The 576716-nt window shown below is 44.2% G+C and overlaps 1 protein-coding gene and 1 non-coding gene across 17 annotated transcripts; one reads left to right on the top strand and one right to left on the bottom strand.

Annotated features, from left to right (window-relative positions):
- The first annotated feature begins 158774 nt into the window (after positions 1–158774).
- On the top strand, positions 158775–534464 carry EPHA5 (EPH receptor A5). Of its 16 annotated transcripts, none has more exons than XM_074950316.1 (18): positions 158777–159501; positions 182986–183050; positions 222326–222989; positions 329947–330102; positions 339298–339633; positions 388666–388790; positions 397260–397419; positions 404324–404429; positions 416970–417035; positions 431509–431576; positions 433936–434061; positions 435649–435834; positions 441585–441646; positions 443889–444098; positions 446581–446730; positions 456948–457141; positions 461066–461221; positions 467042–467261. In XM_074950316.1, the coding sequence occupies exons 1-18, from the start codon at positions 159369–159371 to the stop codon at positions 467109–467111; spliced, it is 3033 nt and encodes a 1010-aa protein (XP_074806417.1). In that variant the 5' UTR covers positions 158777–159368; the 3' UTR covers positions 467112–467261. The 16 variants fall into 16 exon arrangements, with proteins under 16 accessions (XP_074806427.1, XP_074806417.1, XP_074806423.1 ...); XM_074950322.1 differs by lacking the exon at positions 467042–467261 and adding an exon at positions 533950–534464 and having other exon boundaries at positions 158778–159501; XM_074950317.1 differs by having other exon boundaries at positions 158778–159501; positions 404327–404429.
- Positions 281050–281122, bottom strand: TRNAK-UUU (transfer RNA lysine (anticodon UUU)). The gene has a single exon. It is a non-coding gene; the product is annotated as a tRNA-Lys (tRNA).
- Positions 534465–576716: the final 42252 nt, after the last annotated feature.

Here is a 576716-nt window from a genome sequence, read left to right as displayed (position 1 = left end):
TTTTGGGATATTTCCTCAGCTCCACAAGCAGGATGTAGCACCTCCCAGTCACACTTTATAGCACTGGTACATTTATAAGTAGTTTATAAAAAGGTTAATAAATGATTAATAAATGTTTTAATAAATGGTTAGTCACTTATTATAGACAGTTCAAGAGTCCAACAGGCCAAAAGGTTACTTACAACCAGAACTGGTGGGAAAAAACACAATTTTTTTCTTGTTCAAAAATTTTCAGCTGAGATATTTTCACCCAAATTTTCCTATTTCCATGGAAATTTTCATTTAGAAACTAAATGAATGTTTTCATTTCATCTTCAAATGTCAAAATAAAATGTTATTCCTTGGATTTGAAATGTTATTGCAGTTTTCAGTTTACAATTATTGGAACTTCAGGGTTCTTTTTAGGTTTTTGCTCCCCCCTCTCTACAATCTGGAGAAAAGGAGGGAGGTAAAAAAGGGTGTAACAGTTAGGAAAATCCCACTTTCAGACCTTTCCTTACTTTTTTCCAACTTTGTCAATGAGGAAAAGAAAGGGGGAAGTAAAAATGGGGAGAAAGGGGAACTCCCCTTTTAAAAATCACAAATATAAAAAATGGAGACTTTTTCAGCTTCCAAAAAGTCAATTATTGTAAGCCAACATTTTAAAAAATTGCTCGATTTTAGAAATGTCTCATTTCAAATCTTCTGGCTGGTAAATGGAAACATTTAATTGAAATCAACATTTTTCTGAAGGAAAATTTTGATTTAAGTGAAAAAATATTTTATGACAGGGTAAATTTTTGGCTGGAAAATGTAAACACCTCATCGTTAACACTTCCAGGACATATGACTCAGGGGCATAATGTGCATAACAACACCTATCAATCATTGATTTACCCCTTACTAACTGTTTATAAAAACAAATGTACCTTTAATATAAACTGTGACCTTGGAGTTAATACCTCAATATCTTTGGATTTGCCCTCACCTTGATTTTAACATCCCATCCCTAGTATCAATATTTAGAATCAGAATTCAGCCCTGCCCTACCTGTTAGATCTATTATTTTATCAAGAGTTTGACTGTGGCTTTCACTCCACCTACGAAGCCAGCCTCAATTGCCCTCTTTACCGCTTCCTCCCTGAGCCCCTTTGCCCTTTCTGCAGCCCTCAGGGTTCTGTCCTAGTTCTCAGGTGGTTTAACGTGGAGATGAGCCTTTTGGCCTGTGATCTGTCTCTCTCCCTCTCCACCCTGAAGGGATGCTGTTACTGACATATGCATCACAGCTGCCTCATTCTCACACTGGGTAGAGCTAATCCGTATGGGGGTGGGGGGAAAACTTCATTTCTTTGTGTCACCATCAAAGAGCTTCCCACCCACACACCCAGTAGACGAGGCTCAGAGGCAGTTTCGCCCTTTGGGAAAGCCCAGGGCCTGCTCCCTCCATGCAAACCCAGGGGCGCAGTCGCCACTCGCTTACCCCATACCCCCTGCTCTGGCTGGGAGTGAAGAGGGGGCAGCAGCTCTCAGGGTGAAGTAGCCTGCACCCCACCATACACAGAGCGGGAATATGGCCTCAGAAGCCACAATCCCTGTTAGAGCTCCCCCTGGGACAGGGGTCCTCCACACCATCCTTAAGGTGGGATAGTGACTGAATGCCACAATCTGGCCCTTCCTAAGGGAGCATGTTTGGAAGTAGCGCATTGTCTGTAGAAGCTTTTAAGGGACTTGCTTGCATCCTTCTTGCCTTGACTGAGACCCAGATGCACAAAAGGAGTTAGGCGCCTAAATCCCCAGCTTCAGGACCACTGTGATGCACAACCCTCCGCAGTAGGTGCCAAAGCTTGGCTTCACAGTGAAATCCTTGCTGAGCTTAAACACAAAAAAGAAGCTTACAAGAAGTGCAAGATTGGACAAATGACCAGGGAAGAGTATAAAAATATTGCTCGGGCATGCAGGAGTGAAATCAGGAAGGCCAAATCACACCTGGAGTTGCAGCTAGCAAGAGATGTTAAGAGTAACAAGAAGGGTTTCTTCAGGTGTGTTAGCAACAAGAAGAAAGTCAAGGAAAGTGTGGGCCCCTTACTGAATGAGGGAGGCAACCTAGTGACAGAGGATGTGGAAAAAGCTAATGTACTCAACGATTTTTTTTGCCTCTGTCTTCACGAACAAGGTCAGCTCCCAGACTACTGCACTGGGCAGCACAGCATGGGGAGGAGGTGACCAGCCCTCTGTGGAGAAAGAAGTGCTTCTGGACTATTTAGAAAAGTTGGATGAGCACAAGTCCATGGGGCCGGATGCGCTGCATCTGAGAGTGCTAAAGGAGTTGGCGGATGTGATTGCAGAGCCATTGGCCATTATCTTTGAAAACTCATGGCAATCAGCGGAGGTTCTGGACGACTGGAAAAAGGCTAATGTAGTGCCCATCTTTAAAAAAGGGAAGAAGGAGGATCCTGGGAACTACAGGCCAGTCAGCCTCATCTCAGTCCCTGGAAAAATCATGGAGCAGGTCCTCGAGGAATCCATTCTGATGCACTTAGAGGAGAGGAAAGTGATCAGGAACAGTCAGCATCGGTTCACCAAGGGCAAGTCATGCCTGACTAATCTAATTGCCTTCTATGACGAGATAACTGGCTCTGTGGATGAAGGGAAAGCAGTGGATGTGTTGTTCCTTGACTTTAGCAAAGCTTTTGACACGGTCTCCCACAGTATTCTTGCCAGCAAGTTAAAGAAGTATGGGCTGGATGAATGGACTATAAGGTGGATAGAAAGTTGGCTAGATTGTCGGGCTCAATGGGTAGTGATCAATGGCTCCGTGTCTAGTTGGCAGCCGGTATCAAGTGGAGTGCCCCAATGGTTGGTCCTGGGGCCGGTTTTGTTCAATATCTTCATAAATGATCTGGAGGATGGTGTGGATTGCACCCTCAGCAAGTTTGCAGATGACACTAAACTGGGAGGAGAGGTAGATACGCTGGAGGGTAGCGATAGGATACAGAGGGACCTAGACAAATTAGAGGATTGGGCCAAAAGAAATCTGATGAGGTTCAACAAGGAACAGTCAGCATGGGTTCACCAAGGGCAAGTCATGCCTGACTTATCTAATTGCCTTCTATGATGAGATAACTGGCACCTGACCAAAGGAACCAATGGGGACAAAAGATACTTTCAAATTTGGGGTCGGGGGGAGGCTTTGTTTTGGGTTCTTTGTTTCTGTGTTCATTTGCTCTTTGGACTAAGAGGGACCGGACATCAATCCATGTCCTCCAAACCCTTCTGAACCAGTCTCTCGTATTACAGAAATTGTAAGTACAGCCAGGCAAGGCGTATTAGTTTATCTTTGTTTTCTCAACTTGTAAATTTTCCCTTTGCTGGAGGGAGGTTTATCCCTGTTTTGTTGTAACTTTGAAACTAAGGCTACAGGGGGTTCCTCTATGTTTTGGGCATCTTTTGTTACCCTGTAAAGTTATCTTCCAACCTGATTTTACAGAGGGGATTTTTACTTTTTCTTTTTTTTTTAATTAAAATTCTTCTTTTAAGAACTGATTGATTTTTTTTTTAGTGTCCAAAGATCCAGGGGTTTGGGTCTGTGTTCACTTTCTAACCAATTGGTTAGGATATTATTCTCAAGCCTCCCCAAGAAAGGGGGTGTAAGGGCTTGGGGATATTTTGGGGGAACAGGAACTCCAAGCGGTCCTTTCCCTGATTCTTTGTCTAAATCACTTGGTGGTGGCAGCGTACTGTTCAAGGACAAGGTGGAATTTGTGCCTTGGGAAAGTTTTTAACTTAAGCTGGTAAAAATAAGCTTAGGGGGTCTTGCAAGCAGGTCCCCACATCTGTACCCCAGAGTTCAGAGTGGGGAAGGAACCCTGACAGGCCCCTCAGGCAGGTTCACACAAAGCAGTGTGAGTGTGAGGGGTAAGGAACAGGCTGGCCTCCCACATGACATTCAGCCCAGTAATTAGGGTGCTCTCCTGGGATATGGGAGACCCTGGGTTCAAGTCTCCCCTCTGCCTGAGGAGTGGGCTATAAGTCAGGAGGCAGAGCCGCCTCCCCCAGCTTCTTACTCACACAGCATCGGCACCTAACGCCAAAGAGGGCTCACAACCGAGAATTTCTAGCTGCGCGAGGTGCCTCCCCCAGCCTGGACTTACGCACCTAGCTGTGTCAGAGGAGTGGGGCTTAGTACACCCATCTCTGGTCAGCTAGCTTAGGCAGGAAGCTGCCTAGTGCACTGGTGTTTGGGAATCACAGTCTAAGGCAGCATTTCTGCATGTGGCCGCCATGGGCTTTTCTTGAGGCCACAGCTCCTGGGCAGCGATGGGAGTGGGGCAAAGAAATGGTCCCTCCCTGAGAGCCACCAGCAATGGTTGGACCCTGCCCCCCTCTGGAGAGATAAATGCTGGAGGAGCAGGCAGCTAGTGAGTTCCCCACCTTCCTGGGGATGTAGAGGGTCAGGCTCCAGTCCTTGGGTGGAGGGCAGTAGGCTCTGGCCACAGCACTCCAACCCCCTGCTGCGGGGTTCACCCCCCATCACCCCTGGCTCCCACTGCCTCCGCCAGCCCATCATGCATCCCTCCCCACATCCCCCACTTTCCCCTACCGACCTCCCCCTCCAAGGCTTAATTTGTCCCCAGGCTTGCCAGGACTGATTAAGTCTGCTGCTGTGAAAAGTGATAGTTGTGTGTTTGTTAATATCACTTTTCACAGCAGCAGACTTACTAGCTCACAAGTCTTTTTTACAAAAGCAACCAAAAAAAGCAAAAGAAGCAACCACAACAAAAGACAAGACCTTGCAGAGCACCTTATTTGTGTTTCTGTTCTGTTTAGCTTCAGTAAAGAATGGGGACAACTGTACCTTATTTTTATTATTGAGTCTGCAAAAAGATTCAATAAATTACAATGATTTGCACGTGTATGGGCATATTTATTGTTTTTTTCCTAAAGTTAATTAAGTACTAATTAAGTAAGAGTTGGTGTCCGCACTTCGAGGCCACCAAAAAATGTGTTGTGAGAACCCCTGCCTGGTCTAAGGCGCCTGCTTCTCCCCAGTCATTGTCCAGGAATCATAGAATACCAGGGTTGGAAGGGACCTCATCTAGTCCAACCCCCTTCTCAAAGCAGAACCAATCCCCAATTTTTGGCCCAGATCCCTAAATGGCCCCCTCAAAGATTGAACTCACAACCCTGGGTTTAGCGGGCCAATGCTCAAACCACTGAGCTATCCCTCCCTGCTAAGCCTAAGAGCTGAACTCTGACTTTGTGAATCGCAGTGAGGTGCCTACAAGTTGGGTGCTGTGATGCCCAGTATTGCTGTGCCTGACTCTTTGTGTGCACCCAGGCCTGAGTGCCCAGTTTTAGGCACTCTGTCAAGGCCAGCCTAAGCCCCTCCTGCCCCATTGACACCTCCTACTTGGCTTTGTCCGGCTGTTTGTATAATACTTTTAACTGAATTGGATTTAGAACTGTTATTCAGAGCCCCAACCACCTCACTGAGGTGGGGATGAAGGCAGGATAGGGCGTACCTTATAGATATTAGCGATACAGATTCTTGACTATCAGACCCAATCAAAATCAAGGCACCAATGTTCTGGGCACTGTCCAGCCACATAAGAGAGAGGCCCTGCCCTGTAGCGTTTGCTATGGAAATAGACCAGACTGCTAAAGGAAGTAGTATTATGTCCACTTTACCAATAGGGAACTGAGGCACAGAGCTTTGCCTGCGGTCACACAAGGAGTCTGTAACAGAGCTAAGAATAGAACCCACCACTCTCAGTTTTAATGCCCTGCTCACATGGTCCTATCAGAGTTGGCTGCTTTTAATTCTTCACTGTGCAAATTAGTCACCAATCAGCCAGCACAGAGGAAGAGGGATTGCAATTTCCTTGTAGGTTCCAAGCTATTCTCCTTAAAGATTTGCAAGCAACAGACACCTGTGATTTATCTATTCAGAAACTGCTTATCCAAGTGCTTGGTTAGAAGAAGTGTGTGCTCTCGTGAATTCCAGGACTCTCTTATTCAAGTTTCCACTAGGGAGGGAAAGCAATGAAAAATCCTGGAAAACAGTCAATACATCACTCGAGACAACAATAAACCTGCACTGTAATCTATCTCTTGATCTCTCTGCTTTACACACAGGCAGGGAGTAGGATGTCCAGACGTCCCAGATTGACTGTGACAGTAATGGACTTGTAAAGTCTGCAAGGAAACATAAAAACCCCATTACTATTGTAACCCGGCCCAGTGCCCACCAGGTTGTTCAGCTCTAAGTGCGTATTGACCTCAGCATCCTTTGGTTGGAGAATCACTATGTATTTGCCCGAGGCCAAAATTCCCAAGCTGTTACCTCAATCCTACGTCCATCACCTTTAAGATTAAAGGTCCCTTTACCCTTTCTCTCAAGAGTGCCTTCACTCCACCAGTGTTCCCAGCCTTTAAAATCTGCCAATTAACTACTTCTTCAAACAATTCTTCTTCTTCTGCCCTATATACATAAGAAAAACTCTCGCAACATGGATAAAGCCACCACCTTATCCTCTTTCATATCCTTCAGGGAGACTCACCTCTGCTGTGAAGTTTACCAAATCCTGCAATCTGACCAGAATTAGGCAGGCATTGATCTGTGACTACTACCTACTACGCAAAACTTGCAGTGTTCACCATTGCGTCATGCCCCTTACTTTTCCATTACATGCCTTTGTTTCATCCACTTGTTATGTCTAGTCATGAACCAAGATTGTAAGTTCTTTGCAGGGAGAAGGGGAGGGAAAGAACAGTCTTTGGGCCAGTTTGTCCAAAAGTGCTCAGCACCCTTAACAAGGGGCCAGTTTTCCAAAGAGTTCAGTTCTTATTTAGACACTTGCATGAAGTGGCTTGATTTTCAAAGTCCCTAGCAGATGCTACAGTTTTCAGTGGGAGCTGGAATTTTTTTTCGTTATCTGTGCCTAAACAGGAGCTGTTGGGTGCTGACCCCTTTTTTAAACCTGGATCTTAAAGTGTTTCCTCCAGTTTTCCCAATGAACAATCTAAAAATGTCTGTAAAATTGTTTTCCCATAGAAAACTTTGATTTTGCAGAAACTGCTTTTTCCAATCGAAAGTTCCCAACCAGCTCCGCTGGTTTGTGTTAAATAGTATGACCTCATTGGCTATATCTGGCCATCAGAAACTCACTTGTAAGATCATCCATGTATTGTGTCCCTTTATTCCTCTTAGGAGATAATGATTTGTTAAGAAAGGAATAAAAATATCCCCTTATTTCCAGGCTGTCATACAGAACACAGGGTTGAACTCCTCCAAGATTTATATAGCCAAAAGAGTTCATATAGGGCCTGATCCAAAGCCCAGTGAAGGACATTTTTGTCCGTCCTCCCATACCAAGCAATTCATTAGCATGTTCAAAACCCACCTCATCATTTGGCTGCTTCCAAAGCACAGGGGCAAGGCAGCTAATGCAGCCAGCAATGGGCGGGGTGGGGAGGTGTCGCACAGTCACAGAGTTTAAGGCTAGAAGCGACTGCCAGATCACCCAGTCTGACCCCCTGCATAGCACAGGCTACCCACACACTAACAACCAACAACTGCAATGAGACCAAAGTGAAAGAGACCCGCAGGAGACTCGGTTATTATGTGCCACAGGCAGTGAATAAAAGGGACCAAGGTGCACCGGTCCTTGAGGCCCTCATGATGACCGGGAAATGATTAAATGAGATAATCCTGGGGAGTGATCTGCACCCACCCACCGCAGAGAAGGTGAACTCTTCCCCCCAGTCACTGCCAATCTGACCTCCCTCTCTCCATGCTCTGAAAGGGCTGTGCTGGGATAGTAAGTGTGGGAAGTCCTGCAGGTGAGCACAGTCCATCCGTGCCCCCCATGCCCTCACTAGCACTGTCCTTGCCCCATGCAGCTGTAACAGGTGGGAAGTCCTCAGCCCTCAGCGTAAGCCTAACCCTGTTCCCACGGAAATTGGTGGGAGTTTTACCGCTGACTCCAACAGCAGCAGAGTTAGGCCCACCCTGAGCACTTTGGAAAATCCTACCCAGTACTTCCAGGCATGTAAACCATGCACCTCCGACCCCCACCCCAGTGCTGATCAGGCTGTAAAAGCCTGGAATTGGCCACAGAGCAATCACTGCAGCAAGCGTGGCCACAGTCGAATTAGTCTCTCTAATCCACATGAATGTCCTTTTATTAAAACAAAATCAAATCTTGTAATTTTGTTTTGCTCAGCCCCCCCGACTGGCTTCTTTTAAAGGGGCATGAGTATTCGATCTTAGAATGTTTAGTGTTACAAAACAGCCTGGATGAAGGCAACATTCTGGTAGCGGGAGTGGGTCCCAAACCTACATAACGCTCTCCCAATATAGATAGGACAGATTCCCCAGCTGGTGTAAATCAGCACTGTGTCCTTTAAGTCAATGGGCCAGATCCCTCGCTGCAGTAAATTGCCGCAGTTATTCCATTTTACATCAGCTGTGGCCTGGAAGTTGGAACTAAAGAAACAGATTCCCTTTGATTTTTCCAAACAGGCAAATCGCCGAAGGGGATAAAGACCCATATTCCTACTTCGGCCATTAAAATAACATCTAGAGGGTGAGGAGCTGATCCTTCCATCAAATGCTTATTGCTCCTCTGCTACAAATGGGGTTTACCCTGCCCAAATAACTGATTCTAAGGCAGATGTTGCAAGAAACTTAGCTAGCTAGCCAGCTATGTATATACTTACATGGTTCCCATCCGTGGGGAATCTGAGCACCTCATTATCCCCTAAATAGCTGTGTTAAGTGATGAAGCTGTGTTGCTCTTGGGAACTACCATTCCATGGCATATCTGCTGTCCGCCCCCTTTTATTATAACGTATAAAGATGAAGGATCAGGTTTGCAGAAGAGCTCAGCACCCAGAAGTTCCCCAGTGTTCCTAGCTTGACCTGCCCTCCCCACAGGGGAATGAAAGGGCATGAGATTCTCTGCTGTCATGCTAGGGCTGGTCAAAACACATCCACCAACCTTCGTTTTTGACAGGTATTTGGGGTTTCCACTAAACAGAACTGTTCACAGAAAATGTCTGATTTCCTTGGGGGAGTGGAGGGGAAATCAATTTTTTGTTTGAAAACTGAAAATTGAAAATCTTCAGCCAAAACTGGAAGCTCATCAGTTTTGGACCAAACAAGCTCATCAGTAGGGCCAGGGGAATATGGGGGGAACGGAGAGGGGGGGACGGACGGCAGTTTTTGGCTGAAAATTTACTGGTTTTGGTTGCTGGAAAAAAAATTGTTTTTTGGTGTGGGGGATTTTAAAAAAAGGGTCAAAGTTTCCCGCTTGGGGGGGTGGGGAAGAACTGACCAGTGCTAGGTAACACTGGGGGGAGGGATAGCTCAGTGGTTTGAGCATTGGCCTGCTAAACCCAGGACTGTGAGTTCAATCCTTGAGGAGGCCATTTAGGGATCTGGGGCAAAAGTTGGGGATTGGTCCTGCTTTGAGCAGGGGGTTGGTCTAGATGACCTCCTGAGGTCCCTTCCAACCCCGATATTCTAGGATTCTGTGAACACCCTTGCACAGGCTCTTCTAAATTTCTGGCAGCTACTCCCAGAGAGAGAGGTAGGTGGGCAGGGAATGGATGGAGCTTTGATTCCCACCCCCGCCGATGCTGCGGCTAGCGTGGCTCAGAGGGGGAAGCTGCTGCTGCTCGGTGAGGGGATGGTTGGACTCAGCCTCCTGCTCTGTTCCTGGGGCAGTAAAGCTACACAGCACCCTTTGTGCAGCACTAGAAGAAAAGTGACATGCAAGCTTGTGGGGATGGGCACGGGGAACTGGAGCACCCCCCCGTCTGACTCTCCTCAGCACATGTGCCTATGCATCCCTCTGGCCTTCCCCCAGCCCTCCAAGTGTTTCTTGCAACTCAGCTCCAGGCTGACTCTGCAATTATCAGTGTTAGTGCAATAATGTGTCACCAAAACACATCATGCAGTGAGCACAGTAATCATAAAGATATTATATTTCGCCTTGCCTTACAAGTGCTATTAAATCTTCACAAGATACATTTCTCTGACTCAGGGTAACCACAAAATACTCTATTTAAATTGCAAATTGCACCCTTTTACAGCATTTGAAAGCCTGAACCTTGCACACACTACATTATTTCCATCTAATTGCCAAAGAGATTAAAGTATTTAAAAATAAATTTTCTCGAGAACCTTTCCCATTAGGATTAGCTGGAAATGAACTATCACCAAACGAATAGATTTCCTCTATCATTAAAATGTGAGATCAATACAATGAAGATTAATATCTTACCAGTGTTGAATTATCTTTTTCATGTCTCCCCATTAGAAGCTATTCCAAACAGAGAATATGGATGTTTCCTTCTCACTATACAGAGGACTCCAGAATCGCTAAATGCATTAGGTGAAATCAGAAGGTGATTGTATTTTCCCCTGTCTCTGAATGAAAGGGCTAGTGCAATAAACAGAGGTGAATCATGAGAACGGCTTGATATGCAGTCAAATAAGGTTGTAGGATTAAAAAAAGGGAGGGAAAATTTCAGTTTTCCCTTGTTTTTTGGCATTCACATTTTTCATCATTTCGAAGAAATGTTGACCAGTTCTGTAATGTCTTGAAAAAACAGAGGAAAAAAATCATGCCAGTTTTGTAAAAACAAATTCACGTTTTCACCCCCAAATTTTGACATTTCTAAAAATATCAAGATATAAAAAAATCCCAAACGGTTCGAGCTGGGAGTTGTCAACTTGTGTACATCCCCTGCCATGAATGAGGCACGAGAGAGAGAGGAGATTGTTGGGCTGCTAAGTGGTGGCCAAAAAGACTGCAGCAGATGGAACCAGTTGTCAGAGTTCTCTGGCTGGAGCCACCTGTCTGTTTCAAACCGGTTTCATGCTATTGACTTCTACAGAGCTACTCACTCTTGATTCAGAGAGACTGGGTGAGCATCCAGCTCATCACTCCAGGTGGGTCTCAGACTCAGGACTTGTGGTACGTAAAACATACCTAAAGGTCAGTCCCCTCTGGCCCGTCCAAAGGAACCATACTAAGTCTGATCCATTGCAGGTCTTACAGGTGAAGAAAGGGTGTTGATCCCATGAATTGCTGGGTATCAAAGAAACTAAGCAGGGAGGTTAACATGAAATTTTCTAAGGCCAAGCTTGCCGAAGAAAAACTTGACCATAGTTAGGCTGCTGGTGTGGAGATACCTCTGGCTATCATGCTGACCAATATTGTCTCATTGTTTGATTGTATTCCCTCATTCCTTTCGTTGTCTCTTGCTTTATACCTAGATTGTGAGCCCCTTGGGGCTGGGACCATCTTTTTGTTCTGTGTTTGTACAGCACCTAGCAAAATGGTGTCCTGGCCCATAGCTAGGGCTCCTAGCTACAATAATACAAATAACAAATACAAATAATAAATCATGGGCATCTAGTCCAAGAAAACACTCAGTAGGGTCCAAGGCAAGTTCATAAAGTGTGCTCTGAAGAGGAGAGATGTCTCAGGACTTTGGATGCCTTGTCCTTCAAACGGGAGGCAGGAACCCAGGACGAATGCTGCTTTGCCACATGCAACTAGAACATTTATAAGGTCCTTTCTGCTTATTTAGGGAGGCCCTGTGACCCTGGCTGAGTATCTGCACAGCAGACTAGAGGGGTGCAAAGCACCCTATTGCTCCCTGGAATGGGTGACTGCCCAGAAGGTGGGTGGGGAGTGGCCAGAGATTTGACTCTGCCCCCCACCCCCACCCCACAACATGCTGGCTACTGAGGCTGGGAAGAAAGGAAGGCAATCTGTGCCTATTATAGTCCTGTGCCTTGCATAATGACAGGTTTCAGAGTAGCAGCCGTGTTAGTCTGTATTCGCAAAAAGAAAAGGAGTACTTGTGGCACCTTAGAGACTAACCAATTTATTTGAGCATAAGCTTTCGTGAGCTACAGCTCACTTCATCGGATGCATACACTGCAACTGAATGCATCTGATGAAGTGAGCTGTAGCTCACGAAAGCTTATGCTCAAATAAATTGGTTAGTCTCTAAGGTGCCACAAGTCCTCCTTTTCTTATTATAGTCCTGGTGCACTACGCTTACTCCGGGAGCAAGAGTGGAACAGGGTGTGGTTCCCTGAGTCACAATCTGGTCCCTGCTCTGCTCCTGGGGCAGCTCTGCTATGGACTGCCCCTTAACTCAGGGCTTTTGGCAAAACCACAGTTGAGCCCTTCATGGGCATCCAGTAATATATGCACAGAAAGGAAACTGGCTCAGACCTTCTCCCTTGATCCCCCTCTACCTGCCCTCCAGCAAACAAAAAACCTTGATCATTTTCTTATTCTGCAGTCATTCATTACTGGACAGCAGCATAGAAAAAGTCAGGGCATCACCGAATAAAACAGCTCGTTGCTTTTCTATTGAGCAACTGGGGGTTGATTCCAAAAGTTGGGCCCTGGGTGGCTGCCTGTTCTTTAGAGAAGGCTTATTATAAAAGCGAGTCACCTGTAAAGAAAATCCACTGTCCAAACACCAGCTGCGCACTTCCTAACCAAAACTGAATCCATGAATTGAACACCTCTCACCTACCTTTTTCCCTTCTCTGACGAAGTCACAACTAATAAGCTTCTTGCTGCGATCCCAACGCCTGGTGAAAGATCAAAGGCAAATCCCTTCAAGAGGATGCAGCTTGGTATAAAGGACCTTCTAATAATGAATTGACACTGAAAATGTAAAGCTTTCATTCCCTGCAGGGTGACCACTGGAAGGAAGCAGTCATGTGTTCTCTAAATGTTAAAGTCATTCCCTTTTGTTCAGAGACATGGTCTCAGCAGAGCGGCGAGGCAACTGGAAAATGAGGTTTCCTCACAGTCCAAATATAACAAACAATGAGGGTGTCCCATTAGCTCAAAAACTCAGCCAGCAGCACAAGATAAGTGATGTTGGAGCACTGGGAAAGTCAATGGTGTTCAAACAGTCCCCAGAATGCTTAGTGGTCATTATTCCCGAAGTAGGTAGCTGCAACAGCTCCTTTCTATCGCTAATATAATCATGATGCCTCGCATTTATAGAGCTCCTTTCATGTAGAAGGACTGCAGAGCCAGGTGCTTTTCCAGAATGCAACAGAGCCGGCTAAGCCAGGAGATAGCTGGAGAGGTGAGAGAAAGAAATCAAGGGGAAATATAGACAGGTGAATGATTATTGTTATAACAATAAGGAGAAAATCTGGGGAGGCCACATTCTCCTTTTCTTCATGTGCCTGTCTCTCCCCTTCAATGCGGAGATGAATGTGCGTGGCCGGTCAGAATATCTCCCAACTCGACCGAAATGTGACTCTACCCTAGTCAGGCTGGAGGGAAAAAAATCATTCTGAGCACTTGTTCACAGGCATGTTTGCACCAATGTTTGCTGCACTGAGGTAGCCAGGCCGAGGCGAGCCCCGGGGTAGATTCACTGCACTGGTGTAAGATCAGGTTGGTACTGGTGCTGGTTACCGTGGCAAGTCAAGTCACATTTTGCAGCAGTGCAATGTGCCCACATCGGGGCATAGCTCAGATCAGCATAGTTACACCAGTGCACATTTCCCTAGTTTAGAGAGTTCCAGTTGGGTTATCTGGCAATCAGACCCGGTTGCCTCAATTGTCTGCTATCTCATCCTACCACGTCATTGAAAATGAACCGTTACGGCCGCTGTGATTGTGCGACTGGCATCCGGGACAAAGAGCAGCTGTAACTTGTGCCATCGGTGTAAGATCCCTCAGTGACTTTATGCCATTGGAGGATAAGGGTACCACAACCTGCTGAATCACTTGAACCACCTTGCTTTCCCCATGGAGGTCAGCTAAGCGCTAACGAGCCCTGCCGCTGCTTAATTGTGATCACAGCCCAAGACAGCATAGCTACCAAAATTAGAGTGGCTTAGAATGAATGAGACTTACAAGTCAGGGACTTCCCACTGCAAATGTGTGTTTTTCAACCCGCTCTGCCCTTCTAGCAAGTGACTAGAATCCCTTTTATTTTTAGTATAGGCAATCACAGCACCATGTTGCTCACACGGTTTAAAAAATCCCTCCCCTTAGGTGAGCAAGGCTCTTGTTTCTTTGCATCCCAGCTCCGTATTGCCTGACTGACATGCTTTGTATTGCAGCACAGGGCTGTGAAATTCAGCATGTTTTCTTTGCTTCAGGTTTGCCTTGGGGGGTTGTTTTATTTGTATGATGGAAGGGTTGACCTACCCCTCCACTCGTCCATGAGGTCTGTCCAAATATTGCTTCTCTTTGTGGCTTTCTGAAACCTTGTGGTTTCCTCTTTCAGCACCTTGCCCATAGCAGGGATTGTTCTGTGGTTGTAAAGCACCTAATTTGCAGAAGGAGGCTGTTGTGATTAGTGGTGTGAACTTCGAGCTGGGGCTCAGCAGACTTTGGTGGTAAGCCCAGCTGTGCCACTCGTTTGCTGGGTGACCTGGCATCAGTAACTGCTGCAAGCTGGATTCATCCATGTGCCAGGAGAGGGACCGAGGAAAGGTGGCATGTTCCTCTCCTATTTTGGGGGTTGGTTTGATCCACTGCAGCCCTGAGGGCTCCCTTGTTCCTTAGGGGCCTTGAGGAAACCAAGGTGCAGCAATGCCCTGGCTGTGTCTCCTCCTGGCTCAACACAGTCTGTCAGTGGCATGAGTCCTGTCCTGGAGGGTGCAAAGTGGCTGCGGCACAGATGAATTCGCTGAATGCGCCGCAGTTATCTATAAAAGTAGGATAACGGCGCTTTCTTGGGTTTGTAAGGTACATTGAGGTCTATGGATGAAATTGCTACATGCACGTAAAGTCTCACTGATAATACTCTGCTTCAGCAAGACATCTCAGCTGTTGCTCTGCACCATTCTAAGCGCCACTTTTAGGCTTTGAAGTCCGAAGTAAGAAAGCAGATTGAGGCTATGTCTACACTGCAGTTTATGTGGCATAATTTACGTTGCTCAGGGGTGGGATTAAACCACACCCCAAAGCGACACAAAATGACGCCAGCACAAGTGCTCGTGTCCACGTTGTGGTGGCGGGAGAGCTGCTCCTGCCGATATAGCTTCTGCCACTCACAGAGGTGGTTTTTTATGCCAACGGGAGAGCGCTCTCTCCAGTCGGCACAGAGCATCTTCACCACACACGCTGCCCCGGCACAGCTGTGCTGCTGCACGTACAGACATGACCTTAGCTGATTTCCTTTGGTGAGCAGGCTGAGCCCATGTGACTCTCACCCTCTCTGAACGAAGCCCTGTCAAATTACTCTCACCCACTACAGGTCATCATCACTAATGAAGCCTCTTATTCCATTAACTGCTCTGTCCACAGGTCACATTTAGCATACATGACATCATCCCTTGAGTAATGTTACCTACCTATGCCAAATGGGTTATAGAGAAGGGCAGGGGGGAGGGGATAGCTCAGTGGTGTGAGCATTGGCCTGCTAAACCCAGGATTGTGAGTTCAATCCTTGAGGGGGCCATTTAGGGATCTGGGAAAAAAAAATTGGGGATTGTGCCTGCTTTGAGCAGGGGGTTGGACCAGATGACCTCCTGAGGTCCCTTCCAACCCTGGTCTTCTATGATTCTAAAGGGCTCAAAAATGGCTTATTTTCCCCATGAAAAAAATATTGGATGAAAAACATTTTCTTTTGAACTTTTTATCTTTCATGGCAAAATTTCAAAACAAAATGAATTTTTTCATTATAATTTGTTGGAATTGAAGGGTTTGTTCGGATTTTTTTAAACCCTAACATTTGCGGGGGGGGGGGTTCAAAACCAAACAAGTGGAAAATTGAGTTTGAAACCCAACAAATTTTATTTTGCTTCAAAAATTTCCCATTGAACAACAACAAAAATCAAAACAATTAATTGAAACTGCCTTTTTTTTCTTGGACAAAAATTTCATTTTTGCCAAAACCATTTTTCAGTGGGAAAATGTTTCACTTGAAAATTTGTGACCAATTCTAATGCCATGTAAAATACATAGCCCAGAAGGTTTCAGAGTAACAGCCGTGTTAGTCTGTATTCGTAAAAAGAAAAAAGAAAAGGAGTACTTGTGGCACCTTAGAGACTAACCAGTTTATTTGAGCATGAGTTTATTTGAGCATGAGCTTGTTTGTAGGAAACAACCCCCCCCCCCCCCAAGACGTTCTGGTTAAACTTGGATTATTGCTGTGCACATTGTAAGATGAGCTATTGCCAGCAGGAGAGTGAGTTTGTGTGTGTGGTTTTTGGAGGGGTGTGGGGGGTGTGTGTGTGGGGGGTGAGAAAACCTGGATTAGTGCTGGAAATGACCCACCTTGATTATCATGCGCATTATAAAGAGAGGTTTCAAAGAGGGATGGGCTATTACCAGCAGGAGAGTGAGTTTGTATGTGTGTCTGTGGGGGGGGGGGGGGAAGGGTGAGAAAACCTGGATTTGTGCTGGAAATGGCCCTCCTTGATGATCACTTTAGATAAGCTGTTACGAGCAGGACAGTGGGGTGGGAGGAAGTTTTGTTTCATGGTCTCTGTGTGTATATAATGTCTTCTGCAGTTTCCACAATATGCTATGCATCCGATGAAGTGAGCTGTAGCTCACGAAAGCTCATGCTCAAATAAACTGGTTAGTCTCTAAGGTGCCACAAGTACTCCTATAGCCCAGAAGGGACCATTGTAATAATCTAGTCTGGTGTCCTGCTTAACACAGGCCGGAGAACTTCCCTGAATTAATTCCTGTGTATGAGCTAGCGAGGTCTCCCTTCCGCGTTCCCACGGCAGGTATTTGGGAATGCTAGGGTTCTGTGACACTGCTTCACTCGTGCAGTGTGTGGATAGTTGGAGAGGAAGAGAGAGTGAGATAGTGGTTATTTAATCATGCTGAGTAGTTGATGTTAAACTGACACATTTCTATGATATAAATATTTTAAATTAAAGTACCATTACTTAATAGTAATGCACATGCCTGAGCACATTCAATTATGTGCTAAACAGCCTTTCCCTCTTCTTCCATACTGGTGCTTAGAGGATTACTGGAGCTATGTATCAAACAGTCATTCATATTTTTGTGCCGGGCTCCAATAACAGGTTATGCTTACAGAACACAAGAGGTGGTAATAGTTTTATTCAGCCAGGTCTGAATACTCTCTTAATAGCTGTGCAATAGGCTTAGCTAGGCTGACAAAGTGGTCCCTTTTCATGTCTGTTCAATTAGAGATAATAGTTGAAGGCATTAATCACACACATTTTCAACAAAACTTTCCTCGGCTAAAGACACCCTGCAAATGATGTGGTCCAATGCACATCCGCCTATTGACGTTGCTCTGCCTCGGGGGTGCCTGATCTGAAAGACAGGATACAATCAGACCTGAGACAATGAGTGGATTTTCATATTTAATGGGGTGGGTTTTCAGGTTGGCACAGCAAACTCAATGGCACTGACCTTTGTCTGACCTTGCATTTTCCCCTCACCGCTGCAACTGGTGGTGGGGTGGGGGTGGGGGGTTGGTTGAGGGCTTCCTCCCAGGAATCTTGGAAGCACGCCTGACAGTAAAAATAAGAACACAATGGGGCTTTTCTCAGCTGCCCTATTCATTACAAAGTAGATTAGATGGTTATAACTGATGTGGAATCGTCCCTCGCTATTGATTCATCCCTGGCTCTTGGGACTGTATTTTTTTGTACTGTTGAATGAATTTGAACCTGGAGTTTATTTAAGCCAGTCAGCAAAGTTTGGGTGATTAGCACTTGTAAACACATGGGCAACCAAAAGCCAAGGAACAGTTCCACCTTCAAGCTCCAAAAGGGAGGCAATGAGACCTAGACTGTCATTTTCAAATGAGCCTAAGGGAGTTAGGATCCTCAATTTCATTGAATTCCAATGGGATTTGATTTCCTATTTCCCTTAGACTTCTTTGAGAATCCTACCCTAGTGGTTAGATGAGGGGACTGAGAGCCAGGGCAGAAGCCAGAGTTTGTGTTCGATGCTCACCTTGGGCAGTACACTCAAGCCAAAATTTTCAGAAAAAATTCCCCTCATTGTGACTGCCTCTCCTTTTGGGTGCTCAGCTTTGGGACAGCTTTCAGAAGCACGGAGCAAAGTCAGCCAGAGGTGTCTCATGTTGGGCATCCAAGAATACAGGGACCCCATGTGAGCGGACAGATTAAAAATTCAAGCCATAGCCTTTCAACCACTCCGTTTACCCCACTGATAAAGCGAAGAGTATTATAATACAGGGGAGAAATTATAATGTACTTTGATGTGCTGAATAAGACCCTGATCCAAAGCCAGTGTAAGCAATCCTATTGACGTCAACCTGTTTTGGATCAGGCCCTAACTGCAAGGCATTACAAGTCTTCAGCAGATGACCATCGCTATCCTGAAAGCCATGATTGTTACAGTGTCACACTAGCTATTGGTACTTCTGTGAGTGGTCAAACAATACAAGGGTAACCCTTCCACAACCCACATTTCCATTGTATTCACAGGGAGAACGGGGTGAGATACAGCTGGTTGACAGCGGATGAACAAATCAGATGTTTAGGACCTGATCCAAAGCCCTATGCAGTCAAGGGAAAGACTCCCATTGGCTTCAGTGGGCTTTTGCTCAGGTCCTCAAGTGACAATTTCCACTGGAGGCTCAAACCACTTGATAACTAATTCCCCTTGCTGGTTGCTATAGAAAGGATCCTTGGAAGGGTATTCGCGTAACTGCAGAGGAGATAATCATTGTCTCTAGGTTAATGGTGGATGCCACCACTCAGTTTGCTGTGGATCTTCAGAAATCTTCTAAGCGTCCAAGCATCCTTTTAAAGGATAGGAAAAGCCACTGGAATTTATATATTGCACTTATCATTTACTCAGGACAAAGCTGTTTTGTCTAGTATTGTACAACAGTTGACACTAGGCAACAACCAGAAAACATCCTGAAGATAAGACGGGAGTAGGAGAAAGAAATGGGCAACTTCCACTGAAATCCTTGGGGACTTCCTGAAAGTTTCTCTGTAGTCAGATGAAATCTGACAGAATAACGCCGAACGTGACCTTAAATTGGGAAAGCCTTTGTTACAGGCTGTCACCCATCGCATAAGAAATTATAAACACTGTGTGCCAAACAGGAACAGTCGCAGCACTTATGACTGCATAGCAAGGTTGCAGTTGTATCCCATATTACCTCCTGTCATTAGGACAGACCCTCATGAATTACAGAGTCTTTTTTCCTTCCTTACCCCTACAGTAGTAACATGGTTTGCTAAGTACATTGTCATAGCAAAAAATGTTTGCTCTTCTCTTGGTTTTTAAACAGTTATTACAGCAGGCAACAGTTAAGGCTACAAAACCTCAGTGTTGTCAGCTCTCATGAATTTACAGCTGCTAGTCATGATATTTGGAGTTTTCTTAAAGTCCCAGCTCCTGGATTCCAGTGATTAGGGGAGAATCTCAGCTTCCTTACAAAATAAAATAACCTTAGGTTTGCAGGCCTTTTGACTGCAAAGAAAAGATTGAAAACATGACCCAAGTGTAACCTAGATGCTAAAAAAAAAAAAAATCCAGAAGGTAAATTAAAAGCGGATAATATATTATTTTTCAAAAATTTCATGATATCAGGGTTTTCGATTCATGATATTTCAAACAGCTATAATCTTACAGGTGTTACTATTGTTTTCAGGTGTTCACAGAATTGGGAAACATTCCCCCATTTTACTTCAGTTTTACATGGTGAAAAGTTTTTGGACAGTAAGCTCTTTGGGCTAGAGACTATCTTTTTGTGCTGTGTTATCACAGCACCGTGGGGTCCAGGTCCATGAATGGAGCTTGTAGACTTTATGGTAGTAATTTTTTTTTATCAAGGGGTGATGAAAACACTTCTCCGATTAGTAAAGAGCTTCTTGCAACTTTTGCTGAATAGTGATACACAGAAAATGGCTGAGGTCTGAAGATTGCCAGGTGGCTGGAAGACAGCCCTTACTCACGACTGATGCGTGGACAGGTTCTGGCTGAAAATGGTTTTGTTTAGATAAAGTTACAAACAGAGGCGAGTCTCTTTGCTCTCTAACCTGGGGAAGGGGCTGTGTGTTGCTGCATTGTAGCAACCTGCATGGAACTAGCATGGAGAGAGAAGCACAGGTTGCAAGAGGGAAACCTTTGGGGGAGTCAACGATCATCAGCCTGTGCGCACGTGGTTGGAATGCCAGCCGCAGTTGCAGTGTCTCTGTAAAGAGTTCTCGTAGGCTACATCTACACTGCACATCACTTGCAGTGATGTGTCGGGCATGTGTAGCTGCACACCCCAGTGAAAAGCGGGCTGCATCCACACAGTGGTGTGTAGCTGCGTGTCAGTGAATGCCTCCCCCTGCCAGAGCCTTTCACTGTGGCTAGGAAAGACTCTGGCGGGGGCAGAGGGGAGGGGAGCTTCCGGAGCCTTACCCTGCTGCCTCAACCTTTCCCTGCGGTGGGGAAACACTCCAGCGCAGGTGTAAATAGCAGTGTAGCTGGGGAAAGCACGACTTGGGCAAGCAAAGCACCATGTAAAGGATACACCCAGATACATACCCCAGGGTTCAGGCCTGTCTTTACTCTACTCTACACTGCTATTTATATGCGTGCTGGGAAGGGAGGCGGGTATGTACTCTGTGCTGCTGAAAGACACGTGCCATGTGGACTCACCTTTCCTAAAGAGCCAGTTTCATTTTTGAAACCTGGAGACCTCATGCTATTACCCAGCCTGTGGCATAGGAAGCATGCATTGCCTATGGAGCAGGGACTCCCACACCAGCCCCCGTTTCCCCCCTTTACTCCAGGAGGGGAAGGAGAAGAGATCTGCACCAGCAAAATGGCTGGAGCATTCTACCTTCCTTTGCTGTACCAGCTCAGCTGTGCCGGCAAGTGCGTTGCAGGAGGTGGAGGGGCACCCACTCTCCACCTGCATGGGAGGGGAAGGGGCAAGCTAGGGGTGTCTACACTCCCACCCCAGGCAGGTTCTTGTGACAGCAGCAGTCCATGCAGAGGACTGAGTCCTGCAGCTCATCCTAAAGGAGTGACAATAGAACCTTTATCCAGCCCCACACCATCATGTATTTGGCACATTACATATTAACTATTTGAAAAGTTTTATGGACAGGCCCAAGGCCCAGATTTAAAACTTTTTTAAAGCCAGGGACCACATGCAAGAGTATCTGTCTAGGAGATTTTGACACATCTCTTCCATTAAACTCATAGAGACACTAAGGCCAGAAGGGAGCAGCATGATCATCTAGTCTGACCTCCTGCACATCGCAGGCCACAGAAGAATCTCACCCACCCACTCCTGTAATAGACTCCTAACCTCTGGCTGAGTTATTGAGGTCCTCAAATCATGATATAAAGACTTCAAGTTACAGAGAATCCACTAAAAGAAAAGGAGTACTTGTGGCACCTTAGAGACTAACAAATTTGAGCATAAGCTTTCGTGAGCTACAGCTCACTACAGACTAACACGGCTTCTACTCTGAAACCAGAGAATCCACTGTTTACTCTAGTTTAAGCTAGCAAGTGGCCTTTTTCACCAAACAAACTTGATCCAAGAAAACATATTACCTTAACCATCTTTTCTCTCTAAACTAAAACACTGACTTGTTCAGAATTTTGTCTTTCGACATGAACAATTTGGTGAAACTAACACAAATTCATTAAACGTTTTGGTGTCACTGAATCTGCATTTTTTGTTGAAAAATTCTACCCAGCTCTATTGTGAAGTAGTTCGTAACGGCCACTGTTGGAGATGGGATATTGGGTTAGGTGGACCACACGTTCTTTTGACAGAGTGGGTTTATAGGGTACTTTAAAAGCTTTTGGGATTTGTAAAAGCAGATCAACTTTTGATTCAAGTATTCCTGACAATGAAGATAATTTGTTAGGGAGATTAATCCTTTCTCAGCTTTCTAACAACTTCAAATCAGATGGCTGGATGGGTTTTCAGTTGTCTGCTTGCTTCTTCCTAAAAGGGTTATCCTTTATCAAGACTCCAGTAAGACTTGTTGAGCTTTCGTGCTGCAAAGAAAAATCAGATATTTTTTCTTCTATGTTTTAATAGGCTCTTCTACAGAAGCCTTCTTAGTACTAAATGTCTGTCTCACTTTCAGTGATTCAAAACACAACACGAAACTCTATAGTGAAAGGCTATTAGAGGGACTTAGATATAACAGAACAGAGAATTTATCTACGGACTCTTCTACATTCATTGCTGTTATGGCCAAAGGAGAATTCAAGAGGCTGGATGAACTGAATAGCAAAGGGGGGTGGGAAGAGGAGAAACAGAATTTTTGTCCAGTGCGTCAAATGAAAGATTTCATTTCAATGTGGAGCACTTTTTAAAATATTTTGCATTATTTTAAAATAAAATTGAAGGACATTTCCAGATAAAAATGTTGTTTTCAACAAACATTGAAATGTTTAATTTTGAAACTGTCAAAATGAAGTGCTTTGACTTTTCCAGATGTCCCCCCTTCCCCCACAACATGAACAAATTTGGCAAAAGACAGAAATTCACAAAATGTTTCAGGATTGCCAAATCTGTGTTTTTCCCCCAAAAAGATTTGGACCAAAATTGTCTACACATCTCTACTCAGCACCCAGGTAGTTGAGAACAGTGCAGAAATCTCCTGCCATCCTCCCCATTGAGTACAATGATTAAGGACTTTTGAAAAAAAATCTAGCCTTTTATATGAAAATAGTTAATCATGTTGGCTATAAATAAGCTTAAAACTTACAGGATAAAAATAGAATAAAATGTACACACTGTTCTCCCCAGCTACCAATTGCCCAATGTACCCTGTGCTCTGTGCACCTACATGTTAGTGCAATTGCTATTCTGGGGAGGATGACTCTTCGGTGGTTTGTATTTTACATTGACAAGCACATCAACAATCAAAATAAATTGATCAGAGTACGTAATGCAAAAAATGATCTGGCCAAGGTTTTCCAGAAGTGACTAGTGATTTGGGGTGTCCAACTTGACAACTTGGATGGGTCCGATTTGCAGAGGCTGGATGCTCAGTCTTTTCTGAAAATCAAGCCCTTTTTAAAAGTGTCGCAAGTTGCACACCCCGAAATTAAGGTTTCTAAATTCATGCCACTTTTGAAAATCTTGGCAATTTATGCGGAATGAAATTCAGCTGGCAGCTGGAAAAGTAGCCCCTAACCTTGTGTCAGTCAATGCTGTTGCCATGAGTTGTGAGTACACCTGTGACTGACTTTTGGAATAAACTCGGAAGCTAGTTCTATCCCTTTCTCCCCTCCAAAAGGAACTTTCCTTTATCATCATGTAGAAGCAGTGATTTCCCTCTGCAGTACATTTGCAGAAAATACACTTGTTTAATTAAGCTTTCTGGCTGTGAGCCCTCTGTTCATTCATTTTAATAGACAGATATACAAGTACAGTGTCTGCCGGTATTACATTACATGTCAGCAGGTTGTTGACTTCTTAACCAGACTACCAGTTGCAGTGGGTTTAGCAAGGGGCTAGTCAGGCCAAATCCAGTCTGTCTTTAGATCATGTGACGACAGCCTCATGTTTTTATTGAACTGGGGAATCAAGCCACAGTAGTTTTCCCCTGAAGGGATGCCCTCATGCATAGGACTGGAGGAGACTTCAGATTACATCTGTAGAAAGAAAATCCTAGCTCTCCACTCCAGTAACCCTTAACACCAACAAGCCATCTCACTTATCCCGGCCTTAATATTCACTGCATCCAGCTGTGAGAAATAGATAAACAGCAGTAGCTGAACGCTCCTCCCAAAGAATGCAAGTGAAAAAATCAATATTGCCACCTACACCATCATTAGGTTTCAGAGTTAACAGTTTCATTGGAACTGTTCTTTTCAAGTTGTCTATAGGCTCAGTTATTATATTACTGTATCACCTACTGTACTAGGAGTCCTACAAACACAGCAAGAAATCATCCCTACCACAAAGAGTTCACAATAGCACACAAGACAAAAGCATGAAGTGACTTGCCCAAAGTCACACACAGCAGATCAATAGCAGAGCAAGGAGTAGAAGCCAGTGTTACATTCACTGGACCACACGGCCTCTCAGGAAGACACTCCTGCTTTGGTACCATACCAAGACCAGACTGCCTCTACAACTTATTTTAATTCCATTTTATTCTTAAATATTAATGAAGTTCTCTCTTCCCCTTTTCACTAAAGTACAAAAAGAAGATTTGTTTTTCTCTCTTTTTAACTTCAAGAACTGTTTGGGGGGAAAAAGTTGCCTAGTTGTGATCCCATTATTTAGGTCTCTGAATCAGGCTATAACCCAGCTCTCACTTAGACTGTAAGGTCTATGGGGCAGAGACCATCTTTGTTTTGCATTTGTACAGCACCTAGTACAATGGGATCCTGGTCCATGACTGGGGAGTCTAGATGCTATAGCAACATAAATAACAACCATGGGCTTCTAAGGCAAGAAACACTCAGCAGGGTCAAAGACGAGTGAATAAAGCGTATGCTGAAGAGTAGTTTTGAATCAGGCTGAGTCCTTCATGCAGTGACTGTACGTTTCTGTTGTCAATCATTTAAGCATGTCCCACTCAGCCATCATCCCCCCCAGTCGTGACTCAATAGTCCAAGAATATAAACAAAAAGCTTCAATTACCCTAGTCAGTGCTAATGTCATAGAGGAATTAACACCAATGGCCAAGTTTTTCTGTTTGTTTGTTTTAAGTCTAGGCCTCTTATCTCACTGGTCTTTGATCTGATCTAAGCCAGGCGGGCACTCATCACATTTACTATTCAATACTGGAAAATTGCCACTCTCTCATTCATTTAATGGTGACAATTAGCAATCACACAGTAGCCATACAGGAGGAAAAAGAAACATAATTGCTCCATAATGCCGCAGAGAGAGACAAAGAGGATAATTAGCATGATAACATGGCTTCTGAGTATCTGAGAGAACCTGATTGGTCACTAAGCATCCCAAGCCATGCCATTGTCAGACAGCAATCCACACGATAGTCCTTTGTGTATGAAATGCCAAAGAAACGTATTATTATTTGTATCACACAGAGACCTCAACCAGGATATTGCATTCACTGTGCTAGAATCATGCAGAACAGGAGCCAGCCCCTGTCCGCCAAGAGGTCACACTCTAAAGAAACATAGGAAGCATTATCCCTTCTGTTTTGCAGATGGGAAACTGAGGCACAGAATGAGTAAGCAACTTGCCTAAGTCATAGAGAAAGCCTCTAGCAGGGATGAGGATTGAATCCAGATCTCTGGGTACTTTAAATCTGCTCTAGGAGAAAGAGAGAAAAGGTGGGGGAAGTCATATCTTTTACTGAACCAGCTCCTGCTGGTGAGAGAGGCAAGCTCTTCTTCAGGTCTGGGAAAGTTACTCTCAGCCTCACAGCAAATGCAAGGATGAACAGATAGTTTAGCATAAGTAGTTAGCACATGTTGTAAGGGACCATTAAAGGCAGAGTGGCCCGTTAACATCTCTGCAGTCACAGGACAAAAGGAGGTGGTTAGTGGGTTACAGTTTGTTGTAATAAGCCAAAAATCCAGTGTTTCTGTTCAGTCCATGATTGCTGGTGTCTACTAGAGTTATTACCTCACCCACCTAGTCTCTCTAATATCCTGGGGCCATGACTAAACTACAGAGTTAAGTGGACGATCATAAAACGCTGTAATTACATTGCTTGTAAATGTTTGCACAGCACTCCTTATGTCGGTGGAGCACGTCCGCAGTTGGCGCTCTTGCACCGACAGAGAGCAGTGCACCGTGGGTAGTTATCCCATTGTGCATATCGCCATCTTCTCCCGCTAGGAGCTTTGGGAATGGATCGCAGTGCATCATGGGGGCGGAATCAGCTCCACCATTGCGTCGACTAAGTATCCTTCACCCACTGTAGGTGTAATTCTAGCAAGGAAAAAGAGCAACCAGGTGTTTCTGGCAAGATCAGGCAGCCTGTCCTGTTTATTGCTCATAGTTCCATTAGGCTGTAGGGGTGGTGGGTTTTTATTTGTTTGTTTTTTACTGTTACTATTTCTTCTGTAATTTTTATTAGGGAAAGCTTGAAAACATGACCTAACCGTAGCCTAAAAGCTCAAAACAGATGGTGAATTTCTCTCTCCCCCCACCCCCGCAAAAAATCTCAATTTATAAGCCACTCTCAATTTTGGGGGTCCTGAGTAATGATTTTTCAAACAGTTTGCATTATAACAATCTTCCGATTCTAATTACTGCTTTCAGATGTTCACAACTTTGGAAAACATTCCTGTTTACTCAAAAAGAACAGGAGAACTTGTGGCACCTTAGAGACTAACAAATTTATTTGAGCATAAGCTTTCGCGAGCTACATGAATCCAATGAAGTGAGCTGTAGCTCGCGAAAGCTTATGCTCAAATAAATTTGTTAGTCTCTAAGGTGCCACAAGTACTCCTTTTCTTTTTGCGGATACAGACTAACACGGCTGCTACTCTGATTCCTGTTTACTGAATTTTTCCATGCTTCGCCTTTCTTCCAAGGTTAAGTGTTTTTGGACAGTTTGAGCAAGATCCCCTTAGAGTGCAAGTTCTTTGCCTCTGCTTTGTGTTTGTACAACACCTAGCACTCTGGGCTCCTGGCTGCTACCACAGTACACACTCTAAAACCTTCAAAAACAAACAAACAACAAAACCTTGTGTAACTTTTAATCAACCACCTCCACCAAAATAACCTTGCAGGGATTGCTATACTGGATCAGGTCCGTCTAGCCCAGATCCTATCTCTGACAGTATCCAATACCACATGCTTTATAGGAAGGTGCAAAATATTGGCTGGGATGATTTAGTCGGGGATCGGTCCTGCTTTGAGCAGGGGGTTGGACTAGATGACCTCCTGAGGTCCCTTCCAACCCTGATATTCTATGATTCTATGATTTAATGAGAGGTAAATGGGATGTCCTGGGGCAAGGGTCTATACTCTGGATATGATGGAAGCCACTTCAAGACTGAATGTGCAGCAGAACCCCTAGTTTCAGCACGTATGACTTGGGGAAACTATAGGTCAATTAGCGTGATATCGATCATGGGCAAAAAAAGAGAAAAAGTCACAGAAAGCGGATATGGGATGCAATTGGTAAAGAATTAATAGATGGTTGTGTAATTAATGGCAAAAACAGTTTTATAAAAAGTAGATCTTGCCAAACAAACTTATGGCGATTGATGAAATCACAAGTTTGGTTAATAAAGGTTACTATGTTGACATAATATATTTAGACTTCTGAAGGACATTTGACTTAGTCCTCCATAATGTTCTGCTAAAAAACCTGAGCACTATACAAAAATCAATGTAGCCCATATTAAATGGATTAGAAACTGATTAGCTAATAGATAGCAAAAAGGAATGAAGAAGGAGGAATCATCATCCAGTGGGGTTGCTTATAGTGGGATCTGTTCTTGACCCAGTGGAATTTAGTCTTTCTAGCATTAGGAAAATTTACACCAGTACAAAAATTGGTGAACTGATAAATAATGATGGGTACAGCCAACTATACAGACCAACCTGGATCACTTGGTAAGGTGGGCTTGTTCTAACATGTGTTTCAATACAACCAAATGCAAAGTCATATATCCAGGAACCAAGACCAATAAAGCATGAACCTCTAAAATGGGGGCTGTATCCTGGAATGCAGTGATCCTGCAAAGGACTTAAGTGGTTGTGGCGGATAGCCAAGTAAACATGGACTTCCAATGCAAAGTTAAGAGGATGAACACTACTACCCTTGGATTTATCAGATGGGAAAAACAAGTAGGAGTAAGGAGAGTATATTAATGAGACTTAATTATTCTGGAATACTGTGTCCAGTTCAGGTGTCCACACTTCTAGAAGGATGCTGAAAAATTGGAAAGGATTTGGAAGAGAGCTACAAAAACAAGCCACAGTCTGGAAAACCTGCTTTATAGTGAGAGACTAAAGAAGCTCAATCAATTTAGATGATCAAAGGGACTAGATGACCTCCTGAGGTCCCTTCCAACCCTGATATTCTATGATAAGATGAAGAGGTGACTGGACCATAGTTTACAAGTAACTACATGGGGAAAAGACTTCTGATAGTAGATGGCTCTTTAATCCAGCAGAAATAGACACAACAAGATCCAATGGTTTGAAGTGGAAGCTAGACAAATTCAGTACAGAAATAAAGGTATAATTTTTTTTAACAGTATGGGTAATTAACCATAGAAACAGCTTACCTTGGGATGTGGTAATTCACGGTCATTCAAAATGTTTAAATTAAGATTTGATGTCTTTCTAAAAGATGTATTATAACTCAAACAGAAGTTATAATTAATGTAGAAAGTATTGGCTGAGGTTCTTTGCCCTATTTTATGGAAGAGATCAGACTAGAGGATCATAATAGTCTCTTCTGACCTTAAAAACCCGTGAATCTTTGGAATCCTGCAGTCAACAGTTATGGAATAAAATATCCCAAAGGAAAGTTTCTGTCTAGCCCCCATTAGTTAGATCTTCAGGGCATGACCCAACTTCTAGTTCCCTTCCAAAACTCCTGACTTTTTAATGACAGGTTTCAGAGTAGCAGCCGTGTTAGTCTGTATTCACAAAAAGAAAAGGAGTACTTGTGGCACCTTAGAGACTAACAAATTTATCTGAGCATAAGCTTTCGTGAACTACAGCTCACTTCATCGGATGCATTCAGTGTGAATGCATCCGATGAAGTGAGCTGTAGCTCACGAAAGCTTATGCTCAGATAAATTTGTTAGTTTCTAGGGTGCCACAAGTACTCCTTTTCTTTTTGAGTTTTTAATCTTTACTGTTATAAAAGAGTAGTTGTAAATGGGGAAATCACCCCCCCCCAATGGGGGGCTCTCTAATGGGTGCCTACAGGGATCTGTTGTAGGCTAAAGCAATGCAATATCTTTATCAATCATCTGGAAGAAAATATAAAATCATTGCTGGTAAAATTGGCACAAACAAAAAATTAGTGGAGTGGTAAATAACAATGGCGTCAGGTCAGCTATACAGACTAACCTGATTACTCGGTAAGGTGGGCTCATTTGAATAACACGTTTTAATGCACCAACAAGCAAGGTCATATTTCTAGGAACAACGACTTGATAAAGAAAGTACTTATAAGATGAGGACTGTATCCTGGAATGCAGTGACCACGCAGAGGCCTGATAGAGGTAATGATAGATAATTAACTGAACATGAGCTCCCAATGCAATGCTGTAGATCCAAGCACCATGTTCGTCCTCTTAAAACTACAAGCAGGGAAATATCAAGTCAGAGTAGGGAGGTAGTATTACTTCTGCATACATCAACAGAGAAACTATTGCTGGAATACCGTGTTCAGTTCTGGTGTCCACGCTTCAAAAGGGATGTTTAAAAATTGGAAGGGGATTAAAAAAGACCCACAAGAATGAGATAAGATCTGGAGAATATGACTTTCTAGTGAAAGATTAAAGCAGCTTAATCTTTTTAGTTCATACAAGACAAGGTTTAAAGGTGACTTGATCTCTTTCCCATGTAGTTACTTGTAGACTGAGATTTCTGATAGTAGATTGCTCTTTAATCTAGGCAAAAAAGGTCATAATGTGATCCAATGGTTGGAAATTGAAGCTAGACAAATTCAGACTAGAAATAAGATGCACATTTTTAACAATGCGGGCAATTAACCACTACAACAACTTACCTCAGGGTGTATTGTCCATCAGGCTTGATGCCTTTCTAAAAAGATATGTTACAGCTCAAAAGGAAGTTATTGGTTCAAATGACACCTCACCAGTGGTCCCCAGTGGTCCCCAGTGTTACAAAAGCGATCACTAGGTTATTGCAGGTTTGTTTCATGGTCAGTAATCTGGTTCTGTCATTACAGGCCTTTCATGTTTGCATTTTACGACCTGAATTCTTTCCTTGTAAAATATTAAGTAGTAATGTCAACACTATTATAAAAAAATCAGTTACTTCAGGCTTATTCTTACAGTAAATTGTTATACAGGATATTCCACAATTTTGTAGGCCTGACATACCTTTATGCATTAGTAGGACCTGATCCTCAGCTGGTGGAAATCACTGTACCTCCATCAAAAATCAATAAATAGTGCCATTTAAGTCATTAGAGCTATACCGATTTATACCAGCTCAGGAATAGTCTTAGGAGTCAAATCCTCCTCACTTGACTCATCCAGAACCTTATCAAAAGCCCACTGAAGTCATCGGACAGTGCCATGAGATACAGAATTACCACCATTTCTGAACAAAAGAACTTTGTTAAAGAAAATTGCAGAGAAAACAAGCAGGTTTCCACAGAGTTTGAGTTCCAGCTGTCCCCCTCCCCCCACTAACTGGCAGGCACAGATTGTCTCTGACCCAAAGAATCGTTTTATTTATACAAAGTGGAACAGCTTCCACCGAAGAGATTGAGAGAGACCCAGCCTATGTAACGAATGACCTGATAGGTCAGGTATTCCCCTAGGAGGTAGGGGATAGCTTAAAGTCTCCTGCTCCAGAAGAGAGCAGGGATTAGTAAACAGGTCTCCCTATCTATCGGGTTATACTGGGGTGAGAGGGGCTCTCTTTTCTGGGAGAAGGTGCCTAAATCAGGTCAGCCTTTAACTGCAAGAGAGGGTTCATGGGTCATAATCCCCTAGCAGAAGCGGTTGGCTTCCACTCAGCCTGGAGTTAGGTGCCTAACTAACTACGGAGGGTGGGTTTTGGCATAGGCACCGACTTCCCCTCTTTCCTGTGGGTGCTCGACTCCCACTCTGCCACCAGCCCCGCCCCCACTCCACCCCTTCCATGAGGCCCAACCCCTGCCCTGCCTCCATTCCCACCCCTTCCCCAAAGACCCCACCTCCAACTCTGCCCCCTCCCTGCCCTTATTCCAACTCCTTCCCCAAATCCTCGCCCTGGCCCTGCCTCTTCCCTGCCTCCTCCCCTGAGCGTGCCATGTTCCCGCTCCTCCCCGCCCCCCGGAGCATGCTAACACCAAACAGCTTGGCTGCCGGGGGTGCAGAGCTAATGCAGAGCTAGTGCACCCACTAATTTTTCCCCATGGGTGCTCCAGCCCCGGAGCACCCACAGAGTCAGCACCTATGGGCTTAGGCTCTTCTCCTTTACATTTCTAACTGCCTAGTTCAGGAGGCTCCCAATTCAGCTTGCTGGCTTCAGTGAATACCCTTTCTGAAGTGTCCAATTCTCCCCATACAATGCACAGCAAGCTGGACTCTCATCTGGGGGCTCTGAATTCCCCTGCATGGTAGGGCACCAAAGAATTAAGTGTGAATTTAACCCTTAAGAGCTCTATTCTTCAGTTTCACTGTCTATAAAATGGGTATGAGAATATTGTTATGCTAAATAATGCTAATGGCTGCCATAAGGCAAGTCTGGGATCCCAAGCCAATCACAGACCTTGTGAAAGCTCATGGGTGCCGGGCACTCCCTTTCAGACTCAACAGAAGGAACAATGCCTTTATGTAATCAAGACAGCTGTAGAGGAGGACTCCGCAAGGTGCTAAGCTGCATGGCATCTAAACTGTGTGGATTCCAGAGTTTCCCTTCTTGCAAACACAGGACTGCAACTTGTGTGTGTTGGAGGAGAAATGCAAAAGGAGTTGTGTGCGTATCACCCTGAGGGTAAGCAGAGAGCCAGCTTTTGGGCACTGAGCTCACTGTAGCAACAGACTTGGGGATTTCAGAGCAAGGAACCAGACTGCTGTCTGTTTTTACTAGAACTGGTTGAAACTTTTACAACTGAACAGTATTACACCAGAAAGTGCAGTTTCATTGAAATTAAAATATTTCCTGGGAACATGTCAATTACAACTACATTTTCAATGAAAAAATTTCTAAATAATTCATTGACTTTTTTTTTTTTACATTGAAGCATTTCATTTTGACTTTCATTTGTTTAATTTCATTTGAATTTAGATTAGAATCTTCATTTATATACAGATACACTGAATATTAAATTACAGTGTTTTGATGTTAACTAAATGAAATAGTTTTACCATCAAAGCAAAAATGTTTTGAAGTTTCCAAATGAAATTTTTACAGAATTTCCATTATACTTTTCATTATTTTAACTTTGTAATCACTACTCCAGATGGACATTTATTACCAAATGTCAATTTTCCATGGAACTGAAATTCCATTTTCCAACCAGCTCTGGTTTTTACTGTATTTTGGCAACAGGGCCTTTTTTTATTTACAAAATGTGCACAAAGATTACCCCAAGAATCTTCTTGAATCATATAATTGATTTCCTATCTTAGTGGAAACAGCCATGCAATGTCTCAAATACTGTCAAACTGCTCATTTCAAAATGGGCAAAAATGCTTACTCGCTTTACAATGCAGACTCAAACTCAATTCATTACTCCTTTTAAAGTGCTTTGAAAGCCTTGTCTGGATGATGGTACATAAGCGGATGTACAAAACCCCAGAGCAATAGATTTGGCTGTATTTCCTGTGAGAGGTGGTAGGGAATGGATTTTTTTCCCTGAAAAAAAAAAAATCTAGTTTTTGCAAAAAGTGTTCAGGTTTCATCAAATACCAACACATTTTGGTCATTTCATCAAAAATATGGTAGTTTTTTTTTTTTTTTAAATTGGACTCTTGTGAAACTATTTATTTAATCAAAAACTATTTTCCATTGAACAACTGTTTTGACATAAAATTTCCAGTCACCCTTATGTGTTATGCATTTGTGTCACTGCGTCTGTTACCAACTCTGGTCCAGTACTTTCATTCATGCTTCACCCTGACCATAGGCAGTGCTACACCACAATGTGTGTGCACTGGCTTTTTCTGAGGCTGACTACATCTGACCCTGTCTGTCTTTCCAACAAGCTTGAATGGATTCCAGAGTCCAGCCCCTTTTCTTCTTTTCAGAAAGTCTTGCAATATTTACCCTAGTAACAGTCCTTAAACCTAGGTCATCTTAGACAAAGCAATGCTTATGAGAAACTCAGCTGAGTATCATAGGCCTAGATTGGGCTTACAAGTATTAGACTGTCTACCCTCTATCAAGGAAAGACCTTTATGTGATCTCTCCTTGGATGTTCATAGATCCACTTGGCCAGGGTCCTGTACTGGAGTCGGTCCCTGTCTTACGTTGCTCTGTGACAGTCTCTTTCAAGCCACCTTGCTCGCTCTCATTGGCTAGTTTTCAGAAATAAAACCTTTTGGCAGAGTGGTGTTACCCATCAAATCCATTTGGTTAGTGACTTCTATTTAGCCCGTGAATCGCCTCCTGTTTGTACCTCCTTTCTTAGTGGAAGCTCAGATTTATGTAAACTAGAGGCCCAAAGTTAGGATCCTAGGGTGGAATTTTCAAAAGTGCCTAATTTAGGAACACAAGTCCCACCGACTTTCATTTAGACTCTTCAAGACCTGATTTTCAAAACTGCCGAGCGCCCAATCTTACACTGTAGCAAGTGGGAACTGTTGGGTGCTCAGCATATTTGAGAATCAGGTGAGTTACATCTCAAGTTGCAGTAGGGGGAGGTCTAGGTTGGATATTAGGAAACACGATTTCACTGGAAGGGTGATGAAGCACTGGAATGCGTTACCTAGGGAGGTGGTGGAATCTCCATCCTTAGAGGTTTTTAAGGCCCGGCTTGACAAAGCCCTGGCTGGGATGATTTAGTTGGGAATTGGTCCTGTTTGAGCAGGGGGTTGGACTAGATGACCTCCTGAGGTCCCTTCCAACCCTGATATTCTATGATTCTGTGACTCTGAAACATGGACTTGGATGCCAAATTTGTAGGCCTTTATTTCAACGCCTCAGCTGGAATCTTTAGCTAGAAGTTTAACAACTTTCCTTTAGCACTATTGGGACTGTCTGCTTAACATCTCAGATGGGATTTTCACCCGTGCACATAGTGTTAGCTGCATACTCCAATCTTCTCCAGTCCAAGTTTATATCAACGCTATGGAAATAGCGAAGCACCACACAAAATTGCTCATCACGCATCTTAATAGGATTTGCTAAAATGGACAGTAACTCAGACTATTACTACATATAGACACAGTACTATGCAAATTAGTAGGACATAGCAACATTTTAATTACATTTTAAAAAATGCCAAGAACTGCAACAGTTAAGTGGTTAGATCCTCAGCAAGGACATGGAGGGGGACTGCAGTTGGGGTCACACTCATATTAACTTTGTAGTGAAGACGAGCCCTTAGCAGGTGTTAGATCAAACTAGCTAACGTCATCCAGCATCACGCCTAGCCTACACAAACCCTAAATGGAATGTCAGGTTTTAGACTAGGCTAACGCCTCTCTCATTTAGATGAAAGGTCCCATTCATTCCACAGAGAGTTTCAGCAGCATTTGATACCCATCCTACTGGCAGTCTGGCACCACCACATATCCACCAGAAAGCAGCTTGACCTCCTTCCACTCCTCTCCCTCCACTGACCCAATCAAACTGGTTTGGCCAGATCTTGTAATCAGAATAAATAATTATCAGCTTTACAGCTTTTCTTACTTGGAACATGAATTTTTAATCACTTAAGTGGAACTCGCCATAATGAGTGAACATATGCCTGCCTTTGGGGCGGGGGGGGGGGGATAATTATCGGAATCATTTCTCCCAACAAGATTGTCTTTAGTAAAATAAAATTAAATAAAATTAAATAAATAAATAAAAAAATAATACACCAGCTCTGGTCTTGTAAGGATTCATAGATATTAAGGTCAGAAGGGACCATTATGATCATCTAGTCTGACCTTCTGCACAATGCAGGCCACTCACCCACCCACTCCTACGATAAACCTCTCACCTATGTCTGAGCTATTGAAGTCCTCAATTCGTGGTTTAAAGACTTCAAGGTGCAGAGAATCCTCCAGCAAGCGACCTGTGCCCCATTCCACAGAGGAAGGGAGCCATCTTAGCCAGCCACACAGGGTCAGGTGTTGCATGTCCTTTTGCCTACAGAGTTGAGTGCAAGGAGTTACTGAGTTTACTACAGGTAACACACTTTCCCGTTTGCCTGATTCATTGATTGATTAAATGAATCAATCTGTAGAAAGGCATAGGATGTATTGGTGCTGTGTGTTCTGCAATGGTTTTTGGTGGAATCCATTGTACTAAACCTTATGCCCCTAAGAGACTTTTATAGTGGTCATGAAAGGAAGATTCAGCTGTCAAGTTCCAGCTTCCTTCCCTCACTATCTGTGGTAAGGTCAGGGGCTTGATTCTGAAGTTTTGCCTTACGTGGATTCTTTGCTGCTTTAAACCCATGACAACAATCCCTTTCTCTACCCTCTGAGCAATTAGAACGGCTTCTACTGCTCTGGCATTGTTGCATATGGTTCCAAGCAGCCACTTAGCTTCCACTGTACAACCGATTTATACAAACACGTCATTGTCTGTCCTTTGTCAGCTACCCCAAATTGGGTGTCAGGCCGTTGTTTAAACGTTGCCGCCCTTTTGTCTGTGCTAGCAAACGCCACGCTGATGAATTTGCTTCTGCTCAGCCCTTTATTAATTCTTGCATGCTAGAAAAGTTCTCACAGTTTCACACCTTCCTGTTCATTCATTATTGCTTGAAGTGACACATCCCAAGTGTTCTTTTACACAGGAGAAGCAGTTTTAGTCTGACAAGGTCTTCTTTTTATCAAGCACCAATGGTTTTCTCTCTCTCTTTTTTTTTTCTAAAAAAGCATTCTAATTTCAACCATTATCATGGCCTGTGGTTAGACGACATTATATTGCTAATGGATCCACAGTGGAATATGACACAAGGTTGTGTCATCTACTGGGACTTAGAGACATATAATACACATGTTTATTTCAACTCTAAAAGGCTATACTAATGGTTTCAGCACTTTTGTGTTAAGTAATTGACTTTGCCCCCCTTAGGTAGGGAATAGGTGTGTAACGCAATCCATGTTTTCCTGGGATAATGGGTTCTCTTTTCCTCCATCAGAGCTAGGATGAAATTCCAGATTAGATGCCTGTGTTAGAAAAAAAAGAGGTTAGATTTGCCTTTAGGTTTGTGTTTGTTTTATTCTTCCAGGAATTTCCAAAAAGAGTTTTTCCTATTTTCCTCCACACAATACTGTTCTCCCTTTGTAGGATTGTGTCGGAGGATAAAGCCACAATGGGAGTGCTTGGATTCCTGCAGAGATTGAATCGCCTCTTTATCAAAGCTACTGTAATGTATGAAAGCTCATTGCATTGGTGTGATAGCTATTTCAGATAGTAATGCTGCCCATGGTTCATTCTACAATAGCTCAGTGGGAAACACTTCCCATGAATAATTAGGTTACATGCTACTTCTTGCAATGTACTGGGTTAAACCAGCACAGTATAAAAATACAATGCCGTTTCAGACCCAGGGTCTTCCTCGAGGACGGGGTGGCATACCAACGTCAGCATGCCCACAGGTTTCCGCGTTCAGCAGACACCTGAGGATACCATCACAGAGATCTTACAAGATGTGACCAAAATCGACTCCTCCCTACTGGTACCATGGCAGAAGATCAACACCTTGAACACCTTCCTGATTTCCCCCATATCTCATTTGTCCTGCGGTGGCAAAGGTACCTCTTTACAAGGCAGACAGCACCATCAGGCAGCTAGGGAAGAAGTGGATGTTTCTTCCCAAGAGAGCCAGCAATGAACTGGTGTACATCTCGCACAGGCAGGGCAGCACCAATGTCCCTCAAATAGGTGATCTGTGCGACATTGCTATGATCACTCACACCTTCCGACGTGCCCGGACACCACGGTGAGGGACATCCCAGAAAGTGCTACGTCATCAAGAAGCAAATCGCCAGGACCCCCTCCAAACCAAGATGTCACCACCTACCTGAGCGGCTTGCTGGAAAGTGAATTTGGAAGAGATGGGGGAGACTTCACTTCGCTCTGGGCTCTTGCCCGCAATGCTATGCGACGACTGGAGAAGTGTATCGGCTGTCGCTAGATGTGGTGCAAGGAACGCCAGGAGCTGGGAGTCCCGGTGCCATAGGTGAAGAATGCAGAGTCCTCACAATCCTCACTCCAAGAGCTAGAACCATGCTGGAGAGGACCCTGAAAGAAGCCATCCGCTGCCAATACAGGGAAAACCTGAGACAGAAGCAAGGTATTCGAGGTGATGTGCAAGTGGCAAGCCAGCAACCACTTTCTCCCTAGGGGCAGCTTCACCCGATTTCCGACTGGAGGTTCATCCACGGGGCCCGGCTCAACTGCGTTCTGCTGAACAGAGTCATCTGCCATGGAAATTGGGACAAGCGATGCAGGAAGTGCGGCTATGCCAACAAGACCCTACCCCATGTCCTATGTAGCTGTAAGTCCCATTCCAGAGCCTGGCAGCTGCGACACAATGCCATCCAAGATCGACTGGTCAGAGCCATCCCACCACCCGTTGGGAATGTTGCCATGAACTCCGCCATCACCGGAACAGATACCCAGCTGCAATCAGACATCAATCATCATAGTCAATGAGGAACCGAAGAAGATCATGGTGGACATCACAGTTCCCTTTGAAAAGAGGACCCCGGCCTTTCACGATGCCCGATCTCAAAAGCTGGAGAAATAGGCCCCTCTGGCCAACACCTGGAGAGCTAGGGGCTATGAGGTTCAAACTCACGTGCTGATCGTCGGAGCCCTGGGTGCATGGGACCCCAGTAACGAGTGAGTGTTTCAGGAATGCGGAATCAGTCAACCCTATGCTCAGTTGATGAGACAACTCATGGTGCCGGACGCCATCAGGTAGTCGAGGGACATCGACCTAGAACACATCACCGGACATTGGCAATACCAGGAGGGATGAGCTGGAGTGCCGCTGAGAAATGCAGTGGGGAAAATAAGTGAAATTCTTCCCTGATGGATTGTATTTTCTAAAAATGGACAGCCTACTCTAAATTCTCAATTACTGAGGGACAATCTTCACTCGTTGATATATGCGCTTTCCACAACCAACTCTCTGTATAACTTTTCATGAGTGATGTACTCCAATACTTGGATGCTAATATCTAAAACTGTATTGTTAAATTTATTCACCTAAATTTGGGTTATTGCTGATTATGCACTATCTGTATCTTATGGCTTTTAAAACAAACTCTGTATTTGTGGATAATCTAAGCACTATACCCAGATGTACAGACACTATATCCTTAACCTGTACATTATATACTTAAACATTAGCTTTAATTAATTTTTTTTATTTGTTCTTATATAAAAAAATAATGAACAATCCCAAACAAGAAGTGGGTAGCTGATGACACCTATCCATTGTTCCAGGGTAGGGAGTGTGAAAATCCTGAGACTAGATGCATTTTAACCCAGGTTAATAAGGAATCTAAAAATCAAATGCCTTTTTTAATTAGCCTTATGCCATAAGTGTAACCTTTGACTTGTGACACTTACTCAACATCCCAGCAGGCTCTGTTGATTGAAATGCAGAGCTGGCCAGAAAACATTTGCAAGAAAATCCAACCCCACCCCCTGGAACTAGACCTGACTGGAAAGCAAAGCTTTCCCCTTGCAAACAATATTCTACTTTCGGGGGGGGGGGGGGGGGGAGGCGGGGGGGGGGAGAAGATGAACAGCAAAGAGATGAGTGGGATGGAAGAATTCCCTTGTGGGAGACCCAAAACAGATTTTTCTGACTTGCTCTTGACTGCCCGACTCCCCAGGCAGCTCCTTGTCTAAGCTGCCTCCCTCTGTGTAGAGCTGGAGGCCTGGGGTGTCAGGCAGTCTCAGGAGGCATCTGCTTGAGATTCAGGGAACTGGTTCCCTGAGCAGCTGCCTTCCTGTGCTGCCCAAATCCCTGGTGATCTGGCTGCCCAGGGAGCTGGGGGAGCCCAGGCTGACAGGCACAGGGCTTTGGGAAAGCATGGGACTTGGTGTGTTGGGGGTCACCCTGCATGTAGTAACCAAGGCTGCTGGAGGCGTGACTGGGGTCAGAGTTGCTGGACCAGGGCTGCAGTTATACCCAGATGTGACCTGCATGCTTGTGGCGGACTGTGAATGTTCCTGGCAGGGAGTTACAGTGGCAAAGCATTTGAGATTACGGTCAGACAGTGACAACCCTTTATTGGTCTGAATTGCACCCTAGAATTAATACCCAGCGTGACCTGCAGAAGAACTTTGTGTAGCTAGAAAGCTTGTCTCCTTCACCAACAGAAGTTGCTCCAAAAATATTGCCTCGCCCACCTTGTCTCTCTAATATCCTAGGATCACCCCGGCTACAACATTGGCTGGTGAATTTTTGGCACACTGAAGTCATGAGGAGTTTTGCTATTGATCCCAAGGGGGCCTGGGGTTTCACCGGATGTGTTATTGGGCAACGTGTATGTGATGCTTGCCCGGCACACTGGGGATGGAACCGAGAACCTTCAGAGCTACAATCACGAGCTGCTACGACTGGAGCTAGAGAACCAGGCCGACATAGATGGGGGCTGTAACAGCTCATATCTTTGTGGCATGGCTCCGAGGGGGACCTGTAACACATACTCACCGGGGGGTGGGGGGTGGGGGGGTGCGCACTGGGGAAAAAAATAAAAAGTTGTTGAGCTACACAATGTTGCTGCGTTCCACAGAGCTCCTCATGAGCCTGACACAACATAGCAAGTTGTAACCCTATACTGAGCACCATCTAGCAGATTTTGACCAAAGCTGCAGTATACACAGGCACTTATGTGCACTAACTGTTCGTGACGGATACAACCACTAAAGTTGGAGGGGAAAATAAACCTACCTCCAGATCTGACGCATGCTACATAAAAATCCTGAATAATACCGAGATCAAACTGTTGACCAGTCTAAGATAAAGGAGCACTTGCTGGATGAACAGAGCGTGGCATTGAAAGAAGCTGGAAGGAATGTACTCTCGCTCGCTCTCTGTGTCCCATAGAACAGTCTATTGCCAAGTACTCGAATTTGCAGTTTTTCCTAGCTGCACCTTGGTAGCATGTATGCCGAGTAGGCAGCTGGCATATGAAAGTCACCAAGTGACTATTACATACCACAGGAGGAGTGGGAGCGTAATCCTATACTACTATTAATTAGATTTCAACCAAGGTAATACTTACCAGGGATTTGTAAGATTTGTCAGCTTGTAACTGGTAACATTTCAGCGCTGTCTAGGGATCAGAGGTATAGTCAGCTCAGTTTTCACCCCTAAGGTCACCTTTAGCTAAACATAAATTAACGTGGGGGGAGAGCCCAAGTACAAAATGTAATATTTAAATCAAAACATCTGATCAAGTACGTGTCTATTCTGTTTTCGCTGGCTCAGATGTAGTGAGAGGGTTCTAATTTACATAGCTTTTTATTTTTAATGGGTATGAGGTGTCCAATTTAAACATCTCACATTTGATGTTTCCTATTTAGTACCACGATGCTGCCACCTGGATTGGAAGCTTCCAGCTGGCCAATCTTTATGAAGAATGTCAGTATTAAATCTTACCACTGTCTGCTATTGGCGATGGGCATGATCCAGCAGAGGGCTGAGGGCCTGCTGAAAGGTGCTGAGCGCCCGTAATACGCTTTGGAGACAATGGACCACATCAGCAGCATGGCACCATTAGCTCCAATTTATACCAGCTGAGGATCTGCCCCATGGCATTGAGCACCTGCACAGGATCAGACCCGGATAATTTATCATAAAACATAACAATCCACAGCCTCAGAACAAATGCTGCCTCAAATCCACATAAGCCATCTGCAATCGACACCAGCAGTGAAAGCAGAATGTAAATGATTCTATGCTTTTAACAGAATAAGAAGCTTCTACAAAAGCAGGTCTATTTATTAGCTACAGATGTAGCTAAGCTTTTTCAAGCTTTAAAGGCCTTGAAATAGTGATATAAAATAAAAATAGCACCAGTCGGGATTAAAGATGGTGTTGGCAAAAGGAAAGCAACAACCTGGCTAAATAAGGGACCTGAGAGTTCCATACATTATGTTTTATTCCTTACATGAAAATTATTATATATCCTTTGAAAGCATGGCAGTTACACTACAAAGCTATTAGCTATTCATAAATACTGCCTACTCTAAAAGTGGTCTTACAAGCCAGACATATCAAACTTCCAGGCGAAAATTTCATTCAATAGCTAAAAAATATCCTGTCAAAGCAGTGAGGTGCCTTCTGTGAACCATGTTCTCATCCCCTTTTCGTAAAAGCAACAAGTGTTAGAAAGCCGTTTAAACTTAGATGAAAACTGATGAGAGAGGAGAGAGTAATGCCAAGTAGCATGGAACTATTGTGCCGGCAGTTGGAATGGCATATGGAAAAATGCAGCCCACATTCATAACCAGGATGGAGAAAAATCTGTCCAAAGTTATTTTTGTTGCATATTCATGCCTTAATAAATTGCCTTAATTGGGTAAAAGAATGAGGAGTCAACCAAGAATGAATGTATTGGGTGGCGAATAGGGCATGGAAAGAATAGAAAATCATGTTTCTAAACCATCTCCTGGTGGAAATACATTACCTCCCCCCCAGCTCCTATTCATGCCTGGCAGGACAGAGGAACAAAATAAGATGGAGCAGAAGTGGAAGTGTGATTGTCTATTAAAATGTCTTCGGATATACGTTTTCCACGAAATGAGTGTCAGCATCAGAAAGCCACATCTTTCGTAGTTACCGTATGCTGCATTCTGTGTACCCTAGGCTGCGTTTTAGCAATGGAAACAGGCGGGAACTAGTATTTAAAAATACAAATGTCAGGCAGATTCCAGATTACCTGTTCACTCCAATTTTCATCAAATATTCTAGCCATTTGCTCGAGGAGTGGATACTCTCAGACCTCACCCCACTGTCCCAAAGTTTCAGATGCACTGTCCTATATACTGTGTTCTGGCAGACAATTCATTGGCGGCCCTGGGGGTCCCTTCCAGTTTATGTCTTATGTCCTTAAAGATCATGCTTCAAGGCATCAGTCACCTGCAGAGGTCCGGAAGGGATTTTCCCCATCCCCCAGTGTGCTTTTTTTTTGTGATCTCTCTTCTCTGAAGCATCAAGGATGGTCACAGTTGGAGACGGGGTACCGAATAGGGAGGGCCAGTGCTCTGAGGTGGCATGGATCATTCTCTCTCTCTATGTCTCAGGTGTTTGCCTGGCTGGTTCTTACTCACCTGTTCAGGGTCTAACTGATCACCACGTGGTGTCAAAGAAAATTTCCCCCCAGTCAGATTGGCAATGACCTTGGGGGTTTTTTTTTTGCCTTCCTTTGCAGCATGGAGTGTGGGTGATTTGGCAGGATTATCTGGTTATATCTTCAATAACTCCCTGCCATTGCAGGGGGGCTTGGGCACCGGGGCACCTCAGTCCCTCCTATTCTCTGTCTGTGGGACAAAACAGTTTAGTCTCCTGAGGGTTGCATCATTTTGGTCTGATTTCAGTTGTTGGGTTTAGCGTGTGGGTGCTGGGTGGGGTTGGTGGCCTGGAATATACAGGAGATCAGGCTAGATGATTTGGTGGTCCTTTCTAGCCTTAAACTCCAACTCTAACACATGAAAATGTGCAACAAATTGTAGAGGGCTTTTAACACCCATGCCAGCTGTCTGGAGCGGTTCATGACCACGTCCATGGCAGACATCCCAAACAGATTGTATGTTCCATCATTAGAGTTCACCAACCCAGTAACAAGTGTGAACTCCTAAAGTTCTTTAACAGTCTTACCATGGAATCGCAGACAGTCCCCCTTGGGCAGTCCGGTCTATCTTGCCACCCAGGCAAGATGGACTATGTGAGAAATCACTTCATCGGATGAAGCTGTAGCTCACGAAAGCTTATGCTCAAATAAATTGGTTAGTCTCTAAGGTGCCACAAGTACTCCGTTTCTTTTTGCGAATACAGACTAACACGGCTGTTACTCTGAAACCTGTCATGTGAGAAATGGTAACTATATACCCAAAAATCACAATAATATTCCCCCCACCGTTCCTCAGATGTTCTTGTCAACTGCTGGAAATGGCCCACCTTGATTATCACTACAAAAGGTTTTTTCCCCCCCGCTCTCCTGCTGGTAATAGCTCACCTTAAGTGATCACTCTCCTTACAGTGTGTATGGTAATACCCATTGTTTCATGTTCTCTACGTATATAAATCTCCCCACTGTATTTTTCACTGAATGCATCCGATGAAGTGAGCTGTAGCTCACGAAAGTTTATGCTCAAATAAACTGGTTAGTCTCTAAGGTGCCACTAGTACTCCTTTTCTTTTCGCGAATATAGACTAACACGGCTGCTACTCTGAAATAATATTCAAGTTATTCCCTGTCCCAAAGGACCAGTCACTAGCCCCAGATAAATTGTACTCAGATCTCAAACCAAAAAGACAATGCCTGTAGCCAATCCTTTAACAAACTAAGGATTTATTAACTAAGAGATGAAATGAGAGTTATTTCCAAGGTTAAAAGGGGAAAACACAAACCCAAATGAGTTACAGTCTTAGATTTAATATGGCAATATGAGCTTCTATAATAAGCTGCTCTATACGTCCTCTAGGGCTGACCCATGCCAACCAGCATGGGGATCTCTGGCTTATGTTTAGGAATCTTTGCCCCTCAGAGTCCAGACTTAAGTAACCTAGTTTCTCTCTCCCTCTCAGGGATTTTTTTTATTCCCATCACCCCAGAATCCAAGCTGATGGCATGGGTTCATGAGCTGGTTTCCCCTTCTTCAAGGGAGGTTTCAGAGTAACAGCCGTGTTAGTCTGTATTCGCAAAGAGAAAAAGGAGTACTAGTGGCACCTTAGAGACTAACCAATTTATTTGAGCATAAGCTTTCGTGAGCTACAGCTCACTTCATTGGATGCATTCTTTTCTTTTTTCTTCAAGGGAGTTAGGAATGCAATCAACACCGTCTCTGTCCTTTGATGCTACACAATGGGCTCATTTGCCTTTAATTGACCATCCTGGGTGCAGGACGAGCACTTCACCTTAATTAACGCTTCTTTTCCTGTTTGGCGAGTTACACAATTACAGGGGTTTGCAATGCAAACACTCAATGTAACTTTATACCAAGGGATACAGATATTACAAAGTAGGATTAAAGCATGCAGCTTCCTACAAACATTCCATGAAGTCTAAATACTAAACACATGCTTACAACACTAATATCCACTTTACCTATACTAACCCTTAGGTAAGCCAGACTAGTTTCCAACCGTGCATTTGTCAGCGTTCAATGAGGCCCGGGACGTTGTCATGAGCTGGCACCTGGTCTGGCCGTATCAGAGCCCATTTGGACTTTTCTTATGGAGAGAGAAGAGATGCCAGCTGGAAAAAAGTCAAATCAAAATGCTTTGCATATATAGAATAAAAATCAAGACCTAGAGTTTTTGAAAGTGGCGATTTTGGATGCCTGCATCTTTAGGTATCAAATTTGAGATGCTTAGAGACTGGATTTTCAGAAGGCAGGTGCTGAGCGCTTTCTGAAAATCAGACCCTTTTAAGGTACCTCAGGTTGGACACCCCCCCCACACACAAAAAAAATCATTCATCAGTTTTGAAAATGCAGGCTCCTATGCAAGGCTGTTTGCCCATCTTTAACTTATATCTTCCAGAATTACCCAATCATTAATCTGGAAGAAAAGTATTGCCCTTGTTCTGTTCCTATTAGAGGTCATTCTTGGGAATTTTTCTCTCATTATTATTAGTAGTAGAGAGAGACGCCCTCCAAGAACACGCTGTGTGTGTCTTTCAGCACTTGTTGATGAGTTAGGACCAGGTCAGGATGCGGCTATTTCCATTTAGAAATGTACAAACACTGAACTAACATGCTGGCTCCATGGCGCCATTTTCACCTAAACTTCACTCTCTAATTATCATTCTCATTTAAAAAACAATAAAAAGTGCTTTCCCCTGACAAATGAAAAATGGTTTGTTGATGCCCTTTTGAAGATCAGTTCAAATTAAATTCACTGTATAATTCAAAATAATAACCCAGCTAAATGTACACATGTAATTTACTTAACCCTCAACAGAGGCTCAGGGAGCTTGCACTGGCCTGTGATAACAAGAGGACGCAAAGTAGATTACAGATTAAATGGGGCTTTTATTCACCATAATGATACAGGGCTGCTCAGGGCCATCCTTAGGCATATGCAACATATGCAGCTGCGTAGGGCACCTGAAAATTTGGGGCACCACTAGGTCTTAGTGTCCACCCTTCTGGCTTTCCTGTCCCTGTTCTGACCCTTCCTACATGCTCCCACAGCTGGCTGCTGCAGCCTGGTGAGTCTTCCTCGGGAGGGGATCTAGTAGTTAGAAATGAAAAAGCCTTCTAGCCTGCCAGACCTATTAGCAGAACACTGACACTGTTAAAGAGCCATTCAAGGGGTAATGAAGCCATTTAACAGGCATTTGCCAAACCCCAGGTATATACTGTCAGTTTCTGAATTTACTGACAAAAACAGTTGTGCATTACTTTTCTTATAATACTACAATATTTACTCAGAACATGTCAGTCTACAGGACCTTAGTTTAAAATTTGCTTTAAAAATATTTCATTAGTGTGTTGGTAAAGATTATAAAAATCACATCTCTAAAAAATCCTTGCATAGATTTTTAGATGCACAATCATCTTTAGCCTTAAATGCTTGGATCTTCAGACATAGTTTTTTAAATAAATCCTTCAAAAGACCACCCTTATCTAAAATACGCATTTTAATTGCTATAGTAAAAAAACCTTGCTTCCAAAGTCTTCCTGTCCTTTCTGTCCATCCCTTTCTCCCTTCACCCCCTCTCCTCCCACCCCCATTGAAGAGAGCCTTAAAGGGACAACACCCCTTTCCTTCCAGATAGCTGGACAAAGAGTTTCCCTTTCTTTACTTCTGACTATCTGATGAACTAGTTTTAAGAGAACCCTCCAGCAAAATCAGTACCTTAGTAAAATATAAAATCCTTTGGAAACATTTTTTAAAGTTGGTGAAATTTCATGAACATGTCTATTATTATGGCGATCACACAAAGTAAATTAGTGTTCCCTTTTTCCAAAAGCAATGAACATTGTTATGCACACACGAAACCTCTGTGACTGATTAATTTAAAATAAATGTCTTTGTTTCAGTGAGTTAAATATGTAGTAATCCGGAATGATTACATTATGAAGGCTTAAGAGTACATTTAAAATATAAAATCAGCTTGGAAATACTGATTAAGAAAATGTAAAACAGAGAAGAGCTGCATCATTCCATAATATTTAATGTTGTATTCAGCAAGACAACTGACTCACCCTTACTACAAAGTTTTTGCAAATAAGTGTCTGACAAACTTCAGGGCATATTAAAAAACCTGTGACTGACATTTTTTATTCCTAAATTTAGTGCTTTTAATTAGGTACCCTCTGCATGTCCGTTCTGTGTGAGGGAGAGGGTACAGGGGTCTCTGCGGGGAACTGTGACTCTCCACCACAGTGAGGCGGGCCGGGCATCTTGTTATCCTTTGCTGCCTTGTCCCTCCCCCCCGACCCCGCCGGGCTGCGAGCTCAGGGCACCAGCTTAATAATACTGCGTAGGACCCCATAAATCCTAAGGGATGGCCCTGGGGCTGCTCAGTAGCCAGCAGTTCTCTCCTCACAATCAGCACTCCAAACTCTTCCCCACCTCTTGCTGCTCCTCTTAAGAACTCTGTGTGTGTGTGTGTGTGTGTGTGTGTGTGTGTGTGTGTGTGTGAGAGAGAGAGAGAAATCCTGGCCACACTGAAGTCAATGGCAGTTTGGTGTTCCCCACTCTGGGATCCCTTCTACGTATATTACTGGAGTATGAAGGAGAGCAGGGTTAAGAGATTCGACCGCTCACTGGGGCCTGAGGTTGCCGGCATAGTGTCAGTGTTGCAAATGCCAATCACTGGCACATTAATGACTAAAGCCAGGTGTCATTCACCAAGTGAGTTGGCTAAGATCAGACTTCCAGTTCTTGTTACTGCTCCTGCTGTTGATGGCAGATCTGGTCTAGTCTCTGACTTTTCTCCATACCAGGACCCAGATTGTTTAATGGTCTGGAAAAGAGGGTGAGCCATGAAATGGCAAATTTGCAGAAGATGTAAAGTTATCAGGGTGGTCAAGACCAGAGAAGACCCTGAGAAACTACAGAGGTAGGTGAATGGGCAACATGCTGGCAGATGAAATTACAAATAAAAAGTAATGTACGTTGGAGGATAATTTGAAATAATTGTATGACTTACTGGGTTCTAATTTACTGTATTAATTCAGAGAGAAGATAGGGCATTACTATGGACAGCTCCATGACTCTGTCCTGTGTGTAGCAGCCATCAATAAAACACAATATTTAAAGGTATAAACAATGGAAGTGAGAATAATGGAGACGATAGCAAGGTGTCATACAAGTCTAAGGTACTCTCTCAACTGCAATACTGGTGTTCAGTTCTAGTCAGACCTGTCCAAAAAGATATAGCAGAAATAAGAGGGGTTCAGAGATGGGGAATGAAAGTGATTAAGGGGCATGGAAAAAAACCTCATATGATGAGAAATTAAAAAAAAAGACCAGGACTGTTTACCTTAGAGAGGAGACAAATTGAAGAGGACATCTCAAAAATTGATACAGAAAGAGTAGATCAGGAATTTCTATGTACCCACTCTCCCACTACAAGGCCATGGGGCATTCCATGAAATCGAAAGATGGCAAATTCATAAAAGCTGATGAAATTACACACTTTCACGCAATGGCCCGTGGAACTCATGGTCACAAGCTGATTGAGTCCAAGATATTAGGAAGGTTCTAGAAAGGATTAAATGTTTATACGGTTCACAAAGATATCCAGAGTTTAGTAATTAGTAGTAAGAGACTAACGTTTGGGAAAGGTTAGCCACCTGCTTATGCCAATCTCTAACAGAGATCGGGAGGAAACTGTGGCAGTAGGTTATCCCATAAATGTCTAAATCAGTTTTTCTTACACCTTCCTCGGATATTTGACAACAGGTACTACAAGCATCATCAAGATACCACAGATTTCCCCTACCCTAAGAACTACAAATAGTTCCCCTTTGGGTAAAGGATTCAGAAGCAATTCAGTGATTTGGGAGCTGAAATCCCGTTGACTTTCAATTGGATTTAGGGCCAGTTTTTCAAAGGTATTTAGGCACCAAAAGAGGCAGATAAACAGCTAAGCTGGTTAGGTTTCAGAGTAGCAGCCGTGTTAGTCTGTATTCGCAAAAAGAAAAGGAGGACTTGTGGCACCTTAGAGACTAACCAATTTATTTGAGCATAAGCTTGCATCCGATGAAGTGAGCTGTAGCTCACGAAAGCTTATGCTCAAATAAACTGGTTAGTCTCTAACGTGCCACTAGTACTCCTTTTCCAGTTGCTAATAGCATCTCAGATACTAATATGTAGTAATTGTAGATAAAATGTTGACTTTTTAACAGTGACCTCTATGTTCACCCTTCTTAACAGGAACTCGTAAATGAGATGCAGCAGGATATTGGTCAGTCTCATTTGCTAACTAAATATTTGCAATATCTAAAACTAATGGGGTGGTCATAGCAGACTAATACTGGAAGGTCAGCATACCCCCTGCCGGCAGCAAGGTTTTAGCAATAATAAGCTAACAACTTTTCAGATGACCTGCAGTGAGTCACTTATGGCCAGGTTTCAAAAGAACCCAACACTCATTGTGGCATTTATAGGAAGTAGCTAGATTTTCCGACTTGTTCAGCTGCCAGGTCGTCCCCTGGTTCTCAAAGGAGCTGCTGAGTGCTGAGCTCTTCTGAAAAAGCCAACCCTAATTGTGGGTGCTAAGCACTTTTGCAAGTCTGGCCTGGAGCCTTGGTGCCTCAGTTTCCCTGTCTCCAAAATGGCAATACCTACTGTACCAGAGAGTATTAGACCGAGTTGTTTTGGGGCTTTGACATCTTTAAAATAAAATGGTAGCCATCGTACGTAGTTCATAACACCCAAGTCCATAAAATGGGTACAATTCATCCTGAACGTAAACCTGTTGACATCTGGAGATACATTAGCAATGAATCTGACCCAACTGTGCTGTGTTTATTAAAGACCACAGCAATCGCCTCTTTAATTACTTAACTGAATACACGAGAAACTGAGAAAAATCCTTTCTGAAGCTTGACTGCTCAGAAGCATGCTGAAATGTCAATGTTCAATTAAAAAAATTGAAAAAAAAAGTGAGTTCACACTGCCTGTAGTCTCACTATTTGACACTGAAATCATTTCAGCAGTTTGCAGTAGAATTTAAATTCATTGCTTGCCTAGGTTTTGAACATGGTGCTGGGAAAAAAAAAAATTCCAAATGGTTATAGTTGTATATAATGTGTATAGTTATTACTCAACTGGGAGGGTTTCTGACGCTAGCTAAATTTGCAAAACCAACCCTCTGCTAAAAAAGAATGAAAACAGGGAGTCTTTGAGAATTTTCATTAAGGACTATATAAAATGACCTTGAAAGGAACAGAATAATAGTAATACACAGCTCTTATGTAGCACTTTTCATCAGTAGATCTCAAAGGACTTTACTAAGGAGAATCATTGTCCCATTTTATAGATGGGGAAACTGAGGCATAGATAGATGAAGCGACTTGCCCAAGGTCACCCAGCAGGTCAGTGGCAGAGTCAAATAGACCCCAAATCAGCCTGATTCCCAGTCCAGAGCTTTATCAATTAGGCCATACCACCTTTCACTCTACATCCCCACTGCCCAGTAGAGGCGGACACATTTATCCTGACTCCTACTGTGTCTCCAGAAGCAATCGCAGCACGAGAATTAGCACCACTATTCTATAGCCTAATGCTAGGTTTCCTGTTTGCAAATCCCAGATAAATATTCCCATGAATGTGAGGACAGAGAGAATTCCCTGGCTTGTTTTCTAGCCATCAACCTGTCGAACAAGAGCTTGATAGAAATGTGTTCAGTTTCAGCCAACAAGATAATAAGGTATTATCCAGTGGGAGGGAAAAACAAAAACAAAACAAAACACAATGCATCTATCATGACTCATTGAACTAAGAACTTCAAAAATTATTTCTTAATAATACAGGAAGGTTTTCAGTTAAAGAGACCAGTGAGATGAATTTCTAGGGCATCAAATTACAGTGCAAAAGTGTTCAGACCAGAGCGGTCACTTGGATTCTCTCTTCTAACCCTGCCAACCAGCAGAAATTGCAAAATCCCTTTTGGGGTGTGGTCTTGAGGGACAGAAGGCCCTAGAGTATTTTACTTGCGGCGTTGAGAATGCTCCTCCCGGGGAGGGTGAACGTCAGAAGAATTGTGGCACCGAATGATGGGAAAGGACTAAACCTCCCCTCCCAGAGTGATCTTTTCAATCAGTGATTTTTTTGTTTCTCCTCAGCCAGAAAGACAGGGAAATGGGGGCACTGGAACCGATTTTTAAAGGCGCTCAGCTCCCATGAAGCAGCTGCATTTTCCAAAGTGCTCAGCACCCACCGTCTCCCACTGAGAACAATGGGACCTGCTGGATGCCAAGTACTTTTGGGGGAGGGCGGGGGAAATCAGATTAGTTATTTAGGTTTCGACTCCTATTTCTGAACATCTTGGCACCCCTAGGTAGTCAGTCAGTAGAGCATCAGGCTTTTAGTCCGAAGGAGCAGGATTGAAGTTCCCGTTTGGACAGCAGTGGCTTTTGGGACTTAGAAGCAAACTTTCCCTGGAGTCCAGTTAGCCTGTGACCGTCCACATTTCCAGGGTGCCTGCCTGGCTCTGCCACCTGCTGGAGACAAACTGGCTGGGCCAGGCACTGGTTTGATCCAGAACACTCTGAAGAGGGTGCAGGATGACCCGCCTTGGATGTGATTACGCATTGTTCATAACTCTAAAAGATCCCCCCCACAGTCCAGATTTTCACACAAGCTGTTACTGTGCCCAAAATGTGACAAACAATCCGTCTCGGCGCTCACTGGAAAAAAAAAAACACAATAAAAAGAAAAACCTGAGAATTCATTCTATTCCCATTAGGGAGAGTGGAAGCTGCCAATAACTCGAGGTTTTATTTTGAAGTGGGTTTGGATTTCTATTTCTGAGTGAGACCAGTAGAAAACGGAGTTTGGGAGCCCAGGAAATTAAAGAAAATATAGGCTCTTCTCCCTTGGAAATGTCTCCAAGGACATTAATTACACTCTCCAAAGGTTTACAAGTTTGGAGAGTTTGCTGGGGAGGCATATTTTGCCAGTCTCTCACAGTTATAGGTTAAAGTAAAACAAAAAGAGAAACGCAGATGCAGAATCTCTGATGTTTTGGTTCCATGCGACATGGAAGAGAAAACCCTTGCAAACAGTGCTACGCAGCTGTCACCGTTACGAAGTCAATATTTTCCATAAGATTACATACAGTTGCCATAGTTAGGTCTTGACTTCAAGTACAGTGAAAGCCACAGAATCTCAGATACCAACCACCTTGAGGTAAGAGTCAGCATCTGCCCACAGTTAAGTGGGGACCTGGGTACTAACACATACAGTAGAGCTCATTTTTATTCTGTTCAAAATTATTTCTGTTACAGGAGAGCCCCAACCAAGGTCCCGGTTGTGTTGTGCAAGGTGCTGTACAAATGCATAGTGAGAGACAGTCTATGCCCCCAAAAGAATACAATCTAAAGAGACAAGGCAGACACACAGTGGGAGAGGGGAAATATCTTAGCTCCAGGTGCTGGGGCCTCCCCTATGTAGGAAGTGGGTGGGGAGGGTGGGACATTTCTCAGGGCACCCTGGGCTGAGAGTCACCCTTTTGCTACCTGCCTCCAGCACGAGGGAGTCTTGCCTATGCCAGCTGGGTGCTGGCTCCCTAACACAACCAGCCTGTCAGCCACTCAAGCCCTGTCCTCTGGGCTACACACACCCTGCCAGTAGACCACGGAAACACCCTAGTCTCATAGTCCTTTGAAAGCGTCTCCCTGCAGTAACCAGCCCCTGGTTATTGGATGCCCATAGAAACCCCAGATCCTCCATTCCCAGGGTAACAGCGTATAGCACTTGAGTTCAGGTACAGTGAAACAAAAGGAAATCTATTGTAAGACATGACGATTCAAACAGAAACAGGTGAGGGATGGAAACAAGTGGTTACATCCAAAACAAGTCATAAAACATGAGCTAGGTCCTACCCTTATTGATAGTTACCCTATATTAGCTAGGGTAATAAGGCTGACTCAGGCTTGCAGGGCCCAGGCTAAGGGGCTGTTTAATTGCAGTGTAGACATTTGGGCTTGGGCTGTAGCCTGGTCTGAGGACCTTGAGAGGTGGGAGAGTCCCAGAACTCGGGTTGCAGCCTGAGCCTGGATGTCTGCACTGCGATTAAGCAGTACCTTAGCCCGAGCCCCCATCAGCCCAAGTCAGCTGGCACAGGCCAGCCCCGGGTGTCTAACTGCAGAGTAGACATACCCAAAGTCAGTGGTAGATTTTATGCCCGGACAATTTGGGGGCCCGTGCAGGACTGCCGAAACCTGCTTAGAAGTGGGGGGAGCTATTGGTGCTGGAACTGTGGCCCCTCCCCTTGCTCCGCCTGTCCCCCCTGGGGCCCACGCCCCCTGGCCAGGCCAGAAGCTTGAGCTGAGCCAAGGTAAGAGCTATCTAGGGGGACTGGGATGCTGTGGGGAGCTCTGGATCCTCCACCTGCCCTGGATGGGGGCCGGAGAGCAGCCCCCGGCTAGTGTCCCTGGCCCCTGGGGTGCACAACCCAGGGCAGGTGGAGGATCCAGGGCTCCCGAAATGGTCCAGGCTCCCTAGGTGGGCCTCCTGGGTGACTGCACCATGGTCTGTGTGTGTGTGTGTGGGGGGGTGTGTGTGTGCACTGCCGACTAGCAGGGGAGCACCGCAAACTCACAGAGGTGATGCATGGGGGGCGCGTGCCCAGACTTCTCCCTGCTTCCTCCCAGTGGAGGAATGGGGGGGGGGGGAGGGGTGTCAAGCGGTGACACACAGATACTGCTAACCCCCTCCCCGCCTCAGCATTCCTCTGCACCCCCTAGAGGGCTCTGCGGAGGGGAGCGAGGAGCAACACCAGGGCTCCCTGAACCCAGGAGCACTATTGCTGCAGGAGATCCTGGGAAGAAGTGTCCCTCTGGGGCAGAGCACCACCACCTAGCTCTCATATCGTGCTTTTCACCAGCAGAACTCAGCACTTCAGACAAAAGAGGAGGGTCTGGTTTTACCATGGATGGGGAGCACAGAGAACTGTTGCAAGTTGAACCCAGGTTTCCTGAGTTGTAGCATAGTGCTCTATGCACTGGACCACACTGCCTGGCAAGGACACTACCTTGGGTCAATGCACCCATGTGCTGCCCTTTAACCAAGGCTGTGTCAGGCTAGTCCTCAGTGAGTCTGATACATTGAGCGTGGCATGATTTATACAATACTTAGCTTTGGGGGATGAGGGATTTTTCATTTTTGAGCAAAAATATTCTGATCTATTTTTCACATTCAGACATTTTTCACTTAATTGAAAAGTGACAACTCATTTTGCTCAAACTTTAATAAAAATCCACCCTTGGTGCTGAGACAAGCATGAAAAATGTCAACCCAAAAATAATTTGTTTGGAAAAAAAAAAAAACCCAGGGGGAAGAGAATTGGGGGCTGGAAGGGAACTTGGAGCTCGACCTCAATTATCTTGAACACTATTGAGCCCACTGCTATATAGGATATTTCACCTTGGTTTTCATGTATTATTGGTGACTGTTGTAATGACAAATGATACATAATCCAGCAACACTGTATCTTGCTCCTCCATTCCTTGCACAGCCAGCTTTGCAAACCAAGCTGTCAAAAATCATGAATCAGGGCTCCCCCAAACATCATGAGACGGACTTAAAAACCATGAGATTTTTAAAATATACCCAGTGGTGGATTCTCTTTACTTCCCTGCAGGCTCAAGAATCAGAGGGCAATCATCCCTCTAAGCCTTTTTTCCAGCAATTATGAGGGCTAGAAATATTTTTTTAACGAAAGTGGAGATTCTTTTGTAATAACATAACATGACTCCAGCAGTTGCGGCTTCAAGGAAAAAAAAACCCAACAAATGTCAAAGATCAAAGATAAAAATCATGAGAGTTGGGAGCAGTGCGTGTTCCTATGCTGTAGTCCTAAACATGCAACAAAAAAACAAAACAACCCACTCCCATTGCATTTTTGCTTTAAATTTGTTAGTGCTCACACCAGTGTTGGGTGTGGTATAAATATACTTTGATAGGCAGACTTCAGGGGGAGTTATATGTATGTAATGAAGTAAGAATTGGAAACCTATATTAGATATATTGCAATACAGTGTCATTAAGTATATAGGTTTCAGAGTAACAGCCATGTTAGTCTGTATTTGCGAAAAGAAAAGGAGGACTTGTGGCACCTTAGAGACTAACCAATTTATCTGAGCATAAGCTTTCGTGAGCTACAGCTCACTTCATCGGATGCATACTGTGGAAAGTACAGAAGATCTTTTTATATATACAAACCATGAAAAAATGGGTGTTTACCACTACAAAAGGTTTTCTTTCCCCCCACACCCCACTCTCCTGCTGGTAATAGCTTATCTAAAGTGATCACTCTCCTTATAATGTGTATGATAATCAAGTTGGGCCATTTCCAGCACAAATCCAGGGTTTAACAAGAACGTCTGAGGGGCGGGGGGGCAGGGGGGTGGTAGAAAAAACAAGGGGAAATAGGCTTGAATAGAGACTGGGAGTGGCTAAGTCATTATGCAAGGTAACCTATTTCCCCTTGTTTTTTCCTTTTGTAGTGGTAAACACCCATTTTTCATGGTTTGTGTGTATAAAAAGATCTTATCTACTTTCCACAGTATGCATCCGATGAAGTGAGCTGTAGCTCACGAAAGCTTATGCTCAAATAAATTGGTTAGTCTCTAAGGTGCCACAAGTCCTCCTGTTCTTATTAAGTATATAGCACATGGGACGCATCTCAGTGAAATGTAAGGCAAAGTGGCTTTTTAGATGAGCCTGGGGCACTTTTGCATAATCTGAAAACCTAATAAAAAATATTCCCATTGCTGAGAATTGGGGTGAGCCCAAAGATTTAATAGCAAAATGTTCTAGTGATGCCTCCGGGTACTAGTGTTTTTTTTTTTAAACTTAAGATATATTACGTTACATTTACTAGTAGCGCGCCATGAAGTATTGTCATAAATAACATAAACGACAATTGTCAGAACAAATGGGTGCAGTACATTTTGTGATGTACTGTCCTTGTTTGCGTGTGCATGCCAGTTTGCTTGCTTGCTAATTTGCAGTAGCTAGTCACTGGCAGAAGGTTTCCTGGCCATTAATGTGAATTAGTGAGGTCCTACAGTATGCTTTTCTTTTGCAGTTTGCCATATCCTTGACAAATAGAATAAAACTGGATTTTTTATTTCACACTTCTATGCAAATCCTGGGCAGATGTCCAAGCAAGTAAGAAATGGCTAACAGAGTCATTCCAGGCCATACAAACTAAATTAAAAAACTGTTTTGGTCAGCAGCTGCAGGCATCACTGGGGCAAATCAATTTACTGCAGCTGTGATCTGCTATTTAAGGCTGGGGCCTTAAGCAGATTAATCGAGGAAGCGTGTTAAAGGTTATAAAAGTCAGCATCACTAAGTTCATGAAAGTTTTTTTCTAGTGCAAATCCATAACGTTACATTCTGCATCTCAAAAGCTATCACATAAGCCTCTTCATTAAGCCAGGGTATGCCTATACCTTGGTATTTAAACCAGCATGAAGGTCCTAGCTCATTACTTGAAGCCTCTCTTATGCTCTAATAAAACTTTGAAAGGGTGAAATGTCACAAAGGAGAAAAGAACAGTGTTATACTGATGAAGAAAATTTAGGAATTCCATCATGAGGGCTTTAACTGATATGGTGACTTAAATCAAGAAGCTAATGCCAAACCAATATTCTCCCACACAGCCAATCTGTAACTGTGAATCCGTTTGCTGTTAAAAAAAAAAAAAAAAAAAAAAAAAAGAGAGAGAGACTGTCTTCATTCCTGGAGTGCAGTAGAGCTCATCTCTATAGACCAGTCATGGCTGAATTGGTCCTAAGACTGGCTTTAGATACAAGTAACCAACTGTGGATGCTGAGTTATTGGGCCAATAACAAATAGGTTCTAATCCAGAGCTCATTGAAATCCCATTGACTTGGCTCGGATAGCCTAGCAGTATATTAAGCTGAAGTGGAAGGGAGGTGAAGACATTCTAGGAAGTATTGGGTGTATCCTCCATTGGGGAAAAAATTAAATAACCCTTGGAAAAATGAACCAAAGTTTTGCAAAGGGCAAGAAATGTGCTCTCCAAAATATTTTAGTGAACTCCACAGCCGTCGTCTTTTGCAGACTGGGAAATACACAGAGGTAGGTTGAGTCAATCCAAAGACAGGGACAATCACACTGAATTCCCTCGGACTGGTGGCAGAATTTTAATGAAGGGCTTAACAATGAATTTTTAACTCATGATCCCCCTGCAATCCCATCACCAGAGTCATTATCTAATTTAAACCAAACCACTTGGGTGGGTTTATAAAAAACACTTCAGTGAGAAATCTCACAAGAAGAGGACCTTTCACCAAGACTGCCATTTCTTCCTTCTTTCCTTACCCAGGTCAGAGATTCCTCAGGGCCGAAAGGTCTCTTCCCCATTTGCATGCCTCTGATGCTCAAGAGCCAGGTGTTCTATTTCTCAATATACTTTAATCAAACAAGCATAAGGAGAAGGAAAATGGCCTTGTGATTCATCTTGGGATCCAGGAGACAAACCCACAGCTCCACTGTCCAAGGGTGACCGTGGCCAAGCCAGTTTAGGCCAGATTTTTAAAAAGTATTTAGGTGCCTACTGGGATTTTTAAACGCATCTAAACAAGTTAACTTTAATTTAAAAAGTTTTACCCTTCGTCTCTCCATGCCTCAGTTCCCCATCTCTAAAGTAACACGTCCTTTCTCTTACCTTTATTTAAATTCTTCAGCTCACATTTCTTACTGTGCTTGTAATGCACCTAGCATAGTGGGGTCCTGATTTTGGTCAGAGCCTGGGAGCTACGGTGATCCAGATGATTATTAACATATTTTGAGGGGGAATGAATCTGAGTTCTCTATGGTTTGTACGGTATAGATCAGATATGAATAAGCAGCCATATATATGTTTGGTAGTCAATACACAACTGAGCAAAAGGAACCCTCTCCTGAAATATGCTTACCTAAGGAAAAGGGATCAGTTTGACAGGTAATTTCTAATCAAGAAGAGAAACTGGGCATGGCATTGCTTCTACGGCCAGTAGACAGAATTTTATTTAATTCCTATCCCAGTGAATGGTCAGCACTTATTTTAGCCTCTGTGTAGTGCAGCTTTCAGCACTATTGATCATGAAATGTTAATATAATGCTTGGAACCGTATACTGGTATTTCAAGAACAGCAGCAGATTGATTTAGATCTTAGCTGCCCCACAGGGACTAGTCCTTATTGTCTAGTGCGTCCCCCCCCTCCCACTTCAGCCCAGCAGGCTACTGCACAGGGAAATGTCCCACGCTTGAGTTTACTCAGAATCTATAGGCCACGCTGCCCTTTATGCTATTCTCCATTACAGAAGGTCAGCGTCTCTCAGGAGCTCTCTGGTGCTCTATGGATTTATTTTGCTTTTACCTCTTTTGATGCTGCCTACCCTGCGCGGCTTCTTCCTCCAGCTCTGCCTGACATCGAAAACTAGATGTAATCAAGTCTCCCACAATTAAATGCACCGAAACTTGAAATTATGAGGCTTAACCACCTAACCAGGCTCATAATTAACAGCCATTTCCATTTGCTTTTGACAGACAACTTTTTGATCAAATCTCAGCCTCCAGATTAATTTGGACCGCGGCTGGCCTTTTGAATCATATCGCATTGCCATCCCCTTCCCCATCCCTCCTGGCTCCATCCCAGGAGCGCCGCCTGTCTTTGCTTGTGTTTGTCTCGTAATAAGATTGAAATCCTGGTTTGCACATCGATTTCTCTTCCCCCTCAAACAACTTGATTACTGCAATTCCCTTTTAGCTGGCCTCTCTTCAACTACTATATCAAATTGCAATATGTGCAAAGCTAGGGCTGCTAGATGCCTGACCTACATCAAGTCACAGGGACAGACCAGCCTTGCTCTGGTTTCATTCAGTTGGCTCCATGTCACATTTCGCAGTTAGTTCGAGATGACTAGAGCCTGCTCCAAAAGCCACTGAAATCAGTGGAAAGGCTTTGGATCAGGCCTTTAAAGCTTCACTTAGTTTTGAGCCTTCACATTTGAGAAATATGTTCACTCCTTAACCCTGCACTCCCAGTCCTCCTGATCAGACGGGGGCAAACAGGCCCAGCTTAAAATTAGACTGAACTAGCCTGTGAAATTGGTACCAAAGTTCCCTCTTTTGGTCTCAAGACAGAGGGAGCTCCCCAAGAAATTGATCCTGCTCTCAGCATGGGACCAAATGGAGTTTTTGAAACCACAACATTCAAACAGACATCACTGTGTTATCAGGAGATTTATGTGCTACATTTATAGGGTGGACGATTTTTCAAAAGCACCGGAGGGTTTAAGGAGCAGGAGGCCCCTGAAAAATCAGTGGTTCTCCAGACAAGAGGAAGGAGCTCCTAATGAACACGAAGAGTAAGGAAGAAAGCAGATTAATAAATCCAAAAGAGAAAAAGCAGAGGTCCTCAAACACAGTAAAGGATTAGACTGCAGAAGTGACGGAGCACCGAATGCAGCCAGGGGACCATCTGGAGACTCTGAAGTAACATGCACCTCGCAGCGCTAGGATTTCACTACATTTGCTTTGAGGCAAGTTTAAAACCCCCCCACACCTGAGTGACTCAGGCCTGGACAACACTGCAAAGTTTTACCAGCATAACTGTGTTCATCTGAGGGGTGACTTTCTGCCAGTGGAGTTTTACCAATAGGAGTCCTCGTGTAGATGAGCTACACTAGCATAAAAGGGCTTACCCTGGGGTAACTGCTTCCAGACGAGAGGGGTTTTGCCACTTCAACTCCACTAGTATAAAGTGACAAAACGTTTAAACGCAGAAAAGCCCTCGGGGAGCCTATGTCTGATTTCCAAAAGGCTTCGGCACTAGGCAGCCTAAGTTTCGCTAACATTCAGTGGGCCGCCAGTGCTCCTAAGCCAATGGAAGGCCAGATGCATAAAGGTATTTTGATGCTTAAAGATGCAGATAGGTGTCTCGATGCTTTTGCATCTAACTCCCATTGAAACCGGGAGCTAGGGATGTAGGCTCAAAAAAACTCCAGTGCCTAAAGCACAGGTCCATGACCGCCCCCCCACTGGGCTGTGGCCCAACACTGCAGGTGCAGAGACCTGTTCGGCACTGAGTTGTTTGCTGCACAAGTCCCCTAGGCACCTAAGGCTCTGCCTCTCTGAGGCCTAAGCCCCAGCGTGCTCTCAAGCCATGTGAAGAAAGGCATTCTCCCAGCTCTCTCACCTGCAGGCTCCCATCCAGTTAGGCAAGCTGCAAGCATGCCTAACTCCACATGAAATGGCAGTGATGGAGGAATTTACCCAGCACATGGGAGACCCCAGTTCAATCCCTGCCCCCACAGGGAGAAAGGGCGTGAATAGGGGTCTCCTACATCTCAGGAGAGCACACTAACCGCTGGGCTGTAGGATACTCTGAGTGGGTCTCTCTCAGTTTCGCCCATTGCAGCTTTGTAAAAATAGGGCATGGTTATGCCGTTTGTGAAAGAAGAGTGCTATAGCGTTCCATTACATTGCAAGTTAAAGACAAGGGTCTAACATGAGGCTCCTAGGGCAAATTTTCAAATGTGTTCAACACCTGGTAACTCCCATTGAGAACAATGAGCGTTGAGCACACTTGAAAGTCTGGTCGCTTCCTTTGGGTGCCAAAATGGATGCTGAACACTTATGAAAATCTGGCTACTTACTTCAGTGCCTAGAGCGGGTCAGATTAAGGCTCCAGCTCCTGGAGTCACTTAATCAGACTCAGCTTGTCTTTTGACAAATGTGTTCCTAGCTACATGGATGCACAGAAGAGCTTGAGAACATGTTCCAAGTAAATTGGTGCCTGCCTGAGTTTGCAGACAGCCTGAAACAATAGCTCAAAGACTGATCAGCACCCTCTATCTTAATTCTGAAACTTGCTGCCACCCAAAGGAGGGGAGCAGCCTGGGCTAGGTGCAGTGAGCCAGGTGTCTATATTTGCGGGGGTGACAAATCCCCATTTTTGTTGTTACTTTTTTTGGCACAGGAGTTTTGGCGTCATTTTGGGGCCAGGCCTGTGCCTTTTTGGGGGCAGCGGGGAGTGGAGGGGGGGTCTTAAACTTGGCCCTGTGCCTAATTGGGTGCAGATCCCTTTGGAAAACCTGGCCCACAGGGCTCAAGTGCAGCTGAGCTGGAGGGTGTCAGAATGTCATATCTGCAGCATGGGGGTGGCAGTATGTCTGGGTGAACCAACAGTGGGTCTAACTCCTCCAGGCTCAGGGATTCTCCCTTCTGGAGACGGGGCAGCGTCTAGCTGATATGCGTTGGGGAGCAGAGCAGTGCCCTCAGGAGGGCACAGAGGGGAAGCGCAGCATTCGTGAGGCAAGATTGCCCATGCCGTTCCTCCACCTAAGCAAACGTGCAGAGAGCCAGCCCGATCTGCACAGTGTGGATTCTTCACCTTCATTGCCCCCGGGGTCCCCTTCCCAGATGTGCACTCTACTGCTCAGTGAGGTCTGCTCGACAGACCCGGGCCGTTGAAGGCTTGGCTCAAACCAGGCGAAGCGATACAAACAAGACAGAGTCGACTACATAGGGCAATTATCCCCATGGTGCCATCGCTGCCTTTGTCACCTCCCCACTGGGCCCTGATATAGGTACTGCAGTACCAGGCACATGGCTTGCAAAGCGTCTGCTAGTCCCCATGCACCAGCTAGGCTCAATGGCGTGACAGACGTGAACGGTTGGATTGTGCTTGAACCGGCACAGGCATAGAGAAGGAGGGAGAGGATTCCCGTCAAACCAGAGCAGCAGTTGGGCACAGACTTGTCATTGCACTGCCCGTAGCATAAGGATTTCCGAGGCTGGTGCCCACAGGAGTGCTAGCTCCCCGTCAGAAGGTTTGATGGATTTCTTTGGGGCAGGGTGGTGAAGACTGTGGGGTTGAGAACAAGGGAGTCCCTTGTTAAAATGTTGGCAATACATCCCTGGCACAGAAGTACAAAATACCCTCAGCAGCTTCCCCCTACTGCCCAAGCAGGCTGCCATGAGCAGCAGCAACCAAGTAGGAGACAGAGTCCATGGCACAGCATAGGGGCACACTGCATTTTAAATATTTAAAGAGGTAATCACTCTATTTGCAAAGAGAAAAGGGTAGTTCCAGGAAAACTCCTGTCACTCTCAACAAACCACTGGCCAGCACTCCAGGGAGGACGAAGAACTCTCTCCTGAATCAGCTCTACGATTACTCTCAAAGCCTTTAGTAAGTGACGTAAAGCCCAAACAAAGCTAGTCCCTGCTGTATCATCCTTCAGAGAAGATCACCAGAAGTTCTCACTCTGTTTTTCTTTAGAGCTCAGTTTTATAAAATAACTGTTAATAATGGTAGAAGAGGGACTCACCGGCCAGCATGCACCTAGGTGAGGCATAGCAGAGTCTGATCCACGTGGAGCTTTAATGGTCCTGGGGTGATGTCTCTCTCTCAGCCCCCCAGCTACATCACTGTAAAGTCTCATCACTTCTAGGGGGGGTATCAATGTTCCATACAAACAACATCCCCCACAACTCTAATCGACAGGACATCTTCCAACCAGGCTGTGCACCTCTGCAGTCCCACTGTTTTCTCAGAGCAGCAGGTTCCCTCCCCCAGCAACCCCCACAGAATGCAGAAAACCCCAAACAAAACAAACTCAGCATCTGCCTGTCTGAGCTTAAGCTTTCAGTCCCACTCGGATCTCCCCAGCAACTTGTTCATGCTGCAGAGCACCAACCTCCAGAGATACTCCCCTGGATCCTAGCCCCTTTCCCAGAGCCAGCCACCAGGGTTGGTTCCTAATCTACAACGTCTCCCTAGCTCCTTTCCCAGAGCAAGGGAATTCTAACCCTCTCTCTGTCCTGTGTCCTTAGCCTAGGCTTTGCCCTGTAGTTTTCACTTCTTCCCCAGCTGGCTCTGATCACCAATCATGCCTGATGCCACCCTCTAGGTACAGCAAGGTAGGCTAACTGAGCTCTCAGGCTCCTGTTAATCCTTGATTCACCAGCGACGGGTTTACACGCCATCACAATGTTGTTAAACAGGTTAGGTACAAATAGCGAGTATTACAGCTGGTGAGCAAAACTCAAACGAGGCATTTTTTTCATTGGACTTTAGCCAATTCATTGAAATCAAAACATTTCACTGAGACTGTTCAATTTCAGCTGAGCTTCCCTGGAACCCACGCAGCATCCCACTGGAAATCTGTCCTATTGCCTGGCCCTGCTCCTGCAGCCGGATGGCCTTGGAGTTAGCGACCCTTGGGTCTCCAGGCTCCGGAGCACAGGGGCATCCTGCCAGGCTCTCCTAGAGCCAGAGCTCCTTTTCCTTTTGCAGAAAATTTTGGAACATTTCATTTTCATTCCAAACCGGGATGAACCCACATTTTGAAATGCTTTGCAAAACAGCCCCAAACACCTTGCTCTCCTCAGTACCTTGCAGCTACCAAAAGGCATTCATGTGTAGTGTTCAGGGACCATTCTCATTATTTAGTCTGACTTCCTGCCAGAAAATGCCACTCAGCAAGTCCTGCCTCACGCCCAAGAATATCTTGTGGTTGAGCTACAGCCTCAAAGCTTTCCCATCAACACCACCAAAAAAATCCAACTAGGTCAAAGGTCCACAAAGGGACTGGGTTTAGTGCCTAAGTCCCTTTGTGGATCTGGACCTAGACACTCAGCTGCATCTGTAGGTGACTAAATACTTCCAAAAGTCTGGCCCCAATGCCTGTTGTCTCTGTTGAAAATCCCTGCCTTAATGAATAGGACTGACCCTGTGCATTATTTGAGGGAAATGATGTAAGAATGTGTTTGGAGGCAGAAATTGATCTTTAAGTTGTTGGGAAAACTTAAGCATCTTTCCTGTAAAGAAGCTCCACCAGAATGTCTTTCCACGTGCAGAAATGCACATAATCATTAAAGCAAAAAATGTGGAATTAAGCATCATCCTAAAGATTCTCAGGTGAGTAAACCAGCAGGGCTAATGACTTTTTAATATCCTTTTATGCCTTTGGGAAGTCTGCTAGCATATAAGGAGCATTATTTCGTTTTCAGGTTCTATTAATACATTTGTTTTTCTCTTTCATTTCACAGAGTCCCTCCAGAGCAGCTACCCAGTTGGGCTTGTTTTGTATTTGCTGAAACATATTCAAGTAAATCACAGATATTGGCTTAGTAACAGAGTTGAAAGTCGGTGAGTATAATACCTTCCTATTCGCGCAAAGCAGTTTTATCCTGCCTGACCTGCTCTTTTTATGACTCAGAAGAAGTTGTGTGATCATTGAGTTAATTTTCCTCAAATAAAACCCCTCAAAATTAAATTAAGCTACGGGGAATTGTGTGAAATAAAAATAAAAGCAGAGTAATATGCACATTTTAAGTAGCTATTTCTGCCTGTATTTGAGCAGAGTAAATTACTTCATTCTTTTCATTCTTGCGGTTGAACATTAGAGGGATATTACAGCACTAGTTGGAAGAGTTCAGCATTGTTTTTTAAAAAGTGGGAATATGCCTATGCTTTGACACACCGTTCCCAGCAAATATAAGAGGTCCCATTTGCATCTGTAGATTCACCTTTATTTTATTCTAACAATTAAAAAAAAAATCGCATCAGACAAAACTTGTGCCATTGTAAAAGAGGCGGACTTGTGTTGATACAGAACAGGGAATGAATGGATGGGATTAGATGAAGATTACCCATTGGATTCAAAACCGTAAACCCTACCAGACATTCCAGCAGGAAACTGCTCAGTATTATCTTGTATGAAAATATCCTTATTTCATATGACAATCCGTGCATCATTAGACATGACAGGTATTCCAAAATGCCACACATTCAAGGGTGGATAACAGGTATCTTGCAACGTAGTGTCACCAAAGAACTGGGTTCAAAAATGAGCAACATCCCGGAAACATATACACTTTGGAATCACTGGTTGAATTCAGTGTTTTAAGGTGTTTATATTTCACTCCCTAAGTACAAATGGTGCAGCTGCTAGTGTGGAATGGAAAATGGTTTTCCCAGCCCAGGAACATTTTCAAAATTTTTCCTCTGCCCCATCTCAAAAGCTTTCACGAACCAGAAGTTTCAGATTGGGCCAACTGAAATGTGGCGTCTGACGGGCTCTGCTCTTGCAAGTCCCCTTCCAGTCCTGCTCTATTCCACTCTCTGGCTGCAGGGCCATTGATCCTCTTTGTGCTGGCCTGTATCCAACTGAGGAGCAGTCCGCCCTCATGCCATGTCCTATTCTCCTTCCTAGGCTCTCTCCTGCTTCAGGATCCCCACACAACCACCAACTCCTTTCCTAGGACAGTCCTTTTTCAAGGGTCTCCTCCCCTCCTCCTCCCCCAACTGGCCAAGAGAGGAACCTGAATCTGATTTCCCCACTCCTGCTGACCTGTCCCCCTCTGGAAGCGGAAGGCAAATCATGAATCTGCTGCACAATAGATTTATCCCACCCGCCACCCATTGAGCAGCTCGGCACCAAGGGCCAAACCTTGCTTGCTTTGCTCCTGCGACGGCTCAGCTCAGCCCCGGTGATTGTCAGCTGCTCTGTTTGGCATGGGACACTTCTGGCTTTGTGTCTGGGTCCTAGCATCCCAGCACGGTTGGGCACAGCGTCCAGAGGCACCCCTGTTCTGTAAGCTTACGACGACAGCAGCGAACGTTTCTGTCAGAGGATTTAAAATGCAGGGTGGCCCTACTTCTCTATTGCCCTGCACCTTGTTTAGCCATGTCTGCAGTGCAAAGTGGGTGTAAAAGGAGGTTACATCAGAAGGGCACTGTTTTACACTCCCTCGGCACTCAGTTTGCCCCGTTGTAAATAATTCCACAAGGTGCAAATCAAGAGAGAATAAGACTCGTATTCCAGTAGTCCCAGGAAACTGCCCCTTCCCCCCCACCCCCGATCATTATGGAAAATTATGTCAAAAGTAAGTACAACATTCAATTATTTTGTATTTAAAATGTTTCACTTCAAGTGCACTACAGATTTTATGGTTAGCGTTTGGTTCGATGAATTTTCTGAGGAACAGCCTGGGCCACCATTCCCTTCCATCTGAGTCTAGACCTTATTTTTATGATGTGGTCAGCTCCTAAGTGTATTTACATTCCAACATGTTCTAGAAGAACGATCAATTCCAATTAGATTACCCTGTATTAGGATGTAAAAGTCCCCAATCTCGTCATTTTGTGATTCGGTGCAGTGATGGGAACGCTGAGGGGGTGACATTAAAGAAAAATGACTTTGAGCTCTCCTAATCTATAGCGTAATGATTACATTACCACTAATAAGATTAATGCTCACTTTTAGATCTGTATCCCTATAAACAGGTCCTTAAATTGTCCCAGCCACACACAAAGAATCCTCCAAGGCGAGGAGAAAGGTGGAATGCATCCTACAAAAATTCTATTATGATCTCCTGTACCTTTTAGGGTTTCTTTTTAAAAATGCTTTCATCTCCCCCCTGCAGAGTTTGCCAAAATAGCTGTGTAAATAGCATGCACCTCTAAAATTAGCTTCCGCCTCCGTGATTTATTCAGGGATAATGTAAGCCAGACACTGCCACAACTTGATCGCCTCAGAGGTACTAAATCGTGGCACGAGTGAAAAGTCTGGTCTGGGGCTGAAGGAAGGGACTAATTATAGGGAAAGCTGCTTGGTGAGGAAGGATGGTGCAGTGGTTAAGCCACTAACCTAGGACTGGGAGATTCAGCTTCAGCCTGTGTAACGTTGGCCAAGTCACTTAGGACCAGATTTTTTAAGCTAAATAGGTGCCTAAAGAAGCAGTCAGCCCCCTCCTTCCCCCCCGGGGAAATCAGAAAGTCAGCACCTTTGAGAGGAAGGACTAAAAGGCTGTGACACTCCACCTGTAAAGAGACTGGGGAGAAACCCTGCAGGAACAGGGATAGGATGGAGAAGGTCTAGAGGCCTGCGAGGGAGAGCCCGGACTAAAAGGGGGCCGAGATGGTTACAAGCTCTCCAGGCAACGAGGCCTGAGAGAAGACCTGAAGAAATCAGGCACGAGACTGAGAAACTCCCCAGGCCTGGGAGAGACCCTGCTCAAGCAGGGGACAGAGAAACCAGGAAGGTGATGGGACAGAGTGGGAAGCAGTCCAGGGAATTCGGCAGCAGCAGCTATTAAAGAAAGCCGCACGTGGCGGCTACCTGCTGTTGGGCCCTGGGTGGGGACCCGGAGTAGTGGGCGGGCCGCTGGGGAAGAGGCCTAAGCCCCAAGAAGAGGATAAGAGTCCGCACTGAAAGCCTGAGAAAGGGGCTAGAATTGAAATAGGCCCAGAGACGGGGCTGAAGACCCGGGCGAGGGCTGACCATTTGTTGGACTTTTTGTTCCCCCGAAAGGGGTTCATCCATTTTAGATTTTGTGAGACTCAGCAGGTGGGCTGAGCCACTGAAGTCCTGCCTAATGAGGGCAACAGCCGACAGGGGGCACCGCGGAGAGAGAGAGTGTGCAGGTTTGCACCCACCCAACAGGAGGCGCTCATGAGAGGTGAGTGCACACCGTCACCCTGCATCTTTAGGTGCCTCAATATCTTTTAAAATCTGGCTCTTAGCCTCTCTGGGCCTCAGTTTTCCATCTGTACAATGGGGAAAATAGCACTGCCCTACCTCAGAGGAGTGTTGTGAGGATAAATACAATAAAGCCTGTGAGGTGTGCAGATCCTACAGCACTGGGGGCCATCCAAGTATGTTAGATCACTGTTCTGCAGAGAACATTCATGAGAAGAGCAAACTGGGCACACTGCGTTGTGAAAAGCTGGGGTGTTCTCCAGAGAGAGGTACGAAGGTCCCCGGAGGCCTTGTCTGGCGCAACCAAGCTTTTCATTAACGGTGGCTTTTTGGAGGAGGGAGCAGGCCCATTGCTGCAGGGAGGCATGTGGTGATGCCATCGGCTTCCTGCCTCCCCTGTCAGGCGGCTGCTCTGCCCTTTAGCAGCACCACTCTGAGACTGAAAGACTGCAGTAAAGTGGCCATTTTTCTGGATTTCTCCGGAAATCTGTGTGTACAGACCTTGGCTTTATTCCCATCTCTACCACTGCAGAGTGACCATAGATAACGCACTTCCCCTCTGTGTCTCTCTCTCCCCTAGCTGTTGGGCTACAGGGGTGAAGATTTATGGCTTGTGCTCTATAGGAGGCTAGGGCAGATGATTCAAATGGCCTCTTCTGCCCTGCAATGGGGTGTACAAACCCTTCACTGGAAAAGAAGGGGTTAAAGAGCGAGTTTGGGCTCACCTGCAAAGCATGTAGGGCTGGAGGAGGAGCATAAAAGAACAGAACAGCTCAGCCAGAGGTGGAGATAAATAGACCTTATGCTCTTAGCTCCTTAGAAGGAAGAACTGCTAGGGGTCCAGTTGCCCGGGACCTTTGGCTATTGGGACTCTACCAGACCTGTTGAAGGAAAAATGGACACTTAACACTCCGAAAGTCTGAGATTAACCTTGGCCTCATTTTGTTTAATGTCTTCACTTTGCCCTTTGGGAGCAGGGGGCTGGTGGGAAGTAACTCAGGGAAGCAACACTTCTGGGGAGCAGACCTTTGTTGCCTCTCCCATGGCCCTTGATTGGAACCTGGTGGAGAGGACAAGCTGGGTTCCCTTACCCACAACGAAAGCTGTGAGCCTACCCTGGTACAAGAGAATCTGAATGGGGGAAAAGGCCCCCAAACCAAGGAAGTAGGAACCTTGAGACATAGACTCAGAGGGGGCTCGAAGACCCCTTGACTGATTCAAGCTATCCACTGCAGCAAACTTTGCATATCCCAAGAGAGGTAAGGCGCTACGTGACTCGCTTGTCAAGCCTCTAAAGCTAGCATTCTCTGCATGAGGCCCGAACCCGACAGCAGACGACCAACTCGGGGCAGACTCATCACAATCCTGCTTCCAGACTTCAGGGGGTGTGGCACACTGGTTGTGATTGGCCTACTACATGCCCTTAAAATCTAAGATTAAATATTCACAGTGCACCCCCGCAAACTCAACATCGCAGCTGGTGTTCTTGGCGGGATTCTCTGCTGGGAGCTCAGGAGATGAGTGGATATGTGGAATGAAATGCCTTCTTCTTTCCAGGTTAGAACTGAGAGATACTTCACTCCTTCTTCCCATATTGCACTGATTCTGTGGATTATCTGAAGACTTCTTTCTCCAGGGCTCTTAATTCAGCACCTACAAACTTTACATTCAAATACTACCCATGCTGGAGGTATGTTGCTAATTATTTAATTGTGAATCATTTAAAATATACATTGCTTACGGGTTCTGTTCAGTCCTCAGTCTGTGGCTGGTGTCTCTTCACCACTTTATCTAAGAGACGTTTTTAAATGTTCTAGCATGGGTTTGGGGGGGGGGGGCTTGCTGTAATATTTACATTTTTTCTGCCCTTGAGCCACAGACAGAAAGAGATCCCTGCAGCTAAAAGTTTTTTCTTTTTTTTTTTTTTTTTGTGGTGTCAGTTTTCTATAGACAGTACTCGAGTAACTTTTGGAGACTGCAATTTATATCTGTGTGTGTGCGCGCGCATCACACACAATCTGCTAATGAGGTCTCAATATGGATTGTGAACTTAAATAGCTGGAAGGTGTACACATTTTCAAATGTGGTTGATCTAAAAATTGTGCATGCAATATGGAGCCATTTGCTCTGACGTAAATTGGGTGTTAGTGTTTCCACACACGTATTCAACTATTCCTTTTCCATGTGTGCATTTGCACCGCAGCAAATATAAGTTACCTTGCATACCTCAGAATTGCTTTTTTGCATTAGCAGCAGAGCACACTCTGTTGAGACTGTTCCATGGTAGCGTTTACTCCACCAGAGTGTGTATTGTACTGGATTTAAGGGCACGATATGAGGGATGTTTATTTGTTGCTACAGAAGGAAAAGATGCGGAGTGTCTCTTTCATGGACTTTTTTGAGTCTACGCAGCAGTAAGCCTCTACCCAATGGGTAGCTCTACTGTGTGGAGACTGGCTTAGTTTTTTTAAACCATTTTGAAGTGCAAAGACAGTTCTGCAAGAAGCAGAGAAGTGGACAAGAGGGATGGGCCAACATAAGAGACATGAGCAGATCTGCAGGGAGAGGCAGAACTGTGAAGGGCCTTGAAGGTGAGCTCTGGAAGCTTGAACTTCACACAGTGGAGAAGGGGGAGCCAGTGGAAAGGTTCAATGAAACGATGAGCAAGGAAGACTCCTTTAATTTTTGGAGCCCACACTCCCTTTACACCCTGACACAGACAACTGTCAAAATTGATTCCAAAGGCTAGGCTGGCTAGGGATTGCCTGGGAGTGCTACCAACGGTGTCATGCTAAATTTTATAGTGCCAGAGTCCTGTAGACATGCATCCAGCATGCACGCGCTCTTCCTCCCTCTCCATTCTCTTCACCTACACGAACTGCACATACGCCCTCCCTTCCGTCCTGCAGGGCAGAGTCGAGGCTGTTCTTTCTGTTGCTGCCCATTGGGATGTGATGCATCACAGTGCTCTATCCTACCAATCAGAAGCACTGCTCCAGGGCTGGAAAGTGGAAGTGGATGTTGCAAATTGCTCCTTGAGCTGTGAGGAGTGGCGTGGCCGCACCCACGTCACCTAACCCTGACTCTACTCCACTGCTGGCCTGGCCCGGTGCCTGGTTACTGCTCCCCGCCACAGGCCAGGGCTACTGCAGCGAGATGGGAGGCAGTGGGGAAAGCAGGAGTGGAGGCACGACTGGGGAGGGGAGCAACAAGCGATGGACTGGGGGAGCAGGGGAAGGATGATGGTGTGGGGGTGGGGCTCATGCTGGCACACTAAAAATAGCAGCGTGGATGTCATAGCACATGCTAGCCAGCCGCGTCCAAGCCTGTCAATCCCCTGGGCCGGCTTGAGCCACTGCCCATGTTGCAACGTCCACAGTACTAGTTTTAGCACGCTCCCTGGAGCTGAACTAGGGCGAGCCTGTCAATCAGCGCTGGGGATCACACCTTCCCGCTGCAGGGCGTAGACGTACCCTGAGCCTCAGCAAACAACAAGGCAGAGCTGCCCGAGCATAGCTCTCTGAAGGGCTAGAGCGTAGCTCCATCCCGGAATTTAGGCGCTCGAGTGGTGGTCCGGACGGCTCTGGCAACACTGGATGTGATTCCAATGAAGCCATGCTGTAAGGGACCCAGAGCGGTCCCAGAACCAAGGCAGAGGGCAAAGGCCTTTGCTATTCTGAGAGAAGCAAGGTGTCATTAATAAAGCTCCTTGGAATCCAATGGCAGCTGGGTGCCCAACTCCCTTCCGTGCCTTGAAAAAGCCGATAGGTCTTTATCCGTACATAAGGCTGAAAGCAGTGCTCCACAGGCCGCTTGCTGAGTGGCTAGGTGTGTCAGGAACAAACCTTGCAATGTAAAGTGTCTCATTTTGTGTAAGAGTTGGATTCATTCTGCAGTTCTGGTTTTGGAAGCAGCAGCATGGGGTTTGTGCAGGTCATTGGAGTTAAGCTTGGTCAATAACTTGGTAAATTATGTCTGTATACAGGGACACCTGCAACGAATAATGGATCAGGAACTTTAGGGGCATTTACAGCATGACTGAAGAGCCATAAAGATTGTCAGGAGAAGTGACAACAAATCCACAGCCTATATGTATGTTTGCACATATGGGGGACACTTCTCCCATTGCACCCCATCTCTGCAGTCCTGCTACAGAGCATAGGCACAGCTCCCATCTCGTGCTCCGGTGGCCACTAGTCCCATGAGGGGGGGCCAGCTACACCACAGCACCTTCTGCATCCAGGCAAAGGATGGCAGAGCTGTGACAAGAGCATGCCCACCCTGCTGCCCCCCGCGCAGATCTTAAAACATGCAGAGGGAGATTTTCTCAAAAACACCTATGAGATTTAGGTACATAAGTCCCATTCAAAGTCCGTGGGATTTGTGCTCCTAAATCCTTCTGGGTGCTTTTAAAAATCTGAAACACCAGCAATGCACAAAGGATTCAGACTGTCATGAGGGCAGAGGGGTGCATGGAGACTGATCAAGAAAGGCAGTTGACTGTTGCCATTGTTCCATACACGCGCAGAGCACTGATGGGCCCAGTGCAACATCCAGTGAAGTCAAGGAAAGATTCCCTTTGACTTGAATGGACGTGGATCAGGCCCTAAAAGTGTAATAAAATGCTGAAGATGGATGTCATTGTGGGACCGGCGGGGGGTAGAATTTCTAAGGCAGCTAATAAAAAGCTCAGTTACGTGCTCGGTAGGGCACCAGAAGAAGGCCATCCTTGTGTCTGTGTCTTTAATTTCCCTCTGAGGACTCTCTGCTCAGCAGATCACCCATAAGCCTAAACTCTCATGTACTACTCCCTCTCTTCCAGCACAGGACTAAACAGGACTTCCCAGAATCAGACCGCTGCTTTCGTTCCTTTCTCTCACATACAAAATTTAGGCTTAGCAAAGTCAATTTTTTTCTTCCTGGACTATATCTCTTTTGAAAACATTCTGGGCTTTCTATGGAAAGTACGTTTCATCCTTCTGCTAACCAATCAAAACCCTAGTATTCCACTGAGAAGCCTCCTCCCAGGTCAATACTGCTCCAAACAATGATTTGTATTGGTTAGTAAGAGTATTATAGAAGCGCCTAAAGGCCAGGGCCAAGTTCAGGGCCCCAGTTTTGGTGGCCACTGTCCATACACACAGTATGAGAAAATTCTTGTCGTGAAGAGCTTACAATCTAAATAGAAAATGGGTATGAAAAAAGGGGAGTATTGTTGTCCCCTTTTTTCAAATGGGAAACTGAGGCACAAAGAAACTAAGGCCCAGGTCCTCCAGTGGGCGTTAGGCGTCCATTGGGATTCTGGGTCTAAGTGACTTGCCTCAGGTCAGACAGGAAGGCTGTGGCTAGAGCCAGGAAATGAATCAGATCTCAGAGTATCTTTCCCGTGCCTTGATCCATCCTTTTTCTCTGCATAGTACTGAGTGCGTGCCAGGCATTTGTCAAAAATGAAGACAGAGCCTTCACCAAAGAGTTTGGGATGAGGTTTTAAAAGAGACGATTGCAATGGGCTCTACGTGGGGCTCCACCAAAAAACCATTGACAGGCTGAAGCTGGTGCGGAGTGCTGCAGCTCGCTAATGGAGCCTGGAGGACACCGAATACTGCATCTAGTTCTGCGGTTCCCATTTTTAAAGGATGTTGAAGAACTAGAGGAAAGAGTCACAAATGATTTGATGGCTGGAGAAAATGCCTTACAGGGAGAGCCTTGAAGAGCTCAATCTGTTTAGCTTATCAAAAAGAGATTGAGAGGTGACTTGATTACAGTGTATAAGAACTGTCCTGGGGAGAAAGTAGCAGGGGACTAAAGGTCTCTTTAATCTAGCGGGGAAAGGCATAACAAGCCCCTGTGGCTGGATGCTGAAGCCAGACAAATTCAAATGAGAAATAAGGCAAACATTTTTAACAGCAAAGGTGATTAACCATTGGTACTAACTAACAAGGAAAATGGTAGATTCTCCATCTCTTCAGATCTTCAAATCAAGGCTGCTGATGAAAGAATATCTTCAAGAAAAGCCCCCAAACACAAGTTATTGGGCTGTAGCCATGTTGGTCCTAGTGTACGTCATGAATATAGTGGGAAGGGTAGCAACCTTTGTGTATGCTTGGCAGCTGTACTGGATTGCCTTACCTGTAAAGGGTTTTAAGCAGATCAAATAACCTAGTTGGCACCTGACCAGAAGGACCAATGAGAAAAGAAGATACTTTCAAATCTGGGGTGGGGGGAGGATTTGTTTGTTGTTCTGTGTGTTGTTCCCTCTCCGGACGGAGTGAGAAGCCAAGCAGGTACAATATTTCCTGAAAAATATACCTGGAACAATCCATATAAAACCACAGAAACTGTGCGTAGGGCAAGGAAATGCATTAGGTTATCTCTTGTTTTGGCTTGTGAATTTTCCTATGCTACAGAGGTAGTTTCATTCCTGTTTTTGTAAACTGTAAATCTGAGCGCAGAGGAGAAACCTCTGTGTTTTAAAATCTTTTTATTATCCTGTAAAGTTACCTTCCATCCTGATTTTGCAGGGGTGATTCTTTTACTTTTTTCTTTATAAAGTTCTTCTTTTAAGAACCTGATTGATTTCAGTGTCCTGAAGACAAAGGGTCTGGTCTGTGCTCACATTGCTAAGGCAATTGGTTGGTACTTTATTCTCAAGCCTCACCAGGAAAGGGGGTGAAGGGGCTTGGGGGGATATTTTGGGGGATAGGGATTCCAAGTGACCCTTCCCTGAATATTTTGGGTAAATCACTTCATGGTGGCAGCAATATCAGTGCCTTAGAGAAGTTTTAACCTAAGTGGGTAAAATATATGCTTAGGGGGTCTTTCATGTGGGTCCCCACATCTGTACCCCAGAGTTCAAAGTGTGTGGGGGATCGCTGACAGCATATTAGAGAGATAAGGTGGGTGAGGTAAATCTTTTATTGGAGCAACTTCTGCTGGTGAGAGAAACAAGCTTTTGGGCTTACACATAGCTCTCCTTCAGGTCTGGGAAGGGCACTCAGTGTGCCACAAGGTGGAACAGATTATTTAGCATAAGTAGTTAACATGTATTGTAAGAGACCATTCAAGTTGAAGTGGACTGTGATATACAAGAGGCCAAAACTAGATAATGTAACGATACCTTCTGGCCTTAAAATCTAGGGATCAGTGGGCATCCTAGGTCTCCTTGAGGTGTTGATTATGATCTATGATCTTCTCCTTGGGCTGCCACCTTGATATGGTGGAAAAGCTTGTGTATACTTAAGATCCTAAGAATGATGCCATCAGGAATCCGGTACTCCCTGTAGGGTCGCCCATGGTGGTAAGGTCGAAGGTGAAGTACCAGACAAAGCACGGCCCAACGCAACCCAGTATCAGACCTCAACAGCAGATGAAGCAGGATCACCTCTCAACGAATGAAGGTGGACGAAGGCTGCAACGGAGGAGAAACCCTCGGTCGTCTCGGACCTCCTTGCCACTGGACACCGAGATTTTTATGACTGCTGGTGCGCAACGGCTCACCAGCATTAAACTACTCACATGTGGGCTTCTCTCACAGGAAGAACTTTTTACTCACCCCTACCCATAAAACTCTTGCGGCGATGGGTGAGTGGCGACGGGGATAGGTGAAGTGATCACCAGGAGTCTCTAGTCCCAGACCCACATGCAGGCGGTGACAGGAAGATGGTCATCATGTGCCCCTAAACTGGGATGGGGGGCATTTTTGGCAGCAGCGGTCATGACTGAGCAGGCCTTTTTAGGAACCACTCTGCTCACCCCAGATGAGGAAGGGGCTAGAAAAGGTGTCTCAAATACAGATTATCCCACCATACTTGACTGGATAACCGCATCCAGAGGGATCACTCCTAATGCAGCCGAAAACCAAAAATGTCTCTTGCAACTTGGTATGTCCATACCCTATTAGACGACTCAAAAAGTGAAAGACCCAAAGGCAGAAGAGCAATTGTCGCCCGAGAACTCTCAAGGTACAACACTGACATCGCTAGTCTCAGCGAGACAAGACATGCCAATGAAGGCCACTTGAGGGAAGAGGGCAGTGATTACACTTTCTTCTATCGTGGCCTAACCCTGACTTCTAACACCACCTGCAACATCTGCCATCGAGCCTGCGGCTCAAGGTTCGGACTCTTCAGTCACCAAAGGACCCATAAAAAATAAAACCCATGAAAGAGATCATCCTCGGTCTGGAAGGATTGCCGATGGGGATCTATGAATTCCTGGGGTTGGCCTATCCAAGGGATCACCTTGCTCCCTGTGCCGTACTGACCCAGCTGTGATCAGCAGGGGAGATCATGCTGGATCCAACTCATTATTATACAAGAGGGTGTGGAGGCCAGCTGGTAGGGTGTTCTCTGTTAGGCTCAGACTCTGGCACTTGCTCCACCACCCCTTGGGCCAAAATAGCCTGAATACAGTGATCTTCCGAGCACACTGCCATAACATCTGTTCTGTAGAGAGGATCGAGGGTACGCAAACCACAACGACGACAGGGTTGAAAGGAGTCTCTGGAGGTGGCTGGCTGGCTGCGTTCCTACTGAAATGACTACTTCAGTGCTGCTGGGATTATACTGCATTAATAATGTAGGGGCACCTAGCGCGTTGGATAGGTGTGTCTTTAAATCATTCCAAATCTAAATGTATAAGTAAACTTGGCTGGCCAAATTTTGGTGCCTAGCTTAATGTAGGCCCTTTTGCAAATCCCAAGTCCTGTTGACTTCCATGAAAGCCGCCGCTGGGCACGCAATGGCTAAATTTAGCTTACCACTAGGATTCCAGCATTGGATGGCCACTCTTCCCACACCAGCTGAATAATAGCTATATTGAATAATAGTTATATGTGATTCAGTAATGCTGATTTTTTCCCTTTAAACTGATATGAATAGAAAGAGATTAACCACCCTGGAGCACAATTAATCTTGGCAGCCAAACATCTTGTCTTTCTTTTTTAAACTTCAGTTTATAAAGGCTTAAAATTGTGATGAACGGCTTCCAAACAATAACGCTAATTTATAGCTTGTCTGCATCTCTGCTTCTATTATACCACATAATGAGGACATCTTATTAAAGTGATTTAAGTAACATACCCAAATGCAATGTGGTGGTATGTAAGTGCCTTACGCGTTACCATATATTTCTCTCGCACACCACTCAACCTGATAGGGTGTCAGTTTAAAAAAAAACAACAGGGTTTGCAGTGGTTTTTCATCTCTAATGTTTATACACTGCACATAGACAAATGGTACAATTCCACTAAAGATGGTTTTTAAATGATTCTAGTGGATGGAAAACATTGAGTGAAAGCCTTGTAAACAATTTAACTTCATCACGTTAACCTTTTGGAGTAGCAGGAAATCATCTGCATGTGCTCACAGTTAAGCATGTATTTAAGTACTTTGCTGGATAAGGACAGACTGCTGAATCAAGGCTATAATGAATCTGTCTCTTTAAGGCGGCTACATTCCAGCTGTTCCAGCATTCCATTACCATATGGGTACTAGCTGCTGAGTTTCAATACTAGATCTCTCTCCAGTAATGTGTCACTGTTTCCTCAGTGGAATATGGGAATGTTCACCACTATCAGACAGACCTTCAGAGATACTTAGGTGCCTAGAGATGCAGATCAGTGCCTAGGCCCAGATCCTCAAAGGGAGTTAGGAACCTAAATAACTTTGAGGATCTTGGCCCCCATGGAATTTTAACCTGATTAAGTGCCTACCTCCCATTGAAACTCATGGGAACCAGTGCCTAACTCTTTGTAACTCCCACCAGGCACTTATCTGCATCTTTAAGTGCCTAAATACTTTTGAAAATCTGGCCCTAGATCTCTATCTTACTGGGTATCCATGAAGCTTTCGAATAGCAAACAGTAAGGGATAAATACTCAGCACATGCTACTCCCATTAATGATGATGATCTATCCAGACAAAATGCCTGACTGTGAATTAAGTACATCAGCTGAGGTTGTGAAACAGGCATTCAGGGGTGAAAGTAAGTTAGAGGACTTACCGGTATGCCGGAGTCCTGAGCAGGGTGCGTGGCCTCAACCGGAAGAGGCGTGGCCTTAACCGGAAGAGGCAGGGCCTTAAATCCCCGGGCCCTTTAAATCTTGATTTAAAGGGCCAGGGCTCCAGCTGTGGTAGTGGTGGCTGGGAGCCTGGGGCCCTTTAAATCACCCCCAAGCTACCAGCTGCAGAGGCAGCTGGGAACCCCGGGGCTCAGGGGCGATTTAAAGGGCCCAGGGCTCCAGCTGCCGCTACCGCAGCAGAGCCCCGGGCCCTTTAAATCACCGAGGAGCCCTGGAGGCTCCCGGCTGCCACCGCTACCCCGGGGCTCTGGGCTCTGGCAGAGCTTTAAAGGGCTTGGGGCTCCACTGTGGTAGCGGCTGCCGGAGCCCCAGGCCCTCTAAATCCCCGCCTGATCCCTGCTGCCCGAGCCCTGGGGTAGCGGCGGCCGGGCTCCATCTGGGATTTAAAGTGCTCCGGCCGCCGCTACCGCCCCGGCCCTTTAAATCCACTCCGGAGCCCCGCTGCCGCTCGGGCAGCAGGGCTCAGGTGGGATTTAATGGGCTCCGGGGCGGTAGCGGCAGCTGGAGCTCGGGGCCCTTTAAATCCCCACCTGAGCCCTGCTGCCCGAGCCCTGGGGTAGCAGCGGCGGGGATTTAAAGGGCTGGGGCGGTAGAGGGGGCTGGAGCTCGGGGGCCCTTTAAATCCCCGCCCGGGCTTCAGCAGCAGGGCTCAGGTAGAGATTTAAAGGGCCAGGGCAGTAGCAGCAGCTGGAGCTCCAGGGCCCTTTAGATCCCGCTGCAGCCCCACCGCTGCTACCCCAGGGCTTTAAATTGCCCTCTGGGAAAGCCGGTCCCGGTACGGCGCACCGGCTCTTACCAGTACGCCGTACCGGGGCGCACCGGCTTACTTTCACCTCTGCAGGGATTCCACAGTGTAAACCCATTTTAATAAAGCTAAACTTTCCTCTTTGATGCCTGCCAAAGTAAGAACAGCAATTGCGTGGTGCAATTTTTCCCAGCATAAAAGGCCTAACTACAAATAGAGAATCCCCAAGCAATCAGCACAATTGCATGGGACCTCATAAACTCACTAACACTGCCATTGGGAGACAATGTGGTCTACTGATTTAAGCACAGCCTTATGAGCCAACTGACGTGAGTTCAAATCCTGACTCAGCCATGCACAGTCTAGTAGAAAGGGTGCTGAAGCTGGAACTGTAAGACATGGGCTCTAGCTCTACTATTATCGTGCTGCAAGACCTTGGACAACTATCTTCACCTCCCACCCTTTGTCTGTCCAGTCTATTGAGACTGTAAGCTCTTTGGGGACTGTCTTACCATGTGGATGTACGGCACCATGGGGTGTTGATCTTGGCTGGGGTTTACAGGTGCTTCTGTAATAGCCTAGGATATGAGTGATCCAAGCCCCCTCTGGACTTCGATAGGTGTCTTTCCATTTCTTACCACGGCTATGGATGAGGCCTTTCAGTGCTATGAAATAGGTGAGGGACATTCCGGGATCACTTCACCTAGCACTAGCTTGAAACATGACTGGTAGTAATTAGAGCTGTGCAAATAATTCACAACTGAGAATTTATTTGAACAATTTAGTCATTTCCCCACCTATCTATGAATTGTCCAGAGTAAGAGTGATTTTTCTCATTTATACATTCAACATGACTCACTGATTAACCTCTGCAAATAATTCTTGGGCTGTAGTTTGGTTTTGATCAAAATCTGCTGCCAGTGCTGTATTTGATATTAAAAATGCAAGCAGTGTGATTGATTGCCAGAGTCATGGGGTACATCTTTGTTCCCTGTTCGGATTAGTGTCACTTTTGTAATCAGATTGATAGTGGGAATGCTCAGAGTAAGCAAATTTAACATGAAATTTCCCCATATATTCTCCAGTGCAACCCCCTATTTCTGTGGCTGTTCCTCAGTTAATTTATCCTCTAAAGTTTTGTGGAATGTGAATATGAAGGGGGTGTGACACAATCCAAGCTCCTGTGTTCACAAACTGGAACAGATATTTGAAAAACACTTTTTGTACTACATATTACAGAAGTCATAGCCAAGATCAGGGCCCTAAAGTATTAACCATTGCACAGCACATAGTAAGAGACAGTGCTGGGCCCAGATAGCTAACAATCTAAAAGGATGAAAGGTGGAGAAAATAAATATTATGAAACCCATTTTACAGAAGGAAAACTGAGGCACACAGATTAAGAGGTTTCAGAGTAGCAGCCGTGTTCATCTGTATCCGCAAAAAGAAAAGGAGGACTTGTGGCACCTTAGAGACTTCATGCATCCGATGAAGTGGGCTGTAGCTCACGAAAGCTTACGCTCAAATAACTTTATTAGTCTCTAAGGTGCCACAAGTCCTCCTGTTATTTTTACAGATTAAGAGGTTTGCCCAACGAACTGAATCCAGATTTTCCGAGTTTAAGCCCAAGACCAGTGTCTTAACTTTAATGATTAATTAACTGGTAGCTGAAAGCCCATGCTGTCAGGGAGATGTGGCAGTTGGACCAAGGAATCCACCAGCTGGGCAGTCTTCGTACAACCAATTAAAATGGTGCATGTAAATCAGCTGTCAAGCAAGGGTTGTGACTGGTTACCTGACGTCACAATAGCCTCGGACTCTAGGCATGCAACAGATACATGCCTTACATATCTGTTCACCACACAGGTGTAATTCATGAAGTCAAAATGGCTGAAAACTTAAAAATTGGATGGCCACAGACCACAAAACCCAGAAATGATTCAACCTGGTGATATTCTAAACAAAGAGATCTGTCAACCATTCTTGTAGCTGTTTCCATCACTTCACACGGACTCAGACATTTTAGGCTACAGTGTGACAATCCTGGAATCTTATTCTGTAGATTTGTTTGCAGTATTTGTCAAGTAAAATACCAGTAAAATAGTAGGTTTCAGAGTAGCAGCCGTGTTCATCTGTATCCGCAAAAAGAACAGGAGGACTTGTGGCACCTTAGAGACGAACAAATAAATTTGTTCGTCTCTAAGGTGCCACAAGTCCTCCTTTTCTTTTAGTAAACTAATAGTCCACATTCTCCGCCTCGAGAACTTTCTATCGCCTAAAGAATTGTGCTGCATTCTCAGTCGGTTGTTATCAGTGGCATTTGAGCTATTTAAACGTGATGATTTTGCTTTCTCCATTCCTCATCTCTTTCAGCTTCAAACACAGAGGTGAAAGGCAGCGCTTCCTGTTTCTAAACTGGTGCCCAGAAACCACTGCAAAGTATTTCTTTCCATTTGGTGAGCCATCTCGTGGGACTAATCTAAATGTTATGCCATTTAGTTATCCTAGAGATCAATGTTGTATTGAGAAACCAGTGAGGGATAGGAATAACCCTTCGGATGCAGTGAAGTGGGGACCTTCCTGGTTAAGAAGGCCTCCCGTTACCTAAGCTTCCAAGTGTATCTTTGGACCTTCGTTGAAGTCATGAGCCAGTTGTTGTAAAAGGCATGACTCCAGATCAAGCCCATGCACTGGACTAACTCTAGGCATAAGAGCTTTTCATATTCTTTTGGAAGAGACATAATTGCCAGCAGAGAGAGAGAAAGACGTTGTACTGTGTTAATGGTCAGCTTGGCTCTTTTTGGTGAGAACATAAACCATTCATTGTAGAAAGGAAGAAATGAAGGTCAGACTAGATGATTATAATGGCCCTCTTCTGGCCTTAAAATCTATTTTAAAAAAATTCAAAACATATGATTCCACTTATTTAAAGTTTTGCAAAAATATAGAGGCTGGCTAGTTTTTGTTGAGGGCGTGTGCCAGGTTTCCTTTTCAGAAGGAAAAGGTTATTCAGGATATTATATTTTGGTGTAATTTGCTAACAAAAAAATGGATACATATTTTTTCATTTATTCCATTAATACCAGAATCATAGAATGATAGAATATCAGGGTTGGAAGGGACCTCAGGAGGTCATCTAGTCCAACCCCCTGCTCAAAGCAGGACCAATCACTGAGAAGGGGTCTGAAGAACCCTGCGAAAACAGCAATAATCGAGCTATTATTTTGAAAATAGCTCCACATTCCAATTCCACTTGGACTTTTGACTTTAAAAGAAAAAAAAAAAGAAGGAAGTCAGTTGCCAATAAGCCCAAGGAAACCATGAGACCCAGTTGTCGTGCTCTGTTAATATCAGGGTGCTGCTAACCAGCTGGCAGCTTTCAGCACTTTGGCTGTTTTATGAGAGTCATTCACAATGTAGTCCGACAAATGCCGTGCATGCTAGGTTGGGGGAAGTAAATGATATAATGGAATATAAAGCCGCATAGTCTCGACTTTAAACTTTTCCTCTTAGTATCTGGTATGCACTATGGCCCAGTGGTTAGGACAATAGCCTGGAATTCAGACCCAACGTCAAGTCCCTGCTTTGTCAGACTCCTGGTGTCGACTTGGGTGTCAGGCTCAGATCCACAAAGGGATGTAGCGTTGTGCCTGCAAAAATCACAGGAACAACAGCGAGATCCAAGAAGCCTGAGTTAGGTGCCTTGGCTCTTGTACAATGGATGCAGAAAGATGAGCACCTTGCAATGGGATCCACAAAAGCCAGCATGCTTTTCAAGTCATGAGAGAGGGAGAGGGAATAACCCTGTGGCCTGGTGGTTAGAGCACCCACTGGGGAGATGCAGAGTCCAGTGCCTCTGCGCCAGTGACTTTATTTCTGAAAAGCAGAAGAGCTTCAATAGGAGATAACGAGGGAGCTGTGCATCATGGTGTCCCATAGCCCAGGGGCTCTCTTCTGAGAGGATTTGAATGGGCGTCTCCCCTCTTTCTCCCCCTCAGGCTGAGGGGGGAATTGAACCCTATGTCTCCCACTCCAAGATAAGCGAGGCACTCCAATACTGTGCTGATGGGGGTTGGAAAAAATTTGTATCTAGCGAGATATGAATGGGAAGGTGACCGTGCTCTCATGTTTCATGGAGTTCTGCTACTTGAGATGTGGAGGAAGGGTAGAGATGAAATTAACACTTAATTTCAAGTAACCAGGAAGCACCAAGCCCCCTTCTTTGTGCAAGAGCTATTGGGTGGGGATGAATGGAGGGGAAGGGCGAATGAGAAAAAGTCTCAGAAGCGAATGAGAATAATGCAGAAGTTACGGGGTGAGGTTCTGTCGCTTGTGTTTTGCAGGAGTCAGATCAGATTCGATCCCACCTCTTGGGATCTCAGAACCCAGGCTCCAGCCTGAGCCCAAACGTCTACACTGCAATGTTATAGGCCCACAATCCAAGCCCCATGAGCCCAAATCAGCACACCCGGGCCAGCCGCGGCCATGCTGCGGGTCTTTTAACGCAGTCTAGAGGTGCCCTTAGGGGTCTCTTCTGGCCTTAAATCTATGAATAATGGATACATGCATATAAGGAAAAGCTGTGCTGACAGTATTCAGTTTGGGGTCACAGGCTATCACCTTGATTTGCACCACGCTGCACGAGAAGTCAGAGCAAGACACTACTCAAGCTGAGCGAGTGTACGAGTGTCTGGCCATAACAGTATGGAATAAAGAATTTGTTCACCCTTACGGGGGGAGGGGAGTGGTCTATCATACTTATTGCCCGTACCAGAAGTCTGTAAAAACTGTTCATAGTATCAAACAAAAAGGAAAGCAGTGGGAGAAAAACTCATGAAACAGATGAAGACTCTTCATTTGTTTAGAAAAAACGATCTGTCTGCTGTTCAGATGATATACTATGGACCAACTTCTGGCCTTATGCAACCAAGGCAACCATTGAAGTCTAAATTCAATGGACTTGCATGTCTTAAAATGAAGAGAACATTTAGATTAACCCTGTGTGTGTAGATAAAATGAACTGGATTCTACATTCATTGAAAACACAGTCCAAGATTTTTTTTTAAAGATGGGGGTCTAAAGTCAGCCTGTTAAGACTATGCTGAGACACCTGAATAAGTGGCCTGACTTTCAAAAGTGTTAACTCTCACCGACTTGGGTAGGAGCTGCTGGGTTCTCAGCACTTTTGAAAATCACCCACTTAGTTTAGGTTTCAGAGTAGCAGCTGTGTTAGTCTGTATCCGCAAAAAGAACAGGAGGACTTGTGGCACCTTAGAGACTAACAAATTTATTTGAGCATAAGCTTTCGTGAGCTACAGCTCACTTCATTGGATGCATGCAGTGGAAAATACAGTGGGGAGATTTTATATACACAGAGAACATGAAACAATGGGTGTTACCATACACACTGTAACCAGAGTGATCACTTAAGGTGAGCTATTACCAGCAGGAGAGCGGGGGTTTGGGGGGGGACCTTTTGTAGTGATAATCAAGGTGGGCCATTTTCAGCAGTTGACAAGAATGTCTGAGGAACAGCTGGGGAGGGGAGGGGGGCGAATAAAATAGAGGAAATAGTTTTACTTTGTGTAATGACCCATCCACTCCTAGTCTCTCTTCAAGCCAAAGTTAATTTTATCCAGTTTGCAAATTGGAATTGGAATTAATTTGCAAACTGGACACCATTAACTTAGGCTTGAATAGAGACTGGGAGTGCAGTTTATTCTGTGAAAAAAAGTTTAAATGGGAAAATTTTAACCAGTTCTATAGTGAGCTTAGAAATCTATTTTTAGACACCTATTATTACAATACTGGCCATAGAAAACGGCCAGTCGCATCCAGGTGGGATTTTAAAAAGCACACAGCATTGGCCAAATTCTGCTCCCATTGAAATCAACAAGAGCCTTACCACTGATTTCACTGGGAGCTGATTTAGGCCAGTGTTGGACGCTTTTAAAATTCCCACCCCTATTAGGTACATAATTAGTAGCAGACTAGCCAAGGATGCAGTCTACATTTTTTTAAAAAGCAAGACAAAGGATAAAGAGCAATATTTCTTCACTACCACATTAACGCCAAGGATTCATTCCCGCCTCGGATTTCATAACAGGCCTATTAAATAGGAATGTGAACTGCTGTGTGAGCCGTTGCAGGATCTCATGAAATGTGTGAAGTGATCCCTTGCCTCCAGTGAACCACCGACCAACAGCAATGAAAACCAGGGAGAAGGAATACACAATAGCTGGGTTGAGGCCCTTGGCAAAAGATCTTTGATTGCCCATTCTTTAGGCTTATTACGAAAGTATGTTCCTTGGTGAACATGCACTATTATCGCTGGGGCTATGCCAGCAATATACGGTCACTCTGACATTAGCTATGATGTGCTCTCCAGTCCTCCTGTAGAGCTACAGCACTTTGCATTGAAAAAAATGCTTGTTTGAGCAACTGAAAAAGCATTATCTGAGACATGAAAATCGCTGGCCCAGTCAAAAGTCCTGGTGCGGTAAAACTAACATAACCTGATCTTCCTTGGCATTAAAAAAAAAATTATACTAATTTGTACCAACCAGTGGCTTGGTTTCCCTTCGCTACTCGCGAGCAATGCATCTGGGAAGTTATAAATGTCATATTGTCCATGGATTTTATTTTTCATGCAAGATCATGTTCTGTTCTCTGTTTATAGAGCACTAGCCATTCCAGAGTAAAGTGCTCCCGCCAAAAGCAGCATTTTTATCCCTATTTAATGATACAGGAGGGATTTACACTACCTCTGTGGGTGGACTGCACTTCACAGTTTAGAAGAAGTTGTGTGGGGGATTAAGCCATTACAGACCAAGAATGTTAATTAGTTACAAAGAAATAAAAGGAGAGGCTGAGATAGCGGTATGGTATAATTCTGCTATACATGCCCTGTCTCTGGGAGGGCTGGCCGGAAGACAAGAAATTGTCATGAAATGGAACGGAGGTTTCAGAATTTGTTTTTGTTCTGATGCAGAATGAAACTGATTTGCTGTACAAACGGCTGAGGGGCAGCCTGACCACCTCAGAATAGCACTGGCCTTAGAGAAATCCACCTTCAAGGCCCTGCTCTAAATCAGACCCTGAGTCTCCAGTGTTCTAGGCCAGCTCCCTAACCATTGGGGTACAGAGTCAGTCTTTATTTCATGATTTAGACAAAGTGGAACAGTGCTAGCAGGAGAAGGTGACTGTGTCATGTGATGACTAGGGCTCTGGCTTGGCATGTGGGAGACATCTGGTCAAGTCCCTAATCTGGAGCAGGGACTCGAACCTGCATTGCTATTGTCCTAACCACTGTCTTATTGGCTAGTCTGGGTTGAGTGTCTGAAATTGAAACTTCATCGAAACTAGTACACTTCCACGAAATGGCATTGTCCCAAGGAAAACAGCTTTGTCTACAAGTTTTTGATGCACTCTACTCTCTGGGACTGATCGTGGCAGTTAGGCAGAGCCATGCCTGACGGGAGCTGTGCAGCAGAAATAGAGCTGGTTGACATATTTTCATCACTTATATTTTAATAGAGATTTTTCACCAAAACAACTTTTGCTCCCCAAAAGGTTAATTTTAGTCAACATTTTCCAGTTTATGTTTCCCCCCCCAGTTTTTCCAATGGAAAACCATTTTTTTTCCAGCAAATATTTTCAGTTAAAATTCAAGTGTTTGTTTTCTAAAGCAAGTTGTTAGTAAAAGGTCTTGAATTTTTACTGAAACATATCCCAGAATGGAACTTCTTAGCAAAAGCCAGCTTCTTAAAAGTGAAAGCAGGTTTTGGAAACCAAACACTTTGGGGTTTTTGTCCAAAAAACCCTGCATTTTTCATCTGAATTCTTTTTAAAAATGACAGGTTTCAGAGTAGCAGCCGTGTTAGTCTGTATCCGCAAAAAGAACAGGAGTACTTGTGGCACCTTAGAGACTAACAAATTTATTTGAGCATAAGCTTTCGTGAGCTACAGCTCACTTCATCGGATGCATGCAGTGGAAAATACAGTGGGGAGATTTTATATACACAGAGAACATGAAACAATGGGTGTTACCATACAGACTGTAACAAGAGTGATCAGGTAAGGTGAGCTATTACAAGCAGGAGAGAAAAAAAACCTTCTTCTCATAACTAACATATTATAACATTCAAAAACAAGTCGGAGAACACTTCAATCTCTCTGGTCACTCGATTACAGACCTAAAAGTGGCAATTCTTCAACAAAAAAAACTTCAAAAACAGACTCCAACGAGAGACTGCTGAATTGGAATTAATTTGCAAACTGGACACCATTAACTTAGGCTTGAATAAAGACTGGGAGTGGATGGGTCATTACACAAAGTAAAACTATTTCCCCATGTTTATCCCCCCCACCACTGTTCCTCACATGTTCTTGTCAACTGCTGGAAATGACCCACCTTGATTATCACTACAAAAGGTTTTTTCTCTCTCCTGCTGGTAATAGCTCACCTTACCTGATCACTCTCGTTACAGTGTGTATGGTAACACCCATTGTTTCATGTTCTCTGTGTATATAACATCTCCCCACTGTATTTTCTACTGCATGCATCCGATGAAGTGAGCTGTAGCTCACAAAAGATTATGCTCAAATAAATTTGTTAGTCTCTAAGGTGCCACAAGTACTCCTGTTCTTTGTAAAAACCGAAGTTTTCAAAATTCCCCATGTAAAATACATGCCACTTTTTGACCATCTCTTAGCAGGAGGCATTCTGCCTCGGACACAGAAAGTCTCCCATAGCTCGCCAATCTGCAGGAGTCCTCTCAGCAATATACCCCTTTAAGCGATGCAGCACTCCACCCTGTTAGGTCTGCCAATCCAATTGGTTTCACCTATTCTCTTTCCTTCTCAGCCCCACCCTGGCCACTTTGGAGTGTCAATGGGGAAACCTTTTTGTGTTCCTTTAGTTTGTTTTGCCATAAAGATTTTCTACATAAAAACTTCCAGTGAGTTTCCACCTAGCTTTTACAGGTTTTGATTGCGTCAAAACCATCCTGAAAATGCAGCGTGGTCAATTCTTGCCATTTTATTGCAAGTCTTGAAATATTTCTTGGATTTTTTTTTTTGGTTAGTCTCAGATTCTGGCATCTAGTTATTAGCTGACACTCTCAGCTTTCGGTTAAAGCAAAGTTTCTACCCTCATTGTTGCAGAGAAAGTTTCAAAGCTGACCCTTAAACTCTGCAACACTAGGAGGCAACGGCAAAGAACCATATGTGTATTACTTTTATAAATCTCACAGATTTTAACCCGGTATCCTGCTTTTCATGGCGTCTCAAATCTCTATTCTGCAATTTTATAGCCCCAGAGGCCAAACCCTGTGAGCACAGGTGCTGGAACTAGGGGTGCAGAGGGTGCTACCACACCCCCTGCCTTGAAGTGGTTTCTATTATACACAGGGTTTACAGTTTGGTTCCATGACTCTCAGCACCCCTATTACACAAATTGTTCCAGCATCCCTGCCTGTGAGCCCAAATCAGCTGACCTGGGCCAGCTGTGGGTCTTTTATCACAGTCTAGACTCACCTGTGTGGCTGAAATCAGTCACCCAGTTGCCTGATCTGATTCCAGTCCAGCATAGCACTTAAGACCTTTACTTAAGAGAAAGCACATGGGTAGCCTCCTTTCAGCCAATGGGAACACTCACATGCTTACGCGATGGTCGCCATCTTGGCCGACACCCAGGAATGAATTGTGGTTCTCCAGAGCTAAAAGCATGAGCTGTTCTAGCCTGAGCTAAAGAGCAAGGCTTGCTAGCTGAGAGATGTCGCCCATTCGTGTCCTCTGTGGAGTGGGCACAGAGGGTGGCACGTTGTACACACTGACCAGTGGATTACACTTACAGTTAAGAAAGTGCTTTGCAGGATATGGTGGGGGCTCTGGTCCACAAACACAATGCGAACATTTTTACTGACAAGGGAAAGGAAATAGTCAAACTTGGTCCAGGGCTTAACCATATTTTGAACCTGTGTGTGAGGTGACTCGCGGCGGGCTTTGCAAAAGAGCATCTAGCCCCACTCCAATACAAAAGGTCATGAAACATGGGCTTAGTTCTGTTCTGAGAGGTACTGGCAATGAGGTGGTAGTGGTGGGGATTTTCCAAAGCACTCAGAGTTGGTCCAACGTGGCTCCCACTGAAATCAATGGTAAGGCTCCCACTGACTTCAATGGGAGCAGAGTTAGACCAATGCTGAGTGGTGCTGCAAATTCCCATTACATGTTCAAACCTCCCTGTGGCACTTCAGAAGACTCACTGCTTCTGGCCCCGTTTCCAGCTCCTGGATGCCCAACGCATGCTATTGCAGCTCTAGTAGAAAGGAATTCCACTCATAAAAGTAGCACAAAAGCAGAAGGTTTGGTTTCCGAGGGATCACAAGGTACCCCCAGGGCAGCCCCTGTCCTTCTCCACCCAAGGGTGATCTTCCAGTAATCTGGCCACCCCTAGAGAACAGAGTAAAGATCCACCCTTGAAATGCTAAAGGTGATTTGATGAAGCAAAGCCATGCTTGCTGTCTGTCCCACTGATTTGTATTCTGTAGGCAGCAGGAGGTTTTTTCCTTCAACCTTTCTAAAACAGCGAGTTATCTGACAAGATCGTTTATATCAGCTGTTGAATAGAGTTCTAAATACCAGCCTGAATTACAAACACAAACATTGCCCCTTCAGGAGCAGTTGGTGTAGCTGTAGTTCTTCATGATATACCTTCTGCACACATCTCTACCCTGTCTTATCTCTGGCCCTCATCTGTTTCTCATTTCATTCTCCCGCCCTCTGCTTCTCTAAGTGTTTCCTGGGGCGGGGGGGGAGGGGGTGGAAATGAACAGAGAGGTCATAACTGGAACAAAGTTTCACACACCAATGCATGCAGACTGGGGCACTTAGGCACCAATTCAGTGTCTGAGACTTCCAAGCTTCCTTTTGAATACACTTGATTGTCACCTGTCACTGTCTCCACAGAGACTTCATTTCTGGGTGTAGGTGTGACAGCTGTATTGAGAAATAGCTTGCTGAGAGTTAGTTTTCTTGATAATACTGTAATGCTGCCAACCTTGGGCAATTGCTTTAAATGATTCCTTTAGGGTTCCCAGTGCAATTTCATTCATGCTGTCTTTAAAGACTGACCACTCACAATCTTTGCTGGTGCTTGGTCACTGAGGACAAGGTTCACTGTCTTGTCAAGGATGGATAAGAATAATCAGTCCTCATGTAAAGCGACCCACTGCTTGTTGGGATGATGGCTATATTTCAGCCCAGCAGTGTTATACGGCACACTTCATTTCCCATGCCCTTAACTGCTAAATACTAAATGCTATTCACACTCAAATGTGTGTATATTGACCAATGTGAATCAAGGTGAGGAGAACCCCATTGAGACTCCTGCTTCATAGATTTAAGGCCTGAAGACCCATTAGGATCATCTAGTAGTCTGACCTCCTGTATAAAGGAGGCCATGGCCATGAAAAACGCATCACAGACCGTGAAATCTGGTGTTTTGTGTGCTTTTACCCTATACTATACAGATTTCATGGAGGAGGTCGCCATTTCTCAAATTGGGGGTCCTGACCCCAAAGGGAGTTGCAGGGAGGTAACAAGGTTATTGGGGGGGAGGGGGTTGTGGTATTGCCACCCTTACTTCTGTGCCCCACCAGCAGCCGCGCCGAAGGAAGGGTGGCGATACCATACCAGGCCATCCTTGCTTCTGCGCCGCTGCTGGGGGCGGCTCTGCCTTCAGAGCTGGGCTCCCGGCCAGCGGCTGCCGCTCTCCAGTTGCCCAGCTCTGAAGGCCGCGCCGCCGCCAGCAGCCGCCCCCCCCCACAATAACCATGCGACCCTCCTCCCCCCCGACACAGCTCCTTTTTGGGTTAGGACCCCTCCAAGTACAACACCAGGAAATTTCAGATTTAAATAGCTGAAATCGTGAAATTTTAAAAAATCCTATGACTGTGAAATTGACCAAAATGGACCGTGAATTTGGTAGGGCCCTATGTATAACACAGGTCAGAGAACCTTGCCCACTGATTCCAGCAACAAGCCCACAACTTTGCAGGGAGCTAGAGCATCTCTGTTAGAAAAATATCGGGTCCAGTTCCACAGACTACCAGTGACAGAGACACCATCACATTCTGAGTTAAGTTGCCCCAAGGGTGAAGGGCTCTCACAGTTAGTGACTTTTTTTGTCCATCTTCAGCTTCCAACCCCAAGATCTCATTACAGAATCATAGAAATGTATGGCTGGAAGGGACCCCAGGAGCTCTTTGATGGGACCAAGTCCACCTAGACCATCCCTGACAGGTGTTTGTCTAACCTGTTCTTAAAAACCTCTAATGATGGGGATTCCACAATCTCCCTTGGAAGTCTATTACAGTATTTAACTATCCTTATAGTTAGTTTGTCCTAATATCTAACTTACGTTCCCCTTACTGCTGATTGAGCCCATACTGCTTGTCCTACCCTCAGTAGACATAGACAACAATCGATCGCTGTCCTCTTTATAACAGCCCTTAACATATTTGTAGATTGAAATCAGCTTGCCACTTGGTCTTCTTTTCTCAAGACTAACTATGCTTCTTTCTGCTAATTAAAAAGCCTTCTACTACCAGAAATCTCTTTCCCATGTAGATAATTGTAGATCATGATCATGTCAGCCTTCAACCTTTTCTTGAATAAACTGAATAGACTGAGCTTCCTAAATGTCTCATTATAAGGCACATTTTCCAGGCCTGGATTGATTGGTGTAGTTCTTTTCTGCACTATTTTCAATTTTTCAACATCCTTGCTTATGAAGAAAGTTAATATTTCAGTTATGGGGGCCAGGGAGGGGGCAGAAGTGAGGAGAAAACAGGACATATCTGGCCTTCAATGCAGCTTCAAAGCAGCAGGAAGAGAGGGCTGGTGGATCTTCTTTTGATCTCTGCACTCTAGGGTTGCTGTCCCGGGATGGGAGCTCTTCAGAGCAGCCAGCACTATTGGCCTTAAGCTTGTGCTTTGGGAATGACTTCTAAGGTCCCATTCCAAAGTTCACTGAAAGAGTCTCATTGACTTCAATGGTATCTGGGGATCAGGCCCTCCGCCTGTGGGACCCTTAAAACATGGAGCCCTGTGGGGTAGAAAATGCCACACATGCCTGGGTCCAGCCCTGCTTCTCAGATATTATAGCATTCTTGCCTCAGCACTAGCATTCATGTCTGAGCAGTTCCCATTCTTACTTAGCCCTTTCATTGCTTGTCCGTGGTGTGCTCAGTAATGACATGACTGATTTCCTACCCTCTGCAAAGTTACAATCAAAAAGCAGGTAGGCAAGGGCCATACTGAAGTGTGACTGTCCACAGCTCTTCTGGTGTTGAATTTACGATGTTTATAAATTAAGTAAATTTAATGCTGGAGGAAAGGCCTATTTATCTTCAGGCAGGGGAAAGCAGGCAGGGCCCCTAAAAGGGGCCCCACCCAGAAGTAACTGGTGCCATCCCTTAATTAGAGGGACCAAAATGGGTTAGACCAAACAAGTGAGGAGGCAAAAGAATGAAAGGGGCGACCGTGCAAAGTTAGGGGTGTGCCAGCCTGGAAACCTTGGAGACTAAGGAGTCTTCCAGCTGAGCACAGCAATGATGCAAACCCTGCCAACATGCCTCAGACTTGACCTTCAGAGGCTACTCCATTTCCATGCTGGTAGAGTCTTTGGCTTCCCTGCTGGAAGTGTCAACATGGGCAGTTCCTGTAGAGGAGAACCCCTGGTCACCAGAAACTGACATGAGTTTACCATCTCAGGGCACGTATCCAGACAACCAGTGAGGCTTGTGGTTACTACCAGGCTTGATGTTTGTGAAGCCTATTGCCAGTCCTCTGAGCCATCCTGTCCCTCTGAAGCAGCATTTGAGGGCCCTTATGGAACCACTTTCATCTACGCAATGTATACGACTCAAACTTGCCTAGCTCCTCAGAAGCCACATTGCACGGCAGCTCTTTTCCAGTGTTTTATTTGCGTATCCCAGCTAAATAACAAGATGTTTCCTTGGATGAGAAGAAATAATACATTGTCCTAACAATAAATATGGGTTGGTTACTTGAGTAGTAAATAGACTACAGGGAGGAAACAAGACAGATCAGCTCCATCTCAGCAAGCCCATGCTGGTAATTGGCAATCTCCATTGACTTCAGTGGAGCTATGCTGATTTACAGCAGCCAAGGACCCATGCTTGGAGCTATCGAGAGTCTCTTCTGATTGGATACTTATGTTTTGCATTAATCCCTGTACATTGTAACTGCTACACTGTGCCTGTGATAGGAAAGGGGGACAGGAGGTATGCAAGGAAGGGAATGTTGTAGTGTAGAAGAAGGGATCAGGGATGCAACAGGGAGCAAATTAAAGAGAAAGGAAGGGACAAAAAAAGAAAACCTGTAACTAACAACACTTGAGTCAAATTTCTCTTTGGTGACTTTATTTGTATTCTGCATGCTTTCCCCCTGTCTTCTGTCTGGCTTTGTATTTATACTGAAAGCTCTTTGGATCAAAGACCACCCTTGTAAAATTGTAGCATACTGCGATTACTCAGGAGGCTTTTGGCCACTTGACAAAGAGCAAATATGCATCATAATGATTGCATCCATCTACTACTCTAGTGACTTAAAAATAGAGCTGGTCAGGGAATAGTTTTCCTGGCCGAGAAAAATTGGAGACTTAAAAAAATCAGGACAAAATGTCTCTCAATTTTTTGCAGACCAAGAAAACCCTTCAATTCATATAAATGGAATCATTGCGTTCTGGTCATTTCAAAGCCTTTTGGTTTTGACCTCTACATTTTTACTACAATTTAAGTTAAAGTTTGAAACAAAATTGTGTCAAACAACAACAACAAGAAGCAGCTTTTCATTTCAAGGATGTCAAAACAGGACATTTCAACAGTTTCAAAAGTTTTCTAAACAGGAAATTCATCAAACCTGATCCTTTTCTGCAAAAAAAATTTGGACTCAACAGATCAATCCCTTGGACAAACATTTTCTCAAAGTTCCCAACACCCTCCACTTAAGATACCCTAACACCATAACTGCAGGTTAAGGATTGCAAAAATAGAAGGCTGTAATTAGGCTTCTAAAGCCTTATTGAGATGTGTGAATTCAAGCCCAGATTTGAGGTCAATTGGAGCTGCTGAATGATGAGTATGTTCTAAAATCAGGGCTGTTTTAAGTGTAGAGCTAGATGAAATTTTGGGGCAAATAATGCAGGTTCATTGACACAAACATTTCACTAATGAATGTAGATTTCACTGCATTGTTTTGATTGGGTGCAGGGGCAGTGCTGAGGAGGAGCCAGTGGTCATGGTAGATGTAAGTACCAGTGACATAGGGAAAGGTAAATGAAAAGTCCTGGAGGCCAAATGTAGACTGCCAGGTAAAAGATTAGAATCCAAGACCTCCATGGTAGCATTCTCTGAAAGGCTTCCAGTTCCACGCACAGGGCCAGTTGGACAACCAGAACTGCAGGGTCTCAATGCGTGGATGAGACAATGGTGTTTGGAGGAAGGTTTGGGTTTTTTTTTTTAGGAACTGGGGAACCTTTTGGGAAAGGAAGAGACTCTATGGGAAGGATGGGCTCTACCTAAACCAAAACAGAACCAGATTGCTGGCACGTAAAATTAAAAGGGTCATAAAGGAGTTTTTAAACTAAGGACTGTGGGAAAGCTGATGGATGCAGAGGAGCAAGCCGCTTGGACAGAGACATCCCTCAGGAGAGGATCTATTAATGGGGATTCTCTATAGCCTAGTAAAGAGGAGAGGATAGAAGTTGAGAAAGTACCGGTAGGAGCTGAAGAGAAACAGTCAAATGGAAAAGTCCCATTCAAGGCCATCACCCGAAGGAAGACAAATAATATTGACCAATTTTATAACAGCTTGTATACAAATGCTAGGAGTCTAACTCCAAAGATGAGTGAACTTGAATGCCTGATATTATAAGACCATATTGATACAATAGGCATCACAGAAACTTGGATGAACAATGAGAATCAGTGAGACATGGTAATACCAGGGCATAATATATATACAAATGATTGTAGATTGCCCTTGTGTGGGAGTGGAACACTATGTGAAAGAAAGCACAAAGTCAAATATAGTAACAATCTTAAATGAATCAAACTATACCACAGAAATTCTATGGATAGAAATTCCATGCTTGAAAAATAAGAGTATAGCAATAGGGATATACTGCCAACCACCTGACCAGGATGGTGACTGCCATTATGAAATGCTTAGGGAGATCAGAGAGACTACAAAAACAGAAAACACAATAATAAATGGTGGATTTCAACTACTGTATACCCATATTGACTGAAAACATGTCACCTCAGGAATGGGATGCAGAGATTAATGGTGTCCAGAAATTTTATGACTGCTTCTTGGAGCAGCTTGTCCTGGAACTCTGAAGGGGAGAGGCAATTCTTGATTTAGTCCTAAGTGGCACACAGGATCTGGTCCAAGAGATGAATATAGCTGAACCTCTTGGCAACGGCGACCATGATGTAATTAAATGTATCATCCTTGTGGGAAGAAGGGGGAATACCAAAGAAGACCATCACAGTAGCATTTAACTTCAAAAAGGGGAACTACACAAAAAATGAGGAAGCTACTTATACTGAAATTAAAGGAAGAGTGAAATGCCTGTCAGCTGCATGGAAACTCTCTTTGAAGATACCATAATAGAGGCTCAAATTAAATGTATACCCCAAATTTTAAAAAAAACATAAGAGGACCAATAAAATGTTGCCATGGCTAAACAGAATAAAAGATGTGATTAGAGGCAAAAAGGCATCCTTTACAAATTGGAAGTCAAATCCTACTGAGGAAAATATAAAGGATAAACTCTGGCAAGTCAAGTTTAGAAGTATAATTAGGCAGGCCAAAAAAGAATATGAATAGCAAAAAAGACACAAATCTAACAGTAAAACAGTTTAAGTACATCAGAAACAGGAAGCCTGTCAAACAATCAGTGTGGCCACTGGATGATCGAGGTCCTAAAGAAGCACTCAAGGAAGACAAGGCTGTTGCAGAGAAGCTAAATTGATTCTTTGCATCAGTCTTCACTGCAGAGGATGTGAGGGAGATCCCCACACCTGAGCCATTTTTTGGGTGACAAATCTGAGGAACTATCCCAGACTGAGGTGTCGATAGAAGTCATTTTAGAACAAAACAATAAATTAAACAGTAATAAGTCACCAGGACCAGATGTTATTCACTCAAGAGATCTGAAGGAACTCAAGTATGAAATTGAAGAACTACCATCTGTGGTATGTAACCTGTCACTTAAATCAGGCTCTGTACCCAATGACTGGCAGATAGCTAATGTAATGCCAATTTTTAAAAAAAGCTCCAGAGGTGATCCTGGCAATTATAGGCCAGGAAGCCTAACTTCAGTACCAGGCAAATAGGTTGAAACTATAGTATAGAACAGAATTACCAGAAAACTAGATGAATACTATATGTTGGGGAAGAGTCAACAACGCTTTTGTAAAGGGAAATCACATCTTTGGAATCTATTAGTATTCTTTTAGGGGATCAACAAACATATGGACATGGTGATCCAGTGGATATAGTGTTCTTGTACTTTCAGAAAGCCTTTGACAAGGTTCCTCATCAAAGGCTCTTAAGCAAAGTAAGCAGTCATGGGATAAGAGGGAAGGTGCTCTCAGGGATCAGTAACTGGTTAAAAGCCAGGAAACAAAGGGTAGAAATAAATGGTCAGTTTTCACATGGAGAAAAGTTAACAGAAGGGTCCCCCAAGGATTTGCACTGGGACCAGTGCTGTTCAACATATTCATAAATGATCTGGAAAAGGGGATAAACAGTGAGGTGTCAAAGTTTGCAGAGTATACTAAAATACTCAAGGATAGCCAAATACAAAGCAGACTGCAAAGAGTTACAAAGGGAACTCACAGAACTGGGTGACAAAGTGGCAGATGAAACTCAAAGTTGATCAATGAAAAGCAATGCATGTTGGAAAACATAGTCCCAACTATACATACAAAATGATGGGGGTCTAAATTAGCTATTACTACCCCCCTCTCCCGCCCCAAAAAAGGAAAACTTGGCGTCATTGTGGATAGTTCTCTGAAAATATCTGCTCAATGTGCAGCAGCAGTCAAAAAACAAACAAACAAACAAAAGCTAACGTTCGGAACCATTAGGAAAGGAATAGATAATAAGACAGAAAATATCATAATGTCAATATAGAAACCCCTGGTGTACCCACCCCTGGAATACTGCATTCATTTCTGGTCACCCCATCTGAAAAAAGAGTTATTAGAATTAGATATACAGAAAAGGCAACAAAAATGATTCAGAGTATGGAACAGTTTTCATATGAGGAGAGATTAAAAAGACGGGACTTTTCAGCTTGGAAAAGAGATGACTAAGGGGAGATATGGTAGAGGTCTGTAAAACCATGAATGGTGTTGAGAAAGTGAATAAGGAAATGTTATTTTCTTCTTTACATAACACAAGAACCATGAGTCTCCCAATTAAATTAACAGCCAGCGGGTTTAAAACAAACAAAAGAAAGTACTTCTTCGCACAATGCACAGTCAACCTATGGCAACTCATTGCCAGGGGATGCTGTGTAGGCCAAAAGTATAACTGGGTTCAGAAAATAATGAGGTTCCTGGAGGACAGGTCCATTAATGGAGATTAGCCAAGATTGTCAGAGATGCAACTCCATGCTCCAGTTGTCCCTAAGCCTCTGATTGCCAGAAGCTGGCATGGTTGATAGGGGATGGGTCACTCAATGATTGCCTTTCTTGTTCATTCCCTCTGAAGCATCTGGCACTGGCCACTATTGGAAGACAGGATTCTGGGCTACATGGGTCATTGGTCTGACCCAGTATGGCCCTTCCTATGTTCTTAAAACAAAATTCAGAAAAAAACCCTATAAATGGTTTGGTTTGATATTTTCTAAACATGGTATTTCAATTTCTTCAGTTTAAAATGACATTTAATTTCAAATTTTCATCTTAATAACGACATTGTTCAAATTTAAAATGTTTTAATTGAGCAAAAAATTTTTTTCCTCTTTTGATTTTTCAGAATTGCCAGTGAAATGAAAAATTAGTTATTCACACAGCTCTATTTAGGAGCCTAAAAAAGGATTTAGGGCCCCAACTTTAGACTCCTATTATGGACAATCTTGGCCTCGAAGGTCCCTTTGTAGGAATCCATACCTTCAGCTCTGTAATTCTCTAAGCTCTTCCCTGATTAAAGGTCCTAGGAGACTTGCTACCACCCGAGGCCAGACCTCTACAGATTCTTTTGAAGAGGGAAAAAAATGAAATTCCAAAGATTTTTCTTCAACCCCTCCTTCCAGATTATATTTAAAGTCAATCTCCATTACCCTCCTTTATTTGGCTGCCAGACAATCCAACTTTGTTTCTATATTCCAGGGGGAAATGGGGTGGAATTTTGACATGTTCTCAACTCACTGTCTTGTAAAGTTCTCAGTGTTCAAGGACAGCTCTATTTAAAAAGAAAAAAGTGATGTAACTCACCCCGTCCCCATTCCCATTTCCAGTCTACACAGTGGACAGGTGCCTGCTACCACAGTTTAACATGAAAACAAAAAAGGAGCAGAAAAAAACAAAAAAAGTAAAGCCCACCTTGAAGAATTCATTGGCCAAATATCTAGCCTAAGACTGTTATCTTCCCATCCCTTACAAGCTCATCCTGGCTTGAAATCAAGTTAACTGGTCTGCAAATCTAATTTGAACTCAAACACAACTCTAATTTATCATATTCCTTACTAAGGTCAGATCTCTTCTGTATTTTTTCCCCCAATGTTTTCCTGCACAGTAAGTATTGTAGCTGCACGGAAAAAAGACATTTGTTTTTTTTAGTTTATGGAAGACATCTTCATAAAGGCAAAATAACTGTGTGGTTGTGGGTATTATGAATTTGAGTCTTTGTACTGGCCATTGATATTTTCATCTGGTCTCACAAAAGTTGGCAAAACATTATATTCCCAGTATGTCAGACATTGCTTGCATGATCTTGTTTTGAATGTTTTCAAATGACAAAACTCTGTTCAGTCGATGACAAGTTGCAGCAAACAAGAGAACTATAATTTAATATTTTAACACTTTCCTAAATCTTGAAGATACTTGGAACATTGGTTGGCGTATTTGGTGGGACCAGTGTGTTGATCAATGCACTATTTCTGCAGTAGTCTGAATGATGTTTGTCTCATTGTGGCTGACAGCCAAAAAGCAAAGCAGGAGAGGACCCAGGACATATGCCTCAGATGCTGCAACCTGTGAAATCAATTTTAATGCATCATAAATAGCCTTATTGCTCTTAGTGTGCAGATGTTTTAGATCATGGGGCTCTGTCTCAGCCAATAGTTAGCTGCTCAGTACATTGTCTTAATGTTTTCAAAAGGCCTTAGAAGTTCATGGGATCCAGAATGTCTTTGGGGTACTCGTGCATTTGGATAGACATAGGGAATACGTGATGGAGTGGTGTGTTATATAAAGATTTTGTGTGGGATTTCCAAAAGTCTGAGTGAGTTGGGTGCCCTATTCCCATTGAATTTCAGTGGGATTTTGGTGCCTAACTCCACTACTCCCTTTGGAAATCCCAGCCTGTATTAACACTGGACAGTGCTGTGAGTTGCCTGAGGTGCGGTTCTGGTACCTGGTACTCACTCTTGAGTCACTTCATCCACTCATTGCACTGGTCTGGTGCCAGCTAGTGCCAGCTTCTTTGCTATTTGCCAGTATGCATAGCCATTCCTGGTACTCTTACTGAAGTCTGCTTTGCTGGCCTTGCACCAGAGATTTACCGAATATCAGGCTCTACTCCCATGACTAGGAAGCAGCATGCTTTGCAAAAGGCTTGTTCTGTTCCGTCTCCATTGCAAACACAGAAGGCTCCCTGATGGTGTGTTTGCAACTCCGTGGTCAGAAGATAACAGAAGGCCTAATGCTGACTCACTGAGCTGCTGCAGTACACTGAGAGTGGGTGCTTCTGTTTTCAACAGAGTAGATTTAAGACTCTTGGGATAGAGAGGACAAAAGGTGTGACACCCGGTAGCCATGTTCACCGCATTATATGGTTTTGATATATTTTGTACAAAGTATGCCGTGAGATGAAGGATCCAAGGCAGAAATTTGGGCAAGAACTGCACAAACAACAGTGGCAAAGCTAAAGCCAATTTGGAGGAATAAGAACATCTCCCTGGAATCCAAACACACTGCTGCACGCATTGGTCATCTCCATTTTTCTGTATTCGTGTGAGACATGGATCTTTATGGCAGAACTTGAATGGAAAACACAGGTAGTAGAGATGAGATGCTTCCGTAAAATCCTGGGCACCTCCTACTTCGACCATGTCACTAATGAAGAGGTCCGCAACATCACCACCCAATGCGCTGGATCATATGAAGACCTCCTGATGACCGTGAAGAAGCGCAAGCTGAAGTGGTATGGCCATGTAACAAGATCATCTGGCCTATCCCAGATTATCCTCCAATGGACAGTACAGGGAAAGAGAAGAAGAGGTAGACAGAAGAAGAGATGGATTGACAACATAAAAGAGTGGACAGGAATGGACTTCGCGGAGACTCAAGCACTGACACACAATCTTCAGGGGTGGAGACAATTGGTTGATTGCTCATCAATGATGGTGCCCCAATGACCAATGCAGTTATGGGAGTGATGAGGATGATGATGATGCCATGAGATATCATTTAAAAACTTGTAATCTGCTGAACATCATTGTCCCATTAGATGTGTATAATGACACTGGGTAAAGCTATGAGATTTTACTGTATGATTGTTACTGAAATGTTGTAAGTCTGGGTGACACCCACAAACCAGATTCCAGACACAAAGAACACTGGCAAACCCAGACAGGTATCAACAAAAAGTCAAGTGGGGTATCACTTACTTAATTGGACATTTTCCAATTGGGGTGTGTGTGTGGGGGTTATTAACAAGAAATTGACAATTCATCCGAAGAACAGTTTGGAGCTCATGTACACAATGGAACTGCCTGCCCCCATGATCCAGCAAGGATTTTTTCTAGCTCAAAGTATGAGTATAAGAAAGGGGGAGGGGTAAATGTCTCTAGATACATCTCTCTCTCCTCCTTTCATCTCTCTGCTCATGACAACAAGGACTCTAAAAGAACTTAACAAAGGAGGGAGTGGTCCCAGGATGGAATGGGACACAGCCTGTGAAATGTATTGCAGCTCTTGGTGAGACAAACCTTTTGCTTTTAAGCCTATTATCTTGGTCAAGTTAGGAATTAGCTTGCATTTTTACCTTTATTTCTTTTGTAACCAATTCTGACTTTTATGCTTTACCACGTATAAACACTTAAAATCTTTCTCTCTAGTTAAAGATGTGTTATTGTTTTATCTAAACCAGGGTGTTTTGATGTATTTGGGAAACCTCTACTTAGGTCAACAAGCCTGGTGCATAATCATTACTCATTGTTGGAATGACAAACTATATATGAGCTGTCCAGTGGATTACTGAGCAGTACAAGAAGCACATTTCTGGGGAGCAAAGCTGGGGCTGAGAGATAGGCAGGTGCCACCCTGTATCTATTCATGGATGGCTGGGCACGGCCTTCATGTATTCCTGTAGGAGTGACTTTGAATGCTGGTGGCTGTGAATGAGCGGAGCCTGGAGGGGCTGCTATTCATCAGCCAAGCAGTGTAAAAAGCATCCCCGGATGGAGAGCTAAGGGGACACAGCAGTCCTGCTTGCACCCTGAAGTATGTCACAAAAGGAAATTGGCCCATGGAGTTCTGGGACACTTTTTGAAAGACTCCCAGAACCTGAGTCAAGCAGGGTTGTGTCTACATTGTAAAGCAATAGGGCTCACCCCTGAGTGAAGGATTGACCTGGGCTCCGAAGCTGCAGCCCCACAGGGTCCTGGGGCAGCACAATTTGTGTGTGGAAAGAAAGTTAGGCTTGAGCCTGAGCCCAGGCTTACATTGCAGCGTAGGCATACCTAGAGAGGCTAAGCAAATTGCTCACGGTCATACAGGAAGTTTGTAGCAGAGCAGGGAGTTGAACCTGGGTCTTGAATCCTAGGCTAGTACCCTAACCATTAAACAATCCTGCCTGACTAGTATTGACTACTGAAATAAATATAACCTCAGATCATTGTAAGGATGACAACATTTTTCGATCAAACGATGATGTCAGAAAAATAGACAAATAATTTGTCCTTCAATAGCTAAATTATGAATCGCTGATTGTTTCAGTGCTTAATATTTTTTAGTCAAAGCATTTCCCTTTGCCCAGTCTTTAAAATTTGGAACAAATGTGGAGAAATTGCATCTTGCAGTCCTATAACTAGGAGTTCCAAACTAGGGAAATGCAACCTAGATGGAGCTACTCTAAGGTGGGTGCATAGCTGGTTGGAAAACCGTTTCCAGATAATAGTTATCAGTGGTTCAGTCATGCTGGAAGGGCATAATGAGTGGGATCCCGCAGGGATCAGTTCTGGGTCCAGTTCTGTTCAATATCTTCATCAATGATTTAGATAATGGCATAGAGAGCACACTTATAAAGTTTGCGGACGATACCAAACTGGGAGGGGTTGCAAGTGCTTTGGAGGATAGGATTAAAATTCAAAATGATCTGGACAAACTGGAGAAATGGTGTGAAATAAATAGGATGAAATTCAATAATGATAAATGCAAAGTATTCCACTTAGGAAGTAACAATCCGTTGCAAACATACAAAATGGGAAGTGACTGCCGAGGAAGGAGGGCTGCAGAAAGGGATCTTGGGGTCATAGCGGATCACAAGCTAAATATGAGTCAACAATGTAACACTGTTGCAAAAAAGTGAACATCATTCTGGGATGCACTAGCAGGAGTGTTGTGATCAAGACACAAGAAGTAATTGTTCTGCTCTACTCTGTGCTGAAGTACTGGAGTATTGTGTCCAGTTTTGGGCACCATATTTCAGGAAAGATGTGGACAAATTGGAGAAAATCCAGAGAAGAGCAACAAAAATGATTAAAGGCCTATAAAACAAACCTATGAGGGAAGATTGAAAATATTAGGTTTGTTTAGTCTGGAAAAGAGAAGACAGAGAGGGGACATGGTAACAGTTTTCAAGTACATAAAAGGTTGTTACAAGGAGGAGGGAGAAAAATTGTTCTTCTTAACCTCTGAAGATAGGGCAAGAAGCAATGGGCTTAAATTGCAGCAAGAAAGGTTTAGGTTGGACATTAGGGAAAACTTCCTAACAGTTAGAGTGGTTAAGCACTGGAATAAATTGCCTAGAGAGGTTGTGGAATCTCCATCACTGGAGATTTAAGAGCAGGTTAGACAAACACCTGTCAGGAATGGTCTAGATGATACTTAGCCCTGCCATGAGTTCAGGAGACTGGACTAGATGACCTCTTGAGGTCCCTTCCAGTCCTATGATTCTATAATCAACTGCATTTCAGAGGGACAATAAGTAGGAAAGATAAGATGAGAGGCTGTTCTCCTGGTTTGTTAATCAGTGTGTCTTAGCTACTTATTGTATAGTTAAAATAATACTCTATTTTAAATATTTTCAGAATGAATAAAATGCCTGTTTCCAAGCAAATTGTACTGCAGAAGTAGATGATCCTGCAAAGATTAGGGAGAGAGCTGATGCTTAAATAGAAAAGTAATTTATCCCACTCAGTCCAGGCAGGGACCTCTTTCTCCAAAAGAAATGAGTGATTGCTCAGGGGACCACTACCAGGGTATCAGAATAAGTGATGTGAAACTGTAAATAATCTAGTCTCCCAAGCAGTGTGCAGTTCCAGCACAATCCTCTGTTAGTGCAGCCGAGGGAGGAGTAACCCTTGTAGACTGCAGGGTGGAGAATTGGAAGAGTAAAGGGACCTTCTCATAGCACATCATAAAGTCTTGTTCCCACTCTGGCTGAGTCTCAGAATCCCTGCTTGCCGGCTCCCCTGTTTGCCCTCAGTGAGCGGTAGCGTGCGGCTGCCCCAGAAGCAGAGTAGTGAATGAAATGTGGCTTGGTGTCTGGGGGAGGGGAGAAGGGAAGTCAGTTACTTCACGGAGCAACTGGCCCCTTACTACATGCCCAAAACAGTTACACTGGTGGGTGAGAGGGGTGAAGGCAGCGATGGAGCTCCTGCCACCATCTACGTACCCACTTGCTCCCAGCAAGGAGAATCAGATGGGTACCCCTTGATCTTCACCTTACTGAGCAGAGGAGTGAGCTCTAAGACCCAGATTCAAAAGGGTAGTTAGGCTCCTACCGACCACTGATTTCAATGGAAGTTAGAAGTTTAAATACCTTTGTGAATCTGGGCCCAACTGACTTCAGGGGGAGCAGCTGCATGCAGAGCTGTTAAAGACAAAATCAGACTAGATATTTAGCTGTCTAACTTAAGGCTTCTGCTTTCGAAAATGTTGGCCTAAATGTGTTGCAATAAACTCCCTCCCTTCGATGCGGGGGTATGGGCAGGACTGACTGAAAACGCCAAGCCAACATTAGTCATCAATAAGCCCCTTTTATAAGAATTCCTTCTGGGAAGTTATTAAAGCCAGATGCTTAAAATTTCCTGAAAGAGACATTCTGCTCAACATCAAACAAAACCTTAGCGGGTGTAGATCAGTGTAGCTTGGTGAACTTTAGAGGAGTGAGCCAGTATAGAGTAGCTGAAGATCTGGTCCCATATAACAAAGCTATATCCCAATAATATGAACATTAATCCTACCTATGTCACTTATGTGGCCCGCATTCCTGTAGTGACACAGCACCTAACACTTAATGTATTCATACCCCCCCCACCCCTCATGAGGTAGGGGGGCGCTGTTATCCCCATTTTAAAGATGGGGAGCTGAGGCATAGAGACTAAATGACTTGCCCACGGGTCACATAGGGAGTCTGGCGAAGCAGGAACTTGAATGCAGGTCTGAGTTCTAGACGAGGTGCCCTAACCAGGGGGCAATCCTTCACCGCATAAGAAAAGAAGTTATTTTAGTTAGCCTGTCTGAGGAGGAGTGTAGGCTTAGCTCCCTTTGGGAGTTGGGGGGAAATGCACCAAGAAAGGCAACTAGACCCCTTTGGAACTTTGCATACAAGCTTGTTTAAAATGCCATGTTTCATATCGTTTTGGAAGGCAGTTAAAAGGTCGACAAAAGACTGATGGATCATGTTGCATGCTTGTGCAGCCACCATGATCTGCATGCAGATCATGGGTTTTGACTGCAGATGTGAGAGTGCACCATTCCTAACAGATGTATAATCTGATTAAATATGCAAGGCAATGATATTGTCAAAACCCATTAATCACTCTTTCAGGATACATTAGTGTAGGCTTTACTGACAGCTGTGCTGATTATATTGGCCATGCAGGTACTGTTGCTCTTCAAAGTTACCAACCGGGTCTCAAAGAGAAAGATCTACAGTATGGAAAATGTACTTAAAATGCATGGTGCAGATATTTGTCAGAGAGCCTACATAGGACATACTTCTGCAGCGTTCACTGGACGATCAGTCTGATTTTATTTTAACCCTCTACTTCATAGTCCTTTGTGCAGATATGTTGGAGCCAGTCCAAGTGTATGGGTTTGGAGATGATCCAAAAACACAGCTGCATAATACATTAGAATACAGTACCATGAGTGACAGGTTTCAGAGTAGCAGCCATGTTAGTCTGTATTCGCAAAAAGAAAAGGAGAACTTGTGGCACCTTAGAGACTAACTAATAAATTTGTTAGTCTCTAAGGTGCCACAAGTACTCCTTTTCTAGTTCCATGAGTGACTACCCTAGGAACTCACCAAAGAGCTGTAGCACTGCCCTTCTTTCACTGAATGAAAACCAGTATTTACCTGAGTCTGCGCACCTCCCATCTATTGAATGCAAGGGGAACTGAGGGTTCTGATCAGCACGTCACAGCATTAGGTCTTCAACACATGGGCCAAGAGTTTTAAGAAAAATACCTAAAAGGTTGGACTCCTGCAGTCATATATCTAAATAAGTGTTGAGCCCTTTCAACAGTGTTGAGAATCCATTGGCATTTATGGAAGCTGATAGGTGCTCAGGATCTCTTGCGGGGGTGGGGAGGAGGGTGTGTCAGACCACTTATATCTGACTGACTGCCAGAAGGGGAAGATGGAGTGGATCTCTCCAAAGCTACCTTGTTCTGTACGCTCCCTCAGAAGCTCTGGTCCTGGCCACTGCTGGAGACAGGACACTGGGCTAGATGGATCATTGGTCTGATGCAGATGGAAGTTCTCATCTAGGGACCTAAATATGGGCTCCGGAAGAGCCTAGTTATAGGTACCCATTTTTGAAACTCTTTGGCCATAGCACAATTGAGGCAGGAATTTTCAAAAAAGTGTCCAAATGACTTAGGAGCACAAGTCCCGCTGAAAGTCAGTGTTCTAGAAACTGAAATGTCACCCAACTCAGAGTTGGAGCTCTGGAGGGATCGTTGAGAGCTTGCAAAGATCTGCAGAACAACACAACACTGTCAGTAGTTGTTGATGTAGAAACAACTGTAAAGAGACACTGACGACAACAACAATACATTATTTCTAGACAATGTTATTTCCTATAGTTATAAGCAAGACCTATGAGACTAAATACGTATTTTTCCATTTTTTCCCCAATGTTGTCAATTTGTTGACACTATGCGTATCGTTACTTCCTATTTCTTCTCAGTGGCCACTTACTGTTGATAAGTCAGTTTCTCCTCTGATGAAAAGACTTCTAAATTAGAGCTGGGCAAAGTTTTTCCATCTGTAATTTCTTCAGCAAACCACGTTTCTTCTGAGACACCAAAATGTTTTGCACATTCAAAGGTTTCACTCAACTGTTGATTTTGAAAACAAAACACCAGTCTGAAGATGCAAATATTGTTTTGACATTTTCTTAAGTGAAATATTTTGATTTGTTTGATGTGACTTTTCAGTTTGAAATGTCCTTCAATTTATTAAAAAACAGAAGCGTTCCATGCTCTGTTAAAATGAATAATTCCAGATGGAATTAAACACTTCATTTGACTTGAAATATTTTTTCATCTTTTCAATTCACTGAAAATGTTAAAGAAATTATTTTCAGAAAACCCAGAACTAATTTCTGAAAATATGGGAATCACCAGTGAATCAAAAAAAATCCACTATTTGCTCATCTCTATTCTACTTATTAGATGATTAGAAAACCTTAATACCTAAGGGCATGTCTACGCGTACTAGGGGTGACCAGACAGCAAATGTGAAAAATTGGGACAGGAGATGGGGGATAATAGGAGCCTATATAAGAGAAAGACCCCAAAATCGGGACTGTCCCTATAAAATCGGGACATCTGGTCATCCTAACGCGTACAGGGCTGCAGCGATACACCTGCAGTGCATCTGGTGAAGATGCTGTATGCCACCGGGAGAGAGCTCTCTCACCAACATATCGCTCTCCCCACCGGCACTTATCTCGGTGTAATGTATGCTGCTCGGGGGGAGGTTTATTCACACCCCTGAGTGACATAGTTCTGCTGACATAGCCGTAGGCTAAGCAAAACACATCTTTTGTATCCTGGAACAAACATTTGGGAAGTTTTATTTTTACAAGTGTATTTGCTATCTGGAGTTAACAGGCAATCAGTTCATTCAAGGTAAAGTCGAGTGTAGACAAATCCTTACCATAGTACAGTGTTACTCCAAGTGTGGGAGGTGCCACCCTAGGAGGGCTTGACTACTCGATTGGCTTGCAAACAGACCAATTGCTCTTCAGAATCTCATAGAATATCAGGGTTGGAAGGGACCTCAGGAGGTCATCTAGTCCAACCCCTGCTCAAGCCTCAATTTTTGCACCAGATCCCTAAATGGCCCCCTCAAGGATTGAACTCACAACCCTGGGGTTTAGCAGGCCAATGCTCAAACCACTGATCTATCCCTCCCCCTCAGCTTTCATTAAAGTCTCTAGGTTAGTGGATTTCAACCTATGGTCCACAGACCCCTGGCGGTCCACAGACTAGATCTAAGATTTCCAAGGGGGTCCACAACTCCATTTGAAAATTTTTTTAGGGATCCACAGGTGAAAAAAGATTGAAAACCACTGCTCCAGGTGCTAGGACTGCAAAGAAACGTTCAGGTCACATTTTGAAGGTTAACCGATGCAGCGATGTCTGTGTTTGCAGAAAGCCTGAAACACAGAGGTGTGAGCTGCCCCACTTACACAATGGGTGCTAACTCAGTTGCCAGTGATACTTTGAATGTCAACATGGTTAGCTATTTCACTGCTCACCAACATGTGGAAGGAAGAGGAAGAATCCTATTATGAAGCTCTTCAGCAGCTTTTCCCAGAGGGGAGAAATAAAGGACTAAGGACCAGGTGGGGAGACATAGGAGCTAGAACAGGTGAGATGTGTAGGCCTTTAATGCCACATGGCAGGGATGCAGTTTCATTATGATGAAGGAGGGGCCTCACCTTTCAGGAGCGTGAGAAACCCTGCTGTTAATATCGGAGCATCCCTTCAGAGTGCTCAACCCTGCTGTTTCCACAACATCGAGGGTAAAATCCTGGCCCCACTGAAGTCAGTGGGAGCTTTGCCATTGACTTCACTGTGGCCAGGATTTCACCTCGACTGTATTACTCTGGCATCCTCTCCCAACAGCTAACGTAATGCCCACCCATCACTCCCAGGGAGGGCAGCAATAGCTTTTGAGATTTATAGGAGAATGTGTGTCAACCTAGACTTGATCTAGGCTCCTTTTGATTCCCACTAGCTGGACAGTAACTTATGATCCTTGTGCACCATCCCCTCTGATTCTGTTCCACTCAGTTTAAACTACTGTTGTTCGTGCATCAAATCCAGAAGAGAAGAGGATAGCAGGAAAAGGAATTAACAGGAGAAGGAAAAGGAATTGACAGGAGAAGGTATGAATGTGTAAATTAAAGTGCCCTCCCTAGCTGCTCATACACCCTCCCGCCGCTCCTTGGCATATAAATGACACAACATAGGCACCCTTACGTTGTGTACGTACGTCTAAGAGTATGTCTACATTGCAATCAAAAAGGTGCGACTTGCAGCTCATGTAGACATACCTGAACTTGCTTTAGTCCAGCTAGCTCGGGTCCTCAAGCAATGAAGCTGCATGTGATGGGTATACAAACCCCACACTGGGTACCACAGAGTTAATGAGCTAATGTAGGCTTAGGTAGCACTGCCCCATCACACCTGTGAAAAGGCAGAATTGGAGGAAGGAGCTTAAAAGGGAGAAACTGGCTTAGTTGATGGCAGACCTTCAGTCGTCAGCTCCTGGAGAGAGGACCTGCTGAAGGGAGGAGCTCCTTGGACAACTGCTGCCCCGCAGCCCCTACCAGGAGGGAGAGAAGGCCAGTGCTGACTCGCCTTGAGAGGAGACTGTTCCTCCGGATTTGTGAGCTCAGCTTATGGCCATTGCCTGATGCATGCCCCCTGAAGGAGGAGAGCCTTAACCCAGAGTGGGGATGATTCCTGGGTGTTACATTCAGTTCAGCCACCCTGACGGGGCAGCTGTCCTGTAGTAAGTAACTTCTGGGTACTCTTCTGGCTCTGTCAATCTGTTTCTTCACTTCAGCAGGTGGGTATTGTAATTGTAAGAACACTTGATAGAGATCTTGTAGGTGTTTGTCTCTGTCTGAGGGGTTGGAGCAAATGCGGTTGTATTGTAGAGCTTGGCTGTAGTCAATGGATCATGTGGTGTGATCTGGATGAAAGCTGGAGGCATGTAGGTAAATATAGCCGTCAGTAGGTTTCCGGTATAAGGTAGTGTTTATGTGACCATCGCTTATTAGCACTGTAGTGCTAAACCATCTGCTTAAGAAACTCCCTGAAGAAGCACAAGAACAAATCCGCACAGACATACCCTAGAACCCCGACCAGAGGTATTCTATCGGCTACCCAAGATCCATAAATCTGGAAATCCTGGATGCCCCATCATCTCAGGCATTGGCACCTTGACAGCAGGATTGTCTGGCTATGTAGACTCCCTCCTCAGGCCCTACGTTACCAGCAGTCCCAGCAATCTTCGAGACACCACTGACTTCCTGAGGAATCTACAATCCACCAGTGATCTTCCTGAAAACACCATCCTAGCCACTATGGATGTAGAAGCCCTCTACACCAACATTCCACACAAAGATGGACTACAAGCTGTCAGGAACAGTATCCCCGATAATGTCACGGCAAACCTGGTGGCTGAACTTTGTGACTTTGTCCTCACCCATAACTATTTCACATTTGGGGACAATGTATACCTTCAAATCAGCAGCACTGCTATGGGTACCCGCATGGCCCCACAGTATGCCAACATTTTTACGGCTGACTTAGAACAACACTTCCTCAGCTCTCGTCCCCTAATGCCCCTGTCAAGATTCCTTCCCCACTCTGAACTCTAGGATACAGATGTGGGGACCTGCATGAAAACCCCCTAAGCTTATTTTTACCAGCTTAGGTTAAAACTTCTCCAAGGTACAAACTATTTTACCTTTTGCCCTTGTACTTTATCACTGCCACCACCAAACGTCTAACAGATATATAACTGGGAAAGAGCCCGCTTGGAAACGTCTTTCCCCCCAAAATCCTCCCAAACCCTACACCCCCTTTCCTGGGGAAGGTTTGATAAAAATCCTCACCAATTTGCATAGGAGAACACAGACCCAAACCCTTGGATCTTAAGAACAATGAAAAAGCAATCAGGTTCTTAAAAGAAGAATTTTAATAGAAGTAAAAGAATCACCTCTGTAAAATCAGGATGGTAAATACCTTACAGGGTAATTAGATTCAAAACATAGAGAATCCCTCTAGACAAAACCTTAAGTTAAAAAAAAGACACAAAAACAGGAATCTACATTCCATTCAGCACAGCTTATTTTCTCAGCCATTTAAAGAAAACAGACTCTAACGCATCTCTAGCTAGATTACTTACTAAGTTCTAAGACTCCATTACTGTTCTGTTCCCAGCAAAAGCATCACCCCGACAGAGAGAGCTTTTGCTTCTCCCCCCTCCAGCTTTTGAAAGTATCTTGTCTCCTCATTGGTCATTTTGGTCAGGTGCCAGTGAGGTTATCCTAGCTTCTTAACCCTTTACAGGTGAAAGGGTTTTTCCTCTAGCCAAGAGGGATTTTAAAGGTTTTTACCCTTCCCTTTATATTTATGACAGCCCCTACTCTACTTGCACTACGTTGATGACATCTTCATCATCTGGACCCATGGAAAAGAAGCCCTTGATGAATTCCACCATGATTTCAACAATTTCCATCCCACCATCAACCTCAGCCTGGACCAGTCGACACAAGAGATCCACTTCCTGGATACTGCAGTGCTAATAAGCGATGGTCACATAAAAACCACCCTATACTGGAAAGCTGCTGGCCGCTATACTTACCTACATGCCTCCAGCTTTCATCCAGACCACACCACACGATCCATTGTCTACAGCCAAGCTTTATGATACAACCACATTTGCTCCAACCCCTCAGACAGAGACAAACACCTACAAGATCTCTATCAAGCATTCTTACAACTACAGTACCCACCTGCTGAAGTTACGAAACAGATTGACAGAGCCAGAAGAGTACCCTGAAGTTACCTACTACAGGACAGGCCCAACGAAGAAAATAACAGAACACCACTAGCCATCACCTTCAGCCCCCAACTAAAACCTCTCCAACGCATCATCAAGGATCTACAACCTATCCTGAAGGATGACCCATCACTCTCACAGATCTTGGGAGACAGGCCAGTCTTTGCTTACAGACAGCCCCCCAACCTGAAGCAAATACTCACCAGCAACCACACACCACACAACAGAACCACTAACCCAGGAACCTATCCTTGCAACAAAGCGCGTTGCCAGCTGTGTCCACATATCTATTCAGGGGACACCATCATAGGGCCTAATCACATCAGCCACACTATCAGAGGCTCGTTCACCTGCACATCTACCAATGTGATATATGCCATCATGTGCCAGCAATGCCCCTCTGCCATGTACATTGGTCAAACCGGACAGTCTCTACGTAAAAGAATAAATGGACACAAATCAGATGTTAAGAATTATAACATTCAAAAACCAGTCGGAGAACACTTCAATCTCTCTGGTCACTCAATTACAGACCTAAAAGTGGCAATTCTTCAAACAAAAAAACTTCAAAAACAGACTCCAACGAGAGACTGCTGAATTGGAATTAATTTGCAAACTGGACACCATTAACTTAGGCTTGAATAAAGTCTGGGAGTGGATGTGTCATTACACAAAGTAAAATTGTTTCCCATGTTTATTTCCCCCCCCCCCCCCGTTCCTTACATGTTCTTGTCAATTGCTGGAAATGGCCCACCTTGATTATCACCACAAAAGGTTTTTTCCTCTGCTGCTGGTAATAGCTCACCTTACCTGATCACTCTCGTTACAGTGTGTATGGTAACACCCATTGTTTCATGTTCTCTGTGTATATAAAATCTTCCCACTGTATTTTCCACTGCATGCATCTGTTGAAGTGAGCTGTAGCTCACGAAAGCTTATGCTCAAAAAAATTGGTTAGTCGCTAAGGCGCAACAAGTACTCCTTTCCTTTACTTTTTTTAATAGTATTCTTAGCTAACTTCTGCCAAAGATCTCTCCTTTATGGTGCATTATTTACCAGGGTGTACTTCTCAATCTGCCCATAATTTCCTTGAGAGAATTTAGTTGCTTTCAACCATGTTATACAGCTTCCTGAACCTTAATTTACCTTGGCTCAAGTATAAGATGAATAGCTGCTCTCAGGTCCAGTAGGAATAGCAACAGGAGGCATCCACGGGTAATGCTTCCAGCAGAGAAAGAGGGAAAGCTCCCGTTGATGGACGCAGAAGGGAATGCCTGAAACTGTCAGCACATGCTTCAGAGTTGTGGAGAGTTTGAGGGTAATTAGGTGCAAGAGAGAGAAAACAATCGGAAAGGAAACATTCTTTCCTGTGAAGAGAGTGGAATGGGGGTGTGGGGGGGGGCGGGGAAGGGGGAAGATTAGTTGCTGGTTAGCACAAAGAATGGCATATCTGATCTTTGAGGATACGGACATTGTATAGGTAAGGTATGCTGTAATGAATGGCAAACTGATACCAGACTCTGCTATTGCTGTGGTTAAGTGTTCACGGGAAACTAAAGTGCACTAGGAAAAGGATAAGAGTGTAGTATTTCTCCCACCCTTTGTCTTGGCTGCTTGGGGCCCTCTAGCTGCTACAATTCAAATAATAAATAACCAGAAGGGAGAAAAAAAAGTGTTTATTAAAAAAAAAAAGTCAGAGATATATGCATGTGCTAAAACAAGTGTGAAAAATACTAGAATGGCTTTTGGGTGAAGGGAAGGATGTGATAAGATGTTCAAGTGTATTCTAGTGCTGGAGAACTGGCTTTTATTATTGACACGGGTATGAGAGTTGTACAAAAAAGCAACATCTGTATCTGCTTATAGTTAGTATATATGAAGTCATGATATAGAGGCATAAGAATAATTTGTAGGCAGAATAAAGGTATTATGCAGGGCAAGTGGCTTCCTGGGTACAGCTCTTAACAAGAGGGGCTGAGAACGAAAGGGACACTCCATCACATAATACGTGGTGGTGGAGGACTGGCTATATGGAGATGATCTCGCGTAGCACAGAGGAGAGATTGTTCAGCGTGGAAAGCACCGATGGGTTGTCACTTCCATTTAAAGCCCGGTCCAGGCATGGAGATTTCTATGGGAATCTCAATAATAGGAAGATTGGAGTCCAGGGCAATAAACCTGCCTTTCTGAAAGAGTGAGCTAAACTGTGCTTTTTTCACACACTTGCTGATCTTTGCAGAGATCAGGTTTTTGTTCTGGGGCTGGGGGGGGAGGGTTGTTGTTGAAAATCTGGCAGGTAAAATGACACCGCCACATAATGGGTGACCCCTTCCACATGCAGACCTATGCAATTACTGCACCACAATTCCCAAACCATGGGACAGTCCAATGGGGATGCTGCTAACAAACCTCCAATGGGATAAACCTGAACATCCATTTTGTGCTAAACTCGTTTGATTTTTAAGTTCCTGTTTCCCTATGTTGTTAGGAATATTTTTTGGACTGCAGTTGGAAAAAAAAATCACCATAGAAACCGCTCCACAGCATACTGTAGCCTGAGGAATTTATGAAGTGCCCTTCCTAGTAAACTCTGCAAAGATGCTTTATAAAAACAAACTGAAATGCAGATACAGCAAGCAGCATCCGGAACAAAATCATTGAACAATAGGGCAGGCTGAAGAAATGGGAACAAAACATTTTCCTTTGGAAAAAGAGGCTTTGTTGAACTTTTTTGGGGAAAGATCAATTTAGGTGAATTTTACATTGGGGGAAAATTGAAACAAATGATTTCATTTTGGCTTGGGCTATTAATCTGCCTGCATGAGCTGCCACAGTGCCTCATGGGAGTTGTAGTTTGGGTCCTTGTACTGCCATCCTCCCACTGGGCTACATCTCCCATGATGCACAATCACAACCCTGTACATTGTGGAGGTGGGCGTGGGGGGGGAGAAACATGCTTTTCTGTGCTACTAATCATTTAGATTATTAAATCCAGAGTCCAACTTCTGCTTCTAATACTACTGATTTAAGTAAGTACTGAAGAGGATGATGCATCTGCTATCAAGAGGGAGAGTTCTCCAGAGTCTTGGGCTGCATTAAATTCCAGTTCAATAAAACATATCAACGCTGAATTCCATGAGAGGGATGCTGTTCACCAACAAAGTATTTTTTAAAAAAAAACAAAAACAAAAACCCAACTACTTCTGATTGATTGAATACCTGTTTTTAGAACTTCCAAAAAATCAATACAAATACATCCCAAAAGCTAATGTTACTCAGTCTTGGGGCATTTATAATGGGTATTAATAAAGTCAGGTAGCTGCATTTTGAATTAACTAGAGACTGTAAACAGAGGTCTGCAAAAGACGTTTTCAAAAGGAATGGTAGTAATTTAGCTTGGAGCTGAGAATATAAGGTAGGTGCAGGTGTCAAAACATCTTATGGCAAAATAACAATCAAGCAATATTTCATATAGTGAAAAACTTTGCATTGATAGAAATCTGGAACTTCTGTGCCAGCTAGGAATTCAAATCAACATTGGTGGTGTAAAGCAGGATGGGGAGTGGTGCTATGAGCTTGTGTCAAGAGATTCAGATCAGCGAATTTGACAAGGTTGCTTTTACAGCTAGTAAGTGCTTTCACCTCAGCACACGGGATAGAAGCCAGATCATTATCATTGTGTGTAGACAAAGAACAAACAGGCAGAATGGGGTGATACCATGCTGGTGCTGACTTGGACAAAAGAAAATATGAGGCCAGATTTTCAAGAGTGCGCAGGACCCATGACTCGGGATAGATTTTCAGAAATTCTCACTTAGGCACTTAAATGATGTGGCCACATCTTCAGCCTTGCTCAGCATGCCTTGGAGATGCTAAGTACTTCACCTTTTTGCAAGTTTGGCCCCTTATATTTAGCCAACGCCCAGAAGAGGTTCTACTTCATGTGGAACGTAGGTGATGGTCTTCATTTCTTTCTGGTATCTAGATTCTGTTGTAAAACTACTGCTCTACTGTTTGGACTGACTGAGAACTGGTGCTTAGGGAAAATGTTTCTTCCGAGCCTAATAAAGCTGTTTTAAGTGGAAAACTTCTTACTTTGATGAAAAAAAGTGGCTTGGGGACTAAATGGAAGTTTCTATTTTTGTAGATTGTGGGGAGATGTTGTAGAGCAAAAAAACTTGACAAATTCAGTGAAAATGTTGACAAAAAAACCCAAGTGTTTCCTTTATTTTTCATGGGAAAAATATTTCTCAACCAGCTCTACATGACAGTAACTGGAAGTAAAATTTCCCCTTGTGTATTGGGCAGAACATGTGTTTGATTCGTGTTTTGAATGGACATGGCAATATATGAAACGCTCATATGCAGTGTTGTAGCCATGTTGGTCCCTAGCTATTAGCCAGACAAGGTGGGTGAGGTAACATCTTTTATTGGACCAACTTCTGTTGAAAAGAGAAGCTTTTGTGCTTACACAGAGCTCTTGCAGAGGTCAGAGGTAGTAGGGAATCAGTAGAATAGCCTAGTGGATAGGGCACTGCACTAAGACTCAGAAAACCTGCATTCTAGTCCCAGCATTGCAACTGGCTTTCTGGTTGACCGTGGGCAAATCATTTGCTTCTGTGCCTCAGTTTCCCCTTCTGTACAGCAGGCATAGTAATAGTGACCTCATTTTGCAGAGCACTTTGAGAGCTAAAGATAAGACCTAGGTCTTACTACAAGCTCAAAAACCTGCTGTGTCTCTCCACACTAAGGATTCACAGCAGGGCAGCAAAAGGATGGTGAACCCAGGGCACATCCCCCATGTAGACAAGGCGAATAGCTTGGAGCAAACAGAGCCCAGAGAAGATTGACACACAAGAGGAAAGTGTGGGCACCAAGTCACCAGAAAGTTTCCCCTCTAAGCACAACTATTATCAGCAGCTATTCAGAGCATTGGTCTTAAACTGGTCCCATGAGAAGTTTCCCGAAGGAGTGGATTTCCCAATGTACAGTATCACAATTAAATAGGATTTACTGTATTTTTTTACCATGATACCAAAAAACCAAAACAGTTTCCATGACGGGATATGGCAATGCAGTCAGTGCATGGAAAATATGAGATTGGGGCAGGCCTTATCGAAAGCCCATTGAAGTCAATGAAAAGATCCCCATTGACTTCAATAGACTTTGGATCAGGATCAGAGGGAAGAGGAGGAATCTTTACACCAAGTTTGCCTTCATAGCAGTGTCAAAAAATATTGACTTCTCAATGTAATTTGTACATTCTGAGACTAGATTCAGGAGAGTAATGGGAAATTTATGCCATTCTCCAGGAAATAAATCACTTTACCTTTTTGTTATAATACAAAGGAGATTTTATGTAACGTACTTTGTTCTTACTGTATTGAAGCAGAGATGTTCTAGTCCTTTTCTAAAGAAGCTGCAGCAAAGAGTGGGTCAGCTCCAAGAGGACAAGTCATGCATTAAGTGATCCAAAGTCGATGAAGTGTTAAAGTTATGGAAAGTCCTTCAATCCAAACAGGCATTTCAGTGTAATATATATATCTCCAAGTCAATTCAAGATATAAAGCCCTACAAACACTGCCATTTAGAACACCATGGTATTCATGGTAAATAGGCCCAATGGCCTGTGATGGGGTGTTAGATGGGGTGGGATCTGAGTTACTACAGAGAATTCTTTTTTGTGTATCTGGCTGGTGAATCTTACCCACATGCTCAGGGTTCAACTGATCGCCATATTTGGGGGCGGGAAGGAAATTTTCCTCCAGGGCAGATTGGAAGAGGCCCTGGGGGTTTTTCGCCTTCCTCTGCAGCACAGGTCACTTGCTGGAGGATTCTCTGCACCTTGAAGTCTTTAACCCATGATTTGAGGACTTCAATAGCTCAGACATAGGTGAGACGTTTATCACAGGAGTGGGTGGGTGAGATTCTGTGGCCTGCGTTGTGCAGGACGTCAGACTAGATGATCATAATGGTCCCTTCTGACCTTAATATCTATGAGTCTATGAAATAGACCACCACATTTTTCATGCTTCTCAATAAGATTTCTGTACACTTTTTTTTAATTGAAGTTCCAAGATTAAATATCACCAAATAATGAAATGGTTTGTTTACGTAGCCTCATTTGATTCATCTCTAAGGGCAAGAGACCCAAAAAAACCAAGTAGCTACAGCTGAAAGTCAGTCTAAAATACTGAGGTACCTAAATATACTTATCAAGAAAGTTGGCTTTACTGTTAATTTTAATACTATATTTTGCCCATGGCATAAGAGATTTGCATTGGGGAAAAGAGTCAATTGCCTGGTTTCAGTCAAAAAGTTTGGTACCAGGGAGTTTGGAAAGTACTGTTCCTCATTCAGAGCCCTCTGAAGTGAATGGAAGCCTTTTCATTCGCATCAGAAATATCCATTGACTACATTAGCCTCTGGATCAAGCTCTGTCAAAGCCATTTATTTAAATGGATCTCTGAGTTTCTCATTCCTCTGAGAGTTCTAGTCGTATGTCAACTTCCCCTCTGTCTGCAATTCTGTAGCAGATTCTTACTGTATAGAAATCCAGGGAAACAAAACCACTCTGGAGAGCCAATGTTTCCTTCAGGCCTGTGTAAGATCAAGAAAAAACAGGTTCTCTCCCTCCCCATCCCAAAAATATTTCTTTATCTTTTCACAGTCTAATGGTGCTGAGATTATTATAGTACAAGAATGGAGGAGACATGACAGACTGAACTGAGGTAATGAGCCTTTTTCTTAGGCATCCTAAAGAGTTCAATATGTGGAGGGGAAGATGACCTGAAAGAGGATATAAAGAAAACTTTGATCCTCATTTCCCTTCTCCTCCAGATCTCCTTGGAGAGCTCCACATCCTATCAGCAGCTTTTGACTAGTTTCCCCCCCACAAAATTTTTTTTTCTATGTAGAAGTGTGTTGTCCTTTAAGGCTTTAGCTGGTTTGAGCCAACATACTCTCCTCCATTCCCCAATCTCAGCCGGACCATGGGAAAGGGCAACATCTGAATTAGAGACCGGAGGATCAAGGTGTGTCTCATCTGCTTAGGGAAGACACCACAAGCCATGCTTCCTCAGTGCCCCACACCAGCCAAGAGGGAAGATGGAACTCCACAGCAGAGCACCATGGGGGAAGTGGAATAATTTCCCAACACTGCTGTCTGGAAACTCTCAGATAGTAACAAAGCCACTTGACAGCAGCCCCATCCTGCCCACAAGGTCTAAGCCCCACAGCATTTGAGTCAGCCGATAGTTTAACAATACCAGTACAGATGCTCTGATCTATCTCTTGGAGGAGATCAACCAGTGCAACTGCAGTACCCAGGCTGACAAGGGATAAGTGAATCCAAGTCATATAGATACAGCACTGTATCATACATCATTAAAACAACAAACAACAGGATGTAAGGGGGTTTTCACTCCCTGTGCCCCATGAAGTATTGCTTCCAGGCACTGTGTCCCCTGGAAGCAGGGATAGGTGGTGTGGTGTAAGAAAGCCATGTATTCGGGCTGAGACACTCATGTTTATTAATTCAAAACATTATGGGAACCAAAAGCATGCATTGCCATCACAGCTATTGAAGAAGGAAACAGACGTACAGAAAAAGAAAGTGGCCAGTTACTGTTCATAGGTGGATCATGATGGATTTCTCCTGTGAAGCTCTATCCCCTCACATTAAGACATATATACACATCCAATTTATTAGTAGTCTTCCAATCACCATTAAGTTTCCTGAATATTATGCATCTTGTGCAATTCCTACAAAAGGCATGTGTGGGCTTCGGTTTACACAACTTCTGCTGTCCAAGTTATTTTCATATTCTCTCTCTTTTCTCATTGGTTTATTAGCAACAACACACTGATTGTGCATTCTTGGCCAAATCACTTTTGCCACATAGAGAAAAAAAGAAGGGAAAGTCCCTAGTTTCCCCTTTGCAACACATTGTGTATCTGTCGTCCTCCAACTGAAGCCCATCCTGTGGGCTCTACCCATTGTCTTATACAGCATCAACAACAAGCAAGTTTATTTAATGCAACACTACATATGTCAAAGCTGAAGCCAACCAAGTCAGCGTCCTCTTAATCGGTCCACACATTTGTTCTGAATGGCCCACACTGACAGTTCCCAATAGTGGGGAGATATAGAAAGGTTGGCCTTGTACATTGGGGCCAGCTCTGGCCCCTGCAAAGGGCAGGGCCTAGGGCGGAAGGGGCAGGGCCTAGGGGGGGTCAGGGGCAGCCCCAGCCCACCCTGTAAGGGAAGTGCCTCCCCCTTCTCCTCCTCCGTCCCCCCCCTCCCCCACCGGGGTAGCAGCAGCAGCCCAGGGCTCTCCTGCTTCTACCGCCCCGGTCCTTTAAATAGCCCCCAGAGCCCTGGAGTAGCGGCGGCGGGGCTCCGGCGGCTATTTAAAGGGCCGGGGCGGTAGAAGCAGGGGAGCCCCGGGCCCTTTAAATAGCTGCCGGAGCCCCGCAGCCACTACCCCAGGGCTCCAGCAGCGGGGCTCTGGAAGCAATTTAAAGGGCCTGGGGCTCCAGCCACTGCTGGGAGCCCCAGACCCTTTAAATTGCCCCCTGGGGAAGCCGGGCTGCCCCAGTACGCCGTACTGGCTCTTGCCAGTACGCCGTACCGGGGCGTACCGGCTTACTTTCACCTCTGGGTCTCTCTCCCCCCGTCTTCTTTTCTCAAGACTAAAGAAGTCTAGGGTTTTTTTTTTTTTTAAACCTTTCCTCATAGGTCAAGTTTTCTAAAACATCATCATTTTTGTTGCTGTCCTCTAAAGAGGCTTAAATTTGTCCCCTTCTTTCCTAAAGTGTATCACCCTGAACTGGACACAGTACTGCAGCTCAGGGCCCACCAGTGCCAAGTAGAGCAGGAAAATTACTCCCTGTGTCTTACATACAACCCTCCTGTTAATACAGCCCGGAATTATATTAGCTCTTTTTTTTTTTTTTTTGCAACTACATCACACTGATGACTCATTCAATTTGTGACCCCTTATAACCCACAGATCCTTTTCAGTAAGACTATCACCTAGCCAGTTACTCCCCATTTTGTAGTTCTGCATTTGATTTTTCCTTCTTAAATGAAGTACTTTGCACTTCTCCGTATTGAATTTCATCCTGTTGAATTCAGACCAGTTCTCTAATTTGCCAAGGAAGTTTCTAATTCTAATCCTGTCCTCCAAAGTGCTTGCAACCCCTCCTGGTTTGGCATCACCCCCTACAAAAGTTTTATAAGCATACTTTCTATTCCATTATCCAGTGTTATTAATGACAGTATTGACTAGTACTGGACCCAGGACTGAACCCTGTAGGTCCTACTGGATACACACTGCCAAACTGGGAGGGAACTATTGGTAACCACGCTGAGTATGGTCTTGCAACCAGGTGTGTACTTGCCTTATAGTAGTTTAATCTAGACTGCATTTCCCTAGTTTGTGACAATGTCATATGGGCCTGTTGAAAACCTTACTTAAAAAGATGTCTGTTTTCCCCTGTCCACTAAGCCAGTAATCCTGTCAAAGAGAGAAATTAGGATGCTTTCACATGATTTGGCCTTGACAAATCTATGCTGGCTATTTGTTATAATCCTATTATCCTCTAGGCGCTTACAAAATTGATTCTTGATACCTAGAAAGACACTAGAACAAGTTATTAAACTTAGGCTGACTGGTCTATATTTCCCCAGGTCCTCTTGCTACTTGTCTTTTAGAAAAGGGAAACAATGTTTCCCCTTCTCCGATCCTCACCAGTCCTCATGAGTTCTCAAAGCAATTGCTTCTGCAAAGTACCCTATGATGACTTTCCTCAGGTCCTGATGACTTGGATTCATCCAGCCCTATTTCAATATTCTTTCACCTGTTTTCCCTCTTTTGGAATGTGTTCTTTCCCGCTTGCAATCATGTTGAGTTGCTTGGCACCATGAACCTTTTCAGTGAAGGCAGAAGCACAATAAGCATTAACACACCTCCGTCTTCTTGATGTCATCACTTATTAGCTCTCCTTCCCTGCTAAGTAGGCAACCTATATCTTCTCCGGATCCAAAGATGGATGGATCGGGGAAACAGTCAGGGGGATCTGCTACCCCAGACCAATGGCAAAAGTTCTCCCTCGAGCCTGGTGGTGGCTGCATCTCCCAGGGAGTTCAGAACAGCTGTACCGCTAGCCTTCACGCAGAGGTAGGAATTCTGACCCTTCTCCCCACCCAGTCCCTGAATGGAACTCCGCAGCCGCTCCCATGCAGAGTTGCAGGATTTTAAGCCAGCTATTATACTGCTGTAGTTTATTGTCTGACTTGAAATTTTCATTTTAATGTCGCATTTAGGGGATTGTGAGAACCATAATGATAAGGCATTCAAGAGAAAATATTCCTCAGTTACCCCCTTCCTGTCAACATGAATTATAAACCCCACTTTATTAGTTTAGAATTCAAACTTCAGCACTTCGCCCAGAAGCGTCGCTAAGAGCCAAATATTCCACGCTCCGTAATCGTGTCCCTTGTGATATAGTTAAAAATTACAGAAAAGCAGTGCAAGAGTTGGAACAAAATGCATGTCAAGCGTTGGCACTGGTGGGATACTGCTTCCTGGAATAGCATGGCAGAAGCAGAATTACTCACAAAGGATAACATGGTTTGAATTGTCACTGAGATGAAAGCCACTGAATTGCATAGCTTGGAGACAAGAAATCAGGCCCTGTGTGTGTGACTTTCAACGGCATCAGGTCCACACCTCCATAGAAGGAGCGTCATTTATAATTAGAAGTCAACTATCAAGCATGCCGACACAGAATCTTAGCGCTTCGGCAGCACTTAGTCAAAGATTGGAAAAAATGATCCGGTGATCCAGAGTGAATGCACTCCGCTGGTGTCAAGAGGCTAATTGTGTGCCTCAAGCACAGGCCTATCTTAGAACAGGAAGACCTTAATCTGCACTTGCGGGTGCTGTCAGCAATGGCACTTCAAGTATTTTGTGTTGCCTTATTTGCTACATATCCACCTGATTTCCCGGTTTCATGCCACTGCCCCCATCTCATCACCACATGAATTAGCTAGAGGACCTCTCTTAGCCCGCTTGAAATGGAAATTGCCGTTTGAAGGAGAAAATAGCTGCTCTGAATATCGGCAAGGAGTGGAGGGGCTGATAGCGCCTGTATGTTTTCCTCCAGCATAAAGATTCGTATGTCAGAAGTTAGCTTTGTCTTATATTTATCATGGGCCACAGATGATTCTTCCCATGAAAAGAGGGTATTAATATCCCCAGGGTTTTTTTATGCTTGCATTTAATTGTTTATGAACATACTACAGACACAAACTCTGAATCTCATTCAGGGGAAAGGTATTGCTGAAACAGAGCTGAAATCAACATTTTTTCACAGGATCCATGCCCCTAGATCAGTGTGACGGGATGTGTTTAGATAAAAATGTAGTTTAGATTTATAGTGGCTGTATCAATGCTTCTTTGCTCCTACGAGCAATTGTTCTAAGAATGCATTAGCCTAAGGCAGAATGCACAGCATACCTTGGGAGTGGTAAATTCAACACAAACTTGGAACAAGGGAGCTATTGAAAGAAGGAATATTACTGAAATGAGGACACGGCCGGTGAAAGAATTAGGAGTTTAATAGACCAGTCGGTAGGTCACAAATACAGAAAAGCCGTTCTCTTGCTTCTGAGAAATGTGAGCCCCCTGAAAAGGTTAGTTTAGGAAAGACAGCTTCCAGTCACCACTAGAAAGAGTGCTATGCCCTCATGATAGCAATATATTCGTAAAAATGTAGCCTTTGTTCTGAAATAAAGTTTTGGGGGTAGCTATGTTTTCTGGCTTGTCAACAAAAACTGGGAAAGGGCTGGAAACATTTCAGTTTTTGGAAACATCAAAGCCGTGTTTCTTTTGAAAATTTTCAAATAAAATGCTATTTTCTGACCACCAAATGCATTTGTTCTGAGGCTGCGGTGCTTCTGTGAGTAACTTGGATGTTCATTATACGGGGGCACTGTTAATACCGAGGGTGGATCACAGCTTAATGAAGAGGCTGTCCTATGGATGCGTCCCATCCCATTTATTATTACCCTGGCCACTTCCCTTGTCATCCAGTCACACACAACTCTCCTGTGGGAACTGTTTTTTTCATTTATGCAATTGCTGTACCACAAAGGTCTGAATTTTTGCATGAGAAAAGGGGTAACAGGGCTGTGATGTCTCAGGCATTTCCTTGCTTCTCACTGGATGACCAATATGTCCATCAACCCAAGTGTTACTCCTTTGAATGTTAATATTGCATAACCCCGCCAGCTTCCTTTTCAGGTTAGGATTAGAAGAGAGAAGAAAGTTAACATTTCAGACAACAGAATCCTGAAGAGGAAAAAAGAGGATCAGAGAGGGAATTATGGGCGTTGGGACATTGTCTGAGCTAAGGTCCTTGGAGGACCAGTGAAGAGAAAAGCAGAACGGTAGGAGAGTCTAGGCTAGAAAGTCTGTCAGCTAAGGGCCAATTTCATTTGCACCTGCAGTTGATGGGAGCAGCACAAGTGTTTGACCCTAATAATAATAATAAAGATGAAAAAGCTTCAAGGCAAAGAAATGAGACTAAACTGTATCTGAGGTGTCTACTGGAGGATTAAACACCCCCCAAGTGTAGCACTTAAGGGCACTCCTCTTCTGGAAGAGTGGCATTATGGGAGCCTACTGTCTGAGTGACTCACTATCACGCCTGCTCACCTTACAGACAAGATTCTGAGAGATTTGCATTACAGTAACAACTAAAAAGCCCCACCTGAGGTCAGGGCCCTATTGTGCTTGTGCTGTACAAATCCCTGCCCTGAGGAGCTAAACAGACAAGGCAGACAGAGTGTGGGAGGGGAAAACAGAAGTGAAGTGACTTGCCACGGGCTGAACTGGGAATAGAACATGTCTCTCCAGGACCCTAATACAGTGGCCGTGCCACTGGCATGCATGCCTCTCAAGCTACAGCCAAGGTCAATTCTTTTCTTCATGCCCCATCACAAGTAATGAAGTTTCAGGTCGGCCAATTTAATCCCTCAGTCACACACCTCAGCAATGCTATTGTCCTCATGGGGTTGCCCAGGGGTAGCTCATTGGAAGCTAAGAGCCTCTCTCATTGATGAAGCATGTGACCACATCACTGCTTGCACTCCAGTAGTGGGGCAAGCCAACAAAGGTTTATCCTTGGCAGGCACCCCCCTTCAGGAGAGGCTATGGCCTGTGTGGCAGTCCCATTCAGACCATAAGCAGGTCCCGTGTGGAAGGCTAAAGAGAACAGCCCCATATTGGGCCCACCTTCACTCAGGGGGATTTGGGGCTTTAGCTCTCTGGTGGAAGCCAGGTCCCAGCCAGCCCATCCTTCCGGAAGCTCGCGCTCTGCCTCCCAACTGAGCTAACTGTTTCAACTGCCCCCCTCCCCCAAAGCCTGACAGCTCTTGCAGGTGTAGCGGGGTGGGGTTGATTGTGTTCAGAGCAGCTTTTTAGCCCTTCCTGGACCAGTGTGAGGTTTCTACACCCCACCCCCCTCACAAAGCACAAGAATAGGACTTTGGCTTATTCCCAGCATTGCAGAGCAAACTCAGCTAGTGGGAGTCAAGGGCAGCAAGTCATGTGAGCAGCTAGAAGGGATTAGCTCTGTTGGGTAAGAAGCAGCCATTTGTGCAAAGACATTTGTCGGAGTAGAACCATGCTTCAAAGTTAATTGAAACAAGGGGGGGCTGATTTTCAATTGCCTTGTGCAGTCACCGACACCTGTGGACACTCACCCTCCAGGGCTTGCAATGAGCTCAAACTCATTTCACGTACACCTCTGAGAAGCCATCAGAAAGCAATGACTTTCCTCGCTGCTGATGTGACCTGGATTTGAACCAACCACCTTGACGCTCTTCACAGATTCCCAGGCACCAGAACAGATTCATATTCGGAGCAAGCGGAACAGCAGGCTCGGCAAAGCACTGTGAAACGGAAGGAGGAAAGAGTGAGGTCAGTAAGTATATTGCAGTAGAGTAGACAATTCAGTTTTGGTGGCTGAATCCAGGTGATCAGCAGCACGCAGAGCCTCAGAGGGGAGAGGTTAGCAAGCAAAGAGAATGAATTGGAGAAGCTCTGAGAAACTTTTGGAAAATTCACAAATTGCAAAAATCCATTTCTTCATCCAGCTTCTTCCCTGTTCTGATTAGAACGGTTGTTTCTATTTGCTGGAGAGGGGAACCACACAGCAGACTGCCAGACACAGGGTTTTCCCCTCGAGTCCCCATCACCAATTGGAGGCGCTCCCCATCCAAGCCCAGGAGAGGGGGTGGATCACCCAGCACATCCAATCTGAGGACAGAGGGTGTTCTAGCCTCTCACATGCCGGGCAAGTTTTAGATACTGATCCCATAACTAAGGTTAAGATTTTGTACCGGATATTTTTAGTAAAAGTCATGGACAGGTCACGGGCCAAAAAAGAAAAATTCACAGAAGCCATGACCTTTACTAAAAATGTCCAGGACAAAATGGGGATCTGCAGGTCCCCATACTGCCTGAAACGGGGCAGCTTCGCAGGGGCTAGAAGCTGCCTGCAGCAACTGGGAGCTGCTGGGTACCCCTGCTGCTTGCAGCTCTGGGGGTCCCCCCACTCCCTGTGGGGGCCGGGAGCTTATGGGTTTCCATGGCAGCCAGGAGCTCAGGGTTAAAGCAGAGGCTGGAGTGGCAACCTCTAAAATGCTATTACCCAGAGCAACTTTGTGGGAAAGCACGCAAAAAAATAAATCCTAAGGACAGACGTCAGGACAGGAGCATCTTTTTGTTGCATTTCTACAGCACTAGTCCCATTGTGCTGGGTGCGTCCAGGTCGTTCTCCAGTGTCCATCCTACCAGATATCACCAGACTGTGTCAAAGTATGTACAAGAACTGAAAATGCTTCTCCAGGAAGGTGTGTTTATCATCTAAAGCTCTGATTCAGGAAAGCACTTCAGCATATGTTTAGGTCTATCCCATATTCAGAAAAGCCCTTAAACACTGAGGCCCAGATCCTCAAAAAGGTATTTTTTGCTCCTAGCTTGGATGAATTTCAGTGCAAATTAGAAGCCTAATACCTTTGAGAGTCTGGGCCTAACCATGTGCTTAAAGTCAAGCACATGTTTAAACTCTTTCCCAAGTAGGAATGACTACTTAGACTGCAGCCTGAGAAAGAAAGAAAGATACAATAACTAGTTGCAGTGTTAGTCCTGTCCTAACTCCTTACACGACTCCCATCTCCATCAATATCTTTATGGTGGGGCCCATGAACCAGTGGGGCTTGTGCTCTTAAATTCCTTGGGCACTTCTAAAAACCTCCCCCCGAAAGCAATGGGGTCATTTTGCACGTGGTTCAGACTAAGGAAACCATCTGCTGGAGGAATCTGGAAGGAGCCCTGGGACAGGGCAAAGTGAATCCTGCTTTTCTGTGACGAAGCAGCCAGATATCAGAAAAGTTTGTTGCACCTGGCTGGAACAACCAGGTCAACTCAGTCATGAGGCAGTAGATTAAATTCAGCTGAACTGGCAAATAGAGGGGTAAATAGGCTTTTCCCTAGACTTCAGACCATTGGCAAACAGCTCACAGCAGGCCTACAAAGAGGAAAGGTGTGAGAGCTGAAGCAGAATTTCTAATCTCTTAGGAGATATCACCAAGGATGTAAAAAGATATTTCATTACTACAATTTTTCTTAGCTGTTATCCCATTTGGGGGATATTGCTTGAATGCCTATAGTCCCTCTGCATTTGCCAATTCTGTTTATTAGCGCCCCATGTGTATTCAAAGATGTAAATGTAGATGCTAAACTGTCCAGGTTTCAAATTGAATAGGGGGAATCCAACTGACCAAATATCCTGCATTTATCACCCCTTCAGAAACAGATTTTTCATCATGCAGATGGTAACATTTCTCTTTGGCGGGGGGGGGGGGGGGGGTTAACACTAAAGCTAATGCAAGTGACCATACATGTAACTTGAAGAAAATAGCTACTTCTGTGTATCTGGAAGAGATCTATAATATTTTAAAAAAACCCAACAACTGCAGTTTCAGTTTCTCAAATACAGCCCCAAGCAACCCAAATATTAAAACACTAGGAAATCCATAATCAAATGGTCTGTACAGCAACCAACCAATTTATAAACAAACTACATCCTGTCCCATGCCATCTGACATATTCATAAGCCAACACCCCCACCCCCCAAAATCCTCAACTCTGCCCCTTAGTAACACCAGCCTATTATCTTCATTTATTTGTTCCATCCTTTGTTAGATCCTTACTTTAAAAAGACATTGTTTGCACAATTAAGGAATTATACGATTCTTCCCCTGCCTTTAAAAATTAGGGTTTTTTTGTATCTAGTAATTTTTCCTGAAGTGGGCAAGACTAAGCACTTGAGGTACTAGTAGAGAGAATATACCACTGCCATACTTCTATCTTCCTTTAGGGCTATGCTTAATTCCATAGCTAGCCAGAAGGCCACTATACTATACAGAGATTGCTGGAGCACAGGGACATTTCAGCTATCCCATGACCATGGCCTGGGTGCCAAAAGATAGAAGAGGAGAGGAGCCCAGTATGCTAGACTTATACTGTGCAAGGTGGCAAGATGTAATTTAGATAAGAACAGTTCATGGTCCAAAGCTGAATGTATTTTCCTACTAAACGTTGGAATAACTAGCATTAGCTTCTTTTTCATTCAGTATAAGTTATTACTTTATGTAACTGGTGCAGTTATTCTCACTGGAAAGTTTTTTTTCCCCCGATCAGAGTTCCTGATTTAGTCCTGGTATTTAGACACTCCCCAGCTCTAATGAGTGTGCATTGATAAATACAGGCATAAATTTAACCATGAGTGACTCTGTAAGACACTAGACTCATCCAACTGAGGGGAGCAAATATGTTAAGGGCATATGGAATTTTTTAAAAAAGAAATTCGTGGCTTAAAATATCGTCATCTCAATAAAATACAATTCTGTCATTTAGACACCTTCCCACTGAATTTACACATACAAAATGTACAAAAATAAGGAAGTTCCACTTTTTGGTATTAAACCAAAGCTCTTTCCCTTTCTTGCTCAAACGGTTAGCACTTCATTTTACCTAGGGGTATGTGCATGCTTAACAAGTGTATGTTCTTCACCAACATCTATTTTCAGTCAAGACTCTTGTATCTCTGATGTTACATGCAGTCCAGTAGATTGTTGTAAGCACCTGCAAATGTGATTCAGGATCAAATGGGTTCCTCTTATGGTTGAGGACATGGTTGGTAAGAGCTGTAACATGCTCTTCATCCCTCTACAGTGCAGAGGCAAGGACTTGTTTGTGGAGTTCATCTTCACTACTTTTTGTGAACCACTTCTCTCATAGCTTTTGCAAATTCATAGTATGAAGCTGTGTATTGTCATCTAACACTAATGCGGACCTATGCATAAGTGTCACTAAATCAGAAAGCTAGTTTTAGAATTTCAAGGGCTAGTACTGCATGCATAGAGAATAGAAATGAAAACCTTCTACCGGTAGACGGGATGCTACGCTGTAAGCTTTTATACCTATAAATAGAGAAGTGTTGCATAGCCAGTACATATAAAGGTATGTGAATTCTGAATGCAGTACAATGGATAGATGGGCAGTCTATGGCTAACGGTGTACAACCTTCACTGAGAGACTGTCCCGGTCAGCTAATTTCAACTGAAAAATATAGGAAACTATCACTTGATACATTGCAGATTCTTAATGGTTGAGGTGAAAAGATTTCATGTTCGTATATTGCGAAGTGCTCATATCTGCCATTTTTGCCAGCCGCTAAACAGCTTCATCATTTCTAAAAATGATACTTGAGCATTCAAAAATATAAAAATAAAAAAAAGAGGCAATAGAAATGTTAGCTTTGACCAATGAACACCACACTGAGGTGTTAATTTAACTTAAACAGTAAGAACTATGGTCAGTGATGTTGCAGTGTTTCTGGAACTTTAAAAAAAAAAAGACACACTCATTTTGGGTACCATTGATTCACCTCTTCTACAGGTTTATGGCACCATTTGACAGATCCACATCATTCCTCGTCTAAACATACATAAAATAAGGTTTCAAATGCTGTCTGACTTGGAGGCGGGTGTAGCGTGGCTACATTAAACTGCAAAGATGTGGCCCTTTTTGGAGAGTTGCCACACACCTATAAGTGTTAGAGTAGCAACATGATGCAAGCACATTGAAGCAAACATGAAGCAAACACTGAAGCAAACTTCTGTCCGAAGTGCAGGACTCTGCACTTGTCCTTGTTGAACCTCAGATTTCTTTTGGCCCAAACCTCTGATTTGTCTAGGGCCCTCCATATCCTATCCCTACCCTCCAGCAGATCTACCTCTCCTCCCAGTTCAGTGTCATCTGCAAACTTGCTGAGGGTGCAATCCACGCCATCCTCCAGATTAAAGATATTGAACAAAAGCGGCCCGAGGACCAACCCTTGGGGCACTCCACTTGATACCAGCTGCCAACTAGACATGGAGCCATTGATCACTACCCATTGAGCCCGACAATCTACCAGCTTTCTATCCACCTTATAGTCCATTCATCCAGCCCATAATTCTTTAACTTGCTGGCAAGAATACTGTGGGAGACTGTGTCAAAAGCTTTGCTAAAGACAAGGAACAACATGTCCATTGCTTTCCCTTCATCCACAGAGCCAGCTATCTTGTCATAGAAGGCAATTAAATTAGTCAGGCATGACTTGCCCTTGGTGAATCCATGCTGACTGTTCCTGATCACTTTCCTCTCCTCTAAGTGCTTCAGAATGGATTCCTTGAGGACCTGCTCCATGATTTTTCCAGGGACTGAGGTGAGGCTGACTGGCCTGTAGTTCCCAGGATCCTCCTTCTTCCCTTTAAGGATGGGCACTACATTAGCCTTTTTCCAGTCGTCCGGGACCTCCCCCGATTGCCATGAGTTTTCAAAGATAATGGCCAATGGCTCTGCAATCACATCTGCCAACTCCTTTAGCACTCTCGGATGCAGCTCATCCAGCCCCATGGACTTGTGCTCGTCCAGCTTTTCTAAATAGTCCCAAACCACTTTCTCCACAGAGGGCTGATCACCTCCTCCCCATGCTGTACTGCCCAGTGCAGTAGTCTGGGAGCTGACCTTGTTCGTGAAGACAAAGGCAAAAAAAGCATTGAGTACATTAGCTTTTTCCACATCCTCTGTCACTAAGTTGCCTCCCTCATTTAGTAAGGGGCCTGCACTTTCCTTGACTTTCTTCTTGTTGCTAACATACCTGAAGAAACCCTTCTTGTTACTCTTAACATCTCTTGCTAGCTGCAACTCCAGGTGTTATTTGGCCTTCCTGATTTCACTCCTACATGCCTGAGCAATATTTTTATACTCTTCCCTGGTCATTTGTCCAATCTTCCACTTCTTGTAAGCTTCTTTTTTGTGTTTAAGATCAGCAAGGATTTCACTGTTAAGCCAAGCTGGTCACCTGCCATATTTACTATTCTTTCTACACATCGGGATGGTTTGTCCCTGTAACCTCAATAAGGATTCTTTAAAATGCAGCCATCTTCCGTGAAGTCATTTAAGGAGACCTATTTTCTTCCCATGGCTAGTGCTGATTTTTTTAAATCACATACAGCCACTATCCCAACCTCTGTGAGAATGCATGAATAGCCAGACTATTCCTTAGCCTTACCCACCCTTCCTTTTTATTTTTATGCTAGGGCTCAAAAACCCAGTCTTGGAAAACCACCAGCCCAATATTCATTATGGGCTAGATTTTCAAAAGTCAGTACCAGCTGAGACTCAATTTCCAGGAGAGCTCAGCTTCCAATTAGGCACCCACGGGAAGTGGTCAGATTTTCAAAAGGGCTCAGCACCCATCAGCTCCTACTGCCCAATGCACAGCTGTAGGGTGCGGAGGCCCTTGGAAAGTCTGACCCAGAGTCAACAGGTTAATTCAATTTCTTTGCAACAGAAAAGGGGGTGGTGTGAGAGAGGCACAGAGAGATGTGAACTGAACAGCAGCTATTGCATAAGTAAGGAATAAACTGCACATTCCATAATATCAAGTCATATAAAGCCAGAGAACATGGTTACAATGGCCAGCAATAGGGTAAAGGATTGTTTGGCTGGAGGGAGTTCACTTCCAAAAGGAATTTCGACAACTCCTAATGTACTCAAGGAAATGGGGGTGGCAATACTGCCATCTCAGTTCAAAATCATGAACTAGGCCCCCCAAGTTGAGGGTGGTGTTTTTTTTTTTGTTTTTGTTTTTGTTTTTTTCAAAAAAAGCTTCAAGACTTAAGGCAATAGAAGTTTTAGTTCTTTTTCTTTGCTTTCTTGTTTGAGCCTTTAGGGGTGCACCAGCTTCAAGTTTCTCCACAAACATGAGGGTTGGAAAGATACTTCTTTTATAAGGAAAGCAGAGATTCTCATGTCATCGCATGACCCCAGTAGCGGGGCTTTAAGAAAAACATCCCCATATTAAGAGTAGAGTCAGTGAGAAAAATTCCAATGAAACATTCTTCTCTCGCCCCCAGCAATATCAGCCATTTTGATGAAAACCAACTTTCCCTGAAGATGGTTCAATTTTGATGAAGCTCCAGTAGGACCAAGGCAAAGGTCCAAGAACCACTGCCTATTTTCCTGGCAGCATGCCTAGCTGGCTCCTCAAAACCCCAGCCCTTGGACTGCCTCAGGGTCCAGGTTTCATGGGTCCATGGCTCTGGGTAGCCTGCTATGTGGACAGCCTTCGAGGTCAGGGAGCCATGGACCCTGGTTTCCAAGACAGCCTGCCAGGTGGCCTGCCCCAGTCCCCAGACTCTCTTCCCTTTTACAGGGAATTTTGAAGTTTTGGGGGTTTTGTTCCAAATCCGAACAGAACCAAGTTGATTCTCTTCTCCATTATAATGAAGAGACTCAAAATTGTGAGAGTTGGCAATACAGATTGTGTTACCAGATGAGCAAAATTTACTTTTCTACCATCAGAAGAGAGACAGTCAATTGTAAATGACTAGACCATCTCAAAAGCACAAGAGGCATAAAAACACTGCTTTTGGTCAGTACCTTTGGTCTCGGAGTAATTTGTATACCGCATTGTTGGAAAACATTTCAGTGCTCCATGTTGCTTGCTTGAGCAGGATATAGGGAAAGATCCAAAGCCCATTGAAATCAATGGAAGTTGACTTCAGTGGCATTTGGACCAGCCCCGTGTCATTTTTCAGTTAAGCTAGTCTGGGCCCTTTTTTCCTTTTTGTATGCTCTCACCTGGGAACTGCCAAAGGAGGGGCGATGGGAGTAAGAATGTTCCTCCTGGCTGGACCCTGCTGGCTTGAGCCCTGCCAGCTCTTGCCCCCTCTGCCCCCCAAATAGAAGTAACGCAATGCCTATGCCCAAGGGTCCCCCTTCCCGGCCCAGAGCCCTGATGTCCCCTGCACCCCTGCTGGGCCCTGGTGTTTTTATAGCATGTTGAGGGGGACCTCAGCAAGAAAAAGGTGGAGAGCCCCTGTTTTAGGGCATTCATGGTAAACTTCTATAAAAGTCAAGAGGAATTGAAGGTTTTCAGAGCCACACACGATGCCACTTGCAGCAGATTTTATTTAACTAGGTGGTGGAAAATAAAATAGTTCTGGAGAAGTGGAAGGACAATTCCTCTAACAAAACTACCTGGAAAAAAGCGTGTTATGGTTGGTTGGATTGCTGGACAATTCTCTCAACATAGTGTTGAGTCAATCTTCAAGATTTCAAATACGACAACTGAAAAATTCATCAACTAATCTTGACTTGGATGAATCGGATGAACCTCTCAGATCTCTTGAGGAGGAATAGGTGGTAGTATTTGGGTATAATGTCCCTCCCTCCCCCACACACTTTCAATAACCCATGAAGAGCATGTTACATGGGGATTTTCCCTAGGTTGAACACTTATTGTTCCCATAATATTATTCTGTAGGGATCTAAAGGCATTATATGTGATCAGAATTCTTTGTACAGGGCCTCTGCACGCTTTATGCCATTGCAGTGCCTTGAAAAATGGCCCAGCCTAGCCCTTGATTTGAGGCTTTATTTTATGCACTATGTATTGTATTTTTGGTATCAATCACAGCATTGATGCTGGGAAAGTTAATTAAATTAAAAGGAAAGAAGACAGCAAATATTGCTCACTTAATCAAAAGACTGGGGAGAGTGCAGAAAACATTGTTAGAATATGAGATGTAGAGTGCAGATAACTTCATAAAATGTCTTTGGGATAGGCAGGGAAAATTGTTATATAGGACTTTTTACATCATTTATGACTTTGTGGAAGCACCAAAAATGCAAAATCAGGATCATGTATCATTTTGATGCTCTAGCACAATTGGGCCAAGTGACATGAGAAGTGAGCAAATATGAAACATAGGCATTGGTGGAGGAAGGAGGAATTTTCCAGAGCACCTAAGGCCTTTAGGAGCACCAGTCCCATTGACAGTCTGAGGGACTGGTGCTCCTGAATCCCCTGGGCATTATTGGAAGTCTCCCCTTTTGTGTGAAAATATTAGGCCTTCAATTGAGCTATGCCAATTTACACCAGCTAGGGATCTGGCCCATTGGATCTTAAGCTTGAAATATGATGCCCCTAAATGTCAGACTCAGTCATTTCTACCAGCATTCTCCATTACTCATTCTGGGATTTAGATTTAACATGGGTGCAGCTAGGGTTCACAGTGTGCTCTGTTTCCTTGATTTGTTTTGCATTTAGTTACAGTAATGAGATTGTTCCATTGATTTTAAGCAACCATTAAGTAATGATCAGTTTTTAGCATTTTATCGAATACGTACTATTGGTGGGACGGGTTGTCTCTTTGCGGAGTTAACAGAACACTGAATAAAGGATTAGTGGGGAAGTAGATTACATGGATCATGACTAACCCTTCGTCATCGGGGCAGCAGGCCAGAGCAATGGCAATTGAGAGACAAAGTCAACCTACCTGTGGTATTTCTCTATTACTATAGTATCTTGGTGTTGAAAATGCAGTTTTAAAAGGAAGACTGTGGGGGGGGGGGGGAACGCAGGATTTGGTAAGTGAGGAGACAGGGACTGAGACAAGTAGGATGAACTAGGACTGGGCTGGGGACAGGACAGAAGGGGTGAGGCTTAGGGAAGAACAGGAGCAAAAGGGTCTGTGCCCACTGAAATATACTCCCCTCCAGTGCCTGGAATGGAACTCAAGATTCCTATGTGACCCTCTTCATCGGCCAGCCAAGGTCTGTGAAACCCACGGGCAAAGTGTGCGTCTCATCCCTCTCCAGTGGCTGGTGCACATAGAGGACAAGAACCTATCATTGTTGTCAGGGACTCCATTAACTCAAGTGGCAGGTAACCATTCTGTGGAGCTCAAGCTTCCAACTCTTCTGGTGAGCCCCACAGTGGGATGTGTTTTTTCAGTTTGTTTGTTTTAAAAAAAGCTAGCAAATTATACATGGAACTACGCTGAAAGAACATAAAGGTTGCAAAGTCAGGCACTCAAGTTAAGGAGTGCCAGAATTAAGGCCACCCAGGCAATCTTAGTTCCACTCCCTTATGGGTCTGCATTGTAATATGGTCTTTATTTGCATAATTACATATACAGCTCCCCCTGCCTCCAGTTACAGCAGGGAGTGCTCAGCATTTCTGCAAATCAGAGCCCATCTTACATCCCCACCCCCAAATCTTTGATGCCTTTAGACACTACTGCAAATGTAATTTCTATTCTTCAGGAAAGACACAAATGCAAGAAAATATTATGCTTTACTACACTTTTTCTCAAAAGTGTTATATTTACCTTATATGTAAAATTGCTAGCGGCTGCCACTCTACCAGCATAACAGAAATTTATCTGTGTCACAGCCACATTGTTTCTTTCTTGCATGTTACATATTTGCCATGCAGATTGGAGCCCAGAATCAAGTCCTTAAAATTTAGCTCTCTCCTTTTAATCCTGAGATCTGTAGGAATTGCATACACTACGCAGCAAGCCAGGATTCAGTCCCTTTTACTCTGCCTAAAGTAATTATTCCTACTTAGATGCAAAATCCACTGCTAAAGGAAAGAATGCCTGCAGGGATATATAGTAAAATGCACTACAGTTAGGGTTCACCCTATCTGATCCCAGCCTTGCCCCCTCAGTGGGAGCCTGGTCAGAAACCAAGTGCCTGTCTCCTTATCTCTGGCCATGTGGTTGTGTGATGTATTTAGGAATTAAACAGGCACTATTATAGCTATGCTGTAGTTTAGGTAAGGACCATTGTGCTTCCAAGCGGGCAAAGCTTCTTGTTTTTCAAGCCAATAAGCACCTTCTGAGTGCACTCATTGCCCACTGCATTGCCGGTCAATAACCCACAGTTTACACCATTATGTAATATCCAGAGACTATGGATTCTGCTGTTATGTCAATAATTCACAGATTAAGCATCCTACTCCTAATACACATCTTGACACGATCGTTTGAAGGAACCATTAGAGTTTATTGTGTCAGTATGATGAGATAACAGGTTGATTGGAGGTTTAACGCTGACATGTATTCCATGAGGTTGTGAAGTGCTCAGATATTATGGTGGTGGTGATGGGGGGGTCCACATAATCCCTGAATAGACAGAAGGAAGTGGTTGGAGTTTCAAGAGGTATCTGAACCCAGCAGCTGCTGTTAGTCTGAGGCCTGACTGTGGGGGCTGAGCACGCTTAAAAATCTGACCCCCTAGGATTTAAATCTTGGGGCATCTAGGACTACTATTTCCCCCCACCGGAAGGCAGTAACAGCAGCAGGGACTCTTCTAAAGCTGGAAGGAGTAGCGGCTAGTACAGGACAGCAAAGCCCAGACTCAAACAATAGCCAATACAAGGGGGCTAGCACATAACACTGCATAATGGTTGTTGATTGAAAGACATGATGCTAGAATAGGGTGACCAGACAGCAAGTGTGAAAAATTGGGACAGGGGAGGGGGTAATAGGAGCCTATATAAGAAAAAGCCCCAAATATCGGGACTGTCCCTATAAAATTGGGACATCTGGTCACCCTATGCTAGAAGCGCCCAGTTAGTTGCTCCTCCTGAGAGCATTGGCATTCGGACACAGCTCCCTGTTGGATGGTACAGTCCTGGCAGCTGCCCTCTAAACAGGACAGAGCCCACGCAGCCAGCAAGCAGTAAAACAAACATACAACTGAGCAGGAAGAAGCTATTTTTATAGGGTCATTTTTCCACGGCAGAGCCAGTGAGGAGTGGCCACATCCTCTCTATCTGAAGAGACCCTGGGTGAAATCCTGGTCCCATCAGAGCCAGTGACAAAACTCCCATTGACTTCTACGAGGCCAAGACTTTACCCCATAGGGGTCAGTATTGTTGCACAGTCCTGGTTTTCCATATGAGGAAGTGGGATCCCAGGAACTTTGGAGAACTCTTGGTGTTCTGGTTTTTAACTGAATCAATTCAAATAACTCAGTGTTATACACAGAACAAACAGACTGTAGTTATAATTGCAAGATGTAATGCTACATCCAGTAGAAGCTGCTGTATGTTTACTAGCAACAAATTGTCCAGTGGCACAAGCATTCAGTGTGATAAACAGTGTTTTGAGTAAGAAATTGGACACTCAGCTGTTTTGCTAGGAGGGAAAGTTAAGATTCTCAGGCAGTGTTTTATGATCACCTCATTCAGGACATAGAATATCAGGGTTGGAAGGGACCTCAGGAGGTCATCTAGTCCAACCCCCCTGCTCAAAGCAGGACCAGTCCCCAATTTTTGCCCCAGATCCCTAAATAGCCCCCTCAAGGGGTGAACTCACAACCCTGGGTTTAGCAGGCTAATGCTCAAACCACTGAGCTATCCCTTGCCCCCTAACATAGACCTCTTTAGGTGGCTAAAGTGGGCATCCCAACTCACTGCTAAGCACTTACAGAGGCTGGAATTCAAAAGGAGTGAGGTGCTAACTCTCAGGGACAACGCCCAGCCCATGTCTCTGCCAGGGACAGGGGTCAGCAAGTGAAAACACTCTGCCAAAGCAGAAGCAGTGTTGGAATGTGGTCCTGGTCTGCCCAGCCACTCTTTTGATGCCAAGACCAAGGACAGTTCCTCTCACACCATGGCAAGGCTTACCCTGCAGCTACTGGGGGGCCGACAGCATTTGTTCTGCAGCTCCTTGCTCTCCCACCAATGCTGGAGGACACTAGCTTTGGGGTATAAGTGCACTTTCTATGCCTGAATCTGAGAACCCCTTAATATCTGCTTTTCTAAGAGAGGCGCACGGTGCTCCCCAGAGGGTTGGAGAGGGAACTAACAAGGAGACTGCTAACAGTGGGTGACATTCACAGCAGACATGATCTCTGGGCCATTCCCTACAGGCCCCTCCGATTTGCCAATGTTTCTGCAGCCTACCCCTCTTTCTGGGAGTGTTAGGCCAGCACTACTGCAGGGCCAATGCATGGTCCTGTTTTAATGTGCCCCCCACCTCAAAGGGTGAGATCATGGCACTTGGGCCACTGCCCCACTGAGGTATGGGGAGACAGAAGGTATTTGCCTTCAGTGGTTTCTCCAGGCCTCTGCGGCCCCAGCAACACAAGCCAACAATGGCCTTTCTGCTTCTAATGTCACTGCTCCCCTTGTTCAGTCTGTGTGAAGCGTGGGGTGACAGCACCACCATGAGCAGAGGTTGGTCCAGTTGGGATAGAAAAACCCTTAGACACCTCAGCATCCAGACTTAACCCACTACCCCATTACTTCACCTCCTGGCTGCCCCAGGCTCCCTGGGTGAGCGTGGAAGTAAGTACTGTGGAGAGGAATTGAGGGCTGGAACCAGAGGACTACAGAGGGCAAGGACAGTTGTGAAGAGCAAAACTACAATTCCCCCCTCCCCCAGAAGTAGCAACGAGCCATGCAGCCCTTTAATAAAAAAAGGGCTCCAACAACTGTCACTTGAGCCCCTCAGAACTTGGCAGCTGTGTAAATAGCAAATACTACTTCCTTACTCCCAGCCTGTCTTAGATGGAGTGCTTCATCCACCATGTCTCTGCAGCACCCACCACAGCTGTGGTTGGGGCCAAGGGCCGCAACCATAACAGCTAACAAATGGAAGTCCACAGGAATTTGGACTGAGAAAGAATACAGGATTTGGCCCTTAATAGGCACTCAAATTAAAGGTCTTGTGTTTAAATTTTCTATGCTGAGATGAAACACGGTTGTACTATTTGATAAAATACTTGTAGAGGAAATCAGTGGCTCCCAGAACAGACACAAGATGAGCGATGCTGTAGGATTCCAGCCTGCCTACTACAGCTGTAGATCTAAAGCAAAGTTAATATATTGATTATTTTTCATTAGTGTAGCCATCTGCAGGCTGCTGCTTGAAATAAGCCTGTTGCTGGGATGATTATGGAAGGTAATTGCAGTCACACAGGCAAAGCATAATGGGCCAAGCTTTTCAGAAGTGATTTTGGATTCCTAAACTGAGACTGTTTCAAGAGGCCTGACTTTCAGCACTTCTTGGAAAAAAACAACCCCAAACAAACAGCCCTTTATCTAATATGGACCCGGTTACAGTTCTATTACAACATCTGTGAGGTGGGGTTATGCTATTATCCCCATTTTAGAGAAGGGAAACTGAGGCACAGAGAGGCTAAATGACGTGTCCAAGGTCACACAGGAAGTCTGTGGCAGAGCAGAGACATGAGCCCAGGCCACTGGAGTCCGTGAAGTCTTCTAGTCCTTGGACAATCTTTCCTCCCTACCCGAAAGGTAGAGATTTTGATTGTGTCAGTCTCAAGAATCTCAGCCAGAGCTTGTGCATTTGTCTTTCCAAATCCTTTAATAGGATCACAACCATAGGTGCCGACTCCATGGGTGCTCCAGGGCTGGAGCACCCATGGGGGAAAAATGGTGGGTGTGAGCACCCATTGACAGCTCCCTTATCAGTTCCCCCCCCAGTGCCTCCTACCAGGCCCCATTGATCAGCCCCTCCCCCACATGCCTCCTGCCTGCCGCAATCAGCTGTTTAGCCACAGGCAGGAGGCTCTGGGGTGGTGGGGGAACGGGAGCGAGGACACACCACACTCGGGGGAGGGTGTGGAACTGGGCAGGAAGAGGCGGGGCAGGGGTGGACCGGGGTGGAGCCTGGGGCAGAGCTGGGGGTCGAGCACCCTGGCACCTTGGAAAGTCGGCGCCTGTGATCACAGCCACATTCAGGATATCCTATGTACCTTAGTCCTCTGCAAGGCTCAGAGTACAAGTGTATTGTTATGTACAGGTTTGCCCTTTGGAAGTGAAGGATTGCAAGGTAAAACCCCCAGTTCAGCCCATAACTCACGTTCAGCCACTCAAAGAAATGCCCCCAAGGTCCTGCTCACTTTGTGCCTAACTCTACATGGACACTGCACTAAGCGGTCAAAGGTTATATTCTCACCCCCCCACTGCAGCTGTTTTATGTGGAGTAAAAAGGCCTGGAATGGAATAGGGAGAGTCTGAAAGCCCTGGACTGGGCCAGGAGAGGATGCACCCAGCTCAGGGACTGTGGAAGGACCCCACAGGGCCCCAGGTCTAGAGGGCATGCTAGAGGTGGTCCTGCAGCGCACGCTGCTGGGTGTATTCCAGGCAGCAGTATTTCTCAGCAGCATCTAGGCACAGGCTGATGTAACTTAAGCCCCCCACCCCCAAGGACTGAACCTAAAAAGGTATCCGGACCTGCTTGCCCCAGCTGTCTTTTGTACAGGCTTTGATCCCTGTCCTCTAAGCACAGCCATGAACTGGGCCCTGCTGGGGAGACTGGTGGGATTCTCCAACTAGCATTCCCCCCCACCAGGGCTGGGGCTTGAGCTCAGGCTCCAAGCAGCTTGTTAGCTGTGAGGCATCACCAAGACTTAAACCACTCTGTACATTCCCCACGGGTGCCAGAGATTCCACCAGTGGGCATTAGGCACTTACAGGATCAGGTTTTGAGAGTGTCCATTGCAGCTAAAGGGACTTAGAGGCTGTCCCAACATTGTGACACCTTTTCAGTAACTTTTGAGATCCACCAACCTCTTAACACTGACACACAATTAAGGACCTACCCACCCCCTCATACATTACATAATTTATGGACAGCCCTTTTGGTGCTGAAGTCTGCTGTTTGTGGCTCGAGCTCTGTGTCCCTGCAGGGAGAGACCTGTTTGCTGTACCAGTACTCAAACTACACACTTGTTAACTACACAGAACAAGGAGTAATGGTCTCAAGTTGCAGTGGGGGAGGTTTAGGTTGGATGTTAGGGAAAAAAATTTCACTAGGAGGGTGATGAAGCACTGGAATGGGTTACCTAGGGAGGTGGTGGAATCTCCATCCTTAGAGGTTTTAAGGCCTGGCTGGACAAAGCCCTGGCTGGGGTGATTTAGTTGGGGATTGGTCCTGCTTTGAGCAGGGGGTTGGACTAGTTGACCTCCTGAGGTCCCTTCCAACCCTGATCTTCTGTGTGTCTACCCTGGAGCAAAGGGAAGAGAGGCCTGTTCAGTGTCACAAGTACATGGGTAAAATCCCAGCCACACTGAAGTCAATAGCAAAACTCCCATTGACTTCAATAGGGGCAATATTTTATCCCTTTATTTCCTCCCAGGTTAGTGCCATTTAAAGAGAGGATGGCAGGTAAGAGGTTTGTAGCACTCCTTCCTCCAGAGGGATGGGTAAGTAGCATGGATTTGGTTCTATGCCAAGCATTTCTGGTCACCCTTAATATTAAGGTTCCATTCATACGGAGCCTATAAAGGGTTAATAAGTCAATAGATCTTAAGAGTTATTGAGGTCAACAGGTTGCTTTTAAACTATGGTTTATAGCCATCTATATCACCTTCTATAACAGCTACGACTCATGTCCAACAGGCTTATACCATCTATTAATTAATCGATCTTTAACTATTCATGGTAAATAGGCCCAATGGCCTGTAATGGGGTGTTAGATGGCGTGGGATCCGAGTTACTACAGAGAATTCTTTCCTACGTATCTGGCTGGTGAATCTTGCCCACATGCTCAGGGTTTCAGCTGATTGCCATATTTGGGGTCGGGAAGGAATTTTCCTCCAGGGCAGTTTGGAAGAGGCCCTGGGGGTTTTTCGCCTTCCTCTGCAGCATGGGGCATGGGTCACTTGCTGGAGGATTCTCTGCACCTTGAAGTCTTTAACCCATGATTTGAGGACTTCAATAGCTCAGACATAGGTGAGAGGTTTATTGCAGGAGTGGGTGGGTAAGATTCCGTGGCCTGCATTGTACAGGAGGTCAGACAAAATGATCATCATGGTCCCTTCTGACCTTAATATCTATGAGTCTATGATTCTATTAACCCTTTAAATGGCTAATATAAAAGTTTAATTTATAAAAGCATGATTGGGTTTCCCCTGAAGAAACCCACTGAATGCTTTAGGAGTGCCTTTGGCACATTAGAATTGTAGAAGTTAAATCAATAGTATTGTTTCTAGATTTCATGTAGTCTATGGGAAAATAGAAAAGACGAAGAATAATGTTCAGTGATTAACCCTAACTCCAAAACTCAGAATGAGATGGAAGATATTAACAGTTTCCATCACAGGAGAAAGTCTCTAATCTTTGAAAACTGGTTTTAGTTGGAACTACAGAAGAGAACTGATCTTACTCTAGTCTCATACCCATATTGAAGAGGGGACTGAAATTAAGAGATCCTATTCTGAAAGACAACCGGGTTTTCCAAGTCCTTCCAGATTAGTGCTTATGCTAGTTCAGTGTGTATTAGCTGGCTTTAGTTTTTACATTAAGAAAGTTTGGTAAGGTTTATACATCCTATTTTCAGGCTAGGGAAAGAAACGGCTATTTTATCCTAATGAAAAATTCTTGATACACTTAGGCTGGATGTAAAATGTGATTTTTAAAAAAAAAAAACTAACATCTGGGTGCTACCATAATGCTGAATGAAGATGCAGTCAAGGTTGCAGCCCCATTGATATAGGCATGGTGCCACACCTAGTAAGAGATGGTCCCTGGTTCAAAGAAAGGATGGGAAAGGAAATAGGCATGGGGAAGTGGTTTGTCCCAGGTCACACAGTGGCAGAGCTAGGCACAGATCCTTAGACAGCTTGGTGTAAGTTGACTCCCGTGAAGTTATGACTATTTACAGAACTCAAGTTCTAGGGGAGTGTCCTATGAACTGAACCTAGTGCCTCTTAGTTATATCTACCATGAAGGTCTCAGGCATGAGGAGACCTACCCGCCCTAGCTTTGATTGAGCTCTCCCACAAGGGCACGAGTGATGAGGTACATAACTAGGGCAGCTATCCCCTCCCATGGCTCATGTTGCCATGGTTATATTCTAGTTTTTAGCATGATCCTTTGACTCGAGTTACCATGGGTATGTCTCCTTGAGCTAGGAATTCCTACCCATGCAAAGTAGATACAACCATAGCTGGTTAACCGCTTCCTGCTCAGTAATTACTACTACCAGGGTAGACCAGTTGGATAGGAAAATAGCTTGATGAGCTGGCAAGAGATTTAGTTAGATTTTCACAGCTCCCACCTCATCCTCAGGGATTCTGCTCCTTTTATCTAGCTCTCTACCTTTCTGGCACTGAAAACAACTTCTTCTAGAAAGAGCAATGACGGTATCAAGACCATAAAGGGTCTCTTACCTGGCACCTGAGTCACTACCTCTTGGTGTAAAGTGAACACATCACATCTATTGGTCATACCCTCAGGATCCTGATTCCATGCACAAACACAACTCATTTATCTTGCATAACAGTGCAGTGTGTTTTCCAGTTTGCCAACAGTCCTGCACATTTGGAGTTGTGGTACATAGTAATGTCTGCATTTTTATTGGCTAATTGTTACAGAGTGGCATCTGCCATCTCCTTCAGATATACTCACCACTGCTACAGCATCTGTTCCATCATTGTTCCTGATTCTGTATCTCACACTGAACTAGCGAGGAACAGATCTGTTCTATTTTAAAAGAAAGATCTCAGTGTTTTAGAATGAGAGCTGTGTAATTAAGAGGCTCACAGCTTCTGCACACATTTATTTTAAGGTGAGGTCTTTAAAATGGGACTATTTTATAGAAGTCCAAGGATATAGATTTTTAGTGCCAGAAGGGACTACTCTAGCCAACAAGTTCTGTATTACGTATGAGGTCAGACCTCACCCAATAACATCAAGCACATTGTGATGGGCTGGACCCCCTGGGATGTCACCTAATGTGCTGGGACACCACTGAGGCAGACTATTCTGCCAGCTTGGGCCCCCTTTTACCTGGCCTTGTGGGGCTAGGCTCCCCTGCCTTTTCCAGCCAAGCACACAGGCAGGGTCCCATCTAGCTGCACAGAGAGACACAGATCTGCTCTGGAAAGGCTCAGCTTAAGGGGCTTGCCACAGCACCCAGATGTCCATCCCCCACAAACCCAAAATTATATGAAATTCACCTCTTCCCTCCATGTGGAGGAGGGTGTACACAACTTCTTGCCCCCCAGTTAGAAATCACATCAGCTGCGTTATACAGTAAACCAGAAATAAAAAAACTAACTATACCAGGGTATTTTAAGCAGTTAAGGAGGTAGCAGACAGAACAAGGCAGATTACTAAGAAAATAGAACAGAGCATGCAATCTAAGATTAATACACTAAAGAAACTGGTTACATGCAAGTTCTCACCCTAAATGTGGTTCTAATCTTCACAGGCCAGACACCCTTCCAGCCTGGGTCCAGTTCTTTCCCCCAGTTCAGTCTTTGTTTCCACCAGTCACCTTGGGTTGAGTAGCAGGAGAACTCACAACCTGGGATTACCTCACTCCCCACCTTTAAATCGGATTTGCATAAGGCAGGAGTCCTTTGTTTCCTAGTTTGACCCTCCTTCCCTTACAATGGAAAGTTACAAGAAGTCCCAGGTAACATTTTAGTATCAGGTGACAAGACAACCTGACTGTAAGGCATCCACAGGAAGGCCAAGCTTTTCACAGTCTATTGTCCTTGCTGATGGGCCATCTGCCCTGTCTGGCTTTTCCATTGTTGTACCTGAAGTGTTAGCAGTGGGAGTCACCCAAAGCAAGCATAGTTGAAATACAGATACGTAGTCAATATTCCTAACTTCAGATACAGAAATGATACGGCATACAAATAGGATAATCACATTCAGAAAATCATAGCCTTTCTAATGATATATCTCACATGAGCCCTCTTGTGTAAAGCATCTCAGTTATGTCATATTCATATAAGCATATTTTCATAAATATGGAATGACATGTCACACCCATCCCTATGGAAACCCAAAGATGTCATGTTTCATAATGCATTTTTTAGACTCCATTCAGAGCAGAGCATCAAGTTTTAGTCATCCTATTTGAGGCAAGGCATTAAGATGAACAGTGTAAGGAAATAGAAATGATAAACAGAATGGAGGGGATTATGAGAGGTCAATGGGAAACAAGTTTGTTTTGTTAACAGAGAAGACAATTAAGAGGCAACAAGACTGAAGTATGAGCTCAAAGTTATTGCAAAAATTAAAACTGACCTAGTGGAGTGGTGCATTTGTGCTGTGTCAGAAGGGACCCGACACATAGAATAGAGGCCTCAGTGAAGAACTGGGTCCCAGTGTGCTATGTGCTAAGACCATCCATGCCCTGAAGACTTAATAGACAGACAAATTACTATCCCTAGTTTACACATGGAGAACTGAACCCCAAGAGATTGAGAAACCTGCTCAAGATCAGAGAGGGCACGCCTGTGGAAGAGTAAGGAACTGAATGCAGGTCACCCATTCACAGGCCAATGGAAGAGCAGAGTGAGGTCCAGGCAAAAAAATTTGGATAGTTACATGGAATTTGCTACATTAAGGGCCACATTTTCCTCAATGGAAGCCTGGCTGCTTTGTTTAGGTGCCTAATCTACTCTATATAGGTTTTTACCACACTCATCTGAGCACCTGCAGGAATGCAGTAAGCAATGTGACTAACATCCGTCATGTTTGTTCTCTCATCCTCTCCCTGGGGGAGCAGTATGCAGGGGAGTGTTTTGGAATATTTTTATAATATGTACGTGTTGCTCCCTTTTCATGTAGGAGAAGGCAAGGCCAAAGAAATGCACCCTGCCCTTACAGCGGAAGGTGGGAAGGTTTGTGATAGTTCTTCATTCCGGTCATGGCCCAGCTTCCCAAAAACACTTTCTCCTGCCTAGATGTGAGTAGCTCTTTTGAAGAGCCCAATTCAGAGGTAATGGACAGCTTTTTGTGGGAGTAGCAATTCTATGGTGGCCCAAAGGGATATTTTGTTGCCTGTAGATTTCCCCCTCAAAATTAGCAATTTGGGGGGGGGGGGCAGGGGCAGGGGCAGAGGTACTAGAGTATGTTTGCCAGCTTCTGGCAAACAAATGGCCTTTTAAAAAAATTATATATGTCTTGAAAGAGGTTCAGAAGCTTGAAGAGTTAATAACAGTTTTAAATGTTAGATAAGCTAGAGATGTCATTTCCTGGAATCATTTGACAAGACGGCCTACCCCAACACCACTGTGGCTAAATGCAGGCCTGAAAGCAAAACTGCAGCAATGTCACTACCCTGACTGGATAGGTAAGTCCCACTGTGGATGCGGAAGTGTTGATCCTGAAGCCTAGTGATGGTAGTTTGTCACTGTTAACTATTTCACTGCTGGTTATTTGAGCAGAAACCACCAACAGACCCAAACCAATTCCTATATCTTTCCAGGCAACAAAAGCCCCATGCATCGACACACCTACCCCTTCCAGTTCTGCAATGCAGCTATGTAGAATCACTAAGATCTGTGACATGAAAGTTAAAAGTTTAAGGACAGCAGAAAATTGAGTTTCCTGTCTAAACACAAGAATGTAGAACAGATTGGGTTATTCTTCTGCATAGTTTAATAGTCTGTTTCAGTGAAATGCCACAGAATTTAGGTCAAGTTTGCTATAGGCTATAGGGTCTTTTCTGGTAATGATGTGAAAAATATACAGTGTTTCTTTTCCCAGGAAAGGAATGGGTGGTTCACTTTCTGCATCCCCATGGAGGTCTCACAGCTTTACCCTTTCCCTTCCCAGTTACACCTGTGTTTTACCCACCATCTTTCTAGCTTCTTCTACTGTCTGTGCCCCCCCTTCATGAGCACATTAAGCCTGTACTCCAGTTCCTGCCTGGTTCCCCATTCATCTGCTGCCCATTTAAACCTGTGACCTGTTGGATCCAAGTCCCAGCTACATTAAGGGCCAGCATCCTTTCAGTCCATGAACCACTCGGACAGTTGTGCTCTATACTTGTTAATGCAGATCACAAAGCTCAGGGTAGAGTGTGTGAAATCCTTTTCAGTCAAAAGGATCTGGCTATGGAACGAGTTTTCAGAGGTTAGAATACTCCAGAGTCTGACCATCTTCAGGAAACACCTAAACACTTTGGTAAAGCTTTTCTTGCATAGCCAAAATGACACCTGCAATACCACCCCACCTACTCCTGCACTTCAAAAAAAACAGAAAAAACCCATCCCCGAAGCAAGGTTTCTATAATTTCAGTTTATTATTTACCAAGGAATGTTGCTACATGGCAACAGTCACATGGTCATGAAAAGCTTCCATGGCACCACAAGATTGCCACTGATGGACAAACAGAATATTCCACCATGTCGTCTTAAACTGCTAGCTAGAGATTGATCTGGGTGGTGTTCGATCTGCAAGAAGGCTGTCACCCTTTGGGATTTGCCATGATGTTACATAAGAGGCCACTTATTCTATGTGTCCACACTGAGTTATAGCAGTATAACTTTAGTGGTATAATTATGCTGGTATAGGAATGCTAGTTATTTCCCCACAAATACAAGATCAAAGGCCTAGATTTTGAAAGGTAGTTAGGTATTGCTCTGCTTAGCCCCAGCTTATTGCACAATAGCTTCTCATGAAGCCCTCAAGTGTTTAAATAGAGAGACTCAGATTTGAGAATTTGGGTTATTAACTGGATGACTCTGCTAAGGTGATCTGCAACGAAATAGTAAACAATGACACAAATGTCATTAGATTTCAGAATCACCACCCTGCCTTGAAATTGAATGGAGGGATTCATACCTCCTATGCAGCTATTGTCTGAAGCTGTTTGCACATTCAAGATAATATGGCATTGGTTTACATCTGGCAAATCATCAGGGCTAAGTATTTAGGATGAAATCCTGGTCCCATTAAATAGCAATAGTCCCATTGCATCAGTGGAGCCAGAATTTCACCCTTTGTTTTAAATACCAAGCTTAGATATTACGGCAATATAGCAAAGGATGAACTCTGCAGCCAGTTTTCTAGCGGGGTGAATCCCATAGCATTTTAAGTGTAATCTGATTGCCACTTCTTCCATTTATTGTGCTTGTTCCCCCATCTCCTTCACCTCTTGTTTGAGTGAAATTGTAATCACCCACTCTTCTGTTTAGCTGGGGGCAGAATTTTGAAAGGCAGGATCAGCCAGAGCTGAAAGGTCTCTGTGTTTGTATGGGAAGAAGAGATGTACGAAGAGGAGGAGCTGAAGGAGGGACGCAGCCAGAGACTGAAGTGACGTTTGGATGGCAAAGAAAAGCCAGAGAGAAACTATAGGAGGGGAGTTCAACCATTTAGATCATGTGCTTTACATTTCACTGTGATTTAGTGCACAAAGTAGTGTTTCACTGATGTCAAATGGCCAGTGTTATTTCTCTAGTACCTGGGAAGTCCTATGCAGAGTCTGTATCAGAAGGGCAGGGGAGTTGGTGCTTTTTAATAACTTTGGCTATATCTACACTACAGGCACAGTTGTACTGCTCTCCCATTGGCATAATTAAGCCACCCCCAATGAGTGGCAGTGTCTCACCAACATAGGTCTGTCCACACCAGTGCTTCTGTTGGTGAAACTTATGTCCGTCGGGGGACCCCCCACACACACACACCCTGACTAGCACTCTTGTCGGTAAAACTTTTGTCAGTGTAGACATAGCCTTTGTTTCCCTTCCAAATTTTGTCTCCATCTTTGAAACCCCAGGTGGTTAATACCACTCAAGGGAAACAAAAAAATAGACTAACTCCGCAGGGTTCTCATTTAATCATGGAATGCTTCTGTGCCAAGATTTACCCCTGGGCAGTTTGTCCCAGGACATTTGGCCCAGATGTTAGCTTGTTAAATAACCAAATGGCGGAGGGTGACAATGCGTAGAGAACCTAAATATTTCATTCCCAGAGCACTTTCTACATGAGTAGACATTGGAGTCACAAGTTAAGCACTTCCTTAAGTGTTTGGAAGACTGGGCCTAGCTAATGGTGTAATTTGAGCACTGCAGAGGAAGGAGAAAAGTTAAACATGCAACCGTCTTCAAAATGCAGGAGCTGTCAATGGGATGGAAGTGACTCAAGGGCTATTGCAGTAACCCAGATGTCACTTCACAACAGCAAAGAAGAATGTGTGTTAGCAAATGCTTGGCAATTTCAGCTGCAAGTATTTGAGATATGAATGACTGAGTTACATGATTCAGTTAAGAAAGCACTGTAGGATGAATGACAGGCGAACATCAGACATGCCCCCCGAATGTGCTGGGAGAAATCACACTGGAGTGCGGTCCACCACACATGAGGCATAGAAACTGGTGGGCCCAGAGTAGCAGCTGGTGATTCCCATTAATAAAATAAGGATATCCAGACAGACTGCTCTTTGCCTTATTGACCTCAGTAGGAGACGTTCAAAAGGGACCATTGACAGCAGAGAGGTCATTGTGAAGTTATGATTGCACTGGCATCTTAAGAGGAAGTAAATGTAAGGAGTCAAGGACCAGAACTGGCTGCTGACTCGCATCAGAAACTGCAACTTAAGTACACTAAAAGCTTGAGCTACCGTGTGGAAAGGGTTACTGGAAAGAGCAGAAAAAAAAGATTGTCCAGTGATCATGGCACTAGCCAACAGCTTGCGAGACTTGGTTCAATTTTCAGCTCTGCCACTGATTCCATGTACAACTTTGGGAAAGTCACTTAGTCTCCGCACCTGACTTTTCCATCTGTAAAATGGGGGATAATCGCACGTCCCTGCCTCACAGGGCTGCGAGGATAAATACACCGAACATCAGATACTAGCGACTGGGCCAGTGAGAAATCCAGATTAGCCTCATTACTACACATGGACACATTTAGCCTGCACACTGTCTCTCATGCTGCTCCTTATGCCTGAGGAGCTCCCCAAATTCACCTCATTGCCTTGCTTAAAACGCTCCTCTGCTAGGATGCCTACAAAAATCTCACCAATAATCAGGCAGCTGGTGTTCTGAGAGTGCTGCTTATACTGACAAGTGATGTCTCACTGTTGCTTTGTGCTCCCTACATAAGTTTGCTGATCCACCTGTTTTCGTCATCTAGTCTCTCAATCCAAGTACGAGAGTAATCTAGATTTTTTTAAAATGAAGCGACTGTGTGCTGAACTCTTTGGGGTGGGGACTGTCATGTTTCTACAATGCCTAGCACTGTGAGGTCCTGGACTTGAAGTGCTACCATAATACAAACAGAATATTTGCAAATGTGAGAATGCTGCCAACACCAAGTTGCCGTAGGGAATAAACTATCACCAGGACTGATGAGGGTGACAACATGGTCCATAGCAAGAGGTGCCAGGCTGAAGAGTCACCCTACCTTCAAAGCATTCTCATTGAAACAGTTGTTTTCTACACAGTGGGCCAAGTTTTCAAGAGAGCTTGGCTCTCAGTGAAGATCCTAAATTACATGGTCATGTTTTCAAAGTGTTTCAGCACCCACCAACTCCTATTGCAAATGCTAGCAGCTCATGTTCTCACAGGAATGCAACTATTTCCCACCTGTGCATTTCCCCTAGGTACCCTTGTTTCTGTTCACAAGCATTGTTTACTTGTATCCTCTGCAGTCTTTGCCATCCTGAGTATCAAATATGCTGTACTCAGAAATGATTGACAGGGGTGATCATTGCTATGCCTTGTCAGGCCAGAAGGGGGCAAAACTGCACTTGACAACTCCTTCCTCCTCAGTAGTTTTATACTGGTGAAGATTTTCTCTAGCAGTTTGGGAGGATGAAGGGTTTAAGATCATTTCAGTTTCCATTGGCCTAAGTGGATTTCCATTCTTTCTGAAGTAAACTACCTACCAGAGATGTGTGTTAAAACTAGAGATTGCAAAGAGACATTACAAGAACAAATACAATCATGCCTTCAAATTATTGATATGTACTGTGCAAGTGTGATCAAGTACATCAGACCTCCTATACAAACAGCAGATGGAAGCAGGGATCAGACAAGGGTCTTCATTCAATTTTAATATGCACTTGGCTCCTGCCTAGAAGGTAATGACCTTTTTGGGGTGGTTGGGGCCCTTAAGGAGGAACAAGAAAAGTAGGGTAATTAATAAGCTAGAGAAGGCAGTTTCTTGGGGGTCCCTAGTTTGTGTAATATTGTGAAGGTTTAAGAAAAAGTTACAGATGGCAGGTTTGGAACTACTTATGTGATTCGTTTATGGCATGCTTACCTATGATACGGGAGTGGAAGATGGAAGCCTCCACAGGGCCCACTCTGTTAAGTGAGAATTCACAACGAATGCCATCAACTTGGCAACCAAACATCGCTCAGCGATCTCCCGGTCATCAGAGCAACTCAACAAATCCTAATGTTCCTCCTCTGGGCCATACAATGTGACTCCTGATGTAGGCATTTGTCTCAATCAACTTCAGGTGAAATTGTGGTGGCTGCTTTATACCAGCCATATGAAAGAAGGGCCTCTCTCCCGTAAATGCAATGAGAACGTGACTTCAATGGGAATAATCTGGTTAAATTTAACTATGTGCTTAATTATTTTGCTGCTCAGGACCTTAGTGGATGGGGGAGAGATGCTATGTCATTTAGATTTTAGTAAGGAATAATGGTAAAGGGCAATGCATCTAGTTGCAGAAAGCAGGTTACTGAAGGAATCTGCTGGGGCTAATCTTATTTAACATCCTAATCTATCATCCTCTGGATGGTGGAATAAACACACTAATGAAATTAACAGATGATACTGAAGAGTTAGGAGGAGTTGCTAATACCACCCAGGACAGAGAAATAAAACACAGGCAACTAGAGAAGAGGTAGCATGTGCAGAGAAATAAAGTGTAATTCAGCTTGGAAAAAAAATCCAAGCATGCTAACATAGCTAAGAAAAATGAACTGAATCATCAACTCAATCAGAAGGAGACACTTGGTAAGTAGCAATACTGAAAGATCGATGAGGTTACAGAGAGCATGAGAGAGAGGAGTTGGCAGTGGCCCAGGGTGCAAAAAAAAGCCAATCCAATTTCAGGCCTCATAAACAAAGGTATTGTGACAGAGCTGGGATGGGTCTGAGGCAACAGTAGGTGGAAATTCCTGCTCCATTCTGGTCAATCGTTACCAGAAAGACATTGGCAAGCAGGCGGGAGCTTAGAGAACAGCAATAAATATAATCAAAGTCTGGAGGATTGACTTGTGAGAAAAGAGCTAAAGATACTTAATTTGGCTAAGCAGTGACTAAGTGAGGATGTGATACTCTGCAAATATTTTGGGGGGGGGGGGTGTAAACACCAAGGAAGGAGAGGAATCTCTGTGTGTGATGTGCAGGACATATCTAGGAGTAATGGGAGGAAATTGAGAAAATAAAACATAGGTGAATATCAGGAGATGTGCCATGACAGTGAGATGAATTAGATGCATCAGTAGCATCAAGGGGAATTTTATAGCTAATCCAGACAATACATTACAAAATATACTCCCTGGTTTGGCAGGGAGATGGAGTCCCTCCCTCACCCTGCTCCCCATCGGATTTCTCTGCCTTCTGTGATCCACAGTCTGTTGAATTCTTCTCTGCAGAGTTGTATGTTTCTTTTGAGATCAGTGTTCATTCCTCATGTCAGGCTTCGGGACACTGCTATGCCTCGGGCAAGGGCAGCACTAAGTCATAGCAGGCACCTATTGTTGCTGTCTCTATTAAGTAGCATCTAGAAGACGGCCAGGACCAGAGACCCATTGTGCTAAACATCGCACAAGCACATAGTGAGAGAGTCCCTGCCCCAAAGAACTTACCATCTAAGGGCTGGTCAGTCTAGAGAGATCAACCTAGCTATATTCCTCTGGGGTGTGAAAATCCACACCCCGGAGCTGTAGAGCTGCGCAGACTTAAGTCCCCACACAGACAGTTCTAGGTCAATTAAAGACTTTTTCTGTCAACCTAGCTACTACCTCCCAGGGAGCTGGATTACCAACACCAGTGGGAGAACCTGACCAACCTGATTGCCTTCTACGAGGAGATAACTGGCTCTGTGGATATGGGGAAAGTGGTAGACGTGATATATCTTGACTTTAGCAAAGCTTTTGATAAGGTCTCCCACAGTATTCTTGCCATCAAGTTAAAAAAGTATGGATTGGATGAATGGACCATAAGGTGAATAGAAAGCTGGCTAGATTGTCAGGCTCAATGGGTAGTGATCAATGGCTCAATGTCAGATGGTATCAAGCGGAGTGTCCCTGGGGTCAGTCCTGGGGCCGGTTTTGTTCAACATCTTTATTAATGATCTGGATGATGGGATGGATTGCACCCTCAGCAAGTTTGCAGGTGACACTAAGCTGGGGGGAGTGGTAGATATGCTGGAGGGAAGGGATAGGGTCCAGAGTGACCAAGACAAATTGGAGGATTGGGCCAAAAGAAATCTGATGAGGTTCAACAAGGACGAGTGCAGAGTCCTGCACTTAGGACAGAAGAATCCCATGGACTGCTATAGGCTGGGGACCGACTGGCTAAGCAGCAGTTCTGCAGAAAAGGACCTGGGGATTACAGTGGAGGAGAAGCTGGATATGAGTCAGCAGTGTGCCCTTGTTGCCAAGAAAGCTAACGGCATATTGGGCTGCATTAGTAGGAGCATTGCCAGCAGATCGAGGGAAGTGATTATTCCCCTCTATTTGGTACTGGTGAGGCCACATCTGGAGTATTGCATCTAGTTTTGCCCCCTTCCCCCCCCCGCCACCCAGAAAGGATGTGGACAAATTGGAGAGAATCCAGTGGAGAGCAACAAAAATGATTAGGGGGCTGGGGCACATAATTTACAAGGAGAGGCTGAAGGAACTGTGTTTGTTTAGTCTGCAGAAGAGTGAGGGGGGGATTTGATAGCAGCCTTCAACTACCTGAAGGGGGGGTTCCAAAGAGGATGGAGCTCAGCTGTTCTCAGTGGTGGCAGAAGACAGAACAAGAAGCAATGGTCTCAAGTTTCAGTGGGGGAGGTCTAGGTTGGATATTAGGAAACACTATTTTGCTAGGAGGGTGGTGAAGCACTGGAATGGGTTACCTAGGGCGGTGGTGGAATCTCCATCATTGGAGGTTTTTAAGGCCCAGCTTGACAAAGCCCTGGCTGGGATGATTTCATTGGGGTTGGTCCTGCTTTGAGCAGGAGATTGGACTAGATGACCTCCTGAGGTCTCTTCCAACCCTAATCTTTTATGATTTGTCTAACCCCCTGCCCCTGAAGCATTGGTAGTGTCTACACTTGAAATACTAGTGCTTCAAGTGTAGACAAGCCCTTAATTCACAAGGTGGACAGTGGGAGATGTAGCTAGCTTTACTGAGCAGATCAATGGCAAGTCTTTCAGTAGAACTGTCGGAGTCTCCTAAGTCCAAGTCTAGCACCCTTTCTACTAGACCCCACTGCCTCTCAACTGAGCACTCTGTGCAATAAGGGTGTGACTCCTCAGACTTGTCACGGATGGGCTTTTTCTGAACACCATGCAGTGAGGGTCAGTGCCAGCCTGAGAGAGGTGACTGGAATCACTTTTCAAGTTTGGTCTGACGGAGTATGTCTGCACTGCAGTTAAAAACCCACAGCTGGCCTATGCCAGCAGGCGCAGGCTCTTGGGGCTCAGGTGAAGGGGCTGTTTAATTGCAGTGTTGAGCCTAGGCTCCCACGTCAGCCCAAATATCTAGGACACTGTGAGGTGGGAAGAGTCGCAAAGCTCAGGCTGCAGCCTGATCCCAAACATCTACACTGCAATTCAACAGCTGGCACGGGCCAGCCATAGCTCTTTAATTGCAATGGAGACATACCACAGTGAAAGAGCTGGTTTTGCTGTAGTTTGGCTAAGCCTGTTTATACTGTTCACTCACTTTCAAGTGTCATTTGGGATAAATACTTACAGCCAAGTTAAGGTAATTTAACAGGTATCTTTCTGAACATCTCTCTCAACTCCTATGTCTGGCAGCACAGATACCCTCTAGGAGCCTTTTTCTTAAACAGTATCTTATTAAATATAGCAGCCAGTACCTAGGTCACAAGCAGGCCAAACGAGAGTGTCTGATGAAGTGACAAATATACACAGTGATAGAATCTGGACCTTTGTTGCGGTTTTTAACTAGCTCATGAAATATACAAAAAAACCCTCATCTGTTTCTCTTAGAAAATTAAGGTATCCCTAGTATATCAGCTGTACTTTCTCCACTTTACAAATAAACCAGCCCACATAGACATCCAACCATCAAATATTAGATGAAAACAAAATTTTGTACCATCAATTTCTATGAAGGAGAATCACCTGTCCAACCACACCAGTTCCTGTCTCTCAGTAGATGGAAGCCTCAGACCAGCTGGACTGTTTTTCCACATAAGCTATCCTCTGTATCAATAGGGAATGGTAGCAAGGTGCTGCTTGACCAGGTTTTCTTTCTGGCTTCTCACACCTTTCTGGAGCTCTAAGGGATGACTCACTCGTGCCTCTTCAGAGAGAGAGCGCAACCATGAAAGTGAATAACCCTAAAGGGCTACTGATCTACCTTCCCAGTCTAGGAAGGACTAACACCATTTCCAAAGTCTAGTCCAGCCCTTCCATGAGGACACAGTTCATTCTTCAAATCCCAGACTCACAAAGTAACACCAAAATAAAGCTTACCTGATCAAAGCAGAAACCCAGGAGCAAGTTCTGTCCTAGTGCAGAACAAGCTACAAAACCCTTCCTATGACTTTTCTTTCAAGCTGTGCTCTCTTCCCCCATTTATAGAATCCCCAGACCCTTTCCCAGCTGGGTCAGACAATCCCTTCCCGCTAGGCCAAACTACCTGTTCAACAAAAGGCTCTATCTCCAAACAGGGCTGGCTTGGGGCTTAAAGGTACAGACCAGCACACTCTGTTACAACCCTTCATTGTACTGTCCTCAGTCTAGATCAATGTGATCCAGAGACTGGGGGGTGGGGAGGGGGGGAAGAATTGTAATGTAAATACGTGGGTGAAATCCTGGCCCACATAGAAGTCAGTGACAAAACTCCCATTAACTTCACTAGGGCCAGCATTTCACCCATTGAAATCAACGGGTTTTGCATTATTGATTTAACTTGGAGTACAGTTAGGCCAATGCTGAGAGCATGTGAAAATCCGACCCACAGTATACACAGGGTGTGACACATGCAGGCAGAATCATGTTAATAAAAGAACCATTTTTCCCCCTCTTACTTTTGTTTAGTGTCAGGCTAGTGTACCTACAAGTCTTACGGGGCTTTATTTTGTTATATTATTTTATTTATTAAACTTTTGTTGGTCTCCTAATTGGGATATATAGTCAAACCTTTGATCTCTTTATGGTCTTTTTGCCAAAGCAAAGTACTGCCATAGGTGAGTAAACCTGGGGATCAATTGCTGATGCTCTGTTGCAGAAATGTAAAATGTTACACATGGGTAGGGGCCGGGGCTGTGTCATTCAGTGAATGAAAAAGTGGAAAATAAATATTTGAATGAAAGAAACAGTAGGAGCTGAAATTAAAGCTGTGCTCCTGGTGCCAATATCTTGGGAAGATTAAAAAACATAATCTGGGCATGCATCTTCAGTATCTTTATCAAATTAGTAGCCACACCTCTTTTTCCCTATTAACCATTAAAATTGAAGGCAAAGGTAATGTGACAGGGTTGGGACTCACCACCACAGCACTTCCTGCTGTTCACTCTGGGAATTAGCTCAGTTCATGCAGAGCGCCCTCTGCCAGTGGTGTCCCATCAGCCTCTCACCCTGGATTGGCATCTCAACCCACTTTGCTCCCAGCTCACGGAGTCCTCTTCAGGACATTGCCCTCCGGCAGTGCCCTCTACTCCGGTCTCACCCCCTTCCAGGGGTTTGGTGTTATCAGCAGTCCTCTTCACCCCAGCCACAATGACCAACCACACCCCCACAGTCTAACCCCTTTTGGCAGGGGTCTGGTGCAGTCCGTGATGGCCACTCCTAACAGCCAGGTGGAAGTGCAAGGGGGGGGGGGGACCAGGCCCACCCTCTACTCTGGGTCCCAACCCAGGGACCCTTTGGCAGCAGCCTTCCTGCCTGCCCTCCTTCTCTCCCTTTGTCCATCTCTCTCCCTGGGCCGTTTCCCCTTCGGCCCCTTTCCATCAGGTAGGCCCTTTTTCTCAGGGCTCACAACACAGCAGGTACTGGGCAGGAGTTCCCTTCTACCCCACACCTGCTCAGCACTGCTCTGTCCCTGGTACTAGTCTCCTCACACAGGAGACAGACCTTCACCCTCCTGGGCAGCCTTTATATAGGGCCTAGCCTAGCCCTGATTGGCTGGCTGTAATACTGGCCCTGTTTGGCTCTCTAACAGGCCCTCCCTGATTGGCTGCCCCCTTGCGCAGCCGCTCTGGCCTGTTGAAGCCCAATCTGGCATGGGGGTGGGGCACCGACCCACCACAGGTAAATATAGTGCAGGAGGTCAGATGAGATCACAATGGTCCCTTCTGGACTTATAATTCACAAAGCTTTATTAAATGCATCAGAATTAGACATAGTATCTGATGTTTATCATCATGACTGGGATGATTTTGGATATGACCAATGGGTAACAAATGTGCTTTTGAAAATCAAACCCAAATCCTCCATGTAGTTATTTTGTATTTCAGGCTGTCAGAGGGTGGCCTGCCCCTTTAAGGGCCAGTCAGCCCACCTGTGCCATAATTAGCTGCATCTTAGTCAGAGGAGGCAGGAGACAGCTTGTGAGACACTTGGGCTGTGTGAAAGGGCTGAGAAGAGTAAATTTGAGGGGGGGGGTACTAGGGTGTTGGTAGGGCCTGAGAGGATTATAGGAGATTATTCTAGAGCTACTGAGTGATTTAAATGAAGGCAAGAAGGGGTGGGGAAATGAGCCTGGGGGATTGGTTGAAAAGCCCAAACAGGATGCGAGAATCTCTTATTTGTGTGAATTTTTGTTACCCTAGAAGGGAATGTAGACTAGATGTGACTTCACAGTTTAGTCCTCGAGTTGACAGAAAGAGCAACTGTAGGGCCAAAGGTTTCAGAGTGGTAGCCGTGTTCGTCTGTATCAACGAGGAGTCCTTGTGGCACCTTAGGGACTTAACAAATTTATCTGGGCAAAAGCTTATGCTCAAATAAATTTGTTAGTCTCTAAGGTGCTACAAGTACTCCTTGTTATTTTTGTAGGGCCAAAGGTGCTCAACAAGGGGTGCTCGAGGCAAAGACCTGCCTGCAATGCCATGGCTTGAGGATAGGGTGGGGAGTGGAACTGCTTATACAGGCCCGCCTAAGCTTTTTGTCATAGCAACCCTGACCAGGGTTTAATAACAGCGTCTCCTGGGCCTACCATCTCATCCCTTTGCAATGGTGTGCCTCCCCTTTCTTCTCAGCTGTGTTCATATAACACCTCTGTAGCAAGGCACTAATCAATTACATGCAAAAGGGATGTTAGGGAAGTATTTGATCCATCCTCTGTTGTCTTTAATGCAATTTGTCAGCTAATAATGGGGCCATGTATGTTACCAACACTCCTGCTTTTACTGCAAGTCTTGTGATATTTCATGTTTCACGTAAAGCCCCAGACTGTGCAGACAAGTGATTGTGCGAGACAATTAGCCTTTTAATAGTTGCAGGTTTCTAGTCCTCACTGTTGTGGAAAAAAGCTTGAAAATGTGACCCGAGTGCACCTGAAAGGTTCAAAGGAAAAGAACCCCAAATGTATCATTTTAAAAGCATCATGTTACGCCAATCTTTTGACTGGGGGGACTAGACTTGTGACTCTTGAGTGTCGTTGTCATATTGGGTTGGTAAAACTGCCATCTAGCTTGCTACAGCCCACCATCAAGTGCTCTGTGGACCATGAGTGTGTGCCATAGGCAATGTTTTGAGAACCACTGACGTATTTGACTTCAGTGATACCCTTTTATTTTAAACCCCTCACTGTTGCAGCCACCTCTGGTTCCAGTCACCACCAATGCCAGCGTGAGCTTGGGAGATGAAGCTTCATGACATAGTGGAGGTGGGGGAAGGAAGGAGAAGAAATGTCAGAGGAGAACATGTTTCAGAGTAACAGCCGTGTTAGTCTGTATTCGCAAAAAGAAAAGGAGTACTTGTGGCACCTTAGAGACTAACCAATTTATTTGAGCATAAGATCTTCTGTATTTTCCACAGTATGCATCCGATGAAGTGAGCTGTAGCTCACGAAAGCTTATGCTCAAATAAATTGGTTAGTCTCTAAGGTGCCACAAGTACTCCTTTTCTTTTAGAGGAGAACATGAGTCAGAGGGATAGAGTGAGGGGAGACTGATGGGCCAGAAAGCCCTGATGGCATTCTTTGTTACAGGAATTTCCAGTGGGGGAAAAGAGTGTGATATAAGCAGTTGGTCTGGTGCCAAAAGGGCCTGGCCAATTTGGCCAACTATATCCACTGAGTCAGGCTTTCTGGACTCCAGCAGAGCTCTTGTGAAATGCTGCAAGAAGTTAAAGTACGAACCCTCCCTTTTGAAAATCCATGGAGGGCAGTGGCAAATATCCTGCCGTGTGCAAAGCTGAATCTCCCTGGGGTGCAAGGAGCTCTGCTAGCAAAACGAGGCACACAGCTCCTTGCACTGGGTTTGCTGAACTTGTCTCAATGGTTTTAAGTAATTTTTATTTCAACTGTGCCTAGAGACTCCAGCTGAGAGCAGGCCCCCATTAGGTGCTGTCTGTAAGTACATGGTCCCTACCTAGAAGAGTTTCAATTTAAGGCAGAGAGGATGTGAGAAATAATGATTTATTATCCCCATTTTACAGGGGGAGGTTCCTTAATCTCCGGGGTCACAGAGGAAGTCTGTGGAAAAGCCAGTGATGGAACCCAGATCTCCTGAGTCCTAAGCCAGTTCCTTAACTTCAACACCATCCTCCCTCTTCACCTGTAGGCATCTGATGACTTCCATGTTATTACCCTTTGGCTACCAGTTTAAGAATTTGGGGGCTGAACCTGCAAATCCTTACTCAGCTGAGTCACCTGTACTTGAAGACAATGCCATTGCTGGCATGAGGAGGGAGAAGCTACTTGCCTAAAGGTTACTCTGAACACCTAGGGTGAAACCCCACTCCCACTGGAGTCAGGGACGACACTCTCATTCACTTCCATAGGATCAGGCTTTTCGCCCATACTGTACACTTATTTCACGTAGACCAGCTAGCCAACTCTCTCCAGTCCTTTTGTGAAGGTGATTACTCCTGCCGTACCTTGGCATGACACAAACTAATAAGCTGAACACCGAATACAGTGACACGAACAAGCAATCGATAAAAGGCACTTTAAATACCAAATAGATCCACGCCAGCAAAGCCTGTCCCCGACTCCCCACTTCTCAGAAATCCAGGCACACAGCCCGTGGGGGGTTCTACAGGGAGTCCCGTTCTCCCAGCTCAACAATCCCAGGGCGGGGAAAGGTGCAGGGTGAGGAGAGAGGGTCCCAGGCACTGCCTCCTCCCTGCGGTGTGTGCGCGGAAGGGAGTTGCTTGGGAGGATGGGCTGTGGGCATCGGGCATCTTTCCAGCTCCAAGGCTCAGAGGCACAGAGCGGAGGCACGCGCTGTGTGGCGTCTTAGCCGGCCCCTCACTCGCCTTCCTGCGTCTCCCTGGCGCTCCGGGAGAGGGCCGAGCCCCAGTTCGTGGCTGGAGCTGCTAGGTGGCTGGCTGCTCCCAGCAGCCGGGCAGGGAAGCTCCGTGGCGCGGCTCATCCCCGCTCGCACGTAGAGCGGAGCGGGTCGGGCGAGGACGGGGGCGGATTCACACACACACGCAGCAGCGGCAGCCGGGGCAGTTTCAGGCGCTCCGTCCATCTAGGGCGCACATCTTCCATCTCTCTCCTCCTCCAGCGGCTGCTCTGGCGGTGCCTCCCCTTCGCCAAGCCTCCATCTCCGGCCGGGGCTGCCCCCCTCCTCCCCAGCGCGCGTTGCTGGGCTCGGGAGCGCCGCCCGAGGCGGGCAGAGCGCGGCTGCCCCAGCTCCGGAGCGGGGAGCGCGGAGAGCCCTGGCCCGCCAGTGCGCACCCATGCGCTAGGGGAGCGGAGCGCACAGCGGGGAGGCAGGCGACGGCACCGGCTGCGGAGGAGGATGCGGGGCTCGGGCGCCCGGGCAGGGGCAGCGGGGCTCGGCTGCAGCGGCGGCGGCTCCCCGGCTCCCCTCTGGACGTGTCTCCTGCTGTGCGGGGCGCTGCGGAGCCTGCTGGCCAGCCCCAGCAACGAAGGTGAGAGGCGCGGAGGGGTGGGGGGGACCCTGCCCCGGGGCTGCTCGCCGCCGCGGGAGCCGGGGAGTGACTCGGGCTCTCTCGCGCTGGGTTGGTGGGAAGGGACTGGAGCATCCCGCCGGTGCCCGTGTCCGCGCCCTGTGCCTGGGGGAGCACCTGGTCCGCTCCCGGGGGGCGGGCGACTGCGCCCCCTTCGTGCTCTCCAGCCCCCTGGTCCCGCTGTCCAGCCCCCGTGCCCCTCACAGCCTCCTGGCCACGGCTCCCTACCCTGCCCCTCGCCGTCTCCGGGTCCCCTCCGCCCCGTGCCCACAACTCGCCCTGACCCTCCATTGCCCGGGTCCCCCCAGAGCTCCCTTTCCCCAGCCCCCCCACCGCCCCCCAGACACAGCGCCCTGCCCCGTGCCCACAACCCGCCCTGCCTCTCCGCTCCCCGGGTCCCCCCATAGCTCCCCCCTACCGCCCCCCACATAGCGCCCTGCCCCGTGCCCACAACCCGCCCTGCCTCTCCGCTCCCCGGGTCCCCCCATAGCTCCCCCCTACCGCCCCCCACATAGCGCCCTGCCCCGTGCCCACAACCCGCCCTGCCTCTCCGCTCCCCGGGTCCCCCCATAGCTCCCCCCTACCGCCCCCCACATAGCGCCCTGCCCCGTGCCCACAACCCGCCCTGCCTCTCCGCTCCCCGGGTCCCCCCATAGCTCCCCCCTACCGCCCCCCACATAGCACCCTGCCCCGTGCCCACAACCCGCCCTGCCTCTCCGCTCCCCGGGTCCCCTCATAGCTCCCCCCTACCGCCCCCCAGACACAGCGCCCTGCCCGGTGCCCACAACCCGCTCTGCCTCTCCGCTCCCCGGGTTCCCTCATAGCTCCCCCTTACCGCCCCCCACATAGCGCCCTGCCCCGTGCCCACAACCCGCCCTGCCTCTCCGCTCCCCGGGTCCCCCCATAGCTCCCCCCTACCGCCCCCCAGACACAGCGCCCTGCCCGGTGCCCACAACCCGCCCTGCCTCTCCGCTCCCCGGGTCCCCCCATAGCTCCCCCTACCTCCCCCCACATAGCGCCCTGCCCCGTGCCCACAACCCGCCCTGCTCTCCGCTCCCCGGGTCCCCCCATAGCTCCCTTCCCCAGCCCCCCACATAGCGCCCTGCCCCGTGCCCACAACCCCCCCTGTCCCTCAGCTGCCCGGGTCCCCCCATAGCTCCCTTTCTCTAGCCTCCAAGACACACACAGCGCCCTGCCCCGTGCCCATAACCTGCCCTGCCCCTCCGCTCCCCGGGTCCCCCCATAGCTCCCCCTACCTCCCCCCACATAGCGCCCTGCCCCGTGCCCACAACCCGCCCTGCTCTCCGCTCCCCGGATCCCCCCATAGCTCCCTTCCCCAGCCCCCCACATAGCGCCCTGCCCCGTGCCCACAACCCCCCCTGTCCCTCAGCTGCCCGGGTCCCCCCATAGCTCCCTTTCTCTAGCCTCCAAGACACACACAGCGCCCTGCCCCGTGCCCATAACCGGCCCTGCCCCTCCGCTCCCCGGGTCCCCCCATAGCTCCCCCTACCTCCCCCCACATAGCGCTCTGCCCCGTGCCCACAACCCGCCCTGCTCTCCGCTCCCCGGGTCCCCCCATAGCTCCCCCTACCTCCCCCCACATAGCGCTCTGCCAGTGCCCACAACCCGCCCTGCTCTCCGCTCCCCGGGTCCCCCCATAGCTCCCTTCCCCAGCCCCCTACCGCCCCCCCCCAGCGCCCTGCTCCGTGCCCACAACACGCCATACCCCTCCGCTCCCCGGGTCCCCCCATAGCTCCCTCCTACCGCTCCCTCCCCCCACCCCGGGTCCCCCCATAGCTCCCCCCTACCGCTCCCTCCCCCCACCCCGGGTCCCCCCATAGCTCCCCCCTACCGCTCCCTCCCCTCTCCCCAGCACCCTGCCCCGTGCCCACAACCCGCTCTGCCCCTCCTCTCCCCGGGTCCCCCCATAGCTCCCTTCCCCCAGCCCCCCTACCGCTCTGCCCCGTGCCCCCCGCCCCGTGTCCTACCCCCCCGGCCCGTCACTCCAGTTCCCGTCCCCCCGGCCCGCAGCTCCCCGAGGCTCGCTCCGCTCTTCCCGGCAGCAGGCTCCCGGGGCCGGCAGCCCCCTTCCCCGCTGAGCGGCTGCGGGCGGCGCGCCCGGCTGTGGCCGGGAGTCGCGGGGCGCCCCGCGGGGCTGCGGGGCTCTGGGCGGCTCAGGCAGGCGGCTAAACCCTGGCGCCCCTGTGCGCGGTGCGGCGTGTGCTGCGGGGCGGGGGGTGCAAGTCCGGGGTTGTGTGTCTGTGTCCCGCTGCGGTGGCGTGTGTGTTTGTGTTCCACGGGGTGTGTGGGGTTGTGTGTATGTTTTGTCTTTTGTGTGACGCTCTCTGGGTGTTTTGTGTTTGCTTGTGTGTGTACGTGTGTCGGGCTGCATGCTGTGCGTTGGGGTTATGTGTGTGTTTTGTGTTGTGCGGTGCCTGTGTTTGGGTTGGGCTGTGCTCTGTGTGTGTGTGTTGTGCTGTGTGCGTATTTACCGTTAGGCTTGTGTGGTTGTACTGTATGTTTTGTGTCGTGGGGTTGGACTGGATTGTATGTTTCCAGCCAGACGCTTACAGTCTCTCTTTAGTGTCGCATCGAAATTACCCCAGCTCAGAGCCCAGGAATTAGCCCCGGAGTAAGGCTCTGAGACCCCAGCGCCTAAACAGAGCTGCCAGGAGCAGTACAGCAAAAATCCAAACCCAAATTAAAGCTACACAGGCCCAGGAGGAGAGAGGATGGGAGTAGGAAATACCTTTCCCCCCTAAAGATATTTATTTATTTCTGGCGCATTTCAAATGCTGTCCAAAGTTTATTTACTTTTTTTAAAAAGGTGCGTTGTGCAAGAAGGAAAAAAAAAAAACCCACCTCGGGGAAATGAGGATATAAGAATTGTTACCCCATAATACTGCAACAAGCGGAATGGATACTTGTGCTGATTATTGCTGACAATTTAAAAGTTTCATCTGCTTGAAGTCAATATGTAAAGACATGTGCCATGGTTTTCCGATTGGCAGGGATGCTTTCCAGTTTTTCTTAAACCTGTTTTTCGATTTTGGGTTTGTTTTTTGTTTTTTTTATCCACAAGGTAGATCATCTTGAGGTTTTTTGTTGTTTTTTGGATCCACATGCAGGTTGTAATACACAAACTTTCGGGCCAAGAAGCCTGCTTATAAACCAAGCTTATTACACACAGTGATTTATTAGTGAAATTCCTACAAGGGGGGAGGAAGGGAAAAGGCACAGGGAGGTTTCAGAGCTGTGGTTTGAGGTAAATAGCTTGTCATAATATATTTTAGAAAATGGGATTAATGCAAATCACAGAAAAATATACAGAGGAAGGGACAAATGCATGGTGGTGGCTGTGAAGTTATGGAGTGCTCAGGGCTAGAGAATGCATAGATTAGGGGAGGGTGAATGTTTCCTTAGATTTCTCTTCGATAAATCAATCATTATGGATCCAGTCTGCAAACATATCCATGCTTGTGAATAACTTCATTGGGACTACTCACTCCAGTAAAGTCAGTTGGATTGCTCTGAAGAGTAAGCTACTCATTGGGTGTTTATATGAAAGGTTTCTAAGTTGGGAGTATGTTGTTTTGTTCTGGTTTATCATGATTTGCATTGATCTATTAATAAACAGAGAGACAGACACTTTGCACCTGCAATCTCTTACTCACACATGGTCCTTACGCATGTGAGTATGTCCCACTGGAGTCAAAGGGGTGGCTGCAAGTGAGTAAAGGCCACTTGTGAACAAACACTTGCAGGATCGGGCCTCTGTTGTATGATAGAATACTGGAATTTTTTAAAGGAAATTGCCTTGTTACATGGTTTAGTGAGATCTTTAGAGAAAGAAGAGATGGGGGAATATTGCAATAAGTATTGACAGCACGTGGGTTGGCTTTATACCGTCTCACTCTCTTCCCCCTTTTATTCACAATCTTCAACTTTTATGCTTTTCATAAGCCCAGGGCAGGAAGTGAAGTCTAGAGGTGGACCTGAACTTATTCAGCAAACAGCCACTCTACCATTTGTAGATTTATTTGTAAACAAGCATTATCTGACAAGTGCTTTTCACAGCATGGCTTCTTGGCCAATTACTGCTGAACAGTTCTACTCTGAAAATGATTCACCCTGCAGTGAATCAAGGCTAATTCATTAGAGCCTCGGTTGCTAAAGTCCCTGTGCCATATGCTGTTGACACTTGTCAACAGTTTGGTTTTGAAAAGTTCAGTGTTGTTTCTCTCAGCATTCAAGGTGCATTCTGGGGGACAGAACCTCAGCTGGTGTGAATTGCCATCCCTAGCTCAGTTGACTTCAATCGAGATTTGAAAATTTACACTAGCTGAGAGATCATAGGTTTATTTGTAGCCAACTGTGGGGAGGAGGGGTTGGACTTCTTGAAGATGGGAGGATAAAAAAGTTAGTCAAGTTTTTCTTGTTTTGTTTTTTGTTTTGTTTCCTTTGTAATTTTGTTTCTGCTGTGCCTAAAAAAGAACTTGGTCAGCAAAGAATGTGTACCACTTAGCTGTGTTAGCGTAATCGCTTTTATTTTCCAGTAACAATTGTGAGAACTTTATTTCCATATATCTTATGAATCAAATGTTAGTACTGAGTTAATCTTAAACTGAACTTTTGTTTTAACTGCAGTGGTATTGCTAGGTAGGAGATGTGAAATCCATACTATGCACTGTGGATTGTGTTTAGGCATCACAATAGAGGTGGAAGGGTTTGTGAAAATATTGTTTGAAATATAGGCCAATTAAAAAAAATAATAATTAGGCTCCTAAATCCATATTCGAGCAAAATAGCTGAGCAGCCAACAACTTCCATTGTTTTCAACAGGAGCTGTCTGGGGGCTAAACACACTTTCTAATATGCCTAAATATGGGTTTAGAAGGATAAAAGTAGACACCTGATTTAAAAAATTTGGCCACAGTTTCTGTTATAAGGAGAGGTTTCCGAGTAGCAGCTGTGTTAGTCTGTATTCGCAAAAAGAAAAGGAGGACTTGTGGCACCTTTAGTCTCTTAGGTTGGTCTCTAAGGTGCCACAAGTACTCCTTTTCTTTTTGTTATAAGGAGAAAACCATTTTAGTAGCTGTCATACTATATCTTAATCTATAACATGCAGTAAAGGAAGAGGGCTCAGTACAATGGCATCTGTGAGTCATCGTGTAACTATTACTGTTGAACTCCTTTGCAAATTTCACGAGTTAAAATCCTATTATTTGTATTTTTTCCCCTTCTAATAATATACAATCAGAAATTCAACTCTACTGAGACTATTCAAAGACCACTATTTCAAAAGCAGTCCTTTACATTAAATGCATTACCCGTGACATATCCTTAGAGAAATGACTTCCCCTGAGTTACAGTCATGCATGTTTTATTTTTATTGACTGAATGAATATACTGGGCTGGAGTTATTTTGCACAGCGAAGAATACTGATAGCAATTAATCAGAAATATGTTGCCTGAGGCTGTAAGACAACAATGTTAACACAGTAATTGCCTGAGTTATGTTTTTCTGGAAGCTGCTTGATGCCAGAGTTGCTACATGATTGAGATACCATGTTGAGAGGCACAGAATATGAACCCAAATAGATACAGCCCACACAGGAACATAATCTCCTCTTTTTTCCCCTTGGCAGTAACTTCTGAACCATTACTTGACGTTAGGGACTGCATTGTATTTGACTTTATTTTTTGCACATCCTTAATGGTAAAAGTGCCCGCAATTTAAATTCTGTCATAAGCTTTAAGGTTTTTGGAAGTGACTTGGCTATTTTTTTTTTTTTTAAGGAATGGTTTGGTTCATGTTTTCTGTAAATTTGGATTGATTTTCAGCTCTCATTTGGAAGTAACCCAGATGACATTAAAATGTTTTATGGGCAGATTTTCAAAAGACTTGTGTACATTTTCTGATTGTTTTTAATAATATATCACAGCTATCTTATTTGCATAATGACCACTAAAAATAAAGAATACATTAGAACTACTCAGCAGAAATAAGTGATGATCAGACAGTACTGTGACAACTGCTAAGTAGATTGTTAAATGAATGAAAAGAAAAAAACCCCAAACCATTTCTTTGAAATAATGACAATGTGGCTTAAACAGACAAAAGTAGAAAATTCAAGATTAAGGTCAACTCTTCATCCTTAACTTATCTCCGTCTGTTATTTCAGTAATTTTAGAACAGAGTAATAGGGTTAACTTGGAATTTCCAGGGATTTGTCCGTTTTAAATAATTATAGTTTGGAGGATTTATCTGGCTGGATTTATTGAATTGATTCATGTATAGTTTAATTTTATTTATTTATTTATTTATTTATAGGGACAGCAGGAGCAGGCAGAGTTAGATGAAGGTTATAAAATGCAGATTGTTTACTCCAGAGAGCTGTTCTAAGGTCTTAATGGAGTATGTATTTATCTGATAGTGGCAGAACTCCCACTGACCTGGCCCATTGGGTAAATATATATTTGGGTATGTTATCAAAACGTATATATTTAACCAGTTAGAACTGTCTTTTAATGAGCGTTGAAAAGCAACCGAAATCTGTATTATATACTTCCATTTGAAGCTATTCCAATCTATTTGGTAAAAAAACGGATGTAACCAGGTTTCTTAAAAAGGTATTACTTACATAACCAGTACAGTCTCCGCTTCATAAATCACATAGTCAGACAGGTCTTACTTTATTTTAACAATGCTATAGACTGGGAAACTATGCAAGCTGGTGATATTTTAATGGTGTTGTGTAAAAATAGATATCTAACTTTGGAGCCATTCCAGTCTATTAATAAAGTACATATTACCAGCTTTTAAAAGTTATATACTCTTCAGTGGATGGCATTGGAATCGGGTTTTGTTTATTTCTTTCCACAGTAAAAATTTTGGGCCCAATCCTGCGCATTGCTTTACAAGAATAATCTTTGCTCATGCAAGTAATCCTGTCGACTTTAAATTGAGTTCAATGGGACCGCTGATATGAGTAAGGAGTAGTCAGAGGAAATAGGGTTTTCAGAATCAGGTCTTTAAACATCTCTGTCAGTTTTAGCTTTTTCTTTTCAAAATATTCAAAGCAATTATACCTTGTTCAGTAAGAATCAAATACCAGTTTCAGTTTTAAATCAAATCTTTTTTTGCTTTAAATATACAAAAAGCAATTGAAACATAGCTTTTAAGTATGACTTTAAAATGAGGCAACTTATGAATGATGTATTATGTATTTTTCAAAATACATAACAGTTGACCCCAAGATTGCATCTAAACCAAGTTACATCTTAAAGCATGTTATCACAATGACTATAAATATATGTAAATAGGCAAAGCATCTTATAATAGAAACATTGACAGACCTTCCTCCTATAGTATCATACACGTTGACACCATGATTTGATGTATAAAGCAGCTATTTGTGAATCAAGTTACAGTTGGATAAACTGACAGGTATTCCCAGTAGGAAACTGCAGAGTTAGTATGGTTGGCCCTCATCCCCTCTTATGTAACATTTAAAACCATAATATAGTATTCATCTGCATGCCTTCAATTTCCTTTGTGTGGTGCAAATAATAAAATTAAATTTTAGGTCAGCCAAGGAAGTGTTTCTGTAATTATATTTTGCATGGATTGCAAAATGCTTTTACAAATATTTTAATTCTCTGAAAAAAAGAACAACTTTCAAGAAGTGTTCAAGAAGATGCAAACAACCAGATCAGTTTATTTTATGCCATGAGCCATGTCATGTTAATTTTTATTGTGCAGCCAAATAAACTTGTGTAAGTAAAATCAAAAACCGGTGCCCAATGTTTGATATGATTCGTTCATATGATGTGTTTCTGTGACATTAGTTAATGAATTAAATCTCAGGGCCGCATTCTCCTCTTGCAGCAGTTTTCCACCAGTGTAACTCCAATGCTTTAGACTGAAGGGACTCCACTGAAGCCCTAATCCTACAACGTGGTTTGCTAGCACAGAGCCCCTGCACGTGAGTTGTTGGGAGTCTACAAAGGCACAGAAAGGGGTCTATGCTAGTGTACCACAATACAGAATTTGGACAGAAGTGACCTGAGAATCAGGCCCCTTAAAGTCAATATATGTGGTTTTTGAATTGAAGCTTGAAGAGTTTACTTCTTTTCTCAAAGTTCAAGACATTTGAGGCCTGATTCCCTTCTTTACACCAGTGTAAATCCGTTAACCTCTGTGAGGATTTATTCCTGAATTAGACCATGTCTACATACAGACTTGCACCAATTTAATTAAACTGGTTTAATTAAATTGGTGTAACTTCTGTGTGGACAGTCTTTCTTAGATTTAAGAGTGGCTTAGTTTGGTTTAGCTTAAATTTGCTCCTGATTGATTTAAGCTAAACCAAACTAAGCCACTCTTAAACATAAATAAGAGTGTCCACACGGATTTATGGAATCAGTTTACATTCCCTACATCTAGCTTAATTGGTGCAACTCTCCACTATAGGAGGCCCTGATTCAGCAGTTCATCCCTGTACAGCAAAGCACGTAAGTACATGCTTAATGTTAAAGTTTGTACCTGCTTGAGTGCTTCACTGAATAGGGAGGGACTTAAACGTATGCTTAGGTGCTTTATTGAAATAAAGCCTCACTCTGCTGTGAGAGGAAAATCAGCCCTTCTTGCAATCGGGGTTCTTTTGTCCCTCGTTTACAAAACCTAAAATCAAATTTCCCTGCATAAGGCAAAGGAAAAACGAGTGTACGAACCCCAGGTAACGTTTCCTTAGAGTGTTGAGTCCCGAACATTTTCTTAACCATACTACAGGGCTCTGTTTCAGGGCAAGAGTGCTGTTTAGAATTCCTTTTCAATCAATGCTTCACCTTTGTAACCCTTATCAGCAGGCTTGGAAGGATTTGATTTTTATTGGTAAGTGTCGATTTCACCACACCCACACAAACTGATGAAAAAGTATTTCCATCTATGACTGAAATTTACAGACAGGCAAAGTAAGAAATATGCTGCTTGAGAACTTAGAGTTGGATGTGTGGATATTTACTCTGTATATTTTGATATGTAATGTTGACAATTTGTGTTTCAGTGGTTATAAAGCTTTAACGTTTTGAATCTCAGCATCTACTGTCATTAAATAATTGTCTGACCCCAGTGTAAACATTTCCTGCCAGCGTGAAAATTTACATTGATAAAAATAGAGAAAAATGCTTACAACTAAATTATAAAATTAAATAAAATGTTATCCAGTGAAATTATATATAAAAATAAAATTCTGTCAAGCCTACTTATTGGGTAAACAAGGAATTCACATACCTGACAATTTCCTGTGCTTACCCCAAATTCATTTTTTGAAATCATTTTTTAATCAGAGGCCGGCTATCTCATTAGCAATGTGTGCCTGATCCTGGTTTAGTGAGCGCTGGAGTTGACTCAGACACAGGAGAACTTGACCAGCAAGCCATTGTCTGGATTCAAATTGTTACTTTTTTTTCCTCCTCAAAAATGAAACATTCCGTTGTTATAATTAGCCTCATGCTACTTTCCTTGCGTTAGTTACGTCTGTTTTTCTTGTGAAACTGGATAAGCAATTTGACTGTCAACGTATATGTAAGAGAAACATGCAAAAGTACCCGTCTAATTGAATTCAGCTAGAAACCTGGGAGAGGTTGAGGTGTTCTTCATTTGCTCATACCACTCTTGTCCTCATCCTTCCCTCTTGTTTGTGTGCCCAGCTGAACCATTGGATGGCAAGCTTTGCAGAAGAGAAAGCGCTTGGCTTTTCTGCAGCTTTCGCAAGCGGTTGTATTGGCAGACTTAAGGGCTGGCCCTTCAGTAGCTAAGATCTCTAGTTCTCCTGGTTGTTGGCTTTCTTTGACTAACTTTTGACTTAGCCATTTATTTTCTGTGCGTGCGGGGCGAATGAAATAGTGAAATAATTGTGGGATGTAAGCCAGAAATTAGCAGCCCTATTTGTTTCTTAAACAAATCACAGCTGAGGGTAGTCACTGATCTGAAGTAATTACGTGACCCCCTTACTGCAGAATCTGAGCACCTTACAAGCCTGTGGAATATTTACCCTCACCTCACCCCTCTGGGGTAGGGCAGGGCTGAGTTCCACATTTTACAGATGGAGAACTGAGGGATAGAGAGAATAAGTGACTTGCCCCAGGTCACACATGGAGCCTGTAGCACAGCGGGGAATTGAACCCAGGTCTCTTGAGTTGAAGGCTAGTCCCCTAAACACTAGACTTTCCTTCCTCACTGTGAGTCTAAACATTTAAATTCTCAAGGGACTAGAGAGCGGCACAAGCCACCCACCCTTAAGGCTAGTCTGGTGACGTCACTGGGTTTGATGTTCTGTGCTAATCTTTCCTGGGTTATGCGATAAGTTCAGAAACACAGCCAAGGTATGACAGCTTTGTACCTCTTGCTGCCACAAAGCGACGATACATTTGGTGCATCAGGGCAGTGGAGAATGTCCCTCTGTGTAGGGAATGCTCTAGTGGCCTCGGGGTGCTGTAGCCGCTACTTCTCCTGGCAGCTGGCACGGGGCTGTGGCCAGGCAAGAAGGGGTGTGGCTGAGACACTGTTGCATCTGTCTGATCCAGGGCTGCCAGAACATCCTCTTGGTGCCCCCAGGCTGCTCTAACTTCCACCAGGGACAGGACCGGGTCCCTGGTAGTCCCAGGATTGTGTGCTTCTGTGTAGGGGGAAAGGAGTGGGACACAAAAGAGTTTTAGAGCCACCTTTACCGCCTTCTCACTGGGCCTGTGCTAGGTCTGATAACCTGGCCTTTGCATTTTGTTTTTCCTTCAAAGAACTGAGTTGTTTCCTTTAACTGGGATGATGCTCTCAGTTGTTATTCCCACATCCAGTAGGCATCCACTTTATTATACCAATCTGCATCAAGGCCCTCTGCAGCCATGCCGAGCCCCATAGAACAGTCTAGACCCCACTCTCAGGTATGCCTACACTGCAATAAAAGCCCTGGGACTGGCCTGTGTCAACTGTTTCAGGCTGGGGCTTTGGGGCTATAAAATTGCAGCATAGACGTCCGGGCTCATGCTATTCCTCCAAGAAAAATTGTCTGAATGATATAATGTTCCCTGGGATCAATTTTCTTCTATGTTGCACATGCAAAATGGGTAAAATTACTGGCTGTCTTCTACGTCGCTCTTCTTTACATGCCGTGAGTTGAACGGTCAAGCAGCTTATGCTTCTCTTATCATTCCTGGCTTTTCCCGTGTTATTTTTTATGTGTTTCCCTACTAATAGTGTATTTTCAGAAGGCAATGGGAGAAAAATATTTTTGTTTTCCCACTGCACACACACAGAAAGAGAGAGAGAGAGAAAGGTATAAGCTGTCAAACATTAGAAAAGCCAATAAATCATCCTAACCATTCTTTGCTCCCAAGAGCCATCCAAACATAATGTCAGTTACTCTTTTCTACTTGAATGAATTCAAAGGCAGCAAAATGGTCATTAGTGTGGATTGGAAGGCTCTGTTGGTGGTGGACAGGCTGGACAGCTGAAATCTTGTGAGTCTACTGAAAATGAGATCTGTCAGGGTAATTTGACAACTATAGTTATGTCTGTGCTGTGTCTCTTTATTTCTGTCCAGTTTAATAGTATGTGTAACATAATTTGATATTCACATTCTAGGGGGAAAAATGCCTGGAAAAGGATATTTGATGGGTGGACCTTTTAGGAGAAGTCTCTCCCCCACCCCCTGTTTGGGATCATAGGTATTTTAAAAGCAGAAATGGGATTTCTTTTTAGTCACTAAGGCCCCGATTCAGGAAAGCACCAAAGTACATGCTGAACTTTAATCATGCGGTTAAATTCCATCGACTTCACTGGGATTTAAGCACATGCTTATAGTCAATCTCCGAACAGGGATGCTCTGTTGATTCAGGGCCTCAAGTTTATATACAGCTCTCAGTTTGCCATGGAACTCCCAATGTTGCAAGTGGACAGAGAGCACTAATGAAATTATTGGGTGAAATTCTATTATTTGTGTTCTGGTTATAGTCATAGCAATGTCAGGCTGGAGAGGACCTTGAGAAGCCATCAAGTACCGCCCTCTGTGCTGAGGCAGGACCAAGTAAACATAGACAACCTCTGACAGGCATTTGTCCAGCCTGTTCTTAAAAACTTCCAATGATGAGGATTCCACAACCTACCTTGGATGCCTGTAACTATCCTTACCACTAGAAAGATTAAGCTTCTTTCTTCTTGTCCCACCTTCAGTAGACATGGAGAACAACTGATCACCATCCTCTTTTATAACAGCCCTTAATATATTTAAAGACTATTTTCAAGTCCCCCCTCAGTCTTCTTTTATCAAAACCAACCCTTCCTCATGGGTCAGATTTTCTAAACCTTTTGTCACTTTTGTTGCTCTCCTCTGGACACTCTCCAATTTGTCCATAACTTTCCTAAAGAGTGGTGCCCAGAACTGGACACAGTACTGCAGCTGAGGCCTAACCAGTGCTGAGTAGAGCAGGACAGTTACCTCCAGTCCTTTACATATGACACTCCTGGTAATGCACCCCAGAATATTCGCTGTTCTTTTGGAATGGTACCACATTGTTTATTTATATTCAATTTGTGATCCGCCGTAAACCTCAGATCCTTTTCAGCAATACTACCAGCTAGCCAGTTGTTCCCAGTTTTCTAGTTATGCATTTAATTTTTCCTTTCTCGGTGAAGTAATTTGCATTTATCTGTATTGAATTTCATTTTGTTGAATTCAGATCAATTCTCCAATTTCTCAAGGTTGTTTTGAATTCTAGCCCTCTCTTCCAAGTTGCTTGCAATACCTCCCAGTTTGGTGTCATCTGCCGATTTTGTAAGCATACTGTTCACTCCATTATCCAAGTCATTAATTGAAGAGTAAGGGATCTAGGATTGACCCCTGCAGCACCCCATTAGATATGCTCTCCCAGTATGACAGCAAACAATTGATAACTACTTTTTGAGTCTGGTCTTTCAACCAGTTCTGCACCCACCTTATAGCAATTTCATCTAGACCAAGTTTCCCTAGTTTGCTTATGACAATGGCACATGGGTCTATGTCAGAAGCTTTACTAATATCAAGATATAGCACATCTACTGCTTCTCCCCAATCCACTAGGCCAGTAACCCTGTCAAAGAAGGACATTAGGTTGATTTGCTATGATTTCTTGTTGATAAATCCATGCTGGCTGTTCCTTACAACCCTATTATCTTTTAGATGCTCGCAAGCTGATTGTTTAATAATTTGTTTCAGTATCTTTCCAGGTATTGAAGTTAGATTGACTGGTCTATAATTCCTTGGGTGCAGGTACTGTGTTTGCTCTTCTCCAGTCCTCTGGCACCTCACCCATCCTCCAGGAGTTCTCAAAGATAATTGTTAATGGTCCCGAGATTGCTTCAGCCAGTTCCTTAAGTGTCCTAGGGTGAATTTCATCAGGCCCTGCTGACTTGAATACATCCAACTTATCTAAATATTCTTTATGGTCCCTTCTGGCCTTAAAATCTATGATGCAGACTCCAGCATCTTGGGGCTTGCTATAAAGGAGATTATAGAAAACCTACAGCAGAAGTGAGTCATCATAATAAAATATCAATCTGTAGCTAATATCATTTTGTAGGTTCATTAAATTGTGTGTATTTTCTTCCTCTATTGGCCTATAAATAATAGGTGCTCTGCATAACTTATGTTTCTCTGGAGTTGGTCTCCACTAGCATATAAATTGATATTTCCCAGTTTTTGCATGGTCTTTTTTTGGTCTTAACTCAAGGCAAATAATAAAAAACATCTGCTCCATAATGGCTTTGATTTCTTTTGGGGGTTTAATCTTTCATTTGTTTTTGATTTCCTGGATTATTTTTGCTTGTCGCTTACTTTTAGGAGCACTTTTAGATTTACAACTTTGTAGAACTATTTAGCACAACCGGGAAAACAGCAGGAAAATGAATAGCGGCAGTGGTGCAATAAAACTGACAGCGATTGGTGGGGAAGAAAAAGTTTTGACTGTGACGATGGAGGGGTCTTGCTGTTCAGAATGTCTTGGTAGTGCTGTGAACTCCCATAAGAGGGAGGTGGGACTGTGGTGTAACTCTGGTTTCTTGCTATGCAGTGTATTATTTATCATATGCTTTGCCAATATCTTCCCCACCTTGCGCTCAGGGAGACTGGAGGAGAGAATGGAATACTTCTTACTGGCTGATTCACAGAGTGGTGTTGTCCCCATTGTTGCTGGAGGCTTCGGCGGCTGGAGGAATTGCACCTCCCTCAGACTAATTGGGGGACAAAATGTTGGTTCCTGTAAAAAAAAAAAAAAAATTGGGGGACCCTGACAACTATGTCTATCATATCAAACTTGGGCTTGCACATCACCTTTTCAGTTGCTTGGAAACTCAGAGAATAATGGAAGCGTATAATCCCATTCAAACAAACTCCCCGGAAGGGTTCAAAGGAAAGTATTGTAATGTAACTCAGTACTTTCCTTTTTATTTTTTCCTCCATGTCCTCAGTCAGGGCTCCATCCTGCATCCTACTTCCTGAGGAGCGTCACACTGTTAAAGTTAGAGCCTTACTGTAGCTTAGCATGCTAGAGGAAAGAAAAAAAGGGGTGAGCTGACTGGAAGATTTCTTGACTAATTGTGGATTGATGGGTCTCATATCTTAGACAGGAGGTCAGTTAGAGAGGGGCTTGTATATGTCACCCACAAGCTCCTCCATCTCTCTAGTGAGCGCCCGTCACCGTGGTATCAGTGGTTGGTCTCACTTTGCCCGCAATGCATGTACTGATCTGAGCTGGTATGCCGCCCCACTTCCCGTTTATCCGAAAATGCTCCTTCAAAATCCACTTTCTCTGACTGTCTCTACAATGCTGGCCCATGCTCCTCCATCAAAGTAATTAGACCATTAAAATATTAATTATACATTAAAAAGCAGAGCTTACACGGCGGGTGGGTAACCATTGATTTCAATGAGAGCAGAGTTAAGTCAAGGCTGAGCACTCTTCAAAATCCAGCCATATAAAACCATGACTGTATTTCTCATGACTGTATTTGGCATAATCCTCATCATCTTTCCCTAACACAGCCTTCTTGTCTCCTGTCCTAGCTCTCTGTAGTGTTACAAACTCTTCAGGGTAGTGACTGTCTCGCCTTTTTGTCTGTAAATTGCCAATCACACTTTATGCCCCCTCATGAATAATAATTATTATGTTAGAATATCCATAACAGAGGGAGTGGCAGCAGGATCTGTGAGTGGTATTTTCAAAAGTGGCAGCATGGGGTAGAGGGTAGAGATTGTGACTGTGTCACAGACTCACAGATCATGCCCACTCTTGGCCCCATGCGGTCTGTGGGGGGGTGCCCCTTTCAGTGAGACAGCCCTTTTCCCCGGGGGTCCACTCTCTCTTGGGGTTAAGCCCCTCCACCTCCTGGAGCCGCCCCCCTCTGAGCATTAGCGCACCTGTTTCTCGCCATGGGCTCCCTCAGGGAGTCCAGTCACTCTGGACCCCCAGGGCCTCCAAAGGGGATGATGCCACCCTGTTCTCTCGACTGGAGTGACTCTCAGCCTGCCTAAAACAGGAGGGTTTACTGAGCGTTGAACACAGCACAGGAAACTCTCAGGGCCTTCCTCAGTACAGCACATCCAAGTCTTTCCTGCATCCAGGTGGGCTCTGCCTGCTCCCTCTCTCCAGCACAGAGCCCCCCTGCTTCCCAGCTGGGCAGCTGAGATCCCCAGCCCCAAGTCCTGCCTCTGTCTATTGTCTTCTTTCCAGGCAAACAGGGTCGTAAACAGGGTCCTCTAGCTGGAACCGGTTGGTCGGGTCCCCAGGGGTCCTCGCAGCCCATTGTTTCCCCACCGGCCAGGACTGGCTGTGACTCCTGAGTTGGGCCTCCGGGTCACCAGGTCATTGGCTGCGGTTCCACGCTGGTCCTCTGGAACAACAAACTCCCTCTCCCACAAACTCCCTCTCCCATCACCTTGTTAAATCGGTAACTCCTAGGGAAGCTGAGTCCCACTCCCTCTGCATGCAAACCATAGGAAAACCAAGGGAAAAAAACCCCATAAACAAGGAAACCAGGAATCTCCCCCACTTCGTCACAGACTGGGACTCAGGAGACTGGAATTCTATTCCCAGGTGTATCGTGGTCCTGCTGGGTGATTATTTCACTGCCCCATGTCTCAATTTCCCATTTGTGAAAAATGGGAATAATGATGGGTCTAAAATAGCTGTTCGCACTCAAGAAAGATCTTGCATTCATCGTGGACAGTTCTCTGAAAACAGCTGCTCAGTGTGCAGCAGCCGTCAACAAAGCAAACAGAATGTTAGGAACCATTGGGAAAGAGATAGAAAGAAGACAGTAAATATCACAGTGCCACTACATAAATCCATGGTACGCCCACCCTTGAATACTGTGTGCAGTTTTGGTTGCCCCATCTCAAAAAAAGATATATTAGAATTGGGAAAAGTACAGCGGAGGGCAACAAAAATAATTCAAGGTATGGAACCGCTTCCAGATGAGGAGAGATTAAAAAGACTGACTGTTCACTTTAGAAAAGAGATGAGTAAAGGGGAGATATGATGGAGGTCAATAAAATCATGACTGGTGTGGAGAAAGTGAATAAGGAAGTGTTATTTACCCCTTCACGTAACACAAGAACCAGGTGTCACCCAATGAAATTAATAGGCTTAAAACAAACAAAAGGAAATACTTCTTCACACAATGCACAGTCAACCTGTGGAATTCATTGCCAGGGGATGTTGTGAAGGCCAAAAGTATAAGTGGCATCAAAGAAGAATTAGATAAGTTCCTGGAGGACAGGTCCATCAATAGCTGTTACTCAAGATGGTCACGGGCACAACCCCATGCTCAGTGTGTCCCTAAAGCTCTGTTTGCCAGAAGCTGGGAATGGGTGACAGGGGATGGATCACTTGATAAATTGCCCTGTTCTGTTCATTCCCCCTGAAGCACCTGGCATTGACCACTGTTGGAAGACAGGATGCTGGGCTAGATGGACCTTTGATCTGACTCTGTATGGCCGTTCTTATAATACTGATCTCCTTTGCATAGAACTTTGAGATCTATTGATGAAAAGGACTGCAGAAGAGCTGGGTATTATTAGGTGCTCAGTTCTGGTCCAGTTCTGTTCCCCTGAAGTCAATGGTTAAACTCCTATTGCTGTCGATAGACTGTTGAAAAATCCCATCTTGTGTCTCTTGTGTCAGTGCTTACTTCCAGCAATGGTCTCTACATTGTCATATTGATGAGATTGGGAGAGGCCAGTCTATGTGGGGGTTCAAGACTTTGGAGTAGAGCACCTGGTCCAGTCTCCGTCTATGGGATACAGTTTGTGTTCAGGGAAAATATTTGCATCACTTCTCATTTGGTCCAAACCGGATGACTCATCACAAGTAAATAGAGCCCATCTGAGAATGTGCAGTTTGAGCATATGCAAACCTCCCCCTGTGTGTTGTCCTAAAAAAATAACAGGCTCTGGTGTGAGTTTAGACTTAATCATCATTTATCCTACCCGGAAGGCATGAAAGCTAATGATTATATAGATCCTGTGCAGTTTGGTATGTTTCTTTCGATCGAGCATTAGAGATAATTAGGACTTGCGGGAAGGGGTGCGCGTAGGGTGAAGATGAGAAGTTTTGCATTTATTTGCTCTTTCATGTTATCTATTTTTAAGTTGGTTGGCAAAAATGTCTGAGAGTAAGTGTGTATGCCTATGGGCTGTTGGGTTCTTGCTGCTTCTTTGAGACACTCAGCACATTCTTCTAGCTGATGCTGAGTAGCAGTGGTATGAATAAATCACTCCTATGTAAATGCTGTTAGGCTTATGGAGGAACCAGTACCTCTACACATCAGGCATTAGTGGTGGTTGCAAGTGATTTTTGGGAGTTCTGTCAGTAGGAAGAACTCCCCAAGTTGCACAAAATCTACAAGGCACAAACGTGGGCATCAGATTTCTGAGCAGTGAATTAGAGTGTAGGACCCTCATTCAGGAAATCTTCCCTGCTAAGCACAGTAGTTGTGCCTAAAGTTAAGCATGTGCATATGATTAACCGTGGACTGAAATGCTTTTGACTTCAGCGGGAAAGTCAAACACATGACAAAGTGCTGTCCTGAACATGGATGCATTTAAGTACATTTTAGGAGCATTCCTAAATGGGGGCCTAATTTGGGATCATTCCTCCCATGTGAACTCCTAAGTTTGATTTTAATTGTTTCTGATGAAAGCCTGGCTAAATGAGCATTGCTGGTTATTATGAATAATATGTGGGATGTTGCCAAATTGAGGCCTGGAGTGGTGTGTGTAATGTGTTGGTTAAAAGGTGTGTTGCACTGATGATGATTGTAGGATGGAATGTCATACCTGCTCAGGTGTGTGTCATGAGACAAGCCCCAGGACTGCTGTATCTAAAGGAGAGTTCCCTTTAGTTAAAGCAGCAGGAGAATCTGTTTTTTTGGAGCAAAAGGATGAGTTCTCTATCCTGGCTTCTGACTATGAAACAGGGTAGTAAGACGGTCTGATGCTTATACAGGTAGGAGGGAGCAAGCAAAACCAATTGAAAATGGACACAAGGCGAAAATAAGTGCATTTATTTCACATCTGCATGGAGTCGTTATAATCAGTGCTTACATAAGCCATTCTGTTTGCAGTATTTTTGCCTTTTCAGGCAATGTAGACTGATTATTAGTTAAAAATACACTGATCAACTTCAAAGAATATCACAGCATTTTGGAAGGTATACAGTGAAAGTGACACCACAGGAATCAGTATTAGATAAGCAGCCCTCTTCATGCAGGGTTTGTCTGCCACACAATTTTTCTGCTAGTTTATACAAAACTCGGGCGGAAATCCTTACCCCCAGGCCGACTCTTTTATGCTGGGTAAAAGAGCCATAGCCCCATAAAGGAGCCCTAAAATCCTGGGTGTGGCCAGGGGATGATCCCCCACAGTGCTGGCACTGCAGAAGACTGCCCTAAGGCTGTGAGGACCCCATCACAAGCCTTGGTGTAGATAATGTGCTGGGGGCCACAGCGTGCACAGCTGCAGAGATCTGGGGCAGTTCCCGAAAGCACAGCCTGGAGCGTCTGGGATAATTTAGATAGGCCGGGAGCCTATCCATCCCCGAAGCAGCCCAGAATCAGGAGGGCACAAAAAGGTAGCTGAAAGCCACCATACCCCCCCCCCCCCAGTTGTGCATTCTGCACTGTGCCATAATTTCAGTGGAATCATGGGCCAAATTCTGGAGAGTTTGCTCATTTTTTACTTCAGTGGGAGTTGTACCTGAGGAAGGACTGAGTAGAGTTTTAAGATTTGGTTCCATTCATTTACCTCTCTCGAAGAAAGATTCACATTGCCTTCAGTGAGCTCTTGGTGTCATTCTGTATGGAAACTTCTTTTTTTATTGCAGTTGATAACTGCCTAGAAGGTTATTACTGCAGTTAGGTGTATCGCGTGCTTCTTAGAAATTGATGTTGGATTAAAAACACCTTTTCGTCCCATTTTTTTGATATTTAATTAATGTCTTACAAAGCAAACTGTGTGGTGTCAAACATTCCATCTAATTACACTCATTAGTGGCGTCGCCAGGACAAGTAAGTTTTAATTAAGTTGTACAATGTAAATCAATAGTCATTGTGCCTCCATTGTAATTTACAACAAGAATATACTGTTCTGCACAATTTAATTACAGCAGTTGCGGTAGTGGGAATTATTGGTGACTCTGCCATTTTGTTTCAACAATCCTCTTCGACAATTCGCAGCCATACAATTGGGAGAGTTACTAAAATGTTCATATTTATGTATATTCTTCGTGTAAGCTGTCATGGTGCTTCCCGTGAGAGCCAGCTGAGATCACTCAGTCAGGGTGAACTGCAAACAAAACGGGGCAGACAAACCCCAAACGCTGGTGGATTTTCCAATACTTAGATTTACCCAGCCAGCCCAAAACAGCTCCGGTATTACCTCCCTGGTTACTCAGAAGTCCAAACAATGCAGTTCCCTTAAAATGCCCAGCCTCAGGCCTCCCTCCAGACACACATGTCAGATATGACGATGATTACAGAAAATCTTATCATAGAAAAGGTTCTTCCAACCCCAAAGGGTCAGCCACACACCCAGGTCCAATTATAATGTAGATCCGCTTATAGCCAATTCTTATTAACTAAACTAAAATGTATTAAAAAAGAAAAGAGAGAGATCAATATACATACAGACTTGAGTTCAGTTCTTGAGGTTCAGATACATAGCAGAGATGAGCTTGTGGTTGCCAAAAATGCTTTTAGAAATAGTCCATAGGTTATAGTCCAATGTCCATATTCAGGGTGACTCCAGTCAGTGACTGGGGATCTCAATCCTTATGACTCAAGGTTTCCCCTTCTTGAAACCCAAAGCAGCTCTGAGATGAGGAAGGATCGTGTCCCAGGGTTTTTAAACATTTCCTGCAGCCTTTTGGCCTGAGAAAACAATAGGCTTGACTTTCCTTCTTCCAAACATCGTGGCAATTAGCACAGGATAATTTATCCATTAAACAGTTCAGACACAGATTACCACAACTTTCAAAGAGACATATAGACAATAATACAATTTCCATCAAGTGTCTTCCTAAATGCTAACACTCCTTTTTTGATCTTTGAATTAAAGCTATAGCAACAGACAAGACTTGTTTGCTTACATCACAAGACCTGAGCAAACATCTACCCTTCTATCTCTAACAATGCAGGCTTGCATTTCAAAGCTCTATTCATTTACATATCTTCTTAACCAGTTTTTTAAAGTTCGGCCATGGGTCAGGTCAGTCTGTGAGTTAATTAACTCTTTCTGGCCCTGTCACCTTTCAATGAGAAATTATATTACACTCATAACATCACATAAGCTTGCTGTGTATTAGAGCGCAGAAGCTGCACCATTGTATAATAGTCCCTGGGTACTGGGCTTTCTGTTCCAGGTATATCATGCTTCCACTGAAGTCAATGGGAGGATTTTTCCCATTGAATTCAGTGGCAGCAAAATCTGACTCTTACACAATAACATCCATAGCATTGGAGAATAATGGAGTTAAATCATGTGGTTAGTTAAACAGGCAGCCGAGGGGGGCTGGATCCTAAAGATATGTTTCTTGTGACTATACCCCAGCATCATCCAGGAAGCCATTCCTGGTCTTATGGCGCTCCAGACTGGCAGCATAGCAAAGTCCCAATTTTGCCTTTGTTTAACCGGAAGGAATAAACTTGGAAGCAGCTCAGCCACACAGCAGCTGAGCTGCTGAAAGGGGCTAGAGAATTCTTGCTACACTCTCATGGAAATGTATTCGCTTAGACACCATCTAGGTGCCTGCTCTTGTGAGAAGTCACCCAGGTACCATGGTGATGAGCATTGTATAAATGTCTAGATAAGTGGATAGTTTATAGGTCTTAACTGTGACTCCAGAGTTAAGGTTGGGGTAATTTTTTCACTTCAAGTAGGGGAATTTAAGCTTCTTGTTTAACAAAAGCCATAGTGGGCCTCTCCCCAGTTTACAGCACATAATCTCTGAGCAAAGACTGAATTTGCTGAGAATTTGTTTCAGTTAAATCTGTATTTTAGTCGTTTAAAAAAGTCTCCTCTGAGATTTTTTTTAATTGCTTTTTATTTTAATCTCATCTTTTTTGCACCCTTCTAGTTAACAAATGGCTTGTTACTAAATCTTCAAGTTTCCCATAACTGTAAATCTCATTGACTGATCTGTGAATAATAGGCATATTTGAAAAAAAATTCTTAATGATAGGACGTAAACAATCGCAATTCCTGACAAGACAAGTACAACTAATCAGGTCATTTGCAAGTAGTGACATTGTGACATCAAAGGTACTCAGCCAATCATCAGTAGTCGTCTTGCGTTAATTTGCACACTGCAGTCCAATTGGCTGAATTGAGTATGGGGGGCAGGGGCTGTACACATGCCAAGAGTTTTCATTGGTCCATTACTTGATTGTCTGTGTGCAGACAGAAAGCACAATGGATTGATGGTAGAGCTATGGAGATAATGTAGCATATTATGACATGCTTAATGTTACATACCCATCTTGTTAGTTCCCCTTCGGAATGAATGTTTAGACTCCAAATAAGTGGCCTAATTTTCAAAGGGTGCTGAGAGCACAGCTGTTCCCATTGTCTGCAAGAGGTTCTTTGGAGTGCTCAGTACCTTTTGAAAATCAGCCTTGTTTATTTAAATGCCTACCCAATGACTTAGGGTCCTAATTTTAGGTACCCGGTTTTGGAAATTGCGGTCTGAGTTTATTTTTATAATCAGTGTGGTGGTCAGAAATTAAAGGCTGACTGAAAGAAGTGGCTTTGAGGAGGGATTTGAATGAGGAAAGTGAGGTCGTGTGGCATAAATATAAAATCTATTGTGAAAAGGACATCTGTTCCTGGAAGAGAAGTGATTCTCTCTTCCATTAAGAGAGAAGTTTCCTCTTTGTCTGCAACTTTGTATGACAAGTTTCAGTCCCGAGACCATTTGTATCCTGCAGTTTTACAGCTCTAAAAACAGAGCTAATAATGCAAAGCACAACAGACTCTTAACTACAGAGACAGCACCAAGAGCTGCTGCAATTTTTCTTAGCTTGGCTAAGTGTGTGAAGATTTATTTTTTAATTACACTCACTATTTGGACTACAGATTTTAGGTAATTCATGAAAAAATGTTATAAGCGTGGGAATAGTTTATTGCTGTTTAATGTAAATTGTTTTTTTAATTGCTTGTGTGGCTTGCCAGGGCAAAATTCAGTGAATTTAGCCACAGTCAAGCAGCCTGCAATTTACCCTGGAGATGTCCAGTCTTTAGTGAAGAAATAGGCTGGAACGGTTTCCAACAGCATTGTGTGAGGACTGATTCCTGCCCACCACCATTTCTACAAAATAATAAAGGGGCTCGCTCATTCATTTTTAAAGTGAGCTGCAACTTTATATAAACAGAATAACTTGCACTCTTTGTTCCATTTATAAATGACTGGTTGTTTTTTATTGGCATAATCCCATTTGGGCATCAAGGCCCCACCACGCTAGGGATTGTACACACGTCATCAAAAAGACTGACTTGTGCCCCAAAGAACTTAGTCTGAAGCCCCAATCTTGCAAATAGTTACATGGACATGTCTGGGTTTGTACAGCGCCTAGCACAATAGGATCCTGGACCAGAGCTGGGACTCCCAGGTGCTATGGTAATACAAGTAATTGAACTGCTTACCTGAGTAACGTTAGGCATCTGTTTAAATGCCTGCAGGGTTCTATTCTTAACACTGCAATAACTTGTCTTGATTGTATCCTATTTTAACAGCAATCAGATTCCCTTTCTGTTAATTGCCAAGTGCCTTTACCAGGGCCAGCAAAGCCTCATGTATTTACTGACGCTTGTATCCATGCAGCCTCATTAAGGCTTTCTTCTTCTTGTTTCTTTTTAGTGAATTTACTGGACTCCCGCACAGTCATGGGGGATCTGGGATGGATAGCCTACCCGAAAAATGGGGTAAGTCTCAGACGTTTGCTTTCTCAAGCTGAGAGCAGCACTAATAGTTTCCATTTCGAAGGCAGAGTTCTGTGTTGAAAATTCCCCTGGGGGAATTGTTGGCAATAGAAGGGGAAAAAACCAAAACAAAACAACAAGCTGCGACTGGAAAAAATGGAGCTGGGTGGGGGGTGGGGGGTGAGGAATTGATTTATTTCTGCAGCATTGCCAGCCCCATGAGTTCAAATATCATGAGTCAGACTCCCCACCCCAAATCATGAGATTTTTAAAAAGTGATAAACTCTGAGTTCTTTTTCCTTCTGTTTTTAGAGCCACTAGGATGAACTTGGGTCATGTTTACATGCTTTTCTCTGCAATTGTGGTGGGCCAGAAACTTACTCTTTGTTTTAAATGAAAACTGAGGGTCTCACATGACTCCAGGAGCTGGCACTTCAAAAAACCAAACTCCAAATCATCTTGTGATAAAATCCCAAGCGTTGGCAACACTGTAATATCTTTATTTATATTTGGCCTAATTCTGCATCTTGTGAGTAGCGATAGTGAAAACAATGGGCTCACCCATGAGAGTGAGGAATGAAAGTAAGGGCTTTTTTTGTGATTCTAAGAGACCCATCATCCCCGAGGGTTGTTCTTTGTTGTGGTTTTGGCTTGTATGGATGGGGTTGATACTGCGACTGCACAGAGAATTTTGATGAAACAATGGGGGCTTAATCCTGCAAGGGGCTGAGCATTTCTGTGAGTTGCTGGGAATCCCCAGCTCCCACACCCGTCGCTGAGCGGGACTGATCGGAGCTCAGCATGCCGCAGGACCGGGTCTTGAGTCAGGAGAGGGTTCCAAAATACCATACCTGGAGTTGTAGACAGTCAGCAGCTGTAAATGACTGCAGTGCCATCTTGGAATCTAATTTTGATTGGCTACTGATTGTCATGCAAATGACAATAATTTATATATATATATATGGAAACAGAGGCCTAATTTGGCTTGGTTGTATACCAGCAGTCACTGATAGCCAAAAGGTGACTGTAGTTGTCTTTGACTTCAGACATATAAGAGATTGTAGAGAACTGAGAGTTTCTCCTGAACTGCACTAGGGGCCAGATCCAATTCTTTCCATTGATGTTAATGGAAATTGGATCAGGCCGTAAAGGCAGAGTTGCCCTCTGAGATGCGCCTGGAGGAATTTGACTGTCCTACTGTGCTCTCCCTATGTGGGGAGAATGACACTGACCTCCTTTGTGGATCACTTGGAGATAGACAGATGAAAAGTGCGATATTTGAGCTAGGTATTATTATTACATGGGTGGGCATCTTAATGATCCCATGCCGGCAGAACAGCATATGGAGTTAAGATCAGCTGTGAAGGTCCGAGGGGAGAGTGTCCCCCTAACTAGAAGATTTTGTAGGTACTGGATGAAATATTATTTTCTATGGTGCCAGCCCTTTCTAGTATTTTCCCCGCAGCATAAGAAAGCAGTATTGTATTGTCAGCAATGCTAAAACGCTGTTACAGACATGAGTGCAGAAATCATAGGAGCCTAAATGTCCCATAGAGTTGTATGTGCGTGTGCAGACAAGAGCAGGGAAGACACTAACTGCTCTAAGCATAGGCCTCAACTTTCTTTTTCCATGACCCAGAGAAGCTTTATATATTTACAGATTTACTTTCCAACTACCACCCTGGGTTTAAAAACATAAGCTAGACCCATGAATACCAAATCAACTTGTAATTGAGTCAGGAGAGAAGGATTTGTTTCTTTAATTAACTTGCCCAAATCAATAAAAAGTGAAGCAGGCAGTCAGAATTGGTTTCTGAATTGCCAGAAGTCCCTAAATTTCCTTCGTTTTCATGGGGCTTCATAAAAATTCATGATGTCCAATTAGCCCAATTGTCTGTTTGGCCTAATATATTGGCAGTATTTTTCAAGTGGCGAGAAGTATCTTTCTGATCTACCCCCCCAATCCATTTATCACCATTACAATCAGCAAAGCTCCAACCCTCTCGTTTATATGGTATTTCTTCTAAAGATCAGCCTGGTGTAAATATTTAAAATAACTCTCAGCTTGGCATACAGATTTAGAAGTGGGGAGCTTTAATTTTAAAATAAGATCCGAGAAAGGTGGGCTATTCCTTGGGAAGCCAGGTTTCCCAAGACAAAGGTAAATGACTGCAGTGTCATCTTGGAATCTAATTTTGATTGGCCATTGATTGTCATGCAAAGGTTCAGGGAATGGACACATACAAATCTCTGCAGGAAGCAAAGGAGAAACCTTCCCGCATGCAACACTTCCTGTCAGTGAAAACAGTGTCTGGATATAGTATATGTACTGGAATAACCCCTTTGCATCATATTTATTCCCCTGTCTAATACTATCCTTCAGTTTCTATTCACTTCAAGTATTTTATGGCTACATTTATTATACCACTGTTGCAGGGATACCACAGTTACTATTATGATAATATATCCTCTTTAAACTCCTGCTTTCAGTAACTCATGCAGTGTTGCCAGTTCTCATGATTTCATCATGAGTCTCGTGAAACTTAGTATTTTGTTAAAGCTACAGCTGTTAGAATGAAGAGATTGCACGAGAATCTCATCTTTCCTAAAAAAGTAAGCTTCTAGTCCTCATGGTTACATAGGAAAGCTTGGAAATGTTAAGTAAATGCACCTTAAAAGCCAGCTCAGATACCAGAAGGCAAATAAAAATAGGACCCAAATGTACTGGTTTAGAAAAACCCCAAAACCTCATGATATTTAAGCTGATTTCATGATTTGGGGGCTAAACATGATTTTTATGAACACTTATGATTTTCTGGACAGCATTAGACTCAGATTGAAATTCTCAACACTTGTCTTCAGTACAAAGATGAATGATTTTAGGGTGGTTTAGCAAAATATTGTGTAACCATTATTAAGTTATCCTGAGAACGACAAATGGTAAATTTTCATGTTTGAAATCAATTGGGTTCCATGGGGTGGTCAGTATGGGCAATCATTTTGTCTACATCCTATTACAGACTCTCCCCGGGTTACGCAAGACCCGGCTTACGCAAATTCGCACTTACGGAAAAAGTTCCATAATCTAGAAACAGAACGATTGAGTAAGTCAGGGGGTGTCTGTACTGCAAACGATGCTAACTTATTATTTATATTGTGGTAGCATCCTCGGTTTTGCTAAGCTGTTTCCAAATATACAGGAAGAAAATTCCTGCCTGGTCTTAATTCAGTCTGCTCCTGGTCTCATTGACACCAGTGAGATGCAGAGTAGCGGCATTGGTGAAAACACACCACCTGCATGCAGCTTGAGAAATGAAATCTATGAAAGTGGAGGGCCAATCCAATCCAACCTGGAGCCAGGGCTCAGGGCTGTGCATGCCCTTCCCACAGCTATGTCTCCAGGTACAAATAAGCCATTTTTGGTGTTTCTTAATTCGTTACAGTGGGTCAGACCCACAGCTGGTGTCAATCAGTGGAACTTCATTAAAGCTATGCCAAATTACCCCAGCTCAGGTTCTGGCCCATTGACTTTGTGGTTCTTGGGGAAAGCACTGTAGGTTAGAGCTGTCTGTCCAGTGGCTCAGTCTATTTAGGTACTTACCTGTGGTAGCCAGACACAGAAGCCAAAAACTGGACTGTCTTGGTAAAACCTGGACGGGTAGCAACCCAATCTGGCCCACATCACTGGGGCACCTGGCAATCATGGATGGATTTTATTCTCTGAACACCCTGGAAGGTAAGGAAGTTTTATCTTCATTTTACAGATGGGAAATGAGGCGCAGAGTAGATTAAGTGACCTACCCAAGGCTACATAGACAGTCTGTGGCAGAGCTGGGAATTGCCCCCACATCTCCAGACTCATAATCCAGTGCCTATCTCCTGGACTGTCCTTCCTGCTATGTATGGTGCTATATTCTCCCCCTGGCTTTCCTGCTCTGCTCCTGGTTCCTGGTAGCATTGCTCTCCCTCTGTCCACTATCCCTGGAGCCCCCTCCCCGACAGAGCGCAGGGCCTGTGCGGAGCATTTCCCGTGCTTGTGTCTGTTAAAATCCTCACAAAGTTGTGGAGGGGTAAAGCACAGGAAGTACCACCTGCGACCTGCCATCTGCTGAACTCTGGATCCCAGGGGGCCATGTGCAGAGTATGGGTTAAAGCGTTGATGATGCCTCAGAGGCCCCTTTATGCAGCACCTGGGCAAGGTTTTTATCCTGTCATCACTAGTGGCAGAGGGGACGGTTTTGCCTCTCAGATATGCTGTAAATGTGGTTTCACTTCACTGAAGTCAATGGAATTACCCTAGATTCACCTGAGAGCAGAATTATGCACACAGTTGCGATCACGAGCTAAAAGACCTCCAGATAAACAAAAACACCCCAGCGTCTGTGGGTGGGCTTTCTTGATTAAAAATGGGGCATGTCTAGCGTGCTTGCACTTTATACCCTTCCTGGCACATTTCCGAGGGTACTTTGTAGATTTCAATGAAGCGAGCCACATTAGATATTTATGCAGATGTGGCTGTGACAATGATTAAGCCTGACATGCGGTAACTGCACTTGCTTTTACTAAACAGTCCCTTTTATCACATATAAAACTCACAGAGATCGAAACAATGGGAAATGGTGTAAGAGAAATATTTATACCAGATCCAGACAGGATTTCTAAACTAAGCAGCCATATTTCCTCTTTTCTTTTTATTTCCTAGAGAGGGGCAGAATCAGGGTAGGAGACACCCTGCACGGCTCCTAGGTCTGGGTACACCCCACCCAGAGACTCCCTGCAGACACATGCTTTACATCTTGTTTGATTTGGCCCTGCAGAAATGCATGTGCTTGTAATTACATCCGGCTAATTGCAACAATTGCCTTTTAAAATAAATACTCCGGTTGAGTTGGCTCTATTTGTTCAGCAATTAGGTCTGATATTTTTGTTTCAATAGTAACAATAAGTAGGGTGCGTGTTTTTAGAACTTTCCCTCTTGTGGGTTTTTTTTAAACTTCCTTGCAAACACCTCTTAGGACTTTTTTTTTTTTTTTTTCCAAATTAGAGCATGACACACCTGCTGTACTTTTGTATAACCAGGCTTTTTTGTTCCCTGTTGATTTCTCTGAACTTCCTGTAGCATACAGCAGGAAACCCTCTATGGTCCTTGGAGACATGGCTGTTTGCTGGGGCTGGGGCTGGGGCTCACTGCACAGCTACACGTATTGGGTTTTTTTAAGCTCAGAGAGGAAAACAAACATACACTAAGGAACCTTGTCTTGTGGAGATGTTGAGGATACTGGTTTTGCTCATAATTGTATATTCATTGCAGCAGATACCAAAGAGTTGACTAATTAATTACATTTGTACCGAAAGAGAGAAAACAGTTGCCCCGCTGATGAAAGCAAATCAGGGCAAAAAACATATGTCAGTGGGGAAATTCAGCAGAGTTGACCTTGCAAATTCTGTTGTTTGGGTGGGGGGGAGTGCTTGGTTTTTGATGAGCAGTGTTTCTGGTTCATTCTTCTGAGAGAGCTCCCCTTATGTGTGTGCCTTTTGAAGTTAAAAATAACTAAGGGTTAGATTAGTCAGCATGGTTCATGAATATATTATGCATCCGATGAAGTGAGCTGTAGCTCACGAAAGCTTATGCTCAAATAAATTTGTTAGTCTCTAAGGTGCCACAAGTCCTCCTGTTCTTTTTGCGAATATATTAGTGTTGCTCTCTCTCCTTCTGAGTGTAGCCTGAGATTTTGTTTTGAAATCCCTGCACTGTTGACTGATTTTGGGGTAGAAATAATAACAATAATAATAATTAATAATTTTTTAAAAGGAGGGATGGAAGAACAAGGCGGATTTTGGCACCGTTGAGCCATGTCATGTAGCTTTGATTGTAACTGGCATATTTAGGGCACCACAGTTGGAAACCTGTGTTGTTTCCAGTGAATGCGACTGTTCAGTTGTGAACAATGTTGAAGGCAGAACAGAGAGAGACACTACAGGGATGAGGCTAGAATTCATACCAGCAGTGGGGAGCCTAATAAAGATGACAATAATACTGAAATAGGTTAAAAATATACATTAGCAGTTCTCTGCCCTTAATTTGGCTGGGAATGCAAAAAGAATTACGCTACAAGGGGAACAAATATGACAAGTTGTACACATCTTTGGAGGAAAATTGAGGCAATCTGAAGCAACATTTTAATAATTTAAAAGGAATATTTTAAGGGACGATGTCAAGTTTAATAGGGACAAAATATGACCTACCATTTTCACAAGATTACATGTTGTATCCTTTGGGAACTATAGCCCTGATCTTTTACATACTTACTCGCTTAACTTTACACACTTGATTGGTTCCATTGACGTCAGCTGGGCTACACATATGTGGTCAGTTAGACTCGTATTTAAGTGTTTCCAGCATTGGGTCCTGGTGCCGTACTTAGAGATGGAAGAGATCGTATAGCCAACTTCTGTCATCCCATTCTCTTGCCTAAAGGCCATGGTCCCATGGTAGCATAATTTTCTTTTGGGCATCACCTTTTTTAAAGGACCAGTGTGCTTGGTCTACACAGGTCCAGCACTATCTTTTAGCAACAAAGTTTGCAATCTTGTATTGCATGATAATGATGACAAACATTAATCACATGTTTGTTAGGCGACACCATTGTAACCATTTAAATAAACTGCTGGGCCCATTGTGTGTGTGTGTGGTTCTCTCTCTCTCTCTCTCTGTGTATATGTGTGTGTGTATGTGCGTGTGTATGTTTATAAGCTTTCTTTGGCAAGGTAACAAGCCTTGTGGATGGGGGGAAGCGGTAGATGTGGTATATCTTGACTTTAGTAAGGCTTTTGATACTGTCTCACATGACCGTCTCTTAAACAAACTAGGGAAATACAACCCGTTCCCAGAGAGTAGTTATCAGTGGTTCGCAGTCAAGCTGGAAGGGCGTATTGAATGAGGTCCCTCAGGGATCAGTTCTGGGCCCGATTCTGTTCAATACCTTCATCAATGATTTAGATAATGGCATAGAGAGTACTCTTATAAAGTTTTCTGAGGATACCGAGGATTGCAAGTGCATTGGAGAATAGGATTAAAATTCAAAATGATCTGGACAAACTGGAGAAATGGTCTGAAGTAAATAGGATGAAATTCAATAAAGAGAAATGCAAAGTACTCCACTAAGGAAGGAACAACTAGTTGCACACATACAAAATGGGAAATGGCTGCCTAGAAAGGAGTACTGTGGAAAGGGATCTTGTAACACTGTTGCAAAAAAGCAAACATCATTCTGGGATGTATTAGCAGGAGTGTTGTAAGCATGACACAAGAAATAATTCTTCCGTTCTACTCTGCATTGATACAGCCTCAGCTGGAGTATTGTGTCCAGTTCTGGTCGCCACATTTCAGGAAGGATGTGAACAAATTGGAGAAAGTCCAGAGAAGAGCAACAAATATGATTAAAGATCTAGCAAACATGACCTATGAGGAAAGATTGAAAAGAATTAGGTTTGTTTCGTCTGGAGAAGAGAAGACTGAGAGGGGGCATGTATTCAAATACATAAAAGGTTGTTACAAGGAGGAGGGAGAAAAAATGTTCTTCTTAACTTCTGAGAATAGGACAAGAAGCAATGGGCTTAAATTGCAGCAAGGGAGGTTTAGGTTGAACATTAGGAAAAATGTCCTGTCAGGATAGTTAAGCACTGGAATAAATTGCCTAGGGAGGTGGTGGAATCTCCATCATTGGAGATTTTTAAGAGCAGGTTGGACAAACACCTGTCAGGGATGGTCTAGATAATAATTAGTCCTGCCATGAGTGCAGGGGACTGGACTAGATGGCCTCTCGAGGTCCCTTCCAGTCCTACGATTCTATGATATACCAGTGTACTTCAGAGTAACTGTGTGAAGTCTACAGCTGCAGAGGTGTAAGTGAGATCAGAATCAGTGTGTTGTTATAGGCTGAATCTTTGCCCCACCTAAATACACATGCCTTGTGTGAGATGTCCCCCCTCCAAACTTATTTATTCTGAGTTTGTTCAAAAAGCCACTTTCTCCTCATTAGAAATCCCTCCTCAAGACCCATTTCTTCTGTGATGCCTACAAGAAATTAGCCCACCTTAGACTTTTATTTAATTTCTATTCGCCATTGTTTAAAAAATAATCATTTCTACATCATGCTACAGAGCACTCCTCACTATGTAGCCTTATAATGTTATTGAAGACCTTCCTCGCTAGCCCCTTCTTTCCGTCTGGTTATCACAATTAATTGCATGCTGCCTGAAATTAGGCCCCGATCCTTCCCCATGCTTGGGGACCCGTGAAGCTGTGTGGCATCATTGACATCAGTGGGCTGTCACTCAAGCAGAACAGCTTGTAGGGTGATGCCTTAGGCCTTGGTCTTGCCAAGGCTTATGGGCGTGGACTGTGGTCCTGATCCAAAGCCCGTTGAAGTAACTGAAAAGGCTTCCGTGTTTTCAGTGGACATTGGATCTCGTCTGTGAATAGCTGAGTTCAATGGGACTGTTCACGGCGTGTAAAGTTAAGCAGATGTGTGAGTCCCTGTAGCTTTGGGCCTTAGTCTGTTGGCAGCTTGGGGCAAGGATCGTAACTTGTTAACTGTGTGTGAAGTGCTGAGCATGCTCTGAGGTGCCATAAAATAAATTACTATTAATAGTAATGTGAAAATAAATATTTTTCTTTTCTAGCCCTATATATTAATTTCTTGAGCCGATATCACAGAAGAACTTGATGCATCTCAGTAAGTGGAGTTGTCAGAATTAGGTTCCTCTGTATGGGCACATTGAATAAACAATCTCATATCATGCTGAAACACATTCCTTTTTCTCCAAAATCCAGGAATTAAAATTCAGGAATCAAAGGGCTTCGAATGACTTTATCTTCGAAGAGCGTTGTGTTCTCTTTGCATGTACAACTTCAGGCATTTTTGAATCTAATGTTTTTTAGTAATGACGTTCTACAAATATATATAGTTAGTGAGATCCTGAATCATATTAAATCTTGCTGGATTAAGCACCACATGAGAAAATGCAGGTCTTTAAAACCTGAATTAGCGTTTATAGCTTGTGTTGCTCAATTTAAAGCATGTACCCATCTCTTCGATATCGGGCATTCCCCGTAACGTGTATATCACTTAACCACATAATCCGTTTATATGGCTAAGAAACGCATAGTCCTGGTCTTGCTCCATTAGCTTGCATGTGTTTTTACTTTGGATACCTGCATTGTGGCTAACAACTAATTCAAGATTGCAGTAACTTTTGTTTTTTTATAATGGAGGAAATCGGCGGTGTTTTGTTTTGTTTTGTTTTTGGTGACTAGCTCTGAAAAGCTCTGATCCAAAGCCCACTGAAGTCAATCAGAGTCCTTCCACTGACTTCACCGAGCTTTGGATCAAGACCAAAAACCAGCTGGGCTATTTTTTTGCTCACATTTAAAACCCTGACCACCGCAGGCAGGGATAAACCCTGTAAAGTTCAGTCTGGAAGGTCAAAGTTCTGGAATATTATAAACTTTTGCAAAAAGGTGTTAGAATAGAAACCATGAGAGGTGGGATTTTCTGAAGCTCTGATCATTAGCCTAACGCTGCTCCCCTTCAAGTCAGTGGGAGCTAGGGTGACCAGATAGCAAGTGTGAAAACTCGGGACAGGGGTGGGGGGTAATAGGCACCTGTATAAGGCAAAGTCCCAAATATCGGGACTGTCCCTATAAAATCGGGACATCTGGTCACTCTGGTGGGAGCAGAGTTAGCTCAATGCTTCGTGTTTCTGAACCCCCTTTCCCACATGTAAGAGGAGTGAGCCCTTTGAGAGATGTCTTTGAATAACTGCACATTCCAGCTATGTGAATGATCAGGCAGGGGATGTCCCTGTCGTTAAGTATCTAAGTGTGCCTCTAATAAACTTCCTGCTTCAGCTTCATATTGCTTAGCAGAGCTGGTCACAGGGTGCATAGATTTAAATCAGCGATTTAAGTAATGATTTTATTCACCAAGTGGAAATCCTTGATTTAAATCATTTATTTTAATCAACTTTTCTATTTGTACTTCAGTTATTTCCTAAAGAGAGATGGATTCTCATTGGTTGATATAACCATTAAAACTTGTTGATTTGCAACTAAATAGAAGCTTTAGACTAGATTTGATACATATTTTTGCTACGTATATACATTTATTTAAGCAATTATATACCTTAATAGTTTCATTTTCTTCTTAATTGTACATTTTATTATGTTAGAAAGTAGTCAAAGTATTTCTTATTTACTAGATAACTTTTTGCTCATTTGCATCAAGATGCATTGGATGATAACTGGAATTTAATTAAAACAACCATAAACGTTTTGGATACATAAACTTCTCTTATCAAAACATGTTTCACATTTACAACTAAATTATAATAAGTTTAGGCCTTGCCATATTTTTTCACAAATTCAGATTTCATTTTAAACAGGTTCATTTTTAAAAAGAAAAACTTATTATAATTTCAAATAACGAAATTAAAATAACTCCAATTCAAATAAAAAACTGAAAACTGAAGGTTTTTGTTTCAAATGCTGAAATCCAACAATCTCTTGGGTTAGGGGTTTCTTTCAATGAAAACTCAAATAGCTTAGTTGAAAACACTTATTTCCCTCCCCAAAATTTTGTTTGCAACAAAACCTCATTTTTGATTGAAAAAAAAACCCGATGGCTCAGCTCTATTATCTAGTGTATGGCCTCCATCTTCCACTGGGACAAAAAGTTATATGAAGTGGTACAAGATTATTGTTTCTTATTACCATTCAAGGTATAGAAACAGTCTGACATGAAATACAAGTAACACAAGGGATAACAAATAGCCACTTTTGGTGGTCCTATGTGTTTGTTTATTTCAAAGCACCCACCAGGGCTGTAGGCTCCCATCACTTCCAATGCCACAAAGAAAATTGTTACGGCTACTAACTAGTATTTAGATGGATCCAAATTTGCACAGAGAGGTATGTCTGTAGCAACATTAGTGACACCACTGCTGTCAATCATCTCTGCTTGTACTGCTGTGCCATCCCATGCTGAGATGCCCCTGTGATTTATTGTAAGCCTCCCATGGGCTGTATGGTGAGTATAAAAGCATTAAAGAGCTGCTGCAGCTTGCTTTGCCCTGTCAGGTAACAGTGTGCTTTAAAAAAAACTCCTGCTGCAGACCTGGAAGAGTTACAAGCATTTGCTGGAAGAGAGACTACAGACTTTCCTACGTATAATTAAGCTTGAAATTACTCTTCTATTGTTATTTAAAATAGAAATACATTTAAGTGAACATGTCCCCTGTGGCTGAGCTCAAGGTTAGATTCAGAAGTGAATGAGAGCTAGCGATATGAGAGAGCGTTCTTTTTTCAATCTGGGTGAAGTTCATGGCTGCCTTTTTGCCAGTGTTATCCCAGTTACATAGGAGCTATGGGGAAGTTTTGCTATAGCTTGATGCTGAATTTTGTGGATACATGTACTGGCAGGTATTGGAAAAATGGAGTAAGCAAGCTATGTCTCCTTTGTGTCTTTCCATGCCTGTGGCAGAGCAAGGCAAACCCGCGTAGGTACTGCTTTCGGACGTGTGCTTACTATAAATAACTGCTTTCCTGCAGTCTCAAAGATGAGGCTTTAACAACCGAAATACTTTGGGACATGTTTATTTATTTTTTTAAAAAACGCTTGTGTAAGGGCCTGGTGTAAATAAATGGCAAGACTCCAATTTGCCTTGGAGGAGAGCAGGGTTGAGCCATTGGCTTGTAACATAGGTCTTGAGCCGAAGCCCATCAGTACTGATGGTCTGTCTTCTGTTGCCATTAATGGGCCCTGGGTGAGCCCCTCAGTGCATTGCCATGTGGAATATCCAGGTGGTGTACGGCAAGAGCTGGGGATGATGAGTGATACCCATTCCACAGAACAGGATCTCTGTTGGTACGATTTGTCACATGTGGCATGCTGGTCCGTATTGATACATGAATTAGTATAGTTGTGGCAGCTACTCCTGCCGTCCAGGGAGGGCAGCTGCTACCTAAGGATTCAAGCCCGCTCTCATTGCATGAATGAATGGCTGTTCTGCCTCAACCTTTGGATCAAGCCCTAAAAGTGAGGGGGTGAGAATGCGGGGGGAGGGGGGAGATACCATCGTCTCACCTGACTTGCCATAATCTAATTTTTCACTGCGTAAGGGTCCAATCCTTCAAATGCTTGAGCCTGTTGGTAGCATTACTCAAGTGAGTAGCACGAATGAACTCATTGGGACTGCTCACCTGCATACAGTTACTCGTGTGTGCGTCTGCAGGATCGGACCAAAAAGATAGTGAAATCCCTAAGCCTTACCTTTGTTGTCTGACTGTTAAGTGGGGTGATAGAGGGGTCTGGAGCTTTTGTTCTCCTGCAGATGGAACTGAGTTTCTTTGTTTAGTCTGTGTCTCATCCTCAGGCTGTGAGCCAACTCTTCATTCTGTGGTGGCAACTTCCTCCCATGCTGGGCCTGGTTCTCTCTCCTTTTCTGAGGCCCCTTGTGGCGTGTGCCTGCAGACAGCAGTTTGGGGTGCTAATTACATGACACTAACATGTCTACACTGCTGCTGCAGGTATAATTTCCAGCTCGAGGAGACATACGTGCAAGAGCTCTGATCAAGCTAGCATGCGAAAAATAGCAGAGTAGCCACAGCATTGTGAGACCAGAGAGACGTGCTTGGGGCAGCTAGCTGCTTGCGACCTGCGGCTAGGCTGCTATTTTGTCCACACTTTCTCAATCAGAGCTAATGCGGGTATGTCTCCTCCAACTAGAAATTACATTTCCAGCTCCAGTGGAGACATGCCCCGACTCTGTTACATCCGGGTCGCTCCTGACTTCTCCTCGCCTGACGTGTGAACATCTCAAGATCATTCTGGAAGCGGGGCCATCAGTTCAGTAACTTGCTACCTTGCCAGGGGGCTAGCAGAATGGGCCCTGGAGACAGAGCACTTGGTCTGTTTGCTCCCATATGGAATTATTAGTCTCCACTTAATCACAGCAAAAATTCAGTCCTGGGTGTTTTGTTCAATATACACATTGTTGTTCAGTTTTATTTCATTAGCTTTATTTTCTTGAGGAGCGGAAACCATGCACACTTCAGGTTTCAAACCTCCAAGCTGTTTATGGTTGGCCAGCTGTCAAAGCTCATTGCAAGATGTATAATTTTAAGAGTTGTTATGAATTGTAGGGCGTGCACTGCCTATTCTAGCTGATTATAACATGCAAATGTATAATAACCCAGTAAATCATAGCTAGTGCTATGATTACAAATCATTACAATAACGCAAGATTAGTCAGTTTATGTCACAAATCCTTCTAGACTGTACAATTAAAGTCATAGCCACAAGTATAATCCGGTGAGATAAAGTCACTTCATTACCAAACCTTCTCCTGGTTTACTGTTTGCTTTATTCTGATGCCAGATTGAATAACTGAATGGGTCTGTGCAATTAACCTTAATGGTGGCAGATCTGCTTTTTGTCTCTCCACTAATTGTGGAGTGTATTTTACATCTTAAAAAATATGGATTATAGTTAAGATAATAATCAGGCAAAGCCCTGATGATTTCAATCCTGGCATCAGGGAAAATCAATACAAATGATTTTTAAGGAAAGTATAAGGGAGCATAATTAGTCATTGGTGCCCATCAAAATAAATGTATTGTCAGGTGATTTAAAAAAAAACGACTTGCAATTTTCTGTACATAATACTAATGTGGTAGGATGCGTGACTGGACAGATCAATGCTTTCGTGAGAGAGGGGGAGGATGTATAATTCGGGCTCGGCAAACTACTCCAGATAAATCAGGACCAACCCTCTTCACTCCAGACTTCACCTGATCCCAAACTAAACCTTTTCAGGCTTTGAAATACTTGAGTAATCCCCATCCCCATGGCCTCCTTGTATTTTGCACTGTTGCATAACTCTGGACTTCCTAGTCCCATGTGAGAACAGAAGCCAGAGATCCAAAGCAGTGTGAGAAGAGTTATTCCCCTGTAAGGTCCAGCCCAGGCTGGGTGATAATAGGAGTGTGAGTGCATCTCACAAACATCCAGAATGGGATAATCCAAATTGCCTAGGGGATTTGGATAAGACAAGGTGGGTGAGGGAATATCAGTTGGTCAGAGAGACAAGCTCTCTTACACTGAGCTCTTCTTCAGGGCTGGGAAACGTACTCAGAGAATCACAGCTAAATACACATCCCGAGACTGACACAGCTACAACCATACTGCATACAGTAGGGGATTTGGATGTCTAATTCCTGTTAACTTTAATGGGATTTGAGCAACCAAATCCATGAGGTAGGAAAGCTCACAGCTCCTAGTTTACAAGGCCATGTGACAATCTGCCAATAACAGCTCCTGGTGTTTCAGCCACCTTGGGACAAATATAAATCAAAGTTTCCACCTGCCAGACATATACATTTATTTAAGAATGTTTTGTTTACTCGGAACACAGGGAATAATTTCGTATTCTCTGGGAATGCTCGTATTTACTTGTGTTGATGTGACATTTTCAATTATTTTTAGAGAATGCTAGGACCCAGCTAAGTGTATGTGTTTTAAACCAGAGAAGGTATGCAGCTCTTAAAGAATTTGTTTATGATGCTGAATATATAAAGGCTGTAAAAGGCCAGCACTGTCCAGAGTACTGAAGAGAGACCAGGTTCTCCAGCGTCTGACAAGTATAAATGGCCCTAGCTGATGTTCAATTGACAGAGCAAAATACTCTTTGCATGACCTCAGTATTCACCCTGTTTTACTCTCAGCTAGACCAGTTCTAACAGCTGACTGGAACTCTGTACCCCAGCAGGAAACAATAACTGGTTTCAGAAAATCTGGAACACACATGTTACAGAAAAACAGCCTTTTCTTAAGAGAAGAAACCTGCAGTGTTACCATGAGAATTGGCAACACTTTTTGGACTCTACTAAAAACGTCCAACTTAAAAAATAAAAAAAATCAAATTTGCTGGCCTTGGTTTTGCCAATGTAGAACTCTCTTTCTGTATCATAAAGTAGATTTTCTTTATACAGAGAGCAGTGAAAGTGATGGCCCTATGCCACACCCTCCTTTTGTCTTAAAGAGTAGACCAAGAATAAATTATAAGACACTTTCTGTTTACATATTGTTTGAAAACTTCACTGCTACCACATCCTTATGCTAGGCTGCTATTGGCGGGGGAACTGTTGTGTTTTGTTGTTTTTATTTACTGTAGTACCTATGAGAGTTGAGTAGTGATCAGTATCCCAGCGTGTCAGGCACAGTACAGACAGAACATCAGACAGCCCGCGCCCCAACAAGCTAACAATGTAAACAGACAAGACAGGAAAAGGAAGTGAGTGTGATTACACCTATTTTGTAGATGGGGAACTAAGACACGGCCATGGGAATTGACTTACCGAGATCACACAGGGAATCTGTGGCAAAGCCAGGAATTAAGCCTTAATCTTCTGAGACCTGGTTTCAGTCCCATAAACACAAGATTGTCCTCCCTACATTCTTCTCTCTGAGTTCTATTTTTAGTCTTTTGAAATTACTTTCTTGTTCTTTGCTTTTATCTGTTCTTCAAAACCAAAATCAACATTCCTACTGATAGAGAAAGAGTCTGATTCAGTCACTGCTGACACATTTCCTTCCACTGTAGCACTGTCCTCCCCTGCCAGGCATACATCTTTAAATTTCTAAGCCCCTCACTATTTCGTTGCTCTAATTGTGTTTTTTTCCCCTTCGTTATGAATGAAATCAAGAAAAGTGTAATCAAAATAATAATAACAAAGAAGAAACTCAGCAATTCCACACTGTTTAAAATTGTTAATTAAAAATAATTGTTAATTAAAAATCAACGTTCTTGATGTGCTGTTTCGTTCTGAATTATAATTCTATGTTCCTACTTGAGTAAATCAGTAAAATAAAATAAAAATAATAGTTTGTTAAGCAACAGCATGTGTCTGGTTTTTATTTCCATTTCAAAGTAAGGGCTGGGTTGAAGGTTGCTTCTTTCACAGATTCGTAGGTTTTAAGGCCAGAAGGCACTATTGTAATTATCCTCCCGCATTACACACTGAGTGGCTCTACGATAAAACCAGTCACTTCTGTTTGAGCTATAGTCATCATATAGATATAATAATGACACGAAGGTCGTGCTTTTCATCAGTAGATCTCAAAGTGCTTTACAAAGGAAGTTTAGTATCATTACCATAGGAAAGACATCCCATTTTGGTTTAAAGATTTCAGAGAATGGGGAATCCCTCACATCCCTAGGGATTCCAGTGTTTAACGACCCTCCACGGGAAGAAGTCTGCACCTTACTTCTAGTCTGAATATGTCTAGCTTCAGCTTCCAGCCGCTGGTTCTTATTATGCCTTTTCCCTGCTAGATGAAAGAGCCCTCAACTGTCAGTATCCTCCTCCCCACATAGATACGCGTAGACTGTAATGAAGCTACCTCAGAACCCTCTCTTTGTTAAGCTAAATAGAGGGAGCTTCTTTAGTTTCACGGCCAGTCAGGTTTTCCAAGTCTTGAATCATTGCAGCTCTTTTCTGAACCCTTTTCAATTTTCAGTATCCTTTTAGAAATACAGACACCTCAACTGGGCACAGCGTTCCAGCGATCTTTGCAAAGGATTGCCTTTGCTCTCTTAGCCGCCACATCGTTCTCCAAGCTCATGTTGATTTGGTTCTTCCAATAATGTTAGAGAAACCAAAGGGGAGCTGTGGACACAAAAAAGGGAGCAGAACATTTCCATTGCAGTGGAAACCAGCTAGAAGGTTTAGGGTACTTCTGAAGCAACAAGGTAATAAATGAATGCATTGGAAAGAGAGGCATGCATATTGCTGTTGTGTAAGAAGATAGGGAGCCATTCACTACTTGGGCATGTAAGGGAAGAGAAACAACATCACGGGCCTATGGGTGAGTGTGGAGGAGAGAAGAGAACTGAGGGTATGTCTACATTGTTTTAAAAGAAACCATGGCAGCCAGTCTCAGAGCCTGGATCAACTGACTTGTATTTGTGGGACTCATGCTATGGGGCTAAAAATAGCAGTGTAGACGTTCCTCCTTGGGCTGGAGCCCAGGCTCTGAAACCCGGCCAAGGGGGTGGGTCTCAGAGTCTGGGCTCCAGCCTGAGTGGGAACGTCTAACACTGCTAGACCATAGCGTGAGCCCCAGTCAGGTGACCTGGGCTCTGCCAGTTGCTGCCATGTTTGTTTGGGTTTTTTTTGCAGTGTTGATGTACCCTGACATTGCTCATGGGGAGAACGGTGAAGGAGAAGAGTAACTGTGAGGGGAGACTACTCACGGTTCAGAAAAGCTGATCCACCCTCTGTACAGAGCGGTCAAACACAGAGGCACAGACTTCCCAAGTGGTGCAGCAAGGACTGGAATCCTTCTGTCCTGCGGTGAGCACCTCACCCTGCTCTCTCAGCCCAGGAACAGTGCTGTACTCTCCAGAGACAGCCACTGCCCTCCTTAGCTGGGAGAATGGAGCAGCCTGATGGGGTGAGAGGGGCAAATAATGGAGGGAAATGGATAGGTATCCTGGAGGGCCCTTCCTTGATGCTCACATCTGCCTAAAGCCCAGGAATGGCAATGTTCATTACTGGGCCAGCAACTGCTTTATAATAGATATAAAAGCATCATGTCTATAAAGTCGTTACAGACATGATGCTTTTTACTCCTGGGGGAATTCTGCGCCACCACGGGGGCTCAGAATTCATACCTTCTGCAGATTTCTTGGCTCCCCCGCAGAAAAATGAGGGAGCAAAGAAATCTGTGGGGAACACATGCCCCTTCCCCAGAAGCCCGGGCGCATGTGCTGGGAGCAGCCGCCAGCAGAGAGCAGATCACCGCAGGAGGGAGGCTGGGTGTGCCTGCGTCCGTGGGGAGACGGACATTAAGGGGGTGGGGCTGCGTGCGAATGTTGCTGCATCCCGTGGGGGCTTGGAGGCGTAGGGCTCTGTGAAGCAGGCTCTGTCCCTGAGGCAGAGCAGAAATGTAACAACTATGCAGGCAGGCTGCTGATGTTCCCATTGTTAGTTAATTGTTCCAATTCTTAGTCAACTAATGACAGGTTTCAGAGTAGCAGCCGTGTTAGTCTGTATTCGCAAAAAGAACAGGAGTACTTGTGGCACCTTAGAGACTAACAACTAAGGCTCCTTTACCTTGTCAGAGTGGGGTAAAGGAGCCTTATTGTAAATGACAGTAACAGAATCTTCAGCTAGGAAGGTCTATGTGCTTTCTCCCTTTTTTTCCTGTGCCAGGGAGGCAAAATGGGGTTATATTACAGTTTAGGGTCTATTTTACTTATCCATTTAAAAAAAATGCAGGACAATGATTAGCAAAACTGTAACTTTCATGTAGGAAAGTCTGAGAAATTTAAAGTGACATTCTACCTTATAGGACACCAAACACCAAAATAAAAGTAATGTAATTTCAGTGAAAATCCAGGATTATAACTGGAGTGCGGGGTATTGGTTACCAAGTATTTGTAACTTAACTTTCATGTGTTTAGGAAATGCTGAACAGTTATTATGATTTTTTTTCCTGTACGGTTGTTTAAACAAAATTACCAAAAGAAGTGAAACTGGTGTGATTATATTGCATTATTTTGAAAAATAAAATATGCAGAATTTTGCAGAATTTGGGATTTTTTGGTGCAGAATTTTGGAATTCTTGGCACAGAATTCCCCCAGGGGTAGCTTTTATATCTCATGACACATTCAGGGTCAGAAATGGGATCTTCATACCACTGAGAAGGGGAGACTCCCAAGTTTCCCAAAGGGACCCGCCGCTTACTTCCTGCCTAGGAGGATCCATAAATGTATCACTTATCTGTCCACATTATCACATGGATATAAGAAAATCACCTTTGAGTATGTCTGCATACACAGAATAGAAATAAGGCAAAAGACTATAGCATAGCCTTCCTGGAAAGTTGTGTGATTATAATATAGAGCAAAAGAGCCCAATCTTACAACCCCTTATCCAAAAAGTAATCATTGCCCAGGAATGTAGTACCCTTGACTTATGGGACTGTTTAAGGGCCTGATCCTGCAAAGGATTTGTATGGGAAAACAGTTATGCTCTCATGGAGTCCCATCTTTGTCTGTGGAACTCTGTGCAGGCATCTGTGTCCATCCATGCAGGTCTTGCAGGATTGAGACCTAAGAACCTGATCCAGAACTCATTGAAGTCAGTGGAAAGACTTCCATTGACTTCAACAGGCTTTGGATCAGGCCCTAAGTGAGCAAGCAGCTGAGGAAGGGTTTGAAGATTTGGGCTCACGGGGCTTGTGTACAGCTAAATAAAACCAACAGGAGTGGACAACGCAGGTGGCTCAAATTAGCGCAAATCTCAAATTGTGAAGTTGGAGCGATTATCTTCAATGTACCGTCTGTATCATATCGTCCACCTAGCTGATGTGGCCTTGCAGATAGACAGCTTGGGAATAGATCTGGGAACATAATTACTGTAGAAAAGAATTAGCGACGAGATAACTACTGTTAGAATAAATCAATGGATTAATTACTGTCTACTTAAAATTGTGCAAAAGGTACCTATAGATGTATATACGTTCACACAGACACATGCTGCACCAAGGTCAAGTGACAGCTTTAAAAAGTGTGATGTGATAAACAGGCAATTTGAGGGGGAAAAACTAGACAGATGCAGCAACAGGGTTTTCTTTGTGTGGCTTTCTCCTGAGCAGTTTATTGTTTTATTTAGTATGAAATTTCTTCCACAGCTTAGCACTTTAAGTTCCCTTTGTGTTCAATAATTTATGGATGAGAGCACACATTATTAGAAAGCTTTATGTATTATACACTATGGAGGCAACTTTTCAACATCTGAATACCATGTCTTTAGTTCTCTAATCTAAATTTTCACTGGATATGTATTTTAGTAAGAAGAATGTCAATTAAATAACATAATCGGCAGTGCTGGTATTGCCTATTTTAATTAGTTCTTTCTACCAGAATGGCATTTTTTATATTTAAATTTTCCCCAGTATGTTTATACACCTCCTCTGATAACAAAGTAAACATTTCGGCATTTTACTGTGATCACTTTGGTGGAAAGATCTGAAGTTTGAACAGACATCAAAGATTGATTTCCTAGGGGTAAATATGCTGCTTAATAATAATAAACCCAACTTCTGACTTCATGTGTATTCAGCAAATTGGCAATCCATCTGTTCATTTCTGTAGTGAATCAGAAAAGAATATGGTCTGGTAAATGATACATTTCATTTTTATGCTGTAGTGCCTTTCCTACAACAGACTCCTGCAGATTTTAAAATCTTAATCTGAGATACAAACTAAAGATAGGGATCGCCTTACCCACCAATAAAATGCTGCCATATCGATGTTGAGATGATGCAGCTGGAGCAAAAGAGCTACACAAGATGGCTTAGATTCTGCACTGAGACCCTTTCTCCACGTACAGTTACAAAATCACATTGGAATTCTGCATGGCTGGGGTGGTCATGCTGGTGGATCCCAGCACAAGATCAAGCCCAGTATAAGAGAGGAAATGAAGAGTCCAAATGGAACTCCATCTGAAGTGAAGTAGGTGGAGTGATTAACTGAGCTGGAGCTCTGCCAGAGGTTAACACCCCTTCTTTTCTGAGTCTTGTGGCCAGTACTAGGAAGTTCTTAATGACCACATGTGGTCAGGAGCAAGGTATCACGTCTTCTCTGAAAGGTGGCACATTCTGCAGCCCGGTGCTTGTTGCCATGTTGGAGAATTGGTTTAATATTGTTTCTTGAGGACAAATTCTTTCTCGTGAATCACCAGCACCATTCGCCTGCCACACCTATGTGCTTCTTGGATCCAACCACTGATCCAGACTAGCTTGTGAGATCTCCTCAGATCACAACACAAAGTGGCAGGGCTCTTAACCTCAAAAGGTTCAGATAGGCCTTGAGAAGATTCTCCCTTCACTGCTCAACCCAACCAGATTCTTCTTCTTTCCCCTTGACCCACCATCCCTTTTTTCTGCTGGCTGAACTCCTCCGCACTCCCAAAGAAACACCGACACTGAGCTCCTGCAGTTCTTTCTCTTAAACACCCACTTCCAAGATGCTGCCCTAGTCACTGGCCCAGTGTCGGTCCAAGCGGAATGGAATCTTTGACCTATTTCATCCGTGGAATTACCACAGCCCCCTGATATTCCTCGTCCAGTATGTTAGCCTCTTGAGCGTGGTGCAGGCACCTACAGATGGCTCATTATTAGAGAGGAGAATATAGGGTTCTGTTATATCTTAGTCAACATTGACACTATGGGTGCAGATACAGTGCTGTAGTACCATAGAGTAGACACTTCCTATGGTGATGAAAGGGGCTTTTCTGTCACTGCAGTTAATGCATCTCTCCAAGCAGAAGCATTCTTCTGTTGTCCTTTCCACGTCTACACCAGGGGTTAGAGTGGCTTAACTATGATTCCTTGGTGGTGTGAATTGTCCACACTGCTGAGTGACATCACTAGGTCAATCCAAATTTGAAGTGTAAACTAGGCCTAAGGTTCTTCTCCATCATTATTTTGTTAGCCCAGCAGGAGAGTGGCCAGGTAGAGAGAGAATTGTCAGTGTGACTCAAATGCCACTGAAAATAGAAGTGTATAGTAATAAAAAACTCGAGTCTTTAATAAACTACTTTGGACACCACTCTGACAAGATCGGGGGGAGGAAGCAGAGAGGAGTGGTAAAAGAAACTGAAATACAAAAATGAATGAAGTTAAAATTGTCAGAAATTGGCAGCAGCAGGCATGTGTCGATTTAAAGGTAACAAACACATACGAGCATGATCATCCCTCCCTCTGATAATCATACCAGCTGGAGGTGTAGGGAAAAGGTTAGTATGTCAGGGTTTTCCCACAATTGTTTTGTAGGTGCGTGGGTTGTTTCCACTTCTCCTGTACACAACAAACAGAGAGCAGACCTCTTCCATGCAAAAATTCACAGGCCCTTGGCAGGGAGCACACACACACACACACACACACAGAGACACACACACACTGTAAAAGGTTAAGAGAGCAGTGCTGTACGAGTGGAAGTGACTCATGTAACGTATGGCCTCTATTCATATGTTCCCATCTCCAAGAAACAAATGTGTAGGACTTTAGATAGCCATTTTAGATCAAATAAATAAAAGGCTATACGATTAATAGATTTGTGGTTTTTAAGGCCAGAAGAGGGACCATTATATTGTCTTGTCTGACCTCCTGTATACCAGAGAATTTCACCCAGTGATTTCTTCATGAAGTTCAGTATCTTGCAATTGGTTAGAGCATCTCTGTTGGAGACATCCAATCTTCATGTAAAGATTTCAAGTGGTAGAGAATGCACCACATCCCTAGGGAAGTTGTTCCAATGGTTAGTTACCCTCTCTAAAAATCTGCACCTTATTTCCTGTTTGAATTGGTCTTGCTTCAGCTTCTTGCCACTGGATCTTGTTATGTCTTTGTCCGCTAGATTAAAGAGCCACCTATTATCAGTAAGGTTATGACTCTGTCCCAGGTGTTTTTAGTAAAAGTCCAGGACAGGTCGCGAGCAGTAAACAAAAATTCCTGGAAACAAAAAACCTGTCCCCGATATTTACTAAAAATATCTTGCGGGGAGGGCACGACTGTCAGAGCACTGCTGGGAGCCTGCAGTTGCTCCTGAAGCAGGGGCTGACCCAACCCTGGCCGCTGATCCGCAGTTCCGGTGGCCCGGGGATCACAGTTCCGGTGGCCTGGGACCACTGCTCCGGTAGCCCTGGGGCAGGCCACTCCTCTGGTGACTCTTCGGGACGCACTGCTCCTGCTCCAGCGGCAACCAGGGCTGACTGTCGGAAGCTGCTCCAGTCCTGCCGCTGCTCCTGCAGGAAGGGCTGACCACTGCTGCTCCAGCCCGAGGGGTGCTGACCCACCCCTAGCTGGTGCTCCAGTGGCCATGGGGCTGCTGCCCCAGAAGAAGTCCTGGAAGTCCCTGAAAGTCACAGAATCCATGATATCTATGACAGAATCATATCCTTAATTATCGGAGATCTTCTCCCCATGTAGGTACTTATAGACTGTGATCAAGTCACCCCTTAACCTACTCTTCGCTTAGCTAAATAGATTGAGCTTCTTTAGTATCTCCCTGCAAGCCAGGTTTCCCAGACCTTGAATCACTGTAGATCTTTTCTGAACCCTTTCTAAAATGTGGACACCTGACCTGGACTTAGCATTCCAGTAACAACGTTAGCAAAGGATTGTTCTTTTAGCCACTGCATCACACAGAGAGCTCATGTTCAGCTGGTTCTTTAAATAACATTTTAGACTGAAGCGGGTCAGAGGAGATTGTATTCAACTGCAGGTCAGGAAAAATAACTGTTATGATATAAAACATCTCATAAATACATGCTTACTCTGATGGGTTAGTGGATAAAGTGTCCATCATCAAATAAAATAGCCCAGTGTTTCTTCACATCCAGATTTAGAGAGACATTTAAGGCCAGATTCACAACTGCATCACTTCTTTTACACCAGTGTAACTCCACGGGTTTCAGTGGCGTTACACTGGTGCAGTGCAAGGGGGGAATTAGGCTTCAAATAATACAAAAGTAACTAGATTGTGGAATAACAGTAATACATACTCATATATAATTTATCACCTACACTGGGTAAGCACTTAACAGCAGTCATAACAAACTCATTCATTTTCAGATGTTATTCAGTACAGTGAATCAACTCTTTACTGAAAGAGAATGTACAATCACTGTGAGGCCTTTTATATCAGTTAAATAATATAAGATTACTGAGGATCTTTTAATTAAATAATTGCTCTTTGTTCTATCAAGATGGATTGCTTCATTATTGGGATCACAGGAAAGAACATGCAAAACCCATCATGAACTATTCATGCTTTAGCTACATACGACCTTTGGGACGTGATAATCTCCTCTGTCACATCTATGAAGTGAAGGCAATCCAGAAAGGAAGTGCAGAGTTAGCCATTAAAAATATAATACCCTGCACTAAGCTGATCAAAGAAAGCCACGTGGGACCAGATTCAAAGGTGGTGTGAACAAGTTACAGCTGCCTGACGGGTTTTGAGGCCAGCTTTTCCAAAGAGCTACGCACCCAACAGTTGCCATTGTTCTCAATAGCAGCTGCTGGGTGTGGAGCCCTTTTGAAAACATGCCCTCCTCATTTAGCTGCCTCAGTGGGAGCTGAGCTCTTCAGAAAATCCAGCCCTTGCTTTTCTTCTGACATCCTCTGGTGATAAAGATGTGGCACTCAGGACAGCTAGAAAGAGACGGAACTTCATTTCTGTGTCTGTACAGCACCTAGCACCTGATCCATGAGCAGGGCCCCTTGGCGCACTGTGGTAACACTAATACTAATTGCTTTAACGTTTCTGTTTCTGCCCACAGTTGCGTGACATTGGCAAGTTACTAAAGATCAAGATCCCTGTACCATTGCAAGGGTCATTCTCTACTGTCTGAGTAATTTTACAGGTGCACCCCTAAAGGGAGACAGAGGGATACGCGAGAGCCCCCTTCCAAAACACCGATCGCCCTGGCAAGGAGAGTAGGAACAGGCATACTTTTCAATACCCGCTGGAGGTGGGCATGGTTCTGCCCTACTCCCAACACAGGGCTGTGTCGATGGGTATGTCTATGCTGTGGTCACGGGGGTAATTGCAGCTCGAGCTGACATACCCGAGCTAGCTTTAAGGGTGCTAGCTTGGTGAGCTAGCAGTGTGAGCTTCAGCTGCCCAGGACCCTGGGTAGCTAGTTGTGAGGCTGGCCTGCACTGACGGTCACACTGCCACGGCTTTACTTTTCCAGGCCCCATCCAAGCTGCAATCACACCCCATGATTGCACTATAGAGACACCCTCTATCAAGTAGCTACACCAGTGCAAACCCCTAGAGTCGGTGTACTACACTTGTGTAAAACGCTGCTTGCACTAGTGTGAATTACTGCCAGTAAATCAGTGGATTAAACCGCAGAGCCCATTTTTGCACTTGTGTCTACACTGTGGGGGGGCATCATGTATTGAGATTGCAAATTTCCCTTATCTATGCAGGCCCTTATTGGCACAATATAGCCCTGAATGTTTGCTGCCACGTGCATGCACAACACACAGGCACAGCCCCACACAAGTGCACATGTGCCCATGCACACGTACACAGCTGCGTACTGTCCTCTTCCTGCCGTCTGGGAGTATCAGAGAAGTCACACTGTGGCTCGCTATGGAGGCACCCGGTACTGGCTGCACACAATGCCGCCTTTCCAGGGCCTCTGCTTCTGCTGAATGTCGTTAATGCAGCTCACGGCGAGCGGACGGAGAGGACTTCACCGTTTATTAGGGGAGTATAATCATTTAAGCCTGAATAAGCTTCGAGGCCTAATGTGGCTGTTTGGCCAACAGAAATGAGATGTAAATTTGTGCTGAATAGCCACTGATTACAGCAAGATGATTAATGCAAGATTTGAAATTGATTTATGGGTGCAGTTGTTAAGGCCTAAGCCATGAATGTAATATTGTGTGTGTGAAAAGCTTCGGACAGATTAGAGAGCAGGGGTAAAATAGTACATTCTCTGCAAGGTCTGATACATTGTATAGGCTTGCTATAATCTGGCCCTGCAGATTGTATGCTGTGACATTTGGTTTGGCCAGGGTATGTATAACTGTATCTGTCTTGCCTGCAACATAAGGAGAGCTACAAGGTTAATAATCTGTTTTATTTTCATTAAATGCACTCTTCGGTTAACTAATTTTTCTCACTGGAAACTTTAAAACCATTTTTTTTAATTTCACTCTCAGAAAATATGAGGTAGCTGATGATAATTATTTAGAATTTGAGTTGATCTGATTAGTGATTTCACCACTTTGCAAGAGCTAAAGCTTGGAGAAGTAAGGTTTGTTCTTGGGGGAAAAGTATCTTTCTCAACATAAGCTTTACAAAGACCCCCACAGAGTTAATATTAAAATATTCAAATACAGATTTATTTACTCAAATGTCAGAATATATATTAGAAAAATAGATTTATTTGCTAAATGTCACTTTTTGTGCATTATGGACCAGATTTTCAAAAGTGCTCAACACCCACCAATCAGGAAGCAGATTTTTAAGAGCACAGATCCCATGTAGGTACGTAAGTGAAATGGCTGATTTTCAAAATGCCCAGTATTCAGCAGCTTTTCTTATTTCCAGTAGGAGCTGATGGGTGCTGAGCACTTTTGAAAATCTGGCCATTTTAGATTTTCAGAGCCTAAGGGAGTTACATGCTTCAATCCCATTGAATTTTAATGAGCTTTTCAAAGACACAACCGGTAGTCAGGTACCTATCCTGCTGAAATACTTTTCAAAATCCCACTAGGCACCTATTTGCATCTTTAGGGATATTTGAAAATCTGGTCCTGAGACCTTTTGAAAATCCAGGCACATGTGTAGATCCCAAAAATGGGCATTGCTGTGTGGCTGAGCTCTTTTGAAAATCTGGTCCTAGAGTTTTTGTGTATTAACCTAACAGGTGTATGCAACACATTCACTATGTCATGTATTTAATTGTTCTGCAATGATCTTTATAATAAGCAAGGAAATGTAATGTGCTTGGACTGTCTTTCCGACTGTGTGTCTCGTGCTGATCACCATGGTATTTGAGCTCTGGTGCTGAATTGTTGTTAGGATCGTACCTTTAATCCAAAGAAGGTGCACACAGGGTTTTCAAACCTTTTCTCTTTTTTTAAAGCTTGGGTTGACAATAATGTACTCAGCATGCTTTGTTCTTGGTCTAGGTCAGAGCCTTCTCTGATTAGAGATCCAGCACTTCTTTTGTTTTGATTACAGTAACCTCCAGCCGGGTTCACCTCCCATTTGGATTATGGTTCTGACAACCTTGATTGCACATATAAATAAGCAAAGTGTGAGAGCAAAGCTTTCGGTCTCAGGACTAAAGCACCAGAAGAAACCTTCCTGGAAAAACTGCATTGTTAACACCTGGGTGTAATGTTACTGAGCATGTATCTCCCAGATATTATAGTTTAGGGTGAAGGTGCCTTAAAAAAACATTGAGGTTGTACACCTATCCTTTCTTATTGTGGGTTTTCTTTTGGCAAATTATTATAGTTTGTTATCTACATTGGACATCTAGAATCTGCATGTATTTGTATTGCTTGTTATCTATTCCAGGGGTGGCCAAACCATGGCTCGTGAGCCACATTCGGCTCTTTTACAGTTAAAGCGCAGCTCGCAGGGCCCCCCGCACCTCCACTCCACTCCATTCTCCACCTACCAGACTGGGGCACGGGTAGCTCAGGGCTTCTGCCCTGCAGCAGTGTGGTGGGGTAGGAGCTTCTGCCATGTGTGGAGGGGGGTCTTGGGGCCTCAGCCCCGTGGGAGCTGCCTGCTGGGACTTGGGGCTTCAGCAGGAACAAGGCTGAAGCCCCGAGCCCCGGAAGGCATGCTCAACTCTTGAACTTCTGAAGATTATTGTATGCGGCTCGGAGGGGCAGTAAGTTTGGCCACCCCGATCTATTCAATGACACTAACTAGATTCAGTAGCTGTCAAAATTTCTGCTCCATTCTACATGTCTTACTTTCACCCTCAGTAGTATTCACATGAGAAGAACCTCTGACTTCAATGGAAATACTTGCATGAGCAAGTGCTACTCACTGTGAATAGGTGTTGCAAGATCATCGTGAGTCGGTAATCTCTGTGTGCCAGTTTTAGAGCCACATTAGTTAATCATGTCTTTGCTGGTCTTGTGGCTCTTGAGTTACTCAGTTGGCATCACTATAGATACGTATGATTTGCTGTAACATTTTCCCTTGGTTCATGTGTTTGATCAGATTTTGTGACAGAAGGGTTGTAAGACAGTCCCCGAAATGGGAAACTTGGCAGCTACGGAGAGGAACAAAAGAATCAGAACTACTGGCTCCCTGCTCATCCCAACCAGCAACCAACAAGGCCAACGATGAAGAGAGAAAGGAAACATCTCTTGGAGAAGCCAGGAAGAGGGCAAGGAAGGAGAAGGAAAAGAAATCTCTCCTGCTCCCTTCCAGCAGTCAGAATGAGGGGAAGAACAAAGATTTTGGCCTGGATTCTTTACTATTCCATTCCAGTGTGTAGTTGAGGAATGGAGGGGAGTGGGTACAAGGAAATAAATGTCCATAATTGCATTTAAAAAAAACATCCACCACAACCCAGTGTATTCGAAGAATATTTAGGTTATAAAATCAAGCACTCAATGGCCAGATTTACAGTTGCCCGTGTAATCTTAATGCTTCCATCCTGTGGACTGAGTAACGTAGAGGCAGTGTTGCCAATTCTTGCAATTTTTTTGTGTGAATTTTGTGATGTTTTGTATTTTTTAAACTCCCAGCTCCTGGTGTCATGTGATTATGAGAAATTCCTATCTTACATTACAAAGAAGTAAGTGTCTAGTCCTCATGGTTGTGGAGAAAAGCTTTAAAAAATGTGACCCCAGTGCATCATAAAGACTCAAAAACCAGAAGGCAAAGAAAAAGAACCCCACATTTCAGGGTGTGTGTGCGGGAGGGATGTTAATCTCATGATTTTTAAGCTAAAGTCATGATTTTTGCAGAAACCTGATTCACAATACTTGAACATTTGGGGATGGCGATATTGTAAAGGTCTTGTGGAAAAATTAACAAGGGGCCATGTAATTAAAGACTGTATAAAGCACGTGCCCAGAGAGGGGCGAGTTGGTTGGGTACCATCCAACCCACGTACAACATGGTTCCATGTTGTAGTGGAAATGGGACATGAACCATTCCCCCAGCCTGTGCTAAATTTGGTTTGTCCAAAAGTTCAGCATCAAGTAGGGACATAAAAGAAGGTCTCTAGTTAAAACCTGCCTTGATAAATCTCAGCGTGGAATTGGGTAGCCTTTAACGTGGATTAAATCTTGTTTTCTCGGTCAGCTACTTTGCCACCCTTATGTTGCAGATGTTTTTTCAGATGCACTTATGTACAGTTAGAGCCCCTGAAAGCAGCCGCAGTGAGAATTTACTCGGGAACTTGAATATATTCCTCTCTTTATTTATTTAAGTCTGCTCTCCGCCAGGCAAGCCTTTTCCCTTTGAAACCTAGCACACAAAAGATGGCAGGGAATATGTGAGCATTCGTTAGTTAATATAGATATCAGCTCTGAGGCTGACAAACTGAATCTGAGGGAATGGTGAAACCCAAGGCACTGTCATCTGGCAGTAAGGTTGGCTCTCTTTGTAGCTGCAACTTTGTCTTTCCTGTGGTGCAACTGCCTGCAGGATCCCGTGCCCAGCCTTTAAATCATGTTGTGTGCATCTCCTCGTCGGAACGTGCAAAAGAAATAGTGTGTTGGTGTTAGCCATGACCTTTTTATCCACACTGGTCTAGAAGAAGCAGCTTGGGAGCAAAGGACAAGCGTACCACCCAGGTGGCTGCCGAAATGCCAGGCATGTCTGAAGGTGTCAGTCTTGGGGGAGTGTTGGTAATTGCTGAAGTGATTACACAAAAATAGGAATCTCCTGCTGAAAGAGCAGTGCTACTGAGAAATGTGGGGGATGGCAGGGGAAGGGTAATGAGAATTCTAAGCTGCAGGCTGTTTTCAGCATCCTTCGGAGTCCTGACTGAAATGCTAAACTCCTTCCCTGGGTGATTTTTGATATGCCATGAAATTATAAATGGAACACAAGTTTTATCAGGCACTTAGGATCGGTTCTTACTTACCAGATTTAAAAAAAAAAACATTTTGGGGAAGATTAATCCAAATTTAAATAAAAACCATGGCCTGAGCTTTTGCAATCTTTTTATTTAATTTAAATTGTATATATTGCAACTGTTTAATATTTTATAAAGTTGTTTGTTATGACTCTCAGTGTGCTGGATGTGAAAATATTACGTGACCCAATTCGAGTGGTATTTCAAGCTAGGCGTTTTGGATTCCAAATTCATTATCACCCCCCCTTCCCCCCACCCTTTTCAATTTAAAGATTTTGTGTCCGATTTCTTTCTTTAGGAAAAATAATCTTTTGGGGGCCTGATCCAAGCCACAGTGAAGTTAATGGAAAGCTTCCCATTGACTTCTGTGGGCTATAGATTAGGTCCTACCTTGTTTTGAGTACAGTATGTACTACCCATGCTTTGTTTCTTTGACTATAAACAGAGTGGCTCTAATGAAAGCCATCAGAGAAGTGCAACCAGGCAGAAAAGGGTTAGGAAAATAGCTCAATTTTTGATATTCTCTTCTTTTAAACTAGAGAACTTGAGGAGAACGAGCCAAACCACCATAAAATATTCTGCTGCTATTTGTCTTTACACACTTTTTTTTTTTAATTAGGCCAAATTCTTACCTGAGTGAAGAAATTGATTAGATCCTTTCTTTACTGTATGCCTTTTGTGCATTATGTCCCTTTGCCGTAACTCAGTGTTGTCAGCAAGAAGAGACAAGAAAGTTAATTCCTGAGTTCTAAAGTTTTTTCCTTAATATCAGACCTTGGAAAAAGTGGTTGGAAGCTGTTTGACTTTAGGGTTGAAAGGATTTGATTTTTATCGGTAAACATTGATTTCACTTTGCACACACAAACCGATAATGATGGTGATCGAAATTTACAGTTAGGCAGTGCCAGAAACTCTTTATGTACTTCATATAAACTCTGTAGATATGTTTACATGTGGTTTTGACAAGTGGTGTTTTAATGGTTATAAAGCATTAACTTTGTGGATCTTAGTATCTATTGTCATTCCATATCATAATTTTTCTGCAGCTGTAAAAACTTAAATTGATGATAAAAAAATCCCCAAATGCTTAAAGCCTGTAATGTTGTACAGTAATGAAAATTTATATTGATAAATATCTTTAAAAGCTGACAAATAAACATTGATATTGTCCATCAAAATTATAGACATATTAAAAAAATATAATTTTGCCATGCCTAAGGATCTTGTATAATTTCTGTAAAATCTTTTACAATTGCTCCTGTTCCCATTGTACTCAAGGGAATTTTGCCACTGGTTTGACGGCTTTTATATAAAGGTCCAGGATCAACAAAAGCTCTGTAAGACCCTGTGTAGCTTGTGTGTTGTAAAGGAACACATGGATATTGTAAAACATGATGGCACATATCATAGAATCATAGGACTGGAAGGGACCTCAAGAGGTCATCTAGTCTAGTCCCCTGCACTCATGGCAGAACTAAGTATTATCTAGAGTCTAGACCATCCCTGACAGGTGTTTGTCTAACCTGCTCTTAAAAATCTCTGATGATGGATATTCCATAACCTCCCCAGGCAATTTATTCCAGTGCTTAACCACCCTGACAGTTAGGAAGTTTTTCTTAATGTCCAACCTAAACAGCCCTTGCTGCAATTTAAGCCCATTTCTTCTTCTCCTATCCTCAGAGGTTAAGAAAAACAAAATTTCCCCCTCTTCCTTGTAACTTTTATGTACTTGAAAACTGATCATGTCCTCTCTGTCTTCTCTTTTCCAGGCTAAACAAACCCATTTTTTTCAATCTTCTCTTACAGCTCATTTTTTCTAGACCTTTAATCATTTCTGTTGCTCTTCTCTGGACTTTTTCCAATTCGTCCACATCTTTCCTGAAATGTGGTGCCCAGAACTGGATGCAATATACTCCCCTTCCAGTGCAAAGTTGTGCAGGATTGACTGCAGGCTGCTGTAGATCTATATCTTTAAGGAAGCCACTAGTCCCCATGGCTAGTCCTGTTTAGCAGAACCCTTCTACAGAAGTTTAACTTTAAGCCAAGTAGTCCCATCGGCATAAATGGGAACTATGTGCTTAAAGCTAAGTACATGCCTACGATGTTCTGAACTGGAACCCGTGACCAGTGAGCGAGTGGTAGCTCTGAAATGGAAGGGAGAGGTGGCCAACATGTTTTCATCTTGCCTGGGGATCTACATTGTTTATCCTGCAGATCTTTAAGCCAACTGCATCTGTGCTCCTTGCAATCCTGTGATCGGCCACCCAGGTTTCCATCCATCACCTCGGCAGTGCCTAGAAACCATATATGGGGCATTACTGCTATCCAGAGCGTTTGCCAGTTTAAGCAGCACACTTCCTTGGAGAGGGGAAATGGCTCCCAACCCCAGCATTCAAAAATGATGAGCCAGGCCCCCAAAATCATGAGATGTATACATAGGATAAATGTCAGGTTCTTTTTATTTGCCACCTTGTTTTTGAGCCTATTTTGAAGTTTTCCTCCAAAACCAGGAGGGATCTCTCTTTTTATTTATTTATTTTTTTTTTGAAAGCTGAGATTCTCACATAAGCTTATGCTCAAATAAATTGGTTAGTCTCTAAGGTGCCACAAGTCCTCCTTTTCTTTTTGCGGATACAGACTAACACGGCTGCTACTCTGAAACCTGTCACATAATCACGTGACCAAGGAACTGGGGCTTTAAGAATAGCATTAACTCTCCTTAACCTCATGATAAAATGGCAAAACACGGCAGCACTGCGCATTGGTGTCTGCCTGACTAGCAGGGTGGCAAAGCGAGCTCAATGCGTCTATGCCTGTGCATTGCCGCAGTCAATGGGAGCACCCAGAAACAGTTGTGTTATCACTTCCACAGGGCTCTGCAGTGCGGGAGGCTATGTATTATTCTTTTTTTCAATAAAGATTTCCCCTCATCTAACCCCAGTGAGGTTGCACAGGGTATACACCGGAGGAGAATCTGCTTGGACAGATTTCCTGTTTTTTCAACTTTCTAATACGGTAGCTGGAGGCAAGTTTGCAGATGGCTGAAAAGGTACGTTTTTGCTTTTGATTCTGGAAGACTTGGTTAGTACAAGTGACATTAGAGCTACGTGGCTGGTAGCAGGAATAGGTGGCACACCTGGTAGGGTAACCAAGGTCTAGGCCAATTTCAAATGAGTCTTGAGAGAGAGAGCAATGTCAGACTAAGTTGTCTTACAGTGAAGTAACTGAGAACTAATGAAAGAATAATTCGGGGATACCTACACCTTATTTGGAAGACACCGCTTGCCATTTAGCAATAATTGCGACCCGTAGGATTGTCACGCGCCTTCCCTAGTGTGATGTTCTGGAAGTGATGTTCAGTGTCCTTGTAACAGTGTTCACAACTGTCCCAAATTGGAATAACTGCACAGAATAAAAATCCCGATCGCAAAGGCGGGGGGAAAGGAGCAGTTTGCCTGAGAAAAGTTCTGTGCTAGGAAGCAGTGCTTGTGTCTTGCCAGTGTTGAGCTGGAGGCTATTGATCGGTAGCCAGCTCCTAAGGAAATGACAGAGCTTGCCCTGCGTTATCTGCCTAAAAGCGCAGAAGTGTTGTGACGCACCAGGCTGTTCAGCTCCCTGTGGGGAGGGAATGGGTTTTCTGTTTGTTTTCAGTGCAGGAATTCACATGTACCCAAATTCTGCTCTCATTTGCATCAGTGCACTGTGATGCACTCTCTGAAGTCACTGTGGCTGCATTGCTGTAACCCAGGGCAGAATTTGCCTCACTCTAGGGTGGGTGTGAACATGTGGGTTATCTCGGCGGCTTTCAAATGTTCAAAGCAAGGGATATGAACCTGGACTGGATCCTCCTTTGCAATGGAGAGAACCTCAGGAATGGCTAAGGGTGCAAGAGTTCCCGTGGAGCTTCCTTTGCCAGCAGCTGTTCCATCTTAGGCAGGAGAAGATGGGGTTGGGTGGGAGAGGTTAGATCCCAGGGATCTGTAAGAAAGGAGAGTCCCAAGCTGGCATGTGCAGAACTGGCCTCTCGTTGTCATCTCTATACTCCTTATTCCCCATGGTCCCTTTATGAGCTTGATGGATGCAATGCAGCATTAGCCGCAGAGAGTGGAACCACTCCCAACTTGATCATGACTCGGATATCCTCAGGGTCAGCAAGGGACAATGGGGAGAGGAATGTCTGGTGCCCTGCTCCAACCCACCCTGCATCCTAAGTCCCATGGGGCTCCAACCCCACAGATCTCTGGTGGAGGCGAGGCCCCTCACTTTCCATGGATGACCAAAATCTGCTGCAGGATTGCTGCTGGCACAGTTGACTGAGTATACAGTGCCGCATGAGGGAGCCTAGGAACATAGTAATTGCTTTACCAGGTAAGAGCAGTGGTCCATGTAGGCCAATATCTGAGACTGATGGGAGTGGTCCAGCTGCAGCTGCTTGGTTATAATTTAACTGGGCACACTCTGTTTGTTAGCCTTCCAAGCAGGCTGCAAGGCCCAGAGGGAGTTGGAGGTTGGTTTTAGGTAGGAATCTGATGGGTTATGTGGAATGCCTTTGGTTTCTATGAGGGGAGTATATGATTGGGAAAATACATAACTGGATGGCTGAGAATATTGTCGTGATAAATGTGAGGTTTTCTCATGGTGTGGGTTACAGTTTGGGAGGAAACTGTAGCTCTGGGTATGTACCAAACATGTGGAAAAAATAATTTATTAGCCCTTTTCCTATTTAAGGCCGGCTGCACTCAGGGCCTGTAACTGAGAGCCAGCAGCATGGGGTGTGAGTGGAAGCAGACCCATCCATGGAAATGGAATGCCCCGGCGGGGAGGGGACCATGCATCAGGGAAGGATGTGGGGGAGGGGAGAAGGACCAAGTGACAAAGTAATGTGTGCAAAGGAGTAGGGTGAGCGAGAGATGGATAGAATAGATGGGAGAGGGAGAGAAAATGAAGCAGGAATAGAGACAATGTGATGAATTATTTTTCCAAATGGACTAAACCCTGATCTCATAAGACTCAGTTTAAAATACATCAGTACTTTCCTAATGTTACGTTTCCATGTAAGCAAGTCACTGGGCGGCCACATGAATGTGGCATAATCACCACATGGGAACTCAGGCGGTCCATGAGGCAGCCCATGGGAGGGGAGGTGTCTACTGGGATGTGGTTCACACTCTGAAAAAGTTTGAGATCCCCTGTCCCATCTTACTGTCCTTGATCTTGTATGGCAGCCCTCCCCCAATAGCGGTAACATGTTTTCAGGTTCTTCTTTTAGCTTCTTACTTCTCACCGTCAAGCAATATGGAGTCTTGCCATGTGCCCCATGGCGGCTTTAAATGAAGGACCTAAGGGACCAGTGTCTAAGTTTCTCATGATACTTTTCTTCTTACAACTGAAATTTTGAACCCTTTTCTCACTCTGTAATTTTTTTTTTAAAAGTAGCAACCCATAGCCGTGCATCATCAAGCGGTGACTCCTGAAACAGCACAGATTGAAAGAGGCGTTGCCTGTTTCTGTACGTACTTTAAAATTAGCATTTGAACATGAGGCTGAACTGTCATGAGCTCTTTGGCTTGTATTTTGACTTGGATCCATGGTATCTTTTGGCCTTTCCCTTGGCAGTCTGTGTGAACTGAATGCCCTCGTATTGATGGAGGAAAGGGCATCTCTAGCTTCTGTTAACTCACGAGCTGAAGCCTACTGAAAATCTCTCATTCAGAAACAGGTCTTCTATAAATGGTTTACCATGAGGCCATTGCAATGTGTTTGTGTTGTTCTTCTTAAGGCTATTAAAGACTTAGAAGAAACATTTAGCACCAAATTAATGTTGCGTTTTTGTTTTACTCCTGCAGATAGCATTGATTTATATCTCAAAAGTGTGTACTGCAGAGAGGAATTAAAATGTGTAATGCAATTTTTCGGTTCTGCTGTACTTAATTTTTTCATGCAAATACGTTCAGCTAGATGTTGTCATATTAATGTGCCAGGCTTTCTTTTTCATGAACCATTATGGCACATATTTCATCAGCTAGGCCTTCTAGTTTGTTTTTATTCCTGTGCTGTTTGAAGTGCTTTGTATAATGTCTAAAATATTAATCAAGAAAGTCAAGACCAGGCTGAAAAGATGGTGATTAGCCCCTGATGCTTTTTCAGGGATGGATGTAAGAACCAGAATGGTAACAGAATGATTACAGTCTCCAGAGTAACAACAACAACAAAAAAGTGGTTCACCTAATCAGAGGAGAAATAAAGGGTCCTCTCCTACCTGAAGATAGGAAGAAAGAAGATCAGATTAAATGGCAGGACAGAGCCTAGTGTGAAAGGTGGGAGGCCTTGATAAGATCTGGATGCTTTTCCCTTGTGAATGTACAGAGATAAGCAGCCTTAACTCATTAGCACCTCCTTTTCCTTTCCATCTCTGATGACAGCTCTATTTTTGATGGCAGGTGGGACTGATGCCACAGATTCTCATCTCAGCTACAGTGCTGTAAAGTGGCATATCCTGACCGCAGTCAGTGGAGTTATGCTCCATTTACTTGCTGCAACTGAGATCCGAATCTGGCTCAATTAATCTATTTCTGCGTGTATCTGCTCTCTTATGTTTTTTTTTTTAGCACTTGGAGGAAACAGGAAATATTGCTGGATTTAATTTTTATATCTAAACAAATGAGCCTTCTGTTTCTGTATATTCCCACAACCACAAATCCTAGATTTGCTTTTATGAAAATCAGCTTAATTTCACAGTGGTGGAGAGCCTGAGACTTGAGTGTTCTGAACACCCATCTTGTGCAGATAGACAATAAGCAACATCATTCTGCAAATTTTCCACACTCCTTTAAGTAGAGCAATTGTTAGAAATTGTCAGATGGCGTAATGGTCAACTGTAGCAAAGTATAATTACTTGGAAATGGAGCAAATTATATGGAGGGTCAGCTGCTCTCTAAATATCATATTTGGGCCTCTACCATGCATCCACTGAAGTAAAATGCCTTGCTCTTCTATACCACTTTTCATCAGTAATTTTCAAAGTTCACAAAGGAGGTCAGAACTAGGGCACCTCTGTGAAATGGGCATCTTGAGGCACAAAGAGGCTTATCCAGGGTCACTGGCAGAGCTGCGAATAGAACTTGGGTTTTCTAAGTCCCAGTCTAGGGTGATAGCCGCTAGGCCACACTGCCTCCCTAACTTCAATGAGCATTGTCTTCACAAAGTGTAAGGTCAGCCCTTTACAGCTCTTGCTCCCGGTCAAGGGAACAGTAAAACTTCCACTGATTTCATTGGTGCAGGAGCTGACTCACCAGCACTGTGCATTCTCATACATTCTCGCATGGGCATGCACCCTTGATCAGACAATTCCCACATAGTAACTGTTCGTTGTCATTCACGGTCTTTTCTAACTCTGTATAAACTCAAAACCAGATTCAATGAAAGGGACATCATCAACTTGAAACTCGCACTTTTATCGGCTGCAGTGCCAAGTCACATCTGATTTACTAGTGCTGAGAAAAGGTGGTGAAAAATCTCATTTTAATTATATGTCATGCACGTGTAAGGCTTTGTCAAGTAGGGGCCTTATTTAGGGGGACTGTTTACAGAGTGAGGTGCCACTCACTGAGAGAAAAGGGGCTGACTCTGGCCCTGTAAGTGTAGATTTGATTGTGTCATGACAGCCACACCCTCACCAGGACAGGAGGCCCCAGTTTGCAGCTCCATGTGCCAAGGAGGGTGAAGCAAGCCCTTCATTCATGTTGCCAGCGTTCCAGCCTTTCCTCCCAGATCGGTTTTGACACACAGTGTAACCAGAAATAAATTGCCCTGATTTTAAGGGAGACTGTCAACCTGTAGGGAGGGGAGTGGGGCCAGGAGGAGAGGGGAAGGCTAGAGAGAACCGAAGAAGAAGAGATAATGCAGCGGGAGTGGGTATGTCTACAACTGCAGTTGGGAGTGACTGCACATGGGCAGAGGCCACTCAGGTAAGTACCCAGGGCCCCAGGTGGCCAGTGCAGCCTCTCACGCAGCTGCGGCTTCGCTGCTGTTATTACCCAACCCAACTTTCCTCTAGCTGGATGAAAGCTGGCTCGGGTATATCCACACCTGCTGCACTCGCCCACCGGACTGCCACGTAGACTCAGCCAGTGAGGGAGTGGTGGGAGGAGGGGACAAAAGGCTCTGCTTACTGTGGCTTTACGGCTTCTCCTTTCAGCAGCCTGGCAGCCCGTTGTGTTTTCCTGTCATTTATTTCCTTCTCTTTCACTTAAAATGTATGTCAAAAATTTCATGAAAACAATTAGCCTGGTGATTCTAACTTGAGGGCGGTTTCTGTCACCTCTGCCCTGAGCTAATACCCTGATGCTGAAGGCTTCAGACAACATTTGTTAGAAACAGGCCTTTAGCCTTAGAGTGTATTCAGCCCACGATGTGGCTATTACTTTGTTACCAGGGTCTGCCGCATGTTCACATTATACTCTATGTACTTAGAGTTCTCGCAATGATGCATTGGCCAATATAATCAGAAGCAAACATCAAAACTGAACAACCCCAAGAGTAGATGAAAGAGATCTTAGGAATTAGATCCTTACAGGTGAACAGATCAAAAGTAGGAGAAATGAGCAACACTGAAAACCTGTTAGTTCTTCCAAGGCTGCTGTCTGCAACACTGTACCACTTAGTGGGGTGATTGGGTCTTTAAAAATGACACTTCAGTTGTGAAAAGCAGAGAGAACTTGGATGCTAGCGGAAAGCAGACTTCAGCGCTGTGGGGTGTTATTCTAGGTGATATCTCTGTGATTCTTGCAGCTGTGCAGTTGACTAACATTCCTTCAAAGTGGTACATTTAAAAATAATTTGAAATCAGAAATGTTGCTAGACAGTCCTCATCAATGGCTTGATTGTGACTATACCTGGTACCCTGCATAAGAGGCAATGTGTAGTGCACAATCCCTGGAGTAGTCCAGGGGTCACAATTCATCCAGTTTTGCTCTAGGGGAAGTAATCTGCTATGGATTTATATTGATAGCAGAGTACTTCTCTCTTTGCTCTGACTTGCCAAAGCTCCACATATTCCATGCCCCTCTCTGCCCATTCCCTGCCCACCTGTATGGAGGGGAAGAGAGGCCCTGAGGAATCTGCTTTTCCTCCTGTGCGCTGTTCAGTGATGCTGTGGAGTCATGCAGTGAATAAATGGGGGACCCTTATACAACTTCACTCCACTGCCTGGCTGCATAGACTAAGCCACAGTCTTGCCTTAAATACTGCCTCTCTTTTAATGCGATTGCTTAACAAACCAATAATTAACAAAAGCAACAATAAAAAAGAATTTTGGACCTGTTCTCACTTGTTTCCAAACAAAAGGGCTTACTCAGTGGCCTTTATATTCACTAGGAATCTTTGCTCTTTCTTTGTGGGGCATTGGGTCAGGCCTAGGGTATGGAAATCACTGTCATTTTAACATTCTCATTTCTTCCAGTGGTGCAGCTCTCTTGCAAGAAAGTTAAGATTTTTAGGGATTTGTGGCTTGCTTGCTTTTTTTGTTCGTTTTTTTAAGTAATCCTCTCTCTTTTTGCACAGTGGGAAGAAATTGGTGAGGTGGATGAAAATTATGCACCAATACACACATATCAAGTGTGCAAAGTAATGGAACAGAATCAGAACAACTGGCTTCTGACTAGTTGGATCTCCAATGAAGGAGCCTCCCGGATCTTCATCGAACTCAAGTTCACTCTGAGGGACTGTAACAGTCTTCCAGGAGGACTTGGGACTTGCAAAGAGACTTTCAATGTGTATTACTTTGAATCAGATGATGAGGATGGGAGGAACGTCAAAGAAAACCAGTACATCAAGATTGACACCATTGCTGCCGATGAGAGCTTCACTGAGCTCGACCTTGGAGACCGGGTCATGAAGCTGAACACTGAGGTCAGAGATGTTGGGCCTCTGACCAAAAAGGGATTTTACTTGGCTTTCCAGGATGTAGGTGCCTGCATCGCCCTGGTTTCCGTGCGGGTGTATTACAAAAAGTGTCCTTCCATTATCCGTAACCTGGCCCTCTTTCCTGACACCATCACTGGGGCAGATTCCTCCCAGCTGCTGGAAGTGTCAGGCTCGTGTGTGAACCACTCTGTGACCGATGAGCCTCCAAAGATGCATTGCAGTGCCGAAGGGGAATGGCTGGTGCCCATTGGAAAATGCATGTGTAAGGCAGGGTACGAGGAGAAGAACAGCACCTGTCACGGTAAGAATTTGCAAGGGAAATTGACGCTCTGGTTTTGCATTGCACACATCTTGGGTCTTATTCGAGTACGCTCGTTCATACTGCAGAGTAACATGTGTCATAGATAGTCTCACTGAAGTCAATGGACCTGGTTCTCATTTACCAGAGCTCTGGAAAGAGGCTGTAATCAACTCCTCGTTAAAGGACTCTTTCCACTGCCAGAGTGCTGAGAGTGTTCAGAATCTGGCCCAGTGGCGGATTAATGATTTTGCCACCCCTAGGCCCAGAAATAATTGCCGCCCCCGGCCAGCTCACCTCCGCTCTGCTTCCGCCTCCTCCCCTGAGCGTGCCGCCGGGTCCTGCTTCTCCCCGCTCCCTGCCGGTGCTTGTGTGCGAAACAGTCTGGGGAAGTGGGGGGACGCGGCGCGCTCAGGAGAGGAGGCGGGGCCAGGGCAGGGATTTGGGGAAGGGGACCAATAGGGGCAGGGAGGGGGCGGGGAAGGGGTGGAGTTGGGGCGGACCCAGGGGCGGATGGTACGAACCGGCACCGGGGGAAGCAGCCTCTGGCTGCTATTATAAATTTGCCGCCCCTGCAAATTTGCTGCCCTAGGCCTAGGCCTTGTCAGCCTAGGCATTAATACACTGCTGATCTGGCCCAGTGCTACTTCTTGTGATGTAACATCCTATTCAGTGTGAATGAGGGATCAGAATCTGGCCCATTATACTGGTTATATATATTTTTTGAACTTGGGCGTTTTCGGATGATAAAATGTTTAAAGGTTTGTTTTCTCCCTTGTGGACTATTGCCTGGAAGCCTTACAGTTTGTTTTCAAAATCAAGACATAATTTATTATATGTAAATTAATACAAATGTATCTCTCTCCTTTTAGTTCTCGGTAAAAAGCAAGAAAAGGGAAGTTTCATATCATGGGAATTGTCTGCTTTGTCTTGCAGTTGCTTTGCTACCGCGGTGCTCAGCTGTTCAAAGTTAAACTATTATCTTAGACTGTGATCTGGAAAAAACTTCCACATGTGCAGAACTTTGCACTTGTGAGCAGCCCATTGAGCTCACTGCAAGCATAAATACATCGCAGGGTCAGGGCCTTAGCTAAGACATATATTTAATGGCAAGTAAGTACCCTAAAAGAGGACTTCTAAATAAATCCAGTATAAAACACTTCTGAATTTGCTGGAACATTGTTGTATTATAACACGCTTGTTTTTTAAAATTACACTTCAATTTTACGTGTATAATAGGTGGTTTATTAGAAAACTATTTGCCGATAACACAGACAAAAGGCCATTTCAAGGCAATTTGTGTTTACTAGTTGCTTTTTTGCATTTTTATTTGTAAATTGTAATTTGAATGCGCATATTCCCTTGTAACTTGAAGACATTTTCTCATGCTGGCTTGTGGGCCGCTGGCTGTATGTTGTTAATGGTTTGTTGGTGTGTAGGGTAGTCTCCCTTTGAGCTTACAGACCATGTTGAGTTCGCTTTCCTCCTGCCTGAAATAAGTGTGAGTTTGTGATGAGTAAGGAGAGCAGGACATGTGCCCATGGTGGGTGCTCGTTGGGTATGTCTCAAATTAGGATCCTGATCATGCAGTTGTTGATCACACAAAACTCCACTGAAGTCTTTGGGAGAAAACCAGAGATAGCCGTTGTCCCTTTTACAAGTCTCCTAGGAGGGAGGGAGTAGGGAAGTTGACTTTTTGGGGAGAGGTCTTTCGTTATAAAAAACGCTGCTTTTACTAGGATGTTGCTCTCTCTGAACACACTGCAGATACAGACGGACCTAGCCTCCCTTGTTCCTCCCTTGCCCTGATAATGAATTCCCCACCTCTGGGGGAGGTGCATCTGGCTTAGCATTTGGCACAAGTGGAGCCAAGCAGCACCAGCCAAAACGGAGGAAATCTTGATTGCTGCAGGCAAGGGAATGTAGCCAGACATACTGGCAAGAACCTGCCCGCCTGCTAAACATAAATTGCCCCAAAATAGCAAATGTAAGGGGACTGTCCTTACTAACATTGGGTGGGGGTGTTTTGGTTGGCTAGCTCCCAGTACCAAAAGGGGAAGGGTCAATGGGAAATCCGGACCCTGAGACCGGCAGTCCCCGGGGCAATGGGGAGAGGCCAATGCTCCAGGTCAGTCTGATTGACGGGGCGGGCAGCTAATCAGGGAGTCAGGAGGCCGGGGGGGCTCGTCCTCCGTGTGAGCTGGAATTGCCTGTGTCAGACAGTGGGGCTGAGCTAAGGAGAAAGCAGGGGCCTGAGCTGAGCTATGGAGCAGGGTCGTGCCAGATCCAGAGGGGCCAGAGACACAGCCCAGGGAGAGCAGATCCTGTGCTGCTCGCAGGGCTGCAGCCACAGAGCCAGAGGGGCCAGAGAAGCAGCCCAGGGGGCTGGAGGCAGAGCAGCAGCATCAGTGCTGAGGCAGCGTGGAGCCGGAGCTGGAGCAGTCTGGAGCCGGGTGTGGTGAACAACTGGGGCAAGCTAAGGGGGGGCCCTGGGCAAAGGGCCCAGAGCAGAAAGACACTCCCAGCCGAGGGTCCTTGCAGGCCAGACTGGGAAGGGGGTCTTAACCCGACGGGGGGCTGACGCTGGGAAGAAGGGTCCCACCACCCAAAGCCCGGAGGCGTGTGGCCACCACCAGAGCAAGTGTCCAACCCGCAGCATCCCTGCAGCACAGCCAGGGCCGGAGAAGGAGGCCTGGGACTTACAAGGAACAGACCGTGAACTGCCCGGACAGTCCAGAGACGCTGTTTGTGATGTTCCCTGCCACAGAGCGGGGTGATGTGTTTCCTTTAACCTTTCCCATTTTTCCTTATTTTTTAAATTAATTGTTGATTAAATAACTTGCATTTGCTTTAAATTGTATGTAACAATCAGTGGGTCAGGGAAGTGCTCAGTGCAGAAAGAGCACCCTGGAGTGGGGACACCCTAGCCCCTTCCTAGTGACCACAGCAGGGTTGGGGGTCGAGCCCCCCAGGAATCCTGGGCCCAGCCTTGTCGGGGTTACGAGGACTCTGCCAGACAGGAGAGTGGAAGGGGAGTCCTCGAGGGCAGGGAGGCCTCTGGGTAAAGGAAGTGGGAGTGAGGACTCAGATCCTTTCGCTAGCCCACTTCACCGGGGTCGTGCAGAAGCCAGGAAAGTTCCCCACGGGACCATTCCCCCGCTTACACAAGCATTGATTGGGCGCCACGTGATGGTAACCCAGAGCAGTTGGGTACTTCCGCTGGTTACCAAGCCACTGATTTCCCTCCCCTCCCGCACTCACTGCTCTGTTGGCTACCAGAGCCGCTGCTCTATTCTGCTTTGGCTTTAGTGGATCTTTCTGGGCTGCCGTCGTCAGCAGCTGACATGAAGATTATCCAGACTAACAGCTACCAGCTTTAAATAAACCACAAACTTGTCGCGGCCCTTGAAAAGCTGGCCACGGCCACAGAGAAGCTGTAGACCAGAGTAACCTCTCGTGTGGGTGCAGTACAACAGTGTTAGTATTATAGTGCCCCTTCCTGTAGGAGAATAGCTATGCCAGGATGAACACTTTTATGCCAGTGTAACTGGGTCACACTAAGGAGGTACTGCTTTCACTATACTGGTGTAATTAAGCAGTGCAGCTCTTGGGTGTAGTGCTAAATCCTTAATTCCCTTGCAAGTCAGAGGCATTTAGGATCCTTGGGCCCAGATCCTCAAAGGTATTTAGGTGCCCAACTCCTGTTGAAACCAAGGGGAGTTGGGTGTCTAAATATCTCTGAGGAGCTGGGCCCTAGGTACTTAAGAAAATTTCCCCCCTGAGCTTTAATTTTGGCTTGAGCCACATAATGCGGATTATTTTGCAGCTATACTCGGCCCTGGAACAATACCCTGCTGTGTTTCTACCACAAAAGAACCTGAATTTGTTTATTGGCATTTCCCTTCCAAAGATAATGTTCACTGAGTCATAACATCTTGTCTGGACAATAGCAGACTACATTCTTTTATTAGAGATGATGCAAATGTCACTCACCCTCACAAACATAAGGGAACAATTGAAATCCCTTCTGTCTAAAAATCATTAATTGGCAATGATATCTTCAATTCATCATCTTGTCATCAGGATGCTTTATGAAGGAGGCACCGACAGCAGCAGCCGAGCAATTTGTACCACTTGGGACATTCAGGCGACAGATATGACATGGCTTAATCTCATTATATAATTCAGTTGTTATTTCAAATAACATGGGCAGTCAAATTGTATTTATCTAACAAACAAAACTTCTTGTATTTTATACCTCTTTCTGCAACTCGGCCAATTTATCATCAGCTGTCATGAGAGAACCTGTGATAAATTGTGACCATGTGGGAAAATGCTCGTGAAAAGCCCTGTGCACAAGGTTCATTATTCACGTGAATAAATTGCTGCACATGCTAATAATAAAAATTAAAGGTAGCACTCCCCATGTAGGTACAATGGTTTCCGCAGTATTGATTGGGCACAGTATCCTATTATTTTTGGCTCGGTTATATTTGCCCTGGTTCAATGGGTTCTTAAAAGCATCTCTGACAATATTCACTTGCCTGTCGTATCATGTTTCAGTTTTGGTTGGTGATATTTAGCCACTCTTGTGCAGGCCTCATCAGGGATTGCATTTCAGTTGGCAAACGCCCAGATCCTAAGCTGGTGTAAATTGATGGTAGCTCCACTGAAATCAATGAAGCTTTGCTGATTTACACCATCTTAGGATCTGGCCCAAATGACACTTTCTAATCTTTTTTTTTTTCTTATCTGCTTCCTGCATCTGAATATCTGTATTTTTTACTGTGACTGCAATTTTGGATATATTTACTGCATGCATCTGGGCTCCCTATTGGGGAGTTACATAAGGAGCTGATATTCCTTGAAAAGTGATTATGTAAAAATGGCGCCTTCTGGTTCAGCAGATCTGTTCCCTGCGTGTATTCAGCTTTATTGTCCCTTTTTAGTAACAAGCAATATGGTTTTGCTACTTTTTACTGCTTTAAACACTGCAGAACCAACACAGCTAAAAGGGAGGAAGCTTCTTTCCTGTCTTCCTTGTATGCTGTCAGTAGAATTGTCTACCAAGTTCCAGTTATGCATCCTGCCAGTTAAACCTGTGTTATCCTACTGGCAACAATGGGGTTACACAACTGTAATTGAGGACATCGGCCCAAATCCTCAAAGGTAATCTACCACTGGGGATTGAGTACCTAAATACTTTTGAAAATCTAGGCTTTAATCTGGGCTACAGAACCTTTTTTTCCTGGTACACATGAGGGGGAGAAAACCCAGCTTGACTTTCAGATCCCAGGGTAAATTTGCGAGGCTGCTAGGTAGAAAAGACATATTTTTTTACCAGTAAACCCTGAGTAACCAGAACGGAAATGATTGGAATGCAGTGAACATAAGCCCTGCAATGCCATTTCCTTACCATCAGTTTTCAGAGTAGAGTCACAAATATTTGAGAATTAAAGAAGTGAAATGAATTAGAAACTGAACTACACCAAGAAATAATACTGAATTCAGAGGAACACAATGACCTCTTTTCCAGTTTCCAGTGTGTACTGCAGCTCTAAGTGGCATGAGACAGTGGTAAAAGTTGGAAGCCAATTTTAGCCAACTTGAAACAGGAATGCACTGTAATTATACAGGATCTTGCAAAATAATGTAAGAAAATTTAAGCCAAATCTTATTTAATGCCAGTCTTTACAAGGGAAGAACTTCTTTGGAAATGAGTTGGGGGACAATGTGTGTGTTTTCGAAAGGAATTGCCAACTGAGGAAATATTTTGTCGTTTAATTTTTTTACAACTAGGAATGTTTAAACAGCTTTATTTTCTTGAAATATGATCTAACCCAATTATTATTTCATTGTTTCTAAATCAACTTTCTGAAGTAACATTTTTTTATCCAAATGTTTTCTTTGCTTACTGTTCATTATTTCTGTTGAAATTCATGCTAGTTATTGCCAAGCAAGAAGTGGATTCTTAGTCAGAAACAAAGTCCTCAGCAAAAAAATCCATGTTGACAAATTTCTGCTTTGGATTTAATTAAAAGTCATTGACAAAGGTATACAAGTTACCATAGTTCAAAAGTTTACCTGCTGAATCAACTCCCGTGTGATTTTGTTGCTGGTTTACTCAGAGGCAAAGCAAAGTTACTAATCTTCAACAGACAGTGCTGCAATTGAGGAGCTGCTTGAAATGACTTCTGTGTGCCTTGCTTATTGAGTAGTGGAAAGACATACAGCCAGAGACTGGTTTCAGAGGGGTAGCCATGTTAGTCTGTATCCGCAAAAACAACAAGGAGTCCTTGTGGCACCTTAGAGACTAACAGATTTATTTGGGCATAAGCTTTCATGGGCTATAACCCACTTCATCAGATGCAGCCACAGACAGTGGCCTTTGCAGCTGTGTTAGTAGGGAATTGGTGCAAAGTGGCGTGGCTGCAGCCGTGGTATCAGAGGGTGCGTGCGGTGCCTGTGGAGGGCTGAGGCAGACAGCACGCATGCAGAGGCAAGTGTGTGCAGTGTGCGTGCTTCTCATTAGGGCTGAAGTTGGATTGCTAATAAGTATGACCCTCTACAGCTAGGTTCTCTTTGGGTGGTAGGCCATCCATGTTGAGCTCAGTGAGTGGAACAGGATATTCTGGGTAAAATCCTTGCCCCAATAAAATCTGTGGGAATTTTGCCCCAGATCAGATTGGCAGAGATCCTGGGGAGTTTTGCCTTCCTCTGCAGCATGGGGCAGGGTCACCTACTGGTTTAAATTAGTGTAAATGGTGGAGTCTCTGTAACTTGAAGTCTTCAAATCATGTTTTGAGGACTTCAGTCACTCAGCCAGAGGTTAGGTGTCTATTATAGGAGTGGGTGGGTGAGGTTCTGTGGCCTGCAATGTGCAGGAGGTCAGACTAGATGATCATGATGGTCCCTTCTGACCTTAAAGTCTATGAGACTTCAACGGGGCTAGGATTTTACCTTCTCGCCACCTCCAGTACAGGAGTGGATAGGGAAGGGAAATCATTTCCTCTCTCTCCTCTCTTGCACCACCCTTATAGGAGCTGCTACGTTCTGGCTTTAAAGTTTAAACTGTGGATCATTGTCAAAGCTAAAAACACTGACGAACGTGGGAGTATTCCCATTTGGGACAACTCACGTGAGAAACGCAAGCAAGATTTCCCCCTCGAGGTATAATGGATAGCAAGCAAAGTCCAGTGGATTAAAAAAAACCCATGTTTTAATTGTTCTACTGGGAGGTGATTGTATAGCAAGGAAAAACAGTGATGGAAATACACAGTACATGGAAAATACTGAATTCGGAAAGAGTGCCAAGACTACAGGGAGTTCTGTGCTTATCATTCATACTTCTGGTGCATTTTTGTGATTAAAACAAAATTGGCGGGGAGTGCAGCATATTAGGTGTTCATATAATTACGAGCTGAAGAGCCTAGTTAATTTTAATTAGGCACACTACCAGCCAACATCAAAGTAGATGAGCTTTTGGCTGTGTTGTGTCTTTTCTTTTTTTTTAAACATGAAGAAAATGACATGAATGTCGCTTTTCAGCAAAGTGGCGGTTATCGCTGAAGTGGGAATGGTTTGTTCTGTAGAGTTGTGTGCGTTCTGGGGTTGATATATTCAGTAAAAGCCGTGGAGTGTTTTCCTGAAATTAAACTCGTATCACAGCAGGATTGATTAAAAATTGCTTTATTCTTTGTTTTATTTTGCACATGAATAGGGCTTAGTTATAGGAAACGTGATTGGAGTACACACACTATACCACAAATGTAGTTAGTAGGGTAATGACTCCTAATGACTTTGAAGATCTCTTTCTCATTCTGTAACAGCACACCCTAGTAGAGGAGATTTGGAACCATTACTTTGTCTCGCTTAACCTTATTGTTCTATGCAATCTGATTTCTATGTCCTCCTGGTAGGACAATTAGCTCCCTGACCCCACCTTGTTGTTATCCATTGGATTTCGATTGAACAATACGATTACAATAGGTGAAGTGAAGGATCAAAATTTGCTCGGCAAGTTTGAATTGCAAATGTCATATTTACTTATTAACCAAAAGACAATTTACAATCCTCAAATTGGGGCAGATTCCAGGTTATGTGTTTGTTTGTTCCCAGATAAACTGCTTATTTTTAGTTGAGTACAGATCTTCAAGAAGACTTGAATGAAGGCCTCCTTGTAGCAAAGCAAAATTCTTTAGAGCGTACTGTGGCATAGGGAGAGGCGATGTGGAAGACAATACGTGTCAGTCATGGTGCCTCCCAGTTCATATGGCTGTGATCTTCCTTGACTTTTCAGCTGCTTTGTCAGTTACAGTATTCAAGAACAATCTGACTCCACAAACTTTACATCAGGTATTAAAATCAGTGGTACTATTGTATGTTGTGTTGATCATAAAGCAGGTTTTCAGTTTTGTGCTTCTTATTATAGTAGCGCTTAGCAGAAGTTAATGACGTGTTGACATTTCAATTATAAAACTTCTTCTTTGCAGGGCTTTATATCTTGGCCATTTTAATGTGCATTGGGCCCACATTGGTGCTGGAATCCTGGCTCTGTTGAAGTCAATCAGAGCTTTGCCATCGACTTCACTGGGGGCAGGATTTTGCCCTGAGTGAGAAATTTTGCGGCTCGCATTTTATTTTGTTTTATTGCAGAAATATTGCTTTTAACAAGTTCCACTGTTTTTATAGGATGACCAAGTAATAGAGAAAACAGACTCCAATGAGAGACTGCTGAATTGGAATTAATTTGCAAATTGGATACAATTAACTTAGGCTTGAATAGAGACTGGGAATGGTTGATTCGTTATAAAAAGTAACCTATTTCCCCTTGTTTATTCCTTTCCCCCCCCCCACTGTTCCTCAGACGTTCTTGTTAAACCCTGGATTTGTGCTGGAAATGGCCCACCTTGATTATCATACACATTGTTAGGAGAGTGATCACTTTAGATAAGCTATTACCAACAGGAGAGTGGGTTTTGTGGGGGGAGAGAAAACCTTTTGTAGTGATAAACACCCATTTTTTTCATGGTCTGTGTGTATAAAAACATCTTCTGTATTTTCCACAGTATGCATCCAATGAAGTGAGCTGTAGCTCACGAAAGCTTATGCTCAAATAAATTGGTTAGTCTCTAAGGTGCCACAAGTACTCCTTTTCTTTTTGCGAATACAGACTAACACGGCTGCTACTCTGAAACATGTAATAGAGACACTCTCAGCACACAATGGAGCAAATTGCTTCTGGTGTAAATAGGCGTAATTCCAGCGACTTCACTAGAGTTTTGTCCTTTTTGATCATCAGAGAAGTTATCCCTACATAAACATGGGGGCAGTGCTAGACAATTCAGAGCTAAGGTTTCATTGAGAAACATTTTTACTCACTTTGGCACTGGAAAAATGGAAACACAATTTCCTTATAACCTTGGGCCCAGACCACATTTCTTTGGTTCCCTGTAATTAACGAAAACAGTCACCACAAATTCTAAACATCATACCTCAGAACACGCTGATCATTTCAAACGTTAAAATTAAACGCAAGAAATGGCATTCCCCTTATTTATTATTATTGTTTTATTTGTATTGCAGTAACGCCTCTGAGCCCCAGTCCTGGGCCAGGACTTCATGGTTGTAGGTGCTATGCAAACACAAAACATATAGCTAAAATGGAGCTAAAAAACGAAGTTGACACAACTGCCCAGATCCACAAGCTACTTCCCTTTTCCAATCCCCACCCCCCACCCCGGTCTGCCTCTATAGTCATTTATTCAGGAAAAAAATAAATTTGAGGGGTTAGGACGTAAGGAGGCCACATCTAGCAGGAAGAAAGTACAGTAGTCAAGACAAGAAGACAATAGTGGGACAAGGTGGGTGAAGAAATATCTTTCATTGGACCAAATAATTGTGTACATAGAGAAGCAGGCACAATAGAATTACAGGTCATATATCAGAGCAGTTAGCAGGCAGATTTCTAGACCAGGGTGATACAGGAGAACATAAATGGCTGGTAAAGCCAAAGCAAAGATGAGATGTATGTTGAATAGGTGCTAACTGTGGGCCTTGGTTGAAAATGATCTTTGAGCTGTTTAGTAGCATGTTGGCATTTTAGATTAGTGACATTTCAATTTAACTTGAGAAACAGTTAATACAGACTGTTAAAAAAAACTTGCTAGTTAACATAAATCAAGGCAAATATACTCTGTATACCACATGTGACTGCAATAGGGGGCATTTTCATAATAAGTGCCTAAGAAAGTAAAATGCTTTCAATGCTGAAACTTGGACTGCAGTTAACCATATCAGAGAGTTTTCTAGCTTTTGAAAGTTTGACTGTTATTTTAATTTTTTTTTAAACTGCATAATATGTGCTAAAGGGTACAGTCAAACAAAGTGTGACTGAAACACAAGATCTTTTAAAAATAGGAGCCTACAGCTGGGTTCTTAAATCTTTACATAGGGCTTGTCTACACTGCCACTTACAACGCTGAAACTTTCCTTGCCCGGGGGTGTGAAACAACACCCCCCCTCTGGAGTGGTGCAAGTTTCAGCGCTGTAAAGTGGCAGGGCAGACAGTGCACCAGCGCTGGGCGCTATTCCCCCCACGGGGGTGGATTTTTACAGCACTGGGACAGCTCTCTCCCAGTGCTGGAGCCGCGACTACACAGCCACGTTAAAGCGCTTTAACGTCAGCTGTGTAGACATATCCTTAGGTCTAAACTTGGTCTTCCAGGTGTGCCAAACACCCAGTAGCTCCCATTGAAGTCAATGGGAGCTGCTGGGAGCTCGGCACTTCTGAAAATCGAACCATTTATATGCCTGAAATCAGGCTCCTATTTTTGAAATTCTTACCCTAGATGTGCATATTCTAAGACTGCGTCTCATTTATACTGAAGCCCGTTTATAGCACTCTGGCAGTATTGCACGGCCAGAGCAATAGAAAGAGGCCTGAGGGTAACAGAGAGTTAGGTGGTCAGTGTATATATGCAAATATATATCCTAAATCAGAATCGGTTATATCTGCCCACAGGTGGTAAATGACCGATACAGACTGCATGAAATGGGTGTCCATAGGAAGGCAATGATGAGTTTATTGTACTTGTGAATCAAGGTTACTGTTCACTGAGTGAAGGGCATGCCTGCCGTGTGGTCCTAGGGCCCCTTTGCTATAATGCTAATTCCACGAATGACACATTTGATGTATTACATGGGGTTGGAATGGTCTGTCATCCAGTCCCAAGCAATAATGGAGATCACATCATCATGTTCCAAAGCTGTCTGGAAGGGAAGCGTTTTAATTACTGCAGAGGGAGTGGAAAAGCTGGTCCCTAGGACAGAGGCGGGGATGTGACAATTTGGCATTTGGTGAAAGTACCCTGCGGGTCGCAGCTTCCCAGCTGTGAGTGCCTTTGCAGATAGCCAATGGCCCAGATCGCATTAGAGGCATGACTATGGACTTCCTGATAACAGAAGCGCTGTGCCAAATCAATGATCTGTGTTAAAGGGATGCCAAGGAGCCTAGAGCATGGGGCAGAGGCCTTTGTTACATTAGTGGAAATCAGAATCAACCCATCACATTAATTACTATGAGAAATCCATCCAGTGAGGTGGGAGAGAATTCAAGGTGATGAACGCAACTGAAGGATGGGTGGGAATGTGATTATTAATTGTGAGGTCCTTGAACACTGTGACACTGTATCTCTGCATATGTTTGCCCATCGCGGAGCATGCTGTCCACACTGGATAAATAACAAATCAAGAGTAATACTATCTCAGTGAGAGGGAGCATTGCTACGCAACCATGATGAGCAGCAAGCATGTGTAAAAGTTACCAAGAAACTCATCAGTTACCATGACAAAAGTGAAATCAGATTAATTTCCAGTGTACCCTGATGTATATTCCAGGTCTCATGGTTGTACATAGGTATATGAAAGTCTGGTGAATGTGTTTTTAATGCAGCACAAGGAGCTCTTTGGACAATAGATATCTCCTTGAATTCTATGAAAATTGTTAAAATTTTGCTTTTCCCCCACAGACCATTCTATTTTATTTTGATCTGAGCATTGGTGCCATTTCTCTGCTGGAGGGGTGCTAGCAGGGGGCACACACAAGGAGGAATACCTGGGAAGGACTTCAGAGCTCAGCAGAGGAGGATGTGTGTGTAGTTACTGTAGAGACAGTCTCCTTTCCTCTCCCTTTCGGCTTATTCAGTTTCCTATGCGCTCCTTAGATAAAAGCTTTCTCTCTCTCTCTCTCTCTCTTTTTTTTTTTTTTTTGGTCTTTTCCTGCCCCGCACAAGGCTGGCATTTATTATTTATTTATTTTTGTAAGACTTTTTAGAAGAGTTTTTACATTATTTTGTGCCCTCACAGTTCAAGCATGATTTAATATGTCAAAACTAGTTTGCTTAACTGGGCTTGATTGTTTTACACACTTCCACCAAAGCAGGGCGATCGGCTTCCCAGGCATACTCTGCTGCCCAGACAAATGAAGTGTCATGGCTGTTAGGGCTTGCTCTTGTATTGTGACAGCAGTAGCTTCCCTGACAAAGCTGGCAGCAGGGAATTTAAACAGTGGTAATACCAACGGACAGATCTGAGGTCAGTGTAGTGTGGCCCCCCCCGCCCACCGTCAATCACCACCAGGTACACAGGCAAGCTTATGCTTGAGAGACTTAATCGATCATTCATGTGAAAAAGGAATTTAGGCCAGGAAGGAGAATTTTGATCGCACCAGAGAAAAAAGAGACTTGCCCATTGGTGGTTGCCCACATATAGCCCCGCAGGAATAACACCGGGAGTTTGTACCTCAGATGCATGCAGCGATAGGCACACCCCAACCCCTGACCCCTCCAAACGTCCCCCTGGAGCATCCGGCCCTTGTTCCACGGGACACTCACAGTATTCACAGATTGGGTGCTTCCAAGGAAGTAATATACCCAGCTTGCCAGGAGCACCTCCGCTTAACACCCAGCACGGAGATATGTTTATAGTGAAAACCAGTATAACAAAGGATAGAGAGACTCTGGTAATGGCAAGTGAAAATACTGGAAACAAAGGGCTGTATATAAATAAATTCTAGATCCTAGACTTATTTAACAAGATACTCTTATGTCTGGTAGAGCAATGCTCACCCAAAGCCCTTGTAGTGCTTTACAGACAGACTGGCTTGGACCCCTTCATTCATGAGACAAACACGTTGTCTGCTTGGCTCTTCGGTGAATGATCCCAGATGTCTGTTTGGACCCCTAGATAGATCAGATCAATCCATTGTCCTTTTTCATGGACAAGGCACCACCCTGCTGGTTGTTTTTTCCCTGTATAACCTTCTCTTGTAGATTTTGCACTTTCTTGATTAACGCTTAGCTCAGTGTGCAAATAGCGCATATTGCATTGTGAGGCACACAGTTCATCGTATCCATATGACCAGACAGGGAGATTGGCAATTGTTACCTCAGCAGTGTTCCTTGGAGGCAGGGGGTATGTCATCTCCTGGTGTCCTGCCTTGGTTTCAAGACCTTAAGAACGTAATTTTCAGTATAGACACATAAATCCTTCAATATTAGCCATACACACATTTCACAATTATGGTGATGACCAGTGGACCTCAGGTTCTTGGTAAGATCTCACCTGTCCCCTTTGGTGAGCTATTATTCATACATCTGACCCAGGGGATCCCTGTAAAACCCTATGCAGCCCCTGTGCCCTCTGCCAGTTGTCACCAAGAGATCCCTGCATCGCACTCTTCTATGTATGCAGGCATTTAGCATGTAGGCCACGTGCAGTTTGTCATTCTGCTCCACAGATGTGGTATGAGAGGTATTTATTCACACTCTGCTCTTAAGCCTGAATACTAAGGGCCAAATCCTGGACCCTGTGCATATCCAGAGTAAGTGGACTAGATGTAGGAGTGCTCTGTAGGGGTTTGAGTCCTTCCCTAGGCTGTGGAGCAGCTGTCTACTCCCCCCTCCCACCCTTGGCACCTGCTTTTCTATTGCGCGCGCGCACACACACACACACACACACACGTTTGTTGGGAGTGATTGGCATAGCTGCAGATCTACTGGCCACATCCCCCAGAATCCACCGCCATAGTGGTAAGGACAGAACACCTGTGTAACATTGCTCTACGACATGGATCTCTTGCATGGGGCTTCCTACTTCCTGCCCCTTGACTATGTAGCAGAATCACAAAACTGGCCGGTCTTTCTATTTCTGTGAAGGTGGGCACTGGACAAAGGGATGAGTTTTGTTCCAAGGGCTGAGTTTTTAAAGCAGCCTCCTAAATTTGGATCATGAATATTATCCCATGTGTGTTTCAATGCTCAGAATCCCATATTTTTGGTGCCTAAATGCATTTTTACATGTACAAATAGGCACTTATGCTTGTAATTAGCCATTATGCATAACTAGACATATATCTGCAGGAGGAAGAAAGTAGAAAGGAGCACAAGTCAAGTGTAAAAGTATAATTAGGCAGGCCGAAAAAGAATTTGCAGAGCAACTAGCAAAAGACACAGAAACTGAAAGCAATATTTTAAGTAGGTCAGAAGCTGCAAGCCTGCCAAACAGTCAGTGGGGCCACTGGACGGTCAAGATGTAAAAGCAGCACTCAAGGAAGATGAGGCCATTGCAGAGAACTTAAATAAATCCTTAGCGTCAGTCTTCACTGCAGAGGATATGAGGGAGATTCCCACACCTGAACCCCATTCTTTTTAGGTGACAAATCTGAGGTGCCAGTAGAGGAGGTTTTGGAACAAAGTCTTAAATTAAACAGTAATAAGTCACCAGGACCAGATGGTATTCACCCAAGAGTTATGAAGGCGCTCAAATATGAAATTGCAGAACTGCTAACTGGTGTGTATTCTATCACTTAAATCAGCCTCCATACCAGATGACTGGAGGATAGCTAGGTAATGCTGATATTTCAAAAAAGGGTCCAGAGGCGATCCTGGCAATTACACGCAGGTAAGCCAAACTTCAGTACCAGGCAAATTGGTTGAAACTATAGTAAAGGACAGAATTATCAGAGACACCGGTGAATACAACACACTAGGGAAGTGTCAACACAGCCTTTGTAAGTTGAAATGCTTTGAGGGTGGTCAGGACCCAGGCAGTGTGAGTGCCACTGAAAATCAGCTCGAATGCCATAGGTTGCCTACCCCTGATCTAGTGTACCTGGACTTTCAGAAAGCCTTTTCAGAGAGCCTCACATATTTTGTCCCAGGGTTTAATACAGTTGTTTTGATCAGGCAGCTGAAAACATTCTGCCAGTCAGCTCAATGTAAAAGGAAAATGATGTCAGTGGAGGCAGGAGAAAGGCTCCCAGACAGTCCCTTTGTCACCATTGAAAGGACAGATTCTGCCCCCAGACCTTTGTGTGACTCCCACTGAAGCTGCATGGCTCCTGGAGTTTGGGTAGACCTGCCACCTCTGAGGGCAGAATCTGGTTCCATAGCATTCATCGGATCGGAATTCAGCAAACAGTTGAAAATAAAGCAACAGCAATACTGTACGTTGAGGTACTTTGTGGGGTACTAATGGCAGCAGTAGGCTCGGTGCTGCATTTAAAGGATGTTCATGAGAGCAGCTTATGCTTCATCTAGTGGCCACCTCCGATGGCATAAGAGACAGCACGGTAGCATCTTGAGCCAAATCTTGGAAGCCGCCCCAGAGACTGAGAGATGGAGCTGTGGGGAAGGGGCCTTCACTCCTGGAGGACACAGAGCCAGTGGAGTCACTCCATAGCTATACCCAGCACAGCCAGGGCTTGCCCTCTTGGTGTGCGGTCCCCAAAATGTACCATCCCCAGGATCTGCGTTGGATCTACTCGTACAGCATAATAGCCTGGATTTAGTCTGTAGACACAGATGCTTAGACATGGACAGACCAGATCAAAGCAGAGGTCCACCTTGCCCAGTATCCTCTTTGACAGTGGCCAGATGCTTCCTGCAAAGGTTCCCCTTTTGAAAGATACAATCTGACCCCCAAGCAAATATTGGCATGCTTCTCGTTTGCTTAACTCTAAACTTGATTGACTCCAGACACATACACCGGACTCTGTAGAAATGTGGCTGGATTGAGTCAAATGTGCATCTTCTCTGCCTCTGTCTGTGTGTGCACATGAGGGCATGTGAAAAGCAGGTCTGACAGTTTTGTTTGTCTCGTAGCTTATGAATTTTCCATATATACATACAGCAAACAATTTGTACAGAACATGTGAGAAATATACCAAAAAGTATGAGCTGCTGAGCAAATCTGCCTTGTTTAACAGACTCACTTTTTCCATATTCCACAGTGTGATTGCCAGATGCCACTGGGAAAAGTGTCGGGACACTTTCAAATTGGCCTTATTGTTCCATAATTTCTTACTGGAGTACAAGGTTAATTAGTACCATAGGCAATATGCATTATTCATCACAGTAATCAAGCTTTTATTCTGCTGGGCCTTTATCTGCAGCAAATGGTTTCACTTTCAATAACAAAACCTTGATATACTATTGTCATATTTAATCCTGCTGAATTGTATTTATGATATACAGTTCACATCGTGTGCTTCACGCAGTCTGAAAACAGTGTTTCTGATATCAAAAAGGGGCTGTGGTTTTAGGTTAGAATACTGATTTATTTTTCTGGTTGGGGCAAATGCCTCCTAGAGCGTGTAAAATACAAGATTTCTTATTTAAATCAGTACAACTCCACAGAAGTCAGTGGCTCAATGTCGATTTACACCAGTCGTGGATCTAGTGCTGTGTTTTCAGGAGCATCTTACTGCAGGTGTAAGCTGCAAAGTTCATGCTGTTACTGGTGCATGTTTGCTGCATATGGCATCCCAGCCTGCTTTAAAGCCTCCTTTTCTCTCCAGATGTGTGTGTGTGTGTGTGTGTGTGTGTGAGAGAGAGAGAAAGGGGGTGGGGGTAAGGAGGATCACACTCACTTTCCCTCTCTTTAGGTAACATAAACACAATCTTAGTTCAGAGGTCTGGTAATTAGCATTCCCTGACACCAGTATAGCATTATGAGTCATCCAGCAGCAGGAGTTTTACTATATTGTGATTCATCTGATCCTTCCTTTCTCCAGAGGAATGGCACTTTACCTCTGTAGTATTCTGTGACCTTCACTGAACCGGTGTCCAAGAATCTGAATCATTTCCTGCACCCGTAGGGTTCAGTGCTGCAAGATTTGGAGTGCCTGGAACTCCTGTTTGAGTCTGTGGCATCTGAGAGTGCTCCTTGCCATGCAGAAACAGGTCCTGTGTTTCTAAGCTGCAGCCTGAAGCTCTCTCTCTACCATGAGGCTGGCCTGAAATTGGTTTTTTGTTTGGTTTTGTTTTTTAAGGAAAAAACTTGGAAAGTCTTTTGGGAGATGTTTATTTTTCGAGTTATATTTCTGACATTTCCCTTTAAGTTGCTTTCCGGGGGAGACACGAACAGTGCTTTTCTGACTGAAACCTGCACATGGTAAACTATATACGATGTAGTTTATACACTCCCTGGCATTTCCATATGCAAGCAAGTGGCAGGAGGTTACTTCTTATGGGAACTATTATTATTATTATTATTTGTGTTGTGGTAGCACCTAGAGGCTCCAACTGAGATCAGGGCCTCGTTGTGCTAGGTGCTGTACATCCAGATAGTGAGTGACCCTCCTTGTCCCAAAGAACTTACAGTCTAAACATACAAAGTTTGTAGGGGTAACTGAGGCATGGAGAGGGTATGTGAGGTGTCCCACATCAGGTCAGTGGAGGAGCTGGGAATAGAACCCAGGTCTCTTACGCGTATGATCTTCACTCCAAACAGAAACAAGTGCTTCACGAGGCTCCTTTTCTGTTTTCAACAAGACTTTGGTTTTGCAGTCTTTTTGTATCATTTTGAATGCAAAACAGGCATATAGCAGACACCATTGCAAAGCGTTGCCATACCATCAGGGATTTGGGAAGACGTTTGCACTGACGTCTCTGGAAGTTTTGGCAAAGTAAGGACCACAGAATTTGACCGTAGTAGCCTATATTAACTAGCCCTCTTCTGCAAGTCTCTCTGAAATTATTATGGTGGAATTTTCAAGATTTCTGCATATTCAAAGCTGCAAGTAAATATTTTCCAGAAATCTTGACTCATTTCCCCACTGCCTGTCTTGTTTTGCATGTGTATTGTTTCCATTTGCTGAGTTTCCTTCTGATGGAAATTAAGCTCTCCTATGTAGTGAACCGACTGGGTTGGGGAATGGGACTGGGAAGTTGCAGTTTTGGGATGTGTGTAAGGGAGGGTGGAATTTCAAACACACTGCCTAATCTAACACACAGCGTAACTTGGGTTTCCCATGTCAGACAATAATAAAAACGCACCGTGATGAAACCTAATATCATGACATGTTTGGAGGCCATTAGAGGATTTGGGGATGTTGTCATAACCATACAGCTAAGGGTAGCCTAGAATTCCTCCTTACTTGTAAGGGGTTAAGAAGCTCAAATAACCTGGCTGGCACCTGACCAAAGGGACCAATGGGGAAAGAAGATACTTTCAAATCTGGGGGAGGGGGAGGCTTTATTGGTGTGTTCTCTGGGGAAAGCAGAGAAGCATCAGGTCAAAAAAACAACAACTCCTTCTCCTATAAACCATCCTGTACAATTCTCTGATATTACAAAAAGAGTAAGTAAATAAGGCAAGGCGCGTTAGATTACCTTTTGTTTTCCACTTGTGAATATTTCCTTTGCTAGAGGGAGGTTTAGCCGTTTTTTTTTTTTTTTTTTTTGGTAACTTTAATGTTTTGCCTAGAGGGGAATCCTCTGTGCTTTGAATCTGATTACCCTGTCAAGTATTTACCATCCTGATTTTAGAGAGGTGATTCTTTTACCTTTTCTTTAAATAAAATCCTTCTTTTAAGAACCTGACTGATTTTTCCATTGTTCCAAGACCCAGGGGTTTTGGGTCTTTGATCATTTTGTAACCAATTGGTTAGGATATTATTCTCAAGCCTCCCCAGGAAAGGGGGTCTAAGGGCTTGGGGGGATTGCTGGGGGAAGAGGAACTCCCAAGTGGTCCTTTTCCCTGGTTCTTTGTTAAATCACTTGGTGGTGACAGCGTTACTTAAACCCAAGGTACAAGGGAGAATTTGTGCCTGGGGAGTTTTTAACCTAAGCTGGTAAGAATAAGCTTAGGGGGTCTTTCATGCAGGTCCCCACATCTGTACCCTAGAGTTCAGAGTGGGGAGGGAACCCTGACAGATGTATTTCCAGTGAGTGTAGGGATCAAGCAGAAAGAAAGGATATACTCATTATTTATTGAAGGGGATAGCTAGAATCATAACAACAACAATATATGTAGTCCCAGAAGTATACGTGGTGCATTGCAGACTGATCAAAGACATGGGGCCAGATTCTGCCTGTAAATACCCAGTGAAGAATGCCCGTGGTGGAAGGGAACTCCCTGCCGGTATAAAGCCAACGAAGCCAGTGCCATGCCATCTATCTCTTTGTAATGGGTGGGCCAGGAGAGGGAGAGGACTGCCAGAGATGGGGAAATGAGCATGATAGAGCTCTCTGTTACTCCACTGCTCGTTCCCTGGCATAGGGTTGTTAGTGACCTTGCACCGAGTGATGTAAATGAGAGCAGCCCCTAGGCTGCTGTAACTCATGCCAAGTCAATGTAGAATCAGAGACTTGTAATTAGCTCCCTGATGGCCTGGCCCCCATCTGATGTGCCAAGCAGAATATTGAGAAGTACTGTACCTGATTCCTCCAGCAGTCCAGAAGTGAGTAAGGATATCAGACTCTGTGCTGATAGTTAAGATATAGGGGGCAGGGATCATCTTTTTCTTATATGTGTAGCCCCCCTGCCTCCTCTTCACTGGCCCAGTATGAGGTTGTTCAGGATAGGGGAAATCTGCCTTGTGTGACTTTTTACACAACTTTGTGAAACTGGGCCTGGGGCTCCTTTGTGTGCTCTGCGTTGTGTGTCAGTGTCAGTGTGTGTTCACCTCAAACCAGACCCACTCACACAAATCACCAGGAACAAGCATGTAAAATGACTAGCATGACAGGGCCTTGATCTCTGTTGGGAACTTCCAGGGGCTACCACAGAACAAACAATAAATAACAGTAGTGAAAAGCTAGGGGTTTAGTTCCAACAGTGATTCATAACCTTTAAAGTGAGAGCCATACAAAGACCCAACCCTTCAAAGATAATTTTCCAGGCAAACACACAGGTTAGTTGTGGATACAGTGCTCCCCGCTCCTGCTGCCCCAGGCAAAAACATAGCAGCGCAGACTCTTCACTTGCAATTGCAAATTATAGCCCTTTGGCTTTTTAAGGGTGCCAAGATTTTAGGAAAAGAAACAAAGATGATTTTTTACATTTGCTGTTATGCACTCAGTTAAAAGAGGTTGTTTAGCTGTCTTTCAGCAGGCCCTGGTGATCCAGTCATACGTTAAATTGTGTTATGGAAGTAATTTAATCTGCTCCAATAAAGAGTAATGGTATACATTCAGTGTTTGCTTCAAAGTTGTTTAAAGGCAGTGGAATAATAAGTAAATTGTACCTAAATTATAACTGTGTAAATGATCAGAAGTGGAATGGGTTTGTCTTCAATGTCTCTAAGCAGCTCATCAGTTACTTACGACCCTCAGTAAATGTGCGCTAACCTATTTCATACACTGCTTTGTCTTAAAGCAAGTGTTCTATTCGCTTTGTACATAGAGACGGTGCCATTCAAACTGATGGGCATAAGTAGCAAACTAAAGGTGTCATCTGTTTGCATCAGTCATTGGGTTGCAATATGAATTCCCAGTTCACTCTCTGCGCTGGAGTTTATGTACATGTGACCAAGGGGATGTGCTGTTGCTTATTCTCTGAATGGATTCACTTTTAGTAATAAAACTGATGGATCTGTGGCAGGTTGATCCCAGGGGGAAACGTCTCCCTTCCCAGGCTCCAATGCCATAAAAAATAATGATAATTTACTATGTTATAGTACTCAAAAGTGTACTCATAAACATGTAAGCAGGCAGATCCTTGTCTCAAGAGCTTACAGCCTGAATAAACAGAGACGGGTCAGAGCACACACCAGCCAAAAGATTGACGTGATGTTTTGGCAGGCATCTTGTGGACTCCACAATTTTTGTAGCTTTATTCCTTAAGCCTATTGCATAGATTGAGCCAGAAATGAAGGCTGATCATTAATGGCAGGATTTCCAAAATCACCAGGTGCACAACTCCTGTTGACTTGCAATGAACCAATGAAAATCCCTATCCTTAAACATACCAAATTTTCATACCTGAGTGCAAAAAATAAATGTCTAAAATCCATATTTGGGCATTGAAATACAAGCTTTTATGAGTTTATAAGTCTAGCTTTGGACACCTAGCCTGGAAAATTTTGGTCTGTAAGAATAATGTCAGGGCAGTGACACAATGTATTTACGAGAGGGATGATTTTACCGTTCCAAAGACCTACCCCTGCTCCTCCTGAAGTTCATGGGAATTTTACTATTGACGTTGAGGGTAGTAGGATCAAGCCCTTACCCTTATCTTGTCACACAGTTGTTATTATTTTTGATTACTTTGATTACTTTGGAGACTGGGAAGGGAGACTTTCCCCTCTTGGATAGATCAGCTTGCCAGAGATCCATCATTTTCATTGCTAAAAGAGAATCCATTTAAGAGAAAAATAAGCAACAGTATATCCCCATGTCACACAGTTCCCTTTTTAGGATGGATTAATTAGACTTGTTCTTATATGACTAGATAGCCCTTTTCATCAGTTGATCTCCGTTACTGTACAAAGGAGGTCAGTATCATAGAATCATAGAGATGTCAGGTTGGAAGGGACCTCGAGAGGTCCTCAAGACCAACCCCCTGGGCGAAGACAGGACTAAGTCAACCTAGACCATCCCTGACAGGTGTTTGGTCAACCTGTTCTTCAAAACCTCCCATGATAGGGATTCCGCAGTCTGGAAAACTTTCCCAGACCTGAAGAAGAGCTCTGTGTAAACTCGAAAGCTTGTCTCTCTCACCAACAGAATTTAGTCCATAAAAGATATGACCTCCCCCACCTTGTTTCTCTAATATCCTGGGACCAACATAGCTACAACGACACTGTATATATCAGGTGTTCCCTCCGTTATCTTTTCTCAGGGCTAAATGTGCCCTGCTCCTTCAGCCTTTCCTCATAGGATAGGTTCTCTACATCTTTTATTATTTTTGTTGCTGAGGCTTCAGCAGTGCTGAGCAGAACGGGACAGTCACCTCCCATGCCCTACATACAGGGCTCCTGTTAATACGGCCCAGAATGATTTTAGCCTTTTTCACCACTGCATTACACCATTGACTCATATTCAATCTGTGGTCCTTTTCAGCAGTATGTTATCCTGATTGTACACATGGGGACATTGAGGCACAGAGAGGGGAAGTGATTTGCCCCTGGTCACTTTGCAGGTCAATGGGAGAACCAGGAATAGACCGCAAGTCTCTCAAGTCCCAGTTTGGTGCTGTATCCACTGGGCCATAACTGCCTCATATATATGATTGCTCTCTATAAATATATGAGAGGGATAAATACCGGAGAGGGAGAGGAGGTATTTAAGCTCAGTGCCAATGTGGACACAAGAACAAATGGATATAAACTGGTCATCGGGAAGTTTAGATTTGAAATTAGACGAAGGTTTCTAACCATCAGAGGAGTGAAGTTTTGGAATAGCCTTCCAAGGGAAGCAGTGGGGGCAAAAGACCTATCTGGCTTCAAGATTAAACTCGATAAGTTTATAGAGGAGATGGTATGATGGGATAACATGATTTTGGCAATTAACTGATCTTTAACTATTCATGGTAAATAGGCCCAATGGCCTGTGATGGGATGTTAGATGGGGTGGGATCTGAGTTACTACAGAGAATTCTTTCCTGGGTATCTGGCTGGTAAATCTTGCCCATATGCTCAGGGTTTCAGCTGATCGCCATATTTGGGGTCAGGAAGGAATTTTCCTCCAGGGCAGATTGGCAGAGGCCCTGGGGTTTTTTTGCCTTCCTCTGCGGCATGAGGCATGGGTCACTTGCTGGAGGATTCTCTGCACCTTGAAGTCTTTAAACCATGATTTGAGGACTTCAGTAGCTCAGACGTAGGTGAGAGGTTTATCGCAGGAGTGGGCGGGTGAGATTCCATGGCCTGCATTGTGCAGGAGGTCAGACTAGATGATCATAATGGTCCCTTCTGACCTTAATATCTATGAATCTATGAATAACAGGTGCACACTGGCTATTGTTCTAGCCTCCATGTTCGGGAGTCTACGGGGGTGGATCTGCGTATTTGCTCTTCTTAAGTGATTCATTATCCTAAGGTGTAGTTGATTACAATAAGAATAGAAATAATGTAATGTATAGGTGCCTCTCAGCAAATACATATTTTTTATACATAATTGGTGTGTGAATTTAAGGAGGTGGATTTTCAAAGGTACAAATAATAGTTGGACACCTGACTGTCTTTTGTGCCATTGACAATCCCTCACTTAATGCTCACGAAAGATGCTGAATTATCAGCCGTGGAGACCAAAGTCCTTTGTTTATCCACAGAACAGGCAGCTGAGCACTTTCCTTGCACTGTCCTATCACAGCACCTCCCTCCTGACCGCCTCTGGGGATGAGAAAGCCGTTCAGTGTCTGTGCCATTAAATCCTCACTCTCTCAGCTGAATGTGTATGCAAATGGGGTGGTGGGTTTGGCCAGGTGGGCGTCTGTCTACTGGAAGTTGGACGGGGGTCATGTTGTGAGAATAAGCAGAGGCGCATAACGTGTGGCTTGGCAATGCCTGCATTTTCTAAAATTGTATTTGTAACTGTTTAAGGAAAAAGACTCAATGGCCAGGGTGTCTGATATCGTACAAGTCTGAGTACACAGTTCTTCCCCCTGGTCACACAGTGAACTTCTGTGTGACGTTTCTTCTCTACTCCCTACATACACAGAACTCTCGTTAGTGCCAGTGTGGGTTTCTGCACTCATTGGCAAGATAGAATAGCCTTGAAAATATCACCTGGATACACACAGGGACTTAAGTGTTGCAATGCTCAGCATGATGCAACCCCCAAACCAACACGCCCGCCCTCTCCCCCGCGACCCGCCTGGGCTGTTTGGTGTGAAGTTAGGCATGCTCAGAGCAAACGTACTGAATCAGACGACATAGGTGGTGCGATGCTTATCTCCCCCTGGGTTGTGGGTTGCAGACTGGAGCTCAGAGGTGTGATGGGCGTCCGGGCGGCTGCCTGAGACACTAGTGCACATGCTCAGAGGCAGAAATGTCAGCATCTAGTGATTTTCTACAGCAGAAATGTAGGCACTGAGTTAGTTGAACTTACTGTGTGAGTTGGGCCCCTACGGGGTTAGATGGTAACTGAGGGGGGAATCTCAGTAGTGCCTAAATCTGGAACTTAGTGACCTAAGTCCCTTAGTGGATCTGGTCTTTGCCCTTATCTGTCTTTGGTTGGTTTTTCAAATCAGTCATTTTACTCACTGAAAATATTTATGTAATAAAATGGGCTCTTTGCCTCTATGCTCATTCCTTTTGAGGGGGGAGGGATAGCTCAGTGGTTTGAGCGTTTGGCCTGCTAAACCCAGGGTTGTGAGTTCAATCCTTGAGGGGGCCATTTAGGAATCTGGGGCAAAAATTGGGGATTGGTCCTGCTTTGAGCAGGGGGTTGGACTAGATGACCTCCTGAGGTCCCTTCCAACCCTGATATTCTGTGATTCTGCTTGATCATGTACAAGGGTAACTAACCTTGCTATGTGCAGTGTATGATCCAGCAAAGAAGACATCAGCAGGGACAATTGAAGTGCCTTCTGCTGTTAAATATTTTACATAATTAGTGACACAGTACGAGCACTGTCAATCCAGAGACAAACAGGAAGTTGTTTGTTTTCAAATTGACCTGCTTTGTGTTTGTCTTCTAAACCTTTCCAAGTAGTGGGATTCCTCATTTGTTCCCTTGTGATAAGATAATATTCTTATGAACTTCTTAGGACTGACACAGCTATTTGGTTCAGCTATGGTTCAGTTTAGATATGTGCTTAAATATTTTGCTGAATTGGGGCCTTTTGGGAACTGGGAGAAGTCTTGAGCTGAAGGTTGTGAGGGAGAACAGAAGAAATTATTGTGACAATGACAAAGAAATAAATGAGTGAAATTCTGTAGCGTGGAACTGAATGCGTAGAGTGAAATCCTGGCCCCACTGAAGTCAGTGGGAGTTCTGCCATTGCCTTCAATATGGCCAGGATTTCCTGGGTAATTCTTTCATTGAATTTTGTATGGCATGAGGCTGCAGTCCAAGGGACATTTTCTACTGGGTTAGCAAAGCAAGAGGCAGAAGAGTAACCTAGATTTATCACATAGGTATCTCATTTGTAATGTCCTGAGATGTTTGAGAAATACAGTGTATTCAATGTCCTATGTAAATTCCACTACGAAGGGAGTACACAATGGTACCGAGTTACAGACTCCATCCTTCACCTTTGAGAAAGGATTGTTAGGCTTTCTCTTCTGTGCTGAGTTCTTAAAAACTAGAAAGGATTATTTGAAACCTGTTTTTCTGTTTTGTTGAACCACCAGTGCTCCATGCTCCAATGTTTGGTTTAAAATAATGTGTTACTGTGGATAAATATCCTATCTATTTAATTCCATCTGATGAAAGAAAAAGAAAGAAATTGGATCAGTCCTTTACAAAGCAATAGGCCTCAATCTTTATATCCTGTAGTAAAATGGCTAGACCTTCCCTTTAAAGTTGGGAAGCACTTAGTACCTTCATGCAAAATGGACAATCTACTGTTTAAACAAAACCTCTCAGACTTACAGCTTGTACAGTCAAAAGATGAAAGAGTTAAGACGTAGCATGACTGTAGTCTGGGTAGAAGCAGTGCATGTCATGAGCTGTCAGTGTTTTGTAGTGTTACGCTACCCAGGAACTTCATTTTGGGAGACAAGAGAATACTAATCAGAAGATGTAGGTAAACATTCACGTCTGCTGGTGGGTTTCTTTAATTTATCAGGCTTCCTGGTGCTGAAATGATCAACAAAATGATCTTCAGTGATTTAATTATGCTCTGACAGAGTTGTGCTTTTTTAAAAACTACAGATTGAATTTGTTAGCCATAAATGTTGTTAATTTGTTGAAATAAAAATATTGTCACCTTCAATTTGTTTCTTTCTATCCTTTTCTCTTTCTGTTCCTCTTTCATACTAGCCCCCTAGCTTTGGAATAGTCTCCTTCTTCTGCATCAAACAACCACCTCCTTTCCATTCAAATCCCACCTCAAAGTGCCCTCTTTCTGCTAAATCTCTCTGTGATATTACTCCTGGGGGAATTCTGCATCATTGCACACATGCAGAATTCATGTCCCCCACAGATTTCTTCGATTCCCTGCAGGAAAATGACTTTCTGATGTGGAAGGGTGCCCAAGGGTCAGGGGAAGTGGCTGGAGATGACCCGGCTGGTGCTGGGTCAGACCCACCCTCTGTCTGCCTAACCCCTGTGCATCCGGATCCTGCCCGCCAGGCCTCACCCTCCTGCAGCCAGAACCCCCCACTGATAACTAGCCAGCTTGCCAAACCAGACTTTCTAGAAATGACGGTTCATATACTTTGCGGCTGGCACCTTTATAAAAACAAAACACAAACACAAACAATCAAAACAACCATGCACTGATGTATGAAATCAGTTCTTTTGTCTCATTGGCAGAAGAGAGTCACTCTAGAACAAATATGCAAAACTCCTTTTCTATCCTGATCGTAATAAAAGTTGTATAAGAGCTAGGGACTATAAACGGTTTTCTTAATCTCTTGGCAAGTTTGTGGAAAGCGAAAGAGAGATTATCTTGTTTGTTAACAGGGCTAAAGAAAACCCACTTGGGAGATTATTTTATCCATTATGGCTGCATTTCTGCTTAGAAATAAAAGTCTAGCAGAAATAACCAAATGTGCCTGGTACAACGAAAACAAGAGTCATGATACTGGTTTGAATAATACAGTACTGTGAGATTTTGTTGGAGGTGAAATACAATATAGCATGGACAAATCAAGATTGATTTATGAATGCTGAAAACAAGAAGGGAGGCATGGTGAGATGTATAATTGTATAAGAATATTTTTAGTTCATCTTATCAGAAGGCTTCCCTAGATCAGAATCTTGCCTGATCCATTTCTAAAGAGAGTGCTTGTCTCTCTCTTTGTTTTCATGGGAAGTAATGAACTGAACACAAGCTGATTTGTTTCAAGAAAGCTTCTATGCAGTTAACTAGGGACATAAAGAATTTATGCTGAAAATATGTTATGAGCCAGAATTGTATAAAACTCACACTTTTCCTATTAACCCATCCCTCAACTTCAGCTTTTCTCCGGTGCAGTGTATGGGGGAGGGAGGAGAAAGAAGTTTACATCTGTCAAAGGTATATTAGGTATATTAGGAGGAAAATAATAGTCTGTTTGAAAAGCTATTTATTAAAAAGAATGTTATTAGGTGTTGAGTCAGTAAGACAGTAGTTCATTACCCATCTTGGTATAAGGGAGATAAGAGTGGCAAAATACAGAGAGCATCTAGGGTGTGGGTTGAGTAGTACTAAGGAGGAAGAGGTTTAATTTTTTTGTTAATACAGACAAACCCCAGGAAGAGGATGAGCTTTTGACTTTATTCATTGGCTGGACTTTGTTTTAGAGCAGGTTGGGAAAGGCACCTCAACAAAATGATGTACACCCTTCTCCCCTATCTTGTCTTGTCTTCTAGAAAATGAACTCTGAGACTGAGTGGTTCAGGTGATTGGTGATGTGAAAGTGAGATTTTCCATTCTGGACCGATGAGTTCAATTTATCTCAAGCCAGCAGTGATCAGAAGTTGTTAACATTTGGTGGACTACGTGGAATTATTTTTGTGTGTGAATGGGGTTTCTTAGTTCATTTCCTATTTGACAGATGTCAACATCACAATATTGTCAACCCCAAATGTGCACAAATCATGAGTCAGGCCCTCCAAAATCATGACTGGCTTAAAAATCTCAAAGTTTTAAAACCTAATAAATGTTATATTCTCTTTATTTGCCTTCTGGTTTTGGGGCCTTTAAGGCATCACATTTTCAAGTTTTTCTCTGAAACCAGGAGGGCTAGAAACTTATTTTTGTTTTTAAATGAAAGCTGAGAGTCTCTATAATCACATAGTTCCAGGAGCTTGGGCATTCGGAAAAACCCCAAATAAGGCAAGACTTGGGAGAATGGGAAACAGTGATAACATTTACCCTCACAGCACCAATTGTTTAACGACAAGTTATGGGGCTTGATGTGAGAATTATTGGTATAAATTCTCTGGCCTGTTTTATGCAGGAGGTCAGACAAGATGACCATAATGGTCCCTTATGGCCTTAAAATCTATAAATAACTGGTATCCTTGATGTCACTCAGAAGACAGGCTATGGAACGGAATGAGCCTGAAGACTAAACTAATTTCCCACTTCTAGAAGTGGTGCCCGGAAGAGTGTTTAGATAGGAGGGCAGGGTTTGGAAATCTGCACTGCCATTACCTATGCTATATATATTCTCCTTGGACAGTGGACTTCAATCTCCAAGGCTGCAGCACTAAATAAATAAGTAAAAATAAGATCTTACCCAGGCTCTGGTAAATTATTTAAGAGCAATACACTGTGCATATTCTTGTTTTGTTAGAGATGCTTAAGATGAAACATTGTACGATGTTACACACAAGCTACTCGTTAAGCTGTGCTTCACAGATGACATACCTACTAACACATTAGTGGGTGTTTGTGTGTAAACAAATCCATAAAGTTCCCAAGACTCAGTGATTATTTTGCCAGGGAAGGGTGACTTATTAAAATAGCAGACCTTCTTTCACAAAGCCAGTCCACAAGTCCTGAAGGAGAAACCAAAGAAAAGGGGAAGCCGGGCACAGAAATAGGTTGCGCTGCAAATGCAGAATTACAAAGGAATTGGGTTACTGTTGGCAAGTGTGTATGGATCTCATAGCACTTTAGATCTAGGCTATGTTTGTGAATTTAATTGATAGCATTAAGTGTCCAAATCACTTAGGCACATACTTAACGCCAGTATGTGAGCAGTGCCATTGACTTCAGTGGAAGTAATACATGCTTAATGTTAAACATATGCTTAAGTGCTTTGCTGAATCAGAGCCTATGTGTGGATGTTAGCCCCTTCACTGTGATTCTCAGGAAGATCCTCATTTGAAAATTCTTTGCAGGGCTTCCCAGTAGCTATTTGCGACTCCGGATTGGCGATTTCAGGGATATTTGCATTGTCACAAGGAAATTCTTGACCTGAGATGAAGCAGAATTGTCACCTCATAAAGGGTTTAGATAATCCAGGGTTTATTAGTCCATTGCATGTGTGGTACTTTGGATTTGCCCGTGTGATCCTATCTCCTTTTGGAGTCTGATTTCAGTGAGGATAAGAGCCTGCTATTTCCTGACAGCAGTAGAGTAGCTCCTTGAACTTAGGTGGTAATGGCTGGGACTTCTGCAGCTGAAGGTCCCAGATCAGATCTCAGTTTACAACTGTGGTTTGTGCATGTACATAGCCACAGTTCATTTTACGAGCATTGCTGAGAATAGCTTTCTGAATGTCTGAATGGGATCTTCTACTCAGTCCGATTTGAGTGCTGCTGATGAAATTATGGATCCCCTGGATCGGCACCTGGCATATTCAGTGGGTATTGGTGGGGGGTGGGATGTGTGTGTATCAAACACAAATTCTTCAGCTGGTACTCCCTGTTGTTGAAAGAAACAAAGCTACAGCCTACATGTAGTAGGTGGCTGAATGTTTCATTACGAGGGGGAATGATGAGGGCGTGCCAAATATAATAATCCGATGTGGCCATTATAATACACGCTTAGAAGAGGACCTTTGTGTGTTCTTTGCAGCAAGCTGTGTAGAGGAAGGGTTATGGAAGAAAAAGATCCTACTGATTTTACTAGCGTTATCAACTCTAGCAATGTTATTGTGAATTTTGCAATTTTTGGGGGGGGGGTTAACCCCAGCTCCTGGAGTCATGTCATTATGTAAGTTTTGTTTAAAAAAATTGGTTCTTCTTTGGGTGACTGTCCACACAGATTCCATTCTTGGTGCATATATGCCCCATGTGCATGAGGTCGGACTCTTTTACATAGCAGTGTCCGTTGTGGCCTCACCTGCACCCTGGTGCTCGCCACCATGCAGGAAGCCATGCGTCTGTGGAATTAGTGTATCTGTTATCAGGTCACACCGGTGGCCTTTCACTTTTCTGGCCTGCAGAATACCCTGACAGACATATTCAAGTTAGGTGAGTTCAAAGCTGACTGCGAAGAGTTACAAGGGATCTCATGAAACTGGGTAACTGGGCAACAAAATGGCAGATGAAATTCAGTGTTGATAATGCGAAGTAATACACATTGGAAAACATAATTGCAACTAGATGTAAAAAAGGATGGGGTCTAAATTAGCTGTTACCACTCAAGAAAGAGATCTTGGAGTCATTGTGGATAGTTCGAACAATGTTAGGAATGAGTTAGGAAAGGGATAGATGATCAATAAATGCCATAATGCCACTATATAAATCTGTGGTACGCCCACTCCTTGGATACGACGTGCAGTTCTGGTAGACCCATCTCAAAAATATATATTAGATTTGGAAAAAGTACGGAGAAGGGCAACACAAATGATTAAGGGTATGGAACAGCTTTCCTATGGGGAGAGATTAAAAAGACTGGCACTGTTCAGTTTAGAAAAGAGATGACTAACTGGAGGATATGATAGAGGTCTATAAAATCATGACTGGTGTGGAGAAAGTGAATCAGAAAATGTTATTTACTCCTTCACATAACACAAGAACTAGGGGCCACCAAATGAAATTAATAGGCAGCAGGTTCAAAGCAAACAAAAATAAGTGTTTCTTCACACAGCACATAGCAAACCTGTGGAACTCCTCGTCAGGGGATGTTGTGCAAGCTAAAAGTATAACTGTTCAAAAAAGAATTAGACAAGTTCATGGAGGATAGGCCCATCAATGGCTATTAGCCGAGATGCTCAGGGAGGCAACCCCATGCTCTGGGTGTCCCTAAACCTCTAACTGCCAGAAGTTGGGAATGGAAAATCGGATGGATCACTTGATAATTGCCCTGTTCTGTTCATCCCCTTTGAAGTATCTGGTGCTGGCCATCGGAAGACAGGATATTGGGCTAGATGGACCAATGGTCTGACCCCTTATGGCTATTTTTATGTTCTTACATCTTCAGCAGAGATTTATCCAAAATCATGACTGGCTCCATCCAGATCCCAGTTTTCCACAGCATCTTTTGCAGATGGGGGTTCCCATGCGTAACACGTGTTTGTGAATTGTCACAACAACAAATGTTCCAGAGGAGGCATGAGCGCAGGATTCTTCTCAGATGCACCTGGACAAGCCTCCTTGCACCTGACAGCCTGGATGATGGATACAGAGAGAAGCCGTTCTGTAGCAGTTCAGGACTTCCTGATACAGAACAGAAACCTTTGACTAGGCTGGTGTACCAGGCCAAATGGAAAAGGTTTTCTGTCTGGGCAGTTCAGTGACACCTCTAATTTCCACAATACTGTCCTATACTTCCCTGAAACAAAAGGGCTTGTTCCTCAGCTCCATACAACTGCTCCTCAGGTGGCCTCTACTAATCATCCTCCCATCTAAGGCCATACTATTTCCTTGCATGTGACAGTGGTGGAGTTTCTAAAAAAGCTCACCCATGTTTTCTCACTGGTCAGGGAACCCCCTCCTTCATGGGATCTTCACCAGGTTTTGCCTGAACCGATGGGTTCCCCATTCGAGTCAGTGGCTACCTGTGTTCTTAACCAGCTGCCTATGGAAGTGGCCTTTCTGGTAGCGATCACATCAGGAAGGAGAATAGGGGAGATCCAGGCCCTCATAATGGGCTTCTCTACATGGTGTCTCATGAAAACAAAGTCACCCTTAGTGGTCACCTGAAGTTTCTGCCCTAGGTAACCACTGACTGCCACATCCATCAGTCTATTCACCTCCTGGTTATCTTCCCTAAGCCACACTCTACCCTGAGTGAAGTGAAACTCCACAGGCTGGATGTTAGAGAACCTTGTCTTTTTATTTATAGCTAGGACCACGCCTTTCAGGTGCACGCCTAGACTCTGTGCTGTTTGCTGAGAGAGTTAAGGGACAATCCATATCAGAGGCTGTACAAATGGGCCTAAGGCTGTGTTAAGGCTTGTTATGATTTGGCTAAGAAAGATCTGTCCCAGGACAGATTAGGGCTCATTCCACTAGGGCTCAAAGAGCCTGTCTCTGTAGCATCCTCATATCAGAGAGATGCAGGGCAGCATATCAAGACATTTACCACTCACTGTTTCTTGCTTCAAGCATCCAGGTCAGATGCTAGCTTTGCTAGGGTGATCCTGCAATCTCTATTCAAGTTAGACTCCTTTTGCCTCCCTCTAGGTGAATGGGCAATTGCTTGTGAGTTCCCAAGAGTGGAATCTGTGGGGGCAATCACTCGAAAACAAGAGAACGGTTACTTGCCCTACAAAAATTGTCGTTCTTTGAGATGTGTTGTCCACACATGCCACAACCTTCTCTGCCTTCCCTCTAGTCAAAGTCCTGTTCTTGTGGGATACTTATTGACGAAGGAACTGAGTGCAGGTTGAGGTCACCCCACCATTTATGCCTGTGGCTACAGGAAGTGAGCGGGTGGCCATGGTGCAGGTCCCACTGCTATTCATAAGAATCTAATCTTGCATATTTTGGGGGGCATGAGCACCAAGAACGGAATCCATGTGGACACCATATCTCAAAGGACCACGGTTACTATAGCGTAAGTAACCTTTCTTTCCTAGTTCTCAGAGTTGTGGAGGAAAGCTTGAAAATATGACCTCTAATTGCTCAAATATTTGAAGGCTAATAAAGAGACCTCCCCAAATCTATTGTTTATTAAAACTGATTTTTAAGCCAATATCATTAATTTTGAGGACCTGACTCATGATTTTCCAATGATTGTGGATGGCAATACTGTATTACTAAAACTTTGTTTCTTAAGAGAGCCAGCTGCACTTGGTTAGCTCCGTGCAACCATATGAAAAAGTACATAGTGAGAATAGTTATTTTCCGTTTCCGAAGGGCTTGTCTGCATGGGGACACTCACAAAATTTCCCCTGAATTAACTTTCACAATTGATTAGTCAAACCACATTAAACCTCTGTGTGGATACTCTTAGTCAGAATTAAAGCAGCCTTATTTTAGTTTAATTTAATTTAATTATGTTTAAATAAACTAAACTAAATTTAAGGTGAAAAGTGGTTAAGGGAGTGCTATTTAATCCTTCACATAACACAAGAATCAGAAGTAACCCAATGAAATAAATGGGCAGATGGTTTAAAACAAACAAAAGGAAGTACTTCTTAACACAACACACAATCAACCTGTAGAACTGGTTATCAGGGGATGTTGTGAAGGCCAAAAGTATAACAGGTTAAAAAAACAATTAGATAAGTTCAGGGAGGATAGGTGCATCAATGGCTATTAGCCAAGCTGATCAGGGATGCAACCCCATGCTCCGGATGTCCTTACACCTCTGACAGAAGATGGGACTGGACACGGGATGGATTGCTTGATAATTGCCCTGTTCTGTTCATTCCTGGTGAAGCATCTTACATTGGCTACTGCTGGAAGACAGGATACTGGGCTACATTGACCATTGTTCTGACCCAGTATGGTCATTATTATGTTCTAAGGCCACTTGAATTCTGAATAAGAGCATCCACAAGGGTTTAATGCAGTTGATCAAATCCACTTTATCTTCACACTTTTAGTTAATTTGGATTAACTTTCCTGAGTGTCCACATGTAGACAAACCTGAAGAGCGTACTGCAAGCAGTGGAGAATGAAAACTATTAAAAAGCACCTTAATATGTCGAATGAGCCAATTTATTACCTGGGTTAGTCTTTGTGAGTAGAATGATTCACAGTAATTAGTCCTGCTATCAGTTGCAATGGAGTTTGTTCAAGCTACGCTGTAGCAAACAATGCTTCTGCAACTGACAAGACTGGGCACTGCTAACTGGCAGATGTTCCTAGCCCCTTCGGTGGCACAGGGCTCCCTACACCCTTCACTGCTGTGAATTAAATTGGAGTAGCACTGCACGATCTATCAAAATTTCAGTGAAAAAAGAAGAGCTGATAATTGTGTTAAATTGATTCTGCAAACATTAAGAAATGCACAAACGTCATTTTCCACATTTTTCCTGTGACTGATGCTTCTGTAACACAGCCTTCTGGACAACTGGGATTCCTGCTGGAAGATTTACTGAAATCCTACGAAATGCTACCCGATGCATTGTAGCTGGAGATGCGGCACGTTTTGTGGAACCTATGATACATCTAAGTAAATCTGCCTGAGAGTATTATATGTTTAACAGTTTAATACACATCGAAGTCTAATGCATTTAGACTGTTGGTATATTGTGACATGTCTGCTTTTTGTCTGCTTGGCGTGAATAGAATGGCCAAACAGATTGTTTTGGATGCTGTGCTGTCATGAGAAAGAGTTGCAGGGCTTGAATGACTACATTGAGATCTTTTAATAGGTGTTGAAGAGGTCACACAGGTCTTTCTATAATGGAAGAGAACCCTTTGAAACATTTTTTTCCCCGGGATAAAGCTAGAAAGGTTTTTAAAGAAGCCCCAGGTAAATATAAAAAGTACAGTAAAAGTCAGTGCGCTAGATTCCATTTCAGTTTCATCAGTGGAAATCAGCAGTAACCTCATTAAAGCCAGTGGAGTCACTCTAAATTTACCATGGTGTAACCGAATTATACAACTAATCTTGAGCACTTTTTAATTTAGTTTGGGAGAGAAAGGAAATATTCCAACTGAAATTGTAAAACTCTAGAAAAATAACACAATTCTCAAAATAAAACCAGCAGCAACTTTGTTTTTCCCTTTATAAAAAGGATTGCGTGTAATCAATGTGTTCTTCACATCAAATGTCATCCTCTCACTCTCTGGAACTATAGTATAACAATGCTAAACTGTTCATATGAATAATAATTAATGTGCCAAATTGTACACCAAGATCCGGCCACAGAGAGTGCACTATATATAGATCTCTCCCTCCCACAACGCTTTGGCAGTGTTTCCCTTTCCGGCTGACCCCCTCCCGGGTTTTATTTTGGCACTGATGTTTGGGCCCCTTTAATCTAGAAAGGTTAGTCTTCACTGAGGACAACACAACATTATTATTAATGTCAGTGTTATAATTAGTATTTAACAATAAACATTTATATGGAGACATCCAGGAAGTTTTTGGAAAGTGTAGGGGACAATTTCCTGGTGCAAGTGCTGGAGGAACCAACTCGGGACAGAGCTCTTCTTGACCTGCTGCTCACAAACCGGGAAGAATTAGTAGGGGAAGCAAAAGTGGATGGGAACCTGGGAGGCAGTGACCATGAGATGGTTGAGCTCAGGATCCTGACACAAGGAAGAAAGGAGAGCAGCAGAATATGGACCCTGGACTTCAGAAAAACAGACTTTGACTTCCTTGGGGAACTGATAGGCAGGATCCCGTGGGAGAATAACATGAGGGGGAAAGGAGTCCAGGAGAGCTGGCTGTATTTTAAAGAATCCTTATTGAGGTTACAGGGACAAACCATCCCAATGTGTAGAAAGAATAGTAAATATGGCAGGCGACCAGCTTGCCTTAACAGTGAAATCCTTGCTGATCTTAAACACAAAGAAGAAGCTTACAAGAAGTGGAAGATTGGACAAATGACCAGGGGAGAGTATAAAAATATTGCTCAGGCATGCAGGAGTGAAATCAGGAAGGCCAAATCACACTTGGAGTTGCAGCTAGCAAGAGATGTTAAGAGTAACAAGAAGGGTTTCTTCAGGTATGTTAGCAACAAGAAGAAAGTCAAGGAAAGTGTGGGCCCCTTACTGAATGGGGGAGGCAACCTAGTGACAGAGAATGTGGAAAAAGCTAATGTACTCAATGTTTTTTTTGCCTCTGTCTTCACGAACAAGGTCAGCTCCCAGACTACTGCACTGGGCAGCACAGCATGGAGAGGAGGTGACCAGCCCTCTGTGGAGAAAGAAGTGGTTTGGGACTATTTAGAAAAGCTGGACGAGCACAAGTCCATGGGGCCGGATGCGCTGCATCCGAGAGTGCTAAAGGAGTTGGCGGATATGATTGCAGAGCCATTGGCCATTATCTTTGAAAACTCATGGGGATCGGGGGAGGTCCCGGACGACTGGAAAAAGGCTAATGTAGTGCTCATCTTTCAAAAAGGGAAGAAGGAGGATCCTGGGAACTATAGGCCAGTCAGCCTCACCTCAGTCCCTGGAAAAATCATGGAGCAGGTCCTCAAGGAATCAATTCTGAAGCACTTAGAGGAGAGGAAAGTGATCAGGAATGGTCAGCATGGATTCACCAAGGGCAAGTCATGCCTGACTAATCTAATTGTCTTCTATGATGAGATAACTGGCTCTGCGGATGAGGGGAAAGCAGTGGCCTTTTTTCCCCTGACTTTAGCAAAGCTTTTGACACGATCTCCCACAGTATTCTTGCCAGCAAGTTTAAAGAAGTATGGGCTGGATGAATGAACTCTATAAGGTGGATAGAAAGCTGGCTAGATTGTCGGGCTCAACGGGTAGTGATCAATGGCTCCATGTCTAGTTGGCAGCCGGTATCAAGTGGAGTGCCCCAAGGGTCGGTCCTGGGGCCGGTTTTGTTCAATATCTTCATTACTGATCTGAAGGATGGCGTGGATTGCACCCTTAGCAAGTTTGCAGATGACACAAAACTGGGAGGAGAGGTAGATACGCTGGAGAATAGGGATAGGATACAGAGGGCCCTAGTCAAATTACAGGATTGGTCCAAAATAAATCTGATGAGGTTCAACAACGACAAGTGCAGAGTCCTGCACTTAGGATGGAAGAATTCAATGCAACGCTACAGACTAGGGACTGAATGGCTCGGCAGCAGTTCTGCAGAAAAGGATCTAGGGGTTACAGTGGATGAGAAGCTGGGGATATGAGTTAACAGTGTGCCCTTGTTGCCAAGAAGGCCAATGGCATTTTGGGATGTATAAGTAGGGGCATTGCCCGCAGATCGAGGGACGTGATCGTTCCCCTCTATTCGACATTGGTGAGGCCTCATCTGGAGTACTGTGTCCAGTTTTGGGCCCCACACTACAAGAAGGATGTGGAAAAATTGGAGAGAGTCCAGCGGAGGGCAACAAAAATGATTAGGGGACTGGAACACAGGACTAATGAGGAGAGGCTGAGAGAACTGGGATTGTTTAGTCTGTGGAAGAGAAGAATGAGGGGGGATTTGATAGCTGCTTTCAGCTACCTGAAAGGGGGTTCCAAAGAGGATGGATCTAGACTGTTCTCAGTGGTAGCAGATGACAGAACGAGGAGTAATGGTCTCAAGTTGCAATGGGGGAGGTTTAGATTGGATATTAGAAAAAAACATTTTCTTTAGGAGGGTGGTGAAACACTGGAATGCGTTACCTAGGGAGGTGGTGGAATCTCCTTCCTTAGATATTTTTAATGTCAGGCTTGACAAAGCCCTGGCTGGGATGATTTAGTTGGGGATTGGTCCTGCTTTGAGCAGGGGGTTGGACTAGATGACCTCCTGAGGTTCCTTCCAACCCTGATATTCTATGATTCTATAAATTCACATAAGGATTTACAGAGATTTTTTTAAAAAATAAATAAGTTCCTTGCCAAAAAAGTCTTCAACTTCAATAGCAAACATAGGAAATGGAGGTATCCTAGCAAGGAAGGGGACCAAGGAGGAGATGAAATGTAACGGTAATGCAAGTCATTTTGAATGGAGAGTATACATTCTGGTATTTTGGGGCCTGATGCAGGAATCACTGGGTGAAACTATGGCCTGTGTGGAGCAGGAGGTCAGAGTTAGATGGGTGTAGTCGACCTCTCTGGTCTTAAAATCTGTGAATCCATGAACATTTTTAAACAGAGACAGAAGTAGGGTGGAAGGGGCAGGCCAACCGGAGCAGGAATGGGAATGTTAGGTGTAAAGCCAGGGGAGAAGTGGGTTTTGAGGAGGGAGTTAGAAGAGTGGGGATCGTCTCAGAGGACTTGATCCAAAGCCCAGTGAACTCAGCCAAAACACTTCCATGGCATCAGTGATGTTTGGAGCTGGCCTTGGATGGGAATAGAGGACAGAATGAAAAAGTGTGAAGGTGACTGTGTGAGGAGGCGGAGTTAAAGGTCTCCTGGCATTGTGTTAAGGCCTTATGGGGTGTGTGTGGATGTGCATGGTCCCAGTGGGAGCACCAGGAAGCCCAGACTGGATTCATTGTGTGCTTCTCTCAGGGTATGTCTACACTACAGGAGTTTTTCTGTGTGCCTAGGAATACCAGCTCCCCAAGTGATAGCAGCTACATCGATGGACACATTCTTCCATCAACATAGCTGGGTCTACAATGGGGGTGAAGTTGACATAGCTATATAAGTCAGGAGTATGTGGGTCTTTTTACACCCTGACCAATGGAACTATGCCAATAAAATTTTTCAGTGGAGACCATACCTCAATGGTCATCTCCACAGGCCAGTGCAAAGTCCTGTCTCCTCCTGGCCCCTGTCAGCCTGGCTAGCTCTGCCAATGACCATTGCACAGCTGTGGCCATCTCCTGCAGTTGGTGCTAAGTAGAGGAGTGCGTGGTCTAGCCCAGAGCGTGAGCACAGTAGGGCAAGGAGGAACTCTATTAACAAAAATCCTGATACCTCTATGTAGCAGTAATACAGAAGCTCCCCGACTTATGCAAGCATTCCGTTCCGGAACACCTTGCATAAGTCGAAGTTTGTGTAAGTCGGAAATGTATCTCTGGCCATTATGCAAAAAAAACCCCCCAAAACCCAATAACCTCCTATTTCTAGCTTACGGAAGTTTTTCCATAAGCTTGGATTTGTGTAAGTCGGGTTTGCGTAACCCGGGGAGCGTCTGTATTTCTGGGCTCTGTGCGTCTGTGAATGTATCTGTCCAGAATATATCCTTTGACTAAAGAGCACTTTATGAAGAGGATTTCTGAAAACAAAGAGAACCCACCTTTTATGAGTGAAGTAAGAGGACTCCACCTTGCCCATTAAAACATGCATTGCATTATCTCCTGTTACTTGCGTCTCTGGCTTCTCTTTACCGCATTGGTACATTTTAAATTAAAATACAACAACAGACATTAATACAGCTCTGCAAAATTGTCATGACAGTTTACTAGCAAAATCTACTCATGTATTCTTATAATTATAGTGCTGATCATAGTGACAAAAACTAATGTTGTTTTAGGCTTTGTAAAATAATATGCTTGCCCTATATGAGTGGGAAAGTAATATTTTACAAGGCTACATCAGTGCAGTGTTAGGGTTTTGAATGTCAAGTCTGAGAAGTCAGAAAATGAAAAAGTGGAGGTTGAACAAATAACCTTAACTCTACCCCCTTCTGCATAGGTATTATAATACAGTCTTTAATTACATGGTCATACACTAAATTTTTACATAGTACAGCCTAGTGTCTTACTATTTTTTTCCACATCCTTATATAGGGAAGGTCATAGTTAAGGTTCCAGAAACAACCTTAACTTTAATCCTGTCTCCATGTTCACCATGTGCTCATCTTCTGGTGCAATATCTGAATCATATCATGAGACTAAAAATGCTTGTGATATTCTAATCAATGTACACTTTAGAAGGTGGCGGAAGTCTGTGTTTTTTGGCTAATAGTGGAATGGGGACTGTGAGACAGTCAGACAGATCTTGGCCACCACTGTGACTGCTTTGTGGTGCTCTGTCTGCATAAAGAATCTACAAAGTCAACTTAGGCAACTCTCCATAGATCCCCATCCCAAAGGGAATCCCTGGAGAGCTAGGAGCTGCTTTTGCTTCTTGCCCTATCCATTCTTTCATTGATTCATGGATTCTAAGGCCAGAAGAAGCTATTGGGATCATCTAGTCTGATCTCCTGTATAGCACAGGCCAGAGAATTGCCCCAAAATAATTCCTAGAGAAGATCTTTCAAAAAACCGTCCAATCTTGATTTAAAAATTGCCAGTGATGGAGACACCATTTGGGTAAATTGTTCCAATGGTTAATTATTTTCACTGTTAAAAATGTACATCTTATTTCCACTTTGAATTTGTGCAGCTTCAAATTCCAGCCATTTGATCATGTTGTTCTACCTTTCTCTGCTAAATTAAAGAGACCATTATTAAATATTTGTTCCCTGTGTAGACACTTAGAGACTGTAATCAAGTCACCTCTTAACTATCTCTTTGTTAAAACAAATAGATTGAGCACGTTGAACCTATCACTGTCAGGCTTTCTAATCTTTTACTCATTCTCTGAACCCGCTCCAATTTGTCAACACCCTTCTTGAATTGTGGGCACCAGAACTGGATGCAGTGTGCCAGCAGTGGTCCCACCTGTGCCAACTACAGAAGTAAAATAATCTCTCTACTCCTACTCAAGATTCCCCTGTTGATACATTCCAGAATTGCATTAGCACTTTTTGCTGCAGCATTACATTGGGAACTCATGTTTTGCGGATTATCCACCACCGGCTCCAACATTCCCCCATCCTGTAAATATGGCCTGTGTTCTTTGTTCCTTCTTCAGACCCTGCACCAAGTGGAGTTCAGGATCCATCCATCCCAGTGCTGCAGAAGGGTTTTGTACGGCAAGATAAGGGAGATGACATTGGTCTTTCCTGAATTCAGTGGGTGGTTGATCTAGAAGAGATCCGTGTTCATTTGTTTACCTGCATGTGATGGGAGGCAGTGATATGGAGTTATGTAACTATAGCATGATGATTGATGGTGTTTTCAGTCTGAACTGGAGCCAAAATTAAATAACTCTAGTACTAAGATAATCCCCCTGACTACATTGAATGTGCTTACAGTATGGTAATTGAGTGGGTTTTGCTCTATATTGGAAATTGGTGGCGGGAGGGGGGAAGGAAATGGGTCCCTAACTTGAGAACGCTTAAAAGAAACGTGATTTTCAGAAAGTGCGGAGCAGCCATCCTCTTAAAATCAGGCCTCTTTCAAGTTGGGCACCTGAAAATGCAGCCAATCACTAGTTACCTCTGAAAATCTTGCCCTTCGTTTTTTGAAAGTTCCTTATAATAAAAGGCTTATAAACCTCCACATTTCCCCTGTATTCTCCTCTGGCTACAGCCAACCCGTGCAGAATTGCAGGCAGAAAGCATTCTTTTTCTCCCTGCCCTCTCGGGTGGAAGTTGGCAGAGGAGTGGGTGCCCAAATTAGGGCCCAGATTTTCTAAAGCGCTCAGTGCCCAGTATCTCTGCCCATTGAGAATGAAATTTCATTTCGGGGCCTGAGAGCCGGGGCCTTTTGAAGATCCAGCGAGTTATTTAGGTGCCTAAACAGAAAATGTTGAGTGCGGAGCGGTTTTGATCCCCTGAATCTAGGTGTATACTGTAACTGTAGAGTAAGTACTGTACTTCCATAGCAAGGCCCTCTGTCCTTGTGTGTTTCTCCATTGATCTCTGTAGCCATTGTACGTATGGCTCAAAGGCAAAACATATTCCTTTTTAAGGCCTTAGCATGCCCTCAGATGTGTAGAAGACTCCAATTGAATTCGGTACACGCGTGCCTGCTCATCCTGTTTATAAAGGGGTATTTAAAGTCGCTTGTTTCCTGTCAAGGTGCAGCAAATGAAGTCGGGTTAGAAAAGTGAGGACGAGGGGGAGTGGAAAGAAAATGCTTTAGATTCCGGCCATTAAATATGCAGTGTTTCCACACGCTGAGATCGAAATGGTATTTAAAGAACTAAAAGCTAATTATAGCAGGTGCAAACATTCTCCTCTCTCCCTATCGCTATTATGAGCTATTGATGAAATTGCCAAAATAGTCAGAAGGGATCTTGGTGCAAAGATCAAGGGCAAGAGTTTCAAATGTAGGGGCCCCAAATCCATACTGAGGGTCCTCCATAAGTGGCCCAATTTTCAGAAGTGCTGAGCATCCTGCAGCAGCTCCTGGTGAAGTCAGCAGAGGCTGCAGGGTGCTCAGCATTTCTGAAAATCAAGTTACTTACCTGGGTGCTCATATGAGAGTGCAGCAGATTGGCTATAGGCACCGAAGGTGGGATTTTGGAAAGAGCCTAAGGGCGTTAGGTCCCAGTTCCCATTGAAAAACCTAGCCCTAGTTTTTAAATTCCCAAATTTTAAGCCCACATTCCCTAATTGAAAGTAAGAGGGAGTTTTAGGAAGACAGAAAACATTTCATTACAGAGGCTGTGAGGCAGAACATGTCCAGTATTTATTAACAGCTGGCCTTCCCTCCCAATACAGTTAAGAAGTCAAATGAAATTTAGAATGAACATTTTTAGGTCTGGAAGTATATTTTGGGTATAAAACAAGACATTATTTGACTCCTGAAGGAGGAGGCATTGCAACAAACCATGAAGGTATATATGTAAACCTATGGTATAGTATAGCATGGAGGCCATGTGGACAGGTGGATAAGGCCCTGGGCTGGGATGCAGGAGATTAGAATAATAGAATATCAGGGTTGGAAGGGAACTCAGGTCATCTAGTCCAACCCCCTGCTCAAAGCAGGACCAATCCCCAATTAAATCATCCGAGCCAGGGCTTTGTCAAGCCTGACCTTAACAACCTCTAAGGAAGGAGATTCCACCATCTCCCTAGGTAACGCATTCCAGTGTTTCACCACCCTCCTAGTGAAAAAGTTTTTCCTAATATCCAACCTATACCTCGCCCCACTGCAACTTGAGACCATTACTCCTTGTTCTGTCATCTGGTACCCCTGAGAACAGTCTAGATCCATCCTCTTTGGAACCTCCCTTTCAGGTAGTTGAAAGCAGCTATCAAATCCCCCCTCATTCTTCTCTTCTGCAGACTAAATAACCCCAGTTCCCTCAGCCTCTCCTCATAAGTCATGTGCTCCAGCCCCCTAATCATTTTCGTTGCCCTCCACTGGACTCCCTCCAATTTTTCCACATCCTTCTTGTAGTGTGGGGCCCAAAACTGGACTGCCACTGACTTACTATGTGACCTTGGTCAAGTCACTTCCTCCATGCCTTTGTTTCCCTTCTCACCCTTTGTTCATCATGTGTATGTAAAATGTAAGCTCTCGGGGCAGGAGCTTGTGTATGCACAGTCATAGTGGAGTGAGTTCCCAACCTCAGTTGTGGCCTATAAGCACTCCTGTAATGCACAGAACACTGATAATGGGCATTGGCTTTTCTCCCTTGTGCCCATGCTTCCTGATCAATGTTGATCATTAATCTAGAGGCCAAGTGTGCTTTTGCTGCCATCTGGGCATTCACAACTGTAAAAGATATCAGCAGTACAAAAGAAACCTGTCAACGGTTAGGAAATTGGTTTGTAATTAGTATTTTGTTGCTGTAAGGTCTGGAATTTGCTGAAGCTGCTGGGAGATACACACATGCATACATGGACGCCCGCAGACCGGGGATGCTGCACAGACGGCTCAGATGGCTGCTATTTATTGAAAACAAACAGCCTGTGAAATCACTGTGAAAACAATGCATTGTTGGGGGACCACAGAAGGACCTCAGGGCTGCTGTAAGGACAAGACATCGTGGATGCTCCGTTTGAAAGAAATGATTTGCTGCTGAAGAGCAGCAGGCTCATTTGTGGCGTGTGCCCTCCAAGCTACCCAAACAGAAAATCCATTGTGGTCTTTGCCTGTGGTACAGCTGCACAGAGCTGACAAGTTAAGTGTTGCCCGCCGAGTTTTTACAGTAGGACTTTCAAATGCTTCCAGGCAATGTAGAGTCGGTGAGTTGATGATAATAATGTCCATAATCACCGCATTATGTAACGGTGCATTGCCACCGGTGTATACCCTGATCCTACATTTTGCTGTATTCCTGGACCAGAGGTGGGGAGGGGTTGACCTTTTCTAGGTGGATTGGCTGATTCTAGAGCAATAGTGAGAATTTTGCCCGGGTGAAAAAATAACAAATGCGTTCTGGGGGTATATCACAGCTACAATAGAAATAATGTTTTAAGCGTTTTTATGGCTGCGTCTTCCTTGTGTTAATCCCATCAAATGGGGTCCACTGTATAAGTTCTCTGTCTCCAGTGCGTGGGGAGGGTTTCAGGGCCCGGGTCCCAGCCTGAACCCGCATGCTCACACTGCTATTTTTAGCCCCGCAGCATAAGCCCTGCAAGACCTCGTCAGTTGACCCGGGCTCTGAATCTCATTGGTGGTTGTTTTTTTTTGCTGTGTAGACGTACCTTGTCACCCCTCATGCTAACCTTTTCCTTTATGACCTCCCACCACTTCATCTTGTGTTGGCCTCTCTGTCTTTTCCCTTCAGCTATGAGCCAGTGGACTCATAGCTGTCAGGATTGTGCTTTACATGACCAGATCTCTGAGCCTGCACTCACTCATTTTTCTGTTCATGGGTTTTACTTGGAGCATGTCTCTAACATACATTTTCCTTGCGTGGTCTCTTGTGCTGACACCACTCATCCATCTCAGTAGTCGCACTTCTGTGGAGCAGATCATTGATTTCCGGGGGAGTTGGCACCTTTGAGGATCTGAGCACTGAGTTCCTGAGTCACTTTTCCTAATGGGATCCTGAGTCACCTAGGCATTAATGAAAATTATATCCCAAGCATTTGATTGGCCATTGTGGTCTGAATGCTTTGCACTGCTCCTGTGTAGCACAAGCAGACAGAATCTACTGGTGGATCTGGCCCCCAAAATTTCTTACCCATCATTACTGTTTTTTACTCTGAACCTTAACTCCAGCTTAGTATTATATTTTATCTGGGAATTTTTCAATACCTAAAATAGAAGAGATACTGGTCTGAGACTAAATAAAAATGTGGATTGTGATAGTTAGTTGCACCTATGGGTGGGTGTAATATGATTTTTAACATCAGGTCAGCTACGGCTAAGAAATATACTACCTCAACTTTTTACTCTGGGAATTTTGACACATAAGGGAACTTTTCTGAAAACAGCTGTCTAGCCTTTTCAACAAGCTTGTAACTCACTAACATCAAGCATGTCTTTATTTTTCCCATCTTTGGATTGCTGTAATAAAAAAATAAAATAAAATAAAACAATCTGGCATGGTAAAAGATATCTTCTGGTCTTCGCAGCTCAATGTTTGTCATATAAGCTAGACCAGCGGACTTATGGAATACATGGGACAGAGGAATAAACTTCATTTTGTACTTTTACAAAATCCTTAGATCCTTTTGGGGACAATAGTGCTTTGTATTCTAATATTACTCATGACAGTGTGACCTGTCCTTGTGAGGCACAAAAAATAGTGGGGTGGGGGGGGGGGGTGAGGGAAGGATCCTGTATCTGTAACAAATGGTGGTGACATATATATAGACACCATGGTCATCAGTGGGGATATATCTCAGAACCTTGAGCACCAGGACTTTGCCACATGGACTGAGTAGCTATAAGGATGTCACAAACTTTTATAGTCAGTAGGGCCATCGATCCATTATCCTGTGCATTAAGCAAGAGTACATTGAGAACAGAACATCAGAACACAGCCCTCAAGGTTTACACTAACAAGCCAACCAACAGCAGCAGAAAACCCCAACAACAACCCACCACTACCAACGACACCACCATGCTAGAGCCTGCCCCAATGCTCTAGTGAAGGATTAACAATGTATTTGTCTAGGAGGAGATTTTTTTGAAAGCATCTCCAGGATTTAGGAGCACAAGTGCCATTGAGATTACACGGACACTTTAGAAAATCTCCCCCTTAACTTTATAAGGTCTCCGGGACAGAGACTACTTTGCTTTTCCCTTCTGTGTTGTGTACAGTTGTGATCACACCAGCACCTAACAATTATTATTATCAATTCAGGGAGACCTCAGAAACCAGCTTCTGTATCTTTGTGGGGGGTGCGACGTGGTGTGAGCAGAATGAATAGAACCTTTAGTTTCAGAGTGGTAGCCGGGTTAGTCTGTATCGGCAAAAAGAACGAGGAGTACTTGTGGCACCTTAGAGACTAACCAATTTATTTGAGCATAAGCTTTCGTGGGCTAAACCCCACTTCATTGGATATATGCAGTGGAAAACACAGTAGGAAGATATATATATATATATATATATACAGAGAACATGAAAAAATGGGGGTTGCTGGAGACTCATCAGTTAAGGTGGGCTATTATCAGCAGGAGAAAAAAAACTTTTGTAGTGATAATCAGGATGGCCCATTTCAAACAGTTGACAAGAAGGTGTGAGTAACAGTAGGATAAAAATTAGCATGGGGAAATAGTTTTTAGTTTGTGTAATGACCCATCCGCTCCCAGTCTTTATTCAAGCATCGTTTAATGGTGTCCAGTTTGCAAATTAATTCCAGTTCTGCAGTTTCTCATTTGAGTCTGTTTTTGAAGTTTTTTTGTTGAAGGATTGCGACTTTTAGGTCTGTAATTGAGTGTCGAGGGAGCTTGAAGTGTTCTCCGACTGGTTTTTGAATGTTATAATTTTTGACATCTGATTTGTGTCCACTTATTCTTTTGCATAGAGACTGTCCGGTTTGGTGAATGTACATGGCAGAGGGGCATTAGTGTAAGTCAGGCTTTTCTGTATCTGCCTACCTGCTTATATGGCCTCTCTGACTGCAGCATCTGAGTGTCTTATGTACAAGACTTTTCACTTGCCGGTTTTCTCCTACCAGTCCTGCATATCACGTCAAGTGATTAAAAAGATTCTGTACTATAAAGCTCGAAGACTTGTGAATTAATATCCTGTTGAATGAAAATGCAGTCCTATGGATCTTTCTCATTTCCTTCCAGCTGTAATGCCTCGGATAGACTTTATACAATTTCATTTTATTTTATTACCTTACTCTTTTTTTTATTATTTTTGTTCATAATGAAAATATAGCATACGCAGAGCAAATCGTGATCAAATATATGTCTTACGATAGAGAACTTTTTAACATGAAAAAGGAAATGTCAAGCTATTAATATTAAATTACATGGTGGGGAAGGGAAAGATTTTTTTTTTAAATCATTCTTAATATAAATGTAGGAAATGGACAAGGCTGGGGAAGCTTTCTGATTGGCTGATGGAGGTTTCAGCTCATATTGTCCTGCGACAACATCTGCACCGCTAGGAATTAGCTTTACCCACATTTATCACCGCTGTAAAAGTAAATTATCCTGTTTTGTAAGTGGAGTAACACATGGCAGGTCTTGTGATTGTTGAGTCAAGTGCTTGACGAATTTGGCCTTTGGCCTCCTATCTCAACACAAATCCAGGGAGCGACGTTATCTCTCAGCAACTGCACAAACTGCTGTATCTCATCCCTTACTCATCAATAATCTCCTAACTGGGATATGGGCTCTACAGAGTTGCATAACACAGCATCAGTTGTTGTTTGGTCTTTAAAGGCGTGCAGGCATCGCGTGATCTAATAGTGAAAAGGCATGTTGTGTCACAGTTTGAGTTCCACATTGGATTTTTTTTTCTAATCTGAGCACAACATGCCCATTTCCTGAAGAGCAAAGTTAAAATTTAATTTTTGCAACAGTATTGTTGCTGTCTCATGGCCAGATTGTGTCCAATTTTGAGTGGGTTTGTAGAGGGTCATGGGGAATCTCCCTTCACTCTGCCCTCAAGGCAGAATCTAGGCACATTCCCATTGCGAATTGGTAGGCACTGTGTCCTGTGAATGCCACAGCTCGTGTTAGCCATCCAAAATGGGATGGAGAGGGACTATGGCTTTTATCCCTTAGCACTGGGCAAAAGAGCTAGCTAAGCACAGGGAAGCATACTCTGCACCTGATGCAAAGAGAGCAGAGCAGCTACTGTGTGTGTCCTTTAGCATCCTGTCCAATGCAAGAGCCAGAACCCGTCCCTTAGGATATAGCAATTCACAATCAGGACGGAAAGAGAGAGCAGGGGACCGTCTTTTAGTTCTTTGTTTACACAGCCCATAGCAGGGCCCTACGTGCTCTAGTGACACTGATGAAAAAAACAGTGAAATGTCAAAGTGAAGATCTTCACAAACACCCACTGAATCGACCCTCTGCTGTGAAGAGATGGATTTCCAGAGGGTTGTTTGTACATTTGTATTTTGTGTTAACTAGAAGCCAACTCTCTGTGCCATGAGTCTGAAATACTGGGACCATTCAATGTTTCCATGAAACTTGTCTTAATCAAGATACAATGCAGAAAAATAAAGAAGGATCTGAATACTTAGATGGGGTATTTGGGACTTTTGTCCTGAAATCAGGAGTGGTTTTGTGGAGGTGGAGGGGCGGGTGACCATCTGAGGCTGTGATTGGGGATACATTGACTCTACTTACTTCGCATCTTGTTGTAGAAAACATGATGAAGCTGCAGGCACTGTTAACTTTCAAGTTGCTCAGCATGGGAAGGGAATGGATAGCCTTTCCACCACTCTATAGCGTAGGCTGTTGGGTAGAAGAGCAAGGAATTCTTTTTTTCCAAAGGCCTTTACAGCACTTGATCTACAACCCAATGAATGGCATTGTTAATAATCTTCAGAGCTGCACGCAGCTGAGCCATCGTCAACATCAATCTGGGAATCGGTGTTTTTGCAGTAATCTTTTGTCTTGGTTTGCATAAGGTACTTTTCATTTGGATGATCAGTACTGTATGACTGTGGGAGTCTGAATGAATTCCTTGGCTAGTGTCATGTGGTGGTGCGGGCAGGAACAAGGAATGTACAGAGGCGGGTCTGGTGGTTTCAAGAAGGAAAGGTGTTTGTTAGCAATCCCTTATGGCAGCGATACAGCAGAGTCAGCACTAACTTGTTCACTTCTGATCAGCACCATTAGTAGCCATGTCGCTTGACCCTGTGGGGATGGGAGGAGTCATGCAGGGATGGCGGGGGGTGTGGGCATGGAGCAGCTGCCTTTTTCCTTGCCATGCTCCTTTGAGGATGTCAAAGTGGGGGGATAATCCTTCCTCAAGGACTCAGATTAACGCCTGACACTGCGCCCCACTGTGGAGAGGAAGGTTTTGCAGGTGTGGGCAAAGGAGCCAGTTAAATCACATGTCCTTATGGTTCTGGTGCTTGGGTGTGGGGATTGCAGAACAGTGTAAAAGGGGCACATGGGACCTCTGCGAACCAAGAGGTTAGGAGCAGCATTCCCAGTAGATCCACTGAATCAACCTATTCAGAGGTCCACATCCCTTTCTGGCCTCCCCAGTGCCTGAGGGAAGATGCTGTGGACTAAGCTCTGATCTCTCTTCCATGGCTATGTATGTCAGCAGTGATCCACAGAAGTCAGTGGAGTTAGAGCAGTATCGTACCTGAATAAGTGGGAAGGCCTTGTGTGAGGTGAACTTCGTGGAATTTCCTGGTCACTCCACTCCCATCCAGGGGGTTTTGTCTTGAGGAGATATGATCCGCCCCTTTGAGGAGAATCTCTGGCTACTCTAGACACAATAGGTTGTCAGTGGAAGATGGTGACTTTATCAGATGACAGTAATACACACCCTTCAAGAGTTCTTAGGGTGTGATCCAAAGCCCACTGAAGTCAATGGGAGCCTTTCCACTGACATCAAGCTGATGCTGGATCAGACCCTTAAAGCTTTTGATTTTTCATTCCTGTTGAGCTCAGAATTAAACAACTTGTGTGTTTCTTCTTCTTCTTACTTGAATGTGACAAGGTATTATGATTAAACTCCTGCAGGATTTCCGCTTTTAAAATTATTCTGTCTCTTAGGCGCAACTGTTCAAAGTAATGCTTTTTTGGCTGCTGACACCTTAAAATTGGCTAAATTACATTAAGGTATTGTTGCAGAAGGGGGAAATCAGCTCTGGGCCAACAGCTTGTATGTCAAGTCTTGAGTGAAAACAGTTCTGGAAAATATGGCTAATTATGGGAAGGTCTGTTGACCCTTTCCGTTAGCAGGTTGCTAATGGGCACAGAGCCAGTAGGAAATTTCTTTGTTAGGCAGCAAGCTTTTAAAATCTCTGCGGTATGTCGTATTCTGTGTTGCTCATGCTCTTCTTTTTACCAATGTGTTTTTCTCTCCTGAACTTGGTTGGTTTAATTTAAACAGCTCTAATGTACACACTTTACTGAAGCTCTTGAAGTCATTAAGTTGAGTGATCTATGCACAGTGTAGTACCAGCGGAGGATCTGACTGACATCCAGAGGGGTGTTTTTCACAGGCTCCTGTCTCTGCGCTGTTTGACATGCTGTAATCCATTTTAGTACTTTACTAGTTTATTTCATTAGCTTGGCACTCCTAGTTGAAATATAAAAGTGCATGCTAAAAAATCGATTACTGTCAATTTCCAGTGTATTCCAATTACACTACCTCTTACATGCCTGGGGATAATTGCTAGTCACTGAAAAGTTAGTAGGATGCCTTGGGCAATCAGATACACTTCACCTTTTGACTCCTTTTCCCATTTATATGGGGTCAGAGGTGCCCATGGTTCTTTGCCATTCCATAGCACAGATTCATAGGTCTTGGAGTTCTAGTCCTTTTCTCTTCAAACTTCTCCTGACAGAGTCTTCCCATCATATCCTCGGTCTTCCACATCCTTTCTGGCTGTCCTCTTCCTCCCATGTTTTCTTTGCTGGTCGTTCTCCCTTTCTTATCCCATGTCCAGCCCACCTCAAACATTCACTCTCCAGGCTATCTAACACTGAGAGTGCCAAGTGTTATTCCCCTTAATAAGTCTTAATTTCTACCTTCCACTTGCCTGCCATTCTCAGTATATTATTTTCTACTACCAGTGTCTTCTTTTCTTCCATTTCCATATGACCCACTATTTCCAAACCACAGAGCAGGCAGGGACAAACACATGCAGCATAGGGCATCCAGATAGTCAAAGTGAAGATCTGTGGCTCCTGCCCAGTGGGAGGTGGTGGCAGTGGACAATTTTGGTGGGGTGCCGGAGAGGTGCGTTACAGAAGGGCTTTGGAACGCAGCTGGATAGAGTGAGAGAAGAGTGCCCTTTGCACACCCTTCCATCCTCAACCAAGCACTCCCTCTTCCTTCTCTTCTCCCATCATCCCTATTCCCTCCCCTCTTTCAGAATAAAAACAAGGAAGGCACACCATTTTCTCTGATTCCAGCTGGGTAAATCCAGTTCTTAAACAGCTCTTAAAGCAACCTCTTGGGCTTTGTTTGGAGAGCTGATCCAGGACACAATTGCACAAGTGATGCCATAACATTTTCTTCAAAGATATGTTGGGCATTCGAGAAGGAGAGTGTGTGTATATTTCCAGCTGGAGATCCTGCCTTCCCCATCCTTCACTTACTACCTACATGCATGGGCTGTTCTCAGCCTCTGCTCATACTCACCTGTTTCTAGGTAAGTCCTTCACCCTGATATTGCACAATGAACAGTCATTTACAGTAAGCCTTGCCTGGGGCACAATGAAGGTCAAATATATGAACAACCCCCCCAAGAGGTACCAATAAAACAGGGCACCTGTGTTGCAGAGAGCGGATGTACTTTCGTCTTGACTGGGGCCTTTGTATCCAGAGATTTGGCTCTAAGCACATGGGTAGGGAGAAGAAATGAAGCTCTGTAGCTTACTTTTGGACTCTCTTGGCCTACTTTGGCCTCCCAGTTTACAATATTTTCAAATAGTTGAGATGGTCTCGTTTTGTTTTGGTGCAGTCAGCATTAGATAGAACAACCACCAGAAGCATTATTTCAAAAATCTTAGTGTTGGGCACCGTTGATTACCTGCTATTTTGATGTCTATGTAATTCCTGAGTAAATGCTACCAGCATAATAACCAGCATAGATCTCATGAAATCAATGGTCCAGGTTCTGTGGTATTGTGAATCAGTGTAGCTCAATCAATGGGCCCATATCCTCAGCAGAAGTAATTCATTGTAGCTGAGTCAATTGTTGCTTTATGCCATCTGAGAATCTGGCTTATTATTATGATTGCAGAATATTAATCATAACATTTAAAAGCAGATTGGACAAACACCTGTCAGGGCTGGTCTAGGTGTACTTAGTCTTATCTCAGTGCAGGGGGCTGGAGTAGATGGCCTCTCAAGGTCCCCTCCAATTTTACATTTTTATGATTCAATAATAATTAATAAGTTTATACAGTAGTCTGAATAGACATTGGAAATTCACTCTTTTGAGGTTTGCCCATCGGGTGTTATAAATAATATACAGTTTGGAAAGTTTTCTGTTTTTTAACAAATGATTTCAGCAGTGCATACTGCCCTGACATTCTTGGAACATAATGAACTGTATACAGATTATCACAAGTTAAAAGTGAAACAGTCATTTAAACAAGTATAAAAATAATTGCTCTTTAAAGTATTACTTAGATGTCTCTTTTCTGGGCTTAGTTAAAAATGCAAAAAACCACTGCAGTACTTTTATCTTTTGCTAAGTGCAATAGAAAATAGCCAACAATACACAGGGAGAAAAGCTCTTCCATTTTAGCATTGTTTTAAAGAAACAAAACTAATGTCCTGAGCTGACACTGAGAGACACACTAACCATTTACATCTATTTTTGTCTCTCCGTGCAAATTAATTACTAATTGTCATTTATGTGATGTGTTGAAATTAGTTCTTTCTTGCTCGTCATTGCCTTAGACGTCTTGCCTCCCACTTCTTAAGGAGGTCAGGGCTTCGGCCGCCTCTTGCATCCCAAATGAGGTTTGTCAGTTAAGCGTAGCAAAATCTAATCTCTTCCAGAGAAAAAGAAGAAAACAAACCAGAAAATGATCTGATTTTCCAATTTCATGGCCAAGGTTACCCTGGGAAGTGCCGAAAGTGGCATTTAGAGCCCGTAACTAAGGTGGCATGCCAAACTAAGCACTAATAACGGCGCAGCCGTGTGGAAAGATACCGCTTTAACCATTTTACAGTTGCTAAGTGTGAAAATTGTAGTGTGGGCAAGCTGCTGAAATCTGCGGCAATTGGTTCAAAGAGCTGGAACTGATGCTCGACGAGAAAACATTCTTGGGCTCTGTAACTCTTAACCACTGATGAAGCCGGCGTCTGCTTTCGCTGTTCAAACATAAAGCTGAACAGCTTCATTAAAGATAGAGCTCTTTTCGGTGGGAATAAAAAACAAGCCACTGCTGCCCTGCAAGACTCCCCCTAGGTTTTATTTTGAGCAGTTTAGCATATTTTAGCACATGTTAGCAAAACACATCCTAACATTGGACCTGGTGGACGGGCGTTGTTGATGTGATGCTGGCTTTTCATACAGCTCTAACATTGGGGGAGAAATAAGTGACTGACTGTGGTTTAGTAATAATACAGTTCCCTTCATAATGAGGAAAAACTAGGAAAATACTTGAGCGTTCTGTACCAGATGAAGAGATACTACGGTGATTAAAAATGTTTTTATAGATCAGCGGAAGGGCCCGCAGGTTCCCAAACAGCCCCCACAACCTGGCCACTACTGGGCAGCTCACCCAGAACTCCTAGAAGAGAGGGGGTAGCAGAACTCTGGCCCCTACCGGAGGTACCATCCACGAGGATCTTGATTGGAAGGATGATGACCAGCCCCAGTGAGTGGCCACACCAGACTGTTTAAGCCAGAAGGAGGCACAGGAAGTTGTCTGAGCAACTGGGAGACTTCCTGCTGTAGCAGACCTGACTCTTGCTGATTCCTGGTTTCTGATTCTGGGTCTTACCGAGGCTTGGTTCCTGGACTCTGATTCTGGCTCTTGCTCTCTTGGACTCTGGCTCTGACCACTAGGGCTGAGCGCCCCTGCGCCGACCACTAGGTCAGACTGTCTACGTACCGGTCCTGACAATCAGTGATTTTCCAGCCTTGTCATGTTGTGGGCTACTCCTTAAGGGAGAGGATTTCTCTCAAAAGCTGCTTTCCCCTTCCACTCAACATCCCTGCACCATACAGGCCCTGATCCTGCAAAGGCTTATGCCTGTGTTTAACATTACACATGGCAAATAGTCCCACTGAAGTGCATATAGTTAAGCGTGTGCATAAGGCTCTGCAGGAAAGGGGGGCTTAAAGCACTTGATCACATGACAAAAGCAGTATTAAGGACAGTATTGAAAAACAAGCCGGAGATGAGCGTGTAATTTCTCTCGGCTGCTTTGCGCTAGAGCTGGTGTAAGATTTTTTTTAAAAATTCTGTTTCATTTATTCAATGAATATTATTGTCTTTTGTCAAATAAATTGATGTCTCGTATCCGACCACGTATGGCGCCAGTCGAACCCCACCACAAAGATTAATCAAATAACTTGTTCAATAACCTCCCCATCCCAAAGGGCCAGGTCATCTCCTCCTGTGTTAAAGCCCAGCACAGGGGCTTTTGGTAGGAGGCAATCTCCTTACGCAGATCCCCTTCCTCCCACATTGTTCCATCAATGGGCTGGAGTTTGCTCCATCCCACAGAAAATACACCGGGCCCATCCCGAAGCCATGCAGTTGCCACATGATGCCTGGGTCATCTGCTCAGAGGCCCTGTGCCTGCAGAACACCTCAGGCACCCAGTCAGCCCCTGTCCCTGCATGGCCCCATTGAAGCCTGGCATACAGGCCTCCATCATGACTGAAGCAGCATTGCAGAACTCCTGCAAGTTCTGGAGAGACAGGGTTGAGTACTGCTGCCTCAAACTGCAATGGATATATTTTGACTTCAGATGACATGTCCCTGTGCATCTCAGCATATGCCCCAGGAGAACGCATTTCGTTTCATACTGCTGCTGTTGTAGCTGGTTAATGGGCCAGAGGCAGGGCTCACTGGACACAATTCTGTGGCATGCATTCTGTTGGAGTTCAGACTAGATGATCATGAGAACCCCTACTGGCTTTAGGAGGGAAACGAGCTATTGAATCTTGAAAAGCAATGTTGGCACAAGAACAAATGGAGATAAACTGGCCATGAATAAATTTAGGCTGGCAATTAGAAGGAGGAAGGAGGATTTGAAACAACCTCCCAATAGGAGTACTGGGGACAAACAACCTCACTAGCTTTAAGACGGATTTTGTTTCTGTGTGGGATTATATGATGGGACTGCCTGCGATAGCAGGGTACTGGAGTCCATGATCCAGGAGGTCCTGCCTAGTGCTATATTCCTTACAGCCTATGCACATATGAAACCTTTGGGCATAAGGCACCATAGGTCTGATCCAAGTCAAAGGTAGTGGCTGCATTTTTCCAGCAGTTTTTGAAAATCAGATCATTTAAGTGCCTAAGTATGGACTTAAGAGCGTAACTTTACAAACCTATTTTTGAAAATCTTGTCCTGGGTCAATTTGTATTGCTGTGTTTCTTGGTAAATTAGTACTGCAGGTCACGGGTACTGATGAGCCCTGACTGTATTTGAACATTTGTTTCTAACCTCTGGTTTAAAGGAGGGTACTGTGCACCAAGCTCAGCTAGGGAACTCTCAAGAGTTAGTAAAAAGAAAAAAGAAAAGGAGTACTTGTGGCACCTTAGAGACTAACCAGTTTATTTGAGCATGAGCTTTCGTGAGCTACAGCTCACTTCATCGGATGCATAGCATATCGTGGAAACTGCAGAAGACATTATATACACACAGAGACCATGAAACAAAACTTCCTCCCACCCCACTGTCCTGCTGCTAACAGCTTATCTAAAGTGATCATCAAGTGATCATCAAGGAAGGCCATTTCCAGCACAAATCAAGGTTTTCTCACTCTTCCCCCCCCACACACACACACAGACACACATACAAACTCACTCTCCTGCTGGTAATAGCCCATCCCTCTTTGAAACCTCTCTTTATAATGCGCATGATAATCAAGGTGGGTCATTTCCAGCACTAATCCAGGTTTTCTCACCCCCCCCCCCACACACACCCCCTCCAAAAACCACACACACAAACTCACTCTCCTGCTGGCAATAGCTCATCTTACAATGTGCACAGCAATAATCCAAGTTTAACCAGAACGTCTTGGGGGGGGGGGGGGGGTTTGTAGGAAAAAAACAAGGGGAGATAGGCTACCTTGCATAATGACTTAGCCACTCCCAGTCTCTATTCAAGCCCAAATTAATAGTATCCAATTTGCAAATGAATTCCAATTCAGCAGTTTCTCGCTGGAGTCTGGATTTGAAGTTTTTTTGCTGTAAGATAGCGACCCTCATGTCTGTGATTGCGTGACCAGAGAGATTGAAGTGTTCTCCGACTGGTTTATGAATGTTATAATTCTTAACATCTGATTTGTGTCCATTTATTCTTTTACGTAGAGACTGTCCAGTTTGACCAATGTACATGGCAGAGGGGCATTGCTGGCACATGATGGCATATATCACATTGGTGGATGTGCAGGTGAACGAGCCTCTGATAGTGTGGCTGATGTTGTTAGGCCCTGTGATGGTGTTCTCTGAATAGATATGTGGGCACAGTTGGCAACGGGCTTTGTTGCAAGGATAGGTTCCTGGGTTAGTGGTTCTGTTGTGTGGTATGTGGTTGTTGGTGAGTATTCGCTTCAGGTTGGGGGGCTGTCTGTAGGCAAGGACTGGCCTTTCTCCCAAGATTTGTGAGAGTGTTGGGTCATCCTTCAGGATAGGTTGTAGATCCTTAATAATGCGTTGGAGGGGTTTTAGTTGGGGGCTGAAGGTGACGGCTAGTGGCGTTCTGTTATTTTCTTTGTTAGGCCTGTCCTGTAGTAGGTGACTTCTGGGAACTCTTCTGGCAGCAGGACAGTGGGGTGGGAGGAAGTTTTGTTTCATGGTCTCCGTGTGTATATAATGTCTTCTGCAGTTTCCACGATATGCTATGCATCCGATGAAGTGAGCTGTAGCTCACGAAAGCTCATGCTCAAATAAACTGGTTAGTCTCTAAGGTGCCACAAGTACTCCTTTTCTTTTTTCTTTTTACGAATACAGACTAACACGGCTGTTACTCTGAATCAAGAGTTAGTATAATTTTTTTGTTGAGATTTCTATTTATGGGTTTTTAATGCATTTCTGCCATCGCATCTTTTCTCCTAACGGCTCAGAGTCTTGCCTTTTAAATGTGAAGATCCGAATGTAATAACTTTAGAGGACAAAATGCTGAGTTGCCAGCAAAGCAATAAATCACATTTGCACAAATTCCTTGCATAGAAATAATCACATGCAATGTCCATGTGTCACATTTGCAGAAAGAGAAATGTACTGTGTCACCTTCCTTACTGTTGATTTTAACAGAAGAATGAAAACTGGCGTACTCTCACAGAGTCACATGCTCTCCTGTCTCAAGGGAAATCAAAATAGATCTCCCATCATATTGCAACACATGCCAGAGCATCCACTACAAAGCCTGAGTAGAGTCTGGAGCAGGAGGGCAGGTGATGTCCATTGTTGTAGCAGCTGCATCCTTCTGTTCCAGTTGTGAATGGTACTCATACAATTGTGAAGGGGATCTTTGTAAACGCCCTGACTTAAAATTTGAAAACAGCTGTCCCCCAGAGCAGATGTGCCACCCATTCCCACAAAACAGGTCCAAGGTCTGCGGAAATCTGGGAAGAGTCAAGTCAAAGCCAAAGCGAAAGTACTATGCATGCTGCCCTAGAGGAGCAACACTGGCCACTTCTGAAGACCTCTAGACAACATTTTTTGCCTTCCTTTGCAGCATGGGTCACTTGCAGGTTTAAATAGTGTAAAAGGTGGATTCTCTGTAACTTGGGGTCTTTAACTCATGTTTTGAGGACTTCAGTAACTTAGCCAGAGGTTGGGCGTCTATTATAGGAGTGAGTGGCTGAGGTTCAGTGGCCTGCAATGTGCAGGAGGTCAGACTAGATGATCATGATGATCCTTTCTGATCTTAAAGTCTATGGCAATATCAGGATTTCAGAATCTGTCTGCAAAGGTCCGTGGGCTGCTTTTGGATTTTGTCTTCCATCACAAGGGGTTTGGAAAGGTTTGCTGCATATAGAATCATAGAATATCAGGGTTGGAAGGGACCTCAGGAGGTCATCTAGTCCAACCCCCTGCTCAAAGCAGGACCAATCCCCAATTTTTGCCCCAGATCCCTAAATGGCCCCCTCAAGGATTGAACTCACAACCGTGGGTTTAGCAGGCCAATGCTCAAACCACTGAACTATCCCTCCCCCCCAAAAGCTTCTGCACCCGAACAGGGACTTGAACCCTGGACCCTCAGATTAAAAGTCTGATGCACTGCTGACTGAGCTATCCGGGCACTCTTCTATTCACCATGAGCTCTGGTATTTGTAATGAAGCTTCTACAAGAAGTTTCTAAGACCTAGTCCAAAGTCTGCTGTTGTCAACCGAAAGACTATCACTAGTTCAGTGGGCTTAGTATCAGAGTCATAAGGTTTAGCATGGGTGTTTCTAGCCATGTCCATTGTCAGCTACTGCAAACATTTTTCTCATGTCTAGATAGTGTGATATGTATTAGCTGGCACAGCTCTGTTTTTCTGTCTAGCTTCTTCAAACTACCTGATTTACTTAGTTGATGTCGTTGTGCATTGAATGGGCCATGAGAATCAATCAGGACATGATTTTGACATCCTCACCAATGGACTGTGGCATTCCTACAAGAGGAGCAAGCCAATGAAAAAGGAGGAGACTTTTCCCTGCATTTGAATATCTTGTGTCCGTCCTTTGAAAAACCCCTGGGGAGGGTGAAACTGAAGTTCAGAAGGGGGCTCAATGAGTTTCCCGAGGGCGAAGAGGACACAGATTCCACGAGCCAGCTGAACCCCATGGGAAAAGAAGCCTCTTGCAGAGAGCCATGGCTCTGGGTGTTCTTCAGAACCCCTCCTCCTGGCAGTTCCCTCGCAAGCCATGGGGCCGTTGCCTGACCACAGTGTACCTGCACCCTCCATGGGGAGAGGATCAGGTGGGACAGAAGTCAATGTTGCTTTGATGAGCGTTCACTGAAGCTGATAATTCTGGTGAAGGCATCATTGCATTCAGACAGGAGCAAGCAACACTGAGCAGCTGTTCTCCAAATCCGTCTTCCTTCATGCCCAGTGGTAATTGTATCTGTTCTTGGCATGGATTCGATGCCCCACCATGGAATCAGCAGTGTAACTCTTTAAATGACACCCCCGCTCAGGGGTCTCACAGCGCTTGTTCTCCCAGGGTGGAACGTGCTGTGTGTACTTGGGAATATGTTGAGTTTAGCTGTTTGTCCACATTTTATAATGCTCTGGTGGTCAACGCATCTTGTTTTGAAATGCCCAGAATCTTTGCCATCATGAGTCCCAGCCCTAGCAGGGCTAACTCAGCCCTTCATCATTCGGACATAAGTTGATTGGGATCCATGCACTTGATTCTGTGTGTGGAGCCTTCCAACGACAGTTTTACAGAATGAGCTCCTTCATGTTTGTTCTGGGTAGATGAGAAGGAGGAGATTTTTCAAAAGCTCTTAGCGCTGGCCTCGCGCTGCCCCCATTGAAGTCAATTTGCCACTTTTGTCTTTGCAGAGCATCACATCCAGGATACAGTGGAGCATTTTAGGAAAGCACTGGCTTGCTTTGTGCCCTAGGGGAAAAATCCCCTGCCCTCTGCTGTTGTGTATTCACTGTGGTGGCACTGCTTTGGCTGCTCCCTGCCTTCTGCCCTGGGAAGGTCTGCATGTCAGTAGTGTGTACAGTGTATGCTCTGTAAAATGCTCAGTGAGTCTTGGGGATGACAAATATTCTACACAAGTAAAATGTTACTAGGGCCAGATCCTCAGCGGGTGTAAATCCTTGTGGCTTCACTGAAGTCGGTGGAGCTCAGCTGATTTAGGCTGAGGCACTGATCCTTAGTTCTAATTTTAACATGTGCTAACTGGAATTAAATGCAGGCTGTCAAATGAACCTTTCTGGCAACTTTTTGGGATAAAAGAGAGAGGGATGTTTCATCTCTAATGCCATGACCAGCTCCTCAAATTCTATTTTCTAGAACCTTTCTGAGTTCTATAGTATTCTGTGGAACGCAGTCTGGGAAAAGAAATATAAATGTAAGGTACTGTGTTTTGTTTGGCTGCCTTGCTGTCTCTTTCACAGTGCAGGGAATGAGCAGGTGTAGCCCTAGGTGAAGAGAGGTTGAAGACCAGTATGTGGCTTTTGCACCATGGCTTTTGTACATGTTTGCTGTGTTTTAATTGTGAGTGCAGCATTGGTGGTGCTGGGGAAATCACATCAGCAGCAATGTGATATACACTGTATGCAGAGTTAGATCAGCTGAATGATGTTCTCTTTCCGTCCGGAAATCGCCAGTTCCATGCTCTAAAAATAGTATTCTAGAGCTTTAGATTGTGAAACCTTTTCTTGAGCAGCCACCCCAGAAAAGAGCAAAAATAAATAAGGTGGGATGAAATTGTACGAATCGCTGGGGATACTTTACTTGGCCATATGTTTACAATGTGGGGAAAGTTGCCAAGGGCCATTCTTATTGCAGGTTTCTCTGTGTTATTAGTCTGCAATATTATAATTAATACCATTTCATTTGTATTACCTTAGCACCTATGAGCCCCAGTCATGGGCCAGTGGCCCATTGTGCTAGGGACTGTACAAACACAGAACAAAGAGACAGGCCCTACCCCAAATAGCTTACAATCTAAATAAGCTTGTTTGTTTAAAAAAATCCTTCTGACACTACAGCCTGCTGAGATTGTCAAAGTAAAATATCACTAAGCGTTGACTTGGTTTTACATTTTCAAAAGTTCATAAGTGTTGTTTAGGGGCCTAAATCCCAAGGATTTAGGGACTTAAACTCCTAAGTGAGTTAGGTGCTTTTGAAAATGTTGCCCTAGGTTGGCACAATATTAGAGTAACTCTCTGCAGGGTCAAAAAAAGGCAGTGACAATGTGTTAATAGTACTGATTTTGCAGGGACATATTCACTATTAAAACCCTTCACCCTGCAAAATGTGTATTTGCAGATAAATTAATGAAGGGCTTCTGAAGCCCAGAGGAGAGACCCACCTATCTTGCAGCACTGATGTGGTCCTAGCATGACCCTGATGGACATAGATACAGACTTCAGGAAAGAAGGCGTTTGTCATAGTCTCTTTGTCTGGGTTGACTTCGTGTAACTGTGATCATGCAATGAGCACAGGACACATGAGTAACAACAGCCCTTTAAAAAATATTCGCAAATAATGAGGCGTTAGCTCCTAAACCACCTAGAGAAGCAGCATCTGTTCATTAAGCCTCGTGCACTTGAATTCAATACAACAGCATAAAAAGACAGGGCAAGTACTAATTAAGAAGCCCATTAATAATAAAATTTGACTCCTCTATAGAAATGAAATTGATCCATACTGCAAATAAAGTCTGTTTATTTTTAAGAACAAATTGAGTTCCTCTGAACTTTGACAGGTTTCAGAGTAGCAGCCGTGTTAGTCTGTATTCACAAAAAGAAAAGGAGGACTTGTGGCACCTTAGAGACTAACAAATTTATTTGAGCATAAGCTTTCATGAGCTACATGAAACCGATGAAGTGAGCTATAGCTCACGAAAGCTTATGCTCAAATAAATTTGTTAGTCTCTAAGGTGCCACAAGTCCTCCTTTTCTTTTTGTAGGTGCTGTATTGACACCTTAGCTTAATTTCAGACATGCTCAGTAAGGTATTGTATGTACCCTCCTGGAGATTTTATCCAGTCAGCAATTAACCTTGTGTTCTGAACAGGGCCGGATTTACACCTTATGCGCCCGTAGGCACAACATCTTCAGCGCCCCCCCCCCCCCACCTATAGCTGACCTTCATGTTGCACACAGCTTTAGAGCGGTAAGATGTTCCAAGAATGCAGGTGCCCCTACTATGCCTCACTGGAAATCCGGCCCTGGTTCTGAACCCACTTTGTGAGAGTCCCTTCCCTAGGTAAGAGATTTCCTGGTTACCAGGAACACTGGACATTTGATTTTGTATTTCTGGACATTTTTCAAACTGATGGAGCACCTCTGGCAGGGAATAAAAAAAGGTTTGATCAGTCTGGGAAAAATATATAAAAATGAAGCTATCTGATATTTAATACATGACACACTTGAATGACCTCTCACTGCTAGGGGGTGAGATGAGGGTCAGAATATATGTATGTGGATGATATAAATAAATACCTCTCATCAAAATGACAGAGCAGCACCATCTGGTTAATACTATATGTTAGGGAAGGACGGATTTCAGTACTGTGGCATTTTATCCTACTTATTTTACATTTTTCCTTGACGGTGATTGTTAAGTTTCAAGCTTCAAGCATCCCACTGCTTCTTGACATTGTTTCTAAGGGTTTTTAAGGATTTCTCCTGGTATCTTTTTTGTTAAACTCCGCATGATCATGGTGTCTTGAAATAAGGGTATGACGAGCGCCTCTATTGGCTACCTTCTGCCCCTTTGCACATTTCTTCATAACCATTTGGCTAGAATCACCCCGGTATAAGCATGATAGGGGTGAATTTAGTCCATTGACTTCAGTGTGATTGTACAAGAGTAACTATTGGCTCGATGTATTGCAATCTAGCGTTGGCATTCTAGGATCATTTGTATAACTTTATAATTGCTTGTTAAAGAAAGGTTAACAACAGCTTTCAATTCCGGCACTATCTGAATTTAGTATGTCATTATATTGCTGTACCGTTATTGTTTGACTTTGTTCTGTGTCCTGGGCACAGACATTTCTCTTTCAGACTTCTGACCAAGAGCCAAAGAAGAAGCTGCCCTCAGTTAATCTAAACTAGGTTTTGCACTAAGGTCACTGCATGATGGGACAGGATTTTTGGAGGTTAATGTTGTGAGGATATGAAAAAAGTTCATGCATCATCAGTAACACTCATAGCATGTATGTTGTTACTACAGCAAGTCAGAGAATGAATGAAAGAAACAGACTTATTACATTTCTTTGGTAGAAATTTACCAAAACCCCACTGTATTTTGATAAATGTTTTTGGTGTTTTCACAGGTTGGAAATTTTCAATCAAAATTAACATTTAGGGCAAAAATGTTCATTTAGGAAAAAAAAATGATGGAAAGTTTTCAGCCAACTGTAGTTATTGCTGAGTCTTGGTGTTTTGATAGAAGGAGATCCAAGTAGCCCCTGACCCAAAAGAGACAACAGTTTCACCACCATCAGCAGCTGATGGTTCCTCTTCCTTGTTCCTCGTCTGACATGTAGCATTTCCCATAATTGACTGACTTTTGGGGTCACTTTCCTCTTGCAGTGAGGGTATCTCTCTGCTGAGCGGATCCTTATTTCCGTTTGACTTTTCCTGAGTTGCCTCTCCTAGTTTCACCAGGGATAAGATGACAAGGTGAAAGGTGTAGACTCCCACTGCAACCAAATAGAGTGCACCCAACATCATCTTGACAAAAAAGGAATTACAGAGCTGGGTATTTTGCTGTTACAGGGAGAAATTTATGTTGGAGGTGTTGTGGGTAATGGTTTTCTTTCCTTTCTTGCCTCTAAAGATCTAAAGACCATGAACTAAAATGTAGAGATGACACTTTCTAATGATGATGTAACCGTCATGAGGCATAGATGTGAGAGAAATGTTCTCCCTATCCAGAGACAGTTCAGTTCCTATGGCGACAGGTGAAATCACATCAAATTGCTCACCCAGTACACCAGCACTGAAGGAGGCAGAGAGAAAATTCAAATTCTCTTTCTGTATGCCTCATGCAAATATGTAGTTTCCTCCTATCAGCACAAGGGCACATTACACAGATTGCAGGAGATACTCAGGACTTTTCAGCCCTCACTGCAACAGAATTGCTGATTAGTTCCTTTTCTGTAAGCTCAGATTCAATGTTTCCATCCCTGACAATGCCCACCAGTTGCATCATCTATCCAGAGATAATCTGTTGATGTGAACTGATCATTCAATCAATTCACATCAGGGTGGCTTGTCCCTAAAATCCCCCCATGTCACTATGGTAAATAGATTAGTGGGAGCCCCAGGCTGGAAGATAGATGGAAAATGTGGAGGTTCTAGTTTGTTTTCAGATATAGGCACGTCTGCTTGTTCTTGAGTGCTAGACGTGTGTGTCTCACAGTTACAGTATGCCCAGAAGAGCAGTCCAAAACTGAGGTCTCAGGGTGTTTTGCTGTCTGTGCATCTTACCCAAAGCTCATTCCCCCTCCCCCACCACTCGTGTTTTACTTTGATGAGAGCAGTCCCTCCAGTTCCCAGCCCCAAGAGGATTCAAGGTAACTAGTCTTTTTAGGTGAACAGAAGACTCTCTCTCATGGCTACATGAAAGAGCTGTACCACTGTAAAGACAAAAGCATTCCAAAATGGATTCTAATTGGCCTTTTGTTTTGGCCAGTAGCCAGTGGGTGTCCCTGGTGTCTCCAGACCTGCAGGGCATGTCTCTTATGGGATAATGCACTGACCGCAAAATGAATTCTGGTTGCTGCTTAATCTTTGCTTCTTTCTTAATCTTTCTTTTCTTAATGTGGCCATCTCCATTCTTCTCCTTGTGTCATGCACTCAATACCTGCAAAATGAATGGAGTAAAAGGGTTTCTCATCTCCTTTGTAACAGCAGGTTCACCTCTGGCTCATTTGCTGGTACTGCATCAAATATATGCTCATGGCAACATACGGAAAGTGCTACAATGGCTATTTACTGCACTGCATATCCCAATCGTAGAGGCTTGCACATTGGATTTTAGTAAGTTTATTTGCTTCAAGAACATCAGGCAAATTTAACTATAAGCAAACTACCGAACGAAGGGACCTTTATCTGCAAGGGGGTCCTCCAGCTTAAGTCCTCCAGCTGCAGTGCTCACAGTTGTTATAGGAGGTCAGGGACATGTTTGGCATTTGCCACCCATGCACACAAAACTTCCACTGAGGGAGGGCTTCAGTATGTTTTTTTTTCTCTTTTGAAGACCTTGTTAGAGACCATGATTGTCTTGCCACCCAGTAACAGTCCAATAATGAGAAGCTTTTGATGGCTGTCATTCTGCGAGAGAAGTGAATGAAGTTAGATGACAGTGATAAATTGCTTGCCATGTTAGCTGTGGAAAGGGTTAGGACAGGGCAATTGTTTGCCTGAAGCAGTGTGGAGCAGGTGCACATCCACCTTCACGCAGTAATAGGAAGTGTATTATCTTGCTCTTAATCCGTGCGTCTGGGTGGGAGAGCGCGAGCGAGGTGCCAAATATTGCTGGCCAATTCTCATGTAATGGGAAACCTTGGAAGGTGCCTTGTTTGTAACATGCAGCAGTATGTTAATTTCTCCAGGAAACCGTGTAGGGCCAGATTCCCAGAATGATGGAAGTCAGTGTCAAAGCAACAGAATTGTGTTTATTTGCCACAGCTGAGTGCCTGGCTCTACATTTCTTTTCCTCTAAACCCACTGTTTCCCCTCAATCCCTTCCTCCTTCCCCTAGTTCTTGCGCACACACACACACACACACACACACACACACTCTTCCCCTCCCATCTTGCTCTAGCGTTTCCTCATAGTTCTCATGCTCTTTCTGTTCCCTACTCCCACTCTAGTCCTGTCTTTTTTATATTGATAATTTATTCATTTTTTCAGCTACAATAAATATAGCCTAATACAAGATTCACCGTAATACAGAAATTAAGTAAACTAAAGGAAAGGGGAGGGGAAGCGACATATCTACCCTCAGTATCTGTATTACTCATGGACCTCTAAAAAGTCAGCCCTAATTGCTTTGAATTTTTTGATTTGTCCCTTTCCGAGAAATGCCGATCATTCTTAGCTGTGAGGTCAGCCATACCACTGAGCCAGGCATCAATATTTGGTAGGGAGAGACTTTTCCAGGATTTTTGCAGGATGAATTTTTTAGCGACCAACGCTGCACATTGGAACCAAGCTGCCTTGCTACTAGGTAACCTCCAGGTGTTAGGAATATGTCCAAGAACAAAACTTAAGAGGGAGGGCTCCAACTTAGCATCCAGTATCAGATTGGTCCTTTGACCCACCTCATTCCAGAAATTCTCGATACAGGGGCACTCCCAAAATAGCTAATGTTTCCAACAGTGGTCAGCATTTATGAGGCCCATTACCATTAGCCTATGTGGGGACCAGTATATTTGAAAAAGCGTCTTTTGGTGAATTAGTCGTAGTCTCGGGTCTATAGTTGCTTTTTTAATATTAGATTCAATTGTAATTCCATTGGGTCAGAGACAGTTGGGGATTCAAATCTGTATTCGAAACGACTCTCAAATTGTCAATCTTTTGGCAGAGTTAGTTGGGCCAGAAAATGGTAAAAGGCTACTGCTGGCCAAGTAAATCCAGGAAGTTTCCTCCAAAATAATAAAAGTTCTGGAGGTTCTGGAACTCGCAGTGCCTCTGGTCCAAATACATTTGTAAGTAAATGCTTCAATTGGAGCTATTTCCATGCTCCGGAACCAAATTCTTGCTGAAGATCTACAAATGGTTTATCATTGTCAATTAGCTGCATCCAATGCCTCCAAGTCAAGGGTTTGCTACCAATTTTAAGGAAAGGATTGCTCCATTGAACCACCTCGACATGGGCGAATGGATGGAAGCAGAACTTTTTAGATAAGTTTGACCAAGCTTGCCTCACAGTTGTTATTGTGGGAACTCTGGAGCCATTATATCTGTAATAATTTGATCCTACAATGCCTGAAAGTGGGAGAGGGTTTACCAATTCTCATTCAATCTGAACCCAGGTGGGGTCTGCGTGGTCATATCTAACAGTCACAAAGATGCTTGGCTTAACAAAAAGGAGATATGATAACTTTTCACGTTGGAAAATGAAATCCCTCTAGAGCTAGGGGGAGCTGTAATTTGTTCAGAGATCTTACCTGCACCCCAAAGGAACATTCTAAAAATATTTTTGAATTTCTTAAAATAATTTTGAGGAATAGAAACAGGGAGATAGATGCCTCAGGACATACAGTAGAACCTCAGAGTTATGAACACCAGTGTTACGAACTGACCTGTCAACCACACACCTCATTTGGAACCAGAAGTACACAATCAGGCAGCAGCAGACAAACACACACACACAAAGCAAATACAGTACAGTACTGCGTTAGTGGTTAGGTGGTCTGTAGTAGACCCCTATCATGACATCAGCCTTGTTTTTCACCCCTTTTATCCTTACCCAGAGACTTGCAACAGGTCTGTCTCCTATTTTCATCTCAACCTCAGTGCAAGTGTATACATCTCTGATTTACAAGACAACACCTCCTCCCTTTTCCCCCTGCCTGTCCTTCCTGACCAAGCTGTACCCTTCTATACCAATATTCCAGTCATGTGTATTATCCCACCAAGTCTCTGTGATGCCAACTATGTCATTGGAATAACTACATCGTTCTAGTTCTTCCTGTTTATTCCCCGTACTTCTTGCATTGGTATTCAGACATCTAAGATACTGGTTTGATTCCCCCTATGTTCCCTCTTGTCTCTCTTCTGTCCCTGCTATAATTCTTCCCCCAGATTCTGACCCTTCACCCAGGTCTCCATGTTTTGGACTCACCTGTGGGCTTTTGTCTCCTGCCCCCATCAAACCTAGTTTAAAGCCAGCCACACTAGGTTAGCAGTCTGTATCCAAAGATACTCTCCATTTTCCTCGTTAGGTGGATCCCACCTCCACTTAGCGTTCCTTCCCAGAACTGCATAATCCAAAGTCTTTCCCAGGTTTAGGAATAACTGAAAGTTACAGCTTCCCTTAGAGTAGGCTCATTGTTGGCCTCATTGAACATATTCGATAATCTAGGTGTTAAAATTCCAGAGAACTTTTTATAAAATTCAGTAGGGAACGCATCTGCACGAGGAGTGTTTCCGACCTTTTTGTCTTTTACAGCCTGAGTCAGTTCTGCAATTTCTAGAAGGGCACCTAAAAGTTCCTTCTGAGATTTAGAGATCCGTGGCAGAGACAATCCACTAAAAAAGTTACGTAGGGCATCTTTATGGATGGCCTCTTTAGCTAAATATCATTTTGAATAAAACTGCTGAAATTGTTTATTAATATCTGACTGTGCTGTGTATAATTTATCAATACTATCATGAATGGCAGCAATCTTCTTTCTGTTAGCATTTGGCTTAAGCCTGTATGCCAACTGCTTGGCTCTCTTGCCAGATCCCCAGTAGTTTTGCTTCAAACAGAATAAAGCAAACTCAGCCTTTTGGGAAAGAAGCTTGTTGATTTAATAACTTAGACTGATGAGGGTTATGAGTTTCTCTGGGGAGGGGGTAGAAGCATAGTCTACGTCGAAGGTCTTACTTTCCTTCGCAAGGATATCAATTCTCTGTTCTCTCCATTTCTTTTTTAAAGTTGGAATAAGAGATAATATGGCCTATGACGAAGGCTTTAAAGCTTCCCAAAGTGTGGCAGCTGATGAAACAGTGGGAGCATTTATTTTGTTTATTTTTAAATCTAACTCCTGCAGGACAGAGTTAACAAATGATGTTTCAAACTGCAGAGAAGTATTTAATCTTCACATTTTAGTTGGGGGTGCATGCCCTGGGGACTTACATGCCATATGTATTAGAGCCTGGTCAGATGTAGCACCAGTACCAATGCCACAATCAGTGACAGAATTGATCAAGTCTTAAGACATTAAGAAATAGTCCCATCTTGAATATGTTGAAAGAGTTGCAGGAGAACAAAACCAAACCAAATCTACAGTCTCTGACCATAGGATCACCTGATTTCCACACACTTTATAAGCCTAAATCAGCCATGTATGTTTGAAGTACTCGATGAGTATTGGTATTTCTTTGTAGAGATGGAGAAGATTGATCAAGGACTGGGTCTAGAGTTTTGTTAATGTCTCCAGCTAACGGCTGCTACTCTGAAACCAATAATTAAGATGGTGGTTCATGTCATTATGATCATCCTGATTTGGTCCCCAGAGATTGGCAACGGTGATTATAAAATTGCCAGTTTCAGCCTGGAGTTCAATAAATCTGCCCTCATTTTCAGACCTTGTGCTCAATATATGAATAATCAGGCTATTATGTAGTATTCTAGCAATGCCCCTTGCTTTAGACTTAAAGCAACTGGAAACTGGGAGCCCTACCCCATCTCTATTCCAGCTTTAAGTTCTGTCAGATGCGTCTCCCGTAGCACGGTGATGTCAGCATTCTCTCTTTTAAGCACTGGGTACATATTTTTTCCTTTTAATAGCTTTAATAAAACCCTTTTATATTCCAGGAAACACACTGAATTACCTGAGCCATCATTTTAAAAAATATACACTCTATAATAGAAGGTTGCTTTGTCAATAAATGAGAAATGGCAAATTTTCCTGAGCGGCATACGGTCCTTGCATATCTAATCAGCACAAGTTATATAGTCCAGGGTAGGGTGTTGCTTGCTGATACATACTCTACCCAGTGAGAAGGAAATTCCCAGCATAGGCAGGCAATGGGAGGGGGGCAGAAAGTGAAGAAACCAAAAGTGAAAAGATAGTGGAGAGAGCAATACCCATTAGTACCATCCAATCAGAAAGAAGAATCTGTTTAAATAGTTCAACCCTGTCCCCCACATTTGACACACGAAGCGGGGCGGGGCAGGGGAATCAGGTGAAACTTGGAGATCCTTATAGTCCCTGGGGCCCCAAACATTTCAACTATAGTTATTCATCTAATACCAATAGACCTCGAGACATTAGTCCATAATGACACACCGTCTAATAAGGCAAGGACTGAAAACATAATTACTAATCAAATGATTGATTTTACATTGATGCTCCTTTCCCATGAGTTAAGGCCATAGGAAGTAATTGATAACCCCTTAACCCTTCAATGCCAATGGGTGGGTGGGGGGTGGGAAAAGAAAAGGAACTAACACATCAGTGTGAACTAGTACCCATCAACTTGTTTGAGGAGCCATATCAGCTCTCCGAAAGCAGTACATAAATTCTGTATGGGTGAATCCTTCCATCGATGTCTCCTCTTGCGAAGGAGGAGTTTGCAGATTTTGGAAGTATATTTCTGCCTCCTGAGAGGAACTGAATGAAACTATGTTCTCACCATTCTTAATAGGGAGTGTTTCCATGTATTTAATAAAATACTTCCAAGTCCATCTTCCTGGCCAATTATTTTGCTTGATTAAATGTTGCCCTCATTGCAACCAGATCACTGGCATGAGCTTGAAAGAGCAGAGTTTTAATTGCTAGCTATCCCCATAACAGCTCCTTTTATTTCCTCTGGATTTCTGCAGTATAAGCTCCTTGAGGATAAACTTTGGGATCTTCACAAGCAATGCTCTAGGTTGACCTCCTGGAGCTGGCTTGGGGCAAGGACCGATATGCCCACTCTGTATCCAAACAAAGATCTACTAGCAGATCCAACAACTTACTTAGCAGTTTAGAGACAAATTCAGACTGTTTACTTTTCTCTGTTCCCACAGGGACACCCACAACCCTAATGTTACATCTTTGTGAGCACCTTTCTATATCATTTAGTTGGATCTTAATAGTCTTGATATCATTACAGTTCTTCATAACTTGTAATTTGTTCTCTCTGAGATCGTCTTCCACTTCAGAAAGTGTGTGTTCTGCTTCACTCACCCATCTGGATAACGCTTGTAGGGCGCTCTGAATCCCAGTCACGGTGGTTTGTAGGGTGGAAACTGTAGACTTCATTTCAGCAATATCTGCAGCCACCTGCTGCAGTTCAGCCATCAGCTGCATTCCAGCAGACCCGGCCGCCATTTTGTTTGTGGAAGCGGGGAAGCAGATCTCCTCTGGTTCTGTGGTGATTTCAGATTTGGAGAGGAAGATGCAGAGCGAGAGGGCATCTTGGGGGCTCAGTACTCGGGCACAGTAGTTCTCGAGGTTGGCTGGTGGGATGATGTTTGGGGATTGCTCCATCCATCTTGGTTGCAGCGCCCTCTGGTGTCGTCCTGTTCTCATCCTTCTGCTCTCTCTACTTGCCTTGCCTCTGGGGCTACACCCAAGCTGCCTTTTGCTGTATGCTGCCAAACAAGAGATGCTGATGACTGAGGGGAGAGAATCTGTGATAGGAAGAAGCAGAAGAAGGGTAGAGAACAGAGAGCGGACCGCTCTACAGCTCCCCACAGAGAGATCAGAAAGATGGTGCAATGTTCTGGAGGAGTATGGTATTCCTGGGTAGGGGTGAAGCATACCATGGGCTACAGCTTTAAGATGTGCAATATTCTGTGGAGTATGGTATTCTTTGGTTTGGGCGGGGCATATCCCATGCTCTGGAATTTTAGGACTTGACCCATGAAAATAACCTGACATTCCCATTGTGATCGCTCTTTGTGTTAGAAGGCTGGGCTGAATGCATATTGCGTATCATCACAGAATCATGCCAGATATGCAAAACCAAACTTGTTTAACAGAATCTGTTTCTTGTAACCCCGTCGCCTTTACATTTGTCTCTTTCTCTGCTTTCTTCGCTAGCCAATGTGCCGTCACTCCCTTTGATCTTGTAATTGTAACGTGTAACCAAGTGACAGGGTTTGAGCTGCATCGATCTACCAACCAAAGACGACGGAGTTAAACATTTTCCCAGTTCCAATCAGCATTTGAAATTTGGAGAATGCTAATGTTTCTTTGTTTTCTGTTCCGTTTTCAACAGAAAGTTAGTGGGCCAAGTACAGTTCTAATACAAGTGTTAGAAAATAGACATCACGTTGAAGCAACGTTCCCTGCCCTCGCCCTGACTAGTTAGGAGTGTGTTTTCAGTACAAGGCCTCGCTGTTTAGCTACTTGGTCCGGTGGTTAGGACACTGGCTTAGGGTGTAGCAAACCAAGGTTCAAGTCCCTGCTCTGTCATAGACTTTCCTGTGTGTCCTTGGGCAAGTCATTTAAGGCATGTCTACGCTGCAAGGAAAAACCCATGGCACCGAGTCTCAGAGCCTGGCTCAACTGACTTGGGCTTGTAGGGGTTGGGCTGCAGAGCTAATAATAGCCATGTAGATGTTTTCACTTGGCCTGGAGCCTGGGTTCCAAGACCCTCACCAGGTTTCTGAGCCTGGCTGCAGGCCAAGCTGGAACATCTCCACTGCTATTTTCAGTCCCGCAGGCCCAAGTTAATTGAGCCAGGCTCTGCCATTTGCCGCTGCGGCTTTGTCTTTGTAGTGTTGATATACTTGGTCTCTCTGGCCCTCAGTTCCCCATCTGTAAAATGGGGATGATAATGCATCCCCACCTCACAGGGGCATTGTGAGGATACGTACATTAAAAGATAGTGAAGTGCCTTGAGATCTACTGATAAAAAGCGCGATATAAGAAATAGGGATTGCAGTGATTATTAACTAACGTTGGTTACAAAGCTAAGGCCCCACAAGCTGGGCTATACATTTAAGCCAAGATTTTCAAAGCCAGGAGCCTAAAGTTAGGTTCCTAAATCCACCCTAAGGCACCTATATGAAAATCCCGGTCCCACTGAAGTCAATGGCAAAATTTCCAGAGGGCTAGGATTTCACCACTCACTTTTAAAAGTCTTGTCTCCTGGCAGCTCGTATAGAAGTCAGTGGGGGCTGTTGGGTGTTCAGCACTTTTGAAAATCAGGTTACATGTTAAGGGATGGGCTTTTAAAAAGTGTCTCACGTTACTTGGGAGCACAAGTCCCATTGAAAATCAGTTGGATATATGCTCCTGAGTCACTTAGGACCACCTTTTAAAAGGTATGTAGGTGCCTAACTCCCATTGATTTCAGTGGGAGTTAGTCACCAAAATAATTTTAAAAATACCTTTAAAAATACCTTTAAAAATCTGGCTCTTTTCTCATACTCTGTTACTTGCATACTGCCGTAAATATGATGATTTAATTTAGTGCACTTCTGTTATTAGCTAGCTAGCGTTTTCGTTTGACTCTAAAATAAAACCAGCTCAGGTAACAATTCAGAAGCATTCCATTTTGACTAAAAAGAATAATCTTTAGAAACAGATGCTGAGGCTGGTTTGGGAACTAAAGAAATACCTGCTCAGGTGATGTTCTTTACTACATTTGAATTTGTAACATGGGATGAAAAATGTATCCCTTTATAAATGATTCCCTTTGTAAATGTCACTTTGGCCATGATGGAGGGTTTTAGGTTTATCATATACTTGGAAATCAGGCATAAGCCTGGGACAAAATTATGCACTAATCGATCCTGTGCCCGACTGCTGGAATTTCGCTATGCCTATATTTCATGAAGACGTGATAGCACCATCTACCTGTATTCCTACAACAGCAGTAAATGTTAGCATGGAAATGAAGTGATCTATATAATCATTCCTACATGTTTACTCTTTAAGGAATATTAATTGTTTCTAAAGTAAAACAAAATAATAGGGGCAGGCAAACAATTCGTCTAAGCAAGGCAGGTTTGTATCATCCGGACAAAGTCTAACACCAGGGGATTGAGCCAGCTACACACAAACCCACAACATTGTGGAGAGGTTGTGCCATGATATCAGGACGTTGTCACTGCTATGTCAGCTGCAAAGAGGGGTAAATAGACTTACCTGTTCTAGGAGCATGGTTGAGGATGTGTATTTGTAAAGGCTGGTGATGAGAGGTGCTATGAAACGGCAAGTATATGCTATGGAACTCCCTGGCCCCTGGGAATGAAGTAGGTCCAGTGCCCCTGTACCAGAACAGGTGCTCCCAGGTTAGCCAGCTCAGAGGGTGTAACCCTGGGGCTGTAAAGGATCAGGGCACCAGGGCCCTAGAGAGAGGACAGAAGAGAGCAGGGTCAGAGGGAGACCCAGCGAGTGGGAGAGACCTGGTGAGCTGGGTAGCCTGGGTCAGTCAGGGAAGAGCAGGAGCTGAGAGCTGCCAAAGCTTGGAGACTATATGGTTCCTGGGAGAGGGCTGAAGGTAGGAGAGCAACAAGATGGGGTTTCTGGCTGCGGTCCCAAAGCTGGAGAGCCAGGGCTGAAGGCCAGGGCGCAGCAGAGGGAGTTGCCTGCTGGCTCTGGGCCAGAGAGGCCTGAAGGCAGGGGAGCTCCAGAGGGGCTTTCCCCAGTGGTGGCTCCTTCCTGAAGAGCAGGAGCCTGAGGAACAATGAGAGGGCCAGGAGGAGTGAGGGATGCTTTCCTGGTGAGGGTGGTCTCTCAGAAGAGAGGTTGTGAAGGTTCCCGTGCGAAGATCGAGGCTCCTCTTCAGCTGGAAGGGCTGGGGTGGCTATCCTGGCAGAGGGACAGCAAAGTACTGGCAGGGAGCCTGGGTATGGCTGAAGGCGCCAGTGTGGGTATGTGGGACACTCAGGGACAAGATGTCTTGAGTTTTAATGACTGCTTGCACTAGGTGTGGGAAATGGATTATGCTGGGGATTAAATGAACTGTGTTTTTGAATAAACTAGCCCCAGGAAGGGTATTATTCAAGCAGGGGAGCCTGGTGCGGAGTCCTTGGGGTACTTGAAAGGGGAAACCGAGGCATGTGCACCTATCATGCTATGGTCTGCAGCTGGAGAGTGGTCCAGTCAGGACTGCCCTCTGAAGCTGCCCCAGAGAAGCACATGTCTGCAAGCTTATTCCTACAGTGTAGGTAGCAGAAAAGAGTTGAATCCTCAAGGAGCAGTCAGCCCTCAAAAGCCCTGCCCTGTGGGAGCCAACTCTGGCTGCTTCCTTATGCAGTTGACGATCACTATTGTTAATTATTTGTGTTAGGGTGGCACGTAGATATCACAACTGAGAGAGGGCCCCATTGTACCAGCCACTGTAAGGACACATAGTGAGAGCCTGTCCCAGCACTAAAGAGCTTAGAAGCTATATAGACATGCTAGACGAAGGGTGGCAGGGAAAGTGACTTGCCCAGAGTCACACAACAGGTCAGCAGCCGATGCAGGAATAGAACCCATTGGTCCTTCTCAAGTGACCATGCTGCCTGGCTTGGCCACCTCCCTTCACCCCAGTCCTGGAGGAACGTCAGGAACACTGCAGTGCGATCACCGCTACAGTCAAAGCTGAGGCCTAGGCCAGATTTTCCAAAGAGTTCAGCAACCAACAGCTCCTATTTCAATTTTACCACCTCAGTAAGTGCTCAATGGACACTTGTAGAGCACTGAGGCCTTCTGAAAATCTGGCCAGTTTATTTTGGTTTCTAAATGGGAGCTGAGCTGTTTTGAAAATCTGGCCCCAACTTTGTGTGCGGAATACGCTGGACAATCTGGTCCCTAAATAATATCCTGTGCAGCTCGAGGTGCCGTGGCAAGCTCCTGACTCTGAACCGATGTCTATTTTTGGTTCGCACATCCCAGTGGTGCGTAATCTGGGAGCCTGGGCTTGTCTCAGACCTCTCGTGAGCATCACATGGACTCTGTCTTTCTCTTGATTTAAAAACCATCAAATTGAGGATTTGACAGGGGATGGAAGGCAGTGGATGTGATGGAAACAAGCCAATATTTAGGATCTGAAATATTAAATCAGGGGCTGCATGAGAGACTAATAAAGTACAATGTTGATAATTGAAGGTGATCCATAAAGTATGTAATATAAACAGTTTTTGCATAAAACATGGAATATGCTATCTATGGACTTGATCCCACAGACAGCTGGGAATGACTGTACTCACAGGATTACTCCCATTAACACTTCTTGCACTTGTGTTTGTAGCATTGGGTCCTGTAAGACCTGAATGTTTCCTTTGGATTTTACTGTATCTTTTGTGACCATATCTTAAAAATATGCTACTGCTGTAGTAACATTTTAAACAGTCAATACATGTTAATAAATGCTTTGGCATCTGAATTATTGCCTCATATTAAAATTAGCATTGCTTAGAACAACTGTTATCAAGAACTACAGATAGGATGCAGGGCTGGTAATGTAAAATCTCTCAACACACACAGACCAATAGCACTTCCTGTGCAGGCACACGCAAAATTAAACAATCATTTTCCCCAATAGACCTTTCTGGTGTCTAGTTTGTTACCTCAAGTGTTTCACAGAATAATAAAGAAAACAATACAATTTTCCTCCACAATCTCATTGACGATTTCTTAGAGTTCAAACTTTGTATTAATAAGTAAACAATGTTTTCATCCTCTAGATTGCCTTATGCTACACAGGCAAAATAAAATGACCAGGGAGAGCAGTTCTAATACATGCTTACTGTTTAAAAAATAAACCCCAAACAAATACTGCCAACTAAACAAAGAAGGGTAGAAGGCAGTTACTGGATATATATGTATTGTGTTTTGAGGAGTACATTATTGCTGATTCAATGAAATAAGAAAATTGTTTAGGCCTGCCGGAATGAACATTACTTTATCTAATCAACTTTTTCTAAATTGGTCTTAATGTACTTCTATAAATACATGATTTCCAAACTCCAGGTTGCGTGGGCAATGTCACTATTACTCTTTCTGTCTTGGTGCCAAAAAGGTGCCCTTCTAGTTTATCAGGCTTGCAAAGGATTTATGTTCTTTAAAGAAATTAATATATTCATCCCTCTCAATATGAAGGTGGAATTTATTATTCATGATCAACAACATAGTTGTTTGGTGTTCTAACTGGGGTGTTGAAGTACTGCCCCAGGAAGTCAGTTTAGAGTTGCCCCATTGACCCAATGAAGTCCTTATGTCTTCTTCAGGGGCTAAGCTAATTAGCTGCTCACTCTCACATCCCTACTGTGGTCCTTTATTCCCCATTCTGGATCACTGTGGATCACAACACCCTGTGCTAGGGTCCTGCTGGTCTGGGTTTTAAGTACTGAGAGAACTCTAGAGTATTACAGGGCTCTTCAGAATCCTTGATCTCTTGCAAAGGGAAGATCTGAAGATGGAATGACCAGCAGATTTCAGGGCCTTCCTCTACCTCATTTTCAAACAAAAAGTGTAAGGATCTATGGGGAGAAGAGAGTTTGGGGGAGGGGGGGTTGAGGAGGAAGGCTCATGTCATTTGTGGGAAGGATCACACAAAAGGTTAGGATAGCTTAGATCGGGATCATACAGGGCCAGCTCATTGTGACATGGAGAGAGAGGTGTTTGCAGGATTCCATTTTGTGCTCCAAAATCTGAGCTTCCATTTAAAAGAAATATGAATATCTAGCCTTTATAGATGCAACAGTAACCTCCAAAACATTAACGAAGGGCAAACCAAGGTGCTGATTTCTGCCCAAGTCTACAGACACCATGACACATTATCTATGAGCGGTGCAAACTGTCCAGCTTACTAAAAGGGCTTGTTAATAACTCAGATCCTTTCAATGCCAGCCTCGTTAGCTATTTTATTGCTGGGTCAAGGGCCGGAGAAAGGAAAGAGGCATAGTCATAACGAGAAGATCTAAAAAGTCTGCTTCAAGTTGAGCCTAGTGTTACAAGTCTCCAGGGGGAGGAGCCTGGATTGATGGCTGGATAGTCCCTCTCCCTGATGGGTAGTTTAAATAATTTTTGGCTAAACATGTGCATGTTGGAGGTTTGTCTGAACCAGCCCTCAATGCCGGCTCTTTTGAGCCTTGTCAGTGACAAGCATGAGACCAGGAAAACCCTCCAAACGGTCTGTATTATGGATTAAGCCATTAATAAACTCAGGATTCCCCCCCCCCCCCAGTCATTATTATGTTGTGTCTTGGGGCAAAGAGCTGAAGGTGTTTGTACGTGGACCATGAAAACTCAAAGTAACATTACAGGGTTGTGATGCAACATGTGAAAAAAAACAACAAGACCCCCCAAAAAATAAAAATCCAACTTGTAAGTTTTGCCTTTGAATAACTATTTAGTTGTACCTCAGAATTGGCAGGATCCCCTGTACTTGGCACAGGAAAGTCCTGTGGTATACTGCAAACATCAAAGTAATGCGATTTTGTTTTCTCAGGCAACTGACAAGTTTTTAAGCATGACTACTGCATGGGAATCTAAACTTGCATCCGATGAAGTGAGCTGTAGCTCACAAAAGCTTATGCTCAAATAAATTGGTTAGTCTCTAAGGTGCCACAAGTACTCCTTTTCTTTTTGCGAATACAGACGAACACGGCTGTTTCTCTGTAAACTGCGGAAGAAATTTAATCCAGATATTGTGTAACAGCATGGGCTGATGCGTGGATGTATTACGGAACAGCAAAACAAATGAACAGCAGAATTATTTTAGTTTCTGTTTAGTTAAAAAAGAGGTACTCATGTAGTTTACAGATTTTAATTTTTCATACTTATTCCAGTTAATCAAATACACTGTTGACACAGAACCATGGTATGGTACAAAACTTTGAGTCTCTGTGATTGTTTTTAAATCTCTGTTTGCAAGATAGGGTTCTTTTTAGCTGATAGACATGTCCATTTTTTCTTGGAATCATATTTCTTTGTGAAATGTGCCATTGCTAGAATGCTGTGTTTTTAGGATACCTTTGTCGATTTACTATCTTACAAACAGGTTCAAACAGAAGACATGCTGTTTAGAGTACTGTCAGTGGGTTGAGATTATCTCTTTAAAAATGTGGTTTTATGAAAAGAGTCCCTTTTTTTAAACAAATCACTGGAATTTTCCACTAACCTTTTTGATAACATTTGCGATTAAAAAAAAATTACACTTTTTAAAAGTATTTCAGACCCTGTGAAAGGGAAATAACCAATTCACGCCTCCCTCCAAGCTCTATTTGGGGGCCATATTTTCAAGAGTTTTTCCATAACCACAAAGGCTAGAAACTTTTTTTTAACATAAAAGAACGCAAGCTGAGCATCTCATGTAATCACGTGACTCCAGGAGTTGGGGCTTTAAGAAAAACACTGAATGACCACAAGACTGATGATAAGATTGCCAGAGTCAGCAACAGTCACATCATTCGTATTATATGAAAAGGGAAACAATTAAAGCCCAATGAGAGGATAAAAGAAGGCAAAAGTATAGTTTTCTTCCTTGGTAAAGGTTTGAAAGTTCTTTGTGGCTTCTGATGATATCAATATGGAGACATGGATAAGATGAGTTCTGTTTTATAGAAATTATATTACTGTGTGAGAATATGTCCTGTGAGGAAAAGAAGGAATGTGATGGGAGATGTGGGGCTAGATACCAAATCTATTGTGCTTCATTCACACAGTTGACAATGTTTTGCATACTAACATATATTTTTAAGAAGGGCAGGCATGGAATTAAGTTCACAGCTAGTGCTCAGACAGGGTGCTAATCTTCACGGCCAGATCAGGACCTCCGAGAGGAATCTGATCTTCTATTCCTTGTTCTCGCCAAACTCCAGGGATGCATAAAGAAATGTGTGCAGTGGGCAAAGATTAAAATCCAGGTAAAAAGAACAAAACAGTCACAACCTATTTGTATGCACAATATCCATTCCACTCAGGCAATTTGAGACAAGTGAAGCACAAAACTAAGCAAAATTAAATCTATTATAATGTTATAAATTACAGCAGGTAGGCCTGCGACTGTCCATTTTAGCTGTTAAAACACCCGTGGGGTTGGGGATTAGAAGCAGGAGAGGTATTTATGAGGCTCAGGAGGCGAGAGCTCATGGGCTCATGCTGATATGTAGGGAAATAGTCACTATAACATTTTGGATTTTGGAGAAGAGCCAGCTGGAGATAATCTGACAACAAACAGACCATATTGGATTCCTGTAAGAAGATTTGAGAAGTTAAATGCATAGTATCCCTTAAAGGCTAGAACATCATAATTTCTAACCTTTTAAGCAACAACCTCATTGAACAGAACTGATAGATCGCAATCTAGTGATTGATTGATTTGACATGTTTAAAAATTGGGAAGTAGCTTCTCTGTATTTGCTGTCCTTAGAATGACATACCAAGGCAAGAGTAAGCCACATGTGGGTTTCAGAGACCATGATGCCATATTTTGTTTTTAAGAGCTGTCAGTTGAACCCTGTCCCAGAGACTGGTAGATAATTTGCTCAACTTGAAAATGATAAACCTACAGGCATGTGAAAGCCATTCCTTTTTCTACAATTGAAATGGAAAGAACAGAGGATATGTCATGACTAGAATTCATGAGCAACTTTCCCATAATCAGTCACTTAGAATAAATTGCTTAAATGCAGGAGTTGCATTTATTTGTTTGATGTAATTATTTTTTTTAAAAAGCAAGATGAAACAGGTGTTTGAAATATATGTAGATACTCATGCATGATGATACAAAATAGTATGTATATATGTTAGTTGTTTTTATGAATATTGGCTAATTGTAATTGTGTTTAGGGTGATTTAGCTAGTAAAATAATTCAGTACGCTCTGTGAACATGTATTACAACACACTGTGGAAGAGGAACCTAGCGATTTCTTACAGGCCATAAGGATTATGGACCGGATCCCGAGCTGGTGTAAATCAGTGTTGTTCTATTGACATCAGTGGGCTGGATCCCCAGATGGTGCAAATCAGCGTAGCTGGAGCAATGCCAGTTTACACCAGCTGAGGATGTGGCCCCAGTTGTCAGTGGGCTCAGTCCTGTATGATATTTTGGGTTCGCTGAAGTGGAGGTGAAAACACTCTGCACTGTGAAGGCGAGCTCGGCAGCTCACAGCACTGATCTTCTCTGGGCAGGATCAAGCGCTAACAGCTTGAGAGGACATGTAAATAAAACTCCCCACTACAAACCCTTGGAGAGGTTTCTGTGGGAAGTGGGTGTCTAGGAAGTGCCCGGTTTGCTTGTAATTGGTGATTGGAATTTGCAATGATGCATATTCAGCTCTTCCAATACCCAGCCAAGTTTTTTGAAAACAGTGCAGTCATTTCAGGAATGTGACTAATATACCAGCATTTTGAATAGTTACGTAGGACCTCATGGTTTCAGTAACTGTCCATAAGGTTTTGTGGTTTTTTAGGCTGTTGTTTCTTAACATTCTTGCCTTGTCAGAGAAAGCCAGTACCCGGAGGCAGCGTTGCTCAAAGCGAAAGTCCCAATAGTTCAGTGAGGATCCCATTAGCTTCCTTTGATTCAATATTTGGGGCTAGCTTGTGCCTCTAAGCACAGCCCTGAGGAGGGGGTGGTCGCCCCAGGGGCTGCTGTAACGTAGAGACGCTCCTTTGGGCCACAGTCCATCTGCTGCTTTCTCCTTGGTGCTACAGCTCCTGCAAAAGCTCAGCTGTGCTGACCAGTGAGCGGGTAGCTGGAACAAAGGCTCCACCTACTGCTTGCCTGCCCCTCACCCACCTGCTCTGGGGAGTGAAAGAGCTAGCGAAGAGCCCCACGGAGTCCTTTTGTATCCAGACCCGAGCTCTGAGTGTGTGTGTGTGTGTGGGGGGGTTCTTACTCCTTTTTATCACCCCAAGCAAGCCCTTGGAGACCAGAGTGTAATCTTCACCTAGAGTCCCAGTGGAGGGTCAGGACCCCGTTGTGTTAGGGGCAGTACAAACACAGAACAAAGAGATGGTCCCTCCCTGCCTTTGTGTAAATCATGATATCACGGACTGCATGGAAATCACAAAATTAGTCCAATACTGTGATTCTTCCCCCTAGCCCCCGCCAGTGGGGAGGCAGGAGCAAGAATTGGGCTAATTCAGCTGCTAAATCACAATATGGGGCTAATTTGGCTAGTCACAATGTGTGGTGTCGGCCATCTGGTCCAGCCCCGTCCGGGGAGCAGGAGCTCACTCCCCTGCTACATTCTGCCTGGCCCTTGGGGGTGGCACTGACAAAATGTAGTGATTTGGAGCTGAGATCCTGCCCCGCAGGGAGATCGGGGTGTGTGGGGGGAGGAATAGATCCTGGGCTCAACTGGATGCCCTCGTCAGGGCAGGGCCCCCACATACGCCTGCTAGAGCTCCAAGCAGTGGATCCCAGTCTCAGCTCCTTGCCAGCCAGTGCTGCACCATGTCTCTTGGCTCTGCCGGGGGCTGCTATGGGACACGCTGGGCTGGGCCTGGGTTTCTAATTGCCATGCGCCCCCATCTCCCCACCGGCCGGAACAGAAGCAGCAGCAGCCTGGGCTGGAGCTGGGCCAGACAGTCCATGCATGTGGTGAGACACACCCACCTCCCCTGGCCTGCTGCCCCATCCTACACCCTGCTCAGAATGGGACTAGCTCAGAGGTGGGCAAACTACGGCCTGCAGGCCACATCCAGCCCACGGGACATCCTGCCCGGCCCTTGAGCTCCTGGCCAGGGAGGCTAGCCCCCAGCCCCTCCCATGCTGTCCCCCGTCCTGCGTAATTACGCCGTGGCGCGGGTAGCGTGGCTGGCTCTGGCTGGGCGGTGTGGCTGTGAGCTCCTGCTGCTCTGAGCTGCATGGTAAGGGGGTAGGGGGTTGGATAATGGGTAGGGTGTTCCGGGGGGGCAGTTAGGGGACAGGGGGTGGTTGGATGGGGCAGAGATTTGGGGGGGGCGGTCAGGAGCAGGGGAGGTTGGATAGGCATGGGAGACCTGGGGGGCCTGTCAGGGGGCAGGGGTGTGGATAGGGGGTGAGGGGGCAGTCGGGACAGGGAGCAGGGGGGTAGGAGAGGGGGTGGCATCCCGGAGGGGCGGTTTGGGGCGTGGGGTCCCAGGAGGGGGTGGGTCAGGGGACAAGGAGTGGGGGGGGGTTGGATGGGTCAGGAGTTCTGAGGGGGGCGGGAAGTGGGAGGGGGCGGATAGGGAGTGGGGGCCAGGCTGTTTGGGGAGGCACAGCCTTCTCTATCCAGCCCTCCATACAGTTTCGCACCCCGATGTGGCCCTCGGGCCAAAAAGGGATCTGGCCTGGCTTGCAGAGACATACGGCCATTTGGAACATTAGGCCCTTTTTGATTACAGCACTCTAGCAGTATGAGACTTTGCAGGGCAACTCACCGAATATTTCAAATGCTGTGCATACATCTCGCTGCTAGGAAGCTGACACTGTGTAGCTGTGCCTCTGTGCTTATTGGCAGGGATTATTAATTTCTTTTGGATACAAAACTAAAATTAGTGTCCCTTGGCTTTTTCCTAACTGGAAATTGCTTTTTAAATATGTAAGAATCAGAAATCATTTCCCTGATACCTGGGTGCTTTACTGAGTCTATCATTCAAATGATCGTTTATCATTAGGCACAGTGGGTAGGAGGTTAATTGTAATTGCACGGTCACCTGGACTATTGTGTGATTGAAGCAGAGTCTCTCTGCTGTGTCAGATCCGACAGTATATTATTTCAAAGCGTTAGTGCCAGGATGCTCTTTAAATCTGCCATGGAACTGAGGAAGAAGTAATTTAAGTGTTTGATTTAGTGCTCCCTTCTTGCTGTCTGCTTCAGGCCACTTTACTAGCAGTAGCAGAATGTGAACTGAATTAAAATACAGACACTTCGGAAAAGAAGCAGAAATCATAAGCCACAAATGGGAACTTAGAAGCCTTCAGCTTTGTAACTCAATACGATGCATCTTTGTTGGTAAGTCTATTGGTAAATCATTAATTATTCTAAACTGTTCATTTCCCCTCAAGGAAATCCAGAATGTAACATTAAAGGCTAGTTATAATGAATGAAAGCTTTAAACAGATTCCCGACAGGTTTTATTAAGCTGCAGAGAAAAGCCGAGGTTCTTTTCCAGCATGAATAAGAGGGATAGAGAGGGACAGAGGGGTCAGTGATTTACCTACAGCCCTGGATTTTATCTAGTTTTGAGAGGTAATAGTAAACACTTTAAGTCTTCAGAGGTAATGAGTTTCCTACTTCTGGAAGAACTAGTTAGAGAGAGAAGTCCTGATTTTGAATGGCCTTAAGGCCTCTTTGCACGACTCTGGCAGTGTAAAATTAAATTATATAGGCCAGAGTAGTGTGAAGAGGTCTTAGTGTAAATGTGAATCACGCCCAATGTCTCTCTCCCTTTGTCTCTGCCTTCTCTTTTCTGAGGTAGTGGCTCATTCTGGAAGCTGCATGGTTCTTGGAAATGGGTTTTAGATGTTTAGCTGTGGTTCAGTCCTCATCTTGGCTTGCCAGAGATTATTTCAAATAACAAGACTTAAAACTCCAAACTCAGGCATCTCTCTGCATCCCATGGAGCATACCATTCTTTGTCAGGTGAGTCTCTGGTGTCAATTAAACTGAGATCAAGCTTGTTGATGACACCAAAATTGGAGGAGTAACAAACACACAGGAAGAGAGAATCTGCCTGGTTCTATCGGGGGGGTTCTGAGACTCGTCTTCTGTGGGATGTCCACATCCAGGTTGGGATTCTGTTGCTACTACAGTAGAAACCCTATTTTACTAACTAATTGGAAATTGAGGAGTTCATAAAATTGAAAACTTCATACAATTGAACATCTCAAAATTACAGTAGATGAAGTGCATAAATTGCAGCGCGGCGCACTTTGTTGCTTTCTTCTTGTCTTTCAACTCATGGCAAAGCAATTTCCAATGCACAGAAGGCATCAAAATGTGAAAGGCTGTCAACTTGTTCTTCATCGAAATCACTTTCTTTATGTGATTTTTTCCCCTCCCGCCCAGTCAGGAAAAATGGTTCGTACCACTGGTCATTCGTAAGATTGGTATTCATAAAATCAAGGTTCTACTGTATTTGCTTTATGACCTTTTAGATCAGTACATGGAGCACATTGCTCCATCTTTCTGTGATAGGGCCAGACTCTCATACCTTTACTCGGGTTGAATACTACCCTTTAATTCCATGGTTGGTGCCATTCATGTTAACACGGAATAAGGTGCTATGCAGTGTGGGAAAGGGGATCAGAATCTAGCTCGGAGGGTCTTCATTTCTGTGTTGGCTGCTGCTTATCAGTTATCCTGGTAAGAGTATCTTCCCCCTGACATGGCTTTGTATTTAATCAATTAAATTAGATTAGACTGTATTAGACTGTACAATTTAGACTGTATTTGCATCCAAAACCACCAGTTTCGGGACAGACTACCCCCAGGGGTAGAACATAAAGACGTGAGAATGGCCAGACTGGGTCAGACCAAAGGTCCATGTAGCTCTGTATCCTGTCTTCCAACAGTGGCCAATGCCAGGTGTCCCAGAGGGAATGAACAGAACTGGAAATCATCAAGTGATCCATCTCCTATCGCCCATTCCCAGCTTCTGGCAAACAGAGGCTAGGGACACCATCCCTGCCTACCCTGGCTAATAGATTGTGATATGGACTACATGTTCATGCCAAAAGGGAGGAAGACCTCCCCTTATGCTCCTGTATGGCCAGCTGGGGTGCACAGGAATGAGGAGGTGGTAGTGTGAATGGGTGAAGAGTAGCCAAATGGGTGTGATGGGGAGAGGAGTATTGTATTAGCAGCGACAATGCTACAAAGTCTTCTGGGGCTACCTTTGGTGTTGTGTAGTTGACTCACTTCCCCTTGATCAGGGCTGTGCCTAAAGTCACAAAGTAGCCATGAGAGATGTGTTTGTGACCAAGGTTCATTGGTGCTCAGACTACAAACGTCTTCGCTTGTAGCATGGAGCTATCTAGAGAAGCCACATTTCCTTATTGCAACCAGAGAAGATGCTGCTCCTGCCCCTCACTGTATCTCAGATATGTTCAGTGGATCTCCTTGGAAGGGTTTCACCCTCAGGTGTTTGCTCATCAGCACAGGAATTCTTTTGCAAAACTTCATTGGAAGGCATGCCCCTCTTTTACCCAGCTCCTGCCATGATCATTTGGCTTTCACATTATTGTTACTCTCAATCAACCCCAAAATTCCCAAGAAGCTGTAATGCAAAATTAGTAATGCTGAATTATCCTAGGGGGGTCTTAGTTTTGACTCCTTGGTAAAGGCTGCGGCTTGATTAAAATACCTCTGTTTAACACCTTTGTGACAGAATGTAGTGTCTAAATTTAACGTGAATTATGAGTTTGCGATGCTGGTCCAACTTCAGGACCTTTTCCTTCTGAAAGTATTCTTGCTGAAATTTCAGGAGAAGAGAATTCTTCAGACTGTCAAAATCATAGAAGTGTGGGGCTGGAAGGGACCTTGAGAGGTCATGAAGTCCAGTCCTCTGTGCTGAGGCAGGACCAAGACAACCTAGACAATTCCTGTCAGGTGTTTGTCCAACCTGTTCTTAAAAACCTCCAATGACTGGGATTCTACAGCCTCCCTTGGAAGCCTGTTCCCTAAAAAAAGAAGGTAAATCACTAACCTCCCATTATTGTCAGTTACTTAAACACAAGATTTATGTTCTGTTTCATCTCTTCTGCTGCTGAGCTTTGTATTTTACTCCATCTTCCTGGAGGGGAAGCTCTGCATGGTTTTAAGCCATGGTTTCTACAGAGAGGCTCCGTCTGTCATTCCTGCTTCTGCTGGTAAATCCCTCTGCCATCATTTTAATAATTTTCATAGACCCCTGTAGCCCATCTAGCTGGTTGTGAATTAAATCCAGGTTCTTTGAGAGAGAGTTTTGAAGAGCTCAATACCCAGGGCACTCACTTGCATCACTGCTGGGAGAGGAGACTCCGCCACCCTTCCCTTCACTTATCTGAGGCGGTACAAAGTATTCTTTTGAAAGTAGAATCTTGCCTTTGGACATCTTACATGTATGGATCTCCATATCTTATTCTTCAGGAGTAAGAGAGAGCTTAAAAAAACCCAGCCATCTCCCTCCCCCCCTCACCCCCGCAAAAGAAAAAGTTTAAAAATGTATGCAGGTGAATGTATAGCTAAAATTTTTCTGCCTGTTCCACCCACTCTTTATATGGTTCTTGGTCACTTTCCTTTAGGGAGATATTGATTAAAATTTGCAATTCAGGCTGCATTTCAAGCTGTTCTCTTTGTAAGTCATTTAGTATGTGAAGAGCATCTATTTTTGCACTGCACTGCAGCTTTCCCAGATACCTGGTCTTTCTCTCCCCCTTCTCTTTAAATGGACATCTTGTCAAATAGTGTTTGCACAGGCTGACAGGAATAGAGGTCTTGGAGAGAAAGCCAGATCCTTGCGCATACACTCTAACAAACAGAATCAAAATGTCAGACACAAGTGAAACGTATCGCTGCGCTCTCCTGTCAGACTTCGCTAAAATCACCCAGATAAAATGACAATGGAACAGCTGCTTGATGTTAACCTATTTTTATCAGAGATTGTTTCACATATTTATAGTAAATTAGAAGCAACTGGCTATCAGAGAGAAAGCTTTCAATTATTAATTTTTTTATGCTGGAATGAAATTCCCACACTTCATCATACAGTAAAAAGTCCAGGGCAGGGAAGTCATTTCCAAATAACAGAGCAATTAATAAAGAAAGAAAAAATAATTTCACAGTCCATTGTTAAATTAGCAATTCTTCAGAATGTCTATAATTCCTGGCAGAATTAGTATGCACTTTGAAGCCTTGGGCAGCAGTACGTGTATATATTTCATTTGCTGTATCAGCCTCAAGACTGAAATGTAGGGAAAGAAAAGATCTTGAAATAGCAAAGGAAATAAACCAATTCTTATATATCTGTCATTCAACTGCTACCTAGTTTACAAATTATCAACGAAAATATAAACATTGGCTTTAGATTACAGCTGGGATTCTTTAAAGCTGAAGAAGCGGAGACAGTTGTTGGAAAATGACAAGTATTAAGTAATGCAGGGAAAAAATAGGGCAGCCAGCAATGACAACATAAATTTGTGAACAGGGGAGAAAGTGTACGATAAAAGTGCAGTATATTCTCACCAGGCTGAAGGGAAATATTTTACAGAAGCATTTTGTAAATTGAATCCATCTACATAATGTAGCAACAAATTTAATTGCCACTATTTTTGTTTTTAAAGTTGGCGGGATGACAGGAGAATTTGTATTCAAAATAATAAATCCTATGTTTTTTTACCACTTATCTGTGTGCTTTTTTAAAAAGTTATGAAGAACTGAGTTAAGTTGCATGGCCTTAAACATTCCTATTTAACATTTCACTCATCTCTCTCTCTCTATATATATATATATATATTTAAAAACAAAAACACCTACATATTTTAGTCATTTGTAAATGTCAAAGAAGCAAATGGATGCAGACTGTGATTAAAGCCCAGGTCTGGGAATCCAGTAAGCTGGTTCTGCTGCAGGCTTGCTATGAGATGAGTGGGACAGAAGGGGGAATAGCAAGGATACAGTAACATGGGAAAGGAGATGAAGAGGGATTGATTCACAGGGGGAAGAGGGAAAAGGAAAAACAGATGCAGGGGAAAGAGACAGGCAGGCATAGGAGCAGGTAGAAAGTTTGGATCCTTCCTATCTTGTGTCCTCTCTTCAGATCCTTGGCACAGTCCCAATCCTTCGTCTTGCTTGAGCACAAGGACCATGCAGGACTAGAGCTACTAGTATTCAGAGGTGCTGAAACACTGAGGCACAAGGACCCCGTGGGACTAGCCTAGCATCACTAGTGAGGAGAATGCAGAGATGCAAGTATAGTGGCACAAAGGCTGCACCAATGGGCAGAGTGCAGGTGAGTTAGTCAAATATGCCTCGTAAATGCAATAGATTCCATTGCTCATTCATGTATGTCACGGATATCAAAATCATGTCTGTGGCACATGTGTGTCTGGGTATGCATGCAGCTTTAAAACCCAGCACTAAGGAACCATAGTGTTGCTTCTGCACCTTCTGTGGCTTTTTATGACATACATTCTACAACATGAGAAATAATTACAAACACTAAAGAAACACATTTCATGAGATTTCTAGAAAACAATATTGCCCATTTCAGTCACTCAAAAATCATGAGGTTGACTCAAAAAAAAAAATCACAAGATTTCGAAGAAAATAAGCAAAGAACCCAACATGTGACTTGTTTTCTGTTATTTGAGCCTTTAGAGTTTGTTTTATCAGTGCTTCCATAAAACCAGGATGGCTAGAAAGTTACTTTTAAAAAAAAAAAAAGAAAGCTGAGCTCCTCCCACAAGTTATAGGACTCCAGGGGCTAGAGCTTTAAGAAAAACACACCAGGTACCCATGGGAGTTGTGATCAGATCATGACCATTGGCAACACTGGAGAACATTCATGCCTGGGACAGAATTCCCAATGGCTATTTTTTATGTGGGGGAGGAGAAATGCTGGTCGCTGTCCTTTCAAGACGTTCCCAGAGGTCATTGCTTGCCTCTCTCACCTGGAGTAGTATGCCATTCCCTACTGTTATTCTGACAATTCTACTTTGATGGTTTTATGGGCATACTTTGCCTTCAACTTTGTCACAGACCTCTCATTTACTTCAGTGAGTAGTATTCCACGCATGCAACAAAGGAAGAAGATGGTCTTTGATTACCAGTGCCTGACTCGGCACATAGATGTTTTGTTTGAAACAGGGAGTCCCTTGCTGTGTAACATGAAGTAATTAATAAGGGGAAGCATTTGTAAGTTAATACAAGGAAGAAGAAAGGAGTGGTAATATTAATAAGATGTTCTATGTTTCCAACATAAATATGTGCTTGATGACAGTGGTTATTTTTCTGGGTGTAGCTGGGGAACCAATTAAATTTAAGATGAGCAATAGTAATCCCTCCTAATAGTTTGGGAATGAGACTTTCATAAATCAAGCGTTGACAGCTCTAAATCTGACGAACTGCCAGAACCAACAGAACAGCTGCTGCTGAATGTGCTGCAGGCGAGTGCTTGATGATGTGTTGAAGTCTGGCAATGGGAAATGGGTTTGTCAGGGAGGGAAGGATAGTCAGGTTATGTGTATAGGGAAAGAAAAGGAACCTTTGCTTTGCTTCTCTTCTCCTCCAACATTTTGGAACAGCTGCACCTGCTCAGAGACCAATTCCAGAGCAGAGCGAAGTGTATAGCAGGTGAATTCTAATCAACCTTGGACATAGGCAGTAGGAGAACAGTCGCAAACATGACAGCATCTTCAGTGTTTCCATTCCAAATAATACCCACCAGAGTGCCAATCAGAATCTAAAGGCAAAATTCTCTGCGCGGGACTTGTCCCTCGTGGGCCCTGAGGCCTGAGGTGCTTGTGACTGAGTACTTGGTATTCCTCATTAACACATAAGCAGGGCCATCAGCCCCAGCCACTCAGAAGTCATGAGCCAGCACCCTCCAAAATCCTGAGATTGTCTTTAAAATCATGAGTGATTTTTAAAAAGTAAATAATGGGGCTCTTTTTATTGGCCGCCTTGTTTTTGAGTCTTTAGGGTTCATATAGCTAAGCTTTCCCCACCACCATCAGAGCTAGAAACGTTTTTAAAGTGAAAGCTGAGAGTCTCACATAATCACATGACTCCAGGAGATGGGGCTTTGAGAAAAACCCCAAACATTGTGAGACTGTCAGTAACATAGTGAGAGTTGCAACACTGCATAATTCCATGTGTTCAGAACTCCATTCATTTTGCGTAGTTCGTAAAGGGGGTCTATTTGGTACAGCTGTTTGGGAAGAAAGCTGGGGGGTTCTAGTATTCACTTAATTGTAATGGAATAGGTTAATCAACTTTCCTATATTCTGATACCATGTTAGTTTAACGGAAGGCCCATGAGGGCTGGCAGGAGGGAAAGAGAGGGACTCATTGCTGTTTTTTAAAATATGTGCGTATGCACGCGGATACACTATCGCTCCTTAGATTGTAGACGTGGTTGCATCCATTAGTGTAAGTGAGTCAATCTGGGTTCCCCCGTCAAGTGTCCTGGGGCACTCGTACTTGCACTCAGGGAGGATCCCCCTCTGTACATTCTTTAATTTGTTTCACCTCACTGAACTGAGTGCAGTTGCATGGGCTGTAAATCAGGGCAGAATCTGGCCCAGTGGGAGTTGCATCAATGGAAGTGAGGGCAGAACTGGACCCAGTTTGTTGTGATATCATGCAAAAGGCGCAGGATTTGGGGGGAAAGGAGCATATTCAAAGGGGAGAGCCACACAGTAGATTTGAGTGTTGCTTTAGTGTGACAAGAAGAAAAGGAGGACTTGTGGCACCTTAGAGAATAACCAATTTATTTGAGCATAAGCTTTCGTGAGCTACAGCTCACTTCATCGGATGCAGTCAGTGCCCAGCCTCTCTGATGGGAATGTCACCTGCAGTAGAACTACTGGGGAGCTTCGTTCTCCGGTGGTGTTTCTGGGGTTTAGTAAAATAAGGTCCGGATTTGCAAATGCTTCTGCACTTCACTCTCATGAGTAGCCCACCTGACTTCAGGTTGATTCCTTTGTGGGTGTTTGCACTGAGGGCCCAGAGATTGTGGACTGTACAAGGTGTGTCTGAATCGTCCTCAGAGGGAATTTGAATACAGGTGTTCTGCAGGATGCATATTAATCTACTCCATTTGATTAAACTGATTTAAAATTAAATTACAGCTACTGAGCCAGTTCTACTGAGACAGATGATTGTAAGTCTAAAAACAAAAAGCAAGTGAGATTTAGGTTGGATATTAGGAAACAAACTTTCTAACTGATATGTCTCCTGTTCCAGTGTGCTTACCTAGGGAGGTTGTGGAATCCCCATCACTGGAGGTTTTCAGACCAGGTTGGACAAATGTCTGTCAGAGATGGCCTAGGTTTACTTAATCCAGCATGATGTGGACTAGATGACCTCTCAAGGTTCCTTCTGGCCCTACATTTGTATGATTCTGTGAAAACAAATCAGTGTGTGTGTGTGTTTAAATCAAGCTTTTAAAAATAATTATTTTTTGATGCCCTAGCCCTCCTTCAGAATGGCTAGTGAAGCTCATTTTGGACCCAGATGCCAAATGACGTCAGTGGAGGAGATGCCGATTTAAACTAGCTGAGGATGAGGCCCAAAGGGGTTTAAAGTACAATAATCCGTATTTCTTTATCCCTGAAGGACACTTGTCACTAGAAGTACTCCAGGGCTGGCATGCCCACATTTCCAGTGAATGAAGTCGTACAACATAAGATCATCCAGACTGTGGCATCTCAAGAATATTTAGTTGCTGCTTAAAGGCAACACATGTACAGTGTATTAGTTTAGGCGGAAGCCCTGAAATGCCAGTCGAGCAAACATCCATGACATAAATCATCAACATAAATCCTCCCAAATGTCATATTTCTTAACCACAATTGGCTGCAGTTTTCTAAACCACAGGATAATTAGAGAATCTTTCCGTCTTTGCTGGCCAGGATCCAAATCTGTATGGCAGGGTGCATCAGAGAGCTCGATCTTTTTTGCAGTATTGTGCCAGCAAACACCTGACTTTGGGAAAGTTAGTTCATTTTCCAGTGGATTTTACCAGTTGATTGTTTTACATGTGTAACCCTTCTGCCCGTCAGAGTTGGCAGCAACAAGGGCCGGGTTCAATATCTAGGGGATCCATTCCAATAACACAATGCAAACCGGCTCGAGCCCCCACCCAGTGACCTGGGACAAATATATACCACCCCTGCTGGGCGCCTCCAAGAGGCAATACTTCCCCTCTCGCAAGCACCTAGTCTGAGTGTAGCAAAAAGCCTTTTAATAACAGAGAGAAACAATGTGTCATTATGTTGGGGAAACACCACCAACAGGATTCATAACACAACCCATGAGCAAAAACCCACCCCAAGCAAATTGGGGCATGCCCTTTCCCTTTGGTTCTTGAGTCCAGCAACCCTAAATCACCCAAAGTCCCAAAAGTCCAATGACCCAAAAGTCTCTGTCCCTGGTCAGGGCAGCCCCAGAGATCGAAAGTTTATCTGCAGAGCTTTACCTCCCAACCTGGGGGGGGGGGGGGAGGAAAGAGAGAGGTAAGGGGCACCTTACATGATCTGAAGCTGACCGCCCCACAGCTCCACAGGCCTTCGCTCCGCTCCGATCAGCTAGCCGCCCCACAAACTGCTTCGCTCGGCTCCGCTCTACGGAGCCCACAAGCAGCTCCCCCGTCCCACAAACTGCTCCACCAGCCGGTCCACGAACTGCTCCGCGTCCCACAAGCAGCTCCCGCCGTCCTATGAACTGCTCCACCAGCCTGTCCACAAGGCACTCCAGCTGTCCCGCAAACTGCTCCACAATATATCTTCAGGCTTCCCCACTACTTAACACAACGCTCAGTGACTTCAGCTCTTAGTCAGTTCAGCTCTTTGGTGAATTCAGCTTGTAGTAGGGGAGCCTCAGTGCTGGTGCACCATTAGCCCAAAGTGAGCTCAGCAGCCTGTAACTAGACTCCTAATGGAATCAAAATGAGCTCTGATATTCCACAGTGGAGAGAGGAGGAAGTGCAATTAGCATGTAAGGCCCTCACCAAGGGGCCCATGCCACCAAGTATTAATACTTGTCCCCAGCCTCTCTCCCTCCACAGAGTTTTGGAACCCATGACCCTTGCCTAGCGAGTGCTGCTTAGTTGATGGTGAGTCCCTCCTTCATAACAAAAGGCCAAGTACAGTTCCAAGCACAGTTCCCATAATCAGGGTAATAACAATTTATTCTTCCTGCCCCAATAACAGAGACGCTAGGGATCCCACAGCAGCCAAAGTGACCATTTGGGCGGCTATGGCCTCATTCTAGGCGGGGTGGGCGTGCCTATGCAAATGAGATCGGCCCCTGAAGTTCTTTTCCACAACTTGCCACACCTCACCATTCAAGCAATCATGCCTGAAGTTCCCTATATGTTAGCACAGACATCCGTGTCTCTATTCATGTGTAAGCAGTGTCCTTCCTGGGGCTCATCCTGACACTGCTTACACATGAATAGAGACACGGATGTCTGTGCTAACATATAGGGAACTTCAGGCATGATTGCTTGATCCTACTCCCATTAAATTCAGTGAGAGTTGGGCCACTGATTTTAATGGGAGTAGAATTGAACCTTTTGGGCTGAATCCTGCTATTCCTATTTAGTTACTATTCAGGCAAAACTCCCACTGAACTCAGTGGGAGTTCTCCCTGAGTAAGGACTGAAGCATTTGGCCTGTTGCTGTTCCTCTTACTTAGCACATAGATTCATAGATTCCCAGGCCGGAAAGGACCATTGTGATCACAGAATTACCCCCAAATAATTCGTACAGCATATCTTTTAGAAAAACATGCAGTCTTGGTTTAAAAATTGTCAGTAATGATGCTGACCTGAAATTTTAAGTCAAAATTATGTAGTAAAGGGAGAATAAAGTAAAACAATAACACCAGAGTATTTGTAGAAGCAAGTAAATAAATAAATAAATAGGACTACAATCTTGTGGCTGATTTTACTCACACACACATCAGGAAATGTAAAGTTATGCTTTCTGGCACATGTTCCCATGTCATATATTAAGCCATGTTCTGCTCTTAGTTACACCAGCGTATATCCTGTGTAACATGAAATGAATGAAATTATTCCAGTTCACTCCTATGAAAGTGAGTGCAAAATTTGGCTAATACTACCTTGTAATAAATTGTTGGGAATTCTCATGAGTGTCATTACATTTCATGTTTGTTTTTTAAAGGTCCAGCTCCTGGAAGCATGTGATTATATGAAAATCTCAACTTTCTTTTAAAAAATGGTTATGCACAAAAACTTAAAAATGTGACCCAAGTGCATCCTAAAGGCTCAAAAGTCAGAACGCAAATGAAAGAATCCTGCGCTGCTTATTTTTCTTTTTAAAATCTAACTCTCTATAAAAATATCTTACAGCTATATAATGCCTTACTATCAGGACTCCATGTATTCTGCAGCTGTGAAATTCACCCCATGCAGCAGAAATGATCTACAGAATCTCAGCTTTCATTAAATATATGTTTCTAGCCTGCCTGCCTGAGTCTGCAGAGAGCCCGTAATAATTGCTCTAAGAGGTGTAAACTGTCTGTTTAATCTCGATGAGGACTCCGTGTAATCTGTGGCTGCAGAACGTTGCTTTTTTTCCAACATGCCACAGAATTCAGCATTTTTGCTATGGAATTTGCCCTTCTGCTGCAGCCAAGCACCAGGCATTCTGGGTTCTGTCTCCCTGCCCTGCTGGGACCTGCCTCTTGCTCCCCAGCTTTCCCCACAAGGAGGAGTTGATTGGATTACAGCACATGCTCCCTGCGTTGTTCAATGAAACCAGGCAGCAGGGGGGCTGGGGAGCCAGAGCTGGAATCCGCCTTGCAGTTGGGGAATGGGGATAGCCAAAAATGTCGGCTGCTGAGCGGGACTGCATGGAAAATGGGGGAGCAGCTGAAGCCTGTAGGAGCTGGGGAGATGAGGCCAGCTAGAGGCTCCCCTTTCTCTGGACGTTTCTGAGCTGGCTCAGTGGAACAGTGTAGGAGCTGGACTGTTAATACAGCAGAACCAAAAGAAACTTCTCAGAGATCCTCAGCTGAAAATAGTCACTGACAAATTGTAGATGAATGAGTACCTGCCGCCAGGGTGGGGGGGATGGGATGATGGAAACGAAGCCTCAGCAATAGCATACATGAAAGCTGATGTGGGACTTATACACTCATAGATTCCCAGGCCAGATGGGACCACTGTGATCATCTCATCTGAGCTCCTGAATAACAGATCAGACAACTTCCCTGGGATAAATCCTGTTTGAGCTAGAGCAGATCTTTTAGGGAAACATCCCATTTGATTTAAACATTCCTAGGGACAGAGACTCCACCACTGCCCTTGGTTAGTTGTTCCAATGGTTAAATACCCTCCCTGTTAAAAATGCCTTATTTTCTGTCTGAATTTGTCTGGCTCTGGATAGTTTAGAGGTTGATACCCTGGCATTTGGTCTCATGGTGCCATGGAGAACATGGGGATCTGGTGACTGTTTGATCGGGGGGTGGTTTGGAGGGGGCGGAGGGTACTCATCCCTCAGTGATGAAGCGGGGGAGAGGTTACAGACTGGCAGAGTCCCTGTTTGATCATTGTAACACAGCTGGGTGGTTTTGGTTGTAATACTAATTACACGGTAGACCCTTGTGTAGGTGTCTTCTTACCGAAATGAAAATAAATAAGTATATGCAATGGGATCAAGCGATAAAAGTTATGGCTCCCACAGCATCTAACACCTTTCTATGTTTAGTATCTCAGCCCATTCATGGAGATCGCAGCTTCCGCTCTTCAAGGAAAAAAAAAAAAAGAGAAACCCAATGTGCCGTGGATTAAAACAAGCTTTTGCTTTTCTGAGGCTGTGTACTCCAGTGTGCACACATGATTAAAATTTCCTGAAGGGTACCACCGTGCTTGGATGGGCACCTTCTAATGCTGTCTGAAAGGGAGTGGGCTCCCAGAGGGTAGGGAATTTGAATTCAGTGTGCAAACAAACAACAGGACTGCCCCATGGCACTCACCCCACGTGGCAACCGTGGCCCGCCTGCCCGAAGCCCAGCCTTGGCTGACTGGCAGGCAGAGGCTGTGCTTGAGCCATCTGGCAGGTGTGGTGGGCCTCGCCTCTCTCACTGCCGCTCCTCCCCTCACACGCAGCTGGGAAGGGGCAGTGGGGGTGTGGCATCCAGAGGGAGGGGTCTCAGCAAGGTGAGGGGCCCTGCCTCCTTCCCTTCCCCCCCCAGCCAGCTGCACTAGGTTTTCCAAGGCCACAAGAGCCACCCCCAGCACCCACATTTACCCCAGCACCTAGGCAGCCACCCCAACAGTACTCAGCACCCACCCCAGCCCCCAGTCAGCCACCCAGCCCCCACAGTATGCCACCCACCACAGAGCCCACAGCCTATCATAATTAATAACAGCAATAACACCTCTTAATTAGTGGTTTTCATCAGCAGATCTCCAAGCACATTACAAAGGAGGTCAGAATCACTATCCCCGTTTTAAAGATGGGGAAACTGAGGCACATGGAGGGGACGCAACTTGCCCAAAGTCACCCAGCAGACTAGTGGCAGAGCCAGAAATAAAGCCCAGCTCTCCTGAGTCCCAGTTCGGTGCTCTCTCCACTAGACCACTCTGCCTTCCTATGTGTTGTATCCCAGATCTTTTTATGGATTGCAGACATAGCTGATTTGGGGATCTGGTGACATGTTCAGAAGAATGCCTGTCATGAACTGTTGATGGGGTTTTATTCTGTTTAGAAGACACTCATTAGTTCATTAATAGTTCTTAATTCTTGGTTTCCCAGATGGTGCACTCCTGTCATAAATTGTTGGCTGACAGTTTAGTGATTCACCTGGTGAAGAAGTGATATTTCAGGGGGAGGAAGTGGAAGTGCTAACTTATTTATACTGTAGTTTTCAAGGTTGCTTTCTTATTCAGAAGCGGGAGATGATTTCAATGCACAATGCAGAATGACCTTTAAACCTGGATTGAAGAGAGGTTGGACAGATTAGCATAAAAATACATGATATTCACTAAGAACATGCCCTCCGTAAAAGAATGTTCCCATTTTGGATGCACTTACCTTCAAGGTGCAAATACGTCAGAGGACCCATTTATTCAACAACTACCCAAAAGGCCTGTTCAACAGCTTTTGAGCCTCAGCAAAGGTGCTTGAGCTGCCGGAGGATTCTGGGAAGACTCAGGGCATCAGAGAAACTGACAGCTTTGCATTATAGGGTTTTATTAGTGGATATTTATTTAATTCCCTTCAGATCCCTAAGGTAAGCTGAGAGAGAGAGAGACGCACACTAGCACAGATAGCTGAACCAAAAAGGAGACATTATCAGGGAATTCTATATGTTTCCTGTGGCAGTATAGTCTTGGCAGCAGTTTGAGTTACCCTGCAGCTCAAGGACAGTTGTTAGGAAGTACAAGATTAATTCTTAACAACCTGCTTGAAAAAATCCTGCAGGAACGGACTTGATTTTCCTGTGGAGTCCTTTTGCACTATTTAAACAGGCTTAGAGATCATCTGTTTTATATTTTTGGTTAGAAGACAACCACGGCAATCTGCTTCATCTGTTTTTTTAAGAAAAAATAATGTCATTATCACAAATCAAGGTTCAGAGCAGCTCGGTTGCTTAAATTGATTCCATACTTTATAGGTTGTTCAAAAACAAAGGCCTAGGCAGGGTTTTTTTGGAGCTCGTGATATAGTGGTTTAAGTGCTTGAAGGCACAGTAGCTCTGGAGACTCAGAATTGGATCTGATTTATTTGTAACTCTTTTTTACCTAATCTCAAAGCATACTCCCTCTGCTCGAGCAATGTGCTAATGAAGGCAGAGTTGATTAGCAGCTGTTTTCTTACTGCTGAATATAGGCAGCTGAATATAGACAACAGACTCTTTACCTGTGCTTGGGCCTAGCTCCTATTTCTTTGTGGGGCTTAAGGTCATATCCTGTAAGTGGAGGATGTATCGAGTCCAGACAAGCTGGAGTACTTTTGGTAAGAATCATAGATATGTAGGACTGAAAAGGTTATCAAGTCCAGCCTGCTGTGCTGAGGCAGGACCAAATAAACCTAGACCATCCCTAACAGGTGTTTGTCCAACCTGTTCTTAGAAACCTCCAATGGTGGGGATACCACAGCCTCCCTAGGTAACCTGTTCCAGTGCTTCCCACCCTGTGAATTAGCCAGCTTCTCCTAAATCAAACCTAAATCTCCCTGGCTGCAAACAGTTAATTTGTGCTACTGTATTTTGTTTGACTCAACGCTGACATTTAACAGTGAGCCAGTTTGCTGTGGAATGACAGGAGAAGGCTTGTGCCGGTTGCCTTTGCCGTAGGAGAGAGGTGGCGTGGAGCTGCATCAGCCCTCCAGAGCATGGGAAGGCATTGTGCCTCAGAAAGGTTGCACCTCGGAAAGCTCTCCGCACCCCAGAGAGAGCGTGCCTTCTGCACCAGCCTCTAGGAGGGGCTTGCTTGCTTTTTTCTTGGCTGCAGCCAGGTCTGCTTGGTGGTGAGGAAGGAAATGTCTCCCCTCTTCTTTTTCCCTTTTGTGCGCCCAAGGGTGAGCATTGGCTAGGAGCACTCCTGGGAGCACAGAGACTCCTGCTGTACCCAGAGCACAAGGGAGAGAAGGCTCTGTCTGTCTTCTCTTCTAAGTACCCAGGCACTTCTTTCTTTTTTTGCACTAAGCCAGTGGTTCTCAAACTAGGGCCGCCGCTTGTTCAGGGAAAGCCCCTGGTGGGCCGGGCCGGTCTGTTCACCTGCCGCTTCCTACAGCCCCCATTGGCCTGGAGCGGCGAACCACGGCCAGTGGGAGCCGCGATCGGCCGAACCTGCGGACGCGGCAGGTAAACAAACCGTCCCGTCCCGTCAGGGGCTTTCCCTGAACAAGTGGCAGCCCTAGTTTGAGAACCACTGCACTAAGCGCTCCCACTCACTTCATTGGACCTCGGCTGAGGCCCTGTGGTGGGGCAGATCCCTCCTCGCACTCAAGAAGGGGTTAAAGAGCTCCTCTGGGCACAATCAACCTCAACCCAGCACATGTGTGAGGCTTGTCAAGCCTGGAGAAGATCAGGTCCTTAAAAGGGGCGCCAGAGAGAGAGAGAGCCTATGCAGGCCCCTATAAAACATAGAATGGTTGTAGAGGATAAAGGCTCCAAAAAACCTCTGCACAGGGAAAATTCCCAGGTTGCCAGATCAGCCAGCTTTGTGGCCCTTTTGAGCTAGCGGAGTAGCGGAAAGGGATTGTGAGAATTGGGCCCAGGTTGTTTATGATTTCAGTCATGTAATGTTAAGAAAATCCAAACATCATTCAGCCACAGTTCAGTAGTTACATGAGTTTGGTATTTGTCTGGTTTGCTTCTGTCTTTGGTGTTTGCTACTGTGTTTTGCAGCCTTTGGAACTTACATTGCACAGAAAATTCAGCCGTGAAACCCTCCCAATGCCTTTCCCCGCCACCCCTGATTTCAGAGACAATTTCCAGCCATGTCTCAGGATCTTGTCTGCTACTTGCAAAGCTTCACTTCCTAATCCAGCTGCCAGTCTGAGGAATCAATGCACAATATTCCCGATCCAATAGGCTCTTCCTGCTGTCCTTCTTCACATTGACCTCCGGTGCTAAGCCAGCACTGAATCACATACAGACTAAGCTATAGAGAGCTATTATTAGTCCATGCAGAGGACTTTCCTTTTTTGCCTAAAACTGAAAAATGCCAAACTTTGACTTGCTATTAATGGATGTTCTGCTGACAGAAACAAATCCTTGTTTGTGTCTGACTCCACCATATTGGCCTTGGACTCTGGCATATTCACTGTGTCTAAAAAGTCCTTTTTCTTTAGCAATCATTTGTATTTAAAGAATATTTTCGCACATTCGTGGCTGGTTAACCAGCGAAGTGGGCAGCAATTCTAATTTTAGGAACAAAGAGGTAGGTGTCATTGACAGCTCCAAACTTTATTTGAATTCTTTTAGCTGTCTTGTAGCAAATGAGAGGGAATCCTAGAGCTTATCTCTACTGGTTTTTCTCCTCTCTTGAAATGAGAGGGGCTGCCATGAAAACGAATCTGTATGTCAGCCTGGAGATAAGTACCCTTTCAAAAGCTGTTGAATAAGAAATAGTAAGATAAAGTAAAGAGGAATAAGGTAAGATTTTATAAGAAATTAAACCCCAGAGACCTGGGTAATTTTAGGTAAAGTCATCTATACTGCATAAAGTGCTTTTAAGAGGGAATGGCAGCAGAGAACCTATCAAATAACAGACCAGATTCCAAGGTATGTTTAAATACCCATGGGGAGTTGTGGTAGAGGCCCCCTCTGTGCCCAATCCCTTGAGAAGATGAGTTGTCCCAGCTGCAGCTGTGGAGGTTTGCCTGTTTAGCTCAGGCAACTCGTGCTTTAGCTCCAGAGGTTCCAGGCTCAGTGCCCAGCATGTTGGCCATGATGGCGGCCTTCACGCTTAGTGTTCAGTAATTTATGAATGTTGTTGCATTTATTAATTATGGCTGGGATCTACGTGAGTTAGGTGCCAAACTTCCATTGAAATTCAGTGGGGGGTAGGTGCCCAACTCCTTTAGACTCCTTTAAAAATCGCACCCAAGGCCTGGATTAAAGAAAACCTGTTCTAGTTAGTTGTGTGGGTGTCTGGTTGTGGTTCCAGTAGGAACAGTCTTTACTTTGCTCATGTTAGGAAGGGAAAAGCTCACACGGTGAGAAGGGCTGGCCTCTGTGGGCCAAATGCTCCTTTACAGCCATGAGAAGGGCGTGTTGTTGGGAGAAGAAGTGGCCTCCTTCCCTCAAAGTTGAGGCAGAACATTCCACTGGGGTTCTGGGCCTTGGTGTCTGTAGCTGGGGAGGTGTGTAACCGGAGTGGCGCTGAGATCACACACACACTGCTTGTCCTCTAGCCACAAGCTCTGGTGGCTTCTCTGTAAGGCAGCATTTTTGCTTTGCGGCATGCAGCACATCACGTGCAGCTTATTTTAAGTATCCCTTAGAAGACAGTACTTCTCTCCTGGCCATTTTTGCACTGTTCATCCTGGCCCGTGAGTCACTGAGTCCTAAGTCAAGCCCATCTTGGTCGTTCCCTATAGCTCTCCTTTCCCATCTCTGTGGCGAATTCCCTCTTTGAACTGGAACACTTTACACCCCAACTAGGTGGCTCAGACTCTATTCTGTTGTGAGGCTTTACATGGGCTGAGCTTCATCCTAGGTGTGATGCCCACAGTTGTTGCAGTCATGTATGTTCTTCTAATACAGCCCAGACTTCCGCAAAGCCTGTGGACCTATCCTAGTCCATGTGTTTTAGCTCAGCCATCAGAACTCAGGCAGGCAGTTCAGTCGGCACATTGCCTGGGATATGTGCGCTTTAAATGACATCCATTGTTCCTTTTCCCCAAAGGGTGGAATTTGTGTAAGACTTGTGCGGACTGTGACATGTTTATAAAGAAAAGGGTTTTAATTAAAACTCCAGTTTCTGAGCTTCCCATTGGTAGCTGCCATCATGCTGAAAGTGGCATAATCAGAATCAAGTGGGAGCTCAGACAGCAGACTAGTGTGCGTTCTGTTACAGTGCTCAGACTGTCCTGTGGGTTCTTCTGACTTGGGCCCCAATTCAGAAACGTGCTTAAAGAAGTGCCTGACTTTAAGCATGTGATTAGTCCCATTGGAGTCCATGGAGTATTTGTAAGCACCTCACTGAATCCAGACTTTGGACCAGAAATTAAGTGGATGGAAACTGGCTTATTGTCCTCAATGCCGATTACCGCCGCTGTCACAAACGACATTGCTTGTTAACGAGATGGCCATAAGTAGGTGATTCAGGAATGGCAATCAGATAAGTGGAGGTAGTGTCTTAGAAGGGCATAGCAAGCTCCCATGTGCTGTGCGATGAGTGAGGGAAACTACGGCAAGGTACAACAAGAAAACCTCCGCAACAAACGTCCCTCTTTATGGCGTGATGTCATTGTTCAGCCCCTGACATGGTGTAACGCACAAATTCCCTGATTCATCTATGCAGTGATATGGTGGGACAGTCAAGGGTAAAAATACTTGCATCATAAAATGCCCCTAGATGCATAGGCACAAAAAAGCAATGCATGTTGTCATAAATGTAAAGGGAAGAAGGGTAACCACCTTTCTGTCCACAGTGCTATAAAATCCCTCCTGGCCAGAGGCAAAATCCTCTCACCTGTAAAGGGTTAAGAAGCTAAGATAACCTCGCTGGCACCTGACCAAAATGACCAATGAGGAGACAAGATACTTTCAAAGCTGGAGGGTGGGAGGGAACAAAGGGTCTGTCTGTCTGTGTGATGCTTTTGCTGGGAACAGACAGGAATGCAGCTCAGAACTCCTGTAAAAAGTTAGTAAGTAATCTAGCTAGATATGCGTTAGATTTCTTTTGTTTAATGGCTGGTAAAATAGATGTGCTGAATGGAATGTATATTCCTGTTTTTGTGTCTTTTTTAACTGAAGGTTTTGCCTAGAGGGATTCTCTATGTTTTGAATCTGATTACCCTGTAAGGTATTTACCATCCTGATTTTACAGAGGTGATGATTCTTTTACCTTTTCTTTAATTAAAATTCTTCTTTTAAGAACCTGATTGCTTTTTCATTGTTCTTAAGATCCAAGGGTTTGGGTCTGTGTTGACCTATGCAAATTGGTGAGGATTTTTATCAAGCCTTCCTCAGGAAAGGGGGTTTAGGGCTTGTGGGGATATTTCGGGGGAAGATGTCTCCAAGTGGGCTCTTTCCCTGGTCTTTGTTTAAAACTCTTGGTGGTGGCAGCATACGGTTCAAGGACAAGGCAAAATTTGTACGTTGGGGAAGTTTTTAACCTAAGCTGGTAAGAATAAACTTAGGGGGTCTTTCATGCAGGTCCCCACATCTGTACCCTAGAGTTCAGAGTGGGGAAGGAACCTTGACACATGTTAAGGTTGCCAAGTGCAGCATTAACTTACAACAGGCACTTTGTTCCACAGAAGGGTGTCATACAGCCTGAGTGGACATTCCGGTTGCTGTGAAAAAGGATACAGCTTTTATTTTCATTTAATGTCCGTTATTAAAATATTAGGTGGATATCCTGGGATGCAAGCATCAGGGCATGTTTGTTAGCATTGTGTTTGTTCATGAAAACAAAACATTCAGTTCCAGCCGAGCTATATATCACACTGTCATCGGCAAATGGTGCCTTGTTGAAAATCTATCAAAGAAAGCTGACTTATCTTGCGTGTGCTGCTTTACAGCAAATAGGACCGCAGTAAACTCTTGTGCCATAATGATTTTCTGTCTTTCTTGATGAGACATAATGAGATAAATTCAAGACCTTTTTGAAGGCTAATTACATATTGTACACTCTAGACATCAGTTGTCCTTGTTAGATGATGTGCATTTTTTGCTTTCATTTCATCTTCTCTGTTGTCTGCGTATGCATGTGAATTTGGCTTAACTCTGAAATATAAATTGGGATTAGGGTGTATTTTTTCTCCCCCAAATCTCTGCAGATATTCTACTGTAACACAATGCATCATTAGAGATAAGGCAAAACTTGGAGGTAGATGTGAATTAAATAAAAGGCCTGAATTTCAGGCATGGAGCGGGGGATGGTGCCATAAACCATGCCAGTTCTTGAGTAGTTTATGAACAACCCTCCAGAATAAATTCAAATCTGAGCGTGCTGTCGGGCGATGCATTTCTGTTATTTATAGGGATAGTTATGGCCAGATTTTCAAAAGTTCTCAGCACCCACAACTGGGGGCAGATTTTAAATGCAATTTAGCCCCAGCTTATTTAGGTGCCTGAGTGGAAATAGCTTGGTGCTGAGCTCTTTTGGATATTGGGCCCTTACATTTTCATTTTAAATTTAAAGGTGTAGCCAATGATTTTAGTTTATTGTTAATTTATTGTGTGATGTTTTAACTAACATGTTATGTCATATATAATCACGGTATGCTAAATAGAGTTAATTATAGGATTACAAAAGTGCAAGATTGATCAGTATGTAGAGGGAATAATCATGTATTAGGTATCTAAGAAAGTAGGGCTGAAACGCAAGACCTGTAGGCTGAGGCTTGTAAGATTTTAGCTTAGCCATACGTAAGCCATAGAGCTAAGGAATGCTGACATAAGTAAGTGGCCAAAGAATAACTCGATGCCCTAAGATTACAGGAAAAGATGAACTAATGAGTGATATTGCAAAAAATTAACAGTAAAAGTAATATTTTACTTACAAGATACCTGGTAATCACATTTTTCTAACACATGCCCTAACCGCAGAGTGCGCTATGTGCAGAAATGCTAATGACATATAGTCAGAATTACATTATAAAAAAGGGGGTGTCTAGATTAGGAAAATTGAGCTCCCTATGGGAAACTCCAGCAGGAACCATCCCTCTACTGATGATCAATCCATGAGAGACCCATCAGACCCTAACACTATTGTTAAGGATGTGAGTAGCACTATATTTCTAACTTGTGCATAGGTCTGTATAGATTTTCTATATGCTTGGGTAATCATAACTTTAATTGTAACTTTAATAAAACCTGTAGAACAGACTAGACCTTGGACTTGTGAATGTCTGTGTGGTCGCTATCCTTGGTCCTTATGTGTCCCTAAAGACTCTACATCTAAAACAAGTGGCAGAGGTGACTTTCACTCTCTTAAGCTTGAAACTATAGCCACCAAAGTCGAACCCGTGATGGTGTAATACCACGTTACAAAATTCATATTAAATACAATAAAAAGCTACAAAGGTTACCCTTTAGCCTTTTTGAAAAGCTAAAATTTCTTGTCAATATCATGGACCAAGTATAATGACTGCCCTTAAACACTTTCCCGTTGTCTTAAATATATAACATTACCTAAATGTATGCACCAATCCCTTTTCGAAGTGTAAGGAAGGTTAAGAACTACTGCTAAGGTGACCGTGTCTAAGGTCACTGTTTGATGGTTGGTCTCTCTCTTGTCTTGTCCATCTTGTAATCATTGTACTCACTCTGTCTCCTCCTCTCCAGAAGCAAGAACTGTCAATCACCCATGGTGTATAGACCATGGAGGGTTTCTATGCACTCTTGACACACTGCCATGTTTCTTGTTTGTTTCTGAATTGCAGCCACAATCGCAGGAGCTGTTGTTTTAATCTAGGGTGCCTTTCCCTATCGGGGGGCAGAGGGAGAACTGAAATCAGAGTAGCTTTTGCATCACCCTGTTGTCATAATAACTTCTTAAGGTGTCGTGCTACAGTGTCCAATCAGAAGAAGCAATATACAGGAGGTGTGATGAGAGAATGAAATCTTTCATATGTGCAGAGACTAGAAATTGGCTAACTGCATAATTTACCCTGACCCATTTAAAAAAAAAAATCCACACTTCATCCAACATGATGGCAAAATTTTGATCTCAGATCCATGCAGTAGATCTTAAAAACTGATTCTGTAGTTGTACATCATGTTGTTGTGGTGGTAGTGAAGATTTTAATAGTTGCCAATACTCTGGATATCAGCTCATTTTCTTCGCACAATATTTGCTATGCAAGAACTTTGAATGACAGATTGAAAGTCTTTTTAATTTCCATGTACCTTCTGTAAGTATGTCAGAGTGCCTGTGTATCATTAGTAACAGGATGGTCATAATTATTTTACAGTGATTCTCAAGGAATCAGAAAAGTAACAGCATTTTGGAGCTGGCAAACTGGATGTGTGTGTCTATTTTCGATTTCAGAAATGGCAGGAAATCAACTTCCCAAGAGGATCTATCTGAAATATAATTTTCCTTGTACTGGAGATTGTAGATCCAGCAATTAAAGAGCTAGTTTGTTTTCTTTTAAAGGCCAGAGACACGTGCAAAACCGTACATACATTTATCATGGTTGAGTGTGAAAATGAGGTGAATGAGTGCAGAAAAATGATCCGATTTTTCCAAAGGGCTCAGCACCAGTAGCTCCAAGTTACACTTATGTGGACTGGCCAGATTTCTAAAAAAGGCGGAGGACCCAGCCTTTCCCACTGAGCTCAATAGGCACTGCTGTAAACTGAGCTCTTTCGAAAATCTAGCCCTTAATCGCCAAGGATCTGATCCTGCAAGTTGAGGATGCTCAGCACCTTGCAGGAAGAGCAACCAATGAACTTTGAGCCTGTGCTGACAGTTCCTTGAAATCAGACACAATTAATGTATGCACTTCAAAGTACCAAAGGGAGGAAAAGAATCCCCCGACCCAACCTCGTCCGGTATATGGGAAAAAAGAGAACAAAAATAATAGCTTTCAGTCTGTAAGGCCCATCATACATATACATTACAGCTAGAGGGAATGTATTATACAGTGGGCATGTCTGGTTCAGGGGGTACCCACAGATAGCTGTCTTATAGGGAGCAGTTCAAAATTCTTCACAGGCTTTCTGGAAGAAACCCTGGGGAAATAGTCTTATTAGAATGTCTTAAAGCTGTCTGTACAGATATCACCTCCTCTCCAGGACGGCATGGTTATTTTATTTGCTGAGACATTGATTTCTGGGCATGGGACATCTTAAACGAAAACCACAAAACATATTTTACCGCTCTCCTAAGCTGTGTCTAAGAGTGAGTGAGAAAGCAATACTTTGATGTTTTCCAAATCAGAGATAGAAGCCAGAAGATCTGTTACGTCTGATACATTCAGCAAGGAAAATAAATATCTGACAAAGGCAGCTGCAAGAGAAATCAATGGCCAAAATGGTCTCATTCTCTTCTGCACAAATATTTTAAACATGTACCACATATTAGCATGAAAATCTCCCATCTCCCTCTTGTGTGTTTTAAATAATTCACGAGCAAATAGCTCATGATTGTTTGTTGTTGTCTCTTTCACTAAGGCTATGTCTACACTGCAGCGGGGGTAATTTCCAGCTAGAGGAGCCATACGGGCACTAGCTCTGCTCAAGCTGACATGCTAAAAATAGCAGCGTGGCCAAGGCAGTGTGGGCCGTGGCTCGGGCTACCTGCCCAAGTTCAGTCCCATCTGCAGCCATGGTGACATTGCTGTTTTTAGCATGCTGGCTTGAGCAGAGCTACTCATGAACGTCTAGCTGAGCTGGGAATCCCACCTCCCCGCTGCAGTGAAGAGGTCCTCTAAAGAGCTGTGTTAAAAAGAAATGGGACGGGATGAATATTTGCTGGAAGAATTTAGTCTCCGGTTCCTCTCTTACAGTCTGCAGACCTGGATTCTTCAAGGCCTCTCCCCAGAGCCCATCCTGCAGTAAGTGCCCCCCTCACAGCTACACACACGAGGAAGCATCCACCTCCTGTCTGTGTGAAGAACACTATTTCAGAAGGGAGTCGGACCCACCTACAATGGCCTGTACAAGTAAGCACGCACTGTGTATCTTTTAATCCGTTTGCGCTGTTACGCACAGAGAATGGGCACAATGACAAAAAAGAAGGTGTTTTTATAGGCTTTGGGCCTGATCCTGACCTGGCTTGTGCTAGTTTTACACTGCTGTAATCCACTGGCTTCATCTAAATTACTGCTGATTCACACCACTGTACTTGAGAGTTGAGCATGTGGAACTGGATGTGCAGCGTCTAGAATTGCACACTGCTGGTGTGCGTCTGTGTGTGTGTTGTAAAATATAAAAGGAGGACTTGTGGCACTTTCGAGACTAACAAATTTATTTGGGCATAAGCTTTTGTGAGCTACAGCTCTCTTCATTGGATGCATGCAGTGGAAAATACAGTGGGGAGATTTTATATAGACAGAGAACATGAAACAATGGGTGTTACCATACACACTGTAATGAGAGTGATCAGGTAAGGTGAGCTATTACCAGCAGGAGAGAAAAAAAACCTTTTGTGGTGATAATCCAGGTGGGCCACTTCCAGCAGTTGACAAGAACATGTGAGGAACAGTTGGAGTGGGGCGGGGAGAATAAACATGGGGAAATAGTTTTACTTTGTGTAATGACACATCCACTCCCAGTCTTTATTCAAACCTAATTGAATGGTGTCCAATGTGCAAATTAATTCCAATTCAGCAGTCTCTCGTTGGAGGCTGTTTCTGAAGTTTTTTTGTTGAAGAATTGTGACTTTTAGGTCTGTAATCGAGTGACCAGAGAGATTGAAGTATTCTCCGACTGGTTTTTGAATGGTATCATTCTTCACGTCTGATTTGTGTCCATTTATTCTTTTACATAAGAACTGTCCGGTTTGGCCAATGTACATGGCAGAGGGGCATTGCTGACACATGATGGCATATATCACATTGGTAGATGTGCAGGTGAACGAGCCTCTGATAATGTGGCTGATGTGATTAGGCCCTGTGATGGTGTCCCCTGAATAGATATGTGGACACAGTTGGCAACGGGCTTTGTTGCTAGGATAGGTTCCTGGGTTAGTGTTTTTGTTGTGTGGTGTGTGGTTGCTGGTGAGTATTTGCTTCAGGCTGGGGGGCTGTCTGTAAGCAAGGACTGGCCTGTCTCCCAAGATCTGTGAGAGTGATGGCTTGTCCTTCAGGATAGGTTGTAGATCCTTGATGATGCGCTGGAGAGGTTTTAGATGGGGGCTGAAAGTGACAGCTAGTGGCGTTCTGTTATTTTCTTTGTTGGGCCTGTCCTGTAGTAGGTAACTTCTGGGTACTCTTCTGGCTCTGTCAATCTGTTTCTTCACTTCAGCAGGTGGGTACTGTACTTGTAAGAACGCTTGATAGAGATCTTGTAGGTGTTTGTCTCTGTCTGAGGGGTTGGAGCAAATGCGGTTGTATCATAGAGCTTGTACGTAGAGCGGTTGTATCGTAGAGTTTCCGTTATAGGGTGGTGTTTATGTGACCATTGCTTATTAGCACTGTAGTGTCCAGGAAGTGCTCATCATCTGGACCCATGGAAGAGAAGCCCTTGAGGAATTCCACCATGATTTCAACAATTTCAATTCCACCACCAACCTCAGCCTGGACCAATCCACACAAGAGAGCCACTTCCTGGACACTATAGTGCTAATAAGTGATGGTCACATAAACACCACCCTATACCGGAAACCTACTGACTGCCATACTTACCTACATGCCTCCAGCTTTCATCCAGACCACACCACACAATCCATTGTCTACAGCCAAGCTCTACGATACAACCGCATTTGCTCCAACCCCTCAGACAGAGACAAACACCTACAAGATCTCTATCAAGCGTTCTTACAAGTACAGTACCCACCTGCTGAAGTGAAGAAACAGATTGACAGAGCCAGAAGAGTACCCAGAAGTTACCGACTGCAGGACAGGCCCAACAAGAAAAATAACAGAACGCGACTACCGTCACCTTCAGCCCCCAACTAAAACCTCTCCAGCGCATCATCAAGGATCTACAACCTATCCTGAAGGACGACCCATCACTCTCACAGATCTTGGGAGACAGGCCAGTCCTTGCTTACAGACAGCCCCCCAACCTGAAGCAAATACTCACCAGCAGCCACACACCACACAACAAAAACACTAACCCAGGAACCTATCCTTGCAACAAAGCCCATTGCCAACTGTGTCCACATATCTATTCAGGGGACACCATCACAGGCCTAATCACATCAGCCACATTATCAGAGGCTCGTTCACCTGCACATCTACCAATGTGATATATGCCATCATGTGCCAGCAATGCCCCTCTGCCATGTACATTGGCCAAACCGGACAGTCTCTACGTAAAAGAATAAATGGACACAAATCAGACATGAAGAACTATAACATTCAAAAACCAGTCGGAGAACACTTCAATCTCTCTGGTCACTCGATTACAGACCTAAAAGTCACAATTCTTCAACAAAAAAACTTCAGAAACAGACTCCAACGAGAGACTGCTGAATTGGAATTAATTTGCACACTGGACACCATTAAATTAGGTTTGAATAAAGACTGGGAGTGGATGTGTCATTACACAAAGTAAAACTATTCTCCCTGTTTATTTCCCCCCCCCCCAACTGTTCCTCACACGTTCTTGTCAACTGCTGGAAATGGCCCACCTTGATTATCGCTACAAAAGGTTCCCCCCCCGGCTTCCTGCTGGTAATAGCTCACCTTACCTGATCACTCTGGTTACAGTGTGTATGGTAACACCCATTGTTTCATGTTCTCTGTGTATATAAAATCTCCCCACTGTATTTTCCACTGCATGCATCCGATGAAGTGAGCTGTAGCTCACGAAAGCTTATGCTGAAATAAATTTGTTAGTCTCTAAGGTGCCACAGGTCCTCCTTTTTGCGGATACAGACTAACACGGTTGCCACTCTGAAACTTGTAAAATATAGTTATTTAGCTATACATCTAGATAGACACAATATATATGAGTGCCACTTAGTGTCACAAGTTATTCTGTGTCCCAATAGTCAGCTTGGGCAACCAGGGAAATAATGATATGTCTAGCACTCCTAGCTACTTCAGGATAGTGATATGGGCGGGAGCTACTGACTGTCCAGAGCTACCACAAAGAAAGAAACCATATGTCCATGATGGTCACTGGATGGGGGCTGGGGGAAGGGGCAAATATTGCTGGGAGAGAAATAACACTCAGGTTGGTATGTTGTGAGCTGGAGACAGAGGAGAGGGAGAGGGCAAATAATAGTTTTAAATCGCTCTTTTCCCCACAAAGTATGAAGCTACCCTTTCATCTGCAGCTTGTAGACCTGTTGCTGCATCTTGTCCTCTTCCTCTTCTAAATACTTAGACCCTGGTCCTACAAAGACTTACACTTACACACATGCATAAGCTCACACTGTCAGAAGTCCCACTGAAGTCAGCTTACCACAGTGGATATGGTTAGGAGTGTGCATATATCTTTGCAGGATCAGGGTCTTCACTGGGAACTGTGCAAATTCCAGATAGGATTTTATAGTAAAACGGGAGTTGAAAGGAACTGAAAAAGTAACTGAGCTTCTATGGATGGGAACAGGCAGAAGTGACCCTCAGAGAAGGAAGAGGGAAAATAAAGAACCAATATATTCAGAACAGCTGGGATAAGGTGAAGAAGGAGCTTCTCCTCTCCTTCTACTAGGGACTGTTTTCAGTTGTAGAAGGCTAGATGTCATAATGTCCCTAAAACAGCTGTGCACCAATCAACATCCTACTGATACATACCGTATCACTGTGGTTATTTGACTAGCACCCTCGCTGCAGAAAGCAGGATAGGGCAGCAGTACCTAGTGCAGGTTCTAAGCTAACCTGGGCTAATTGACAGAAGCTCCTCGGGAGAGAGGTACTAGGGGCTGCGGGGAGAAGGGGGAATAAGTAAGGGCCCAGGGTGGGGTCACAAAGAGTGACAGCTTCCCACCTGCTCCTCCCAATGAGCCCTGCTGCCCTTTCTGGCTACTTCCAATTTGCCCTCCGTTTTGGCCCCGATCCTGTCAGCTGTTGCATGCCGATGAGCTGCTTTGCCTCCAGGGGGCTCCAGGCACTGAAAGGGATGGCTCACGCAGAACAGCCCGAGGATCAGGGCCTAACCTGGGAGCACTGAACGTCTCTCCATTTGGTTTTCACAGTGGAAGGTGACTTGAAACGTGCTGCTCTCTTGAAAGGGCAGTGCGACTCCAGGGAGGGAAGGGGGAGCCTCACACAGTTTGTGATCGGCAATGCTGCGTAAAGGTCATAGACAGATAGGTGGAAGAAGAGTCCAGCTAGTGAAGTCCTGGTGTTGTCGGGAGGGGAGGAAAATTATCTTTTAAAATAAAGACATTCCAAACATAGATAAAAAGTTAGTTATACACGTAGGCCAGTTTGCAAAGGGGCTTCAGGCATATTAGCTGCCCAGCCTCCACTACAATTCAGTGGCTGGTGAGTGGCTAATTCCCTTGGGTGTCTGTGACAATCCCAGCTGTATAGTGGAATAGCACATATGTTAAATAGGTCCCATTCTGCTAGCAGAATAAGGCATTCCAGGATGTGCATTAATAGGGTTTTGGGGTATTTCTTGGGCAGATGAAAGTTACAACATCTGCAACAACCCCCCTACCAAAACGCACCAACTTGTGGCTCACTGCTCTGTGTTACCGTAGCGTGAGGACATAGATACAAAGAGCCATGCCTTAAACAGCAGTGAGAGAACTCTGGCACCTGGAAGTTCCCACCTTTTTATTAAGTTCCCTGCTGCAACACATCCTGGTCCTCTCTGGTGAAACTCAATGACCGCTCCACAGTTGCATACAAGGAAAAAAATCCTGCATCATCACTGATTGACAAGAGTCATTTGTTAGAGCCACTAAGTTTCTGTTATTTACTTCTTCAGAAGTTAACAGAATCATCAAAATGTAGGGCTGGGAGAGACCTCGAGAGGTCATCTAGTCCAGCGCTCTGCACTAAGAAATTTTATCTACTTGAAATCTAGTAAAAGGGTGTCTTAAAATTAGTTTAAGTATTACATTGCCAAGACCCCCTGCCAATATTTATGGCTTAATAATTATGTTTTCCTGACTTTTTTCAAAATGCTTGTCAGTTCCATGTTGCTATGTGAAAGACCCACACAAACAGGGGAAACTGATTAACTCACCATAAAAGTGAAACAGAAACTGACCGTATATGAAGGGCTGTCAAATGCTCAAAAGAACAAGAAAAAAAGGATTGAGAAAGATGTTTTGTTCTTTAACTTCTTTACGTTCTCGTTTCTTAGAACTGGAATTGGTAACAGTAGGTAATATTTTTTTTAAATGTGATTTTAAAATTGATGATGCCCTGTTACATTTTGGAGCAATTTTCTCAGTCAGACTCCGTATCTTTTTCTAAGATAATTTTGTGAAAATTATTATTCACTTCCCAGAAGATAAATAGCTTTTAAAAATAAAATGATAGTTTTCTTTCCTCTTTGGGACATCAAATTTAAAAGGAAATAATTTTTTTAAAAAAATGGATACACTTTTGAAATTTATGGCCAGAGTGGAGAAGTTTTCAAATGGTATAAAATGTAATATACAACAGAAGTTTCTGATGAGAACATTACAGATAATATTTTGCCCTCAGGAAAAAAAATCTCAATTCCCTTTAATGTGAGTTGTGCATAAGTATCAGAGGACAATATTTAAAAAACACACACATTGATTTAATATTTCAGATTTATTGTCCATGAAGGAAAATATGGACTTTGTCTTCTGCCAGTTACCTTCTGAGTCAGTAAGTCATGATCTGGGGTGGGTAAATCAGTATCTGCTTAATATACAAATTAGCTATCTTTTTATTATGATTATTTCAGTAAACTAACTTCTTTGTCCTTGACGAAGAGAGGTCAAAAATAAAAATGTACCTTCTGAGCAGATATCAGGTTCCCTGATCCTTGGAAAATAAAATAGCAGTTTGTTCTCACCACTGTGATTTTTTTCAAAGTTTTAGTGGAGCACAGTTTCAAAATTCTTCAAATAGTACTTTTAGGTTTCTCCAAACTACTAAAGACCATTCATAGAGCCCCTTTGAGAATGCTAATTTTATGGGTTATGGAGTGCCACTGACTTCAAAGCATTGCTATTGAAATTGAAGGTTTTAAGCCTTCAAGAAGAGCAGCTGACTCTTCTGTACAGAGCGAGTAAAAACCTCTGGCAACTTTAGTAAAGTAATAATTTATCTACTGTTAAAGACACATTGTCCAATGAGTGTTTCTTGCGCTTGACTTCCCCCTCTCCCACCCCACACTCCCCCTTAGTTTACTCGTATCTGTAAAGAGTGCATCACACAGTGGAAAGAAAAACTGGTCAGTTTAACTGGTCAAAAGTACTTGTGTGCAATGCATATAACTCCGCACAACTCCAGGCCTGCATTTCTTTAGCTTCCGTTGTATCGATATGACAGGGCTGAAAGTTATTCTAACTATTCATGTGCTATGGTGCCATTGGCTAAATTGGGCTGGATGCCTGTAGGGTGGTTTGTGAGAGTGTGGAATCCATAAAGATTCTCAGATACTTTTTGGGGAGCCCTCACTGCCAATTCCCACAGTTTGTGTGAGTTCCTTCTTTGCCTCGGTTTAATTTTTGTTTTCCAGTTTGAATAATTTGCAGTAGTTGTCATTAGAACGTCTGTCGTTCATATGCATGAAAAGCTCCCTTTGGCTACAGCTGGAGTTGCACATATGCTGCAATTCGTTCCTTACGCTTCTGTCCTGCAAAGGCTTGAGCATATTTTAAGCATGCCATTGGCTTAAATGGGACCACGCATGTGCTTAAAGCTATGTGTGCATCCGTGGTTCATGATTCAGTTCTTACTGGCCTCTTCAACTCCACCTCTTTGGACTCTGAGAGCAGACACCCAAAGACAAATTTTTATCAATGGCTCCCACAGTTGCATGCACAAATAGGTGCTTAGACGCTCAACCACCTGCCTGTGTGTGCAGTTAAAGCAGTTAGTTTTAAAAATGTGATTTTAATATATTTAATATAAAGAATTTAATATATAACTCCGAATAAAGCTGAGTTGCACTTTCCTAAGCCATTCTAGTTCATTCTTTTTGTTTTAATTTTACATCCAGGGTTGATTTTTTTTCCCCCCTGTGACGGCAGGTTTCTCTTAGGATTGGCTAAAACGTCGTCTCCTAGGAGAATCAGAGCAGCGTCAGTTGACATGGCGCACATGCTGCAAATTGCTACAAGGTTTCACAATGAGTTTTATTAATTTTACAGACATAAAAAAGAAAATAGGAAAAAGTAGCTAGGGAAAAAGTTTAAGGTTTAAAAAATAATTGCAATTTCACAAAATTGCCTATTTTAAGTATTTCAATATGTTAATTACAGCCATATGACTAGAATCACACAGAACCAGGAAATGCAGTTAAATAAATGTGCATGCACTTTCTGGGGAGAGGAGGAAGCACATTGGAGCTGGCTTTCAAGGAGGTATTCATGGATTTTAGCACCTATAGGAATTTTGCAGCCAGTTTCCATTCAGACTGAATGGGAATTAGGTGCCTAACTCCCGTAGACTTTAGAAAATCCCAGTAACACCATGACTCAAAACCAGCGAAACCCTTTAATAAGTGTCCCTTTCTTCCTCCTGCATCACAATGCAGTCAAGGTACAAAGTGCAGATCCGTTGTTAAGATCACCAACATGTTGTATACTACTGCCATCCTTCTGTACAAAATTATCCTTTCACATCACATCAGAGGAGAATTTTGTCCTCAGTCTCCAAGGCGAATTTATACAAAAATATTTCCTAAAACACAGTTTGGCTGTTTTTTTCCTCCAAAATCATTATCCGTTGACAACTCAGATTGATGAATAGGATCTGAAAAAGAAAATATGATCTTGCGATTGTTATAATCTGGCCAGAAAGGGGCTCTTTTTCCTGAGACTCACGTGTTGCCCTTAGCCCATGTGTGACAATCCCATTGACTTCACTGGGAGTTCCCAAGATTTTCATAAGTAACTAGGGATTTGGGTTTCAGAGTAGCCTCAATTTTCAGATGTCCCACTTGAGCCCCCTGAAAGGGGTCTGATTTTCAGAGGTCACATGCCCAGCGCTTTCTACCAATCACCACCTCTGAGGGTGTCTCAAGCCGGACACCCCAAAATGGAGGCATCCAGAGTCATTAGTCACTTTTGAAAATCTTGGCTTGAATGTCTAATTTGGCCCATGGCAAAGAAGTACCATTCTTATGGGAGCTGCGGAAAAGCTGCATCAGCACCTTTTAACCCTTGAACACCCTTACCCGGGCTGGGCAGACATCCTAAGTGTGGATACTCGGCAAAATAAGAAACTGGAGAGTAGCCATTCAAACATCTTAACATGACATGCTTTGAAGAGGCGGAGAAAAAGGCTGCAGTTTAGTACGTGGACGCAGTAATATCACTTATAATCTGTGGAGGATATTTCTTCGGTATGTGTTGCTCTTCAGGATCTGGCGCTAAAGCCACAAAGGGTATGTCTACACTGCAGCTGGACGTGTTCTTCACAGCTCGGCTTGACGTACATGTGCTGGCTTTGGTTGAGCTAGTGCACCAAAATCAGCCATGTGGACATGGAGGCGCGGACAGCGGAATGGACTAGCCGCCCAAGTACAAGCCTGTCCGCGGTCTGCATTCAGGCAGCTAGTCTGAGCCACTTCCCGTACTGTCGCCACCACACTGCTATATTTAGCACGCTCATCAAGCAGAGCTAGCATGTCTGTCTCTCCCGAGCTGGGAATTACAGCTCCCAGCTGCCGTGCAGATGTATCTTTAGGGTGAAACCTTGATCCCACTGAAATCAATGGCAAAACCCTCATTGACTTCAGTGGGGCCAGGATTTCAGCCTTAATGCCTGCTCCCTTGCGGTCTTGGCTGGCCGGGGCTAGCCGCACATCCGAGGGAACACACTTGGTAGGATACTCCTCCCTGTCTTCCTGGATCAGATAGGTGGGTGGGTCCCAACACGCACACTTTGAAGCGAGGAGGGAGAGCTAAGAGTGACCCCGCATTGCCCTGCCAGTCCTTCAGCTGCTGCGGTGCACTGGCTCTGTGCGCTCCATGATACGTGAGCAGTGCAGCCCCTCTTTTCAGCCTAGAGAGTAGCACAGAGCAGGATGGACGCGAATGCTATTTTCACCCTGTGTTTTTCTCACTTTACTTTACAAACCAGGACCCCCCTCAGCTCCTCGGAATGCCATCTCAAATGTTAACGAGACTAGTGTCTTCCTGGAATGGATTCCCCCGGCTGACACTGGTGGAAGGAAAGATGTGTCTTATTATATTGCATGCAAGAAGTGCAGCTCCCACTCGGGGCTGTGTGAGGCGTGTGGCAGTCATGTCAGGTACCTCCCCCAGCAAATCGGCCTGAAAAACACCTCTGTCATGATGGTGGACCTGCTTGCTCATACAAACTATACCTTTGAAATTGAGGCAGTGAACGGAGTGTCCGACCAGAGCCCTGCAGCACGGCAGTATGTGTCTGTAAATGTAACCACAAATCAGGCAGGTAAGTGGAACTTCAAAAGGGGCTAAGATTCTGGGGTGGGAGGCCCTGGCCATTCTGTGGGGTGGAACTCCCATTGAAATAAGTGGAAGTAGCAAGACTGGGCCTTGAATCCTTTCCTATGCAGGCGGTTGTTGTCCCCCCTCCGACCCCGATTTCACAGTATAATTACTGCAGCCTTGGAACAGCAGGAATATTCCCTCTCAGCAGGGTGCATTTTGGTCGGTTTTTTGTTTTTAATTAAACATGCAGAATCTTTCATAGCTTAACGTTTCCGTGTCTTCCCCCACTAAAACAAGAGCAACATAGTTGTCTCTCTTATTGGCAGAAGGACATCCTAGCGAGATCCTTTAGTGTCGTGCAGTTTAAATGGCCTGACTGGTTTAGCAAATGGCTAATTGATCTTGGAGCGGCAGCTGGAGTGGAAGTGAAAAGACAGAGGCTGTCCCGGTGTCCCTTTAGCGTCGCAGTGAAAAAATGAACGGATTCGGGATGGGGAGGTGTTGCTGGCTCAGCTCAGGGATGTCATTGCTCATTGTCTCATTTCAGTTTTGCATCGTGCAAATGAAGATAGTGGGGAATTTTTTCCCCCTTACCCTGGACTAGGCTCTCAGCAGAGGCAGGGTGCAGAGGGAACAAGGAGCCTGACCCACCTTGCACAGCCCATGTAAAGCCCGAGCCGATTTACACAGTTTGCACTCAGGGAGCACAGACACGCCCAGGGGACAAGGCAGCGGGAGCCATGGTCCTGCCCTCTACACGGGATGCAGCACTATGTGTACCCTTCTCTGCATCTCACACGCACTGGTAGGCACTCTTCTCAGAGCCCTCAAAGGCCCTATCATGTTCTGCCTCTCTTAACTCTCCCTCCCTTAATGGTGCTGTATTGCAAATGGCCTTCCTTACTGGAGGGCTGAGCGTGGAACCCATGCTGTCCGCTTCCTGCACCTCCCAGGAACATGAGGTGCTCCTTCCTGCAAAGGCTTAGGACCCTGCTCCTCAAGCACAGCTGGCTAGTGGCATTTGGGAGCATGGGCCCTTCTTTAAGATCTAAACTCAGAGCTCTCGCAAATACAGTGCACTGCTCTGCTGCCGGGTTCCCAAGCCAGCCTTTCCTGCTCCTTCTAAAGGAAATGCTCTTAACGGAGAAATCTGGCACAAGCTACCGAGCGACAAACAGATTTCAGAGTCCTGGCTGCAAAACAGAAGGATGCTAGGCTGAGCAGGACTGAATTTCATTCGAACAGCACAGGTACATGTTAGTAGGTTCAGCAGCCACCCGAGAGGGCATTGATGTGTTGTAACGAATCAAGTCCGTGCCCCGGTAATTAATTTGGATTGCTGATGTGTCAGGCAAACCATACGAATGTATCTCGAGGAGAGGAAATAAAAGCACTATTGGGTTACTGCTCAGTGCTGATTGACGTGGCAGGAAGCCTTCAAGAGTAGCACTGGCAGATGTCAGCCTGACACCTGCAAAACCACCTGTTTAATTCAAATAAACAAGTGTCGTGGCCCTTAATGAAGTTTACCATTGTCCCCATCATGAAGGCTGCTGCCAGCAGTTCTCTTCTTGGACAAAACAGGTTATTGGGTTGATGTTAGCATTTCATAAACAGCAGTGGATATTTCCCTGATGTGCTGAGCTAAAGGCACATAAAGCTCAATAAAGTAACGGTAGGTGAGAAGATCAGATATGGACGATCACCACTTTCTGTAAGGAAACACTTCCACCTTGTGAGTTATGCCCAAATCTCCCAATAGTTGTATTAGGATTTATATGCATAGCTGACTCTCTGTGCACTGAGATAAGAACGTACCCACTGTACAGTTATTACCAGATCTTTTGTGGGGATAACTTACCCTGTGGGTTTTGGATGATAAGTGCAGCTCATGTCAAAAAATAATGGACGTTATAGCCCTGATTCACCAGTGTGATATTCTGGATTTACGCCAGCATAACTGCATTGCAATCAGTGGAATCACACTGTAGTAGAACTGGAGTAACACAATGGTGAATCGGGCCCAATGTGTTTATTTCATTGCGCAGACTTGAAGCGACATCTTTATGCTTCCTCTGTTTGATTCAGTATGTCATGTTTGCACAATCCATTACGCATCCAGATAGACATCCTACAGCCCTGTCCAAATTGAATAATAGAGCCAGGAGAATGCACTATTTATGGTTCAATCTTCACTCCTTATTCAGAAGATGAGCAAGGTCTATTTGCATGAGCTAAAAGTTGCTGGATCTATATATCAAACATTCCCCTGAAAGAGCTTGGAAGTTTAGGTTGCTCCCTGCTGCTTTAGATACCATTAGATGACAAAGGTTAGAGGATCCTTTGCACTGGGAGTTAGAGCTAGAGGGGGAGATTTTACAAGTGGGAATTACTCACCTTAAGGTGGCATGATTGGGCTCCTCATCACAATGGACACAGTCAGAGATCAAGGGCCTAATTCTCCATTCCATGACACCCATTGCATGCCAGTATGGAACTATGCTTGCATAAAACTTGTGGAGTGGGTTAGAGAATCAGACTCCTACCGGGTTGGCATAAGGACTGAACTGGAGGAGAAAAGAACCGTTGCTATAAGAAATACTGGCCCATGGAAATTAAAAATGGCATGTCATGTTGATAGATACTTACTAAGCAGCATCGCAGATGGAATGCCTGGTTTTTTTCTTTGTCAATCCCAAGACCTTGCTAATTTCAGAACTTTGAAAAATGCACAAACAGCAGGATATTGGCCACACCAGATGTTTTTTATATATGAAACCTTTGGCAACAATCAGTGTATCTGGTTTTGGGTTCCTGTAGGGATTGTTTCCTGAAAAATGTGTTTGTTTCTTAAGTAATTTCTCTCTCTCTCTCTTTTCTTTTCCTTTTTTTTTTTAAACCGGCACCAGTAGCCAGTCTAGCATTTTCAGACTGATGTAATTTTCCTTTCTGACTGCAAGACATGTGTGAACCGTCTCGATTCAAAATTAGATTTGATAGTACAGCAAGAAAAATAGCTAGTTCTGTGTGCAAGATGAAAAAAATATAACAGTAAGCTGGAAGATGAAATTGATTAGCTAACTCTGGCTGATCAGCGTATGGAATCCAATAATGATTTTCTGCTGAAGAAGTTGAGTGATTAAATGATTAATTTATGACTGTCTATCAGTATTAAAAACACTGTCACAAACACAATGTCATTGGAATCTCTAGGAGGAGGATAATGAAGGATCTTGCTTTCATTAAACTGTTTATAAGAACTGCTGTACTGGGTCAGCCCACTGGTCCATCTAGCCCAGTGTTCTGTCTCTGACAGTGGCCAGTACCAGAGCTTCAAGGGGAGTATACAGAGCAGAGCCGTTGGAGTGATCAGAGGTTTAGGGTCACCCAGAGCATGAGGTTGCATCTCTGATCATCTTTAGCTAATAGTAATTGATGGAGCTATTCTGCATAAACTTATCTAGTTCTTTTTTGAACCCTGTTATATTTTTGGCCATCATAACATCCAATGGCAGTAAGTTTCCCAGGTTAATTGTGCGTGGGGTGAAGAAGTACTTCCTCTTGTTAGTATTAAACCTGTTGCCTATTAAGGGTGGGAAAGGATAAATACCACTTCTCCATTCACTTTTTCCACACCCTTCATAATTTTATAGACCTCTATCATATCCCTCCTTTAGCATCTCTTTTCTAAGCTGAACAGTTCTAATCTTTTTAGTCTCTCCTCATATGGAAGCCATTCCATGCCCTTGATCATCTTTGTTGCCTTTCTTTGAACCTTTTCCAGTTCTCCTATATCCTTTTTGAGAGGGGGTGACAAGAACTGGAGACAGTATTCAAGGTGTGAGTGTACGATGGATTTATATAGTGGCATTATGATATTTTCTGACTTATTTTCTATCCCTTTCCTAATAGTTCTTAACATTCGGTTCGCCTTTTTGACTGCTGCTCTGCATTCAGCTGAAGTTTTCAGAGAACTACCCATAATGACTCCAAGATCTCTTTATTGAGTGGTAACGGCTAATTTAAAATCCACCATTACATATGTGTAGTTGGAATTATTTTTTCCAGTGTGCATCACTTTGCACTTATCAGCATTGAATTTCACCAGCCATTTTATTACTCAAGCACCCAGTTTTGTGAGATCCTCCTATAACTCCTCACAGTCAGCTTTGGACTTGACTATATTGACTAATTTTGCATCATCTGCACACTTTGCCACCTCACTGTTCACTCCCTTTTCCAGATCACTCATGAATACGTTGAACAGCACCGGTTCAAGATATTAAAAAATAGGAGCCTAAAATTAGGTTCCTAAATCCCTTTTTAGAGTCCTGTTACAAAGCCTGGTTTTCCAAAGTGCTGAGCACCCACTGACTCCCTATTCCCTGCTCCTGGGGCAGGCAGCAGAGGAAGAAGGAATGTCGGGGGAAGGAGGTGGCAGAGGACACTAACCCTTCAAAGGGAACACGCAGGGTCCGTGCGGTGGAGGAGGATAATCTTTAAAAAGCAAACTGCGCCCAAAGTTAGTATTGAAACACCTTAGACCCAGACTTTTCATTGCCCTACCTCATCCTGTCTACGCCTTCTAGAGTGGATGAGGTCAGGTCCTTCAGCAGGGGTCGGCACCACCATATTGCGCGATGGACACTTGATAAAATGACCGTACTTAGTGATGGACATTGTGGGAGGGGGGTTTGTCGTTCAATTTTTTGAAAAATTGCCATGGACCTTAAAATTTTTACCACGGACACTCGTGTCCATGTACGGACACGTTGCTGACCCCCTGTCCTTCAGAGAACAGTCTTGTTCACTGCATAGCTCAGATCTATTCCTTGGATGAAGCAGGGGTCCAGGGTGGGGCTGGGGAGGAAACTACTTGTGGTCATGTGATTAAAGGTGGTGTCATAACGCATTTGCCCAAGCGTCTGATTTAAGGTTGCATGGACATATTATGCATCATGTATCTAGGTCAGGCAGGAGTTGTGCAGAAAAGATCTACAATCTACTTTGAGTATTCAGTGTTTTTAGTGAGAACCAAACTAGTATGGAGCCTGTGTGTTTTTACTCATGTTGTGGGATTTTCTGTTGGGAGGGGTGTGTCAGCATGGCTTGCCCATAGGGGCTGGAGCTAGCTAACCCTGATTACAGAATGAGCTATATCTGGGAGAGATCAGGGGGATTGTCCCATAAAGAGCAGCAGAAGGCTATGATTGGGGGAAGAGGAGGGCTCAGGAAATGGTGGAGAGGCTAAAGAGTGTGAAAGGTTCCTGCAGGGAAGACCCTGAGACCAAGGGAGCTGTGACACAGAAGAGCTTCTGTGAGTGAAGGCTCCTGCTAGAGACCCCGACTGAAAGAAGGCTTTGGGCTTGGAAGTCAGAACCAGACTGTGAAGGAAGCTTCAGCCAGGTAGAGCCTGGGAGTCCTGGGCCTCGCTCCTGCTGGAGACCCAAGGATTTGGGGCCTGGAAACCAGAGGGGCTGAGGAAGGCAGAGCTCCAGCCAGGTAAAGCCGGAGAGACTTTGAGCTGGGACCTAGCTCTGGGAAAAGGGCTGGGGGCTCCTTATCTGAAGCAGGAGAGTGACTGAGCTGGGGTTGGGGCTGGAGGGTCAGTACATAAAGACTCAATAAATGGGACCCCAGGAGGGGAATGTGGTAGTTACCTGTGGACTGTGAGGTATTCAGGGGCCCTGGGAGGAAATGGTAACAGGCACTGGAGAGGCACCACTGGCCATGACGTGGTGCTCGGGAGGTGGCTGGCCCTGTTCCAGAGGGATATTTAAAGATAGGAACATTGCAACTAGAAAAACTAACCTGACCGGACTGGTGTATGAGAATCCCTTTGCACCAATTCAGAGAAATCAGAACCTTTTAACTCACTTTGAACCGGACTGTCCTTGCTCGCCCTGATTGTTTACTATGGCAATCGGACAGTTGCTACAATGCTCTAAAAGCCGAAATGTGCCTGACGAGCACTGCCCTGCAGAGGGACACCACCCCAGTGAGCGTTTGGGGTTTGTTTGTGCCTCAGGGATGATGTGTGGTCTTCCCCCAAACTCCCTGTCGCACAGGCTGCAGGATGCCCGTCACCAGCTTGCTCGCTGGGCAGGTTGGGAAGGGAGTGGGGCCACAGTCTGCTTTTCCTTTCCCCACTGAGGTGTCTGACACCCCCCTTAGAGGAACAGCACCTGTGCTCCCCTGAGCTGTTGTGGCTGCTTGTTATACAAGCTGCACAAGATGAGAAGTTTCCTTGTTCTCCTGGCAGGTCCACGAAAGGGCCAGCCACCATGCAGTGCTAAGGCCCTGAGTGTATCCTACACACCCCCAGATGTGCAGGAGAGTATTTGCCTCTTGGGCCCTTGGGCAGGCCGGGCCAACTCAGATAGAATTCCTCTGGATGGCTCTGGGGAGTCGCTTGCCCTAGAGAGGTTGCCCTGCCATACTTTCCACAGGCTGCTTCTCACTCATATTCCCGTCCCATCCTCTCTTCATTTCTGCCTTCCCCTCTTTCAGCCTGGAAGCAGTGATTCCGCTCCCCAGTGAGGCTCTAGGTCCAAGAGCAGGAGGATTGTTTTTGCGCCCTCTCTCCACCAATGCACCAACTCCGGGCTGGCCAAAGTTTGTTCTACAGTGGGAATAGCTGTAAAAGCTGTACCCAGCACGATCTCCCTGTCCACAGATGCTGTGCAGCTACCTGCCCCTCAGTCAGCCAGGGCACCGGAAGGGGCGCTGCACTTGATTATAGGGTACAACTTATGGAAGAATTCAGAGCAAATTACTATTTGCAGAATTTAGCCTCTTCCTTATTCACCAGTGGTCTGTGGGCAGCTTATGATTGTCTCATGAATATTCATTCTGTGAAATGCTTTGGCAAATTGTCCCCACGGTGCATTCCTGGCCTGTAGATGGACCACGAGCAGTTAGTTACCAGTCTTCTATGTATCGCAAAAAGAAAAGGAGGACTTGTGGCACCTTAGAGACTAACAAATTTATTTGAGCATAAGCTTTCGTGAGCTACAGCTCACTTCATCACTATAGCCTGCAGCTGTAGCTCATGAAAGCTTATGCTCAAATAAATTGGTTAGTCTCTAAGGTGCCACAAATACTCCTGTTCTTTTTGCGAATACAGACTAACACTGCTGCTATTCTGAAACTCTTCTATATATAAAATTCAGCTGTGCTGGGGCCTGACCCTGTAAGCTATTACTCAACCGAGCAGCCCCACTGAAATCAGTGAAACTAATGGTGGGAGTAAGGACTCTGATGAATAAGGTCTGGGAATATTAGGTCCTTGTTGAGTGATGGCTGGTCAATTAGGTTATACTGTCTTTGTTCCCTGATGGAACACATATAACTCATGGCATCAGATTTCAGTGTGAATACTCATGTTTGCAAGTTCAAAATTCGCTTTCCAAAAATAGTCTGTGTTGATCCCTGCTTTGGTGCACATTCCTGCCAGGAAACTGGCTTGCTAGAATATTCACAGAACGCAAACCTGAAAAGGGATTGTGAGCACTGCTGTAATTAATTCATTTTGCTGCCCAAGCAAATATTGGGTGAAATTATTTTGAGTTCTTCACCAAGCTTTATGACTAAATAGCACAGTAACTATTAATCCTGATATCTGAGTCCCCCGAGGTCTTCTGCCTCCTCTGATCTTTGCACAAACAGAGCTATTGCCCTGAATTTTTATTCAGAGACCTATCGTTTGGGATATGTATGATCAGGACTCCAGGCAGCTCACAGGATTTGACATACGTACCGGGTGAAAAGCACGCCCACTGTACATATGTGCATACACATATTGACAGGGATCAACTAAAATGGCTTAAAATCATGCTTGCATTGATCACAGGTGGATTGTTACAAACTTCTAAGCTGTTTTTGTTGTCATGAAAAGTCCTTGTTTTGTGTGGGAAGTTTTAATACCAGTACAATCAGTTTATCCACTGGTAATGACCACTATCCAAGATGTTACCGACCGAAAAAAGGAAAAATGGGAAAATTCCTGCTTGTGTTGGTGGCAGCTTAGATTGACCTGTGACATCTGATTTTAATTGTTGTTCTGATTGTCCACTGTGTGACAATCCTACTTCAGACTGATTAGTTTGCTAACATAAAGTATAAGGCATACAGGATGGAATGTCTTTTTGGTCAGAACATGGAAAAGGTCAGAATCGTCATGGAAGACTGGAAATCCTATGCTCCCCATATTTCAGCCTTATTTGTTTTTGATTTCCCTTATGTGTAAGAAAGAAATAGAGAGCTTTTTTACTCTTCATGCCTAGAAAGCCAGAGGATTTAACACATATTGAAAACTGCTGCTTAGTTACCTATTCAAACAATGAATTGTGTTGGGCTAATGGGTATGACTCAAATGAAAGGTTCTATCTATCTGGCATGGCATTGTAGTTGTTATCACTTCCCAGTTAAAGTAAATGAATGTTTTCTGCTTTTTTTTTTTAAGTGTTATCCAGAGTTAAGTGATAAATATCTTTGAAGATGGAGAAATTCTCATTATTATATAAATTAATCTTACAGCTTCCCCCCCTCGCCCCACTCTTATCTGTGACACTGGCTGTATGTCTCCATGATTTTTAACCTTTTGGAGACTGCATTGTAAATACTGTATGTCTTCTAGCGATACTATGGGAAGGTGCAGGGCATTATAAAGGAGGAATGTCTGTCTGTATAAATATTCTCTATAGCTTCCATAAAACACAGAATCTAAGCACTTTCAGGTAAAGTAGATTTGCATGGTGAGATCTCTAGTGGGCTTCATGGAGTCTTCTGATCGTCTCCTTTCCCTGGCAGAAGAAAATTTTTCTTAGAAATGTGCCAGCTTGTCATGGTCACACTGTAGTGGATCAGGATTTAACCACAACCAGCTGGATGCAATGTTAACATAACTGGCTCTCCTCATAGACTCATAGATATTAAGGTCAGAAGGGATCATTATGGTCATCTAGTCTGACCTCCTGCACAATGCATGCCACCGAATCTCACCTGCAATAAACCTTTCACCTATGTCTGAGCTATTGAATTCCCCAAATCATGGTTTAAAGACTTCAAGGTGCAGAGAATCCTCCAGCAAGTGACCCATGCCCCACGCTGCAGAGGAAGGCGAAAACCCCCCAGGGCCTCTTCCAATCTGCCCTGGAGGAAAATTCCTTCCCAACCCCAAATACGGCGATCAGCTGAACCCTGAGCATGTGGGCAAGATTCACCTGCAAGGTCATGGCAGACATCAAGCCATGTCACTTGACTTTTCAAAGTCATGTTGTAACATGACGTGGCTTTGCAGTGACAAGAGATGCTGAAAGGGTTAAATGTACTTTATTGATATTAATGGCTACATTCCTCCACCATTGTTAATGGCAGACAGTGGGCATGCCGGTTTGAACACTTGCAAAGCACATTCTGGAATTCGGTCAGCTGTTCCAAAGCCCATGCTAGTCTTGAGCTTTAGAGCACCAAGCTGCACTTGAGGTCAGGCTAATCACAAGTACTTCCTTATGGGGGGAAAATGCATATGGGTGGTGGATTGGTAGGTCCCCACCAGCCTCCTGCTGCAGAAGTGGATGCCGCTCTGAATCCAACTGTTCAGCCTTCATCACTTAGCGTTTTCAGAGCTGTTTTTTCAAGAAAAAGATCTGGATGCTTTTTGTACTTAACAAAAGCAGAGTTTCTCTTTTATGTTTCTAGTAACCCCATATCAGAGGGGCCTGAGACCGTGGGCTTCTTGGCACCCCAGTACTGGCTCTGGCTGCTTAAAGGAGGAGAACAGGGTCACCCCAAGATACAGGAGAATCTGATTTTCTGTGATTTGTTTCTGCCCCTTCAAAGCCAGGATAGTGACGAAAGTGGTGTCCTAGCAGATGTGGATGAAAGCCAAGTAGCCACATTAGCTGAGGGATCCGGCAGCTGCCACAGCCAATCTGGAAGCCTGGTCAGGTCACTGCTGAGCACTGTGTCTCTCTGTGTCTGCAAAAATGTGAGATGTACTATCAACTGGGCTGCTGGCAAGAGTCCTGATCCTCGATCCCAACTCCAACAGACTGGGCAACGTGGCTGGAGAAAGAGGGAGTTGCAGCATGTTTATCCTTAGTTGTTAGGATGTTCTTGGCTCTGAAAACCAACCCAGCACAGGTTGGCAAGGGGGCATCTACAATGTACATCTTGTTATAATCTTATGTCAAAACCTGTGTGCGCTTGGAGTGGGTAGACACCATGTGAGGGCTGCAGCCCTGTGAAAATTATACTACACGGGGAAACATGTTTGAAACGGTGATGAAGGCAGTAGGGGAGAGGGATAGCTCAGTGGTTTGAGCATTGGCCTGCTAAACCCAGGGTTGTGAGTTCAATCCCTGAGGGGGTCATTTAGGGATCTGGGGCAAAAATTGGGGATTGGTCCTGCTTTGAGCAGGGGGTTGGACTAGATGACCTCCTGAAGTCCCTTCCAACCCTGATATTCTATGATCTGTGTCTGTGTGCACACATATGTCTAGTGTGTATGTTTTCTGACTTTGCCACTGAAAAGCATCTAGGCAAAGTCCAGAAAAATTCAAGGATTGTTTTGGTTTGCCTTTTTTTTTTTTTTTTTTTTGCTCGCCCTGCATACCTGAGTGTCTTCATTCAGCATAGCAGGGAATTTCAAACAGGGAATCTTCTCTAAGTACAGCATACCGCATAAACACTCTACCCAAAGGTCTCAGACAAGAAACAAGACCTGGACTTGCGCCTTGCTATGTTTTTAAATGCAACCACTCTTGCTCATTTCACCCACCACCAGAAAGTGGCAGTTGTTTCACCAGAGCTAGAATTGGTGGGAAAATGATCTGTCCCCAGTAAAAGGGATGATATTCCCTTCCATTTTCACATCATTTTTGTTTTCATTTTCCCCACTTTCCTTTCATTTTAATAATGAGGCACAGTTATGTGGCATAAACATCTCTAAGCCAACAGTGCTTTACACTCTTTAAAACAAAAGATGTTGAAGAAGGACTTTTCATCCAAATGAAAGCATGCATTTATATTTATGCAGAAACATGGGATGGTTCCCATTGTCTCAGCTGCTGGGTGTCTATCACTACAAAGAGCTGGGACTGAGTCTTATTTACACTAAAGTTCCTTCTCCAGTTCCAGAGTGGGGTAAAAGAGCTTTTCTGGAAATGAGAAACAGCCCCAGCTGTTACATTCAGCGACAGTTTACCTTCTAGCTTTGGCTGCACACTGGATGCAAATTGGTCAGAATTTAGGTGTAAGTGGCACTTCCTTGGTTTGTGACTCTTCATTTTACCAGCTTATTGCTCCCTTTCCCCACCCCACCCCCCCGTGACACTGAAAAATTGCTATTCTTTCTCTTTAATTGTCTTAGCTATATGAACAGATTATTTATTTAAAAGTAGACTAATGGAGGAAGATAAAATAATTTACACAAAGGTCCTTAAGGATGGAGCTCAGTTGTTGTGTTTTTCCAGCAATAATTTTGTTTTTCTTTTCCAGTGAGAATGATATGGTAATTTACTCTTCAGATGGGATTTTTGGAAGCACTCAGCATTGGCTTAATTGTTCCCATGGAGGTCAGTAGGAGTTTTCCCATTAACTTTAGTGAGAACAGTTACGGCAGCACTGAGTGCTTTTGAAAATAGCCTCCTGTCATCTTTACACTTTGCTTGTGTCTAGATCCAAGCCTCACTGAAGATAATGGAAAGATTCTCATTGATGTCAGTGTTCTTAGGATCAAGCCCTAGTCCTTGTATTTTAAGGAGACGGGGAGGGGTGAGAGGGCAGAAAGATATTTTGATTTATAGGTTGAATTGTGCATGTTGATGTTTAACCTCAATGAAGACAGTTTAAAAATAGACATAAACACATAGAGTCACATATTATTAAGCTGCATACACAAACACATGAACAACAAAAATAGAAAAATACATATTTTATATGTATATGTATATTACATATGAGGTAAAATCCTGACTCCACTGAAGTCAATGGCAAAACTCCCATTGACTTCAATGGGGCCAGGATTTCACTTGTGATTTTTATGAAGGCTTATCATATATAATCAGAGGAATGGAGAAATGGAGGTACCGATTGTGTAAAACAAAGCCTAAAATCTAGCAACACACAAACTGTTATATGGGATCACTTGCAATGACTGTGTCCATTCTGCACATAAAATCTTCATCACCAGCCATCCTATTCCTAAGTCGCATGTTTATCCCAGCCCAGATGGCTGGATGTCTGCTACCAAATGAATTATGGATCAGTTGAATATTTTATAGTTTTATTTATAACTCCCTTGTGGGTAATTGTTGCTTTCCCTTAGTTTGTTATCAGGCTTTCTATAATACTCAGAATGGTAGAAACATGTAATGCATTTTAACAGTAAAAGAATTCCTTGGAATGGTGGAACTTTCTCTCTGATCAGAATATTATCATCAGTTTAGATCATTTTTATTCTTACAGTAGGTGATTCTATGCACTCATTGATATATGAACACATTAAAGGATAACATAGAAATGAAGGGGGAAAGGAGTCACATTAAAGGATAACACATTTAATGAACACATTAAAGGATAACATAGAAATGAAGGGGAAGGGAGTCCAGGAGAGCTAGCTGTATTTCAAGGAATCCCTGTTGAGGTTACAGGGACAAACCATCCCGATGAGTCGAAAGAATAGTAAACATGGCAAGCGACCAGCTTGGCTTAATGGTGAAATCCTAGCGGATCTTAAACATAAAAAAGAAGCTTACAAGAAGTGGAAGGTTGGACATATGACCAGGGAAGAGTATAAAAATATTGCTCGGGCATGTAGGAAAGATATAAGGAGGGCCAAATCGCACCTGGAGCTGCAGCTAGCAAGAGATGTCAAGAGTAACAAGAAGGGTTTCTTCAGGTATGTTGGCAACAAGAAGAAAGCCAAGGAAAGTGTGGGCCCCTTACTGAATGAGGGAGGCAACCTAGTGACAGAGGATGTGGAAAAAGCTAATGTACTCAATGCTTTTTTTGCCTCTGTTTTCACTAACAAGGTCAGCTCCCAGACTGCTGCGCTGGGCATCACAGAATGGGGAAGAGATGGCCAGCCCTCTGTGGAGATAGAGGTGGTTAGGGACTATTTAGAAAAGCTGGACGTGCACAAGTCCATGGGGCCGGACGAGTTACATCCGAGAGTGCTGAAGGAATTGGCGGCTGTGATTGCAGAGCCCTTGGCCATTATCTTTGAAAACTCGTGGCGAACGGGGGAAGTCCCGGATGACTGGAAAAAGGCTAATGTAGTGCCAATCTTTAAAAAAGGGAAGAAGGAGGATCCTGGGAACTACAGGCCAGTCAGCCTCACCTCAGTCCCTGGAAAAATCATGGAGCAGGTCCTCAAAGAATCAATCCTGAAGCACTTACATGAGAGGAAAGTGATCAGGAACAGTCAGCATGGATTCACCAAGGGAAGGTCATGCCTGACTAATCTAATCGCCTTTTGTGATGAGATTACTGGTTCTGTGGATGAAGGGAAAGCAGTGGATGTATTGTTTCTTGACTTTAGCAAAGCTTTTGACACGGTCTCCCACAGTATTCTTGTCAGCAAGTTAAAGAAGTATGGGCTCGATGAATGCACTATAAGGTGGGTAGAAAGCTGGCTAGATTGTCGGGCTCAACGGGTAGTGATAAATGGCTCCATGTCTAGTTGGCAGCCGGTGTCAAGTGGAGTGCCCCAGGGGTCGGTCCTGGGGCCGGTTTTGTTCAATATCTTCATAAATGATCTGGAGGATGGTGTGGATTGCACTCTCAGCAAATTTGCAGATGATACTAAACTGGGAGGAGTGGTAGATACGCTGGAGGGGAGGGATAGGATACAGAAGGACCTAGACAAATTGGAGGATTGGGCCAAAAGAAATCTGATGAGGTTCAATAAGGATAAGTGCAGGGTCCTGCACTTAGGATGGAAGAATCCAATGCACCGCTACAGACTAGGGACCGAATGGCTAGGCAGCAGTTCTGCGGAAAAGGACCTAGGGGTGACAGTGGACGAGAAGCTGGATATGAGTCAACAGTGTGCCCTTGTTGCCAAGAAGGCCAATGGCATTTTGGGATGTATAAGTAGGGGCATAGCCAGCAGATCGAGGGATGTGATCGTTCCCCTCTATTCGACACTGGTGAGGCCTCATCTGGAGTACTGTGTCCAGTTTTGGGCCCCACACTACAAGAAGGATGTGGATAAATTGGAGAGAGTCCAGCGAAGGGCAACAAAAATGATTAGGGGTCTAGAGCACATGACTTATGAGGAGAGGCTGAGGGAGCTGGGATTGTTTAGTCTGCAGAAGAGAAGAATGAGGGGGGATTTGATAGCTGCTTTCAACTACCTGAAAGGGGGTTCCAAAGAGGATGGCTCTAGACTGTTCTCAATGGTAGCAGATGACAGAACGAGGAGTAATGGTCTCAAGTTGCAATGGGGGAGGTTTAGATTGGATATTAGGAAAAACTTTTTCACTAAGAGGGTGGTGAAACACTGGAATGCGTTACCTAGGGAGGTGGTAGAATCTCCTTCCTTAGAGGTTTTTAAGGTCAGGCTTGACAAAGCCCTGGCTGGGATGATTTAACTGGGAATTGGTCCTGCTTCGAGCAGGGGGTTGGACTAGATGACCTTCTGGGGTCCCTTCCAACCCTGATATTCTATGATTCTATGATTCTATGAAATGTTGCATATATCTGCAGAAAGTCCATTTAATTATGACATGAAATTAAAATGTCTTATTTATATCTATAAATAAACACAGCATGTAACAAACAAAAAAAGACATCAAAGTTCCCATCCTTACAATTAGATGCTAGTGATTAGATTCAATGTATGACTTAAATCCTGTGTTGTGTGATATTATATGAATTTTATTCCCTCTGTCCTGCTAGTTGCTAGTTATATCACACGTTCTGTGAAGGAAGGGGCCTGACCTAAAGCCAAGTGAAGTCAATGACTTCCATTGACTTTTGGATAAGGCCCTAAATGAAGAGACCCTAATCCTGCAACTTGTTGCACGTGTGCGGACTCCTGTTCCAACATGCTACCCCAGTGAAGTTAGTGAGGCTATGCCCAGGCCTTAAAACTCTTCTTTTTACCAACTTATTGCTCCATTCCTCTAACAACCACTCTCTCGCTTTCCCATAGTGCTGTATCGATCTCTGTTGCTGTGTCTTGTTTGAGCCTGGCATCTATCAGGGCACCAGAGAAATTAGTAGAGTGATGGGTGGAAGTGGCAGGTACAAGAGCAGACTGCAGTTGACTTAGGAAAAATAGAAACGTGCCATGTAACTTTGTGTACCACATCCGTGAAAAGTACATCCAAAGCCTGATACGTGTGGTATAGCTGTAGCTTCTGTGATTGCTTGTGGAATAGGAGACTAATCACAGCTCCAGTGTCTGTGTGCAGCCTGTGTGAACTCTGTCTCCCTCTGCTGGTAATGCTGCTCACAACTTAGCAAACAGAGTATGGTCCTGATTCTGTAAGGTATCTATCTAAGCACAAGTGTAACTTTCAGCACTTGAGGAACATTGACTTCAGTGGAACTACTGACAGGTTTAAAATTATGGATGTGCTTTAGTATCTTGTTGAATCAGGGACTAAATCTCCTGGTCATTATCTACCATCTACTTTTTTCCACCGTGCTACACTTAGTTATTAAGAGTATTTTAGAGTGTTAGAAAAATGATATTGGATGATCCTTTATTTTCCTCCCAATTCTGACATTCCCTTTCTTGGGGAGTCACTTTTCAGCTCGACTGTAAAGGTTTAAAGATGCCTATTCCACAGAAGTACATTGATATTACAGTATACTAAAACCAACCAAACAACAAAACAAAAAAGCAAACCTTTTGAAATACTGTTTGGGCCATTGTTATTTATCTATGAGTTTCCAGCAAAGGGTCAGTTCAGTGGATAACCAGGTGCCAGTTAGTATTTTATTTGAACATGCTGCCCCCCATCCGTTCAACTGAAAGGCCTGAAACAAATAATTTCAAAGTTTGGACAAATGGGAAAGAGCCAGGAAACAAACAAGTATATTTCATTCACAGCTGCATTTCCACAGAGCAGGATTGAGTACTATGTCTAGATCAGCTATGTCTACACCTGTACACCTGAGAGCAGTGGGAATGCTAATGTGCGTAGCTAAGCAGAACGTAAGTGCTTTACTGGATCAGGTCAGCGCATGCAACATCTTGCACATTTGAGCCAAATTTTACAGCTGGCTTTAAACAGGGGTACAAGAAGAAGGGTTAAGACAGCCACCTGCTTCCCTTATAGATACACTTGTGTCCTTCCAGAGAGGCAAGAGAGCCTGGCTGTGGGAATTACAGAAGGGCTCAGCATTAGCCTCACCCTAGCTTCTGTGGAAGCAATGGTAAAATTCCTGTTGACTTCAATGGGAGCAGAAATCCCATGGCAACCACCAGATTTTCAAGGGTGCCTGCCCACAACTGGGGCCAGATTTTCAGAAGAGCGCTGCACCCAAACAGTGTCCCAGTGAGAGCTTCTGGGTGCTGAGACATTTTGAAAATCTGGTCCCAGTTTTGATGCTGAACAGTTGAAAATTTGGCCCTGACCTGTGTGGTGGAGTGGAGTGGAGTGTAGGCTGCCTGCTCTCCCAGGCAGTTATACACCACAGAAATATGTACACATTAGCATGGTTTTGGTTTGCTTTCCTCGGTGCTGCGTAATGCAGAGCCCTGCGTCAGAGAGAACCGAAGCTGCCACTGTGACGCTTCTTGGCTCACCCAGGGCTATGTGTCACCTTGTTGTCACCTCCCTGCAGCGTGATGGGGTCTTGCTCTTGTCAGCTGAGTGTTCGTTCCCTCTCACCACCTGCCTGTCAGCTGCTCAAGCCGCTCTCCTCTGGGCTATACCAGCCCTGCCTCTTGACAATAGATGTGCCCGAGTCCCCACGTCCTTTCAGAGTGTTCCCCTGGATACCCACATCCTCCCTTCCCAAGGGAGCAACGTCCTCAGTTTAACCATAGCCCCCCACTCCTATGTCACACATAGCACTTGAGTTCAAATATAAGACAACAAAAGACAATCTGTTTGAGGAAAGAACAATGATTCAAATAGAAACAGGTGAGTGATGGAAACAAATGGTTACATCCAAAACAAAATCATAAACCACAATCTAGGCCCTGCCCTTTCTTAGCTAAGGAAGTAGATTAATATCCAATAGTTCAGTCTTTTGCAGCGTTTTCTAGCCCCAAGGAGCCAGGGCCCAGTCATTCCTGGATCCTCCCTGCTCACTAAGGTATCTCCTCAGTAGATGGATGCACAGTGTCTTTTCCCACCCTGTGCCATACTGAATTAGTCTTTTGTCTCAATTCACTGATGGCAATCCCCTCGCTGTCCTGTCATTCCTCTTCACTTCCAAGGGGTTTCGGCGCTCTCAGTTTTATTGACAGTTTTCCACTGACTCCTGTGAGTTGGTGCAAAGGTGGACATGATGTGCTAGCCAGGGAGGGGTGACAACTCCCTCACACTTGAAAGGGGCATCGCTGAGTGATATGATTCGCTAGTGACTCACTTTCACTCCAAGAGCATAAGGGCATAATTTTCAATATAGTTACATTATTCCTTCAAAAAGAACAGGAGTACTTGTGGCACCTTAGAGACTAAAAATTTATTTGAGCATAAGCTTTCGTGAGCTACAGTTCACTTCATCGATGCATCCCATGCATCGATGCATCACTCGATAAAGTGAGCTGTAGGTCATGAAAGCTTATGCTCAGATAAATTTGTTAGTGTCTAAGCTGCCACAAGTCCTCCTGTTCTTTTTGCGAATACAGACTAACACGGCTGCTACTCTGAAACCTGTCATTATTCCTTCAGTGTTTCCTGCACACACATCTGACAATGATTATGAGTACTGAAAAGTTACAGGCTTTCATCAGAGACCTCTCATGCTGCCCTTTCTGAATAAATACCATAAGTGGTGTATTAGGTGTAGGGAATTTGTTATGTCTGAGCTAGGAGTTGCGGGTAAAGAACAGTGAACCCTTTGCCAGTTGGCACCAGTGGCTCTTGCCACAGCCTCAAAAGGAAAATCACATGATTTAGGTGGTTAATACCCTGAAGCTGCAATGAAGGGCACTGGCAATGAAGCTGAATTCCTCCTCCTCTATAGGCACTTGTACCCTTAACAGGAATTTCCTTTCTTGATGTGCCAGGTTGGTATTGGCATTGCTAAGACAGTCAACTTCGCTGTCACTGCCTTCAAGGGAATTTGCATAGCAATTACTCATCTTGCCAGTTAAATATTTGGAAGAATATTCTTGCAAACACTATTGGAATTACATCTCCACTCAGTCAAGCTCATGACTCATTCCAGGAGGTGATAGCAGGGCGACTGCTCTATTCGGTATTCCTGAAAGCGATGAAAGGAGAGAATGTTGAAATAACGTAAAAGAAAGGATCTGGGCTTCCCCTGCCCCTTTGGGTCTCTGTGGCTTTTCAGGGCGCTACGTGAAACTTGTTAATAGTTCACATCTTTCCAACTGTTTTAAACCACGGATAGAAATTTGTGCTCGGCTGAGTGGATTATTAATTGCACTGACACCACAGTCATTTTTCATACTGTTAGTTTGAGTTGTTACCGTGGACACGTCTGCGCTTCCAGCCTCTCTCTCTGTCATGTCCAGGACTATATATTTTCCAAAAATATGCTCCTGCCTTGCGTATTCCAAACATGCCGCTGTGTGTTTGGTTCAGTTCGAGTGTATTTGTGAATGCTTGTAAGGGGTAGCATTTAAGGTCCAGATTTTTGAAGGTATTTAGGCATTGCTGCCCAACATTGCAATGCCTGATATAGGAGCCTTAATCTCATTTTCAAATGGGGTTTAGATACTTAGGAGCCAAAATCCCATTGGCAGTTGATGGGATGTAGGCTCCTGCATGCATAAATCTTTTTGAAAATGAGAATTGGGCTCCTAAATTAGTGAGGTGTTGCAATGCCAAGCACAGCAATGCCCAAACACTGTCAAATCTGGGCCTAAGAGCATAAAACCAGAGAGCAAAACCAGATGCGCAGGCATGGCGTGCCAGCCTTCTGATTAAGCAGGCAGGGGCGTTGCCAGCATTGAGACCCAAACTCTACTCCGAAACTCCGGTGACATATGCAGCCTCCTCCATAGCACCTCTACTAAAAAAAACCCCACATCACGTAGCCAATGAAGATGTAAATTATAGATCAGACAGAAAATGGTGAATCAGGCTGAAAACAGAGCAGACACCTTGTTTACAGGTCTGATCCGCTGGCACATGTTACATATTCCAGCTGTGTGGCATTCACCAAATGTAGGAGTGGTCACGAGCCACAGCGCAGGGCTGCCCCAGTTACACTACATGGGGAATGGCAGATTCAGAACAGGTGTGTAGGGGCATTTGCAGAGCTCAGCATGTAGGAGGGCCTGGGAGAAGGCACGTGAATGGTCACTATCATGGATCCAGGGCCTGGCTTTCCCGGTGAAATTTTCTAACCAGTTTTCAAAGTAGTTCAGGTAAGCTGATTTCAAAGCAGGTTACAGCCACAGCTCAGATCTGGTTTAATGCAGCCGGAGCTGTTTTTACTGAACTGGTTTCAAGGCCACCACAAAGGTAAACATAAAAATGGTATGCTACTAAAAACACAGTCTAGTGGATCAGTCACTGGACTTGGATTCAAGACACCTGGATTCTATTCCCAGCTCTGCTCCTGCTCTGCTGTGTGATCTTAGGCAAGTCACTTCACTTCTCTGTGCCTTGATTTTTCTGTTTGCCTTGTCTGTTTATACCGTAAGCTCTCCGGCTAGGGCTTTCTCTTACTACGGATTTGAACAGTCCCATGCACAAAGGGTCCTCTTGCTGCTACTATAATACAGTTTGTCATGATAGTTTCATTTATCGTATTTGTTGGACTAAAGTAATGTAAATAGATTGTGGAAAAATATTTTACAGGGAACGTTTGTACAGTAGCTCTCTGCAATCTTTTTATTTATGTTTTTTGCGGCAGTCACAGCTCCCTACCAGCTCTCTTAACCCTCCCTTTTAAGGCATTGGAATGACAAGAAAGTATTTATTATAAGTAAAGTCTCTGCCCTTGTAACCAGAGTGGAGCGTACTGAATTTCATCTGTTTGGTTGATGAACTCTGTCTTGTCTGCAAAAAACAGATCCATTACCTGTTAGAACTGTGTCCATTCCAAGGGCTTGCAAACTCCAGCGCTTTGATGATAAAGTGTAACTACAATCCCAACCATATGATCTCCTATCCAAAGAGAGAGCGTTTTGCTACTGTGTCAATAAATACATTCATTTTATTCAGCCTTTGGCAGTTACAGTCTTTAGAACATCCTGGCAACAGTTCATTGATGAGGGGCCAAAAACAGCACTTAACAAAATCAAAAGATAGCCGTAATGAAGTGCTGAAGACTCTGGCGCTGTTTGCTCTGGAGAGCTTTCCAAAGATTTCAGTTGCTTCTGGTATTTTTTAACTTTTGAACCCTGATAATGGTCTCCGAAATGGTCTGCACTAGGAGAAAGGAGAGGAAGGCTGGTCCAGGGGTTAGAGTGCTCACCTGGAACTTGGGTGACCTAGGATAAATTCATGTAATGGTTGTGAGCTGCTCAGATACGATGGTAATAGGGCCACATACCTTCCATGGAAAGCCTTTTCTACAGTGCACTGATTTCACTCGAGCACTGCTCCCTTTAGCTTTCTTAAAAGGTGAGAGTGAGAGTGACATGACTGGCGACTGTGGTATCATCACCACCAGAAATCATCCCGTGCTTCATAGGCCAGAGTGTGGTAGCTAAGGTCCTGGCTCCATTGTAGTCTGTCAGTGTGGCATTAAAACTGCAGCGTCAGCATTACTGTCCACACCATTTATTTTGGACTGGACTGTGATTGGGCTGAACAACTATGCAGGGCAGAACGGGAGAGGAAAAAATCCCCTCCTCTCCTTGGATGGGATGCCCAGAGCTGGCACTGTGCACTGATGACAGAGAAGGTGCTGTATTCCCCACCCATCATGCACCAGCTAGTTCAGCTGAGCTGGCACATTGCAGGGTGCCATAACTTGTTGCCGGTCTGTACCAGCAGCAGATTACAATCCCAAAGACTCAAAGAGCAAGACAGGGGGAATGACATCATGACATCTCTAAAGGGAGTCACCAAGTCACAGTGGTCCCCTAGGGTTGCCAACTTTCTAATCGCACAAAACTGAACACCCTAGCCCTGCCCCTTCCCTGAGGGTGGGACAGGGGGTTGGGGCTTGGGGCTGGGGCATGGGCTTACCTTTGGCAGCTCCCGGTCAGTGGTGCAGTGGGCGGGGGGGGGATGGGGGGGGCGCTAAGGCACACGTCCTGCCTGTCCTGGCTCTGCGCTGCACCCCGGAAGCGGCCAGCAGGTCCAGCTCCCAGGCGGAGGCATGGCAGGCAGCTCTGCATGCTGCTCTCACCCGCAGGCACTGCCCTCGCAGCTCCCATTGACCATGGTTCCCGGCCACTGGGAGTGCAGAGCTGGTGCTTGGGGTGGGGGCAGCCCACAGAGCCCTGTACCCCACCACACACACACACCCCGCCTAGGAGCTGGACCTGCTGGCCGTTTCTGGGGTGCAGCGCGGAGCCAGGACAGGTAGAGATTAGCCTGCCTTATCACTGCAGCACCACCAACTAGACTTTTAATGGCCCGGTCAGTGGAGCTTACCGGAGCTGCCCATGTCCATTTTCGACTGGGCCTTCCCGTCGAAAAACTGGACACGTGATCACCCTATCCCCTGGGGCTATTCCTGGGACGCTGCAGCTCACACAGGGCTGTGCCCGAAGGCACAATGTAGCCGTTCATATGAAGGGGTTTTATCACTTGTCTTTATGAGAGCGAGAGAGAGTTAAGCACCCTAAAGTTCATTCCACACCCTGTGGCATCTAAAGGATTGTGAATCTCAAGATGTGCCTCAGTCAAACTTTTCTATTGCTGCCATTTGGCCTAGTCAGGAGCACTTGCCTCACAAAGAGAAGCAGGTACTTCTCACAGACCAAAGCCTGGAGGCCAGCTAGTCTGTTTACTAGGCCTCCTTTCAGTCCCTGGACACCCCTCCACACCCTTGAGGGCCCATCAAAGTCTTTGAAGTACCATTAGAGGGTCTTCGGTATGGGGTTGAGTTTCATTGTTCAGGTCTCAGTCATTTACACTGAATGGAAAAGAATTTTTCTCACGTGCACGAATAAGCTCTCTTAAAGGCAGGTAAAGTTGCTCTTATTTCAATACAAGACGGAAGGCGGAAAGAAGCAAAAATGAAACCTGGCAGCTACGATATCGAACTCTACCCAGAACCACACTGACTTTATTTGAGTGCTGAGTTTTGTTCAGTGATTAGAAAATGAATAAATCAGATGAAAGAAATGAGTAGATTGTGGGAAGAAGAGTAAGGGGGAGGAAGGGGTGACTTTAATTTTGTTGAAGACAGAAAGACAGATTAATTTCTCAATCCTGAACCATGTGCGAATAGATATTTTAGTTCATATTCCATCAAGGTTTGATGAGATCTGCTTGAAGATTTTAATAGTTAGTTGGGGGGGGAAAGGTGCACTTGCTGGCAATATTTATGAGATCTTTAATTACATTTCACAGGCTGAGTTCCAATTATAAAAAAAAATTAAAAAAGATGCACTGCGTGTGTTAAAAGCATAGTGATAAATCTGGGGCTAAGGAGTATGGTAAACAATCCTGCTGCTCATAATGGCATCATTTGCACACTTCTATTTTTAGGTGTTTATTTTCTTTCACCCTCCTCAAGAGCAAGTTGCTCATCAAGGGGTCAGATGCAAGCTTTCTTTATTCATTTTAAAAGAGTCAGGGAAAGATCATTTGCAATCACGGCACTACAATGCTACTACTTTCTGCCATATCGTTGTAAAATAGCAGTCCGGAAAAGGTAGACACAGACATCACAACATCTGTCTCCCCACTTGCACAGCTGATGTCAATATATTCTCATTATTGGGGTATTTGGTATTCATTAGCACAGTTTTAACACTATGGTTTCCCTATCCTGGACATTGGTTACCTCATTATAGTCTCATGCAGGAGGTTTCTTACGCATATGGTATGAGAGCTTATTATTTGAATGTCAGGAAGCAACTTTGGGATGGGAGTTTAAAAAAGCATTCAGGGTTTGCGTAACTTTGCTCCCATTGGAATCAAAGTGAGTTTTATTGCTGGCATCAGTGCCGAGCAGTGTTAGGGTAACATCAGGTTCTTTTTTTGAAAAATCTACCTTTTGCTTCCTTTCCTGGAGAGCTCAGAGACTGACACAAGCTTCGTTATTGCATTTATAACGTACAGTGGCTGCCATTAAAATCTCCATAACTGAGCTGTGTAAGTGATTCACTCTGCCTCATTACTTTGGTATTCTGTATATTAGTAATATCCGGCTCATATGTAACACTTCTCAATTCTGTAGACCGCACGGTGCTTTCCAAAGGAGGTCAGTGACATTACCTCCATTTTACAGATGGGGAAACTGAGGCATATAGCAGGGATATCACTTGCCCATCATCACTCAGCAGACCAGTGGCAGAACCGGGGTCTCCAGATGCCCAGTCCACTGCTAGGGAATACTCCAAATACTGCAATATCCTTAATAAGAGTAAAGGTAAAACTGGAAACCATTGAATGACACACTCTGAAACACTAGCTGTGGGGTAATAGGAATTAGCTACTGAGGTAAAGCAATGTTACTTCTCTTTTAGATAACATCACTCCTTTCAGTAGTTGGGGATCTGGAGGATGTGGTACACTCTAGCATTAATTAAGAGAAGGGGTAGCAGCTTAATTTAATGGCAGTTCAACAGTTGGGGGTGAAATCCTGGCCCCATTGAAATCAATGGGAATTTTTCTATTAACTTCAGTGGAGCCAGGAACTCACCTCTGAAACTTAAGTGAATCTAAGCAGCAACTCCCTTTCCTTTGCTACAGTCAAACCCACCATCTTTGTTTATTAAAAAGAATGTCCATAGTAAGGGAAGATGGCGTATAACTGCCAGGTTCTCATCTGGCAATCACTATCATGGAATCATCGTAATGCTATTAACGAAAGAGGCCGAGCTGTGTGTAGGAAGTGTATATTGATCATGGAACCTGGCACTGTAGGTTGTTAAAAACCCATCCCTTTTTCCTGCATGTTGCACATAGATTACTCTAGTTTAGAATACATATAAATCTGTCAGAATGGTGTTCCGTTCATCGGGGCAGATGTCTGGACAAGCGATAGAAGAGGGTTCACACAGGCAATAAACATCTCCTCTTGCATGGATGAATTTGAAGGCTGCTGGCTCACAAGCTATGGTGTTTATGCAGTTCAGTGGTTTCCCCTCGTTTTGCTGCAGTATTCACTACTGTATGTTTTATAATAAGAAAAATTCAGTCAGGGTTCGGGGGTTGGGGGAGGGAAAGCCAAGTTCACTTTCATTTGAGCTCAGTTGTGCATGATATTCCCACACACCATAATCAGTGGATAGAAACATCGACCTCTGGGCATGATTTGTGTGTAAGAAACGCACCTATCAAATCATTCAGATCACACAAGAAAGGCATAAAACACCACAGGGTACACATGAAAGGAGAGGATTGAAGATAGGGATTATCTAAATTTTATTGTCAGTGCATCAATCCATGAGTGAAGGAAGCTTATTAGAGAAATAGGAAGGCTGGAAACTGTGGGCTAGGAGTAAGAGAGGAGCAACTGGACAGTGGCGAGGAATTTCCTATAAAAGAATCTCATCAGTAATTCAGCAGCAGTGAGAGTCTTATTTTTTTTTAAAAAGTCTGTTTAATTAATATCTCCGAGAGCTATGGGTTTAACTCGAAGATGGGAAGGTGACGACAATTGTAACATCCTGTGGTGATAACCTGTGCCTGCCCATGCACATCTGATTCTTTACATCGATAGATCGTGAAGTGCTTTGCAAGGGAAGCAAGTGCTATCATCCACATTTTATATATGGAAAAACTGAGGCACAGAGCAGTGAAGTGACTTGCCTAAGGTCATTCAACAAAGCAGTGGCAGAGCAGGGAAGAGACCTGAGGTCTACTGACTCCTAGTTTAGTGCTCTACCCACAGGAATTAAAATGCCTATGGAACTAAGTTTCCACCAAATAGATACCCCAGTTTCTTTGTCTCCCCACATCTTCCATGACCCATCATGTGCCTGCTGCACCTTGGAAATACCTACCCAGCTGCTGGTGGTTTGTTTACATACTTGCACCTGTGTACTCACACAGACTCCTGAATATTCTGAAAACAGGCGTTTAATGCGTGGCCAAGTCTTCCTACCTCATCAAGGTGAAGAGATGGTCTATGCCTTATTCTGATTGTCCAAGTCTTTCAGGGTTCAGTTCAGAAAGGGAAAGAAAACTACTTGTACACTAATTGAGTCCAGGGAAATTGGTTTTGATGGTCTTTTGTGGACATTTTGTTCACTGTTTAGACTGATTTACTACCCAGAGGTATATATTACACTACACTTTTTCAAAATGGACGAAATTCTTCTCTCAGTTATATGGTGGCTTCTCCTGCTGAATTTAGTAAGAGTTGCCTCCCATGCAAGAGAGAGGAGGATACAGCCTACTGTCTAAAGTTGATTTAAAATCATTCCTGACATTTTCTCAATGCCAGCATGGCTGTTTGCTCGCATTCCAGTGGTCCTGGAATTTTTTCTTCCATAGTCTTCTTTATTGCTTCTCGTGGACTTTCAGAAACTGCCCCAGCCTGGTTTACCAAAGTATGTTGCTTTTGATTTTCACTCCTTTTTTTAATTTCAATTCCTGTCGTCAGGCTGCTTTTTGCCACAATTTCATGAGAATCCATTTGCATTGTTTTGTTACTTGGATACAGAGAGTGTATTGGCACCTCATCTTGTGGCGAGGGAGAGCAGTGAACTCGGGATACTCAGTCCCTGAAATACTTTTAGTCCCTTTAGCTTAATACAGTAACTATCATTGGTCTAGTTAGTGAACAGTCAGGTCCAAAGAATTAAAACAGAGAGACAACTATATACCCGTGAGAGAGTCACATTCATTGAATCCTAGAATATCAGGGTTGGAAGGGACCTCAGGAGGTCATCTAGTCCAACCCCCTGCTCAAAGTAGGACCAATCCCCAATTTTTTTCCCCAGTTCCCTAAATAGCCCCCTCAAGAATTGAACTCACAGCCCTAGGTTTAGCAGGCCAATGCTCAAACCACCGAGCTCTCCCTCCCCCCAAGAAAACAATAGGAAAGATATGAAGTGCCACCATCATTAAAGTGGCCAAGAGACGACAACAGGAAAGATATAAAGTGCAACCATCATTTTAAATGCTGCACCCAGACATTAAAAGCCCTGTTCCCAATTCACATGAAAGACACCACCACCTTTTCAGTAGTTCCAGCAGTTTTAAAATGAAAGCAGCACCCAAATGGGTACCACTCGGAAACTCTGCTTTATGGTCCAAATTTACATAGGAGCAGCCATTGGGGAAAAATGCAGTGATTGTAATAGCACTTTCCTTGAAATATACTGCAAGATGTGCCATCTAGTTAGGAGGTGGAGATGTTTTGACAGGATAAATCGGTACTTGAAGTTCATGACAGATCAATAAACAAGAAGCTTGATAAGCACTAATGGCCTGAGTAATTTTAAATTCTTGCTTGGAGTACAGTAAGCATGGTGCTCCAAATGAAATAATATACAGCTTGGAAAACAATTGTTCGGTAGCTTGTAGGACTGAGTGGAATTTGTTTTGTGCTTGGCTGAGTACTACGCTGAGCTGGAGTCTGAGAGAGGAGGAAAAATATGTATTCAGTGGATCTCACGTTTCTTTTACATGTTAATCACCGATAGAAAAGATCCTTGTGAAAAGGATGCACTGTTAGGATGCAGTTTTCAATGCTACTGAACTAAGAACTACTTAATGTGCTTTTCTTTTGTATAAATGGGTCAGGGGGAACTCATCAGTGGGAGCAGAAACTGGATTGCTAAAAGGCAGTAACCTGTGTTTTGTTTTTGGCATAGATTAGGAACCGTCAATTGTCACTGTCAGCAGGCAGATATGTGAATATATCCCAGTATCTACAGTTACTGTTGTTTAATCACCCTGGCTGATGAATTGTGTTCATTAATCACATTTTTTTAATGCCAGTTAGTGTCAGCATCGCACATTTACACAGGGCAAATTTAGGGGGAAAAGATTAATTCTGATAGAGAAAATCCTGTAGAATTTACTACTGGTGGAACCCATGGGGTTCTATAGAAATTTGAAAGGTTTGTATGAGCGGGTGGCATTCTAGCCATGTTCCAAATAAAGTGTATGTGAGCTGTATAACATCAGAATGGGCCCTTTCCTTGGGTCTGGCTTTTTTGGTAGCTCAGATAATGTTAATATTGCAATTGAAATACAAACCCAGCCAGTCATCTGTCCCCAGCTTTGCAATCCCTGACAGATCTTTACAATCACAGTCCGCCCTGGAGGAGCCACCCAGCATCAAACCTTCTTCCCCCCCACCCAACAAAGCTAAGTTGCCTTGACCAACTAGTAGTTTGAAGTAGCAAAATTCACTCAAACTTTATCGCACCCATATTCTCAACCCTCCACAAAGGCATATCCCACAGGGTGAAATCCTGGCCCCGGTGAAGTCAGGGGGGTTTCACCCATGGTCTTTCCAGTGTGGGCATTTGGGCTATGTTTGAACTAGAGAGAGTGCAAGGACCCAGAGCCAAGGGACCCTTGTGGAGAACGTCCTGCCAGCAGCTACCTCTCTTCCACCCTAAAGAAGCTCCAGCATGAGGACCTCAGTTGACCACAGCCACGATAGAATGGTATAGGGGTGTCCCAGGCCTCTGAGAGCTTTGTCGGTCAGAACCAACACCTTAAATTCCAACTGGAGACCAGTAAGCCACCAGAACCAATCAAGGAGCAGACCATTGGTTCCCATGAGATAGTTTGCTTAGTAAAGCAGCTGTTCAGTTTCCAGGTGGTTTTGAGGCGAAGCCCCATGTAGATGCAGCACTATAGTGCTCTCATCATGAACTAACAGACCCGTGGATGACAGTAGCAAGGCCTGCATCCGAGGGGAAAGATTGCAACCTCCTGCCCAGGTGGGGATGGGAACATGTAGGCCACTTTAGAATGGTAGCATGGTGGCCCCAAGTTTTCTGTTATTGCAACAGAGGGAGCCACCTCCCAGCAGAAATGATTGAAGAGATTTCTTGTGGTTCTTATTAATTATTGCTTTCAGTGCCTAGAGAGGCCCAAAGCAAAATTGAGGTCCCTGGTGCCAGGCACTGCACAAACTCCTAGTTAGAGAGTTCCTGCCCCACATAGCTAACAGTCTAAATAGGCAAGACAGACAAAGGAAGCATAGCAGAAAGGGGACTAAGTGACTTGCACAAGGTCACACTGGAAGTTTCTGGCAGAGCCAGGAAATGAACTGCCACCTCCTGAGTCTGTCTTTTTTCCCAGTGCTTTAACCTTAATACCATCCTTCTTTGATGATGGGGCGTCTTCAAGATTCAGGTATGACAGATAAGCTCTTCTTCTTCCACCTGACTCTAACGTAAAGCCTGGTCAACATGGTGAAATGTACTTCTTCCCACCTCCTTGCTTTCAGAAGCCACTTCATTTTTATCCCATCCCTTATGCTGTGCAACCATATAATAATTACATATGTAGTCTGGTCTGAGGGACATACAGCCCTCTCCAGGGCCTGCTGAGTGCTGCTGAGACTCTGGATTGAGCACTCTTCTCTGGAGAAGAAATGGATAACATCTGCAGTGTGAGGAAGTGCCACAACAGCCCGGGGAGCAAGGGATCTTGAGGGAACTCAAAACTAGACTCATACAGGGTCTGGTCTTACATCATTCAAGCCAATGGCAGTTTTACCGTTGATGTCAGTGAGAAGGATTGGGACCATAATGAAACATACTGCCATTCATCTAGCAGGCCTGCTGCAATGTCGTTCTTAATCCATACCCCAGATGTTGAAAAGATTAATCTCGACTCCAGATATATGAAATCAAAGTTGCAGAAACTCTTCCTGGCAATTCTGATTGTCCATTGTTGCTTGAGCACCTGTATTGTATTTTGACCTGCACTTAATTTGCTAATGAGTTACATTTTAACAGCTGGTATTAAAACGTATGCTTGCAAGGGCCACAAGGTACTATGGGAATTGAAAGTCGTTATTGAAAAGCTAAATAATGAATATCCTGTAGGTGGTCTGTCTTAGAGAATATCAGGTTTCAAAGGGACCTCAGGAGCTCATCTATGCTAACCCCCTCCTCAAAGCAGGACCAATCCCCAATTTTTGTCCTGGATCCCTAAACGGCCCCCTTGAGGGTTGAACTCACAATGCTGGGGTTAGCAGACCAATGCTCAAACCACTGAGCTATCCCTCCCCCCCTCATGCACGCATCTTCTCTCCCAGTGCTCTACAGTTCTCTCCCAGCACTCTGCCGTGACTACACAAGCAGTGCAGCGCTTTCACGTTACCCGTGTAGACTAGCCCTATGTCCGGAAGTTGTTCCTCAGACTGAAATGTAAAGACTTTACATGGCTGTCTGAGATTCAGCCAGAGTGTTGAGTAATTTGGTTTTAATGTTAGAATTCACCAACTAGAGTGGTTGGTATCACACCAAGAGCGGCAGGCTTGGCACTGAAGGAAACTTCCCACACTGTTTAAAAATGGCCCACAAACTTGGCATATTTATTGGGGTTAGCATTTAATAACAGCTGAGAGAACAATGCCATGGGTCTAGCTGAAGGAAGGTGTTTGTCGAGAGAGGAAGAATAATATATTTTGTGCATTTCATTTGCGGGCTTAAGATGTTTTTGTAATAGTCCCCGGTTTTTAGAAGCAAGTTTTTGTTTAAATGCAAATGAGATAATTCAGCTACTAAGGATAGATAAGTAATGAGAGGTAGAAGAGGTATTCTTTGGGCAGAAAGATACCTTGATTAGAATCTTTGATAGTATAGGTCTCAGTGCTGCAAGATGATGAGCACTCTGGCCATGATCCAGGAAAGCACTTAAGCACATTGACTTCAACAGTACTATTCACAGACTTAAAGTTCAGCACATGCTTAAGCCTGGGCCTAGAGTGCTCTGAAGTTTTACCACAAAACCACTAATGGAATCTAGACCATTTAGGGAAATCACAGGCATTTGCAGGTGTGAAGAAATCAAACTCTGGTTTTAACTATCAAGTGTTCCCCATCTTTTAAAGGAGTTTAACAGCCTGGTTTCCTGAGGTGCTGAGAGTCTGAAACTGCCGTCTAAGGTTATGTCTACATTTGAACGGGGAGGTGCAATTCCCAGCTTGCATAGATGGACTGGCACTAGCTCTAAAAAGAGCACTGTCCATGGTGGCATGGGTGGCATCTGAGACTTGCTGCCCAAAGACGTACCCTGGAAGTCGAGCGGGATTGTTCTTGGGGCAGCCAGCCATGGTGCTGTGGCCATCCTCCTATTTTTAGGTGCTAGCTTGAGCAGAACTAGTGCCGATACATCACGTCTCCCAGCTCAGATGTAGACAGACCCAAAGTCAGCGGGAGTTGCTGATGCTGAGCAGCTCACAGAATCAGACCACTTATTTAAGTGGCTAATCATGGGTCTAGGTGCCTAATTGCAGACATCCCAGCTGGAAAGCTTTGGCCTAAAGTTATCATTTTACTGTGATACTGGCCCCTCCAGAGTCAATACCTCAAAGGTATCTGATTTGATATTTGGCATAGGAAGTAGGCGTGACAGAATTTGATTATTATTATTTTATAATTTTGACAGATAATATTGACGTTTATTTTTAAGCATTTTTTTCAACTTTTCTCCATTTAAATTTTGACAGTTGTGGGAAATTATGGGGGTTTGTCAGACTATAGGAGGGTCAGGCAATAACTCATGGCAGAAGATGTTGAATTTTTACAAGTTAAAGTTTTGTAACTGTTAAAACACAAATGATCAACCACACATGTCAAAACAATATACAAAATAAATACCTTTCTTTCAAACTTTAAGTTCTCAAGCAGAATTTTCTTACTTTGCCTTTCTGTCAGTTTCAATTATTATTGATGGAAATATTTTTTCATCCCTTTGTGTGTGATGAAATCGACATTTACTGACATTTACTGACAAAAATCTAATCCTTCCAAATCTGGTACTAAGGCAGTAAAATATACCAACCTGTGTTGACTGAATACAGTGGGACAAATCTCGGAGGCTTACTGTGGTTTAAATGTAGTCCTAGCCAAAAGGAGCGGACCTTCCCATGCGAAGGGAGGGGTAACATTCTCAAAGATGGCTAGGTGACTTAGGAGCTGAAGTCTCACTGAAAGTCAAAGCAGCTTTTGGAAATGGGACTTTGGCTCCTAAGTCACTTAGGGCCTTCTGAGAACGTTACCTGACATGCAGAGTTCCCTTTGCATGCTCCTCTTCTGTTCCTGCACAAGCAGTGAAGAACCTGCAAGACAACCTGGGCAGAGCTCCTCCCATGTCTTCAGGGTGGCATGAGCAGAGGGCAGCAGCTGGTGCTGAATTGTTATGGGAGCTGGCCACTGAAGAGTGGCATGGCAGGAGGATGGGCCAGTGATCCTGGGGAGTGAAAGCCGGGGCCTGAGCAGGCCACGTGGGAAGAGGCCAGCATGGAGTGATGACCTCAGCGGGTGATAGGAGCAGGCAGGAGGTAGGGTGAGGAGTGGAGATTGGTGCCAACCAGTTCAGCGGTCGACCTGAATGCTGCTGATGTGGTAGGGAGAGAGTTGGGGGAAAGGGTCACAGGAGGGGGGGATGAGAGGTCAGAGGTACAGAGGCCAATGCAGGCAGCTGCTTCTAGTCAGAAATGGTGTTGTGGTAGGAGGCCTGCCATACCGTGTGGGCCATGGCAGATCCACTTGTGGCTGATTCATCTTAAAGCAGCATGCCCCACAGGAGATCAGAGTATTACAGTATCTGGGAATGGAAAACAGCCCCACCCACAGCCTTGCCCCAGGACCTCCTCCACATGTGGGTCTTGGGGGCACCATCCGGCCGAATGGTACCAGTAAAATGACTCAGGTGTACAAATGGTCATAGTATTGGACCTTAAGATTTCAGAAAAAAATTATACAAAATTGTATTGAATTATCTGAGAAATGCTTTGAGAGCATTCCTTAATTTGTGGCATTCCTGGCTTTACATGCCCTTAAAATTCTGGTAACTCGTGCTTTTAATATAATATTGACCATATTTGTTCAGCGTATGTATAATAGCTCCAGTATATAATAGCTCCAGGTAAGTCCTGGGAGAGCTGTGTGTGTAGCCAGCATGTTGGGACTGTTTGCATGAATCCGCTGTGGAAATCGTCAGTGAAGCCCTCCAGGTAAATCGTAGTAATGGTCTATGTGAGCCATTTCTCTTGGCTGCTGGAGTGCTGGAGAGTGTCTCATTTCCAATCACATTTGGAAGCATGGGAGCACTCAGTGTCATTGGGAATCAGCACCTGGCCCAGTTTCTGTCCAGAGTATGCAGTAAGAATAGATTTCAGTGATGTCATTACTAATTAATTAGCCTGTGATATCCAGAGTTAGACACAAAACTCTGAAGCACCTGGCACTGGCCACTGTTGGAAGACAGGATACTGGGCTAGATGGACTATCAGTCTGACCCAGTATGGCTGTTCTTATGTTCTTATGTTAACTACTGCTCTTGCTGTTATTGTTATTTATTACAGGGATGGTTGGAGCAATGTTGCCAACGCTCACGATTTTATCATGAGTCTCATGATATCTGGTGTTTTTCTTAAAGCCCCAGCACTTGGAGTCATGTGATTGTGAGAACTTCAGCTTTCATTGCTTTTAAAATGTATATTTCTTGCCACTGTGGTTGCAGAGTAGAGTTTGAAAACGTGAACCCTAAAGGCTCAGTAACCAGAAGTTAATTTACAAGAACCCAGAATGTGTCATGAGTAAGCCAGTGTTAGGATTTTTGAGGGCCTTACTCAGGATTTTTCAATGACTGGGGCTGGCAAGGCTATAGTAGTAAGGAGTTAAGATTGTTGCCCAGTGTGCTAGGCACAGTACACACACACACACACACACACATATATACAATGAAAAGATGGCTCTTGCCCAAATGAACTTATAATTTAGGGCCCTCAATCCTGCAAAGATTTATGCATAGCCTAACTTTATGCATTGTGAACAATCCCATGTCGGGTCATTACACCGTGCCCAATGCATGTGCCTAAATCCTTGCAGGATTGAGGCCGAAGTGTATTATTTATAAGTACTTTTTAGAAGTAAGTTAAAAAACCGAAGCATTGTCTTGTGAATTTGGAAGCAAGTATGCAGCCAGCCAAGCCAATAGGCCAGTGTGGGGGTTGAGGTGAAGCTATTGCCTCGCCTAACATTCTCCTCTCCCTATCCCATTGCGGTGCTGTGCAGCCGTTGACAGTATTTCATGAGCCATGCAATGTGGGAAGCATCTTACTGCTTCCCTAATGCCCATAACCCTCACGTAAGAACTAGGCAGGACCTAGGCCTTCTCCTGCTAAGCTCACTCCTTTAGGGACTCTATGTTGTATTGCTTTGCCATTACTCTTTTACCCGGTGCTGCCTCTGTCTGTTGGCTGTATCCATGTCTCTTGCCATGTGTTTACTGTAAAGGCCAGGATTGTCCTTTCATTTTGTGTGTGCACAGCTCCTAGCACAATAGATACGTCTACACAGCCTCCAACAGTGAGCCTCCCAGGGAGAGGGGTAGGATGCCTGGTGCTGCGGGCTGTGTAGACATACCCGTAGAGCTGCAATCCCTGATGGGTCTCTAGGCACTATCACCACTTAAATAATAATACCGTCCTGTGGTTGAACTAGTGCATCAATTTGAGGCCCCATGTTTAAAATTCAGCTTGAACGATGATTTGAATTAAAAAATGTTAGCCAGAGAGAACACATGGACAAAACAGACAGGCTGCAGCCACAGCTCTTCCATATACTGCTTCCCTTCACTCTGATTCTTTAAGGAGAAGCTGTGTGAAATCCTGGCTCCTTTGAAGCCAGTGGCAAAACTCCTGAGGACTTCCAATGGAGCTGGGATTGCACCGGCTATCTTTTAAGATCTGAGGCCTGATCTACACTAGGGGAGGGAATCGATCTAAGATACGCAACTTCAGCTACGAGAATAGCATAACTGAAGTCGACGTATCTTAGATTGACTTAGAATTACTTCGCGTCCTCGCGGCGCGGGATCGATGGCCACCACTCCCCTGTCGACTCCGCTTCCGCCTCTCGCCCTGGTGGAGTTCCGGAGTCGATGGCAGAGCGATCGGGGATCGATTTATCGTGTCTACACTAGACACGATAAATCGATCCCCGATAGATCGATCACTACCCGCTGATCCGGTGGGTAGTGCAGACATGGCCTAAGTGTCTAGCACTGCTTTAATTCAGATTAGGTCTGTGCTTTGATTAAGAGAAAGACAGTGAACTTAAACATTTCAAAGCTATACTTTTTCTAATATCTTAAAAAGAAAAGGAGTACTTGTGGCACCTTAGAGACTAACCAATTTATTGAGCATAAGCTTTCGTGAGCTACAGCTCACTTCATCGGATGAAGTGAGCTATAGCTCACGAAAGCTTATGCTCAAATAAATTGGTTAGTCTCTAAGGTGCCACAAGTACTCCTTTTCTTTTTGCGAATACAGACTAACACGGCTGCTACTCTGAAATCTAATATCTTAATAATACATACATCAGCAAGTGATGGAAAATCTCAATAAAATGAACATATTTAATGGATGTATTTTTATAACACAACTTAAGGTATTAATGATTTGAGTAGTAATTTTGTACATGCATTAATATGGCTCCCATGTTATTTTGTTTTAGTTTTGCATTGATAACTAAATATGACCAAACAATTTTATTAAATGGGTAGGGCCCTACCAAATTCACAGTCTATTTTGGTCAATTTCATTGTCATAGGATTTAAAAAATTCGTAATTTCAGTATTTTAGCTATTTGAATCTGAAATTTCATGGTGTTGTAATTGTAGGGCCCCTGACCCAAAAAGGAGTTGAGCGGGGGGGCAGGGGGTCCCAAGATTATTGTATGGGGGTTGCAGGACTGCTGCACATTCTTCTGCGCTGCTGCTGGCGGCGGCGCTGCCTTCAGAGCTGAGCAGCTGGAGAGCGGCAGCTGCTGGCTGGGAGCCCAGCTCTGAGCCGCCGTCAGCAGCGGCGCAGAAGTAAGGATGACATCGTATGGTATTGCCACCCTTCCTTCTGCACTGCTGCCTGCAGGCTGGGCCCTCAGTCAGCAGCCACCACTGTCCGGTCACCGAGCTCTGAAGGCAGCTGCGCAGAAGTAAGGATGGCATATACGGTATCACCACCCTTACTTCTGTGCTGCTGCTGGCCGGGCGCTGACTTCAGAGCTGGGTGCCCGGCCAACAGCCACCGCTCTCCATCCACCCAGCTCTGAAGTCAGCGCAGAAGTAAGGGTGGCAATACCACTACCCCCCTAAAATAACCTTGTGACCCCCCTACAACTCACTTTGGGGTCAGGACCCCCAATTTGAGCAGTGCTGGTCTCTCCCATGAAATCTGTATAGTATAGGGCAAAAGCACACAAAAGACCAGATTTCACAGTGGGAGACCAGATTTCATGGTCCGTGATGCGTTTTTCATGAATTTGGTAGGGCCCTATAAATGGGTCTGCAGCAAAAGGCAATTAGATCTTTGTAGATGATTTGGTTCTAGTTTGGTGGTAATCCTACAGTAGAAAGTAGCTGGTTTCTATGAAATTATGTGTAGCAAATTTTTTTTTTTTTTTTTTTTAAACGTAGAGCTCAATTCTTCCTGATGGTCATTCCATGCAATCTCATTGGAGTCAGTGGGTTGCGTGGAGTGAAAGTCAGCACAGAATTAGAGGGTGTCTTTACAATGGAGGCGTGGTCTTGTTAAAGCACTAGACTGATGTACGTGAGATCTGGCTTCAATTCCTAGCTCAACCACAGGGTTTCTGGGTGACCTACGTCTCTTACAGACAGATCTTCAGAAGTGCTCAGGGCTGTTGAGAGCATTTGGAGCTGCTGAGAGCTGAGCTTTTTTTGGAAAATCTAGCTCTGAATCTCTCTCTTTGTCAAGAATTATAACATTCATAAACCAGTCGGAGAATACTTCAATCTCTCTGGTCACTCGATTACAGACCTAAAAGTCGCAATATTACAACAAAAAGACTTCAAAAACAGACTCCAACGAGAGACTGCTGAATTGGAATTAATTTGCAAACTGGATACAATTAACTTAGGAGTGGATGGGTCATTACACAAAGTAAAACTATTTCCCTATGTTTATCCCCCTCCCCCACTGTTCCTCAGACGTTCTTGTCAACTGCTGGAAATGGCCCACCTTGATTATCACTACAAAAGGTTTCCTTCCCCCTCCCCGCTCTTCTGCTGATAATAGCTCATCTTAAGTGATCACTCTCCTTACAGTGTGTATGATAACACCCATTGTTTCATGTTCTCTGTGTATATAAATCTCCCCCCTGTATTTTCCACTGAATGCATCCGATGAAGTGAGCTGTAGCTCACAAAAGCTTATGCTCAGATAAATTTGTTAGTCTCTAAGGTGCCACAAGTACTCCTTTTCTCTTTGTCCTGGTTTCCCATTCCAAGAGAAGACATGGTGGCATAGGCCAGCTGCCCCAGTACAATCCTGCCAGGTATCAGGCCGCTATCCCATGCCATGGTCCATGCTGCTGCATCTTCACTGCCATTATTATAAGTGCTAGCTAGATTAAAGCTGACATACACCTCCATTTGCAATGTAGACGTACCCTCAGACTGCAAACTCTTCAGGCAGGGAATGTCTCTTCTTATACGTCTGCCCAGCACCTAACACAGTGAGGTCCCAATCTCGACTGGCCCTGAAAGTGCTGCTGTAATATAAAAAAGAAGAAAAATTAGTCCCATGCTGTCAAATGACTTCGTAAACTGTTATAATTGGAATGAGAGAGTGAATCTTTAATTTTGACTTAAAAAGCCCAAACCTTATCTGTAGGGGATTTGCTGTCACTTAAAAGCAAAAGGATGTTGGTGTTCGTAACACAGTCCTGTCATAGAATCACAGAATATCAGGGTTGGAAGGGACCTCAGGAGGTCATCTTGTCCAACCCCCTGCTCAAAGCAGGACCAATCCCCGACTAAATCATCCCAGCCAGGGCTTTGTGAAGCCTGACCTTAAAAACCTCTAAGGAAGGAGATTCCACTACCTCCCTAGGTAACGCTTTCCAGTGCTTCACCACCCTCCTAGTGAAAAAGTTTTTCCTAACATCCAACCTAAACCTCCCCCACTGCAACTTGAGACCATTACTCCTTGTTCTGTCATCTGGTACCATCTGTCATCTGAGAACAGTCTAGTTCAGTGGTTCCCAAACTTGTTCCTCCGCTTGTGCAGGGAAAGCCCCTGCCAGGCTGGGCCGGTTTGTTTACCGGCCGCATCCACAGGTTTGGCCACTTGCAGCTCCCAGTGGCCGCGGTTCGCTGCTCCAGGCCGGTGGGAGCTGCTGGAAGTGGCAGCCAGTACGTCCCTCAGCCCGCGCCGCTTCCAGCAGCTCCGATTGGCCTGGAGCAGCGAACCGCAGCCACTGGGAGCCGCGATCGGCCGAACCTGTGGACGCGGCAGGTAAACAAATTGGCCCTGCCCGGCAGGGGCTTTCCCTGCACAAGCGGCAGAACAATTTTGGGAACCACTGGACTAGATTCATCCTCTTTGGAACCCCCTTTCAGGTAGTTGAAAGCAGCTATCACATCCCCCCTCATTCTTCTCTTCTGCAGACTAAACAATCCTATAAGGCATGTGCTTCAGCCCCCTAATCATTTTTGTTGCCCTCCGCTGGACTCTTTCCAATTTTTCCACATCCTTCTTGTAGTGTGGGGCCCAGAACTGGACACAGTACTCCAGATGAGGCCTCACCAATGTCGAATAGAGGGGAACGATCACGTCCCTCCATCTGCTGGCAATGCCCCTACTTATACACCCCAAAATGCCGTTAGCCTTCTTGGCAACAAGGGCACACTGTTGACTCATATCCAGCTTCTCATCCACTGTAACCCCTAGGTCCTTTTCTCCAGAACTGCTGCCTAGCCTGTCTGTCGACTGTAACCCATGTAGCTTTTACCAGCCATTTCTGGGATAGCATAGGGGAAGTAAAGTGGTGTGACCTCATGAAAGATAACAGGGATCTCCAACGAAAGAGAGAAGAACCAAACCCCATTTCTCTGTCTCTGTGTGCAATGTGCTTGGATTGATTGATTGATTCAAAAGTCCCATGCTGTCCAGAGGAGCAGATTCCTCTGCGCCCCGTGATCTGAGTTGGCTCCCGCTTCATCTTGCTGTCTGCTTCACGGAGTGTGATGAGCCATTCCCATGACTGAGCTGGTGAGTGTTCTGAGCCTAATGAGTCATCCCTGCAAGTCCAATGATGCCAACAGTGGCCCAGCCAATCCACAACCAAGGTCCTGACCAGGTGCCCCCAAGGCAGGTATACAGGTTCCTAACAGAAGCAGCCTCTCCAGTCTGCTCAGTGATGCTACCTTGTGGGGAGAATTCCCAGCTGCCTGGTGGTTGTGCCTGACTCCTCCAGCCTCTGCTTGTTCCTGCTCCAGACTCAGCCAGCATCCCCATTCTGGCTAACAGCCTGACATGGAGCTGGTTTTAATTGTTAAAGCTCAGAAGAATTGGGGTGGTCACTACTTGAGAGAGAGAGAGAGCCATTCTCCTCAGGAGGGACTACAACAGCTAAGATTAATTGGGCTGCTTTCCTTAGTGATGCCCAGGACTACTAAGATGGGAAGCCCATCTTCAGTGAGGAACTGGCAACTCCCATTGGTTTGACAAAACCTGATTCTGTTGAATTTCAGGGCCTGCTGCAAGGGCCTTCTCTGTTTTCTGAGGCTTTCAGAGTTGGCATGGGGGAGGGAAGCTGGAGATCAGTTTGAGGCCTGGCATTTATTTAAGAACTCTGGAAGGTAGAAGTTCTAAGGAAATGCCATCATTTTACAGAGGGCACGTTCATGTTTTAATGTAAAAAGGTGAAGTTTTGCCCCTGTGTAGATGGCTAGCACAAACACCTTAGTCATTCAAGGAGCCCCTTTGACATAGGATGACTCAAATGTTACAGGAGTGGGATCCTATTTTGCATAATGTACAGAATTTAATCATGTGTGGTAATAGTCACCCCCTTATAATGGGCCAGGGTGGGATCTCAAAATAGAGTTGCAGTGGCACCGAAGTGGTGTATCGACCAGGTGACTTTCACCTCAAGGACTAGAGTCTCAAAAGTGCTTTAAGGCAACAGCTGATTGAGATGCTGGTGGATTCAGAACTCTTTTAAAAGCATGACCCCGGGTGCCTGAGGTAAAAGGATGGGTGTATTATCTAGCAATCTAAAGAGAGAAGACAATAAAGTCACTAACATTTTCCCCACTGTCCTTTTTAACTTCATATTTCTGTTTTTCTAAACCATTATCATTAAAAACAAATAAATCCACTGCTGTTGGAAGCTTACTGTAATTTCCCATTACCTGGGAACATCGTTTCATTCAAATTGAGCAACACTCATGTAGCTTCCAAATTCGGCAATAACTAAAGACCTTAAGGAAAAAATCCAATAATGTCATTAATTAGAAACAGAATGAAAAATTGCAATAAACTAGGTTTTTGAAGTGTGGCCGGTGTTAACTAGGAAACAAGTAACTTAATTTACCTGTAGACTCTGCATTCCTTTTCTCTAGTTACAGCCAGATTCCTGTGCTACCCTGTGTTAATGGTACTGTGGTTTTTTGGGTTCTGTGATGACAGTTGATGGATTTGATCTAATCTTAAGCATGAATCTGACTTCTGTGTCATTTGCTGTGATTTCAGACTGCAAGGCAACATTGGCACAAGACCTAGGAAAGAATGCCAAGGGGTTTAGGAGGTTGAAATTTGAGACCCTATCGTGTTTACACACACAGAAATGTAATTGGATTCAGTAAGTTGCCGGCCGATATAAAACACTACTAAAATAGGCTGAGGTCCGTAGCATAGCTGCACATAGGGTACAGACCACTCTGGTTTTCAATACTAAACCAGCAAGAGCATAATCTTTTCCTTTGCTGATACTTTAATCTTCTTTTAAAAGGAAATTGAAGCCCAAGTAGTTGGAGAGCTGACAACAAGGAGAACTGGGGCCAGCTCCTCAGCTGGTGTAAATTGGCATGCATCTATTGACTTGAGAGGGGCACGATTGTTTTCTCCAAGTGACAATCTGGCCCCATGGAGATCAGGGGTGGACTGAGGGTCTTGGCTTGGGGAAAATAGCTTGCTTAGTGCAATGAGAATGAGCCGAACTTGTATTTTTCTCCCAGCCTTCCCTACTGGTTAACCTAAAGCTGCACCAGATGTGGGCTTGGGGGTGAGATGAAGGAACATTAGCTGCTGTCTGTGCCAAAGTGAAATACACAAAGGCTAAATTAATTGGGCCAGGGATAGCATTATCTAGAATATGAGTTGTAGAGTCTGGATTAATTATTTTATCTTGATGCAGTGGTCATTTACCTGATAACATTAGTTTGTCTTAAAATACAATTAAGATTTTATTCCCATAAACTTTGTTGTACATTAGATGTTACTAAGGCTCAGTGCAGTACTTCTTGGATACTGTGTTTGGTGCCTCTCTGGCTAATTCAGTGCTAATGTCATTATAAAAGGTTGCAGAGGAAAAATGTTCTAAAAGGTCTTTTTCTTATGAAATCCTGTTCTGTAGTTATTCAGATGTGAATAATGATGGGTAATTGGCAGTGACTTTTATTTATTTAGTCTGGCCACTTAAAGCTATTAAGGAAATGTTACAAACAGCATAAAAAGTAAGACCAATTTTCTGAGATGTTATTTGGTTTATGATTAATTTTAGTGTCAGGAAAGCAAAATGTACATTAGCAATTTCACACCTTGTTACATTTTCTGTTTGTCTTCATCACGTGCATGATTGTTTTGGTGAACAGTGAATGTAAATGCAGATGATGTAATATCCCACTTTCATTTTGAGAATTTTGTTTGAAGTTAGCGTGAACGTGCAGATTCACTTGTAAACAGCATCAAAAGGATGTATTATTTACATCCACTCCATTGACATCAAGGCAAAGATTTAAATAATAATTTCCTTCCTACCAACTCACCCCTTTGTGCAACATTTATTATAGTTTCTACACATCCTGAATTTTATACTCTAAATGGAACTTTTCAGTGGATGGGCTCCCTTTTATTAAAAGGATATTCCCTTGTAGAACCAGTGACCTTTAAAAAGCAAGTTTCAATGTAATCTTTTTATTTTCCTGAGATCATATAGCACAGTATCCAGTTGCAGGCTTTTAAGATGGAATGATTGCAGACTTTGTCTGGCAGCTCAGATTGAAATTACATTTTGTTTGATAAAGAAAACTCTAAAATACTTAATACTTTCCTTCTTCAGTTCAGAACATTGTAACTTCAATGTGTTGAGGATGCAGAGTAGCTACGGTATCATTCCAGCACCACTGGGATTGATTAAATATACTTAATTGGTCTTTATCTCATGATTACACTTTAACAATTCTTAGGAAGAAGATCCAAAATGAATACAGTTACTGCCTCTCTAATTTACTTTGGGAGTTCACTTACCCATTTTCTTATCTTGCTTCTCTTTCCCGGTAGAGTACAGCATTCTGCTTGGCTGCAGCCAAACATGTGGGATTCTTATGCAGCCAGAAATTAAAGTTTGTAAGCTAACAAAGAAAAGACAAATTGCAAAGTCAGAGCTATGTCGGAAGGCCAATATGGCATTAGAAGTAAGACACTCAAAAAAGTCAAAGTCTGCCCTGAGCCAGGTGGTTCAGCAGGCTGAACCAGTTAGGCATGTCAGTTTCCGCAGCCAATAGTACACAAGAAAGTGATGTGGCTAGCATCAAGGACTACCTTTGTCTTCCCTAACCCCAAAGCCTGGGCCCTACCTTGAAGCTGGTCTTTCAGTGTGAGTTTGAGCAAGACTCAAACCCATGCCCTTATGGATTGCAGTTGAGCACATTATCCACTGGGCCACTTAAGATGCTCCTGAAGTTTAATCCTGGCGCTTCCACTAGATTGCATGGCCTTGGGCAAGATGCTTCCACTTCACCTTTTTCATATCTATAAAATGGAGATAACCATACTCCTCCCTCCTAGCACCACGCCGTGGCATGGTGAGGATTAGTGTTTTCACAGTAATCTGAACATGCGTATTACTATATCCAGGCTCTGTTTATTTTTCTCTATCACTGGAGCAGGGATGGTACATTTTCTATTACACATGCTCTCAGAAAGGAGATTGGGGTACTGGATTTCTGTGTTATAGGAGATGTACTGGACTGCCTTTAAGATCTTAGAGGGAGATTTCCCAAAGTGTTGATGGGATTGAAGAGCACAAGCTCCATTGTTGTAATGGGACTTGCACTCCTAAATCTCTTTGACAAATTAGAAAATCTCCCACATAGAAAATGAAAGGTCCTTTATCTGGTAAAGCATTCTTGGTACTAAGTCGCTTCTACTGAGGCCTTGTCTTCTGGGGGAAGGCTTGAGATGCACGGACACAGAAAGGAAGAGCTGAAATTCAGCCGAGCTGCAGAACATATACTGTAAAGCTTATGGTCTGATGTTTCCTTGATTCGTTAGGGTTAGGGTACAAACTCGAGAAATAATCTCAGATTTCTCTCTCTTCTACTTTTAAACATATGTTCCACAGCCTGCCTTTTTGTGAAGGTAACTTTGAAAGTGCAAAGCTGCGTAAAGGGACATAAACCCTTCGCAAAGGTTGCAGTCTCTTAAAGATCACATTGGCTACTCCTGATGCCCTTTGAGACTCTGCACACACAGCCCTAGATCCCCAGATCTGGGCAGAGGCCGAGAGAGGAAAAGTAAAGAACGAGTTATGTTTTGGCCTAGTTGTTTCCAAACACACCATTTCCCAAAGGGAGGTGTTGATTTTATGACATGTGACCAGCTCCTCAATGGCTGAGGAGACAGCTTCGCCTCCTTAAGCTATCAATTTCCTGTGGATCATGAGAGGAGCTTACTCTGAGCAACTTCTTCCTATTGTGTGAGAATTCACCACTTCCCCCTCTCTATTGGCTAATATTTCCCCCTAACACACACACACACACACACACAACTCACATGTCATATACACACATGTCTAACATGTCACACCTCTGTCATACACATGTTGAGGGAGGCGGGAGATCAGTACAAACGGAGATTCCTGTTTGATGATATAAATCCATCAAAAGAATGGCACTAGCCATAATGTGGCTGCATAAGAGATTATGGGGGAGGATTCTTTTCCCTCCTCCCCCTCCATGCCTTGAGCATTTGTGTTCGGGCTGTCCAGATCAGAGCTCCAGGTGCTAGGGGCTGGGCAGGGGCTGCATGCCAGATGGTCTGTCCAGGAAGCAAGTGGATAGAGAGTAGACAAAACCATGGCATCTCCCTCCTCTCTCCCCTTTTCATGCCTGGCTGGTTGCACAAAGACAGGGAGTAGCCTGCACCCTGAAAACAGCTGTAGTAAATTACTTCCCTCCTGTTCCCCGTGCAGCCTGGGTCCTCTGGGAGGTATTGTGCCTCTCGGAGTTCTAGCTCCTGAGGTGCTTTGGTGGGTAATACACAAGCTAACCCCTAAGTGTGAGAGCTAGTGTAGGCCCCACTTGCACACGCAGAAGAGTCCTATTGACCTCAAGGGAGGCACTCTCATGTGTCAGAGGTGGGGGGTCTCATCACTTGAATTTTTAAATCAAGATGGGATGTCTTTCTAAACATGTGCTCTAGCTCAATCATCAGATATGGGCTTGATGTAAATGGTGACATTCTATGCCTTGGTTATGCAGGAGGTCAGATTGAATGATGATAGTGGTCCTTTCTGGTCTCAGGATCGATTAAACTGTTTACAGATTAAGGGCCTTTCACACCTCTCTGGCTTGTACCCCCTCAGCAGTTCAATTCCAGGCACCCTGGAGTGTGTAGATAGAAGGCTGCTGTGACTGTGAACCTGAGGCCTGCTCTTCAGAAAAGACCATGTGGGGGAGAGTAGTACTCTACAGTGTCCTCAGAAAGCCAAAGTGGTGAGAGATTAGTAAACAGCAGGTGAATATGTTTACCTGGAAGATGTTCAGATTTAGGGTCCTGATTTTCCAACACAAGCTTGCCAACGGTGTCCAATCCAGGAATAAACATTTGGAAAATGTCCCGTATTCGTTCTGGCTGAAGCTCGGAGTTGGCAAAATGAGTTTGTTTGTTGTCTTCGTTATTTAACTGGGATTTTTTTTTGGTAGCATGTTAATTAGTTCCTCTTGCATACAAAAAGTAATATTTTTATGGATCAGTGAAATTTTGGAAGGTAAAATATGTTTGAATTGAGGATTATCATTTTTACACCAAATGCAAAATGCTATTTATTTGATGGGCGGCGGAGAGAGGTACAGAGCTGAACGGAGAAGATACACAATCTCAGCTAGAAAAGAAAGGATGGTATGGTGGGAAGGATGCCAGCTTTAGGTGAAGCGGGGCAGAAAGGTTCAATTCCCTGCCCTGCCTTAGGCAAGTCACATAGTCTTTGCGTATGTTATGCCCTGATGGGTGAAATTGGATAAGTGTCGTCCTCCTACTTCACTAGGGTGTTGTGAGGATAAACGCATTGTCGTGTGAGGTGCTCAAATACTGTGGTAATGGAGTTCATAGAGGTACCTACAAAAACAGGCGTGTGTTGCCCTGATGCTCTCATATCTCCTTGTTGTCATTTTTAGACCTGTGGGTTTTGCTATCGATTTAAAAAACACTGGCATTATTTAGCTTGTGCATCATCATTCTCTTTCTGGCTCCCTTCCGGATTTCTATGAGTGATCCCTGGAGACCATTACAGCCCCAGTCAGCCCTGCGCAGACGCACCAAGGACTCAGGAGAGCAATAAAAGTACGACGTTTTATTTTCTGTAGGACATTCCACGATGGAGCTGGTAGCGGTTGTAAAAAGCATAACTTTAACAGTTGTTTAGGTCTCTGAGTTGAAAATGAGCCATCAAATATATTTGCAATGCATGTGTGCGCTGTAAAGATAGCAAATAGCTTGGGAAGGCTGATTGTAAAATTATATAGTTCCTTTAATTCTGCAGGCTCCCAAAGGCCAGTAGAAAGTTCAATAGACAAACCTGATGCTGGGCTTGCTGCCTAGTGGTCGCCATTAAAATCGTTACAATTTCCATTTGCAAGGAATTAATGCCACTGTGGCATCTCAGGTATCATCTCAGCAATGTTAATTAGAAAAACAAGGAACGGGTAAAGATTACAGCAGCCATTGTATTCAGTACTGAAGTTTAGCTGCCCCTGGAGCGACAGATGGAGCTATTTTCATCAGTGCGCAGTAGTGCCTGTCCTAGCACAGGTTTCAGAGTGACAGCCGTGTTAGTCTGTATTCGCAAAAAGAAAAGGAGGACTTGTGGCACCTTAGAGACTAACCAATTTATTTGAGCATAAGCTTTCGTGAGCTACAGCTCACTTCATCGGATCCATACTGTGGAAAGTGTAGAAGATCTTTTTATACACACAAAGCATGAAAAAATGGGTGTTTACCACTACAAAAGATTTTCTCTCCCCCCACCCCACTCTCCTGTTGGTAATAGCTTATCTAAAGTGATCACTCTCCTTACAATGTGTATGATAATCAAGTTGGGCCATTTCCAGCACAAATCCAGGTTTTCTTCCCTCCCCCGCCCCCACAACCCCACTCTCCTGTTGGTAGATAAGCATGGGGAGTAGGTGGCCAGCCCTCTGTGGAGAAAGAAGTGGTTAGGGACTATTTAGAAAAGTTGGACGTGCACAAGTCCATGGGGCCGGATGCGTTGCATCCGAGGGTGCTAAAGGAGTTGGCGGATGTGGTTGCAGAGCCATTGGCCATTATCTTTGAAAACTTATGGCGATCGGGGGAAGTCCCGGATGACTGGAAAAAGGCTAATGTAGTGCCCATCTTTAAAAAAGGGAAGCAGGAGGATCCTGGGAACTACAGGCCAGTCAGCCTCACCTCAGTCCCCGGAAAAATCATGGAGCAGGTCCTCAAGGAATCAATCCTGAAGCACTTACACGAGAGGAAAGTGATCAGGAACAGTCAGCATGGATTCACCAAGGGAAAGTCATGCCTGACTAATCTAATCGCCTCCTATGATGAGATTACTGGTTCTGTGGATGAAGGGAAAGCAGTGGATGTATTGTTTCTTGACTTTAGCAAAGCTTTTGACATGGTCTCCCACAGTATTCTTGTCCGCAAGTTAAAGAAGTATGGGCTGGATGAATGCACTATAAGGTGCGTAGAAAGTTGGCTAGATTGTCGGGCTCAACGGGTAGTGATCAATGGCTCCATGTCTAGATGGCAGCCGGTATCAAGTGGAGTGCTCCAAGGGTCGGTCCTGGGGCTGGTTTTGTTCAATATCTTCATAAATGATCTGGAGGATGGTGTGGATTGCACTCTCAGCAAATTTGCGGATGATACTAAACTAGGAGGAGTGGTAGATACGGTGGCAGGTAGGGATAGGATACAGAGGGACCTAGACAAATTGGAGGATTGGGCCAAAAGAAATCTGATGAGGTTCAACAAGGATAAGTGCAGGGTCCTGCACTTAGGACGGAAGAATCCAATGCACCGCTACAGACTAGGGACCGAATGCCTAGGCAGCAGTTCTGCGGAAAAGGACCTAGGGGTGACAGTGGACAAGAAGCTGGATATGAGTCAATAGTGTGCCCTTGTTGCCAAGAAGGCCAATGGCATTTTGGGATGTATAAGTAAGGGCATAGCCAGCAGATGGAGGGACGTGATCGTTCCCCTCTATTCGACATTGGTGAGGCCTCATCTGGAGTACTGTGTCCAGTTTTGGGCCCCACACTACAAGAAGGATGTGGAAAAATTGGAGAGAGTCCAGCGGAGGGAAACAAAAATGATTAGGGGTCTGGAACACATGACTTATGAGGAGAGGCTGAGGGAACTGGGATTGTTTAGTCTGCAGAAGAGAAGAATGAGGGGGGATTTGATAGCTGCTTTCAACTACCTGAGAGGTGGTTCCAAAGAGGATGGTTCTAGACTATTCTCAGTGGTAGAAGATGACAGGACAAGGAGTAAAGGTTTCAAGTTGCAGTGGGGGAGGTTTAGGTTGGATATTAGGAAAAACTTTTTCGCTAGGAGGGTGGTGAAACACTGGAATGCGTTACCTAGGGAGGTGGTAGAATCTCCTTCCTTAGAAGTTTTTAAGGTCAGGCTTGACAAAGCCCTGGCTGGGATGATTTAGTTGGGGATTGGTTCTGCTTTGAGCAGGGGGCTGGACTAGATAACCTCCTGAGGTCCCTTCCAACCCTGATATTCTATGATTCTATGATTCTCTCAGTAACCACACTGCAGTAAAGCAGACTCGGATAGAGTGGAGACGGGCGTGTTATAAAGTTTGAGGTTAGCTGGGTACAACAGGTGGATCAGCAGACAGATTGATAGAGGTATTCCCTGGCTTGAAATAACACCAATCATTTTGAAAAATAAGGCATCATCGCACCAGGTTGATTTTCCTTCCACATGTGGAGTTGAAATTTAAACGCCAAACAAACGCTGATTTTTAAAGTACTTCAGTGGCCTCCATGGGTGTAAAATGTCCTTGAATCGTTATCTACACTGAACAACACGGCCAACCCCTACCTGCCCCCAGCACCTGCTGCCCCCAGTCCTGATCCCCGCCCTGGTGGGGAGCTCTGGCATAAGTATTGTGCCCACATTGAGCTTGCCCTACTGCAAATTCTCTCTCTCCTCCCCCAGCCCTGCCATCTGTCTGGTCACGCAGCAGTACTCCTCCACTCTCATAGACTCCTGAGCTCACACTCCTAATCCCTGGTGTGTCACTTCTCACTCCCTCTGCGCACCTGCCTCCCCACTCCGGATCTTGCCAATTGCTAGAGCTGGTTAGATAATGGGATGGATTTTCTTTGCAAACATTTTGTGAAAAGAATGACCTCCCTTTTTCTTTTCCTTCGGAAAACACTGAATTTTGACAATCTCTCCTGCTCTGCCTTACCCAGCCTCTTAGCTTGTCAGACCGTCTCACTCTCTTCCTCCAATGCTTCCAATTGACTCTCCTTCACCTTCCCATCTGATCTGCCACAGCCTTCTTCCTTCCCTTCCTCTAAAGGCTGTAAGTCTTGCGCTGCTCCTCTCCCTGGCATCACTGACACAGACAAGCATTACAGACTGACACAGAGACACATCACTTCCCCAATTCAGGCAACCGAGCAGCTCTGAGATCCTCTTCTGAACATTTCAATACGTTGTAAAGTGAATACCTTTGCTGTGACAGGAAGCTTGCCGTATGTAGCCTCATTGCCACCAGGAGCAGGCTGTGGGTTTGGTGTGGGAACTGCTGCTGTAGCTTACAGCTTGGCATTGTGCTGAAGAGGGGTGCTGGAACAAATTGCATAGTGGGGGTGCTGAGATTCATTGAACCAAACTGTATATAGTGGAAGCCACTTGAAGACAGGGGGTGCAGCAGCACCCTTAGTTCCAGCACCTATGGTGCTGCGTTGGAGTCTTCTTATATTGGTGGGTTTGGTCCAGATCTTCAGCTGTTGAAAATCTGGTCCTGCTTTGAGCAGGGGGTTGGACTAGATGACCTCCTGAGGTCCCTTCCAACTCTGATATTCTATGATTCACAGTTCAGAAATCATCAATGGGATCAGAGCCTCACCTAGTGAAAATCACAGAGCTCCATTGAGCCCAAAGTGCCAGATCCCGAGCTGATATGAATCCACATTGAAGTCAATGTACACTATACTGATTTACATCAGTGGACTATACATAGTAGTATATGCAATGTTGAATTTAAATTAGGAAACAAGGTACTGTCGTACTAACTATCATTTTGTTTTGTTTTTCTCTTGTCTTGCAGCACCTTCTCCAATCAGTATTGTGAAAAAAGGAAAGATAGCTAAAAATAGCATCTCCCTTTCCTGGCAGGAGCCCGATCGACCCAATGGCATCATCCTGGAATATGAAATCAAATATTTTGAAAAGGTGTGACTGACTGATTGCAAAGCATCCTAAGTACCTTCTCTTTGCTGTCCTTCTCTTTTAGTTATAATTATCCTACACGTGGAAGGGAATGAAGCAATTTTATGTGTAAATCAATGTCAGATTGATTCTGCAGTAAATGATTAGGAAGACTTGAAATGTGTGTGTTGTTTTCCATTAGTGTGCCACTTCTGTTGAACAAATACATTAAAACTGCATGTCAGTTTCATCTCCAGTCTTATCACATTAAATTAAAGTATACTAATTTGTTATGAGTCAAAGGAGCTTGGGAACTAGCATCCGTCTTCTCACTCAGAGCATCAGGCAATCCCCAGTCTTTTAATTTTACACTTCAGCTTTGGTTTTAAGGATCAGCTGGCATTTATTCCAGTGTTCGTCGAAACGTCTTCGTCGAAACGTCTGCCAGAGCATGTCAGTGTTCTCATTGTATCTCTGCAATAGGTGGTGGTTGTTACGATTTATTTGCATTATGGTAGCACCTAGGAGTTCCAGTCGTGGCCCAGGACCCCATTGTGGTAAACATGGTACAAAGTCAGAACAGAAAGACAGCCCCTACCCCCAGGGACTTCATAGACTATCAGGATTGGAAGGGATTTCAGGAGGTTATCTCGTCCAACCTCCAATTTTTGCCCCAGATCCCTAAATGGCCCCCTCAAGGATTGAACTCACAACCCTGGGTTCAGCAGGCCAATGCCCAAACCACTGAGCTATGGTTTCAATCCACTGACCTCTTGGTTATGGGCCCAGCATGATTCCGCTGCGCCACTCTGCTGGCTCTTCAAAAAAATAAAATAAGACCTTTGGAAGTTTAACAGAGTGAGACACTGGCTCTCTATAGCCTGGCCTGATAGAGACCAGGGACTTGAACCTGGGTTTCCTACATCCTAAACACCACTTCCAGTGTAGGAGGCCACATCCTGAAGCCCTAGGCAGTCTTCCCTCCGCAGAGTTCTTACTGAAGTCCATAGGAGGTTTGTCAGAGTAAGGACAGAGGATTGACCTTGGGCAAGTTCCTTCCCCTTTCTCTTCCTCTATCTTGTTGGTTGAGAGAGTGAGCTCTTTGGGGCAGGGACTGTCTCTTGTGTGTGTGTACACAGGGCCTGGCACAATGGAGCCCTGATGTGGCTGGGAACATCTAGGCACTACAGTTATATACAAAATACTTAAAAATGGCGAGTGTCATTGTACCATGTAGGTATGTCCCCATCCTTGGGGCAAAGTGGAGCTGCCGTGCTCCAAGGGGAGCACCAAGGAGCTTCCAGTCTCAGAGAGGCAGGATGTCTGCTGATAGAAGCAGCATCCCCACAACCTTGTCTTTCATGGGGTGCAACCTACTACCCTATGCAAGCAGGCCAGCTCAGCTTTCCAACAGAGGGAGAGACCTGGAGCACAGGGCCTTCAAATCTTGTCTGGGCCTGAGCAGCACAAGGTGGGGAAGGTTAATTTGTGCTCTGCGCCCACATAAAGGCCACCCAGAATCTGGTCCTGAGCAGGGACATTGGTACCTGGCCCAAGACATTTAGGGACAAGTGGTGCCCCCGGAAATGCATGCAGTTCCCATTGACTTCAGTTGGGATTGCTTCCCTGGATCCGAGGGCAGAATTTTAGGCCTAGGTCTTCAAAATAAACAATGGCTCAAAGGTGCTAAGAATCAGGACAACTTTCCATGTCATTCAGGACAGGCACATTAGTTTGGGTAAAGTTGACAACCCCTTTCCAGAAAGTTTGGGATGTTTGTTTTCTTTTGCATACTTCTCTTGTTCCAGTGCCTCTGGGCCCTGATAAACCCACTGAGCAAGGCCTTTTTGGTGCTTCTTACCTGGCTGGAACAGGATATATCTCACATCTCCCAAGGATGCTGGGTTTGATGTAACTCCTATCCCAGCCATTTCTAAACATAAAGAATTTGGATAAACTTCAAATGAGCATCTGAACTTGTCAGTGTTGAGCCAAATTGGACATTTGGTTCTTTTGATGTTAGCTCTTCACTGCTCACAATACATACATAACACCTTGTGCCCCACGCAGAGTGCCAGTACCAGCCACCCCAAAATGCCATTCATCCAGAACAGCTGGCTTTAGGAAGGATGAAAATATTGTAGGCTCACAGGGCTCAATCCTCAGCTGTGCGAAGTTTACACTCAGTGCAGCTCAGGAGTTCTGGCAAGAAAAGAGGGTGGATCTGAGTTTCGGCTGGGGGAAAAAAGAAGAGTCTGGGGCACTGCAAGTGCTAACAGAAACTTGCTTCCAAGAGGAATCCCCCACTGGTTCAGAGGAAGAGGCTTTTTCATCTCGTGACACGGTAGCCTAGGAGGGAGGGAAGTAGCCAGTAATGCTGACAAGCGAATAAGGATGGGTTCTGTGGAGCAGATTGGGAGGGGAAGGAGAGGTTTGGAAGGGCACAACCAAGTCCCGATGCCTGAGACAAGGTCATGGAAACCTGTTCATCCATCAGCCAGCCAGCCAGTAGATTTTGGCTCCCAGAAATGTTGACCAGAGAATAGGGTAACAGTGTGGCCTCATGGACCAAGCACTGGATTGGGACTCAGGAGGTCTGAGTTTTGTTTCTGGCTCTGCCACTGGTCTGCTGGGTGACCTTGGTCAAATCACTTCCCCTCTCTGTGCTTCAGTTTCCCCATTTGTAAAACGGGGATAGTAGTACTACCCTCCTTTGTAAAACACGTTGAGATCTACTGGTGAAAAGTGCTATATAATAGGTATTATTACCATATATTTCATCATCCCACTCACCTGGCTTGACCAATCCAATTACATTTGGCCATGAAATGAATAAAATGTTTAACAGATTACTAATATGTGTACATATTTGATTAGTTCATAAGTGTCAAACCTCTTTAACACAATGTTGCTTATTCTTTACTTTTTTAAAAATTAAGACATTACAATACACATTATAACAAATACACTTGTGTGAATAGTGTGTGCGAGTTATGCACCTAAGCCAAGATTTTCAAAAGTGACTAGTGATTTTGGGTGCTTTGATTTTTGGATGCACAACCTGGGATACCTTAAAAGGGTCCGGTTTTCAAAATATGCTGTGCACCCAGACTCTGAAAATCAGGACCTTTAAAAGTGTCTCAAGTTAAGAATCCAAAAATTGAAGCACTCAAAATCACTAGTTACTTTTGTAAATCTTGACCATGCTATATAGTAATTTTCAAGGCTGTGTGAGGTTTACAATTCCTAGAAACAACAACAGAAGTTAATCATATAAAATATAATCCTATGAATTGCTGAATGTCCTCAATTCCCAGTGAAGTCAACTAGTGCTGAGGGTGCATGGCTACCGAGCTGGTTGGAAAATGAGAGAGGGGGGTTTCCCATGGAAAATTCCAACCATTTGGTGAAATAATCTAAAAAAAAAAAATGTTCTGATTCTGAAATACCTTTTTTGTGGGAGTTTTAGTTCAGGTTCCTCACTCTCCCATTCTCTTCTATAGGCCAGGCTCCTTGGTCAGAATACATCCCCCATGATGCACAGCAATCTCCCCTCCGACACATCAAGGGGAGCCCCTGGTCATGGTGAATCATGGGAGATAAAGTCTGGCTGGGGAGCTCGGCCCATTGAGAAGAAAGGGAACAAGAGGAAACCAAACTACAACTCCCAGGTGACACCAGGGTAAATAGGCAAATAAAATATTTCAGTTTGCATCTGAAAAAATGTTTTGGGGCATTTGTTGTTGTTGTTTTTATGAAAAATCAAAACTTTCTGCAGAAAGCACTTTTCACCATAAAAATAACTTTAGTTGAAAACCCAGTTTTCTGTTGAAAAAAAAATTAACAGAAAAATTTAGACCAGTCCTAGTCCACTCCTTCCAGGATTGGGTCCTTATTCCCTTGGAAAAGACATGATTCATTTTAGAGCCCTATATGCAAAAGGTATGCCCAGTGCTCAATTTGGATGGTTAGTGAAATAGAACATAAGAATGTATCACTCAAGAGAAGTCATGTAATTGTGATTATATTTCTCAAATTGCGTAAATTACATTTGATGACTGCAAAAAGGCCTTTAACTGGTTGTTCTCCAGCAAACCAGCTGTGCTGCCATTGTCCACAGAATCAATGCAGCGTGAGGCCATAGCTATACAGTCAGCTGCACAACTGGTCCCCCCTCACTCCCTCCCACGGTAGATATCCCTAGAACATTCAGCAGCAATCAGTCCAGTAGCAGTGAAATATGCCAAAGCTTCTTAAACATATAGGCACAACAGCACACAGCAACAATGTAGTTAGAGTGCTTAGAACATAGTTTTCCCCCAGGAAAGCCCTTGCTGATACTGTTGCCTACTGCCTCTCTGAAATTCCTTTAACAGAGCTTCAGGTGGACAGATTTTTTGCTCCATTTTTGCAAAAAGACTCAAGTCAGTTGTTCCCGTAAAAGGAGGGAACCTTTTTTTATTCTGAAAGGCACCCGGGAGCTAATACACTGCGTTGAAAATAAGTAGGTTAGTTCACAACTGCAATGTAGTTGATGTGCCAAAATGCACATACGCCAAAAGTCATGGTTTCAGTATAAAATAACCCCATTCTTTTATTATCTCCACCCCATCCCCCAATAAACCTCTCAGGGGCAGATTTTCTAAAGCTTTCAACATACACAAGTGGGGTCACATTTTCGCTCAGTACCCAGTGCTTCTCAGTGGGAGCTTCTGGGTGCTGAAACCTTTTGAAAAGCTGACTCTCCGTTTAATTTGGCCATATGTGCCAGCCCAGGTTTGTCCCTTTGTCCTGGATTACTTTATAAGGCATGCAGTGGGCAGTCGGAACATGGGGCTGGATTGTACTGTAGGGTATAGCTCTCTCCAGGGCAGAGCGGGGCTGGCACATGCTATGGAAAACTCTGGGGAGGGATTGTGTCTCAGCTTCGCAGGGCTGCCAGGGGGTGTGCAGTGCATTTCAGCACGGGACCCAATACCACTGCTACAGTGAGTCCAAGTAACGCTGACATTGCAGCGAGAAAAGACTTTTGGTTGATCAGTTTCTTTTGATTTAGGCATAGTTCCAGGAAAGATTTGCTCTGAAGAATTACTCACCTTCTTATTCTCCATATTCAGTAGATGGAGTGCTTTAAGATTTGTGTGCACATTTGAAGTGTCCCTATTATTTTTTAAGTGTTGATTGAAATTGAACCTTCCTCGGCATTGGAAATGTAGCTATTTCAAAACGGTAATGCTGTGATGAGATATGAAGCAAGGAACTAGAATCTGTCTTTGCTTGAAATAAACAACCATTAATTCTTTTGTTACATTGCTTACAAACGTTACGCTGCGGTACATTTTGCACTTGCCTTTGACTAGGTTGGGGTAGATTATCTCTGATGTTTTAGCCTACTATCATTACTATTAATGATGAGCCAATAATTAACAATGAAAAATGTATGATTATTTTTTCTTTTGTTGTGTTTGCAAATTGTCTTTAAATAGATCACAACATTTTTATTCAAATTATTCTCAAATGTCTTCATTAAATAGTTCTTAGTCTGCAACTTGTTCATAAGTAGCTGTTGCAACCATTTGTAATTTACACAGTCTTAATCACTTACATAAGTCATGTGGTATAGTTTCTGTTATCTGATTGGGGCACTGATTCCACAACATACTTAAGCATGTGCTTAGCTTTCCGCATGTGTGTAGTCCCATTGACTTCAAAGGGAGTATGGAGAAGCTTAAAGTTAGGTATGTGTCTAAATGCCTTGCTAAACTGGAGGCTAAACTTGCTAAACTGGAGTTTCATGTAACTAAACAATATAAATGTAAATTATAAAACTGAATATATAGTTTGAATTTTGCTTTTGGCTAATATTGAAGATTGGTATTTTCAATAATAAAGCTCCTGCACTCAAAAGTTTGCAGAAAGCAAACATTAATTAGTTGTGAATGTAATTGGATTGAAATGCAAGTCAGAATTTGAACTAATATTAACATCCCATTTTCCCTACCATTCATTCCACTAATTACTATGTCATCCTTAGCACTTCTCGTTTGTCATTAACTTAATTTGCATTCTCTTGCTATACAGCCCTGTACAAAATAATAAATTAAGAAAGCACGTCCCCATGTTATAAGAATGATTTGTCTTAAGAGTCTGAGAAAATTAAGGCTTGAATCACATTCCTTTAAGAGAAATCACTTCTTAAAAGCAAACAAGAACAGCTTTTCCCATTTTTTGTCCAACCCAGACCCATTAGTTGGGCAGGCAAATTTTCCATGCTTTAATTAAAAAACGGAGTACCCTAAGTTTGGAGTTTTCTGGTGCTCACTCGGGTGCTTGATCCACAGCTCACTAAAGTCAGCGGGGCTGGTGGCCTGTCTCCCTCAGCCCAGGAAGGACTAATACCATGTCCAAAGTCTGCCCAGCCCTTCTTTCAGGGCACTGTTGGCTTCTTTGAACATAAGACTCAGAAGGTAGTACCAAACACAGCTGTTTCCCGAACAGGCTGCAGGGATCTAGAAGCCATTCCTTAGACATGCCCTACTCCCTCTCTTAGGCCCAGCCTCAGGAGTGCACCTCTTCTTCACACAACTCCCTCATACTTGCTGGCATTTAGACTCACTTGATCAGTCACAGGTAAGGCTCGGACCAGCTCCCCTTAAAGGTCTGCCATCCTGTGACAGACGCCCATTGACGTCAAAAGACTTTGGATCAGACCTTAAAAGATCTGCCTTGAAATCATGTGTTTACCTTAAAATATCATTACGGAGATCTGAAGGGAGATAGTGATTAAAAAACAAAACTGTTTTCAACGTTGTTGCCCTTAATTTACATGATCGGATGCTGATTGTTTAGTAAGTAAATATTTCTAGCAGCAGTTACCAAAAAATTGAGTCTGATGTTAAATCAAAGATGACCACAAACTGCTCATTTACACTAAAGACTTATTTACATGCAGAATTATTTCAGCAAATGTATTTAAAAAGTCCTCACCATACACAAAAAAGTGTGTGTGTAGTTATATCCGTATATAATACGTGTGTGTGTAGATATCTATATCTGTTTGTGTGTATTGGATTTTTAGTATTTTTGATTAGTATTTCTAACCAAGCATAAAATCTAGATAATAGCACTGATTTTCGTTTTCACTAAGGCCACTGTCAAGGGACACTGTGTCATATAAAGTGGCTCACTTTAAGGCATCTTTATATTGCCAGAAAGATGTAAAGTGGCCTTAGTGTGAATCAGGGACTGATTTTTCCATCTCCCTACACTTTGGCCCTGGTTCTTATTTACACTGTTCTGGCAGTATAAATATAACCTATGCTCACTTTGCGATCCCTTGGCACTGCCAGAGCAGTGTAAAGTGGCTTGAGTGGAAATGAGGATCAGGCCCTTCATGTCGTGGTTGACGCTTGTGCAAAGTGGATTTAAAATGCTATGTCTTGAGTCATTGGTGTTTGACCAGAAAACAAGACTTCTGTGTCATTAAAAATTGTGAGGTTTGATTTTTGGTTAAATTCTGCATCAGAATGAAAATTTGATCCTGTGATTTTTTGGGGTGTGTGTGAAAACATTAACTAGATAGAGAGAGTCACCCCATTGGTTAGGGCACTTCCCTGGGACATAGAAGACCCAGATTCAAGTCCCTGCTGTATATAGAAAGTGTCAGTCTCTCTGTCCCACTGGAGGTCTTCCACTTTTGGACAAATAATTAAATATTCATTCAACTTCTGGAACTTGTTGCTAAGGGATGTTGTGAAGGCCAAAACTATAACAGGGTTCAAAAAAGAACTAGATAAGTTCATGGAGGATAGGTCCATCAATGGCTATTAGCCAGGATGGACAGGGATGCAACACCATGCTCTGAATGTCCCTAGCCTCTGAGCGCCAGGAGCTGGGACTTGATGTCAGGGGAGGAATCACTGGATAATTGCCCTTTTCTGTTCATTCCCTCTGAAGCACCTGGCATTGGCCACTGTCAGAAGACAGGACACTGGGCTAGTGGGACCATTCATCTGACCCAGTTTAGCCATTCTTTTGTTCTTATTGCGCCAGAGCGGGTACCCTAACCACTGGGCCATTGGCCATTCTGTGGGATGGACGTCTCTTGTGTTCTCTGGCCAAAATCAGAAATTCCATCCTGGACCAGAGAAGGATTTGGTTTCAACAAATCAGCATTATCCAATTAAAAAAACCCACCATTTTATGGAAAAATTCCTGACCTGTTATATTTTACATCCACTTCACTCTAGAGTAAATGACTATATAAAGTGAAGGGCAATAGAGAATTGGACCCTATGTCTTTGCAGTATGTAGTCGTCATATAGATTTTTGTGGGGCAGAGAGTCTCATTAATACATGTTCAATCATTCTTTCTAAATATGTTGGTATAGTCATTATTAGTACTATTGCCACTGTGTTAATTAGCAATTTGTATTTTGCTAGTGTTTTTGTTTACATGCTTGAACTTTGCATTTTTTTGGGGGGGGGGGGAAGGATCAAGAGACCAGCTACACCATCATCAAATCGAAAGAGACGAAGATCACAGCGGATGGCTTGAAACCAGCGTCGACATATATCTTCCAAATCCGAGCGCGCACAGCAGCAGGGTATGGTGGCTTCAGTCGAAGATTCGAGTTTGAAACCAGCCCAGTGTGTAAGTCATTTTAATTACTGTCAGCTCATGTCTCCGAAATGGTTACCAGAAAAGAGTTAGTGGATCAATATCTTTGCAAGGGACTCTGTCAGTCTCCCTGTCATCCTCTTTCTCTCTTTGACCTGATCCATTTAGTGAAGAAGTATCAGTCATGTCATTACTGTGGGTTGGACAGGTGAACATATGTTGGTACCTGTTTCCTCATTTCATTTAGTCTGGAGGGAGATGAAAAATCAGGAAGTCTTTAAACTTAGGGAAATTTACGAAGCTTGCTGGTCGGAAACTTTCTGTCTTCTACTGTCTCCCTTGCACTGAAATGTTGCCATTTACTCATTACTGTCTCTTTGGGGTTTTACTGCATTCTTCTTCCCCTAATCAGGAATTCCCTGTGGAACCCTTGAAAGTTAGTGCCAGGGCTGAAGGGAGGCTGGCATACATTTCACCAGGCCCTTGTACAGTTGTACTCCTCTTAATGTGGTCTGTGGGGGATTCTGCGACATCTTTTAAATATCTTCTGAGTGTGTTGCTAGAAAAAGTTTCTAATAGAAAAACTTCCCAACGTCACTTTTGGTGCATCAATAAGAGAAAGAACTTTGACATCAAAGAGATCACTGGAACATTAGAACCTTTCTGCAGCAAGCACTATAGTTAAGGTTGCAAAAACAGTTTCCAGCCCCATCCCAGTGCTTCTAATTTTCCCAAAATGTCACGTTTGGATCTGAAAGTTAGCGGAGGGGGGGGGTTGGTTAGGAGAGGAGAAATCCTTTCACATGGTTTTGAGTTTACTGAAAGTGAAAAGATGCAGTTTACCACTTACAACAACAACAACATACAATCATAGAATATCAGGGTTGGAAGGGACCTCAGGAGGTCATCTAGTCCAACCCCCTGCTCAAAGCAGGACCAATCCCCAATTTTTGCCCCAGATCCCTAAATGGCCCCCTCAAGGATTGAACTCACAACCCTAAGTTTAGCAGGCCAATGCTCAAACCACTGAGCTATCAAGCAAAACTTTTTTTTTTTTGAAAGGGCTATAACAAAAGGTCTGAAATGTGAGCCTTGACCTGGGACAGGGAAAAGTTTTCCTGGAAGACTATAAAAAATATTTCTGAAGATCTAAAGTTTGAGCATTTGAAGATTATGTCCTGACCGTGAATGACAGATAATTTCCTTGGGCTATTTCCTGCCCTCTCGTACAGCCCTATTGACTTCAGTGGTATTTTGTTCTGTCTTTGTACAGCACCTAGCCCAATAGGGTCCTGGTCCATGACTGAGGTTCCCAGGTGGTATTGAAATTCTCAAAATAATAATAGTACAGATATAATAGAGGGCAAAATTTGACCTATTAAGGACTCACTCCTATATACACTTTACGCACACACTTAACTTTTTGCTTAACTTCAATGGAGCACCACATGTGCTTAAGGGGACGCACTTGCGTGTCTGCAGGATTGAGACCTAAATCTGTTGGTGCGTATTTAGAGATGCCATTGTGTAAATTCATAGCCAGTTAAATAGACTAATTTAAAGCCATGAAATACCCTTTACCCCCATTCCCCACCCACAAACACACAGCTCATAGTTGAAAATATGCCCTGCTGCCTGGCTCGATGTAATGGTGCAGGAAGCATACCCTCTAGCCCCGTTAGCTCCCTCTTCTAGCTGGAGAGTAAGAGGCAAATGCAGCCAGGTGCAAGTTGGGCAAGGACATAGAAAACAAAGTGCTTAGCATGTGACTCCAGCAAAATGGCAAATTCTCTGAGGAAATGCTTGCTTCTATGGCACAGTGGACAGATGCTAAATTCCACAGGGGCAAAGTCATCGAGCGACTGATTCAGGCTGCCTGCATGCTCAGGTGGATGACAGTGCATCCGTTTGCACCCAGTTCACGTTTTCAAGCAACCATAAGGGCTGAAAACATTGTTTTTAAATAGAAGCTCAGATTCCAGAGCATAATTCTGTGGCAGGGTGAATTCCGTGGAATTGCGGAGTGTGTGGGCCCTGATTATATTTAAAGGATCGGTTTTAAGCTGTTTGCCATGTAGACAAAGGCCTAAGCACTTTAATTTAGTGCACAGCTAGCCAGGGGTGGGTTTTTTTCCACCCCGACTGAGAAGAGTGTTACTGACAAAAGTGCAGTGTCTACATAGCCTAAATTGCTGTGTAGAAATACTTTTATAGACTATGATGGAGAAATACTTTTTGTCCCTTGCTTACCTATTCTTTGCAGTGGTGTCAGTGATAATTTTCACTGTCATAAAATATGTACTCTGTGTACCTAGTTCAATTTGTACAAGTGACATTTATTAATCTTGTGTACTATTTATATGCAAGAGAGGTTTCATGATTGTAATATTCTGTTCATTTTATGGTGAATAGCAAGTCATGCTGTATGTTTTCCTTATAAATTTACAGTCATCAGCTGTTTAATTACTGCTTCCTTGGTTCATTTAAAAGTCATCATCAGTTCTTTAAAAAAGATACAATGTTGTCATTTCAATGAGAGTTACCTTTCACATCCCAGCTCTGGAGTCAGTGGCAAAGCTAACATAGTGCAAACAGCATAGTGATGCAAACATTAATGCAATAAGACTTTGCTATTTAATGTATTTCTTATTGCATTAACCACTATAATCATGTCCTATAAGTAGAAACCAAACCATATTATGCTGGCAAATAATTCTGTATTATGATAGGCAAGGTCTGGATGCAGTAGAAAAGTTTCTAATTTAGAGGAGTTCAGTAATAATGTTTCAGAATATTAATAAGTAATATAGTGGCACTTATTGCACATTTGGTCCCTTGCCACCACGACCTAATATCACAAGCCAAAATAATAATAGTTTTGAACGACTTATCATGTAAATCTTGGAAATACACATGGCAGCTCTCAAAACAATCATAATATTATTTTACAGGGCATTACATCATAACGTTTCAAAGTACTTTACAACCATTAATTAATTAATTGATTTGTGCAAACCCCTCTGTTTGAATATTCCCATTTTGCAGCTAGAGAAACTGAGGCACAAAGATTAAGGGTCTGATACAAAACTCACTCAAGTCAATGGAATGGCTCCAATTCAGCACTGCATCCCTATGCAGCAAAGCACGTCAGCATTGACTTACATGGGACTTAAGCACACGCTTAACAGCTCTTCAGGAGACGGATGGGTTTTAAGCATGTGCTTAAATGTTTTTCTCAACTGCAGCCCCATTGACCTAAGTGGGCTTTGGAAAAAGCCCTGTGACCCAGGTCCTCAAAGACATTTAGGTCCCTAACTCCCATTGAAATCAGTGGGAGTTAGACACCTACATTCTTTTGAGGACTTGGGCCTAAATGGCTTCCACGTGGTCACACAGGAAGTGTGTGGTACAGCCAGGAATACAATGGAGATTGACAACTCCCAGGCCTGTGTTTTAATCTTGGTCATGCCGTGCAGGACGCAGAGCTCTAGCCGATGCTATATACTTTCTACCGACATGTAAAAGGGAAGCCCTGCTCTTGCTCTGACTGGGGCACATGGGGGGAAGTGCATTGGCAGGCCCTATATTCCACACAATCTTAGCCGCTCTCACACTGAGTTTCTAGTGTCCGTCCGTCCATAGCACGCAGGAGCACTGGGAGAGACGAGCTGCTACCCACCTGCAGTGTGCATCACATGCTAAAGAGGCTTGATTTGTGTGGGAAAGGAGTACGGCTGGCTGGCTAGAGCGCGCCAACAGAAGCTGCCAGCTGTAGTACCGAGCAGTGTGTTCCAGCTGAACGGAGCAGCAACGAATGTCCCACCTGGGGAACGTTAGCCAGCAGTGTGGAATCCTGCCATCTGCCAACAGGACTCCTTGGAACACACAACATCTGGCAGCTTCTCTGCTTCCCCTCCCGCTGCAACCCTTCCTTTTTACGGACATGATTCTGCCATCGCCATGTAGAGTGCTTCCTGTCACCTGTCACTCTAGTGACTCTGCTATGCGCCAGTCAAGGGTCTGCGGGATTGGGCCCCACACTGGTCAGTGCAATAAACTCAGCATGGTTATTTGCAGCTTCTAAGCCAAACATTGTCAACTTGCAGATATTAGAGACAGCGCAAGAGAGCAGTGGGGGCAAGTCCTGGTCTGGATTAATTTTAAACGAGGATTCTACATTCAAATCTACTGGTGCTAACTGTCTTGTCTCTCCAGCAGCCTGACTCACTACTACCCAGCTGCTCTCTGTCTCCCTCAGACACCTAGCTCTCCCACCCTCCACTCTCCCACCCCCCCACCCTCCCCCACCACGCTGGTCCCCTTCTCTCTGCTACTCATCCCCTTCCTGGCATTTTAGCTCTCCCCTGCTGCCTGGGAGCCCACAACACCTCCCAGCAAGCCTGACATTATTTCTCCATCCCCTGAACATTATAAAGGCACCAGGGAAAGGAGTTGGCATTCTCTAGATGGTGGTGTAGGTTTTGAGTAGTTAGACAATAAAGATTTAATGTTGTGGCCCAATCATTATGAAATCATTGACTGTACTTTAGCTGGGCCCCACTGTATGTAATGAATTGCCAATCAGAGAGTTACCATATAAAGTGCTACTTGGAAACCCATTGTAAAATCAATGTTTAATACATTATGGGTTTTTTAACATTTAATATTGGGCCATATTCAATTATTTTATAGCTTCCATAAAATTAAGGACTCACTTCTCCTTCCATCTTTTAGCTTGACTGTGCAATCAATTTCTGCTGATCCTTTGGGGGGAAAGTGCTAATGTGTGGGAAAACCTTCCCCCAGGTCATACCCTGCCTGTGGTTGTAATGAAGCCCATCACCCAAAATAACTGTGGGTCTGACCATACCTCCCCTGAACAGCCATGTCCTGAGGAGACCTCTACATGCCAATATCCTGCAGCCTTGAAATTAAGGGGCATAGTTACCTCTGCTTCAGCGCCTCCCTTCTCCAAGGCACAGCGGGAAGAACTTCTAAGACCCAGTTTGCAGTATTGCCAACCCCACGAGTTCCCAAAAATTATGTGATTGTCTTAAAATTAGACTTGGAAGGTTTAGATTTTTATTGGTAAACATTGATCTCATCAACACAAACGGACACAGCATGTTTCCATCTATGACAAATGAAATCGGAGTCAGGAAAATGCTGCCAGAGAACTTATTAGAATTTGATGTAAGGATGTTTACTTTGAATATTTTGACATATGCTATTGAGAATTTGTGTTTAACGGTTATCAAGCTTTAACTTTTTGAATCTTGGCGTCTACTCTCATGAAATAATGATTGTTTCACACCCCTGCCCTCACTGCTTGACCACCCCCATGATTTCCCACAACTGGATAAAAATGTAAAAAAAATTCTCGAACATTTATATTATCCATCAACAGTATGTATAGAAATCATATTCTGCCAAGCCCAGTTTTTAAAAATAGCAATTTTTAAAAATAGCAAATTTGGGCTTATTTTTCTTCACTTTCTGGTATTACAGCCCTTGTAGTTCACATTTTCAAGCTTTCCTCTGCAACTATGAGGGCTAGGAAAGCCAACTTTTCACCAGTTACCACAGAGATTCTACAGATATCTTCTCTCGCAAGGAGATAGAAGCACTGTGGTAATCTCAAAGAACAGTGCATGTTAAATGCTGTCCATTTTTGATTTTTTTTTTTAAATAGTGACCATTGTCTGTAACATTTATACTAAACTCTGTCTGGGACAGCCTACTGTGGTGCCTTGATTCTGATTATCTATTGCAACCATGACATTTTAGCAAAAATGTAAATATGGTTCAGATAACATTTATCTCTAGTTAAGAAGATGATTAATGTTTTCTAGGCAAGCAGTTCACTTGCTTTAGGAAGTTCATATGATTTAAGGCCAAAATGAGACAGCTTGAATTAATTTTCAAACGCTTACATTTAACCTCAAGTATGAGACTAGCTACTGTTTGAAAACTGACACTGTGTTTCTAAAGAGTAGACCTTTTTTTTTTGGTTATCAATTATAGAAGTGCTGACAGGCCGCAGCCAAGACCAGGGTCTGATGGTGCTAGATTCTGTACAAACACATAGGGAGACAGTTCCTGCACCAAAGAGTCGACAATTTAAACAGACAAGGCAGAGATTAAGCGCTATTATAATCTCCATTTTACGGACAGGCACAGACATATTAAGTCTGTTATTAAAGGTCTAACAGGAAGCCGCTGGTAGAGCCAGGTATTGAACGGAGGTCTCCTGAGTCCAGTGTCTTAATCACGCAACAATCCTTCCTCTCAAGCAATCCGCAGAGGGGGATTTTTGAAAGGACACAATCTGGAAGCAATTCTGCTTTCCTTACAGTAAACAGACACCAACCAAAATATTAGTCTTTAGCACAACTTTATTCCAAAGAGCACCAGCTGGTCTTACACTGGAGGTGCTACAAACAGTTAATGCATGAGCCTCAGAAGACTCCTGAGGCTGAGGTAATTTTACTCAGTCTTGTCATGGGCATTATATCTGCCTTTTATTTAAGAGATCTTTGTTATGTTGCATCTTCCAGCTAATAGGAATTCAATCTGTGAACTTTGTGTTTAAATATTTTTTTAAAAATAAGAACTTTCTTTGGTGTCCGTCTCCTCCCTGACTGACTTCTATTGCTGCATAACCAGGAAAATAGATTCCAGTTTACCATTTGGAAAGGTAAATTCTGTGACATTTTGGTTAGGATGGTAAATTAAAGTTTCCAAAAACTGAACCCTTCCCCGCCCCCTCCATTTTTCTTTCAAAAAAGAACAGATGAGGAAAAACAAACCAACCAACCTGTGAAAGAATTAATGAATTGGTGAAACTGCAATATCTCTGGCAGCCTTGAAATAAAGACTCTTGTGAATGCTGGCTATAATTTTAACCTTAATCTCCATTTTCTGTTTCTCATCTCAGCAGTAGCTGCATCCAGTGATCAGAGCCAGATTCCTATAATTGCTGTGTCAGTAACAGTGGGAGTTATCCTGTTGGCGGTTGTTATTGGTTTCCTTCTCAGTGGAAGGTAAGAGAAAAAGCGTGCATTTATACTTTTTCAACATATATACAGAACTTTGTCCTGACTGATTGAGAAGCACATTTTGGTGGAGGCCAGAAAATGACCGAATGCTGTCATGTAACAGAGTGCAGTATGTGGACATCCTGATTTTATGAATCTAATGAAATCAGAAACCCACATTTTCTGTTCATATATGTAGTTCACTTCCCAGTGATTTTCATCTCTACAAAGATCAGTGGTCCCCAAACTTTGGGACACAGAGAAACCTTGGGGGAAGAAGGAGTTAGGGTCAGGGAAGGAGCACCACCCAGCCCCACTCTGCCCCCAGTCACAGCTCCACTCCACCCGCTGGTCCATCCCCCGCCCAGCTCCAGCCCCGCTGCAATTCCGCTCCGCCCCCAGCTCCCCCCACATCCCCACTTCAGCCCCCAGCTCTCCCTTCAGCCCAAGCTCCTTTGCTGAGTAAGCCTTGGTTGTGAAGTAATGGAGGGGGGGGGCATGGACAGATCCCATGACTGGTAAAGCGGGAGCACGACAGGAAAAGTTTGGGCACCACTGATACGGATGGACCCTGTTTCATTATTAGGTTTCCTTCGCACAAGACTGTTTTCTCATTTGTTTAAAAATAAGCAGAATTTGTGTGGTACAGAAGGTCCCCTGATGCACTCTGGAATCCAGTATCTTTATACAGAGTCGCTCTCATTAGACTTGCTAACAAAGGGCCAAACCCAGATGTTCTTACTCAGCTTACACTCATATTTTGCAAATTGGCCTTTCTCAGGAAAACTCCCTGGGTGGTGGTATAAAACATGAGTAGAGACAAGAAGTGAAATCCTGGCTCAGTGGCAAAGTTGCCACTGACTTCAGTAGGGTCTGGATTTCACCCAAGGTGTTCAGGATTTGAGCCATAAAAAATTAATATACACAGAATATGAGTAAATTCAGTAGTTAGCTACCCTCTGATGGAGGGCCATCCTTAGGGTCTGAGTCACCGAGGTTTTTCAGCATGCGCCTAACTTGAACCAAGCGAGTAGTCCATTGACTTCAATTGACCTCAGCAGGACTATTCATGTGATTAAATGTAGGCAGATGCTAGAGTACCTGGCTGGATTGGAGCCATACAGTTCTTGACAACTCCAGCTGAAGTCAACAGAAGTTTTCGATGCAAAATGAACAGCAGGATTGGAAAAATCTATGATTTCTGTCTATATCCATTTTTATTGTGGCACTAATTTTTCATAGATGCCAATATACAGGATATGAAACATTTGTACATATACTACATATTCCCAATAGAGAATGAAATATCTTTTTAATGAACTCCTATCAAAGCACAATGCAATTTATTTTTTATGGCAACTGTTAAACCAGTCCAGCGTCCTTCATACAAACTAACAGAAAACACTGTGCCAACATCTGTACATTTCACCGTCTCCCCCTATTCCCCCCCACCACACAAATGGAAGTAGATTTTTTTCCCCTTGATCGCTACATATTGCAGCAATGTTGTGTGCCTGGTATACTGTATACACCGCACCACAGTATAATGGTGACCGATTGTAGGAAGAGTAGCTGTGAGATGGCGACAGAGTAACTGAAAAATTACTGGCTGGATCAGGATACTATTACACAAAGGAGACAGGCTTCTTTTAACTCAAAGCAGTCTGTGCCAAGGCCAGCCAGCCTGAGCAGTATGATTGCAGGCCGAGAGCAGCTCTAAAGTCATGCTGGTTTGTTCCCTATCCACAGAGGTAAGTGTGGCATGCATGGGCATCTCTCCTAAAAGGGCAGACTCATGGACACCCTCAAAGCTTCCATTTAATTTAGTTCAGGGGACTTGCTGAGCTAACTGCTGCCAATGGATTCTGGGATAGCTGCAAGGAAATTTGGTTTGCTAGGTAGTAGATGCAAATTCAGCACCCAGATCAAGGGAAACCATTCAGTTCCTCAGCTGTGACTGGTGCAGAAGCCTTAAGCAGCTTTGTAACTGTCACGAATTCCCATCCATCATTAGCAAAATAGCTTCGGAATTGCAGGGCTTTTTTAGAAGTTTCTTTTCCTTGCAAATTGTAAGCCTGACTGGTATTTTGAGTGTCTCTTGACAACAGAAAAATAAAACAAAAACACAGAAACCCTAAAGCTGGCGGCCAGTTTTGAAATTAAACAAAGTAAATTAAAAAAAAAAGACACCGCTGAAGCAGAAATGCCACAAAATATTTCAGTCGTGCTCTTCTGTCTCGGAGATGATTTCAAGACAATTCCTGGAGTGACTATCATGCTGTGACATTACCAGGATGATAAATGTATGCCAAGTCATGGTGTAATCCCTTTTAGAATCGGTTAACCAGTTTCTGGATCTGAAAGATGCTCTGTCTGTTGAGCATTTACACATTCCAGTGCCTGGCACCAAAGGTCATACATTTCCTTTTCAAATGCTTTCCCGTTCATTATTTCTAGCAAGACAGACAGTTTGAACGCTAGGATCTGATTCAGCTGGACTTAGCCACGACACAAGGTTGAGGTTAGTCTCTTGCTGCTTCAGGCGAACATGGGAAAGATCAACCCGCAGCAGCACCAACACTGGAAAAACCCTTTAGGTCGGGGGCTAAAAGCAGCAGAGCAGCCGGAGGGTAGGACAGCTGATGCAGCTGAGCTCCTTGCCTCAGGCTCTGCTATTTCCAATTCATAGTGTTGTCTGGGCTCCCTATCTGTGGCTGTGCAGCCCATGAGAATCACAGTAGACTGGGCTCCCCACGCAGCTGCCAGATGGAGAGTGTTTGTGTCTGGCTTTCAATCAGCCAGGTTAAATCATGAGTGTAAAAGAGCATGTTGGGATATTTGGGGAGGGGAGGGCTGAGGGGGAAGGGGGGGGCAACACCTCCCTCAATTGCTAGGCTGGGAAAGGAGATCTGACTTGAGCATTTCGGGAGACGGGTCTCAACAAATATCTACTCCCTCCACTGGTACTAGGTGAGGAAGGACAGAGGGTCCATAGGAAATCGATTCCACAGCTGGAGCAGCCTCTGGGAATTTTGAAGGGCTGTAGAGTCTCTTTTCTTCTGAGTCCCTTAGGGTAGATATGTCCACACCTCCTTTCATTGGCCTTCCAGTGTCTCTGCAGTTCCTCTTGTCTTTCCAGTGAATGTAAATAACAGCTTGGCTCTTCCCATTGGCAGCCAGCCCTGAACCAAAGGTCAGCTGAACCGTTAGTCACTGTGGCATTTCCGCAGGCCAGCATCCATCTGTAGAAACACAGTTTGTTCCTGAAGCGGGAGGTTCCTGGGAATTTGAAACGGTGTGTGCTTTACCCGAAACAATTAAGCTGCATTGCAGACCTGCTCCACTTGCTCAAGGAAACTCTTTGCAACTAATCTGCCCTCTGAACAAGGTCATAGAGTTGCTGAGCAAAATGTCTGATAATTATTTTAATGAACTGCTCTTTTATTTTGATAAAGTGACATAGCATAATTTATTAGCAATTGCATAACAATCCGACCTGAAAATTAGAAGGGAAGCTCATTAAATTAAACCTTTGTTGTTAATGAGTTAGAAAGAGGGCTGTCTTAGAAAAAACACTGTGAAGCCAGGCATAAGCACTGATTTACACAATATCTAGTTGCTATCCTTATGGGTTTCTTATGGTTACCTGCTCTCCTCAAAAACCTGAGCCATTTTACAATTACCAGTCATGCTAAATTTTGCTGTCCAAGCAGTGTTTAAATGGCTACTGCATGCACTCTCATTACTGACTGAAATATATGAATTACAAAATAAAAACAACCCCCTCCCTCCCCCCAAACAATCAACAATCCCTTTTGGAATTTCCATGTCTCAGGATCCTTTCAAGATTCATGCAGAGCTGCTCACCATGTGTCATTGCCAACCAGGGTGAAGAAGTTACTGAAAACATTGTCTCCCCCCGCCATGGTCTCCTGCAGTACTGTGGTACCAGCCCTTGCCGTCAAGTAATCCCAGGTAGCGTGGCACACTACCCGGGATTATTGACAGCAAGGGCTGGTACCACAGCACAAGTGCACCATGGCTGAGGCCAGCTCTTCAAATGCTAAGGCTCCAAGGGCCCTAATACCTGGTGGGTTCCAATACATGTCAGCTGACTTCAAGACTAGGGTCTCCCAGGGCCCCAGACACCCTGCCTGGTCCTATTCCCAGCCCAACTCATTACCACGGGACCTTCCCTTGCTGGCCCCCATCACCCGCCTGAGCAGGAGACAAAGATCGGCAGCAGATTGTCCCTGAGCAGACCCACCGTGCTGCCCGGTGCTACCCCTTTGCTACTCCACTGGTTCATTATGTCTGTTTCCCCACTGGTGCCAAGTGGGAGCAAGGGGGGCAGAAGCCTATCCTTCCACAGCTCTGGGGCCCTCTGCCCTTTTCTGCCCCCCTCACCCTCTCTGATCCCACCCCCTTCCTTTGGTCATTCAGCCACAGCTGCTACCACCACCTCCTCTCAGTTGCTCCAGGTTGGGCTCAGATCCACCCAGAGAAGCAATGAAAGTAGGATGAGACAGCTTGATGTTTTGCTATCCCTTTGCCCCAGAGACCCCGCTAGCCCAGAGGAAGATCTATAAGAGAATCACAGGAGCCTTGCTGGGTTCATGACATGCCAGCCGTGCTGCAGGAATGTGTTATGACGTAGCCAAATGCAAAAGCATCACGAGAGACAAATGGTACTTTGGTAATTCTGTGGTTCTTTACAGAGCCAGAGACACATAGCATAGACTCAAAGTAATATAATTTTGAGCCTGTTATATATCTCTGGCCCTTAAGGAATTACAGAGCTGCCAAAATAGGCCTCTCACTTGACTAGCATGTGTATGTGTGTGTAGATATAAATAAGTGTACGTAATAATTTATAGCACATGATACTACAAGGCTTGATTCTTATTTACATTAAGGCTCCTTTGTAACACTTTATGAATCTTAAGGTGGGTGTAAAGAGGCATTTGCAAAAATATTTATAGCGTTATAGCATGAACAAAGGGATGGGATTTTATTGAGTTCAGTGGAAAGCAGAGTTAGAACAACACTGAGAGTGTTTGAAAATCCCACTCAACATAGCTAAAGTGTGGGCTGTAGATGTATCATGTGTGCACCACTGATTATTGACCTTTTCATCTAAAGAGAGCTGCCAAAGAAACCAAGAGAGTCTGTTATGGACCTTCGGAAAGATACATTTGAAACAATCAAAACTGCCCCTTGCCCTCAGTTGTCCATATATAGAAATTCTCCTTTGGCAAGGAATCAGCCTTCAAAAGGCAAAGCAAAGGCAATTTTGCCACTTGGGTATTGGCAATTGTTGGCTTCTGCAGCTTATCCAACCTTGACCTCAGTTGATTTAGCCTTTTAAATATTAGCCCTCGCAGCTGCAGAGGGCTAGTTTCTGGTCACAAATATACACCTCTTTAAACGACGACTTTTGCAGTGCGGAGAGGTTTGGGGTGAGTAAGTTGTGTACAGGAGGTGCTGAGCCAAGATTTGCAACCTTCTATGATGTGGAAGATCCCAACAGATGAGTTTTTCCACTAAGAAAACTACTTTTACAGTATGTGCCGGAGTTTTAAAATAGTTCACTTTACTTGATATTTCTGTAGGAAACATGGGAGACAGTTTGTAGATAATGCTTTTCAGAAGTAGTGACAGATTTTCATGGAATGAGTCATGACTTGTGGTGGCATTTTAAAGGACATATTTATCTGTATATTTCTGCCCGCTTTCCTGTAGGACATCACCTCCAAAGATTTGTAGCCGTTTCCTAGTACAGTGCGTTACACCTCACCCCCAAGCTACACTTGATAACAAGAAGGATTTTGTGGGAATAGGCCCCCACTTTTGTCAAGAGTCTCAGCCAATAACAGGGAAATCCTGCTTTCATTTAAGTCAATGGAAGCTGATCCAAGAGCTACAGCATCCTGCCCTACACCTTTAAAAACCAAGGTCATCACCCCAATGGCCACTCAGCTCTTTGGCAATGCCTTCTCACTCAGAGTGAATTTGGCTACTACCAGTAGAATGAACTTTGATCAGCCGCCCTACTAAAGAAGAGTTCTGGTCACTCTCCCAACTCTTCTGGATGAGATAACGCCTCTCCAAATTCGAGATACCTGGTCTTGCCAGCCTGCAGGTCACGATCATTGTCTCGACTGTACCTTCCAAGAATGGTCTCTCCCTAGAACTAACCTTTCTGGCACCTTGTTGATCAACTTACCCGGTTCTGCCACCCCAACAACCAAAACAAAAACAACCACCCTGCCTTAGAAATACCTCAAGGCTGTGCACAGATGTGCAACACCCCAAAAGACAGGCAGAAGCCACCTGCTTTCAGGGATTAACTGCCACCTTCTGCCTATTTGCCCTTTTACAGGCCATTGCTCCCAGCTAGGAAAATGGGATATTTAGAGGGTCAGCCAATCCAAGTACTCTTCACTCTGCTCATGTTGCCTGGCTTGGACAGTGAGCTGAGTGCTCCCCACTTGGGCCAGGGCCATTATTAAGCAATAAGACCCAGAGGCCGACCCCTAGAGAGAGTAGTGATTTTAAGGATGTCATTTTAGCAGCAGGCAGGGAACTGAACAGGTCTGAGGACGTTGAAGAATGGCTAACAGTTGGCACACATTTAGCAAGTCCAAACCTGGTCGCATATTCATTCAAAGTTCTTAATAAGAGGGTGGGAGGGAAGGATATGGCAAACCATGGTTAGGAGTTGTCACCCATCATGAGGTACATCATGCAGAACTCTTCACTGAAATCAGCACGGAAGTTCTGCTTAACAGTTGATATCACCATATTGTCCTGTGTTAGCTGAGGGGATGCAGTGAATACTGTGATATTCATGCAATAAAGATTTAGGGTAGGACTGTAAAAAATGTTTTGCGTTAGTCTAACTCTGCTCCCACCGAACTTAGTGGGGATTCCATTCACCTCCGAGGGAGCAGTGTTAGGCCTTTGGTTCACACTGTTGAAATCCCACCCTTAATACTTTGTAGAGTTCACAATGTCTCTTCTTGGCTATAGAATGCATAAAGCATAGGGGACAGAAGAGAACATGACCATTTATCTCTCAGCGCTTCAAATACTTCAAATATGTTGTTGGGTGCTCTTTGAGAAGATGGAAGATAAACTCCACTGGATATACACCAGGGGTATAGAATTTGGCCTATTGTCTAGGGGAAAAATATTTGGGGCTTGTTTGGATCTCATAGACTTTAAGGCCTTAGGAGACCATTGTGATCATATATTCTGACCTCCTGCACATTGGAAGCCATAGTACGTCACCCACCCACTCCTGTAATAGACCCATAACCTAGGCATAAGATGACATTTCTTTTTCTGTAAGCACATGTTTCCAAGTGGTCTTTTCAAATATAATGCCTTTCCTATAAAGTTGTTCTCTCTCTCTCTCTCTCTCTCTCTCTGACTGCATACACGTCATCTGCTCAATCTTTTGTTCTTATCAGTTACTGTAAAAAAACCTTGGTGACATGTCTGAACATGTAAACTGGGTAAGCCCTAGCAGGTAGTGCTAAAAGGATCATATATTCCCATAGTAGGAAAGTTAGAAGGATAGCAATACAACTGAGTATTGAAACAAGACAAGCTGGACATATTTTCCCAACAGCTTGCAATATGTAATGTTGTTCCTTTCATGTTTGAGAGAAGTGTATCATCTCAGTGGGAGCTAAGTTAGCATGTTGGCCTTCTGCTATACAGATATATGAAATAATCACCCCTCATCTTAGGGCTGGCTACAATATTAGAAAAAAAGTCTTCCATTAACATTAGATTCTTGTCTTCTCCAGTTGTAGGCTTCGGAAGAATAGCTTGTTAAAACTAAGAACAATGCTTTTGATGCTCATGATCAATTCCTTAACTTATAACTCTGAGGGACCTGAACTGTGTACAGCAGACACTCATAGTTGCATCTGTGCTCACCACAAATATTCAAGGTGCAAAACAAACAGGCTTTGTGTTATCTGTCAGTTTGCAGGACTCTAGCTGCATTGATTAATAGCTATAACACTCTGGTTGGTAGACGCAATACATGTGCTCATTAATGAAGTAGGCGGACTCAGTGGTGCACCTGACACAGAAGTATTCCTTGAGCAATTTTCTTCATTTGATGCCTAGACAATGCAATTGTTTGTAATATATTGATATGCTGTATGTTGGTAGCACAGCATTTGCTTTTCTGAAACTTGAGGTTTATAAGTTTCGCCATCTAATGCACGTAAGAACTGCTGCTCTACTTAGCCAAGATGGAAGGGATGCTTTTTGCCTGGGGGAAGCACCTAGCAACATTAATGGTGGTCTCTGTGTGCGTATGTCCTGCTCCCACCAAAAAGATTCACAGGGCTCTCCCTAGTGCATCCATTGTTGCTCCTGGGTTTCCAGACAGCATCAGTGGCAAATACTGCCTTTTACCCTCTGCCTCTAGAGAGGAGGTAATGGCCATTCCTCCAAAGTGGGAGCTTTGGATCATCCACACCTGTGTTACCATCAAGTGGGCCTTACCTCAGCTTCCCCACTTAAGAAAACGTCGCTCTGCACTTGTTTTCCTCAATAACTCTCCCACCTTTTGGAGTCCAGCTTATTAATATCACTTGATCGATCGGTCCATCAGCCCTCACAGAGAGAATGCTGATCAGAACATGTCATTCGCGTTGTTCTAGCCAGTCCTTCAGCCAGACTGTCAGTGGCACCGGACACCTGATCGGCACCATGTAGTGCACCATAGCCCAGAACCCCTGAGCGATCTGCCAGCCTCAGCCTCCCACGTAGCTGGGATTACAGGTGCCACTGCGCCTGGTCCTTATTAATATCACATTAAAAAAAACACCCCAGGAACTTCAAACTGACTTTCCTAGCTGGCTCACCACCCTGTCCCCACCAGGGCTTTCTGGCAGTAAGCGCCCCCACACTCCAACCTTGTAGCTGGCTTCTGCTCTCTGCAGATCTGCACTCCCCAAGGCCCCTGCTTGGGAGCAAAGGAGAGTCTCGCTGTATGGTGTACTCACTGTCACCAGGGGGCCGACACTGTACCTTATCTCCAAGCATGTGATGCCACATCCAGTCCAAGTCAAGGTTTATTCTTTTATAACAGACAAGCAGAAGGCAGTCTTAACTCAATACCTGGCCCCCAGGCTTCAAGTCCACCCCACTCAGGGGTCTCTGGCTCTCCACTCCTGGCAGCTTCCTTGACGACTCCAGCTCTGCTCCCCTCTTGGAGCCACAGGGTTCCTTCCTTGAGCCCCTGGGCCCCCTTGCTCTAGGCACCCACCACAGTAGTTAGCTCTACTCCAGTGTGGTGTCTGCTGACCAGGGCTTAGCCTGTCTTGTTCTTTCTTCCTCAGCTGCCTATTAGCAGCCCTTTATAGGCCCAGGTGTAGCCCCACACTCTTTAATTAGCTGGATTAGGCTCACCTGCTCTAGTCCATGGGCGCTGGGCTCAATCTGTTCACAGAGACCAGCAACCCTGTGACATCCACTCAACCCTTTCCCTCCCTGAGTCTCTTTCTGAATGTTTCTGATGGACCGTGGCTGCCCTTATCTCTCCCAGCAGGCCTGGTTCTTCATTAGATGCTTCCTGTGTGACCCTTGTTTCCAGTCCTTCCATCTGGAGAGGTTGGCAGAGCCCTGTTAAAGGGCCAGCTCAGCCTGTGATGTCAGGCTAGTGTGCTGTAATATGCTCTGCTAAGACAGCCTCTGAAGTCTGGTGAGAAGATCCAGCTCATGGAGAAGACAGCTGCTCTACTATCTGGCTTTCAAGTGCCTCACCACCAAGATGATAGGTACTATAGTAAACATCAGCAATCACGAAACCTGCTTTTGCGTTAACTGCCCTAGTGGAAGCATCTGTGCTCTTTGCCATCAAGAAATTTTGATGTCTAGGACCAAGGGGTTAATTCTGTTCTCCCATGAATCAATTTAATTTACATGTAAAACAGATGTGGGTGTTCTGCAAGGTATACGTACCATTCTGAGCTGTTGGATTCTCCTATTTTTTTTTTAATTGTGTGCAGCACAGATCTAGGAAAAAAAAACTGGTTTCAGAGTAGCAGCCGTGTTAGTCTGTATTCCCAAAAAGAAAAAGAGGACTTGTGGCACCTTAGAGACTAACCAATTTATTTGAGCATAAGCTTTCGTGAGCATCCAATGAAGTGAGCTGTAGCTCACGAAAGCTTATGCTCAAATAAATTGGTTAGTCTCTAAGGTGCCACAAGTACTCCTTTTCTTTTTGAAAAAAATAACTGTTTAACTTGCCTGTAAATTACAGATTTTAGGTCTATAAAACATTGAGGCACAAATTCTACCTTCACTGACATCTGAGCAACGCCACTGAAATGGGGAGGGGGGGCAATTTTTCCAAAGAACTCAGGGAGTTACAAGTATTCAGTGTCTGCAGTTGGGGCGATATTTTCAGAAGAGCTCAGGGCCAGATTTTCATAAAAATTGAGCACCTAGCATGCCTGGTTCTTTTGAGAATCTAGGCAGTTTTTTGATGTCTAAAGGTGTGTCTACACCGCAATGAGACATCCCCTTGTGCCAGCTGACTCGGGATACGGGCTTGTGCTAAGGGGCTCTTTAATTTTAGTGTAGATGTTCAGGTTCAGGGTGCGGCCCAAGCTCTGGGACCCTCCCATTTTGCAGAGTCCTGTAGCCCAGACTTCAGCACTAGCCCAAACATCTATATTACAACTAAACAGCCCTTAGCTCGAGCCCCATGAGCCAGAGTGAGTTGTCATGGGCCAGCCACCAGTTTTTAACTGCAGTGTAGACGTGCCCTAAGAGGGAACTGAACTGATTTGGAAATCTGATCCTGATTCTGGCTGCTGAACACTTCAGAAAATTCTGGCTAGAGTGACACTATTATAGAATGGTAGTTTTCATTCCTTTGTAGAAGGTGGAATAAGTGTGTGTGTGTGTGTGAGTGAGAGAGAGACAGAGACAGAGACAGAGTCATTCAGTTATTACAGCCTGGAGTGGGCTACATAGGTCTTATCTAGCCTTGCTTACTCCAAATGTTCAAAAATTGTGAGTCATGACCTAAAAATCATTTAAATATTAGGTTCTTCTTCTTAGTTTCTGGTTTTTGAACCCTTAGTGTTTGCATTTTCAAGGTTGTGTCAATAGCCATGACAGCTAGAAATTTATTATTTTAATGAAAAGCTGAGATTCTCACATAATCACCTGACTCCAGGAGCTAGGGATTTAAGAAAAACACCAAATATTGTGAGCGTCATAATAAAATTACAAGAGTTGGGAACACTGTATGAAAGATGTTTTACTGGTAGAAAATTTATAAGAAGTTCTATTAGACTTTACTTTAAAAATCTGGAGAGGGAATAATTTTTTAAAGTGAAGTGCACATTATGATAATTTTGCTAGAAATATTGGGCATAGCTCTGCTAAAGAAAATGGAACTATACTGACTTACCCCAGCGAACCTCGGACGCATTATTTATTTCTCCTGCACTGTATTCTTTTCTGCGATACACAACTTTAATATTATGTGAAGTTTGGCAACAAAGGGCATCTTCTGTGCTAGTGACAGAGTTACATCCTGCTTCTCATAATAGACTGATGCCAGGTGAACCGTTTAGCCTGGAATAATTCCTCACCAATCTTCTTCAAATGAGCTGTGGGTTCACACAGTGTCCTTTGAATACACATTCTGAGCAAATCACTAAGGAGAAGGGATACCCCAGAATATTCACTCATTCAAATAGAGCCCCAATCCTGCAAACACTTCCTGCATGTGCATAACTTTGCTCACATGAATAGTCCCATGGAGGTCAATGGAAGTACATAAAGTTATGCATTTGTGTACGGGCTTGTCAACACGGTATGTAAATGAGCACCAGCTGGGGTATTAATTCTAGTGTGCACCGGCATGTTGTACACTAACTGGCCCATGTGGACCCTGCTGGCATGCACTAACAGTTCCCTAGTGCACATTATTGGAGTCCTGTTTTCAAACAGTACTACAGTACCTCAGTGTGCACCCCAGGGAAGTTTTAGTGTGTGCCTCCAGGATCTGCACAAACAGCTAGTGCACTGCATGCTGGGACAGACTAGAAGTCTGACCCCTGCTGGGATGCACAAATGCTCCTTGTACACAGTTCCTAAGTGTCTGCAAAATAAGGACCCAAGTTCATACCCCTTTGAACACGATATTAACAGATAACTGCACAATCAGACTGAACACATTGTTGTGTGATAAAATCACGCAAGCACCTGCATCCCAGGCCCCCATTTAACTTTAAGCACATGGGTAGCCCCACTTACTCCAGTGGTAATATTTACATCAGTCAAATAAAGTCCATGCTTAAATGCTTCAAAGGATCAGGGCCCGTACAATATCTCAAGGAAACTATCCCCATTGCATAGCTCCTGCAATGAAAATCTTGAAGCCCACTTGTTCAGGGTCCAAATGCATACAGTGCACATGCAAGTGTTGCAAGTAAATTTGCACATTACCAGGGCAGTGGGATTTATGCCTTATCCTGGGCCTTTTTGTTTGCTTTTCAGTTGCTGCGATCATGGCTGTGGGTGGGCTTCTTCCCTGCGTGCTGTTGCGTATCCAAGCCTAATATGGTCAGTGTTCCCACCTGCTCTATTTGATGTCCTACCTCAATGTTTTCTGTGCTTAGCCTGGCTTTATCTTTCTTTCTTGTATTGGCCTGGATTCGCTTTCTCATCTCTGCTCAGCACCCAGCTTGTCTGTCTCAACAACAGGAAATAGCCTCATCTGAAGCATAATAATATGTCTCCAGAAAGAACGGGGTCCCCATGGAGAATCTGACCTATTATTCCATGATGGATTGACCCAGACAGCATATCAAAAATGTCATGTGTCATCCTAAAACCAAAGATCATATGACTCATGTGCTGGATACTTCCTGCTTATCATCACTAAGGGGTTAGTTTCCAAAAGACAGGGGTAAAGGTTGCAGCGTTTCCTGGCATGTAGCATGCATGACAGTGAAGTGAAGTGTGTGTTGTTTTCCGTGGTGCCATGTCACTGCTAGCAATGATCCGTTGTACTGAGGGCTGGTAGCCTGTCCCACAAGCTGCCCGATCCCTTTCCAAGTTGCATAAGTAATGTCCATTCCGCTGTGGTCTCTCACACTGCTGACTGATAAAATGAGCGGTGCTTTCACTATGTTTGGATTATATTTGGATCGTTCGAGAAGCAAAAACTATTTTGTATTTTAGAAAAGGAGGACTTGTGGCACCTTAGAGACTAACCAATTTATTTGAGCATAAGCTTTCGTGAGCTACAGCTCACTTCATCGGATGCATCTCATGAAAGCTTATGCTCAAATAAATTGGTTAGTCTCTAAGGTGCCACAAGTACTCCTTTTCTTTTTGCGAATACAGACTAACACGGCTGTTACTCTGAAACCTTTGTATTTTAGGTTTCTGAATCAGCTGATGGGGGTGCAGGCAGACAGCTCCCAATTGGCTAAGCCTGGACAGCAACTCATAAAGTCACACTCAAGAAGTGTCCGTCTGAGTTCATAGGATATAAATAACTGAAGCAGAGAGCTAAGACTTCCCACTTTTGCTCATGCCAGGCCTTGCTGTGAAAACACAATGGAAATGCACATAGCTGTCCTGGGGAGCATCGAGATTCTGCAGAGCTACAGTTTAGTCATTGTGTAGTCTTCTGGTTGAGACATAAGATTTGCCAGAGTGGATCAGACACATGGTCCATCTAGCCCAGTATTCTGTCTCTGACCATGGCCACCCCAGATGCTTCAGGGGAAGGTGTAAGAACCCTACAGTAGCATTTATGGGCTAACATTCCTCCAAGAAAGTTTCCATCTGACCTCAGTTGGCTCATGCCCTGTGACAGGAGGGTTTACAGCCCTTCCAAAACTCCTGGATTTTGGTGGGTTCTTTTAATATTTTCCTTAAACACAAATTATTCCAGTTTGTGGCAATACAAATATTCATATCTGAGAAAAGGATCAGGTCCATTGAGTTTACACGGGTACAAGAAACAGAAAACACCTGTGAAGTGTTTTGTTGCCAATTCTCATGAATTTATTGCCAGTCTATCTATGTTGGATGTTTTTCTTAAAGCCCCAGCTCCTGGAGTCATGTGATTACGTGAGGTTTCAGAGTAGCAGCCGTGTTAGTCTGTATCCGCAAAAAGAAAAGGAGGACTTGTGGCACCTTAGAGACTAACCAATTTATTTGAGCATAAGCTTTCGTGAGCTACAGCTCACTTCATCGGATGCAGTAAGCTGCAGCTCATGAAAGCTTATGCTCAAATAAATTGGTTAGTCTCTAAGGTGCCACAATTCCTCCTTTTCTTTTTGTGATTATGTGAGACTCTTAGCTTTCCTAGCCCTCTTGGTTGCAGTGCAAAGCTTGAAAACATGAGTCTGACAGGCTCAAAAACCAAAAGGGAAATAAAAAGAACCCCAGTTGTATTATTTTTTAACACATCATAATTTTTGATGAAGCCTTATGATTCTTGAATGCTTGGCAATGAAATACTGGACTCAGCAGCTCAGTCTGAAGTGTTTGGCTGCCACATGTCCTGTGGGTATATTTAGTTATTGTTTGAACTAGTCCGTTTTGCCATGATGATGTCAAAAGAAAGATTCCAATAGGTTGATGGCCCATCTGTACCAGGTACTGCAGAAATGCAGGCATTATTACTTTATGCTTTGAGCCCTGATTTCCTCAATGAGGCGTAAAATGAAGGGTTGCCAGTGACTGGAAGCTCTGGACATGCCTATTCAGAAAGGGTAGAAGGTGCTCAAGAGCCCAGGAAATCAGAATGATCGTGCCCATTTTATTTACCAAAATATATGGGAGGGAGGAAGAAAAGAAAGAAGGGCACGAGATATAGAGGAGAGACTGGCTCAGATGGAAAGTGCTATCTCTAAATCATCCCTAAGTTTACTACTGCACTGTAGGGAGAATAATGTAGCAGCAAAGGGGACAATGGGAGAAGTGGCTTCCAGGCACAGATACTATCAACGGTGCTAAAGGAAGGCAGGGCAGCCTCTTTAAAGAGATTGACAAGAGATCACTTTAGAGTCCGCTTCCTGCCAAGGAGGGGAGGGAAACGGTCTCTTGTTTAAATTATTTTTAGTTGTTCTTGCGGAAGGCAAAGAGCCATCCAAAGCAATGAGAGGGAAAGAATAAAAGCTAAAAATACATCTGCTGTATTTTCAAAACTTCCTTTGTAAGACTTCCCAGTCAATCTGAGGTCAAATACAGAATAGTACGGCACAGAGTGGGCCAGTGCGGGTGGGAAAATTGCTGAGAAAGCCCGTGAGTCTACAGCTGTTAGCACAGCACAGACACCCTTTCAGGTAGGGTTATTGAAGTTCACAAACTGCGCCAGGTTGGCGTAGTGAAAACCTGGAGAAATTTGCCCTCTGCTTCAGACAGCCACCACTTTCAGGGAAAGCCGTGTATTTGCTCTGTGAATGAGTTGAGCCACACATCAAACTGTGCCATTTCTTAGCCCCACAGTCTAGCCACCCTCAAGAACTGAGAAAAAACGAATGTCCTTTTCTGATGCCACTATCCAGGCGGGAGCACTTCTAGAGCAGTATGCAGGGGGGGTTTCAGAGGACATGTAATGGGCCAGATTCTCAGCTGGCGTGAACTACATCACGTGACACCAGCTGGGAATCTAACTCAGTGGAACAAAAATGACTTCTTGTGGGTGCTTCTCCCAAGGGATGGGGTGAATGCAAGACGGAAAGGAGGAAGGTGGATGGGAAGATGGAGAGCACCTTTCAGTCGGAGGAGCATGCATTTTAGACAAGGATGAATAATAATAATAATAAGAGGGTGTTTTTAAGGTAATAACTACATCAGGGGCTTCTAAACACCAGGGAGTTTTGCCATTGACCTCAGTGGAGCAAAGATTTTCTCTGGCCTTTCAATCTCTGGGTGTGTTTAGCCCAGCATAAAGTTATTGTCACATAAGCAGGGAAACCCCTCCACTGATCATCTCCATGTACAACCAGAGCTGCCAAGCTGAAGCCAAGTGATTAAAACCAGGCAGAGAAAGCCCTGACTGTTGTGTCAGTGGGTGTGGAATGCATTAGTGCCATGGAACATATACGGCTGGGTTTGTTGCTTAACACCTTATATAAAGATTTTTAATTGAGCGTTACCCCAGTGTACACAATAATTCCTTGGTCCTTAATAAAAACCCACTTATAAAATGACAACTCAACATTGCGTAGGCCCTAATCCTACAAAGACTTATGCATTAAGGTCAATGGGACTACTGACAAGGTGAAATTCTAGCCCCGTCCAAGTCAGTGGGAGATGCCATTGACTGCAAGTCAGTGCCTAAAGTTAAGCATGCACATAAGTCTTTGCAAGATCAAGGCCATATATTGTATGCTCTCTGGGACAGGAACTGTCTTTTTATTATAGGTGCCTAGTACCTTCCACAACAAGGTCCCGATCCCTAACTGTCTCCTTTAGGTGCTACCACAGTACAAATATTAACTAACAATAATCTGCTCTACAGAGAAAAATACCCCGGACCCTCGCTAGAATGCAGGATTTGGGATCCATGCACAGTACTGCATTAACACGGGGACCACGTTATAGTGGGGACCGCGTTAAAATGAATTCCAAGTAAAGTAATTAAATTTGGGATTCATGGCCGCGACCGGGTTATATGCGAATTTGTGCTATATAGACGTGTGTTCTAGCGAGGGTCCGGTGTCCTTGAAAGATGGTGCAGTCTGAAATAATCTCAACTTTTAAAAGAAAGTGACACCGTGAATGTTCAAATTGGAGCTAATGTTGCTGTGACCAGGATTCAGTGTCACCCCAAATTCCACTCACAGATCCCCTGCTTGCTGGGGAGAGATGCTTTGGGGGCATTCCTTAGAGGCATAGCACCCACTCTTGTGAACTCCAGGGCCTTCTCCCCCTTCTTCTTGCTCCTTTCCCCCATTTCCATGGTGGGTATGGGCAGCTGCATGAACCCCATGGTGTTTTACACTCCCCTGACTCAGTCTTACAAAACCCTGGAGACAGAGGAACTCGGCACAGGGTGGTTAAGGCTCAGAAAAGCATTTAACCTGAGACATGGGAGTAGTCACATCCCTCTTCTGCCAAATACATAGGCATGGGCTGAAGTGCTTTGCTGAACAGGGATAGCTTTACGTGTGGAAGGACTTTGCTGAACCAGGGCCCATAGCACCCGATCCAGCCCACTGGGAGTCTGTCCAATGACTCCATTATAGGTTGGATTGTGGCCATTGTGGTAGGACCAAGATGACAACAACAGACTTCCTTCTCCCACACCCATGCTTTGTTCACTAGGTGCCTCTCTGGGTGGCTGCAGGCCTATGCGGTATCACATAACCAACAACACATGACAAGGTGAAGATGTGCATGAACCTAAAGGGCAAGGTCAGGGGCCAAGTGTCCCCTTCATCCAAGAAGGACAGGTATTATTCACCTGACATCTCATAAGAATGGCCATACTGGGTCAGACCAAAGGTCCATCTAGCCCAGTATCCTGTCTGCCGACAGTGGCCAATACCAGGTGCCCCAGAGGGAATGAACAGAACAGGTAATCATCAAGTGATCCATCTCCTGTTGCCCATTCCCAGCTTCTGGCAAACAGAGGCTAGGGACACCATCCCTGTCCATCCTGGCTAATAGCCATTGGTGGACCTAACCTCCAGGAACTTATCTAGTTCTTTTTTTATCCGTGTTATAGACGTGGCCTTCACAACATCCTCTGGCAAGGAGTTCCACAGATTCACTGTGTGTTGTGTGAAAAAATACTTCTTTTTGTTGGTTTTGAACCTGCTGCCTATTAATTTCATTTGGTAACCCCTAGTTCTTGTGTTATGAGAAGGAGTAAATAACACTTCCTTATTTACTTTCTCCCCACCAATCATGATTTTTTAGACCTCAGTCATATCCCCACATAGTTATTTTTTTTCCACGCTGAAAAGTCCCAGTCTTATTAATCTTCCCTCATATGGCAGCTGTTCCATACTTCTAATCCTTTGTATTGCCCTTTTCTGAACCTTTTCCAACTCCAATATATCTTTTTTGAGATGGGGTGACCTCATCTGCATGCAGTATTCAAGATGTGGGTGTACCATGAATTTATATTATGATATTTTCTGTCTTATTATCTATCCCTTTCTTAATGATTCCCAACATTCTGTTCACTTTTTTGACTGCTGCTGCACATTGAGTGAATGTTTTCAGAGAACTATCCTCAATGACTCCAAGATCTCTTTCTTGAGTGGTAACAGCTAATTTAGACCCAATCATTTGATATGTATAGTTGGGATTATGTTTTCCAACATGCATTACTTTGCATTTATCAACATTGAATTTCATCTGCCATTTTGTTGCCCAGTCACCTAGTTTTGAAAGATCCTTTTGTAGCTCTTCGCAGTCTGTCTGGGACTTAACTATCTTGAGTAGTTTTGTATCATCTGCAAATTTTGCCACCTCGCTGTTTACCCCTTTTCCAGATTGTTTATGAATATGTTAACTAGGACTGGTCCCAGTACAGACCCCTGGGAGACACCACTATTTACCTCTCTCCATTCTGAAAATTGATCATTTATTCCTACCGTTTGTTTCCTATCTTTTAACCAGTTACCAATCCATGAGAGGACCTTCCCTCTTATCCCATGACAGCTTACTTTGCTTAAGAGCCTTTGGTGAGGGACCTTGTCAAAGGCTTTCTGAAAATCTAAGTACACTATATCCAGTGGATCCCCCTTGTCCACATGCTTGTTGACCCCCTCAAAGAATTCTAGTAGACTAGTGAGGCATGTTTTCCCTTTACAAAAACTATGTTGACTCTTCCCCAATAAATTATGTTCATCTATGTGTCAGACAATTTTGTTCTTTACTATAGTTTCAACCAATTTGCCTGATACTGAAGTCAGGCTTACTGGCCTGTAATTTCCGGGATCACCTCTGGAACTCTTTTTAAAAATTGGCAACACATTAGCTATCCTCCAGTCATTTGGTACAAAAGTCGATTTAAATGATAAGTTACAAACTACAGTTAGTATTCCTGCAATTTCACATTTGAGTTCCTTGAGAACTTTTGTGTGAATACCATCTGGTCCTGGTGACTTATTACTGTTTAGTTTATCAGTTTGTTCCAAAAGTGCCTCTAAAGACGCCTCAATCTGGGACAGTTCCTCAGATCTGTCACCTAAAAAGAATGGCTCAGGTTTGGGAATCTCCCTCACATCCTCAACCGTGAAGACCGATGCTAGAATTCATTTATTTTCTCTGCAATGGCCTTATCATCCTTGAGTGCTCCTTGAGCATTTCGATTGTCCAGTGGCCCCACTGGTTGTTTAGCAGGCTTCCTGCTTCAGATGTACTTAAAAAATTTTTGCTATTACTTTTTGACTCATTGGCTAGCTGTTCTTCAAATTCTTTTTTGGCCTGCTTAATTATATTTTTACATTTCATTTGCCAGAGTTCATGCTCCCTTCTATTTTCCTCACTAGGATTTAATTTCCACTTTTTAAAGGATGCCTTTTTGCTTCTTCTACCTTGTTGTTTAGCCACATGGCACTTTTTTGGTTCTCTTACTATGTTTTTTAATTTGGGGTATACATTTAAGTTGAACCTATATTATAGTGTCTTTAAATAGTTTCCATGCAGCTTGCAGGGATTTCACTTTTGGCGCTGTACCTTTTAATTTCTGTTTAACTAACCACCTCATTTCCGTGTAGTTCCCCTTTCTGAAATTAAATGCTACAGTGTTGGGCTGCTGTGGTGTTTCCCCCACCACAGCGATGTTACATTTAATTATATTATGGTCACTATTACCAAGCGGTCCAGCTATATTCACCTCTTGGACCAGATCCTATTCTCCACTGAGGACTAAATCAAGAATTGCCTCTCTCTTGTGGGTTCCAGGACTAGCTGCTCCAAGGAGCAGTCATTTAAGGTGTCAAGAAACTTTATCTCTGCATCCCGTCCTGAGGTGACATGTTCCCCGTCAATATGGGGATAGTTGAAATCCCCCATTATTATTGAGGTTTTTTTATTTGAATAGCCCCTCTAATCTCCCTGAGTATTTCACAGTCACTTTCACCATCCTGGTCACGTGGTAGGTAGTATATCCCTACCGCTATAGTCTTATTATTCTATGGAATTACTATCCATAGAGATTCTATGGTACAGTTTGGTTCATTTAAGATTTTTACTTCATTTGATCTATGCTTTCTTTCACATATAGTGGCTCTCCCCCACCAGTATGACCTGTTCTGTCCTTCCGATATATTTGGTACCCTGGTGTTACTATGTCCCATTGATTATCCTCAGTCCACCAGGTTTTTGTGATGTCTATTATATCAATATCCTCATTTAATACAAGGCACTCTAGATCACCCATCTTATTATTTAGACTTCTATCATTGGTATATAAGCACTTAAAAACCTTGTCACTTTTTAGCTGTCTGACATTACATGAGGTAATTGAATGGGACTTTTTTTTTCATTTGACTGTTTCTCATCAGATCCTACCTGTATCTTATCATCTTCCATCCTCTCCTCCTTACTAGGACATAAAGAATTTTCATTAATAGAGCCTCCCCTAAGGGATGTCTCTGTCTGAACCACTTGCTCCTCTGCACCTATCGGTTTTCCCCCAGCCCTTAGCTTAAAAAACTGCTCTACGACCTTTTTAATGTTAAGTGCCAGCAATCTGGTTCCATTTGGTTTAGGTGGAACCCATCCTTCCTCTATAGGCTCCCAAAAGTTTCCCCAGTTCCTAATAAATCTAAACCCCCTCCTCCCTACACCATCATCTCATCCACGCATTGAGACCCCACAGTGCTGCCTGTCTAACAGATCCTGCCTGTGGAACTGGAAGCTTTTAGAGAGTGCAACCATGGAGGTCCTGGACTTCAATTTCTTGCCTAAATTTGTCCTCCAGGACCTCTCTCCTATCCTTCCCTATATTATTGGTACCTACATGTACCATGACCACCGGCTCCTCCCCAGCACTACACATAAGTCTATCTAGATATCTTGAGAGATCTGCGACCTTCGCACCAGGCAGGCAAGTCACCATGCAGTTCTCCCGGTCATCGCAAACCCAGTTATCTATGTTTCTAATCATCAAATCCCTCATAACTGTTACCTGTCTTTTCCTAATAACTGGAGTTCCCTCTCCCGGAAAGGTATCCTCAGAACGAGAGAATACCATGACATCATCTGGAAGAAGGGTCCCAACTATGGAATAATTTCCCTCTGCTCCAGTTGGATGTTCTTTTTCCTGAGACGTTCATCCTCCTCAACAGCATAGAGTCTGTCAGACTAGGGGTGGGACCTTTCTAGTGTGTCCCGAAAAGTCTCATCTATGTACCTCTCTGTCTCCCTCAGCTCCTCCAAAGCCTGTACACGGTCTCTGAGGGCCAGGAGCTCCTTGCACCAAATGCACACATATGCCACCTGCCCATAGGGCAGGTAATCATGCATGCTGCATTGGGTACAATAAACTGGATAGCCCCTCCTCTGTTGGTGCATTATCTGTTTACTCTTGCAGCTTGTTCCTTTGTTTTGTTTTTATCAGGGGGTGTTTGGCTTTAAGTTTAAAGAATGTTAAGTGTATCTAGGTCCCCCCCCCGCCTCTAAACTCTCTTGCGAAACACCCCTGTTACCCGCTTCTGTTTGCTAGTTCCTCTGGTCACTTAGGAGCGGGCTTTTTAAAGCTCTGGTCTTCCTGAGTAGCCCTAGGGTTGATGGGTGCTAAAGGGCTTAAGGATCAAAGCCTCATTAAGAAGCTCTCAGCCTTGCCTAGCAGGCCGCTAGGCTCAGCATACAAAGAGTCGACACACGGTCCCCCAATGAACAGACCACACAGTATATTTCAGTCAAGCAGCAAGTATACCATAAACACAGACACTACAGACGACAAACAAGTTATCCCAATGAGAGAGAGAATCTCTCTGTCTTTGCTCTTGTGAAGTGACTTACATTATGCTAGGTAACATTCAGTGGTTCAGTCCCACCTTTTCCCAATCATATTCTTCATCTTTCTTCCATTCCACTTTATGTTATAAACCCGTATAAGGATCATTTTACAACCTCACTTTTATAATCTGCCCAATAAATATTTTATGAGCTGCTTGCCAGTGTGGAAGTAGGTTTTATATCAGACACGATGCCATAAGAATATTTAAAATCTAAATGTCTTTTTTTCCCCTCTTATACTTTTATTAAAAAACACTGCAAGCTATGATTGAGGTCTTACTCTTCCGTGTGATGGGACCTACTGACATAATATTGCAGGGGGGACGTTGCTTTCAAGATACTGAAACAGATCCAGATCCTCAGCAGACGTAAGTCAGTGGAGATCCAGGAGCTTTACAGATTTACTGAGTGTCTTGTCCAATTTCTTCAGATCAGTGGGAGAGGAAAGGGGTAACAATGTCTTTATATCTTCACAATATGTGATATACAAAAGATGTACACAATCTATATTATCTACAGCCGCCATCAAATTACACTGATGAAAGTCCATCAGGCATCTTTGCTTTGCATCTTTTACAATCAATATTAAACATAAATGCACATGTGAAAATCAAATTATACAACAACGTGGTACCATTCCCGTCAGCTCCCCCACCCCCCGCCATGTCTTTTAAAAACAGAATATTTGGATACTTTTACTTGTCAATAACAACACATATGTGGGAGAAGATCAATATTGAAAGGCATGTCATGACTGATTATCCTGAAATCACATATTTTTGGATGGAATAGATCAAATATAATTTCAATACAAAGGTGGGGAGAAATAAAGAAAGAACACAATGCCTCTTTCTTGTAAAAAAAAAAAAAACTGTTAAAATTCCAGAAGAGAAGAAGTACAATTTAAGCCAAGAATGGGGGTTTTATTGCTTATTTATCGGACTGGTTAAGACTGCGTATTGGCGACAGATACAGAAGATAACATGTAATGGACAGGTTTCCTACAATGGGTTGTTAGCAATGCTGAATCATTACTTGAGACCCGGTCATACGCCAGCTTCAGTTTTACTTGATGCCTTTTGTTGAGGCTTGTTTTAATGGTGCTTTCAGGGGTTTCAGAGCCTGTTTTATATGTTCACGTGACATGCTGCTGCATATGTTATAGAACGCCAGAGATGGCCACAACCGAAAATAACTCTCTGAATATCACCCTAGCTAAGTGAAACATTAGCCACTTTGCACCAATATATTCTTAGATCACTCTGTGTGAGGGATTAAAGGTTTTATTTCCAATTTTATAGTAGGCATCTCCATACAATTACATTTTCAGGAGCCCCGTTTAATGAGAAAGGTAATATTAGGAAAGAGTACTTACAGATGAAGGATTCAGATGAGAGATTTGAGTCTGACAGAGAAACGAGCATGTTTGCTTTTAAAAGGTAAACAGGAGAAGGGTTTACACATGCTTTTCCTGGAAACAAAGCTAGTTGGAAAACGGCCCTTTTTTTGAATGGACAATTGGGGTTTTGATTAACTAAAAATTTCATGCAAATTGCCTGCTTTCCTTGAAATTTTTTTATCCAAAAACTGAAATCCACAGAACTGAAAAGATTTTATTAGAAAATAAAAAAAAATTTCATTTTGGGGCAATTTTCAGGTGAAAATATTAAACTCTTTGCGCTACCAATATTTCATTTTTTGGTAGTTTCCATCTGAAAATATTTTGGTTTGCCAACACGCAACCAAAACTCAGTTTGGGGGTGTTTCAAGTTTTGACAAGGAATTTAAATTTTCTGCGGGGAAAATACGCAACATTTTCCAACCAGCTCTGTTCTGGATCTGGTGAACCCAGAACTCCACTGAAGTATGGCGTTCACCCACTGGGTGGAGTTTGGGGCATGCAAGAAATGCAGGATTTGATTAACTTTCTTATGAAATGGAAGGCTTGTCTACACTAGAAAATTGAACAATTGCTGGTTGAATAGGTGGACAACCACCACTGTAAGCCCAAAAGCAAGATTTGCCTTGCTGTTTTGAGCTAAGGACCATTTCAGTTTTGCCTCACGTCCACACTACTCCTGTACTACACCGCGACTGCCTCACATCTCGTGGCACAGTAGCCCCAAGCAGATGATTCTAGGAAATTTCAAAGGGCCTTTTAGGATACTTTGCGGAGCCCAAGGGAACTCCTGAAGACTAAGTCAAACTCCCATAATTCCCTAGCAGAAGCTCAACTAAGCCAGCTAGCCAGAGAATACCCGATGGTGCCATGTGGCTTATGATTGGATGTTAAAATAAACAACTGACAATATGTGGATCTTTAGGAAAATACAAATTGTTAATTTTGATTCGCCTATAAAAGAGGACAAATAAGTTTAGGATGAGTGTATATTTTAATGAGGCTGGTGCAGCATGCCCAGTGCTTTCCAAAACGACGTCAGCATATTGTTTACCATTAGATAGACTGCAGACTTGGGTCTAGGCCTCTCCCTTCTGCATACAGCCTAAGGCAGGTTATAAAGACCCACCAACCATCAGGAAAGTGCCTCAGCCCATATCCATTATCAGCAGACCCAGGAGGGAATGCAGAGGCTTCTGGCCCTATCAGAGAGACTAGTCACTTCTGCCCTGGACATACATAGCCAGGGCTGCCCCAAAACCACCCTACCCCATACACTTCCTAGTGCAAGGTTATAAAGGCCCTTGCCACTGGTACGTGCCTCATGCTGCAACCACCAGCAGCAGAGCCAAGGCACCAGGAAAAGCAGCTCCCTGCTGCCGAGGACTCCACGTCACAGTGACTTCCACCTGGCTACCAAATTACCCTCTGATTTCAGTGCTAGCTGCTCTCTGCTGGTGACAGTTCCCTGACCGTTGCCATGGTGGTGCTCTGTGGGCTTCGTTGCTTACTGGAGACTCCACCTGTCACCTGCCAGCCCCACCACCCTCAGCTCACTCCAACCATAGTCTCTCAACATCCCTTTCCTCCAACCCTCTCTATCATCTTCTCTTCTCTGCCTCCCTTTTGTTTCCATGAGCTCCACAGCCTCCTTCCTTCCTTCCCCTGCCTCCCAACCTCCTGGGGGTAACGTGCTTTCCCACTAGCCTCCTTACAATGCTCTTAGGCCCTGATGTGGCCATTGGATCTGTGGGTTGGACCCTTGCAACCATGTAGATTGACTTTTGTGAGACACCACATGGAGAGCACAGCTGCTGTTTTGCTCGGCGTGCTGGTTTCTTGGCTTGTTCATCTCGCTGTGGGTCTCACTAGACTGACTGCTGCCACCATATTTCATGTGTCGTGTGCTGGAGGATATCAGGACTCCATGTTTCAAAAGCTAAACTGTCGGTTTATTAAGAACCGTTTACAGAGGTTGTCAGGGCTCAGAACATGGACGGTCTGACCTAGAGGTCAGAGCCTAAAGTAGAGTCAGGGTCATGGTCAGGAGTCATGCCATAGGCCACAGCTAGAGGCAGAGGCAGGAGCCATGCCTGAGGGTTAAACTGGAGCCAGAAGTCACACCAAGGGTCAACGCCAGAGTCAGCAACTGGAGAGCAAGGAAACAGGAGTGAGAACCAGGCAAGCAGGCAGGAACTTGGTCTCAGAAGGCTGGTCATCATCAGCAGACCAAGCTAGCAACTAGTTGCTCAGACAAGGGGTGGGAAAGGAACAGGAAGCTTTATAGCTGGTGGTGTCCAATCAGCAATCCACTGCTAGTCACCTGACCCTGCTGAGTCAGAGGGTGGAGCCTCTGGAAGTTGGGGTGCTAGCTGCAGTTCCCTCATCAAACCTTGCAGTACGGTGGTACAGAGGGTAAGGCTTTTCTTGGCTCCTACATGGGTTTGAGACCCAGGGTGCCTGCCAGAGGTGCTACAACTGCATGCTGGCCATGTACAGGTAGCCTGCCTTCCTCCTGCAGCCTGTACTCCCCCTTACAGGCAGATTTTTATAGGGAAGATCCCACCCACACGGATAAGATCCTTGGTTCATAGGTGATGAGTTTGAAAAACTCTGGTACCAGCTAGATATTGTATGTTCAGAATACATATTTGCCCTGATCCTGTCATCCACCATGCGCCCTTGTGCCCATGTCGCGCTACATTGATTCCATCTTCATAACGGCAGCAGCTTAGGTATCCACGTAATCCCAGAGCGCCAGCTCCAGCGAGAGGGAGGGGGAGCCGCACAAGCAAGTGGTGGTCATGCCGAGGCAGAAGCAGCCAAACACTAATCTCAGGATTCGTGCTGGTCAGGTGACTAACACGCCAAGAAGGGAATGCGTGTGTGATGGTGCCCGTGCATAAAGGCTGGAGCTGCCCAGAAAACACACTTAAGTTCTGGGACTGCATGAACAATCTGTGAAGGTGGCGAGGGTCTGCTGGACAAGTCCCATTCACTTTATGCTCCCTCCTTTCGGCCTATCTGTAAGACGGAGCTAACGGCAGCTGGTCTCCCTTATAAAGAGTCTGAGATCTAAAAGTGCTGTATAAATGCTAACCATGATTGTTGTGTCTTATCACATTCCTGCCAATTGTCTTTCCTGTTCCTCCTTATCCCTTTCTTTTTAATAATAGCAAAAATTAACAATATTTTCAGGTGGGATTTTTAAAAAAAACCCAAAGGATTTAGGGGCACATTTCCAATTGAAAGTCAGTGGGCCTTGTAGATGGAGGCACTGTGGCCTAGTGGCTAGTGCACAGCATTGGGACTCAGGAGAATAACATTCTATTCCTGGCTCTGCCATTGGCCTGCTGGGTGACCCTGGGCAAATCATTACACTACTCCGTGCCTCAGTTTCCCCATCTGTGAAATGGGGATAGTGATGCTGCTCTCCTTTGTAAAGCATTTTGAGATCTACTGCGGCTAAGCGCAAGGGAGTGTCCCTCTGACAAATTCAAAAAACCTCCTTCTCAATAAATAAAAGACAAAGGGGAATATTTTGATGACATAACACTGGCATACCATTTCTGCAGATAGACTTAGGTATGTTGGCTCCCTGTGAATCTGTTCTGGGTTCTTGTGCTTCATGTGAGTGACTTAATGAAATGGTTTCGGATATCTGATTGATCGAAGCTTATTCTGTTCCAGGCGATGTGGATACAGCAAAGCTAAACAAGATCCAGAAGAAGAAAAGATGCACTTTCATAATGGCCATAGTAAGTGAAGACTTAAAATACATATATGCATTTGTGACTCAGCTCCTATTTCTGGCTTTGCATCGTACTAAGAATAATGAATAACAATCGAGATTTCTTCAGCAAATGGTCAGTTGGTATCCAATAGAATCAGTTGATTCTGTTATGCAATAAGGCCCCGATCCTGCAAAGGCTTAAGAACATGGCTAACTTTATGCATAAAATAGTCCCGATTGACTTCAGTGGGAGTACTCGTGTGTGTAAAGTTAAGCATATGCATAAATCTTTTCAGGATTGAGGCCCAAATGAGTGATTTAATTATAACTTCCCTTTTTAGTCAGTAATATTTCAACAATTTTATTGCTTTCCTCAGTCCTCTACTACATGACACACACAATTTTTAATCTTGCTTGGTTAATCCATTGACTCCAGGCACTTTTGTAGTTTGGAGGAATGAGCACCAGGTTTGGAACCTGAAGGTTTTTCTCTTTGCCAACAATGTGGACATAGCCCACCTCAGCTCTCTGGCCCAGTTTCCCAGCTGTATAATACTTCTCCTTCTGCACTAGGGTGTTGTGAGAATTAATTAGTTAACAATTGTAGGTAGACTTGAACATGTGAAGTACTACTGTAGCCCTTCTATAAATCTAGGGTCAGACTTTACAAAACTTTTGTGAAGTACTGTGGGATCTATAGATGAAAAGAGGGAGGTGTTACTTATCTAAAGCATTTTTGCCTTGTCCGCACTAGAGTATATTCAAATCTCTATCACTGCTATTTAACACAGGCAGCAGGAAGCCAATCAATTCAAGGACTGCACCGTGAACCTCTTACTCAAACTGATGAGTAGTTACTCTGCCAGTAGCTTCAATGCTTCTCAAATAATAGTAACAACAATTCTTGTGAAAGTACCTTCCCACTCCTCAGTCCCATGGAAAAAGCCTATTATTGATTTTCTTTATTATTATTATTACATAGGAGTGCAACCCTGAAGGTGTGTTGTATTGCAAACATGTGATCTGGGCAGTTTCTAATTCATGATAACACTATTTGAACTAATGTAGTTGATTAGGTGATAGGTGTAAATCATTGCAGCTCCACAGGCTGAGGGTGATGGTTTCTTTGGGCCAGATTTTCAAACGGACTCAGCAACTCCTGTTGTTCTCAATTAGAGAGGAGATTTTCAAAGATTAGGAGCACAAATCACTCAGGGGAAGAAGTCTCCCCCCATGTGTCTAAATGGGAACTGAGCTCTTTTGAAAATCTGATCCTTCATATTTCTTCCCTTCTGGCCTTTCACATTCAGTCCACCTTTTGCCTGGCTGGGTTGTCCACCTAGGCTGTCTTCTCACTATGGTCCTTATTCCATAGCATTGAGCACCTCACAGAGTTTTAATGTCATAACATACCTGTGAGGTGGGGCAGTATTTTCAAGTTTTATACATGGGGAGCTGAGAATAAGATCCAGTTTTGTAAAGGTAATTAAGCATTGCTGTGCTCAACATTGCAATGCCTAATGGATTTAGAAACCTACATCTCATTTTTCAAAAGTGATTTAAGCACTTAGGAGTCTAAATGCCATAGACTGTCAGTGGGATGTTGGCTCCTGAAGGTCTAAACCCCTTTTGAAAATGAGAGTTAGGCTCCTAAATCAGTTAGATTTTGCAATGCGGAGCACAGCAGGGCCTAATTACCTTCAAAAATCTGTTACATGCAGTGTTGCTGTAGCCGTGTTGGTCCCAGGATATTAGCAAGACAAGGAGGGTGAGATAATATCTTTTATTGGACCAACTTCTGTTGGTGAGAGAGACAAGCTTTCGAGCTCACACAGAGCTCTCCTTCAGGGGTGAGAGAAGACCCAAAGAGCTCTGTGTAACCTTGAAAGCTTGTCTCTCTCACCAACAGAAGTTGGTCCAATAAAAGACATTACCTCACCCACCTTGTCTCTTTAAAAATCTGTCCCTAAATGATTGGCCCAAGTCACACAGGGGGTCTGTGGCGGTGCAGGGGACTGAACCCAGATCTACTAACTCAATTCTAACACTCTAGCCACTGCTCCAGCCAGCACTTATATAGCCTATAAGTCTGTATATCATTTTAGCTGAACAACACCCCGTGGTTTTGAATGTAATAAGGAAAGTTATGTGTGTACCATATTCTTCTTAAATAATGCAATGTAACATTTTTCCGGTACTGCTTACCTGCCTTGCATTTCAAGATACAAAGTATTAAAAAAGTGTTGAGGTATTCATTTTTGCATGACAATCGGTTTTCTTCTACAGTGTTCTCCAGTGTGAGTAAAGTCAGCACAAGAGACAAACTTAGTGTTATCCTCACCCATCTCTACTGGTGCCATTTACATTTTAATTTATGTTTACAGTTAAATTACCAGGAGTAAGGACTTATATTGACCCACATACCTATGAAGACCCCAATCAAGCCGTCCATGAATTTGCCAAGGAAATTGAAGCTTCATGCATAACAATTGAAAGAGTTATCGGAGCCGGTATGGAGCTATGTTTAGTGACCATCTTCTAACTGCCATTAACATCCTGGAGGAGCTTATCGCATTGCTGTTCAAAATCACAGAACAGGCCGGTCAAATATTTGTATTGTGTATGCCCATTGTGAGTGGTTACCTTAGTATACGGTACGTGTGAGACCACTACTGGAATACCATGTCCAGTTCTGGGGTCCATGCTTTAAAAAGTTTGTTGAAAAATGGGAACGGGTTCAGAGAAGAACTCTGAGAATGAATTGTGGTGTAGGAAACACACCTTCCAATGTTGTCTGCCGCATTGCTATAGGCATATTGATCCCAGGATATGACAGAGACAAGACAGGTGAGGTGGTTTTGGGTTTTTTCCTATCATTTTTTATGTGAGTTCATCTGAGAGCATAGTGATAGAAAAGACAAAGATGCCCTATCACCCACGGGCAAACACTTTTCACAAAGCTCCATATCTTATATTTCAGTACACATCTTCAAAGGAAACCTGCACAACATCTCAAAAAGACAGTCCTGGGAACTTAATTTCATAACTCTGCTAGACACCAAAGACCACGGACTTAACAAGGACACTGGTTTTATGTCTCATGACCACAATTTTTAGCACACCAGACTGCCCGCTACCCTTAACTGCCCACTTCAAACCTTTTATATATAACAATCTAACCCTCAATTGTCCACTTCCTTTCAGGTGACCACCTACAGCATGTTACCCTTATGCTTAACAATCTATTCCACGTTGTATTTAGCTCAGACATTCTGATTTCCTTCCCCAGACCTGAAGATCTCAGTGTAGCACTAAAGCTGTACTTTCCACCAAGAGAAGTTGGTCCATTAAAAGATAGTACCTGACTTCAACTGCCTTGTCACACACCTTATAATGAAGACTAAAGGAGCTCTGTCTATTTAACTTACCAGAGACAGGGTTCGGAGGTGACTTGATCATGGTCTATAATTACCTACATAGGAAGATCATAGAATCATAGGACTGGAAGGGACTTTGAGAGGTCATCTAGTCCAGTCCCCTGCATTCCTGGCAGGACTAAGTATTATCTAGACCATCCCTGACAGGTGTTTGTCTAACCTGCTCTTAAAAATCTTCAGTGATGGAGATTCCACAATCTCCCTAGGCAATTTATTCCAGTGATGTCTGATACTAGAGGGTTCTTTAATCTAACAGACAAAGGGATAACCTGATCCGATGGCTGGAAGTTGAAGTTAGGAAAATTCAATCTGGAAATAAGGCAGCTTTTAAAGTGTGTGGGCCATTAACCATTGAAACAACTTACCTAGGAGTATGGTCGATTCTCCGTCACTTGGAGTCTGTGAAATGAGATTGGGTGTCTTTCTAAAAGAAATACTCTTGTTCAGCCACAAGATTCTGGCCTCTATAACAATCTCTAGTGCATGAAATTCTATGGCTTGTGTTACACAGGAGGTCAGACTAGATAATTGTAGTCATCCCTTGTATGTCATCCTTGTTTATCATTAACCATCATTTATTGTTACTAATATACTGAAATGTCCATCAGTGTGCAAGGTGCTTTTCAGACATACAGTAATTATTTACTTTGTTCTCTTCAGGTGAATTTGGGGAAGTTTGTAGTGGGCGTCTGAAACTGCCTGGAAAACGCGAGTTTCCAGTGGCCATAAAAACCCTCAAAGTGGGCTACACTGAAAAACAAAGACGAGATTTCCTGGGGGAAGCAAGCATCATGGGACAGTTTGACCATCCCAACATCATTCACTTGGAAGGTGTTGTCACAAAAAGTACGTACCCACTGCTGTAAGCTTCCGCTCATTGATGAAGCAGATAGGTCAATATTAGCTATAATCCCCGGGAGTCAGGAGAACTTGTTCAACTTTAAAATAAAGGTCGCTAAACTTGTCATCTCTCACAAAAACGGCCAGGAAGGAACATTGTAGTTACTAAAACTACAAACTAAAAAATTCACAGGTACTGTACACACACGATGAGAGGTACTCCCTATCCTGAAGAGTTTACAAGCTATTTAGAGAAGACAAAAGCATAAGGAGGTGAAGTGACTTGCCCAAGGTCATCCAGCCAGTTAGTGACCAGAGCTGGGAAAAGAACCCAGGTCTTCTAAGTTGTACTATTACAATGGCCGGGTTACCCAGAACATGAAGGGATGGTGCCATGCTCCGCCTTTCCCTTCCTTCCTCCCACTCTGTTGTGATGCAGTTAAATAATGCAGCAAGTTCCCAGCCTGCAATGCTGTGAGGAAACTTATTTTTCTTGCACTGCGTGGCCCCTTTACTGGGGATAAAAGATGCCAGTCGGAGCTCTGGTGGCAGGGGAGTGGGGCAGAAGCACATCTGAACAGGGTAGGACTATGAATAACCTATACTAATGGCCTGTCTACATTATAATCAGAACCGTAGCACTGGAGCTGGGGCAGCATGAGCAGCAGTACAGGCTGGTCACTCCAATACATACCCAGGGTCCCAGGTGGGCTTGTACAATCTGTGCTACAACCTGGCTTCAGTGCTCTTGTTACTCAAGCTAGCTCCACAGGTACTGCACTTCAGCCACTGAGTCTCTTGGGCTTCTGGTCCGTTGTGAACTGACTCCACTTGTATTAAGGCCTTAGCGAAGGTCCTTTCTGGATTTGCCTTGTCCTTGCCACTATTCCTGCAACTATTCAGGAGAGAGTGGAATATTTTACAGGCATAGTTTTTAATTCAGTGCCCTTGGCTCACCTGTAATCAAACTTCAAACTAAAAGAACTAGAGTTGCCCTGCCTTAGGTTAACAGTCTGTTTCTTTAAGAAGAGGGAGGATCCTGAAAGAAGTGGCTCTGAATAATCTAATGAAATTCTGGATCAGCTGTTGCGTTCTACATTCCAAGTCCCCTTTCCCTTGGTAACTTCATACTCACTGTTGGTGTAAGCCTGTTTGTTCACTGCAGTTGAAATTTAATATATATAGTCTCTTCGGGTCCCAAACCCCAACATTTTCAAGGGCTGGAGGAAAAATAATTAATTTAAATTCAAAATCAAAATGTAATCTAAATTTAAGTAATGTAAAACCGTTTTTACCTTCACTTTCAATAGTCCATCCAAACTTGTAGCCACTGAGCCCTTTCTTGGGTCAGATCTTTATCAGGCTAAAACTCCATTTTTAAAGAAAACCAAATCTTTAAATATAAACACAAACACCAACCAAGTCCTGGATTATTTACCTAATTAGCACACAGTCATCTGAAAAATAGAGTGAATTCTGGATAATAAATATGGGGAGAGTTTTCAGACATGCCTAAGGGATTTAGGAGCCCAAGCCTTATTGTAAGTCAATGAGAGGTTTGTGGCCCTGAATCCCATAGGTGCCTAGCTAAATCAATGGAGTGACATTTTACCCTGTGGAAATGCAAGGGAAGCAGGAGGAATGGTTCGGGTGTTAGCCTGGGACTGGGAGGACCTGCATTCCATTCTGTGTTCCATCAAGGTTTTCTGTGTGACCTTGCATAAGTCACTTCGTTTCTCTGAGCCTCCGTTTCTCAACAGTAAAAATTCTCTGAAGGATGTTACATTAGTTCAGAGACTTGGGTTCAATTCCCTACTTTGCCACAGGCTTCTCACTTCGTCTCTCGGTGCCACAAACAAACATGTCTGCTTCACAAAGCTGATCAGGTCCTGAGTACATTCATGCCCCTTTTCACTGATCTACCAGTCTATGCTTGACGTCTGTGTAAATGACATTCACGCCCACTTCAAGTCCCCTTCCTACTGCCCGAACGGAGCCATAGTGCAAATAAAAATCAGGCCAGTTGATCAGGAAAGCCAGCACTTGTTGAATCTCACTCTGTTTGTAACTTTAGTTTCATGCTGGCTGGTATGATGCTAATTTATTCTTCAGTTTCTCTCAATTTGCAGCAGACTGATAATGAAACATAAGTGCTAGGAAGTCTTCTGATTGAGACTGAAGTTGGGAGCGTGAAGTAGTACTCCTAAGGGTGGTGTCAGATTGAGCTGCCATCCTTCCTCTAACACGGCCTGTTAGTGTAAGGGATAAGGGACCTAACTTTACAGTCCCTTGCAATCTGTCCTTAAACGGGGCACACCATAAATGCAGTGATGTCTGCAGAGATTTTATGACTGGTGACTGACGAGCCTGTCTTTTACCTTCAATTACTCATTTATGGTGCACAGGGACATCTTGGTATAATGCATGCACACACGGGCTTTGGGGAGTTTCACAGGCTCTTTTTATTTAAAAGGCTGGCTTTTTCACATTAAAAACCAACAACCTTTCAAAGAATAGCAGAATGGGAATATACCAAGCCCTGAGCAACCCTTAACTTTTCTGGAAGAAAGAAACCCCAGGCCTGGTCCCGCAAGGTGCTGAGTACTTCCTCTATAGGGGCTGTGCTCTGCCAGCTCTTCCTTGTATGGGAGGAAAGGGCAATCTACACTCTTCTGGGCAAAAAAAGTTGCCCCACTCCTACAGAAGAAGTAGGAGAGCAGTGCAGAAATCCGGTTAAGTTTCTTACAGTTGTTTCCAGCAGATGCTGCTATGTCACCAGTGGTACTGATTTAAAGGAGAACAGGCTCAGATCTACACAGGGACTTATGCATTGTAGAGCTTCCCTCATAACCCTTAGCCCAGTGGCTAGGGTACATACCTGGGATGTAGTGGACCCATTTCAATTCCCCACTCTGCCTGATGAGGAGAAGGGACTTGCACAGAAATGCCCGCTCTCTGAGGTGAGTGCTCTGCCTATGGGATATTACAATATGGGACTCCCTCAATCTCTCTTGTTCAAGCCATCCCACTTTAATGACATATTAATTGGGCCAGAGGACAATTGAGGATCGCTCTATAGACCAGTGATTAGAGTACGCACTGAGAGGTAATCATTTATCGTTCTACTTCAGGGAAGGCAGACCTGCCAGGTCAGAGTTTCTCCCCGCAAACAGTCTTAGGGCTTTGTAGAGAACTTTGACTTGGGGAAGCCGAACGGGGCCGGTGAATAGGGAGGCACAGAGCTCTGTTCCAAGTTCCATCACAGACTTCCTATGTGATGTTGGGCAAGTCACTTCCCCTATCGATACCTCAGATTCCCCCTCTTGCACATGGAGATTACAATACACACCCTCCTTCCTGAAGCACCTAAGATTGACAGAGGACAAACACCAAATGTGGTTATAATGGCAATAGCGACACCACTGTTGAGGGAGCGGCGGTGGCAAAGGGTTGATGGTTCAGGTACTAAAATGCTATTAAAAGAGCTGAGTTCTGTTCCAAGTTTTGCCACTGATCATCCAGTGACCACACCTCTGTTTCCGCTCCTGTCCTTATTTGTTTAGATTATAAGATCTTTTGTGGCAGAGACTATGTTTGCACGGGGCCCTGATCTCATGTAGATCTCTGAGCTGCCACAGTAATATGAATAATAATACAGCTGCCAAGTCTTTAACTCGTACAAGGGGGTAACTCCAATGCTCATTAAGAAATTAAAGAAATGCAAACCCACAATGCTCCAGGGTTGTATCTGCACGGCACTCAGTGTTTTGATTGATGAATACACAATTATGTTTATTTACATAGATTATTAAACATAAATTAGTCAAACAATTAACATGACAGGAATGTACAAAGATTAAGATCAACTTAAACAGCAAAATAGGAAATTATTTTAAGAGCAGTTACCTTTATAATCATGTTATGACATGCAGCAGCTTTAGCTGATCATTTCTATCTACGCGAGTCATTGTAATGCAATTTAGAAATAATTGATGGTTTCTCTTTTGTCTGTACTTCATGCTAGTTAATGGAAATTGATTTAAATAAAAAATAATGTACATGTTTTTTATAAGATTTCATTGAATTTACAAGGCCTGGAGCAAGCCACACTAATTATTGCTATGTCGTTGTGGCAAGCTAGCGAGAAATTAGATATAAAAACTGAGCAAAAACTATATATAATTACCATTAAAATGACTCGGGCATGAAAATTAATCAAATGGAGTTGGAAAAACATTCTTATTCCTACCAACTGTTGGAGGCCAGTCTTTTTGAACTTTTGTTTGGATCACCTTTTTTCTTACTCCCTGAATTAGGCCATCTTTTCAGTATACACATCTGGAGAAAATCCTTCCTTTTTCTGTTACCGTATTCAGTAGAGAGTATGCTTAATATCCACAGCCAAATTCTGGCTCTAATTGCAACTCCAGCAGGGTTCCTGGGTGTAATTGGGCGCACTTCTTTTTGAACATAGAACCTGGTGTACTAAGTCAGCTTGTCCATCCTATAGTCTAATGCACATGGTCCATCTACTTCAGTATTTTGTCTTTAACGGTGGGCAGCACCTGGTACTTCAGGGGAAGGTGCAAAAAACAAACAAGCAAACAAAAAACCCTTAGCAGGCAGTTCTGATGATCTGCCTCCACTAGTTAGGGATTGGTTTAAACCCTAAAGCGTAGGGTTTTCACTTCCAAAGTAAATTTTTTAAAATGTGGTTGCTATTTTAACTCTGGATATTTTTGTTATCCACAGAGGTATCTAATCCTTCTTTGAATCCTAAGTTCCTGGTATCAAAAACATCCTGTGGCAATGAGTTCCACAGGCTAAAAATTAAAAAAAAAAACTATCTGAAAACAAAGAGCAACGGGCATTCCACATACTCACCAGTCATGTTTTTCCCACTGATTATTGCCTTCACCCGGCGCACTGTTCCACCTGGGCAAAAGAGCTGGACCATAGCACTCAGCTCTCTGAACTCACAACACTCATGATGAAGCACAAATCATCGGGCCAAGTTTGTCCCACCAGCATCACTGGAATTATACCTGGAATAAATTCACCCGTTTGTACAAGAGGTCACGTCGTTTAGACCCCATGTAGTACATTTTCGCATCTGTGTGTGTGATGACATTCCTTCGCACAGCCCTGTTTTGGAGCTTGAAGAGGGTTTGGGGGTTGTGATTGGAAGTTCTACTTCCTCCCTTTTGTGCCAGTTTTGGTAGGTCTTTGCACAGGTTCTTCATTACCTCATACAGTTCAACATCCGCAAGAGTGGCCACTCTGCTTCCTTCTCCTCCTCCATCTACTTAGCTCCCCACAATGGTTGGGAAGCTTCATCTGGTGCAATGGAACCTGGGTTCCTTTGGGCACAGCATGTTTCATGGGCTTTCAGCTCACCCAAGGAGAAAAGACAAAGTTGGTGGTTAAGGCCCTGGGCTGGACACATGATCTGGTTCTATTTCTGGCCCTTCTCCTGAATCCCTGTACGGCCGTATCACCTAACCTCCCTGTGACTCAGGTCCCATCTCTAATATGAGGATAACAATATTTCCTTTACCCCACCCATTGCAAGTCTTGCCTATTTAGATTGGAAGCTCTTTGGGGCAGGGACTGTCTCTCGTGTATCTGTACACGTTTGTGACTGACATGGGTTCAACATGGCTGTGTGTGCACATTGCGAACCAGACTGGACAAACTCTGGGGGTTTTCTTTTAGATGAATTGCAGCTAATAAACTTGCGATCTTCCTTTTTTCAGGTAAGCCAGTAATGATAGTGACAGAGTACATGGAGAATGGCTCTCTTGACACATTTTTAAAGGTAAGATTCAAAATACTCAGATGGTTTTTCTTGGAGGACAGTGGGGTCTCCTGTAAAGGTCATTCCCCCGGGAAATACTGGGAAGTGCTGGTGGAGTTACAGCTCCCCAAGTCCTAGCTCCATCTACCACAATACAAATATATAAAATAATAAATAATATACAAAGCATTCTTTTCCTTTCTGTGAGGAGCGCTGCATCAAAAAGCACTGGTTTTCATGCCTTCCTTTACACAACTGCAGTTTGGCATCAAATCTCCAAATGACCCTGCGGAGTAAAGATTTACATGTGTTTTGATGGCACTTTGTCAGTAGTGAGGATTAGATCACGTGGGCAGGACACATGGGGGGGTGTTGCATGTGACCAGTGTTGTTTACAACCTTGACTCAGAGGGATAGTTATCCATGGGGTTTTTACATATGTAACCCTTCTGCCAGGCGAAGCCAGCAGCAAGCAGGGCCGGTTCAATATCTAGGGGCTCCTTTTCAACCATACAACACAGAACTGGCTCGAGCCCCCACCGAGTGACCTGGGAAAATTACACAGCACCCCTGAGTGCCTCTGAGAGGCAATACTTCCCCACTCGCAAGCACAGAGTTTATGTGTAGAAAAGAAGCTTTCAGTGAAAGGAGAGAAGTCACCCAACATTAATTAGGGAAAATGCCACAAGCAGAATTCATAAACATATAACTGTGAGCAGGACACCCGCCCCAGAGTGCATGGGGCAATGCCTTCCGCCTCATGTTCTTGAGTTCTACAACCAAAAGTCCCTTTACTGTGCCCGCCTCTGCTCCCTCACCAGACCCCACTCACAGTGGTTGTCCTTGGTCAGTGAGGACCCAGGGTTCAGAGGTGCATCTGTGTGAGTTCACCTCCCACCTGGGGAAGAGGGCACCTTGCTTGCTCTGCCATCTGAGCACTTGCTCTGCCCGGCTGCCCTGTCAGCCACTCATTCCGCGGGCAACCCTGCCAGCTGCTCATTCCACTGGCCGCCCTGGCAGCCACTCACTCCACTGGCCACCATGCCAGCGACCTGCTCGCCGCTCTCGTGGGCTGCTCCTGCCGGCCGCTCCTGCTGCCCGCCCGTCAGTCAGGCAAATTCTGTTGCTACCTGCCTTTCTACTGTGACCTCTGCAGGTTAGTCTCTTAGGACATGTCTTCACTAACAACGGTAAAGTGCTGGCCGTGGCAGTGCGTTAACGTGGCTTGTGTAGTCACGGCGCAGCACTGGGAGAGAGCTCTCCCAGCGCTATAAAAAACCACCTCCACGAGGGACGTAGCTACCAGCGCTGGGAGTGAGACTCCCGGCGCTCGTGCACTGTCTACACTGGCATGTTACAGCGCTGAAACGTGCAGCGCTCAGGGGGGTGTTTTTTCACACCCCTCAGCGAGACAGTTGCAGCGCTGTAAAGTGCCAGTGTAGACAAGCCCTTCGTGATTTTCAGCTCTTAGCATGCTGGGCAGACACACAGTCCTACCACAACTGATTTCAGCTCTGATTGAGCATTTAAAATAACAAATTGCTCCTAATGAAGCCTATTTAGCCCTTTCTTTGAACAGTGGGGAGGAACAGGTTAACCGCTTAGTGAGAGTCCACATCTCCTGGCTGGGACACCTGTCCCCATCCCACTTACTTTCACAGGAGTTTGGCATTTGAGCCCCTGGCTTAACGAGGTCTTTTCAACTAAGGGTAGTCCCTCATTTGGGACAGGCTAAGCACAGTTCTGCTCCCCTTTATTCATACAGTAATGACAGCACCATTGATAACAGCATTTCATTACCCCTGCATTCAGTAGTAAAGTGATTTGTAACCCAACACCAGCCAAAGTTGATTACTTTGAGCACCACAGCTGTCTGCTGGATATCTAAGCAGAGTAGGTGTGTTCATGTAAATACAGTTGCTCCTGAAGTCTCTCCCCCTCCTAGCGAGCTGTCAGGGGAGAATTCATTCTGACCCTGCTTACGTCTACATACATATGTGTGTACGCTATAAGTGGTTCATTAGGTAATTCCCTAATCATGAGTTAACAGGTCTGTTGTCTCAGCTTAGTCTCTAGAGAACACTATTCCAAACAATGACACCTTCAGGAGCCTCTGGGCCAGAGCATCATGGTCATTAATTATGAATTCCCCTATTTGCCTTTGCATGAGCCTTGCCCCTGACTCTGTTATTTGTGCATGTGTGTAACTCAGGGTGCGGAGAATGCTGCGCACTGTGATTGAAATCCCCCCTTATCTTTGCAGAAGAACGACGGGCAGTTCACTGTCATTCAGCTGGTTGGGATGCTGAGGGGCATCGCATCAGGGATGAAGTACCTATCAGACATGGGTTATGTACATAGAGACCTTGCTGCCAGAAACATCCTCATCAACAGCAATTTAGTGTGCAAAGTGTCTGACTTTGGGCTGTCCAGAGTCCTAGAAGATGACCCTGAAGCAGCATACACAACAAGGGTAGGTTCTGGGGACACTGGACCATTGAACTAAAGGAAATGATGGAGACGGCCAAGTGGCACTTTCAAAAGTGCTCACACTCACAGTTGGAGCCAGATTTTGAAAGGGGCTCAGTGTCTATCAGTTGTCATTTCGCTTAGGTGCCTACATTGGCCCTGAGCGCTTTTGAAATCTGGCAGTATATGTAGGGGCCTAAGCAGGAGCTGTTGGGTGCCGAGCTCTTTTGAAAATGGGGCTCTACGTTGTCAAAAAAACAAAGCTGCACACAGAAGAGGGTGGATGTGGAGAGAATCTGTCTGACAGCTCAATCCTGGGCAGACTTCAGTTGACTTATTCTGTTTTGTAACAGAAAATGCACCCAGTAGCTGGAGGTGGCATAACTGCATCGGTGTGAGAAATGAGGTAATGCAGCTGAGATTTTTTTCAAAATAGAAGTCTAACACTAGGCTCTTAAATCCCTGTTTTGGCAACTAAGTTAACTGCCTGATTTTCAAAAGTACCCAGCACCCCGGTTGTTCCTGTGGTCTTCAGGGTGGACTGCTGGGTGGTCAACACTTGTGAAATATCAGGCTGCTTATTGAGATACCTAAATATGGACGTAGAAGCCTAAAATTAAGCTCCTTTTTGGCCCTTGCCTGTTGAATATAGTTGGAATATAGTCTGACCTGAAAAGGGAAGTGATACAGAGCCAAAAGGGAGTGAAAAAGGGTGTGAACGAAGCCCATCCATATTGCTCCTTTCTCCAGAGTAAAAATCCAAGTTGGGATTCTGTGGTTAAAACATGGGCAGGTCCTAGGCACAGGAGGCAGGTGGCCAATCCATGTGATTGACAGGCTAAGAGTGCTGCATATCCCACATTTCGGGGCGTCCAGAGTAGAATTGCTCATTGAGACAGAACTTGTTAGAGGCAGGCAGCTCGAACCCAGGCAACAAAAATCAAGGACAGACCCTTGCAGACCACCAAAAGAAATCCCACAGAGAGTCATGCAAACAGGCTAGGGCCTCCATAAGCTCTGATACAGGGAGACCTATTCATCATATCTATCATAATATATTAATATACACAGTCAGTATTGAAAATGTACTGGAAACATTGTGAGAATGAGACCTTTTGTAATAGTGATAGCTGGATGAAATCCTCTTATCATAGCTTCAGTTCATATTTATCAACATATACGTGTTCTTTTTTTTTACATATATGATTAAAGAATCATTTTGTAAGGAACACAAATTCACCATCTGTGCTCAGAACTCTCCAGTAACTCAGAGCCACCACCTTATCTGGAGATTTCACCCTGGAAAAATGTTTCAGGAGTTGGCAACTGGAGTCTACCTGTACATTGGAGGATCAGAACCTATTGAGGCATATAAGGGTTTCTTTATTTGGCCAGATCTTCATCTGGGATAAACAGATATGATATGCTGAGTGCTGCTCGCTAAGAATCTGGCCCCCACTGGCTTACGGTTTGAACCAATAATGCTTCACTGAAGGAAAACTTGTGAGAATAAGGTTTTCTAAAAATATACCCCAAATTTTACTGTTTTTGCAGAGGTAAAAATTGTTTGGAGGGATTCCCTGAATATCCCCCAGCCTTGCAGGTAGCTCATTCCTGGGAGCAAGGGCCTTCAAAGGGGGGCATATTTTGATAGAATTCAAGGAAAACAATTCTTTAAACCCTGACTAAAATCCTCTTTTTAATCCTGAAAATTTTAGGGATGATTTATATTATTATGATTAAAGTATTATAATTTGCATAAAGTTAAACATCGAAAAATTAGAAAGCAGGGAGAAAACCCTAAATCTGAAATCCCTAGATATATGCAGGGAGATGTTACTTATGCAAGAAATATTACAAAAAATCAATAACAATCAAAGAGAGAAGGAATCGTTGTTGTTTTTGTCACTCATCTGGTCTCCCCATCTCTTCTGTAGGCCTCTATCCTGCAATCAAGTTTGCATAGGCTGACCTTGCATTCATGTGGAACCCTTGTTGATTTCAGTGGCCCACCTACCCGGATCTAACTTCAGGATTGGGGTCAAAGATCTGTAGAATAAAATCCAGCCTCCTGCCCTGTAATTTGCACGAGGTTCACATTACGCCAGAGTCACCTAGAGCTTTTAAGGCATTTGTTCCTTCCCCATTTGCTGTCAGAGACTCTTGAAAGTTCACTGTATTGATTGCTTGAATGCTTGGCTTTTCCCCCTACCAACCAGCGCAACATAACGGAGATGTGGATGCTAAACGTGTTCCAGCATTGAAATGGAATTTAAACAACAACTCGTCAGGTCAGCCAGTTTGTAGTCAGCTACAAATGCTTATGGGCTGAGATAATATAGAGAGGGGCCTCATGCTGCCAGATTTACTTTAAAATTCTACATCTCTTTCCAGCATCATTCAGGAACAGGAAAAATCTCCCTTGATGCTCTAAGAAATGTTTTTCTCTCCCCACCCGTTCTTTTGTTTTTTGTTTTTCACACCAGGGAGGGAAGATCCCGATCAGATGGACAGCCCCAGAAGCCATCGCCTTCCGCAAATTCACCTCGGCCAGTGACGTCTGGAGCTATGGGATAGTGATGTGGGAAGTAGTGTCTTATGGAGAGAGACCCTACTGGGAGATGACCAATCAAGATGTAAGTACTTGCCAAAGCCACTGTATGACAAGTCCCTTGCTATCTGAGACAGAACTGGCACAGTGCTTTCAGTCTGAAAGTGACAGCTGCTTTTAAAAAGCCCAGTGAAATGATTTTCTTTGCCCCTGAAATTTCTTTTATTGAATGCCCTTTTATGCAGCAGCTCAAAACAAGCTTTGCACAAAGAGAAGTAAGTCTGCATGGAGTAAAGACTGTCTCCCTTGACAGACTACTGTAGTGCCACTGTTGTGGTTATTATCAGAGTCCATCAGTATTATGTTTAAAGATGAAGGTCTGCCAAAGGATGCATATTGATAAATGACATAATTTCAGCTACACTTACAAACTCATCCAGTCAACCGTAGCTAAAGCCCTTTGTTTTCCATTTTTATTTCATTTAAAATTTACTGGGAATGTATCAGTGTTTATTATAAAAATTAAAAAATGAGTAAAAATCAGTACAAAAAACTAACTTCACAGATTTCTGGGTAAATATTGAGGTTAATATTGGGGACAGGAGGAGAGGAAAAAAGCAACAAATAGATAAAAGTAAGAATATTTGAAATAAAAGCAGTGTAAGCTGTGGTTTATTTCATGAACTGTACATATAGATATGCATATGTATCTTCTACTACCTTGCCTTACTTTGGCAGCCAGCTCCCATTGACACTTGGACTAATTTATTAGTAACATAAACACATCTACCTAATGTCATGTATTGGATTTTCTTAACATAATCCATATTTCCGTATACTTGAATGGTCCAAAATTTGGGTGAAAAATCAGTAAAAACTTGCTATCTCTTGTAAGACCTGGGGAATTTTCAGTAGAAACTGAAAACAAAGTTACCTAAGTATAGCTTAATTTTCGAGATCCATCTATATTAGTAAGTACTCACTTCCTTGAGGGAAAGGGAGGTGATGCGGTGTAATGGATAGGGCTCTTAACCTAGATTCTCTTCCTGCCTTTGCCATTGACCGTGAGCATGACACTTCATCTCTCTTTCCCCTTTGACTCTTTGTCTTTTCTGCTTTGAAGAGCTTGCAGTCTAAATAAGGATGGTCTCTTATCATATGTAGGTACAGTGCCTAGTAGAGTGGGGCCAAACACTCTTTGCTAGGGCTATACGTGCTATTTAGATTGCAAGCTCTTTGGAGCAGGCCTTGTCTGTGTGTTCAGTTTGTACAGCGCCTAGCACAATAGAGTCCTGGTCCATGGCTGGATTCCTAGGCACTAGGGTAATACAAATAAATAATAATAATGGAACAGAGGCTTGGGCCCATCAGGTGCTGAGCATCCACCAAGAATGCTCAGTATCCTGCAAGGTTGTGCTTTAAATCAATGTACCATCAGACTGGCATATTTTAGTCACTGCAGAACATATGCGAGCTGTAGCACCATAAATTTATTCCTGTGGTGAGAGAGATGAATAAAACTAAAGCAAACAAAATGTTTCAGTTAAATGCTGCAAACTCAAGTCCTCTCGTTTTCAGCAAGTTCAAAGAAAAACCCAGAGATATCAATCCAAGGGACCAATCCAACTCCTGTTTAAGTCAAGGAAACTTGAATGAAGGGGAGTGGCATCAGGTCCAAGGAGGTTACCTTGTTTCTCTTTTACCAGAATAGCTTGCCTGTGTAATACAGCTTTTTTTTATTCTAAAGTAACTCAAACCACTCTGCAAACTTGGGGCCAGAGTCAGGACCCCTGCCTCAGTCAGGGTAAAGAGAGCCAGAACAAGGCCTGCCTGTCACATCAGTCCCACTGTGAGCGTGTGTATGTATTTCTCTGGCAGCTGGAAGCATGTGTGCTGTCGTGTCAATAAGAACAGCGAGCTTCCACAGGCTGGTCAAAACACAAGGTGCTACCAGGGACTAAGAAGTCTTAAGCAAAATTTGTCCTTTCACCCCATTGGTGCTGGGGTTCAAGCCAGCCCCTCCACCCCTGGAGTGAAGGGTATTCCCTCCCCACCTTCGGGTGGCACAGCTGAAGTGCTGATGAACCCTGTCCCTCCCTGTATCTCAGGTTCCAGTTCCAGCCCCAGCCTCTATACCAGGGATCGGCAACCTTTGGCCCGCGGCCCGCCAGGGTAAGCCCCCTGGCAGGCTGGGACAGTTTGTTTACCTGCTGCGTCCGCCAGTTTGGCCGATCGCAGCTCCCACTGGCCGCGGTTCGCTGCTCCAGGCCAATGGGGGCTGCGGCAAGCGGCGCAGGCCGAGGGACATACTGGCCACCGCTTCCCGCAGCCCCCATTGGCCTAGGACAGCGAACCTGCGGCTGCAGCAGGTAAAGAAACCATCCTGGCCCGCCAGGGGGCTTAACCTGGCAGGCCACATGCCAAAGATTGCCGATCCCTGTTCTATACTTACCACCCTGGCTTTCCCACAGAACATTTTTCCCAGCTCCCTTTCAGCTGGGATCCCAGCAACAGGACTTCTCTTGTCCTGCTTGCCTTCACACTCAGCAGCCCACAGACAACAGCAGCAGCTGCTCCCCCTCAGCACACAGGGGACTGTATGTAGCCTGCTGCTCCTAAAAGCCCTTGCTTGCTCCCCGCCGGATGCCTTAACTCAGTCAGGTGCTCTCCCTCAGGACTACAAAGCACCCTGAATGCCTGGCCTTAAAGGAGCTCATACCTCACCACAGTAATTCAGGCCAGGTTATACCCTGAAGGGGCCTGCACACCCTGGGTTTTGATTGTGCACTGACTCCATTGAGGCATCTGGCTGGGAGTGAGCAGGGGCTTCTGGGAGAAGCATGAAGATCTCTGCTCTGTGGGGAGCAGCTGCGGTCGGGGGCCTCCTCTGCGTGGGAATGCATTCAGCGTGCAGATCAGACGGTGGGTTAGGTCCCCAGGTGATGCAAATCAGCCTAGCTTTATTGACTTCCCGGGTGCTATGCTGCTATAACACCCCGGAGTTGATCCAGTCCACAGTGAACGGCGGGGGGCAGGGTGGTATTCAGTGAAGATTAAAAAATAATGTAATAAAATATAGTCCTGTGCAATTAATCAATGTGATGGATAGAGAGAATATAAATTTAATTTTCATTGGGGAAATAAATGATTTTATATTGTGAAGTGTCAGCAGCAATTCTGCTGTGTGCTGCTGTCCTCTTCGGCCTCAGTAAGTTGTTGAAGAATAAGTTGGTGCATCCTGCCTCACTCTCTGCACACGCTCCAGACCGCACATTGAACCAAGCCGGGGTTCTGCGTAAGTAAGAGCATGCGGCCAAGCGATTAATGACTGTAGGGTCAGGCATAGGCACTACGGGGCCTTTCATGTGCTTCACTTAAGCTTCCGTTCTCAAAGGGGCTCAGAACCCCCAAGCGGAGACAGAGTTCCACAGGGGCCCAGCTCCCGTTTAGGTGTGTAGCTAAAGGTGGGGGACAGTTTTTCAAGATGGTTCCACACCCGTCATTATCCTCCAAGGGAGCTGCTTTGGAAAATTTGGCCACCTTACTTAGGTGCCTAACTGAGAGCTGAGCTTTTGTGAAAATCTGGCCCGACGTGACTCTCACTATGGGCAAGACTGAGTAGTGACTGGTCACTAGAATACCAGACCATTTCTCATAATGCTGCTGGTGAGCTGCTTTCTTAGGGTTTGAGATTGTCTCATGAGTTAGATGTTTGGCTTTTTTCTGACACGTGATTTTCAGTCAATAGCAGATTCCCATTTCCTTGCATAGAGAGCGGAACGAATAGGGTTCAAAGCTGCCTGCACCGTATTAATTTTAATGGGACTGTATTACTTTTAAGGCCAGTATTGTAAGAAACGCTGGGTCCCATCCTCCCTCCACTCCAGGATAATAGCTGTAGGGGAGAGAGAAGTCCGGGAAACATAATTCATAGAGTTCCTTTTGAATTCTGCCCTGGTCTGAATCCCATAGCCCAGGAAGAAGCTGCACTCCATTCATCCACAGATCCTCCAAGATACACATGGGTCCCAGGGGCCTGCAGGAGGCATTCATTCCAATTCCCCTTGCCTACTCTTTGCTGCCCGGTTCCTACATATCCCTGCACAGTACCGAATGCAAGAGCGAGGCATAAAAGGCAGTCCTAAAGGGGGCTTCACAACGTGGAAAAAAAATACAGCTCCTCCGGCTCTAGGAACTTTGTGAGACAGGTTGGGAAGACTCTAGCAGAGACAAGTAGGCATTTTATCACTGCCCCTTTCTACCTGCTCCACCTCTGCAGAGAGACTTCTGGGATGAAGGGTGCATGTCAGATGGGCAAAACTCCCCTTCTCCATGGCAGCAACCTCCCCCCAGCACAGAGAGGGGAGCAGGAGACCCAATGTTTAAAAGAAAATGGTCTTGTCCATTTGGCGTTAGCAGTTACCTTGACTGTAAAAGTTCCTTTGGAGACTCCTGCTTCTCCCTTATTTTATCTAGTGCCTCTTTCGCCATAAGCAATTGTGTGATCACCTGCTGCACAGAACAATCCTATCTGTCCTCCCTGCTCAGCTGTAACATCCAAGCAAAGAATCACAGTATCTTACCACCACAAATAGCAAAAAGGGCAGAGAAAACATTCAAGTAGGCAGACAGTTGTGTGCTATTTTGCTGACTCAGAGCAACTATGACCCTCAGTCTCTCCATCTCAGTTGCTACCTTACTTAAAGGAGGTTTACTATGAAGAACATAAGAACAGACATAATGGGTCAGACCAAAGGTCCATCTAGCCCAGTATCCTGTCTTCCAACAGTGGCCAATGCCAGGTGCCCCAAAGGGAATGAACAGAACAGGTAATCATCAAGTGATCCATTCCCTGTCGTTCATTCCCAACTTCTGGCAAACAGAGGCTAGGGACACCATCCCTGCCCATCCTGGCTAATAGCCATTGATGGACCTATCCTCCATGAACGTATCTAGTTCTTTTTTGAACCCTGTTATAGTGTTGGCTGTGGGGCTGGAGCACCCACGGGGAAAAATTAGTGGGTGCTCTGCACCGACCGACAGCCAAGCTCCCCTCCCCACCTCCTCCTCTGCCTCCTCTCCTGAGCGTGCCACATCCTCGCTCCTCCGCCTACCTCCCAGCGCTGCCCGCCCGGCCGCCGCCAAACAGCTGTTTGGCCACTCCGGGAGGGGAGGGGAGGAGTGGGAACATGGCGCGCTCAGGGGAAGAGGCGGGGTTGGGACAGGGATTTGGGGAAGAAGTCGGAATAGGGTCAGGGAGGGGCAGAGTTGGGGCAGGGAATTTGGGGAAGGGGTTGGAATGGGGGCAGGGCAGGGGTGGGACGGGGCAGGGCCTCATGGAAGGGGTGGAGTTGGGGCAGGAGCAGAGGAGGATTGAGCACCCACTGGCGGGAGCAGAAGTCGGCCCCTGTGGTTCCACAGGTTTTCTGTGCTTTGTATGAAAAATACTTTGTTTTGTTTGTTTTAAACCTGCTGTGTATTAATTTGGTGACCCCTAGTTCTTGTGTTATGAGAAGGAGTAAATAACACATCCTTATTTACTTTCTCCACATGAGTCATGATTTTATAGACCTCTATCATATGCCCTCTTAGTTGCCTCTTAAGATGCTACATACACCTACCAGGGGATTATCCCAATCTAATACAGAAACTTTCAGCCATGCCCAATGCAGAGAATGCAGAAATTTGGTCCCAAGTTTGTGTCTTCTGCCATTGCAGTAAGCAGATCTAACTGGCTTTAATACAAATGCACTGGGATGACACAGATGTTAGGTAAATGCCAAGGTATGAACTAGGATTCAATATGGAGTCAGCAAGATAACACTCCACCGCCAGAGGAATCCCTCTTGTGGATAGTGAGCATTTCAGACATGGACATTTTCAAGAACCCTTTATTAAAAAAAAGAGAAAATTAATTTAGCTACATCCTTCTGGACATTGAATGAATTTCACAAATGCATCTTGGAAAAGATGTGCATGAGTCTGGGTCTTCAAAACATTCAGATTAGAGAATTAATAAGAGATTTAGCTCTTGAAATTAGCATTGGTTCCTGTCCAAGCTTTGCTTGGATTACCTCTGCGCCTATATTGCATATACTTGGCAACTGAATGGATCATAGTAAGCAAACAAATTTAACTCAAGGGTGTTTCCCACTGTGGTATGTGACCATTCCCAGAGTGTTTTCTGCCTTCTCTCTTCCATATACTCAACTCCCACCGCTGATGGCCAAAAAGTCAGAGATCGCTGACATTGATGGTAGATGTTATGTGGTAAACCATGGTGCTCTGATTGCATGGATTTCAACTCGTGAAAGCGTTCCCATCATTCTTACTCGGTGTATGACTTATAATTACAGACAGTTAAAACACATTGTTCAAAAATATAGTCAGCGGTTAGCAAAATTGTTCTCCTAATTGTAATTCAGTTTGTTTTTTTCCATGTTCACAGCAATATAGACAGACTCAATATGGACAGTCACTGTTATTCAGAAGGCTACAAATCAAGTGTTTAAATCAAAATTGGATGTCTTTCTAAAAACAATGCTCTAGGTCAACCACAAGATGTGGACTTGATGCACAAATTGTTGGGTGGAATTCTCTGGCCATAGGTGTCAACTCCACCAGCAACCAAGCTCCCCTCCTCCCCCCAAGCATGCCAAGTTACCGCTCCTCCACCTACCTCCCAGCTGTTTGCTGGTGCTTAGGACTTTCCAGGAGGGAGGGGGGAGGAGCGGCGATGCAGTGCGCTCAGGGGAGGAGGCAGAGAATAGGTGGGGCCGGGAATTTGGGGAAGGGGTTGGAATAGGGACAGGGAGGGGGCAGAGACTTTGGGAAGGGGCAGGGCAGGGGCAGGAAGAGGCAGGGCAGGAGCGGGGCCTCATGGAAGGGTTGGAGTAGGGACGGGGCTGGGGGGTTAACCAAAATAATTCTAAAAGTAAATGTGCGTTTTGTCATTTGAGTGAGGTGCATTACTGAATGTTTATATTTTATCAAAACCCCTCTTCGCATTACAGTTTTTAAAAAGTTAATACATTGACTTTTAATAGCATACTATATTACTCTTCATTTTTTTTCATTTTTGACTATACTTTTGTTTTGTTGTACGAAAAGGTGTCAGTGATGCGGCCCTCGGGCCAATGTACTAGTCCTCATGTGGCCCTCGTGGTGATTAGAGTTTGAGATCCCTGGCTTAGAGTAACTGGAGCGTGGGAGAGCTATGTTCAAGTCCCTGGAAAAATCATGGAGCAGGTCCTCAAAGAATCAATCCTGAAGCACTTACATGAGAGGAAAGTGATCAGGAACAGTCAGCATGGATTCACCAAGGGAAGGTCATGCCTGACTAATCTAATCGCCTTTTATGATGAGATTACTGGTTCTGTGGATGAAGGGAAAGCAGTGGATGTATTGTTTCTTGACTTTAGCAAAGCTTTTGACACGGTCTCCCACAGTATTCTTGTCAGCAAGTTAAGGAAGTATGGGCTAGATGAATGCACTATAAGGTGGGTAGAAAGCTGGCTAGATTGTCGGGCTCAACGGGTAGTGATAAATGGCTCCATGTCTAGTTGGCAGCCGGTGTCAAGTGGAGTGCCCCAGGGGTCGGTCCTGGGGCCGGTTTTGTTCAATATCTTCATAAATGATCTGGAGGATGGTGTGGATTGCACTCTCAGCAAATTTGCAGATGATACTAAACTGGGAGGAGTGGTAGATACGCTGGAGGGGAGGGATAGGATACAGAAGGACCTAGACAAATTGGAGGATTGGGCCAAAAGAAATCTGATGAGGTTCAATAAGGATAAGTGCAGGGTCCTGCACTTAGGATGGAAGAATCCAATGCACCGCTACAGACTAGGGACCGAATGGCTAGGCAGCAGTTCTGCGGAAAAGGACCTAGGGGTGACAGTGGACGAGAAGCTGGATATGAGTCAACAGTGTGCCCTTGTTGCCAAGAAGGCCAATGGCATTTTGGGATGTATAAGTAGGGGCATAGCGAGCAGATCGAGGGATGTGATCGTTCCCCTCTATTCGACACTGGTGAGGCCTCATCTGGAGTACTGTGTCCAGTTTTGGGCCCCACACTACAAGAAGGATGTGGATAAATTGGAGAGAGTCCAGCGAAGGGCAACAAAAATGATTAGGGGTCTAGAGCACATGACTTATGAAGAGAGGCTGAGGGAGCTGGGATTGTTTAGTCTGCAGAAGAGAAGAATGAGGGGGGATTTGATAGCTGCTTTCAACTACCTGAAAGGGGGTTCCAAAGAGGATGGCTCTAGACTGTTCTCAATGGTAGCAGATGACAGAACGAGGAGTAATGGTCTCAAGTTGCAATGGGGGAGGTTTAGATTGGATATTAGGAAAAACTTTTTCACTAAGAGGGTGGTGAAACACTGGAATGCGTTACCTAGGGAGGTGGTAGAATCTCCTTCCTTAGAGGTTTTTAAGGTCAGGCTTGACAAAGCCCTGGCTGGGATGATTTAACTGGGAATTGGTCCTGCTTCGAGCAGGGGGTTGGACTAGATGACCTTCTGGGGTCCCTTCCAACCCTGATATTCTATGATTCTATGATTAACAAGAGCAGGGACTTGTAGCTGGATCTCTAACATCCAAGCTATTCTGAAAGTCTTTTCCCTTCTCTCTCTGGTTTTACCAGAAATTCCATGCTGGACATGAGAAACCTTCCTAACAAAACTCATGTTGAAATTGATACATTTCTGCAAAAAGTTTTGGTCTCGGCAGCATTTTCCCATGAAAAATCATTTAGTCAAAAAGTTCCCAACCAGCTCTAGACAGGACTCCGTGGTGGAGGGTGATGTGAGATGACTTGTATCAGCAAACTCAGGTAGTATATCTGCCCTGCATTTGGTAACCTTCTTAATAATAATGATTGCCTGTAGTGGGTCTGCCTGACTGCCTTTACCATGGATGAACACAATCTGGATTAAGATTACAAGAACAATTTTGCTAACTACTGACTGTATTTGAAAACAATGGTGTTAGATGGCTGTAATTATAAGTCATGCAGGGGCATTAAAGTGACAGAGATTCATTTGCAAGGTATTCTTTGAAATCCACACCATCAGAGCACCATGATTTATCACGTAATATTCACCATCAGTGGCAGCAACCTCCAACTGGATTGAGTCAACAGGACTAGGAGCACAGAGTATGCAGCAAGGGGGGTTAAGACTATCTCGGAATAGTCACATACCATATGTGCCTAAATAAAAGATGAACTCTTCTGAAAATCCAGTGATTGATTTAGGTACCTAATTAGGAGCTGCTGGGTCTGACCTCTTTTAAAAATCTACCTTACATATTTCAATTAACAAATGCCCCAAAATGATGAAAATTAATTATTTTGTAATCAAAATAGATGATTATTTTCTGTCTTCAATTAAAAAAAAAAGAAAAGGTCTCTCCTGCAGTCAGTGTGTGTTGTTATCATGTCTTTTCACTCTAAAGGAAACAAGAAAGCACATGTTTGTAACTATTATTTTAGATACAGAGCCAGGTTATGAAAATATCATTTCTTTCTGCCTTTGCATTTAAAAATCAATGGATTTTAATCCTACTCTGCTTTTATTGGCCATGTCCCACCATGCAGGCATTTTCATTTCCTGGTAGAAATTTGTACACAATAACAAATGACTAGACCCCAACATTGTTGAATGATGTATGAGATGGCCATGCTGTCTCAGCCTTGAATCCATCCATCATTTAGCATTCAAAGTCTGGTTTGAAATAAAGGTGGACTTTTATTGTTGCAAAACAAATGTGTGGTCCAGCGCATGCCTTGAAATTAAAAATATATATATGTTCTTTTCCGAGAAATTGCTAAAAAGAGCATATGCTGCGGTTCTCAGAATTCAAGGACAGATAAACGTGAAGGATTACAGATTCTCAACTAGTGTAAACTGGGGTAGGTCCATTGACTTTGACAATGCTTTTGCCTGACTTCACTGGAATTTTGGCAATGTACACCAGCTGAATCTCAGGCCTATAGACAAACAGAGCTATGGCAATTTACGCCAGCGGAGGATCTGGCCCATTGACTTCAGTGATTCTATGGCAGTTTACACCAGCTGAGGATCTTCATCAAATTTCTTTCAGTTAATGGAAATTATTTTTTCAACCCCTCCTTTCCTGGTTATTAAAGATACCGGGGACAGTGACATGTTTGACAGAGATATGCGGTGTGTTTCAGGAAGAAACGATGGATGAATTGATGGGCATGAAGCGTTTTAGTTCAAACGATTTGCAGTTGGCACAAGAAAACCACCCGCCCTCTTGTTTTGTCTCCCCTAGGTGATAAAAGCTGTGGAGGAGGGCTATCGTTTGCCAAGTCCCATGGACTGCCCGGCTGCTCTTTACCAGCTAATGCTCGACTGCTGGCAGAAAGATCGGAACAGCAGGCCCAAGTTTGACGAAATTGTCAGCATGTTGGACAAGCTCATCCGTAACCCGAGCAGCTTGAAGACACTGGTTAATGCGTCAAACAGGTATAAATCCAGGCCAGTTCCATTTCCCCATGCATGATTCATGTCATAATACCCTGATATTGAAATAGCTCTCACTCTCTGATCTGTGCAGACCCTGGAGGATGTACCACAAGCTTCATTGTGTCCAGAATAGTTTTCCCAAATCATCTCTTTCTGTTTAAATTGGCAGATACATGAGCAATTCAGTCACGTTATAAATGCATCCATACTGAAATGATCATGACCTGTCTTGGAGAAGCTTGAGTTGCAGCTATGTTTATAGCTACGCAATGGAGTTACTTGTGATTTACACCCAGGGAAAGGGAGAGCAGGATTTGGCCTGCAAAGTATATAAGAAACATCACTCAAATGATCTCTCTGTTGACTTTATCCTGGTAATATGAATAGGAAAGAAATCCTTTAGGGCAAATTCTGGGGACTAGTAAAACCAGATGCATTCCTACTCTGATATAACCTACCACAATCATTCAGAAGTCCATTAGTGTTTTCCTCCATTTCTAACAGATTTTCTAACATTAACAAATCCATGTGGTTTCCAAAAAAAGTGCACAATTTTCTAAAATACATTAATAGCCAGTATGCAATATATTAGTATGAAACATGATAAATGCAAGCCTACAATTAAGGCTGACATGGTCGGAAATAGAAGTATAAATATTTTGGTAAATTCCTGCCAGCCAGTCATCTCAGATAACAACTTTACCACCATGGCAGAAGCCTGGGAAGAATAACTTTTTATTATGGGTGCATAATATTTTTCCTCTGCAGCCTTATATTACTTCTTAATTATACTGCTACACTGATTTACACCAGCTGAGGATTTGGCCCTGGCTTTATAGGAGTTGAATTTTCCTCAGGGGGAGGAAATTACACAAGTATTTGTATTGACGAGACTAACTTTAGCAACAGTCTAGAAATGAGCAACATGTTGGGAATGGTTCAGTTGGCACTGGAGCCCAGCTCCTAACAGTTAGACACAGAACTCCGGGAGTTAGGTTTCTAAATACGTTTGAGGATATGGACCTATGAGGCAACATTTGTTTATTGGGGTACTGTACTGAAGCGATGACCCACTGGTGCAGCACCTCCTGCTGGTTGACTCAGGAATTAGCTCTTCCAGCCCAGAGTGCCCTCTGCAGGCCAGTGTCTCACCTGCAGCTGGCCCCCACATCCCTCCCAGACCCCGGTGCCCCTTTACCTTGGGGTGCTGCCCCCTGGCAGTGCCCCCACACTCTGGGTCTCACCACCCAGGGGGACCCCAACCTTCTATTCCCACCTTGCCTCAGTGGCTACTGCCAGTCACCATCTAGCCCCCATTCTGGAGCAGACTGCAGTCTGTAATGGCCACTTACCATTAGCAAGGGGGTCAGACCAGCTGCCTCTGCCTATTCCCAGGCTGCCCCTCTGCAGCCCCAGTACCTTTGTAGTCCTTCACCAAGGCCTGCAGGCTGGAGGTTTACCAGGCTGGAGCTCCCCAGCTCCCTTGCCCTTCCCCAACACTGCTCTACTTCCGGTACCTTCCTCTCAGACAGCTATCCCTTCCCTCTCTAGGGCTAGAATGAGACTTCTCTTGCTTCTGGCCCACAACCCTCTTAAAAGGGCCAGTTGGGCCCTGATTGAGAAGGCCACAGCTGTGGTCAGCTACTCACTCAGCTTCCCCAGCTGTTCTCACACTTCTCCCCCCAGCAGCAGCCCTCTCCAGAGCTGCGTTTACTATTGGCTCCGCAGGGCAGCCCTCTCCCAGGGTTGTTTTAACCCCTTCAGGGCGAGAGCGGGGTGACCACCCCGCCTCCAGTACATGCCATTTTTAAATACAAAGTAGGTATGATTCTTCAGGCTACTTTCCATGCATCATTAACTTTCCGAGGAAGCCATTGAAGAATGAATCTTATTAGCAATCAGTTGTAATGTCATTCCTAGCACATCTGCATAAAAAAGGTTTATGGTAGCATAAAATGTGGAACACTTCTCTTTCATTTTCAGTTTGGAATAATCATTTGGGGGCATGTTGTGTAGTGGTTCATGCACTGTCCTATCAGAGTGTACTAGAGAAAGTAAAAATTGTCAGTAAACCATTTCTTTTAGGTGCTAAGCACTTTGCTGATATGTTCATGCATTTACAGTTTCAAGCAATTCGTAATGTCTACTAATGTGAGTATTGCCAAAGAGAATGGCATATCCATAACAGAACATTACTGAATCAACCCTTAGTTAAATTCAATTCAGAATTAAAGGATGTTTTCAAACATAACATATTCTGTATTAAAATTTTCCCATTAATACAAATACAAGAGGACACAGTGACATTACAATGTATGCACAGCAGTAGATACCTCATGGCATTAGTACTGAGAATCCAGTTTTTTGTTCTGATTAGTAAGGAAGCCTGAATCCCTTCTGTGTTTAAAAACTTATGTGAAAGCATTATGCTATTGTTACTGGCAATATTTACATTTTATTGGACCCTTCAGTATAGTCATTAAGTAAACAAATAGTACTAATGTGATCATAAAATATATGAAGATTCCTGAAGTGCTAAATAATATAATATCCTGGATGTTCTTCCAGTCAGGTATACCTGAATTAAATGTACATATTCAGGGCTCAACCCTGCAAATGCTTATACCTGTGGATAGCATTCCACACAGATATATTATTATTAGGCAGTGTGGCTTAGTGGATAGATCACTAACCTGCACTTAGAACGCATGGGTTCCATCCCCAGCTCATCTGCATGACTTTGGGCAAGTCCCTTCACCCCTCTGTGCCTCAGTTTCCCCATCTGTAACATGGGAATAATGATACTGGCCTCCTTTGGAAAGCACTTTGAGATCTACTGTTGAAAAGTGCTGTATAAGAGCTAGGGATTATCATTTATATTGCGGTAGTACCTAGTGGCCACCCAAGAACGGGACCCCACTTTGATAGGCACAGTACAAATAGTTCTGTTCACTTCAGTGGAACAAATCTCATGACCTAAGCTACTTGAATCATAGGCCAAGATTTTTTTTTTTAAATGGGTGCCTAAAGCCAACCTCCTGAGTCCATTTAATCAATTGCTGAAATCACTGGGAGCTGCTGGGTGCTGAGCCCGTTTTGAGAATCTTATCCAAGTTTGCAGGATCAGGCATTTAAATTCTAATCACAGACCAGTGTGTTTTCCTCAGTACTGGGGAATATGATTTGTGTTTGTCTCCCTTCTCCAGACGTGCTTAGAAATAGATTTTGGCTTTCAGGCTCTGGACGCTTTGATTTAGGAGAAGGAAAACAGAGTGGTAGAAACAAAACAGGTCCTGAAGGTATGCAGTCTCTAGCAGTTTACTGCTTGGAGTGGGGGCCACATAGAAAGGCAGCCTCCTCACAAACGAGCAGCACTACGGAAGTGTGCTAAAAGCACTGTTCTGCTGAGGCCTTCTCCTTTGTGCTCTTGAAAGCAGAAGAATGGTGCAAAGAGTAATGCTGCAGTGAATAATGCATACAGATAAAGAGGCAGGTTGTGATTTGTGCAAATTCTTGCTTATCTGGTCCTTTGTGGTATTTTCATGTTTTCTTTTTGCTGGTAAAATAGTTTAAAGGGCAGGATTTTCAAAAGCTGTCAGCATTGGCCTAACTGCTCACACCAAAGTCAATGGTCAAACTTCCATGGACGGGAGTAGTTAGACCCTTTTGAAAATCCTACCCTTGGTATTTAAAGGCCCAATTCTGCCACCCTTACTCATATTGAGCAATACTTACTCCCATGTGTAAGTAAGCAGACTAATGCAACTGATTCCATGAGTAACTACCTCTCGATGTAATTAAGGGCACGGGTATCAGGTTTATCTAGGCAAATATAATAAAAGGCTCACCTGTAATATAAACAAATTGTAAGTGAATGATTGGTGTTGGGTACACCTTCCAACTGATCTTTTTTGTTTGTTTTAGAGTGTCAAATTTATTAGTGGAGCATAGCCCCCTGGGAAGTGGCGCCTACAGATCAGTAGGTGAATGGCTGGAAACCATCAAAATGGGACGGTACACAGAGATCTTCATGGAAAATGGATACAGTTCAATGGAGGCCGTGGCTCAGGTGACCTTGGAGTGAGTAGTTTTCTGATCATTTTCACCTGCTTTGTTGGAGTTGTGGAGAAGACACATTGATTTAAATGTAGTCGAGAGATCTGGGGGAGGGGAAAGAAGAAGGGAAGCAATTAACTGGTTTGCCCAGTCAGCAGTTGCCAAGGAAGCCTCATCTTTTATAGCCTCTGTCGATGATAACAAATGCATGAGAGGGTTGAACTTACGGTCACTGTGCTTGCTGTCAATACCTTGGCTCCTTTACTGAAATAAATTTACACTTGAGTTTGAATAACTGACAAACCATTCTCAGGCATAATAGCAACGGGATTATTATGGGTTGTTTTTTTAAAGAGAGTTCTCTTGCTGGCACAGTTTTTTACAAGGAAATATAGCGGGGCCAGAATGTCCTCTCACTGACCGGGCTTTCACACTGGGGTGACTGGCTTCCGCGGAGTTACTCTTCACTTACACCTCTGCGAGTGGGGAGTCAGGCTCAGGAAGTGATGTCATCGTATGTGATTTTTTTTTTACCTGGAAAAGATAAACATAAATGTAGGTACAGTTGAGATGGCTGATTTGGCAACAGTGACAAACGGAGACACATCAGTCAAATCTAGACCTGTGTAATAAATACCCACAGCTGGATTCTGAGTTCTGAATCCTGGCAGTGTAAAGAGGTCTTAAATTGGCCATAAATTACATGTAAACTGTCAGAGGCCTTAGTGTAAATAGGAATCAGGCCCAAAGTGTGCATGAAAAACATCCAGTCCAAAACAAAGCTGTCAGTAGGAGAATTGGGATCATTTTGATCATTAATTGTACTTCTGTATCGTATATAATGTCACAAGGACAACTCAGATCCTACACTAGAGCCCAGCCCGAAGCTTAACTCCCGCAGGAGGTGTCAGAGTTCTGCAACTCAGAGGAAGCCATCTCCACCATGCAGAAGTAGGCCCTGGGTGAACAGGTTTGGGGACCCTTTATGTGTACATATGCATACTTCTGAAATCAGCCTGATTGGCTCAGACTGAATCCACAGCACTAAAGTCACGTAGTAAATGCCTTAGGGCCATGGCTGAACTGTGTGCTATTTTTTTTAATGGCGTGTACTGTTTGTGTAACGATGTCTATGCCTTATTCCTGCCACTTATTCAAACTGAGCATAGAGAGTGGTTTCCAGTGGGATTAAACTGAAGTCAGGTTATCACAGATGTTGAATTAGAATGTAAAGGAATATGACCCCTCCTGATCCGGGGGTGCGCGCGCGCACACACACACACACTCTCTCTCTCTCTCTCTGCTGGCCAATATGCCGATTGTATCAATTTAAAAATAAAATAAAAACCCTACTCTCCCAGAACCTTAATGTTTTTCCTGTCCTGCAGCAGGGGAGTTGTTTTGTCACAGGACCTCAGTTTTACTCAGTGGAATTCACCCCGCGGGGTAGAAAATCCCCCCCCCCCCATGTAGGTGGGATTTTAAGCCTCCATGAGAGTTAAAATAACATTAAAGAGCAGAGGTCAAAACGTAGCAGCATCTGTCCTCTCATTCAGGCCCTACTTGTCATGTCCACAGTTGTAACATTCCTCACTTATTATCCCTGCAATCTGAAACCCCAGTCCTGCAAGCACGCTCCTCTTTAACTTTGTGCACTGTGAGGTGACATCAGCATCTTATGTATTTGCTTATTTGTATTTCTGTAGCACCCTAGGGACCTCAGTCCAGGATCAGGGGCAGGGAGTGGGACTAGATGACCTCCTGAGGTCCCTTCCAGCCTGACATTTCTGTGATGATTTCGTTGTGCCCAGCACTGCACAGACATAGATCAAAGACCACAGTTCCTGCCTCAGAGAGCTCACAATCTACATGGCAGAGGGGACATGCCAAGAGCACCAGACAGAAACAGCGTGGGGGAAGGATTACTGGAGTTGAGCAGAAAAGTGGAAGCTGCTAGGATTATTCCCAGCGCCTAAAGTTAAGCACATGCCTATGACTTCCAGGTGGGGAGGTTTCCCCACTCACTAAACCCACAATCCCGGCTCTCACTGTCCCTGCATTCCGCCACTCCCCATGTTAAGTTCGTCCATATTTCCTCAAAATTGTGTCATGTGAAATGGATGTAAAACCACATCCCACACTAGTTTGTATTTTCACCTAATCAGGGTTTGATTCATCAGAAATATTTGATCACTGCTAAATGATTACGTGGTTATGACCCACCCCAACATCTATTAAAATGAGAGGGTAGGTAGTTCTCTGCCCAATGGCAATTATTTGTAAATATAAAATCAACAAAGTAAATGAAGCCGGCCTATTTATTTATGTATTTATTTATTTTTTGATGAGCAGTGAGTCCAGTCTATGTCTCTGTCCTCCCCAAGTTCTCTGTGCTGTTTCCCCATGTCTTTTTCTCTTCTCCACGCTGCATGTATGCTGCCAGCTTCTAAGACTGGATTTTGCATCCTTGAAGCCAAAGGGAGTTTTGCCAAAGACGTCACTGAGTGCAGGATCCGCCCCTAGAGCTGATCAGAAGACATATTTCATTGTACATGAAATATGTCAAAGAAAGAGTTCTTTTAAAATTGTTTTGTGGATTTTTTCATCCAAAGCCTGCGACGTTTTCACTCGGGTGGAAATTTCCTCACAAAAATCCCATTGTGCCAAAATGTCATTATTTTCATGGAGAAAAGTTTCAGCAGAACATTTTCACCCTGCTCCACCATTTGCCGTCGCAGGGTCATCACCTCCTGCATGCTTTCCTCTCTACTCTTTGCTGCAGGTGGTGTTTTCCTGCTTCTCCGTCCTTTCTCTTTGTGATTGCTGTCTCTCCTTTGATTTGATCCCTTTTCCTCTCTTCTATTTCCTTTTACCTCTGCTCCGTTGTCCTTTTCCTCCCTTCCTCTTTCACTTCTTTCCCTCTGAGTGTGTTCCCTTCCTTTGCTTCCGTTCTTGTTCGCCACTTACCCCTTCTTCCACTTTTCCTTTCCCCTCCTTCCTGCTTCTGTTTCCTCCTTGTCTCTCTCGACCAGTCTCTTGCCTCTTCCCCAGCCTGTCCTCCTCCTGGTTCAGCTCCTCCATTCCTTGCCTCTGCCCTGCTCCACTTCACTGCTGCTGCTGCAAGCAGAGGTGCCAGGAATTAGCAAGATCGATGGAGCGCTGTTGCTTCAATGGATCTCGCAGACACCTTGTTAAATTCATTAGCTGTTCTGCCAGTGCAAGTAGCATAGCAGCGCGGGGCACAGAAGTAGAGGTTAGAAGAAGGTGCCAGGGCATCAGACAGATGCAAACCAGCCCTGTCCGACCCCTGAGTAAAGAGCATCTGATGCTTCATGGATAACTCTGGAAAATGTTCCATTGTGGGCCGCAGCCTTTATCTCCTATATTCCTGTGTTTCTCTCTCTTCTCATTCCTGAAAATGTTTATGTGAAAACAGGCCCTGTGGGTGAAATTCTCTTCTGCCCCAGGATTTGCATGGAAGCTGGGGGAAACAATTGTGGCTCCCTGATACACTGACCTGATCTGCCCTGGGAAGTCCCTCACTGAGTTTATCGCAATCTGGGAAATGCTCTAAACTCTGCCCACCGGTGACAGTCTCCTAGGCCCCCGTACCAACACCGTGTTGGGATGGGGCAGTGGCAGGGTATGTTGTCCCTTTACTAGCACTGCCACAATGGGTTACTGCTCAGCTGGCAAATCCAGCTGCCTTGAAACCCCTTCACAACCCCAGAGCAGTGCAAAGGGCCTGGAACCCCTGAGAGTATCGCGGATTTTTTAATTCTGTTTTCCTGTGTCTGACTTTTTAAACTGAAAGGAAAGATCCATGTTATAGTCTGAAGTCGTGTTTTTGTAAATATCAACTATTCGGCCATTCTTCCAAAATGTAATGATATATTTCAAACTCATATCCACACTGCTCCTCCATATATTCTTTAAAGGCCCAGTGGTACAGCCCTTAAACCAGAGGTTTTCAAACTGGGGGTCGTGACCCTTCAGGGGATCACAAGGTTATTACATGGGAGGGTCTTGAGCTGTCAGCCTCTACCCCAAACACCGCTTCACCTCCAGCATTTATAATAGTGTTAAATATTTTTAAGTGTTTTTAATTTATAAGGGGGGGCCGCACTCAGAGACTTGCTGTGGGAAAGGGGTCATCAGTACAAAAGTGTGAGAACCACTGCCTTAAACAAAACAATAAGCCCTTTCTCATGCATGTAATTCCAATGAAGTCAATGAGACTATGTGCCTGATCGATTGCTAACCAATGTGAACAAGGCTTACACAACTGAGCCCTAAGAAATATCCATATAATGTACTCTTCATTAAAATCAAAATGGGGAGTGTTCTTTAAAATTGAGTGGCATACTATTACTATGCTATAGTGTAGTATAGGCTATATATTTCCATGAATCACATCATCAGTTGGTATAAATCGGTAAAGGTCTGACTTCAGTGTAACTACACCAGTTTATGCCTGCTGAGGATCTGGCCCTATCAATGTATTTTTGTGAGCAAATAAAATGCAGGGAATCTCCCACAGGTCAGGCTGGGTTCTGAAACAGCTTCTGCCATTGTACAATCTCACTTTACAGTTTGAACACAAGCTACCTGGGTTTGGTCAGATAATCCGCACTCAAGTCAAGAGTGTTCTTGAGAAAATTATAACAGGCTAATTGGAAACAAAAACAAAGCAAAACTCTGTGATATTCTTTATATATGTTAAAAACACAAATGGCCAGATCCTCAGCTGATGTAAATTAGCAAATCTCCATTGACTTCAGTAGTCCAAAATGAAAATTATCAAAGACCGAGGCTAGATCCTCGGCTGGTGTAAACCAGCATTACTCCTTTGAAGTCAAGAAAGCTAGGCTGAATGACACCAGCTGAGGATCTGAGCCACTGTTTCTCAAATAAGGAAAGAAATGCTTTTCTGGCTACTAATGTGGATCCATCCTATAATTCTATGGCTTCTTTAATTGCTATTAGGAAAAAATTAACTTGGGAACACAGCATTCTTTACTGGTTAAAAAGGTTATTTATTTTTTTCGTAAAAGGGGATAACAAAATATTTTGTACAGTGCAAATAAGAATTCAGGTTAAATGTTTCATGTCATTGTCAATATAGACAACTGTTCAATATATTCCAGAGCTGGGACTTGGGGGGATCAGGTGAAAACAAGAACATTTGAAAGTAGTTTTCATTTCCCAAATTGCACCAGTAAAACATCCTTTAAAATATATGAGGTCTTCTCCAAACACTAGGTAAGACTGTAGATGCAAAATTCAACCTGTATGGAGATAGAGGTGGAGGTTAGATAGAAAGAGGCGAGCTGGACCATCCTGGCCCAATAATACAGAATAATATCATTAAAGTGAAATAAAGAGAACTGTTCTACTTTCCACTGAAAAAAATATAAAGCCCCCTCAAAGACTACGGCCAAAATTTTTGAAAGTGACTAGTGAGTTTGGGTGCCCAACTAGTCATCTTAAAAGGGCCTGATTTTCAGAGAGCAGCTGCTCAGAGCTTTCTGAAAACAAGGCCTCATTTAGACATCTCAAGTTGGACACCCCAAAATGGAGGCCCCTGAAATCACTGGTTACTTTTGAAAATCCTGTTCTGTCCTCTCACCAATCAAATAAAAATCCCAACTACCACCAATAGGAGGTTCAAATGAATGCATGTGTCCCAGAAATCACTCCCTGGTAGCAACAAATAGAAAATTAAAAACCAAAGGGTTAATGTGAATATCGCCCCAAGTCCTGAGCTCTGCCTGCTTAAGCAAAGACCTGAAAATGAATGTGTTCAAAGAGTGATGTCTACATTTAGTTCTAATTCTTGCAAAGGGATGAATCACCTTGTGAAAGGTGGAGCCTCACCCACCAGCCCCTGTTTCCGAATGGATATCAGACTTGAAGGAAACTGTGCGGATTGGAGAAGGCCTGCTCTTTAAACTTGTGGACCAGCTAGTGACTTTGAGTGTGTCTGGAGCTCTTTCATTACACAACAAGAATAACCTGACCAGGACAACACTCAAGAATAGATAGACATGACTTGACTCTCAATCTGGCACTTGATCGGACCTATTACTAACGAAATGTGGACTACTATCCCGTACCTTTTGAAAAACCTGTATTTACTGAATCTCAGGACACCTGGGGGGTTGTTATTAAGTGAACAGCTATGAATATTTGTAATGATATGTGTTGTGTTGCTTTGCATTGTAATTTTTCTTATAAAATAAAATAAATTATTTATTAATTTTTTTAAAAAATAATTTGAATGATGACTATTCAAGGATTCACCTGCTCCTGCTACTTATTCTTACCCTAAAACCCCAGTCCTCAGTTTGTGACATCACGATTATTTCCAGAGGAACCAGCTCTGACCTTGTGATGATGCAGGGAGGGAATAATGAACAAGAGCAGATGAACTCTTAAAAAACAAAGATGCTTATTTCATGCACAAGTCTCTAGTAAGTGAGTGCCTAATTCCCTTCGTATCCTCTGAAAATCCCAGCCTAAGGAACCAATTCATCCATTCTCACTCAAGTTGAGTGGTACCTGGAGCAGTCCCATTGATTTCCATAGGACTAAGGTACCACACAGCCTGAGTAAGAGTGGCAGAATCTGGCCCTGAAATGGGAAATGGAAAACAGCTGATCTATGCGGCCAGGTTGTGAGATGCTGAATGCTGAACATTTCTGGAAATCTGCCTACTTTACTTAGTTGCTTAAATGGAAGCTCTGTTCTTTTAACCTGAATTTGAAAATCTGATCCGTAGTGTTTAAGCAGAACTGTCTCTAAATAAAGTGTTTTAAAGATTTTTCTTGCCCAATCTTTAAGGATAAGAATTCAGTTAATGGAAGTAAAAGCTATAGCACAGTTAAAGAGACCGCCATATTGTCCCGAACTATGTTTGGAGCTGGGCTTTCAGGACAGTGCCTATTCCTGCAGCACATGCCATCTGTGGTGCTGTAAGGAATGAGTTCCATGGAAAGAGCTAAGGACAAAACAGCAATTTTCGCTCTGATTTCCTTGGCTTTGGTCTGTTGAAGTCAGGTCATTAACACGGCTGTAGTACACAGCTTTGAACTCATGTTTATTTTCATTTTCAACTATAGGCCAAAGAAAGGAAATGAAGAAGGAGAGAACTCTTTAACAGTGTAGACATGGCAGCTACATTGATACTCCGGGGCACCTATTTTAACAAGTGGGGGCTCAATGCTTTTGCACTTGCACAGATGCACCCGCAATCCGCAGGATCCTGTGTGCCATTCCTGCACATAAGGTGAATAACTAGACTTGCAAATAGTTAGGCAACCAGTAAATCTTTTACACATTCAATTGCCTGATGCCTGTGCCCAGTGGTGGGTGCCTGGATGAGCAGGGAAGAAGGTGAGGTGCCTTTTAAAGATTTGGGGTGATATTTTCAAAAATGCCTCAGTCCCATTTTCAAAAGCAACTTAGACCCTTAGGAACTCGGAAGGGCCTAACTCATCTGTGAAAATGGGACTTTTAGGGCATGTCTACACTGCAATAAAAAACCTGCAGCACCGTGTCTCAGAGCTCAGGTCAATTGACTCAGACTCATGGGGCTTGGGCTGCAGGGCTAAAAAATGCAATCTAGATGTTCACACTCAGGCTGGAGCCCAGGCTCAGACCCTGCCCCCTCACAGGGTTTCAGATCCCGGACTTCAGCCTGATACTGAACATCTACACTGCAATTTTTAGCCCCCAAGTCAGCTGTCCCAGGCCAGACTCAGCTGTGCCACATGTCTTGTATCACACTGTAGAGATACCTCTAGGCTTCTTAGCTACGCCACTGTAGCACTTGAATGTAGACAAAACCTATGCCAATGGGAGGTGTTCTCCCATTGGCATAGGTAATCCACCTTCCCAAGAGGCGGTAGCGAAGTCAATGGAAGAATTCTTCTGTCAACCTAGGGTTGTCTACACTGGAGATTAGGTCGATATAGATACGTCTCACAGGGGTGTGGATTTTTCACATTCCTGAGAGAGGTAACTATGGTGATGTAAGTTCCTAATGTAGACCAACCCTTAGGTGCTTTTGAGAATGTCACCACTTGCCTTGTAATGTACAAGGCAACATTAAATAAGGCACAGATGTTCTTCTTTGAGGGATGGTCCCTATTGTATTGCACTGAGGATTTACGCATTTGCACCATGCGTCTGGAGCCGGAGAATTTGAAAGTAGTTGTGTCTGTTGGTCCACACATGAGCCCTTGCTTCACGTCATTGTTTTGTCCGAGGTAATAAAGGGCGGGAAGGACTGACTGCGCCTCCAGTTCCTTCTCACCGATGCATGGTCCAAGTCGGAGCTGCTAGTGTCCTTTGTCTCTGACAAACCCAGTTTATAGTTCGTTTTCTTGTTTTTGCTGTTTCTAAAATAGTTTAGTTTTTAGTAGTAGTTTTAATAGAAGGGGGGCCTTTGGGGAATCTGTTTACCGGTTCCCCCGGGGTTGGAGTTTCTTTTCTCCCCCCGCCCTCTCCCCCCACAATTCCTTCCTGGTGCAAGCAGCAATGGAATGGCGCAGACAGCAACATCCACACTCCACTCCATCAGATAAGGAGGGCAAACGCTTAGACTTTCTGGGACTAAAGGTCTTCCCTCTAGCCTTCAATTTTGATTTTCAAACTACCAGGCCTTGCTGGCCAAATATGACTTCCTCAGCTACAGAAAGTTGGAGGACTTTACTGAAAGCTGCCTCAGCAAGATCAAATGTGTTTCCAATCTATCATGGAGGAGGGCAAACTGGTGGCAAACTGCTGCAGTCAGTGCACTCTATGGTCATGGGCATTGTCATGCAGAGGGAATCTTGGCTGCTCTCATCCCATTTTCCCAGAGAGGTGCAAACTACCATTGAGAATTTCCCTTCCAATAAGTCGCACCTGTTTAATCTGAAGACCCATGATTCGCTCCACTCCCTCAAGGATTTCAGAGCCACACTTAGATTGCTGAGTATCCATACACCTGCACCCAAGCAGAAATTCTGCCACATGCCACCTACTCAGTGGTTCAGGACTCCCCAGTTCTTCTACTAAAGGCCATACGCATCTACTCTTAAGTGCCGAAAGAGCCAATGATTCTGCCCTCTGGGCTCCCCTTCCCAGTCTTCATCATCTCATATTAAATCCTCTCAGAAACGATATTTCTGAAAGCTGCTAGAAAGCCATCAACCACCATGCAAAAAACACTGCCATGCAACAAACGCATCCCCTTTGAGGATCATCTAGCACTTTTTTTACCAGCTTCAAGGGCAATAACAATGGACAAGTGGGTCCTTGATGTCATCCACTATGGCTAAACAATCAAGTTCACCATACTACATCCACATCTCCTACCCCAATCCCTTTTCAAGGACCACTCTCATGACAACATCTTTGCTCTACAAGTAGATTCCTTACTACAAAGAGGAGTGATAGAGTGTGTTCCTCCAGCTATCAGGGCACAGGGTTCTATTCGACTTACTTCCTGGTACCCAAGAAGAAGGGCAGGTGGAGACCAATCCTGGATCTCCATCACCTCAACCACTTCATGCACAAGCCCAAGTTTCATATAGTCACTCTAGAGGCCATCATACCATCACTAGAAAAAAAGGCATATGGTTTATGACTCTCAATATGCGGGCCACCTGTTTTCACATAGACATACATCCAACCCACAAAAGATTCCTGAGGTTCATGGTGGGTCCTTAGCTTTTTCAGTACAGGGTCCATTTGGACTCATTACTGCTCACTGAGTCTTCACCAAAGTTTTCTCTGTAGTGGCAGTCCATCTCAGGCACTCCGGGATACTTATTTCCCCTATCTCGACGACTGGCTACTAGCAGCGTGATCCAGATGAAACTCGAATCTGGACCTCCATGTTGCTCAGATTTCTTTCCTTCCTGGGAGTCAAATGTTGAAAAATCATCTTTGATTCCCAAACAGTCCCTAGACTTTATAGGGGCCTCCATCAATTCAGTCACAGTCTGAGCTTACCTTTCAAGGAACAGATTCCAGACTCTGCAGGAACTCGTTGACCAGGTAGTCAACTGTCTGTCCCAGTCAGGACTTGCTAATCCCTCCTTGACCTCATGGCAGCCTGCACGTACATCACTGCCTTCACTCACTTCCAACTTCACTGCCTACAGATGTGGCTCAAGCATGTTTACTCACCCACGCGATGTGCCATGGGATTTATGCTGTCAGTCACTCCATGAGGTGCTCTCTTCCCTCCAGTAGTGAACCCCAGCAGGTCTGTACAGGGATTCCCTTCCTCCCATCCTCCCTGGACAGGATGATCCTCATGGATTCACCCCTCAAAGGATGGGGAGCTCACATCCCCATGTGATGCAAGGGACATGATGCGCATCCTGGAATCCCGAGGGCTCCAACATTCTGAAACTTTGGTCTGAGCGTGTCAAGCATTTCTCCCATCCATTTGCTCCTATCATGTTTTTAGGAAGTTGGACAACAACAACACCATTTATTACATCAACAAACAAGTGGGCACGATGTTGACTACTCTACGTGTGGAAGCAGTCAATCTCTGAGATTGGTGCGTTGCCCATAAGATCCTGTTGTCAGCAACCTGTTTTTCAGGGACTCAGAATGTGATTGCAGTCTCTCTCAGCAGAAGATTTTTCGCCAATCAGGAGCTTCATGACTCCATGCTAAATGACCTCTTCAGCTAATGGGGGTCTCCGACCAGAGATCTCTTTGCCTCCCATGTCAACAACAAATGCAGTACATACTGCTAAAGGCAGGGTATCCATTTTCAAGATGATGCCCTCTTCTTCCATTGGTTGGACCAGATCAACTACACCTTCCTACCTCTTCCACTCCCCCCACAAGTCCTCCACAAGAACAGGTGGGAGAGGGCCACAGTTATTCTGATCATACCATTCTGGCTGCGCCAGTTTTGGTTTCCCAACCTTCTCCCCATGTCAGCCCATCCCCCACTACCCCTACCCGCTTTCCAAGAGCTGCTTATGCAACAGAATGGCAGGATCAGACATCCCAATCCACAGATGCTTCACATCAGAGCTTGGTATTTGGGGGCATCTTCTCTGGAATGGGAGTATTCATCGGCAGTGCAAGACATCCTTTCAAGCAGCAGGAAAGAGACAAGTCAAGAATCCCTATTGGGCCAAGTGGAAACACTTCACTTCCTGGGCCCAGCAGAAAGGGATTTCCCCTGAGGAAGTGGACATTCCTCTTCTTTTGAACTACCTCCTGTCCTAGAAGACATCAGGGCTCTCCTTCAATTCTCTCAAGCTCCACATAGCAGCCGTCAGTGCCTTCCACTCTCCCATGGAAGGACACTCCATATTTACACATCTGTTGACTACCATGTTTTGGAAAGGACTCCTTGGGACTTTCTCACCCATACCACCTATCGCTCCCCAGTGGGACCTCAACCTCGTTCTATCAGCATTAATGAAACTGCCCTTCAAGCCTCTGGCTTCATGCTCTATGTACCTCCTTTCCATGAAAGTCACCTTCCTACTGGCTATTACTTTGGCAAGAAGGGTAGGTGAACTTGGAGCCATGATGGCAGATCCCCCTTTCACTATGTTTCATAAGGACAAAGTGTCCCTGTGCCTACACCCCAAGTTTCTACCAAAGGTCATATCCTGGTTTCATGTCAACCAATCCATACACTTACCTGCTTTCTTTCCAAAGTATCATGCCTCAGCAGAGGAGGAACGCCTCTGTCTGCAGGGCCTTGGCCTCCTACCTGGTGAGGACGAGACCAATCAGGAAGTCCCTTGGACTACTGATCACTATTGCTGAGAGGATTAAGGGGCAGGAAATCACCACACAGAGGATTTCCAAATGGATTTTGGAGTGTATTACACACTACCCGTTGTCGGGACTGCGTCCACCCCTTGGAGTGAGAGCAGAATTCTGCAACAGATGCCTCATTTGGTCTGGCTGTCCTCCATTCAACTGTGTCATCCTCTTCCTCACACTTTTCTCTGAATTAGGTACTGCTTGTCAATCACCTCAGTGGAATACAATAGGGACCATCATTCGAAGAAGAGGAAGTTACTTTCCTGTAACTGGAGGTTCTTCCAAGATGTGTGGTCCCTATCTGTGGACCCACCCCCGCTTCCCCTCTGCTGCAGATCTGTTCGATTTGCGTTGGAGAAGGAACCGGAGACGCGGTCAGTCCACCCTGCCCTTTATCGCCTCAGAGGGAACCATGAGGTGAAGAAAGGGTGAGTACGGGGACCAAAGGACACGACTACTTTCAAATTCTCTGGCTCCGGATGCATGATGCACATGCGTAAACCCTCTGTGGAATACAGATAGGGACCACACATCCCTCCAGTTACAAGTAAGTAACCCTTCTCTTCCCCTGTTATGCCTTATTGCTGCCCTTCTTTATAACCTTTCAGATAGCTAGCACCCACTGGGGCACTAGGAAGGAAAACTTCAGTGGAGCTATGGTGCTTTGTAAAGATGAGCATGGACTGCTTTCCCCAGAGGGCTTGTGGCCACACCCTGTGCAGAAGGAGGAGCACCATGACATCTCTCCCCTGTGCAGGCACCACCCACAGTCATGTCCAATGGCTTCATATATCAAAGGATCAGGACCCTTCACTCCAATATTTGATTTATACAGTGGATCCCCTGGTGACAGCTTATACACCAAAACTGGAAACTTCTGTATTTTTCCCAATCTCTCTCTCTCTCTTTTTTTAATCAAGAGGTATTGATTGGGTTATGGAGCGTATGTTATGGCAAGGGAAAAGAGCAGGATAGTAAGTATCAAAAATTCTGGACTGGCTGTGGGAAGAGGAAGCCAACTCCTACTCTAGTTTATGAGGGAGTTTTAATATTGGATTAATAGAATTGCATATGGAATTCAAACACCCCCTCGTGTTTCAGGCTGGCTGGTCTGCATTGCATGGCTAGAGCAGAGCGATCCCATCAGAGAAACACTGAATGTATTAAATATTTGGAGCCAGGTTTTCAGAAAAGCTCAGCTCCCATTTTAGGTACTTTAAGTGAAGGGTCTGGATTTTCAAATGCGCTCGACACCCACCAGTTCCCACTGGAAAAAAATGTGGGAAGGGTCTTGAGCCTTTTTAAAAATCTGACCCTGCCGCCCTATTTTTCGTGTACGTTACCAGCTGTGTGCATTGCAAATATTGCAATGGCATTCCCACCTGTTCCTTCACTGTTAAGATTGCTGTGTCGCTTGCTGAACCGTTTTCACAATTCGGCAGAGGCCGAAATGAAAGGTCTGTCTCAGAAAAAGTTAGACGCTTTTGCAGCCATTAGAAGTCCTTGGTTTCAAATAACGAGCATGCGGTTGTGGTTCCCTGACCTCTGTCGCACGCAGGTTGTGACTTCCTTAACGCATCTCATGCACCAGCTGAAAGGGGGCAGTGTAACGAAACAAAGCAGGCTTGTTCCAACTCAAAAGGCTGAAACTGTGTCAGTCTGTGGAGGACAGATCTAGCTTTCCCTTGGACAGGACTACTTGTTACAATGCTCATGTCGGCCCTGTTCATTTTGTATACAAAACAGTTTTTGAGAAACAGTCTGATTATTGAACACAGAATCCCTAGGGTCAGATTTTCAAAATAACTCAGCTCCCATTTAGGCACCTGAAGGAAGCAGCCAGATTTTGGGACCTGCTGGGTGCCGAGCAATTTGGAGAAACTGCCCCTACAGTGATCAGTATTCTTCTCGAGGGGAGGGATTTTCAGAGTTCCTGAGCACAAGTCCCAATGATTTTCAGTGCTCCTAAATTACTTGGGCACTTTTGAAAATCCCAGCCAGTGTGCTCATGAACTCCCATTGGCATCAACTGGAGTTATGTACATATAGGAAAAAGGAGATTAGAACCCTTATATTGTAAAAATTGCTATATTAATTACTCCAGACCTGATTTAGAAGGCACTTCACAGGTGGAATTCTAGAGTTCCTCATAGGAAGGCTTCAGGACGGGCCCTCATCCCTTCATAATTATTGATAAGTATTCTAACAATCATGTCATCTTATGTCAGAAACATAAATACACATGACTGGATCCTTCCCTCCCAAAACATTAGCATAAATAATAGCCCTAAAGCCATATTATGGCGTAATTTTTACAGCAAAATTCCCCATTCAAATTGTTCTCCTTAAAAAAAATATGAAGTCCTAATAGGCTCTTTAATATTTAATTCACTTTTAGGTAAAAGAGCACTTTCTTCTGCTTAACGCTGGCACCTACTGGTGGAGACAAGCAACAAAATCTTTATACATACTATGGAATTTCCCAAGAATCGAGCATGGTTCATTCAACAGCCTCCAACCCAATACACTGCAATAGATTATATTGAGTCTTTTAGTTTGTATCCGCATAACCCATTAAGATAATTACAATGAGCCCCAAAAGTCTGTCATCCAGACTGGGAGGTGTTTCTCAAAGACTGGGAAGTCTGAACTGGACGTCCCTAGTGTGCCGAATTGCTCCTGTGGTATAAATGAGCCCACTTGGGGTTTGGCTAATACACGTATCAAGCAAAACATCTTGGTTAAGAGGCTGATTTTCATACGAGTGTAGCCCCCAGCGCTCTCACTGCAACCAAACATTTCTGGATGTGTTTGATAAAAGGAATAAAAGTTTGGCTCTCCAACCTGATGTGAAAATTAAAGCCAGAGGCTATGCCATCATTTTGATGTATTCACTTTAATCTGCTCAGAACATCAGCTGAAGGAAATAGTTTCGCCTGGTGCAGCGTTCAAGTCAGATGTTTCACATTTACACAGTTAGCTCCAACATTTTCAAAATGAGGAGACGAAAGTTTGGCTCCTAGCTCCTGATTTAAGCTCTGGCCTGCTATATGTCCTTGGCAAATTACTTCACTTCTCAGGGCCTGAGATTTCCCCATCTGTTAAAAAAAAAAAAAGGATAATGATACCGCCTTTGTAAAGCAGTCTGAGATCCATGTACGGTAAGCGTGAGGTGTTGGTATCACTATCCATTTACAGCACCTAGAAGTTATTAAATACTGAGATCTGCCCACAGTAATCTAGAGAACCTACATGTGCTTTCTCCACACAGGGATTTGAGGCGGCTTGGAGTGACACTTGTTGGTCACCAGAAGAAGATAATGAGCAGCCTTCAAGAGATGAAGGTCCAGTTGGTGAATGGGATGGTGCCGTTGTAACTTGGTTTTAAAGTCACTTTCTCAAGTGATCGACCCTGCACTTTGTAAACTAGCCCTGAGATTTATTATAACAAAAAGAACAAAAAAAGGGGAAAGTCGGTTATTTCTATAACTGAAGGACATTGGCCTCTGCCACATAATTTATAATCAGTGTTTGACTAAAAAATTTCCTTTCCTTCCTATTTGTGTCTTCATATTCATGAAGTAAATGTAACATGCATGGAAATGGATCTACTGTACATGAGGTTAACCATTTTCTTATGCTTCAGCAACAACAACAACAAGAAAAAGCCTTCCCACCACACTTTGTCTGTACATGGAATATATAGAGAGCACCTTTATATACTGAATTATGGCAGCACACGTTAATACTTCCAAGGACTTAACTTGAATGGAAAAGTTTTGTAGCCATTCATGGGCTAACAAAAGCTGCAGGTTCCTGAAGTTTACTTCAAGTCTTAATTGTCTACAGAAGTGTATTGAAGAGCAATATGATTAGATTATTTCTTGATAGATATTTTGTTTTGTAAATTTAAAAAATGCTGTTACACAGCGTTAAGTTATAGAGACTAGTGTAGAAACATGTTGCTTGTCCAGTGGCAAATACAATACAGGGTGTATATTTCCCCCGCCTCTGTGTTATAAAGTTCCTTTTAATTTGCTCTTCTGTGAGATAAATACATGATTAATATGTATATACTGTACAGTTTGCTACACATCCAGGTACAAGAATTTTTGGTTAGACTTGGTTTTGGTTGTTTTGTGCTACCACTTTGCTTGTATTTTTGCTGCTGTTTGGTTCAAACAACATACACAAACAAAGCTTTCAGGAGTTTTAATTACATATGTGAAGTAACAAGAGTGCATTTCAATAAAAGCTGTTTCTCCCTCTGTTTCTATCTGAGCTCTGGATATTACGGGGCAGATTTCAAAAGCATAAATGGGAGTTTGCCATCCAACTCACATTGGCTTTCAGTGGCAGTTGGGTACCTAACTTCTTCTGGACATTTGAAAGTCTCCCCCTAAAATATCCAGCATGGCTCAGCACCCCTGTGTACTGTGACCAGTCTGCTGCAAATGGATTTAATCTCAGGGACCCATGTGCTTCCAAGCCAGCTGGGTCTGGGTAGAGACTAGTCACTGTTTTTAGCTCTGGATCTATAGGGCACACTCCCAGGCTCAGACCTCTTGTTTTGAGCCCTAATTGGCTTGTCAGTCCACCACCCTAGACAATAAGATCAGTGTCTCTGACCTCCCGAGCCACTCAGTTGCTTACACACGCTAGCCCAGAGCTCCACTGAGGCTGTGGGCTCTCTGGGGTACGAGGTTAACTCCTTACATGACAACATGCCAGGGAAGCAGGGAGCGCAGGCTTAGGCAAGGAATCTCTTCACCACAGACACTTTACTCTTCAAAAGTGTGGTCTGTTCATGTTTCAGGCTGGACAAAGTCCCTCCTGCCCTCTTTTTCCACCAAGCCTTCAGTTCTGTGGTGATGGCCAGCCCCCCAACTCAGAGCAGCACCCCTTTTTAAGTGCAGTCTCTGTCTCCTTCACCCAGGTGCTCCTCTGGAAAGCTTATCCCTTCCCTCCTTCGGGCCCCAGTGTAGAAAAACCATCGTTCAATTGAGTCAGCAGTTGGGAGACAATCAAAGTGGATGGCCCTAGACTGCCATATTGATGCTTTCTCTGGATGTCCCTTCAATGAGATGTCAAGCAGCTTTCCTAGGTAGGGTGTCTATCTGCAACACAATTCAATAAGCTTACCTTGATTAACGTTAGGCTTGTGTTCGGCACATCATACAAAATGGAGTTCCTAACACAAGATGGAGGTTACAATTTGATTCTTTGCAGGATACGAGAGAGCCAAGGGGGGTGAGGTAATCTATTAATGGACCAACTTCAATTTGTGGAAGAGACCAGCTTTCGAGCTACATAAAGCCAGACCTGAAGAAGAGCTCTGGGTAACTCAATAGCACGTCTCTCTCACCAACAGAAGTTGGTCCATTAAAAGATATTACCTCACCCTCCTTGTTACAGTTTGATACAGACATGTCCCACTCTGTCACAAAGCACACAGGAGCAGAAGGAGAAATGTGCTGAATTTGATAAATGCGGTGGAATCCTATAGTAGAGATTTCATTTGTTTGAACAACAACATTGCTCTAGCCAGAATTTGACTGTAACCAGTTTCAGTTTGCACATAGTAAAGCACGGGTGCTGGGATTTTCAAAGGAACCTATGGGAATTAGGCACCCAGCTCCCATTGAATTCCATCTTGAAACAATGAGGGACTTTGATTGTATTTTCTGTATAGAGGGAATTCTCCAATTGTCCATAATAGGCCCCGTAGTTCGTTTTAAGAAAAAAGTCTGTGTTAAAGATTGGGATTGAAAGACTTGCTCAAATGATGGCAAATATTTTTCATTATTCTAGGGAATATTAGTTGTTTATGTGGGTTGGATAGCATCTTGCAGCATTCTTTCTTGAAGATGGTATCAACATATTCTGTTTTCCTTTCTCTTCTTCACCTCTGGAATAAAAGAGCATCTAATCTGTTGCTTAAATTATTCATTCCTGTCACTCAGAAGCAAGTATCTGAATACCACTTTAGTTGTTCTTAAACATCTTTTTATACTTCCTCAAACCCCAAATACAAATAGCAGCTTCTAATAAAACAAAATGTCTCACAAAGAAAGATGGAGCTTGTGCTCCTAAATCCCTTTGGTGCATCTGCAAGTTTCCTGCAAACATGTTTAGTAAAAGCCTAAAAAACCTAAAAAACCATCTTCCTTCTAGAACTGTTAGTTACTTCTCAGTGAGATATGGTACCTTTCCAATTGGTGACAGGTCCAGGGGTGAACAGATGTAGGAAGAAGTCAGATGTATCTGGAAAGGGAGTAAAGAAATGCTTTCTTCCTACATCTGTTCACCCCTGGACCTGCCACCAATTGGAAAGGTACCAAATTCATCTGCAAATGTGAGAAACAGAAAAAAGAGACAACTTATACCAGAAGGGGGAGGTTTGACAAATCTTGATTGTGTGATTTCTTGTCTTATTGTTTTATTTTTGTTAGCCACTGGGCCACAAATTAAAAAAAAACCCAAATCAAGACATAACAATTGCCGCACAAAAGGAGATTTGTCAAATAATAACATTATTAGAGCTGTCAGGGGAACCGTTGTGGGATTCTCTGTGTCTTCCTGCCTGCACTGCTTTGTAAAATAATCCGTAGGAAGACAGACACAACAACTTATTTCTTCTGGAGGAATTCTTCAATTGCCACTTGCATCAATCAGCTGTACTTGGAGAGATTTTTATTAGCAACTTCCAGCTCTTATCCTCTCCCTTTTCTGCCTGTTCTCTTCTGTCACTGGTTAACTGATGGAGTGAAGTAGCACTCTGTGAAAAATGCAAGGAGGAGTTTGGTTTTGTTCTTTTTTTGTGGGCTTTTAAAATAAAGTTCCCTTGGCCATTTGTGTTTTTCAAATGCATATACAGTGTGTTGGGGATTTACTACATGAAGGTGAGAATTACCTTCTCAGAACAAAAAGAAAAGGAGTACTTGTGGCACCTTAGAGACTAACCAATTTATTTGAGCATAAGCTTTCGTGAGCTACAGCTCACTTCATTGGAAAGCTGATGCTCAAATAAATTGGTTAGTCTCTAAGGTGCCACAAGTACTCCTTTTCTTTTTGTGAATACAGACTAACACGGCTGTTACTCTGAAACTTCTCAGAAAAGTGTAATCAGTTGACATTTGCTGGACCAGCCTTCAGAATATCTTTATGGTTAACTAGTAGAAAAGGGAATGCCCGTAACCAGATTGCATTTGTAAATAATTTGGGCACTTTTTCTTAATTATTTAAATACCTATACAAACCTTTTTAGATTTAATGCAAGCACGTACGTTGCTACAAATCTGTTTATAATAGACTCTGTATATGAGTGGAAAAAAAACCATGACCAAGATTTTTGAAAACGGGGGGCCTAAATCAGTGCCCTGATTTTCCAAAGTGCAGCCAAGATTCCTGTTGTAGCCAGAGAGGGAGCTGCTGGGTGCTCAGCATATTGGAAAATCAAGCCGTTCATTTAGTTACCTAAATATGGATTTTGGATCCAATCCTTAGGCATCCAATTTTTAAGCTGGAATTTTCAAAAGAGGCTATGGGACTTAGGTCCAGATCCCCAATGGTATTTAGGCTCCTAACTCCCATTTGATTTCAATGGGAGTTAGGCATCTAAATATCTTTGAGGATCTGGGCCTATGCACCTAACTCCCTTAGGGCCCTCTGACAATTGCAGTCTAAAATCTTAGTCAATGTATCTTTATTTTACCTTAGCAGAGTTGGGATATCATTCAAAGCACAAGAAGAGAAATTTTCTTTTGGAAGGTATTTTTCGTTATTATACAAGAAAGGGTAGCAAGTAAAAATATGTAGGTTAAAATCAGGTATTAGAAATGGACTATTGTATATATTGTCATGCAGTAGAATTGGGTCACAATGTTTTTCTGGTTTTGCTCTGTCTAAGCACAGAGGGGGAAAAAAGCGAAGTACTATAGTTAGCTATCCTTACTAGCGGTCTACCAGAAATTAAAACCTGAAAGAAAAATGCAAATGTTACCTACATTAAGATGGTGAAGTTTGATAATCAGAAGTAAATTGTTAGGTGTACTTAGAGTATATACCTAGGGTAAGTCAAAGAGGTTTGCTCTTCCAACTCAGTAGCCCAGATGGTTACATAGATTACTTTTTTTCAGTCCATTTTGCTGCTAATTGTAAGGGAATATTTCAAGGGGAACGGGAGATAAGAACGTTCTTTTTCATCTCTGAAGGAGGAAGTCTTTCGAAGCGCAGTTCTTGTTTAGAGTGACCTCCGTTTATTCTGTGGAGAAGTTATCTAATCATAAAAAAAAGAAGACTGAAGAAAAAAAGTCCGCTGTAAACTTTATTTATTCCTTCTATATGTTAACAAAAATATGATGACGGTGCAAAAGCTGTGTCTATTCGGTGTTGAATATAAACATGTAGAAGTCCCAGTGGTCAAGATATTGTGACTCCTAAGACTGCTGCAGTTTTGAAACTAGTCATTAAGAAGTGTGTGAAATACATTGACAGCAGTCTGAGAGTAAGGTATAGTTTCGAGTCCTTTATTATTAAGTCTTTCTAAACCCCTTAGTGCAGGTGGGTTGGGACTCGGAGCGCCTCTATTAAACAATGCCCCAATTTGCATTACGTTTGATTCCCTGCATTGGAGTTTTAACTCATAGAAGGCTTAGCATTGCTGTATTTATTTCCTTTTATTTTCATTTTTCCTTTGATGCTTTATGTGCATTTTGTTTGTGTACATGTTTTTGTAGTGTAAGATATAAAATTTTATATTTTTTCATAAAAATAAAAATCTTTGAATAACAGTGACATCCTGATGTGGATCACGCTCACGCTGTTGGTACTTTGTACATAATCCCAACTCATCATTCAAAATGATGGGGTCTAAATTAGCTGTTACCACTCAAGAAAGAGATTTTGGAGTCATTGTGGATAGTTCTCTGAAATCATCTGCAGTGGCAGTCAAAAAAGCTACCAGAATGTTAGGAACCATTAGGAAAGGGATCCATAATAAGACAGTAAATATCATAATGCCACTGTATAAATACATGATATGCCCACCCCTTGAATACTGTGTGCTGTTCTTTAGAACGCGTTGCCAGGGGATGTTGTGAAGGCCAAAAATATAACTGGGTTCAAAAAAGAATTAGATGAGTTCACGGAGTACAGGTCCATCAATGGCTATTAGCCAAGATGGTCAGGGATATAACCCCATGCTCTGGGTGTCCCTATCCTCCAAGAGCCAGAAGCTGGGAGTGGACAACAGGGGATGGATCACTCTATAACTGCCCTGTTCTGTTCATTTCCTCTGAAACACCTGGTGTTGGTGACTGTCAGAAGACAAGATATTGGGCTAGGTGGACCATTGATCTGATCCAATATGGCCATACCTATGTTCTTATGTTTCTACTCATAAATTCCGATGAGTCCCACAAAACACTAGACTCACCTCTCGCTGACTTGCTTACAGTGTTGTGAATTCATGATATTTATCCCAAGTCTCCTGATAGTTGTTTTTCTCAAAGCTTCAGCTCCTGGAGTCCTGTGATTCCCTGAGAATCTCAGACTTCATTTAAAAGAAAAATAAATCTCTAGCCTTTATGGTTACTGAGAAAAGTCTGAACAGATGAACCCTAGAGGCTCAGAAACCACTAAGCAAATATAAAGAACCACACATTTATTGTTTTCTTTTAAAAAAATCTCATGATTTTCAAGACAATCTCCTTATTTTAAGAGGTACCTGCCTCTTAATTTTTGTAATGTTTTCCTTTAGCAATACTGTGCTGTGTATCTGTCTAGCTATTTATAACACTCCCACCGATCGTATCTTAATTCTCAGTAATTCTGTCTGGAATTTGAACCCACTTCCATTTTAGTCAGCACACTTGATAGTCAAATAGGACCTGAGCCAAAGCCCATAGATGTCAATGGCAGTCTTCAATGAACTCTGAATAGGGCCAATAGCCCTTTTTAGGACAAAGCTCGATTAAGCTACTCCAGGAAAAGCATGTAGCATGCGTGTGAATTCCTGCCACCCTTCAGGCAGCAAGGGGGCTCCTTTCCCCCCACCTGCAGCTCCAATCATGCAAGGTGATATGAAGTTCACACCACACCCACACCCTACTCAGTTGGCAAGGCTACCAGAAGAGACGGCATGGCATGCAACCATCAGCTACTTTTGAATCAGTAAAACCAAAATGCTATGGAGATAGGCAGCATGTTGTTTTTTCAGGGTAAATCATTGTGGTTGCCCTTGAACACAGTAGAATCAGAGCAATTCTTAGTTTGAGGTGCTTAAAGGGCTGGAGACCATCTGTGTATCGTCACTAGCCTGGGACCCAGGTTCAGCTCCTTGCTCTGCTACACGCTTCCTGTGTGCCTGTGGTCAAGTGATAACAATGGAAGGAGCCTAAATACTTTTGTGGATCTGGGCTGTACCATCTGTGCCTCAACTTCCTGGAGGTAACAGCACTTCCCTTCCTCACACGGGTGTTGGGAGGATAGATACACTAAAGACTGTGAAAGGGGCCAGGTGAGTACCACAGGTATCTAGAGAGAGAGAGAGATGGGGACTTCCTGGTGGAGAGAGATGCTTTAGCAATACAAGGAAAAGCAGAAAGCCTCCAGCTAAACACCCTGAAAAGCGAGGGTGCAATCACCATATAAGCTAATGTCACACTATGGCCTGGAAGGGGGAATGCCTTACAAATCTCCTGTGCTCTGAGGGGAGTCACCCCTAGATCCACAGCGTATTGCACCATTGGTGCCTGCATTCTGCTCCTGTGCCCAGCCTTGCAGAGGGTCCTGGCAGCCTGCGAATGGATACCGCTGCAGCCAGCCCATGGGGGAGAGAGGAGAGAATCAGCTCCCACGTGCCTGGCAATGGACCCCCAAGCAGCACTGGCTTATGGGTTTGTATCCAATGTGGTTATTCGATTGCAAGAGTAACACACACTGTTGTGTGTGTGGCTGTGTGTGTGAGAACAGCGGCTCGCACAATACTGTGGGTGCATGTTTGTATAAGAGAGAATGTTGCCTCATACCAGTGTGTGTGTGTGTGTGAGAGAGAGAGAGAACAGCAGCTCACACAGTACAGCATGTGTGTATGTGTAGTTGTGAGTGAGAACAGTGGCTCACGAAATTCTGGGGGTGGCTGTCGGTGAATGAGAGCAACAGACGACAACCAGGATTCACAGGGCGTGGGACAAAACTGAACAGAGATTCCACCCACCCCAGTTCTGGTGCCCAGCCCCCACCTCTTTCCTAGTCCTTACTTTTCACTTCCCTTGACTCCAGCTTGTTTGTTTAACAGAGACATTTCTTCCCCCAGAGTTGGAACCAGTAAAATCATTTCAACTGATAAAAAAAAAAAAAAAAGAAAGAAGTCATGTCAAATTTCAAAATCATTTTTGTTGTGTCGGTTTTGAAAATGATTATTTTTGTGGGCTTTCTTTTTCAATTTTCTGTGATCAATACAATCTACTGAAAACATACTTTTGCCTCTCCCGGTCTCCCCTTTTTTTGCTTTGTTTTGCCACTCTGTAACTTTTGATTGGCTCACTTAGTCACACGGTGAGAGAGATTTTAATTTTTTTTCCAAATCACTATACATTTCCCATTGTTTCTGAAGTCAACTGTGTCCGTCTCTCCGCTCAGACGTGCAGCAGAAAGACAGTGAGACTCACTGTCAGAGAAAGCTCATGCCAAATAATCACACAGAGATGAATAAAATGAGGCTCCCTCCCCGTGGGAGCCAGCTCTCTGCTTTGGGCAGAGAAACACAGGCATTGCCAGACTGGATCAGGCCGATGGTCCATCTAGCCCAGTATCCTGCCTCCGACCGCGTTCGGCGCCAGATGCTTCAAAGGAAGGTGAAACAATTCCCAGGCAGGTGGATGTGGGATCTGCCCCCCGCCCCCACATACACACCATTAGCACCAAATGCACCATTGCAGCAGGGCAATATTATTGTTCAGTGCTCCCTCTGCTCTTCCCCAAATGACTGCATTGGCCTCTCTGCTGGTTTTAACATCACCCATTGCCAGAAGGAAGCCAAGTCAGGCTGGGTTTGTGCTCCAGGCTTTAGGGCTCCCACCAGCCAAGCCAGGAGAACCGCATTGAACCTAACTAGAGACATCTGTGTATTTCCCCAGCTTTTTGCATTCTGTCCCCTCTCCCATGCTATGGAACGAGGCAGAGCAAGTGAGAATGACTCTCTCCCACACCTGTCTCCCCTCCCCATCGGGACACGCATTCGATAGGGGAAACTTTCCCCCCCGCTGTTTAAAACCTTCATCTGGTCAGTGTCAATGGCCAAAGCCTCAAAAGCCAAGTTGTTGTCACTAAATCAAAACTGATGCACTTTAAACCTGCTAGAGCTGCGGTGGGCTGCTTAGGGATTCTGGATGACACTGCGCACTCTGCATGTCTGTTTCAGGCTGCAAACTCCATTTTGCTTGTAAGGCAGGTCTTACTAATCTTCTTAATCTTTCTATTCTTGCCTCCCCTTTGGACTAAAATGCCAAGGTGGTAGAGGGCTGACAACAGCAGGCCCTTAAATTTGGATGAGCACTCTTGAAGAAGAAGCTACCACCCAGTACAAAGAAATAGCTACCACCCAGCCCGGACCAGTTGTTTAAGTCTGAACTCCAGGCGGTGGCAACTTAGCAGCAGTCACCTGGCAAAGGTTATAAAAGCAGATCTAGCAGCCCCCCCTCCCCTTAAAAGAGATCAGAAAGACTGAGTTCTGCAGAAGAAGTCATAGCAGGAGGAGAGGAAGGATCGTCCATTCCTTAGAGGATGCTGCCCAAAGAATGGTGAGGAAACTGAGGCAGAGAAACACAGGTACGTGTTTCATTGTTTTGCCGGGATCTGTGCTTTTTGCGCGCTAAGTGAATCGTAGCTGTTTAGAAATCTTTGCAAAGTCTGTGAGCCCACGGACTTCACCTCCCCCTAAAGAGTTAAACTGTAAACCCAGGGTGCCCCCAAGGATGGAGCTCTGGGGAAGTGTGTATTTAAGTTTGTGGGGTAGAGGGGAGTCAATACTGGTTCTGGGGCTTAGGGCATCTGGGCTGTTTGCTCCCTTTTCTGTGAGAGGCTAACAAAATGGGGGCCTCCGCCCAGGAAATGGGGGCAGTAATAACAACACTTACCTGCCTCACCGCTATGTTGTGAGCTTCATTTCAGGCACTGGTTCGTGGCTGTAATGTGCTTGGGGGCCCTTGCCTGCAAGATGCTCTCTGAGGCCTGGATCCTTCATCTTTAAAGTTGGCGTGGGGGGATCCCTATTGATTTGAATCAGAGCAGGATCAGGCTCCAATTGCACAGTATCTGAAGTGCTCTCCTCCCTGCTCTTGGCTTGCTGAGCAAACAGCAGTGTCAGGGAGGAAGACTTTTCCTGTAACTGAGGAAAATAACTTGGAAGGAATTTTCTGACAGGAATTTCTCCACACTGCTCTGCATAACTCCTCAGTCCTCCCATACTACATAATGGTTTTTACTGAAATGGAAGCAAGTTGAAAAGAAAGGTGAATTTAACAGGGCTACAGAGGTTTTTGTCCCACCACTTCCCTCCCGGTACACTCCCGCACTATGGATCTGAAACAGCCTGGGGCTGAAGGCTAGAGGCCAGATTCTCAAAAGTGCTCAGCGCCCCTTAGCTCCCGCTGTCCTCGCGGACGCTGCTCCTTTTTGAAAATTGGGCCACTTCATTTCGAGCGAGTTACAAAAGCACTCAGGGCCATATTTTCAAGTGCTCAGCACCTACAGCTGGGGGCAGATATTTCACAGGAAAAGAGCTCCCATTTAGGCTCTGAAATCAAGGACTGATTTTTCTAAAGAGCTCAGTGCCCGTTCTATTGATCCCTTTGAAAGATGGCCTGCATGGGGATGTAGGCCAGTTGTACGGTACATACTCTGGGCCCTGGGTTTAATTCGTGGCGTCTTTAGTTTTGAGAAAGCAGCATAGTCTAGTGGGTAGGGCACTGGACTGGGCCTCAGTTTCTCTTCCCTCCTACGCCTGTTGGATGTGCTGTAGCACAAACAGGAGTTAATTCAGGGAAGTCCTATGGCCTGTGTTGTACAGGAGATCAGACTAGGTGATCACAGTGGGCACCTCCTGGCCGTATGATTTATGAAAATTCAGCTGCTTTCTTTGGTGCCTAGACTTTCTCATTAGGTATCCATATATCTAGATGATACTTATAGAATGCAACCTTTTAAAAAAAATTACAGGTCTGTATGTATAATAAATGCCATGAAGATTAAATAGGGGAGCTGAACCTTGGATAAGATGAGAGACGAAGAAAGGAGAAAATAGTTTGCAGAAGGTTGCAGGTTTTTTCTTTTCACGTTACACAGCAACAGCAATCTCATGTGAGTACCCACTGAAAGGGGAAAGAGCGAATTAACAACCGGCGGCAGAAATCAGACATTGTAAAGATAAACTGAAAGATTTAGGGGACGGTTGATTGAGGTTAAGGCACTAGACTGGACTCAGGGCACTGGGCTTCAATTCCCCACATTGCCACACATTTCCTGCGTGAAGCTGCTCAGGTCCGGTTTTTCAAATGTGTTTATGGCCAGATTCGAAAGTGCTCAGCCCCCCCTGTTGAGCTGCGTGGATATCATAGAATCATAGAATATCAGGGTTGGAAGGGACCCCAGAAGGTCATCTAGTCCAACCCCCTGCTCGAAGCAGGACCAATTCCCAGTTAAATCATCCCAGCCAGGGCTTTGTCAAGCCTGACCTCTAAGGAAGGAGATTCTACCACCTCCCTAGGTAACGCATTCCAGTGTTTCACCACCCTCTTAGTGAAAAAGTTTTTCCTAATATCCAATCTAAACCTCCCCCATTGCAACTTGAGACCATTACTCCTCGTTCTGTCATCTGCTACCATTGAGAACAGTCTAGAGCCATCCTCTTTGGAACCCCCTTTCAGGTAGTTGAAAGCAGCTATCAAATCCCCCCTCATTCTTCTCTTCTGCAGACTAAACAATCCCAGCTCCCTCAGCCTCTCCTCATAAGTCATGTGCTCTAGACCCCTAATCATTTTTGTTGCCCTTATATAATATTTATATAATGCTTCTCATATAATTGTGGCCTCAAAGTCAGTGGGCCAGAATTTCACCCTCTGGTGCTGTTCTCTGTTTTACAAATGGGAATAAGGATGTTTCCTTTCCCCAGCATTCTCTGTCTTGTCTGTACCGACTGTAAACCCTTGGGGCAGGGTCTGTCTCTTTTGTCCTAGGGCACCTGACACAATGGGGCACTCATCTCCATCAAGGCCTCTTGCTGATACCGTAATATAAACTGATTGAAATTGCAGATCTCCGAGTCAAGAGCAAATGAGTAGATCTCGGACGAGAATTTGTCCCCAGATCTTTCAGATGAACAAATCCTTTATCTGTGGGGAACAAGTCCGGCGCTGCTGTCCTAAGCAATGGTACAACACAATGGCCAGGAAATAATTCTCTTGAATTCACTAGAAACCTTGCTGGAATCTAGGTCTGGATCCAGGTTGACTAAGGGTTGACAGTCCCCCTTTATTATTATTATTCAGCTCATGTTGGCCTGCATCTGGGAGATGTGCATAAGATCGGGAAGCCTTTAACCATCGCTCCCTCATGGCAAATGACATTAAACAAGGAGATCCAGTTGTCTTAGTCTCATTGAGAAATGTGCTTCCTTCTCACCTGTCAGCAAGCTATCATCACCCTTTTTTGGTGTTCATTAAAACCAGAATCTTTTTACCTTCCAAGAAGGGGAGTGTGACTGACTTTATTATCATAGGCCTATAAGGATCAAGTTTGCCACTTGACAGCTTCTTCCTTTAGTTTGTGTCGATTCTAACCACTCATGGAAGTGACCTAAATGTCATTGTGCTCCTTGCACCTTTGCTCCATGCACAGAATCGGTGGATGTTGTTCCCTACATCTTTACACCTGCTTTCCACTGGTGTAACCCCCTTGATTTCAGTGGAATTGGTTGTCCGTAGTTTTCTTTTAATCAACAACTCGAGTGAAATCTTAGCCCCACTGACGTTGATGTCAAAACCCTGTTGACTTCAGTAGGGTTAGGATTTTACCCTTCTCATTTTAGTTGAGCTATTTCATGTATTGCACATTGACTACCTTACTTTGCATGAAGTTGCATTGATTTCTGTGGGGCCACTCTCCAAGTAAGGTCGTATTTAACAGGGGTAAGGATGCCAGAATCTGGCCCATAGTGTATACAGACAGATTTTCAAAGAACTCAGCTCCCAGTTAAGCAGCTGACCTTCATGGGAGCTGCTGAGCATTCAGCCCTGCTGCCAATCTGGCCCTGGGCAGAGAATTTTAAAAATAACATTGAGCAGCACTTGATGTGGATCTGCGGTGCTTGGCAAACAAGGAACTGAATTAGATACATTAGCTAGAGAAATAATTTTACAAGTGACAAGTGGACCAATAGCTATTGACTATCCCGATTGGGTTTTGCAGGAAAATGCTTGGTAAAAGTAATGGGTACACTTCTAAACTCATTTGGGGCTTTGTGTGTTCTTCATTGGGAGTGATTGGAACTGCAGGAAGTAGGAACATAAAGCGCTGTGCCAAGGAAGCTGGCTTTCTTCTTTGCAGCAGCCTGATGCAAAGACACTCCACAAAATTGTTACAAGCCTTTTCTAATAGCGATAAAAAAGGAAACTCCATCAGAATTACCAGCCTCTGGAGGGTGCTTCCAAACATGATGTATTGCCAGTCTCTGTGTTAAGAATAATAATAAAAAAAAAAACACCCCTAGATATTATAAAAGCTGCTCTGATCCACTTGCTGGCATGCAGGAATAGAATAAGCATAAAAACGGAATTATAATGGCTTTTTAAAACTCCCCTCATTTTCCTTTTTCATTATTTTTAATATCCCATTAAGGGGGAAATTTAGGTTTGAGAGGGGAAAGTAAAGAAGCTGAAATCTTCTATTCCGATGCTGGCAGGTAGATGCAATTCTTCACCATGCATAGGGCAAAGGACTTCTTTCAGGGCCGTATTCTGACACACTCATTCACGTTGAATATCTCGGGAGTGGTTCCTTGGAAGGCAGTAGGAATGTTTGGAGTAAGGTGCTGTCCAATGGGAGCAACTGGCCCTCTGTCTCTCCCATTCTGCAGGTGTCTCTTTTTGGTCTTTCTCTGCTTTGGGTTGATGGCTTACATAGTCATGTCCTGGATGAGCACAATAAGCCACAGGGTAGATGATATAGTTTGAAGACTGTGTGGCCTAATGGATAGGGTATTGGTGTGGGAGCCAGGAGAGCTGGGTTCTACTCCCGGCCTTATATGTGACCTTGGGCAGTCCACTCCACCTTTCTGTGCCGCTGTTTACCCTCCTGTCATCTGAGAATGAGGCCTGGACTCTCTCTCTGTATGTGTATGTACAGCCTGGTCGTGGCTGTGATCTTGGTCTGGCCTCTAACTGCTGCTGTGAATCACAGGAGGACTCCAGCATCCCAGGGTGTCAGTCCGGTACCTTTCCTGAGCTCTAAACCCACTGTCGATTGTGAAGACTGTCGCGTCTCCATCACCTTGCCCCGCCTATCACTCTGAGGAGATGTTGTCTTTACGGCTGACTGACAGCTTTGCGTTTCTGCCTGGGTTGAATATGCCACTATGTCACCTACTCCAATGATTAGCTCCCTGTGCGGCTTGACCCCTGTTTAAACACTCGGCTCCGCTTAGATGGCAGGGAGGTGCTCGGGCAGTTCTGCGTGGCGCTCCCAGGGCTCCCATTCTCTGCGTAGTGTGTTTCTCTGCCTTGTGCAGGCAAGAGTGAAGGCTGTAGTTACTTAGGACTAGACTGGGACTCGGATTACAGGAAGGAAGGAAGGAGAACACCCCAGCCTTACATCCTACATGGGCTTCTGGGATTGCGGTCTGGCCACGCAGGAGTCAGCAGACGCTGCATCCTGGAGGAACCCTGGGTGGGGAGTGGTAGGGAATAAGCAGAGCCCCACTACTCACCTGCCATTTGGCCAGGAGTAAATTACTACTACTGTCTTAGAAACAAGGAGAGAGGTGGAATTGTGACTTGCGGGGGTCTGAGTCACAGTGCCTTTTGGGGAAGGGCAGTCCATGCCTCCTGTGCCTAAAGGTGTGGTCTAGCCCCGCAGGAAGCAGTCAGTAAAGCAGACCTGAAGATCTCCACATGGAGAAGGCCCCCTCTGCCCATGTGGCACCGCTCAGAGGGGCCGCTACTCCTCACAGTCCTGGATAGTGCTGTTGCTTTATTCAGAGCAGGATGGGGGGGGTTTGGTACAAGTTTCCTCCGTTGAGCTCTGCTCCTGTTAATATTGACTGAAAACCAATTTGCCCCCAATTGCGCAAATGTGAATCAATACAGCTGTTGACTTAGGTGAGTGGTACAGGATCTAATAAAAAGTGCACACATGGCATTTCCCAGACCTGTCACCCAAGTCATTAGCAGGCTGTAAAAGAGTCTATGGAAATTCCTATTCCCGCCTTTATTTATTCTTAAAGACTTCCAGGGGGCTCATTTCCAGTGCCTTCAAAGCTGGCAGCTAGTGCAAATACAGAGGCGAAATCCCTCAGCAGAGTCTTTTGTTTGTTGCCTGATAAATTGGGGGGATGGGAGGGAGAAAGCTTGGCATTTTTATGATTGCAAATTCAAGGAAACACATTTCAGGTGGTGGGGTTTTTAAATGCTAAATTGTTTACTTTATCTTGAAAAGCAGCATTAATTGAAACAGGCAGGCGGGTCCCACAAGACAAGGTTATCTTTATTTCAGGAATCATCATTCTGAGGTAAAGAAAAGCCTTTTTCTCATTTGCTCTAGCTGGTAATGTGAAGTTTTTGAATGAGAATTAACCCTATGAAGCAGCCAAGCCCTTTGTATCAACTCACGCAGCCGAATAAAAGTCTAGACGGCTCAATGGCAAACGGAGACGTATCTGTGTCCCCATGGTTTTCTATCAGGATTAGTAAAACTATAAGAAACTTACACACAAAGCATTCTCCCATCTTGACTGCATTTTAATGAGCCGCTTATGCTAAGCAAGCCCTTGCCATTGTCCTGATGTTACAGGGGGTAATCAGGAAGCGCACGGCTACTAAACTGATAAACAGGTGAATCCACTGTGAACCTAGAGCAATTTCCATGTCTTCATGTGGAATGTTTTGCATATCAATATACATAGGAGCCCTGAGATATTCCTATTGACGTGATAAGATAGATCAAAGGGAGAAAGGAGTTGGGGATTTTGAAAGAAAGCTCTGAGATTCCATGAAAGTTGGGCCGTGTGGGCTGGGGGATGGAATGGGAATGGAACTAGGAACTCTTAAGTATTTCAAGCTGAAGGGCATGTAACAATATCTTCAATGAGACAGGAGTCGGAAAGGACAGTGTATTTATTGATGTGAAGAAAGCATATGGCTTGGTTCCATGGGAGCTGATGTTTGGAGTACTGAGGTGGTAGGAGTGGGACTTCTAGAAGTGCGAGGGATAGACGAGTCAAGAGGTAAGGTGGCAACAATACCTGGAGTTCCGTGGAGGTTTGAAGTGATGGTGGCATTGACACAAGGCAGTGTGCTGAGTCCACTTCTTGTCATCCTGGTTATAGAGTGAATTAGTAGGAGAATCAAGCAAAGCAAGTATGGAAGGAAGCGGACAGCAAGAAAGGACATGGAAGACTGAGGATATGATGGAAATCATCTGCCAAGAGAAGTTTTAGGAGAAAAGAACTTGAACTCCAAGACCTATGAATGGGTGCCATGGACAGGAAGGAGTGGCAAAGGATCATGGGTGTGATGATGGCAGACCAGGTGCCAGCTCATGCCAAAGTCACCATGTCTCAATTGAACACTGATAGAAATTTAGCTGGAATCAGTCTGACTCGCATGTTAATACTGTTAAAATAGGCATTAGACTTATAAGAATGTGTTTAGTGTTTTGACTTTATTGTATGCTTGTGAGTTGCTGCCTGCATTAATCTCACTTATAACATCTGCATCCCATATTGTGAGGTAATATTTGAGTGGTTGTAATGTGAGCCTCCAATCGTCAGACAGGAGAGAAACATTAAAAAGTGTGAAGTTCAGATCATCAATAGAAGGTGTTACATCCTTCCCAACAGGAAGGGTCCATTGACACAAGACAGACTATTGCAGGATGTTAAAGAGGAAAAAAGACTTCGTTGTTCTGCCCTCACCCCCCTGGTCCCCAAAGATGAGTCATGAAAGTTGATTCCTCCCCACCAGCAAGTTTGCAGCTCAGAGCTCATGGCGGGAGGGGGATAAACCCCCTCCCCGCAAGTTTCCTTTTCCTATTTAATAAATCTTTATATAGTTTCTTATAGGATTGACTCCAGGTGTTGTTGTTTTGGGTGTGAAATCTAAGGTGCAATTGACCTGGGGTAAGTGACTGGTCCTTTGGGACAGGGACTAACCAGAATATTACCGTAATCCTTGGTATAAGGGGCCATCTGTCACAAACGGACACTCACCTGGGGTAGCGAGACAGAGAGGAGTACCCAGGGGGACTGTCTGTGTCTCCATGTTCAGGCTGCTGCAGGGCCTGAGGAGATGACACTTGAAGACCGGTTGGCTGTGAGTCTTGTCCTTAGATTTCACCAATCACCGCAGGCAGCATAAGAGTGGGCTTCTCCGACCCCTTGTATATGGGGAAAAGAGTCAAGAAATGAAAAGTCTAACATAGGTCTCAGGTAACATCTTTTTAATGATCCAACCCTGCTCCCCTCATCGGCTTTGGAACAAGCAAGAGAGAGACAGCTCCTAACGAATCTGTCCCATGCTTTGTATGAGGACAGGGACGCTTCCGAACAGGACATAGAGTTTGAGCCTGCACCCCAAAAGTCAGCAGCAGTTGTGCTTCTGACGTCCGTGAGGAACAGGCCGAATAGGATGTGTTCAATAAAGCTGCTAGACCCGGGACCTCAAAGGATCCCGTGGGAGTTAAAGGATGCTAAATAAGCACCTGAGGGTCTGGAGCCTAATTCATGGCTCTGATTTTTCAAAGGCGCTTAAGACTTAGGCACCCATTGGTTTTCCACAGGAATTGGGTGCCTAACTCCTTCAGCTCCTTTGACAATCACCCCCCACATTCATGTACAAGAATTGATACTGACCTCTCCATGCTGGTGTAAATCAGGAATAACTCCACTGAAGCCAGTGGAGTAACACCAGTTTAAAAACAAACAAACAAACAAAAAACCCTGGTGTGAGCTGAGAATCACGTGCACCATTTTTGTCACTGCAGAATCTAACTCAGACTTCTATGACTGTGGCACGTAAATGATTCGGGGTGAATTTGACCCAATACATTAATTCAGAACACCTGGACAACTGAGCCACTCCATACCTGAATCTGACCTGGTGTATTAATGTCGTGACAAGCGAATCAGTTCTTCCGTGCTGCAATGAAACCATGCTCACCAACCTCCTCCCTGTGGCACTGCAGAACCCCTTTAGATGTAGTCAACTCTGACACCCTGCTTTTAAATCTGTGAGGGAGACTTTTACCACGTTCTTTTACTGGCGTGGTTGGAAAAAGCTTCAGTTTCCAGGAGGCGCTTTACAGCCCAGCAGAATAAACGAGAACCATTTCTGTGCCTCTGCAACACTGGAGTGGAAAAGAATTTAACCACCCCTAATGCTGCTCCTCACTGCTCCCCCCTCACCCCCCCCCAACCCTTGAAGTTTCTCTAATTACGATACACATGCTTCCAAGTGTGCATTTTTAATAACATATCAAGTGCCAAAGGTCAGGCCTTATTTGCATGAAAATAAGAAGCAAGAAGGAAAGGCACAATCAGATGTAAATATCAAAGGGGAAATGTTAATAAAAGGGGCCCCCACCAACAAAAGGGTTTACCCTGGTCCATTGAAAGCTGTTGATTATTCATTTTGTACACTTGTAAGCAAATTCAAATCACAGCTGAAAGTGAAATGCTTTCAGGAGCCTGAAACAGAAGGAAGCAACTGCCCTCAGAGTTTAATGAAAGCCTTGACAAAGATTACATGCGTAGTTACTTAGTTACTGAAATCAGGGATGCCGCTGGGGTTTAGATCCTGTGTTCAAGAACTCCTCAGTGCTCTTGAATTTCATATTGAGAACAGTCCTGCTATGGAGAGGAGAAAAAATCCCAGTGCACATCGCGTGGCATCATTCACACATGGGAGCCGCACAGCGGATGAGGGCACGGAGGGTAATTAGAGATTCAGTGTTTTGTTGTTTTTGTTTTAATTTTGTACATTTTTTTGCATTCAAGGTTTAAAGAGCCGAAGGAACACAATCTCAGGTCACTACTATTTACCTCTTTGATTGCAAATTTAAATAGTAGCTGTTATTGACAGCAGTTCTGCCCTGGTGAGAACACCTTAATTTAATTCTGTACTGAGCATTATTGGAACACATACCAGACAACTGTATTTATACCCAGCTACCGGGTATGTGTGTGTGAATCTGAAATGTAATGGAGAGCAATGGGTAAGTTTAAAAAAATAAAATACAAAACCAACCAATATTTCGGGGGGGATGCTATTGAGTCCTCTACACCTCCCCGAATAAACTTTCTTGATGACATAGGCCCAGATCCTCAAAGGCATTTAGGTGTCTAACTCACTGATTTCAATACTTAAATATCTTATTGTATCTGGGACCTTTGGGCCTAATCTAATGCCAATGGACTTCAAGCTCAGCGTCTCAGCAGGTGGAAATGGTCCTAGCGCCATTGAAGTCAATGGAGTGAGAACCATTTCCACCAGCTGAGGATCTGCCCTGAGAAGTGTCTCCTGATCAGTTGCAAAGACCATGGTAACTGCTGTGTGCTGTTCTTGTGGGAAAGGGAGTTGCACGATGCTGATGAGTGCCAAGAAAACAAGGCCAGCCCTTCCCTCCATGTGGCGACACTCACCAAGTGAGTGTCCCAGTACAAAGAAGAGTCTTTGAAATTGCATATTAATGAAGCTCTTAATTTTTAACCACCCACCTAGATATTGCAGTATTTGAAATGCCTGAGGGAGCTGGATTGATAGATCTGATCCAAGCTCCCAATCAGAAAGGATGGAAGTGGGAGATGAAATGAAGAGCATCATTTGACCTTGTCTTCGGTTCAGTAAATGCCTTTTCCTTTTTGAAACCGTTAATTGCAACAGAAAATGAATAAATTCATTCCTAATACCACTTTTCCACATACGCTGTTTAGGTCTTCCTACAGGAAAGCATCCCTATTCAAGCAAATATTTAAGCACATGCTTAACTTGTAGCAGTTGCCTACGTGCCATTGACTTCAATGGGATTTAAGCACACTTGTAAGTATTTCTTTGACTCAGGATAACAGTTAACCAAATTACAAGTGAGTAAAATGCCATTTCAAGAGACAGACAGACCAGAGGCATGAATTTCTAGCCTACTGGTTGAATGCAGAATTACCATAGAAGAAAGTCCAATACACTGTTTACCCATGTCTGCCTTGGCTAACTTTGCACTCAACTCCTAATTCTGTTATGGGGGAAAAAGGTCAAGTTGTACATTTTGCCCACCAGCCATAACCTCCACCCCTCTCCCACAGACAAACAATCTCAAATATAATTATCTCTTGCAGATTCAGCAGAATCACTAACCATTAGCTCTGTGGTATAATGAAAGCATTTGAGAAATCCCTGTTCAGAAGCGTATGAGCTATGTGAAGCTGTATAAAACTAAGGGACCAAGGAGATGGCATGATAATAAATATAGGTTTCAGAGTAACAGCCGTGTTAGTCTGTATTCGCAAAAAGAAAAGGAGTACTTGTGGCACCTTAGAGACTAACCAATTTATTTGAGCATAAGCTTTTGTGAGCTTTATTGCATCATTTATTGTGAGCATCCGATGAAGTGAGCTGTAGCTCACGAAAGCTTATGCTCAAATAAATTGGTTAGTCTCTAAGGTGCCACAAGTACTCCTTTTCTTTTATATAGTGCATCAAAAACAAGCTGTCAGCTGTAGAGCTTGACTATATCTCTGATTTTTGGAAGCATGTGAAGACCATGCTAGATTTAATCACACCTATAAGTCACAGTAAAAGTCAAGTGGTTTAAGGAAGATACATTGAACAGCCCTGTCTCTCGTCATTATGGGATTACAGAGCCCATATGGCATATAGTAGCTAAAGTGATGCTGGTTGTGAGTGTATAGTCTGTATCCTTCCAATAGTGTAGAGGGTTCCTGATGCTTTCTGAATAAATGTCATCAACATATTTTAATTCAAGTGACCTCCAGCTGTGAAAATGGTCCCATGGGGCAGAAAAGACAAATTAACGCCAGTTTGTGTCTAGGTTTCCTAATTAACTGATCTATATTGATGCAGGAGAGAAGAGTAAATTGCAGCAGTTCCTTGCTCACTTCCTTTTGGGTTCTGATTAGTCAAGGGGACTTGAATTTTCATCTTCAGCTTTGTTACAAGCACCAGAGTTGCCATCAGAATTAAACTGGAAATCTTGCGCAAGGGGCATCTGATGGAATCTCTGGCTAAAAACAAGTGGGCTAATTGCATGTGAATTATAGATGGAGATTAGAGGTGCATGTCTGGTGGGATGGGGAGGGGCTGAGAATAAGTGATAGACCACTATTCCAATCAAAGGAGAAACCAATGTCCCACCATAAGAAACATTTGAAAAAGTCCTGGGGGATCAGCTGGATTTAAATTTCTCACAGCAAAACCACCGGCAAGTTCTAGGATAATGTTGTGGCTGTCTATACAGTCCGTTGTCAGGAACCCAGCTAATTGTTATGGTAAATGGAGGAGAGCTCTCCTAATGACAAAATAAAACCATCCCCAATGAGGGGCAGTAGCTTCATCAGCAGGAGAGTGTCTCCCACTGATGAAGCAGTGTCCACACCGGCGCTTTTCGTTGTCAAAACTTTTGTCGTTCAGGATGTGTGGGGTGGTTGGTTTTTTTTGTTTTCATACCCCTGAGCGACAAAAGTTTTAACCACAAAAGAGCAGTGTAGACACAGCCTTAGATTAAATCTCAGGACAAACTTCCTAACTAAGAACAGCAGCACAATGGAACAGACAACAGACTGCCTAGGGAGGTTGTGGTCGGAAGCTGGAGGTTTTCAAAAGGAGGCTTGATAGCCATCTTGGATGGTTTAGGCACAACAAATCCTGCATCTTGGCAGGGGTTAGACTAGATGACCCTTGCAGTTCCTTCTAACCCTATGGTTCTATGATTCTATGAATAAGGCTTTCCTTTTAACAACATCCCTTGTTCCATTCATTTTGGCTGGAGAGATTATTTAGAGGGACTCCCCCACCCCCCGAATTTGACAGTCTTTTAGGGGGTATTAAAGATGGTAATAACTATCCTTTGTGCGCAAAAGAGAGGAAGTTAGTTGAGATGGCCTTGGGCTGCCATTGTTGAAGTCCAATCCCGTTTCCTAGAAGACCCAACAAGACGGACACATTCAAAAGGAAGAGAAAAAAGCACAGGAAAGAAAGAAAATGCAGCTTCTTTCTGTGGTGTTGTGTCTTGATTGCAGCCTACCTGCTGGAAAAACAAAAGCATGGCACATGGTCTTATTAGCCCCTCTGGAAAACTTGTACCAGCATTGCACTGACTTGTATTGCTTTTAGCTCCTTCATTCTAGTCAGAGGCTTACAGCAGTGTTGCTAAATACACAGTCTTGGCCACGCTGTTACTAGACAGAAGGAAAAAGGTGAGGGATCGGAAAGAGAAAAAATAAGGTGGGGAAGGAAAGGAATAGAACTGCGGGAGACAATGACTCACATTTCACTTGGTCATTGGGATTCAGCTGAAAGTAGTAATGTCATCTGAGTGCCTCTCTCTCTCTCTGTCCTGGTCTGCTTAGAACATCTCTCAGGATCAGGGTCATGAAGGCCCAACGGTGTAACTGTAGATCTGGGATCCCAGGAGACAGTGGGAGAGGCAACCATAATGGTGAAGCTTACTCCTTTCTGTTTTCCCAGCCATCAGCTAGCCACCATCCACAGCTGTCTGTATTTGCCCCACAAAATGCCCTTTAAGAACACCCCAAGAGAGTGGTAGGTGGAATAGCCCATCCCCTCATACGGTTCACCGGTTACACCTAATTGCTGACACACCAATTTTGGTGCATTGACTTCTGGTTGCATACTTCTCGTTTAGCAGGAGTGATCTGAACACAGTCCTTGAGTTATAGCAGGAGTCCTTTCTGTTTAGACTAGTTTAGTTCTTTCGTCTCCCTTTTCCCATCAACATTCATTGTTCTAGGTTATTGTGACACCTGTCTACTTCCTGCAGTTAGGCCCGGTTGGCCTACGCAAATTGTGAACCTAACACATTAGGTCACTGCATTACCCATGACACCCCTACCCCCACATGCCTCTCCCCCCCCCATGAGATGCCCTGTTACTAGAAGTCCACATATGAAGTCTCAGCCCCCCCGAGTAGTCTGAGGTGACAATTATAGATACTTTCCCTTCGGCCTATGCTTGCAGGTGCACAGGGCTCTGCGCGCACACACTCACATCCCATCTGTGTCACCAATGGCCTGCTGTCCTCCCTACATGTTCTCACCTTCAGTTATCATCTCCAGGCTCAAGTCTATTGAGCTTCTTGAGGTTAGTTATTGTTACATGTAGAGGAGGCTTTTCGCAGGTGGAGGGGATATTGGGTAGGAGGACCCACATCTTAATTCATTTAGGGGCCTGTGAAAGGCAGAACAGGACAGAACTGTCCACCTTAATGGGTCTGGACATACGACCCCCAAGACCCTGACAGAGATAATTAATTTCATATTTCCTAGGGCCAGATTGTGGAACCCTTAATTCCCCCTGCAGAGCACTTACTCCCTGAAACAGTCCTGACGATTTCAATGAGATTACTCAGGTGAGTAACTGCTCCCTGGGGCATATAATTGATTCAAAATATGCCCCCAAATTAGCTGGAGTAAACAAGAACCAGATTAGAAGATGTGTCTGAGTGGGAGCCGGCCAAACAAGAAACTATGGCACCAATGCAATGGTAGCTGTTTCCCGCCTCTTCTATTGAACCCCTATTGTCCAATTCATTTTCCCATGACACTCAATTAAGAAATAATTGAGAGTAAGAAATGAATTTTGCCGTTGGATAATGATTACATTTATACAGTGTCCTCTTTTGGGCAGTGCAGGGTCAAGTGGGAATGGAGTAGTTATTTATCTGCCAGGGATTAGCATGATTTGCCAGCCTCAATTATAAATTACAATGCACATGTTGCTGAACTCTTGGTGCTCTGCACGAGTTTCATGCTAATCCTGTTCTGTAACTGGCAGCGCTGAGAGCAAGAACCGAACTTGCAAATGCAGGTGGTGGGAGTTTGACCCAAAGCTAAGCCACCAAGGGGAGAGGAGTGGATGGAATAAATACAGCCATCTCACAGTGAACCTAAACGGTAATGAAACTGGATGGTGCTCTGTTAATTCTGGGCCAGATTTTGGCTTTGCCACAAGCCCTGTCTATGGGGCAGGGTGTAGCAGTGCTGGGCTGGAAGAAGACCCTGGGTCAATCAAAACTTGCCTCCTAGTTTCCCCTTGCTCTGGGGGGAATGTACCCTGCACTCACCCATGTATATTTCCCTGCCTGATAGCACAGCTGTGTTAGTCAGTGCATTGTGGGTAGGAGGAGAGTTGAGTTCCACCCACCTGAGCAGGAGGGGAAGTGGTAGCTCTGCAGATACAGCTTCCCCACGGTGCTGCTAACCAGGATACGTATTACGTATGCATAGAGGGCACTGTAGTTTTATGGAGGGGAATGGACTCGCCAGGAGGTGCTGCTGTTCGTACCTGTGAGCTGCTGTCTAGGGAGGAAGGGATTTCCTCCTTGCTGCCAGGCAGTGGTCTGTAGTTTTGCTGTTCCTGATGAAACAAAGGAAGAGTTCACTGTTGCCGCTGACTGTGGGTGATTGCAAGTTCCTCACCACACAAATACAATACCTATTTTTTTCTGGCAATGAGGACGGGATCCTGTTGAAGATTAAAAAGAAGCAGCGGGATTCTGGAACCAGCCCAGTAGAAAAACATGATTTCAAGAACGACCAGAAAGCATTCGAGTTTGAAGACACCATCTTGGAATCTGAACCAGTGTTGTTCGCCAGTAACTTGAAATGGCCATCCTGGGACACACTGCGGACTTTGATGTAAGTCAACTTGAACCATGGGATTCTTATTCAGAAAGATTTTTCTTATTATCTTGAATCCAATAAAACTGATGACTGAACAATAACAGGCAATTGTCTTGGCAGTCTGTGGGGCCAAGAGATTTGATGTTATACAATCATTAGTTGTGCCTGCTTTGCACAAGACCAATATATACAATGAAATTGTAGCTTTGCTTAAGGCACATTTCTCACCTATGCCAGCTGTCATTGTTCGGAGACTTCAGTTTCATAAACGAAATCAGGGCATTGCCGCCTATATTCTCAAGCTGTGTTGAATCACCTAACATAGTAACTTTTGTAATATTCTTGACATACTGTGAGATCGCCTTATCTATGGATTTCAGAACAAAGTGCTTCAATGCCGTCTCTTTGCTGAGCCAAATTTGACATTCACCATCATTCAGCAAAAGGCCTTGGCCACCGAAACAGCGTCACTGAACATTAAGGAAATTTGTGTGGAAAGGAAATTCAGTAATTGACAAAAGAAAGGTCACATTGAGTGACTCTGCCGATCGAAGGTCAACAGCGTGAAGCAAAAGGACCATGAGAAGCATTCTCTTCCTCAAGCATCAAACAAACTTGACACTTCCTTTAACAATGGTGTGGAGAAGCTTTACCACATTCAGAATGTCCACAAGAAGGAATCTTGAGGTTCTGAAATGTTCACAACAGTGCTCATCAATGGCCATGAATGAGATATAGAAGTTGACTCTGGTTCTTGAGTGCCAATTATTAATGGAGACACATTCAGACTTTTTTTTTCCACATTGTCCTACCAAGTTGTCAAGTCTGGCACACAACCTTTAAGACTACAATGGACAAAATGTCAACCTCGTTGGAAGCTGTGATGTGAATGTTTCTTACGGCTCTTTCTGTGGAAGATTTACTTTTATGGCAATGAGAGGCAATGTAAAAGTCTTTCTTAGGTAGAAAGAAATTGGTTCACACAATTGGGAATCTGTGTCCAAGGCATCCATAACATCAACAAAGAGTAACTACTAAAAATAATTGACAAATACCCTCAAGTGTTTTCTGAAGAATTGGAAGCTTATAAGGGACCACCTGTATCTTACCATCTTGATTCAAGAGTTGTGTCAATCCACATGAAGGTCAGGAATGTACCATTTGCCCTGTGTCTGAAGACTGACACAGAGCTAGAGGGTATTGTTGCACAGGAAATCCTTGAGCCAGTTGTACATACAAAATGGGATATCCCAATCATACCTGTACTCAAGCCAAATGGTGATGTGTGAATCTGGAGAGATTATAAGTGCACTGGAACAAGGCACTGAAACATGTCTGCTGTTAACCAAATGCTTACTGTTCTTGCTGGAGGAAAAGTCATTGCAAAATTCGACCTTGCCCAAGTGTATCAACAACTGATTGTTGATGTAGATGTTCAGATGATTATTACTCATTAAGGAGCATTTCTAGTCAAGCGTCTCCAGTTTGGAATTTCCATTGCACCGGGAATGTTACAATGCTTCATGGAAACACAACTTTCCAGAATTCCAGGCTCTGTACCATATTTTGATGACGTCCTGATTATGGGATCAATTGAGGATGAACTTGCCAAGCAACTTCAAGAAGTCTTGTGCAGATTCGAGAAGTCAGGCATTCAAGTCAAGAAGGAAAAATGTGAAATTGGAGTTACAAGTGTCACCTTCTTGGGCCGTCACATCAATGCATCTGGTATCCACCCAACACAAAACAAGTTATGCGCAATCCATGATGCCCTGACCCAAAATCCAAACATGAACTTCAAGTGTTCCTTGGATTGGTCAACTTCTACCACAGTTTTCTTCCAAAAAGGGCAACAGTCACTGAACTTCTTTGTCTTCTTGACAAAGGAGTTCCATGAAAATGGACTTGCCAGCATGCAGAAGCTTTTGAGAATGTCAAGGAGTTACTAATGCCTGACTCCGTCCTCATCCGCTACAATGAACAGAGGCCATTGATAATTACCTGTCATGCATCACCTTATGGTGACAGACTTGTTCTCAGCCATCCCTGAGGTACCTCGTGCCTACTATTCAAGAACCTTAACATCAACAGAGAGAAACTATGCACAAATTGATAAAGACGCACTCCCTATCATTGCTGCAGTCAAGAAATTCTACAATTGCATCTATGGCTCTGCATTTGAGATTCAAACTGATCACAAACCACTTCTAAGAATTCTCTCCCATAACAAGCTGACACCTCTGGTCATGTCACCATGAGTGCACCAATGGATTGTCATGCTAAGTGCTTACGACTACACACGTGTCTACCCACAAGGAATTTTCATCCTCAATGCCAATACACTGAGCCAAATGCTGCTACAGATGCTGGCTTGTGCCGTTACTCCTTCAAATGAAGTTTTGATGTTGGAATTGTTCCCTGATCTGCATCTTAAGGCCGACCAGGTCACAAAAATGACTGCCAAGGATCTGATACTGGCATATGTTCTCAACTGGGAGAGGATGTGTGTGGAGAGGATGGCCACCTGGGAAGCTGCCTATGGAGGTCACACAATTTTTAAAATGTCAACATGAGCTTTCCACCCATACAGGATGCCTCTGACAGCAACATTTTAGCACTATAGTTTGATGTAGGGAAATGTACTCACCAGGGGCGCTGTTGTTAGTACCCGTGAGTTGTCTAGAGCGGAAGGAATTTGCTCAGGATTCAGTTCTGCTTCCTCCTTGCTACCAGTTTTGCTGTAGTTTTTGCTGTTCCTGTCAAACCAAAATGAAAGAGTTCATTGTTGCCACTGACCGTGAGTGATTACATGAGTTCCTCACCACACAAATACAATACAGGTAGTTTCAGAGTAACAGTCGTGTTAGTCTGTATTCGCAAAAAGAAAAGGAGGACTTGTGGCACCTTAGAGACTAACCAATTTATTTGAGCATAAGCTTTCGTGAGCTACAGCTCACTTCATCGGATGCTCACAATAAATGATGCAATAAAGCTCACAAAAGCTTATGCTCAAATAAATTGGTTAGTCTCTAAGGTGCCACAAGTACTCCTTTTCTTTTTGCGAATACAGGTAGTGAATAAGGACGAATTAGACAGGTGAGAGTCTGACTTTTATTCTTTAATATACATCTGCTCCAACCCTTTATGGGACCAGAAACAGAAATACCAAACTACTGCAAGAAAGGCAGTTCTCCTAGGGCTGCATTGTATGCCATGCAGGGGCAGAAGGGCATGGAACCTCCTTACCCCCTTTGCATGGGTGCTTTAGAGACTGCTGGTCCTCCTCGTGTCCCCTAGGATGTGCTAGTTAGCCAAAAGGGGGCAAGAAAGAGGCAGGGCCATCATCCCACCCTGACACCCTCTCCTCACCAGCCTGCAGTGTATGGCCACAGTGTTACAGGGAGCATTATACGGCAGACATATGGCTGGCACAAAATTCCCACTCTGCCGCAAGAAAGTCCCAGCAAATTTATCTGGTCTCCATTACTCTAGTATCTCAGCACCTCACAGTCTTAAATGTATTTGCCCTCGAAACATCCCTTTTGGTAGGGAAGTGCAGTTATCCCCATTTCACGGGTGGAGAACTGAGGCCCAGAGACAGTAAGGCCAAACTTTTAAGGGTAGTTAGAGGTTCCCCTTCCTACTTTGAACTTGTCAGTGGCCCCTAAACTGTGGACTGGGCCAGCTAAAGAAGCAGATAAGCACCTATGTACCTTTAAGGATCTGCGCCTCAGTGACTTGCCCATGGAGTCGGGGGCAGAACTTGAACTTGGGTCTCTGGGGCTAGTGCCTTAACCGCTGGGCTGTGCTTCCACTCTAAACTGGGCAGCACAAAGAGCGTTCTAAAACCTGTGCCCCCAGCATGAGCGAGGAGAGACAGACAGACAGACCCTTTCTACTCCATTGTCCCAAATACAAGGGCGTGCCGGGGGAAATATTTCCTTACATGATCAGGAGCCATGAATACCTTCTCACTGGGAAATGGCCAGGCAAACCTGGCCTTGGGAGAAAGGAGGATGACTGTGTTATGTGGTAACCTGCCACTAGCTCAGGTACGGACAATAATGACGAATGAACCTCTGGGATCAGACCCCAAATGCTGTGCACGGCCTCTGCTGGGTAGCAGAGATTGCACCCGGGCAGCTCAAGGATCTGCCTTTTCTTTGCCCTTTGACGATGCGTGGAGAGCTTATCATGCCAATAACATCTTATTGCCTTGGCCCACACTGGGATGGTGCTGGGCTGAGACTGTCTCACCCATGCTCCTTCTGGTGCCTGCACGCCACCCAGTGAATGCCACTTCCTCCACCTCAGCACACCTTCTCTGGCTAGAAGCAGGAAGAGGCAATAATCTCATGTGAACAATTGTCCTTCTGAGAACTCCAGCGGATTTTGCAGATCCAAGAAGCGCGGATCCCGCAGCTACAGCTCAGTTAAGCATCAGCCCTGGAAATTCTGGGTGCTTTGTGAAAGCAATCCGCCCCGTCTGATTTTCAGCAAGCAGTTGAGCATTTCTCTAGCATCTGAAGGAAGCTTATTCGGACCATGGCTAATGAAAAAGATGTTTGCTTAGTGGCTAGAGCACTGGCCTGGGACTTCAGGAACCCTGGCTCTGCCATTGACCTGCTGAGTAATCTTGGGCAAATCACTTCCCCTGATCTGTGCCTCAGTTTCCCCATCTGTAAAATGGGGATAATGACACTAACTTCCTTTGTAGAGCACTTTAAGAGCCACTGATAAGTGCTGTATGTGAGCTAGGTGGTGTTATACTCACCTGCTCTTTCAAAATCTGTTGTCAGAGCTAACTATTGGTTTGTTTTGATCACAAGATTCAGCTTTCTTGGAAGCTGTTGACTGACCTATATCTTTTGTTGTAGAGGACTTATTTCCTTAAGGATTATTGTTTAACTATAGAAAAAGCCAATCTTCCATGATGTAGAGGAACTTTTCTGAGCTTGGCACACTTGACCAAACCAAAAGAAAAAAGCTGATTCTAAGCAGTAGCTATGTAAGTGTGTGCACAGGCGGGGGGGGGGGGGGGGGGGGAGGAGACAGAGTCCGATTCCTCTGTGGTGTAAACTTGTGTAGTTCTATCAGAACCAGGAGATTTACACCAGCTGAGCATTTGGTCCATCGCAGTGATTCTCATGAGAGAGGACGAAAGGAAAAGCTTACATTATGGGTTGTGTGGCAGCCCACAAACTGTTAATATAATAATCAGGCAGCGTGCAGGTGGGAAATATCTCTTTAATAACTGTGTGACCGCTCTCCTGACCTAAAATAATGCAGAGTCCAGAGGAGAGGTATTTGTGCCTGCTAGTCAGTTCTGTGATGTATCTGTTGGTTGGGTGGGTGGGGAGAAGAATTAGAAAACACATGAGATGGAATGCCCAGACATATTCTTCTTGAGCTACCAACAAAAGACATATTTATTACAAGAAAATTGAAATCCCATTGATTTGTCTTTTGATCCAATACATTTCAAGCTTGACATTTAAACATGAAACTCTGTACTCCAAAATTTAATCATTTTACTCCCAGAAAAATACATCTGAGAGCAGTGAAATAGTGGGTGATGTAACAATTCCCCCTCCCCATCTCCGTCCAGTCACCCATTGTAAGATGGCAGCAGACCTGCCTCTAGCTCTGCTCTGGCCATCTGGGCAGCACTAGGGCAAGTGATGGTTCTCATTTAATTCAGAGGCATTTAGTTCGAGCTGTGTCTTAATACCCCAGGGAGAACCCAGGGTTCTGATATTCTCAGTGGGGCCTCCTCCATCTCCAGGGCATAATCTGTCATCCCCTTAAGGAGGGTGCCCTCTCATTAAGGGCCTGGTTGCAGCCACACAAGAGAGTGAGAGTGATGCTAACCTCCATCTGTTCAAAAATCATGTCAGGCCCCAAACCGCCATGAGAGTGACTTAAAAATCCAGGACTATTTTAAAAAACAATGCATGTCGCCATGACATAATGTGAACAAGTAACGGTTAAACCCAGCTTTGTAACTGTCCCAGGACAGATTCAGTGCTAGGGCACCACTTACCGGCTGTTCTAGGGATTATCTCTGCCTGATCTGATGCCCCATTCCATCTCTCGTCCATGTGCCCTGCACCTCCCCTCTCTCTTTAACTCAGTTGCTCCCTCTTTGTGGCTTGGCCCTCATGACAGGTCACTGTGCGTTTTCCCTCTCTTGGGGTATCAAAGTCCCACACAATGAACTATCCCTGGCAATCTTCAGATCACTGTCCTGACTGTGTTACTTCCCTAGTGGCAGGAAGGGGAACCTGGGCCTGCCTTCCCCTCTGGATTCTAACACAGGGACCCTCTATCCAGCAACCACGCTCTGCTTCCTCCCAGACCCTTCTGCTATTTCCCTTTACTCGTTCCTACATCCCTTCTCTTTCCCGGTGCTCTGTCCCGCCCATGGGGTCCAACTCAGGTGTCCAGCTCCGAGGGAGTAGTTGCAGCTGCTTCTCCTGCAGCCTTTTTCTGCTGCCAACTTCCTGGCTTTATACTAGAACTGTCTATTCCTTCTGAGCTGGGCTCCATCATCAATCAGGGGTAACTTAGGCCACACCTGAGAGGAATTAGGTTTGCTCTCTGCTTAAGTGGCCCCTTCTCAGCCTCATTTAACCCTTTCCAGGCTAGTATGGGGTGAACACCCCATCACACAGCCACAAACTGCTCTGCTCCAGCTGAGATGTACAAAACCCAACCTCCCCCCCGCCCCCAGCAATACTTTTGCCATAAAAATCAATCTGCTAGACACACAATCAGATCAGGTGCTTGAATTTTGGCCTGTTTAGCGACTCATAGAATCATAGAATATCAGGGTTGGAAGGGACCTCAGGAGGTCATCTAGTCTAACCCCCTGCTCAGAGCAGGACCAATCCCCAACTAAATCATCCCAGCCAGGGCTTTGTCAAGCCTGACCTTAAAAACCTCTAAGGAAGGAGATTCCACCACCTCCCTAGGTAACCCATTCCAGTGCTTCACCACCCTCCTAGTGAAAAAGTTTTTCCTAATATCCAACCTAAATCTCCCCCACTGCAACTTGAGACCATTACTCCTCGTTCTGTCATCTGGTACCTCTGAGAACAGTCTAGATCCATCCTCTTTGGAACCCCCTTTCAGGTAGTTGAAAGCAGCTATCAAATCCCCCCTCATTCTTCTCTTCTGCAGACTAAATAATCCCAGTCCCCTCATGGTTCAGGGATTGTGTTTTTATTCTATCCTAGGTACTTTACTGCTCCTCTTTACTTGCTAATGTCTTTTTTCCCCTCTGCATCTCTATTTATCATGCTAACAGGAAAGCAAAACTGGTTTGCTCTAAGTATAAATCTAGTTCCTGCCCTTGCCAACATGCAGCAGGTAGAAAACTGGCATGAAAATGGGATTGTAATTGGTTGTGGTGTGTAATGATTCTGCTTGCTTATTATAAGTTCCTCCTTCTGGTGCACAGAACTAATCTACACTCAGGTATTTTTGATGTGTCATCTTATCGTGGCTCTCAAGAAGTAACAGCACTTTAGGAAGGGCATTTGTATTTCACTGAACAAGTTAGCGGGACCCTAGAAGAGTGAGGGGCACGTGTAATTAATGATTATTATTTATTTGTTTAGAGCACCAGGTTCACTCAGTGCTGTACAAGACACCGAAAAAGATAATCCTGTATTCAAGGAATTTATAGTGTAAGGGCCAGATTCTGGTACCGTCAGTCACTGAGAGGGCATTCAGCATTGGTGAGGCCTCATCTGGGGTACTGTGTCCAGTTCTGGGCCCCACACTACAAGAAGGATGTGGAAAAATTGGAAAGAGTCCAGCGGAGAACAACAAAAATGATTAGGGGGCTGGAGCATGTGATTTATGAGGAAAGACTGAGGGAACTGGGATTGTTTAGTTTGCAGAAGAGAAGAATGAGAGGGGATTTGATAGCTGCTTTCAACTACCTGAAAGGGGGTTCCAAAGAGGATGGATCTAGACTGTTTTCAGTGGTAGCAGATGACAGAACGAGGAGTAATGGTCTCAAGTTGCAGTGGGGGAAGTTTAGGTTGGATATTAGGAAAAACTTTTTCACTAGAAGGGTGGTGAAGCACTGGAATGCATTACCTAGGGAGGTGGTGGAATCTCCTTCCTTAGAGGTTTTTAAGGTCAGGCTTGACAAAGCCCTGGCTGGGATGATTTAGTTGGGGATTGGTCCTGCTCTGAGGAGGGGGTTGGACTAGATGACCTCCTGAGGTCACTTCCAACCCTGATAGTCTATGATTCTATGATTTTGAGCAGCATCGTACTCCACAAATTATCCCCACCAACTTCAGTTTGTGGAGTCAGGTAGTCCTTGTGAAGAGTGAATGTAAAGTGTTGCAGAGAGGAAGCCATTTGCAGTGTGCAACCATAAATGCCATTCATCCTACAAAACCCAGGGATTATGCTACATATTCTTGAATACCATCTACTGGCACTTTGGGCAAAATTGTCAAAAACGCTTCGGTGATTTACAAGCCTAACGTTAATATTTCCCAAAGCATTTCAGTGATGTAGGTGCCTAAATCCCATTGATTGTTTTAAGTGAGACTCAGGCTCCTAAGTCTTTTATGCTTTTTTGAAAATGTTACACCTTCTCTATTAACTAGTTACATACGTACAAATGTAGAACAGTCCTGTAACACTACTCAGCATGGCTAAGGGCACCAGAATCGGGCCCTAAACAACAGACACAGATGCACTGGGACAGCCAGAAGAATACGGTTTTGCACTATTTAGGCAGATTCCATTTCAGGCCTCTAGTTTTGTGCTAAATGTAAGTTGTAGGACAGCATCAATTTAATATCTGTCCCTTCCCACCCAAACGCCAATGTTTAATTTCCCGGAGGCAAAATTTCCTTTGGTTTTTAAATCTTTTGTTGTAAAAAGCCAGCCTTTGATATGAGTTTAAGCTGGGATTTTCAAAGGAGCCTAAGAGAGTTAGGTGCCTGACTCCAATTGAAAGGCAAGGGAAATTGGATGTTCAATTCCCTTGGGCTTCTTTGAAAATCCCAGCATAGCTGTTGTTGTAAGGTGCCAGAATCACAGCCCGAGAGACTGAATGCCTCTTCATTCAGTGATCATGTCTATCCGAAAGGGCTACCAACAGCTCTGCTTTATTCAATGCCCAGTGCCAGCTGGCTGTGCAAAACAACCAGAACGTCACATCACCCCGCCCCGTTCAGACTGTCTGGGAAGCTCAGCCTTAAAAGGCACAGTCACCACTAGCTAATTCCTCCCTCAAGAGGCACATCCATGAAGGGGAGGAAAAGCATACCCCTTACACAAGCTTTGGGCCCAGCCACATGGGAGTAAGCAAGGCTATGTGGCTGCTTACTGCCTCCATGGAGCTGATAGAAGGGAGAGGAGCGGAGAAGTCTTACGTCACTACCACGGCAAGTCACTGACCTAACTAGGCCAGTGCAGGAGGGTAGGTATTTACGGCTGGTGCATCAGCAATGAGGCCATTGTTGCTGTTACGCAGTGCAAATGGCTTCCTAAGCCCTGCTCTTAACATTAAAATCAATGGTCGTTTGGATGCCTAAACGCCTTTGTGAATTGCACCTCTAAGTGACTTAGGCGCTTTTGAAAATGGGACTTAGGTGCCTACGTTCTGTAGGCGCTCTGGGAAATTTGGCTTGACCTTAAAACCCAGCCATAACTCCCTTCGCAAGCGTAAGGTGGACCTGCTGAACAAGTGCCACCCAATGCTTGCAAGCCTTTGCGGCCCTGCATTAGGACACTGGGAGTCAGTCTGCTGCATAGTGCCTTGGTAAAGACCGACTTTACCCTGGCGTCACTTCGCTGATGTCAGTGGAGTTGTTCCTGGCTCATGCTGGGGGAAGGGAGACCAGGGAAGAGAAAAAAATTCTTTGGCTAACTAGTGGAAAGAGTCATACCTTGTGGCTATGAAATTATCAGAAGTCTGCCATCCCAGCTATGAAATCCCTCTTCTTTATAAGTGGAAACCCCGAGGCAGGAGGACTTTAACTAATAGTGTTGCAGTAGGGAAATGAGCGAACATCTACTGCAAACTGAGTTACCTGCATTGCCACGAAATTCCTACCACCCAACTATGTTTACTATTGTCTTGACCTCAAACTGTATTTTTTTTAAATCTACTTCCCCCCACCCCTTCACATATATCTGGGTAGGGTTTTTTTTCCCTAAGAAAACATTATAAATATATATTATTTCTTTGAATTTTATTTAAAAAAATCAAAGGGCCAGATTTTTATAATTGCTCTGAATCCAGAATTGGAGCTGGGTTTTCAAAAGAGAGAGGCTGCCAGTGAAGGAGTGTACTACCCCTTTAAGAGACAGCCAGATCCCAACCAACACCGCCTGGGTGCAATGAAGGAGGATTCCTGCCCCACCCTGTGGCTGGCCTATTTAAACAGGAACAAGCAGAAGAATAGGGGAGAAGGGATTAGAAGCTATTCAGGTAGTGAGCGCTCTCTAACCTGACCAGGTGCAGGGGCTTTGTTTCTGGACTGAGTTCGGGCCCTCTGAACTGTTATTGCAATGCTCCTGCCATGAAGCTGTGCCAGAGACAGATTTATTTTGCTTAGTTTGTTTGGTTTCTCGTTGTCCTGGTCTGTGAAAGTGAATGCATTGCTGCCCAAGTAGGGAAGGTGAGGTGGGGCTCACTGCAGTGCCACACCTGCCCACTAGGAGGCACGTCACGATGGCTCCCACTGGGTACGTCTACACTGCATGCTGAACCCAAGCTCCCCTACCATAGACACACAAATCAGTTTGACTTGGGACAGCAAGCACGCAGGACCTGGATCCGAGGGCCCTGCTGTGGGGGGGTGAGTCAGGGTCTGAGCCAGGTCCAATCCTGTCATTTTGCAGGGTGGATGCTGGTCATGCTGCAGACCTGAGCCAGAAGGTCTCACAGGGCATCATGCAGTAGTATGCTTGTGAGACCCAGCTTGAGTAAGTGTAAACCAATGTTTACAATGCACTGTGTATGCTCAAGTGCGTAGAAACAGAGTCTAAAGTCTGGGTCCCACAGACCCATGCTGTGCGTGCCGTGTAGACCGACATACCCACTGTTATATTCTTAGTTGTGCTTTCCCATTGCTCTGGGATTGTAACAAATTTGCTCCAAGCCTGTACTCTCTTTGGCTCTTAAAGTGGAGCCCTTGCTCCACCCTCTCCCTACCCTTCTCCACTTGCTGTTCAGAGGTGGGGACTACCAGGGACATAATGCCCACTTACTCTTACTCTACCTGGGCTATGGAGTGTTCTTACTTACTCCCCATTAGGTTTCTGTATGTATGAACAGTCCAAGGGACAGCCGAGACCTTAGCCTGCCTGTGGTTTATTTTGGACAGCTTCCAGTTAGGTAAGAGTCCTTTATGCAGCTCATATTTCCTCTTCTTCTCCTCCTCTCAGAACAGGCTTTGGAAATCAGATGATTTCTTTGTTGCTCCCTGAAGTGAAGAACAGGGAAGATAATTAGCATTCAGGTGCTGTTGTTAGCATAATTAGAGGGCCAAAAGGGTGACAATGATAGCTGCAAAGCCAGGTCCTAGGTCATAAATGTAATCGAGAAATAAATTAGGCCAGCATAATGCATTCAGATCCAGAACTCAGACACAGCTGGTATTGCGGGGGGAGGCTTTCTCCTGCTAGTTTATCATTCACACTTCAGTGATCTTTATGGAAATGCCCAATAAGTTGGGCAGAGTACAAATAGGCCCACTGAGGTAGTGTTAATACCCATTCTTATCAAATAGAATCACCATGGAACTAATCTTCTGCAAATTATTTCAGGGAGTTGACATTTTATGTGCACATTAAGGCTTCCTGGAAAAGATCCATTGGTCTGGAAAGAGGCACAGCTGATTTCAGTCAGGTTTTGGCTTGGCATTTATTAAGCTAAATCCGTGGACCTCTCTAAGTACCAAATGGACTTCTCCCTCTTCAAATAGAGCCAGGTGGAGGGTGAGGGGGGAGAGGAGGAGGAGGAGAGAGGGCAAACAAAGAAGTAATGTTGTGCTGAGGGGAAAAAAGAAGACAATACACACCAGGCAGCAGTGCATCCAGCTGTTCTGTCTAGTATGCCTTTGATTTGCCCACAAACTCGGTGTGAAGTGGCAATACACCAAATATGGTATGAAAAGATCATTCTGTGAATAGGAAACTCTCAGGATGTAAATGTCTGGGCACTTGTAATATGCTGGAGACCTGCCTACCATGAACGTGGGATGGTCTCGGTTCTCAGACCAACTGCGCTTAAATTGAAGCTACAGAGTGTCCAGCAGGTTTGTAAGACTTCTAGCCTCCCTTTGCCAGAGGCTAGGACTGGATGACAGGGGATGGATCATTTGATGATTGCCCTGTTCTGTTCATTCCCTCTGAAGCACCTGACATTGGCCATTGTCAGAAGACAGGATACTGGGTTAGCCCAGTATGGCCATTCTTACGTCTTAGGTTTAGTGGAGATGAAAAGTTTCTCCCCCCCACCCCCAGTGTGTGACATCAGAGAAATAAGGGGCCAGGTCCTCTGCTAATGTAAATCAAGCCAATGCAGCGAGGCTGGCTTACAGAAGCTGAGGATCTGGTGCACAGTTCGTATATCCTTTTCACTCAAGATAAATGGGCCCAATAGAGGTCTGCTGACACCGGTAACAAAACTTCCATTGATTTCAGGCGAACAAGGAGTGAGCTTTTTCATTAGTGGGAAGGGTACATAAATTGTGTGGAGGGGAATTTATTTATTAAATTGTGTGTATTTGGTGAGGGATCTCTAAGCAATAACATACCCTGAACTTCACAATGACTGGTTTTTATCTCTGCTATTGCAATCTTGCTGCCCAGCAATGAGTGGTTCAGAATGGGCCTGAATGCCAACTAAGTCCCAAACCAAAAATCCAACCTGCTGGGCTTTCTTCTCATTGCTCCTGAACATAAGAGTTAGCAGGTTTTTCTGTTGCACCCTGTATCGGGATAATAAGATTTCCATATCCTTTTCCAAAAGGGATCTGCTTTTGCGGGTTCCATTCTGTTGTCTGCCAGACTAGGCCAGATTGATTGAAGGGATGGAATCAGAAAAGAAGCTTCCTGACACGTTTCGTTAATTACGACACAAGCGGACGACAGGAAATGTGTCTTTGATGATGGTGAGAAAAAAGCATGCACTGTATAATCAGCCATTTTAATGTTTTAATCACTGCAGATCTGTCTGCATGCAGAAAGTGAGCAATGCCAGACATCTCCAAAAAACACCCCAGGTCTTTAGAACACATTCCCATTGAGCCACAGCTTGTGTGTGGGAGTGTCACTGAGTGATATCATGATTTCCAAATGAACTATAAGGAAATCTATTGAAACAATATTGAATCATACACAGTTTTATTCACCAGCTGTCCCAACCCCTGGCTACCTTATCTCCAGAGTCCTACAACCATGTGTTTGCTAAAAGATTAACAGCTCTTCGGGACTAATAGATGTTTTATCTCTGTTTGGCAAAAGCTTTGTTAAACAGCCAAATATGTGAATCTTAGGAAGTTCAATCATTTTTCTCAGGCTTGTTTGCCCACTTCGTTTCTAGCTGAATCATTGCACTCTGTCTGGTACCTATTTCATGTGTGATCTGTACTGTCAGTTGTCAGGGACTGATGCATGGTGCTGGGCAAAAGAAATGTGTGTACACCTGTACTTCTTACTTATCTCAAAGAGTTACAGGTTGTTCTTTACAAGGCCAGATTTCCACTACAGCTCAGCAATCACCAGCCCTGATTTCAGCAGTTACTTAAAGAAGTATCTGGATTTTCAGAAAACCTCAGTGCTTGTTTAAACTTCTAAAGGATACAGCCAGATTTTTCAAAAAGAGTTCAGCACCCAGAAGTTCCCATTGTTCTTAAAGGGAAGTGATGGAAATTTGGCCTTAGGTGTGTATTTAATAATAATAAATAATAATAATAATTAATAATAATCCATGTTCTGGTAGGGTCTAGAGACCTCCACTGAGATGAGTCCATAGTGCTATGTATTGTACAAAGCTGTAGTAAGAAACAGTTCCTGTCGCAGAAGCACACCATCTAAACAGACAAAATGTGGTAGAAAGGAAGCATTACTATTCCCATTTGACAGTGAGGAAGATGAGGCACAGGGAGATTGCAGCTTGGCCAAAGTCACATAGGGAGTCTGGCAGGGTCAGGAATTGAAGCTAGGCCTCCTGAATTTCAATCCCATGCCTTGATCACATTCTCTTCACACAAGCCGTAACTACAATAGGCACAGTAAATATAGCCCGTCCTCTAACCAGTCCAGTGGATCAACCTGTTTTACCCTTCGTCCTTGTTGTGTGACCAAGATTCTGTCCATCATCCATCGTATGTGTATTACATTGTAGTCATTAGTGGGCAAAATGCAGAGCATTCATTTATACGCACACATGCAGGACAGCTTCCATACTTGGTGTCTCAAAGCACGTTTCAAGGAGATGAGTGAAATACTAGGAATGTGGCAGATCATCCACTAGCACTTCACAACAGTTCCTACATTCCCATGGACTACAGAAATCTTCTCACTGAGAGAAGATGTTGATCGTCACACTTAGGGTATATCTGTAATTGGAGACGGGAGTGTGATTCCCAGCTAGCGTAGATGTACTCGGGTCATCAGTCTTTTACCTTGCACATGGACTGTCACCAGGGGGAGGCAGAAGGGATCTGGGTTTAACAGCTCATCTGAAGGTTATTTCTGACAAACTCATTAGTGACGCAAATGTTTAGGTCAAGATTAAAAAAAAAATGACTAGAGGATACCTCAGTTTTGTGGATCTCTCTGTTTTTGGACTTGATTTTCAGAATGTGGTTGCACAGGACTTTCTATAAATCAGCCCCCTTCCAGGGGTTTGAAGTTGCACATCCCAGAAATTGAGGAACCAAACTTCATGAGTCACTTACGAAAATCTCCGCTTTAAGATTTTGAAAATACACTTCTGGGCCAAATCCTCAGTTGATGCAGATCCATCTCTCTACACTAAAAACAGAAGCTATGCTGAGTGAGGCCAGATCCTCAGCTGGTGTATGGTCTCTATAGGACAAATCTCTCTTTGTGAAGGTGTAATATACCTGGAGCAATTAGGCAATGGTATTCAATAACCCTAATAGGGACAAAATGAATAGGCTGCTCTTTGTGCATTAATTACTACACAGCCTGCTAGCCCCAGGAAAATGATTGAATGCAAAAGCTGTGATGAATATATTCCAAATGGGTTTCACTTGACGAGGTATTTGCTTCATGAGTGAAAATCCTTTGGCTGGGAAGATCAAATGCCCATACAAAAGCCACTCTTCAGCTTCAAGCAATTTGTGGAAGGCAACTTGAAGGGTGGCTCGGTCCCTACTCGCACTTTTAACATGAAATAGGCAGGGTGGAGTTTTCAAAAGCACTGCAGCCTTGGCCTAACTCGGCTCCCACTGAAACCAATGGGAGTTTTGCTGTTCGCTTCAATGGGAGCCAAGTTAGATCAGCACAGAGTGCTGTTGAAAACCTGCCTTTAGGCCCCTGGTGGAAGGATGCAAGGAGCCGTCCCAGGGGCCAGACACAACAGCCACGTCTCAAGTGCCCCTGGGGAGCATGGCATCCAGGTGAGGATGGGGAGTGGGTGGGACCTTGTCCTGTGCACTTGGGGATGAGCTAGCCAGGCATGCCTTGGGGGACAGGCTGCAGCATCTAAAGGGATCATCGCTGCTGCAACCCCTGCTGGGTCAGTGGGAGCTGTTGGGTGCCCAGCACTTTGGAAAATCAGGCCACTTATTTGGGTTCCAAAGGCTGAGATTCCCAAAGGAACAAAGGCAGTTAGGCACTCAGTTGCCTTTGGCTTTCGTGGGCTTAGCAGTCCAGCTTTGGGAGCCCTCTTTGAAAATGCTGGCCTTGGCCTATGAAGAATTAGGCTGTGGTTGACAAAGGAGATGAAGGGCGTTAGAGACACAGATACCACTGAAATGCCTTTAGGCTCCTTTGAAAATCCCAGCCTGGGTTTCCTGCTGGCCGCAGAGAGATTGGGCTGTCTGTAGTGTTGAACAGTGGCACTAATTTTAGAATCCCGTAGAAAAAAAATCCTACTGCCTTTTGAATAAGCAGTGTTGGTATTGTGAACTCCTGCAATTTTTATCAGAGTCTTGTAATATCTGGTGTCTTTCTTAAAGCCACAGCTCCTGGAGTCAGGTGAATTATTCATTTCCTCCAGACATTTGCTAAGATGGTCATCGTTGTTGCTGCAGAGTCTTTAATGCTGTTTAGAGACTAACAAATTTATTAGAGCATAAGCTTTTGTGAGCTACAGCTCACTTCATCGGATGCATACAGTGGAAAATATAGTGGGGAGATTTTATATACACAGAGAACATGAAACAATGGGTGTTACCATCCTACTGTCCTTGTAAACTGCTGGAAATGGCCCACCTTGATTATTACTACAAAAGGTTCCCCACCACCACCCCCAGCTCTCCTGCTGGTAATAGCTCATCTTACCTGATCACTCTCGTTACAGTGTGTATGGTAACACCCATTGTTTCATGTTCTCTGTGTATATAAATCTCCCCACTGTATTTTCCACTGAATGCATCTGATGAAGTGAGCTGTAGCTCACGAAAGCTTATGCTCTAATAAATTGTTAGTCTCTAAGGTGCCACAAGTCCTCCTTTTCTTTTTGTGGATACAGACTAACACGGCTGCTACTCTGACATCTGTTAATGCTGTTTGCAGTGCTGTTCTTGGAGCTCCAGTGTTAGCCGGACCAGCAGAGAATGCAGCACGTTGATTCAGCAGGCCTCGATGTTGTTCATAAACGGAGACCACAGGCTTGCTTCAGTAGCAAAGGCGCTTGCCCAGGCTTATTGCCGACAAAGCACGGTCCTATTCCCCCATAGGAGCTGCAGATACGCTAAGACATGTATGCCTGTGACAAGGTACCAGCTCGATCAACGTAACACAGTGGTGTCCCTTAGGCCAGTACAAAGATGCCCCTCCTCCGACTTCTCCTTTTATACATTGATACAAGCAAGTTACGCGTTACACTCCAGATGTTGTTAGTTACCACCCTTATACCTTGTACCTGCTAGTTCGAACAAAACATCCTTACCCATTATCTTGTCATCCTCGCCTCGTGTTATGAGGGGTCAGTGTGTTCCTGTACCATCTCCTGGGAATTTGTTTACATAGTTACTGAAGAATTCTGGGTGTTCTTGTACCATTCTCTCCGGCCAGGAATGTGCTTACTCGATTGACTAATACCTAGTGTGTCACTATTCTGCCAAGGCCAGGCCTACTTTGGTTCAGCCTCTCAGCTATGCCTGGAGCTCTAACAAGGTCTACATTCATTACTATAGTATCCTAGTACTTCACAAGCGTTAATGCAATTATTTTCACAACACCCCTGTGCTTGGAGGCAGTGTTGTTATCTTCACTGTACACCTGGAGAACTGAGGCACAGAGACGTTAAAGTCAAAAGAATCCAGTCACTTTGGGTACCCAATCTGAAATGCGTATGATCTAATTTTTCAGAGTGTATGGCATTATAAAGCGCTTTATTATTCATCTCCACAAGTCTCGACTAGCCATGTGTGAACTGTGATTTGCCAACAGTTTAGGACTTGGCCAAAGTTGAGAACAAAAGACACATCCTGAGTACCAGGGTGACCTCCTGCCAAATTTCAAACCCTTGCTCCAAACTATGGAGGCACTATATATCTATTGTCATGTGTATACATACTCTGTGTGTGTGTGTGTGTGTGTAAATGATAAGTGGAGCTGGTAGTGATGCCTATCACCCTGTGCTTTTGATCACAAGACCTTGTTTTCAGTTATTTATAACTGGCCAAACTTTAACTATTCAGGCTGAAATTTTCCATGACTTTGCCATGTGTCTGTCACAGACTCATAATGCATACAAATAAAGGGGCCAAATTAAGGTTGCATGAGCAACATTCATTCTACAATTTCCCCTTTGATTGACTTTGCAACCTTACAATTTATATATATATATATATATATATATATATATACAGAAATTCAAACATGTTAGACCATATTGACCCCCAGTGTATGTCATCAGCAGGATTGAAACCTATAGGTCCACTGCACAGACCTCTACCACTTGAGCTAATAGAGTAACTTGTAGCAGTAGTAGGCTGTTATCCTTTATGTGGACCAGCCACTGAGGTGGTGGTGGTGGGAATGAGACACACTGTCAGGAGTGAGGCCCTAGCTGTGCTTGTTCAGTACTTCTGAGGCCCTATCAATCCACCTAGGCTGCCTGACGAACCTCCCTATCTGACTGGCTGAGGAAGCCAGCAGGCTGCTTCTTAAACCTAACAGTAGCTCGTTGGCTGCTCAATGCCCACACCCACAAACTCTCTGCCTCTCCGTGCTCGTCTCTCCAAGCAGCTCCTCCACAGCTCCAGCGCAGATCCTGACCAGCACCCAGCCTTGTTCCCATTCTGTCCCAGCCTTGCTCCTGCCTTCCCTGACTCCTGGTAATCTGGTTCTGACCTTCGGCTCTGAGACAGACAGACTCTGTCTCAGCCCCTGGTTCTGGAATTTGGACTCCAACCTCTAGGCCCGGCTCCCGCTCCTGCCACTTGGCCTGACCACCTACATCCCAGTTCTCTGACACAGACTTGGTCAGTGGCCTTTCAGCTATTTGTTGCCAGCAGAGCAATGTAGATGCTCAAGATGCCAAGATTCAATTCTAGGTTCTAGACCTTTCCGTCCCATGTCCTCAACCTCTCTCTTTCCCCCTCTGCTCCTATCTACCCCATCCTGGCTCCTGTCCTTCTTCATCCTCCATCTTGCTTACTAAATGAGGCAGGAGTTCAGAGGAAAAAAATAGTATTCAATTATGTAATTAATGACTGTGTCACAATGGGCACTCACAAGCTGGCCCTATGAAGATTGCACACGTAACCATTTCCTAACTTTGGAGCACTCGACAGTGTAAGTTTACGGTTCTTGTACTGTAGGTTTTTTAGCTGTGATGCTAAATCGATTCTGGAAGTTAGGCGTGGGGTGGAACAGAATGTGTTCTTACAAAGCAGAAAGCAGCGAAGAGATGGGAGAGCACGCAGGACACGTGACTAACACAACGAGTGGACGTGTTTATGAGGAGATTCTTCCAATTCTCCACTTCCAGAGAGAACGCTGAGTGGGGGCTGTGGTGTACTCATTATACCGGTGGTAGGAAGATGCTGGCTGATGCATATAATTAAAAAAGGCTACACTCGCTGTACAGAAACCAGCTCTAACACGGAACCCTATTGGCAGAAACTACTGAGTTCTACCCTGTCCTAAATGCCTTTTCCCACCGCTGTAAGAACAACTTCCGTAATGTGCTGTAAATGCTCATTTGGAACCCACAGTGACAGGTGAAATAAAACAAAATGCACAGAGTCGGCAGGAAACACTGGAAAATTAGAGACTTCTCTGGGGACTGTGACAGTTTCCCTGAGCGCAAAGCAATGAGTGTCATGTGAAAAGGTGTAATCATCTGCGTGTCTGAATCACTTGTCATTTCCCCCTAATGTTCCCTATTAGCAGAACTTTCATTCCTCCCTTGACAAAGCCGCAGTGGGACAAGTAAGTCTCGATCACTTTGTTTCGCTCTCAAGTTTTTTTAAAAACAAAAAGAAAACAACAAAAATTGTGACACTTTGCAGGAAACATCTGCATTAAAGGAGTTTGAATCTCTTTGCGTTCAGACTTCAAAAAGAAATCCCTCTAACTCTGGTCCGTTAAGAAACTAGGGGGTGTGTGTGTGTAACCCCGAGGTAAACAGGGGATCTGTCCAGTGTCTGCGTCTTCTTGGTTCTTAACCAAAGGGGCATTTTGTGTAATCTATATAACTATCTACTAATTGTTTCGACATCCCAGATTAGCAAAGAGGAAATATATGGAGGAAGATTAAATAACCTGACTGAGGCTCTAGAAGGATTGGTGTCAGAGCGAGGGTGACAATGCAGGAGTCCCTGGATCTCAGTCATGTGCTTTGTCTGCTGCATGATTTTGATTCTCAGCCACTTAAACTGTAAGGATGGGGATTTCAAAAGTCACTAAGGGAGTTAGGTGCCCAGCTCCCAGTGAAGCATAGTGAGAAGGGGGTGTCTAACTCCACTGGGTGTTCTAGAAAATCCCCTTTCCACCTTATTGGGTGAAGGCAACCAATTGGGGGGAGAACAGGCTAGCTTCAGGCCGAGTGACACGGCCCCTACAACTGTGACTTAATCTAGGGATCGCTCCGAAATCTCTGTGATGCAGGGATTCATAGGTTCACCTGTCCTATAGGATGACCAGGAATAACTCACAGGGTGAGTGAGCACCCTCTGCAGCCCCTTTATGCCAAGTAAAAGGGCCAGCACAGTGCAGAGGGGCCCAAAAAACCTTGCATCTGGCCAGGGGAAGAGTCCCGGCTAGGTACAGTGGAAGACAACTATCAGGCTGCCCTCAGAGGACCCCGGTGTAGGGGGTGTGCACGAGGTGGGGCTACGTGGTGGGAGGAGTTTGTTGGCAGTGGGGCTGCAGCATCCTGTGCTACAGAGACCCCAGGCAGCTGTGTGGCCTACCAGGCAGTCTAGGGAGGCTGCCCTAAATTAGACAAGCCCCCAGGGCTGTCCTGGTTATGCAGGGGGCCTCTCCACTCCCAGAGTGCACAAAGATGCCTGTGAATTAGGGGCGTAGCACAGAATCTCACGTATGATCTTTCGGAAAATGCTGGCAAACTTTCGGCAGTGGATTCCTTTTTTAAGGCTGATTGCCCCAGAAGAAGGGCTAGAAATTTGCTTTAAGAAAAGGGAAGAACTCGGATGACCCTTTACATGTATAGCGCTCTCAAGTCAGGGAGGCCTCACGCCATGAGTATTGCAGGGCCTCAAAGGCTGGCTGTGTCTGTCACTGTACGGCTCATTACCAATGGATTCCAGTCCTGTAGAAGGAGGTAGCAGGAGAATACTTAGTGTGTTCCTCATCCTTAGCACATAACCATGACAAATATATTCCCAGTAGGGATTTGTGAAACCCTGGATTGAAGCTGGAGTTTTCAGAGCAGACAAAGGGAGTTAGGTGCCCAATGATTTTCAAGGGGATTTGGCTGTCTCACCCCTCTCCCCCACTGAGGTGTCTTTGAAATTCTCAGCCACTATGTACAATGGGCACATTTATGAAGAGCCATGCTCTGATACAGGCTCTGCTCCTGGGATAGCGTGACTACGTGCTACCCCCTTATCTAGGCTGGATTGCATGGGGCTAACTGAGCTGTAAGGGTGAGACTCCCAAAGGTATTTAGATGCCTAACTCCTACTGATTTCGGTAGGAGTTAGGTGCTTAAATACCTTTGTGAATCCTCCCCTAATGGAATAGCCTGGGTAAATTCCTGGTGAATTAAGAATCAGATCAAAAGGAAAGAAGGAAGGAGAATATAAAAGTTAAAAATCCAATTGCAGAAAAATCCCCCAATATATTTCCCTAGCTACATCTCCATCACTGGAGGACAACTTTTATAAGCCCTAAAATAGTATCATAAGGGTTTCTGAGAGATGAGGAAGTCTTTTTCCCCCAGATGTAAAAGGTCACATTCTCAGATGGTGTAAATCAGCATAGCTTCATTGAAGTCAGTTGGCCAGTTCCTCAGCTGGTGTAAATTGCACGCGGCTCCAGTGATCCCAGTAGGCCAGACCCTCAGGTGCTGTAAAACGAGCAGGGTTCTACTCCTAGACCCCACGTCAGTGGCATTATTGCTGAGTTTTTGTAGACTTGCCTGGGATGAAATGACCAATTTGTCAAACTCTCCCCTGGCTGAAATCTCGCCATCCATCAAAAATGGCCTCGTGCTGGGGTCTAGTCTCCACAGGCTTGGATGCAATTGTTTTTCCAGTGCAATCTCCCATCTCTGTAACAGCCAAGCGAATGAGGAGTTGGTGTCCTAAAGGAAAGAGGGGAAGCATTTCCTCAGTAGCTACGTTTCGAGCCGAACAGCTACAGACGGTTTATTTTTATGCTGCATAAACATGCCACTGATTAGTTTTCTGGTTTATTTGAGCCTCAGAACCGGGAGCTGAATTGCAAGTGGCTTTGTGGCTAACCTGGACCCATGTGGATTGGGAAATCATGGCTTATTTGATTTTAGTCCCATTTAAAGCTGACCCTTGGTGGAGATCTAACTCTAAAATGCCTATTCTGTGGTTGGTCTGATGCCTGGGGAGCAAGACTGACTGAGGCTGGCTGGCGCGGATGACAGGGATGGAGGAATACTGAGACCATATAAAAGTCTGGGGAAAGCATTGGCCACCACCCAGTTATGTGACCTTGAAATCAGATGTAGCCAGCTGGCCAGTGTATGGGATCGGATGGAGAGAGTCATATCATTAAGGAGAAAAACACAGACAAGCCTGGTATTATTGGCTACCAATGCAAACAGCAGGCTGTCTGCATCGAAAGTGCAAACTGTTCGACCTTTCCACTGATGAAATAACATGACTGTAGGCAGACGACCAAATGGGGACACAGATCTTCTAGTAAATAGCATCATTTTCAGCCAGACCCTCTGAACAATAACATTATTGCACTTAACAAATGGGAACACTCTCAGCATCAGGGGCCTGATCCTCAGCAGGTGACTTCAGCAGAACGACACTGATTTACACCAGCTGAGGATCTGGCCTTTAAAACGGTGCTTCTGCTACCACAGCAAAAGACACTGTGAACGTGACGGGTGAGCGAGATCCAGTCGGTGCTCAAAATACATGTTCCTACCTTCAGGAAACGGGGGAGACAAAGGAGAAGGGCTGCGTGACTCAGCCATCAGGTTGTACATAGCTTTCTTGCTGCTGTGTCCCATCAGCCTCTGGCTAATCACAGAGCAAGTCAGGAAGTGGTGTATTCTTGACCCTGGTGAAAATTTTCAACAAAAAGGTTTTACATTGAATATATAGAGATCAAAAAGGATATTTTTTTTCCACAAAAATTGTGTTTTCAACAAAACCTCATTTTTGTTAACCAATAAATTTTCCTGGACAAGATTCTGAACAGCTCTAGTTCCTAGTCCTGGGCAGACCTTGGAAGGTTTCATTCGATAATGGAGGGGTGGCGATTCCTGCTGGTGCTCCATGAAGGGGATGATTTGCTGTACCAGGCTGTTCTGTCTCCCTAGGCCCCACCATGCCAGCACACAACAGCCAAGGGCCTCTGCAGCCAATTCCCAACCAGGGTTTGGAGGTAGCTGAGGAAGGTGCCATCAGCTGGGAGCAGAGCCTAGTGGAAATGTGATTGCCATTCCAGATCAGACCAGCGGTTCATTTAGCTCAGCATCCTGTTTCTGGTAGCAACCAATACCAGATGCTTCACAGGAAGATGCTAGAAACCCTGGAGTACACGGTCAAGGAATAACCTGATCATAGGAGAAGTTTCTTCCCAACTCCTGTTGGCTTATGCCCTGAAACATGGTGGTTTATATCCAATCTAAGTTCATTTTTAATCCTGTTTAACGCAACTGTGAAAGTTCCCATTATCCACGTAACAGGATCTCCCCAAATCCAGTGTCAGATCCTGTCTGTTTCCTCACTACTTCTTCCTCGTGGGGTTAATAATCTGCAGCTGACCTGCACCAGCAGTAAATTCTGACAACGCCTCCATGGCAGCTCAGCTGTGGTGGCCAGTGAGTCACGGCAAAGAAAAGGCTGCATACTTCCTGCCCCTCTCCGCTCTCCTGCCTCTGGGAGGTAGTAACCAGGAATGCAGCACCTGCTTACTCCACCTTGCACGTGAGTCAATAGGGAGTGCTGGCTTCCTTGTGCAGATCTGCAATCCAAGCCCAGCCTATACAGAAACTTGAATGGACTTGGGCCCAGATCCCCAAAGGTATTTAGGTGCCTAACTCCAGTGGAAATCAATGGGATTTAGGTGCCTAAGTATGTTTGAGGATCTGGGCCTTGTTAACTAGCCCTTCAAGACTTTGATCTACCTAGATCTGTACAGCTGCAGAGCCCGGACATGTGGTCAGAGGAAGAGGGAGCATGTCCCTTTATGACAGGTCCCCAAACAGGTAAGTTAGAATGAAAAGAAATAACTCATGGGCTACTCTGGATGGCTTTAGTTTGTTCATTGTAGCATGACGGGTAAAATAAATCACCTGAAAAGGAACCTAATTCCACGAAAACCTGGGGGCATCAGTGTTTATTTCCTGATGCAGTGACACTATCAATCAACCGCAACAGAGCTGATATTTAAAAGACAAGGCAGTAAATATTATATATTGAAATGTTATTTTTATGGGGCTGTGTTTGTTCACTTTTACATTCAGAGGGAATGTTTACTGTATGCCACTAAAATTTCTTCATTGCATGCGAGAGAGAAAATTGACAGTGCAGAGAAAGGCTGTAAAAGTATAGAACAGAAATGAGATGCTTTATCAAATCAAAGTTAAGGCTTTAAAAGTGTGATCTCGTTCATCCATAAATGATGGAGTACAATGTTATCTTTATATGCCAGGCATTCAAGGGAGTTCTTTCCCTCCCCATCAGATAACAGGACAAAACAAGCATCTAGGGCATTGCATCAGGATGTATGTACTCTGATAGGACAATATCAGTGTCTCCCTGTCTGGAGGCGCTCACGACCATCAGTGCCTACCTCAGGGCAGACTGTCAAAACCTGGGCAGATATCACCACGCTGGTGGTATATTCCATAATTAGATTTTGCCAAGCCAGTAACAAATGTGAATTCTTGGATCACTATAACTGTCTTACCATGGAGTCACAGACTGTCCCCTTTGACTCTTTAGTCTATCTTGCCACCCAGGCAAACTGGACTTAGTGATAAATGGTCACTTAAACCAAAGATCACACCACATTCAGGTTGCTTCCAGTCGCAAGAGACCAGTCACTGACCCCAGATCAATTGGTACCCTAGATCTTACACCAAAGACAAAGCCTGTAGTCAGTCCTATAATAAACTATATAACGGGCTGTTAACTAGGAAAAGAAATAAGAAAGTTATTTACAGGCTAAAGCAAGCGAACAGATACACACAAATGAATGCAATGTAAATCCTAAGAGTGACAGAGTTGCAGTGATCTTGTCAAATCAAGACAGACCCAGGAGGTAGCCTCTGGGGGATCTCAGGCTTCAATTTGGGGTCTCTGGTCCTGTGAGAGTTCAAACAGGAAAGTGGATGGAAAATTTTCCTGGTTTTGTTTTATTTCCTTCATTTATTTTCAAGTCCACACGAGGAGCTTCCCTGCACGTAGCATTTCCAAGGTGTGATAGGGCTGTTAACCAATCTTTTGTTATTGCACTGTTCCTTGGTGCCCCATCTGCTTTTTATGGTTCTTCTGAATGGGGGAAGGAGGGGGAGGAAACACTCTTCCCATCTGGGTTCACAAGTTTAGAGCAAACATTTTCAAAGTTACAGAGCAAACCTTCCATATTTCCTTTTAGCATGGAATACAGACATGACAAATAAGAGGAATGCATGGAGCAACTTATAAACGTTCTATAGAGTTTAAACACCATATATATTTTCTTATAAGACTAATACCTATTTTGAGCAACACTAACACATAAGTGAACTGGTCTGGTCTCCAGCTATGAGTTTTGTTAGGGAGCTTATTCCTTCACCCACTTACTTCCTGGTCCTTCTCGCATGAACAGAGAGCAACAATACCTGAAGTCCAAAAGGTGCAAACAATTTGATGTTTATTGGGGTGAACTTCCAGCAAGCATGATTCCAGTTTCCTTCCTTAGTGTCCCCCTTCCCAGCTCTGACACCACAGAGCCTTACCTGTGTCCTTGTTCCCATTCCCCTCCTTAGCAAAACAGGATTCCAATTTCCCCACCCCCATTCCCTGTTCCCATTTCCCCCCCTCCTTACTTCCTGATTGACTGCAGACTATATAGTAAAACTTGAGTTCTGCTTAGCTATACCTTAACAGATCATTTTCCTGAAATTTAACTAACCAATCCTAACATATTGTAACGTGATTATGTAACCAATTATATCCCACCACCTGAATTAGTTTACACCCAGCAAAATTAATTATACAGCAGACAGGAACAATCACAGAACCAGACAGAGATTATACAGACAAACAATAGCAAAGTGGGAACTATAATGACAAAACAATACAGCAGTGAGGATTTCACATCCCAGCTATTGATAAGTGAGTTCTTGCCAGACAGGATGCTATCAAACTAAGTTTCCTTTTACATCTTCTAGGCACTTCCCTTTCTCTGGAGGCGATAGGCACTATCAGGACAGGACTGTATTCCTAACAGCCCAATAGCACCTGATTTCAGTGTGACTAGTTTGGAATGTGAGGAGGTGACCGGTCGCTTCCCATCTTATGGCTGCCTCTGTTGCTTAGCCAAAGGCATTGACCTAAGAACAGGGTCTCAGACTGTCACAGTAAGAGAAGGCCCTTACACCGGCAGTCAGTGATTTTGATTCTTTCTTTTATACCTCTATAACTAGCCAAGTGATAAGAATACACCTAAATTCTTAGAGTATAGGGCTTTACAGACAGGCCTGAATATCTATATCCTAACAAGTTTGTCAGTTCTTAGCTAATGCCTGCAACCTTGGCAGGAGCTGGCATCTGGCCTGCCAGCATCAGTCAGAATGCTTATTAAACTAAGCCTGCTCTTTGACAGATCCAGGTGAGTAATGCATCACCGTGGCACCTTTTGCTCTAAAGAAGGATGGCTGTTAAAACATGGGTCGTGTGACGGTGTTCTGATGATGGAGTTTGTGTAATACATCAGCATCAGGTCTTGGTGTATGACTCAAAAGTCAGTGCCCTGTCCTGGGAGACCAGAATGTACAGGACAGAAGTGGATTTCAATTCACCATGCACGGATGGAAGTGATTAGAGAAACCACAGTGTCCCACATGCTGTTCTGTTATTTTAAACAAATAGGGCAATGATAGGTCTGGTCTTTTTTTGTCTTTTTTTTTTCCATGGCATGAAGAGTGGCAATGTCATAGAAGAGGGATTCTTTGCCATAATATAGGGACTAAATCTGACATCACCGGGGTTTTTTGAGGCTAAGCGAGAGCAGAATTTTTATCTCTTTGTGACTCAGATACTCCTCAGAGTTCATTAAATCCCACTTTCCTCAGGAAGTTGAAAGGAGGCAAGTAAACATGGACAATATAACACCTCTATTTACCAATCTGCGTACTCCATTTTAGTAAGTGACTCCAGGATTCCGGTGTGGACAGCTCATTAACAATCCTTTTTTGCACGCTTGGAATTCTGGCACTAGAGGTGGGAATGATGGTGTGACACTGGTGAAAAGGAGAATCTGGAAAAGGCCAGCTAGTAAGAGCATCCTGTCCTCTGAATTAATAAGCGGAATGCGTGTTTCTCCTGATGGCCTAGATGGTTAAGTGTGCTGGGTGACTGATGCACCATGATCTCCATGGGATAGCCCAGGAATTTGTCTCTTAGCTCACAGGGGTGTGGGGAGAATAAAACCATTAAAGATTGTGAAGTGCTTTGAGATCCGCTGATGAAAAGTGCTGTACAAGAGTTGTGTTTTTTTATTATTGCATACAGCTCGCTCTTATTGAACTAAGGTATTATTGTTCCTCAGTCATCTCTGACCTTTCTGTCCCTGTTTCGCTACTGCATTACTCTAGTTTGTGGTCTCTAGTGAAATTGATAGGGTTACATCTGTGTAAAATGAAAGTATCTCAGTGGTGAATCAGGCACATAATTGCTCTGTTACTCTTAAGATTCTTTTTTTTTGTTTGACATTTATATTGCAGAAGCACCTACGAGCCTCAAGCAGATAGAGGAAGTGCTGTACATGTACCTACATAGGAAAGATATTCTGCCCTGAAGAGCTTACATTCTAAACCCCAGCCCTGAAATTTACAATGTTTGGGTGCAAAGGACTGCTGGTGCTTTGTAAATTGCAGGGTCAGTGCCTATAAGACATGATGTAACAAGTGAATGAGACACACCCACTTGGTTAAGTGCCCGCTTGTACGTTCATATCCCTGTGGCTTTACGTTTATCCCCAAACTGTAGACCTCCATTCTTCTTTCAGCTCCTTGTTCTCTCATCACAATGTGGGTGAACTCATCGCTATCAGAGTGTTTAATGCTATGACCGAATCATCTATCAGTCAGAACCTAGGAGTAGATAAGGATGACTGGCCAGACCGAGGATGAGCCCCTTTGACTTTCCCTGACTGGACTCTGGAGGAACAAACTATAATTACAGAATAGATTAAATAACCCTTTAAAAGCTATATAGAGTAGAATGGGAGAGCTCAGTGCCAACGGTTGCTTAATATGCAGGCCTGGCTGAAGAGGGGTTTCAGCAAAACGTGGCCCCAGCCATTCTCTGATTTCAATAACACCATTCACCAGTTTCACCTGTATGGGATTTGGGGGCCCATTTGAAAGCAAAAGCTAAATACATTTTAGTTATCCCCACAAACTATCATCAGAATTAAATGTGAGAGAGTTGCAAGTGTTTGGTTTTTTTAATGGAAAAAAACCAGCCCCTACCTCACTGAACTGCCAAGCATTGTTACACTTCAAACAAGGGCAAGAGACGTAGAAAGGAATCTGGGCTTTCGGTAACAGGCAGATACTCGATATGCCATGATGAGTGGATGCTTTCTCAGTGCTGAGAGCCCATGAAAAGATCCATTTCTCCAGCAATGTGAATTGGAGCAGATTCCTGTTCTGTGAATTTGCCTAAGTACAGAATAAACATTGATTTTTTTTGTTTAAATTTTCCTTGCTTTCCTTTATAAGGAGTGGCAGACAATTTCACAGCTGGCAGTTAATGTACATAATGACCATCTTGTCAAGGGATGAAAGCATGGCGTTGTATTGATATGCAAAATGATAATGCTTAGTTTATTTTTGTTTAAAATGTTGTGTTCCGTCCTAAAACCAGGGAAATTCAGACTTATCAACTCTTTTTTCCTATACTCAGTATTGTAGAGGTCTTAAAACATGAGGTGAGTTTTACCCACAGCACCATAAGCCACTGCAACCTAAGGGAGGACTTTCAGATATTACCTTAGGCTTAAGTGGTAGTGCTAGACCCTAGAATCCTGGCATTATTTAACCAGCACTCTGTGGGTATGTCTACACTGTACACTAAGCCCCAGTCTCTGGGACCTGGACTTGTGGACTTGGTGTTTCCAAGCCTGCGGTTGAGCGTCCACACTGCATTCTAAACCTGGGCTCACCGCCATGCTAACGTGTCTAGGCTGTGCTAAACAGACCTTCTGATTTGAGTCTGCAGCTTGACTCACTGTGTCCACACTGCAAAATGACAGGGCTTGGACCCAAGTCGCAGCAGGACTTGGGCTCCCACCCACCCCCGAGCAGGGTCTTAGGAGCCGAGTCCTGAGTGCTTGGTGACTGGAGTCTAACTGATCTGTGTGTGGACAGAAGGGAGTGGTGGGCTCAGACCTGAGTCAGAGCCTGACCTTACTGTGCAGTGTAGACATACCATGGGGGAGGGGGAGAAGGTGGCGGAGGGAATGTCCTTAGTACTATTCTCATATCACTAGTAAGAAACAAAAATTTCTCATGAATATGTAAGAGGTTTGACCCCATTACATACTGCAGCAATGTCACGCTGTAGTACAGGGATTGGCAACCTTTGGCACGCAGCCCATCAGGGAAATCAGCTGGCAGGCCAGGACAGTTTGTTTACCTGCAGTGTCGGCCGATCACAGCTCCCACTGGCCGCGGTTCGCTGTTCCAGGCCAATGGGGGTTGCGGGAAGCGGCGGCCAGCACATCCTTCAGCCCGTGCCGTTTCCCGCAGCCCCCATTGGCCTGGAACAGCAAACCGTGGCCAGTGGGAGCTGCGATCGGCCGAACCTGTGGACGCTGCAGGTAAACAAACCGCCCTGGCCCGCCAGCGGATTTCCCTGACGGGCCGTGTGCCAAAGGTTGCCGATCCCTGCTGGAGTATATTGTATTTAGTAGGTGTGGGTGAGTCTGGGCTGGGTTGCTGTCCATGACATCCAGTGAGCTTGAACCCAATCTCCTTTGTTAGCTCTCAGCAGAGCTAGTCAAAATATTTCCTTCAAAACGTTATTCCGATAAAAATAAATAACGTGTTCATCAAAATGGAAGCTTTGGTGGGAAATGTCCAGTGTTGATGAAAATTTCTGTGGTTTCACCAAAACTACAAAAACCCCAACACTGAAAATTTTGCTACTCATGATACAAGTTTACTCATGCAGTGGAGGAAGGAAACTTTTTATCTCCTCATAGTCCTAAGTGTGGCAGCATAGCCAGGGCCAGAGTCTAGCCTTAAATGACTATTATGTATATTTTTAAAATGTGCACGTAGGACACCCAGACATAGCAGTAGAAGTAGAGCTGATGAAAAATCATCCTATATCCTGAGAAATCATTTTTCCATGAGGTGTCTCTTTTGACTCCTCAGTGTCACAAAGCAGCAATATTCATCTCCAGCAGATTTGTAAGGTTGTCAAGTTTCACTGTCTCTTGGGCTGCTTTTGCCTCAAAGGCCTAGGGAATTTTTTCTTGCTCAGTTTGGAGTTTTATGAGGTTTTAAGTTTAGAAGAAACCACCTCCTCCTGCAATTCCAGAATGCATATCAACAGAGAAAAGAGACAATAGATTCCATAAAGAACTAATGATTAGATTGCCACAATCTTTAGAAACTTAAAAACATAAAACAAATGCATATTGATTACAATATGCAGGACAGAGAGTTGCATAGGAGTAGATGCGAATTAAACATTGTTTTTCTATCATAAGCTGTTATAGTCAGTTCTGAGCCTTCTGGTAAAATCTTTTCCAGCAAAGATGTTTTGATTGCTTTTTCGAAGTGAACACCCCCTCCTCTTCCCCCGGGGTATAGGAACAGGCCAGCAATACCCGAGAATAACAGCGTAGAAAGAAAATTCTAATCACTGGAGAGGCTGAAGTCAGCCAATAAATTTCAATCTGTGGAAGCTTTTTTCTGAGGGATAAAAGGTGGTTTTCTAGTCTGAGAAACACGGTTCCCGCAAAGAGAAATACTCCAGAAAATGCCATAAGGCTGAAAGTTCTAACTTCTAATTTGAAACACATACACTGTTGCTCTGTGTAGTTCTACCTGGAGGGACTACAAAGGGAGGATGGAATTGGAAGAGGGAAACTTGGCAGAAGAACATGAAAGGTCTTCCGGCCTCCCACTAGAGAGATGGAAACTGGAGCAAGCTCAGAGCAAATCCGGTTTATCTTGAATTAAACTGGTATTCTCAGGTGAAAACCAGAGATGTTTGTAAGAGTTTCAAGGAGGATGATTAGAAATCTGTAGTCATTTAAATCACCCTTTCCCTATGTCAGACTCAGTTTCCCATATTTCCCCTCTTCTCTCACAAGTTCAGGAGAGATTCCTTCTCAATGAAGCCAAGAAGACAAAGTTCCAAACCCACGAAGCATCTCCTCTCCCTCCTCATCAGTGGTAGCCTTTTTGGTCTCATATGGTTTCGAATGAGACTCCAAGAAGCATCTATATTCTCTTTCAGATGTCCATGCTTAAATAAGGCAGAAAATGGTTACGTAAGCACAGCCAAACTGAAACATGAGGGCTTTGAGGATCACTCAAAATGTTTCATTACAATGAAATCAAAACATTTTAAATCTGAATTTGTCCTTCTTTAAAGGTTTTGAAAAAGTTCTTTGATACTAAAAAACAAAAACAAAAAACCACCCACTGAATTTCATTTGGAAAAAAGAAAAGGAGTACTTGTGGCACCTTAGAGACTAACCAATTTATTTGAGCATAAGCTGCAGCTCACGAAAGCTCACGAAAGCTACGTCCTCTTTTCTTTTTGCGAATACAGACTAACACGGCTGTTACTCTGAAACCTGTCATTTGGAAAAGTTGGTTCAAGAAGAAACATTGAAGCGTTCCCTTCTGAAAATGTTGAAATGGGACGCTTCTCCATCAAACCCCTTTGTTTCAGGTTTCTTCCAAAATGAAATTTAGCTGAAATTGACAATTTCTGTGAAGGTTTTAATTTTTAAGGAATCTTTTCATTAAAAAACAAAATGTTTTGATAAAAATAGCCAATCATTTCTACATATATACAATGCACGTGTATATATACACACATATATATTTCTTCATACTATGATAGAAACTATATCCCTCATACTCTATTAAGAAGAATATCACTAAAGCCTGGATATGCAGGAGAAAAGCATAAATCTGAATGGTAGGTGAAGAAGCTAAGCTATTTAGCAAAATTTGATATTGACCCAAACGAGGTAATTGGCTCCTAAGCTAAGTATCCTGAAATGCTTCTTTAATGAGGATATTTTTCATATCTGCAAATTGTTTGAAGCAAGTTGCAAGACCGAGGATTCTAGGCAGCCACCCGAGAGCTTCCATGGTATAAAAGTTACCAGACATACCAAAACATGAAAGCACAGATGCTTTTGAAATACTGCCCATGTGTCGGCTTCTTTTAGGATTTACACTGCCATTTTCCCTTTTAAGCGAGGATATACGATATGATAATGGGGGGAAGATCGGGTTGACCATAGCATGGGAAGCATTTTTACCAGTGCATATAAGCTGTGGCACTCCATAGCAAAGGTTTCTCCCACAATGACTTGGGGGGGAGAGAACCTGCGTAAAATCAAAGTATAAAAGGTAATTCCTGAGGATGCTTTCCAATTGAGGGATCCTTCTTGGGAGGAGTTATTGAGAGATCCAGATTGTTAAAAAAAAATCTGGGGGAAAAACCATGCTGGTCCTCTTTTCCCACAGGGGCTGTTAGGAAGAAGGAATGGAACCGCTAGATCTGCAAGTTTAAAAGGTAAAACTTAAACAAAACAGATGCTGGCTACAGATGGCTGCTGACCCGGAGCCAGGTAAGTGCAGTGTATTTTTCTTTAACGTCTGACTGAAATTCAAATATCTCAAGTATTTTTTAATGGTGCCTTTTTATTTAATTCCCCACCCTGCAAACTGTAGTGAGCTTAATACTGTTAGGGTACCAGATTGCTGGACTGTAATCCTCTCATTGACACCAGTTCAGCCAAGCATTTAAGCATGTGCTTAACTTGAGAGCAGGCTTAAGTCCATCCCTATTAAGAGAAAAGCTACTACTAACATAGTTGATATTGCGGTAGCTCCTTGTGCTAGGTGCTGTAATGGCAGAGAAGAAGAGAGCAGACTGCTGCCCCAAACACTAATGAGACTTAAGCATGTCATGAAATACTTGGCTGAATTGATGCCTCTATCAATTGAACAAGAAGAAGAGCAGACTTCTCTGCACAGCAGGGAATCTACCCCATATTATGTCCGATGGCCTGGCCAATTGTGTGGGGGAGAAGGTAGTCTCTTCACAGAGTGACTGGGTTGCTCTGGGAAGCACTGTGACACACAGGAGGTCAGACTAGAGGATGTGGTGGTCGCTTGTGGCCTTAAACTCTATGAATTTGAGGCAGGATGACACCTGCTGATCCCCAGGGGGGTGACAAGCCCCCCACCACCCTGGGAGATGGGCTGTGCCTGAAAGGCACAGCCTAGCCTGAGGCAATCAAGGGGCTCAGTTCTTCCCTGTGTGTGAACTGCACTCAGCACATGGGGCGATGGGGAGTGGATTACGCGGACCAGCCCAGCCCCAGCTCGAGTCAGACAAACTAAGGGCTGATATACCTTACAACATTGCAGAATGAATATGGCGGCACTCTGCTCCTCCATTTCCTTGGTCCATCTGTCTCACCTGGCAAATCCCTTATGTTGGGGCTGATGTGGCTGGCACAGGAGTCACTGGTTTCCCCACTCTTCTGCTCTTTTCATGCCCCTTAGCAGAATTGCTCTCAAACCCCAAAAGCCAGTGTGTTTGGGGTGACTGTGCCAATGTATGAATTTCCTCATTTGCATCCGAGTGCCAGCATTGACATGAATTAAAGCTGCTCTCCAGACATTCCTTCAGAGCAGAAAGTTGCCTGAATGTCCCTGCTTGAATTGAATCAGGGGCTGGACTGAGCGAACAGTATTTCCCACTGTGACGTTACTGGATTAAAATATGACGAGGTAGATCATTGTTGCTATCACTGTTATATAATTGCAACAAATCTTGTATAAAGTATGTCAAGTAAGGTGTCTGTAGAAAGGTTATGATTTTCCGAATAGGATTATGCTATTTGTATGCCTGTATCATTTTTGTATTTGAAGTTATGAGTATTGGCTCTGTACCTGTATTTCAAATGTTTGCTCCTGTGAAAACACCAACAAGGTGTTTAGCCAGCACATTGTGAAGGAACTATTCAAATTAAATGGCCCATCAAAGAACACTTAACTCACTTAATGAACTTTCCTGTGAATGTTCCATCTGGAGTATAGGTAATGGCTTCTGCTATGACTAAGCGAAATCATGCATGGACCTGTGACTTGCCCACGTGACTCCAAACACCATCTTGTACCTGTAATTTTCCACAGTGAGAACAATGGGACTCCCTTCACTTGACAGAAGCTATAAAAGGCCCTGGAAACATTTTCATTTTGCCTCTTTCCTGCTCAGACCTCTGGACTATGAACTTATTCTAATGGGAGCATTCTAGCCAAGAGACTGAGGACCTTCCAATGATTCGGAAGCAACCAGAGACTTACCAGGCCAGCAGTTTATTCCATCACTGCTACAAGCCTGAACCAAGAACTTTGCAATTATTGTATGTATTTGATTCCTTTAACCAATTTTAACTCACACCTTTCTTTCTTTCATTTTATAAACCTTTACATTTTAAATACTAAAGGATTGGCAACAGTGTGATTTTTGGGTAAGATCTGAGTTGTATATTATCCTGGGTATGTGGCTGGTCCTTTCGGATCAGAAGACCCTTTTGTTTGATGAAACTGGTTTTAAAGAACCACTCATCTTTAAGTCTAGTGTTTTTTGGTGGTGATTACAAGGACTGGAATGCCTAAGGAGACTTGTAGTGGGGCAGCTGCCCCACTCCAGTAAGCAGGGGTTAAAAGCAGCCCTGGAGAAGGCTGCGGCTGGGAAAAGCTACGTTTATTGGGGAAACAGCCACAGCTGTGACCAGCTCAATTAGGGCCCAGCTGGCCCTGGTAAGGGGGCTGTGGGCCAGAAGCTGGAGAAGTCTCACTCTAGTCCTGGAGTGGGAAGGGCTAGCTGCCTGAGACGAAGGTACCGGAACTGGAGCAGTGCTGGGGAATAGGGCAAGGGAGCTGGGGAGCTCTAGCCTGGTAAAATCCCAGGCTGCAGGCCTTGTTGAACACCTACAGAGGTACTGGGGGTTGCAGAGGTGCAGCCCGGGGATAGGCAGAAGCAGAGGCAGCTGGTCCAACCTCCTTGCCAATGATAAGTGGCCACTACAGACTCTGCAGTTTGCCCCAGTGAGTGGGGCTAGTAGCCACTGAGGCAAGGTGGGTTTAGAGGGTTGGGGGTTCCCCTGGGAGGGGAGACCCAAAGTGTGGGGGTACTTCAGGGGCAGAACCCCAGGGAAAGGGGCACCGGTGTCCGAGAGGGACATGGGACCAGGGGCAGGCGAGACACTGGCCTGCAGAGGGCGCGTCGTATGCTGGAAAAGAGCTAATTCACAAATGACCAGCAGGAGGCGCCGCGCTGGTGAGATGTCGCCGCGCTACAAGACGACTTTTCTGAGTTCTTGTTAGCCAGTGTGGTGAAACAAAAGTTTACTTTTGTTGCTGGTTTGGTATATCTTATGGGAGAATAACCACCAATTTTGGGGTATCTGCCCTATTTCTCAGCAGTTTGTCCTGAAATTGGTATTCTCAGTTATGAGCCGCGAAGGCACGGTGACACCCGCCAGTTCTCATTACAACAAAGTTATTGCCGTGTCTTGTCTTGTTCCATTGCTGGAGAATTCTGTAGTACTTGTTATAGGTGCGATCATATGTGGGTTAGATGAATGCTAAGGAGGCAGGGTTGGGCAAATCCCCAAAGGTCTGGAGGCTTGATTTGGATGAACTGATATTTTGACTTGCAGTTTTTCAAAGCTGCCACAGGGGTTTGGATGCCCAATTCCCATTAAAATTAATCCAGCCAAATCTCTTATACAGCTTTAAAATGATCAGCCTGAATGTTGGTCTGAAGTGTCTCTGAACCTCTTGGTTCTGCAAAATGGGACTGAAGATGCTTTCCTAGGGTATTTCTATTTCTCCAGAATTACCGTCAGAAACCGCCTCTCCTGCAGAATTCAATTATATTTGTTCCCAGTTCTGGCTTAAATCACTAAGTGCAGAAGTGAAAAGCAATGCAACAAAATTAGTGTTAACTGTGTGTGTGTGTGTGTGTGTGTTTAAAACAAACAAACAAACAAAAAACCCTACGTGCTGTGGAAAAAGGGTTTTTTTTTTTTCCAGCCTTAGGTAAGAGTTGGGGAAATGCCTTCAGAAGTCTAGTCCTCCCCCCTGCACCACCCTATTTTGGAGGTCTGCAACTAGAGACTCAAACCAAGACTGAGGAACCGTTCTTCTGGGCAGTGTAGATACACTTAGAGACTATCCCTGTCCCAAACAGTTTACAATCTCAGCAGACAGCGAAGGAAGAAATGAAGTAATTTTATTAACATTTTAAAATGAGAAACTGAGCCACAGAGAAATAACGCTTAGCTTTTTCCATACTACTCAGCACACGGCAGCTCCCACTGAGAACAATGGAATCTTCTGCATGTGGTGTATTGAAAACTGTTTAAAATTACAAGCTATCTTTTAAAGTTTTATAAGGGGTTTCCTGGTCCTGCTTGCAGGCTGCGGGTCTCTGTAAGACAGTGTGCAATCTGGATCTTGTGCAGTCAGAAGGCAAAAAACCAGCCTGGAGCAAGGCAGGATGAATTGTGCCTTTGCTTTAGGGAGCGGCCTGTTTTGTCTCTCTCTGTTTTCAGTTTCTGTATGTGTAGGGTTCTGGATTCTAAGAAATTAAGTAGTGTTACGTCGCAACCTTCCATCAAAAGTATTTTATGTTTTTTAATCAAACTTCCCTCTGTGCTTGTTCTAAACAGAACACTGAACTCTTGAAAATGTGGCTTTGCCCAAGGTCATGAAGAGAGTCTGGCAGAGTAAGGAATTAAACTCAGTTCTCCTGAGTCCAGTGTCTTAACCACAAACCTGGGTTGAATGCATAAGCCTGTTTCCCCATCCTTTTGTATTTCTCGGAGTTTAGATGTAATCATTGAGTCTGATACAGCTAAGAACCCTTAGAAGAAGGTAACTGATTAAAGAGAAAGGCAGAAGAATTCTGAGTCTTTATCCAAGGAAGATAAAAGGTTGTGAGATTTTTTTTTTCTTTCCTTCCTGGCATCTCAGGATAAATGTTGGCTTCATGGCAATAAGGCAGCAGAGGTCTGTTAAGAGACTCCGGGATTTAGGCTGGTGGTTTGTTTTTTTTTATGTTTAGCCTCACAGCTGGTGTAGGTGCATTTCCAGCCATAATAAGTAATAACGTTCCCAGTGGAAACATTCGACTGCGGTAAAACAGACTGAAATCTATTATACATGGGAATGCAATGTCAATGTTTACAGAGGGAGGTCAAATAACAGAACTCTGTTCCGTAAATGTCAGGACTGGATGAGGAGACAGCATCCACAGCATTTGCATTGGTATCAGAGAGATAGCTGCAAAGTTCATAAATATTAAAGATGTTTTTCAATTTCCATTCTCCCCCCAGCCTTCTCCCCCCCCCAAATAATTTCTCATTTCATTTGACAAGGACTACTGCAATCCAATCCGTTTCTATAACTTTTCTCCTCCTTTGACGATGCTGTGGAGTGTGGAACAATGTTTTGTAGCTATTCAGAACACCGTTTGGATTCTTTAGTTAACTTCTTTATGCAAAGCTAGCTAATGAGAGCAGGATGATGCTGATGATTGATTATCATATTTGTTATGTTAGTCTCTAGGGACCAAAGAAGAATGGGACCCCCCTGGTGCTAGGCACTGTACAAATAGTTGTAAACTGTCCAGCCCTTCAGAGCTTAGTCTATATAGGCAAGACAGACATGAGCTGGGGAAAGGGATATAACACACAAGCAGGATGAGAATGTTAAGAGGTGACTTGCTTATGGTCGCTAAGTACCTTCGTGGGCAACAAATATTTAACAGGCTCTTCAGTCTAGTAGAGAACGGTATAACATGATCCAATGGCTGGAAGTTGAAGCTAGACAAATTCAGACTGTAAATAAGGTGAAAATTTTTGAGAGAGTAATTAACCATTAGATCAATTTACTGGGGGCATGGTGGATTCTCCATCACTGACCATTTTTAAATCAAGGTTGGATGTTTTTTGTAAAAGATCTGCTCTAGGAATTATTTTGGGGCAGCTCTCTGGACTGTGTTGTACAGGAGGTCAGAGCAGATGACCACAATGGTCCCTTCTAGCTTTGATATTTATGAAGCTCTATCTAAAGGGATGTTTATATGTATGGAGAAGAAGCAGGATACGGACAGTGGAAATGGAGACAATCACAAAATCGTGTCAAATTATCTGATACTGGACAACTGCAAGGTCTTTACCTATGATGCAATTTTAGGTCTGATAGTTTGGTGAGTGTTATTTGCTCTCAGTGTCATAGACAATGAATTGGCTTGTTGCTTGTACTGTCAAAGATGGGGGATCTTTTCTTTTTTGGCTAGAGAAGATGGGATGGTCCCATGCTTAAGTCATTGTACTAGGGTTCCTTGCTAACTCTAGGAAGCCCTTTGTATCTTTCTCTAACAGGGGCTCTTGCAAAGCAACCTAGGCAAGAGGTTGTATGAAGGAATAGAAAGTGACTCTGAACAAACCATGCAGGGCCAGATTTTCAAAAGGGCTCACCACCCAATGTAATTTGGTACCTTAATGGGAGCTGAGCTTTTCTGAAAATTTGGCCCATTCTCACATTATGTGGGATCTATCTCAAAAGTGGAAGAATATAATAATATACCCAGTTCATAGGTAGTAGTTTTCCTCACTAGATTTCAGAGCAATTTACAAATCAGGTCAGTGTCATTATCCCCATTTTACAGCTGGGGAAACTGAGTCACCTAGCAGGCTAGTAGCAGAGCTGGGAATAGAAGTCAGGTCCCTGAATTCTAGTTCTGTGCTCTATCCATTAAAAAGATAGACAAGGCAAGGCAAAATATTGCCTGGGCATGCAGGAGTGAAATCAGGAAGGCCAAATCACACCTGGAGTTGCAGCTAGCAAGGGATGTTAAGAGTAACAAGAAGGGTTTCTTCAGGTATGTTAGCAACAAGAAGAAAGTCAAAGAAAGTGTGGGCCCCTTACTGAATGAGGGAGACAACCTAGTGACAGAGGATGTGGAAAAAGCTAATGTACTCAATGCTTTTTTTGCCTCTGTCTTCACAAACAAGGTCAGCTCCCAGACTACTGCGCTGGGCAGCACAGCATGGGGCAGAGGTGACCAGCCCTCTGTGGAGAAAGAAGTGGTTTGGGACCATTTAGAAAAGCTGGACGAGCACAAGTCCATGGGGCCGGATGCACTGCATCAGAGAGTGCTAAAGGAGTTGGCGGATAACTGGTTCTGTGGATGAACGGAAAGCAGTGGACGTGTTGTTCCTTGACTTAGCAAAGCTTTTGACACTGTCTCCCACAGTATTCTTGCCAGCAAGTTAAAGAAGTATGGGCTGGATGAATGGACTGTAAGGTGGATAGAAAGTTGGCTAGATTGTTGGGCTCAAGGGATAGTGATCAATGGCTCCATGTCTAGTTGGCAGCCGGTTTTGTTCAGTATCTTCATAAATGATCTGGGGGATGGTGTGGATTGCACCCTCAGCAAGTTTGCAGATGACACTAAACTGGGAGGAGAGGTAGATACGCTGGAGGGTAGGGAGAGGATACAGAGGGACCTAGACAAATTAGAGGATTGGGCCAAAAGAAATCTGAGGTTCAACAAGGACAAGTGCAGAGTCCTGCACTTAGGACGGAAGAATCCCATGCACCGCTACGGACTGGGGACCGAATGGCTCGGCAGCAGTTCTGCAGAAAAGGACCTAGGGGTTACAGTGGATGAGAAGCTGGATATGAGTCAACAGCGTGCCCTTGTTGCCAAGAAGGCCAATGGAATTTTGGGATGTATAGGTAGGGGCATTGCCAGCAGATGGAGGGACATGATCATTCCCCTCTATTCGACACTGGTGAGGCCTCATCTGGAGTACTGTGTCCAGTTTTTGGCCCCACACTACAAGAAGGATGTGGAAAAATTGGAGAGAGTCCAGCGGAGGGCAACAAAAATGATTAGGGGTCTGGAACACAGGACTTATGAGGAGAGGCTGAGGGAACTGGGATTGTTTAGTCTGCAGAAGAGAAGAATGAGGGGGGATTTGATAGCTGCTTTCAACTACCTGAAAGGGGGTTCCAAAGAGGATGGATCTAGACTGTTCTCAGTGGTAGCAGATGACAGAATAAGGAGTAATGGTCTCAAGTTGCAGTGGGGGAGGTTTAGGTTGGATGTCAGGAAAAACTTTTTCACTAGGAGGGTGGTGAAGCACTGGAATGTGTTACCTAGGGAGGTGGTGGAATCTCCTTCCTTGGAGGTTTTTAAGGTCAGGCCTGACAAAGCCCTGGCAGGGATGATTTAGTTGGGGATTGGTCCTGCTTTGAGCAGGGGGTTGGACTAGATGACCTCCTGAGGTCCCTTCCAACCCTGATATTCTATGATTCTAAGGCACGAGGCAGATGCTAGAAACAGGGAAGCATGAGCAGAAGAAATGACATCTCCAAGCATGAAGGGGTGTGGGGAGGAGGCAGAAATTCACAATTTAATTTAAACCCACATGAGCATAGCCCTCAAAGATCACAGAACCAGAGTGTTTGCATACAGTTATAGCCTCCATTTAAGGACTGAGTGTGAAATCCCTGGCCCCATTGAAATTTATGGGAGTTCTACATAGGAGACCTTCATTCTGGCACTTCCCCACACAGCCTGTGGCCACCCAGAGCTGCAACTGCAGAGAAAGGCTTAGTCAGCCTGGGGTGGAGCATGCCCAGTGTGCTGGAATCTTTGGGGAACTTCGCTGCAAAGTGCTAGAAAGTTTCTCATGAGCCTGTGTGAACTGCAATTTTTTTGTCAAGGGCTTAAACTTGGCCACATTTTAGATGCATTTTCACAGGAACAGCAAAAGGCCCACCCCGCCACAGAAGCTGCCTCCATGCCAAATTTCAAGTCCCTTCTCTAAAGCAGGGGGATGCTAGAGCTTCTCAAAGAAAAAGTCCCTGTAATATTTTAACAGGGGCAAAATAGCCATATTGTTCCCTAGCTTCATTCTTGGAAATGGCTGAACTGTTTTTTGGTTGAAACTTTCAAAAAACAAAAAATCCCCCAAAAGCAGATACCCAACATGAAAAATTTCCACCCCAACGGTAAATGAAGGGGCCATTATTCTCCCTCAGCTGTTACTGTCCCATCAATGCATTCCACTTAGTACACAGGAAAAGCTATTGGACACAGTTAGTTTTTTTTTTTTAATGTGGATTGTGCTGGTTAATAAAACATGAAGGTCACAAAGTGGTGCACGCAAAAAACAGGACATTACGGTTATGGCCGCTTGTCCTCCTGGGTGCATGCATTATAGGATATTTAACTGTGTAACCACATACAACTGTCCTGCAGGCCCCTGCCTTATTGCTTAAGCTGGATGGTACTCAGTGAATTAAACAGCTGCTCAAAACTTGATTAATCACTGCTCAGTGATCTAACAGTTATTTATATTACAATAGTTCTTAGAGCCCTCTCAACCAAAATCAAAGTCCATGTGTGCTAGGCACTGTACAAAGGGAAGAATATATTAAGAAACAGAGAAGGCATCTTCCAGAAGAGTTTTCAGTCTAAAGCGACAAGGACAGAAAACGGAAGTACAAGCAAGGTGAAAGGTAGAATAAGGGTTGGAACCTAGGTGTCTGGGCTCCTAGTCCAGTGTCCTATTGGACAATTGTACTATTGTGAGTGGGTGCTCTTCCTCATTCCCTGTGCACCATTCATCTTTTCTCCTGAATGAGAGGTGTGGTCATTTATATCAAAGTGTGTGTGAGTGATATACACAGAAAGTTACAGGCTCTAATTTTGTTCGGCACCTCTGCTACATTCATCCAGCTCCTCCATTCCTCACTTGAGCACAATTCCCACTGAGTGGAATAATCTGGAATTCTAATAAGGCTGTTCTAATACAATAACTAATGAGCGAGTACAAATTTGCTCACCTGTTTTACAGCACCCTGTGCAAATTAAATGCCAACAAATAATCTTTTACAAATCCAAAGTAAAGGTGAGCAGCCATTTCCTGGTCCTCACGTTCCTTTGGCACCCATCCTATTAGGAGTTGGATTTAGAGGTTGCCCTTGAGAGTTGTCTGTGCTTGTGACAATCCGGGTCCAGACATCCCGGGGAGAAGAGCAGGTCTGAACCTCAGAGAATAAGCAGTCAAAGCCACTGATTATATACAAGATTAATACACAATGTGTCGATTTAAGGTCTTTTTATAAAAACTTGTAATGTTCTAAACCTAATAATCATAATGAGCTACAGGCTATGGTTATGAATTTACATATTTGTGTATGTGGAGAACTGTGCTAACGAAACTTCCGCTCTACCTCACACCTGGCCAGTGAATGATCAGACAGGGAGAGGCACCTCCCAAGCCCCGTGTTTACACACAACAAGACTCCAGTAACGATCCATTGTATAGCCCAGCAAGGGTGCATTAAAGTTAATGGAAAGACACTGAGACAACTGGGGTTTCTCCTCTTTGAATATCGATTTAGTGACTGAGGAGAACGACAGGAAACTGAAAACCACTCCTCAAATGGAAGGGACTTGAAGTGAAAGGCACCCAGAAACCGATGGGCAGCCTTTAAGCAGGCAGCTGTCTGTAAAACGCTGGACAAGCCCTTCCCCCAAGCCAGGGGTATGGTGGGAAACTGCTCAAAGGCTATAATAACGGGTATTAGAAAAGGGATTTTATCTCCTACAGCATGTAAAGGCTGAGGTAGTGCTGTCTGCGCTGCCGTACTAGTTCACTTTTGGATCACTGGTTTTTCTATTAAATAGCCTCTTAATTTTTACCCAAGTAGGTCTCTGTGCAAATTGTGTGGCATGTGTGTGCCAAAGGGAGCTGATATCTGAGGGGCTGGTTTCGCACCTTCCGGGCTGACAAACCAGAGGGGAACTGTCTGAGTGTCTGGTAATTAAGAACTCCGGGAGGACTGATTTGGGGAGACTCAAGACTGGAAGGGCTCTTGGTGTCACCCTGCAAGGAGGAACTAGGTTGGTGGAGGCCAGGGTGAGACCTTGTGCTTGTGGGCAGGGTACTGGTGCCAGGGAGCTGATCCATAGCAGGCATTAAGGCACCCCAAGGTTACAGGGCAGGTAGTGACAGAACTCCTTTCTGCTCTGGGTGATCCCCCAAAACATCACAGTGCTCTAGTGGCTAGGGCCCAGATCCTCAAAGGGATTTAGGTGCCTAACTCCCAATGGCCTAGGGCACTGGACTATGGGACTACAAAGGATTGGCCAGACTACAAAGGACTACAAAGGATTGGCCAGAGTTCTATTCTTTGCTGTGAATTTAGGCAAGGTTACGTCTCATCGTTGTTTTCCTTCTCACACTCACCTTTCCCGCAAACAGTTTCGGTTTCGACAAATCAACATTTTTCTGACAAAAAACCCACCGTTCTTTGGAAAATTCCCAGCCAGCTGTAGATAGGAGTCTCTTGTTGACACGTTGGCAGCTTGTCAACGCTGTGTCTGACTCCTGAACATCCTAGACTCTGCGGGGGGGGAGCTGGCATTTTTTGCCTTTGTAAGCATTGAAATATGCCATTGCATAGTTACAAAGAAGTAGGAGCTAGCTTTTAACTGAAAGTAGCAGTGCGATTGTGACTCTGGGGCTTGCTGAACGAGGTAGGCCTCTGTGATGAAGCTCATACTATGCCTCCTCCAGCTCTCATTGAAGCTTTTCTGTTGACTTCCATGGGAGCTGGATCAGGTCCATGATCCCCAATGCTGCTGTTCACTTAAATGTCATGAGGCAGAGACCTGACTCCTCTAGACGCTGCCAGCCCATCGCTAAAAATCCTGCCAGCTGATCTGTAATAACAGTGCCGGGATGAAACATGCTAACCTCCTCTTAATGAGGAACAAAGGTGCAACACAAATAGCCGGGGGCCTCTCATAGAGATGTTGATGGGAAACCGAAAAGCTGTTGTATAATAATTAGATTCAGTTTTTTCCCCCCAGTGCATGAAAAGTCACAGCTAACGTCTTCCCTCAGTATATGTTGACAACTACCACTGCCTCCCTGTGCAGAGCTGCCCTTAGACAGCACAATCAGCATATAGTATGATAAATATTTCAGCAGTCTCTTAAAGTGCAGCTTTAATATGCAAAGTGGCTCTGCGCCGTCTTACGCAACACATCTACTCCTGGTGAGCGTTAAGAGCCTTATCTGCTGCCGTGAGTACAAAAATACATGTGTTCTGCAGAGCCAACACAACAAACAGCAAGAGAGGGCTGGCTTCTGTTCTTGTGCATCATCAGCCAAGTTGGGTACTAAGTTCCCCTGGGTTTCCGTGATGCAAATTTACTAAAGGGGATGGGTGCCCACAGCAGATTGAGTGGTGACTTCCTCCACGCTCATTTCAGTTTTTGCTGGGTGCCATTATGGATCTCAGCATTCTGAGGTGATGTGATGCAGCGAGAAGAGGGAAAGGGCTGCGAGAAGAAACATTCAGGAGGTAATGTCCCCAAGCAGTAGGTCAAGAGCCAGCTAAGCAAGTGTGTGTGTGTGTGTGCGCGCGCACCCATGCATGCCTGCACAAAAATAAACTGCACACAGGCAAGGCTGCTTCCCATCCCATTTCCCAGCGAGGTCATCAGTTAGACTTGGCCATGGTGGAGACTCAATACTCATCAATACAAATGCAAACAAGGGTTCTTTTCCCACATGTTCCTGCATTTAGAGGATTCGAAGGCATTACCCGTGAGGCTCCATGCAATGCATTATCCAATGCATTTCCATTGCCAGTGAGGTCCTACGCAACCTCTATGCATTCTTTCTTGTCTTTCTCTCCAGAGAGAAGAGGCAATAAAAGGCTTCTCTCACACTGGGGAGTTGAGGGGGTGGAAGAACTGATCTTCCTTTAGGGAAGAGGAGATATTTAGAAGCCACCTATTCTTCCCTGTCAGGTGCCGCTGTTGAGAGGGAAAGGCTGAGCAGTACCATAAACCCTTCAGCCAGGCACTGGCTTTTTCAATTGCTCTTCCTTCAGGTTCTTCTGTTTGGTGAATTCTCAGCCAGGGAGGAGGGGGAGATGTGTGGGGAGAGGGAGAAGGGGAGGGAGCTGGAACTCTCAAGGGCAGTGAGAAAGGGCTTGATCCAAACCCAGTTCATCTCAATGAGAGCCTTTCCAAGGGCTCCAATGGGGTCAGAGCCAAGAAGAGGAGGGGGAGCTCTCTAACCAGCTCTCCTAAGCAATGGCTTCATCTAGAGGAAACCGGGCACCAGCATCCTGTAGAAGGCAGTGGCGCATAGAAACTCAAGCCAGTCTGATGCTGGGGATGCCCTTACAGTGCTGAAGGTAATGGGTCATGTCCAGAAGCCACAGCGCCTGATCCTCACTCACACTAAGACCCCTTTACATTTACTTTAGAGCCTTCTTGAAATGGGAATTCAAGCCATTAAATACTTTGAGTTGCCCACTGTATAACTTGTTGTCCATTGACCACTTTCCTGTGGTTCCTGGAGCTGGAGTCTGTGCTGGAGGAGACCCACTGCAGGCAGGAAGGATGGGCTAATGGGTAGGACACTGCCTTGCAATCCAAGAGACCAGCCATGGACTAACTTCGGCAAGTCTCTGCCCTGTGCCTCAGTTTCCCATGTAGTATTTCCCTGAGGTGTTGTGTGTGAAGATAAAACTCATTAACAACCGTGAGGTGCTTAGACACTGCAGCGACGAGGGCCATGGACGTAAATAATCAGCAGAAACCCGTCCATCTATCCTGCCTATTTTTGCTGGAAGCTCTCCAGTGCAGGAACTATTGTACGCTACTTGGTGGCTGTAAAGTCACCAGCACAACTGAGCCATGTTCTCGGTTGGTCTCTAGACAATACTGTATTATGAACTATTAACAATCCCAGCTCTGAGATCAGCCCCGTTTCTGAGCCATGTCTCTGCTCAGCATGTCCCTTGTCCTTTGGTCTCCCTGGGGCTGGATGTCACAGGCATTAATTAAAGTTCTACTGGAAGCTGTTTGAGGACAATATGTGGGAAGCTACTTTTGAAACACAGTCTGGCTATTTCTCTTCACAAACCAGTGACAATGAGAACAGCCTCTGCCCTTACTGCCTTGTATTGGGAAGAGGAGTCTTGAGAAAGCCATGAAAAAGAAAATGTCAGTGTGCCCTAGCAAGAAGCTGTCAGAGTCCTGCCTCTCCCCCTTCAGAACAAAAGAAAGCAACCCCCTGTACAGCTGGAGAGCTTTACTGGGTGTAGTTCTTATTATCTTTATTACAGTAGCTCTTGCAGGTCCCAGCTGAGATCGGGGCCTCATTGCGCCAGGTGCTGTATACACACATAGTAAGAGAGAGTCTCTGCTCCAAAACATTACAACCTGACTCAGGACCCCTAGGTTCAATGCCCTGCTCTGCCACAGCAGCATGTGTGTCCTTGGGCAAATCACCTAGCCTCTCTGTGCCTCAGCTTCCTAGGTGTAAAATGGGGATAATTGCACTGCCCTACCACACAGGAGCGCTGTGACAATAAATGCATTAATTATTGTGAGAAGAACAGGAGTACTTGTGGCACCTTGGAGACTAACAAATTTATTAAAGCATAAGCTTTCGTGAGCTACAGCTCACTTCATTGGATGCATAGAATGGAACATATAGTAAGATAGATATATATACATACAGATAAGTTGGAAGTTACCACACAAACTGTGAGAGGCTAATTAGTTAAGATGAGCTATTATCAGCAGGAGAAAAAAAATTTTTGTAGTGATAATAAATTTATTTATTTTAAAATAAATTTATTTATTTATTGTTAGTCTCTAAGGTGCCACAAGTACTCCTGTTCTTTTTGTGGATACAGACTAACACGGCTGCTACTGTGAAACCTGCAATTATTGTGAGACTGCTCAGGGTCTATGGGGGGTGGTGGATATAGGTAAAAGGGTGGGCGAGAAAACCTGTCTATTCAAACTCCGTGTTATTTGCCCAGCTGCCATTGAAAAATAACAGAGTATTGCAATCAGTGATTCCCAGTGTAGGAAACAGGGTCTTGTTCGGTGTTCCCTCTAAGGTGCGCGGCTGCGCAAAAGTCCCTCAAGGGCCACACACCTGATTATTACAGCCTTGCTGGGCCGGTGGCCAAGGGCAGCCCGCCAAAGAGGGCGCCATGTGCAAGGTTTGCCTGAGGCCCACCTGACCTGTCGAGAGCCAGTTGGGCTGACGGAGGTGGCAGCCAGGCTGGCGAGCGGCAGCATCTGGAGAGGGCAGAGAGACCCGAGCTCTAGGGGGGCAGTTGGATGACCAGCTGAGTCAGGTGACTTCTCTGGAGTAGGGGTGTCCCTCTTCCCTTCTGCTCCACTGCGGGGTGCAGCAGCCGCTGCTCCTGTCTGAACACCCCTCGCCCACCGCATTCCTCCCCCAGAGCCACCCCTGGCCACGCTGCTGTGGACTGGGAGGTCCTCCTGTCTGCTGTGCAGGGAAGGGAGGGGAAGAGGGAGGGAAAGGCTGATGTCAGGGGTGCCCCCCTCCTCCTGCTCATGTAGCCAGTCTCCACTGAGATCCCACCCTGTCTCCTCACCCCAGCTACCTGAGTTGCTTCCTCTCTGGGGCCGGAGCTGCCGGCTGCTGCTTGTGTCTGAGCAAGCCTTCAGGCTCCTAGCCCCTGCGTGCTTTCTTAGAGAGCACACTCATATACTCACTCAGGCACGCACACACTGCCTTCAACACACTGCACACTGTCTCTCATACACACACACTCACACGCTGTCACACACTCCTCCTCTCTCACACACATGGTCTCCCTTACACCATCCCCCCAACACACACAACACCAAGGCTCCCTGCATCCAGGTCACTTTCCACACCTGGACTGTGCTGTGGGGTGAGCATTGGCACTTGTTAATTATCCCTTATTTTAATATTCTTTCTTTTTCTTCCATACCTATGGTACCTTTTAAAAAATATATTATATCTAGGTTTTTGCTTTTTAGTGGTGGCGCACATACGCACATTACCTCAATACTGGTGCACATGACAAAATTCATTCCACACGGGGATGGAAAAAATGAGAGGGAAGGCGGAGAGGGAAAAACCTCCCGTAGGACCTGTATCTGAAGCCGATGGACTGTGAAGAGTTAACAAACTAAAGCCACACAGCCTTCCGTGAGCAGTGGGGCCGAGCTCCTACAGATGCCCAATATGCCACCGATGGGCAGGAGACCTATCTGGCCATGGCTTTCTTGTGAACGTGAAAGAAAGCCATACCCACCACTAACTTCTAAAAGCAATAATCCTCCAACATAGGAAATATACCATCTTGGCTACTTCTCAGCCTGCTCAGTTCCATAAGCACCCAGCTGTTTAGCAGCTTGGATTCAGAGTGTGGATACGCAGCATTGCTTCTGCCAGGAACAGCTGTCCAAAGTGCTGGCTGATCGCTGGTTCTGTTCCATGAGCTAGCAAAGGACTCAGCCAATGTTTAATTACATCCGTGTGAAGGCTGGGCCTTCTTTCACATTTCGATATGGCCTATTGGGTCAGGATTCCCTTTGCAAGTGGATAATGCTGGAGACGACGAAAACGCAGGCTGGATGCTGGCGACGCTGCCATTTTAACACGGAGTGCACTCGGGGGAATTTAATCATAGAATATCAGGGTTGGAAGGGACCTCAGGAGGTCATCTAGTCTGACCCGCTGCTCAAAGCAGGACCAATCCCCAATTTTTGCCCCAGATCCCAAATGGCCCCCTCAAGGATTGACCTCAAATTTGAGGCAAGATGGAGAGGTACCATACTGAGGATTTCGATTGCACTGAAGTGGTGGCTGGAGCATCATCCTATTTAAGCCTCCATAGCACTTACATAGTTCACAGAGCTTTTGCACTGAATGTTGCTTTCCTTTGCTCAGAAACTAGCCGCTCAGTAAGAAGCAGAGGGGAAAAGGGGGGCGGGGGAGGGACATTAACTTACAATGAAATGGAGTGATTAATTAGATGTAGTGCTGGACCAGAAATAACATGTGGCAGTAAATGAGACGAACCACAAATTGATAAAGACAAAGCTATGCTTCCTTAATAAAGAAGCCAATAACCTCATAATACTAAGCACTGCTGCAACAGCATATGATGATAAATTCCTGAATGGATAAGAATATGGTGATCCATTGTTCATCAATCTGGAGCTAGCTGGATATTCATATTTCAGTGTGAGGCAGCAGGAATGGAGAAGGGTCTGATTTTTCTGGGTTAAGCAGATTCCAGTGTCTTTATTCGTACTGAGTAATGGTTTACTCTGTGAGTAGTTCTGTTGATTTCAGCGTGACTTGTCATGGAGCAAGACCTCAGTCCAGAAAAACACTTACGTACCTCTGTAATTTTAAGGACTACTAGTGCTTAAAAGTGCACAGACATGTAAACGCCTTGCTGGAGCAAGGTCCCTGGCACTGCTCAGCATAAATTAGGGTGGCAAAATCTGTTCCATAGTTACCGTTTCAGGAGGAGACTGGACGATTCAAAGCCATTGGAACAGATTCCCGACGGATGTGGTAAATTCCCATCACTCGGAGTGTCTGTATCAAAAGTGGATGTCTTCCGGAAAGGTAGGCTCTGGGTCAACCACAAGTTATTGGGCTAGATGGAGGCCCCATTGGGTGAAATGCTATAGCCCGTGTCAGTGATCAAAATGGTCCTTTCTGGCTTTAATCTCTGGGTGAAATCTTGACCCCTGTGAGATCAATGGGCATTTAGTCATTGACTTCAATGGGGATGGGATTTCAAAAGCCCTTTGAAACTTCACCTGCAAACAATCACTCAGATTTGCACCTGCAGTTGAATTGTGAGCGCAAAAATGCGGCTGCCAATTTTGCAGGTGCACATTGCGTTCTCAAAACCTGGCCATTATTCTGAACATATTTCGACTGCCTATTAAGTGACAGGTCCAGTGATACATTTGAAGCTTTCCTATGTTTAAAGGATATTTTATCAGCTGTGCTTCCCCAGCTGCAATTCAGACTTGTTGTTTATTGCAACTGGTAACTCTGTATTCTTAAGAACATCATTCTGATGTTTTCTGTTTCCCTATAGAGTCAGGTTTATTGCATTGGGTGCGGGGGGGAAACACCACCAACGGTATTTCACAAATGTTTCTTTGCCGGCTACTTCTCCTGCAATAGCTTTATTAATAAAAACGCATTTGGCAAAAATCTTTGATGGTTGACATTTATGAGAAAATGTATCTCTAAAAGTCACGCAATACGGCATTTTTTGAGAACAAATGGATTTTTTTTTTTTGCACGATGGTTTAGTTTTTTGGTTTGGCTGTAGCATTAGGCAACATTATTTGATTTGATATTAATAAAGATTAGTAAAATAACAATAAATATATCCCTACCACCTGAGAAAACGAATTAGCTTGTATAACCCTAATTTGTGTGCAAATTGATTTAGTATGGCCAAAGGGAACCGTAAAGGGCGATTCATCTGAAAAGGGTGTCATATTTTCTGTTAGAAACCACTATTTCCTTCACAATAGCCCCATGTTAGGGACTATCACTGCTTTACTCTCTATTCTGATGTTATTGTTCTTGGACAAATGTGGCTCTACATGGCAGAAAAATCATAGTTTGCTGTTGTTTTTCCGAGCTCATATACTTAAGAAAAAATGGTTAAATACTGCAAGCTATTCAATGTGGGTCAAATTCATCCCTGGTAAAGCTCTATTGATTTCATTTACACCAGTGATGTGTTTAGCCCTACATGGGCTTATCTCTGAAGGTTCTTACCTTATACTGGGTTCACATCAGTTAGAGATGGAAGTGAACCACTACGTTATCTAGTTTTTCCCATGGGAACAAGTGCAGGATTGTCCCCACAGTATATTTGCCAGTATTTTGTTCATACTAGTTTCAAGGGCCTTAAAGCAATGGGGCTTTCATGACTTCCCTTGGAACATTATTCCACAGCCACATGGAGTTTACTGTTAAGAAGGTTTTTTTTTTCAGTCTAATTCTTCGATTATTATAATTATTTAGATTACAGTAGCACCTAAAGGCACCAGATGAGATTGGGGACACATTGAGCTAGCTTCTGTATGCCCCAGCTCCTGGAGTCATGTGATTATGGGAAACTCTCAGGTTTTTTTATTTATTTTTCATTTTATTTTTTAAGTAAGCTTCTAGCCCTTGTGGTTTCAGAGGAAAAACTTGAAAACATGAGCCAAATGGAACCTAAAAGCTCAGAAACGAAAAGGCAAGGAAAAGAGTGATAAATTTTTAAGCCAATATGATGATATTTTTGAGGCCTACTTATGATTTTTGAATGCTTTGGTTTGGCAAGACTGGTACATCACCTAGTCAGAGACAGGCCCTGCCTCAAAGACGAGGGAGCCAGTGGGAGCCGCGATTGGCCGAACCTGTGGACGCAGCAGGTAAACAAACTGGCCCGGCGCACCAGGGGCTTTCCCTGAATAAGCGGTGGACCACAGTTCAGAACCACTGCCCTAGGAAGTCTGTGTGGCCAAGGCAGAAAGTAAACCAAGATCTTATGAGTCCAAAGTCAGTGCTTTATTCACCAGATCACCATCCTTCTTGTCAGAACTTCCATTTGTCTCTTCTTGTGCCATGTTAAGCAAACCATTCCTCTCTTAGTGGTTTATTTCATACAGATATCAAAATGTGTAGCCACTGCTGCAGTTGTGGGGTGAGTGGAGGTACACAGCTCTAGGGTCCGTGGGGTTTGTGGCAGTTTTGTAGAAGGCTTCTTGCAAAGAATGTCCAGACAGGCCACCTGAGCAGTGCCCAAGTGCATTATGGGACAGCGGAAGGAATACAATGTACACCATTGGGGTGATTATGCCAACACATGTCAGCTTACACTAGAATCTCGAGGCGAGTCTAACCCAAATGATGGGGTGAATGCCTGTGCACAGAGGAGAGTGATTTTGTGGGTGGCGGCAGTATTGCCAAACCCAAACATTCAAAAACCACAATTTAGGCCATGAAAAATCATGTGATTAGTTTAAAAAAATGAGGGGTTTTTGTTTTTAAAAACAGATATAGGTTGGGCTCTTTTTATTTGCCCTCTGGGTTTTGAGTCTTTAGGGCTCATGTTTTTTAGTTTTTCTCTGCAACCACGAGAGCTAGAAATGTACTTTTAAAAAACCAAGAGTCTCTCACATTCACATGACTCCAGGATCTGGGGCTTTAAGAAAAACACCAACTTGTGCGAGACTTACCATTAAATTGCAAGAGATAGCAGCACTGTGTTAGGGTTGCAAAAACAGGAGACCTATTCATGCACAGATGACTTTTGCCCATGGTTTCATTTATTTCTTAGTTTCACTGAAACATTTCTCTTCCCTTTTCAGGCGGTATTTCCATAGAGCTGTTGTATGGCTTGTGGCTCCAGTACCCTTCCTCTAGATCCTCCTCTCGCTATTGCCCGGGCTGATGCACGTTCCCTCGGTCCCATTCCCATCTCATCCTTTCTCCCTGTGTGAATCCCTGGATCTCTAGAGAATCCTCTGTGGAGTCCAACAGAAGGAAGTATGTTGCTGCTGCTAGTGGAAACATGTAATTATTGTTTTATGCTTCACCACTGAGTTCTGTGGGCCAATACAGCAGTGTTTTGTTTGTGATGTTTTTAAAGGAAAAATTTAGCCCAAATCTGCTCCTTTTATTAGACATGTCATGCAATGCTTACATCTTTTAGACAGACCATGATTTCCCATCAAACCAGCAATCATGCAAGCCTCTATTATGTCTGCACACAGAATTGGTACTTTGAAGCAACACAAATGATTAAGTAATTCGGAACTGATTAAGTAACATCTCTCCTATTGGGTGTACTGCAGAGCATTTGGATTTTTCTAAGTAGGGCAATTCTGATGGAAGTTTTGTGACTCCACATCATGGGGTTAAAAATCTAGGTAGAGCCAGATTGTCAAAAAAGTTCAGCACCCACAATTGGGTCAGATTTCCCCAAGCGTCCAACATCCCCACCAGATCCAAACACTTCAGTACTCCTATTGGAAAATCCAGATCCAGAAATAAATTTTGCAAGTGAGCCTCTGTCCCTATTTGAAATGCTTCTGTAAGAATCCCTCACACACACAGCTGCCAGAACCCATCACATAGGGTGAATTTTATTGACAGAACCCATAATTAATGTAATAGGAGGAAAGTCTGAGCCTGATGGACTACAGATAGTACCTCATTCTCTTTAACAGTCTACTACGTGGCTTACATTTCCTATGCTTCTCCATCCAACCTCTCCCCACCCCCCAAAAAACAACAACTAAAAAGAGAATATAATACACAAAAAGCAAAATAATGGCCAGTTAAGTTAAAAACAAACGCAATAAATGAGTCTGTAGTTGGGTCACAAGTGTATCTCTGAGAAAAAAAGTCAAAAGCTATTGGCATCTCCTGCTGTTGCTGCAAAAACCCAATTCTCACTTGCCTTTACAGCGAAGGGAAAGGAAAGAACTAAACGTACTGAACTGAACACACTCAAAGTATTAATTGACTTGTGGAAATTAGAAGGATGGAAAATGGTGGGGGGAGGGGTTAGCTTACAGTATGTTCCCAAGCCCCCTTTTTCTATCATGCATTGAACACTTGGACAGAAACTGAGTGCTGACAGGAGTAATATAAAACTCACCACCAGGCACGATGGGCCAGACTTTGAAAAATATTTATACTTTTGGCTTTCCAAACATCCCATGGCAATGAGTTCTACAGGCAAATTGCGCATTGTATGGAAAAGTAATTCCTCTTGTTTGTATTAAACCTGCTGTGTATTAATTTCATTGGGTGACGGCAGGCTTTTGTATTGTTGGAAAAGGTAAACAATACGTCTCTATTCATTTTTTCCATACAAGTCATGATTTTATAGACCTCTCTCACCCCCCACTCCCAATCATCTCTTTTCTAAGCTAGCAGCAGTAATCTTTTTAGTCTCTCCTTGTATGGAAGCTGTTCCATACCCTGGTTCATCTTTGTTGCCCTTCTCTGAACCTTTTCCAGTTCCCCTATATCCTTTTTGAGATGGAGTGACCAAAACTGGATACAGTATTCAAGGTGTGGGTGCACCATGGATTTATATAATGACATTTTGATATTTTCTGTCTTATTTTGTACCCCTGTCCTCATAGTTCCTAGCAGTCGGTTAGCCTTTTTGACTGCTGCTGCACATTGAGCTATGTTTTTCAGAGAACTATCCACAGTGACCCCAAGATCTCTTTCTTGAGTGGTAACAGCTCATTTAGAACCCACAATTTTTTCCAGTGTGCATGATTTTGCACTTATCGCTGTTGAATTTCATCTGCCATTTACTTATCCAGGCTCAGAGTTTTGTGAGATGCCTTTGTAACTCTTCACAGTCAGCGTTGCACTTACCTATCTGGAATAATTTTGTATCATCTGCAAACTTTGCCGCTTCACTGTTCGCTCCCTTTTCCAGATCATGACCACGTTGAACAGCACCAGTCCCAGTACAGATCCTTGGGGGACACTGGTATTTCCTCTCTCCAGTCTGAAAACAGACCATTTCGTCCTACCCTTTGTTTCCTACCTTTTAAAAAGTTACTGATCCATGAGAGGAACCTCCTTCTTACCCATGATAAGGCTAAGATTTACTTTTTAGTAAAAGTCATGCACAGGTTACGGGCAATAAACAAAAATTCACAGCCCGTGACCTGTGCATGAGTTTTACTAAAAATACCTGTGATTAAATCTTGGGCAAGGGTGGTGGGAGGTGGGACATGGGGCTGCTGCTGGTGGAGGGGTGCCTGGGACCAGTGGCACCAGCTGCCAGGGACCGTGGAACACGGCTGCTCCTGCCAGCTGCCTGGGGACCACTGCCAGGGCCAGTGGACTGCAGCTTCTCTGGTTGGCTGCCTGGGAACTGCTGCTGGGGCCAGCCGCCCAGGGACCGCTGCCTGGAGCTGTGGACCGCGACTGCTCCGGCCGGCTGCCCAGGGACCATAGACTGTGACTGCTCCAGCTACCCTGGGACTGCTGCCGGAGGCCACAGGAGCAGCGGCTGCTATGGCTGTCCCCAGGGCCGCTCCAGCAGCGGCTGGTATGGCTGTTCTGGGATCCACTTGAACAGCTGGTTTGGCAGCCCTGGGGCCAGCCACACTGGCCCCTGCAGAAGTCAGGGAAGTCATGGAAAGTCACGGAATCCGTGAGTTCTGCAACCTCTGTGACAGACTCGGAGCCCTACCCATGATTACTTAATTTCCTGAAGAGCCTTTGGTGAGGGACCTTGTCAAAGTTTTTCTGAAAATCCAAGTACACTATATTGACTGGATCACTCTTGTTCACATCTGTCGACACACTCAGAAAATTCTGATAGATTTGGTGACACCACCTGGTCCTCTTCTATTGACACAGCGCCTCACAATAGGGAGAGTGTTCCTAGTCCTACTCGTGGCATAGATATTGACTGTTTTATCAATAGGGCTCAACTGCTCTTAGGGCAGTTTCTCTAGAGGCCTCAGCTTTTCCGAATTGGTTCCCCTCTATTTCTCTCCAGTGAGCCCAGTCCATGACCTTGACCTAAAATGAGTCAATCGGCCTGTAAATTCCAGGGCTTGCCGTCTTCATTTGTCTCCTTGTCAGTTTCTTACAGGCAGCCCGGTGTGGGGGCTCTTGCCCCTCCGCTGTCGCAGATCTTTCTGCCTCCTGGTCTCTCTGTTCTCCTGCCTTGATAGCTGGGCTTGTTTTCCTTACTGGGCACAGTGGTGGCTGCGTGCTTCTGCCATTGGCAGTTCTGGCAGCTGTGCTGGGGTGTGCTCAGCCTGCCTGACTGTAAGCGGGAAAGACCCTCCTCTCCCTTCTGCCTGTGCTCAGTATGGGGTTGGTCATCCCCAGTCCAGTAGGCCTTATTGGGCCTGTCCAGCCTTTAAGGTATGTCTACACTGCAACTGGGAGCGAACCTCCCACCGCCGAAAGACCGACTGAAAGATCGATTTGAGCTAGGGCACTGCAAATAGCAGCGTGGGTGTTTGTGGCTCTGGTGAAGACTCAGGCTGGTCATCCAAACTCAGACCCCAGTGATCGGGGGCGAGGGGGCGGGGGCTGAGAGCAGACGTGCCAAACCCATGGAAAAAACACAGAAATTGGGCTTGTTTTTGGCTTAATTGGCTTGTGAGTTGCTTGTTGGCTAGTTTTTTGGCTTATAGCTTGTTGCTTCTTTTTTTTTTTTTTTGATTGCCTCCCAGCAAGCAGGGGAGAGAGTCTGGGGTGCACAACGGGCCCACCACAGTCCCAGACTGCATGCCAGGGGAACCTGGTCACACAGAGTGTGGGGCCTCTTAGGGATTGGCTTGCTTTGGCCTTGTTTTGAAATGGGATTTGCTTGATTTTTGGCTCACTGTGGAAGTCGGGGTGCTTATTTACCGTGTGAATGTTGGCAACTGTGGCTGGGAGCATAAGCTGCCACCCAAGCCACAGTATCCACATTGCTATTTTGAGTGAGTCTGTCTGTCTACCCGGGCGAGGAGAGTCACTCTCAGCTGAAGTGTAGACATACCTTTAGGGTCTTTCTTCACTAGAAAACAAGGTGTGTCCTTTACTTCAATTAGCTACCTGGAGGTAAAACCCTAGGTAGTGTGTAGTTTGCATATGAACTAGCAAGTCGACTTAAAGCTATCTACCTCAGCCTGCTAACTTGTATGAAAATGACATCGGCCTTGTCTTCAAGAGGATTTTATCCCATGTTAGCTGACTTGAGTTAAGAATATGGCTTTTTTCCTGGGGAGTCTAGGCCCAGATTTTGTCTAGGCTAGGATTTAAAGGTGGCTTGTTAGATGGTATTATCTGTTTTGAGCTAATTAACTCCTAATAAATCTCTAGTTAAGACACAGCAACTGTACTTTAGCATGTGCTAATAGCTGCCCCTAGTTTAGTTCCTGCTAAAGTCCAATCGCTTTGACTAGAGTTTTAGAGGGGGTTGGTTAGATCCGGTTGGATAATGTCACACCTTTAACTCCTACGATAGGGAAGACCTATGATCAAGGGCTATCATTAACAAGAGAGTGTTATTAGTGAACAAAAAGCCAGTGTCCAGGTCAGAAAGTGAGGCAGAATAAACACATGTGCTGTCATTTATCTCCTTAGCCGTGAGGCACAGAGGAAGAATTTCTTTACATGGCAGGAAGTGCTGTTATGTAAGCAACACTGGCAAGACTGACCCACGTTTCCTATAGCCCGTGCCCTGCCCTTGAGTCTGCAGAGGTCATCTCCTCTCTGTGCAGGACTCTTCTTTTTCCATTAACTCTTAAAATATTCTCTGGGGGTAGGATGGGCGTCCCACACCCCACTAACACAGAGAGTACAGTGTGCTATAAATCATCACTGTGTTATGCAAAGCACTTTCCTTAATTTCATTTTCTTTGTGTTGGGGGGTGGAGGGTGGGGGCATTCTGTGATTAAATTAGCTGCCTTCTTCCTTTTTATGCTACGCTAAAGTTTGGAGCACAGGGTTTAGTCAGCTTTGTTTGGAAAATAAATTCAAAGAGTTTGGCTTTTCAAGTGAGCTTGCCTTTCCTGAACTGAACAAGCCTGACTCACTGGAATTATAGCAACTGCCAGTCCCTTCCATCACAGCTGACTTAGCTGAGGAGCGACCCAAGGAAATGAATCATTTCCCTGAAAAGCTTTCTTCTTCGCTGTGGTCGGGTATCTTCCTTCCCGCAGCTCATGCAGTCGCTCCAGTCCCTGAGCTGTGCGTGCTCTCTTCTGGACACTCCAAGAAATGCCATTTTGCTAAAAAGCACAATATTTCGTTCTCTAGCTTTTAGTTTGAGCCGCTCGGCAAGAAGAACAATTGAGAGCCTGAGCATGACACGCAATAGGAAAAAGAACACGTTATTTTTAAGGACAGTAGTCTCTTAATAGTTATAAAAATGCTGTTTAGATTGTAAATATTTTTTTAACCTCTACCAAACGGTGTAAGAAAAACACACAAACACCTTAAACTGGATGTTTAGCTGGTGTAGATGAATTGGTGTCTATGGTGATTTGGACCAGCTGGGGATCTGGCCCATTGACTTGAATGAAGCTATGCTGATGTACAGAAAGGATCCGGCCCACATGCTAATATAATCCATTAGATTGTCATTGAAAGCACTGTCATGGGGGGGAACAATAATCAGTAGGATATAGCACACCAAAATACTCTGAGGTTGATCATACCACCAGGGTATGCTCTGCTGAAGATTTCTGGCTGTTGGGGGTGGGTTCACCCACCTGTATACCCTGCCCATCCCGGAACCCTGTAAAGCACCTGGGGCCCATGTTATAAGGATGCAGGGTTGGGTGTGTTATGGATACTGTCCCCCACCCACAGCAGCCAGCAGGAGGTCCATGGGAAGGGGAGACAGCTCCAGATTCAGTGGTACTCACACATACCAGGGTGATGGGAGCAGTATGAGAATCTAAATGGAACAGAGTAAAGAACTGGATCTGTGCTGTGAAACCCCTTCCTAAAGGGCCCAGAGGCAGCTGCTGTTGGGCAGTTCCTGGCAGGGAATCCCCAAGGGAGCCAGGTTGGACAGTCCTTCCAGGAGCTGTTATGGTGAGATTGGGGGCTGGGTTTTCAAAGCTGCCTAAGGGAATTAGGTGCCTAAGGTCAATGGGGTTTGGGTGCCCACCTCCCTTAGGCTCCTTTGAAAATCCCAGTCTGGATCTCTGTGTAGAGAACCCTGGCCTCTGGCTGCTTCTCTGAGATCTGTGGGCTCATGTTGAATGAATAATCTGCTGCTCATTCCACAGGGCTGGGATTTAACTGTGTCCGCCCCCGAACACAAAGATCTGTCACAGAGTATTGCTCCTCCCAGTCCCTTCCTGCAGTTTCACTCCCAACTCTTCCCAGAGTCAGCCGCATCCCTAGTTCCATCCTTACCTGTGCCCCTTCCCCCCCCCCATCCACTTTTTCTCTCCTATTCTCCTAGCTGGCCCTAATACCAACACATCTTTTCTCAAATTCTGTCTCCACACCCACATTCCAGCTCCATCCTCAACACCATTTCTGTCCCTGGATTCACCTACACCCCACAACCTTCTTTGCTCGGGGCTGGGGTCTTTTACTGCATCCCCTTTTGCACAGTGGCTTGTGTGTTTGGCCAGGGGCTCAGGTCAGAGTGGGTGGACCCAGGGGTCCTCACAGTCCCTGCCCTTTCCACCCCGCCTCAGCCTCTTGCTCACTACAGGGGGAGTATCAGAGAAGCAGCCCGCCTTGTTAAAAAAACACATCATTTTAAAAAATGTATTTGCAAGAGATACAAACATTTTTATTCAACCTTTGACAGCTTCTAATGTTTTTAATTGATGACGGTTTTCATTTTGGTACCCCCCACCCCCGTTTTCTCTCTGTATTTTGAAACGGGGGGGCAGGGAGGGAGAGAGAGAAATAACCACAAACTATCAATGATCATTTCAGTTTGAAGAGAGACGGAAATGCTTCATTGGGAGATCGGACAATCCCACCACGGATTCTGAATGGAATGAATCTCTTTTTTGTTTCAAGTTTTGTAGCAAATCATTCTCGTTGCTTTGAGCAGCCCGCATGAGAGAGCTGCCCCAGCTGTCCTCTCTTGGGCTGGAGTCACACTCTGAGCAGGGCTAAATAGGGGAATTACTCTGCCTTGCTACTCGATGCCGCTGACTCAGAGCTTTGGCAATCTCGCCCTACGGACATGTCTACACGGGGCTCTGACCCAGGGTTTATCCTTAACACCTCTACCATCCACTCAGAAAGCCCTGTGACCTGGATTTGGTATGATTTAAGCTCAGGCTAGCCTGGGTAAAGGTTAGAACTAGACGTCCAATTTAACTCAGGCTGGAAGTCACCAATTTTGCAGTGAGGATGCAGCTACATCATTTGAGGGCTGATAGTCCTCCAGTGCCTTTCCACAGTTCCTTCCAAAGGACAGTCAAGTTCTCCCACAACTGGCTGGGAAAGCATCCTAGAGCAGGGCAGCCCAAAGAGCCATGGGATATGCCCCCAGACGCACGCAGGGGAGTGCAGAAATGGGGACGATGCAGCAATAGGAGGACGCGGCCATGGAGGCTAACCCAGGTGCTCAGACCTACCTGGCAATCGCCCGAGTTAACTCTGCAATGCAGACGTAGCCTAAGAGTAAAATCATGGCTGAGGGGCACAGATCTGTTTGTGTGCGTATTATAGGTTTGAAAATAGGGCTTCTCACCTCCAAACTCTGCTATGTCTCCAGTTCAGCAGGGAACAATGGTGCTGGAGAGGAAGGAACATAATGACCAATTCACTGCCAGTTTGGCAGGGCCCTGCAGACCATGCATAGGAGCAGGTGGAGTTTCCCCTCTAAGGGTGTGGCACAAACCTTGGCTCTTGCTGCTTCCGTTGAATTTATATTCTGCAATTTAATCAAACTGAAACATATTTCCAGTTGAGCACGTCCGGCGCAAAGTGTCAAAACTCCATGTCTTTGCCAATGCTGTTCTCTTTCAATGGGAATTTTTGTATCAGAATCCAGCCCCGGGAGATGGACCTTCTGGCCAATGCAGGGAGAGAGATAAGCAACAAACAGGTATGAACACTGGTAATGTGTGGTAAAACTTCACACACATGTAACACTGACAGACCCCGGTTGTCGTCGGAGGGCGGGATTGAACCTGGGGCTTCTGGAGTTTAGTGCATGAGCCTCTACCGCATGAGCTAAAAGCCAACTGGCTCTTAGCAAAGGCCGTAGAGCAAACTCATTAGAATCATAGACTCATAGAATATCAGGGTTGGAAGGGACCTCAGGAGGTCATCTAGTCCAACCCCCTGCTCAAAGCAGGACCAATCCCCAACTAAATCATCCCAGCCAGGGCTTTGTCAAGCCTGACCTTAAAAACTTCAAAGGAAGGAGATTCCACCACCTCCCTAGGTAATGCATCCCAGTGCTTCACCACCCTCCCAGTGGAAGCAGCTGTTGTCAATAGTAATGCTCAGACATATAATAGCAATAGAACTAGATGGGAGAAAGTAAATAGGAATTGTCTACTTTTAATATTGATTGAGCTTTCTGGGTTACAATATCACTTCTGAACAAAGTCCTGAATGTAATTTTTCATTTTTTAAAATAGTGCAAAACAGCATTTTGTCCCCCTTGGAGTAACTTATTTTTTCTTAAAACCAAAATATTAGAACCTCATCCTGAAAACTGTTCTGCAAAGAACTTCATAGATTAATTTAACCACACTGGCTTTCATGGGGCTTCATGCAGAGAGTCAACATGCATGGAACTCATTGCCGGACTGTATGACAGAGAAGTCACAGAATCCTACTTCTTGGCCTTTGAGGTTTTCTCAGCATTGTATTCCTCTTGGCAGCTGTGGTTGGCACACATTTATAGTGGCTTGCCCCCAATTAATTTTACTTTGGGTTTGGAGTCCAAATGATGCAAACGTTCCACTAACGGGCCCAGACTTTATTGCACCGAGATCCAGCTCACTCACAAGGTGTGTGAGCCTTAGGTTATGGCTACACTGCGTGGCAACACACACAAACCGCAGAGCCGCGAGTCTCAGAGCCTGGATCAGCTGACTCAGCCTTGTGCTACTCATCCCCTCGCTGGGTTTCGGAGCCTGGGCTCTGAGACCTGCCCACCTCGCTGGGTTTTCACCTCGAAAAGTAAGCCCCATTATTATCGCTCCTGCACAGAGCGGTTCAATAATTTTTGGTCAAAACATTTTTTTTTTTTTTGACAAGTCCTTTTGCCCAGACTGAAATTTCTGGGAGATTTTTGGTTTGGTTGAAATTTTCCTTTTTTTTTTTTTTTTTGGTGTGAAGAAAAAACAAAATGAAATGGAAAGCCAATATTTTTTCAGTAAACATTTTGATTTTCATTAAAAAAGAAAATGTTTGGAAAACCTAAACTTTCACCAAAACAACGAGTTTCTGTTCTTTTGAGAGAGATTTGCAGGGTCGTTTTTTTCTACCTTTTAAAACAATGATTGTGAGAGATAATTGCCTTCCCTCCCAGCACTGCTTCTCGACCTGAGTGAGTAAAAACTCTGCCTTTGCAATATGCTGACTCCTCCAACTCTTTCACTACAAATAACAGACCTGATCCTCTTTGCACACAGTGTGAATTTTTTTATTCCAACGGAGTCAACCTGATTTATACTGGGGTGAGAGAGAACAGAATCAAGGCCAAAGTTAATTGGGTTTAGCCTCTATTTCTGCTCTGAGAGTAGAATGAGATTTCTTCCTGTTCATTATTTAAATTCATTCAGCAGCTGTTTCTCTTGGTTTTTGTTTAACTCTCGGAGATGATGGCAAATGGTTCACGGCATGCACTGAATGTTTCATATTTATCTAGGATAAGAAGGGATGGCTTACAATATTTAAGTTTTGCTGGATGGTTGTGTATGATCATTTATGCAACACACTATTGTTTCTATTGTGTATCTAAATAGAAAGGACAATAGGTGGGACAGGAAATGACATCAACCAGCAGGTCAGTGGTAGACCTGGGAATACAACCCACCTTACCACAATCCCAGTTCAGTGACCTATCTACTGAACCCACCCCCAGTCACCCATTCTAAAAATAGGAATAACAATACTTCCTTTATCTGTCTTGTGTATTTAGACTGTGAGCTCTTCCGGGCAGGGCTCTCTTGTGTGTGTACAGCACCCAGAATAATGGGGCCCTCGTCTCAGCTCAATACATATAACTGCAATACATATAACAATGCCAGACAGAGATCAAGTGATTTGCCCTGGGCAGCACAGGAAGTCTGTGGCAGAGTTGGGACTTAAATCTAGATGTTATGAGTCCCAGATCAAGGTCAAAACCACAAGATCATTCCTCATCAGAGACCCCGTCAATGGTTTCTCAATGCTTCTTCATTTCATCACATTTTCCATGAATCACAGCAGGGATTCATCTTTAAACAGCATATAAAATCTCTGACATTACCCTGTTCCTAGCCTCCAGCTGGATGACAGAGCCTCCAGGCGTCTCTTCTTGAGAGCTGGAAGCACTCAGTGGAATGAATGCAGAAGATCAGTTAAAAAGACCAAGATCTTAATCTGAGTTTTTTAAAAATATGCAACATGCATTTTGCAAAGTAATGCACATTGCGAAGGTCACGCAACTCCTATCCCTCTAAGGCCTATTGGTCAATGATTCCTACTAAGGGTTGGGGAGGAAGCATGTGCTGTTTTAGTGAAGAACAGCAGCTCTTTCGAGCAACCTCATTTCCATGACTCAGCTCTGATTCGGAGGTTTCGCTTTTTCTCCCTCTTGCAGAACCTAAGATGTTACGATTACGGTCGAACATAAAAAAGTGAAATGTGCGCGCCATCGACCCATGGTAGCAAGCATCCAAGCTGGCAGAACTTCAGGGGGGGAAGTGGATCCATTTGAAAGGGGAATGGATTGTGCCATGACAACTATCAGCTAGAGTTTTCACAGCAATATCATTGTAATAGTTTCCTTTTTTGTCAGGAATTGCTAGTAATTGGCGGAGATGGCAGTAATAGAATGTGAACTAAGAGAGGAGGACCCTGCCATTAATTTGGATAATTGTCACATTTTTTAAAAAAACTGCAATCCAAAGGGTTTAAGGAAATCAGGGATATTATATGTTGTTATTCTGCGTCTTGGAACATTTTAGGTTCACCCCTTAATTTTCAACTGGGGAAACCTGCCCCCCCCAAGAGCCACTGGTTTAATCTCCAGATGCTCTGTCAGCTGAGCTTTGAAGAGCAACAGAAAGAATTATTAGCACCTGCAATTCTGCCTTCAAAAACCTGGCTGGAGTTACAAGGGGGTTGATGTCCCACAAACACAATACCCTACCTGGAGGGCCCAACTGAACTTGTAAGATTGTTACAATATGGACTCGTCACCTAACAACTGCTTTAAGACGTCAAGCAAAGCCACATCCTCAGCTGATGTAAATCACTGCAGCATCATGGACTTTGGTGGAGCCCTGCTGATTTACATCATCTAGAGATCTGGCCCCCGAAAATGGCACACTGCTTAAATTCGGGATTTCCTGATAGAATGGGCCAGGAGACTCAATTTTCCTAGTATCTCTGTGTTCGCATATATCCAAGTTGTATCTGACGTGATTCTCAGGGCTATACTGTTTGTATCAGCTGAGAATCTGGCCCATCAAATTCAGCTCATCCTTCAGAGCAAGACAGAAAAGTATGCGGAGTTTTATCTAAAGCCCTTTCATTGATTAAGAAGCACAAAGTCCACAAATCAGTGATTTAGCTACTGATAACACAGTGGCCAATGGAACACCAGTAGAATGGGTTTTATCAGAATAGGGATGGCATATTGCCAAGGACACTGCTTTTGAAGTCATCCGTGAGATCTTTCACTTCCATCTGGGTATGTGCCTAGATGGAGGGCAGAGAACTTGATTTAGGCCTCAGTTCAGGAAAGCACTTAAGCGCATGCTTAACTTTAAGCATGTACTTAAACCCCATTGTTTTATGTGCCTTGTTGCATAGGGTTGCTCTCCTGAATTGGGGCCTAAATGTCTCTTATTAACGATAGAACACATTAAAACACACACACACAAAATCCCTATTTCAAGTGACTTTGAAGACTAGGAAGACTGGACTTGGTCTGTACACACCATTTACGATTATTTGATGTGTAACTATCAAAAATGCCACACCCCTCATGCGTATTTGTTATTGAATCCAAATTCAAGATAGAAAAATTGTAGATCTTAAGATCCGAATGGACCAAGCTGACTCAAAATCCATGAGCTTTGGTTACCTTCAGATTAATGAGAAGTGATGGACAGGGAAAATATCCTCATTTTGTGACCTGAGGTTTTACATGTTCACCTGGTGGAGATTAACTCAGCAGTATCAAAAAGTACATCTGGTGGATAAATCTGGTGCAGAGAAAACTAATTTCCATTCCCAGGAAAAGGCATCTAAAATCAATTAATATTTGATTTTGAGACGGTGATGGGTTAATTGAATTCTAAAAATACATATCCCTGAGGATTGTCCATTTTCTATTGAAGTTTTCTTTACTTCTTCCACCACCACTGCAAGGAAATATTTTCCATAAGCTTTCATCTCATTTTCTCAAAACATCTTCCGCTCTCCCCCACCCCGCACCAGAAACCCCTCTGCTAACAATTAATTAAATGTAGTGTTAACATGGATGGATAGTCCTGACTAATCAAAGCCCAATTACAGCCGCAGAACTTGTTTTAGAAGGAAAATAAAACAAATATAGGGGGCTGTTGTTGCTTGAATAATTTTCAGGGTGATTTCTGACATTTTTCTCTGTAGCATGTATGTTTCTCGTGGTGGGTTTCCCTGCTTCTTAAACTATACTTACGTTACATTCTGGTCTTCTTGAATTTTAGTCCTCAGTGCACCTCTAATTTCAGTCACAAGCCTAAGAATGTACCCAGATCCTGTTAATTCTGCCTCATCTTTATCTAAACAACAAGACACATAATAGTAAAATATATAATAGCACCTGGAGACTCCAGTCAGGATTGTGTAAGGCACTGTTCAAACCTATATGAAATGGTCCCTTCCTCCAAGTTCTTACTGTGTAAATAGACAAGGCAGAGAAAGAGTGGGAGGGGAAGTGAAACAATATACAAGTAAGGATGATAGCTGGCAAATGTCATGTTAGTTTAATGTTTTGTTTTGTGGCAGGGCAAGTCATTTTTCTTTGGCATGTTTTCTACAGACACAAAGAGGGCCAGCTGTTCAACAGTGGCCAGCATCCACCCACGCCTGGGGTTCTCAGTGGGAAGTGTGAGGTGTGGAGTACTTTGGAAGATCTGGCCAGTTCATTTAGTTGTCTAAATAGCAGCTGAGCCCTCTTGAAAATCAGGCCATGAACCTATAGTGGGCAAGAATGGGGTGAGGAGCGAAGCATTATGAGGGGAAATACAAAGAAGGGGAACTCTATTTGGAAGCCATATCTAATGTGAACCCCACCCTAGATAGGTGGGGTTGGTCCCATGGATTCTGATCTAACTCCCTTCCTTGAATCTTGTGGGTGGGGCATTTCAGATTTAAAGTTGCAGTTCAGAGATGACCCTGATGATAATGCTCCAACTTTCCAGGCCATAAAAGATCCCTCCAACTGACTATTCTGGGGTGGGTCTCTCCCTCTTCTTTTGACCAGAAATTCCATCCTGGACCCCAGAAACCTTTCCTCTCAAACCCAATACACTTCCACAAAATTTTGGCTTTGTAGAAAAATTCCCGACAAGCCCTGCATGGAAGTGATAGGTAGACTAAGCTCTGCTTATTAATAACACCACAAAATGCGTAGAGCAATGCATGACACATGTGGCATGACAGGCTTCACGGTATCTCCTCTCCCAATCCAGAAAGGACGGTGCCTCTGGAAACTCATTTCTCAACTGCTCCCCTTTTGGCAAAGTGGTACAATTGCTGTCTTCTGTTTTCAATACCAGAGCCTTTGAGGGTGTGCACTCTCAGTCTGATAAGCTGCATTATTTCCCTGTTGGCTGAGGGATGCATAGAGGGCAATATAGAAGCAAATGTTTCCTACTGGACAAAGTCGGGCTGGACAGCTGCACGAGAGTGGTGGAAGGCAGGGATATTAGCCCTAGAATGCTGAAGGCCCCTTTCCCTATATGCTGAGAAAGGGTTACCTCAGGCCAGCTAGGGATACCTCCTCCCAGCTATGGGAGGAGAGGTAAATACGCTGGAGGGTAGGGATAGGATACAGAGGGACCTAGACAATTGGAGGATTGGGCCAAAAGAAATCTGATGAGGTTCAACAAGGACAAGTGCAGAGTCCTGCACTTAGGACGGAAGAATCCAATGCACCACTACAGACTAGGGACCGAATGGCTCGGCAGCAGTTCTGCAGAAAAGGACCTAGGGGTTACAGTGGACGAGAAGCTGGATATGAGTCAACAGCGTGCCCTTGTTGCCAAGAAGGCCAATGGCATTTTGGGCTATATAAGTAGGGGCATTGCCAGCAGATGGAGGGACGTGATCGTTCCCCTCTATTCGACACTGGTGAGGCCTCATCTGGAATACTGTGTCCAGTTTTGGGCCCCACACTACAAGAAGGATGTGGAAAAATTGGAAAGAGTCCAGCGGAGGGCAACAAAAATGATTAGGGGACTGGAACACATGAGTTATGAGGAGAAGCTGAGGGAACTGGGGATGTTTAGTCTACGGAAGAGAAGAATGAGGGGGGATTTGATAGCTGCTTTCAACTACCTGAAAGGGGGGTTCCAAAGAGGATGGATCTAGACTGTTCTTGGTGGTAGCAGATGACAGAACGAGGAGTAATGGTCTCAAGTTGCAGTGGGGGAGATTTAGGTTGGATATTAGGAAAAACTTTTTCACTAGGAGGGTGGTGAAACACTGGAATGCGTTACCTAGGGAGGTGGTGGAATCTCCTTCCTTAGAAGTTTTTAAGGTCAGGCTTGACAAAGCTCTGGCTGGGATGATTTAATTGGGGATTGGTCCTGCTTTGAGCAGGGGGTTGGACTAGATGACCTCCTGAGGTCACTTCCAACCCTGATAGTCTATGAGTCTATGACACTGAGTCCAAGTAAGGGCTCCATGAGACCTTTAAAAACCCCTCCTCTGGTGAGAGAGAAGGAGGAGAGACAAGTTGTTGCAAGACTAGCAGCAGCAGCGAGATCGGCTTCTCCAGAGCAAGAGGCTGTCCTCCTCCCTACAGGGGAAACAACCAAACTGAAAGCCTGTTTGGGGGAAGGACTGGCACCCACCCCACCCCCCAAGAGGGGGCAGGGAAAGGTGTCCCCCTTTATTTTGTGTTCGTGAATTTGTTTCTTTTGTTTGGTGGCAGATCACTTCTTGGGCCTGCCCTAGGCCTATCTTAAAAGTACTGATAAACAGAGAGTGGGGCTGACTAACCCTAGGCCGCACCACCGCCAGAGGAGGAAGTGCTAAGCCCGGCAACACAGAGGAGGTGCCTTGTCACGGTATGTGCTTACCTATTATGAAGTATGCATGGCAAATGCCCCTTCATGTCTCATCTGTGCTGTTAGCTGGTGAGCTGATGTTGGTATGACGTACATTACTCAGAGGTAGACATTAACACAATTATGCATCATACACTAAGTGTATAATGATATCAAATGGCTTCTTTCGTGTGGAGATTAACTTTTAGTAATTTGGAAAGAACCGTAAATTCATTATGGCCTTAAAAAATATCCAGAGCAGCATTGCGCACTCTGTTCATCGGAGCATCTGTTAGAGATATTTGACTAAGCCAGGATTGCCACCCATCCTGAAAATTGCAGGACAGTTCCAATATTGAAATTCAAGATTGGCATCCAGCGGTCCAAGTTTGGTCAGGCTAGATGTAGAGGCCAAACTCATTTTGCCTGAGAGCCAGAGAGTTAAAAATGAATAAAGCCATCAGAGTACATTTGTTGGTTTCTGATTGATGAAGCAGCTATCTAATGGGCGTCAAAAGGAAACTATTTTGTGCTAAATATATTGCATGGAGATTTTTGTGGGGGAAAGTTTTTTGTTTAAAACAAATAAATAAATACCCCCCTCCCCAACAAATGATTTACCAGCACAATAAATGATCAAAAGAATTAGTTCAGATTGTATTTCAGACTGTCTAAAAGAGACACTTGGGAAGGTCTAGGCTGTCTTGGACCTTCAGATCTGGGGAAAATATTTGCTGTAGCCAAATGACCCATAGTTCATTTTCCAAAAGGTGGTAATAGTTCTAAAAGTGGCATAGATAGATATGGTAGAAATGTTTTGTACAAGAAGTTTTTCCCACCATAAACAGGCCTTTTTTTTTTTTTTTTTTTTTTTTTAGAAAACAGGAATTTTTGTGAAAAATTGTCCAGATTGTTGACATTCTCTGGTGTTTGCAAATGTTTCTGCAATCTTTTTGAGATCCTGTGAGAAATTATCAAACATTTTTGTTTAATGAAAGTGTGTTTTGGTAAATGAAAATGTTTGAGGATATCACCAATTTTGATAAACATTTTGCTTTAAAAAGAAAGAAAGAATGTTGAAAAAAATCTCTAGCAAAAAACCAGCAAATGAGTCCACTTTGAACCATGAGCAATAGAAGTAGTTTCAAAATTTCCCACGTAGCTGGTTAAAAGGTAGAAAAACAATTCTGGCAGTGAGATCTAACTGTAATCTCCTACTGTAACTCATAAGCAATTCCAATTAAGTCAATGGAGTTACATTAATCAACACTGTTGTAAATGAGAAGGATTTGCTTTGGTGTGGAAGGTGTTCAGATACTGCCATGATAGTCTCTAGCTCTCTCTTGGTCTAATCTATCTTGGTTAGATTCAAGAGTTGGTAGTTGGCTCATCTGTTATATCTCCTAGTCAATGCAGGGTTCTTTCCTAAAGTACATTTTCTAGACAATGCTTATTCCACAACCTTCCTTTCTTCTTTTTTTTAGCTTTAAGTGTACCCCTGTGTATCACACTAAATAATTCCTCTTACATCATACCTAGGGAGCCATCTAGGCACTTCATTTTACTATCCTTAGTGTATGCCATGCGGTGTCTTTTTTGGAAGAGTTCAGCAGAAACTCAAGCATTTGTAAGATTTGTTTCTGATTGTTCACTTCAGTGCGGTCCTCTTCTGCTCCCGCTGATGACAATGGGAGTTTTGCCATGCCAGGATGCTTTAGCATATGCAGACGTTAATAGCTTCACTTAACATCCAGGGAATCTTTCAAAATGCTTTCAGAGACATAGTAATGATTCTCTTTTGCTGGATAGCACATTTCCTAATGCAGGGATGTATTACCATCTTGATATTTCTGCATAAATTCCATCGGTTTCAGTGGGACCCTTCCACTTGCCCTGTGGAGAATGGAGGCAAATCTTGTCCCGAAATGCTGTTTGATTCTGAACAGTCCAAATTCCGGTGTAATTACTAGAATTGCACAAAACATGTCACAGCACAGGGAAATCACTGGAAGCTCAGGTTGCTAAGCCAATATTTTGGACTGGGATTTCAGTGGGGGTCTGAGCACCTAAGTCCCATAGACCCCTTTGTAAATCTCAGCGTTGATGTGTTTTTATGACTGCCAGGCAAAATACTAACCTAAATCTAGGGAACACTTAGCAGTCTGGGCCACAGTCCAGATGAAATAAGAGGTTTGCTCAGGGGCCTTTTAAAACATGATTACTTGTTTAAAGAAAGTTTATTCTGGCTGTGGCTGCTGGGTATTGAATTTAGGCATATTACAGCTTTGTTCTGAGTAAGCCACTAGCTAATAGGATAATATGGAATATTTCACTAGACAATCTGGGAGGCAGTCATCCAGAAACACAAGGCAGAGTCCTGGGATGTTTGCTAGAAAAGTGGTTTGAAACTTTGTAATTAGTCAGGCTATTTACCTGTGAAAATAACATTAACATCCCGAAATTACTCTCATGAGTAATACCTCACTCTTAGATAGCAGTTTTCATCAGTACATCACAGTGCTTTACCGAAGAGGTCAGTATCCTTCCCCCTGCGAAACAATGAAAGTAGATCAGGTCTCGGCTCCTTACCGTGACACCAAAGTTGGACGCAACTGGTTCTTTTTAAATACCGAAGGCCTGATTTCCTGAAGCTCTCAGCACTCACAGTTCAGACCAGATATGTGAAAGAGCTCTGACCCAGATCCTCAAAGGTATTTAGGTGCCTAGCTCTGGGCCTCAGCTCCTAATCAGGCACCTAAGTCAAATGGCCAAACTATCCAAAGATCTTTTTGAAAATTTGGCCTCTTAGGTGTCTAAAATGGTTGTTACTGGGTACGGAGCTCTTCGAGTGTTTCCAGCGCTCTTGATTTTATTGCAAGTCTTATGATATCTGGTGTTTCTCTTAAAGGCCCAGCTCCTGGAATCAGGTGATTATGTGAGCATCTCAGCTTTCATTTAACAATAATAATGTTCTAGCCCTCCTGGCTGTGGGGAGAAGCTTGAAAAATTGACCCCTCAAGACTCAAATTCTAGACAGCAAATAAAAAGAAGCCAGTATTGATTATTTTTAAATCACATAATTTTCAAGTTGACTTTATGGACCTGACTAGTGATTTTTTTTTTGAGTGCTTAGTTTTGGCAATGTATTATTATTTTTTTAAAATCTGGCCCTGTCTAACCATATGGCTAATTGGGTGGCAACTGCATTTATGCAAACAGGAAGGATGGTTTTGTGGATAAGGTACTGGCTGGAACTCAGGGGACAGGAGTTTAATTCCTGGCTCTGCCACAGACTGCCTGTGTGACCTCGGGCAAATCATTTAATACCTTTGTGTCTCAGTCCCTCGTCTGTAAAATGGGGTCAACAGCACTTTCATTCTCCCAACCTTTGTCTGTTGCATATGTTCCCTTGTAAATTCTTCTAGATGAGAACTGTCTCTTGTTACGTGTATATACAGCACTTAGCACAACTGGGTCCCAATCTCAGCTGGGGCCTGTACACACTGCCGTAATAAAGAGATAACAGTCAAAAAATTATCTAAGATTCATCATTTTTCTGGGGATCACTGTTTGAGTGATTCCAAGTCATCCCATTCCAGAGTATGGAGTCATGTACAAATCACATTTACTTCAACTATTTATTCTACCCTCTTGCACATGGGAGGGAAGATCTTCGGTTACAATACCAGCATTTTATAATCCCTCTGTAGGTAACAGGGTGACTTGCCCTGACTACAGGATGAGCCCCCTCTCCCCCTTCCAATATAAAAGGAGCGGGAAGTTGCAGTAAAAGGGGGAAGGCCCAGGACACTGCCCTTATATCTGTAGCTACTTTAGGGAGAAAGGTTTCAGAGTAGCAGCTGTGTTAGTCTGTATCCACAAAAAGAACAGGAGGACTTGTGGCACCTTAGAGACTAACAAATTTATTAGCACATAAGCTTTTGTGGGCTAAAGCCCACTTCATCAGATGTATAGAATGGAACATATAGTAAGAAGATATATATATGTATATACAGAGCAGGTGGAAGTTGCCACACAAACTGTAAGAGGCTAATTAATTAAGATGAGCTATTATCAGCAGGAGAAAAAAAGTTTGTATTTTTACACATATTGAATCTATTTCCCTAAGTTAAGTGTCCTCACACCTTCTTGTCAACTGTCTAAATGGGCCATCTTGATTATCGCTACAAAATTACCTGTCCCACCAATGTTTATTGCCAAGCAGGCTTGTATGGGACTCAGTTCGACTCCTTTCTATGCTGATCAACATGGAGACAGCAGTAGAAGGGGAACAACACAAAGAGCTCTTCGTTCATGGCCTGCAGCTCTCCAAGCCCCTACTGGCCTATGGCTTAGTCCTTGCTTTATAGCAGCTGGAGAAATGGGATGAAAGAGCCACCCCTTTTCCGATGCTTTTTTTTTTTTTTTTTGGTGTGTCAGGTAAGTAAAGTCTGTTCCATTAGCTATAAATGATGCAACAGGCAGGCACACTGGTAGGTAAGAGGTCTGCAATGAGCATGATGAGAAGGTCAGTATTGTATTGACCGCAAGCGGCCTGGGTCTCAGCTTGCATTGCTGAGCCCTGGTGTCATGCTAAATTAGGTCTCTCATGAAACCATGACCCTCTTTCTCCAGTTCCGCTAGCTATATATTTTCCACACTTCTCAAGGCTGAATTTTTTCACCTTCCCCATCCCCACCATGATATGTCATTAGCATTTCCTGTAGCAACTGATCAGCAGCTAATTGAAACGGATCCTTCTTGACTTTTTTTTTTCCAGGGAATTTTCATTCCATTAGCTCTCTGGATCTGCATGAATGTAAGTAAATTATGTCTAGCGATATAATTAGAATCTTTATAGATTAGTATACCTGATTACTTCTGCTTGGCAGTTTCTATTACCCCATCCCAGATCAACAGCAGTTTCTGAAATGTCACAGTATCCAGTTCCCAATCACTGCTTTAAAGGACAACATAGAGGATATGCTTTCCACAGTACCAGGCACTTACATTTAGAAGTGCTTTGGGGAAGGCACAACTACTCACTTCTACTTTTAGTATGTGTGGTCACTTCTTACAGAAGTTTACAAATTTAGGTAACTAAATGAAACATGAACTCTTCTGAAAATCTGTTTTTGCAAAATCACTTGATATATTATTTAACCATGTCTAACCATGTTTAGAGCCTGGTAGAAGACTCACTTTATTGTTTTTATTTAACAGCGTGTAGCAAACAGGTACACAATTAAAATGCAAAACTAAAAAAAATAAAAAGTGGCTTTTTTAAAGGGTACTGGGCCTCACAGCTCTCATTAAAGTCAAGTAGCTATTTATTGAAGTGCCTAATATGGAGTTAGTAGCCCATGTTTGAATATTCGGTCACATAATTAGAAAATGAAATGTTGAGTGTACACAGTTTTCGTATGACTTTTTGGATAAGTTTGCAGACAAGTTTTAGCAGGAGATTGTAGAAAAATATGCTGCACTTGTATCTGAGAACTAGTCTCTGATCATGGAGTTGAAGATCATACTATAATGTACAGATGCAAGGGACAGAGTTAAGGTTATGAGAATGCAGCTTTAAAGCCGGGCCAAATTCTCACATCCTTAGTGGAACACTGGGATCTAAAACTGACCCCCTGATTATTTTAGGAGCCTGGTGCCTCACAGTTAGCTAGTCTGGATGGTAACATTGCCTTAATTGGTGACTTCTTCAATCTTCTATGATTGGTTGCATTCATACACATTCATACACATGAACAGCCTTAACTATAAGGTGTTGGATGGGGGAGGAATTTGGGACTTGAGAGCTTGAAACACAAAGGAATTTAACCCTTTCTCTTGAGTGCTATTTTACACTGAAGGAAGAGCAAAGTTGCTTGTGTCATTTTGCCTTATTCATTTGCTAGGCTCTCCTCATGCCAGCACTATGACATTTCCAGTCTGAATATATCAAGCATGTAGTTTTCAGTCTCAGGAGCTGTATGCAGCATGTCTCTGCAACTACGGGTCACGTTTCTTGTAGGTCAGCTTTGAGATAATATCTGGCACCCTTTGGCTCTCATTGTTTTCCTGGGTGAGGGATGTTTTTCATTCTGGCTGCTGTAAGGGTCCCTGCTGACTCTAACCAGATATTAATTGACATTTCTGATGCATTTCAGAAGAGAGAGACCGTACAAAAGGTTGATCTAGCTCATAACTATTTTGAACAACATGCTATATGGTATTTCAGAATCATTTCTGAAACCTGCATTTCATTGGGAAGTGAGATAATAGACGTGACCAAAACAGCCTCTGAGGTTCTCAGGTAGTGTAAATTGGCATAACTTCATTGAAGTCAATAGAATTATGGCGATTTACACCAGCTGATTTATTGTGATTTACACCTGGCCTTGACTATCTGCCTCTATGTATTTATATTCCCCTCTGTCATCAGTGGATTTTTATCTTCTTTTCATGAATTGCAGGAGTGTTGTCTTATCCCCTTTTCACAGATGGGGAACTGAAGTACAGAGCCGAAGTGACTTGACCAAGGTCACAGACTGAGCCTGTGGCAGAACTGATAATTGAACCCCCAGTTTTCTGAGTCCCAGTCCAACACCTTAACCACAAGACCATTGTTTCTTGTCTGTGTGCTCTCTCTTGAGCCTTATTTAGTCAAGTGTTATTTATGCCACAGTATTGTTAATCCTTTTAACATTCCAAGTAAAATGAAGGCTGTCAGTGAATCTCCATTGTTCACAAGCATGAGACAGGAATCTATTTGATCATTGCTTTTAGTGATCTCCTTAACTAAAGGCAGTAGATTAGTTAATTTAGTAGTCTTAATATTCCCTTGTTAGGCAGTGACAGTGAGTTCATATACGTAAGATTCGCTGATGCCTCATGGAAAATCTTAAAATATTTTTAAGAGCAGATCCTGCAGTCCTGTGAAACCAAAACTCCCAGTGGGAGATTATCCTGTATCACCTCTGAAGGCAGCGTTTTCGAGTCCCTTCTGGTTGTGCCTCATGTATGTTCTCTGTATTACATCTAGGGATTCTTGTGTGAAAACATGATCTTTATGACAGATCTTCAGCTAGTGTAATTGATTGCAATGGAGCTATGCTGAGCTACACCAGTATAGCATCCAGCCCATACTCCCATACCAAAGTGTCTGAGCTCCAGCCAAGGACCAGCACCCAGTTTTGCAAGGTTCTGCACAAACACAGAACAAAAAGATAGTCCCTGCCCCAAGAAGCATGTGGCTGATTGACCAGTTCCTTAGCTAGTAATTCAGCAGTGTCCCACTTACGCCTGTTTCCACCAGCTGAGCATCTGGCCCTGGGTTTGGGATATAAACAAAGTTGTCTGCAAATCGATTCAGAATAT

The sequence above is a fragment of the Natator depressus genome, chromosome 4 (assembly GCF_965152275.1).
Source record: "Natator depressus isolate rNatDep1 chromosome 4, rNatDep2.hap1, whole genome shotgun sequence".
Taxonomy (NCBI): Eukaryota; Metazoa; Chordata; order Testudines; family Cheloniidae; genus Natator; species Natator depressus.
This window is presented reverse-complemented; position numbering and strand designations above follow the sequence as displayed.

Bases quoted from the DNA above. Each gene is read 5' to 3' on its own strand.
- EPHA5 (XM_074950314.1), top strand. From the start codon at position 159,369: ATGCGGGGCTCGGGCGCCCGGGCAGGGGCAGCGGGGCTCGGCTGCAGC. The intron at 417,036-431,508 runs GTCAGTGTTCCC...ATTCTGTTCCAG, and splicing joins GCGTATCCAAGCCTAATATG to GCGATGTGGATACAGCAAAG. The intron at 461,222-476,267 runs GTGAGTAGTTTT...TTCTCCACACAG, and splicing joins GTGGCTCAGGTGACCTTGGA to GGATTTGAGGCGGCTTGGAG.